The 576,716-nt window shown below is 36.3% G+C and overlaps 1 protein-coding gene and 3 pseudogenes across 1 annotated transcript; 3 read left to right on the top strand and 1 right to left on the bottom strand.

Annotated features, from left to right (window-relative positions):
* Window positions 1-28,855: 28,855 nt before the first annotated feature.
* LOC118841875 lies at window positions 28,856-37,683 on the bottom strand (annotated as a pseudogene).
* A 44,784-nt stretch (window positions 37,684-82,467) lies between these two features.
* On the top strand, window positions 82,468-83,784 carry LOC118834365 (annotated as a pseudogene).
* Window positions 83,785-271,930: 188,146 nt separating this feature from the next.
* Window positions 271,931-272,744, top strand: LOC118833299 (60S ribosomal protein L7-like). The gene has a single exon (XM_036740660.1). It carries the CDS (start codon window positions 271,946-271,948, stop codon window positions 272,687-272,689), a length of 744 nt encoding a protein of 247 aa, XP_036596555.1. The 5' UTR covers window positions 271,931-271,945; the 3' UTR covers window positions 272,690-272,744.
* Window positions 272,745-421,193: 148,449 nt separating this feature from the next.
* On the top strand, window positions 421,194-422,315 carry LOC118841867 (annotated as a pseudogene).
* The last annotated feature ends 154,401 nt before the right edge of the window (window positions 422,316-576,716 follow it).

Here is a 576,716-nt window from a genome sequence, read left to right as displayed (position 1 = left end):
GTTAACACACCTCCCCTCAGCCAGCGCCACGACTCATCACACAGGAAGCTCTGGTCCTGCCCCGGAAGAGCAAGCCCCAGCGTCCAGGGAAGCTCAACGAGGCAAGCTGAGTCATTCAAAGAAAACAAAGTCCATTCTGGCTACACCAGTCTCTTGATGCTGTAGATTCTCAGATCTTTGATCAACACTGGCTCTCTCTCAATGTCTGCTCTTCAATGCCTTCTTGCTGTCTGCTGCCTCAATGTCTTCTTGATGTCTGCTTCTCAATTCTGCTGCTCTCACACTCTGGGCTCTCCTTATACACAGTTCTAGTTGGCATCTGATTGGCTAGAACTCAGGTCTCTGATTGGCTGAATTCATGTACATCTGATTGCCTAGAACTAAGTACACATACTATTGGCTCTGGTCTTAGCACCTCTCCATAGGGCCCTGAGGACTTCACACCTCTCCTGACCTAATTAGCTAAAGGGTATGGGTCTGGAGCCTTCGCTTAGTTAGTGAAAGGATCTGGGCCTGGGGCTTAGTACCCAGTAAGTAAAGGGTTTAAGTAAGGGCCTTATGGAATGAGCAGCGAAGATCTTTAATCACTTTAACACCACAGGGAGTTAAGATCCTTGTATTTTTACCCTAATGGGAGGAGAGCCAGAAAGATCAAGAGTGACCAAATTTTCTAAGGACAAGGGGACTTTTTAGCCACATAGAAAGTAATTGGGAAGTGAGGGAGAAAGGACATAAGGCAGAGCTGGTGGCAAGATGCCTGTAAATTGAAAATGAAAGGTATTTCTACCCCAAACTTTTTATAATCAGGAGCAAAAGGAAACTTGTTTGGCTTGCTGAATAACATAAAAATCTGCAGACATAATTATTATTAAGTTTTTTTTTTTATTTTGACAATAAGAAGCACATTTTTAAAACTACACTTAGCATTTTAACAATCTGTAGCTGTCACTGTGACTACCAGGGAAAGTCAGTTACGGGTATGATGAATCCATTTAATTTTTTTTTTGTATTTTTGTTCCTACCTAATCATCTCTATTTAAACTTATTTTCTCTTTCCTTAGATGGTTTTGTTTAATGAAGACATTATGCTTTAATTTACTATTCATACTCAGGTATTTTAGTTGTGTTTTCATATGAGTGTGAGGAACAGCAAGGAGTCTAGGAGTACACAGTTCAGGAATATGATGGACAATACATTATTTGTAGTAGCAGCAGCAGTAGTAGCAGTAGCAGTGTAGGTATGTACATATGTATTCTTGAACATATACCCATAAATGGATAAATAAGGCCAGAGACAGGTTAGGTTGTAAAAGGCTGAAAACTCTGGAATGAAGAATTTTGTTTAATTTGAGAATTAATAAGGGACAGATAGAGTTTATGAGTGTAGTGTATATAGGAAGGAGGAATTTACACTATGGTTAGAACTATGTTTTAGCAGAATCATTTTTGCTGGTGTGTGTAAAATGGATTGGATAGAGGAGAGACTTGACCCAGGAAGATTAATCAGGAGTGGAGTGCTTAAGGGATAATGTAGTTGTACTGAAAATGGGTAATGGGTAGAGGAATATGGTATTTAACCCATCATTCTTCCCTCCTATTGTTGGTTATAACTATTAAAGGGGGAAAAGAGTTCCATCAAAGAAAAGCTCCCCTCACACATACACATACACACACACACACACACACACTTATTCAGTGTCTCTAAAGTTGGCCATACTTCTACTTTAGAAAGCAATGCTAAAAGATTTATCAAAAGGTCTTGTCTACTACAAGGTGTATCCTTCCCCAATCTGGCATAATGTTCATATATGTACTGAAAATGGTTATTTTTTTAAACCCTGAATTAAATGTCTTTGCACTTGAGAAAATCTCTTTTGCCAAGTCAAGACATTTCCCGCTGATTTTTATAACTGTCTTTTTGCTGGAGATGGCATATTAGGTGTGATATGTACAACTTAGTGAGTTGTGTTTCCATTCATATGTGGTTTTTGATACTTTGAGAAGAAAACATTGTATTTAACAATGAGATAAATCCAAGTTGTATTTATAAATTTTTTGTCTATACATTTGTTTAAATGTCCTATGTTGTTTATTATTTAAAATAATTACTGTGCCTAGTCCTTATTTATAAGAAAACATGAAAAAAGATAACCATTTATGGTAAACAAAACGGTGATCTGCAGCAATATTCACGAATTATCATGTAGAGTCTATCATCCGCTTAATACTGGTACAAGGTTGGATGAAATAAACCCCAATTGTGTATGCGAAATGACAACTCACATTTACATAAGGAAATGAAAACAATTACAAAATAAAATTTCCTGAGAGACTAGAAGCCTTAGGGAATTGATAATAGAATCTAGTCATTCACGTTTTAGTTGCTTGATCAAATCCCCAATTTAAGGTTAAAGTGAATACATTTTAAAAATGTGTCGATCCACCAGAAATAAAGTTTGCATTAATTTACTGAATAGATGTCCATATCCCATGATAATACCTAGTGGAATATAGGTCTCAATATGCAGGAAATGGTTAGATCTGTAGAATTAAAGGGGTTCTCATCTCTAAGACTTGAATTCCATAGGCAAAATAAAAGGGAAAATTATGAATTCATCTATTAAATTTAAACCTGACTAGGTAAATAATAGAAAAATTCATTGAAAAACAGATATTTAGTTTGAATTATCTAATATGACTATTTTATACAGACTTAGATTCACAACCTAATCCACATCAATTAGGCTCTTCTTATGTACCAAATACTGTGGTAGAGATAGAAACATAGGTAAAAACATGCCTAAATGACTAATTGAATACATGGATAAGTGGATTGAATGAGAGGAAGACGGACAGAGAGACAGACAGACAGATAGACAGACAGACAGATAAACAAATAGGCAGACAGATGATAGAAAAGTCCCTTTCTTCTTGAATGAGCTCACACGATCAACTCCCTTTGCACGGATAAGAATCTAAAACAGTTTCAACATTCTAGGAACATTTTTGCCAACTCTATGACAAGATATACATACCTACACCCACATATATATGTATGTGTGTGTGTGAGTACATACTGTGTGTATATGTATGTATGTATACTGTATATGTGTCTGTGTATATACTGTATATGTATATATACTCTGTATGTATATATATATATAATGTGTATGTATATACTGTATATGTGTATATGTATACATACATACATATATATATATATATATACAGTATATGGGTATGTATATATACTGTGAGTGTGTGTATCTTGTTTGGTTATAAGCAATTTCAGAAACTTCTGGAAATAGTGCAGTGAATCTTGTTATGGTTTATTTTAGTCCTCCTACCAAGCATTCAGGAAACCTGGTCCAACTTTCATGGCCTAATTCATATATCTATGAAACCGTCATTAAGCACTCCACCTGGAAATTATTTCTCCTGCCACAAAAGTCCCATAGCACTTTATGCCACTTATGTACTGCATGTACTACAGCTTTTAGTATTTTTCTTTTTTGTTGAAAAAAATTACCACATTTTATGCATTTTTAATCTCTCCACAAAATCTAATATTTTGTACATAGTAGGAATATTTGCAAAATCAATCAATGAATGACAGCATCTATGAAGAATGAAAATGAATATCACCCAAAGGGCCATAGAATGGTGGGTGTGATCAGGCTGTCAATACATTACAAAGAGAATTTCAAAATGAGTTTGTAATGAGAGCACTATATGAGCAAAGAAAGATGGGCTAGTCATATGGGGAAGCTAGGGATAACGGATGAATAGCCACATACTCCATTATTTTCCTTCTGCTATCAAGGGAAATTGAGCAAGTCCCCAAGTTCTCTAAGTAAACATTTTCTGGGAAACTTGTAAGAGTAGATAAACAATGGTTACACCTTATAGGCAGGCATGAAGGGGTGGAAATCTGTATCACTAGAATGAACATTTATATCAGTGAGATCAAGGAATGATTATAGTATCTGAGAATCAATGAAACAGAGGCCACTTTGGGGTGAACTAATCTATCTTTTATGTTTTGGAACAAGGATCAACCTAAGAAGTAGAGTGCGTTTAATTAACTGTGTCTGGTCTGAATGCACATTCCTTTGTATTACAGGGGTGAAATAGCCTCTTTGTCTCTTTGGGCATTCTTGAGCACTCAAAATGTGCCAGAGACAACCTTCAACTTTGTCACATTGAATCTGATTTGACAGAACTCATGTTTTCATCATATTCCCTGTTTGCGTCATGGATCCCTGTGTGCAGGAATGTGTAGAAAAATCAAAAGACATCTGGAATAAAAAAAAATACACGTCAATACAATTTGCTAAATGTTGATGGATCCAACAGTTTCCAGACTTTGAGTCTAGCTTTATGTGGTAAGCTGAATGATAGATTTCCCTCTCCCATAACATCTTTATGTTATACTTTCCAAGCTAAAACTTTGAGTCAAAGCAATGTAATATCCACATCTGCTAAGGCACAGAGCTTAAGCCCTGGAGACCTGATGCCTTACACAGCTGTAAGTTTTATTCAAGTTTCTTGAGGCAAGATAGTCTCTGTAGCAGCTGTCAAATGTGTTATTAGCTACATTATGCTACCCTTTTTTGAATGATATTTTTTTCTTATTGTAGCAAGTTTGACAGGCAACTCAAGCAATCTGATTCTGGAAAATTATTTCACAGAACTCTCTATTCAGAAACATCTATGTATGTGATCACAAACATAGGACCTTTCCACTCTAATCCGTTTCATGGCATCATTGGAAGAAATGAGTGGAGAAGTGGGGAATGACCAGGCAGTTTTCTGCTTCTATGTTTGTTTTAAGGTACAATCAAATGGATTTGCATATTTTGTTTGTTTGTAAATCCCCAAACACTGCTGCTGGAATTAAACATTTCTTCTTACAAGACCCAAGGGATGAGTTTCATCATGCATTAGTAATAAAGTCATCCTATAAAGTTTGAGAAATGAAGATCTCCTAATCATATATGCCTCAAACCCTTTCTCTAACATTACAAGGTGATCTCCTTTTATTATTGAAAAGACTGAATCAAACTGTGAACAAGCTTTCATGAATATTGATTTCTCAACAGTATTTTATTTTCATCCTCTGAGTAATTTCTCTCATGAACAGCTGGAATGACTCCCTATTGTTATGCAGTCACCCATAGAAATTTAATAGTCTGTGATTAAAGATAAAAAAGCTAACTCAAATGCGTGCAGGGTCTAAAACAGCCCCCAAAACAAATTTCTCTTGAGGTTTCAGACATTACAATATCTTCTTAAGTTAAAATCTGGGACTCATAGCCAAAGTTTTAAGAGAATGAATTTACTTTTTTTAAATGTTGTTTCCTCCATTAGAATATAAATTTCAGAACTGGTAAAAGTTTTTGCCTTTTTTCACCAAACTTTGCACAGTGTCTGACACATTAAATGTGCTTAATAAATGTTTGTTAACTCATTGACCTTCAAGTAAGTTCATTTTCGTGAAAGAAGGACCCCTTCAAATGTTGTATCTGATAGCTGACCCTAATTCTTCTAGCATGCAAGGAGATAATTATGACAGAGAGAGAGAGAGAGAGAGAGAGAGAGAGAGAGAGAGAGAGAGAGAGACAGACACACAGAGACAGAGCAGTCATAATGATATAATGATTTGGGGGAGTGCGGACTGAGCTTCAATTATGAAAAGTAAAAAAGAAAGCAGTTAACATTTATAATCATAAAGTTTATGAAGGAAAATATTAATGAGGGAAGAAGAAATAGTGGTGACCAACCAATTTTATTTAGCTAAAAACTAGTCTGCATGCTGCTTTTGACACTCCTACAGGTGGACAGTTAAAACTGTCTTGTTTCAGGAAAATGAAGAAATCAGAAAAAAATGTGTTTTCTGATTTCAAGAATTTCCTTTAAAAATTATAAATTCTACATAGAATTTAGGTCATATAAGTACTGAAAGTTGAAATAATATATTATTCTTTAAGTTTCGCTGGAAAATAAGTTCTTATATAAGTGTATATATAAGCATAAAGCTATCTATATCTATATACATAGATATATTCTTTGCATACATATGTGCATGCATGTATATGTATGTCACTGTGTGTATGCATGCATTCATGTATATACAAATCTCAGGGTCCTCCAGTGAGATCTATTCTCAACTGGATAGTGCTAGCAATGGTTTTATCTGAACATAGCAGCTTTGTTTCTATAAATTTAATTATTCATTACAGGAGTTCTTCAATTGCTCCTTTAGTGGTCAACCCAAGTCTATCTCCCATTTTAAGAAAGAAAGAGGTGGGTCAAATGAAAGAAAAATGAAAAAAAAAGAAGGGAAAGGAAGGAAATCCTAATAAGAAAATCCTAACTGAAACAAAATCATCAGAAGCACTGAAGTAAAAAGTGAACATTTAAGTAAAATCTTATGATTCAATAATGGAGTAATAGGTGTTGAAACAATATCTCCAAAAGAAGATAATTTTACTGAAAAAAATGCCTAGATGACTAGAATGGAAAATGAAAGAAATACAAGATATCCAGGGGGTGATTTAGAATCATAATAAAATACTAAAGTTATCACAAGTCTAGAATGGCAAAGAGCACCAAAGTTCAATGAGTCTAATCCTCTCATTTAAATATAAGAAAACTGAGAAACAAGGACATTAAACAGTTTTTCCAAGGGAATATTAGTAATAAGAGTCAGAGGTGGTATTTAAATCCATGACTTCTCACTCCAGAGCAAGTGATTTTTCAGATTTAAACCCATGACTTCTAACTCTAGAGCAAGTGAACTACACTACCCCCTTTGGAGAGAAATGAAATCTTAAATGAAGTAAATAATTTCCATGAGTGAATTGCTCATGGGACACAAAACAAACAAAAGAAAACTAAAGAAACTAATAATTAAAAACAACACAAAACAAAAATATTTCAATTAAATTGTTTTATAAATTATTTTACCACATTGCATTTATTTTTTTAACATCAGAAGAAAACTTGAGAAAAAAAAACACAACTCTGGAATTATTATAACTATGACTCATGAAAAGAGAATGGAAATAAAGGACCTGAATACTTCATTTAAAGAATTTATAAATTGAAATTGTTTACAAACATTACAATACAAGTAAAAATTCAAAACAATAAAATTCAGAGGCTACTAATAGAGAGATACCTTACAAATAAAACCCAAAGAAACATGAAGCTCCAAAACTCTGAGACTGATGAAAAACTAATGTAAATATTCTGTTAGAGACAAATCAAATAGCAAGGAGCTAAAACAATAATATTTTATGAATATACATAAAAAGGAGGAAAATTAAAAATTAGAAGATGATATAACAAATTTTAAAAAAATCATTTTACCAAACAATACCTTATGCTGTTAAGTTGAACATATGTATTACTCTAATTAGTTATTAAAGAGTTATAATTGCAAAAAAGAGACTTTCACCACAATGTCGAATTCTGAAGATTCTAATTAAGAAAACAAGAGTTATGCAGATTCTTTAAGAAACACAGGATAAGAAATTTAAATAAAGTCAACAAGGTTAAACAACTCTGAAATTTAAGTGAGGGATCATTTCTTATGTTCTTGAATGAAAAAGAGTATTATGCCTTCAAAGTTCCACTATTTCTAGTGGTTAGTGATGTAAGCAATGAAAAGAGTAAGTGGTATAGTGGCTAAAGTGAGAAACTTGGGTGGGGGCAGAGTCAAAATGGCAGCTGGAAAGCAGGGACTTGTGTGAGTTCCCCACCAGGTCCCTACAAAAACCTATAAAAATGGCTCTGAACAAATTCTAGAAGTGCAGAAGGCACAAAATAGCAAAGGGAAGCAGGTTCCAGCCCAGGACAGCCTGGATGGTCTCTGGGTGAGGTCTATCATGCACAGAGCTGGGAGTGGAGAGGAGCAGAAGGGAGCAGAGGGGAGTGGAGCCCAGCGTGGGTGGTGGCAGAACCAACCAGACCAGGAGCCAGGCAGAACAGGCTCTAGCACCCTGAATCAGTGAGCTGTGGCAGTTACCAGATTTCTCAACCCACAAACAACAAAAACAACAGAGAAGATTATTGGAAAAAGCTGCAGGGACAGAGGGAAGGAGTTCATGGCTCAGCCACCATCCCAGAGGCAGCAGAAGGGGTGTAGCTACAGAACTACAGCTGCAGTTGCTTCTGGCCCCAGGCCCACATGGTGGGAGGAATTAAGCGGCTGATCAGAGCGGGAGTGCAGAGCCTGCTTAAGATTTGAGTCAGTTCCAGGTTGGCAGTACTTGGGGAAGGAAGAGTACTGGGGTGGCAGAGCTGGCTGTATAGAAATAGCTCTGAAGTCAACAGCATATCCCCCCAAGCTTAGAATAAAGTACTCTTTGCTCTACAAGCAGTTATGTCCCTACAAAAACCTCAAGGGTCATGTAAGTTGTCTGGGAACATGGCCAGGCAGTGAAAATGCACTCAGATTCAGTCTCAGACTTTGGAATCTTTCTTTGATGACAAAGAAGACAAAAACATACAGCCTAAAGAAGTCAACAAAGTCCAAGAGCCTACAACAAAAGCCTCCAAGAAAATCATGAACTGGTCTCAGGCCATGGAAGAGCTCAAAAAGGATTTGGAAAAGCAAGTTAGACAAGTAGAGGAAAAATTGGGAAGAGAAATGAGAAGGATGCGAGAAAATCATGAAAAAAAAGTCTATGACTTGCTAAAGGAGACCCAAAAAATATAGAAAAAAAAATTGAAGAAAACAAAACTTTAAAAAATAGACTAACTCAAATGGCAAAAGAGCTTCAAAAAGCCAGTGGGGAGAAGAATGCCTTAAAAGGCAGAGTTAGCCAAATGGAAAAGGAGGTCCAAAAGACCACTGAAGAAAATACTGCCTTAAAAATTAGATTGGAGCAAGTGGAAGCTAGTGACTTGATAAGAAATCAAGATATTATCGAACATAACCAAAGGAATGAAAAGTGGAAGACAATGTGAAATATCTCATTGGAAAAACTACTGACCTATAAAATAGATCCAGGAGAGATAATTTAAAAATTATTGGACTACCTGAAAGCCATGATCAAAAAACGAGCCTAGATATCGTCTTTCAAGAAATTATGAAGGAGAATTTCCCTGATATTCTAGAGCCAGACGGCAAAATAGAAATTGAAAGAATCCACCGACCACCTCCTCAAATAGATCCCAAAAAGAAAACTCCTAGGAATATTGTTGCCAAATTCCAGAGCTCCCAGATCAAGGAGAAAATACTGAAAGCAGCCAAAAAGAAACAATTGAGTATTGTGGGAAAACAATCAGGAAAACACAAGATCTAGCAGCTTCTACATTAAGGGATCAAAGGGCTTGGAATACAATACTCTGGAGTCAATGGAGCTAGGATTAAAACCAAGAATCACCTATGCAGCAAAACTGAGTATCATGCTCCAAGGCAAGATATGGATTTTCAAGAAAATAGAGAACTTTCAAGCTTTCTCAGTGAAAAGACCAGAGCTGAATAGAAAATTTGACTTTGAAACACAAAATCAAGAGAAGCATGAAAAGGTAAACAAGAAAAAAAACACAAGTGACTTAGTAAAGTTGAACTGTTTTGTTTACATTCCTACATGGAAAGATGACATGTATGATTCATGAGACCTCAGTATTAGGGTAGCTGAAGGGAATATGCATGTGTGTGTGTATATATATATATATGTATGTATATATATATATATATACATAATATATATATACACACATGCATATGTATATATGTATGTGTATATATATATGGGTCTGAATGTATGTATATATGTATGTGTGTGTGTATGTGTGTATATATATATAGGCAGAGGGCACAGGGTGAGTTGAATATAAAGGGATGATATCTAAAAACAAATCAAATTAAGGGATGAGAGAGGAATATATTGAGAGAAGAAGAAAGGGAGAGATAGAATGGGGTAAATTATCTCACATAAAAGTGGCAAGAAAAAACAGTTCTGCAGGACAGGAAGAGAAGGCAGGTGAGGGAGAATGAGTGAATCTTGCTTTCATCAGATTTGACCTGAGTAGGAAATACCATACACACTCAATTGGGTATCTTACCCCACAGGAAAGAAGGAGGAAGAAGATAAAAAAGGAGGGATGATAGAAGGGAGGGCAGATAGGGGGAGGTGGTAATTAAATCAAACACTTTCTAAAAGGGACAGGGTCAAGGGAGAAAATTCAATAAAGGGGGATAGGTTAGGAAGGAGCAAAATATAGTTAGTCTTTCACAACATGAGTATTGTGGAAGGGTTTTACATAATGATATGCATGTGGCCTATGTTGAATTGCTTGGCTTCTTAGGGAAGGTGGGTGGGGAGGGAAGAAGGGAGAGAATTTGAGACTCAAAGTTTTAAAAACAGATGCTCAAAACCAAAAATAAAATGTTTTTACATGCAACTGGGAAATAAGACACACAGGCAATGGGGCATAGAAATTTATCTTACCCTACAAGAAAGGAAGGGAAAAGGGGATGGGAGGGGAGTGGGGTGATAGAGGGGAGGGCTGACTGGGGAACAGGGCAACCAGAATATACGCCATCTTGGAGTGGGTGGGAGGGTAGAAATGGGGAGAAAATTTGTGATTCAAACTCTTGTGAAAATCAATGCTGAAAACTAAATATATTAAATAAATTATATTAAAAATAAAAAAATAAAGCAAGAAACTTGGATTAGGAAGGCTTGATTTCAAATTCCTCTTCAGAGACTTATTAGGTGTGTGACTCTGAAAATTACTTAATCTCTCCCAACCTCAGTTCTCTTTAAAATGAGGGAAATGGATTCAATGGTTTTTAAGAGCTCATCTAGCTCTAATTCTATGATCCTATGGGTACCCCATCCTTTGGGAATGAGTTTCAGTGTCCAAATTACAAAAGAAATATTAACAACAGATAGTAACAACAATAACAACAGGAAACAATGCAATCCTGAAATAAAAACTGAATAGGGAAAATGTTAAATTAGTTAAATGGAACAAAAAATGTTATTAATGACTGTATTAACATACATTTTTAGAATTGTACAATGGATCATAATGATTGGGAGTATATCCTCACAAGAAACCAATACAACATTAACAATCCAAGGCCCATCATCTAGATCCCATTCAAGATCTTTTACAACTGGTGATATGCTTAAGTATCTAAATTATAAGTTACATCAATAGCAAACAACAAAGCAACAAAAAGCCATAACAATTTTTATAATACCCTCACACAAATATGTACAATATTAACAAGATTCAGGCCCATCTTCTTAATGTGCCTTCCTCATCAAAAAGAAGAAAATGTATAGATATCATAAATATCAAAAGGTCAAAAGCCTAAAGAATTACTTTTGAAACAAGCAGGTAGCATTTCAACAAACAATAGTAAAACCCCAAATCAGAGACATGTCACTGGATTTTTCAAATGTAAAGTGATTTGCTTTTAGATAGAGTAATGAAATGACTACAATTCAATCATGGAAGTAAATTACTAGCAAAGAATTTTAATTACTTCCTTCCAGATTTGAGATTGGTCCTACTTTTATTAGCATAAGTCATCTATTACTAAAAATAAGGATAAAATTATGAACGAATCATTCTTACCAAGATAATTATGAGTTTTAATAATTTTTACAAAACATTTTTGGCTTATATCAATAACAGTATCCATAAATACTTAGAAGTCACAAACATTGGTTTAGGTAAGAGAAAGTTTCCTTACCCAGAAATCCCCTATGTCAATTAAATCACAGGTCCGATCTCTAACCTTGTGCTATCCTCACTTTATAGAGGATAGCAAGAACATTAGCCATTAGTCATTGGCTAGTGTCTTTCTAGGAATTTTGATTATTACCTAATATTTGGAGCCAACTGTGAAATAATGCAGTGTCTTCTGCTTTAATGAATAATCCCCATAGATCATCATGTCCGTCTGCGATTCTGGAAGAAAACTTTTTCTGTAACTTTTAGTGGCAGTGACTTAAATCATTACTATAAACCCTTACATTTGTCTGATGTTTCAGGTTTCCTATCATACCTCTAGCTCAGTAATCTCAAGGCAAACAGATTCCTCAACAAACATCACCAAAGATGGTACTTCCCTACTTTGACGTTTTCTCTCATCCATATCATTGATGATATGTTGAGATCTGAGGGGCTCTTTTCATTACAATTACTGTTATTTTGTTCTCTTTTTTGATGAAGTTCAGATGTAGATGATCTAAGGACAAGTTCTGACGTTACTGTTATTATTTTATATTTAATGTTCCATGGACTGTCCTTAAGGGGGATTAAATGATTGTGTTTTGTAATTGAATAAGAGAATTGGGATGTAAGCTAACCCTTTGTAGAGCCCCTAAAAGCATTTTGGACACAACTGTAATAACAGATGGAACAACAGGTTACCTTGTCCTATTCCTGCATCATTTTAATTTTTTCTACTGTATTTTTGAAAGCTTTTCATTTCGTGTACTTTGAACATCGTGAGTATTTGGTATGGATATACGCATTAAAATTGTTATTAAATTTCTGTGTGTCACATTGTGGGCAACAAGTCTAACTGTAATGATCCTCTATTTCAAATATTTTTTTTGAGTTCTCAAAAATATTTTGGGATTTGTGTTTATAATGTGCTGACATCATCTCTTAGCTTATAAAATGTAATGAACTTCTGGTATATGATCCTAATTATTTAATTATCAATTTCCAGGTAACTAATGAACATTTAAAACTTTTGCAACCTACAGTGAAATGTTAAAGTTTTTACTATTTCCTTGGAATATCTAAATGAAGTATGGATTCTTAACCATAACCTTCCTATAACATCTGATGGAAATGACTCGAGCCTGAATCATTGAAATATACATATATATGTATGTGTGTGTGTGTGTGTGTGTGTATATATATATGTGTGTGTGTGTGTGTGTGTGTGTGTGTGTGTGTGTATATATATGTGTGTGTGTGTGTGTGTGTGTGTGTGTGTGCGTGTGTGTGTGTGTGTGCGTGTGTGTACATATTTCTATATATAAATTTGTATTGCTCAGCCATTGATTAGACATGTCTTTGTCAAAATATACTATGGATATCACCCAAGGTGGAGCACTCTGCAACCAAGTCATTCAAAAGGATCTAATACCACAAAATATCATTATTATCATCTCACACATTTTAGTATTACTGCATTTATACCTCAGACATGTCAATGAGAGGAGATACCCTATATATTCTGAAAAATTAATAAAACCAAAAATGGAAACAAATTATGTGCCAAAGATGGGGGAATGGTTTAACAATTATGATGTGTGAGTTTAGTGGAATCTTATTGTTCTTTAATTAATGATGAATGTTATGTATTCATTGAAAAATGGTGTATTTTTATGACCTAATGCAGAGTGAAGAATGTAAGAAGCAAAAGAATAGGTCGAATGACTGAACCAATATGAATTTAACTCAAAATCTTCCCTTTTAATAAATGATAAATTTCAAAATAATTAGCTGTGTTGTCAGATTCAATACCAATATTAGATGAATTCTTTTAGACTTCTTTGGGGACATGACAGCATTTTGAGGGAATGTCTAAATTAAAAAATAATAACACATGGGTAAAAATACTTTCATTAAAGAATAACAATTTTTCTTTCAAATTATTAATCAAACACTAACATCCCCTAATAAGATCAAAGAAAATTTCATTTTTCTCTTACTGTTTTTATTTAAAATTGAGACATTTAAATATACATATGCATACACTTGTAGGTTTGTGTACATACATATATACACATACATACATACTTGCATACACACACGTGTATGTATGTATACATATATGTGTGTGTACATATAAACAGACAGACATATCCATATGAGTACACACATACATATGTGCGTTGAAATTATATATTTTTAGGTTCCCCATGATCACTCCACCAGTAGTGTACTAAGTATGTAAGTGGCTTATGTAAGGTAATAATAAATAAAAATCAGGATCTAAAAATGTAAGAAAAATCTTGGAAGTTACTTGCCAAAACTTAAATTAAGGACACATTTGAGACTGTGTGCTAATTTTTAATTTTTCTTTATTTTTTTCAATTACATATAAAACAATTTTAACTTTTTTTTTTTATTTTGAGTTTCAAATTCTCTCCTGCCTTTCTCCCTTCTTGTCTTTCATCTTTTAATGTAGAAGTTGCTAAATCTTGTGTTAGCATATTGTGTTACCATGCTTCCATAATATTGGGATTGTTTCCTTCTGCCTACTTTCAATATTTTCTCAGTGACCTGGGAGCTCCAGAATTTAGCTAAAATATTCCTGGGAGTTCTTATTTGGGTATCTCTTTCAGGAGGTGAGAGGTGGATCCTTTCAATTTCTATTTTACTTTCCCATTCTAGAACATTTTTCCTTAATAATTTCTCAAAATATGATTTCTAGTCTCTTTTTCGAACATGGGTTTCAAGTAGTCCAATAATTTTTAAATCGTTTCTCCTTGATCAGTTGTTTTCATTTTCCAAAGAGATATTTCACATTGTCTTCTGTTTTTTTTTCTTTCTTTTGATTTTGTTTTATTCTTTTTAGGTGTTCCATGAAGACATTAGCTTCCACTTGCCCAATTCTAATTTTTAAACAATTATTATTTGTAATGAGCCTTTTTACCTCCTTTTCCTTTTGGCCAATTCTACTTTTTATGGAGTCATTTTCTTCAATGATTTTTTTTTTGTAAATTGTGTGTATCTTTTCCCATTTGGTCAATTCTCCCTTTTAAAGAGTTCCCATGAGTGGATTTTTGTGCCTCTTTTACCATTTGGACTATTGTGGTTTTTAAAGTGTTTTTTTAGTTGCTTTTTTTGTCTTTCCTTTACCAAGCTGTTGAATTTTGTATTCATGATTTTATTCTATCACTCTCATTTCTCTTCCTACTTTTTCCTTTACCTTTCTTATTTGATTTTTAAAATCCTTTTTGAGCTCTTCCACAAGTTGTTTTTGGGCCTGAGACGAATTCACATTATTTGAGACTTTGCATGTAGCCATTTCGACACTGTTGTTCTCTTCTTAGTTTCTGTTTTGATATTCCCTGCCACCATACTGACTTTCTATGGTCAGGTTCTTTTTGTGCTGTTTGCTCATTTTTCCAGCCTCTTTCTTGATTTTTCTCTTTACACTATGTGGTAGAGAGGCAACTGACTCAAACTTCAGGTTTTTTGTTCTGTTACTTTCAAAGCTATTTCTGGGAGTCTCTAAGTTTTCAGTTCTCCTGAGGTGGCATGATCTAAAAAGATGTGTGGTCACTGCTGTCCTTATTTGTACTCTGGACTGTGAGCAACCACAAGTACTACTCTGCCCTGGTACTGTGACCCTGCTCCCCTGTAGACAGGAGCTCTTGTGTATTAGTGTTTCTCCTTATCTGGGACTGAGACCTGGATTCCAGTATGGGTAATGTAATAGAGTCCTACACCCAGTGTTAACTATGGGTCCCCAGTATTTTCCTTCTGACCAGTTGCCCTACCCCTTTACAGCCTATGGGCTGAGAACTCTGGAAGTCACAGCCACCAATTCAGCTGCCCCCAAGGCCTGCTGCTAGCTTACATGGGTGTCACCTGCTACTGGCTGCCTTGCAGAGGCCAGGGGACCTCACGTCTGGCTTACTAGATATCATGTGTTCTGGACTAAGCTTCTCTCTCACTCTAGTAAGACAGAACCTCCTTTCTGACTTTGTAAGTTGTTTTGTGCTGGAATATTGTTTTACTCTGGCCTTTTGTTTGTTTTGCTGCTCCAGAATACATTTTGAGGCATTATTTTAAAGTTGTTTGGAGAAGAATTACTGAAAGTTAGGGAGAATCTCTGCCTTTACACTGTCATCTCAGCTCCCAATGATGTGTTAAATTAAGAGAAGAATGCTAGGTCCCAATAATATGGCCCATGGCCTATAAGTTAGTGACAAATGCCAGACATGGTAAAACCAAAAAAGTCTTATATTAATTAAGCAACCCTAAGGTGGCAATGATATAACAGTCTACACCCCCCAATTAGAAGCCAATAAGTATAAGAACCCCCAAATCTACTCTTAAGCACTCCTCCAACTGCAATGGGTCCAGAACTCTGCTAAGGGCCCCCAATGCTGATTTATAGTTGCATGATTCTATGTGCTCTTCTTCCTCCCATGTCTATTTCTCATTCCTTCTGCCTTATTCTCCCACTCAATTCTCCACACCACACCTTCATCCTTTGCTTCTTTATTCTCTGTGTTTTATTAAAGTGTGATTAATGCATTATTCACCACTTCCTGCCAGTTCAAAGGACTGGGTTTAATTGCCTTTAATCAATTGGAATCCCCTTGTGATCCCTTTCCTGAAAGCATTAACCTGACACCTAGACTATGAATAATTTTTCAACAACCACACCTACCACAAAGGAGCAAGGCACTATAAATCCACTGGTGGAAAACAACTGCTGAAAAATGAACTCTATGCCCCCATGGGATCTCTCTTCATGGATGGGATTAATAAAATAATGTGCATGTATATATGTATGTTTGCATGTATATTTATGCACATATAGGTTAATATTATATACATATATACATATGCATATAATACATACATGTTTTATATGAGACTGTTTATATATATGCATATAAAGATATAATATACAGAAATAATTATTGACTATACATCTCCTTCAAACCATATAGTAATCAATTAACAAAGTCCTGTAAATCCTTCTATCAAAACATTTTCCCATCTATCTTCTCCCTTTGGCTCATACATAATTGACTCTAATTCAGGCTTTGATTAGCTCTTTCATGGAATACTGCAATAGTTGTGTTATTGGTATTTCTGTTGTCAAAAAAAACCTGTTTTTGAGTTCCAAATTCTCACTCTTCCTCCTATTCCTCCCCTACCCATTGAAGAGGTAAGCTAAAAATCAATTGTACATGTGAAATCATACATAACATTTTCATATTAACCATGTTGCAAACACACACACACACACACACCAGTTAAAAAATGGGGGGAAAAGTAGTGCTTCATCAATCTGCGTTGAAAGTTAATCAGTTCTCTCTTTGGAGGTGGATATTTTTTTTCATGAGTCCTTTGGAACTGTCTTAGATTGCTTTGTTAATCTCAGCAGCTAAATCTTTCCCTGTTGATCAATATTGCTATTATTGTGTGCAATATTCTCCTGGTTCTGCTCATTTCACTTTCCATCAGTTTATATAAGACTCTGCAGATTTTTCTGAAATCATAGTGCTTACCATTACTTATAGCACAGTAATATTCCTTCACAATCATATAAGACAACCATTCCCCAACTGATAAGCAGCCCCTCAATTTTCAATTCTTTGTCACCACAAAAAGAGCTGCTGTAAATATTTTTGTATAAATAAGCCCTTTTCCCTTTTGTTTGATTTCTTGGGGATACAGACCTAAAAGTGGTATTGTTGGGTCAAAAGGTATGCACAATTTTATAGCCTTTTGCACACAATTCTGAATAAAAACTGCCAGATAAATATTCTGAAAACAATGCCGTTCACTGTACACAGACCAAACCTCCCTGCCAAAAATAAACAAACAAGCAAACTATGGTTCCCTATTGCTTTTAGTATAAAATACAAGCTCTGAATGGCATTTAACACCTAGTTAATCTGTTTTCCTCCATTTTTTCTGTCTTTTTTTTCAGACCTAATGAGTAACAAGCCATAGAGGTCCAAGTCCTTGAGTATGTGCATTATACTCTGCTTGGTATCAACTCATCTAGATATAGATATAGATATACATTATATATGCATATATACATCATATATAGAGACTCATAAACACATGTATATAAACACATATATGCATACATACATATTTATGCTTAATGAGATGTGACTATGCAAATACAGTATTTATGTTTCTTCTGTCCCTGTTTTGTCTGTTCTTTCTTGACCTTAAATAAATGAACATAAGAGGCAGATAGATCAATTTATGGCTTTACAAACTCAAAAGAATTGCCACTAAAGGCTCAGTAACTGAAGTTCATAATAATCACCTAGCAGCCACAATTGACTTGATCAGCAAGAAGCCAGCTTTGAAGAATCCTTGTTTGAAATTGCACACAGTTACAGTCACATTGTGAGATGACAAACTTTGATAGACTTGGCTGTTCTCAGAAATGCCAAGTTCTAAAACAATGCCAAAAGGTTCATGATGGAAAATGCTATCCATGTCTAGAGAAAGAATTACAGAGTCTGAATGCAGATCGAAGCATCCTATTTGCTATCTCTCTTTTTTATTTTGTTTTGTTTTGTTTCTTCATTCTTGTGGTTCATTCCATTGGTATGATTATTCTTTGCAACATGACTAATGTGAAAATAGGTTTACTGTCAATGTATATATAGAGCCTATATCAGACTGTATGTCATCTTAGGGAGTGGGCTGGGGAGGGAGGGGGAAAAATTTAAAACTCAAAAGGATGTTGAACTGAATGTTGTAAACTAAAAATAAATAAATATTTTTAAAAGAATCTTTGTTTGGATCAGTCCATCAATGAATTGATCAAGAAACTAAGATCATGTATTCTGCAAGCAAGAATCAGCACATCCATCAGCTATTTCATACCCAGAAGTGAAGTTATGGCAAGGTTTTGCATGATCATCAACTTAATTTTGAGTACCTTCTCCCAGGGACCTAGTAGACACATATGTAAAAGGGAGAATGAGCTGCCATGTTTCTAGTTGTTGTCATCTGTGTTGTTGTTTACCTTCAATTCTTTTGTTTATTTCTACTCAGTAAATATCTTTCTGTGAAATAAATTGATCTTGCTTGGTTAGTTTTAGAGAAGAGAAATCAAATGTTTAAAAGGTAATTGGGGCCATATTCACTTATTAGATGACATTGAGAGGATATTATTTGATAGACTGCTATTGGGAGAAAGATACCAGATGGGTCTTCATGATGGTTTGTACTAGAGAAATAATACCAGCCCTTCAGAGTTACCCCTAGAGGATGAGGTATGGACAATTAAGTCAGTAGTTAGAACACAATCTACCGGTGCTAGGGATAATTAGAAAATTGAGCCCTGGGTCCACCGTATTTCCCCTTCATACATTCTCATCCTAATCCAATTGGCCTATTGGCTATCCAACTGTGATATATCTTTTTCACCTTTATACTTTTGAATATCTCATAGAATCTTTAGCTTCCTTCAAACATAGTGTAGATGGTATCTCTTCCATGAGACATTTTTTACTGATTCCTCTCTTCCCAACCATTATATCCCTCTCCATTTTAATATTAATTTGCAAATAACTATGCATTACTTGGAAATTTGTAACATCACCCAGTAGATGCAAGTTCCTTGAAGGCAGCAACTCTCAAGTTCTTTCTTGTGAAACTATTTTATTTTTGTCTTTGTATACCTAATACCTAGCTCAATGACTGACACATGATAGGCACTTAATAACTGATTGTTGAACTAAATTGAATTGAATGGAATCATAGTGCAAGTACCAAAAATGAAATCTAAACATTTTCATAGTTCCATTTCATAGCATCCGAGATGGGATATTCATGAGAAAATGGGTAATTTTCATTATATGCAAATATGATGTTCTTTTCTAAATATGTTTGAAATTGAAAGGCAAATCACCTAAAGGGCTCTATAGCTCTCTAGTTCTCTCTCTCTCTCTCACTCTCTCTCTCTCTCTCTCTCTCTCTCTCTCTCTCTCTCTCTCTCTCTCATTCTGGAAACACAAGCAGAAATCACCAGAACTCAGAGGAAAGCTTCAACTCAGACACACTTTATGCTTTCATTACCTCAGAAACCATAGAGGGAATCATACCTTGGCAAGAGAATTTTTCAGTTTTTGTTTTTTTTCTTTTTTACAGACACACAAGAAAATGCTGCCAGTTCATTGCAAAATCCTGGATCATCATTGCTTTGTTTGTTTATTTTATGTTACCTACACTATCTTGAAACACCATGAAGCAATGATGGGTAAAATTATGTGAAAGAAAAGAAACAACAGCGATCCTAGAAATCTCACTTGCTCAAGGTTTTACAGGTAGCAGCATTTCATTTTAACTCAGCTTATTCAAGTCAGCAGTGTTTTAAATTACTTCATTTAAATTCATATTCTATTACTCTGGTGATCAGTGAACCATACAAATATAAGACTCCATATTGTATATCTCCATTAAAACAAAGGAGAATTTTTTCAAACTTTCTTAACTGAACAACAAAACTGTAACTCCTCTTGCCTTCTCTTTATGTATGAATTATAATCTTAATGTAACTTTTTTTAAAAAAATTAACTTTTGAGAAAGTCTATGTAATGAACTCTTAGCTTGGAATTCAGAGACTAATCCTATAAGAAGAGAATATAATTGATACTTCAAACAAACAATCATACATTGTTCTGTAAGAACAAAAAAGTTTCTAATAGCTAATTTATTATAAATTTTTGGCATATAAAATGAAATGAGCTCATCCAGGTTACTGGGCCTAAACAAGAACCATCTTCCTGCATCTTTGTATCTCCAGCACCTAATACAAATTGTTCATTTAAAAAGGTGAAACCACATTATGAAACAATATTAGTAATTACACCTTTCTATTATACTCTCTGGTTTAATTACATACTTCTTTACCTATTGTGTATCTTTTAATTTTTACAAAAAATTATGTTTGTGCTAGGTTGAGTAAATATGATTATTCCCATAGTTTAAATAGGGAAACTGAGAGTCATAGAGTTTAAGGTAACACAGTGAATGTGTTCCAAGCTTGTACTTGAACCAACATCTTCTACTTGTAAATTGTCTTCCTTAAATTAAAACATGTCTTCTATTTATAAACGTACTTCATAAAAATCATAGATTTAGAGCTGGAAGTAACATTGAAGGCCATATAATATTTACAAATGAAGAAACTGAGGCCTACAGGAATTCAGTGATGTACCTAGGGTTACACAGCTTATAAGTGCCTCTGGCAGATTTTCATGTGTTAGAAATCCTGCATTCCACCCACAGTTCTAAAAACCTGCCTCAGATTGTAAGAACATTAACTTAGACAACTAATCACTTTTCCCCTAAGGATTTAAGTAAAAAATACTTAAACTTTTTGATTCATCATTAATCTTACCAATGTAGTATTCACACCATCCATGCAAATGAAAACTCCAATACATTTCTTTCTTTTGCACAGGTTCAATCTCAATCTTTTCTTGAATAATCCATGGAAGATCAATAGCTGAGTAGCCTTCCTCCAGTTCTTTTAATATTACATGGATATCAATGCAGTTTCTTTTTTACCTATCTGATATCTGTCAGAGGTGATACAATGATTAGAGCGCTGGGCCTGAAGTCAGGGAGATGCAGGGAAATGCAGGCTCAGATATTTACTAGCTTTGTGACTCTGAAGAAGTCACTTAACTTCTGTATGCCTCAGTTTCCTGAACTATAATAATAGTTCCTATTTCTCAGGGTAGTTGTGAGGATCAAATGAGAGATCTGTAAAGAAAAAAAAAGCATAACACAGTGCCTAGCTCATGGTATAAACTTAACAAATGTCTATTTCCTTAATCCTTTCATGAATTTTCACCTTTTTATTTTATAGATATAGATATTCTCCTTGCTAATGTTCTTTTATGCCTTTTTTCCAGGATAAAATGGTGGATATAAAGTAGAAATAGTGCTTAAAATGACTTTGTGTGTGTGTGTGTGTGTGTGTGTGTGTGTAAGTACATGAATGCTATTCCAACATATGAATATGTTACATTTCAGATCAATGATATAGAAAGAGTTAGTCAAGCATCAATATTTTATTTAAGGTTATCTAAGAAACATTTTCTTTAAAAGGTATATTTGCCACATGAATTTGACTAGGTTATGAAACTACATAAAAAAGCAATCTCACAGAGAATGCTTATAACCCCAGTCATGTATCCATTGAAGATATAATTACTTATAAGCTTTGCCAAACCTTTTGAGGGCAATTAACTACAGAAAATATGCAAATAGGGAGTGGTTAATCCCAGCTGCAGGGAGATAGATGAGTATATTTATTAAGGTGGAAAAGTAGGAGGAGGAAAGTGTTAAAACAGTTTAAAATATAAATATAAATACACATATATTTTAATGCAGACTTTGATGAAACTAAAATGATTTTTCAAATCATATTTTTCTTATTTGAAAAAAATCTGCACAGTATTTAAGTGATATTTATTCCACATACTCTTAACTTGTTAGTCAACTTGGAAAAATGATGCCAGCAATGGTAAAAGAAAATCATTTTCCTCAGAAGAACTAGATTCTAGTGCTGGCTCTGTTCTTTACATTTTATGCAACTTTGAATTGCTTACTTTTACGCTTAAGCTTATTGGGCCCCATTTTCTGGTTTCCAAAGATCAGACTAGACGATTTATAAAATCCCTTTAACTCTAAATTCTATGCTTCTTCAAATTCTCAGCTCTCTCACATAAGTCCCAAAATATATCTGAAAACAACTTATGAAAGACCACTGAAGGGACAAAACTACAAAGAAATAGAAATTCCTCCATCAAACACAAAACTGTACAAAAGGTTGGATGAATACAGTAGAAGGCTAGTGGAGGGGTCAAACAAGAAAAACAAAGCAAGCTCATGGAAGCTTAAAGGGTAAGCATGGAAGCTTAAAGGGAAAGATAAATATAAATAAAATACATGTTTGCAAATAAAAAAGAAGACAAATACCAGAGAGTCCAAAGTAAGCTCTAACAATTTGACCTGAAGTCTGAGCATTCTGAAGAGGGTGACTATAAGCCAATACAATTTCCAGTAATTGAGGGCCTGAAGTCAGATCCTGGTCAAGAGAAAGGTTATTATGGCTAAGTCTCTCAATATATTCATATGTATCTGTGCAAGTATCCATAAATATACATGTGTGTAGTGTATTTATGGGTTCTGTGCATAAATATATGCATGTTTGTACATATCATATATGTTGCGTATATATGTGTGTGTTCATATATATGCACATATGTATATCTGGATCTATCATACATCTTTCTATCTATCTATCTCAGTCTATCTATGTGTATCTATCTTTCTACTTATCTGATATTACATGATAAGTATGGTTACTAGGAACACAGCATAGGAGATTGAGAAGGAGTGGACACACAGATAAGAGGTGAGAAAGTTGAGAACAGTGTCACAAAATCCTAGAGGTGAGAGAGTAGCCAGGAGAACAGGGTTATAAATCATGTTAAAAGTGACATAGAAGACAGAAAATGTAAAGATTAAGACTATTAAATACAGCAATTAAGAAATCATCAGTTAATTTGAAGACAGCAGTTTCTGTTGAATATTTTTTTTAAAAGATGCTAATGTAATAAAATGACAATACTTCCTAAATTACATTACAGATTCATTGTCATGACAATACAACAATTAAAGGGTTAATTTACAGACCTATCAAAATAATAACAGAAATAACCTGCAGAAATAACCCTTCTAGAATATCAAGGAAACAATGGGGAGGGTGGAGTGAAGTGGGAAGGAAGTAGTCCTAGTTACCAAAAGATGTTAAAACTATTTTAAAATAGTAAAGGTCAATTGATATCAATCTTTGTGGGGAAGGTTTCTGTGGGCATATAGGTACACTTATTCATCGTTGGTGGAATTGTGAATCGAACCCACAATTCTTGAAAGCACTTGGGAGCTGTACTCACAAAATTACTCCCTAAATTGGACTTACCTTCTGATTTAGCAAGATGACTACTAATCTAGGCTGTCACCACTTGAATCAAAGTCAATTGAGCAGTACCCAGGATAAAAATGTACTTAATGACTAAAGCATTGTAGTGGTGTGAGGCTTTGAAGAGGGGAGGCATGGGGACAAGCATTTATTAAGTGTCTCCAATGATCTAGGCACTTTGCTCTGTGCTATATATGTATTATCTCATTTGATCCCCACAGCCCTGTGAGGTAATTCAATTATTATCCTGATTTTACAGTTGAGGAAACTGAGGAAACCTGCCCAGGGTCACACAGCTAGTAAATGTCTGAATGCACATTTGAACTCAAGTCTTTCTGTCTCCCAGAACAGCCCTTCATCATCTGTGTCACTTACCACCATAATTGAAAACAATTATGAGAGACTTAACACAATGATAAATATTGACTCCAAAAGACTGATGAGGAATCATGCTTCTCACCTCTCAGTAAAAGGGTGGTCTAGAGGTATAGAATGAGATACATTTTTGATGTAAAGCATTATGTATATTTGTTCACATGCATAGTTATTTGTTACAAGGGATAGCTTTTTTTGAGGGTTTGGGGAAGTAGAGAATGGGGGGGAGAGAAACAATGATAAATGGAGGGTTAGTGTCAGTTAAACTAAAACCAAAATTAAAGAGATGAAAATTAATGAAGTATTAAAAACAAGGGGAAGAGCTCAAAAGGAAGTTTAGAAATTAATAGGAAAAGTATTGGAATTACAATTTAAAATTTTAAATACATATGTTTTTAAAAAACTATATATAACAGGCAGTCATGATCTCTTATGAAGTCTGTATTTCCTATTTTTCTTTGTATAAGGAAATGTTAAATTTTGTTGATGTCTGTCAAGTTCACAGTAATAAAATGGATTTTTAAAAGAAAGATTTATGTATATAAAAAGACATCTACAACATTTCTTTGGAAAATAGCAGTATGTTCTTTTCCTGTGTGTCTATAGATCCTATAAAAATCAATGTTGCCAAAAATTTAGGTTTAACTGCTGGCATGGCATACCTTTGCACACAGGAATGATTTGAAATTCTTGTGAAGAGTTTTTATTCTAGAAGTCTATTTTAGCTTTTATAAAAGTTTAGAGGACCCATAATCACATAGGAAAGCATTATGCAGTTGTCTGTAGTATTTACTTTTTCGTAATAATCTTTGTACTATAAACATTGAACTGAATTTGGGGTGTTTCTGTGTTTCCCCTGGGATACACTGATGTATGGGTAGTCTGGTCCCTGGAGGTTGCCTGTTGCCAGGGGCTATGCTGAAGCATGTGGTGATTCTCAGAGCTGGAGTCTGCTCAGTCCTTGGTTATGTTGAGGCCTGTGAGGGCTCCCAGTGTCGGTGTTTGACTGTTCCCCTGTATTGGGGCTCAGGTTCTACTGCTAGTTGGCTGAGGTAGGGCTTTCTGGGATGCTCCTTGTCCTGGACTGCACTTCCTTTTTATCTGAGTGAGACAGACCTTTCTTGTCTATCTTCCAAGTTTCTTGGACTCAAATATTGTTTTACCCCATCTTTTCGCTGGTTCTGCTGTTCTAGGATTTGTTTTGGGGTATTATTTAATGGTTGTTTGGAGGTGATAATGGGATAGGTATGTGAATTTACTGTTTACTCCACTATCTGGCCCCTGAAAGTTTCAAAGCCCTTTATAAAAATCATTTTTGCCAATGTGATTTTAAACTAATATTTGAATAATTAAGGAAACCAGGAGAGATGCTACAGGAGAGAAGAACAAATGTTTGTTTTGTTTATTTTAGGAAACAAATAATATCTGCAAACTGTTAGCCAGTGAGTTGACTTAACATATGTAAACAAACATGAACATTTCAATATACAAGAATAACAGCAAAAGAAAAGAGGTTTTATGTAACTTAAAAAAACAGGTAGGTGGTACAGTGGATAGACTTCTGGGCCTGGAATTAGGAAGACAAAATGTCAAATATGACCTGAGACACTTACTACCTATATGTTTTTGATGAGACACTTAGCCTCTGTTGGCCTCAGTTTCCTCAACTATAATAGCATAATAATAGCATTTCATCTCAGAGTTGTTGTGAGGAACAAATGATATTATATTCGTGTAAAGTGCTTAGCACTTTTTTTTTGTCTAACAAATATTGGCTTATGTCATTGCAACCCATACTTACATGTGTAGTTTGTGTAACCTTTTTCTGTTACCTTAAAACTTCACCACAGAGAGCCCACCCACAGCACTGGAAGCCTTTATGTTTTTCCCATAAGGTGTTTTTGTCCTTGTTGATAGTGGTGGTGGTGGTGGTGGTGGTGTCCCTTCCCTCACCCCTAAGGAATGCCTCACATTTCTCTTCTTTTTAGAATGCTTATATTTTTCCTTGTTTGCAGGTTATAATATGTTTGGCTTGAGCTTAATCTTTTAGAAATATATTATTCTACTGCCTTCCCCAATTCCTGAATAATCCAGTGTTATTTGAATTGACTTTCTTTCAGAGGGGACCTTTTTTGTTTGGTTGCAAATTTGTTGTTTGTTCTTAAATTATTTAAATTTAATTTCCTCTGTGTCTTGGGGTTCCCTGACCTGAAGGATAGGATTAGTCCCAGATGGATTTTTACTTACCTTTCCCTCAGGACTGAAACCACTTCCCAGGGAGTGCTGTTTTTAGCCCCCCTAATTATTTCCTCTGATTGGGTTTCCTTTTTATCTGGGTAGCTTCAGCTTTGACAACTTTTGGTCATTTTAGGGAGCCCATTTGTGTTCTGGCTGAGCTTGAAAGGGGAAAGAAGAAAGGGAGAGGACAGCTTTCCTTATCCTAAGGAAAGATTCCAGTCACTAGGCAGCATATTTTCAAGTCAATCAATTCTTCTTTCAATTTCCTTTCCTTCACAGTCTAGAAAGGTTTAGTACTTTTTGCTTCTTATAGGGGCAGAGGTTGACGCTTCAGCAAAGTCACAGGAATCAATGCTCTAGGGCTAGGTTCCAGGTGCAAATCTGTTGGTTTGTTTGTGCCCATTGTCTCAGTTTTGGGCCCTGAGTGAAGTTTTAAGGTTTTAAGTTATCCAAAGCTAATTAAGATTTTTTTAAAATTTTCTCCAATACTGTTTAGTCTTCTTATCTTGTGCACTTAGCCTTAATTAATCTACATCTGGTATATAATTTTTTTGTTTGGAGATTGAAAGATTGAAGAGTTTTGTAGCTAAAAACTAATCCATTATTGGGTTTTCAAGAAGTGACATTTCAATTTGTTTTTAAATACACTATTGCACATATTTGTTTGCCTACTCTTTAAATTATGATCTTGTTTCTCTTACTAGAAATCCCATTTCTTTCTACATTTTCAGAATCCTGCAGCCAAACTTAAATGCTATATGGAATCTCATCAATGAAATCTCCATTGATTACTTTCTCCCATTAACAATAGTCTTAAATCTGAGATCTTTCTCTCTCTCTCCACTAATATGGCTTCATTTTTTCTCTGTAAACACAGATGACTAACAAATCTATAATATGCAGCTCTCACCTCAATACGAAAGATCACCACTTGTTTGATTAAAATATTATGAATTTCAAAGTCCTCAAATTCAAAAGAAAATTAATAACCTGCCCCTCCCCAAAGTGACCCATCTCCTAGCCTTCTCTAATGCTTGATGAAGCCCCACCATTCTAGACACTTAAAACTTACAACTTTAGCTTCATCCTTGACTCTTTCTTCTTGCTCTTCCTAAATGTAAAATAAATTGTCAATTCTTGCTGCTGCTTCCTCCATATCTTTATCATTATATGCAGGACCATTACACTACTTATGGCCCTCATCCCTTCTCATTTAAACTGTTGCAATAGCTTCCCTTCCTCTAGTGGTGAGGGGTGGGGAACCTGTGACCTTGAGACCACATGTTGCCCTTTGGGTCTTCAAGTGTGGCCCTGTCAGTCAAAATATTGCACTTGAGAGCCTAGAGGGTAATATGTGGCCTTGAGGCCACAGGTTCCCCACCCTTGCATCTAGCCTATTTTATCCTCAATTCATCTTTCATGCAGACGGGAAATTAAGATTTTTAAAACACAGTTCTCCTCTTGTCACTCTGCTGCTTAAAAATCTTCAATACCTCTTGCCTCAGAATTAAAACTCAAAACTCACAGCTTGCTAAAGTCTTTTATAACCTGGTTCCAACTCATGTTTTCATGTTTACTTCATATTGCTTCCATTCATGCAAGGACCTAGTATGTGCCAAGTTCCATTCCAGACTCTGGGGATACAAAAAAATTAATAATGAAACAATTACTACTCCCATGGAACTTAAATTTGAATACAGAAACTATAATCACATTTAAACATATACAAAATTAGGAAATTTTCTTGGGGAACTGAGGGAAGCCATAAGGAGGCAATGAGGAGGGAGGCAACATGACAGGCAGTAATAGTTAAGAATATTTCAAGCTGTCAAAAGACTATGTGACTAAGTTTGAAAAAATCTTTGAAAGCCATTGGTTGAAGGGAAGAAAAGATACTCATTTCTATAGCTGTGAAACTTTGTCACACATTCAAAATCATCTATCTATTGGATATTGCCCTTCACAATCTGGTTCACTTTACCTTTTCAAACTTCTTATGCCTTACTCCCCTCTATATGCATTGATCCAGTGACATTGGCATTTTTACTGTTCCTCAAACAATGAAATGCCAAATTGGAAGGAGTATCAGATAAAAATAAGAACAACTACACTTCACACATAATCACATTTGGGTTACAGTGCTTTCAGTTTTCTAAAATAATTTACAAATATGATCTTACTTGATCATTACAACAGCATTGTGTTGCACAGTATAAGGTGACATTGAAACAACTCCACCACTGATAACTTAGCTAGTTAAGAGTATCTCAAGCAATTATCAATCAAAAGATGACATGACAAAGTTTTAAAAATCTTTGAAAGCCATCAGCTGAAGTGAAGAAAGGATATTCATTTCTATATTGTGTGAAATTGTCACATATCAAGGAGTCATCTATAAATTATCAAACAAATTGTGAAGGGAGAAGAGTTTCATGAATTTGCTGGGAGTATGGGAAGAGGAGTTTCTTTGTCTTCAGCTTTGGTCTACCCCACTCACTTTTTTTATGAACACTGGACTTAATTTAATCATTTCTGCTGGAACTCTGGAAATTCAAAATTAACATCTTTGCCTGTCAGCTTCTTATAAGCATCAGAAAATATTTCTACCTTGTGCTCCACATTGTTCTGCTATGTTTTATCCAAATGGACATTTATGAGTCTGCTGCCATTTAGTTTCACACAGATCTCTTGCCAACAATTTTGCTTGAAAAGACAACGTTTTCAAGGATTGCATCATGCACAACAGTTAGAGTACTGCTCCTGGGATGCTTTTGCTTATTTTTTTGTACAGCTTTTTCTTGTTGTCTTAAGAAGAATTCTCCTCTGAACAATAAAGACCACATGTTTGCCACTGAATTTTTTCTCCAATTCACAAACTAGTCATATTTGGATCTTCTTAAAAGATTTTAGCTGAGGAACTGGAATAAAAATGATGACAGCTTTTCTGCCACCACCAGCTTTAATTTCCTTAGCTGCTGTGATATTCAGCTCTCTTACTTGAGCCTTTAAGTCAGAGTTCATCTCCAACTCCAATAGAGCCTGTGAAATGCCAGTCTCAAACTCATCTGGTTTCTCACCTCTGGGATTCACAATCTGGGTGCTGGAGCTGAATGTGACACCATCTCGATGAGCACTGGCTTGGGAAGAGGGAGAGAGGGGAGAGAGAGAGAAAGGGAGAGAGAGAAAGAGAGAGAGAGAGAGCACTGGAAATCTAGGCTATCCACACCACTCACTTATGACGAGAGGAGGATTTGGGGCTTTTCATCCTCCAATTGGTATCCTAAAAGAAATTTTCAGGCAACCAGACAGCATCATTAACCAAGGCCAAAATGGATGCAGATTCACCACATTTAAAAGGAACTCAGTGGGCATTTCATGAATGAGAGAAAAGGACTTCTATCAAGCAGGAGCTGAGCTATTCTTTTGCCATATATCCTATATACTTGAGCCCACTTTCTCTTCTGTCCATATGTGAAAGGACATGTCACAGACCTTTGAGGAGATGTTTTATATGGCTATTCTTCTTATAACTCCTTAGTAAATTCCACTTTTCTTAAAGCTACTTAAGGCTTTAAATCAGAGAATCAACTTTGATGAATTAATAATAACCTACACATTAGCATGCTAAATTGTAAAGGACTAGTGGATTTTGTAATTTTATCCAACTAAATATGGCATCTAAGTCCCAAATTTTCTCTTTCCTAAAAAAATGGAGTAATGTCCATTCTACAGCAGGTAGCAAGGAACTAATTTCATTCATATGCCATACCAGATTTCCTTCTGCAGTGATAAGTTTTTCATTTGCTGTAAAAAAAAAATACTATGATAAAAACTTTCATTCCTAGGTTTAAAATCTCCCCTTTAAGAGAATGTCTAGAAGCCTTCTGTAAGAGATCTCATGAAAGAACAAAAGAAAGAAAGAAAGAGAGAGAAGGAAAGAAGGAAGGAAAGAAAGAAAAAAAGGAAAGATAGAAAGGAAGGAAGAAATTAATGAAAGAATAAATATATAAAAAAATAAAAGAGGCCTGTATCAACAATCTTCCTAGCAGCTGTTGCGGGACATAAGACCCAACAAGAAGAGCAACAAGAGCTGCTGCTAGCACAGATTCTTTGATCTGTTTTACTAAGACAAACAACTTTAAGAGATTAACAACCTCACTTTAATCCCACATACAAACATACAAACCCCCCCTCCCCCAGCTTTGAAAACTCAGATATTGGTGCATCTCTATCTGGTAACTGTATACATGTATTCCTATGGACAAACCGTTAGAAGCTCTGTCTGCTGATTTGTTAATTATATAATTCCTGCTTGCAATTTCTGTTTGTGTTTTCTCTGAAGTTCAGGGTTCTGGTTTTCTCCCCTGAACTAAGTGAATCATATATGTATGCTTAATTAAAGTAAGATTGTAAACCTCTTAAAGTTGCTTTCCTTAGAAAAGTAGATCAAAGAATCTGTGCTAGCAGCCATCCTGTGTGCTGGTGTTACTGGCCTTACACCTCCACAGCAGCTGCAAGCAACATTGACCTTATAGCTCTTCAAGGGGAAATTTATGATCGATTAAAATGGTCACTATAGTTGTATGAGGCAAAAAAAGGTTTTTCTTGAGCAGACTTTTACTCACTTAATAGCATTTTCTCTTTTTTTATAATTATATGTAAATATAATTTTCAATATTCACTTTTATAAGATTTTGATTTCCATGTAAAACCATCTGGCCCTGGAGATTTTTCCTAGGGAGTTCATTGATGGCTTGCTCAATTTCTTTTTCTGAGATTGGGTTGTTTAGGAATTTTACTTCCTCTTCTGTTAACCTGAGCAAGTTATATTTTTATAGACATTTATCAGTATCCCTAAGGTTGTCAAATTTATGGGCATAAAATTGAGAGAAATAATTTCTAATCATTGTTTTAATTTCCCCTTCATTGGAGGTGAATTTGCCCTTTTCATTTTTGATACTGGTAATTTGATTTTCTTTCATTTTTTAATAAAATTGACCTAAGGTTTATCAATTTCATTGTTTTTTTTTTTCATAAAACCACATCTTGGTTCTATTTATTAAATCAATAGTTTTCTTAATTTCAGTTTTATTAATCTCTCCTTTGATTTTCAGTATTTCTAATTTGGTATTTAATTGGGGACTTTCCATTTGTTCTTTTTCTAGCTTTTTTACTTGCACCCCCAATTCGTTGATCTCGTTTTTTCTATATTTTATTCATGTATGCATTTAGAGATAAAAAACTTCCCCACTTTTGCTGCATCCCATAAGTTCTGGTACATTACCTCATTATTGTCTTTCTCTTTAATGAAGTTAATGATCGTTTCTATGATTTGTTCTTTGGTCCACTGATTTTTTAGAATTAGAATATTTAGTTTCCAATTAATTTTTACCTTATTTTTGATGGTTCTTTATTACAAATAATTTTTATTGCATCATGATTTGAAAAGGATGCTTCGACTACTTCTTCCTTTCTGTACTAGATTATGACGTTTTTATGCGCTAGTACATGGTCAATTTTTGAGTATGTGCCATGTACCACTGAGAAAAAAAATCTATTCCTTTTTTCTCCATTTGGTTTTTTCCAGAGGTCTATCATATCTGCCTTTTCTAAAATGCTGTTCACCTCCTTAACTTCTTTCTTGTTTATTTTGAGGTTAGATTTATCCAGTTCAGAGAGGAAGAGGCTGAGGTCTCCCATTATTATGGTTTCGCTGTCTGTTTCTTCCTGTAACTCCCTTAACCTCTCCTGTAAGAATCTGCATGCCATAATACTTGGGGCACATATGTTAAACAATGATATTCCTTCATTGTTTATGGTGCATTTTTAGTAGGATATAGTGTCCTTCCTTATCTCTTTTAATTAGATGTATCTTTGCTTTTGCTTTGTCTGAGATTTGGATTGCTACCCCTGCTATTTTTCCTTTAGCTGAAGCAGAATATATTCTACTCCAGCCTTTTAACTTTTTTTTTTCTGATGAAGATTTATTTTGTTACATTCTTTTTTTAGAGCATTTTTTAATTTAGTTTTCAGCATTGATTTTCACAAGAGTTTGACTTACAAATTTTCTCCTCATTTCTACCCTCCCCCTGACTCAAAGATGGCATGTATTCTGGTTGCCCTGTTCCCCAGTCAGCCCTCCTTTCTGTCACCCCACTCCCCTCGCATCCCCTTTTCCCTTCCTTTCTTGTAGGGCAAGATAAAATTCTATGTCCCATTGCCTGTGTATCTTATTTCCTAGTTGCATGCAAAAACCTTTTTTTTTTGTTTTTGAACATCTGTTTTTAAAACTTTGAGTTCCAAATTCTCTCCCCTCCTTCCTTCCCACCCACCCTCCCTAAGAAGTCAAGCAATTCAACATAGGCCATATGTATAATGCTTCCACAATACTCATGTTGGGAAAGACTAACTATATTTTGCTCCTTCCTAACCTATCAACCCCTTTATTGAATTTTCTCCCTTGACCCTGTCCCCTTTCAAAAGTGTTTGTTTTTGATTACCTCCACCCCTATCTGCTCTCCCTTCTATCATCCCCCCACCTTTTTTATCTTCTTCCTCTTTTATTCCTCTGGGGTAAGTTACCCAAATGAGTATGTATGGTATTCCCTCCTCAGGTCAAATTTGATGACCACAAGATTCACTCATTCCCCCTCACCTGCCTTCTCTTCTCTTCCTACAGAACTGCTATTTCTTGCCACTTTTATGTGAGATAATTTAGCCCATTCTATCGCCTCCTATGTCCCTCCCTCAATATATTCCTCTCTCATCCCTTATTCATCTTCAACTCACCCTGTGCCTGCTGTCTCTCTCTCTCTCTCTCTCTCTCTCTCTCTCTCTGTATGTATATATATATATATATATATATATATATATATATACACACATACACACACACACATATATACATACATACACACTCATATATATGTGTATATATATATATATACACACACATAAACATATATGTATGCATATTCCCTTCAAGTACCCTTATGCTGAGGTCTCATGAATCATATACATCATCTTTCCATGTAGGAATGTAAACAAAACAGTTCAACTTTAGTAAGTCCCTTGCAATTTCTTTTTCTTGTTCTTTCTCTTGATTACCCTTTCATGCTTCTCTTGATTCTTGTGTTTGAAAGTCAAATTTTCTATTCAGCTCTGGTCTTTTCACTGAAAAAGCTTGAAAGTCCTCTATTTCACTGAAAATCCATATTTTGCCTTGGAGCATGATACTGAGTTTTGCTGCGTAGGTGATTCTAGGTTATAATCCTAGCTCCATTGACCTCCGGAATATCGTTTTCCAAGCCCTTCAATCTCTTAATGTAGAAGCTGCCAGATCTTGGGTTATTCTGATTGGGTTTCCACAATACTCAAATTGTTTCTTTCTGGCTGCTTGCAATATTTTCTCCTTGATCTGGGAGCTCTGGAATTTGGTGACAATATTCCCGGGAGATTTATTTTTTGGATCTATTTGAGGAGGCGATCTGTGATTCTTTCAATTTCTATTTTGCCCTGTGGCTCTAGATTATCAGGGCAGTTCTCCTTGATAATTTCTTGAAAGATGATATCTAGGTTCTTTTTTTGATCATGGCTTTCAGGTAGTCCAATAATTTTAAAATTATCTCTCCTGGATCTATTTTCCAGGTCAGTGGTTTTTCCAATGAGATATTTCACATTGTCTTCCACTTTTTCATTCCTTTGGTTTTGTTTTATAATATCTTGATTTCTCATCAAGTCACTAGCTTCCACTTGCTCCAATCTAACTTTTAAGGTAGTATTTTCTTCAGTGGTCTTTTGGAGCTCCTTTTCCATTTGGCTAATTCTTCCTTTCAAGGCATTCTTCTCCTCATTGGCTTTTTGGAGCTCTTTTGCCATTTGAGTTAGTCTATTTTTTTTAATGTGTTCTTTTCTTCAGTATATTTTTCAGTATTTTTGGGGTCTCCTTTAGCAAGTCATTGAATTATTTTTCATGGTTTTCTCGCATCCTTCTCGTTTCTCTTCCCAATTTTTCCTCTCCTTCTGTAACTTGCTTTTCCAAATCCTTTTTGAGCTCTTCCATGGCCTGAGACCAGTTCATGTTTTTCTTGGAGGCTTTTGGTGTAGACTCTTTGAATTTGTTGACTTCTTCTTCCTGTATGTTTTGGTCCTCTTTGTCACCAAAGAAAGATTCCAGAGTCTGAGACTGAATCTGGGTGCGTTTTTGCTGCTGGCCATATTCCCAGCCAACTTACTTGGCCCTTTAGTTTTTCAGCAGGGTATGACTGCTTGTAGGGTTAAGAGAACTATGTTTCAAGCTTGGGGGGATGTGCCAGCTCTGCCACACCAGCACTCTTTCTTCCCCAAGAACCCCCAACCCAGACTGGGCTTAGATCTTCAGCAGGCTCTCCACTCCTGCTCTGATCCGCCACTTAATTCTTCCCACCAGGTGGGCCTGGGGCCAAAAGAAACTGCAGCTGTAGTTCTGTAGCTGCCCCACCTCCACTGCCCCTGGGGCGATAGCTGAACAGCGAACTCCTTCCACTCCTGCAGCTTTTCCCACTAATCTGCTCTGTTGTGTTTGGTGTTTGTGGGTTGAGAAGTCTGGTAACTGCTGCAGCTCACTGATTCAGGGCACTAGGGCCCACTTCACCTGGCTTCTTGTCTGGTTAGTCCATGCAGCCCAGACTGGGCTCTGCTCTGCTTCACTCTGCTCCACTCCCAGCTCCATGCAGGATAGACCTCACCCAGAGACCATCCAGGCTCTCCTGGGCTGGAGCCCTGCTTCCCTCTGCTATTTTCTGGGTTCTGCAGTTCTAGAATTGGTTCAGTTATTTTTTAGAGGTTTTTGGAGGGGCTCGGTGGGGAGCTCATGCTAGTCCCTGTTTTCCAGCCACCATCTAGGCTCCACCCCCCCTGGCCTTTTACCATTAACCTGTGTGCCTTCCCCTGTTTCAAATGTGTTTCTTGTAAACAGCATATTGTAGGATTGATCCATTCTGCTATCCATTTCTGTTTTATGGGAGAATTCATCCCATTCACATTCACAGTTACGATTACTATCTGTGCCTTTTTCTCCATCTTATTTCCCCTGTTTATGCTTTTATTTCTCCCTTTCCCCTTCCACTCCTCAACAAAGTTTTGCTTTTTGCCCCTGCCTTCCTCAGTTTACCCTCCCTCTTCATTCCCCTCCATTATCTTCCTATTTTCCACTTGATACTTCTTCCCTCCCTTCTGACCACCCTCCCTCCTCCCTTTTTTCCCCCGTTCTCCTCCTACTGCCTGTAGGGCAAGTTAGATTTCTATACTTATCAAGGTATGTTATTCCCTTCTTGGTCCAAATCCAATGAGAGTAAAGTTCAGACACTGCTTTTCTCCCTCCCTTCTTTTCCTCTACTACAATATGTTTTTGTTCCTCTTCATGTGATGTAATTTACCCTTTTCTACTACCTCCTTACCTCTTCTCCCAGAACCATCCCTTTATATTTCTATAATTTTATTTTTATCATTATTTCAGTTATTTTATACTGACATCCACAGTCTCTGAATACCCCTTTCGATTGTCTGAATAGATGAACTATTCTCAAGATTTATATATGATATCAAACATATATAAAACAAAATAATCCTATATAGGGATGTAATTAATTAGTTTTATTGATTAACTAGGGTTTCTTTCCCCAATTTACCTTTTTATGTCTCTCTTGAGTTTTATATTTGGAGATCAAATTTTCCATTGAGCTCCGGCCTTTTCATCAGGAAGGTCTGGAATTCCCTTATTTTGTTCAATATCCATCTCCTTGCCTGGAAAATTATGCCCAATTTTGCTGTGTAGTTGATCCTTGGTTGTAGTCCAAGCTCCTTTGCCTTTCAGAATATAATATTCCAATTTCTTCTGTCATTTAAGGTAGAAGCTGAAAGATCCTGCATGATCCTGACTGTATTTCCATGATATTTGAATTGTTTCTTCCTAGCTGCTTGCAATATTTCCTCCTTGACCTGGTAGTTCTGGAATTTGGCTATAATATTTCTTGGAATTTTCAATTTGGGATCTTTTTCTGGGGGTGATCGATGGATTCTTTCAATGGCAGTTTTACCCTCTGGTTCTAGGACCTCTGGGCAATTCTCTTTAAGGATTTCGTGGAAGATGATGTCCAGGCTCTTTTTTTCATCATAGCTTTCATGTGGGCCAATAATTCTTAGATTGTCTCTCCTGGATCTATTTTCCAGGTCCGTTGTTTCTCTAATCAGATGTTTCACATTTTCTTCTATTTTTTCATTTTTTTTAAATTTTGTTTGATTTATTTTTGATGTTTCATAGTGTCATTAGTTTCTACTTGCCCAATTCTAATTTTTAACGTTTTGTTTTCTTCCTTTGTCTTCTCTACCTCCTTTTCCATTTGGTTGATTTTACTTTACAATGAGACATTTTCTCCATTTATATTCTGATTTTCCTTAACCAATTCCCCTATTTTACCTTTTAAAGATTTGCTTTCCTCAATGGATTTTTTCCATTTTTTCTTTTACCTCCCTAATTTGGTTTTTAAAGTCCTCCTTAAGTTCTTCCAGGAATGCTTTTTGGTCTGGAGACCAGTCCACTTTCCCTCTTGAGGTTTCAGATGTGGGTGTAGTGTCCATGTTGTCCTCTTCTGAATTGGTATTTTGGTCTTCCCTGTCTCCATAATATGAGTCTGTTGTCTTTGTAAGCTTCTTACTATTCTTTTTCATGGTGTTTTTTTTTTTTTTGCTCCTGGTTTCTGAAGTGGATCTCTGTTTCTGAGACTCAGGGCACTCTGTCCCAAGTTTCTTGTGTTGGGATCTAGCTTTATGTGCTATGGCCTCTGGTTTTGTGAGGTGTCAGGGAGGGGTGGTCTACTTGCTGGAAGTCTCCTCTTCCCCAGGACTGCTCTACAACAGGGATGGTCTCAGCCCATGTCTGTGTTGGTGTCTGCCACTTTCCCTGGCTGTGCAAAGCCAAGTCTGGGGTCTTGGCATTGATGTTAGTTAGCTCCACCCCTTGGGGCTCAGTTACTCTTGCTGTTCTGCTAAGATGAGGGCTGCTGGGGTACCTCTCTTCCTGCACTAGTTTCCTTCCACCACCTTAGGATGGACCCTCTTTCCCACTTTTCTTGCTACTGAAGCCCCCTTCTGGCTCATCTGTTTTTCCTGAGGTTTTATTTTCTGGGTTAATTCAAGGGAGGGATATGAGCCATTTTACATGCACATCCTGGCTACCAGGAGTCCAAAAAGGCCAGTTTCAGACCTTTAGACTGTGCATTGGAGGCCTCCAGGCTAGCTGCTCCCGTGGCTGCAGGCTCTGAGCTCCAACAGCCTCCTGTCCTGCGCTGAGAGACCTGGGGCTCGATCATGGCCATATCCAGTATTTCCTCCCTGGGCCTGTTCCTGCTCTGGCGTTTTGCTCACCCAGTGCTCTCCCAGACCCACAGGCTGGCCAGATTCCTCTGTTGGTTTGGTCTGGTCCTGATCTGTGTGCCCAGGGCTCCTACCCCTCTCAGTCTACTAGTGGCTTCTAATTCTCTCAAATCTGCTCAGATTCACTTTTTTAGATTTATCTGACAGAATTTGTGAAAGAGCTACAGTAGTTCCTTCCTTTCACAGGGCCATCTTGGCTCCACCCCTCTGAGTCTTCTTTCATTTAACATAACTAATGTGGAAATATATTTAATATGATTATACTTGTACAACATATATCAAATTGCTTGCTGTCTTGGGGAGAGAGAGAGGTGAGGAAGGATGGAGTGAGAAAAATTTGGAAATCAAAATCTTATAAAAGTGAATATTGAAAATTAAATTTACATGTAATTATAAAAAAAAAGAAAATGTTATTAAGTGGGTAGAAGTCTATTCAAGAAAAACCTTTTTTTGCCACATACAACTAAAATGGTGACCATTTTAATTGATCATAAATTTCCCCTTGAAGAGCTGTAATGTTACTTGCAGCTGCTGTGGAGGTGTAAGGCCAGTAACACCAGCACACAGGATGGCTGCTAGCGCAGATTCTTTGATCTACTTTTCTAAGGAAAGAAACTTTAAGAGGTTTACAATCTTACTTTAATTAAGCATACATGTATCATTCACTTAGTTCAGGGGGGAAAACCAGAACCCTGAACTTCAGAGAAAACACAAACAGAAATTGCAAGCAGGAATTATATAATTAACAAATCAGCAGACAGAGCTTCCAACTATCTGTCCATAGGAATACATAGATACATAGTTACCAGATAGAGATGCACCAATATCTGAGTTCTCAAAGCTGGGGAAGGGGGGTGGTTGTTAACAACTACTCAGTTTCCACAGGAACACTCTTCCAATGAGTGAGCCTCCATAGCAAATGCTAACCTCACATTATACATACATACATACATACATACATACATACATGCATGCTCTTTAGGGCCCTGAGGGCTTCACACTCAATCAGTGAAAGAGTGTAGGCCTGGGCTCAGCACTTACTAAGTAAACAGGTTAGTGAAGAGTGCTTTGTCCCAAGCTTTAGAGGCTGTGTTGCTGTTTTCGGAGTCACTTCTACTCCACAGTTGCCTCAAGCTCTGCCACACCAGCACTCCTCCTCCCCCAAGAATCACCAACCAGGACTGCAACCCAGATCCAAGCAGGGCAAAGCAAGAGAACCCTGTCTCTATGCCAGCAAAGCACTTCCTGTACTCTTGCTTTGATCACCCACTTGAGTCCTCCCATTGAGTGGGCCTGGGGTTTGAAAGCACCTCCCAGAGCTTTCTCTTTCTGCCACCTGACACCCCAGGGCTGTGGCCAGACAGCACACTTCTCTCACCCAGATCCAGCAGTTTTCCCAGTGGCCTGTTGTGTTGTCTTTGGCCTTTGTGGGTTGAGAAATCTAGTAACTGCCACAGCTCAGTGATTCAGGGCCCTGAGGCCTGCTCTGCCAGAACTATTCCTGGCCTGGTCTGTCCTGATGTGGCCCATGCTAGGCTGTGCTCCACTCCCAGTACAATGTGATAGACCCTTCCCAGGAACCATTCAGGCTGTCTTAGGCTGGAAACTTGTTTTCATCTGTTGTTTCGTGGGTTCTCTAGCTCCAGAATTTGTTTTGAGTTATTTTTTACAGGTATTTGGAGGGATTTGGGGGAGAGCTTAAGCAAGTCCCTGTTTTCCAGCCACCAGCTTGGCTCCACCCCCTCCATTCCAGAGGTCTTAGGTCAATCCTCTATCTAGTGGTTGCAATCCTGGCCTCTCCTTTCATAAATTCTTTTGCTTTCATTTGGAGAGATTTTTAGTGTGAAATTATTTTTTTGGTGGGGATAGTGGGAGGCCATGGAGCACTGACCTGAAAGACAGGAAGGGGGAGAGAGAGAGAAAGAGAGAGAGAGAGAGAGAGAGAGAGAGAGAGAGAGAGAGAGAGAGAGAAAGAACTATAAAGTTAACATAGGTATTTCTGTATATGGATTTTTTCAGACTACTTTATACAAAATTGAATTTCTATAGTGCTAATTTATATAAAGCAAGAACTCTTTATATATGATACACACAAACATATATATGTCAACATACATATTATACACAAACACATTTGTATATCATATCTTCATATGTTTATTGTGTGTATCCATTAAATATCATGACATTTACAGTTTTAAAGGTAAATTAATCCAATTATAAGGAGAAATAGAAAGGAAAACTATAAAAATGGAAGCCCTCAACATATCTCCTCTATGATTTGAACAAATGGAACAAGAAAGAAAATAAAGACCTGAAAAGAATTTTTAAAAGTTAGATAAGATAGGGAACATTGAGTGATAATAGAAAGGACTGTCCATATTTTCCACCCCATATGACAAATAATATTTTTAGAGAAAAAAAACTTTCACGACAATTTATACTTATTTCTGCATGCTTCTTCATATTCGTCACAAATGTCGTTATAGCACATTAATATTCCATTACACTCATGTGCCACAATGTGTTTAGCCATTCCCCAATTTACATGTACTTACTTTGTTTCTAATTCTTAGCTATCACAAAAAAGTGATTCTCTAAAAAGTTTTGAGTGTATGGAGACTTTTTTTTCTTCTTGCTGGCTTCCTTGGAGTATAAGCCCAGTAATGGAGTCTTTGACTCAAGTGTTATGCAGATTTTAGTCCCTTTATTTGCATTTTGCTTTCCAAAATGGTTGTACCATTTTATAACTTTTCCAAAAATGCATGTTTGCATATCTTTCTACAATCCTTCCAACATGCTATTTTGCCATTTTTTTGGTTGTTTTTGCCAATTTACAGACTGTGTGGTAAATCTTCAATGTTGTTTTGATTTGCATTTCTCTTATGATTACCCTTTTTCAATTTTGAATACTTTGTCTTTTTTTGTTGTTTGTTTTGACAACACGCTCAAGATAACTGACTTGGGGGAATAAAGGCTCAGATTGTTGACATCACTTTCTAGATACCTAAAATCAGCCATGAAGAGCTTCAGCCTTTCATGCGTGTTTGGTGGACCACAATGTGCCATTCAAATCAGGCAAACATTAGTCAGCTAAATCATCTTGTGATTCCCTTGATAATCTCATTAAATATCTTTCCCCTATTATGGCTAGTATTTCTTCTCTTATTAACTGTTTAATGACTGAAAGTGTGTCATTTCATCCCTGTATTGAATCTAAACTACTGGATGATCAACCTATTAGACCCAAAATATTACATGGAGCTAGTGAGAATTATTCTCCTGTTAGAAGATATTCTCCAAGCCCTCCAGGATGACATTTGTGTCACACAAAAAGCTTACTTGAATCTGCAAGACAGATGCTATTAAAAAAAAAAAAAGATCTGAACATGTTTTTCAAGAAGCTCAACAATTTCAGCTAGCAGCATGATAACACTTAGAAAAGAAGGCCATGGGATAGGATTAGTTGTAAGAAAAAAATTGTGTACTAGTTTAAGCTAAAGGAAGGATTTGTGTTCATACATAGATGGAAAGAGACTTAATTGCAAATCAGTTGTTCAAGCCCACCTAGATATGGATAAATATTTAAGTCAATTCAAAGTCATCAGGATGGTAATTTCTGATATCATAAAGGCAGTATAAACCAATGGTGTTTATCTAGGAGGGACTAGACCTTGAAAATAGGTTTTATTTTTATTTTAATCATCACAGGAGCATAGAGCCATATTTTTAAAAGCAGTTAACTGAAAATTTACTGGATTTGAGTTGGTCAGTAATGGTTTAGTTACTTATTTGTCTTTGATCAATTTGTCTATATAAAAGAACATGGAGTTCTGTGGCAGGAGTCCACCAAGTAATGTACTAAATCTATTGTCCTAGATGTAGTCCAGATAGACACCTTGATGATTGCCAATTACTAGAGTCTACCAGGGAATTTCTACTTTAGAGATCCAAATAGTTTCCTGAGTTCGCATTGCAATTCAAGTGTCTAATCAGTGAGACCTATTCTTGCAGAATAAATATGGCTAATACTCAGTAAACTTAGAACTGAGTGTAGGTAAGGGCTAATTTCAGGGTTAATTATCTAACATAATGTGAGGTGTTCTACTGTTATAGGCTACTGTTTTCACTAGAACTATGCTTCATCAGTCCCTGGAAACTATTCAGTGTTTTAACATCTTTATTCTAGCAGCAGTGAAAAAATTAGGCCAAGTGCAACACCTGTACAAATGAACTAGAACCCTCAGAAAGGGTTATTCAAAAAACTTGTTTACCAATAACATTGTGGACTTAACAAAATCTACCCTTGAGTAGAAAAACCAGCAGATAAAGGAGATGGAGGATGGAAAAGGAAAAGGACAAGGAGGAAAAGGCAAAGAGGAGGAGGAGGAAGATGGGAAAGAGATCACAGTTCTTTTGCCCTCTTTTCTCTGTATTCTGTTAGGAATTCATGTCTGCCAGTCAATTGAGATATAGCCATATCTCCCAGATATTTGTTCTATTCACATAATTGCAGAATGGGCTTTCTTTTCAAATATCTGATAATTATGGTATTTGAGAGCTATAAGGAACCTCAGTAACTTTTTATTTCTGATGTAAAGCCCATATTGTTCTCTACAACTTGAATCCATTGTTCCTAGTTCTGTCCTATGGGACCTCTCAGAACAAGATTGATCCACCTTTCTCATGACAGTCTTTCAGTTATTTGAATACAGCTGTCATATTTCTCTTGAGTCTTCTATTCTTCTCAATAAACTTCCACAATAATTTCAATTGATCTACATTTGATGTGGATAGACTCAATACCCTATATGGTGTTGGATGCCCTCCTCTGGACATTGACCAGTTTATCGATCGTCTTTTCTGAATAGTGCTACCCTCAACTAAATACAATACTCCATTTGGTGTATAAGTGTAGAATTGAAGGGACTATCACCTTACTTCCCAGAAACTCTTCCCCTCTTAATGCACATCAAGGTGGCACTAATTTTTGGCTTCCACAAAAATCTACTGATTCATATTAAATTCATAATCCATTAAAACCCCCAAGTGCTTTTTTCAGATATACTACTATGACTCCCTTATCCTGCACTTGTGAAATTATTTTTAACCATGTTAGGTTTTACTAAACTTCTTCTTAATAGATATTGCAAAATGTTCTAGCCTAATAAAATACTTTTGGAATACAGTTATCATCTCATAAGTTAGACATCCCTCACAACTTGTCATATTCAAATTTCATGAACTTGTCATCTATACCTTTATCAAAAAAATTGATAAAAATGTTAAGCAGCTCAAGGCCAAGCACAAATCTTTAAGGCACTCCCATAAAGAACTCCTGTTATTGTGACAATAACCCATTAAAGAGTACTCTTTGAGTCTAGCCATTTAATTGGTTCTGAATCTGTCTAACAAGATGAAACAGAACTCAGTTTGCCTGCCTTTGAACTTCCAAACTTCCCTATTTGGGGGGGGAGGGGGGGAAGGGAGAATGTAGCAGGGATAGAGAAAAGGAATGAGCATTTCGTAAGCACCTAGAATGTGCCAGGTACTTTACTAGGTACTTTATAAATATTATCACATTTTATCATCACAGCACTGTGAATTAAGTACCATAATTAATCCCTTGTAAATCTGAGGAAACAGGCAGATAGAAGTGACTTGTGCAGTATCATACAGTTCGTTAGATCTGAATTCAGATCTTCCTGACTCCAGGTCTGGTTCTCTATCTCTTCTGACAGTATAATTCTGAAATGTGGAGGCTAGATTCCTACACATTTAGATCTTCCACATTGTTTTGCGTAGCCTGTGGAGAAAAGGTTATAGGAGATGTATGGGATGGAAGACTACATGTGAGAACCTTAGTCTTGACTTTTTTTTCACTCTTTCTGGCCAGAGTATGTCTAATTCTTTTATGTATGGGTATCAGTGAGAGGGTACCAACGAGAACAGGGAATACAGATGTGGAGCAGTAAACAGGGTCAGAGATTTTCTATTTTTAATATCTCCTAATCAAAATTTCATGTCATGGATTCATCAATATAGAATTCATCCAGGTGAAGGGAAATAGAAGGAAATAAACATGTGTATAGTGCCTACTACATGCCAAGAGGCAGGTAGTTGGCTCAGTGGATATAATGCTAGGCCTGGTGTCAAGAAGAATTGAATTCAAATCTGGCCTCAGACACTTTCTATCGGTGTGACCTTGGGCAAGGCCCATAACCTCTATTTTCCTTAATTCTTTGGAAAAGGAAACAGAAAACCTGCTCCACCATCTTTGCAAAGAAACCCGTATGGGGTCACAAAAGATACAATTAAAACAGCTGAACAACAATAATTATGTCACAGGCACTGTGATAAGTGTTTTTTTTTGTTTGTTTTTTTTTACAAATATTTTACCATTTGATCCTAATTCAGTAGATGCTATTGTCCTCACCAGTTTCACAGTAGAGAAAATTGAAGTAAACAGAGATTAAGTGATTTTCTCAGGGTCACACAAATATGAGGGGCTGAAACCAGATTTGAACTAAGGTCTTCTAATTTCAGGCCTGATACCCTATACACTGTGCTACCAGTTCCCTAGAGTTTTAACCATTCTTCTATTCTCACCTACATAATATATAAGAGTGAGAGGATTTCTCCACACATTCAGACCAGATATTCAATGAGACCACATGACTGGTTGTTTGATTAGAATGCCACCTGATAATTCAGATATTAGATTCCCTGAATCTATCATGTGTATCATGGCACACTACTTTTCTGTAGACTTAAGGAAGGCAGAGTCTAAGCCAATCTGTACTAATTATCCTACAGAATCCACATGCAGTTTTCCAGCTGCTAAATGCATAGCCACTGCCCCTTCTAATCTTTAACATCTACATTTCCTTCCTTAATTCTTACAAATAGCCTTTCTCCTGCATCTTAAAAAGGAAACAAACAAAATCCTCCAGTGTTCTCTAACTCCTCAAGCTATTATACTACCACTCTTCCATTTTTTATCCAAAACATTTGAAAAATATTCTACTTTCATTTTTTCCCCTTCTAGTCTCATCTCACCCTTTGCCATCTGCCTTCTGACCTAATTATTCAACTGAACCTATTTTCAAAGATACTAAGAATATCACAAATGACATATATAATGACTTGTTCTTGGTCTTCATATTTAATCTCCACCATCTTTGACAGCATTAAACATCCTCCCCTCCTGTTTACTCACTCCTCTGGTTTTAGTAACACTGTTCTTTCTTGGTTCTTGTATCTCTTACCTGCTCCTTCTCAGTCTCCTGCTGAAGCATTATCATATCACGCTCTTTGAAAATGGGTTTACCTGAAGTCCTTGCTCTCAGCCTTCTTATGTGGGAACCTAATTAACCAGTGTGAACTTATTGTATCTGTATAAATGATATATACCTATGTATATATGCATCTGTGATATATGCGTGTTTATACATGTGTATTCACGTGCACACATACATAACATCCAAGTCTCTGCAGCACTAGTCCCACATAAACATTTGATTATTACAGTACCTCTACTAGGTCTACATCCCAAAAAGATCACAAAAAGGGGAAATGACCCACATGAAGAAAAATATTTATAGCAGCTCTTTTTGTGATGCCAAAGAATTGGAAATTGAGGGGACACGCATAAATTGGGGAATGGCTGAACAAGTTGTGGTATATGAATGTAAGGGAATACTATTGTGCTGTAAGAAATGTTAAGAAGGCAGATTTCAGGAAAAAAACCGGAAAGACTTACAGGAATTGATGCTGGCTGAAGTGTCAGAACCATGAGAACATTGTACATAGTAACAGTAACATTGTGTGATGACCAGCTTTGATAGATTTAGCTCTTCTCAGCAATACAATGATCTAAGACAATTCCAAAGACTCATGATGGAAAAATCTATACACATCTAGAGAAAGAACTAAGGAGTTTGAATGGATATCAAAACATATGATTTTCTCTTTTGTTTTTCTTTTTTTCCTTCCTCATGGTCTTTGCCTTTTGTTCTGATTCTTCTTTCACATCATGACTAATGTGGAAATATCTTTAATATGGTTGTATGTGTACAGCCTATTTCAGATTGCTTGCGGTCTTGGGGAGGCGGGGAGCAAGGGGAAAGGGAGGAAAAAAATTGGAACTCAAAACCTTATAAAAGTGAATGTTGAAAACTATCTTTACATGTAATTGGAAAAAATACTATTAAGTGAAAAAATATTTGCTTATTAGTCATTTTTAAAGTAGATATTCTATAGGTACTCGAACTCAACCTCTTCAAAATAGAACATGCTATTTTTTTCTCAACCCACCCCCATACCAAATTGCTTTATTTATATCAATTCATCACCATGCTTTCAGTCACCCAGGTTTGGAACCACAGTGTCATTCTTGATTCTTCATTTTCTTTTACCCCACATATCAGTTGACAAATTTTGTCGTTTTTACCTCCACAAAATCCAGCTCATCAATCCATTTCTTTTTTCCTCCCATACAACTATCACCTGAAACTTTTTGCCTTATCTTGCTGAGAACTAAGGCTCTATACCATTTCTCAAAGTATCCTCACTACGACCCTATTACCTAACCATGTCTTCTCTAAAACATGGACTCCACTTTTGGCTTCTCCCAGTTCTGACAGGTGATTTGTTTTTGTTTTTGTTTTTGTTTTTTTGTTTTGTTTTTCCTTATCTTTCTGGTAACAACATACAATGACAATTTTAACTTCCAAAAATTTATCTTCTTATATAAAACTAATAATCAAACCACAATTCAAAAAGTAAAAAGAAATAGCATAATGGACAATTTGGAAGGAAAATGCAGCCATAGAAAGGCTAATGCAAGATGTTTCTTTTCTACTCATTGGACCTAAAGAGCTTATATTTTTCCAATTTACCCAAGGTATCATATACCAAAAGTCTACAAGAAAGTAGAGAATTCAAGTATTATTAGAAACTTTTTCTAATTTCAAGTTCCATGATTCAATTATCCAGGAAAAGAAAATTTCATCTATTTTTTTTCAGTTGATTACAGAGCAATGATATTTTTCCACACTCCTCAAATTTGGTAACTACTCTTTCATTAGATTCAGATCAGGTCTTTATTATGACTTGTGTGACTTCAGGTTTTAAGTCTAAGCAATTATTAATTCAATGGAAGATTGGTCTAGCTTGGATGAACCATTTGGTGATTAGCCAATATAAAAAAATAAACATTTGAATTCAGAACAAAATATAAATTCAGCCTTTTTTGAAGTGAGGAATTGATTCACTGGAAAGACATGACTTTAAAATTATTTTTTCCAAACATTGCTTGTTACTTAAAAATGTCATTTTTTCATTCAAAAGAGTAGTTATATTTCTATAGAGGCATTTTCATTTTCATTGTTTATAGCACCTGGGTGCCATGATAAAATAAAAATGAGTGAATTTCCTTTAGTGCTCTAATCATTCCCAACCTTTAAAAATATAGGCTTCTCATTAAATAATTGGAAAATTTCCCAACGAACATTGTGGCAAATGTTACTTTGCAAATGTCAGTTTAAGTATTTAACAGCATTTAAACTATAATCACCAGTAGACCATGTAAAAAGCAATAAACATGCCATGAACTCTATAAACAGAAATTGCAATAAAAGGTTAACAGTCATATTGTCCACAAAATTTCTTCAATTCCATAGAGAAGGGGAAGGATGCTGTAAAGCAGATGTTGACCTTTCTGTGGTACAAATGAGGGAGATACTCAACCTTCATCAGAAAGGTCACTCATATTTGGTGGCTATATTCAACCTTTGGAACCATCAGATCCAACACACACTCCACAGAATAGATCACTAGAGCTTTGTAATATTTAAGTATAATACTGAAGTTGGATACAAATACAGTCTTTGAAAAAGACTTCAAATAAACCATTCTAGCAGCTTTACCTTGGGATATTAGCACCATTTTCTTTCTAAGATACCCAGAAAGTGACTGAAGGATAGAACTTTCATTTTCTCTTGCATTTTTTCCAGTAAGTATACCAAGTACCACAAAACAATGTTGTATGCTTGCAGCTCTTTATTTAATACCTAGCAGTTCTCTATTTAGTAGAGTTGTAGAAGGTTAAGAGTTTTGAAGTGATGGAAAAAGTAATGAAAACTAGTTGCTAGTGCCTACAAGAGTAGAAAGATGAAGAAAAATAATATGTAAGTTGATTATCTGACAATAAGAAGCACTGCTAAGCTCAAGCATCTATATGCCCTCTGCCTCTCCACTGAAGGGCCAATTTGCTCTCAAACAAGGCATATTAGTAGGCTAGATTCTGTCCCAGGGAAGCCTGACTTCTAGTGTTTGGGGTTAGGCTCTTTTTCCTCATACTCTTCAGCTTAAATCAGTACCACTCAGTCATCCTTGAGGGAAATTTACTCAGAGCTCAAATTTCGGGGGTTTCCCCAAAGAGGAGGATAAAAAATACAATATAGGATAGGTCATTATTTCATATCTACAAAACAATTCTTAAACACTCACAGGCACACATTGAACAAAGATTTAAAACAGATACAATAATTTAACTTATAACTTCTATTATACTCTCCCCGAAGAGGGGAGAAAAAAAACAGTTACAATTTGAATCAGCTAAAGGACAGGTATTTATTTCTTATCTATGAAAGAAATACTAAAATGAAAATGCTCATAAGCATGTGATAGTAGAAAAGTCTATTAATTTCTACTACATGCTCTTGCAAACTTAAAGCTGAAACCTCATCAGAACATTAAAAATGTAGAGAACTCACCAATAAATGTTGATTAAAATATTTATAAAATATGGATCTAGGGTCAAGAGGATGAAATTAAGAATCTGACGCAATCCAACAAAAATCATATCAAGAATCATAAACCTTAGAACCAGCTGAGCCTGATTTACAAAAAAATTAGAATTAATAAAAATGTTTTTAAAGGTATTTACACAGAAAATAAAGGTGAATCAAGGAAAAAGATAGAACTATACCTTGATATAAATAGAATGAATGATAATATGCAACAAAGAGAAGCTAGAACTGCCAGATGCAAATTTCTTTTTGTTTTATGTACTTCTGACAATGGCTTTACACTGGAAATTTAAAAATATATATATTAACTGATACGCAAGATAAGTAAATGGAGAGTAAGAGAGCACCTGGCTACCTTTGCTGAATTCAATTCACCTGGTCCCAATAAACTGTATCTTTGCATCTTGAAAGAAGGAGCAGAGAGAATTTCTAAACCTTGTCAGCAGTAGTTCAAAGATTATGAAAATATAGTTATTAGCACAAAATAGGATATGCACAAATATTGTCCCAATTTTCCAAAAATAAGGAAAGAAATAAAAGTCTATAAACTATAGGCCAGTGATCTTGACTTCATTGATTGAATTTTTTTAAGCGGATCATTAAAGGTATGGCTGGTGAGCATCTAAAAAGAAGGAAGTGATTACAAAGAACAAGAATTGATCAATCAGGGACAGAATGTATTAGATCAACTATAATTTATTTTTGACAGGATTATCATTCCAGCAAATGAAGGTGATACTTTGGATATTGGTTACCTAGATTTTACAAAAAGCCTTTTATAATGGTGTGGTTAGATAGCAGTTATTATAAAAAAAATGTTTTGGGTCTTTTAATGGATAGCAAACTCAATATAAGCCAACAGTATGATAAAACTGCCAAAAGTTAATAAAAACCCAGCGTTTATTAAGAGCAATGGGGCTTCAAGGAATAGGTGATGATAATTCTGCTGTATTCTGATGTAGACAGAATTCATTTGGAGTATTTTTTTTACAGTTCTGGGTACCTTGTTTTATGAAAAATGTTGAAAAGCTGAAGAATGTTCAGAAGGAAGCAATGAGGATGGTGAAGATCTTTAAGTACATGTCATATAAGGATTTATTGAAGAAGGTGGTCATGTTTGGCTTGGAAAAAAAGAATATAGACATGCAAAAAAATGATGGAGATATGAAAGTTTTCCTCAATATTTCAAGACATGTTCAGAAAAGATTAGATTTTTGTTTAACCCTAAAGGAGCAAGCCAGAACAATGGGCGCAAGTTGCAAAAAGGCAAATTTAGCCTTGATGTTAGGAAAAATTCACCAATTACTTCTACCAAAAGTGCCCTGGGGAGGTTTTTGTTTTTTAGAAGTGATGGATTTGTTCAGCACCAAAATCTTTAAACAGACACTGGATAAGCACTTGTCAGGTGTGATGCCTGAAGGAGTCCATTCTTGTTATCAGTTGGAGCAGAAGATTTCTGAGTTCCCTTACAACTCTCAAAATGTAGGATTCTGTAATTGTGTCTGAGACTTGTTTTTTGACCCATGCATAATTCTAAATGTTATTATTAATTCTCCGTGTATCTTAGAGTACAAGGTCTGGAGTCAGGAAGACATCTTCCTCGCATTAATTACTATGATGTATTGTGATTTATTAATGTCAAGTACATTACTTCTACTACTTTACTTTTGATTTTTCTGTACTATACTATATTGGCTATTTGTGTAATGGCACATTGTACTGCTGAAAAATGCATATTCTTTAATGTTCTCATTCAGAAGATTTCTTAAATCTTTCATTTTTTAAATTCTCCAACAGTTTGTTTGCCCTTCTGTGTTTCTAAATGGGCAATGTAAAAGGCTCTTAATATAACATTTACTATCAATGTCCTATCATAATTCACTTAAGTATTTCTTCATTAATTTAGATTGTATGCCAGTCTTTTCAAATAAATGGTACTGATATTTTTCACTGTGTTGGTGTCCTTTAAGCAGAGTATACTTTTTCCTGCTTATCTACTTTGATATTATGCATTTTATTTTCTTTGATAACATAATTGCAACTCTAGCTTAAAAAAATCTAAAGTATAGTAATTTTTTACAGCTTCTCATTTTCATCAGTCATTTATCTTTTCTTTTTAAATATACTTCTAGTATATAATAAATTGTTGGACTCCATTTTAGTGCATTCTGTTAATCTTATTTTACTGGATTTTTAAAATTCATTTATACTTAATGCATGGATAATTAAACATTTTCTCTAATTTATGTGTTTGTTTTTGTTTTCTGCTTTGTGAAGCAAAAATAATTTTGTAAACAAGAAAAAGGGATAGATTGGATAAGGGAGAGACCAAAAACAGATACTTCATTTGGGAAGTAAATGCAATATTCAAAACAAGAATTTATAAGTATTTTGATGATAGTAATTGTGGAATGAGTAGAAAGAATAGGAATGGATGTGAGCAATACTGAAAAAGTAGAAACCCTAGGAAATTACTATGTGTCAGTTTTGGTGGGAAGAGTCATGAGTGAAAGATAGGGAAGAGTCCAAGATGAGTGACTGTGATGATTCTAACCCTTGTGTCATTGAGGAAGGTGATACCCTCAAAAGAGACATAGAAATTAGAAGGCAAATGGAGGGATCTGAGCAGTTGGGTATGAGCCATGATAAGTTTGGCATAAAGAAAAGCTAAGTTCCATGGGTATATGGAAATAAAAGAATTGTTGCTCATCAATGACTTTGAAGATTGATATATAGATTTGAAGGACATCTAAACACAGATGATCATTAAAGTCAAGAAAGTACATAAGATAGCCAAAAGAGAAAGTGAACAAAGAGGAGAATTCAGATCCAAGGAAAGAAATTTCAGTATGCTTGCTATTAGGGAACATTTGACTCTTTGTTTCTCCTACTTTGTAGTTAATATTTTAATTTGGATTATAGTTAATTGAATCATATATCTTATCTCATTAGCATGCTGTAACCTTCTTGAATTTGTGATTATGTCACTTTTATCTTCTTCACTTGTTCAGTACCTATTGTGTCACATTAGTCATTAGCTATTACTCAAATTTTTCAATGGTAACCAAACTATCCAATCTAATCTGTGTAACTGTCTGTTCTAGCCTCAAAAGTGAATACTAAAAATTTATCAGTTCATAGTTCATTTTTTTAACCAGCTCATCTTCTCTCCTATGTAAATGCTTTTGATACAATGAATGAAATTCTCTTTCTTTTCTTCTTTGATCATTTGACATAAATTTTTACATGCTCTAAGAAAAAGTTTGGTTTTTTTTGTCCAAAGCACAGTCATTATTATTCATAACAGTTTCTGTGGAAGATTATTCAATAACTGACTTCTAACATGTTGTAGTGCTTAGCAATAAAATGTTCTCTATGTTTACTAAAGAATTAGTGACCTTCCACTGCAGTATTTTAATTATAGGTCTACATAGATCTTAAGAAGCTCCTAAACAAAAATGTCAGCTAGATGGCAGGGGAAAGAGTACAAGGTCTGGAGTCAGGAAGACTTCTTCCTGAATTCAGATCTCTCCCCAAGCACGTACTAACTGTTTGACCCTGGGCAAGTCACTTAACTCTCTTTGCCTCAGTTTTCTCATCTGTAAAATGAGCAGAATGAAATGGCAAACTACTCCAGTGTCTTTGCCAAGAAAACCCTAAATGGGATCATGAAGAGTCAGATACAACTGAAAAATGACTGAACAATGGCAAGCAGAATGGACAAAGGGAGCAACAAGGAAGGGTCGACTGGGCACTGGTTAAGTGTTCAGGACTGGGTTCAAATCCTGACTCTCATTTCCTACTTTGGAAAATTCAATTAGTACTCTGGGGTCAAGGTTTCTCGTTGTAAATGGAAGGTTAGACTAGATAATCTCAAAAATTACCTTCCAAAATTGTCTGTTGTCTTGTTCTATGTCTCTGACTCACTAATAGCAATAGATTGCCCTGATAGAGGGCTGAAAAGATAGAGGTTCTAGTGAAATGGTAAAAAGAAATTTAGCATCAGGAGTATAAAGGCTTTTGGCCCTCCCCAAAGCTCAGTCATCCTCTAAATCTTGTTCTCCATTTGATTCATTTTGGAGAAGCTATGATGGATAGAAAATGGAGGATAGGGGTATCATGGACTCTTAGATGTCCATATTTATGTAATCTTTTTCAACAACAACACACATACACACACTCAATATCCTAACTTCTTCATATATGCCTCATTGCTCATTACAACAATAGGTGTATCCATGAACTCGTAACTCTCACAGAAACAGCAGGCATGTCAACGTGATGGGATCCCAGCCATTTCCTCTAGCTAGACACTCTCCCCAGACCCATTCCTCACATTTCCCACAGAAACAGCTGTTGTGTCCATGCACTCAACCACAACCACATCCATCTAGTCTCAGAGAGGACCACTATAGGCCAGCCAATCAGAAAAGCAGCAGCACCAAGATACCTGAACAGGATGTAAACCCCAAAATGATAGAAGGGAGTTAAGTAGAAACCTGCACAATAATAGGAAAATGTGTCCTTTATATGAACTTATGGGCTAAAGAGGCTTATAATATCATTACCATACATACAAGCATACCCTCCCAATGGTTTTTTCTATATGCATTATGGGTAATCGCATGCACAGTTCCACTGTGGCTGGCACCTTTCCCCTATTACCTAATCCCTTAACAAACTCTTCCTGCCTTTTTAATATTCATAATTTCTGTTATGCAATCACATCTTCACCCTATAAAAATCTGTCTTGCTTTCACTAAAGTTGCTGATTCATCTTGGAACGTAGCCCACTTCATGATAGGAATCAATCTCAACAAATGCCTATACTTGGATTAGAGGTGGTTTGACTCTGAATTCTTTGAGACAGTTCCACCACAACACATTACGAAACGGCAACATTTTCATCTAGTAAGGGTTCAGTGCACTTTTAATGCCTTTCTTGAGGGCTACCTGAGTTTTCATGCAGCTACATTATAATGAGCAGAGACCTGAAAGAATCCTCCCTTCTTGAGATCATTGCCATGTAAAACTGTGTTTATGTAATATTGCTGATCAAGGCAGATGAGGCAGAAGCTCTGTTTTAGATGATAGCCTTTATGTGGGACAAGGGGTGAGAAATCATCCCTAAGATAGTTTTCATGATCAAGTTTTGGGGAATATAGTGGTTGGGGAAAACCTAAAGAATTCTGAAGACAATCTGGAATAAACCAACATTTTCTTCCTTACCACCTAAAAAGGAAGCCAAAAGATTTACAGGAATCCTCAGATTTTGAAAAACCCACATTCTCTAGCTGGGATTCTTGATGCTCCCTATTTACTGAGTCACTTACAAGTCCGTTTCTTTCATGTGGGTGCCAGAACAACTACAGCCTTCTGAAGCTGCAAGTTGCCCAAAGCTGCCACTCATTATACCACTTTTAAAAAAGCACTTGTTAACGTGTCCCTGGGACCTAGTTGCTGTTGAATAGATAATAAAGGGCCGTACAACTACCTTTTCCCTAGAATTTCTTCTTATGGTTTGGGTGATACAAGATAGTCCCTTTAACATGATGGGTAGGGTACTGGAGACTTCTATAGCTAAATTGAAATAAAACATTAAAAACTATTCTTGCCTAGGTCCCCTAATTATTACTGTCCTTCACAAATAGGTCATTACTATGCTAGAGTCAGAAGACAATTGATTAGATTATTCAACCCTGTCTTTTCTGCTAATGGGCCAGTAGGGTCTCATTCACAAGAACCTAGCTCCTGACAATGCCATTTTGCCTGGCTGATGTAAGGATACATCTTCTATAGAGGCATGTTCACCTGGACTTAATCAGGCACTAATTCATTAAAATTTTATATACCCTAGTCAAGGAAAGGGTGGTCTTGGCAAGTCCTTCCATTTGGCTGGCATGTAAGAAAGACTTAAAAGATTGGGTCAGAGAAGATCATCATCTATACTGGCTCCCACGAGTTTAAGCTAATTGTTGGGATCCTGCAATGAACAGAACTGGACAATCAAAAACCCTCCCCTTTGAGGTCAAAGGAGAAATTTTACTGATGACTTCTACTTCATACAATTGTTTGTGGGGTGTGTCAGCATCTATCAGAGATATCATATACTAAACATCCAAGTTGGATCTGTTGTAAATATAACAGAAGTTGAGGAGTAGGTATATTGCTAATATGGGGTGTAAGGTGTTCAGAGAAGACTATTACTTCTGGTGTGAGCACTGTTGGACCCTCTTCAGGGATGCTTCCCAATTTGGCCATCCAATTGAATCACCCAACTCTCACTTTTGATTCCAAGAAGATGTATCACATGCAGGTGCCACACCCCAGCAAACTGTTTCAGTAGATGTGGGCTAAGCCAGGTTCAGGGTAACCAAAGGCTCTCAAACCCATCAGTGAGTTAGAGATGTGTCTACCCCCAGCAGAATGAGTGAATGAGAACAATTTGTTCCAATAGCCATGTAGACCAAGGGGAAATTCAGAAGTTATAATGAAAAATGAGAACTCCACAGAATTTACCAGTAGGATAGCTTATACATCTCTAAGAAGGCAGCATTTAAGTCCATCAAAAGTAAAGTACTAAGCATAACTTAGAGAGATAACAGGATTCTTGGCTCAGTAAGAAGGCAGATGAAATTCAGTTTTATACTGATTGTAACAATCCAAAGCACTTTTATCATTCCCAGAAGGCTGTTTATGGGCAGAAAACTTCTTTTTGCATCTCAACTACTCAGTGCTGATGAAGCCATATTGATTGGTGATAAGGACATGATCCTGGAGGAATGGGTTGAACACTTCCATAATGTTTTCAACAGACTGTCATCAACCTATGCCATGAAGTGTATACCTCAGGTTCAAGTCAATCCCTCTCTAGCTGAATTTCCAACTGAAGAAGAGGTTTTGAATGCCATTCAGCTTCTCTCTTGTGCAAAGCACCTAGTGCTGATTCTATTCCAACTGAGATATACAAGGCAGGGGGTCCATTTCTCATTCAAAAGCTGACATAAAATTTCTGGGTTATATGGCAAGAAAAGGTTTTCCCCCAAAGAGTTCAAGGATGCCTCCATTGTCCCTCTCTATAAAGGAAATGGAAACAGGTTGTGCCATAACAATCACAGGGAGGAATCTATTAGTCATTGCTAAGCAAGATTCTTGCCAAAGTCCCCTTTAATATGTTGATTCTTCACCTGGAAGATGGCAATCTACCTAAGAGCCAGCATGACTGCAGAAAGTGATGAAGAATGATAGATGTAGTATTCACTGCTTAAGAACTCCAGACAAATGCCAGGAGCAAAACAAGTATCTATACACAACTTTCATCAATCTAACAAAGTCCTTTGATACTCTCAGTGGTGAGGGCTTCTGGAGAACTATGTCAAAATTTGGTTGCCTGAAGAAATTCGTCAGTATCTTATGTCAATTTCATGGTAGCATGATTGCCTAGGTTCTAGTTAATGGACAATGCTCTCACACTTTCCTAGTCATCAAAGGAGTGAAATAGGGCTGTGTGTGTTTGCTCCCATGCTTTCAACATGATGTTTTCAATGATTTTGTTAGATGTCTTCAATGAGGATGAAAATGGCAACATAATGATGTCATTTTGGTGTCAATAATGAAGAAAAACCAACGAACCAACCTGGACATTGGGGTGGTGATTGAATATTGTACTTTGAACAGCACTATATGATCCCACTAGATGAGAACTGAAACATTATCCCTTCCCACTACACTTCTCATAACAATAAATCATCCTCCAAAACCAAAGAGCCTTCATTCAGTCCCCAACTTTCAAAAGAGTGCTCTATCTCAGATTTAAAAGGCTTGTCTTTGCTTATTAGTAGTTACATAGAATTTATCTGACTGCTAGGTCAGGAGTCCAACCTCCTAGATGCCATGTCTGTGACAAATCAACACTACCCTTAGAAAGAAATGACTCTCCAGTCCAGTGGTTTCAGGGATTCAGTTTCCAGGAAGACCAACCTAATAAGAATGGACTACTTTTGTTTTGGCTAACCTTCTCTGGTCCTTCTTTACTCCTTCCCCTGTGGACTTGTTTTTGCCTCAAAATCCTCATCCTTTCAGAGAGATTCATATGCTCTGGAGGAATAGCTCAGGTATCTACCATTTGGCAGGTTTCCATTCCTCTGAGAAAGTTTTAATAACTTGTAAGCAAAGCTTTGAGAGAACGAAGGATGATATTGGTAGGGGGCACCTTACTTTCTAATGGCATGGGAGAAGTGAAACTATTATTATATAACCATGGTGAATAATCATTTACTTGGAAGAATGGAAATCTCCTCCCTAAATTGTGTCCTCTTAAGTTGGCGGATGTCTAAAGACACAGAACTTCTACCCTGCTTGCCAATCAGACTTATGGAGATAGTATAGAATAAGCTGTATCATTTTTTCATCTCCTTGCTATATTAGGGAAAAAATGACCTTCAACTTGTTAACTGTTAATGATTTATAAGTGTCACATTTTGTCTTCATATCAAACTTAAACTAATAGGGTGCTGGCATGAGGTCTTCCACTAATCTGGCATGTTATGTTGAATAGGGGTATTGAACAATTTCTTCCTGAACAGTTCCTTCTCAGGGAAGATAACAAAGAAGAAATAGAAATATTTTTAAAGTTCTTTTTGACCTGTTTTAAAAGGGGATGGGATTGATGTATCTCCAATGGGTATAGACCTGAAAGGCAGCTCTCCTCTAGTTCCCTTAACAGATTTTGTAGTATTTTATTTTCCCCAAGTTAGATGTCATAATAATTTATCATTCATTTTTACAAGATTTTGAGTTCCAATTTTTATCATTCATTTTCTCCCTCCCCTCTTCTGAAAATGTTAAGTTTGATATACTCATGTACAATCATGTAAAAAATATTTCCATATTAGTCACAATTGTGAAAGAAGAAAGAAAAAAAAAACATGAGAAAGAACAAAGTGGAAAAAAACATGCTTCAATCTGCACCCAGAGGCCATCAGTTCTTTATCTGGACATGGACTTTAACAGATTTTACAATGAATCTCCTTATCTTTGGTGTGGCATCAGCAGCACTAGGAGGCAAGCTGCTTTCCCACCTAATATACCAAAACCTGGCTTGATAAAATTCACAATTTACAGTCCAGGTTAAAAGAAATTTTATTTACATACACATAGCAATAGTAGGATTCAGATAAAGGAATCTCTATGAATTTTGCATACACTGGTCCTCTATCTTCTATGATAGAGATAGATAGATACATAGATACATAGATGGAGGGATGGATTTTTAAAAGATAGTTAAATAAATAGATACATAGTTACTCTCTGGATTTAGTAACTGGAACTAGAAGTAAGGCTTATTCTTTACTTGAGCTTAACTTTCCAAGCACAGAACAGAGTTGGGATAGGACAAGTTCAAATTCTGAGAACTATATGACTGCAAAGTAATTACACTAAAACAAATAGAAAGATTTTCTAATGCCATGATTCAGTTGAGTAAACCATAATTGTTCACATATAGATCATTTCTTTGTGGAATATGATAATCAATTATATTTTTCAGGGTCCTTTGTCCTGCTGCTCAAAAGTCGCATGGGAAGCAACATTAGTCTAAGTCAAGCATAACTAGGAATGAAAATCAGGCTTTAAAATCTGCCATTAAGTGAATCCCATAAACACACATAGTCTTAAACATTGAAATCTATGGCAGATAAGTCCTTCATAATTTGTTAAACCTTCCCACATATACACACACAATTCCTAATATAATGCCTCCTTATGATATGCAGGTGACTCTAGATTCTTGATGGCTATGCTACTGGAATATAAGCTTTGGTCATTTCTACTATATTGGAAGACCTATGAGTATAGTTCAGATAATAAACTGTGTACTGTTTGAGGACAAATATAAATAAGTACACAGAGGCTCATCAGGAATAGTCAAGATGTACTCTTCCAGGGGAAGTATAAATGAATCAAGAGTTCAAGAAAATTAAGATAACTTTTGCTTGTTCACATGTAAATCATCTATTCATGGAATAATTATGATTAAATTTCATTGCATGGGGGGGCGGAGCCAAGATGGCCGCATGAAGGCAGCCTCTTACTGGAGCTCTCTCACAAGGTCTGTCAGATTCCCATAAAAAAGTGAATTTGAGCAGATTTGAGAGAGTCAGAAACCGCGAGCAGTCTGCGTGGGGCAAATTTCCGAGCCGGGAGAGTTTGAAAGGCCGGAGGAACGAACCTGCAGGCTCGGAGAGTGCCCGGTGCGGAGCTGCTCCAGACCAAGGCGGAAGCGGCTGGCCAGGAAATCCACATAGTGAAGCTTTTGGTTATAGCAAACCAGGGAAAAAGGAGAATATGTATGTATGTATTTACATACATATATATGCATATATACATATATGTATGTGCATATATAAATATATGTGTGTATATGTATGTATGTGTTTGTATATACACACACACAAATAGATTCCAGAAACAAATAAATATAAATAGCTCCTAGAGGTAATGAAGGACTGAGAGGGTACTAATGATCACAGTTTTAAACCATTAATTTTACTTAATTTTGTGTCATTGTGGAGCTCCAAGGGGTCCCTCAAAAATGTTTTGTCTCTGGTGAAAAGAGCAGGAATTTAGCCTACAATATCATCCATCATGTTATTAGCAGCTGCAAGGCTTCAATTGCTTCTTTCAGAGAAAATATAAGTGAGTCCCAAGTTCAAGATCTAGAAGTCTCCTTGGGAGACTTATAAGATCATCCATAGTAATAAACTGTGTTACAGCAGTTTCTGGAAAGGTCTTTTAACCTCTCACAATAGGACTGCATTGTCCTAGTGTAATTTTTGAAACATAAAATCTCTCAGGACTGTTTCCCCATGTACATTTTGATCTAGTGTAATGACCTACACACAGGAACAAACTCATTTATAAAAGAAAATCAGGCTTGCAAACCTCCATTAGTCAAGGACAGAACAATAGGATATATTTCAGCTCCATCTATATGGGTGAAGGGAGGAGAGAAGAGGTAAGTAAGAGGATGACTTTAACTGCTTGACTATATCCTAGAGGGTAGAACTGGAGAACAGAGAATTCACAATGTCCCAGCAGCATAGCAATGCAAGTATATTCAGACAAACAAGGCAAGGAATGGAGATTCATAGAATCACATAACCTCAGAGTTGAAATGGACTTTAGAAACCATTAAACATCAAACATTTTAACGCACCCGACAAGTGGTTTTGCAACCTTTACTTAGAGATTTTCATATAGAAGTGATTCTTCTGAGGCAACCCTTTTCACTTTGGGACAACCCTACCTGTTAAAAAACATTTTTTTTAACATTTATCCCATCTGTCTGTCTGCAGCTTCCATCCACTTTTCCGAATCTGTTGCTCAAGGAGCAATTCAAACAATTATAATACTGCTTCCATATGACAGCCCTTCAAATTTTAATACACTTTGTAAACCTCTTCTCTATGCCAAATGTCCCCATTTCATTTCCTTTAACTGACCCACTGTGTGGAATAATCTCAAAGCTCATCAGTATCCCAGAAACATTCTCCAGCTTATTAAATTTCTTCCCAAAATATATAATCTCAAACTCAATGTAATATTCCATACATGGTCTAACTAAGGCACAATATAGATAGATGATCACCTGGACAGTATGACCCTCACTATCTCAATAAGTTTACATTAAGTTTTGATTGCTAATTCATATAGAGATTGCAGTCCACTAAGAAGCCCAGATCTTTTTTTGAAAAGCTTCATGATTCCTCATTATTTATTTGGAAATCTTGCGTTCAGGATGGGCTCTTAAAGAGAAAAATATCTACCATGTGAAATCTAAGATGGCCGTTATTCATGTCTTTTTAAAATAAGTCACTTTCAGTTTTTTATTTAGTTAAATTGTGAAATTGCTATTTTACATAAGTAAAATGAAAAGCACCTCACTGACGAAAAATCTGCAACAAAAATATGCTAAGTGTTTTCCTATAAACTTCTTTTTAGGGTTGAGATATGCAAGCTTAGGCAATTAAAGGACTCATTTTCATTTGTAACTCACAGCCTAGTGAACATAATTATTTTTTTCAAGCCAAAAGTGGCAAATTATCCTTTTAGAGCATGCTGCAACCAATTAACCTGCCCACGGTGAAGTTTAAGGAAAGTAATCATTGTTTACCTAAGGTAGAAGTAACTTTTATAACGTGCTCAATACCTCCTACATTATCTAGTTATAACTTTAAGAAGTACTTAATTACAAACTTTAAAAATGATTTACTTTTGAAAGTTTATCTTTTTCATTTAAATATAAGAAATCCACTAAATTCTTGAGCTTAGTATTCCCATGACACTAACGACAAGTTTTTTTTTTCAAATTATTTGATTTACTTCCATTTATGGTCAGTTAGTTGCTAGAAAATAAAGGACATAGGATATATCTCTTCTGTCTAACAACTAGGAAACAATGTGGACTATTCTGTTTTAAAAAAATTTGATTAATCCCATTGGTCCACCCGCAGATCCCTGAAAAACTTAAATATAGGTTCTGCAGTAAACAGAATTTTTGATCTAAGCAATAATCAATAAAACATCTTCACCTTTAGCCCTCCTATACATGCACAATACAACTTGCATCCATTCACACAGTTGCCTAAAGAACATTACATATGTAGACGTTTCAAGGAAAATATTTCACTGCAAATATGATATGATCACTATGTTGTAAATGGAATTTAACGAAAGTAGACTGAGGCAAGTATTCTCCAAACAACATAACATTTTATTCATAGAATGTGAACCTGGGAATAATGTTGCTTAATGACTGTCTCAGTTTCTAGGCAAAGACCTGGAGCAAAAGGACAATTCCCCCTTTACAGGTTTTGGGGAACATGAAACAAAGAATAGAACAGGATAAATGACATAATGTGGTTGAGGGCAACATGACTGCTTACATAGCTGGAGGCATGGGGAACAATATGATTGGCTGAAAGGAGGGAATAAGGGCCTAACAACAATCCCCTCCTTCCCTCTTGTGACTAAAAAATGTTTAGTATTTACATCCACATGAAAGGACAGATTACCTTGGATGGCAAACCAAATCCCCTCGCAGAATACCTTGATGTTGTAAAGATACAAGACACAACTTCCTTGTGTCCACCCGTATTGCCAAAAGATAGCAGAAACCCTTGAGGTTGGAATAGAAAACTGATCAACAAAAGAACTAGATTTCTAAACGTAACTTATTAGAGGCTATCTGAATTCTGAATTAAGTTCAGAGACAGAGAACCATGACTTAACCAGTTATAGGACAAAATCAATTAATTATAAATAGGATCAATAATAAAAATTAGACAGAATCAATTCAGTTTTTTCAGGAATAGTACCATGGAGTTACTTAAGCAAGTAGGAAAATATAAAAGAAGTGTGACCCGTACTGGGCCACTTCCAGTTCACTGCTCCTAGCCACTTCTGACAGCTTAGTCTTGGTTTTTGTAATACTCTCAGTCTTCAGTCATGTAATAATAACTGAAATTTACACATTGTAACATAATTGACATCATACTTAATATCAACTGATCCTCACTGCTACCCTGGGCAGTACTCTAGGTTCTACTAGTACTATTACACCCATTTTACAAAAGGGGACAATGAGGTTTAGAGTAATTAAATAACTTGTTCATGGTCACAGAGCTCCTAAGAGTCAGGGATGATTCAATTTGATTCAATAAGCATTTATTAAGCAACTAATTTTGATTGTACTTTTTGAATGCTAGGAATAAAAATACAAAAAGAAAATGGCCCTTATTCTTCTGTATCATTGAGCTGAAATGGAAGTGTATCATATATTCTACTGTTAGGTTATAAACTTAGTTCTCTTTTAAACTTCAAGTTCACTATATCGCATGGCCTCTATATTTGGTAGACAAAACGCATTTTCTAATTAAGGGCATCAATACCACATAAAACCAATCATTTGGAGAAGGTGCTTGTTCCTAATAACAGCCAAGGGACACTATGTGAAGACAATTATTATTTTAATGTGTACATAGATGATGGCCTCTTGTGTTTTCAGAGTTATCCGTGAAAGGAAAGCTTTTTGTTTTCTTTGTGTATGCCAGAGGTAGTGCTGGGGAGTTAGGTAGAATGAATTGTCAATCATCCGCTGAGCCCCAGACATCCTAGAACAATTTACTCTCCTTTTGTGTAATTGGAATCTCCAAACAGCTTATTCCTTGCAGGGGCATATCTCTCTCTTTGCAAGGATCAGTTTGGTTTGACTATTGCCAATATCAAAGAAAATGAAGGAGGGAAGACAATGCTGACAATTTGCTCCCTTTGCAATATGCTGTTGTTAGCAACTCATGAAATTAATTTCTAAAGTTATCTGAATTCCACATTTATTACTAGTCTTTTACTATCCAATCTTAGTCTCTCCCCTTTGCTCATTTATTCTAAATAAGCTCCTAAACTGCCAGGTTCAGTCTACATCTAACATTCTATCTCCCTAACATAATAAATACTTGCCTGCCCCCAGTTCTCTGTCTCTCTCTGTCTCTGTCTCTCTGTCTCTGTCTCTCTCTCTCTCTCTCTCTCTCTCTCTCTCTCTCTCTCTCTCTCTCTCTCCCTCTTTCTCTGCCTGTCTGTCTCTTTTTTTCTCTTCTCCCTGTTGTTGTTTGTCCTTTGCTCTCAAAGGCAAACATGGTATCAGGAAGATGATACCATGACTTGCAAGTGAATTGGATTTAAGTGTAAGGGCCATGTAAGGTCACCAGCCTCACTTTCTTCTCCAGAGTCATTTGGCTCCTGTGGCAAGATATAGATCGGGGTGACAGAAGATGGCCTCCTCTATTCTCACTATGTGAAAACTAAATATCCACACATGCAGATAAATATTTCTTTTGATCAACACCTTTATCATATTTAATAGCTTAAGAAAGTAAACTTTTAAAACAAACATAAATTAATCTCAAACATGTGTGAAAGCAGGGTTGTATTGTTTAAAAGTCTGAAAATGTTCCAAAATACAATCAATCATAGCCAGAGAAAGGAAAAAATGGGGGCAAATATGAGTAAAAGTAAAATCACTGTATCTTCAATCCAGGCCAATATGAACCATCAGTACAAAGCTCACCTATGCATAGTTAATCCTCACCTCCCTGACTCAAAATTCTCTACAGCTATTCATGACTACCACTCATGTTAGCATCATCTTCCTCTTTCTTTCCTGCTTAGCTTTCTTGCAGATAGACTTTTGTGTCTGTTACCTGGAAGGCTATTTCCAAAATCAGGGTATGCTGAATTTTCAGTAGCCTACCTGTAGATCATGTCTAAAAATCAAAAAATATATATATATATATGTATATATGTATATATATATATATATATATGTATGTATGTATGTATGTATGTATAGGTAACCCAAATGGGATGTGGGAACCTACGGTACAAAGAAGAGCAATCCTTCTTCTTTATTTTTTTATTTTTTATTTAATATTTTTAGTTTTCAGCATTGATTGTCACAAGAGTTTGAATTGTAAATTTTCTCCCCATTTCTACCCTCCCCTCAATCCAAGACGGCATATATTCTGGTTACCCCATTCCCCAGTCAACCCTCCCTTCTGTCACCCGACTCCCCCCATCCCCTTTTCCCTTACTTTCTTGTAGGGCAAGATAGATTTCTATGCCCCATTGCCTGTATATCTTATTTCCTAGTTGCATACAAAAAATTTCTTATTGGAACATATGTTTTTAAAACATTGAGTTCCAAATTCTGTCCCCTCTTCCTTCCCTACACACCCTCCCTAAGAAGACAAGGAATTCAAAATAGGCTACATATTTATCATTATGTAAAACCTTTCCACAATATTCATGTTGTGAAAGATTACCTATATTTTGCTCCTTCCTATCCTGTCCCCCTTTATTCAATTTTCTCTCTTGACCTTGTCCCTTTTCAAAAGTGTTTGTTTTGATTGCCTCCTCCCCCTATCTGCCCTCTCTTCTGTCATCCCCCCTTTTTTATCTCCTTTCTCCTTCTTTTCTGTGGGGTAAGATGCCCAATTGAGTGTATATGTTAATCCCTCCTCAGATCAATTCCGATGAGAGGAAGATTCACTCATTCCCCCTCACCTGCCCCCTCTTCCCTTCTTACAGAACTGCTTTTTCTTGCTGTTTTTATGTGAGATAATTTACCCTATTATATCTCTTCCTTCCTCCCTTTCTCAATATATTCCTCTCTCATCCCTTAATTTGATTTTTTTAGATATCATCCCTTCATATTCAAATCACCCTGTGACCTCTGTATATATATATATATATATATAGACAGATAGACAAATAGATAGATATAGATATAGATATATGCATGTATGTATGTATGCATGTATATTCTCTTCAGCTACCCTAATACTGAGGTCTCATGAATTGTACACATCATCTTTCCATATAGGAATGTAAACATAACAGTTCAACTTTAGTAAGTCCCTTAAGATTTCTCTTTTGTTATTTACCTTTTCATGCTTCTCTTGATTCTTGTGTTTGAAAGTCAAATTTTCTATTTAGCTCTGGTCTTTTCACTGAGAAGGCTTGAAAGTCCTCTATTATATTGAAAATCCATATTTTGCCTTGGTGCATGATACTCAGTTTTGCTGGGTAGGTGATTCTTGGTTTTAATCTTAGCTCCATTGACCTCCAGAATATCATATTCCAAGTACTTCAATCCCTTAATCTAGAAGCTACTAGATCTTGTGTTATTCTGATTGTGTTTCCACAATACACAAATTGTTTCTTTCTGGCTACTTGCAGAATTTTCTGCTTGATCTGGGAGTTCTGGAATTTGGCAACAATATTCCTAAGAGTTTTCTTTTGGGGATCTTTTTCAGGAGGCAATCATTGGATTCTTTCAATTTCTATTTTACCCTCGGTCTCTAGAATATCAGGGCTGTTCTCCTTGATAATTTCTTGAAAGATGATATCTAGGCTCTTTATTTGATCATGGCTTTCAGGTAGTCCAATAATTTTTAAATTATCTCTCCTGGATCTATTTTCTAGGTCAGTGGTTTTTCCAATGAGGTATTTCACATTATCTTCCAATTTTTCATTCCTTTGGTTCTGTTTCAGAATATCTTGATTTCTCATAAAGTCACTAGCTTCCACTTGCTCCAGTCTAATTTTTAAAGTAGTATTTTCTTCAGTGGTCTTTTGGACCTCCTTTTCCATTTGGCTAATTCTTCCTTTCAAGGCATGCTTCTCCTCATTAGCTTTCTGGAGCTTTTTTTTTGCCATTTGAGTTAGTCTATTTTAAGGTGTTATTTTCTTCAGTATCTTTTTGGGTCTCCTTTGGTCAGTCATTGACTTGTTTTTCATGGTTTTCATCATTCTCATTTCTGTTCCCAATTTTTCCTCTACTTCTCTAACTTGCTTTTCCAAATCCTTTTTGAGCTCTTCCATGGCCCGAGACCTGTTCATGTGTTTCTTGGAGGCTTTTGATGTGGGCTATTTGACTTTGTTGACTTCTTCTGGCTGTATGTTTTGGTCTTCTTTGTCACCAAAGAAAGATTCCAAAGTCTGAGACTGAATCTGAGTCTGTTTTCACTGCCTGGCCCTGTTCCCAGCCAACTTACTTAACTCTTGAGTTTTTTAGCAGGGTATGGCTACTTGTAGAGCATAGAGTACTTTGTCTCAAGCTTGAGGGGCTGCACTGTTGTTTTTAGAGCTATTTCTATACAGCAAGCTCTGCCACAACAGTGCTTCTACTACCCCAAGAACTGCCAACCCAGACCTGACTCAGATCTAAGCTGGCTCTGCACTCCCGCTCAGATCCGTCATTTAATTCCTCCCACCAGGTGGGCCTGGGGCTGGAAGCAACTGCAGCTGTATTCCTCAGAGCTGCACCACCTCCACTGCCCCCGAGACGGTGACTGGACCACGAACTCCTTTCATTCTGTCCCAGCAGATTTTCCCACTAACTTTCTCTGTTGTTTTGGTGTTTGTGGATTAAGAAGTCTGGTAACTGCCACAGCTCACTGATTCAGGACACTAGGGCCTGTTCCACCCGGCTCCTAGTCTGGTTGGTCCAGGCTCAGCTCATGCAGGGCTATGCTCTGCTCTGCTCCCGACTCTATGGGATAGACCTTACCCTGTGACCATCCAGGCTGTCCTGGGCTGGAACCTTGCTTCCCTCTGCTATTTTGTGGGTTCTGCAGTTCTAGAATTTGTTCAGACTCATTTTTATAAGTGTTTGGAGGGACCTGTGGGGGAGCTCACATAAGTCCCTGCTTTCCAGCAGCCATCTTGGCACCCCCCAAAAGCAATCCTTCTTTCAACTTCAGATCTCCCATCTTCAGTGGCACCTATCCTTTGAGGGTAAAGCAGTGAGCCCTGCACTTAATCGTAAATGTTCTTCTACTTGGTCATACCTTTCACAAACCAGTGACTCGGAACTGCTGTTGATAATAATCCAAACCCCACTCAACACCCACTACCACCCAATTCCTAATTATTATCCCCCTTAACCCTTCTACCCAAAGTTTCATTCTAACTTTACTCAGACTTTCCACTGTGCTCTCTGTAATGCCTGTTCCACAGGCAACAAAAGTCCCTTAATTTTAAATTGATTTTTCTCTCACTCCTTGTATTAGCTCTTATTGAAACCCAGATTTTCTCTAATTATGCAGCTTCTCTGGCCACTCTTTTCAGTGCTGGCCAAACATTTCCTAATTCTCCTTGGCTCACTGTTAGAAGTGGGGGAATTGAAATACTCCTTGCTCTCCATTACCACTTTCAGGTTCTGCCGCTTCCTCATTCATTCATTAACTTCTCTTCCTTTGTGTTTCAAGCTATTCATATGTACCATCCAATCACAATCGTGGTATGGATTATCTAGATATTCCCAGGTCACTCTCCTTCCTTCCTCAATAAGTTTGTTAAGCAGACTGGGATGGTTGGATTGACCCAGGTTATGAAAAGTCATATCTTATCCTTCAGGTAATAATAAACCCCAGTATATAAATGCACGAATATCAAGATTTGGTAAGAGAAATTTGCATGTGGAATGTATGAGTGAGAGTAGAAGATAACCTCAACAGCAATTGTGAAAGTAGGAAGAGGACATAATTTAATAATGAGATAATGAGTTCTGTTTAGGATATTTCAAGTTTGAAATGACTGTATCTAGCCTAACTTGCCTAAAACTCCTACCCTTATACTAGGGATTTCAAGCTAGCTTGATAGATAGATTCTTCCTCAAATACTCTAACCACTCAGTTCCTCAGCCTACTCTTTTTCTCAGGAGCTATTTCTCCACCTAACATTCTAGTGTAGGTCCTTACCACCTCAAACCTTGATTATTGAAATAGCCTGCCAATGGGTCTGCTTGCCTCAAACCTCTCTCTCTTTCTTTTTTTTCAGAGGGGGAATGCAGGGAAATTGGGATTAGATGACTTGCCCAAGGTCACACAGCTAGTAAGTGTGTCGAGTGTCTGAGGCTGGATTTGAACTCAGGTCCTCCTGACTCCAGAGCTGGTGCTCTACTCACTGCACCACCTACCTGCCCCAACTCTCTTTCTCTTTCAACTCATTCTCCATTCAGTCACTAAAATGTCCTAAAATGCAAATTTTATCATGTTATACCTCCCCCCTGCTCCCACTCAATAAACTCTAGTGACTTCCTATTATCTCTAGGAGAAATATAAAATGCTCTGTTTGACAATCAAGGCTCTTCCTAAACTACGCACCACCACCCCACTGACCTTTCCAGTATTCTAACACATTACTCTACAATACATACTCTTCAATGCAGTGATACTGGCTTCCTGGCTATTCCATAAACAAGATACACAATCTCTCAGCTCAAGGCATTCACTCTTTGACTTTCTTCCATGCCTGAAACACTCTCACTCTTCCACAATAACTACTGACCTCTTTGTCTTCCTTTAAGTCACAAATAAAATCCTACCTCCTATGGGAAGCCTTCTCCAACCCCTCTTAATTCCAGCCTTCCCTCTGTTAATTTTTCCCATTTATTTTGTGTGTAGTTTGCATTGTATATATCTGTTTGTATGTTGGCTTTCCCATTAGATTGGAAGCTACTTCAGGGCAGTGACTGTGCTTTGCCTCCTTTTGTATCCTTGGAGCTTAGCAGAATATAGCAGATGGTTAATAAATGTTTATTGAATTTATTTATTGAAAATAAATGTGAGAAATATCATCAAAGTAAAATCCTTTTTTTCTTTTATTTTTTAATTTTTTGGAGTGAGGAAGGCAGGGCAATTGGGGTTAAGTGACTTGCCCAAGGTCACACAGCTAGTAAGTCTGTCAAGTGTCTGAGGCCATATTTGAACTCAGGTCCTCCTGACTCCAGGGCCAGTGATCATCAAAGTAAAATCAACAATAAGTGAAACCTGTCTGGATATGTGGGGTGGATATGAGGAGTCCTGAATGACACTCAGGTTGTAAACCCATCCAGAGTTACTGTGCAGAGTACCACTAGGACAATGTGTTCTGGACAATAATAATATGTTTTGGAAGCAAAGTGAGTTAGGGAAGAAAATTAAAGGTGGGGAATAATATGTTTTGGACTTGGGGCAGAAGAGAATTGAGTTCTATTTAATACATATTGAATTTGAGATGTTTCTGAGACATACAGTTGTAAATGCAATAGAAAGTTCAGGATTCATGACTGGGGTCCAGGAGAGGTACAAGGACAGCTATATCCATATGGGAATCATCTTCATAAAGACAGTTATTGAATCAATAGATATTGATGCAGAGAGACAGAGACAGAGAGGAAAAAAAAGGCAAAAGAGGACAGGGACCAGGCTATTGTCTTCAGCTACCCTCACATTTAGTGAGCATGGCATAAATAATAAATCTGCAGAGGAGACCAAAAATGATATTTTAATGGGAATAAGGAGAATAAAACAGTGTACCCCAAACACAAGGAGGAAAATATATCTAGGAGGTGTTTAGAAGTATCTAATGACAAAGAGAGTTGAAAGAATGAGGACTCAGAGAAATCCATTACATTTGATACAATTAGATTTGACCTGACTCAAGCCAGTCTCTTGGTAGTCTGGCAGAATATTGGAGCAAAATAATGCCCTTGTAGGTCATTCAACATTTAATAATAAAAAATTTTAATACCCTTAAACATAGCAGGAGAAAGACATTCTGCAAGGATAAGTACTGAAGACACCTCTAATGATTTAAATGAGTGAAGTTCCTTTGCATTGTACCCATTATGATTGACAGGTCAAATAGCAGAAGAATGCCTGGAGCTCTTTGGTTCTGTTTTATACTGAGAGGATGAGAAAATTATGTCAACACTCTGAGCCCTTGGTGCACTAAGACAACTGAGTCTTAAGTATGTTTTTAATACATTTTAAGAAAAAAATCTTGCCTAACTTGCATGGGGCATAGGGTTAGAATTCTGTTTCAAATACATTTTACAATTAGGAGATAATTTTAACTTCTTTTGTGACTCCTTTAGAAGCTAAGGCTAATTTTTAAAAACTTTTCACAGATGGAGATTTTCTCAATCATTGGAAATACGGATTGCTTTTCTTCTCTTAATAAAAAAAACTTTTCCCAGCAAGTCAATAAAAAAAGTAATTAAATTGGAAATAACTCAACATCTAGTTATTTATATACTTCACCTTCAATGGATTTTGTTAAGGGTAACACCATGGATAAGCAAGTTTAGTTGGCAAAAAAAATAGAATCCATAGCCAAGATTTTTCTTTCTATCAAATGATCTTTTACTCCATGCTGCTTTTTAGGCTACACAAAGAATATTACATGCTTTAGGAATAATTACCTATACACAGATAATTAATGCAATTTTTAAACAATTGCTTCAGTTTAACACTTAGCACTGCTAACAACTGAAAGCTAGAAATATTGAAGATTTGAAATAAAGGGGAAAATTAAGAAATTACTTCATATCAAATTTTAGATTCAACTTTTTAGATTAGATTTTTATAATTATAGGGATTCTAAGTAGTCTATAAATGTTTGACCTCTCTCTTCTTACTCCTAACCCATACTTCTCAACATATTTTCCCCATCCAGTGCTCTCAAGAGGCAATGTAGTACAGTAAATAGAAAATTGGTCCCAAAGCAGAAAGACCTGTGTTCAAATTGTATCTCTGACCATATTGGATGACTCTAGATAAGATCCTTAACCTCTCCATGCTCTAGTCCAGAACTTTCAGACTGCAACAATCAGGCAAGTAGACATCAAAACTTACAAATTTGTCAAAGCCATATTAAAAAGCAATTGAGAAGTGTGTAGCAAAATTTTTAAAAAATACAACACAACATAGGTAATATGAATTTGTGTTTTTCTAAGTCAATATGTGTCCAACAGGAATCCATTTCTGTTTGGGTTTGACAGTACTCTTCTAGATAACTCTGAGACTTGAAGTTGTAGAAATGGTGCTCAGCAACACTGGTTGAGGGTTACTTTTTTCTCCTCCACCTGTGAGTTTCCTGTCCCATGAAATCATAAGATTAATACCTATCCTTGTCCTCCATGTCCATCTCTGACTTCAGGCCACTCCATATTCAGGTATATGATTATTTTTCCTTAGTAGGATATTACCCAGGTCTTCATATAATTTCTCTACCTTTTCATCCTCTACAACAAATGTTGACAAATAAGCTGTAATTAACTTCATAATGGTATTTTTTCCAAATGCTTATCATGAGCACTGCAGTATGAAAGTACCTATGAAATATTGTTTGTTTGTGCTTTTAGATGCATGGTAAAATCAATTTTGCCAAGTACTTTATTTGTTTCTTCAAGAAGAACCTTTGAGCAAATTTTCCATTAAGCTGCAACTTCTTTTTGACTTCTGGTTTTATTTATTAGTGAGAATGTCATGATTGATATCATTAAGTTCCTTGGTGGGAATGTTTACTTATCATTCAACAAGGAGCTAACATTTAGAGTAACAACAGATATATTAATATTTCTAAAAGATCTAAAAGTAAAAAATATTTGTAAAAGATCTAAAAGATCCACACACTCATCTCTGCCTTTTAGTTATATTAATTTCATTTCAGATTTAGCCAAAATCTCATTTTCTGCAGGAGGACTTTCCTGGTCCACCCTCCCCCCACTTCTTTGGAGCTGCTGATGCCTTCCCTTTTCAAATTACTTTCACATACTCTTTATACATCTTATTGTACCTAGATATTTACATGTTGTCTCCCTCAGTTGATTGAAACCCCTTGAAAACAGGGACTGTGTTTGTTTGTTTTGCCTTTCTTCATATTGCTAATACTTAGCACAGTATCTGGCACAAAGTAAGCACTTAATACATGTTTGTTGATGAGTTGACTTTGCCCTTCAGCCACCATCACTGAAGAAGTGAAAAGACTGTGATATTTTGCTTTTTTAATTTATTTGGTGTCTTACCATGGACAAAGAATCCATCAGTATGTGTACAGCATATTGGTGATGAGCCCTATTTAACTAGATTCTACCTTGGAAAACAGATATAGTTTGTTGACATTTCTGTACTTGAAATCTTTGCAACATGGCAGAACTGGCCAGCCCTTGTGCTTCACTGACACAGTCTTCAAACTCTCCTATTTGTGAATAGCATTGCTGTGTATTGGTCAGAGCCAGAAAACAGCATAGATACTAAATTAGGTCCATAGTGTAACCAATAACAGCAAAATAATCATGTAGAAAGAATAAGTATGTTCAAACTATGAAATGTAGTTTGATGGACTAACCATGGATCTCATCCAGCAGTAAATGTTTAAGTCAATCAATCAAAGATCAAGCAGTCAATACACATTTCTTAAGCACTTACTATGTACTAGGACTTAGACACAGGTACATTATTATCTTCAGTCAACATTATTAAAAGACTGTATCAGTAAGGCCAGTGTCACAATATTGATGGTGACCATGAATATGCCTGTATAGTTCTGTATCACAGAATATAAGAGACTCTCCATATAGAAGGTAAAAGAAGAAAAACATGTATTCAGACACCAGAGGACCAGATCCCATAACCAATAAGTCCAGCTGATTCAAGCAGCAACCAGCTCCCAAAACCAGTAAGCCCACTTTGTCATAACAGCAAGGAGCTTAAAACACAATATCACAGCAGGGAGCCAAGCTATCCCATAGCCTTCCCCTCTGCTGGGGCCTTCCAGTAAACACCCATTGACAAATCCCAGCTGTGTGCTTGCCTATATCCTCTCCTCCAACAGTTCTGAGAGAGAGCTTAATGGCTACCCTCAGAGTACATACTCTTTTTAGAGCCTGAGGGCTTCACAACCCTTGTGACCTAATTAGCAAGAGAGTGTGAGTCTTCCTACATAGAAGCCTCCCCTAATGAAGCTTCCCTTAACTAGCTCCACCCGAGACCTATTAATGGAATTAATGGGCAGGGAAAATCTTTAATCACATTAACACCACAAATGCTTTACTAATGTCTTGGTACTGTTCTCATCACTGAAGAAACAAAGAAATACAAAAACTTAGTCCCTGCTCTCAAGGAAGGAGTTTGCATTTGAAGTTGAATGGTACAATGGAGCAAGCAAGGGACAGAGAATCAGACAGACCTGAGTTCAAATCCAGCCTCCAGCACTTAATAGCACAGGTTTGGCTAAATCATTCCCCTTCTCCAAAAGCTCCAGTGGCTCCCTGTTGCTTCTTGAGTAAAATACAAGTTTGTCTGCTTGGCATTTATAGCTTTCTATAGTGTTGTTCTAACCTCTCTTTCCACATTGATTTCAGGTTACTTCTACTTTGTCCACTGCCCACCCCCACCCCAAAAAAGTTGATCAACAAGTTGACAGCATTGTATCTACTATCTTTGGACCTTTGCACATGTCATACCCTTATAGATGAAAGGCTCTCTTTTATCTTGTTACCTCTTAAAATCATTAGCTTCATTTTGGGATTACTTCAGGCAAACATACACACACACACACCACACACACACACACATACACACATACACATATACATATACATATGTGTGTGTATTCTCTAGATCTCCCGCCAACCCCCACCACATGCTAGAACTCCTCTAGTCACTACCAAATTACTTTGAATAAAATTTATATTTATATTAATTAATATGTGTACCCCGTTTCCCCCACTAGGATGAAAAAGTCTTTAAGGGCAGAAACCATTTTCCCCTTTGTCTTTGTATTACTAGCACCTACCCCAGTTCCTAGTGGCTTAGTAGATACTTAATAAATATTGCTAAATTGAATTTATTTTTATCAGATAATGTACCAGGTACTGAAGTATCACACAGCCAGGTCTGTGCTGTCAAGGCCCATGCTGAACTGAGCTCTGCTCCCACCATGGTGTAAAAGACCTTTCCTGTAAGCCTTCTAGGTTGTCTTGGCTAGATATTTATTTCACTCTGTCATTTTGTGGATTCTATAGCTCTAGAATTTGTTTAGAGTCATTTTTACAGGTTTTTGGAGGAGTTTTGGAGGGAGCTTAAGCAAGTTCCTACTTTTACTCTACCATCTTGGCTCCCCACTTATATAATTTATATAAAATTGCCTGCCTTCTTAATGCATGGGAGAGGGGTTCAAAGGAGGGAAAGAATTTAGAATTCAGAATTTTCTTTTTGGAAAAAAGAACATCAAAAATAAATAAAAACATTTCTCCCAGGACAAAGTAAGGACACTATCTGAGAGTTATCTAGTTATGACAAAGAGAGGCTCATCATCGTCAATTTTTCAAGTAACAAATGGATTCTTTGTGCACAGAGACCCATACAACACAATGTGGGTAAGTACTCTGCGTCATGCTGCATGGTATTAATGAATGCTTGATGAACTGTTGTTCAACACTTGTTGAACTGACGATACTTTTTTCGGTGGCAGCGTTGAAATAGTGGGAAAAGTGGTAGAGAATCACAAGTGACAGAGTACATTTGGACCATATAAACATTTTAGACAATTTTGATACTGGTATTCTAAATGTGAAATCATTAAACAATAGCCAAAGCACTGCTATCATACTGATGGAATTGAAATATATCTATATTAATATTTTCACTAAAAATGAGAGCATAAGACATGAGAAATCTCTTATGACATTCTGCTTTGTAAGGAAAAAATAAAGAATTAGTTGACTTGATTTCATCACAAACTCAAGGACAATAAGTACTATTTGCAGGATACTTGTTCCTCTTGCCTTGCTTATCTCACAGATGGGGATAGTTAAAAAATACTTTGCAAATAATTACAACTTACTCTCCACAAATATCAGAGGATAAAATGGAGAAATTCTTTGAAGGTCCCCCAAAATCAAATACATGGTTATCTTGATGCTCTGTGATTGTGATCAAAAATCACAGGATACAGTGAAAACCATGGGAGAAAATGCTAAATTGGGAAAATGTGACATAAAATTAAGAAATGAAGCCAAGCACATAAATTATTCAGAAACTTTCTTCCTGTATGTAGGACAGTTTCTCATGAATTCAACATTCATTAAACATAATTATGTACAAAATGCTATGTAGAGCACCTAAGAAAGCACCTTAAAAAGGATAAATTTCAAACAGTCCTTGCCGTGAAAGAGCTTAGATTTGGTTTGAGATTTTAAGACATATACACATTTCGAAGTAGAGAGTACTCGAAGAAGAAAAGAGATCTAGGAAAATTATTTTAGGAAAACAAGTTGAAAAACAGCATTTTTAAGCTATGGAACTCTAGGAAGTCTTCAGGGGAGATGTCACTGTCAAGAAAAGACTTATAAGGAACAGGACATAATAAAGACTGAATATTATCACAAAAAGTGAAAATGACCGTATCCTGACAGTAATGGTTCAGTGCAACTTTCTCTTCATGTAGTCAGATGCTTGTTAGAGAAAAGGTCAAAATCAACATCAAATTACAACAAGCATTCTTAATCTGACATTTGTGGATTGATTTCAGAAAGTCCATGGACTTGGACAGGGAAAAAATACATATTTATTTCAATCCATTTCATTTCCTTTGGAATAACATGGTTTTTTTTTTCAGTTAAAAACATTATTTTCAGAAGAGATCTATATGTTTTATCAGATTGCTAAATGGGCCCATTACACACATTCATACAACATGTTAAAAATCCCGAAGAAATAAGGATGAAGGTGAGAAGATTTTGCATCCAATTATAATTCCAAGTTGATGCAATCAAACTAGCTATTGACACTGAAAAAAGATATTGATAATAGTAAATCTATCAAATAAGATTGATATTTCTTACATAATTTTAAATAATATAAATCAGTTACTACAAAGATGAGGCCAAAATAAACCAGTTGTTGCTTCAGCAAAATAAGTTTTAACCCCTTATTCAATAAAACAATATGAGAGTCAAGAGAACCACATAACATAATAAAATCTCATCTGTACAACATTTTGGAAGAAGAAAGTAGGGATTTTTGAGGGGTAATGCCTCTCATAGCAGCAAAACAGAGGGGGAAAAGAATCTGAATAAATAGTTGCATTGATGAATGAATGAATTAAAAGGCAAAGTTTTTCTTATGAACAAATCTCTATGTTAAGTTCCAGGAATACAAAAAGAAAAGCAAGACAGTTCCTACTTTCAAGGAACACTTCACGTTCCTTGAGAGACAACACAACTAGGGAAGTTAACACATATAGGATATTTCAGATATAAGTCATATGGAGAAAGCCTGTGGTCCTTAAGGATAGCAGCAAAGCAAATGATAATGCAATTTCTATACTGCCATTCTCCCTGATAAGGAAATTTTTATTTCTTAGGGTGAAATTTGAAAGTAGCAAGGGTACTATTGTCAATAACTTCATTTACCAAGTCTTTAGAAGCTGCGTTTACCTTCTAAAGAGGTAGAGCTTTGAGTATCTACAGAAACAATTGCCAGGTCATATCTACCCACAAGGTTGGCTTCCTTGTTATTATGACTCTGGGGGCAGAGCTAGAAACAGAACCATTGGTCTGGGTGATTTTACCACTATCAGAGTTCTTCTGTTTACCTGCTTACCAGTGGAAGTTAAGCAGAAGTTAATATTTGTGTTGGCAAACAAGGTGGACCCTCACTCTACAATGCTCATAATACTCATTGATGGCTGAGGAGTGGGACCAGTTTTTTGTTGGACACTATTATTCCCTTTGCTCTTGCATTCAGGATTCTGTGCTATTACATTAAATTTAAGATTCAATGAAACAAAGTCATTCAAGGACTATTTATGAATGAAATTGAAATGGAAACAAAAAAGGTGGAAATTTTAAATATAAGAACTTCTTTAATATTATATTAACATCATGATACATAAAAATTATATATATACTAGTATATATTTATATATTCATTCATATATATTCAATTCTATATAAATCAAATGCTATATATATTAATATATTACATATATATTTGTATATATTTATTTTCTTTCCTCCTGTTACACATTTCACTGTTCCTACTAAAAAATGGTGGCTATGTCATTTGGTTCATTTGTGTTTAATACTGATATTGCTTTTTTGTCTATTATACCTTGTAGCAAAATATAGTTTCTCTATCTCTTTTAATTAGTTCTATTTATGCTTTTGCTTTGTCTGAAATTATGATTGACATCCCTGCCTTTTTAAATTTGGCTAATGCATACTAGATTCCACTCCAGCCTCTTATTTTTACCTTGTGTGTATCTTTTACCTTGCTTAGTAAATAGCATATCTTTGGATTCTGGTTTCGTAATCCATTCTGCTATCTGTTTCCATTTTATGGTTGGCTTCATCCCAGTAATAGTCACAGTTATGATTACTAATTGTGAATTTCTCTCTGTCCTCCTATTTTTCCGTTTATTTTTCTCTCTCCCTTTTTACTCTGTACCTCCTCAAAATTCTGTTTTACTTCTGACCACTACCTCCTATAGCATGACCTCCCTTCTATGATCACTCCTTACTTTTTTTTTCCCTTTACCCTCCTACTTCCCCCTTGGGTAAGATACATTTGTATACTCAACTGTGTTTGCACAGTATCCTCTCTTTGAGCTAATTCCAGTGAGAGTGAAGTTCAAGCACTGTCCATCGCCCACTTGCCCCTCCACTGTAAAAACTCTTCCTTGTATATCAATTTTATGTGAGGTAATTTCACCCATCCTTCTTATTCCTTTCCCCTTCTCTCAAGGTATCCCACTTTCCCCCTCATTAGTTTTGTTTTTGAAATTATGCTCTCATAGTCAATTCACACGTGTACCTTCTGTCTGTGTATACTCCTTCTAACTGCCCTAATAATGATAAAGTTATTAGGTGTTACAGGTTCCACATTCCTGTATAGGAATGTAAACAGATTAACTTCATTGTGTCCCTTACAATTTCTTTTACATGTTTACCTTTTTGTACTTCTCTTTAGTCTTCTGTGTTAATGTAAAATTTTCTCTTCAGCTCTGGTCTTTTTATCAGGAATCCTTGAAAGTCCTCTATTTCTTTAAACATACATTTTTCATCTCAAGGATTATATACACATTTGCTTTGTAGGTAATTCTTGGTTATGATCATAGTCCCTTTGCCTTCTGGAATATCGTATTGCAAGCCTTCCACTCCTTTAACAAAGAAACTGATTTTTCTTGTGTGATTCAGACTGTGGCACCATAATTTTTGAGTTGTTTCTTTCTGGCTTTTTTTAATAGATTCTCCCTGACCTGGGAGCTCTGGAATTTGATTATAATATTCCTGGGAGTTTTCATTTTGGAACCTCCTTCAGGACAGGATTGATGGATCTTTTGCAACTTCTATTTTACATGCTAAATCTAAAATAAAAGCATAATTTCCTTGATAATTTATTAAAATATAAGGTCTAAACTCTTTAATTGGTCGTGTCTTTCCAGTAGTGTAAGAATTCTTAAACTATCTCTCCTTGATTTATTTTCCAAGTCAGATGTCTTCCAGTGATATATTTCACATTTTCTTCTTTTTAAACGACTGTACAGTTTTATGACTTTATGAATTTGTTTTATTCTTTCTCTTTTTTGATTTTTTAATTCATTTTTTTTAGTTTTCAACATTCATTTTCACAAGATTTTGAATTACGAATTTTCTCCCCTACTCTACCCTCCCCTGACCCTTAGATGGCATGTATACTGATTGCCCTTTTCCCCAGTTTGCCCTTCATTCTATCACCCAACTCCCCCCAATCTCCTTCCCCCTTACTTTCTTTTAGGGCAAGATAGATTTCTATACCCCATTGCTGCATATCTTATTTGCCAGTTGCACTTAAAACAATTATTTTTTAACATTTGTTTTTAGAACTTTGAGTTCCAAATTCTCTCCCTTCTTCCCTCCTCACCCACCCTCCTTGAGAAGGTAAGCAATTCAATATAGGTTATATATGGGTCATTATGCAAAACACTTCATAATAGTCATGTTATGAAAGACTACCTATATTTTACTCCACCCTATCCTGTCCCCCTTTATTCAATTTTCTTCTTTGATCCTGTCCCCTTTCAAAAATGTTGGCTTTTGACTACCTCCTACCTTAGTCTTCACTCCCTTCTATCATCCTCCCCCTCTTTTCCCCTTCTTCCCTACTTTCCTGTAGATACCCAATTGAGTGTGTATGTTATTCCCTCCTTAAGCCAAATCCAATGAGAGCAAGGTTCACTCATTCCCTTTCACCTACCCCCTTTTCCCTTCCATTATAACAGCTTTTTCTTGCCACTTTTCTGTGAAATAATTTACCCCATTCTATCTTAATTTTATTTTTTAGATAACATCCCTTCATATTCAACTCACCTTGTACCCTCTGTATGTGTGTGTGTGTGTGTGTATTCCCTTCAACTACCCTAATACTGAGAAAGGTCTCATGAGTTAAAAATATCATCTTTCTGTGTGGGAATGTAATAAACAGTTCAACTTTAGTGAGTCCCTTATGATTTCCTTTCTTGTTTACTTTTTCATGCTCACGCTTCTCTTGATCCTTGTGTTTCAAAGTCAAATTTTCTATTTAGCCCTGATCGTTTCATGGAGAATGCTTGAAAGTCCTATATTTCATTGAAAATCCATATTTTGCTTTGAAGTATTATACTGGGTAGGTGATTCTTGGTTTTAATCCTAGATCCTATAACCTCCAGAATATCATGATCCAAGCCCTTTGGTCCCTTAATGTAGAAGCTACTTGGTCTAGTGTTATCCTGATTGTGTTTCCACAACACTCAAATTGTTTCTTTCTGGCTGCTTGCAATATTTTCTCAGTGTAATATTAATTAAGGTGGGACTTTTTTTTTTTTACTATCTTCTCTTTTGGAGCACTTATTCAATCAAGTGCCCTTGACAAGCCCAACTTTTGTTTCTTAGATTAAATTAGGAGTCTTTGATTACTTCCTTGCCACAAGGGAAAACCTGGTTTGCACGGGTTTGAGTGATGCGTTTGTGACACCAGAGGCTTTTAGGCCACATGGGCTTGAGTCCCATGTTTGTGGTGCTTTTAGGTAACGTGGGATTGAGTCTCACATTGTGATGCCCTTTTACCCTGAATAAGATATATAAACCCAGAGGTTGGTGTTCTCCTTTGGGGCTCTCAGTAACTGGAAGAATGGAGTGGGACTCTGGGAAGCCATTTTAAGAGCCACCCAGCTTGTAAACCCAGATGTTGATGCTTTCCTGGTAACTATGAATTGTGACTTGGTCTGTTTATATTGTGTATGTTTGTAATTTGTTTTTATTTGCTCTGAAGTTCAGGGTGCTGGCTTTTCCTCCTAAACTAAGTGAATGATATTTGTATGCTGGATTAAATTGAGATTGTTAACCCCTTAACATTGTTTTCCTTAATAAAGCAGATCAAAGAACCTGTGCTGGCAGCTCTTGTTGCTGGTCTTGTTGGGTCTTACACCTCACAACAGCTGTTAGCCAAGTTGTTGCTACACCCCTTCACTTGGGAACTCTGGAATTTGGCTACATTATTTGTGAGACTTTTCTTTTTAGGATCTTTCTCAGGAGATGATTGGTGGATATGTTCATTTTCTATTTTACCCTCTGGTTCTAGAATATCAGTGCAGTTTTCTTTGATATATTCTTGAAAACTGATGTCTAGGCCTTTTTTTTGATCATGGCTTTCAGGTAGACCAATATTTTTAAATAATCTCTCCTGGATCTATTCTCCAGGTCAGTGGTTTTTCCAATGAGATATTTCACATTGTCTTCCATTTTTTCATTCTTTTGTTATGTTTAATAATTTCTTGATTTCTCATAAAGACTTTAGCTTCCATTGGCTCCTTTCTAATTTTTAAGGCATTATTTTCTTCAGTGATCGTTTGGGCCTCCTTTTCCATTTGGATAATTCTACCTTTTAAGGCATTCTTTTCCTCATTGGATTTTTGGACTTTTTTTTTCCTTTGGGGTCACTCAATTTTCAAGGTGTTATTTTCTTCAGAATTTTGGGGGGGTCTCCTTTAGCTAGCTGTTTACTTGTTTTTTTCATGATTTTCTTGTGTTGCTCTCATTTTTCTTTCCAATTTTTCCTTTACTTCTCTTATTAGATTTCCCAAATCCTTCTTGAGCTCTTCCATGGCCTGTTATTTTTCTTAGGGGCTTTGATGTAAAATCTTTGTCCTTGTTGACTTCTTCTGGCTCTATGTTTTGCTCTTCTTTGTCACCAAAGTAAGGTTCTATGATCTGAGTCCTTTTATGCTGTCTGCTCATTTTCCCAGCCAATTATTTGACTTTTGAACTCTTTGTCAGGGTATGACTGCTTCCAGAGTGGAGAATGCTCTGTCCTAAGCTTCAGGTGTTTGTTTGTTTGTTTGTTTGTTCATTTGTTTGCTTTGCTTCTGATTTCCAAGCTAGCTCTTGGGGTCTGTAAGTTTTTAATGCTTCCAAGGTAGTGTGATCCAATGAGAGGTGGTGTCACTGCTCTCCTGGACTGCAATCTGGTCTTTACCCAATAAAGCACTTTGCTTCCTTGCAGTTATAAATGCTAGTCTTCCTTTTGTCCCTGAACTGTGACCAGGTCCCCTGATCTCCTGCAGTCACAAGCAATAGTCCTCCTCTCTGCTTTAGAACTGAGACCAGGGCTCCTACTCCCTTGTGAGGGACTAGACTACTTCTCTTTGAAACTATGGCCAGGACCCCTGCTCCCCTGCAGCTGCACGTGCTAATCCTCCTCTTCTCCCTGGAACTGAAACCTGGAACTGTGAAGGATCAATATAACAGGTTCTTTCACCAAGTACCTATAGAGGGTTTCTTTTAATTTCTTTCTAACAAGTTGTCCATCCCCATTACCATCTTTGGCCTGATAGCTCCTGAAGCTACTGCTGTCACAATTGTAGCTACCTCCAAAGCCTACTGCTGGTGTTGCCACCATGTCCACTGCACTACAGACCAGCACAGACCCTATGTCTCAGACCTCTCCTATTGACCTCCTAGATTGGCCTGGAAAAAATGTTTCACCCTGACTTTTTGTTGCCTCTGACACTGCAGCAATTGAATTGAGGTGTTATTTTAAAGTTGTGTGGAAGGGAACCTTTGGGAAATTTCAGCTGAATGTCTGCCTGTACTCTGCCTTCTTGGCTCTCCCTCCTTCTATCCAGAACCTCTGGAACCATACTTGAAATGTTTTTGAATTGTTAGAGTATGCCATATCTCAAATTTCTCTAAAGTTGGCTTTAAATACACAGAGGTATCTCTATACCATAATGAGATGCTAATGTAGGTTTTCTATGAAAGAATAGCTAGTACTCTTAGAACTTCTGACTATCCCATAAAACTCTGATAACTTGGTTCCCTAATAATTTATGCTACGTAATATCATGGGGTAGTGGTTAGAGCACTGAATTATTAGTCAGGAACCCCCTCTGCCACCTCAAGAATTTATTCTCATTGTGTACCAAAGAATGGCATATAACCTCTCTGGACCTATTATATCTTCATCTAGAAATGCAGTTTATGTTTTTTTTCTCTGTGGAATCACCATGGCAGCCAGGACCCTGTACACATACCCTGAAAACTGGCGGGCCTTCAAGGCCCTCATCGTTGCACAGTACAGTGGGGCCCAGATCCGCGTGCTGTCCGCACCTCCCCACTTCCACTTTGGTCAGACCAACCACACCCCCAAATTCCTCCAAAAATTTCCTGCAGGCAAGGTTCCAATGTTTGAGGGTGATGATGGGTTCTATGTGTTTGAAAGCAATGCCATTGCCCACTATGTGAGCAACGATGACCTTCAAGGCTGTACTCTGGAGGCAGCTGCCCAGGTGATCCAGTGGGTGAGCTTTGCTGACAGTGACATCGTTCCTCCAGCCAGTACCTGGGTGTTCCCCACCCTTGGCATCATGCACCACAACAAACAGGCTACAGAGAACGCAAAAGAGGAGGTGAGGCGGGTTCTGGGGCTGCTTGATGCCCACCTGAAGACTCGGACTTTCCTGGTGGGGGAGCATGTGACTCTTGCTGACATCACAGTTGTGTGTACCTTCTTGTGGCTCTACAAGCAGGTTCTAGAGCCGTCTTTCAGGCAGGCCTTTCCAACACCAACTGCTGGTTCCTCACCTGCATCCACCAGCCCCAGTTCCAGGCGGTGTTGGGAGAGGCGAAGCTCTGTGAGAAGATGGCACAGTTTGATGCTAAAAAGTTTGCTGAAAGTCAGCCTAAGAAGGAGGCCCCCAGAAAGGAGAAGGGACAGCGAGAAGAGAAACAGAAGGCCCATGCCGAGCAGAAGGAAGAGAAGAAAGTGGCCACAGCCCCTGGCCCCAAGGAGGAGATAGACGAGTGTGACCAGGCTCTGGCTGCAGAGCCCAAGGCCAAGGATTCCCTTTGCCCACCTGCCCAAGAGTATGTTTGTGTTGGATGAGTTTAAGAGAAAGTACTCCAACGAGGACACACTAACAGTGGTCCTGCTGTACTTTTGGGAGCACTTTGACCATGACGGCTGGTCCCTGTGGTATGCTGAGTACCACTTCCCCCAGGAGCTCAGCCAGACCTTCATGAGCTGCAACTTCATCACTGGAATGTTCCAGCACTTGGACAAGCTGAGGAAGAATGCGTTTGCCAGTGTCATCCTTTTTGGCACCAACAATAGCAGTGCCATTTCTGGAGTCTGGGTTTTCCAGGGCCAGGAACTTGCCTTCCCGCTGAGTCCAGACTGGCAGGTAGATTATGAGTCCTACACATGGCGTAAGCTGGATCCTGGCAGTGAGGAGACCCAGACCATGGTCTGAGAGTACTTCTCCTGGGAGGGGGCCTTCCAGCACATGGGCAAGCCCTTCAATCAGGGCAAGATCTTCAAGTGAATGTCCTCTCTGCTACCACCTAGTTGCCCGCTTCCTCCTCTGCAGGGAGGTGCCAGTCATTAAACGAAACTGAACACAGAAAAAAAAGAAAAGAAAAGAAAAGCACTTTATGCACTTCATGACCTCCAACATACCTTTCAGCTCTAAGTCTCTGACTATATGACATTATAATATAATTTGTATACTCACTGCAATACAGAAATGTTTTATCTAATCATTTTCCTACTCCATACTGCTCAACAACATTCATTCCTTCACTCATTTATTCATCAAGAATTTTGGAAGGAATGCCCAAACTACTTTCATGTTTTTGAGCTTTCAAATCAATTTTTTCTCACTATCTGTAGATACTGATGCCTAGAGAAGATAGAGGACTCAAGCTGCTACTTTATAACTTCCATCTTCTCTCCTTTAAAGATCTCTATCTCTAATAACTACACACATGCTTCTTTCTTCCTTTACTATATGACAAAAAGATAATTTATTTTTGTAAGGATTGGCTTTGAGCCTTGATTCACTAATATACTATGTTTCTTGAGAATTAAATGCTTCTCTTTTACAGGACAAAATCTTTTGGAATGAAGACTGAAACAAAAGAAAATATCTAGTTCTAGAGTCTTCCTTACCTCTTCAGCTAGTATCTTCCAACACACGACATAAAATGTAATAGCCTTAAATTAAGCTTTTTAGGGTGTACTAGGAAGCATTTAGCTGTTTGGTATTAAAATTATCACCATCACTTACTTCATACTCAAAATAAGGAGATTTAAATAGATAAACTCTAAGATAACATATATCTACAATAATTTTTCCTGTGGAAAATTAAGCTTGAAGTTGCATCTCTATTTTATTCTATTAACATTATGCTTATGCTATTATAACCACTGATAACATAAACAGTTTACACTGTTTTAAGTTACTAAATATTAAGTAAATATGGTATTAGGGTGATAGATTCCTAGAGTAAGGTTTTTCAAGGAAGAAAAACCCACTGAACAAGATTCATGGTTTCATAGCAATCCTTTCTCCTAAAGGAAGCTAGTCCTTTCCGTTTTAATGATATATAACTAGATATAGCAACCTGACTAGAAATAGCAGTGACCTGAAAGGAAAATCCACTGAAAACATAATGATAATGGCATTTTAAGAATATTTGTTTTTCATGCTGTTGAAATAGCATCTCCAAAATTGTGTGTTCCAGAGCTTTAAAGATGCTTATCTAGTAGTGAACACAATAGTTGTTTATTAGCCAGCGTGTTGACTTTATAACTCAGGTGCTTTCCTTTTACAGATCTTCAATAAAAATAAATTCAAGCTATTTAAGTTTAACATCAGGAACTCTTCATCTCATCCATTTCTGAATCCTAGATCTTCCATGAAAAAACTATGTCAATGGAAAAAATCACCTTTAACCATAAGTCTCTATGTATATAAAGGGAAAAAATCAGAGAAAGAACTATCCTTTTTCTCCTTCTGAAATTTCTATATTTCAAGTTTTGTAGGTGATGATGCTTTTGTAGAGAGAACAGAGAAGTTCATTTGCAGGAAGAAAGAATGCTTGACAAATATCAGGGATTTTGTTGCTGGCAGGTAAAAATAATGAAGGCAGAAATTTAGAAAAGTGAAATATAGGATAGAAGCTGATAATACTTCCATGTTTTACTTTTTTTTGTTTTTGTTGTTGTTCCTTCTCCCTGGCTTATTTGATGGCCAACAAGAAGATGGAGGGCAAATGGGGTGGGGTTGGTGAAGGGCATCAGGCCTGAGCAGAATATAGTTGTCCCAGTCCTATATAACGTCTTTGATATTTTGTTAGGTGAACTCTTTCCAATAATTTAAGGCAATAGACTTTAACCAGAGTTTCCAAAAGTTGTGTTAAGTTGTGCGTATGTGTGTGTGTGTGTTTGTGTGTATGTGTGTTTAACTCTAAGAGAGCTGTGTATGGGACAAGAGACTTCAAGCAAGAAGAACACAAGGGTGGTCAAACCAACAAGCTTAAACCAAGGATGTCTACAAAATTTTTTCTGACTGATTGTCATAGAGGCAAGATTAAACCTAGAGAACAGAAATGTGATAATCAGAAAAGATGTAATGTCCTGTAGGAAGAGACATTTCGCCTAACACACAATACTAGAAAGCAGGAAATAGATGTCATTAGAGGACATTGGCAGTATTATAAGTGTGAATTTTCTGCTATATGTGGGTACTGAATACAAGCCAGACTGATCATTTATCCTTCTTCTAGGGGTGCACCTGTATATATTCCTTTGCCACTCCACTTTCTAACATATTTTTCTTCATGAATGTTCCCTGATTGTGGCAGCTAAGTGGTATAGTGGATAGAGCACCAGGCCTGGAGTCTAGAATACCCAAGTTCAGATCTGGCCTCAGACACTTACTTGTTATATGACCCTCAATAAATCACTTAACCCTGTTTTCTCAGTTTCCTCATGTGTAAAATGATCTGGAGAAGGTAATAGCAAACCATTCTTGTATCTTTCTGAAGAAAACCCCAAGTGGGTTCATAAAGAGTTGACACAACTGAAAAGCAATGGACCAATGAAAACAATAGATCCCTGATACCACTTGTTTTCTGTGTGTCTGTTCATTCCTGCACTCATAATCTGGTAACCTATGAATGAGAGCATAGCCATTTGCATATGGGAGTAGAGGGATGATCTTTTCTTGTCACTTAATTTCCTACGTTGTTTGATTAGATGTTTTGGCTATGAACTGAATATTTTCTGGTTGCCTTCAAAAGGGCAAAATATCAGGAGGGACTTATGAACTATAGTTTGGATTGGAAGCTGATCCCCAGAGTGCCTCTAATCTTGTGTCACTCTCTGGGCATCCAAGTGCATTTGGAGGTTCTGGATCCTAAACTTTTCATTGAATAGAAAAGGATCATTGATATGATATGAAATGCTTTACAGAGTTAGTTAACAAAGAAGCTTTCAAAGCAAATGCCTATTTTTCTAACATTTTCAAACAGGATCCTTTGATCAAAAGAAAAAAATAAGAAGTGCTATGTTTGGAATAGGCAGTTCTAAAATGTTTCCAGAAATCAGTTAACTCTCATATTATTCCTTATCAGTGAGAAACACAGAGTACTGTAACAGATAATAACTAGAAACTAGTATAAAACATGTAATTAAAAATCTGCTTTGGGAAATATTTGATTATGTGCAAAATGTCCCTCAAACATTGATATAAACATAGATTTTCTTTATAGTGTCCCTTCATTAGTATAGAAAGTGTAAAAAGAAAGGAAACATAAATATGAATAATTAGGATAATCAATGAAAGGTGTAAAGATGAAAAGAGACTCTAATCAGTTATGATACTAATAGATATAGACCTGGATAAGAGGGCAGTTGAAGCTCTCTGTATGCGTACGGAAAGGAAGTATATAACATTATTTGTCCTCACTTTGATTTCCCAAATTATGCAAAATATATTGAGAAAAGGATGTGTACTCTTTTGTGAGCATGATTCTTTCTTTTTTCCTAAGTCAACTGGTTTCTAAATAGTATAAATCTCTAGGACATTATTTTATTCTTCAATTATAATAATAAAAAAACTAGGGGATTTGGCAAAGGGGCTTGGGTTGGCAATGAGTGGTAATACATTGAAGGAGAAAGGGGAGGGGAGAAGAAATGAAAGGGCTTCCAATTTAGAACAAAGGCAGAGCCTGAAAAGACAGGGAATCTGGACTTTACTGATTCATGTTGATAAGTCTCATCCTAATAACCACTATCTAATATTCAAATGGAGAGCCATGACAATAAATAATCATAACAATAAGAAAAACCCTAATATTTATACAGCAGCATTTCAAACTTTAAAAGACAATATGCTAACAGACAGTTTCACTTGTGACCAAGAAGACTTCAATTCAGATCCACAATTACTAGCTGTGTGACCACTTTTAGACTCATTCCATGAGACTGATTTTAAAACTCACTAAGACTTTAACTTATAGATGAGTCATGAGTTGAGCCAATATAGGGAACTTTTATGCCTATACCTCTCAGGTCTTTGGTAGCTTCATGTACTTTAGGCTTACAAAAAGACCAAGGTTAACATCATATTATTCTGTTATTTCAGATGATTTAATTGTAGATGCTCATTTTTTAAATGTAGTATTTAAAGTTGTTCTATTCAATAAGCTTTACGTGCTATTTTGGATAGGACATAAATATATACATAAAATAAGATATATAAATAAGTGTTTAATAGAGCATAAGGGACCATTAAATTGCCACCATTTTAAAAAAGATAATAGTAACTCTTGCAGGGTGTGTGACATGTACTCTAAAAGTGGAGAACTCATTTGTTCAAACCTTTGGAAAGGAAGAAAGGTCACATGCTCTAGCTTTATAAAAATCAATTGCAAAAGAGATTATTAAGGCAAGGAGATTTCAAAGGCAAAGAGAAGATGAAATGAGAAAATGCAAATAGTAAGAGACTCCAAGGCCATAAGTTATTCATTGACAGTCACTCACTTTGAGGTTTGGGCTTTGCTCTTTGCACATGAATTCAAGTGAAGAAAAGACTCAGTGTTTTTTGATTAGCTATGGTGTACCATTATAGTCATGTAACAGCAGAAATTAGTACCTCTAAGATCCTGTAGATCAAAAATTTAGGTAGATTCATGGTATGGACTGAAACTAAATAATGTCTCAGGCAGTCCAGTACTGCTATTGTCCATGTAACAGCCACATCCGTAGGTGTCCTGAAGCCAGCTAACATCTGCTTGCAAGTTGCTGAATTTTCATTTTCAATACTTATGCCTTACAAATTAGTAAAAAACCTACAAATTGGGGTTTGATTTATTGTTGTGTTGATTGTTTAGACTTATGAAAGTGTTAATAATGCAGATTAAACTTACGAGTATTTAAGCATCTTTCTTTTTTACTGGAAAGCCAAGCCCAGTCGGTAAAATTTCTGTGATTAAAATCAGTACAAGTGTAGCAGAAGACTCAGTGAATGAAATTATTATATTTGAAGTCTAGTGACTATAGGATGATGATGATGGTGGTGGTAACTGGTATATAATTGTTCAATAAATTTTTATTAAGCTTCTATTATATGTTAGTCACTGTGCTAAATGTTGAGGACACAAAAAAGAAAGAAAAAATAATCCCTTCCCTCAAAGAGCTCTAAATCTAATAGGGGAGACAACAAGCAAACGAATCTATACAAACGAACTATATAAAGGATAAATATGAAATTACCGAGATAAAGAAGGAACTAAAACTGAGAAGAATTAGAAAAAGTATTCTATAGAACATGGGATTTTGGTTGGGACTTAGAAAAAATCAAGATAGTCAGTAGGCAGAGATAAAGAGAGATTAAATTCCATGCCTAGAGCAGGAGATGGAGTTGCTTGTTCACAGAACAAGGTAGCCAGTGTTATTGAATCAAAGAGTACATGGTTGGAGTAATGTGTGAAAAGACTGGATAGGTAGGAGGAGGATAGGTTATGAACAGATTTGAATGTCAAAGAGAGCATTTTCTTTTTGATCCTGGGGGAGATGGGGAGCCACAGGAATTTCTTGAGTAAGGATTACATGTGCAGATCTGAGCTATAGAAAATCACTTTAGTGGCTGGCTGTGAATGAAAGGAATATTGGAATGGAGAACTGAAGCAGGCTATTGTAACAATCCAGGAGTAAGATCATGAGGACCTGCAGTAGAGTGGTAATGTCAGTGGAAAAGAGGGGGCATTTAAGAGATATTGAAATAGTGAAATTGACAGGTAGAATATTATAAAAAAATGGAATGTGAAAGGAAGAGAAAACTGGGGGTGGAGGGCAGGTAACATTGAAAACTTACTTTCATCTGAGTTGAAGAGGAAACATCTTGCACATATAACAGGTGTAGATGTCTTCTGAACATGTAGAGAGGTGAGAAAACTGGGGGACAGGGTAGGGGAGAGACTTTTAGAAAGGTGTGTTCATTGGGATTTGGAATGGTGGAGGAGAAAATAAGTTAACAGGGATAGGGTAAAAAGAGGCTGAGAGAGAAAATAGTGAGTAAAAATAACATGGAGGGAAATTCACAAATTATTACTCTAAAAGTGGATGAGATGTTTATTTTTTATTTAATATTTATTTATTTAATATTTTTAGTTTTCAGCATTAATTTTCACAAGAGTTTTAATTACAAATTTTCTCCCTATTTCTACCCTCTCCCCCACTCCAAGATGGAATATATTCTGATTTCCCCATTCCCCAGTCAACTCTCTCTTCTGTCACCCCACTCTCCCCCATCACCCTTTCCCTTAATTTCTTGTGGGGCAAGATAGATTTTTATGCTCCATTGCCTATATATCTTATTTCCTAGTTGCATGCAAAAACTTTTTTTTGAACATCTGTTTTTAAAACTTTGAGTTCCAAATTCTCTCCCTTCTTCCCTCCCCGCCCACCATCCCTAAAAAGGCAACAATTCAACATAGGCCACATATGTGTCATTATGCAAAACCCTTCCACAATACTCATGTTGTGAAAGACTAACTATCCTATCCACTCCATCCTATCCTGTCCACATTTATTCAATATTCTCCCTTGACCCTGTCCCTTTTAAAAAATGTTTGCTTTTGGTTAACTACAACCCCAATCTGCCCTCCCTTCTGTCTACTCCTTTTTATCTTCTTCCCCCTACTTTCCTGTGGGGTAAGATACCCAGTTGAGTGTGTATGTTATTCCCTCCTCAAGTCAAATCCAATGAGAGCAAGATTCACTTATTCCCCCTCACCTGCCCCCTCCTCCCTTCCAATAGAACTGCTTTTTCTTGCCACTTTTATGTGAGATAACTTGCCCCATTCTATCTCTCCCTTTCTCCCTGTCTCAATATATTCCTCTCTCATCCCTTAATTTTATTTTATTTTTTATATATCATCCCTTCATATTCAGCTGACCTTGTGCCCTCTGTCTCTATATATGTATATTCCCTTCAACTACCGTAATACTGAGAAAGGTCACATGAATTACACACATCATCTTTTTGTGTAGGAATCTAAATAAAATGGTTCCACTTTAGTAAGTCCCTTATGATTTCTCTTTCTTGTTTACCTTTTCATACTTCTCTTGATTCTTGTATTTGAAAATCAAATTTTCTATTCAGCTCTGGTCTTCTCACTGAGAAAGCTTGAAAGTCCTCTATTTTATTGAAAATCCATATTTTGCCTTGGAGCATGATACTCAGTTTTGCTGGGGAGGTGATTTTTGGTTTTAATCCTAGCTCCTTCGACCTCTGGAATATCATATTCCAAGCCCTTCGATCCCTTAATGTAGAAGCTGCTGGATCCTGTGTTATCCTGATTATGTTTTCACAATACTCAAATTGTTTCTTTCTGGCTGCTTGCAGTATTTTCTCCTTGATCTGGGAGCTCTGGAACTCCGCAACAATATTCCTAGGAGATTTCTTTTTGGGATCTAATTGAGGAGGTGATTGGTGGATTCATTCAATTTCTATTTTACCCTCTGGCTCTAGAATATCAGGGCAGTTCTCCTTGATAATTTCTTGAAAGATGGTATCTATTTTTTGATCATGGCTTTCAGGTAGTCCAACAATTTTTAAATTCTCTCTCCTGGATCTATTTTCCAGGTCAGTGGTTTTTCCAATGAGTTATTTCACATTGTCTTCCAGTTTCTCATTCCTTTGGTTCTGTTTTATAATATCTTAATTTCTCATCAAGTCACTAGCTTCCACTTGCTCCAATCTCATTTTTAAGGTAGTATTTTTTTCAGTGGTCTTTTGGACCTCCTTTTCCATCTGGCTAATTCTGCCTTTCAAGGTATTCTTCTCCTCATTAGCTTTTTGGAGCTCTTTTGCCATTTGAGTTAGTCTATTTTTTTAAGGTGTTATTTTCTTCAGTATTTTTTGGGTTTCCTTTAGCAAGTCATTGACTTGTTTTTCATGATTTTCTTGCATCACTCTCATTTCTCTTCCCAATTTTTCCTCTACTTCTCTAACTTGCTTTTCCAAATCCTTTTTGAGTTCTTCCATGGCCTGAGACCAGTTCATGTTTTTCTTGGAGGCTTTTTATGTAGGTTCTTTGACTTTGTTGACTTCTTCTGTCTATATGTTTTGATCTGCCTTGTCACTAAAAAAAGATTCTAAAGTCTGAGTCTGAATCTGAGTCCATTTTCACTGCCTGGCCATGTTCCCAGCCAACTACTTGACCCTTGAGCTTTTTGTAAAGGTATGACTCCTTGTAGAGTAGAGAATGGTTTGTCCCAAGCTTTAGGGGCTGTGCTGCTGTTTTCAGAGCTACTTCTACACAGCATGCTCTGCCACACCAGTGCTACTCCTCCCCAAAGAACTGCCAACCAGGACTGCGAGCCAGATCCAAGCAAGCTCTACACTCCCACTCTGATCTGCTGCTTAATTCCTCCCACCTGGTGGGCTTGGTGTCAGAAGCAAATGCAGCTGGAGCTCTGGAAGCAGCCAAAGAGCTGCACCACCTCCACCACTCCCAGGACTGGGACTGACTGAGCACTCCTCTCACTCAAACCTGCTCTGTTGTCTTTTGGCATTTGTCGATTGGAAATTGTGGTTACTGCCACAGCTACACCTCACTGATTCAGGGTGCTATGGCCTGTTCTGCCAGGCTCCCAGTCTGGTTGGTCTGGCAGGGCCCACACTGGGCTGTGCTCTGCTCTGCTCCAAGTTCCATGTGATAGACCTTTCCCAGAGACCATGCAGGCTGTCCTGGGCTGGAGCCCTGCTTCCCTCTGCTATTTCGTGGGTTCCGCAGCTCTAGGATTTGTTTAGAGTCATTTTTTCCTGGTAATTGGAGGGGCCTGGGGAAGAGCTTATGCAAGTCCATGCTTTCCAGCTGCCATCTTGGCTCTGCCCCTCCAGTATTCTTATTTGTAAAAAGAGAAGATTGGACTCAATTTTTTAACATCTTTCTCACTAGTAGGGGCCTATGTGATTTTTCACTTTTTTCCAGAACTCATAACAATCCAGTGAATGTAATAGTAGCTAAATATGTGTATATTTTAATTGAATAGAATACTACCTAAGAGTGATGCTCATAATCTATATGACCTTTATTTAAGGAAAGCATAGTGGAGAGAGGACTATAAGTTTCCCTCTATGATGCCTAGGGGTACAATGCATTAATAATAAATATAATTGTGACATTAATAGTACAATACATTCATAATAAATATGATTGCAACATTAATATTTACTGAAGTTTAGGATATAAATGTGCTATTTGTAGTTCTTAGTATTAAAGCATTTCACTTACAAATCCAAATTTTCTCAATTACTTTGGTAAATTCTTACACAGCATATGTACTAATCAAACTATTGTGCTGAAAAGCTTGTCTGCAAGTTTTTAATTCCTTGAGATATCTAGGCATGTAAAAACTACAGACATGGGCCTCGAGTATAAAAAAAAATCACATGAGCTTGATTTTACAAATTTCTCAAAGGATTGCTAAACATCTGATTCTAAAAAGAGGAATTCAATAATACCTCGTGTGTGAACACATGCACGTTTGAGTCTGTGTGTGTATGTGTGTGTGTACATTGATAGTAAACTACAAAATCTTATACTAGAGAATTTAAAGATAAAGCAGAATGTCAGAAAACACATTCAAAGTCTTGTTTCCTGCTTTGATAATTGTGGATTAGATAAGTCATTACATATATACATGCATACATATACTACATACATGTGCATGTACATACACATGCATACATAAATATGTACACACATATTATAATCCATGGGAAATAGCAGAGTGAGAGGTAACTCTCCCATTGTTCCTACCAACTCCCATAAACAAGTACAGTGGTTAGAAATTCAGCAACAAGACAAAATGTAAGCCAAAAGAATGGAGTTGGAAAAATGGAGGGCAGGAAAAACTATAATGCCCTCTCAGAGTCATTCTGTAGCAGTGTTCTCAAACTTAGGGGTCTAAGAGAACACAGAACAGACAAAAGGCCTGGGCTCTGAAAAGGAATATGATTGGCACCAAGAAGAGCATTAGCTGCAAGGATAGAAGAAAATTATCAGAATGATTAATATTATTTTTCCAGTGCTAAATTTAAAGTCACAGAAATTGAGTTCGAATACCACTCTTGCCAGTTGTTACCTCTACTTGGGCAAGTGCTTAATGCCTCATTTTCTTCATCCATAAAATATAAGGTAGCTACAGATGATTTTTGAAGACTTTGGCAGTTCTAGATCTAAGATTCAATAATACCATAAAGACAGACAAAAGCTCTTTGAAAGGGATAAATGAAGAAATACTCAGAGAAATTTCAAAAGGAGAGCCTAATTAACAAAAGAAACTAAGGAATCCCCCAGGAAAGTAAATGTATTGTAAAAAATATAGAAAGCACCCAATATAATGGTAGAGTAACTCCAAAAACTTCCAAAATGTTACAAAACAATAGAAGAACTAAGTAATGATGTAATAGAATTAAGGACAGTTCTGAGTTCATAAGAAAGAAATTAGAAAGTATATAAAAGAAGAGAAAATTTGTAACAAAAGACAGAAATACCCTCTATAATAGAAGATTACTTGCAAAAGAGAACAGTATTTAAATATAAAAATGCAGAGGTTAACAGGAAAATAATAGAGCATTTTTAAATTGAAAAAAATATATAAACTATCTATTAAAAACAAATACCATATTGAAAATAAATGATATAAGAAAGAAAAAAATATAGGTCTCTTAGAGAATCATCATGAAAATGAAAACTGTACTCAGAACATTAAGAAATTATTTCTTAAATGATCATAATAAATTTTATAAACAATAAGGTGGAATGCCCTTAACATTTCAAAGAAATGCAACCAGAATAGAATGACATTACATTAAGGGTGCAAGAAATCAAACTTTAAAATAGAAATATGTTATTCTGATGGACAAACAATGTCATTTCAAAATGACCTATCATAAAAAACTGAATCTAGTCTTAAAGAAAATAATTGTATTTTAAATTCTAATTCTTATTCCTTCCAAATAAACTAGAGGGTATTAGATAATCAACATGCAAATTGACCCAGTAGGAAAAAAAAAGGTGTATTACTTACAAAACAATAAAGAAGGCTTTAAAAAATGAAATGTTTGTTTTCATGTGACTAGGAATAGACAAGATCAGTAATGTGAGTTATAGAATATATTTTTTAATTTCTTTTTAAATTTTCTTCCACTTTTTTCTGGTATAGTGGAAAGACAATTGTCATTGGAGCTATAAAGACCTTTATTCAGATCCTGCTCCTGAAGTCCATAGGCTCTGTGACCGTAGAAAAGCCATATTCATTTTCTGAGCTCTAGCAAAGTTAGACCACAAATTGAAGAGGAGGAACTAAACTGCGTTGATGGAGGGAGTTTCCTCAGCAGGTAGTTCTCTGTATTTATTAATTAAATTACAGGTACAATCCCTATTTATACCCCTGTGCTGTTGAATCAAAATATATGATTTTCCTTTTTGAAAATGTCTATTTCTTTTATGCGGATCCTCTATCGCATGTAATGTATTCTGTTGTTTATTCAATTGTGTCTTCATAACTCTGATCTTGAACCTAATTTCCATGTTAATGGTGTCTTTTCTCTTCTCTTTTGAATCATTCTCCAGTGTCTTGCTCCTTTTCCATGATATCTAGGGAGTTGGCAGAATCCGCTTTTTCATTGGGGGTGTTTGGTTCGGTTTTTGTCATAATATGTGACTATTTCAGTGTGTTATATCCACTCTTTGGATTTTTATATATTTTTCCTGCCTTTGTGAGTCTGTTGGTTTTTCTGTTTGGGTGGTAGGTTTGTGCACAATATTTCTCTTTTGTTTATATCTTTTTTCTTTTATTGCAAGCAGATTCCTTCTGACTTCTGGCCTTAGTCTTGGCCCCTCCATCTTCTGCTCCTGTCCAGAATCACATGCTATCTCCCTTCCTTCCCCTCCACCCAGGTAGGAGGTCCTTCTTGCCCAAGAAGAATAATCCTTTCATGAAAGGAAGTTTCTTGCCCTCCTCCCAGTTCTGTGTTATCATCTTACAGACACACACACACACACACACACACACACACACACACACTCTTTACATTTGTTGTTCCTTTCTTTCATGTGGCTGGGCAGAATCAGAGTGTCCCTGTTTATGTGATGAGAGAGGGTCAGAATTAAGACTGAATCCCTTCTGAGGGAGGATTAGTGATTGACCCTCACAGTTAGATGCTCAAGTCAATGATGCTGTAGCAAAAGTCTGGCTACACTCATCATGTGACACCGAGTAGGGAACTTCAATTATTTCAATTGTCTGATGATGTTTTGTGAAGCTTTTATATTAATTGATATTTCTAACTTCTCTTGTAGTTTCTGTGTTAATTACTCCATATACTGCAAGTATCTCATTAAAAAAGGTTCTTAGATGAGAGTAGTTAGAAAAACAAAAAAAAACTTTACAATGCTGGGGATTTTGGAATGTCTTTACTATTTAAAAATGAATTCTGAATTTGAATTTCATCCTCAATGAATACTTTTGCATATGTAGCAAAACAAACAAAAAGGATTGCATATGAAACCATGATTCTCCAAGCCTTTATATTTGTTACTTTCAAAACTGACCCATTTAAATGTGTTTCTTTCTGAACTTCCTTTTGTAATCTTCTATGAATTTAAAAACAAAAAATTATGTGAATGACCCCCACATTTCTAGTATATTTTTATTTATTTTGTCAAATATTTCCCAATTACATATAAAAAATTTAGCACTCTTTTTTTAATTTTGAATTCCAGATTCTCTCCCTCACTCCTTCTCCTCTCCCCTCCTTAAGAAAGCTAACAATTTGATTTCATTATACATGTAAATTCATGCAAAACAGATTTTCATTTTAGCCATGTTGCAAAAGAAAATGCAGACAAAAAAGTTAAAGGAAAAAACTTTTTTTAAAAAAGTATGCTTCAATCTGCATTCGGAGTTCACCTGTCTGCTCTCTAAAAGTCGATAACATTTTTCATCACGTATCCTTTGGAATTGTCTTAATGAGGGCTAGGGAATCTGCAGCCTAGAGGCCATTGGATTCAAAGGGCCACACTTGAGGACTTAGAGGGTGTTTCAACAATCTAGCTAGCAGTTTCTGTGGGGGTGTAAGATTCACCTACAGCCAGCACCTAGAAAGCTGCCAATAGCACAGGTTCTTCTGGTCTGCTTAATTAAGGAAAGTAAGGTGAAGGGGTTGACAAGCTTACTTTTAATTCAGCATTCAAATATCATTCAGTTAGCTCAGGGGAAAAAGCCAGCACCCTGAACTTCAAAACAAAGTGAAAACAAATTACAAACATCAACAGACTTTGTCTGATTCAAATCCCAACACATAGTTACCAGAGTTCAACAAAGTCTCAGCATCCGGGTTTACGAGCTGGAGGGCTCCTTAGCTACAGCTGCCCAGAGTCTGGTCATCAACACCATCTCCAGAGCCCTGCACAAATGGCTCTGTCCTCCCTTTTTATAGGGCTTCAGACATCAAACATCATCTGAATCACCAGAGCTCAGGCTCTAGTGATTGGTTCTTGAGTTGGCCTCTCCCCTTAGGACCCTGGGAGGTTCATATCCACATGGATTATGTTAACACCTAATGGGGTTTGGGCCTGGGGATTAGCACCTAGTAAAGCTCACTGACATAAATTGAGTCACTCAAAGAAAACAAAGGCCATTCTGGTTACAGAGGGATACATATGGCCTTGAGTCAGCAGGTTCTTTACCCCTGGGACTTGGATCAGGAGTGTGGCACTTGTGGCCTCAAGGTTGCATGTGGCCTTCTAGGTCCCTGGGTACAGCCTTTTAACTAAGTCTAAGTTTTACACAATGAATCCTTTTACTGAGGGGATTTGTTCTGTAAAGTTTGGATTCAGTTAAAGTGCCTTACTTGAGGATCTAGAGGGCCATATGTGATGACAAGGCCTGTGCCAGTAAGGCAAGATTCATGACCCCAAGGATGACCATGAACATGCCTGTATGGTCCAGAATCAAAAAGTATGAAAAACTCTCTCAGCAGAAGGCAGAGTAAGTATAACATTTATTTAGATACCAGAGGATCAAACCCAAAGACCAATGACTCCAATTCCATATAGTAGTAATTATATTCCAAAACTGGTAAGTACACCTCAATGTAGCAAAAAGGAAATTATAACAGTATTATAGCAAGGAACCAAGTTATCCTGTAACCTTTGCCCCTGCTGGGGCCTTGTAGTAGCAATTAGATTTGAAGTTCTTTCCCTCCCATTAATAGGCCACGTGACCTGCTTACATCACAGAAAGCCTAAGACAAGAAAAGGAAGTTATGTCACAGGAAATGCTGAGAGAGAGAGAGAAAGATATTATGGCTGCTAATGGTCACCCTCATGATTGTTAGAACTGAACAGGTTGACTTAGCTGTACTGTGAGTTTGTCTTTGGGAAGACCCCAGCAGGTGTTCGGAGAGGTTTGGGGATGGCAAGGCTCCGTGTTGTGATATTCTGTATTGAATGTTTTGGGTTCCTTGTTGTTATGATGAAGTGGACTGACTGACTATGGGAGCTGAGCATTTGGTTATGGGATACAGTTCTCTGGTGTCTGAATGAATGGTTTACTTCTACCTTCTATGCGGAGAGTCTGGTATACTTTGCAATACAGAACTACATAGGCATTTTGACAATTATCATCTACATTGTTATTATTGCCTTGCTGTTACAGGCCTCCCCCTAAACAGTCATGAATACTAACTGTCTGCTTGCTTGTGTTCTCTCCCCGCTCAGTTCTCTGGTCTCTGCAGCGCCCTGGTTTCCACTCTGCACTCCTCACTCATTCTGCAGCTCTGTCATCTCAGAGTTCTTCTCCTCCTTTGGCTAGATTGTGAATTCTCAGTTCTCAATGACTACCTTCTGAATGTATATACACTTTTAGGGCCCCAGAGTTTCACACCCAATCAGCAAGAGGGTATGGGCCTGAGGCTTAGCATCCACTTTACAAGAGGGTATGGGAAAGATCTTTAATCACTGATTGGCATCACAAAGCTATAGGCCAGCCTCTAATCAGGCCTCCCTTAACTGGCCCCACCTGAGGCCTATTGAATGGGTGGGAAAGATCTTTAATCAAATTATCACCACAAGACCCCAAGTTTGCCACCCCTGGCAGATCATTGTATTCATCAGAGTAGCTGAGTTTTTCATTATTGATCATACTTACACTATTGCTGTTGCTGTGTACAGTGTTCTCCTGGTTTTGCTCACTGAATTTTGCATTGCTTCATGTAGGTCTTCCCAAGTTTTTTTTTCCCAAAATTATGCTGCTCATTATTTATTCTTTTTTTTCCTTTGCTTTTAATCTTTTTATTTATTTATTTAGTTTCAGTTTTAGTTTACAGCACTCAGTTCCACAAGATTTTGAGTTTCAAATTTTCTCCCCCTACTACCCCCCAAGACTACATGCAATCTGATGTAGATTCTATATATACCTTCACATTAAACTTATTTTCATGATATTCAAATTCTAAAGAAGAATTATAACCAATGGAATAAACCATGCAAAAGATGGGAAAAAAAACAAGAAAAAAAGAGAGAGCAAATAGTTTGCCTCAATCTGCATTCAGATTCTGTAATTCTTTCTCTGGATGTGAATCACTTTTTCCTTTATGAGTCTTTTGGAGCTGTCTTAGAACCTTGCATTGCTGAGAAGAGCTGAGTCTGTCAAACTTAGTCATCACAGATACCATGTGTCCGCAGTCATGTATAATGTTTTCCTCATTCTGCTCCCCTCACTCAATATCAGATCATATGTCTTTCCAGGTTATTATGAAGTCTGTCTGCTCTTCATTTCTTATAGCACATTCATATACCACAACTTGTTTAGCCATTCCCCAATTGATAGGCATCCTCTTGATTTCCAATTCTTTGCCACCACATAAAGAGCTGCTATAAATATTTTTGTACATACTGGTCCATTTCCCACTTGTGTGATTTTTTTGGGATACAGCCCTAGATGTGGTATTGCTGGGTCAAAGGGTATGCACATTTTATAGCTTTTTTGTCTTAGTTCCAAATTGCCCTCCAGAATGGCTGGATCAGTTCACAACTCCACCAGCAATGCAATAGTGCTCCAATTTTCCCATATCTTCTCCAGCATTTATACTTCTCCTGTTTTTTCATCTTAGCCAATCTGACATGAGAGATGTTGTATCTAAGAGTTGTTTTGATTTGCATTTCTCTAATCAGTAGTGATTTAGGACATTCTCTCATATGCCTATAGATGGCTTTAATTTCTTTCTCTGAAAACTGTCTGTTTATATCCTTTGACCATTTATCAATTGGGGAATGACTTGTATTCTTATGAATTTGACTCAGTTCCTTCTATTTGAGAGATGAGGCCTTTATCAAAGACACTGGTTTTAAAAATTCTCTCCCATTTTTTTGCTTCTCTCCTAATCTTGTTTGCATTGGCTTTGTTTGTACAAAATCTTTTCAATTTAACATAATCAAAATTATCCATTTTGCATTTTGTAACACTATCTCTTGTTTAGTCATAAATTCTTCTCTTCTCCATAAATCTGACAGGTAAACTATTCCTTCCTGTCCCAAATCACTTATGGTTTCAGCCTTTATATCTAAATCATGAACCTATTTTCAATTTATTTTGGTATATGGTGTAATATATTGGTCTATGTCCAATTTTTGCCACACTATTTTTCAGATTTCCCAGCAGTTTTTGTGAAATAGTGAGTTCTTAACCCTGAAGATGAACTCTTTGGATTTATCAGAGTGGATTACTATAGCCATTGGCTACTGCATTTTGCATACCTAACCTATTCCACTGATCTGCCACTCTATTTCTGAGCGAGTACCAAGTAGTTTTGATGATTGCTGTTTGGTAATACAGTTTAATATATGGTATGGCTAGGCCACCTTCCATACTATTCCTTTTCGTTAATTCCCTTGAAATTCTGAACATATGTTTTTTGAGATGAATTTTGTTTTGCCAGTTTATCTAGCTTTATAAAATATTTTTTTGGTTGTTTGATTGGTGTGGCACTAAGTAAATTAATTTAGGTAAAATTGTGATTTTTATATTAGCTAGGCCTAACCATGAACGAGTGTTTTTCCATTTATTTAAATCTGACTTTATTTGTGTGCTCATTATTTCTTGTAGCACAATACTATTTCATCACAATCATATACCATAACTTGTCCAGCCATTCCCCAATTTCCAATGCTTCACCACCAAAAAAGCACTACTACATTTTTTTGTAAAAATTGAACCTTTTCCTTTGCCCTTGATTTATTTGGGATAAAGACCTGTGAGTGGTATTGCTGTGTCAAAAGATAGGCACAGTTTTACTGCCCTTTGGTTATAGTTCCAAATTGTTCTCCACAATGGTGTGACTAGATCACAACTCCATCCACACTGCATCAGTGTCCCAATTTTTCCACCTCTTCCTCCACAAATTTTTTTCATTTATTCTCTTGATAATCTTGACTTTTTTCCTTTCAGATGAATTTTATTTTTTCCAATTCTGTAAAATTATACTTATGTCGTTTGATTGGTATGGTGTTTAATAAGTAAATTAATTTAGAGTTGTCATTTTTATTATATTGACTCAATCTACCAGTGAGAAACTAATATTTTCTGACTATTTAGATATATCTTCATTTGCCTGAAAAATGTTTTCGAATTTTGTTCAGGTGGTCCCTGAGTTTACCTTGGTAGGCACATACTCAAATATTTTATACCATATGCAGTTATTTTAAATGGAATGCCTTTTTCTCTCCCTCATGCTGCTGAGTTTTATTGGTGGGATATAGAAATGCTGATCATTTTTGTGGGTTTATTTTCTATCTTGCATCTTTGCTGAAGTTGTTATTTCAACTAGTTTTCTTGATTCTCTGTTGTTTCTAAGTATATCATCATTTTATCTCTAAAGAACAAGAGTTTTATTTCCTTACTGCCTATTCTTATTCCTTCAATTTATTTTTCTTCTTTCATTGCTAAAGCTAACATTTTCAGTAAAATGTTGAATAATAGTGTTAATAGTAGACATAATTTTTCATCCTTGTTCTAATTGGGAAGGATTTAAGTTTATCCTCATTATATGTAATGCTTGATAGCTATTACTTATCATTTTAAGAAAAATTCCATTGATTCTTGTGTTTTCTAGAGTCTTCAATAGAAATGAGTGCTGTATTTTGTCAGGTATTTTTCTATATCTATTGAAATAATTATATAATATTTGTGTATTTTTAATTGATATGATCAGTTGTACTAATGGCTTCCCTAATATTGAACTAGCCCTGCATTCTTGGTATAAATTCTACATGGTCATAGGGCATGATCTTTGTGATATATTGCTGTAATCTCCTTCCTTGTGTTTCATTTATAATGTCCCCATCAAAATTCATTAAATTCATATAGTTTTCTTCCTCTTCATATTTGCATCATAAAATGAATTTGGTAGGATACCTTATTTACTTATTTTTTTTTCCAAATAGTTTAAATTATATTGCAATTGATTGTTCCTTATATGTTTGATGGAATTCACAGAGTCCATCTGGTGCTGGGAATTTTTATTTAAGGAGCTAATGTATGGCTTTTTCACTTTCGTTTTCTTTTGTTTTTTGTTTTTTTTTATCCTTTATTTGGCATTTTATTTTTCATCAGTTACATGCAAAACTTATTAACATTCATTTTTAAAACTTTAAGTTCCAAATTCCCTCTATTCCTCCCTCCTTAATCCTCTTCCCATTGAGAAGGCAAAGAATTCAATGTAAGTTATACATGTGTAGTCAGGCAAAACATTTCCATAATTGTCATGTGAAATAAAATATCAACCTCCCAAAAACTCAAGAAAAATAAAAAAAGTGAAAAACAATATGCTTCAGTCTGTATTAAGACACATCAGTTTTTTGTCTGAGGTTGGATAGTATTTTTCGTCATAAGTCCTTCAGAGCTGTCTTGGATCATTATATTGGTGAGAATAGCAAGTCATTCACAGCTGATCATCGTACAATATTGCTGTTATTTTGAACAGTACAATTCATGGCTTTGGCTGCATGCCACAAATGTCAGAATATTGTCTCCTTTTTTGTCATTCTCTTTAATGGAATTATTGATTTTTTCTATGATTTTTTCTTTAATCTAACAATTCTTAAGGATTAAATTATTTCATTTCCAATTAATTTTTAATCTACAGTTTCCCATCCCTTTACTGAATGTAGTTTTTATTGAGTTATGGACTATAAAGCAAACATCTCATATTTCTGTATTTTATGAGGTTTTCGTGCCCTAATACATGGTCAATTTTTGTGATAGTGCTATTTACACCTGAGAAAAAACTACATCATTTTTTTCAAGAAATCTATCCTGATTTTTCTAAGATTTTACAACTCCTTTACTTCTTTCTTATTTATTTTATGATTACATTTACCTAGCTCTGAGAGGAGAAAGTTAAAGTTTCCTACTAGTATAGTTTTACTATTTGCTCTTCTTATTCAATTAACATTTTCTTAAAGAATTTGGATGCTGTGTCTATTGGTGCATATATGTCTAGTCTTGATATTCCTTGACTGTCTATGGTGCTTTTAGAAAAATGCAGTTTCCCAAATTATCTCTTTTAATTATGCCTATTTTTTTAAATTTTGCTTTGTCTGTGACCATGATTGTTATGCCAGCCTTTTTTCTTCTGGTGAAGTATAAGACATTCTGTCCCAGATGCTTGTTTTAACTTTGTGTTTGTCTCTATTTTATGTGTGTTTCTCGTAAACAACATATTGTTGGATTGTAGTTTCTAATCTGTTATATGCTTCCAGTGTATGGGTAAGTTTATCCCATTCATATTTACAGTTATGATTACTAACTGTGTATTTCCTTCTATCCTATTTTCTTGTGTTTATCCTTCACTCTTTTTGTTCTGTCCCTCCTCTAAGTCTTGTTCTGATTTTAACTAATGACTGGTTTTATCCTCCCTCTCCTTTACCATCCCACCTTTCTCTCTCTTATCCAGTTCTGTTCCAACTTGCCTGTTGGGTAAGATAGTTTCTATTACCAATTCAATACACACACATATACACATTTCTTTATATGTGTTCATATATGTATGTTCATTATATGTATACACCCATAAGTGTGCATATTTTTGTGTGTGTATATATACAGATAGATATAGAGATAGATAATATTTTTCTTGCTTTGAACCGATATAGATGTAATATTCAAGCATTGCCGTCACCACCCACCATTTTCCCCTCCACTCTAAAAACTCTTCCTTGAGTGTCTCTTTTTTGTGAGATAATTTTCCCCCTTCTGCTTCTCCCACCATCCTCCTTCAATGAATCCCTCTTTCTCATCTATTTGCTTTCTTTAGATCACTCAAACATAATCAACTCACTCCTTTGACCCCTATTTGTAGAGTCTTTCTAACTGCCCTAAAAAATGGTGAAGTTCCTAACAGTTTCAAGTAATATGTCATACAGAAAGATAAACATTTTAACTTTATTGAGTTCCTTTACACTTTTTCTTTCCTGTTTACCTTTTGTTTTTTCTGCTTCTCTTGAGTCTTGTATTTGAAAGTCAAATTTTCTATTCACCTTTATTCTTTTCATCAGGAAGGCTTGAAAGCCCATTATTTCATTAAATAGCAGGGTTTTTTTCTCCTTAAGGATTCTACTCAGTTTTTCTGAGTAGATTATTTTTTGGATATAATCCCAGATCCTTTGCCTTCTTGAATATCATATTGCAAGCCTCACACTCTTTTAACATGATATCAGCGAAATCTTTTGTGATTCTATTACTCCATGATCCTGGAATGGTTCTTTTATGGCTGCTTGAAGCATTTTCTCTTTTTATTGGGTGCTCTGGAATTTGCCGATAATGTCCCTGAGTGTTTTCATTTTGGAATCTCTTTCATGTGGTGATCAGTGGATTCTTCAAATTTCAATTTTCCCTCTAGTTCTAGAATGTTGGGACAGTTTTCCTTGATAAGGTCTTTTAATATGATGTCTATACTCTTTTTTTTAATCATGGTTTTCAGATAGTCCAATAAATCTTAAATTTTCCACATTTTTTTCTTATGAGGTATTTAACTTTTTTTTTTTTTACTTTGTTTTATTGTTTCTTCATTTATTATGGAACTATTAGATTCCACTTGCCCAGTTATAATTTTTAAGGAATTAGTTTCCTCAGTGAGTTTTTCAATTTGGCCAGTTCTACTTTTTAACAATTTACTTTCCTTAGTGAATTTTTGTAGCTCTCTTTGGTCAATTCTCTTTTTCAAGTTGCTATTTTCTTCAGTATTTCTGTGCCCCTTTTATCAAGGTATTAATTATCTTTTCATAATCTTCTTTCTTTTTCTCAAGTTTCATTGCCTATTTTTCCTCTACTACTCTTATTTATTTTTAAGGTCATGTTTTACCTCTTCCAGGAATTCTAGTTGGGTTTCTGTGCAGTTTACATTTGTCTTTGGAATTATGCTTGTAGCTTTTTTGACACTGATATTGCCTCAGTTGTTATTGCCAGGTTATTTTTGGTTTGTTTGTTTTTTGCTTCTGTTTCAACACTATTTCTTGATTTTGAATTTTGTATTAAAGTTGGCATCTGTTCCTGGAATGGGGAGAAAGAGGCATCGTCTTAAGCTTCAGTGTTTTGTTTTCCTTTATTTTCCACATAGCTATTTTCAGAGCTGGTTGTGGGGTTTTAGAATTTGATGTGCTTCTGATATAGTGTGTGATCTGAAGAGGGGTATGATCACTGCTCTTCTGGTCTGCACTGTGGTCCTTGCCCAGGAAATGCCCCAGGTACCTTGCAATTACCATAGTTATTCCACCTTAGGATCCCTGCTCCCTCCGCACTGGAAACAATACTGGCAATGATACTGTTCCTCGCAGACGCTGATCTCTTGGGCCATAAGTAATGGTGCTTCTTAGCAGCCCTACTCCCTTGGAACTGGAAGAGATGTTGTTCCTGTGTGTCTCTGATCCCTTGTGCTTAAAAATGATTCTGCTCTTCAAACCTCTCACTCTCTCTTGACCCAAAAGTGGATATAGGCAACAGAGTTTCCAAACAGTATCTCATTCTATCACTATACCTAGCACAGGGGTCCCCTGTATTCTCTTTCTGACAAGTCACCAGTTCCCCTTATCACCTCTGGCTTCAAAGTTCCCAATGCTGCTGCTGTTTCTGTCTTCACCATTGAGTCCCACCACTTATGTTTCATGCAGATGGGTTCCAGTCCAGCCTCCTTCTGCATGTCATAGATTCCTCTTTCCAATCTCTCAAGTTTTCTTGGTCTGGAAGCATGTCTCACTTTGACATTTCATTCATTCTACCATTCCATAATTTATTTGATTTTTTTGAAGTTGTTTGGAGGAGAATGTTGAGAGAGCTTTCTCTATTCCTCCATCTTGGCTCTGCCCTCAGAAGTCCCAATGGCCCCCTTTTCAAATTTCATTGCAGTTAACCACTCTCATTTTACAAATACTCCCCCAGTTAACCGCAAGTAAAAAAATACTTGCAAAATAAGTGTAGTTGAAAAGAACAAATTTACCAGCAATGCTCCAAAATGTACTTTGAAACCATCATCTCTCTATCAGAAAGTGGGAAATGTGTTTTATGCAATGTCATCTGGAAATAGTATTGATCATTACTTTCGTTAAAATTTTTGTCTTTTGAAATTTTTCTTCCTCATAATCTTATTGTTCCTTTATCAGTTGTTCACCTGATTCTGTTTATTTCATTTTGAATCAGCTCACACCTTCCTAAGATTTTACAAAATCATCTCTTTTATCATTTATTACACCATGGTCATATTTCATTACAATTAAATACCCACTATCTGGATTTTTACAATACTTTTTTTTTTTGACATAGAAGCTCTGGATTTGGGCTAGAATTTTTCCTTCCTTCTCACCACTTCTAGGTCATCAGTGGATTTTTCCTACCTTGATTTCACACTGTGGTTGTGAGGATTTGGTAGTTTTCATCAATAGTTTCTTGAAATTTAATGTCATATATTAAAAAAAATGGCTTCAATAAATCCTTTCCTTTAAATTTATTTAACATATTTAGTTTTCAGCATTGATTTTCACAAGAGTTTGAATTACAAATTTTCTCCCCATTTCTACCCTCCCACCCACTCCAAGATGGCGTATATTCTGGTTGCCCTGTTCCCCAGTCAGCACTCCCCTCTGTTACCCCACTCCCCTCCCATCCCCTTTTGCCTTCCTTTCTTGTAGGGAAAGATGAATTTCTACACCCCATTGTCTGTGTATCTTATTTTCTAGTTGCATGCAAAAACATTTTTGTTTGTTTTTGAACATCTGTTTTTAAAACTTTGAGTTCCAAATTCTCTCCCCTCTTCCCTTCCCACTCAGCCTCCCTAAGAAGTCAAGCAATTCAACATAGGCCACATGTGTATCATTATGTATAACCCTTCCACAATAGTCATGTTGTGAAAGACTAACTATATTTTGCTCCTTCCAAACACATCACCCTTTATTGAATTTTCTCCCTTGACACTGTCCCCTTTCGAAAGTGTTTGTATTTGACTACCTCCACCCCCATCAACCCTCCCCTCCATCATCCCCCCCATTTATTTTTATCTTCTTCCCTCTTCTTTCCTGTGGGGTAAGATTCCCCATTGGGTATGTATGGTATTCCCTCCTTAGGCCCAATCTGATGAGAGCAATGTTCACTCATTGCCCCCTCACCTGCCCTCTCCCCTCCTCCCACAGAACTGCTTGCTCTTGCCACCTTTATGTGAGATAATCCACCCCATTCTATCTCTCCCTATCTCCTTCTCTCAGTATGTTCCTCTCTCATCCCTTAATTTGATTTTATTTCTTTTAGATATCTTCCCTTCATCTTCAACTCACCCTGTGTCCTCTCTCTCTCTCTTTCTCTCTCTCCCTCTCTCTCTCTCTCTCTCTCTCTCTCTTCTCTCTCTCTCTCTCTCTCTCTCTCTCTCTCTCTCTATCTATATATATATATATATATATATATATATGTATATATATATATGTATATATATATATATATACATACACACACATAGATATATACATACATACACATTCACCCATAGATATACATAAACATATATGTATGCATATTCCCTTCAGTTACCCTAATACTGAGGTCTCGTGAATCATACTCATCATCTTTCCATGTAGGAATGTCAACAAAACAGTTCAACTTTAGTAAGTTGCTTGCAATTTCTTTTTCTTGTTCTTTTTCTTGATTACCTTTTCATGCTTCTCTTGATTCTTGTGTTTGAAAGTCAAATTTTCTATTCAGTTCTGGTCTTTTCACTGAGAAAGCTTGAAAGTCCTCTATTTTATTGAAAATCCATATTTTGCCTTGGAGCATGATACTCAGTTTTGCTGGGTAGGTGATTCTAGGTTTTAATCCTAGCTCCATTGACCTCCGGAATATCGTATTCCAAGCCCTTCGATCTCTTAATGTAGAGGCTGCCAGATCTTGGGTTATTCTGATTGGGTTTCCACAATACTCAAATTGTTTCTTTCTGGCTGCTTGCAGTATTTTCTCCTTGATTTGGGAGCTCTGAAATTTGGCGACAATATTCCTGGGAGATTTTTTTGGGGGATCTATTTGAGGACGCGATCAATGGATTCTTTCAATTTCTATTTTGCCCTGTGGCTCTAGAATATCAGGGCAGTTCTCCTTGATAATTTCTTGAAAGATGATATATAGGTTCTTTTTTTGATCATGGCTTTCAGGTAGTCAAATGATTTTTAAATTATCTCTCCTGGATCTATTTTCTAGGTCAGTGGTTTTTCCAATGAGGTATTTCACATTTTCTTCCATTTTTTCATTCCTTTGGTTCTGTTTTATAATATCCTGATTTCTCATCAAGTCACTAGCTTCCACTTGCTCCAATCTAATTTTTAAAGTAGTATTTTTTTCAGTGGTCTTTTGGACCTCCTTTTCCATTTGGCTAATTTTGCCTTTCAAGGCATTCTTCTCCTCATTGGCTTTTTGGAGCTCTTTTGCATTTGAGTTAGTCTGTTTTTTAAGGTGTTGTTTTCTTCAGTGTATTTTTCAGTATCTTTTTGGGTCTCCTTTAGCAAGTCATTGACTTGTTTTTCATGGTTTTCTCGCATCCTTCTCATTTCTCTTCCCAATTTTTCCTCTACTTCTCTAACTTGCTTTTCCAACTCCTTTTTGAGCTCTTCCATGGCCTGGGACCAGTTCATGTTTTTCTTGGAGGTTTCTGTTGTAGGCTCTTTGACTTTATTAATTTCTTCTGTCTGTATGTTTTGGTCTTTTTTGTCAGCAAAGAAAGAATGCAAAGTCTGAGACTGAATCTCGGTCTGTTTTCACTGCCTGGCCATATTCCCAGCCAACTAACTTGACCTTTGAGTTTTTCAGCGGGGTATGACTGCTTGTAGACTAATGAGTTCTATGTTCCACGTTTGGGGGGGGGAGGTGCCAGCTCTGCCACACCAGCACTGCTCCTTCCCCAAGAACCCCCAACCCGAACTGGGCTTAGATCTTCGGCAGGCTGTGCACCCCTGCTCTGATCCGCCACTTAATTCCTCCCACCAGGTGGGCCTGGAGCCAGAAGCAGCAACAGCCATAGCTGCCCCACCTCTGCTGCCCCCGGGGTTGGAAGCCGAACTGCCAACTCCTTCCACTCCCGCAGCTTTTCCCGCTAACCTTCTCCACAGTCTTTGGTGTTTGTGGGTTGAGAAGTCTCATAACTGCCACAGCTCACTGATTCAGGGCGCTAGGGCATGCTCTGCCCGGTTGCTGGTCTTGTTGGTCCACGCTGCTCAGGCTGGGCTCTGCTCCACTCCGTTCTCAGCTCCCAGCTCCAAGCTCCGTGTGGGATAGACCTCACCCAGAGACTATCCAGGCTTTCCTGGGCTGAAGCCCTGCTTCCCTCTGCTGTTTTGTGGGTTCTGCTGTTCTAGAATTGGTTCAGAGCCATTTTTTATAAGTTTTTGGAGGGACTCGGTACGAAGCTCATGCTATTCCCTGCTTACTAGCCGCCATCTTGGCTCCGCCCCAAGAAATCTTTTTTTTTAGATCTACTCTCTCTATCTCACCATGAGTAGAAGTGAAGTTGTCATGGTTAATGCTTGTGGCAGCTTGGCATTTCTTTAGTTCCGACCTGAGTTAATTTGATTATCTTTAGGTAACTTGGTAACTTGGTAACCTTCACACACACACACACACACACACACACACACACACTCTTTTCTTATTTGCATTAGTGATGTCTTTGTTGATGGTTCCCTTTTTTCTTCCCCATGGATTAATGAATCTTTGTGATGTTCCAACATGGAAGACATCACTTAGTATAGTTTTTCACATAATTCCAAAATAATTGTTAGATGTGTTATGATTTTTGGGCATGTGCTAAAGCAAATGTGGAGAAACTCATCTGTCTAACTCTATTCAGGCAGCCATCTTGGCTGAAAATATTTTTGCTAGTTTTTTTAACAAAATCTATAAAACTTGCAATAAAAAAATTGTTAGTACTATTTTAAAAATGTGATTTTAATATCCTACTCTATGATTCAGATAAATATAATACAAAGATATATAGTAAGTAAAATCCAGAGTTGAAGAAAATGTTGGGGGAAAGATAGAATTGACCAACTTTTCCCACCTTCTAAAGAGAAATATAAAAACAAAACTAATATATTTCTTAACATTCTACAATACCTTTAAATATAGTGAGCATGTTTGACAGCATAGATGATTCTTCTTCTGACATATATTAGAAATTCATGTAAATTTTTACTGCCCCAAGAAAGGCTCTAAAACTAAGTTACATGGCTGTCTTAATGCAGTTTGGCTGAGAAATGGGATTCCAAAGTACAATACATGGAATATTAGAGCATGATAATGAAAAAACAATAGAGAGAATTTAAAGCAAGCCAGCTTTGAGAGAAAATACTGGCAATAAGTAGGGCAGTCAAAGATGGTGGACAATTATTCATTGAGGGCCTGATAGATATTGAACTCAAGCCAGTAAACATCCACTAGGTTTTTATAGGGTTCTTAACTAGGTTAAACCTGACCAGATATTAGAGGAGGGAGTGAGTAACCTGGATCTTGGGAATGCTGTTGATTCATGTTGGGAAGTAAGAGTTTCAGGATGTAAACATAGAAAATTGATCATAATTTAATATTGACCTTCAAATTTGGGGAAGGATAGAAAAGTGCTTTCATCCTTCTACAAGCTTTACTTTGACCAAGTGACTAGGTAACTCAATTAATTTGAGCCTTCCCAGAGACTTCCCTTGGCAGTGAATCTGTTGGTATGTTTACACAGACATTTGGCATCTACGATAGTGGAGGGAGTCTCCACAACCAATTTACCACACGAATAAAATGAAATCATAGATTTGGAAACAGCTTCTTCTCACCAAAAACAAAAAAGTCATGGAAGTCTTTTTATTGGACAATCTTAAAATGCTGAAGGGAGAAAAAAAAATATGATTATCCCACTGTTCATATATATACATATGTGTGTGTGTGTATGTATATGTATGTATGTATGTATGTATACATATATATCCTTATGTAGTTATTTTATTATTATGTTCAATAATATCTATGTATTTTGTGTAATATTAAACAAATTTCATTACTAAAGGGTCAACTTGTTATTTTTTTTAGGTGGAAACAGATTGTAATCTATTAAAGTCCTGTAGCAACAATGTGGCTAGCAGCTACCGTGGCTGTTTAGGACTAAAAATAGTATACAGGAAAGGCTGCCAACACACGTTCTTTGATCTGCTTTTCCTTGGAAAACAACTTTAAGGCATTAACAGTCTCAGTTTAATTAAACATGCATATATCATTTACTTAGTTCATGGAGAAAAGATCAGCCCCCTAAACTTCAGGGCAAGTTCAAACAGAAATTACAAGCATACATTATAAACAAATAAACTAATGGAAACCAGTCTATCCATAGCAATACACAATTACCAGAGAAGCACCAACATCTATCTCTCTGGATTATAAGGCCAAGTGGGTGGTGAGGGGTGGTACAATGGTTTGACTGGAGTCTTGTCACTCAAATTCTTTCAATGAGTGTATCCCCAAAACAAAATGCTAATCTCAGATATTATATACCTGTCTCAGGGCCCTAGGGGCTCAAGGCTCACCATTTAGGGTGTGGGAAAGCTCTGGAATCACCAATACCACACTATATGCAATTCAATGAGACTTCGATGTCTCAGTGCTGAGAAACACTCCAAGGCAAAAATTCCCACTTTATCTGCCCATTCAAACAAAGCACAGTGAAAAGCCCCATTTTGATTGGCATTACAAGTCCTTTAATGAAATAAATATGAACAGGAATTGGGGGAGCTTGTTATCAATGAACATCATTAGGGAAGAGAGAAACAGATCAATGAATTTTGTATTTATTTTAAAAAACTAGAAAGCCAACAATTTTTTTTTTAAATCCAATAAATGCTAAAAATAGACATTCTAAAAAGTACTAGAGAAGAAGAAAGTTAAATTTAAAAATTCACATTGATAAATTAAACGAAGCTTTTAAAAGTAGATTTAAATTAACTTGTTTGGTTTTAAAGAAGCTAAAATTCAAAATACTGTTAGCCAAAACAACAAAAATAAATAACAAAAAAAATAAATCAATTGCCCAATTACACACCGACAAACCTGACAATTAATATACAATGTATTAATATCTACAAATATGAAATATTTATATTGATGAAAAATCACATAACCAAATGTTCAGAGAGCAACTGATTCCATTATTATGTAAGCTACTTAAAAAAGTTTAAAGTAGTAAAGGAAGGGACCTTTTTAACTAAACTAAGGAGGGAAAAAACAGGAAAAGCAAAATATATGATTTTTAGTAATGAACATTAATGTAATTAAAAATATTAACAAATAAACTTTAACAACATATGTGAGAAATATTGTATAACATGACCAGGTAGTATTCATAGTACTAGTTATGCCAGGTTGGCTTAATACCTGGCAAAATAAAATATAAAATACTGTATCTGCAATGATGATAAAAGTTGCATGATTATATAGATGCATGAAATTCTGAAAAACATATTATTTCTTTTAAAAATAGTAAAAAGGAAAAGAGGCATTTTATTATTATTATAAAGAGTGCATGTAAAAAAAGAGTCAATGATATATGTGTGTAAATATAGTGTATATATATATATAATGAAGTGTGAGTATACTAGGACCAGGGCAAGAAAAAAATCAAATGAGTGAACAAACATCAGCCAAGAGGAATCCCAGCTATGACTTTTTCAGGTAATCAGATTGTCTAAGTAGAGACCCCTAGGAGAAGAAAAAGAAATGAAACAATAACTTCAACAAAATGTCGATGTAAAAAATAAAGTCATGCAAATTATCAACCTTTCTACATCTTTCAAACATAATTCAACAGGAAGAATTACAAACAGAAGTGGTTTGCAAAATAAATATGCAATGTAAAGAATATGAAAGAGTGATGAAACAAGTGCAGGAGTTTAGGACATACAATTGGCCACATCCTAAGCAAATATATTCTGAGCTAAAGCTTCCTGAAGCACTCCTATAATAATATTGTAAAAGCTATTATGGAATTAATAATGTAATAATCTGGAGACAGGGACACTTTTTCAGCATTTTAGAGATTAAATACAACCTGGTTTGAAAACTGTACATTTTTTTTCAAATAATAAAATCATGGAGCCCAGGACCAGAGTCTGTCAGAGCATAGAAACTGTGGCAGCAGGAGCAACTAGCACAGAAACCTCCAACCCCAGGCAAATGTAATGGCACCAGACGAAACCAGTCATAAACAGTAAAGAAATCCAGCCAGTACGCCAGTCTGGGAGGTCACTGGGTGAGTGAAATGCTGGAGCAGGAACAGGCCCAGGGTGGCAGTACCAGCTACAGCTGTGATTGAGCCCAAGGCCTCTCAGCCCAGGACTGCAGTCTGTCAGAGCACAGAGCTTGCGACCATGTGAGCAGCTAGCCTGGAGGCATCCAACCCACAGTCTAAAGGCCTGAAACTCACATTCTTGAACTTCTGGGAGCCATGATGTGCAGGTAAAACAGCTTTTATCCCTCCCTTGAATAAAAGGAGAGAATAATACCTCAGGAAAAAGAGAGGAGGCAGAAGCAGGGATTCGGTAGGAAGAGAAGTGGGGGAGAGGGCCCTTCCGGTGTTGGCAGAAGGAGACTAGTGCAGGAAGAGAGGTGTCCCAGCAGCCCTCACCTCAGCAGAATGAGAGTAACTGAGCACCAGGGGGTAGAGCTAACAAATGTCAATGCCAGGAACCCAGACTGGGCTTTACACAGCCAGGGGAAGTGGCAGACACCAGCACAGACAAGAGCTGAGACCACCCATTCTGTAGAAAGGTCTTGGGGAAGAGGAGACCCCCCAACATCCAGATCACCCCTCATGAATCCAGAGGCCATAGAACATAAAGCCAGTAAGCAAACCCACAGATTCCAACACAAGAAACTTGGGACAGAGCCTCTTGAGTCTCAGAAACAGAGATCCACTTTAGAAGCCAGGAGGAAAAAAAAAACACCATGAAAAAACATGCTAAGAAGTTAAAGATGATTGATTCGTGTTATGGGGACAGGGAAGATGAAAATTCAGAAGAGGATGGCATGGACACTACACCCACATTTGAAACCTCAAAAGGGAAAGTGAACTAGTCTCCAGACCAAAAATATTCCTGGAAGAACTCAAGGAGGACTTTAAAAACCAAATTAGGGAGCTAAAAGAAAAAATGGAAAAAAAAATTCAATGAGGAAAACAACTCTTTAAAAGGTAAAATCAGTGAAATGGTTAAGGAAAATCAGAATATAAATGGAAAAAATATCTCATTGAAAAGTAAAATCAACCAAATGGAAAAGGAGATAGAGAAGACAAAGGAAGAAAATAAAACGTTAAAAAATAGAATTGGACAAGTAGACGCTAATGACTCTATGAGACATCAAGAATCAGTCAAACAAAATCTAAAGAATGAAAAAAATAGAAGGAGATGTGGAATATGTGATTGGAAAAACAACTAACCTGGAAAATAGATCCAGGAGACAGAGTCTAAGAATTATTGCCCTACCTAAAAGCTATGATGAAAAAAAGAGCCTGGATAGTATCTTCCATAAAATGCTTAAGGAAAATTGCCAGGAGGTCCTAGAACCAGAGGATAAAATTATCATGGAAAGAATCCCTCTATCACCCCCGGAAAAAGATCCCAAATTGAAAACTCCGAAAAATATTATAGCCAAATTCCAGAACTACCGGGTCAAGGAGAAAATACTGCAAGCAGCTAGAAAAAACACAATTCGAATATCACAGAACTACAATCAGGATCATGGAGGATCTTTCAGCCTCTACCTTAAATGACAGAAGAAATTGGAATATGATATTCCAAAAGGCAAAAGAGCTTGGACTACAGCCAAGGTTCAGCTACCCAGCAAAACTGAGCATAATTTTCCAAGCAAGGAGATGGATATTCAATGAAATAAGGGAATTCCAGACCTTCCTGATGAAAAGGCCAGAGCTCAATGGAAAATTTGATCTCCAAATACAAAATTCAAGAGAGACATGAAAAGGTAAATGGGGAGAAAACACCCTAGCTAATCAATAAGGCTAAATAGTTACATCTGGATATAGGATTATTTTGTTTTATATATGTTTTATATATATATATGTATGTATATATATATATATATACATAAATATATATACATATATATATCAATCTTGAGAATTGTATACTTATTATGAAAATTGAAAGGGATATTCATAGAATGTGAATATCAGTATAAAATAACTGATACAATAATAAAAAATATAATTAAGAGATATAAAGGGATGGTTCTGGGAGAAGAGGTAAGGAGGTAGTAGAAAAAGGTAAATTACATCACATAAAGAGGCACAAAAACATATTGTAATAGAGGGAAAGAAGGGAGGGAGAAGAGCAGTATTTGAGCTTTACTCTCATCGGATTTGGTTCAAGAAGGGAATAACATACCCTGTTAAGTATAGAAATCTAACTTGTCCACAGGCAGTAGGACTGGAAAGGGGAAAAAAGGGAGGGGGGTGATCAAAGGGAGGAAAGAAGTAGTAAGGGGAAAATGGTAAGATAAGGGAGGGGAATCAAGAGGCAGGGTAAACTGAGGAAGGCAGCAGTCAAAAGCAGAGCTCTGTTCAGGAGTTGGAGGAGAACGGCAGAAACAAAAACATAAACAGGGGGAAATAGGATAGAGAAAAAGACACAGATAGTAATCATAACTGTGAATGTGAATGTGATGAACTCTCCCAGAAAACGGAAGTGGATAGCAGAATGGGTAAAAACCATAATCCTACAATATGCTGTTTACAACAAACACATTTGAAACAGGGGGATACACACCTGGAAGTACAAGAGGTCTAGAATATCTAGGGAACTAATGAAAAGAAATGCTAGGGAAGGTGGCCTGACCATACCAGACATTAAACTGTGCTATAAAGTATCAGTCATCAAAATTGCTTGCTACTGCCTAAGAAACAGAGTGGTGGATCAGTGGAATAGGTTAGGTACACAAGATGCAGTAGTCAATGGCTATAGAAATCTACTCTTTGATAAACACAAAGAATCCAGATTCTGGGCTATAAAATCACTATTCCACAAATACTGCTGGGAAAATTGGAAAATGGTAGGGCAGAAACTGGGCATAGACCAATATCTTACACCATATACCAAAATGAAGTCAAAATAGGTTTGTGATTTAGGAATAAAGGCTAATACTATAAGCAATTTGAGAGATCAAGGAATAGTTTACCTATTAGATTTATGGAAAAGCAAAGAACTCATGACACAAGAGATAGAGAGCATTACAAAATGAAAAATGGATAATTTTGATTATGCTAAATTGAAATGTTTTTGTATAAAAAAGCTAATGCAACAAAGATCAGGAGGGAAGCAGAAAATTGGGAGAAAATCTTTACAACCAATATCTCTGATAAAGGCCGCATCTCTAAAATATACAGGGAAATGAGCCAAATCTGTAGGAATACAAGTCATTCCCCAATGGAGAAATGGTCAAAGGATATGAACAGGCAGTTTTCATAGGAAGAAATTAAAGATATCTATGGGCATATGAAAAATTTCTTGAAGTCACTACTGATTGGAGAAATGCAAATCAAAACAACTCTTAGGTACCACATCTCTCCTGCCAGATTGGCTAACATGACAAAACAGGAAAATGATAAATGCTGGAGAGGATGTGGGAAAATTGGAACACTGTTACGCTGCTTGTGGAGTTGTGAACTGATCCTGCCATTCTGGAGAGCAATTTGGAACTATGCCCAAAGGGCTATAAAAATGTTCATACCCTTTGACCCAGCAATACCACTTCTAGGGTTGTATCCCAAAGAGATCACCAAAGTGGGAAAAGGACCCATGTGTACAAAAATTTTTATAGCAGTTCTTTTAGTAGTAGCAAAGAATTAGAAATCAAGGGGATGCCCATCAATTGGGGAATGGCTGAACAAGTTTTGGTATATGAAAGTAATGGAATACTATTGTGCTATAAGAAATGGGAAAGATACAGACTTCATAATAACCTAGAAAAACCTACATGATATAATACTGAGTGAGTGGAGCAGAACTAGGAGAACATTAAACACAACCGCAGATATATGTATTCTGTGATGACTAACCTTGATAGACTTAGCTCTTCTCAGCAATACAAGGTTCAATTGTATTTCCACAGAAAACTAATGTCCTTTGATGCTTAGTCCCTCCTTTTGGCCATTCTTCCTTGTGTGCCCCATGTGAGGGATCTTCCCCTAAATTATGGTGACTATCCATTATGTCCCAAATCTTTATCTTTATCTTACTTGCATAAGCATAAAAATAGGTAAAGGGGAGGGAGGAGAGGGAGGGGAGGAAGGAAAAGAAGGAAAAAAGAGGAGAAAAGAAAAAAAGGGATTATAGGAGAGTAGGAAAAAGAGAGATGGAAGAAGAAGACTTCTAAATCATCTAATGGAATCAAGCAGTCAAAGAATTTTTGAGTAAGAATCAGCTTCCTTTGGAATTTCTAAACTCTGAAGACTTTCCTCCCCAGTGTTCTCACTAACTCTCTCCTACCCCTATCCTGATCAATGAAAGTCCTAGGCAAAAATTTGCAATAGATAAAGCATCTCTTCAGTGTCTTCATCCTTTCCACTAATTGTGGAAGTGAAAATTTTTTCTCCTTTTGAAAACAATTACAAGCATATTTCTGCATTTACTAGAGAAGGAAAACACCACTAGCAACTAAGAAATCCAGTTCTATGTAAGTCACTTTAGTATTCTACTTCTGGAACACAAACTTATTTAACTTTTTGGTGGAGTCACTTTTCTGACTTTTATCTTTAGATGGTATTTTTCTCCAACTTCATGAACTTAAAAAAAAGATATTCTCATAGCTGGGATATCCTCCTCTACAATTAGTTGATTTCTATTAAGATATAAAAATCATGTAAGAACTTCTTCAAAATAAAGATTTGAGAATGAGAACTAGGGTAAATTCACTGATACTAGGGTAAATATTCACTTTTAGTTGAAGCCAAATGCATACCTACGATGGTATATTATGGTGTCTGTAAATAAAAGTGGAACAGTTTATCTAAAGTGCATCCTTGATTTTTTATTTCACCAAAAAGCACCGTCATTATTAATTCATGCTCAGTAAGTATACAGAGTTGGTGTGATCTCTGCCCTCATATAAGATAAGGCTTGAAATATTTTCTACCAAAGATGTTCATCATTCTGAATGATCGTTCCTTTATGACTGAAAGTCAGGAAATTTCTTAACCACATGAAAGTGGCTTCATTGACAATAAAAGAAAAAGTCCTATTTGCTAGGGATAGGTTTCCAAGAAAGATAGATGCACAACTACAAAAACCTGAAGTATTTTTACCCTAAGTCTTACAAAGTCACATTTCAGATTTATGGAGTAACATTAGCATGTCAAAATTATTTTCTACACAGGACATTGTCTCTATCGAAAGGTCAATAATGGTGCTCCATTTGAATCAAAGACTTTAGACTTACCTTAAAAGAGTTGGGTATTGTATCTAATACTGCTTTCTGGAAGTTTCAATCGTAGACTCTTTTGAAAGCAGTAACAGAGACTAATTGAAGACCCAATTTCTCTGTGCTGAATAATGATCACCTATTCAAACACATACTCACACAATAATCATCATTATTAGTAGTGTCATATTTTAAAAGGGAAGGATAGAAATATAATTTACTTCATTCTTTAATGCTGAAATGTTAGTACTGGATCATTGGTGAGCTAGAAATGGAATTGAGTTAATCTGGTAGAGGGTGATAGCCATTTCTTATTTTGAAACAAGTCAAAATTGGAAAGCTATCTTCTTTGGGGAGAGACATTTGAAGTGCATGAAGAAGTTCAAATAATAAGTAAGCTAAATATATAGACTGCAGGGGTGGGGAACCTGGAGCCTATAGGGAACTTGTGGCCTTCTAGGTCCTTGGGTGTGGCCTTTTGTCTGAGTCCAAGTTTTACAGAAAAATTCTTTTTTATTACGGGGATTTGTTCTGTGAAGTTTGGATTCAGTCAAAGGCCCACACTTGAGGACCTAGAAGGCCACATGTGGCCTCAAGGCCACAGGTTCCCCACCCCTGGATAGAGTATGAGAAAAAGTGGGAATTCAAAATGCAGCACCTTCTCAAGGTTTGCTCTCCACAACTTAAAATTCAATTCAGAATTGTGCAAGTTGGGTAACTTCAGTATGTGCTTGTATGTGTATGTGTATGTGATGATACTCTAAAAAGTTCAAAGTTATTCATGGATCTGCACTCCTAAAACTATAACTCATGAGTTACCAATGCTAAGATCACCTTTAATAAGCAACCAATAGATCCAGCTACCTCAAAGCAAAGCCATTCATTATAATGACATTTCAAAATAGTAGTAATAAAACACTTTCCACTTTAAACCTGGATTATAGTTCTCACAATCAAACGGAGATCTCCTGGGGAAAAAAATGGACAAAAACTTAAAAGTACAATGTGAATGAGCTAATCAGTTAGGGGACATATGTGTAGTCATGAATAATACATTTCCATGTAAATCATGCTGTGAAAAAAAACAACACAGAAACACACACATATACGTGCCCCGCCCCCCAAACACACACACAACAAGAAAAATAAAGAATAAATATCTTCGATCTGCATTCAGATTTCACCAGTTCTTTCTCTGGAGACAGAGTGTATTGTTCATCATATGTCCTTTAGAATTGCCTTGGAACATTGTATTGCTGAAAATAACTAAGTCATCCACAGTTGATCATTGTACAATATTGCTGTCACTATGTACAATGTTCTTCTCATTCTCCTCACTTCACTTTGCATCAGTTCATGCAAGATTTTCGGGATTTTCTGAAATCATCCTGCTCATCATTTCTTATAGCACAATAATATCCCATTAAAATCATATGCCACAACCTGTTCACTCATTTCCCAATTCATGGAAATCCCCTCAGTTTCCAATTCTTTGCCACCACAAAAAAGGTGCTATAAGTATTTTTATACAAATAAGTCCTTTTTTATCTCTTTGGGATACAGAACTAGTAGTGGTATTGCTGGGTCAAAGGGTACGCACAGTTTTATGATCTTTTGGTCATATTTCCAAATTGTTCTCCAGAATGGTTGGATGAGTCCACACCTTTACCAGCAGTGCATTGGTGCCCCAATTTTCCCACAGCCCCTCCAACATTTGTCATTTCCCTTTTCTGCCATATTAAACAATCTAATAGGTGTGAGGTGATACTATAGAGTTGTTTCAATTTGTGTTTGTCTAATCAATATTGATTTAGAATGTTTTATATAACTATAGATAGTTTTGATTTCTTCAGCTGAAAACTGCCTATTCATATCCTTTGACCACTTATCGATTGGGAAATGACTTGTATACTTATAAATTTGATTCAGTTCTCAATATATTTGAGAAACAAAGCCTTTATTAGGAAGATTTTCAAAAGACATTCAATCAGCAAAAAGTTCAGTTAATAAATTAAATGTGAGTTGGTCATCCACATTCTATTATCTTTACATTTCTCAAACTTCAATATTATCTTCATTTTTTTCATGTGGCACTAGATAAAAGGATATGAAATGTTATCTGAAAATGAAGAATTCTTCTCTGAACTGCATTTTCCCACTTCTCAGATCTACACCAAAAAATAAACAAAAAAGAATTAGCAAGAAGAAAAAACTTTAATTTTTTTTTCTGTTAGACCCTTCTTAAGCCACTTTAATAATCTGTGAATCCCTAAATATGTGTTCCAGGGCTTTTATCCTCAACTAATTTAGATGATAGATACATGACTTTAATTCTCACTAATTATGTTACTAATAGTCATTATTATTAACTAGAAGTTGGAAAATAGGCAGTATAATAGACATTTAAACAGGGATAGAGGGAATAAAACAGGAAATTGTAGCTCTGTAAAATTAATCTACATTTATTTAAAACTGTCATATGAAATACAGTTTCGAAAATCAATTTGCCAATGACCATGCTGAAAGAAGGCATTGGATAATATATTCATCTATCAAGCCATCAAATGATCAGCAATAACTTGAGGGAACTTGTGAAGTTTGGGGAAACGCCATTTTTTTTTCTTAATACTGTCAAATGAAGAATAGAAGAATTATCGGAAAGCTATAAGTCCTACTGGTTCTTCTGTAGCATATAGCTCTCCCAAAGGTATGCACACACACACACACACACACACACACACACACACACTTGATGCAACATTCTTTTTTTTTCCTCCAGAGAATGATGCAAGAGGCAAAGAGTGGAGGGTGATAAGGAAACATGCTGGATTTGGACTTAGGAGTCAGGAGTTTGAATGTTAGTTCTGACATTGAGCTAACTCATTTCACCTTTTGGAGATACAAATTTTTCATTTATATAATGAGGAGGTTAAACTGGATGATCTCTAAGGTCTCCGCTAAATCTTCATTCATAAACTTATAGATGTTATCTAGATGGCCTCTAGATGTTTTCAAGAAAAAATCTGGTCTATAATCATCAAGTATGAACAAGTTTTTCCACAAACATTTAAGTGCCTGCTACTTATAAAATATAGACACAGTATTTTACAGTGTATAGAGAGCCAACCTTGTAATTAGGAAGACTTGGTTTAAGTCTTGTCTCTGATCCATATTTGATAGTGAAAGCAGTGTCCCATTCTTTACAAGACAATGACTTCATGTTCAAAAGTTTGTGATAGTCAGTAGGTATCTTTATCCAAAATTCAAGTGGCAGAAAGTGTTTAAAGCTGATAGATTCACATGCCATAACTATAATTACTAAAGGGACTAAATAGGAACTAGGGATGAATATATGCAAAAGCAAGATAGTCCCTCCCCCGAAGAGGCTTACAATCTAATGGAGAAACACAGCATCCAAGAGATGTGGATAGAAGGTAGGGAATGTACTCAGCTGGAGAAAGAATGGAGAGAAATCAAAGATCAGCACAAGTTCAGCAGGTAATAAATGAGGAAACTTCTGTCTTTCACCCCTTTTCTTAAAAGGAGTTAATTCCTTTGCCCTTTAATCTGAGTGGTAGAGGGTACAGATGAAGTATGAGCAGGAAGGCTGATTGCATCTTAAGTCACTTAAATATTTAATTATAGATAAATAAGAATAATTGCTATTGAGCAAGAACAATTCTCTGTGTCATTAAATAATAGATTTTATGAATGAGGTGGGGAACTTTGACTTATTAATTAGTAAGAAACAGATTACAAGTTTGTTAATAAGAAATAAATTGTCCTTTATATCCCTAACTTTCTACTGAGCTTGGAAGGTAAAAATTAAATATATAACAATGAATTATGGAGCAGGCCACAGTTTGTTTTGGTCAGACAAATGAATTTTGTCAGACCGCTATGCCCCCATTAAATATGCTAAACATGGAGGATTAAGTGTATTTCTTTCAAACTTGTTATATCAGCATGTCAATAAATTTATCAAAGTCCATCATTCTTTCATTGGGGAAGTAAAAACAATGAGGAATTGGATGATTTGCAGTCTAAAGAAGATGTTCAGATCTTATAGGCAAACTTGTATTTATTCTGGCAATGACTTTGGTATGGCCTTGAATAGAAAAAAAAGGTTTCAATTAGCAAAAAGTATGTTTTCTTTTTCCAATCTTCAGCAGTAAAGCCATTTAATTATCTTACCAAGAAAAGAAAGATAGATAAAAAGAAAGAAAATGAGAAATAAGGTGATTCCCTGCCCCCCCACCCTGTTTAACGAGCAGTGGGCCCTTAAAACATGGTCTTCTAGCTTTTCTTCCACCTTCAAAAACCTATGCTGCTCTGTAGAGAAATTAATAGTAATTTCTTCATCTGCCAGGCTCCTCTTAAAAGAGTTGCTTGCTTTTTTAAAATGTTAATTATACTGTGGTTGCCATTTCCTTCTACAGCTCATTTTACAGATGAGGAAACTGAGGCAAGCAAGGTTAAATGACTTGCCCGGGGTCATGAAGCTAGTAATTATCTGAAACCAGATTTGAATTCAGGAAGATAAGTCTTTCTGATTCCAAGCTCTATCCACCGTGCCAACTAGCTGTATCAAACAAAATGAAACATGTGATGTTGTATCAAGCAAAATCAAAGCATATGATGTTTGTTGATTTTCTAAAATAATTTATAGACCTCTGGTATTAGGCTCCAAATGGTACCATTCTCTAGCTCTAAATTCAAAATCTCTGGTCATTCTTGCTTACTTCTCCATATCTCACTTGCTTACCTTGGCTTCTGTGTCTCCCATACACAAGCCTTTCCTCTAAGTTAAGCATTAGTGGTGCTCCGGATAGTATGCCCTCAGGCAGGAGAAAGTTTGAAAGAAGACCTGCCAGCAGGGAGCACCAACCCTGACTCCCCTTACTCCATATTCCAGGTTTCTCAGAGAAACTTCAAAAGGTGTATTTTTTTAAGTTAGAAAATAAATCATCAAATGAATATGTAAACATATGAACAAAATAGACAAATAAATATATGGAAAAATAAATTTATAGATAACAGATATGATAGACAATTGGTAGTAGTATCTACCCAGACCCTAGTAATTTTGGAATGACCAAATGAAATAATTTATGTAACCACAAAGCAAAGCTAATTGGATCTTTGGCTATATTAATGTAAATACAGTGATCAAGGTAAAAGAGGCAATGATCTTGCAGTACTTTTGCCCTATCAAATTGTATTGGAAATACCCTGTTTGGTCTAGGTGTCACATTTTAGAGACAATATTGACAAGGTGGAACATTTCCAGACAAAAGTGACCTGAATGGTGAGTATACTCGGAATCTTACCATATGACATCTGCTGAAGGAACAATAAATGTTTAGCCTGAGGAAAGAAGACTTGTGGAGTCACATGATAGCTGTCTTCAAGCATTTGAAGGACTGTCATGTATGTGCAATATAAGTGTCAGTTATCATAAGGCTTTTTTTCTTGAATCCAGAAGGAAGAATTAGGAGCAATGGGTGAAAGTTGTGAAAAAGAATATATTTATTCAATACCTTAACATTACTATCTTAATACCTAACAATTACAGCAGCCCAAATATGCTGCTTGGAGAGGTAGTGAGCTCCCTGCCCTTGGAGGGGCTCAAGTAACAAGTAAATAATCACTGTTCAGCATGTTACAATAGAATTCCTGTTAAGGTACAATTTGCTTGATATGATATTGGGCCAGTCACAGAATTATAAATCTTAACGTTGGAAGAAAACATTGGAGATAATGTCCTCCAATCCTTTCCTTTCATGCAAAGTACTGTCCTTCTTTTATAGTCTTTGCTATCCTTTTAAGTCCAATTCAAATATAACTCCACAAAGCCTTTCCTGTAATTAGGGCTGATAGAACTTAGGACCTCACGTAACTTAGGACGATAGGAAGCAGAGTTGGAAGGCATGTTAGAGATCATCTTGTCTATTTTCTTGATTTTATAGTTAAGAACATTAAGGCTCAGAGAGGCAGAAGGCTTGAATTAAGTCTTTCAAGTGGTAAAGCCAGGATTTGATACCTACTCCTCTGAATCTTAATTCATATTCTTTCACCTATACTAACATTTGTCTGTGTTTGGTTTTGCCACTCTTTAATGAATTTTTTACACAACATTGTGTACCTTATTTGTGTTTCTGTCTCATCCCTTTCGTACTGTGTTCCATGAGAGCACAGTCTTTTTCTCATCTAAGTTTGTTTTTTTTTTTTCCCTCTAGTATCTATCAGTGTTCTCCCAACATTTGTTTGAATAAAGGAATTAATGTAGAAAATGAAGCCAATAGGTGATGTGATTTGCCCGAGCTCACATGACTAATATATCTCAATGCCTCTGGGCCTCAATTTTCTGATCATTCAAAGGAAAAAAAAAGATTGAGGTAGGAAACCATTAAATGTCCTCCCAACTAAAAATTTGTGGCTCTATATGATTCTAGTGAAAGTAAGTCTAACTTGGGAATCAGACCTGGTGTATTTATATAAACCTCTCCTAATTGATGTAATGATTACTCAATGATGGGTGGCTGCCTGAGAGATGGAGTTGGCAAGGATTTCAAAGGTGAGACATCTTCTGGCTTTTGACTTTGAGAAAAGATACATCAGAAAGATCCTGAGAGAGCGAAAGAGAGAGAGAGAGAGAGAGAGAGAGAGAGAGAGAGAGAGAGAGAGAGAGAGAGAGAGAGAGAGAGAGAGAGAGAGAGAAAGAGACAGAGAGAGAACATATTGGGAAGGAAGTAGCAGACTTTTCAAGGAGCTGACACCTCAATGTGTCCTTGATTTCCAGCCCTTAGAGACTTGAGGGAATCTACCCTTGGGTGAGACTGAAAGTTCTATCTTTGTTGAGCCAAGGTACCTTGCTCCAAATGGGCATACTCTAATCTGTATAACTTTTCTGATTTCTGTTTTCTATCTGCTTGGATAAATGGGTTTATTCACTATCCACTATTTACCATGGACATTTGCATAACTAGTTTATGGGGAGTATTATAGCAGTAAGGCAAAATCCATGACCTCAAAGAGGGCCATGGACATGCCTGAGTGGTTTGGAATCTCAAAGTATAAGGAATTCTCTAGATAGAAGGCAGAGGAAATATAATATTTATTTAGACTCCAGAGGATCAAATCCAAGGACCAATGCCCCTAATTTAATATAGCAGCAATAATATTTCAAAACCGGTAAACCCACCTCACTGTAGTAACAAAGAAATTATAACAAAATATCATAGCAAGGAATGAAGACATATTTGTAACTTCTCCTGCTAGGTCCTTCCTATATATAAAAGATCACTCATGAATTCTAACTCTCTGCTCAGTACTCTGTCCTGCAGCTCTGCTCACTCCTAGTTCCTTAATCTCCACAACCCTCTCTTGTTCAGCACTCTTGGCTCTGCAGACTAGATGCTGGCTCTCCCTTTGTGACTGCTACCTCAAGGTCTTCTTGATGCCTGCTTCTGGATCCTGACTCTCTGCTGCTCCCAAGTCTGCTACTGCCAGTTCTAGGCTCTCTTTTTACACAGTCCTAGCCTTCATCTGATTGACTAGAACTCAGTGCACATACCATTGGCTCTGGTTTCAGCAACTTCTCTTAGGGCCTTGAGGGCTTCAGGCCTCTTGCAAACTAGCAAACTAGTTTGCTAAGTAGTAAAAGAGTGTAAGCCTGGGGCCTCACACAGAGTTAGTGAAAGGGTGTAGGCCTGTCTCTAATCAGGCCTCCCTTTGCTGGCTCAGGCTAAGGCCTATTCAATGGGCAGGAAAGATCTTTCACTTACGCATTGACTTTACAGTGGGAGGGAAGAGAATTAAGGCATCAAAAATAGCTTGGGATAGTTCCTCCCCCTTCAGGGAGAGTAACCCAGAAGGAAATTTGAAGCCAAGAAATCATTTCCCTTAGGTTAACATTGTCTAGGGGCTAGTGATAGAATAAATATAATTTTACTTTTTTACTACCTCTCTGAAGACTGCAGTGTCTTCGGCCTCATGCTTGGAGTGGAGTGGGCAAGATACAAGCACTATCTATTCTCATCTCCCTGTAGTCAAATTTAGACAAACCCATGTGTATATATACATATAATGCAAGTGGACAACATGTGTAACTCATACAAGCATGTCTTATTTTAATCATTTAAATAAAATTTCCATACTTAAACAAAATAAGAAATGATTATCCAAACTATGAAATTAGAAGTGACTCTATAAAGATAATAGTATCAGAATTCCTACAAATATTGGACCTACTATGTATATTTAAATATCATTTTATATGTAACCAATTCTGAGAATGTAGAAGGGAATAAGAAGAGATGAAAAATGATTCATTATCACCATCTGATCAGTAGTGAAGATGAAATGCTTACAAAATTGTCAGTGAAGGGTAAAAAGATTAATTACGTTGAAAAAATAATTTAAACAAAACTTTTTGAGTCCTTTCCAAATGGAAGAAAATATTTTGAAAATCTAGGCAGATGAAAAATAGTTTCATATGAAACAGTATGGTGCTAGATTTCATTGTGACCCTGAAATTTTGTTATTTTTTAACTTAAAAAGTAAGTTTCATTCTTCACTTAAAGAGAGAACTTTCGTCTTCTTAGCAGTAGCTTGTGGTTAGTGTCATGTGAATGTAAATATAATGGTTCCTTAGAAGCTTAAAACTTTTACAATATCCCTTTGATAAAAAAAAAATAACCTTCATTGGTTTCTACAGTCAATCCTCAATTTTCATGGGGGTAACATTCCTGGAAAACACTCAAAAGTAGAAAAATGTCAATCTTGATACACTGAAACTGTAGGAAATAAGGGATTAGATTCCCAGAACCACCCAAAATGATAATCTTTTGTGAGAGATCACTGAATATAAACTTCTGTATTCAACTTTTTTTTACAACAAAACATTAATTCTTATAACATGCACCTTTCCTAACACAGTAACCATGAAGTAACCCATAAAATGCATGGGAAAGGAGAGGCGATGCTGGGCAGGATGGGGAGGGGCAGGGATGTGAATGCCAGAAAGAATCCCTAAGTTAAAAAAAAATGGAAAGGAGCCACCTGCCATCTCTAATCTCCCATTTGGCTCCACAGTTGAACTGTTCTCTGATGAAAATCACATGTCTTTCTTAGACTGAATTCTGTAGGTTGACAGCAGATACATGACTTATGTAGAGAAGAATTTGTAGACATACACACACATATTCAAAAATTTGAAATTAAGTGGGAACACAGATGTTTTCCCATCTAAAGATTGTCCAAGCTCTGAAGTCCAGCAAAATGCAGAGGAAATCCTTTGGCAGACCTTAGGTTGTGCAGGCCTGCTTATGAGTATGGGACCTCGATGCTGCCCTCAGTGATGAGATCTGCAGCCCTGATGTTTCTAGTCACCTGGTCAATTAGGCCAAGAGGCACTACAGATATTCAGGCTAGAAGTTTACCTAGCACCTTTATTTTCTTGCTAAGCCACAACACGGACTTTGTGTGCTTGCCCTTAGAGCCCTAAGGAATTGTACCACACTTGGTGGGCAAAATACCAACACAAAAACTTGAGTTTTAAAAGCAAACAATGAAAATATGCAGTGAATGCACAGGGTAGGGTGAACAAGACCACTGAAGTGCATAACAGGATACTAGCTCCTCCACTGTGCATCTCATCTCTCTCTCTTTTTTCTTTCTCTACTTCACATACCCACCAATGCTTCGTTGCCAACTGAAAGTTAAAATAAGTTTACTTATTTTCAGAAATGCTTGAAGTCACAAAAGTTACACACAAAAATTTTGAGAATTGACTATATATTATACCTTAAACTTAACATTTTGAAAAAAACTATAATTTAAATAGCAAAGTTTTTGACATATATTTAAATTAATTTCATAACAATGCCAAAAATAAACATTTACAGCTTAAAATTTCTATTTCTATTTTAGCTTAAACATATTTTAATATAATAAGTTTAGCAAAAGTGTTTTGAAAATTTAAAACACATAGCCCATTTAGAATTTTTAGTTTGATTGAAGCCTGCCTTGTAGGATACATTTTTCAAATTTACACATCTATGTATTGTGAAAAAATGAGATTCAGGACTTTCCCCAGGCCCCTTCTTCCAAAGTCCTCACTGTAAGTTCAATCTTTCTTCAGAAGAACATTATGGATGATGAGATTGTATTGACTCTTCTTATCCTGGTCAGCCCCTATTCAGGCTTGCAAGTAATTGAATCTAAAGTAGGGAAGCCCTACCTTAGGGCTGATTCTTTTGTCTAGATAGCCCAAATCCAGGGGCGGTCTGATAAAAGAGGAATTTCCTCTGTCTAGAGGTGAAATGATGATGGTTTGACATCAGCCTCTGTTGAAAGCATATATAAAGTCTGTGCCCTAATCCCAAAATGAGCCCACTACCAGACTGTCTCCCGAATGGAGACATGTTGCCCACTTTAAGAGACATAATCATGGATAAAACCTAATCATGTTTGTCTTTCTTAGACTGAACTCTGTAGGTTGACAGCAGATACATGATTTATGTAGAGAAGAATTTGTAGACGATCCAGACCGGAAGCCGGGCGGAGGGGGCCCTAGCGCCCTGAATATGTGAGCTGCGGCAGTTACCAGACCCCTCGACCCACAAACACCAAAGACTGCAGAGAAGGTTAGTGGGAAAAGCTGCGGGAGTGGAAGGAGTTCGCAGTTGGGCTTCCAGCCCCGGGGGCAGCGGAGGTGGGGCAGCTACGGCTGCTGCTGCTTCTGGCTCCAGGCCCACCTGGTGGGAGGAATTAAGTGGCGGATCAGAGCAGGAGTGCAAAATCCTGCTGAAGATCTAAGTCCAGTCTGGACTGGGGGTCCTTGGGGAAGGAGGAGTGCGGCTCTGACAGAGCTGGCACCTCCCCCCCAAACGTAGAACATAGAACTCGTTAGTCTACAAGCAGTCATACCCCACTGAAAAACTCAAGGGTCAAGTTAGTTGGTTGGGAATATGGCCAGGCAGCGAAAACGCACCCAGATTCAGTCTCAGACTTTGGATTCTTTCTTTGGTGACAAAGAAGACCAAAATATACAGCCTAAAGAAGATGACAAAGTCATAGAGCCTACAACCAAAGCCTCCAAGAAAAACATGAACTGGCCCCAGGCCATAGAAGAACTCAAAAAGGATTTGGAAAAGCAAGTTAGAGAAGTAGAGGAAAAATTGGGAAGAGAAATGAGAAGGATGCGAGAAAACCATGAAAAACAAGTCAATGACTTGCTAAAGGAGACCCAAAAAAATACTAAAAAATACACTGAAGAAAACAACACCTTAAAAAACAGACTAACTCAAATGGCAAAAGAGCTCCAAAAAGCCAATGAGGAGAAGAATGCCTTGAAAGGCAGAATTAGCCAAATGGAAAAGGAGGTCCAAAAGACCACTGAAGAAAATACTACTTTAAAAATTAGATTGGAGCAAGTGGAAGCTAGTGACTTTATGAGAAATCAGGATATTATAAAACAGAACCAGAGGAATGAAAAAATGGAAGACAATGTGAAATATCTCCTTGGAAAAACCACTGACCTGGAAAATAGATCCAGGAGAGATAATTTAAAAATTATAGGACTACCTGAAAGCCATGATCAAAAAAAGAGCCTAGATGCCATCTTTCAGGAAATTATCAAGGAGAACTGCCCTGATATTCTAGAGCCACAGGGCAAAATAGAAATTGAAAGAATCCATCGATCGTCTCCTCAAATAGATACCAAAAAGAAATCTCCTAGGAATATTGTTGCCAAATTCCAGAGCTCCCAGATCAAGGAGAAAATACTGCAAGCAGCCAGAAAGAAACAATTTGAGTATTGTGGAAACCCAATCAGAATAACCCAAGATCTGGCAGCTTCTACATTAAGAGATCGAAGGGCTTGGAAAGCGATATTCGGAAGGTCAATGGAGCTAGGAATAAAACCTAGAATCACCTACCCAGCAAAACTGAGTATCATGTTCCAAGGCAAAATATGGAGTTTCAATAAAATAGAGGACTTTCAAGCTTTCTCAATGAAAAGACCAGAACTGAATAGAAAATTTGACTTTCAAACACAAGAATCAAGAGAAGCATGAAAAGGTAATCAAGAAACGGAAATTGCAAGGGACTTACTAAAGTTGAACTGTTTTGTTTACATTCCTACATGGAAAGATGATGAGTATGATTCATGAGACCTCAGTATTAGGGTAGTTGAAGGGAATATGCATATATATATATATATGTTTAGGTATATATATAAGTGAATGTGTATGTATGTATGTATCTATGTGTATATGTATGTATGTGTATGTATGTGTATATATATATGTGTGTTCATATATATATATATATATGTAAAAGAGAGAGAGCAGACACAGGGTGAGTTGAAGATGAAGGGAAGATATCTAAAAGAAATAAAATGAAATTAAGGGATGAGAGAGTAACATACTGAGAGAGGGAGATAGGGAGAGATAGAATGGGGTGGATTATCTCTCCTAAAGGTGGCAAGAGGAAGCAGTTCTATGGGAGGAGGGGAGAGGGCAGGTTAGGGGGGAATGAGTGAACCTTGCTCTCATCAGATTTGGCCTGAGGGGGAATATCATACATACTCAGTTGGGTATCTTACCCCACAGGAAAGAAGAGGGAGGAAGATAAAAAAAAAATAAAAGGGGGAGGATGATGGAGGGGAGGGCAGATGGGGGTGGAGGTAATCAAAACAAACACTTTGGAAAGGGGACAGGGTCAAGGGAGAAAATTCAATAAAGCGGGATGGGTTGGGAAGGAGCAAAATGTAGTTAGCCTTTCACAACATGAGTATTGTGGAAGGGTTATACATAATAATACATGTGTGTCCTAGGTTGAATTGCTCAACTTCTTAGGGAGGGTGGGTGGGAAGGGAAGAGGGAAGAGAATTTGGAACTCAAAGTTTTAAAATCAGATGTTCAAAAACAAAAAAAAAGTTTTTGTATGCAACTAAAAAATAAAATACACAGGCAATGGGGCGTAGAGATTTATCTTGCCCTACAAGAAAGGAAGGGAAAAGGGGATGAGAGGGGAGGGGGGTGATAGAGGGGAGGGCTGACTGGGGAACAGGGCAACCAGAATATAAGCCATCTTGGAGTGGGGGGGAGGGTAGAAATGGGGAGAAAATTTGTAATTCAAAATGTTGTGAAAATCAATGCTGAAAACCAAATATGTTAAATAAACAAATTGCATTAAAAAAAAAAAAGAATTACAAACAAGAACTGGAGTCCTCTTTAGAATGATCAACGATCAGAATCCATTCCACTTTTAAAAATTTAAAGAACAAAATATTTTTTCACTTATGTACATAACCATGTTGTTCTGTTCTTAGTTTAGAAACACAGAGAAGGGAGAAATCTGAAAATGGATCCTTGAGGTGGGAGAGTAGGAGACAGAGAAAAATAGAAGGGGTAAACAGAAATACAATTTTCCCTGAATCAGGACTCTCCTATACTCAATTAATTAAATTTTATATTAGAAGAAACAAATTCCACATGGTAAGCCAACTTCGGAGTTAGGTCTGGGTTCAAAAGCTGTTCTTATGTATAACTGGGTTATGTCATTTAAATGATATCATTCTATATGATCCTGGGCAAGTCATTTAAACTCTAAGTTCTCCATTCTACTATCAAAATGCTTTGCACAAGTGTCAATGTATATCAGCAAAGTTTGTTTCCTAAGAATTCCTTAAAAGAATTTTAAATTTTATCCAATTATTATATTTTTACTAAATGATTAAGATTTCAATAAAACACCATAACACCAAATATTTGATGAATAATTTTGATTCTTAATATATTTTGCTTGCATTAAAGAAGAAATTTATAAGTAAAAAAAAAAAATGGTCTGACCCTCACTAAAGGGCATGTGTAATCAGGTTGGTCCTTTGATCCCTGTGATGGGGAAAGGGAATCTCTCTCCCTTCACCTTCTCCCAGTAGTCTAAAGGAGAGCTCATAAAGTCCCAAGATGCATGTAAGAGAGGAAGAGGTGGGGGTAGAGACTTTGGCTGCTTATTTTAAGCCTACCGCATAAGTGATTCTTCTTTGATTAATTGCCAATCCTCTTTGGTATAGCCCTCTTCATCCATCACCAAGGCCAGAAGACTAAGCAGAAGCTTATGGTCACACAGATATTTTGGCGAGCAGCCGGGGACACATGTCAACAGAAGTGGCCCAAGCATAGAGTCCACCACAAGGAACAAGTACACAGGTTCAGTTCCAAAGGGAAATTCCTCATTCCAGCAAGTTGTGAAGGCTCTCCTGATTATTCCCATTGTACGTGTAATATGAATGGTCTATCTTACCTTTTTTGATCACATGTATGTCTTGTTTGGGGGTGATTACCTCTCTCAATATCAAAGTAGTCATTCAGTCTCTCTGTTTTATTGAATATGTAAGGTACTGCTCTTTCACGTGGGGTAGTTTGGTATTGATATGATGGAGTGCTGAACCTGGAATCAGGAATAGCTGAACTCAAATCCAGCCACAGATATTTTTCTGCTGCTTGACCCTGGGCACTTAGTTAACACATGTGTGGATAATAATAGCACCTACTTCTCAACATTTTTGTATTTGTCAAGAATTTTTCAGCCTTTAAAGTGATTTTTAAATGCTAACTACTCTTTTTTGAAGCTGTGTAATGGCAAGCAGGGTGGAACATTTTCTTTCAGAGTGCTTCTCAGCACTAAGGTAATCAAGTGCCTTTGGTTGAGTCTTGCCTTTGTTTCAACCAAAAATCTTTGATTGAATGAAGAGTCTTTGATGACCTGCTTGAATCACAAGAAAGCCTAAGTCGTATGAGTTTGAGTTGCATGGTTTTGATGCCCTCTGACCCTGAAAATATGTATATATACTCTGAGGTTAGCATTTTGCTTTGGCTCACTCATTGGAAGAGTGCTCATGTGGAGACTCTGGGTAGTCGTTAAGGAGAACCCCTCCACCCCAGCTTTGAAAACCTAGATGTTGGTGCTTCTCTCTCTGGTAACTATGTGTCCATGTATTGCTATGGACAGACAGTTAGAAGCTCTGTCTGCTGATTCGTGTTATTTATTCTGTTTATATAATTTCTGCTTGTCTTTTCTGTTTGTGTTTTCTCTGAAGTTCAGGGTGCTGAACTAAGTGAATGATATATGTATGCTTAATTAAAGTGAGATTGTAAACACACAAAAAAAAAATATTCACAAGTCTTGTTGCTACAGCCTTATTTGGGTGATGTTTTTCAACAAAAGTTTGCACTTTTTCCCCACATCTAATAAACCTCCCTAATCTCATTTGACATGAGGGACTCCTCTGACCTCTCAACCTTCTCCTCGAATAAGATATCCTTGGCGACCTCTCGCTGTTGCACGTGCAGATCCATCAGTTCATCTTTGTCAGCTCCTGGCTATGTTCTTCCACCAGCTCTTGAATGTCTTCAGCATCCACCTCCAGTCCCTTCACAAAAGGTCAACCCTGAATGAAGCCGATTATACGGTATACCCACCTGAGGATCCTTTGTTTGACGTATGAAAGCAAAAACAAAAACAACAACAACAACAACAACAACAACAACAAAAACCATTGGCCTAGTTGAGCATCATTCTTTTGTGAGCCGTTCAAGTCCAAAAATGATATTTATTCTGTGAATTTTTGGTCGTCTGGTAAGACAAATTTTTCAAAAAAATTTCCCTCATTACCTAAACCAGATTATTCATAAACTGAGGATCTGTTGTACTTTTGGTTAATGGATAATCTTTAATATCTAGAAGGACAAAAGGATATTTGGAAAGAATGTTGACAGGTTGATATATATTTGTGCCCCAGGAGAAAAGAGGATGGACAAGGGACTATAGATCTATTTCCAAATTGACAGGAAATGAGGAAAGTTGTACAGAAGAATGAGACAGGTAGGACAAAGTTGAGGAGAAGAGTGTTATCATTAGATATTTAATGGTATTTATCCTTGGGTAAAAGAACAAAATACATAAAATATACATATGTATATTGAGCCATTTTTCAGACAGTTTTCACCAAAATTGTTAACATATGTTTTTCACCCTTTACAATGATGAAAAACATTTTAAAGATTTTGTCAGATTTTTTTAAATGCATTTATATCCCTATGGCTTTTGGCCTAAGATATTGTGAACAAAAATCTAGAAGGATTTTTTTATACTATTTAAATGACTTTTGCCAAGTAGAAATAGATTTTTCCAGTGACAGATATTCTCAGTGGAACACATACTCTATCCTGCTTGGCACAATATGTAAAGTCACATGACAGTTGACAAGTGATTATGTCTATTTCAAATCCACTTTGCCAAACCATTCCAATAAAGATCGTTGTGCCAAAAATTTATTCCCTCTTTTGCTGTTATGAATTATTTGTCTCTCCATACTCATACTTGCAATACTTAAAAATATTTCTACTGGAAAAGCATAATGTGTGGAAAATTGTTATTTAAATCATGCATTAGTGTGGAAAGTCAGGCATTTCTCTAGTTTTTCAATGCTTAAAATACTTCTCAGGGACCTCCTTCTTGTTATACATTTTGAAACAAATATAAGAAGCACATTAAAAAGGATGTGTAAAATAGTAGATAAGGATCTTTCTTAGGGAAAGGGGAAGGGAATGAGTATTTATGTAATTTCTACTTTTATTCCAGGCACTGTATGAAGTACTTTTTCTCATATCTGATTTGATTCTTATACACATGTGCAACTAAGTTTATAACAGACCAGGCTGGCAAACTTGATGTACCTTTTAAGTATACTTATTAAAACATGAGTGTCATCAGTTTTATAAGAAAGTGAACTGAATGTCCTCTCCCTTCAATTAGAATAAACATTGACCCTGCTCTAACCTTAAACCATATTCTGAGAATTATGATGGCATAGTATGCATGAGAAACAATACCAACAAACAACAAGAAAAATATTGAATTTCTGAAGGTGCCACATAATTCATGTCAGTTATTTTATATTGGGGTAAAGATAGAAATAGATTGTTTTTCAATAGAGGCAAAAACATTTGATATGGAGAGAGGTGGTACCACAATTATGCCAGAGCCAGTTCTAACCGCTTTTGAGACTTAATTGTCAAATTTTCAGTGTGAACATTTACAGCTAGCCTGTATATCTTAAGGGATATAGTCCTTGCCTGACGTAAAAATGGCATTCCTTTTTACATCATTTAGTCCATTGTACTTGCTATAAATTTAATTACCATTCCATGTTTCTATTGTCTCCTCTGCTCACAACTCAAAGATTCTACCAAACTTTGCCCTTTTCGCTGGAAATGTTTCAAAGTCTTCCATTTTGTTAAAGGTCATCTTTCTCCTTGTAGAATTACACTGTTTTATAGGGTAAGTTATTCTTGGTTGTGAGCCTTTTTCTTTTACCTTTTAAACATCATGTTCTAAGATTTTATTTTTTTTATTCCGGTTGAGATGTAGCCTTGTGTTATTCTGACTGTGGTTCCTTGGCACTTTCTGGTTTCCTGTCGCTCTAGCCTTTTGCCTTGAAATTTCATGGGAAGTTTTCCTTGAGATTTCCTTTAGGAGGTGGTCTATTGTTTTGTTTTGTTTAATTTTAATTTTATATTTTAATAATTTGGGACAATTTTATTAGCTTTTTTATTTGGTCATAGTTTCCAGGAAGTCTGATGATACTAAAGTACTGGGGGATTGACCAATGATAGCTCACTCCATAGGAACATTCTCAGCCTGGTGCAATTCCCCAAGTGAAGACTGTAGGTGAGTCAACTTCTGGAAATGTGTCATGATTTGGAATACTAAAGTCTGGATTTTTACTTCATGGGATATGCAGGCATTTGGTAACGTATCGGGAGGTAAAGGTTAAGTGGTCACTTTGCATAAAGGAAAGACCTTTGGGTAAACTGTTGTGCCAGAACTGAGTATTTAGACAAACGGCACTAAGCCTGACAGGCCAGGACTCAAGAAGACATGAGTTCATGTTGGACCTTAGATGGTAACTTTGTCACTCGAGGCACATCTATTAACCTCTGTCTGCCTCAGTTTTCTTTTTTTTTTAATTTTATTTAATTTATTTAATATGTTTAGTTTTCAGCAGTGATTTTCACAAGAGTTTGAACTGTGAATTTTCTCTCCATTTCTACCCTCCCCCCCCACTCCAAGATGGCATATATTCTGATTGCCCCATTCCCCAGTCAGCCCTCTCTTCTGTCACCCCACTCCCCTCCCATCCTCTTTTCCCTTCTTCTCTTGTAGGGCAAGATAAATTTCTGTGCCCCATTGCCTGTGTATCTTATTTCCTAGTTGCATGCAAAAACTTCTCTTTTTTTGTTTTTGAACATCTGTTTTTAAAACTTTGACTTCCAAATTCTCTCCCCTCTTCCCTCCCTGCCCACCCTCCCTAAGAAGGTAAGCAATTCAACGTAGGCCACATGCCTTAAATCCTTCCACAATACTCATGTTGTGAAAGACTAACTATATTTTGCTCCTTCCTAACCTATCCCCCTTTAAGGAATTTTCTCCCTTGACCCTGTCCCTTTTCAAAAGTGTTTGTTTTTTATTACCTCCTCCCCTATCTGCCCTCCCTTCTATCATCCCCCCCTTTTTTATCTTCTACCTCCTTCTACATATATATCTACACACACACACACACACACACACACATACATACATATACATACATATATACATACATACACACACAGATATATATATATGTGTATATATATACATACACACACACACAAACACACACACACACACACACACATATATATATATATATGTATGTATGTATATGTATATGCATATTCCCTTCAGCTTAATGTAGAAGCTGCCAGATCATGTGTTATTCTGATTGTGATTCCACAATGCTCAAATTGTTTCCTTCTGGCTGCTTGCAGTGTTTTCTCCTTGATCTGGGAGCTCTGGAATTTGGCAACAATATTGCTAGGAGTTTTCTTTTTGGGATCTTTTTGAGGAGGTGATCTGTGGATTCTTATTTCTATCTTACCCTCTGGCTCTAGAATATCAGGGCAGTTCTCCTTGATAATTTCTTAAAAAAAATGATATCTAGGCTCTTTTTCTGATCATGACTTTCAGGTAGTCCAATAATTTTTAAATTATCTCTCCTGGATCTATTTTTTAGGTCAGTGGTTTTTCCAATGAGATATTTCACATTGTCTTCCACTTTTTCATTCCTTTGCTTCTGTTTCAGAATATCTTGATTTCTCATCAAGTCACTAGCTTCCACTTGCTCCAATCTAATTTTTAAAGTAGTATTTTCTTCAGTGGTCTTTTGGACCTCCTTTTCCATTTGGCTAATTCTGCCTTTCAAGGCATTCTTCTCCTCATTGGCTTTCTGGAGCTCTTTTGCCATTTGAGTTAGTCTATTTTTTTAATGTGTTCTTCTCTTCAGTATATTTTTCAGTACTTTTTGGGTCTGCTTTAGCAAGTCATTGACTTGTTTTTCATGGTTTTCTCACATCCTTCTCATTTCTCTTCCCAATTTTTCCTCTCCTTTTCCAACTTGCTTTTCCAAATCCTCTTAGAGTTCTTCCATGGCCTGAGACCAGTTCATGTTTTTCTTGGAGGCTTTTGATGTAGGCTCTTTGACTTCATTGACTTCTTTAGGCTGTATATTTTGGTCTTCTTTGTCACCAAAGAAAGATTCCAAAGTCTGAGACTGAATCTGAGTTCATTTTTGCTGCCTGGCCATGTTCGCAACCAACTTACTTGACCCTTGAGTTTTTCATCGGGGTGTGACTGCTTGTGGTGTAAAGAATACTTTGTTCCAAGCTTGAGGGGATGTGCTGTTGTTTTCAGAGCTATTTCTATAAAGCCAGCTCTGCCACACCAGCACTCCTCCTTCCCCAAGAACCGCCAACCCCAAATGGACTCAGATCCTAAGCAGACTCTGCACTCCTGCTCTGATCCGCCACTTAATTCCTCCCACCAGGTGGGCCCGGGGCTGGAAGCAACTGCAGCTGTAGATCTGCAGCTGCACCACCTCCACTGCTCCCCGGGGTAGTGGCCGAACCTGAGAACTCCTTTCACTCTGTCCCCAGCAGATTTTCCCACTAACCTTCTCTGTTGTCTTTGGTGTTTGTGGGTTGAGAAGTCTGGTAACTGCCACAGCTCACTGATTCAGGATGCTAGGGCCTGTTCTGCCCAGCTCCTGGTCTGGTTGGCCCTGCTGCCACCCACGCTGGGCTTGGCTCCCCTCTGCTGCCAGTGATAGATCTCACCCAGCGACCATACACATTGTCCTGGGCTAAAGCCCTGCTTCCCTCTGCTATTTTGTGGGTTCTGCAGTTCTAGAATTTGTTCAGAACCATTTTTTTAGGTTTTTGGAGGGACCTGGCAGGGAGCTCAAGCAAGTCCTTGCTTTCCAGCTGCCATCTTTGCTCTGCCCCTTCCTCAGTATTCTTATCTATAAAACAGGGAAAATAATAGCACCTATCTCCCAGGACTGTTGTGAGAACTAAATGATATTATAATGGCAATGTGCTTAGCACAGTGCCTAGCACATAGTAAATACTATACAAATATTCACTATTATCATTATTGGTGTTATTATTAACTAGTCAAAGCAATTTCTTCTCTAATGAATCTTATGAGTAAAGAAATCTTGGGCCTTTACTTTCTATGTAGGCTGATTCTATGTGGCCTGTGAGTTCATGACCCAGTTGTTGCTTCTGTCCCACTTGTGTCTAGTATTTCTTACTCAAACATAATATTGAAGACTTTGTGGTATTCAAAAGGGCTCTGTATGTTTAGTGGTGATAGTCCATGGCACAAGAGTAACCTGCAGGATCCAGCTTAATAGCTAATCAATTCAACAGCTGAGATCCTGTCTTCTGTAGCTGAGGAGTGACTTGTCTAGTGTCTATATCAATTCAGAACTCATATGGTGGGGCAACAGTCTTGGAGCCACAGCTTTAGATTATATCAAACACTCCCCAAGGGATTGAGGTATTAGAGAGGAGAATATGCTCCTTGATTTGTGTAGAGTGGGAAGGAATTATGGTTCTGTTTTTTGATACCTCTTTTCATTAAGTAATACTTTTTAAAAAATCTAATTGATCTTCATTGGCTAAATAATATCAAGTTATTAATCACTGAATCAATCAATGATATAGGGGACATAGTAATTGTTAAGTAGTGATTGATACTGGTGAGAACACACTTGAAGCAAGGGTTTATTACAGAAATTGTACCAACACACTGGTGTACTTCTAGATCCCTGAAGGAGAAATGTTGCCTTCCTTACTCTGGACCCTTAACTGGTAGTGTACAGATGGGTTGAAAGAGTAAATTCAAACAAAGAAAATGAAAACAAGGTAATTTGTGTGTTGTAGTGAGACATTGGCAGCTGGGACATCAGGAGAAATTTCCTGCGAGATACTGCAGGTATTTGAATGAAACTTGACATTCTAAAAGATAAAAGTAAGAAGAGAGTGGCATTTAAGGTGCAAGGCACAGTCTAGGATACAAATAATCAATCAACAAATATTTACTAATTGCTTAATCTAAGCCAAATTCTATGCTAAGCATCAAGAATACAAATTCATTAAATAAAAATATCACTACTTTCTTTTTTAATTTTTATATTTTATATTTTATTTTTCCCCATCACAAGTGAAGACAATTTTTGACATACAGTTTTCAGCTCCAAATTTTCTCCTACCCTCCCTCACCTCTTCCATCACTGAGACAGCAAGAAATTTGATAAAGGTTTACTTCAATATTAGTCATGTTGTGAAAGAAAATACAGGAAAAGAAAAAAGAAAGAAAGTCAAAATATATATACCTTAAAATGCATTCAGATGCAATTGGTTCTTTCTCTGGAGGTGGATAACATTTTTCATCATGAGTCTTTCAGAATTGTCTGAGAACAGCTAAGTCATTCACAGTTGATCATTGTACAATGTTCCTGTTACTATGTACAATGGTCTCTTGGTTCTGCTCAATTCACTCAGCATCAGTTCATGTAAGTCTATCTGGGTTTTGTTTTTTTGTTTTTTTTTTTTTTTTTCTGAAAGGATCCTGCTCATCATGTCTTATAACATAATAGCATTCCATATAATCATACAGCACACCTTGTTCAGTCTTTCCACAATTGATGTACATCTCCTCTATTTCCAATTCTTTACCACCAAAAAAGAGCTACTATGAATATGTTGTACATATAAGTACTTTTCCTTTTCCCTTAAAAAAATATCTTTGGGATATGTGTTGGCAACCAAAAATGGGCTCCTTAGCACTTAGTCAACAAGTGCCTTTGACTAGTTTGGCTTTTTCCCCTGAACTGAATACTGTTTGTATTTGGGCTGGAGTAAGCTTGTCGGCCCCTTCACCTTGCTTCCCTTGCTTAAGCTGATGGAAAGACCCTGTGCTTTCCCCGGTATACCTTACACCCCCGCAGAAGCTGGATGGTTAAAAGCAGCTCCCGTTGGAGCCAGAGGCTGCTACAGCCACAGCCACAGCTATAGCTACAGCTACAGCCACAGCCACAGCTATAGCTACAGCCACAGCTACAGCCACAGCCACAGCTGAAGCAGGAGCTGCCAGTGACAGAGCTGACCTACGGGAGGAAGCTGAACAAGGACTTCAGGCCAGTGGGTAATCTTTTCACCATAGAGGGGGAAGCATGATTTTGCTTTATGCAATCATGCTTCTCTGTAGCCTCCTGGTTACTCTTTCAAGGTGTACTTATTGGGCCTGGAAGCTTTTGATCAATATATCAAAATGGGGTTGCTGGTTCATGGGTTGGTTACTGTGGAGCCTAAATATGTGTTTTGATTCTTCTGCCTTCTACTTTGAGAGTTTCTTATATCCGGCGGTTCCGAACATTTCAGACATGTTTATGATCCTCTTTGAGATTATAAACTCTGCCCTCCTAATACATTATATGGACCTAGTAATGGTATTGCTGGGTCGAAGGGAATACATAATTTTATAGCTCTTTGGGGATAGTTCAAAATTACTCTGCAGAATAGTTGGATCAGTTCCCAGTTCCACCAACAGAGCATCAGTGTCTCTATTTTCCCACATCCCCTCCATGTGTTGGTAAGCAAAATGGCCTTTGTTTTCTTTGAGTGGCTCGGTGTATTTCATTGAGCCTTGCTGGGTGCTGGGCCCCAGGCCCAGAGCCCTATTAAGTGTGGAACCTAGGTGGGTGCAGATTGGTGATTCGGGTGGGCCCAGGATGGGGCTGGCTAGGGGGAGGTGTTGACCCCAGGCCATGCCCTATTGGGTGTTGACCTAATCTATATGGATGTGAGCTTCCCAGGGTCCTGGGGGGAGGGGCCAACTCAAGAACCAATCACCAGAGCCAGGGCTCTGGTCATTCAGATGATGCTTGATGATGTCAAAAGCTCTATAAGAGGAGAGAAGACAGCTTGAAGATCCCTTTTCTGTTGGAGCTCTTTGCAGCAACAGTGGTGATGCGCGACTCTAGGCCAGCCCTTGTTCTCAGCTCCTGGACTGAAACTAGATGTTGGTAACTGTGAATTGTATTGGGTCTGTCTGTTGATATTTGTAATTTGTTTGTATTTTGTTCTGAAGTTCAAGGTGCTGGTCTCTTCCCCTGAAGTAAGTGAATGAATCTGTATTTGGTCGGTCTGTTGATGCTTGTGATTTGTTTGTATCTGTTCTGAAGTTCAGGGTGCTGGATTTTTCCACTGAACTAACCAAATGCTGTCTGTATGCTGGATTAAAGTAAACTTGTCAACCCCTTCACCTTGCTTTCCTTGGTTAAGCAGATCAAAAGAACCTGTGCTTTTCCAGCATGCCAGCAGCTTTCTGGGTGCTGGTTGTGGGTGGATCTTACACCCCCACAGAAGCTGTTAGCTGGATTGTTGAAACACTCCAACATTTGTCATCTTCCTTTTCTCTCATACTAATTAATCTGATAGGTATGAAATGGTACTCCTGAGTTGTTTTAATGATTTAGAACAATTTTTCATATGATTATAGATTGCTTTCTTTTTTTCATCTGAAAACTGCCTTATCATATCTTTGACCATTTGTCATTTGGGGAAGGATTCTGTTCTTACAAATTTGACTTAGTTCTCTATGTTTTAGGGAGGAGGCCTTTATCAGAGAAACTTCCTGCAAACATTTTTCCCCTCATTTTTTGCCTTCATTCTAATTTTGGTTGCATTGGTTTTGTTTGTGTGAAACCTTTTTAATGAAATGTAATCTATGTAATGTAGCCATTTTAAATTACATAATTCTCTCTTTCTCTTGTTTAATAATAAATACTTCCCTTATCCATAGGCCTGAAAGTAAACCATTCCATGTGCCCCAAATTTCCTTACAATATCATCCTTTATGTCTAAATCATGTACCAATTTTGACTTTATCTTAGTGTACAGCATGAGATGTTGGTGTGTACCCACGTGCTGCCAAACTGCTTTCTAGTTTTTGCAGCAGTTTTTGCCAAATAGTGACTTCTTATCCCCAAAATCTGGATCTTTGCCTTTATCAAATGCAAGATTACTATGAGCATTTCCTACTATGTATTGTGGACCAAATCTATAACACTTATCCACCACTCTATTTATTACCGTTTACTAGATTATTATGTTGATTATTGCTTTGTAATATAGTTTGAGATGTGCCTCAGCCACCTTCCTTCACTTTTTTTTCCCCAGTAATTTCCCTTGTATTCTTGACCTTTTGTTCTGCTAGAGGAATTTTAATACTTTTTTTTAGTTTTAAAAATAATTTTGAGCAGTTCAATTGGTATGGCACTGAATAAGCATATTAATTTAAGTAGAGTTGAGATTTTTATTATATTGTTATGGCCTACTCATGAGAAATTAATATTTTTTCCAATTGTTTAAATCTGTCTCTATATGAATGCTGTTTCTTGTATCAGTAGTATCTGACACTTTGCCATTTTTTGGCAGCAAGGATACTGGGGTAGTTTGCTATTTCCTTCTCTAGTGGATCCATTTTGTCAAGCAATCAGAGGTTAAGTGACTTGCCTAGTGTCAAACAGCTAGAAAATGTCTGATTCCAAGCTCAGTGCTCCATCCACTGAGACACCAGTTTCCTCCTTTTGTGTGAATAGTCTTTTATAATTATGTTCATATAGTGCTGGATTTGTACTGGTAGGTAGACCCCCATGTAGTTTATATTGTCTATGATTATTTCAATGAAATTTCTCCTTGTACTTCTTACTGCTCAACTTTGTGGGTAATATACAGAATTGGTAATTATTTAAGTGGGTTTATTTAATATTCTGTGACTTTATTAAAGTTGATAATTATTTTAACTAGTTTCTTTTTTAGTTAATTCTCTAGAATTCTTTTTGTGTAACATCATATCATCTGCAAAGAATGATAGTTTTGTTTACTTATTGTCTTTTGTAATTCCTTCCATTTATTTTTCTTATCTTATTTCTACAGCTAATTTTTATTTCTTGCACAATATTAAATAGCAGTGGTGATAATGGGCATCCTTACTTCATCTTACATTTTGTGGGAAGGCTGCTTGCTTATTTATGTCACAAATAATATTTGCTATTGATTTGATAAAAAAAAAAAACTTTACTTCTAGGAAAGCTCCAATTATCCCTATGCTTTCTAGAGTTTTTAAATAGGGGTGAGTGTTGTATTATAGCGAAAACTTTTTTCCTGCTTCAGTTGAAATAATTATATGATTTTTGTTGATTTTGTTATTAATATGGTCAATTACGCTGATAGTTTTTCTGACATAGAACCAGCCCTGCATTCATGATATAAATCCTGCCTTATCATAGTGTGTGATCCTTCTGATATATTGCAAAATCTCCTTGTTAGTATTTTATTTAAATGCTTTCCCTCAATATTCATTAGGGAAATTAGCCTACAATTTTCTTTTATCTGTTTTGTCTCTTCCTGGTTGAGGTATCAGCACCATATTTGTGTCATAAGAGGAGTTTGTTAGGGCTCCTTTGACTTTTTTTCAAATAGTTTTTATAGTAGTGGAATTATTTGCTTTTTTTTTTTAATATTGGTAGAATTCACTTGTGACTCCATCCAGTCCTGGGGATTTTTTTCTTATTTCTCGTTGACAGCTTGTTCAGCTTCTATTTTCTAAAATAGGGTTAAGTATGCTACTTCCTCTTCTGTTAATCTAGGCAACTTATATTTTTGTAAATATTCATCCATTTCACTTAGAATGTGAGATTTCTTACCAGATAGTTGGGCAAAACTACCCTTAATCGTTGCTTTAATTCCTTCTTCATTTGGTGGTGAATTCATTCTTTTCATTTTTATTACTGACAATTTTGTTTTCTTCTTTAAAAAAAATCATATTAATCAAAGGTTTACCTATTTTACTGTGTCCCCCCCCCCACCCCGCATCAGGCATTTTTGTTTGTTAGTAAAAAAAAAAATGTTTGCTTAATTTCAATTTTATTAATCTCTCTTTGATTTTCAGGATTTCCAACTGGGTGTTTAATTGGAGATTTTATTTATTTTCTAGGTTTTTTTATGTTGAATGACCAATTAATTGATTTGTTCACTTTCTATTTTATTAAAATAAGCATTTAGAGATATTATTTTTTCCATAAGTATGGCTTTGTCTACATCCCACACATTTTGGTATGTTGTCTCATTGTGCCATTCTCTTTAATGAAATTATTTATTACTTGTATGATTTCTTCCTTAACCCACTCATTCTTTAGGATTAGATTATTTAGTTTCCAAATAATTTTTAATCTATGCTTCTACAACTCTTTTGTATATTATTTTATTACATTATCATTTGAAAAATATCTATTTAATATTTCTGCTTTCTGTGTTTGTGAGGTTTGTATGCCCCAATTATTGATCTAATGCTCAATTTTTGTTTGTGACATATATCACATAGAAAAAGGTAGATTCCTTTCTATTCTCATTCAGTTTTCTCTGGAGGTCTATTATATTTAACCTTACCAAATTCTATTCACTTCCTTTACTTTCTTTTTCTTTTTTCTAGTTCTGAGATTAAAAATTTTAGGTCTGCCTAAATTTGTTTAGTTTTATTATCTATTTCCTCCTCTAAGTCACTTAAGTTTTCCTATAAGAATTTTTATTTCATACCATTTGGTGTATATATATTTAGCATTAGTATTCCTCCACTGTCTATGGTGCCTTTGAGAAAGATGTAGTTTCCTTTTTAATTTTTTTTTTAAATTAGATCTATGTTTTTTTTAATTTTTTCTTTGTCCAAGATCATGATTGCTACCCCTGCTTTTTCTTCTGCCTCAGTTGAAGTAAAATAGATTCTGCTCAAGTCCATTACCTTTACTCTGTGTGTCTCTCTGCTTCAGGTATGTTCCTTCTAAACAACATAATGCAGCATTCTTGTTTTTAACCCACTCTGCTATCCATTCCCATTTCATGAGTGAGTTCATCCCATTCATATTCACAATTATACTTATTAAGTATATATTTCCCTCTATGTTAATTGAAATTTGGTAATACTTCCCTTTCTCTCTTTCCTTTCACCCTGCCCCTGCTCAAAAGTCTTTTGCTTCTGACTGTTGACTTCTCCAGTCCTCCTTCCCTTCTATCTTTTTCAGTTTTCTGTTCTTCTGACTTGGTATGATCTAAGAAGGAGTGTGGATACTGCTCTCCTGGCCTGTACTTTGGTCTGTGAGGACCACAAGTACTATTTTCTGTCCTGTAACTTTAACCAGGTTACCCATTCCCATGACTGTAACCTCCAGTGTACTAGTTCTCCTACTCACCCTGGGACTATGACCTAGAAATGTGTATAGAGAACAACACTCAGCATCATCAAAGGTTCCCTTTTAATCTCCTTCTGATCCATTATTTGACCTCCTTAATATCTATGGGCTAAGAGCTCTGCAGCAGATTCAGTTTCTCCCAAGGCCTGCTGTTGGCTTGAGCATTGGCTTGTGACTTCACTGCTGACTTGCCAGGCATAGTATGTGCTAGACTATGCTCCGCCCTTACCCCATAAGACTGACCTTTCCTGCCAACCTTCTAAGTTGTTTTTGGCTGGAGTATTGTTTCACCCCATCCTTTTGTTTGTTTTCCTGCTCCAGAATTCATTTTGAGGCATAATTTTAAAGATGTTTGGAGAGGAATTTGGAAGAGATTAGATAAGTACCTGCTTTTACTCTGACATCTTGGCTCTACCTCCTAAAATCATTACTTTCAAAGATCTGACATTCTTACATGTGAGACAAAGAGGATAAATGTAGATATAGACATATAGATATAGATACATATAGATACACACACAGATCAAAAAATTATAAAATAAATAATAAATACAAAGTAATAAATGCCTGGTTGTTTGAGAAGGGGAACTCCAGCAGTCTGGAGATTCACAAATGCTTCAAGCCAGAAGGTCCTCCTCAGTTAGATCTTGAAAAAATAAATTCTTTAAGATGGAGGTGAGAAGGGAATGTAAACCAGATATAGATCATACAGTGAAAGCACAATAGCTGGCAATGGAGTATCATGTATGAGAAACAAGAAATAGACAGCTTTTTCTGGGTCCCAGAGCACAGGCAGGGGAGTGTTGTTTAATGAAGCTGGAAAGATCATTAAAGTAAGGTTTTGAAGGGTTTTAATAGCTGCAAAGAAGAGTACAGCAGATTTTTAGATGTAATCTGTAGCTACAGAAGTTTATTGAGTAGGGGAAGGATATGTCTTAAGGAAAATTACTTTGGCAACTCTGTGGATGGTCAACTGAAGTAGAGAGACTTGAGGTTTGGTGACCAATTAGGAGACTTTTGCAGTAATCTTTACAGGAAGTGATAAGAATTTGACTAGAGTGGCAATTGTGTGAATAAAGAGACAGGGCTATGTGCTAGAGAGATTTGAGGAGGACAAGGTCTTGGGCATTTAACACCATCCTCAACATAAGAGCAATATGTTCTGTCTGCTCCAAAGAACTCAGAATTAGATTTAATGGCTTCTATGCTACCTTCCTATTATCAGACTCTGTGATTATGTCAGTTAGAGTCCAAAGATCTTATAACGTGTTTGAGCCCTGATGTGGTTCTTTTTACAAAGGACAATTGGACAATCCGGAATGAATATGAGGAACACGTAGAACATGTGTTCTCCCCAGATAGACAAGACCTTTGGTAGCTCCCATAATGGACAGAGTAGTGGACTTGTGTGGTGATTGGTATTTGAGTTCTAAGGAAAGGTACAATTTTCACCTTCAACATTGACTTCACCAAGGGTGACATTGAATCCATAATTGATGATGGTCCAGTTGGGAAATCAAATACAGTTTGCTTGGACTAAAGTGAAATAAAAATCTTATACTATCAAAGAGAGGAGGTTGTATTTGATCAAACACAATACTACACTGAACATTTGAATAGGAGAATGATATCAGAACTGTGCTCCAAAAAAGTCATATTGGTAGCTAATTCAGAGAGATGATAGATGAGGTGGTGAGTTATAGTATTTTTTTATTTATTTATTTTTTTTTAGGATTTTTTTTATTTATTTAGTTATAGTATTAATGTGATCGAAGATCTTCCCACCCACTCAATAGGCCTCAGGTGGGCCTAGGTGGGGAAGCTTGAGTACATCTTTGTTTGTAAGTAGGCCTAAATACCCTACTTACTAGGTGCTAAGCAAATGTGGGTGTGAAGCCCTCAGGACCCTAAGGGGAGTTGCTAAGGCCAGAGCCAATGGTATGTGCGCTGAGTTCTAGTCAATCATGAATTCAGCCAATCAGAGACCTGAGTTCTAGCCAATCAGATGCTTGCTAGGACTATATAAAAAGAAAGCCCAGAACTGAGAGCAGCAGAATTCAGAAGCAGACATTAAGAAGACATTGAGGCAGCAGACATTGAGGGAGAGCCAGCAGAGAGAGACTGCAAAGAGAAGAGTACAGAACAAGAGAGTTGTGGAGATCAAATAGCAGAATCTGCCGAGAACTACAGGAATCACAATTCAGCACAAGGGGAAGGAACTTGGAGTCAACAGAGCTGCAGAGAGTACTGCACAGAGAGTTAGGATTCCTGAGTGATTGTTTACAGGAAGATCCTAGCATGGGGGAAAGTTCCAGGATGACTTGATTCCTGGCTATAATACTGTGTTGTAATTTCCTGGTTACTACTTTGAGGTGGGCTTACTGGTTTTGGAAAACAGCTATTACTATATTGAATTGGTAGTATTGGTTCTTGGATCTGATCCTTTGGAGTCAAAATAAATGTTATACTTCCTCTGCCTTCTACATAGAGAGTTTTTCATAACTTTGCAATTCCCAAACCATTCAGGCATGTTTATGGTCATCCTCAAGGTCATGAATCTTGCCTAACTGATATGGGAGTTCATTTTACAGGATATTATAATAGTTCAGGTGATAAAACGCCTGAAGTAGGATTGTGACTACAGGACTCCAGAGATGGAGATAAATACGGGAGATGTTGGAGATGTATAATTAACAAGATTTAGGAACTAATCATATATGCAGTAGAGTATACCAGCATTCTTGTCAGGTTATGAGGCTGGATATCTGGAAGTTTGTTGATGCCATGGACAGAAACACATCATACAGGTGGAAAATAACAGGGGAGAGATCTGATGTGATATTTGATATGATTTGATATTTGATATGACAATGCCAAATGTAGCATGCTATCTAGCACACCAATCTGTCTCAGTTCAAAATGACTATAAGAGAGTAAAAATCTTGGAGAAACTTGACCAAAGTAGTACTTTTTGTGGTTTAATGTAAATATAATATACATATATAGTGATGGAGCTCTCTAATTTAGTTTTAGTTTAGCACTTTTGATAATGCAGGTTACTAATGCACAGAGTGATGTCTAGAGCAGAATAACTGTGGTTCTGACCTAGGACTCTGAATTTGGAGAGTACTGACCACACACAAACTACTTCAGGAATGTTGGGACAGAGCTTAGCATCTAGATAGCAAAAATAATTTATAAACGAGAATTTCCTTCAGCAATGCCCTCTGGCCCCATTTAGTACACTCTTCTTTTTTTGTTGGTTTTATTTATTGGCAGGGCAATTGGAGTGAAGTGACTTGCCCAAGATAACACAGCTAGTACATGTGTCAAGTGTTTGAGGCCAGATTTGAACTCAGGTCCTCCTGACTCCAAGGCTGGTGCTCCATTCGCTGTGCCACCTAGCTGCCCCCATGGAATACTCTTCTACTCCTTGTTTCCTTGGCAGTGGTTTCACATCATTGATTTCGGTGTCTCTTTGCCCACTGAATTGAATAGTATATTACTTGCTTAAACAGCAATATTGCTAGTTAGCATTCTGCCAGTGTATGGACTGGCTTATATTTTAAAGGAAAGAATGTATTTCCAATTCTTACCATTACCTGCATACTTCAAGAGCCATTACTGAAGTTGTAGGAGAATCATCAAGATTTGAGACAAATGCACAAAGTTTTGTTATTGTGTAATGTACTTAACTCACAAGAAATAATGCTTTGGACTACAATTCAAATAAGTATGATTGAGAAAGGACTTTTAAAATGTAGAACAAAAATGCCCTCTCAAAAGCACACTCCGAATTTTTTGTGTCAGTGGACCATCACAGATTCTTTCAGGTAAACAATCAGAGGTTATTCATGCACCAGCTTCTCAAGGATTCACCCACCTATTTCTTCCAGGTTGTGCTTCAACCGCTTTGCTTCCAACATGTGCGTTTAAATCAGACAGGCACTACGATAATGATGACGGCACATCATTAGGATAAAATGAAAAAGAGCCATAGAAGTAAGTATCTTCAGGACATGGATGGCCCTGTGGTGCAAAATATGTCACTGCCTTTCCAACTGCCCTCTGCTTTGTGATGAACAAGAGGAATGGCAGAATTAAGACAATGACAACAACTACAACAACAATTAATGTCTTATATATGAGTTTCCACAGCATAGGTGATAAATTGGCCAATGTTGCTGTCTGAGAAATAAGAGTGGATATGCAATGATGCCAACTCCTCGTAGCTATCTTAAACATGTCAATAAATCCACAGATACCCTAGCTAACTGGGAAATAGACTTTTCTTATTCATTTTACAGTGGTGCTATAAATATGAGTGATTCTAGGTGTAGTTTCAGTTGCATCTATGCTGTGAGAGGGAGGTCCATGTGTGTGTGTGTGTGTGTGTGTGTGTGTGTGTGTGTGCGTGCGTGCGTGTATGTATGTATGTATACATGCACATATATATACACATACAGATATACAGATATATGTATATGTGTGTATATGCATGTATGTATACACACATACATGTAGTGTAATATATAAAGAAATATAAGTATACATTTCTTTAATATATAAAGAAATATATGCATATATTTCTTTATATCCATATCTATAATCTATCTATATATTTCTTCATGTAACATTTGTTAATATTTTTGGAAACATGGTAACCCCATCATTAGCTATTAACTTCATTTCATGTCTCCTAACAATTTCTTCATCAATTTCTTTCCCCTCCTATCCACTTAACGTTCTGGGAACAAAATTATCCTTGATTGTCACCATGGTGGCCATTGGACTCCATCCCTTAATGTTACTGAATTCTAATTTTTGACAAGAACATCATACCCTCACACATACATATGTGGTCAAAGAGAACTAGAAAATTAAGGCAATTATCTGAAAAATCAAGCTTTGCTTTGGGACATATCAAATCAGGCTTTAAAGACTTCTGTCCTTACTAAATCTCCAAAATAAAATTATCTTCTACCTCAATTTGCAGATAATTCCATGTATGTTGATGTCAACCTAAGTAAACTGAGTAAGAAAATTAGAAGGGGAGTTAGAGCACTTTACAAATGAGGAAACTTGGAGGCATAGGTTATTTGACTTCCTTAAGGTCATGTAGCTAGTAGATAGCAGAGCCAGGACTAGAATTCAGGTTTTTTGACTCCATGGTTGATGATCTTCAAACTAATATGACACATGTTATAAGTAGGTACATTGATAGGTAGATAGGTTGGCAATAAAACAGATTGGTAGATAGATAGATACGTGGGTAGGTAAATAAAAAGAGAGATAGATAGATATTGAAAGAAAATATAGATGAGATACATAGTTGCACAAAGAGACAACTAGCACACCATTAACCTTAAAGTAGCTAATGATTAGCTAATAAAACACTTACAATATTATCAGACACTGTATTGAGGCTTGCAGATCAAAATTTTAACACATAATTTATACTGGAAGTGCAACTATAATGTTTAAATATTTATATCCACTTTTCATTGTCGTCGTTACTCAGTCATTCAGTTATGTCTGACTCTTCATGACTCCATGAACCATAACATGCCAGACCTTTCAATTTTCCACTATCTCTTGGACTGTCCCAGTTCATGTTCATTGTTTCCATGATACTACATATCCATCTTATCCCTCTATCATCACTTTTTAATTTTACTTTCAACCTTTCCCAACATCAGGTTCTTTTCCAATGAGTTATATCTTCTTGCTATGTGGTCTAAATTATTTAAGCTTCCGCTTCAATATTTGACTTTCCAGCGAATAGCCTAAATTAATTTCTTTAAACATTGACTGAGTTGATCTCTCTTATTGCAAGGAATTCTCGAAAGTCTTCTCCAGCATCACAATTTTAAAACATTGATTCTTCAGTACTCAACTTTCCTTATTTTCCAACTCTCACTCCCATACATTGCTAATATTTACAAGAACATAACTTTGATTATACAGACCTTTGCCAGCAAGGTGGTGTCTCTGATTTTTAGTATGCTGTCCAGATTTGCCATAGCTTTCTTTCCAAGGAGCAAGCATCTTTTAATTTCATGATGAAAGTCACCATTTGTAATGACCTTTGAGCCCAAGAATATAAAATCTGACACTGCTCCCATTTCTTCTCAAGATGTCTAAAATGCTGTTTACAAACTAAGTATATTCCCTATTTGATTACTAATATGGAGAAAGGTGTATTCTAATACAATGCCATGATTTAAGTGCATAAAGTATCATTTTCCAAGAGTTGGAGTAGAAACTTTCAGGGGGATACTTTCTTATATTGATATATATGATTCCAACTCTGTGATAGGACTAACACAAAGTACTAGTGATTTTGATTCATTTTTATTTTTCATTCTAAGGTAACAAGTAAATAATTCCTAATCACCAAAATTAATCTTACCTAGTAATAGCATAGCATCTTCTTTATCCAGTTTCCTTAGAAGAATTTAAAAAATTATCAGAGTATTTTTCTTCCTTTGGTAAAAACCCATAGAGGACAATCTTCAGGATTGAGCAGAAATTCTAAGTTTTTGAAAATCTGCTATCTCATTTATCCATGGTAACATATTGATTAACCACTACATTTTATCTTGTGAATTACACATATGCACACAAAAAATAAGGTACCATGAATTATTTTCCACCTTGAAATATCTGAAACAATTATGATTCCTCTTAATCATAGACTTCATAATCTATTAGAAATTTTAATTTTATTACTCACAAAATTATTACTCACAAATTACAATTTTTACACAAATTTTATTACTCACATTTTAATATAAAAATGGTGCAATAAATAATGATACTAGGGATTTTTGCTTTCAGGGTAATAATGATGAAAGGATAACAATTACTAAGTGAATATATGTTTGATTATTATTGTATAAATTCTAGCTTTACAAGGAAACAAAGAAAAAGAAGGAAAGAAGGAAGGAAGGAAGGAAGGAAGGAAGGAAGGAAAGGATGGGAAGGAAGGAAGAAGGAAAGAAAGAAAGAACAAAAGACAGAAGGAAAGATAGACAGACAGAAAGAAAGGAAGGAAGGAAGGAAGGAAGGAAGGAAGGAAGGAAGGAAGGAAAGAAAGAAAGAACAAAAGACAGAAGGAAAGATAGACAGACAGAAAGAAAGGAAGGAAGGAAGGAAGGAAGGAAGGAAGGAAGGAAGGAAAGGATGGGAAGGAAGGAAGAAGGAAAGAAAGAAAGAACAAAAGACAGAAGGAAAGATAGACAGACAGAAAGAAAGGAAGAAAGAAAGGAAGGAAGGAAGGAAGGAAGGAAGGAAGGAAGGAAGGAAGGAAGGAAGAAGGAAGGAAAAAGAAAAGGAAAAAGAAAAGGAAAAGAAAAAAAGAAGGGAGGGAGGGAGGAAAGTCAACTATTATCTGCAAAACAAATAAACAAACAAATAAATAAACAAGTAAACTAGAAATTCATGGAAGGAGAGAACAAGAGGCCAAATGAGATTGGGGAAATTTGCGTAAGATTTAAAATCTGCTTACCTATTCTTCAAGGAATATAAAGAACAGCTGAAGTCATTAAAAAATAATCTTCTCACAAAAGTCTCAGGAAAAAAAGTAATTAAAATTCATGGAACCATAGATTTATAGGTTGAAAATACTTTTAAAATCACCTAATCTTAACTACAGGAAGAACTGAGGAATAGAGGATCAAAGTAATTCAAATGATGTATTGTTATTAATGAAAATCACACGTATTTATTTAAATTTATAAATTAGTATTTATATAGTAATTGTTGTTTTCAAAAGAGCTAGAAAAATTATACCATCTGAATTTCACAAAATGAGGAAATGAGTATTATTCCAACTTTAGTGATGAGGAGGTTGAGACATACAGTGGTTAAATAACAAGATGAGGATCATAGAGCTAATAAATGTCTGATTCTGGATTTGAGCTTAAGTCTTTCTGACTCCAGGTCAGGATTCTTTCCACTTCACCAAATATTTGCTTATTATTAGTGACGGGAAAATATACAATAAATCTATGTTGTTAAGGGAAATACACAATAAAGTAGTTTATTTTCTAAAATTCTATTGTTCAAAAATGTAGAGAGAATGGCATGTGTAACTTTGTCATACTTCTAATTTTATAAAATCTAACTCATTAGCTTAACACAATTCCCTAGGTTCTTTAAAATGAAAAGAATTACTGGTGAATTCAGATCCTTTTAGGCATTATTTTAATGATTTAAATTTATTAAATGATTGTTCTGATGTTCTCTAAAGAATGTAATGTCATACTGTTGAAAATATTCCATTAATGCAAAATTATGGATTTTCTCCAGTGAATATTCTCAAATCTTAATTACACAATGATTCAATATAATATATGTGGGAGAAGAAGGAAACAGTAAAACTATCCAATGAAGTACTTGGTGACTTGTTATGCATTAATTAATCAACTATCATCTTCTTTGACTCCTTTCATTTGTGGCAAAATTTAGTAATGAGACAATTATTTCAATAGAAATCAGGTGGGTGATAATAATAGTGCCTCAAGGGGGCAGAGCCAAGATGGCAGCTGGAAAGCAGGGACTCAGGTGAGCTCCCCGCCAGGTCCCTCCAAAAACCTATAAAAATGGCTCTGAACAAATTCTAGAACTGCAGAACCCACAAAACAGCAGAGGGAAGCAGAGATGCAGCCCAGAACAGCCTGGATGGTTGCTGGATGAGGTCTATCGAGCACAGAGCAGAGAGGAGTGGAGCTCAGCCTGGGCAGCAGCAGGACAAACGAGACAGGGTGGGAGGTGGAACAGGCCCTAGTGCCCAGAATCAGTGGGCTGTGGCAGTTACCAGACTTTGCAACCCGCAAACACCAAAGACAACAGAGAAGGTTAGTGAGAAAAGCTTTGGGGGACGGAGTTCATCATTCGGCCACCATGTCAGGGGCAGCAGGGGAGGTGCAGCTACAGAACTACAGCTGCAGTTACTTTCAGCCCCAGGCCCACATGGTAGGAGGAATTAAGTGGCAGATCAGAGCAGGAGTGCAGAGCTTGCTTAAGCTCTGGGTAAGGTCCAGGCTGGTGGTTGATGAGGAAGGAGGAGTGCTGGTGTGGCACAGCTGGCTGTATAGAAAGAGCTCTGAAATCAATGGCGGTTCCCCTCAAGCTGGGAACAAAGTACTCTGCTCTACCAGCAATCATACCCCGATGAAAAACTCAAGGGTCAAGTAAGTTGACTGGGAACATGGCCAGGCAGCGAAAACACACTCACATTCAGTCTCAGACTTTGGAATCTTTCTTTGGTGACAAAGAAGACCAAAACATACAACCTAAAGAAGTCAACAAAATCAAAGAGCCTACACCAAAAGCCTCCAAGTAAAACATGAGCTGGTCTCAGGCAATGGAAGAGCTCAAAAAGGAGTTGGAAAAGCAAGTTAGAGAAGTAGAGGAAAAATTGGGAAGAGAAATGAGAAGGATGTGAGAAAACCATGAAAAACAAGTCAATGACTTGCTAAAAGGAGACCCCAAAAAATACTGAAAAAAATATTGAAGAAAACAACACTTTAAAAAATAGACAGACTCTAATGTCAAAAGAGCTCCAAAAAGCCAATGAGGAGAACAATGCCTTAAAAGGCAGAATTAGCCAAATGGAAAAGGAGGTCCAAAAGACCACTGAAGAAAATACTACCTTAAAAATTAGATTGGAGCAAGTGGAAGCTAGTGACTTGATGAGAAATCAAGATATTCTGAAACAGAACCTAAGGAATGAAAAAGTGGAAGACAATGTGAAATATCTCACTGGAAAAACCACTGACCTGGAAAATGGATCCAGGAGAGATAATTTAAAAATTATTGGAATACCTGAAAGTCATGATCAAAAAAAGAGCCTAGATATCATCTTTCAAGAAATTGTGAAGGAGAAGTGCCCTGATATTCTAGAACCAAAGGGTAAAACAGAAATTGAAAGAATCCACCAATCACTCCTCAAAAAGATCCCAAAAAGAAAACTCCTAGGAATATTGTTGCCAAATTCCAGAGATCCCAGATCAAGGATAAAATACTGCAAGCAGCCAGAAAGAAACAATTTGAGTATTGTGGAAACATAATCAGAATAATCCAAGATTTAGGAGCTTCTACATTAAGAGATTGAATGGCTTGGAATACGATATTCCAGAGGTCAATGGAGCTAAGATTAAAACCAAGAATCACCTACCTAGCAAAACTGAGTATCATGCTTCAAGGCAAAATAAGGAATTTCTTTTTTTCTGTTTTTAGCTTTCTTATTTTTTCATTTAATATATTTAGTTTTCAGCATTGATTTTCACGAGGGTTTGAATTACAAATTTTCTCCCCATTTCTACTTTCCCCCCCACACCAAGATGGTGTATATTCTGGTTGCCCTGTTCCCCAGTCAGCTCTCCCTTCTGTCACCCCACTCCCCTCCCATCCCCTTTTCCCTTTCCTTTCTTGTAGGGCAAGATAAATTTCTATGCCCCATTGCCTGTGTATCTTATTTTCTAGTTACATGCAAAAACTTCTCTTTTTTTTGTTTTTGAACATCTATTTTTAAAACTTTGAGTTCCAAATTCTCTCCTCTCTTCCCTTCCCACCCACCCTCTCTAAGAAGTCAAGCAATTCAACATAGGCCACATGTGTATCATTATGTATAACCCTTCCACAATACTCATGTTGTGAAAGACTAACTATATTTTACTCATTCCTAACTTATCCCCCTTTATTGAATTTTCTCCCTTGACCCTGTGCCTTTTCGAAAGTTTTTGTTTTTGATTACTTCCACCCCCATCTGCCCTCCCTTTATCATGCCCCCTTTTTTTATCTTCTTCCTCCTTCTTTCCTGTGGGGTAAGGTACCCAATTGAGTATGTATGGTATTCCCTCTTCAGGTCAAATCTGATGAGAGCAAGATTCACTCATTTCCCCCTCACCTGCCTTCTCTCCTCTTTCTACAGAACTGCTTTTTCTTGCCACTTTTATGCGAGATAATTTACCCCATTCTATCTCTCCCTATCTCCTTCTCTCAATATATTCCTCTCTCATCCCTTAATTTGATTTTATTTCTTTTGGATATCTTCCCTTCATCTTCAACGCACCCTGTGCCCACTGTCTCTCTTTATATATGTATATACATATACACACACAAATATACATACACGCACACTCACATATACATATATGTATACATAAACATATATATGCAAATTCCCTTCAGCTACCCTAATACTGAGGTCTCATGAATCATACACATCATCTTTCCATGTAGGAATGTAAACAAAAGAGTTCAACTTTAGTAAGTCCCTTGCAATTTCTGTTTCTTGTTCTTTTTCTTCATTACCTTTTCAGGCTTCTCTTGATTCTTGTGTTTGAAAGTCAAATTTTCTATTCAGCTCTGGTCTTTTCACTGAGAAAGCTTGAAAGTCCTCTATTTTATTGAAAGTCCATGTTTTGCCTTGGAGCATCATACTCAGTTTTGCTGGGTAGGTGATTCTAGGTTTTAATCCTAGCTCCATTGACCTCCGGAATATCGTATTCCAAGCCCTTTGATCTCTTAATGTAGAAGCTGCTAGATCTTGGGTTATTCTGATTGTGTGTCCACAATACCCAAATTGTTTCTTTCTGGCTGCTTGCAGTATTTTCTCCTTGATCTGGGAGCTCTGGAATTTGGTGACAATATTCCTAGCAGATTTCTTTTGGGGATCTATTTGAGGAGGTGACCGGTGGATTCTTTCAATTTCTATTTTGCCCTGTAGCTCTAGAATATCAGGGCAGTTCTCCTTGATAATTTCTTGAAAGATGATATCTAGGCTCTTTTTCTGATCATGACTTTCAGGTAGTCCAATAATTTTTAAATTATCTCTCCTGGATCTATTTTCTAGGTCAGTGGTTTTTCCAATGAGATATTTCACATTGTCTTCCACTTTTTCATTCCTTAGGTTCTGTTTCAGAATATCTTGATTTCTCATCAAGTCACTAGCTTCCACTTGCTCCAATCTAATTTTTAAGGTAGTATTTTCTTCAGTGGTCTTTTGGACCTCCTTTTCCATTTGGCTAATTCTGCCTTTCAAGGCATTCTTCTCTTCATTGGCTTTTTGGAGCTCTTTTGACATTAGAGTCTGTCTATTTTTTAAAGTTTTGTTTTCTTCAGTATATTTTTCCGTATATTTTTTGGGGTCTCCTTTAGCAAGTCATTGACTTGTTTTTCATGGTTTTCTCACATCCTTCTCATTTCTCTTCCCAATTTTTCCTCTAATTCTCTAACTTGCTTTTCCAACTCCTTTTTGAGCTCTTCCATGGCCTGGGACCAGTTCATGTTTTACTTGGAGGCTCTTGTTGTAGGCTCTTTGAATTTGTTGACTTCTTCTGGCTGTATGTTTTGGTCTTCTTTGTCACCAAAGAAGGATTTCAAAGTCTGACCCTGAATCTGGGTGCGTTTTCACTGCCTGGCCATATTCCCAGCCAACTTACCTGACCCTTGAGTTTTTCAGCGGGGTATGACTGCTTGTAGAGTTAAGAGAACTATGTTCCAAGCTTGGGGGGATGCGCCAGCTGTGCCACACCAGCACTCCTCCTTCCCCAAGAACCCCCAACACGAACTGGACCTAGATCTTCAGCAGGCTCTTCACTCCTGCTGTGATCTGCCACTTAATTCCTCCCGCCATGTGGGCCTGGGGCCGGAAGTAACTGCAGCTGTAATTCTGTAGCTGCCCCACCTCTGCTGCCCCCGGGGCAGTAGCCGAACAACAAATTTCTTCCACTACCATAGCTTTTCCCACTAACCTTCTCACTGTCTTTGGTGTCTGCGGGTTGTGAAGTCTGGTAACTGCCACAGCTCACTGATTCAGGGCCCTGGCATGCTCTGCCAGGCCTTTGGTCTGGTTGGTCTGCGCTGCCCACTCTGGGCTCTGCTTCGCTCTGCTCCCAGATCCCTGTGGGATAGACCTTACCCAGAGACCATCCAGGCTGTCCTGGGCTGAAGCCCTGCTTCCCTCTGCTATTTTGTGGGTCCTGCAGTTCTATAATTGGTTCAGAGCCATTTTTATAGGTTTTTGGAAGGACTCAGCAGGGAGCTCACGCTAGTCCCTGCTTTCCAGCCACCATCTTGGCTCCGCCCCCCCCAAATATGGACTTTCAATAAGATAGAGGACTTTCAAGCTTTCTCAGTGAAAATACCAGAGCTGAATAGAAAATTTGAGTTTCTAACACAAGAATCAAGAGAAGCATGAAAAGGTAAACAAGAAAGAGAAATCATAAGGGACTTACTAAAGTTGAACTGTTTTGTTTACATTCCTACATGGAAAGATGATGTATATGATTCATGAGACCTCAATATCATAGTAGCTAAAAGGAATATGTATATATATATATATATATATATATATATATATATATATATATACATATATATACATATATATATATACATATATATATATATGTGTGTGTGTGTGTGTGTGCACATATACACATATGTATGTGTCTTTGTATGTATATATGTAGACGTGTGTGTGTATATATATATATAAATATAGACAGAGGGCACAGGGTGAGTTGAATATGAAGGGATGACATATTGAAAAGATCAAATTAAGGGATAAGAGAGGAATATATTGAGAGAGGGAGAAGGGGAGAGATAGAATGGGGTAAATTATCTCGCAAAAAGTGGCAAGAAAAAGTGGTTCTCTAGGAAGGGAAGAGGGGCCAGGTGAGGAAGAATGAGTAAATCTTGCTCTCATCAGATTTGACCTGAGGAGGGAATACCATACACACTCAATTGGGTACCTTACCCCACAGGAAAGAAGGAGGAAGAAGATATAAAAGGGGGGACGATAGAAGGGAGGGCAGATGGGAAGGAGGTAATCAAAAACAAACACACTTGAAAAGGGACAGGATCAAGGGAGAAAATTCAATAAAAAGGGATAGGTTAGGAAGGAGCAAAACATAGTTAATCTTTCACAACATGAGTATTGTGGAAGGGTTTTACATAATGATACACATGTGGCCTATGTTGAATTGCTTGCCTTCTTAGGGAGGGTGGGCGGGGAGGGAAGAGGGGAGAGAACTTGGAAGTCAAAGTTTTAAAAACAGACGTTCAAAAACAACAACAAAAAAAAGTTTTTGCATGTAACTAGAAAATAAGATACACAGGCAATGGGGTGTAAAAATTTATCTTGCCCTACAAGACAAGAAGGGAAAGGGGGATGGGAGGGGAGTGGGGTGACAGATGGCAGGGCTGACTAGGGAACGGGGCAACCAGAATATATACCATCTTGGAGTGGGTGGGAGTGTAGAAATGGGGAGAAAATTTGTAATTCAAACTCTTGTGAAAATCTATGCTGAAAACTAAATATATTAAATAAATTAAATAAAAAATTTTAAAAAGGAAAAAAATTTATAAAAATAAAAAAAAAAGATTCCCATTTTGGAGATTGGTAAACTGAAATTCAGAATAGTAATTTGAAAAAAAAATAGTGCCTCAAATTTAAAGGGAAGGAGAGAAAAGGAAGAAAGGAAGGAAGGGAAAAAGGAAGGGAGGAAGGGAGAGAGGGAGGAAAGGAAGGCAAGGATAAAAAACATAACAAGGAAAATATTATTGAATCAATGAAAATAAGACTCAGAAAGCAGCAGAATTCTTAGCCAATACCACAAGGTGGGACAATAGTAGAATATGTTATGGAAAAGGAAGAACAGAAAAATAAAAATTGGACATTTAGAGCAATTTTATAGGTATGTATTACATTATTCGCAATAGAAAATGGAATTTTACAATTAAAAAAATCAAATTATTGTACACCAAGGAATAAATGTGTTGATTTCTAGATTACAGTATTAGAAAGTCCATCTACTTATGATTATATGGGTGGTTGGCAGACTCCTTCTTATGGAACAACTAGTCAGACCATTTCTTGATTTCAAAAGCTTTTTTTTTTTTCTAAAGTAGTATGGAATTTAATGGTAAGCTTTCCAAAATTATAAAATCTGATGAATGTTACTCACTGCTGTTAACTGAGTGAGGGAGTTAATTGATACCATTAGAAGGAACCTAGAAAGTATAATGAAGGATTATGACATCATGAGAAAGAAATTGAATGATATTTTCATCTTTGTTTCTAACTGAAAATATAACTCCACTATCAAATTATTCTTATTCAGAAACTGTTTCTCCTACCACTGTATCTTTAGGAGCTAAAGTGAATAGAGAGAAAAGCAGTTTTCACTGGAAGCTTATAGTTTAGGTTTTTTTTTATTTTTTATTATAAAGAATTTTCTCCCTATTGAGTGAAGGAAAGATATGAGTTTTGAAACTTTTGATCTATACAGAGATATGAGTAATGAGGCTGGTGAATAGTATCTTTTCTGTGGTGGCTAAATTGATGGAAAAGAACAAAGATCAAGATAACTTATGTCCTAAGAAGCTGAATTTAGCTCATTTTGAGGAGAAATATGAAGACTAGATGCTAAGTTCTTTGAAGGCAGGGATTGTCTTTTGACTTTTTTTGTGTCCCCAATGTTTAGTACAGTGTCTTGTACATAGTAGGTGCTCAATGTATATTGATTTATTGACTGTTTCTTGAAAGATTTTAATCCCTACCTGGAGATTTTGAAGAGAATAATACTCTATTTGCACAAGTAAAGAGAAGTCAGCTGGCATCATACTTAGATTTGAGATAACTGGCTATTGCATTTGCATAGATAAACATTATAAACAATTATCTTTGTCTTTATTTTGTTCATTAGTAAATTTCATCTATATTATCTTAATATTTATTTAGTCATCTGAAATTGAGATATTTTCTAAGTGTGATAAATAAGCAATTACCACTGAGACAGGATTGATATATTTGATAAAGATATATTAATTCCATTCATTTATGAAAATATTAATTAATATTTATAAGCTATGATAAGTTTCAGAGTAATTAATGAGAGATTATTGTTTTATTAATGAGAAAGAAAATACAAAAACATATAGGGCTTTTTCCAAAACTTGGGATAAACAGATTTAAGAAAAGAATGAGTCACCTGGCAGTCTGATAAGCGACACAGGAGTGAATTTAATGCCCTGTCTTTACACTAACTCGCTACATGTAATGAGTTTAAGGGCTTCAAAAGGGAACGGCAGATGTGACAAATGAAAAGATGGCTAAAATGATATTTTCTAAGAACATAATTTGGATTTATGGTCTACTAATTATAACACCTTACACATTTTCTAATGCTTCCAGAAGATGACTAATGGTCCATTGATTGTTGTTCATCTTTGGTCTTCAAAGAGGGTCAGTGACATCACATGTGATGTCTTGACTTACGTGTCAATTGGAATTAAGTGAGGCAGAGCTAAACAAAGTCATCAGTCTTACTCTCCCTTCCTGAGTCATCAAAGTCCAGTGGCAAGACAAAAATCAAGAAGACTGCTGATAGCCCAGGACGTAGTGGATAACTTTGGCATCATGGTTCCATAAAGTGCCAACTCAAGCGTAGAAAGAACAGTAGATTTGGAAGTCAAAGGCATTGGGTTCAAACAGACACTGCCAAGTAGTGCTTTGTAACCTTACATTACAGTCGACATTTCATTATCCTCATCTATAAATTGAGAAAATTGGACTAGTTAGCTTTCCCACAATTAATTTTTTTTGGTCAGGTGAGTATAGGATTTGTTGTTACGCAAATGCATTTCATTACTATTTTATTGTTTGTTTGTTTTTGCTTTTAGGAACAGATATTATTCCAAGGAAATGGACAAAAAACCTACCTCTTAGAGAGCATGTTTTAATCAGCTAGCAATATTACAATTGCTGTTGGTGAGGGGACGGCAAGCATTTATGAATCATTCAACTTTTTAAAAGTATGCAAAGGAAGGTCTGGTCAAAAATGAAAACCAAATCAAAGAACTAGGAGGATGTTGCCACGAAAGCCTAATTCTCAGAAAATGAGCCAAGGCTTTCAGAAGCACCTTTTAGCTAGAGGGGTTTAGTCCAAAATATTTGAGGCCTGCTTCTTCCATGTTCTTCACTTATTTAAAAAAAACTGTATCTGATTGCATACTTTTATAAAGAAATATTGTAATATTTTGTGTATTTTCTTTTTAACCCAAAGGTTCTGTCCTTCTGTCTCTGTCTCTGCCTGTCTCTGTCTCTCTGTCTTTCTGTCTCTCTGTCTTTCTGTCTCTCTGTCTCTCTGTCTCTCTATATATACATATGTATATATGTATATGTATATGCACTTACACACATTTATATAGATACTTTTTTCTTTTAATAGTCTCTAGATATGGGGTTATTATCTTTGCTTTCCTTGATAGTTGTATTTATTTAGCTTTCTTATATCACTGGTTTTTTAGAGGGTTTACAAGTCAAAAAATCCATAAATAAATATTTTGTGTTTTTCAAGAATCCTTCTAATGCCATTATTTATTAAACATCTATCTTTTTTCATTGATGATTATACTCAGATTTTGGAGGAAATCATTTTGGGTCCTATCTTAACTTTTTTGGGTATTTAAAATATATATTTTAATCTGCCATACTTATCGGTGTAAATTAATCTTATTTTATTTGAATTTCTTTTTCTTTACATTTGATGGTTTTTCATGTAATCACCTACATACTTTTCTATTAGTTATTAGAATTGTTATATTAAATACTAGGAACCTTGGATTTTTTTTCACTATATATTTATTTATTTTTAGTTTTCAACATTCACTTCCATAAGATTTTGAGTTCCAAATTTTCTCTCCAACTCTCTCCTCTTCCTACCCCAAGATGGCATGTTATTTGATATAGGCTCTACATAGGCATTCATATTGAACCTATCTTCATATTAGTCATGTTTTAAAGAATAATCAGAACCATTTGGAGAATCCACAAGAAAGAAGAAACGAACAAAAAAAAAGAAAAAAAAAGAGAGAACAAATAATATGCTTCAATCTGCATTCAGCCTCCATAGTTCTTTTTCTGGATGTGGACAGCATTTTCCATCATGAATCCTTTGGAACTGTCTTGGATCCTTACACTGCTAAAAGCTAAGTCTAGCAAAGTTAGTCATTGCACATTGTAGCTATTACTGTGTACAATGTTCTTCTGGTTCTGCCTGCTTCACTCAGCTTCAGTTAATTTGAGTCCTTCCAGGTTTTTCTGAAGTCCACCTGCTCATCATTTCTTATAGAATAATAGCATTTCATTACATTCATATACCACAACTTGTTCAGTCATTCCCCATTTCAGGAATTCCCTCAATTTCCAATTCTTTGCCACCACAAAAAGAGCTGCTATAAATACTTTTGTATATGTGGGTCCTTTTCCCATTTTTATGATCTCTTTCAGATACAGACCTAGAAGTGGTATTGCTGGGTCAAAGGGCATGTGCATTTTTATAGTCCTTTGGTGCCTTGGATTTTAAAGCATACATTTTTGTTTGTTCATTTTGTTCCACCCACCACACATCCCCACCAACTTCCCAAATAATCATTTGATTGGTTCTTTGTTCTCTCTATTCAGGAATTCTTTTATTATTCTTGAATTATATTGTTCAGGTCCTATTCTTTTGGGAAGTGTTTGAACCTGAAATTTTCTCTATGAAACTATTCTTTAAGATCATTATGATTCGCTTGTATCATAATGGTACATTCTTTTAATGTCAGTTTATTTATCTTCTTCAAGATTAACCTTCTTTTCAACTTCTTTGTTTCCATATTGTTTTGTTTTTTCTTTTGCTTCTTTGGAGAACCTAACCACCATGTACCCTAGTTTTTCTATTCTACTAATTATTTCTCCTATGTAAGATGTAAATTCTATCATTTGTTCTCATCTAAATTGCTCTCCCAAGATTCTGATTTTTTTCATACTATTCTGAATTTCACAAAATGTTGGCTCAATATTCTTTTTCTTTTAACATTTATAAATATGGGCTATGATTTAGAGTTTTGATACTTATCCTAGTACCTTCCTGGTTATTATTTTTGTTTTTGCTTAAGGTTTTAAATTAATTTTCTTCTTCTTGAGATCATTGGTGGTTTTAGTCTCTTTTCCTTTTATTCCCCTCTCAATCGTTGTCTAATTCCTTTCCTTTTGATTTGGGTTATCTGTAGGGGCTGGACTTTAATACTGTGTCAACCTAGAGCCACTTTATGGAATTTACTTTTCATTGGCTTCACTCTCCTCCCCAAGCAATTTCTGAGTGAAAAGGACTAGCCTGAAGTGCTTGCCAATCCCTTCAAGTCCATCCCCCTAGTCACATGCATCATGCCCTTCTATTCTTTAGTTTTCTGAATGTGTTAAACTAATTTTTGTCACATTTGCAGGGTTGGGGAAAGATGGAGTGGGTGTTGTGGATACACTTTCTGCTGACTCTAATTTCAGGGTTGCCACAGGAAGAATGCATTTCCATTTTTACCACTCTCCCAATCCTCAGTATATAGCTGAAAATGTTGAGCTCTATTGCATGTTGCCATACAATGCTGGAATAAGGGCAATAGAGGTATGTCAGTAGAGACTGCAGCATCTTGGAAATCCCTAAATGACTTCTAAAAGATAAACCTTTATGTTGGTTTGTTCATCCTGCAATAAGGCCAGGTAAAGAGTGTGAAGTAAATAGTACGGCTTAGCATTCTCCACCATTAGTTAAGAAAGATGTTACATTATTTGGATTCTTATTTTGTTGTCTTGTAGAGACACCTAGAATTGCTCTCTACCTCTGGCACATTTTTTTTCTTTTCCTGAAGAGTTAGAGAGGATTATAAATACTCCTTTGTCTGGTTTGTCTGATATTATTGATATTGATATTGTCTGATATTGACTGATATTAAATTAGCCCCAAAATGCAAACTACTTGGAGAGGGTCTCTGATAAGAACTACTGGGGAAACTAGGAAGCAATTTGGCAAAAAAAAAAAAATAGATTTAGACCAGAATTTATCACAATACCACAAAAAGTCCAAAAGGAGAAATGATATAAAAATTGTCATTCCAAAAGAAAAATAGAGGGGAATGAAAGGTTATACTTTTCACATCTATGAAGTGAGTATTTTTTAACCATACAAGTGATGGATGAAATTATAAAGAAGAACATGTCAATAATATGGCACTAAAATACCTCGTAATAGCAAAATCAAAAAAGTCAACATAAACAGAAATTATCTGAGGAAGTTCCATTATGTAAAAATTATTGGGAATTGGATGAACACTTGTGGAATTTACTGTAGATGGGATTTTATTCAAGTCTATTTGGAGTAAATGATTTCCAAGCTTCCTGCCTGCTCTGAAATTCCATGATTCTCATTAATTTATCTGTGCCTCAGTGTGCTCCTCCACAAAATGGGGATAGTCACAGTACCTAAAGTTTTGTTTGTTTGCTTGTTTCATGAGGCTCAGCCAGTCCAAAATTATGTATTAAACCTGTAATATGTTTCAGGTGTTATGCTAAGCACTAGGCATACAAAGAAAGACAATAACACTGGCCCTGCCCTTTCGGGATTCACAGTGATGATCAAATGGGATGACATTTGTAAAAATTATTTGTAAGAATAAACCTCCATATATATATATATATATTCAAAATGTTATTACTTATGAAACCGTTAAATTTAGAGGCACAGAAACCTTAAAGCCCCAGTGTCTTTCACGTGTGGTAACAGAATTATTACCTTTCTATACTTGCTCGATCCATGTCACAACCTTGGCCTCATTTGAAGACAAACAAAATAATGGTGTACTTTTTTTCTCTCCATGCCTGCATTACCTTCCATTAGAATTGTATAAGAAAGGTACACAGTGTTTATTAAGATTAAAGCATTATCATATAAAGATAAGCCCCTTGCGGTAAATAAAACATCTTTTTATGCATAATGCATTTGGGCAAATACACTCAATCTATGATTTTATTCAAATTAATATTAAAGAGCAAACAACACTTTAAAAGAGAAATTTGAAGGTCACTGCCTAGAATCAATAAACAAGAAACTACATTTAAAAACATTAGCTTTGTCATACAATCTGAACAATGGAAGTAAGGGCCTTTACTGTTTCAATAGTAAGTTATGTCTTGAATTTAGAAAATGTGTGTGGTGGGGGCAAAACACTCTATTACTTGACAGATAAGTTGTAAAGTGAAAAAAAAAACATTATTTTCTTAGACTCTGCCTTTGCCTCACTGCGATTCAAGAAGTCTTTGACTGGGAGCATTGAATGGATTGTTGAAATGGCACTGAAAGTCTATATGCGACATTCAAAGGCAAGTGAAAGAGAAGAGTAGAGGATCATGGAACTGGGAAAACAATTCTCAAAGCAAATGAGAAATAATAAAATAGAATCACAAGCTATGTTTCTGGAAGGAAGGACTAATTTGGGGTTTGGATATACTTAAAGATGATTGCGAAGAATAGTGAGCTAGGGTATAAACAAGCTAGACCCAGGAAAGGCTGTGCCATAGTTGAAATTTGTCTTTCATGACCTAGCAACTTTCCCTTTCATTACTCTTTTAGCACATTGCATGGCACATAGCAGGTTCTAAATGAATGTTGATTGATGACTGATTTTGCATTTTGGTACAACTCTCCTTTCTCCTCTACCCTCAATCCCCCCATCATTGTTCTTTCTGTTGGATCATGCACCCTCACTCCTCCTTTCCCAAGCTAGGTGACAGTCTTGTTCTTTTCTTCCTCTGTTTATCAAAATTGATTTATTAGGTGTCGCATTCTTGTAGTTGTTGGAAATAACTTGATACCTCTACCAGGAGTATTAACATTTGTACAAGAAAAACGGATTAAAATAGAATAATTAACTTTTAATCCTAAAAATATAGACATGAGTCATTTGGGGCCATAATTTAGAGCAACGGCCATGAAAAAGAACTTTTAATATATTCTTTAGGTTACATCCTAAAGGAAATGAACCCCTTATTTTGTTAGATTCCACTGCCATTAAGCAAGGAACAAGGACTTGATGGCAGTTCCAAGGGGCCCAGAAACAGAATTAATCAGGGACAATTGCTGTATAGGCAGGAACTTGCAGTTCCACAGATTATGGGCAAAAGGGGAGTAATGACAGGAGGGTTGAGGAAGCAGTCATGATAGATACTGAAATACAAAAAAAACATATGGAAACAAGCAGAGGAACAGTGCAAAAGAGGTAAGCAAGAAGCTAACAGTCAGAAAACTAGCATCCAGGCTTACCTGCATAAAACTGGAGGATGGTACCTAGGAAGCAAATGATCTGTTGCACAGCAGCTCATTCTTCCTAATACTTTCTTTTGAGAGAGTGGCTCTTAATTGTCCATTACCCCTCCTTGCATTTCAAAGGGAGCCACACAAGAGGATTCAGGGACTGAAAAGGGAGAAGACCAAATATATTCTCATGATAATTCAAAAAGGATTAGTTGATCAGCTCAGTATCTTTTTGTATTGAGCAAAGATATATATACATACAAATATATTTTCAATTCTTAGTGGGAAAAAATGCACCTCAATTCAATTGTCTTTATAATTTATAAAAAATACAAATTTATTGTAACTTCTATTGATGAAATGAAGATAAATACTCAGAAATTTGGAATAACAAAAATAACAGTAGTGACTCTCTTTTTTTCTGTTAGGCCAAAGCAAAGGGCCCAACAAATTTCTAGAACCTTTACCTACACTTTTAAAACTGACTATCACTTATGTAATAGTTAATGTCATAATTATCCCAGTTAAGTGACACAGCAGATAGAACACTGAGCCTAGAATCAGGAAGGCCTGAGTTTAAATCCACCCTCAAACAATTCCTAATTGTGTAATCCCGGGCAAGTCACCTAATTGCTATCTGCCTCAGTTTCCTCAACTTTGAGGTAAGAATAATAATAACACCTACCTTCCAGGATTGCTGTGTGGATAATCTTTGTAAAGTGCTTCATACACTGCCTGGTAGATAGTATATGTACAATAAATGCACACTACTTTCTTTCCAATAAAATAATTTACAAAAAAAGGGATCACATCAGCCCCAGAGCTTCTTTTGGTTAAAATATTTTCCTTCATGTTATGGAAAGATATGCAATTTTTTATTCTCAAGAAAAGCCATCTAAACGTATGACAAATGATGCCTTACTACCTATAAACATAAGAGGGCAAATTCTACTGTCTGCCCACAGCCTTCTGAGAAAGAGATAAACAGGGATATAAAATTCACTAACACGTTCTGAGTTATTGTAGACTAATGTGCAACAGCAATCTTGAAAATGAATTCTCTTTACTTGGTAGTCTAAAGAGGATTTTTCTAAGCAACTTGGAATTAATATACCATATAAGGAGAAATAATAATAGAAATTTTTTTCCCAAATTTTCCATTTTCCCCAAAGAAATAATATTGAAAGAAAGGAGGGGAAATATCTGTGACTAAATCAACCTTCTCTTCTGTTCCTTCACTAATAACAAAGACAATCATTGGAAGTGCTTTTATTTTTGTCTTCTATCAGTTTTGAGAAGACTAAAGCCCATGAGTAATATGGAAAAGAAAAGGGAGAGGAGACATTGTTTTCCAAAAGACTGTCCCAGATTTCTATGAAATAATCAACATCAAGAATCTAGAAGTTAGAGTCAAAACTGGGTTATCTGAAAGTCAAAATATGTGTTTCTATGTGTGTATGTGTATTTACATGCTCACAATGATGTGTACATAAAACATCATGAGCTTCATTGCTGACTGGATTAGCAGACAATGTGTGGAGGAAAACACAGAGGACAAGGGAAGAAGATCTTTGAATTCTACTTTTTCTTCTGCTTCTACTTCTTGTGTATTACAGCTTGACAGATTTAAAACCATAAGCAACTTTAGAGGTCATCTAATCCAACTCATTCATTTTACAGAAGAAACTGGGGCTTTGAGAGATGAAGAGACTTGCCCAAGGAAACATAGGTAGCAAGTGGCAAATGCAGGATTTGAAGCCAGGACCTCTGAGTGCCCAGTACAGGACACTTTCTGTAGGGAGTTAGTGCTGACCCCGGGGCTGCTCGGATCCTAGCGCTTGGCCTGTTTCCTGGGTAATACCAGACAGGCTTAGTAGGAGTTGGAATGGTAGGCCCCTGGAAGAAAGACTTCCATCCCTAGCAGTTCCCCTAACAGCACCCCCCTCCTGCTCTGATAGCCATCCTTTCTCATGCAGGCGGAGTCCATTCACCAAGGACTCACAAGCCCAGAAGGAGGAACACAGCTGGCCACTACCTAATGCTCTTGAACCAGTGCCTAACACAAACATGCTTTAATTAATGGGAACTTCTTGGATACTTTACAAGGGCATCGTGCCCCGTGCCTCAAATAGCTCATACAGTTTGATACCAGCCTGTATCCTGCCCGAGTCTTCCCATGCCTCTTTAGATACTGTAGAAACAGCACTTTCCTCCTGTTCCCAGCCTTCCCTGTCACTGTAGAATAGAACTCCCTTCTGTTCCCATAATCCTATGGAAACCACCTTACCACAGCCCTAGTTTTTCCCACACGCTTGTAGGCAACATAATTTACAATAATCCAGATTCTTCCCACCAGATATTGATCTTCCCATGCTCTCATCCCTTTACCCCTTGAACACCTGCTTCTGCTCATGTAGTGCAAAACCCTATAAAACTGGATAATGTCTGCCAATAAATCGGAGTTATAACCATCGTTGCTCCCACCTCATCATTGTGTACTGAGATAGGGCAACTTGCTGGTCAAGACCCTAACAACTTTCCCCCTATGTAGCAGCCAGGCACATTGTGATATGTTGTGTAATTAGTAGATCTTCTGTTTTGTTTTTGTTTTTGTTTTTTTTTGTTTTTTTTTTTGTTTTTTGTAATTTACTTATTACCTAAGAATTTCGAAGCTATTTTAAATGTGATTTATCATTCTATTACTGCCTCCTGGTCTTTATCACTGGTTTATAGACATAATGCAATTTAAAATATATATATATATATATATATATATATATATATATATATATATATATATATATACGTATATAGTATATTTAGCTACTTTATAAAGATATTGTCTATATTAGTTTTTTTTTTTCTTTTCTGAATACAATTTAGTGAACAGGAAAAGGCTTGGCATGTGTAAGTAGAGAGAATTTCATCTCCTCTTTGCCAATGTTCATGTCTTTAGTGTCTTTCTTTTCTATTATACTATTGCGAAAATTTTAAAATTGATCACCATTCTGTCAGGAAGTGAATAGTATGTGCCATCTTCATCATTTGGAATCGAGGTCAGTCATTGCTTTGATCAGAATTCAAATCTATTTTTTATTCTTTTTCTTTACAGTCATGTTATTGAAAAATTGTTCTACTCACATTAATGTACATCTTTTTATATGAAACTTCACAGGTGCCAAATTTGTTGTTTTGTGCATAAATGGAGCCTTTGAGTGAAGATTTATCAATTCCGGTGTTTGACAACTCATATCCCTATTCTCATCATGTTGACTAGAAAAGAATTAAATACATTAATTGAATAATGCATGAGAACATTCTAGTGCGTAGTACAATAATTTTAGAGTTCTCTCATTCTCTAGAAGAGTTGTCTTCTTACTTTGTTGATTAGGCACCTCCATCAGAAAAAAAAGGAACTGAGAGTACTAGAATATAGATAGATAGATAGATATGATTGTAGTATATAGTGTATATGTATATAGTAGTATATGTATGTATAAACACATCTATGCATATACACATACAACTCTGTGTGTGTTTCAACTATATACAGATACTCTTCTGCAAAGTTTTATTTTGATGACTCATCGTGACAGAGAGATGACCCTGCATTCTTTAAAGTTATAACAATGGATCATAAGTATTTGCATAGGGTATTTTGTTAGAAAGATTTTGATCATGGCCCTGGTAACAAATCAGATCTCTTTTCCTACAAGTCACTTAACTAGCTATGGAGAACTCCTTTAGAAGTCGGTTAGATAGCTGATGATAAAATTATTTTGGCCGTGGCAATCCATGGAAAAAAAAGTAAAAATGTCCACCAGTCTTTTGTGGTCTCCATCTGTGTCTATATTGGTCATGTCAGAGTGGTGGGAAAAGGAGAAGATGGCACTAAGAATCCCAGTTAGTAGATTGTCACTAAACCATTTGACCAATAATTAGACATAGTACCAGAAAAGCAGAATCATTTCAGTATTAATAACTTTTCTGCAAATGAAACTAGATGAAAGAAGAATTTTGCAACTAAATTAAAGAATGATTCAGATACGCTACTTGAAGAAGCAAACAACTAAGTTGGTGGAGTGGCTTTTATGTTGTCTTCCAGAGGCAACCAATCACCCTTTCCTGTGATACTTTGTTGCCAAATTTTTTGGTAGCAATAATCAGTATTTGTAAAAATGCCACTCTGACAATATTTGTGGCAGATAATTTCTATGAAGAACTTGTGAACACTTTCAAAATCAAATAAACATAAACTGAGTTTGATGACTTTAATGCAAATCAAAAGATGAGTTTGGGGAGAAATAAATCAAGTAGGTCAGGAAGAATAATGACAGAGGCTAAAGATTTCTATAAAAGTAAGTTTCACATATTGGTATCGAAAGAGGATTGACAGGTTCTCGACATAGAGAGTATCAAAAATACTATTAAAAACAAAATGCAGTATATTTTAATAGACATTAAAAATTGTTAGTGATATGGGACTTATCCCTGAACCAGATGTCTTTGTACAAACAGACCCGTGACTTGTCAGAGCTAAATCAGAATTTGCAATAAACGAGGAAAAAGAATAGTAACGAGAAGATTTTACATAAAAGCAAAAGAATGTAAGAGTGAGATATTTAAATAAGTAACTGAAAATTTTAAAAGTGGGAAGCAAAGAAAAGAATCAGCATCAACACCCAATCCCAGAAAGCATGTGAGCCAACAAACATCTGACTTACTTCTTATTGAATGACTGCCCAAAGAAACACTTGGTTAGGTTAGGTATTTCTGTGTAATCTTTGAAAGAAGGAAGATAGGTGAAAATGAGCAGTAGCCTCTGATAAAATAGAGACAACAAATGGGGGTTCTGGTTTCTTTTTTTACCTCAATAAAGGAAAACTTCAAAAGATATTGAACTAAGTAAAGTCATCCTGGTAGCATTCAAGTATGAAAAGACAACTACAAAAAGAAGGAAAATAGAAAAGATTTGGAAGAAAAAGTTTTAATGAACTATTTTCTTTAGCAATGACAGTAAAAAAAAATACCATGCTTGCACCCGAATATCACAGTCCAAGCTGTGCCTATTAAGGAAATGGAAATGGCAATAAACAGAACAATGATGAGGGAAAAATTTGTACTGGCCTGAGTGTAGTAGAAACACATGATGGAGTCAACATGATGGTGAAGGTATAGAGAGACATTGTGTGTCTGAAGAAAGACAATGTATCCAAAGAGAGGAAAGATATCAGTGGTGTGGGCAGAAATCCCAGACCTTATTAATGCTCCAAAATACCAACTGGAAAAAAATTAATGACCTATATGGCAACTTGCTCATGTTTATAAAATCTTTATGGAAGTCATCCATAGTGAATCAAGGGCATTTTCAATGAGGAAAATATTAGTAGAGAATCACTAGACATTTATAAATGATATTCAACAATAAATACGCTTTTACTATTTTACAATTAAGTGAAATATATAGAGAATATAAGATCTCAGTGTGCTTATTTGCTGTTGATTATGAAAGAAGTATTGGATTTAAAAAAAAAACAAACGAGTTCTTATAGATGTTTTAGTAAAAATGTGTAGTTCATAAGTACATCAATATCAGTTGAAGGACCTCCCTCTATTAATATGTTAGGAGCCTCTCTGAAACTTATAGTCATAGAGGGCCTAAGAAACTGAAACGTTAAATGACCTGCTGTGTCAGTAATTAAGGTGGGACTTTCTTTTACTGTTTTCTCTTTTAGCACTTATTTAATCAAGTGCCCTTGAAGAGTCTGGCCTTTGTTTCTTTGATTGGATCAAGAGTCTTTGTTGACCTTCTTGCCTCAAGGGAAAGCCTGCTTAGCATGGGTTTGAGTCAGATGTTTTTGGCTCCAGAGGCTTTTAGGTCACTTGGGTTTGAGTTGGATTGTTGTGACACCCTTTGACCCTGAACAACATATAGAAACCCAGAGGTTGGCATTTTTCCTTTGGGGCTCTCAGTCACTGGAAGGGTGGCGGGTGACTCTAGGCAAGTCGTTGTAACTGCCCCCCTGCTTTGCTAAACCAGATGGTTTTTATTTGTTCTGTTTATAATGTATATTTGTAATTCATTTGTATTTGCTCTGAAATTCAGGGTGCTGGCTTTTCCTCCTGAACTAAGTGAATGATATTTGTATGTTTAATTAAAGTGAGATTGTTAACCCCTTAACGTTGCTTTCCTTAGTAAAGCAGATCACAGAAAGCTGTGCTGGCAGCTTGTGTTGCTGGTCTTGTTGGATCTTACACCCCACAACAGCTGCTAGAAGAATTGTTGCTACACTTGCCTAGGAATGTATAGCCAGTGTCAGGAGTAAGACTTGAACTCAGATCTTCTTGACTCCAAGACTAACTCTCTACTGAACTTCTATTTATGCCTCTGTCATTGTATGTCTTAACATGCACAAAAACATAAATAAAGAGTATGAGACAAAATCAAATAAGTAATATTTTAAAGGATTTTAAAATATTTTAATTGTATAAAATATTTTTTAAAATTTTTAATAGCATAAAATTTTTTGATCTCACTAAATAGTAATGATAATGAAAATGAAAATAGCAAGAATAATATTTACTTCATGCTTCTTGCCCTAAAATTAATAATAATAGTCTTGGTGAAAGAAATGTAATTGAATATGCTTTATATTTTGAAAAATCCCTTGTGCTTGCCTAGAGGAAAATTTCGTAAATAATAATTCATTAGTAATGAGTTGTTTGGTTGATTTGGTTATTGTACAGAGACAAGCAAATGGATTTCTTTGTTAGACATTTTTTTTATTTAAATATATTCAATATGACAATCAAACAATAGGTAAAAAGTCAGTGAAAATAATAGCCTTTCAGCAGAGGTCATGTTTCTCTGTGTATAGATATTTGCCATGCAATGCAAAAATGACAAATAAAATTCCCTCTCATTTGATTTCAGCTATAGTTTCAGTATAAATCCATTCATTTCTTTACATGTTTTTGCTTAATTCATGGCACCGTGTACTAATTCCTTATTCATATTTGCATATTTTAAATGATTTTTTATATAATATGGGAAATTGTAAGTAGACTATTTAGGGTAGGTCACAGACTGTAGAAAGAGAAGTGTTGTATGACTGGTAAGTAAGGGTATGTGACTAAATACTTAACAACTGACTCTCTGAAAAACAAAGGAATGTACACATAATATAAAATTGTTTTCTTATTATTATCAGCTTCTCTATCATTTTCTTCAGTCTAAACAATTAACAAAAAAATACAATGAAGTCTTGATTTATAGCATTTGCCAATTTCTGATATGCAATTGCTCATGCTGAAAACTTGTAATAGGCTTTTATGAGACATTTCGAGCTGCCTCCTGCAATACCCCTTTTGGTAAGGTAAATTTGTACCAGGTTATGAAGCGTCTTAAAGGTCAAACAGAGTCAATAAGAGAGCCTAGAAATAATGGAGATTCCTGGAATTTAGAAGACATTTGCATGGTCATACATGGACTTTAGGAAAATCATTTTGGCATCTTCATGGAGAATAGGTTAGAATGGGAGAGTGACTTAAGGCAAGGGACCCCATAAGAAGTCAATTGAATATAGGTCAGAGATACCAACGACCTGGGCTAGGATAATGTATGTGTGAATAGAGAGAATGGGACAAATGTAGTAGATATTGTGGAGGTATAAGATGATATCTGTTTATGTAGAAATTTTATTAATTGGAAGGGACAAAAACAATGACAGCTCTATGAGAAACTCTAAGAAAAGAATCTTCTCAGAGAAAAGTACTTGGATAGAGTCCACAATATTTCTGAGAGGACTTGAGTAGCCAACTTTGGGGGTGGGGAATGCTACTTACTAAAGATAGCCATAGTATATTGTTTTCCATCAGCTAATTTCCATATAACTATTATGAGGACTTTGAGGTGTCTAGTTAGGAAGCTGGTAGCTAGACCATTTTTTTAATGTAAAATAATTGCATGTAGACTATTTTTTCCATGGTTAACAGAAATATGAATTTTGATTTCTCACCCTAAGGCAGAGGTCTATCATTTTACACAAGAAAACTGTTTTTGAGGTAAGAATAAGAAACTGAAAAAATAATTCGCTGCTGTTTTTCAGTAGCGAAAGACAGAGATACACAGAAGGGAGATAGAGGTGAGGGGGGATGGGGGGACTGTGGTAAAGGGGAGGTGAAGTCAAGTAAACCCAGATTAACAGTGATCAGAATTGAGACTGCCTTCTGCTTTCATCCAAGATTAGCTGAGCAGATAGCTCAAAGAAAAGCATGCAAATTTACAGTCTACAGTTTGCCTTTCCTCCCCTCCACCTCTGGTTCTCCCTGACCCCTTCTGAGCTATATGATGATAGGATTTGGAATTATTGCTGAGAAGTGAGATGATTGGAGAAAAAGTATTACTGATTAGAGGAAGAATTATCTTGTTTAACTGTGGGGGAAATGAGTGGATTGTATGCCTTGCCCTTTACTCATGCCTGGGACCTGAGAGAGAGAAATTCCATCTAGGGTTGCCTTGCCCTTTATTCTGTTTACAACTTAAGGAGAAGAAACCCCTCAGACCTTAGCCAAGAAAGCATACCAATGTCACTCTGTATACCCCAGGCTTAGGAGAACTTTTGCTAAAAAAGAAAAAAAAAAGCATTGCTTTAGAGGTCAGCCAAGAAGCTATTTAAGTAGAGCAGCAAGTAAATGACTTTGGTAAAAAATGTTCCTTGAGCAGACCAAGGTCAACAAGTCCTGCAATCACAAATTGTGAGTCATCCTGGGAACAGAGATTTCCTGACATGTGCCACTCTGGTAGGTTTAAATGAGTTTGTCCCTGCTGACTACCATGAACTAGTTGCAGTAGTGGGGGAAGTGTTCTCAGAAGATGGTGTGCTATCATTTTGCATATCATTTTCCCTTTCCATTCTCTGTAGTAAATTTGAAAGTGAATGTTGCAAAATGATAAAGAAAAAGCTAGACCAGGGGTGGGGAACCTGGGGCCTCAAGGCCACTTGTGGCTCCCTAGGTCCATAAATGAAGCCCTTTGCAGGTTCCCCACTGTAGTGTTAATCAGGACAGGGCTTTTTGCTGTTTGTCCCTTAAGTGTCCCTTGATGAGTCTGGCTTTTGTTTCTTTGATTAAATCAGGAGTCTTTGAGGACCTCCTTACCTCAAGGGAAAGCCTAGTTTACAGGGGTTTGAGTCACATGTTTTGGATGCTTTTAGGTCACATGGGTTTGAGTCCCATGTTGTGATGCCCTGAAAACAGGGTATATAAACTCAGAGGTTAGCGTTTTTCCTTTGGAGCCTGCCACTCACTGGAAGAGTGGTACATGACTCTGGGCAAGCCATTGTAACTGTCTCCCCCACCCCCGGCTTTGCTAACCCAGATCCATTGGCTCTTCTCTGGTAACTATGAATTGTGATTTGGTCTGTTCATATTACCTCTGTTTGTAATTTGTTTGTATTTGCTCTGAAGTTCAGGGTGCTGGCTTTCCCCCTGAACTAAGGGAATTCTATAAGTATGTTTGATTAAAGTGAGATTGCTAACCCCTTAAAGTTGCTTTCCTTAGAAAAGCAGATCAAGGAACCTGTGGTGGCAGCTCTTGTTGCTGGTCTCATTGGGTCTTACACCTCAACAGCTGCTGCTAGCCACATTGTTGTTACAGCCGCCTCTGAGCTAGACCCAATAAAAGAGATGATACAACATCTCCCCCAACTTTTTTCCAAAGAAAATTAAGGAAATGGAACAGTGAATATAACTTCTAATTTGTTTATTTGTTAATTGGCTTTGCTGATTTTTTTTCCCTTCTCCTTCCTCTTTTCCTTAAAAATAATTGTTATGAGGATGTCACTCTAGAGCAAAGGATATATGTAAGTATAAATCTGCGTGATGTGAAAAAAAAAAGATGAAAAAAAATAGACTTTAGTAAGAGTTAAGAGTTTCATCTTGGAAGATAAGTGAAAGCTTAGGAATTACAGCTGTGAATAATAGATATATAGCTCCCCAATGCCAGTTATCCCCAAGGACACTCAAGCTGAGTTGTAGCAATGTAGCAACCCCTTTCAGCACATTCCTAAACTGCCAACTTTAATGCAGTTTGGGGTTAGAAAGCCAATTTAGAAAGAAAGAGAACCTGGAGAAAAAGGGCAGTTTAATAGGCCTGTTTTGCACTCTGGAGGCCAATCCATGATTTATTGAGGTATTCATTATATTGCCAGGGATGTACTAGAGGGTTTCTCCATCCAGCATTTCTCCTTGGATATCCTGAATTCACAGTGATCCTTTAGATCAGAGCCTAGGAGGACTCCTTTGGCAGTCTGGTAAAACCTACCAAAACATTCTCAAAATAATGTTTTTAAATGCATAAAATAAAATGTAGAAGATTACAAAGTTAACCAATTACTTTGAAATATAGTTATAAAAATGTTGTTAAAAGTTCACAAAGGCCGACTTAAGAACATCTTTAAGTATTCATTTAAGTACATAAGTATTCATATCATTCCAGTGATAACTCTGATTTGGTAGACCACTGGAGCTGGCTATCACAATTCAGTAGCCATGTATTCTATTCTTTTCCTAGGAATTGGATACTGAGGGAAAAAAAAAGGAGTTGATGTATAAGCTCAGTGATAGTCTGGTACAATATTCCATCGCAGAGTCCCAACCCTCACCACTCTCTTAATAAATAGTTAGATTCCCCGTCCAGAGGAAGAACCTTGAGTCCTAGGGGGAACAGCACCTCACTTTTTTGCTTCTCTTATTATAAACATGTATTTCAACATCATATATTTATTTTCTTTACTGATTCCTCAAGTGTAACTGAGGTCAAGAAAATTTGTTATGATAAAACCACATATCCTAAATGTGCTACACCTTCAGGTAGAAGTACCAAGCTCTTGGCTGCATTTATTTCTTATACCAAATTAACTGCCCTGGGGCTATAGACAGCTCTAACTCTTTCTATAATAAAAAAGGGGTGAGAGATGGTAACAACTTGGATATGTGGAATGAGTGAAAGTGAGGAGCCAGTGACAGACACACTGAGAGTATGAACCTGCTTAATTAGAAGGACAAGGGTGCCCTTGACAGACTTAGAAAAGTTTACAAGGATGGTAGATTTGGGGAGAAAGAAAAAGTGAGGAGATTAACTATGCAATACATCCATACTTGCTCATCGTAAGCAACTTATTTTGTCCCACCCCAAATGAAAAGGTGTGTGTGGTGTTGGGGAGAACAGAATTTGACATCTAAAGAGGGCTATGAAATGATCTGGCAGACAGAAGGTAGGATGGAATTTTCCCAATGTCACCTGGGAGAGTAGGTGGGAAGAAGTTTTCCAACAGCACCAAGAAGTAGAATAGGATGGGACGAATGTTTCCAATGGCACCTGAATAGCTGCTTCTGTGATTTACCCAAATCATAGTTAGGTTATAACTCGCATCAGTGGCCTACACCCAGGCACGGAGGAGGAAGATTAGGGGGGATTGTAGTGGGATTGTCTTCAAAGCCTTACAATTTACTATAAGGATGCAGTTTAAACACAACTTATTGTCTTCTGAACTTCTAATTGGTTAATTAAACACTACATGGGGTAGACCTATTTTAAAGACCAAAGACCACTACTCTACGCTGTTGAGGAACTTTAAAACTGGTATCAATTCAATCAAATTGAATTTAATTTATTTTGATAAACATTTAAGTACCTTCTCTGCATGCAAGGTATAGTCCCTGAAAGTATAAGGACAGATATGACACAAATCCTACTCTCAAGTTGTTTACAATTTAATAGGTAAGATAAGGCATATACATAAGTAACTATAAGGTTATTCATAATGGGAAAATGTGATAAATGCAAGGATAAGCCCAGGCTAAATGCTGATCTTATTACAAGGTTTGATGAACACAATAGTTCCGGGAAAATTTCACTTGGAAAGCTTGAAGCTTAAACTTCTCCCTGAAAATAAAAACATAATGAACTTTTGACTAAGGAAAAAAAAAACTGTGTTTGAATTAGACTTTGAAGCAATAAGAGAGTGATCCTTCCCCCTCCAAAAAAAATACATGATGTTATTAAAGTCCTGTAAAAGATAAATTGAAAGAGCACAAAGAATAAGCGAAGAGAATTAGCAATTGCTTCCTAATGTGCAATGTTAATTCAACCCTCTTAACTAAACCAGTACAAAATGCCTGAGAGTAGATGCAGACAGTTTTCTGAAGAACAGATTGTGGAGTAGAAAATCAAAGGAGGAGAACAAAATTTCCTGGACCATCAGGTTTCCATCCACCCAGAGATTGCTGATCTATGTTTCTCATGCCAATAGTAAAGATCCAGTTCATGATTTTAATAGATTCTTTGCGGATCAAATGCTGTGAGCTGTACCATTTAGTGAAGAACAAGTAAGAGTGTCCAAATAGGCATCAATTTCTGGTCCCTGTTTCTACTATTTTGACAAATGATTCTGACACACAGAAAAAAAAATAGAATAGAAAAGAAAATCTTGCAGAGCTGAGTTTCCAGGTGTACTTTCATAGATATCAGATTCCCATGTTATAATATTTTGGACATTTCATTTAGAGGGTTAGACCAAAAGGTCATCCTTTAGGGAGCATACGGTCCAAACTCTCATTTTACAGGTGAGGATACTAAATGAGAGTGATGGGTTACATGACTGGCTCAGAGATTCATAGGTAGTAAGCATCGGAGAAAGAATGTAGCCGGAAGTCCTTTGATTTCAAATTCAATGTACTCATCATTGCATGACATTGAGTCCATTATAGAATATCATTCTATGGCAATACTAGTGAAAACCTCAGGAAGTTTTTGTACTAATTATTCATTTTCTATGAGTCTTCAAAATCTGTCATGAAAGGAAATGATTGCTTTATTATAGCTGGGCATATTCTCTCTCTATCTCTGTCTCTCTGTCTCTCTGTCTCTGTCTCTCTCTCTCTCTCTCCTTCTCACTCTCTCTCTCTCCTTCTTTCTCTCTCTCTCTCTCTCTCTTTCTCTCTCTCTCTCTCTCTCTCTCTCTCTCTCTCTCTCTCTCTCTCTCTCTCTCTCTCTCTCTCTCTCTCTCTCTCCCCTCCCTCTTCTCTCTCTCCTCTCTCCTCTCTCTCTCTCTCTCCTTCTCACTCTCTCTCTCTCTCTCTCTCTCTCTCTCTCTCTCTCTCTCTCTCTCTCTCTCTCCATCCATACCTCTCCCCCACTCTGTGTGTGTGTGTGTGTCTCCTGAGTGGGAGAGAGGAAAGAAGGAAGCGTAGAGGAGTACAGAACTCAGCTGGGAAAGAGTTCATCTAAATATCCCTTATCTTGTTTGTATTCTTTTTGAGAAATGTTTTCCCATCTGCCAGTCAAATGAAGAGTTAATTCAAGTAGCTTTCCTTCATTTTGACGCGTTGTCCTTACTACTCTGTATTGTTTTCAGCATGAGTTTGGTGATGACATACGTTTGTCTATATTTAACACTCATTCCTCCTGTTGCTGTTTTCTTTATTCTAACTCATCTCCATTTATAGCTGTGTACAAGATGACAACAGATGACACGCACGCTGTCAATTAACAAATCTGCATAGCTGACAAAGTAGAATGTGCACACCTCTATGTGAAAGACTACAGAGACTGTTCAAAGCGTCTCAGTGACATTCTCTGAATCCCAGACTTAGAGACAAGGTGAGAAGCTTCATCCTCATTTGCATTACAGTACAAATTTACCTCTGGCTTGTAGCCTGCCTTTTCAAAATATTTAATGTAAAGTGTTACATATTTTATGATGAAATTTTGTTTGGAAACTCTAGGGAGAGAAAAGAGAAGAGAGCTTTTGGCAAATAATAAGCATGCTTTACAGTGATGTGCTACTTTCTTCTGAAGACTTCAAAGTACCCCTAACTGTTATATCAGTCATTTAAATCAGCCAGGGTCCATGTGACTAGGTGCTGATAGTACTTATATTCATTCCATCAACAGGCAGAAACAATTGACTTTATCGAGAATAATCAACTAAACAGTAAGCTCCAAGATGGTTCACTTGCTACCCCGATTGTCACATACCAGAAGCAGTACCCTCAGGCTTGGCATGACCCTATTCTGCTTCCTCCGCCTAGTGATAGATTCTCTAGCAGTATACTCATGGATTCTACCTACAGGGGCCGGTGCCTTAGGTTCTCTCTCCTCAAAGTGGCTGAATTATTTTTTTTCTTAAGACATTAATTTGATAGAGCTTTGCATGTTTCTTGGCCTAAGCCTATTTTGTGGTGCTTGACCTAGATGAAAGAACTGCCAACTATAACTTGTACCTTTAATATTATTGGGAAGAGAGTTACATGAATATTGTTTGATAGTGAATGTATTTGCTACAAGAACCTGGATAAATATAGAAGTAAAGACTGAACAATTATGCTACCATCATTCTCATTCCACACTCACCACCAATCTGGTAATAAAGACCATTTGTGACCATTTCCCTCCAACCCTCAGGAATAATTTAATAAAAAGCTACAGTGATGAAATAGAGATGATCTGGAATACAATGTGTATCTCAAGAAAAAATGTTTTACCTTCTTATGACCAGTTTAGTCCCAAGATTCCTCTAATCCTTATCTTTATCACCAAATAGGATCTGAGACTGTTTATTTGCCCTTTTTGCTGCATATGTACATCCTGCTTCAGCCCCACACCCCAGGCATTATACCATTGCTTTTGAAGACTCACAACAATCTACTCAACTTTATCTTTCCAACCTTGAAGAGTGTTACACTCTGCTGTCCCATTGTTATGGCATTCTCACTTCACTTGTGGAGATCAATGCTAGGAGAAACATTCTAATTTCTGTCCCTATGGAAGTTAGGATAGTTCTTTTCTAAAAGGTAATGATATCATCCTCAAGACTTGGATTTCAGGATGGATCACTAGATTAAAAAGCAGCCCTGCAGGGTTTCAGGTATTCTTGATACTTTGTAATGCATGGATTGTGGATTATCATGCCAATCCAGGCAAGGGAGCTACAGTCATCTGAATCAATTTAAGTGTTCCTCAAATGCCTTTTCTTGTTGAATATCCTGCTATTGCTAAGTAAGACTTTTTTAATAAATATTTTATTTTTAAAATTTACATGTAAAAAGAATTTTAGCATTCTTTTTTTTTTAATTTTAAGTTCCAAATTCTCTCCTTCCCTCTCCTAGGACATCATGGATAAGGCAAGAAATTTGATATACGTTACACATGAACATTCAAAATATATTCCCGTATTAGTTATGTTGTGAAAGAAAACATAGACCAAAAAAAAGTTAAAAAAATGCTTCAATCTGCACTCAGACTCCATCAGTTCTTTCTCTCTAGGTGGGTAGCATTTTTCATCATAAATCTCTCGGAATTGTCCTGGATCATTGTATTGCTGAGAATAGCTAAATCTTTCACAGTTGATCATTGTGCAATATTGCTGGTACTGCATACACTGATCCCTTCTGATCCCTTCATTTTGCATCAGTTCATATAAGTCTTTCCAAGTTTTTCTGAAAGAATCCTTCTCACCATTTCTTACAGTACAATAGCATTCCATCACAATTATAAACTACAACTTGTTCAGACATTTCCCCAGTAGATGGAAATTATCTCAGTTTGCAATTTTTTGCCAACACAAGAAAGAGCTGCTATAAATATTTTTGTACTTATAGGTCCTTTTCTTTTTTCTTCCTTTAATCTCTTTGAGACAGATCTAGTAGTGGTATTGTTGGGTCAAAGGATATGCACAGAGTCTTGTAGCCCTTTGGGCATAGTTACAAATTGTTCTCCAGAATGGTTGGATCACTTCACAACTCTACCAATAGTGCTTTAGAATCCCAATTTTTGCACGGTCTCTCCAACATTTGTCATTTTCCTTTTTGCTCATATTAGTCAATCTGATAGCTGTGAGGAGGTAGTACCTGAGAGGTTTTTCATTTGCATTTCTTTAATTAATAGTGATTTAGAGCATTTTTTCCATGTAGTTATTGATAGCTTTGATTACTTCTTCTGAAAACTTCCTGTTCATATCCTCTGACAAGTTATCAATTGAGGAATGGCTTGTATTCTTATGAATTTAACTCAGTTCTATAAATATGTTTGAGAAAAGATGTCTTTATCAGAGAAACTTGATATGTTTTTTTTCACAGTTATGATTACTGTGTATTTTCCTCCATCCTATTTTCCTCTATCCTACTCTCCCTCCTTTCACCCTATCCCTTCTCAAACTTGTTTTGCTTTTGACTACTGTCTCCCTGAGTCTTTCTGTCTTCCCTCTCTTCTATCAGCCCTACCCTTCTCCATCACCTATCCCTCCTACTTTCCTGTAATGTAAAATTTTATCCATACTAAATAAATCTTTTGTTAACTGTTGAGTTACCAGAAATGAACTTCACTTAATTTGTCCAGGAAAAGCAAGATGTTGCATCAGTTTGAGATATTTGTACTCTAACTCCTCAAACTGTGAACTGCTAACTGCTATCCTCTCTTTTTGGATCTTTCAGTGAAAAAGTCTGGAAGAAGTTAGACTTCAGCTATTCTTTTCCAATACATGGGTCAGGGAGGGGCAAAATTCTGAGCAGGGCATTCCTAGTCTTAGTTATATGGCCTGGTGAATTGGAAATGTTATGAGCTCCTTGGAGTCTCAGAGCAAATCACCTGTCAGCAGCAAGAATTTTCTGAACTAGAAAAGAGAAACAATGAGAGTCAGGGCAACCCAAGCCTTGGATTGAATAGCCAGAATCTTTTGGAGTTGCTTGAGCCTCCCCATGTGGCAGTTCTTGACCTCAGAAATCAGGGTGGGCCAGACATAGGCCATAACAGGGGCCCAAACCACATCAAACAGCAGACTGGCTGCTAGCAACAATGATATTCTAGTGATATGTTTTGCAGTAGTCAATCAATCAATCAGTCAATAGGTAACTTTTAAGTACCTACTATGTGCCAGGCATTGTGCTTAGAACTGGGAATACAAATAAAGGAAAAAAAAACATATAAACACATATACATGCAACAACAAGAACCACAAAACATAACAGATCCTATTCTCAAGGAGCTCAGAGTTTAAAGATGGAAACAAAATGTAAACAATCACCAGCAAGAAATATTCAGGATAAATTATAGATAATCAATAGAGTGAAGGCATTAGCATTAAAAGGTATTGTGAAAGGTTTCAAGGATTTGAAAGTATTCCATGGAAACTAGTAGAAAATATGAGTGAGGAGAACATTCCAGACATAGAGAACAGCCAATGAAAATATACAAAACCTAGAGATAGAATGTTGTGTTCAAGAGATAGCTAGCAGATTAGTGCAATGATTATAAAATGCATGCAGGTGAATAAGATGCAAGAAGTCTACAAAGGTAAAAAGGTTAATGAAAGGCTTTGGATATTAAATTAATTATATTTGATCCTGAAGTAGATAGGAAGTCACTGGCATTGTTTGAACAGGGAGATAACAGGATATGTGTTTTAGAAAGATCAGTTGGACATCTAAGTATAGAACAGACTGGAATGGGGGGAAAAAACCAAAACTGAGGCAGTGAAACTAATGAGAAGACCATTACAATAGTCCTAGAATGAGGTAATGAGGGCTAGCAGCAGCCTGATGGCAATATCAGAGGAGGGGGGCACATAGAAAAGTATTACAAATGTAGAATAGGAGACAGCACCAGCACAAAGTAGAGCAGCAAAGCAGAGCAAAGAGGCATCAACCAAACTCTTCCAAATTCCCCTCCAAATAACTCAAAAATAGTACCTCAAATCAAATTCTGGAGCAGTAGAACCTACAAAAGATCAGGTGAAACAATTTTCCAGCACAAGGCAGATTAGGATGTCAACTGTCTTAACAGGGTGATGGTTAAGCCTGGAGCATAGCATAGACCACTATGCAATTGGCACAGCAGTGAGCCTTGGAGCCTGAGTCAAACTTATAAGAATAAACTTTCCCAATTGATAAATGGTCAAAGGATATAAACAGAATTTTCGGATGAAGAAAGCAAAGCCACCTGAAAAGTTCTCTAAATCTCTATTGATTAGAGAGATGCAAATTAAAACAATTCTAAAGTACTTCCTCATACCTATCAGATTGGCTAACATGACAGAAAAGGAAAATGAAAAACGTTGGAGGCAATGTAGGAAAACCGAGACACTAATGCATTATTGGTGAAGTTGTGAACTGATCCAAACATTCTGGAGAACAATTTGGAACCATGCCCACAAGCACTATAAAACTCTATTCATATCTTTTCCCCAGCAATACTACTACTTGGTCTATATAGCAAAAAAGAAAATAAAAAAAATCTATATGTACAAAAATATTCATAGCAGGTCCTTTTGTAATGGTAAAGATTTGGAAAGAGAAAGGATGCCCATCAAATGGGGATAGCTGAACAAATTTTGATGGACTACTATTGAATTATAAAAAATGATTATCAGAATGGTTTCAGAAAAAAACCTGGAAAAACTTACATGAACTGATGCAAAGTAAAGTGAGCAGAACCAGGAGGACAGTGCACGTAGTAACAGCAATACAGTACAATGATTTTCTGTGAATGACATAGGTATTTTCAGCAATACAATGATCCAAGACAATTCTGAGGGACATGATGAAAAGTGCTATCCACCTCCAGAGAAAGATGTGAAGTCTGAATACAAATTGAAGCATACTTTTTAACTTTATTTTTATTTTTATCTGTGTTTTCTTTCACATGGCTAATAAGGAGATATGTTTTCCATAATTTCACTTGTATAACCTATATAAAACTTTTTTCATTTTCATTGGGGGATTGGGGAGGAAGAGAATTTGGAACTCAAAATATTTTTAAATGAAAGTTAAAAATTGTTTTTTCATCTAACTGGAAAAAATATTTGAAAGTAGACAGAAAGAAAAATGTGCTCGTCATAGACAAGGAAATGCTAAAAGTAGGATATTGAAGTTTGGAAAAAAGGTACTTTTTACTGTTCTAACTTGCTTCTCAAGTTATACCAAAAACATTGTCAGAAGAGGACAGTGAGCATTTAAGATCTGTGCATGTTCATTAAAACTATAAACTTCCACTGAGAAATATTTCATACAGTTTTGCCTCTAGGGAACCCGGAATTTTTGTCCACATTATGAGAATGATGACCTTTAATAATACATTGATATATTTAGTAGCAGACTTTTTATAAAGTTATGGAAATTCCTAAATGGAGATAGGATACTGCAATCCAAACCATGTCACACATCATTCAATTTTAACAAATTCATACAGGACATAGACATCAGCATGCTTTAGTAGATAGGAAATTCACTTGAATAAAACTCACTGAAAACTTATGGACTACATGAATATAATAATGTTATTATGAAAATTATGACTACAGAAAAATAGAAAGTTTTATATGAATTGATGCAAAGTGAAGTAAGCAGAACCAAGAAATAAATATGCAAAGCCTACATCAGTGCAAATGGAAAGAACAACAACTCCAAAACAACTGAAAACAAATGTTGCAAAATTACAAAGAACATGGTCCCTAGGATGAAATGAGAATATATTTGCCTTAATCCTTTACAGAACTGAATGGGGAAAAAAAATAAACCACAAATATGGAACATTGCTTACTCTTTTAATTCTTTTTAATATTTTGGACAATTTTACTGATTTCTTATTCTTGTTTAAAATATTATGATAAATGGTATATCTTTCTGGGGGCAGCAGGAGGAATTAAGAAATGGAGAAGGCATAAAAAACTACAGATGTCCATCAAAATTTATTTCAACAATGAAACAACAAAAAGGAAAACCAGTGGGCTAATTTATATTCTATTTGGAAAAATTGGATTGTAACATATATATGGAAAAGTGTACTTTAATGAAAAGTAATTAAAATTATATATTAAAAACCTTATAACCCATATTTAAAGGTAGACTTGGGGAAATGAATTTTTCATCAAAGATAAACTTAATATCCAATGTGACATATGGTATCATGATGAATAATTAAAGAATATTCAAAATCTTGTGAACTCATTGGCAAATCATGCAAAAAATTATTGTGTTAAAATAATCTATTCTACACCAAAATATTTAAAGATGTACAAAGTTGTAATGTTTCTCATACAAATCAACACATTTAAGTTTTACTTCCTCCCAACTTATTGAACAAACCAGACATAATGAGAATTGCAGTTTCATATAAAATCCTCTTTTTTGTTCTTGTATATAGATATATTCATATTTATTAGTATTTGTCAAATTCAGAATAAAAATATAAATTGAAAAGAGAAGCCATGGGAACCCCATTGCCATTGTGAGACATTCTAGTAGAATCACTTCAAAGAAATATTTATTTTAGATTAATCACATCAACAAATTGTAATAAAATTGAGATTCTACATAAGTTATTTTAGGTTTTTATTCTTTGTTTATTTGTTTCATAAGAGCCTATAGAATCGGTTCTCCAGTGTCATTTTTGTTTTCATTTGGGGGTGGATGGCAGGAGACAATCATGGTTAACTGACTTGTCCAGGGTCAGACAGGTAAATGTCTGAGGTAAGATTTGAATTCAGGTCCTCCTGACTCAAGGGCTGGTGTTCTATTCACTGTACAACCTAGCTGGCCCAAAAGTGTCATTTTTTAAGACTTTAGAGCTATACTATAAAAGGCTTCATTGTTAGTTACATAGGTATACTATGCTAGAAATCATGTTTATGCAAACTTAATTTTATTAACTAAATTCATATATTGTGGTTCAGATGTAATTTTGATTGTGGTTGCCCATTTCAGAACTCAAAATGTTACAGTAATAATCTATTTTTTAATATTGCGGTGTTCAAATGGAGCTTTAACTTTGGCCCCAAAGATGCCATCTAAAGAGTTAGGGCACCCCTATGTAGGTATAGTCCAACTGGGTTACTGGAATTATATAAATTTATCCACTGGGATTTATTTTTAATGTTAAAGGTTTTTAAAAATCCTTTTAGGGACTTTTTGTATTTTTTTTTAAATACAGTGATCTCATATTTATTCAGATCCATGTCAGTTCCTGTGTTACTTAATATTGTTACTAACGTTTTGAATTAAGGAATAGATGTCATGCTTATAAAATGTACAATCAACTAGTCAACACTCATTAAGCTTTGATAAAGTGTCTCCTATGTGCCTAGCATGGGGCTTAGCATTGAAGATACAAAGATGAAAGGTAAATAGCCTCTGCCCTTAAAGAGCTTATATTCTAATAGGTGAGGCAACAATGTGCATATAAAATTTCAAACAAATTAGATAAAAAAATAAATAAAAGCTAATTGTGAGGGAGGCACTAGAATCTGTGTGACTCAAGAAAGGCTTTATGCAGAGGGTGACACTGTACAAAGGCAGATAGATGGATAGATACATACATAGATACATGGATAGATAAAGCTGGAGATATATGTAGATATATCTATATTATATATGTATTACAAAGTATACATGCATATATAGATATGTAAATATATCTTCATGTAAATTTATCTTCATATATCTTTCTATGTCTATCTATTTATCTGTCCTATGCCATTTTCTCATTGAACCTATTTACAATGAATAGATTTTGTCCTGTAACTACTTAAGTCACCGTTCTGTCTATGAACTTAGTTTAGAATTCAGCTGGCTTGTAAAGGGTTAAGTTTGGAAAGGCAGTTCTCTTTCTAATCATTATTCTATTCTTACCTCAAGGAATTCTTCTAAGGTTGGGCAATGTGCCATGCCAGAAGGGAGTCAGGTCTATTATCTTTATACTACCAAACTATTCTTCAAAGATGTCTGGTTTGCTGTCCAAAGAAGTCTGGGCCATTATCTTCGTTCTCATAGGGGGACTCAAACAATTACCTTTTCTAAGTCACAAGAGGGAAGGTGAAACCTGTTGCTAGCCCCTCATTTTTGACTTCCAACCAATCACATTGTTCCCCACATGTCAGTTCTGTAACCAATGATTTTGCTTTCAACCTCATGATTCATCTACCCTGCTCTGTTCTTTGTTCTGTACTACCCAAAAACCTATTAAAGGAGAGCTGTCCTTTTGCTTGGGGTCTCTGGCTGAAAACCTAGGAAATCATGGACCTGTCTTATTGTTAGGTTACCTGCCCCAATAAAAAAATATTATCTTGAATCGAGAAACATGCCTCAGTTTAACTTTTTGTTAAATTTCACTCTTGACATATTCAAGATGAAATTTCACATGTGAGAATCAGGGGAAAAGTCCATCTGGTTGTACTATAGAGTATGAGAAGGGCAGTAATGTGTAATAAATTCAGAAAAGTAGGTTGGGGCAGGTAGTGAGGAATTGTTTTTTTTTGTGGGTGTTGTTTGTTTTTGCTAGAGGTAACAAGGAATCACTAGAGTTAAATTCGTTATGGAGTGGCATAATCAAATTTGAACTGTAGCAGTTAACCCAAAATTTGACACAATAGCTAAGAATTCTGTGATTGAGTAAGGATTCAAAAATATTTTGACAGGATAGAGATGTATTAATTAGGTACTGTGTATAAGGCATAAGGGACCTATGGGGGAAAGGAGAAATAATTTCTCTCCTCGAGAACCTTGTATTCTACTTTGATATAGGTCAGGATTTGAGAGTTGATAGTCTTTCTCTATTCCTGGTCAAACCACAACTGCAGTGTGTTTGGTTCTGGATGTCAATGGCATTGCTAAGTTGGGACTCAATCAAAAAAGGACAAACAGGATAGCACAGGGCCCTGAGTTCATGCCATCTGGAAAATGGTTGAAAGATTTGATGTGTTTAGCCTATAGCCTCCTGGAAGTGATCTGCAATGAAACGCAAAGGAGTTTGACCTGTCCGTCCAGATGAAGGTGGAGAGGAGGGAGCGTTAAGAGGTGGAAAGATGGGAGTAATGGGCGTTTCTAAGTATTTCTAGGGCTGCCATTTGGAAGAGGAATTAGACTTCTTTTGCTTTAACTCAAAGCATCAGAAATAAGGGCAATGAGTCAAAATTTCAAAGAAATAAATTTAAGTTTGATTTATGGAAAAAAAAACTTCCTAATCAAAAAGACCTATCCCAAAGTGTCATAAACCGCCTCATACTGCAGAGGGCTTCTCTTCACTGGAGATCTTTGAGCCTTTGCTCAAATTCAATGACATCTTTTCCAGCTACATTGTTGACTAGTGAAAATTGTTCGCTGTCACCACAGCCCACCTTTTCAGGCTCTATTGTAATGTAACTATTAGAACTATGTTTTCTACTTCCCTGATCCGTATTGTATTTTTCCATTCTTATTAGGCAAATTAGAAAATACTTTCACTGCATTGGTCCCATTCATAACAGGACAGTCTGCCATTGGTGCCATACTGGCTCTTTGTCTCAAATGATACATAAGGACTAGCACTGAGAAACTCTGGGTCATGATCTGGAGCATAGCTGTCTCTCACCCTTCACACTTCAGGCATATTGATAATTATAGGAAGGGAGAGAATAAGCATTTATATAGTATCTACTATGTGTCAGATGCTGAGGTAAGTATTTTTTAATAAATATTATCTCATCTTATCTTCCCAACAACCTTGTGAGGTAAATACTATCATTTTCCATTTTATAGCTGAAGTAATTGAGGTAAACAGGTTAAATGATTTGTCCAGGGCCACACAGCTAGTAGATATCTGACATTAGATTTGAAATCAAATCTTACTGACTCTGGGCCCAGCAATACAGGCTGAACAATGAGACTGTCCATAGACATAGAAGCTATTCTCCTCCTCACTTTGTGAGTAGCCATAAAGCTACAACTGGAATCTTCTGCATTACAATTATAAAGTGGCTTCTTAGTTGGGTGTGGTTTGGATTTAATGGTGTTTGATATTCCTTCCAGTTTCAAGAAAATTGATCAATCAATAAACATTTATTAAGCTCCTACTATGTACAGCCCCTATTCTAAGAGTTGGGGATACAAAAAGAGGCAAAAGACAGTTCTGCCCACAAGCACCTTACAGTCTATAGTGTCAGGACTCCAATGTAGTCTGCAATTATATTTCTAGTCCCGTATAATGAAATTCGTATTATTCTAGTCTCTTTTACTAAAATATCGCAACAATGTCTCCATAAAGGTTATATCAGAAAAGTGGAAAAGAACAAGTGATGCCAGATGTCTACGGAGCTGTGGTTAACCTTGTGGCAGAGCACATCTACGATCCAAGGACAAACCTAGCTAAATTCAGATAAGTTCATCATTAGAATATCTGCAATGTGAAGGATTTGGGGTAACAGAAACTCTCAAAGATTTTCTAGGAATTTGAAAAGTGATGTTAGTCTGCATCAGTAGGAAGGAGTCTTATGCTAACAAAGTTATACATTCCTTAAGTATCAAAGTATGCTGGTGTGACATGACAAAGGCCTGTGACACAAGTATGTTTTATTATATGTGACAAAGTCTTTGTTATATGAATATAATATTCTGTCTTAAAATAGTATGTATATATTTGTCTTATTTATAAACCTCTAGGAGGATTTGAGCTAATCCAAACAAAATGATGAATTAGCAAAAATAACAAAGCCGACAAGAATGAGAACAACAAAACAGATAACACTGAATTTGTAAGGTTCACTCTCATTAAAAAAATAGCACAAAAAGATTTCCAACAGCTCATTATTTGTGTCACTTCAACTACGGTAATCCAGTATTGTGCTTGTTCTAAATGCTATAGGTACAGCTGGAAATGGTCGAATCCAGCCTCAGGCACTTCCTGGCTGTGTGACCCTAGGCAAGTCATTTCTACTCTGTTTGCCTCAGTTTTTTCAACCATAAAACAGTGATAATAAGAGGATCTGCCTCATGAGTTTGTGAAGATCCAGGGAGATGATGTTTGTAAGAAGCACTTAGCATAGCGTCTGGCACAACGTAGGTGCTATATAAATTTGTTTATTCCCCTCCCCGTATAATTATCAATACTTATAGTAATATTAGCCTCGTAGGCAATTTTTTCTTTGTTGAGCTATCTACACAAAGGGAAGGAGTGAAGAAGAATTTCTAGAGGGTAGTGAGCTGTACTTGGTTTCCTCCTTGCCAGTTAAAAAAAAAGTATGGATAACTATACAGGCCCCTGGAAAATGATTATGCTTTGAGGCAGATTTTTACAAAACCAGTAGATATTTATCTATTGTCCAGTCATTTTCTGAAATTTTGATAGCAGGAAAAGGAAATAATAGAATGATGGAAATAAACATGTCAGCAAAAAACATGCTTGACATCGTAAGTCTTATGTACTGCAAGTCCCCACATTTAGGGGGTTGTGTAGCAAATAAGGAATAATCAGCCTGTGATGGGTAGTTTGCCTATTAGCCCATAGAGCTAGTCAATTCGTATATAGTAGACTGTAACTGAAAGTGGATGATTCTATGGACTATTTACAATATTATATTTTCTTCATGAGACAGTTAGGTGGTACGGTGAATAGAGTGCTGAACTTGGTCTCAGGAAGTACTGAGTTCAACTCTGCTCTCAGACACTTGCTTAGATGTGTGACTCTGAGCAAGTCACAAACTCTGTTTCCTCTTCTGTAAAAATAGGGAGAATAATATTGTCCACCTCCCAGAGTTGTTGTAAAGATCAAATGAAATAATGTTTGTTAAGTGCTTAGAACAAGGCTGGCACAAAAGAGGTACTTAATAAATGTTCCCCTCCTTTTTCTCCAAATTACATCCCCATGTTTTATACTCTGCCACAGGATGGTAAGTGGAAAAAAACAGATTTTAAAAAGTTTTTTTTTACTCAAGTCAATTAGATTATCTCCCTGAGAGTATTATTAAAGTCAATAGTAACTATCTCTATGAATAATTGAAAAGCTAAATAAATCCAAGAGTTCCCATAAAAAATGGGGAAGCACATATATTGGGACGTGTTACTTACCGGAAGTAAAACTATTAGTGTGGCCTCTTTTAAGTACTTTTAAATATTTTGCTTTTATGTATTTTCAACATCTACTGAGGTGATTGCTGTATTTAGGCCAGCAGAAAATAAAACCTGCAACATTCCTCTTTGGCTAGTCTCAGAATTTCTTTTTAAAAACACAGCTACCATCTCTCCTCCCAGAAGTCATTCTGTTTGGGTCTACAATGAAATAAAATTAGGTAGAAATAGCTAACCTGGAAAATTACTGAGAGTCCCTTGACAAGTGTCAAATCTGGGGTCAGAAAAGAAAGAGAAATGAAATTTTGATGGGAAAATTACAGAGAAAATGAAGATATATGGACTAATTGGCCAAAGTGGCTTTTTCCAGGAAAGAGCAATCTATTGTGAAGTGACAAGGGTATGGCTCTTGTCTTGTCTTGGGTCTTTTCAAGTGAAGTTTCACCTTACTTGAAGACTTAGATAAGAATCAGAGGACTGAGGAGTTTTCTCTTTCCCCTATTCAAACTTTGAAGAAAGAAGTAAAACTTTTAGAAACAAGCTCTCTTTTTGTCGATAAATACCATTGGGATATCTTTTTTGACAGGTAAAAGGGCAGGGGGACTCTGTGTGTGTGTGTGTGTGTGTGTGTGTGTGTGTGTGTGAGCGTGTGTGTGTGTAGAGTCTAATATGTCAATAACATAAGGGTTCAATGTGAATACTACCTCTGTTGACCAAGTACAATCCCTCTAGACTTTAACACCTTAACTTTTTATATAATGGACTAAAACATTTATAGCCCATGATATGGTCTGGATATGATTCAAAGATATTCCTTATGTCCATTACACTTCTGTAATTCCCCCCTTTTTTCTAGATGTAATTACCTTTCCTTTTTCTAGTTACAATCATTCTATCAGTAAAAAACATATAATCAAGAAAGATGATCTCGAAGCAAGATAGAGAAGAGATACTATTAACACCCTTTGTTGATATGGGAAGGCAACATTAACACCTACTTCACACATTCCTTGTGTCCTTTTCAAGTTTCAGCATATTCTGTAGCTGTGTGTTTGACTGATGTGATTTAAGATGAAGCATATACAAATTTCTTTGATGACTCGTCATGCTGTGATAGGGTTATCCTGGATATCATTTTTATTTTCCCCAGTCTCAATATCGAAAATAAGACTTTCACTTTTGATTTCTTCAGAGTAATGATCTTTTCCCCCTGTGCCTTCTAGTTGCATGTTCCTTAGGACTATTATTAAGGTGAGATCTAGCACAGAATTACTAGGTAGGAGTGCTCCAGGGTCCAAGGGTATGTTATTAATAATTTACAGTGGGTGAGGATAATTATGTCTTCATGTTCAAAACCTCACAGTGGTAATGTTCATTTCTTGGTACTATAGTATTGATCTGTTTATATCTTTTGTGGTTTCAATCAAATCTCTTGTGACTTTGAAGACAGACCAAAACTTAAGCATTTCACTTAATGAGATGCATTATTGATGGAAATGTTTACAACAATTTTGGTTGAAGATTCACATTCCCATTTTATTTCTTTAAAACAATAACAGGAATTAGGTCAGCTAAACTTACAGTTGTTCTACAATACTAGAAGTTAATAATGTCTATCAGTGAACTTTGTTTTCAGCTGCTTCATTGCATATACTTAAGTAATAAAAATACACAGTTAATGAGAAGGTATTGTGGTGTAATGGAAAGATACTGTAGGTAAGAGTTAGAAGACCTGAGTTTGAATTTCTACTGTGAGTCCTTACGTTTCAGAATCTCAGACTTATCTGTAAAATGAAGTGCTTAGATTACTAGATTATTTTCTTTCCAACTCTAATTTATGCCTCTGTCACATGATAATTTTTATGGCAGCTAGGGGGCATAGTGGATAGAACCCTAGACCTGGAGTCAAGAAGAACTGAACTTAAATCCAGCCTCAAATAATTACTAACTGTGTGACACTGAGACAGTCACTAAATGTCTATCTGCTTAAGTTTCTCCATATACAAAATAGGACTTATAATCACATCTATCTCCCAGAGTTGTTAGGATCAAGTGGAATATTTTTAAAACACTTGGCAAGCCTCAAAGTAATATATAAATACTAATAATAACGATGATTGATAATGCAGTCCTATGTCTATAACTTTAAAACAACTAGAAAAAATATTCTTTGTTCAAACAGTTGGTCAAATGGTAGAACTAGTAGAAACAACTTTTTTAAATAAAGTGACCAGTTTACTAAAAACCAACCAACAATTTATCTTTATCATTTCCCTTTCCCACATCCCTTATCTTCAATCAGTTTCCAAGTCTTACAAATTCTATATCCATGACTTTTCTTACAACAATTACCTGTTCGCCACTTTCACAGACATCACCCTTAGTCAGACGCTTAGAATCAAATCTCACCTTCCCTTTTGCAGTAGGATTCTAACTGATCTCCCTACATGTAGTTTGTCCTCTCTTCAATCCAATCTTTACACAGATACCCAAACAATCTTTCTTAAGCTTTAGTCTATGCCATGCCCCTACTCAAAAATCTTCAGAGACTCCCTATAAGATTAAATATAAATTCCTCATCGTCATCTTAAATGAATTTTTTTTAAAAGAGCAAGAAAGCTAGTGTCACTGGATTGCAAAGTACATGGAAGGGAAAAGGGTAAAAGAAGAGGTAGGAAGGTAGAAAGAGGCCATGTCACCAGAGATTTTAAAAGCCAAACAGATGATTTTATATTTGACTCTGGAAGTAACAGAGTGCAAATCTATTTTATTGAATGTATGCATTGGGGAGAATGGAGGGGAGTTGTTGTTATCAGACCTATGTTTTGGGAAGATCAGTTTGACAGCTGAGAAGGAAACAGATTGGAGTGGGGGGAGCCTTGAGGCAGGGAGACCAGCCAGCACAATCCTTTCTAGACACAATTCACTTTGCCCTCCCCCATGGAAGCTTTGTTATAGCCAAACTGTCCTCCTTCTCTTACCTTAACTTGTCATTTCCAAACCCCACTTCAGTGCTTTGGAACAGGCTGTCTTCCATTCTCAAAATGTAATTCCCTCTCCTAATTCTTAGAATCATATTCAGCTCAGTTTCTAACTACCTGAAGCCTTCTCCAATCCCCCTAAGTTGTTCATGCTCTCTTCTTTCTCAAATTACCTTGCATTTACTTGTCTTTTTACATGATACTTCCCCTAGTAGAATATTTAATCCCTAAAAGAACTGTTTCTTATTTTCTATCTTTGAATTCTTAGAACCTAACAAGTAAAGAGAAGGAGTTGTCTCTTCTTTTCAGTCATGTCCAACTTTCCATGACCCCATTTGGGTTTTGTTGGTAGAGATGTTGGAGTGGTTTGTCATTTCCTTCTCCAGCTCATTTTATAGACGAAGAGCTGAGACAAACAGGGCTAAGTCACTTGACCAGGGTCACACAGCTAGTAAGTATCTGAGAGCAGATTTGAACTCAGGAAGATGAATCTTTCTGGTTCCAAGCCCAGTGCTCTATCCACTGACCTAGAAACTAGTAGGCACTCAGTAAAAGTTTGTTTAATTTGAAACAAACCAAAAGCCCCTGGAAATACAATATTTCCATGTAGATCCAAATTAAAGGGAGAAAAAGTGAGTTGAGCATATAATATTTGCATGGATTAAATTATATCTATAGCTTTTCTTACATAGTCAGCTGAAAAATTATGAGAAGAAACACATCTGCTGTAACTTTCATCATATCAGTCAGCCACAGGCTACCTACGGAATAGCTAAATTAGCCAAGTCCCTGAAATATCAATCACAATTGTTTGAGAGGAAAGGCTGCCCAAGAAGGAATCAACCAAAATCAGAATTTTTCTTTGACATTTCTACTAGTGAGCATTTTATTTGGGCCACATCATTCAATACTTTATTCCTAAAGTTTCTTTTTAAAATTTGTATTTCATGGGAATTAATCTTTTCTATCTCCTGGAATTACATTAGGCCTATTGTAGAGGCTCAGAAAATACTGAGTATTTGATTGCTTCTTTAATTAATCATCGAACACTTCTGAGCACCTAGTACTTAGAGCTACAGAAAGAAAAACCATAGAAACTGAGAAATAAAAGCCATGAAGAAATATTTAGATGAAAGTACAATCCAAAAGATATATTGATCATAGATAAATTGGGTTGTTGAAATGTCAGTTTCATTTTGAATAAAGTGGGTCTCTGATTTGGAGCTGACTCGTGCCAGCTAGAGTCCCTCTACCCATGCTTTGTGGGGTCTCAGATAGAGTTTCAGAGAAATGGAAGAAAAAGATGGAGAACAGAAGTTCTATCTCCTTTTAAAGGAAGGAATTCTTTGCTGCAATCATGTGGACCAAAAGACCAATAAGAGAACTACATTTGTCTTTTCTAAAGACCAAATCTTTCGATGACTTTCTGAAAATCGTCCAGGGCAGTTCAGTTTGACTCCCATGCATGCTTCGTGGAATGACCCTCCCCCGCCACTTCACAAATCCACTTACTCTGTTTTCTGGTTCTCTGGTTTGTGACAGAGTTGCCTAAAATGATTTGTTGTTCACCTCATATAGTGCATGAGATACAGATATGTAACAAACTGATGATGCTCCCTGTGGATGCATAATTTATGGGCAAAGGCATAAGGGCATAAATGCCTCTAGGTGAACATGTTATTGGGTTATCCTCCTGGCATTTATGATCCAAGTTTAAATTGCTAACTCCAGGTGAACTCTCAGGCAGGCAGTTAATGTTAGTTTGTAATGATTTGTCTCTCTGTAACAAGATTTGATGTCTCAGGGTAATAATAACCAACTGACAGGTATGACTCTATGGCCTTGGATAGTGATCTTCCCAGAGGTGAAAGCCAGGGCCCCTGGGAGAGAGCAGGAAAGAGGAGGAGTGAGGAAACACAGTTGTTCCTTCAGAGTTATCTGTCAGGGAATTTTTAAGAATTATTTCTTGTTTTGAGAATGCTTAGAATCACAATAATTTAGGAACCACAGATAGGAACCCAGCCTCCGTATAAAGAAGATTCAGAAGGCCAACGAACTCTTCATTTTCCATTAGCTGCATTATTTGGATTCCATTCCACTATCACCATTGCCCGGCAAAAGGATATCTTCCCTCTTTTCCCTGGGTCTCCTGCTTTTCAGCTTGCTTTTGAGTGTTTTCTCCCATTGAATTGTAAGCTCCTCAAAGGCAAGGGATTGCCTTTCCTTTTTAAATGTGTATGCCCAGAACTTGATAGAGTTGCTGACACATAGTAAGCACATACTAAATATTTATTTTATTGTATTGTAGTGGAGAAAAGAAAGGGCTCAGATATGCAAAAGGAAAATAATTGTATTTCTGATTTTCTAATTTAAATATAAATATTCTTTCACTGTAGATGCATTAACTTTTTAAGCAACAGGCAAATTAACATTAATACTTTGATCTTATTACATCATGTAAATTCAACCAAAACAAAATGAAACTCTAAACAGTTTTCTAATAAATTTAGAATGTTAAATCAGACCAAAAAACATCTCATGACCTCATCAGTATTTAGGGTCATTCAATAATTAAGATTAATAATTTTGTCTGGAACTAGACAAATAAATTCTGCCTCTCTAACAACCCTTTGAATGCTCACTTGGTTTTCAGAAAAAATAAACAAAACACTTTGCAAACTTCCAATTTCTAAACAAACTGGAGTTATCGTTATTCCTATCACTATGATTCATCCGACTTCAGCATATAGACTTGACAATAAGATTTCTTCATCCACTTGCTTCTTCCTGTGTGGATAGTTAAGGTGAAATCTTTTGAGTGATTATGGAACTTATTTAGGAATTAATGTTCCAGGGCTTGTTACATTCACGAGAATATCTCATTTATTTAATAAAAAATTATTAAGAATATACTGTGAGTAGAGCAGTGTGGTGAGTGTTCCATGGAATTAACTAAATAGATACAACATGATTTTTGCCCTCGTGGAGTTCACAGAATAAAAATACATTAGTAACACAGATTACTAATATGTACAGTATAACATAGAAAGTTCAGTGAGGCATATAGGTGGTATAGTGAATGGAATACTCAAGAAAACTGGAATTTGAATCCTGCCTCAGACACTTTTTAGCGTGTGACCCAGGACAAGTCATTTAACTTCTGGGCCTCAGTTTTCTTATCTGGAAAACGAGGGAGTTGAATTAATTGACCTCTAAATTTCCTTTTTTCCCTTCTAAATCTCTGCTTCTAAGATACTTTTTCTCAGCTAAGGTATCCTCATTTGCAAGATAAGGATAACAATAACACCTAACTCACCGGGTTGTTTTGAAGACAAAATGAGATAATATATGATGTTTGCCAAACTTTACAGCATTGTATAAATATTAACTATTACTAAGGAATTTCAAAGCAAAGTGCTATATGAGATTTAAGGAAAAAGATCACATATTGTAATGTCAGGGCTACAGAGTAATTTATCTACTCTGGGTCCCTTCAGAAAGCCTGTGGGATAATAGCTTGTTCAGCAAATTCTTATTTCTCTTTTACAGTGGCAGAATGTGACTTGGTTCTGTTCTCTAGCAAATAAGCAGGAGATAGAGGACCTAAACCCACACACTGCAATTCTGAGTCTCATAATTTTTTTCCATATTGCCACCCCCAGATCACAGTGTTCCAATTTTGTATTTTAAACCAGCTCATTGCTGCTTTAATTGGAAGAATAGAAACATTATAAGTCAGTTCAGTAACCACACATTCTACTGAGTAAGCCTCAGTAGAAAACAGGAGCAATAAACCCCAAGCACAGCTCTGTGATTGTCTTACCATTGCTACAAATAGAGCTCCACATTGAATTGCTATATTTAAGGCTATCATCCCATAAACTTATTCCTTAGACTAGGTTGCTCATTACCAAAAAAAAAATGTTTTTGCCACTCAGAATCCAAAGCTATTGTTAAACCTCAGGATTGCTAGTGTTGTCTCATGCATAGAGCACCTACGGAACACCAGGAATATTAGGAGAGAAAGAGACATCAGAAAATTAAATTAAACTACTATAACAGGCTGCATTCATTTGTTTGAGTTTTTCTTTGCATTGCTTGTAATGAAGGTCCTGGAGATCCTGCTTGTGATTTGTGAGCTGTCATAAATGCCAGTTGCTTTATACATATGCGCCAACTAGGCTTAGATTATTACTCAGCTGAAATGTCCAAACAAAATTCTTCTGGTGCAATGAAAATGAACAAATGAAAGACACATACTAAAGAAGAGATAGTTTTAGGATAACTGTTTTATTCTGATTTCCACGATTTCGCTAATCGTCTAACACTTCAGACATGACAACTAGGGTTTGGTGGCTTGCAAGGAAGGAGTTTATCTTTATTTAAACATGGAACCTCTTTACCTTGGAAGGCAGAGATAAGGCTTCTAGCAGTGGCTTCTAATGTTTTCTCATATTCCTATATTAAGGCATGAAATGCTGAATTCTTCAGAGTGATGTGATGTGGTAGGACACTAAATTCAAGCAACTATTGCTGTTTCTGAAAGAATTAATCTTTCCTATTTATCCTAAGATAATTTAATTTGAGTAAGCAATATATGTTGCCCATTTACCTGTGTCTTATGTAATAACCACATATATTAACCACACTATAGCTACACGGTAATGGGAATAAAGATTTTAGTGGATTCCAAGTGCAACATGACTTAACAGTACAACATGGCAGCCACAGACAGTAATGTGATTTTAGACTACATTGACCAAAACCTAGTGTCGGAATGTTGGTTGGGGGGAGGGTTGGACAGTCTTGCCATGTTTTATCATAGTCAGACAACACCAGGACTGTGGTTTCTAGTTCGGGTCATCACATATTAAGAAGAACAAGTTGGGGGGTAGAGCCAAGATGGCAGCTGGAAAGCAGGGACTAGTGTGAGCGGGGACGCTGAGTCCCTCCAAAAACCTATAAAAAATGGCTCTGAACCAATTCTAGAACTGCAGAACCCACAAAACAGCAGGGGGAAACAGGACTCCAGCCCAGGACAGCCTGGATGGTCCCTGGGTGAGGTCTATCCCACACGGAGCTGGGAGCTGGGAGCGGAGCAGAGCAGAGTCCAGCGTGAGTGGCTTGGACCAACCAGACCAGGAGCTGGGTGGAGCAGGCCCTAGCGCCCTGAATCAGTGAGCTGCGGCAATTACCAGACTTCTCAACCCACAAACACCAAAGACAGTTGAGAAGGTTAGTGGGAAAAGCTGCAGGAGTGGAAGGAGTTCGAGGTTTGGCCACTGCCCCGGGGGCAGCGGAGGTGGGGTAGCTACACTTGCTTTGCTTCCGGCCCCAGGCCCATCTAGTGGGAGGAATTAAGTGGCGGATCAGAGCAGGAGTGCACAGCCTGCTGAAGATCTAAGCTCAGTCCGGGTTGTGGGTTCTTGGGGAAGGAGGAGTGGTGGTGTGGCAGAGCTGGTGCATCCCCGCCCCCCCCCCCAAACGTGGAACATAGACCTCTGTAGTCTACAAGCAGTCATACCCCACTGAAAAACTCAAGGGTCAAGTTAGTTGGTTGGGAATATGGCCAGGCAGCAAAAACACACACAGATTCAGTCTCAGACTTTGGATTCTTTCTTTGGTGACAAAGAAGACCAAAACATACAGCCTAAAGAAGTCAACAAAGTCATAGAGCCTATACCAAAAGCCTCCAAGAAAAACATGAACTGGTCCCAGGCCATGAAAGAGCTCAAAAAGGATTTGGAAAAGCAAGTTAGAGAAGTAGAGGAAAAATTGGGAAGAGAAATGAGAAGGATGTGAGAAAACCATAAAAAACAAGTTAATGACTTGCTAAAGGAGACCCAAAAAAATACTGAAAAATACAGTGAAGTAAACAACACCTTAAAAAATAGACTAACTCAAATGGCAAAAGAGATCCAAAAAGCCAATGAGGAGAAGAATGCCTTGAAAGGCAGAATTAGCCAAATGGAAAAGGAGGTCCAACAGATCGCTGAAGCAAATACTACCTTAAAAATTAGATTGGAGCAAGTGGAAGCTAGTGACTTTATGAGAACTCAAGATATTCTAAAACAGAACCAAAGGAATGAAAAAATGGAAGACAATGTGAAATATCTCATTGGAAAAATCACTGACCTGGAAAATAGACCCAGGAGAGATAATTTAAAAATTATTGGACTCCCTGAAAGCCATGATCAAAAAAAAGAGCCTAGATATCATCTTTCAAGAAATTATCAAGGAGAACTGCCCTGATATTCTAGAGCCACAGGGCAAAACAGAAATTGAAAGAATCCACCAATCACCTCCTCAAATAGATCCCAAAAAGAAATCTCCTAGGAATATTGTCGCCAAATTCCAGAGCTCCCAGATCAAGGAGAAAATACTGCAAGCAGCCAGAAAGAAACAATTTGAGTACTGAGGAAACACAGCTTCTACATTAAGAGATCGAAGGGCTTGGAATACAATATTCCAGAGGTCAATGGAGCTAGGATTAAAACCTAGAATCACCTTCCCAGCAAAACTGAGTATCATGCTCCAAGGCAAAATATGGATTTTCAATAAAATAGAGGACTTTCAAGCTTTCTCAGTGAAAAGACCAGAGCTGAATAGAAAATTTGACTTTCAAACACAAGAATAAAGAGAAGCATGAAAAGGTAAACAAGAAAGAGAAATCATAAGGACTTACTAAAGTTGACCCGTTTTGTTTACATTCCTACATAGAAAGATGATGTGTATGATTCATGAGACCTCAATATCATAGTAGCTGAAAGGAATATGCATATATATATATATATATGTTTATATATATGTATATATATGTTTATATATATATGTATATATATAAGTGAATGTGCATGTATGCATATATGTATGTGCGTATATATATATATATGTATATGTGTGTGTGTGTGTATATATATATCTATATACATATATATATATACAGAGAGAGAGAGAGAGAGAGAGAGAGCGGACATGGTGAGTTGAAGATGAAGGGAAGATATCCAAAAGAAATAAAATCAAATTAAGGGATGAGAGAGGAATATATTGAGAGAGGGAGATAGGGAAAGATAGAATGGGGTGGATTATCTCGCATAAAGGTGGCAAGAGGAAGCAGTGCTGGGGGAGGAGGGGAGAGGGCAGGTGAGGGGGGAATGAGTGAATCTTGCTCTCATCAAATTTGGCCTGAGGAAGAAATACCGTACATACTCAATTGCGTATCTTACCCCACAGGAAAGAAGAGGGAAGAAGATAAAAAAGGGGGGGGGGGGATAATGGAGGGGAGGGCAGATGGGGGTGGAAGTAATCAAAAACAAAAACTTTCGAAAAGGCACAGGGTCAAGGGAGAAAATTCAATAAAGCAGGATGGGGTGGGAAGGAGCAAAATATACTTAGTGTTTCACAACATGAGTATTGTGGAAGGGTTATACGTAATGATACACATGTGGCCTATGTTGAATTGCTTGACTTCTTAGGGAGGGTGGGTACGAAGAGAAGAGGGGAGAGAATTTGGAACTCAAAGTTTTAAAAACAGATGTTCAAAAACAAAAAAAAAAGTTTTTGCATGCAACTAGAAAATAAGATACACAGGCAATGGGGCATAGAAATTTATCTTGCACTAGAAGAAAGGAAGGAAAAAGGGGATGGGAGGGGAGTGGGGTGACAGAAGGGAGGGCTGAATTGTGAACAGGGCGACCAGATTATACATCATCTTGGAGTGGGGGGGAGGGTAGAAATGGGGAGAAAATTTGTAATTCAAACTCTTGTGGAAATCAATGCTGAAAACTAAATATGTTAAATAAATAAATAAATTTAAATTAAATAAATACATTTTTAAAAAAATTAAAAAAAAAAGAACAAGTTGGAGAAGATTCAGTGGATGGCTGTCACTATGCTGACAAGTGTTTAGATGTTTTGCCATACCAGTAACACAAATGTGAAGGAATTTGAAATGATCAGCCTTGAAAAGAGTGCCTAGGAGGGAACATATCACTCTTTTCAAGTGTCTGAAGATTGGTTATAAGGCATCAGTCAGAGAGATTATGCTTGCTTTTTTTCTCTCATCTTCATAGGATTACAGTTTTAGAGCTAAAGTCCACCCCTCATATTTGACAAGTGAGAAGTTCAATGTCACATAGATAGTAAGTTGCAGAACTAGTAGTCATTCATTCCACAAGCATTTATTAAGCACCTGCTTTGTCCCAGGTGCTATTCTAAGAACTAGGGATTAAAAAAAACTATAACAAAACAGTCTCTACCCTCAAGCAGACTTCATTATTTTGGAGAAGGGGACAATATATACATAGAAAAGTCAATACAAAATATTTGCCAACTGATTTCCTAAAAAAATGACACTAACAACTAAAGGGTCAGGATAGGTTTCCTATAGGACATAGCAGTTGCAGTGAACCTTGAAGACAGCTAAGGACACTTAGAGGCAAAGATAAAGATGGAGAGCCTTCTAGAAATGGATAGCCTAAGGAAAGCAAAAAAGAAAGGAGACAGGTTGTTGTATATGGACATTTCAAGTAGGTCAATGTGTCTGGAACATGGAGAACAGGAAGAGTCGTAAAGTGAAAGACGCATAAACAGGCAGGTGGGGACTGTGAAAGGCTTTCAATAACAAAAAAGAGGAGTTTTTATTTTATCCTAAGGGTAATATAGAACTTATGACCAAGGGACTGTGTAACCATGTGGTTAGACATATGAGATATCAATTTGGTAGCTAAGTGCATGATAGATGAAAGAAGGACAAACATCAGGTATAAATTCGGGCATATATAAAGTGGGACATTGTTGGAACAGAGTTTGTACCTAGGCTATCAAATGTTTGGGGTCTCTGGTATGTGGTGAGTAAAAGTGGACAGAAATATGATAGTCACTTAGCAATGAGTTCAGGCAGAGCATCGGTGGTTAGGAAGAAATTCATTGAGAGAGAATTGGTATTTTAAAATTTGAATTCTTCCTTTGAGGTTCAGCCTCCAGGCAGAAGAATAGGTCATGTTCAAGGAGGCCCATCTCATAGTAAGCAAGAAAAGGTGGAGTTATGGGAGGCAGGTCAAGAGGTCAGTAAACCCAACTTGACCTGGAGAAGGCCCTGGGGGTTGAGAGATAAAATAACTTTTGTCCTCAGAGCAGCCAGATAATGAAGATGGTGGTGGCATGGCCCTACTGGAGGACTTTCCTGTTCCCCCAATAATAAATGCCTTCTTTCAGAATGATTTTATATAATTTGTATGTTTCTTGTATATGCCCAGATATTTATCTGTTGATAACCCCATTGAAATATATACTCTATGAGAGAAGACACCAAAGGGGTTTTTGTTTCTGTGTCTTTTGCCTTTCCTTTGTATCCCCTGTACTGCTTAGCACAGTGTTGGCACAGAGTTAAAAATATTTATTGACTGATTTATGGAAATTGCATAAAGGATCATTTTAGCTCAGTTCAAGGAAAACCATCACATTTCTCCCAAAGTGGACTAGGTTGCCCTACAAGAAAATGTATTCTTTCCTCAAGATCTTTAAGCACATACTAGATGATCAATTGTTGAAAATATTATGCCTATAACCCTACAACCACATTTTTCCTATACATTACCTTGGATACTTCAGGACAGGAAATACCTGTACATGGACATACTACTCAAGAGTTCCCAAGATTCTCAAAGATTTCATCCTTGCCTTTAGATTTGAAGGGATAGCCAGGAAAATAATTTGGAAGGTGGTTGTGGAAGACGAAGGTGAGAGGAGGTCCCAGCTTGTGGAAGAGGACTAAGCCACGGTAGCAATTTGAAATGAGAGAAGATTGAAGTCTAAGAGTCTGAAGCAATCAAGGAGGAACTATAATGACTGAGAAGGGAAAGTCAAAGGATTGGTGAGAAGATCAGGTCAGCAGGTAGCAGTTGATATTAGTATTTGCCTGCACTCCCTTCAAAATCCTTTCACCACTGCTTCTTTGCCCACTAGTGAAAAATCGCTTTCATTTACTTGGCGTGATCATTTACTGGTTTTCTCATTCTCTCTCATTTTCTCTCCTCAACAGCCTGACGAAGGAGGCACCTCTTTTTTCCTGTTTGCTTTGAGCATCTATGTTATTTAAAGTGTTTCTACAAAACTTTATGACCAACAACTCAAGCTGTTTGCATGTTACTGAATTCTGGGAGCAAAACTGAAAAAGGAGATTTTGATGTAAAGCAGGGTTGAAGCTCCCAAAATACTGAATGCCTGATATTTACACCACGTTGAAGAGTACATAGGATTTCAAACCAAAATTCTAACAATAGAGAAACTCATACTAACTAAGAGCCACAAAATCTGCACCCTGGAGGAAACAGCTTATTTTTGCCTGAAAGCATATTTTAGAGGTGATTTATTCCCTGTGTGCCTAACAGAATAACGTATCTTCAATAGGCAAAGAGAATGACTTCCTAGGCATGGGGAATATGATATTAAGATGATTGACATGATGCTTTTCAACTTTTTTTATTTTAGAAAATATATGAGCTAAATAGTATATATCATGCTCCAAAATTAGGATCTATCTATTAACATCATCTTTTTTTTCTCCTGTAAACTAAAATAACAAAATTTAATTCTGTTTGGATATATATATATATATATGTATATATATAATGTACATATATATGTATATATATATTACATATATATAATGTTTGTTTTTATAGTCTATTTGCCATTTTCCTCTGGAGAAACTAAGATACCTCCTTTGGCAGTTGTGATGATGTGGAATGAAAGTACCTTGGAGAGACTGCACAGCATCCAAAGACATTCCATGACTGCTTCCAGTCTGTTTGCCACATACTTTAAAGAAACCTTTTAAAATTGATTCATTGCAGGAGGCAGAGACAAGATGGCAGAGTAGAGGGAGCATTCCAGCTCCACTCTCCCAACATTCCCCTCCAGAAAACTTTAAAATAATTTATCAAATAGAACTTTGAAGGATCATATCCAATAAAAAGTCAGGAAAAGATATTCTTCTAACACAAGACAACATAGGATAACATAGGGACAACTCATCAGGAAGAGATTACAGGGTAAAATTGTATGGACACTGGATGCAGAACCAGGTACTGGGCTTTTAGCAACTTCATTGCCCATCACAGTGTAGTGAAGTGAGCTTGCAGTCACAAGGGAGCAGGGGCCCTGTTTGCAGTTCCAGGGCAAAGAAAGCAAGGATCTAAGATCCTGGTCGCAGTTACTGGGCAGAGAGAGGAAAGCTAACACTTGGGGTCCCAAGAAAGCAGGATGCTTCCTAAGTAAGGACAACAATACAGACCAGGAGAACAATAACCACACCTCTCCCTGAATCACACAACCTGGCTAGCACAGAAAACTTACCATATACTCAGAACTATATGTGAAAATAGTAAAAAGAAAAAAGACTAAAGTTTTGGACAGTGACCCCATGCATGAGCAGAGCTGAACTTTAACATAAAGCTTAAAGTCTATGGCATATATGTTAACGTCTATAACATATATAAAGTCTTTAACATAAACTTTAAAGTTAAACATAAAGTGTACAGTCAAGAAATTGAAATTAGCAAACAACAACAAAAGAACCTGACCACTAAAAGTTCCTGTGGTAATAGAGAAGCTTAAGACAAACTCCGAAGAAGGAAAGGATGTGAAAATGTCTAATAACAAAGCCTCATATGAAAAATGCATATTGGGGAAAAGCCCAACAATAATTCCTAGAAGAACAAAAGAAGGCACTTTAAAAACAGCAAAAATAATTATTTTAAAAATCAAATAATGGCAGAAGAACAATTGGGAAAATAAATGAGAGAAATGCAAGCAAATTATGAAAAAAAGAATTAAAACAATGTGGTAAAAAAGCCATAAATAATACTGAAGAAAATGAATCCTTCAAACAGAATTGGCCAAATGGAAAAAGAAGTATACAACCTCAGGGAAGAAAAGAATTCCTTAATAAGAACTGGGCAAGTGGAAGGTAGAGACTTCATGAGACATTAAGAAATAATAAAGTCAAAAGAATTTAAAAAAAGAAAATCTGCAATATCCCATTGGACAAAAATGATTTTGAAAAAAGATATAGGAAAGATAATTTAAGAATTATTGAACTATCTGAAATCCATGGTCAAAAACAATCTAAATATAGTAGTTCAAGAAATTATAAAGAATTGCCCCAATATCTTACAGCCAGAGGGCAAAATAGAAATTGAAAGAATTCCAAACACCTCCTGAAAGAAATCCCAAAATGTAAACTCTTAACAATATTATAAATGAATTACAGAAATCAAAGGTCAAGGGGAAAAAATTGCAAGCAGCCAGAAAGAGCCAAAGAGCCAAATCAGGATCACACAAGATTTAGTTGCTAACATGATGAATATGATATTCTGGAAAATGAACAAACTGGGATTACAACCAAGAATAACCTACCAAGAAAAACTGAGTATAATCTTACAGTGGGGAAAAAATGTGTATTTAATCAAATAGAAGACTTCCAGGCATTAGTGATAAAAAGAGTGGAACTGAATAGAAAATTTAATATTCAAACACAAGGCTCAAGAGAAGAATAAAAAGGTAAACGAGAAAGAGAAATCATAAGGAACTTAATAAGGTTAAACTGTTTATATTCCTATGTGGGAAGATAATGGATATAACTCCAAAGAACTTACTGTTATTAGAGCAATTAGAAGAATTCTACATAGAGAGAGGGCATGGGCATGAGTCAATTATATTGGGGTGATTAAAAAAGTGAGAAAGAGGGATGCACTGAGAGAAGGGGTAAGGGAGAAGAATGAGAGAAATCATCCCATATAAAAGAGGCATGCAAGAAAGAACGTTTATAGTGGAGAGGAAAATAGAGGGTTGTGGACAACACTTGAACTTCAATCTCATCTGAGCTGGTTCAAAGAGGTAAAAATATATGTGTGTCTATCTATCTTATGTATCTATACATATCTATATCTATACAGAGAGGGGAGACAGAGAGAAACTCAGTTGGGCATAAAATTACAGAAAACAGAAAGAGCATAAAGGGTTAAGAGAAAGGTGGTGATGGGTGTGATAGGGTTAAGAGAAAGGTGGTGATGGGTGTGATAGGGTTAAGAGAAAGGTGGTGATGGGTGTGATAGGGTTAAGAGAAAGGTGGTGATGGGTGTGATAGGGTTAAGAGAAAGGTGGTGATGGGTGTGATAGGGTTAAGAGAAAGGCGGTGATGGGTGTGATAAGAGGGAGGAAAGATTAAGGGAAATAATAATCAAAAGCAAAGTAGACTTTTGAGGAAAGATAGGGAAAAGAAGTGTGAGAGACACACAGATAAAAATAAAAACTAAGATGGTGGGAAATGCACAGTAATCATAACTGTGATTGTGAATGGAATAAATTTACCCATAAAACAGTGAAATATGCAGCTGGAACAGCACCTATTATGTTTTAGCATGAGTAAAAAAGATAAGGGTAGTAATCATGTCCTCAGACAAAGCAAAAGCAGAGATATAATTAAAAGAGATAAGTAGGTAAACTACATTTTGCCAAATGCTACCATAGACAATGAAGAAATATCAATACGTAACATATATGCCCCAATTGGAATAGCATCCACATTTCTAAAGGGAATATTAAATGTGTTACATGCCATTAAACCATTTTTTAAGAAAAAGGTCAGGGTGGAGTCCTACCAAAATCCTCTTATGACACAAATATGGCTTTGTTACATAAAACAGGGAGAGCAAAAACACAGAAAGAAAACTACATTCCAATTTCCCTAATGAATAAGGATCCAAAAATTTAAATAAAATACTTGCAAGGAGATTACAGCAATATATCAGAAAGATCATACTCTATAACCAGGTGGGATTTACACCAGGAATTCAGGGCTGGTTCAATATTAGGAAAACTATAAGCAAAATTAACCTTTTAAAAACAAAAACAACACATAATTATATCAATAGATGCAGAAAAAGATTTTGTGAACAATATACAATACCTATTCCTACTAAAAATGCTAGAAAACAGGAACAAATTGACTTTTTCTTAAATAATTAGTAGAATCTTTCTAAAACCAGGAGCAAACATTATCTGTAATGGGATAATGTAGAAGCCTTCCCAATAAAATCAAAGTAAAGCAAGGCTGTCCCTTACCACTACCATTATTCAATATTTTATTAGAAATGCTACCTATAGCAATAAGACAAGGAAAACAAATTGAAGGAATAAGAATAGAGAACAGGGAAAGAAAACAATTGCTCTTTGAAGATGCTATAAAATAATGCACTTAGAGAATGCTTGAGAATCAACTAAATATGCTAGCTGAAACTATTAAAAACTTCAACAAAGTTGCAGGAAAAAAATACACCCAAAAATCATCACTATTTCTATATCCCACCAAACAAAACCCTGCAGAAAGAGATAGAAAGAGAAATTTCATTAAAATTACTATACACTGCATAAAGTATTTGGAAGTCTCCCTATTAGAACTCAACAAGAAACTATGTAAATTCAATTATAAAACACTTTTTAACACAAATACATAAGTACAAAATTGGAGAAGTATTAATTGCTTATAGGTAGGCTGAGCGAATATAATAAAAAATAACAATTCTACCTAAAGTAATTTACTTATTTGGTGACATACTAATCAAGTAACCAAAAATTATTTTATAGAGCTAGAAAAGTTAATTTAAAAATTTATATGGAAAAAACAAAATGTCAAGAATATCAAGGGACTCAGTGGAAAATACAATTTTGAATATACAAATTAGTTTGTATAAAATTTTCATTTTATTGTATTGGCCCTGCCTATCCATGGACAACGAATGTTTCTCCAATTATTTAAATCTGATTTTATTTGTATAACAAACATTGTTGTTTTATATTTTTCTTTACATAGGTTCTGGGTTTGTTTTGGCAAGTATATTCTCATGTATTTTACATTGTCTAGAGTTATTTTAAATAGGGCATTTTTTACTATATCTTCTTGCAGAATTTTCTTTGTGACATATAGGAATGCTGATGATTTATGTGAATTTACTTTATATTCTGCTACTTTGCTAAAATTATTAGTTGTTTCAACAAACTTTTTAGTTGGGTCTTTCAGATTTCTATTGTCATATCATCTGCCAAAAGAAAGAACTTTATTACCTCATCCCCTATTCTGATTCATTCTATTTCTTTTTCTTCTCTTATTGCTGTTGCTAGGATTTCCAATACTATATGACTTTTTTGTTTTATTATTGATGCAATCAATTATGCTAATAGTTTTCCTTCTGTGAAATCATCCCTAAAGAGGCCTTTTGATCTAGCAATATCACTACTAGGTCTGTAAACCAAAGATGCAAAAAAGGAACAGTAGCTATATGTAGAAAAATGTTTATAACAGCTCTTTTTGAGGTGGCAATGAATTGGAAATTGAGGGGATGTTCATCAGTTGGGGAACAGATGAACTTATTATCATATAGTATTGTGCTGGAATACTATTGTTCTATTACCAGTGATGATGGGGATGGGTTGACACAAACCTAAGACTTCCATTAACTGTTGCAAAGTGAAGTGAGCAGAACTTGGAGAACATTACACACAGTAACAGCATTATAAGGATGATCAATTATAAAACATTTAGCTACTCTGATCAATACAATGATCCATGACAATTCCAAAGGAATCATGATGAAAAAAAGTGCTATTTAGGATAATCAATTATAAAACATTTAGCTACTCTGATCAATACAATGATCCATGACAATTCCAAAGGAATCATGATGAAAAAAAAGTGCTATTTATCTCCAGAGAGAACTGATAAACTCTGAGGAAAATTTGAAGCATATTTTTTTGATTCTTTATTTTTCTTGATTTTCTGACAACATGGCTAGTATCAAAATATACTTTCTATAACTTCATGCATATAATGGGCATCATATGGCTTTCCTTCTCTTTTGTTTATTTTAATTTTTTTTTTCTATTTTGTTTTTTTCAATTACAGATAGTGAGAATGTTAACATAGATTTTTTTTTTATTTTGAGTTCCAAAATCTTTCCTTCCCTTCTTCTCCTCTTCCTTCAGTAAATAAGCAAGCAATTTGCTATAGATTATACATATGCAATCATGCAAATTATATTTCCATACTGGCCATGAAGCAAAAGAAAGAACAGACAAAACCTGAAAGATTAAAAAATTGTTTATCAATTTACATTCAGATGCCATCATTTCCTCCCTCTGGATAACATTTTTCATCATAAATCCTTCAGAATTATCTTGTACTATTTTATTGCTGAGAATAGTTGTCATTCTCAGCTGATTATCAGACAACATTGCTATTATTATATGCAATGTTCTCCAGGTTCTGCTCACTTCATTTTGTATGATTTCATAAAAGTCCTCCCAGGTTTTTCTGAACACATCCACTTCATCATTGCTTATAGCCATTACGACCTGTTCAGCCATTCTCTAATTGATGGGCATCCTCTCGATTTCAATTCTTTGCCACCACAAAAAGAGTTTCTATGAATATTTTTGTACATATATGTCTTATTCCTTTCTTGTTTTTATCTCTTTGGGATATAGACCTATTTGTGGTATTGCTGGGTCAAAGAGTATGCTTTGTAGCCCTTTGGGCCTAGGTCCAAATTGCTCTCCAGAATGGTTGGATTGGTTCACACCTCCACCAACAATTCATTAGTGTCCTGATATTTCTACATCCCCTCCAACAACATTTTTTTTCATTTTCCTTTTCTGTCCTATTAGCTAATCTAAGGGGTGTGAAGTGAAACCTCAGAATGGTTTTAACTTGACATTTCCCTAAACAATAATGATTTAGAGCATTTTGCATGATTATAGGTAATTGCTTGCCTTCCCAGTGGTTTGGGGATGGGTGAGAAGGAAAGAGATAATTTGAAACTCAAAATTTAAAAAAATATAGTTAAAAAATGATTTATTGCATACATGGAACCGTTGTTGTCTTCATAATATATCTGTGTGAGCTTTGGCCCACTCACTTCATCTATTCTCTTTGACAATGTTCTAGGTGACTTAGCTCATTTGCTAATGGCATGTGTTGAGAAAGAATGACATATGAAAATGAGGACGAGTCCCTGGGTCTTCTCCTCATTGAGGCCATGTAGACCCATGAAATATGCCTTGGTCTTTTTCATTCTAGGAGAAGAAATTGGAGCATCTGATGTTCTGAATTGTGAAAGGGCAGGAGAATATGCATCTAGATCTTCCTAAATCTAGGTTCTGCAGCTGGTTTAGTATTGATCCCTACAGGAAGGAGTGATGATCAGGAGGGAACTTTGGGACCTCAGTATTAGGTTGCTTAAATAAAGGTTTATCTGGAAGTCATGCTATATTTCTATGTAGACTTGATGTGAGTAGTGTTACATAAGAAATGAGGTATGATTGCTTGTACCTTCTCTAGAAATTGAGTTGTGATAAGAAAGAATATGCTCCCACAGTGTCATGGGAAGTGAGGAGAGTGAGTATGCTTGTACTTTTCTTATTGTTACATCTTTAAAGTAAATATTTCTTCGTAAAAGTCAATTTATGTTAATTGGTTAATTGGAACTTGCATATAGTCACTGGCACCAAACATTTAGGGGAAGAAGACAAGGCTGGTAGGGGATTAATTCAATAAAATTAGAGAAGAGATGTCCCAAACTCCTCAGGGTACCATAGAACCTCAAAAAACGGATAGAGCCCACCTGCTCCTAGGAGAGGGAAGCCACAACATCCTTACTACACATGTAACAAAACATGATGGTATTTTAATGCTAATAACTTTAACAGAATAATGAGAGAAACATACTACTTTATTGTTGGTAGAAATTTGAATTAGCATACAGTTCTGAAAAATAATTTAGATTTATGAAAATAAAGTAGCTAAAATATTCTCACTATTTGACTCAGTGATTCCATTCTAGGTAAATGCTCTGAAGAGATCAGAACTCTTTTTTGTTAACAAAAAACTGGAAACTGAGTAGATGCCCATAAATTGGAGAATAGCTAAACAAATTTTGGTACAGGAATGAAATGGAATATTACTATGCTGTACAAAATCATGAATCCAATTAATACAGGGAGTCATGGAAAGACATATGAACTGATGCAAAGTTACATAAGCAGAAGCAAGAAACATTATATACAGTGACTACAATTGTGTGAATGGAAAGAAAAAACACAAAATAATCCAAACTAACTGCTACAAAATTACAAAAAATGTCTTGGCCCCACATAATAGAGATGGGAAGACATATTCTCCCACCCCGTTTGCAGAAAGACACTGCATATGTTGTCACATTTTTTTTTCAGTATTTTGATGAGTTTTCCTCATATTTTTCTCTTCTTCCTCTTTTTTTCTTTTTTCATTTAAAATATTTTTGTCATGTGGGATGGATCCCAGGGATAGATCAAAGGAAGGAAATAGGTGGATATAAGTGATGTAAAAACAAACAAATCTTTATAATTATTAAGTAAACCATAATAATAGAATGGTCACTATTAGATGACATATAATAGAACAGTCACTATTAGATGACATATAAATTGTGATTTGATCAGTTACTAACAGAGTGAAATTAGGCTAATCATTTCACCTCCTTAGACCTCAGTTTCCTTATTTGTAAAATGAGAGAATTGGATCAATTAAATTATTGTAAGGAACTATGATCCCATGATCCTGTATACCAAGTTGATGCTCTCAGTGTTCTTTACACGTATTATCTCATAAAACCATTCATCTATCTAGCCAAATATCGCAAAACTATTGAGTTGAAAGAGGCCTCAGAACTAAATAGAAATCTTTAAAACATCCCAAACAAAATATGTCACCCAGCTTTTAGGAAAGCTTTCATCGTTTGTTAATAACTGCCTTCTGAGGAAGCCTGTCCGTTTTTTGATATCTCTAATTGTTTGGAAGATTCTCCTCATACCAAGAAGAAACCCATCGCTTCATCATTTCCACCCATTGCTCCTGTTTCTGCTAACTGAGGCAACTAAAAAGTCTAGGCCCATGAAGATAACTTGGCAAAGATATTATCTTTCTAATGCTTACTTTCTTAATTCCTGCAATTCCTCACTTGTCATAATCACAAGACTTCTATCCCGGTGGCCATCATCTAGGAGAGTTTAAATTTCCGTATTTCCTTTTTAAAATGAGTCACCCAGAATTTGTCACAATCCTGTATATGAGTTCTGACCAAGGTTAGCTTTCTTATTGTTTCAATAGAGATAAGCGTTTGTAAAGTGGCAAATAGTAGACAATATATAAATGCTTAATCCATTCCCTTGAAATATCCATGATCATATGTGTGTGTGGTAAGCATTTCCCAGCTATGCTATGGGAATTATTTCAAACACACTGTTTGATCTAGCTCTACATATTATGAAAGATACAAGAGGAAAATGAAATGTTTTGTATCTCTGTGACCCCGAATAATACCATCATACAGAAATCCAAATAGTTTCTCAGCTCAGGGTTGGGTTTAGGATTAGAAAACGTTTACAGAATACAGGTCCCCATGTTCTTCTTACTGGGTCTGCTATTGCTTTCCTAGTATGATAGGTGCTTGCAGTTTCCAGAGGCCCCTGAAAATTTCTATCATCAGTAGTCACAGCAGACATTCACTAAAAATCGTTGAGTGATTCTCCCTGCAAAACAATCATAAGTATTTTAGAGCAGACAATTGAAGAGGTTTTAGTCCCCTTCTGGGCTCTATGTTGTTATGAACTGTGGAGCTAATCGGGGAGAATCAAACAAAATATATGTATTTGTCTCAACTAACTTTTTAGAAAGTCCCCAAAGTGAGTTACTTGGATTCATGGTATGTTAGAGGATTGAACTTTAAAAACCATCTAAGGGGCCAGCTAGGTGGTGCAATGAGTAGAGCACAGACCCTGGAGTAGGGAGGACCTGAGTTCAAATCCGGCCTTGGACACTTGACATATGTACTTGCTGTGTGACCTTGGGCAAGTCACTTAACCCCAATTGCCCTGCCAAAAAAAAATCTAATCCAAGGATTCTTGACACGGTTTCAGCAGACTCCCAAAGTAATCCGCGATGGATTTTAGGGTGTCCATGAACCCACATAGGGAAAAAAACATTTTTTCATTAACCTCTGAGATTTAGCATGTTCTTTAGTTTTTAATGTAAGCAACAAACATTCATCTGAAAGGGGATCCATAGGTTTCCTCAGATTGTCAATGGGGTTCATGATACTTGCAGAGACAAAAACAGCCAAACATAGAGACAAAGAGAAGTAGACAGAGAGAAAGAGAGAGAGAGAGAAGAGAGAGAGAGAGAGAGAGAGAGAGAGAGAGAGAGAGAGAGAGAGAGAATGTTAGAAATAGGTTAGAAAAAGAGATGTATGTAGTTATGGATTTAGAGATCCACGTGTATGGAGAAGGTTCTTGGAGTATCCTTGATCAAATTTAAAAGGTCCCCAATCAAACCGATAAGATTATAGGATGTAGTCCATTGGTAGGAGACAACTTATAGGACATTGTAAAGTGCAGAAGATTAAGTTGACTGAAAATAATTCACTCTTTCCTCTCTATCTATAAAAGTAAGCTGGTCACAATCTCTGGGACGTCTTGGTGCCTCTTTCTTCAATGCAGTGAAATAGGAAAACAATTTTTTTCATACAAACCCTCCCCTCCCAGATAGTAACAGCAACTCAACAAAGAAGCAACATGATCCATGGCAGACAAAGGGCTTACATGTAGCCTGAGAGGAGAATTCATGGAATTTTTTGAATGCCAAATCTCTTGTACAGAAGAGGAAGGGTATACAGGTGAATTTTAAATTACCAGGAAGTGTGATTCATGATTATGACCTTCTAACCTAATAGGGAACAAGTTCAAGTGTTGTCCTCATTTTTCGTGAAGGTAAAGTACTATCATGTACACAGTATACATATTGTACATTGAGTGTCTATGGGGGATATGAAGACCCTGAAACACATATTTGGGATACCCTAGACATAAAATATACTTTGGTGATTTACTTTGGTACTTTATATCTTTACTTTGGTGATTCTTCTGGATCAAACAAAAAGGAGGAAAAAATTACATCTTGGAGTCATCCTCCTAGGATCGGCCAGTCTAGTGACCCCTGAATCCTTTGAGGACAGGGTACTTGGATTGCTCACAGCATTAATTTTTCCCATTTCACAGAAGAGAAAGGTGGAGCTCAGAGAAATTAAGTTATCTGTCTATAATAATACAACTGGTCAAGGTTGGATTTGTAATTCAAGCCCAAGTCTCTTGCCCAGTTTTCATAAGCCCAGAGCACCAAAGGTTTAGCAGAGCTGTTCCAAACATTGGGGGACATTGAAACTAGATTCTTGGCTCTAAATCAATAGCCTGTCATTTCTAAAATGTGATTGAATATCCTTTTGAATTTCTAATGACGATGGCATAGCAGATTTAGCGTTGCTTAGATTTCTTCAGTCCAGACCTACTCATTAAAGTAGGAGTCTTAGACTAGCTTAATAGATCAAGGATTATACAGTTCATTGAATCTGGATCTTTGTATAAAAGCTTGAAAATTTAGGACTCTGAATATTCATTAAAAACCAGTGACTCTCTTTATGAGAGTAGATTTTATCCTTTAGGCTTTATCTAGAGTTATCTTTACACTTAACTTTCATTCACTGAGCATTTTTATTTAAGAAGAATCTCTTGGATCACCAGAATGAATTTTAGTGGTAGACTTTCGTTAGTTATTTCACAGGTCTTCTTATTTTTGCCTTTTTTCTTTTCTTTTTGTTTCTTCTCTCTTCTTTTCTTCTCATGGAAGGCAGTAATATGTTTTACGAATTTGAAAATAGGCTATATAAATTAGTGTGTAAATAGAGCAGGATCAAAAACAACAATAACAAAAGCATTTCCCAAGCCAAAATATTAAAATGCAATTTGAATAGATTAATTAGTAGTCCATCGTAGTTATTCATGCCCAAAACCATTTTTCGTTCACAATGCATATGGTCATGCTACTATTTAATACTTTGTAGTAACTGTTTCTCTTTTGGCCAGGAACCATGATGGTGCTCCCCTCCCAGTTTGATTTTTTTGGGGGGGCGGGTTTGGATTAAAGGGGCCATTCCTTGATAAACTTCTTAAAGAGGCCTATTCACTGAATGGCCTTTACCTCACTCAAAGTGAGAACCTGAAAAGATCTTACTTAGCCTGAAAGGGATGGGGTCTCCCATTGCATCCTGGGCCATCTCCAGTTGTCCTGGTGAATATCTGGTCACTGGACCCAGATGGCTCTGGAGGAGAAAGTGAGGCTGGTGACCTTGCATAGCCCTCTCTCACTCAAATCAAAGTCAACTGTAAGTCATGTCATCATTTCCCTGATGTCATGGTCCTCTATTGGTCATGTGATCAGCAGGCTTGTTTTCGATTTGTTGACTACACCAAGAATTGATATTTACATAAGTAACCAAGTTTGCAAAGTTCTTTATGCGTGGTGTCTCATAACAACCCTGTGGGATGGGTTTTAAAGGTATCATTAGAGTTATTTTACAGATTTCAAGTCTGTGGCTCGGCAAAATTACAGGACTTGTCTACGATCACTCAGCTGGTGTCAAAGGGAATGTTCAGAAACAGTTCTTCCGATGCCGATGCCACTACTAGGTCCCCTATACTACACCAATTCTAAATACATATGCTCTATTTTCCTAGTATAGACAGAGGAGTGACTGAAACTATCACTGTTTCCATGTTTATTTGTGCTTGCCTATGTGTATATGTTCAAAGCATTAGACTAATATTTCTACATTCATTATGCACATGCACTACACATTAGATAGGTAATTACAAAGTTAAAATCTTTACTCATCTTTTTTTTATATCATAAGGAATCATTTTAGTTTCCATTGTCACACATGTTCCTAAGTATAAGGTGAATTTGTTCCTTCACTTGATTTTCTTCAGATAATTTGTGTAAAAATACCATATTTTCAGTAATTGGGGTTTCTGAACTCCTAACGGAAGCAGGATAATCATAATTCTCAAAGCTAATCTGTCGAGAACAAGACATTCTGTAGGGTCAAAATTAGCCTCAATTTCCTCCTCAGCTCCCTTTGCAATTTTTCCTTTGCTCTCCGTTTTGTAGTACTCCAATTATACAAATACTAAAAATACATTAGACAGCCTCTTACCCTTCTTCAGCAGATTTTATGTGATTTTTGCTACAGATAATGTGTTGTGGCTGTCCCGAGTTTGACTGGCAGGCCTTCTACGTTAGGGTCAACATGCCACATTGATCCCATGTCATCACCAATAATTCAAATAGTTGGAGATAGAATGGGTGGGGGGAGAGGAGGAGGAACTATGAAGGATCACGACTGCAAAATAAAAGAGAAGAACGTATTGTGGCTTTTTATTCCTATGACCACATTCTGCTATGATTTGGCCTGATTCTGCCCCTGGGCAAGGGAACAGACTTCTAAAAAAAAGGTAAAGATGCCCAAAGCATCCCTTATGGGAGAGTAGGGAACTGTCATGCTATCCCTTTACCCTACCAGGTGGTGGAACTGTTCCTAGATATATCCTGGGGCTAGGCCACATGTGATTCCACTGGGAATATAACAAGACTCACCTCAAAGCAGGTTTTTCCCCATATTCTGACAGCACAACTTTTAGAATGCAGCTTACAATTGAAATTGGCTTATTCTCTAAGATATCTAGGAGAAGTTGGAAGATAGTCCTTCACATTCAGTAGGGGAGTCTTGTTAGATTCTTCTTATACTTAAGCTATACCCTAGATTAAAATATAATAATACATCATTCCTCAATTCAATTATTCATTTAAGATATATTTGTTGAGAGTATACTCCATACAAAACAGTATACCAGACATTTGTGGGAATACAAACATGATTAAGACATGCTTCCTACTGTCATGGAGTTTACACTTTCCTGAACCCTAGCTAAGATAATTAGGGTCCTTTGATCAGCTCCCTTCATATGAATATACACCTGTTACAATTAAGTTTGCTGATGACTGTAAGTTTCCCTGTTAATGTGTGCACATAGGATTCATTGTAAAGGTTTCTATTTAAAGGTTTATTTTTTAAGTCAATCAACTCCCATGCGTTTGACATTGTGCTTAGAACCAAGGCTAAAAAGACAAACATGAAACATTCCATTCCCTTCACTATGTTATAATATAAATGGGGGAGATAGAATACATATAGAGATATATACAGGTATATACAGAAGATATGCAAACCAGGTATAAAGCAATTTAAGGGAAGGCAATAGAATTTGGGAAGATCAAGAAAGGTTTCATGTTGGCTTCATGGCAGTTAAGGTAAGCCTCAAAGGAAACAAGTGAGAAGAAGATGTAGAGTGGGAGCATTCTGAGTATGGGGGCTAGCCAGTAGAAAGGTATGGAGATAGGAGATGAAATGTTACATATGAGAAAGAATGAGTATGGCTGATGCTCAGTTTGGTAGAGAGGAATAAAATGTAATGAAGCAGGACAGGTAAGTTGGGACCAGGTTGTAAAGAACTTGAAAGGTCCAACACAGGAGCTTATATCACTGAGGATAGGAGTAACATGGTCATGCAAACAATTTAGGCAAATAATTTCGACATAAAAAAGTAAAAAAAAGAAGAAAAGTTATAAGCATTAGAAATTAATATATGACTGATAACTTTGGAGCGAATATTTTCAGTCAAATGTCTAATCCCCACCTTTTTTTCAATAAGGATGAACATTTGTGAAAGCATATCCTTCTTATGTGTTCTTTCATGTAAGTATTGAAAATGTTTTGTTAGGAAAATGCTCAATAATCTTATTATTAATTTTTTTTTCATATCATCCTGAAAATACCAACCAACATGTTAGATAATAATAGAATAGAGATAATAGTAATATTAAGCAAATGTATAGAGTAATGTTATTTTAAATCTAATATTTCCAGACTCATTCTTCATACCAATTGGTGTACAAGAGATCATGTATAGAATTTGTTAAGAACATCTTGGAGGTTAATGAGAAATTAGTCCCCCATGCTGCTATCACTATGTGTTCTGGAAAATCACTTGGCAGGGTCAAACACTACGCTATCATTCATTTAAAAAGAGTTTTATCCATCACATGCAAATCTACTTATTTAATGATAGGTATACATAGAAACACAGAAAGACAAAGGTGCAGAGACACAATAGTGGAGAGAGGTCTCTACTAATAGAATATACTACATAGACAACTATATTCTATTTCAAAAGTGGAAAAAGGGTACCTTATGCTTCATTTTTTTCTGCTTCTTTTATTGTTGAGTCACTACTGGTTTCCCCCAAAAGAATAGAAATTTCTTAGTAGTATGAGAATTTTGGATTATTACTACTAAAATCTTTAGAAATATGTACCTGAAATTCATATTATATTTAACTGCTATTTTAAAACAAATTTGAGAATATTACAAAACATGCTGCACCTGACAAAATAATTAATACATATTTTTAAAAGCCTGCTTCTTTTATACCATCAAAAATATCTATACGGCAAATAGAATATTTGAGGAAATGAAAATATCCTAAATTGCATGGAAAATTTTAATACAAATAATTTGTGTATTATACAAATTTTAACTTGAACTTTTAACGTACAGCAATTTGATATTTTGATGTAGAATGGAAGAGATTTCAGTCTGATTAATTCAAAACACATGATCCTTGTAGCTATTCTGAGAAACTGAGCAGTCTATCTATATATCCTGCACAAAATGAGAAAGAAATTTGTCACTTTATCCACCCATTTTCTGACAATAAAGACAGTAAAATCATATAGGGTAGAGTGTCAAATAAACAAATTAAAGCCAAGTAATTTTGAGTTAATGAGGTCAAAAATAACTTAAAACAATTATAGCAACAACAAAATAGGCACCCACTTATGGTTATGAATAAGTGGATTTGCATATATAAATGGAAATATTTTTAAGTAAATCATATCTAGAGGCAAAATTGATTTTATTCAAATAACTCCATGACATTAAAATTACAGCTCAGCCAACAAACACAAAGGGTATTGTCTCCAACTGAATCTTGGGTTGGTCAATCAATAAACATTTATTTCCTACTATGTTCCAGGCATGATGCTAAGTGGTGGAAATACAAAGAAAAGCAAATAGAAATCGCTGCTCTCAAGAAGCTTACTATCTAATGAAGGAAACAACATGCAAATAACTATACACAAACAAGTTATATACAAGATAAATTAGAAATAATGAACAGATAGAAGGCACAAGAATTACAAGAGAAGAAGAATGGCTTCCTGTAGAAGGGAGGATTTTAACAAGATTTGAAAGAAGCCATGGAAGCCAGGAGGCAGAGATAAGGTGGGAGGAGACAGCTAATGAAAATGCTTAGAATAGGGAGATGAAGTAACTTCTTTGATGGATAGAAAGAAGGCCAGTTCCCTTGGATCACAGAATATATGATAGAGTGTAAGGTTTAAGATGAGTAGTATAAATAGGCTGGAAAGGTTTGTGTATGTAGAAGGGTGGACAGGGCAGGTTATGAAGAGTTTTGAATACCAGACAATTTTGTATTTGGTCTTAGAGGTGATAGAAGTCACTGGAATTTAGTGAGTGGTGGTAGTGGTGGTGGTGGCATCATTAGACCTGTAATTTAGGAAGATGACTTTGACAGCTAAGTGAAAATTGCCTGGAATGAGCAAAGACTTACAGCAGGCAGACCAACCAGTAGACTTAGACCATTGGTACAATCTCTTCTGTGGCTCAGAATCAATGAAAATTAATTTCCTTAAACACTCGCCACTATGACTTGCTCAGAACCCATATATTTTTCACTATGTCCTTTGTTCTCTAACTTCAACTTGCTTCATTTGATTTCCTTGGTTCTTATTTCCTTCATCTATAAAATAAGAACATTGGACTAGATAGACTTTATATTTACAGTATGATCTCCATGCCCTCTTTATGCTCTGCTGAACAAGAGATCTACACCGTCCATTTGAAAGTCTTACCTGTCTGACAGACCACCATGCTTGACATGTGATACAGATCACTGGCATGAAGTTAGTGGAAAGGGAGGGAAACATTTCAAAGTTTGACAGGGTTTTTAGGATTTTGAATTATAAGTCTTTAAATGACCAAATGCTTTTGAGGAAAAGTAATTGTGTTCAACTAAAGTTTGCTATTATTATTAAGGTATTAAATTCTAATCCTTTTCTTGGGAATTTAAGTCTATTGAGAGCAAGGAACCCTGTTCTCCTTCCTCTGGAGTCTTATGGTACCTGTGGATCAGGAATATGTATTGAGAACTAATTAAATAAAATAATCTGAAGCATTACGTTGATAAAAAAAAATTGTAGGTTTTAGCTATGTCCAAGGCCCAATAAATTGCTATTTTAGTCCTTTAACCTGACTTACAGAATGTATGGTAACATAAGGGGAGATTTTTACCAATTTGAAGCTGATCTGATAGTAATCAAAGATGATGAATCATTAATTCATTAACAAGGTATTAACCCTTTGTGATCCCTCTAACAAGGAGTAATATTTTTCTTTGAGTGAATCTGGAGAGCATGTTGTGGTTTCAGTGAGTTTATGCTGAGAATTTTCTGTGGAAAAGACCATCTTCTACCCACATAAACCTTATCCAGTTTATGCAGAGCTTTTTAACTAGTAAGTGATACTGAATCCAAAGGAGAGGACAAATATACTCCTTACAAGCACAGATAAGTAAAAGTCCCCAGAGGCCAGAGGCACGTTCAAAGAGCAAGACCTCTGGCAAGAGAGAACAGCAACTATGGACTTAAGAGAAAGCTAGTCCTTCAAGAGTGAAGCCTCAGAGGAAGAAATCCTGGGAGCCTGACTGAGCAACTCAACCAGGAGAAAACTTTATGAATACTCAAACCATGAGAAAAAAATAAATCAAGGCACTGTAGCTCCAGAGATGCAAACTGTCTTGGCCACATTCATTCCCTCCATTTGTGCCTCATTGCTATTGTATTCTACTTTGTACTCTTCTCAAAAACTCTGCACATATTTATGGAAGAGAGAATCCTTAGTTCATGGGGGAATGTTTAATAGCTACAATTTTTGCTAAGTGATCAATGTAAATGCCTTTGCTAGGTGCTAACTGTGTCTACTGAACTGATTGCTAATGTGAAGCTCTGCAGTAGGAGCTCACGACCTGGAAGATTTGGAAAACAGTCTCAGAGGGAACATACTAGAGCATGGACGTAGCAGTATCACTCACCACAAACAAGTGAAAAATTGCTGAGTAACCCAGAGGGAGTGCTATCATATTAAACTGCATATATAAAGAAGCTTTTACAAAGTAATGGTACTGATGAAGTACCAACACAGTAATATATGTATAGATTCTCTCACTTTGTATCTCTTTCTCTGCATAAAACCAACACCTTGTAGATAATGACTTCAGAGAACATAAGGCATGTTACAAGATACAATGATACCAATATTTTAGGATAGTTAAGCAGAGCTAAAATTTGCAAAAATCATGCTTTTCCCCCCACCAGTCTCAGAGAAGCTTTTTTAATCACTTTGTGTATTTTAAAGCCTAGGAATAAATGAGATGCATAATAGTACTACTTTGGCTCCCTGAGTAATAGTAACATGTTCAGAATGCTAATTACATATTCAAACAACAGATCAGAGTGATTCAAGGAAAAAAAAACTGGCTGACAAGAAAAGTCAGAACTCTAAATAAATAATGCTTTATTGTCATAAAATTAAACACCCGACCCTATATTTAAATGTTAACACTACAACATAAATAATAAGAAATCAAAATGGTATTCAAGTTCAGAAATGTGACGTTGCCCTTACTCTTAGACTTATTTCATTTGTGCTCAAATGCATATTATTGTGTTTGTAAGAGGGAAAATAATTTGCTGTCAATGTAGATTGGCTACTTGTAAATGCGAGGTTCCTAAGAGTCATTGGAAATATCTACATACATACACATATACATACATAAATAAATATAGACATGCACATATGTGCGTGTGTCATATAAGAAAAAAATGACAGCCTCAGTTAGAGAACCAAAACCTTGGGAATCTCGTGCCCAATGCAGCTATGACTCTTATGAAAAAAAAATAGCTAGCTCTTCTTTATATACATTTTCTTCACTCTGTTAATATAGTACAGCCATTAGGAAGACAATCTAGCCAAGAAAGTGGGTCATAAAATAAAGAACTGAAGAGTCACAAATAGTCATGGATTAGGAATAAGGAATCAAGTACTGACTGCCCTAGATGTTATTTGAGGTCAGATTGTGGAGGACTTTGAATTTCAGGACAAGAGTTTAGCTTTCATCTTAATAGTGATGGTGAAGTTCTTGCATATATAAGGGATATAGATGTTATAAAGTTAGAGAAATAATACTTTTGGAATGAAGAAATATCACTAAATTACACTATGAGATCCTTGAAAATAGGGACTGATTCTCTTCTTTGTTTCTTCAGTTTTTAGTTCACTGACACATAGTAGGCACTTAACACTTTGTGATGTGAAGACAGTAAGGGTAGATGACAGGTAAATGCTACTTGATTTATCACACACTGAATGTGAATGGCATGGGCTCCATTTTGAACCTATAAAATTACAAAGAACCAAGAGGCCTCAAAAATATCATTGACAATCCAACAAATAAACTATACTGGGATTGGACCATTATCACCAAGAAAACTATGTCCTTCAATTGCCCAGACATTTCACCGATTTATAAGACTGGAAGAATTGATTTTTTTAGTCAGGCTACTTTACTAATGCTATTAATCAACTCAGTTTCTTTGGTTTTTGTAAAGTACACAATAATGATATTTGCACAGTCTCCAAACTATGTAGACTTAATGTTTTAAAAGATAAAGATCTATCTATGCACATGTATATGTGGCTGTATATGTGTGTGTATACACATGCACACACATATTGCCATGGCAGCCCATGAAATAAACTTATTCACGCATATAGTCCCGTGAGGTTTTTAAAGTGTTTTACATATATTGATTCAAGTCATACAACTATGAGAAGTTCTTACTGGTTATTTTTAGTCCTATTTTACAAACCAATAAATACGCATTTATTGAGCACTTAATATATGCCAAAGTTCTATGTGCTACAGAGAAAGAGATAAAACAGCCACAACAACAAAACCCCTGTGATTTCCCTCCACGAGCTTCTATTATAAAAGGGGAATAGCATTTATATAATTAGGTACATACAAGAGCCGTACAGAGAGATGGAAGATACTTTTAGAGTGCGAAGGCACTAGTAGTTGTAGAATTTGGAAGACCCTTAGGGAGAAAGAATTTGCACTCATTCCTTAGGGAAGTCATGGTTTCTAAGAGACAGAGCTTAAGAAGGTGAGCATACCAAGCACAGACGAAAGCCAATATAAAGGCTGTTGTTGTTGTGTTTGTCCTTCGTTCTCAAGGAGGACCGTGATATCAGGACAATGATCACGTGACTTGCAGTTGACTTTGATTTGAGCGAGGGAGAGCTGTGCAAGGTCACCAGACTCACTTTCTCTTCCAGAGCTGTCTGGGTGCAGTGACCTGATATTCACCAGGATGACTGGAGATGGTCCAGGATGCAACAGGACACCCTGGACCTTCCAGGCTAAGTAAGGTCTTTTCAGGTTCTCACTTTGAGTGAGGTAAAGCACATTTAGTGAACAGGCCTCTCTAAGATGTTAATCAATGGATGGCCCCTTTAATCAAAAACTCAAAAAGAAATCAAACTGGGAGGGAAGACCCTCTGGGTTCCTGGCCAAAAGAGAAACAGTTACTATTTAGTATTTACATTCACTCTGTTCTGGGAGGGCAGGGATCTACTGCCCAATCTATTAGCTCCAGAGTAAGACCATAGAGGTCTTCACCCAAGAGTGAAGACCATAGCTCCTTTACCCCTTGGCAATTTTCATGGTCCCATTTACAACATCCCAGAACAACCTCCAGAGGGACTCCGGCCAACACACAAGCAGCCTCCTCTTGGGCTCTTCTCAAAGGAAGGAACAAATAAACACAGCAAAGGGGCTGTCTCTGTCTTCATTCTGTCTGTGTCTGTCTCACTCTTCATTCCCTCTCCATAATTGGCCCATCTCACAGTCTAGTCATACTTTGAAAACACTTCTTGTGGTGGTTTGCATAGAGTTTTCAACCCCATAATCTGCTGCAATCTATTCCCCACATGTCCCTTTGATGTCCTTCGCTTAAGCCACATTCTGAGATGGCAGGGTTCCAACATTCACTGTCATGAAGGACCACCAGAAAGATGACCATGTTGAAAGGTGGGCTTCTGTTTCAGGCTGAAGCTTGGGGTCAGTCAAGGTGATGCCCAATATCCCAGACCTTTCACAGCCTACTTTCTTCCAGTTCTGCTTTCAGGTCATTTCCCATTTGCACAGTCCATCCAAGAGATCTGTGATTGTGATTCAAATCCATGACCAGTCCATACAACTATGTATTGTATTCTTCAATGCCATTGTCCTTTGGGGACAATGAGGCCAAATTCTGTTGAGTCCTTACAGTCTGTTTTAGGAGGCTCACATACAAAGCAGTGATCTACTTAAGTGAGAGCCAAGGGAAACTTCCCCGAGGGAACTTCTAGTCAAATGAACCCTCTGCAGGGCATCTTCCATGACAGTGGTTACTTCAGTCTCTGTTTATGGCTTGCTCGATATAAAAATTCAGGACCTCATCCAGCACAGTTGTCTCCGCCATAGTTCTATCAAGTAGATCTTCCTGATGGCATTTAGGGGTGAAGCTGGAACGTGGAACACAGACAATGTGGGAAACATCTCTTGAGATTTCACAACGACCTCTCTTCACCATCAGTAACATGGGAGTCACCATATTTGTACTCTTGCGTAGCAATTTCTCATGTGCCCCACGAAGGAAGTAGAAATGACTCCATAGGAAACAGACAGGAAGAGTGCCTGGAAGAGACCAAATACAGAGCAAGGAAGTTCCTGCTTAGGAAGGGGGAAGGGACTTTGTTACTTCTTTAAAGATCCATCTGAAAGATTTCAGTAGCTCCTTATTCCTGTTAAAATTTTCTAATCTCTACAAAATTCTTAAGAGAAAAACTTACACTTGGAACATAGTATCCTTGATGTAAATATAAGCAGGAAACAGGCAGTTTTTCACAAATGGTATTCTACAACATACCTCCAGCTGACAATCAAGGCAGTTGATGGAAAGGTTCAGAGAAGAGAAGATTCCACTGGGTTGGTTGATTATGGAGTATAAAGGCACAGAGGCAGAAAAAGTAAAATGAGTGAGAAACAGCTTGCATGAATTCCTCAGAGTTGTGGAGGGGAAGAGAGTCAGAAGGCAGAAATTGCAGGAAGAGGGCAAGTTGTAAAGAGAATTAGAGTTGATCAGGAGCAGCTAGGTGGTGTGGTGGATAGAGTATTATGCTCAAAGTCAGGAAGATCTGAGTTCAAATCCAGCCTCGGACACCAGCTGTACCCTGTGCAAGTCACTTGACCTCTGTTGCCTCAGTTTCCTCATCTGAGGATAACAATAACAGCTATCTCCCAGGGTTGTTGTGAGGATCGAATGAGACAATAATTGTGAAATGCTTAGCACAGTCCCTGGCACACAGTAAGTGCTCTGTAAATGTTAGCTATTATCACTATTAGTACTGTTATTGTTATTAATTATCACCATAAAGGTAATAGCAGGTGATTGGAGACTTATATAGGGCTTTTATTTGTGTAGGGCTTACTGTGTACCAGGAGCTTTACGAGGACTCATGATGAAAAATGCTATTCATCTCCAGAGAGAGAACTGCTAAACGCCAAGTGCAAACTGAAGCATATTTTTTTCAGTTTGTTTTTTTCAGCATGGCTCATATGGAAATACGTTTTGCATGTTTCCATATGCATAACTGATATCATATTGTTTGCTTTCTCAATGCTTGGGGGAGGGGCCAGAAGGAAGGAGAAAATTTGGAACTCAATTTTTTTAAGTGAAAGTTAATAGATTTCTTTCTTTAAAAAAGCTAAAAAAAGAAAGAAAGAAACTTCCAATGTAGAGTATTCTGCTCAAGTAAATCCACCTTGTCTGTCTTAAGGGGAGAGAATCCTCCTTGGTCATCTCTATTAGCCAGAGCTCAGCTACCTTTTAGTCATCTTTTAATTTATACACACTTTGCTTTTTTATGCAATTTAATTAAAGGCACTCTTTCATTCAAGTCTCACCAGTTTTTTTCTGAATTTCTCACATGTATTGTTTCTTACTGCCCAGTAATATTCTATTACATTTCCAACAGTTCCAAGTGCTGCGGTGCCCAAAGGCCAAGGGCATTTTACTTTCACCCTCTTAAGTAAAGGGACCACCTGCACTGGTCCCAACCACAATCCTCCAACCAATTTCAATCCAAGGGGTATATGACAATTTAAAAGGTCAGATCAGCATAGGAGGGACAATTTCTTAAAACTCTGGTTTTGTCTATTTCTAAGGCTTTCCTAAAGGGGAAGAGTAAAAGGCACTGAGTGTACAATGTAAGTCAGTTATGGAACAAGCATTTGTTTTCTTCAAACAAGATATGGATATTGCTATTAAAAAAAAAAAAACTTAACCAGTACTAAAACACGATTATTGTTACTCACTGTCAGGCAGTTGGTTCTTAAGCCCTGGGAGAAAAAGCAATATGAAAAACTGTCAAATAGGCAATGTTGTATGTCAGCTGGACTCTGCAATGTCTAATGAGTTCCCTCCAGGTGCGTGGGTTTGGGGGAATGAAGACAGGATTTAAGCTCCTTCTCCCAACAGTGGTATCCTTTCCAATGCATACCTACCCTTTCCATACTTCTATCCCCTTCCCACCCTCCCCCCACCCATACACTTATTGTAGTTCCAGGCTTATCTCTCCAGTATATAAGATTATATTTAATTTAACCTTTCAAATTCACTAGATTAACTCCATGACAGGACATAAAAAGGTCTGGATCACAGTTTGTTCATCAGTACACAGGAAAGGAATCATAAAGCAGGAAAAGCACCTAGAGGCCAAGGTTCAAGTTCCCCTTGTTAAGTCTCACTTCTCTAATTGCAGCATCTTTGCCCTCATGCTTCAGCAAGAGGCTCACAGGGTACTCATGTATGTTCAGAGACATAAGGCCCTGGGACAGGTCATTACCTTTTAGAGACATAGTGAGTTGATTTTTCCTTCTCTACAGAAATTAGGGGACTGCTTCTTCAACCCCTAAATGATAAAACAAAACACATGGGTAAGCAAAGCATTCAAGGCATCTGTGTGTGTGTGTGTGTAACAACAATGTTGCTAGCAGGTGCTGTGGGGGGCATGAGACCAATAACACCAGCACGCAGGAGGGCTGCTAGCACAGAATCTTTGATCTGCTTTTCTAAGGAAAGCAACTTTAAGGGATTTACGATCTCACTTTAATGAAACATACACATATCATTCACTTAGTTCAGGGGAAAAAGCCAGCACCCTGAACTTCAGAGCAAATACAAACAGAAATTACAGAGAAAATATAAAGAGAACAAATAACACAAATCAACATACAGGCTTCCAGCTATCTGACCAAAGCTATACATACGTAGTTATCAGAGAGAGAGGCACCAACATCTGGGTTGTTCAAAGCCGGGGGGGGGGGGGTGGGGCTCCTTAACAGCTACCCAGAGTCTCCACACCAACACTCTTCCAATGAGTGAGCCCCAAACAAAATGCTAACCTCAGACTATATATACACTTCTTCAGGGTCAGAATGCTTCACACCTCTCGAGGGCTTCACACCTCTTGTGACCTAACTAGCAAAAGGGCGTGGGCCTTCCTACAAACAAAGGCAAGACTCAATCAAAGGCACTTGATTGCCTTAGTGCTGAGAAGCACTCCAAAACAAAGCACAACAAAAAGTTCCACTTTGCTTGCCCTTTCAGCGTGTTTTGTTATACAGTAGCATAACATCTTATTCTCACCAACTTTGTCTCATTTGATGTAGGCCCACTTTGTTCTTAAGTTGTTTTTTTTTTTGTTTCTGTGTTTGTTATCACAAATATTGTTGTTATACATATTTTGATATATATTAGACTTTTCTCACTGTCTTTGAGTGCCCTGGGTTATATGTAAGATCATTAGGTCAAAGGGTTTGGTCTATTTAATCATTACTCTTGCATTATTCCAAACTGATACATAGAATGTTTACAACAATTCACACTTCTCCCAATGCTGCTTTAGGATACTTGTCTTCCCATAGTTCCTCCAACATTGACCATTCTTGTTTATTAGCATCATTAATAATTTGCAGTGTCTGAGGCAAAACCTCACAGTTATTTTAATTCCCATTACTGCTGTTATTAGAGATTTGAACTATGTTTTGATGTGGTTATTTTAAACTTGAAGTTCTTTTGAAAACTGGCTTGACCATTTTGAACAGTGTCTCTCAGTGTAATAGGTAATTTGTCAGTTCTCTATACCTCTTACATATCAGAAATTTATCAGGGATATCTGAAATAAAATATTTTTGCCATGTGAAATTTTCACTTATTCCATCTTCGCTTCTTTGTTGGGTGAAACAATAATTTTGTACAATCAAAATTCTCAGTCTTACATTTTATTATCTCCTCTGCTCCTTATTTAGTTAAGAATTCTCCTCCTGTTGAGTTTTGAAAGGAACCTCCTCCAATTCCATCATTAGATCTTGAACCTATATTGAATTTATTGAAGTACCCAGTGAATAATGTAGATGTAAAATTAATTGCTGCATAATCCTTTATCATTTTTTCTGTGCTTCTTATCAAAATGAGAGTCCTGTGGTTCTTGAGTTTATCAAAAACTAAACTGGCCTCTATTTTTTTGCTTAAATACTTTGTACAAGTGATCTACTTCCTATCTTTTAACCAGTTCCAAATGGTTTTTAGGTCTTAATGACTAATATTCTATGATATAACATGTTATCTAAGAATACTATGTTATACTTATTTCTACTTTTTCAATGAATTTCACTTGGTATTCTAGTTCATATTTTTTCTTCCAAATGAATAGTTATTTTTATTAATATTCATTTATGGTAGTGTGATATAACATTAAATTTATTATTTAATTTAAGTTTCATCATCTTTACATTATCATTATCATCCAAACATGTCATGAATATTTTTTGAGTTCAGGTATGGCTGACAGCCAGTCAAAATGAATGGAGTTTGGAGATGGAGTGTCTTGTATAAGGAACACTTGAGGAGATACAGGAGGTTTTGTGGAGGGGAGGTTGTGAAGTAAATTGTAAAAAGACTGGAAAAGTAGGAAGGGAATTAGGTTATGAAGGGCCTTAAAAACCAAACAGAGGATTTTATAGTTAATCTTGGAAGTAATAGGGAGCCACTGGAGTTAATTGAATGGGTAGTGAATAGGTCAGAACAGGCGAACATGTCAGACCTGTTCTTCAGGAAGATTAATTTCACAGCCGGTCTGAAGAGGGGAGAGACTGGAAGCAGAGAGACCAACCAGAAGGCTACATGGTCCAGGCATGAGGTGATGAGTGCTTGCAGCAGGGTAGTAGAAGGGTTAGAGGATTAAAAGGGGCATATACAGGGGATGTTATAGAGGGAGAAATGACAGGACTTGGCAAATGACTAGATTTGAGGAGAAAAGGATAATACCTAGGTTTGGAGCCTGGAAGTATGTTGGTGCCTCCAAAGTGATAGGAATTTTAGAAGGGGGAGGGTAAAGGGAAAAGATAATTAATTAAATTTTGTACTTATTGGGTTTAAGATGTGTAAGGGACACCCAGTTAGTGATTTACAATGCATGGCTGGAGATTTGGAACTGGCAGTCAGGAGAGAGATTAGGGCTGGGTAAGTAACTTTGAGAATCATCTTTGTAGAGAAGATAATTGCATTCAATTACCATGTTTGCTGTTGCGATCAACAAGCAAAATGGTATAGAGGGAGAAAAGAAGAGGGCCTTGGGAGACACTCACAGTTAATAGGTATGATTGGATGAAGGTTCAGGAAAAGAGATTGAGGAATGGCCAGACAGGTAAGAACGAGGAGAGAGCAGTGTCATGAAATCTAGATACAAGAATATTAAGGAGAAGGTGACTGACAATGTCAAAAGCTGTAGAGAGGTCAAGAAGGATGCAAATTGTGGAAAAGTCATTAGATGTGGCATTTAATAAATGATTGGTAACTTTGCAGAGAGCAGTTTCAGTTAAATGATGAGTTTGGAAGCCAGTGTGCAGGGAGTTAAGAAGTGAGAAGAAAGGAAATAGAAGCATCTATGAATTTCTCAAGGAATTTAGCTACAACAGAGGAAAGATAGGAGATGATAGGTAGCAAGCCCGGGCCCAATACAGTTACAGGGCATAGGATGGGGAATACATATACATGTTGTTAGCTAATAAAGAAGAAGCCATTAGGTAGGGAGAGAATGAAGATAAGCTAGAGAGTAGGAATGAAGGAGGGGGCAATTTTCTGGACAACACTGGATGGAATGGAATCACTTTTACAGGTAGAGTGATTTTCATTGAGGTCTACAAACTTGTACACGTCTATGTGCATACATCTGCATGTATCATATCTACATGTATGTGAATGTACATATATATCTATGTGCATGTATATGTGTATATGTGTACATACACATTTGTTGATATGACACATATACACAGTCTTTTTGAAGAAATGTATCAAATTATTTTAGCTAGCCGAACATTTTTTTTTAACGCTTAGGTTTAGCTTTATAGAATATATTAGTTTTGGCTGTTAACTGAAATTTCTAAAAATATTCAACTTTGATTCTTTGCAAACGAGTAGTCACTGTTCATTTACTGTTGGTATTACTTGAGAATTAAGAAATAGAGAGTCATGTGACCAAGAAAATGAAAGATTCACCACTTTTTTCCAACTTCTTCACATACATCCCAAACTCCACCCCCCAGAAAAGAAAAGAATTGTAAACCAGAAGTAGAGTAGTTACAGGATAGCACCTAGAAGACAGAATCCTTAAGAAGGAAAACACCCTTTAGGACTTTTAACTGTAGACTTCTAGTAGTAAGAGTACTTATTCAATGCTCCTATTTCACCAGCCTCCATCTCCTCATAGTAGGAGCACAGTAAAATTAATAAGCTTTATGGGATATTCCATGTTATTCCTTTGATACTGTGGTGATTCTGTCCAAAGAATTCTCATACACTCAGTCCTGTAAAAGCCAGGACATACTGCCAGGCATATGAAGAAATAGAGGAGAATGGAAGGGGAATTTGGGAGACTGAAAAAGGGCTCTTTTTGGTCTGTGGTACAACTCATGGTAGATACCCCCCCAAAAAAATTGTGATTCTACATCTTTACCCCATAAGAAGAGACAGATGCTAACTTTGCCCACACTTGATAAGAAAAGAAGAGTCGAACATTGAAGTAGGTGGGGTGCCAGTGTGGGTGGGTGCATCAGAACTTAATCCCAACCCTCAGTATATTCTTAATCCCTTACAGGTTACTGGGGCAGAGACCCAGATCTACAAATCTTATAATCTTAGAAGCAATCTTGCAATTAGCCTCAAGGATTTGCATACCAGCAAGATGGAGACACTAGAAAAGAGTGGAGGAAGATACCAAAAGAAAGACAGAAAGAAAGAAAAAAAGAAAGAAGGGAGGAAGGAAGGAAGGAAGGATGGAAAGGAGAGAGAGAGGGAGGGATGAAAGAAGTCAAGATGGTTAGATGGATAAATAAAATACATAAAAGAAAAAAAATTAGGAACAATATATATTTGAGAAATTTAAGTCCTCAGGGTAGAATTAAAGAACACAATGAATAGATTGGGGTGGGGAGCATATAAGATTGCAAATCACTCTAAAGAACTGAAAGAGGAACATATATGGAACACTAAAATACTGATGTAAAGATTCATTTTGGGGATAAAAAGTTAAATGGAACATTGAAAGAGCATGAGAATTCTAAATAAGTCAAAGCAATCAACTTTTAAGACAAGATGCACACAAAGAAATAACTTAAGAATCAGAAGGTTTCCCAAAAGAAAGTTATAAATTTTTTAAAAATCCAGAATACCTAAATGTAGGAAACAGTACAAGAAAACAGTCTAGAATATGTGAAGATAGACAACAAAGCATCAATTGAGTGTATCAAAGTAAAAAAAAAAATACTTCAAACCCCAGGACACAAAGTAGCTAAAATCAACTTTTCAATGAAAAACAAAAATCTTTTCAAGTGACCAAAAAAAGACCTTCAGACAGGGAGTTTAAATACTTCAAAGTTGTTCTGTAGTTAGAAGAAATCATGCGAAGGAAGGAATTATATGTTCTGAAAACCAAAGACATTGAAGTTATAATACGAATTTTCATGTCCTGTACACTAGTACTTAGTTATGAACAGCAACAACAACAAACAACAAAGAGTTGATGTTCAACAAAAGGTGGTCATTTCAGACATTGCTGGTAGAAGGGGAACAGATATTAAATGAACTTTCCACTTACCCACAACCCCAAACAAAAGAAACACATGGCAGACAACATTCAATTATTTCATTTTTTATTTGTTGTTCAGTCATTTTTCAGTTGTGTCTGACTAATCCTGACCACAATTGGAGTTTTTTGGGAAGGATTCTGCAGCGATTTGCTATTTTTTTCTACCTCGGTTTACAGATAAGGAAATTGAGGCAAACAAAGTTAAGTGACTTGGCCAGGGTCACATAGGTAAGTGTCTGAGACCAGATTTCAACTTGAGAAGACAAATTTTCTTGCCTCCAGGGCTGCGACTGTACCACAACTCCACCTACGTGTGTTTTGACTTTGCTTTGTTGCTCTTATAGGTATTTTAAAACAGAAGTTAGACCTACAGAATAAAATAGAATAAGTGTGTGTGTGTATGTGAGAGTGAGAGAGAGAGAGACAGAGAGAGAGAGAGAGACAGAGAGACAGAGAGAGAAGGACAGAGAGAGACAGAGATGAACCAGAAACATAAGTGAAAATGTACTGGAAGAAAAGAGAAAAAAAAACAAGTCTTAAGTCAAGCCTAAATTCACATTTCTATATGCTTTGAAAACAAAATGTCAATATATAATTGTTCCATAACCTCTAAACAGTTCTGTTATTCAGACATTCCCAGCAATAAACTTTTAGACATCGGGGGCGGGGCCAAGATGGCAGCTGGAAAGCAGGGACTTATGTGAGCTCCCACCCAGGTCCCTCCAAACACCTATTAAAAAATTACTCTGAAGAAATCTAGAACTGCAGAACCCAAGAAATAGCAGAGGGAAGCGGGGCTCCAGCCGAGGAGAGCCTGGATGGTCACGGGGGAAGGCCTATCACAAGGAGCTGGGAGTGGAGCAAAGCAGAACCCGGCACTGTACCTGGACCAACTAGACCAGGGCCAGAACAGGCCCTAGCACCCTGAATCAGTGAGCTATGGCAGTAACCAGACTTCTCAACCCACAAAGACCAAAGACAACAGAGAAGGTTAGGGGGAAAAACTGCAGAGACAGAGTGAAAGGAGTGCTCCTTTCGGCCACCACCCCAGGGACAGCAGAAGTGGTGCAGCTACAGAACTATAGCTGCGGTTGCTTCGGGCCCCAGGCCCACCAAATGGGAGGAATTAAGTGATGGATCTGAGCGGCACTGCAGAGCCACCTTAGATCTGAGTCTGGTCCGTATTGGTGGTTCTTGGGGGAGGAGGAGCACTGGTGTGGCAGAGCTTGCTGTGTAGAAATAGCTCTGAAAACAACAGCACAGCCCCTCAAGCTCGGGACAAAGTACTCTCTACACTACAAGTAGTCATACCCCAACAAAAAACTCAAGGGTTAAGTAGGTTGGCTGGGAACAGGGCCAGGCAGCAAAAATGGACTCAGATTCACACTCAGACTTTGGAATCCTTCTTTGGTGACAAAGAAGACCAAAACATACAGCCAGAAGAAGTCAACAAAGTCAAAGAGCCTACATCAAAAGCCTCTAAGAAAAACATGAACTGGTCTCAGGCCATGGAAGAGCTCAAAAAGGATTTGGAAAAGCAAGTTAGAGAAGTAGAGGAAAAATTGGGAAGAAAAATGAGAGCGATGCAAGAAAACCATGAAAAACAAGTCAATGACTTGCTAAAGGAAACCCAAAAAAATAGTGAAGAAAATAACACCTTAAAAAATAGACTAACACAAATGGCAAAAGAGCTCCAAAAAGCCAATGAGGAGAAGAATTGAAAGGCAGAATTAGCCAAATGGAAAAGGAGCTCCAAAAGACCACTGAAGAAAATGTTACCTTAAAAATAAGATTGGAGCAAGTGGAAGCTAGTGACTTGATGGGAAATCAAGATATTATAAAGCAGAACCAAAGGAATGAAAAAGTGGAAGACAATGTGAAATATCTCATTGGAAAAACCACCGACCTGGAAGATAGATCCAGGAGAGATCATTTAAAAATTCTTGGACTACCTGAAAGTCATGATCAAAAAAGAGCCTAGATATCATCTTTCAAGAAATTATCAAGGAGAATTGCCCTGATATTCTACAGCCACAGGGCAAAATAGAAATTGAAAGAATCCACCGATCAATCTCCTCAAATAGATCCCCCCAAAAAATCTCCTAGGAATATTGTTGCCAAATTCCAGAGCTCCCACATCAAGGAGAAAATATTGCAAGCATCTAGAAAGAAACAATTTGAGTATTGTAGAAACACAATCAGGATAATACAAGATCTAGCAGCTTCTAGATTAAGGGATTGAAGGGCTTGGAATATGATATTCTGGAGGTCAATGGAGCTAGGATTAAAACCAAGAATCACCTACCCAGCAAAACTGAGTATCATGCTCCAAGGCAAAATACGGATTTTCAATAAAATAGAGGACTTTCAAACTTTCTCAGTGAAAAGACCAGAGCTGAATAGAAAATTTGACTTTCAAACACAAGAATCAAGAGAAGCATGAAAAGGTAAACAAGAAAGAGAAATCATAAGGGACTTACTAAAGTTGAACTGTTTTGTTTACATTCCTACATGGAAAGATGATGTGTATAATTCATGAGACCTCAGTATTAAGATACCTGAAGGGAATATACACAAATAGAGAGACAGAGGGCACAGGGTGAGGTGAATAGGAAGGGATGATATCTAAAACAAATCAAATTAAAGGATGATAGAGGAATATACTGAGAGAGGGAGATATATTAAGAGATAGAATGGGGTAAATTATCTCACATAAAAGTGGCAAGAAAAAGCAGTTCTGTAGGAAAGGAAGAGGGGGCAGGTAAGGGGGAATGAGTGAATCTTGCTGTCATTGGAATTAACCTTAGGAGGGCATGCCATACACACTCAATTGGGTATCTTACCCACAAGAAAGGAGGAAGGAGACAAAAAAAGGGGGGAGGATAGAAGGGAGGGCAGATAGGGGGAGCAGGTAATCCAAAACAAACACTTTAAAAAAGGGATAGTGTCAAGGGAGAAAATTGAATAAAGGGGAATAGGATAGGAAGCAGCAAAATATAGTTAGTCTTTCACAACATGAGTATGGTGGAAGGGTTTTACATAATGATATGCATGTGGCCTATGTTGAATTGCTTGCCTTCTTAGGGAGGGTGGGTGGGGAGGGAAGAGGGGGGAGAATTTGGAACTCAAAGTTTTAAAAACAGAGGTTCAAAAAAAAGTTTTTGCAGGCAACTAGGAAATAAGATATACAAGCAATGGGGCATAGAAATCTATCTTGCCGTACAAGAAAGTAAGGGAAATGGGGACAGTAGGGGGGGGGAATGGGATGACAATAGGGAGGGCTGACTGGGGAATGGGGCAACCAGAATATATGCCATCTTGGAGTGGGTGGGAGGGTAGAAAAGGGGAGAAAATTTGTAATTCAAACTCTTGTGAAAATCAATGCTGAAAACTAAAAACATTAAATAAATAAACAGATAGATGAATGAATATAGAAATAAATGAATGAATAAATGAATAAATGAATGAATGAATAAATAAACAAATAAATAAACAAATGAATGAATGAACAAACAAATAAATGAACAAATAAATAAATAATTAAGAAAAAAATAAATGGTTACTGAGCGACAGATTGATCACTTTAAAGACATCTCCACTTGGTTGTCTTACTGGCACTTCCAAAATTGAAGTTTATCATCTTGTCGGTGGAACTACTCTATACTCAAAACCTGATGGTTACCTTTGATTTGTCCTTCTCCCTTACAGATCTTACATCCAATCAGTTACTTAGTCCTGTGGATTCTTTGTTCCCAGTATGGATAAGGAGTTAGGGAAGATGCCAAAGAGCAAATGATGAAAGACAGAGGAGAAAAACCAAGATGGTATGGTATTCAGCAGCCCAAAAACAGGCCTGTTAAATCAAAAGACAATTATTTATAGACAATTTTTTTCAAGTCACACAAAGTGAAAGGTCAGGGAAAGAAGACATTTTAGGATAGTTAGTGAAACATCAAAGTTGTAGACCACTGGAGTAAAGCAGGGTATGGAAAAAATGAAGCTAAAAATGGCAAGATGGAATAGGAGAACATCTATTAAGACAAAGCCCAAGCTTCCTATAAGACAGGAAGTGACAATATTGAACAGGAAGTGACAGGACTGAATGTGATTAGCTTGCCTGAGCTGGCAATGTCTAAAGAATGATGAAGTTATTTCATTGAAGTGGGGTGGAGAAGGTCATTGGAGTTGAGAAGAAGGAGGTATTGTATGGCTGGGATGTTAGAAGGGACACTGTTTAACTCCAAGTTCAGTAAAATTAAAAGCAAAATGTCTTTTGGACAGATGTTAATCCAGTCAATCCACTTAGACATTTCTTTTTCATGATATAACATGTAAAGTGCTTTTCCAACCCTAAAGTGCTATACAAATACTTGCTGTTATTGTTATTCAAATACAGAATTTTTTTATTGTGCTAGCAAATTATTCTGCAGGTCCTATTATATATGGCATGCCATGCTTATTGCCTTAAAATTTTTTGACAACATATCAAGAAAAAGAGGGAAAGACATGTTTGTACAAAAATATTTATAGAACCTCTTTTTGTGGTGACAAAGAATTGGAAATTGAGGGGATGCCCATCAACTGGGGAATCGCTGAACAAGTTGTAATAAATGATTAGAAAGGAATACTATTGTGTTATAAGAAATGACAAGCAGGATGATTTCAGAAAAACCTGGAAAGACTTACACGAACTGATACAAAGTGAAGTGAGCAGAACCAGAACATTGTACAGAGTAACAACATTGTACGGTGATAAGCTGTGAATGACTTAGTTATTCTCAGCAATACAATGATCCAAGACAACTCCAAAGGACTCATGAAAAAAAAATGATGAACTGAAGGAGAAAGATGTGAAGGAACCTGAATGAAGATCGAAGCTTACTGTTTTTCACTTTATTTGTGTGTGTGTGTGTGTGTGTGTGTGTGTGTGTGGGTGCGCGCGCGCGTGTGTGTGTGTTCTGGTGTTTTCTTTCACAATGTGACTATATGACTGCAAATGTATAAACTATATCAAATTATTTCCTGTCTTGGGGGGAGAGAGGGAGAAAATTTAGAATTCAAAATTAAAAAAACTTGTTAAAATTTTGAAACAAAATTGGGAAAAATAAAAATTGATTAAAAAAAAACTTTTAGACAACTTGAAATGCATGTTCCACGGACATCATCAACTCAGTGTTCAAAACAGAAACTATCTTTCCTCCAAAACCTTACTGCCAAGGGCAATGCTGTCAGTCATGCAGACTCAAAATATTAGTGCATAAAGAACTCTTCAATCGCAGTCATCCCACATATACAATCTGTTACATGTTTCTAATTTCACAACATTTCTCCTATATATACCCTTCTCTCAAGTCCCAGAACCACCATCCTGGTACAGATCCTCATCACCTCGTGACAGCAATGTTGCAAAAGCTTTCAAATTTTCCACCCATATATCAACATGATTTTTTAAAGTGTAGTCTGGCATGTCACTCTTCCGCACAGTAAAACCCAGTAGCTTCCTATCACCCCTAGGATCAAAGGTAAAATCCTCAGTTTTGCATTTAAAGTCCTTTGCAACCTGGAGCCTTCCTACCATTCCTTACTGGTTACACTTTTCTCCCCTCCTTCAGGACTTTGATCTGTCATGCTTTTATACTATCTCTGCCCCATGCCTGGAATGCACCCCCTTCTTATCTTAATCTGTTAGTTTTCCTGATTTCTTCAAAATTTAGTTCAAGTACTTTTTTCTTCAGGAATCATTTGCCGGCACTCCAAGATGGTAGCGCCATTCCTCTCATAGTGCCTTTCATTTGCACTCTATATGTCTTGAATATACATAGATATTTGCATGTTGTTTCCCATGTTAGAAAGTGAGGTAATTGAGGGAAAGAGGTATGTTTTCATTTTCATATTTCTAATATTGAGAATAATAACTCTTAATAACTACCTGGGGACTAAGTGGCTAAAAGTCATATGTAAATTAGTTTCTAGTAATCAAATCATCAAAGTCTTCTTTACTGTCAGCCAGTTCTTTGGCCTCTAAGGGGGGGAACATTTCTCTCATTTCCTTTCAGAATTGTCTGTTTCTCCTCAAGTTACTCTTATTCGTTGTTCACACAAATTCCTTTCTCTGCTTCTTTTAATGAAGGAAAGAAAGTGCATAAGAAAGGGGCAGTACCTTATACTTTCCTAAAATGTAGGTTAACTATAATAAGAGCATACTCACTATCTCCCAGTCTAGTAGCTCTTTCCACAAAAGAAAATGAAGTAAGATGCCTTATTTCTCAATGATTTTTTTTTTATAATTTACAGTGGACAAGGAGGTAGAACTATTAATTAGCTATGTGTTGAGCACAAATCCCTGAAGCATTCCACTGGAGTGTTCTAGCTGGTTGAGATATTTTTTTGGTAGCCTGAGTCTATCTATCTATCTACTATGTTAGATATCCATTCGATGAAAGTATATGCTGCTGCTATGTTTACAGACTCCACACTTCCTTCTCTTTGAGCTTCAGTATATTTGCCCTTCTGTAGACCTGTTACTTCTCAATTTCCATGTTCTCTTTTTAAATTTAACTTATTTTTAATTAACAAAAATTTCTACTTTTCCATCCAACACCCACCCGAAAATTGAGAAAAAAGAAGAAAAGTAACAATAAATATGTGTAGTTAAAACAATTTCAAACATTGGCTATATACAAATTATATATGTATATATATGCATATATATGTACGTATGTATGTGTGTATGTCTGTATGTATGTTTGCATGTTTGTATAAAACTACAAACTTAGTCCATAACCTCTTAGGCGAGGCATAGATAGGACGACACTTTCAAAGGTCATCAACAGTGGCTGTGTAATCAACCACGTTGCTATTTCTTCCATTAGTCACAAATGTTGTTCATCTTGAGTCTAGTGACTTCTCTTCATCAAGGCTGGCTCTACACTCTTTGTTTATCGCTTTGTTTATGTTGGATATCATTGGCCTAGAAGCCAGTTTTTGTTTTTTTGGGTTTTTTTTGTTTTTGTTTTGTTTTTGTTTTTTCTTTCCGGACCAAAAGTCACAGAATATAGAAGCAAAGACAAAGTTGAATAGCACTGTCTTCTCTCCATTGCCCCACTCGTGTCAAACTGAAAAGTTTGTCAAAATTTCTTTTCTTTAATGTAACTGAAACAAAAGCACTTTTCATCAACATTTTTTCCTCTTGAAACAGCTCATTCTAAGCTTTAACTAAGACTATTCTTTCATGCTTATACATCTTTTTTTGCATTCATCCTTTTTTACCTGTCCCTTTTCCATATTTTTTACATTCTTAAAAAAACAAACTACCTTGTTCATCTACATCTGAATGGATCTTTGTGAAAAACTGACATACGCATGTTAAGAAAAATAAATACTTCAGTTCAAATTTGGGCACTGCCCTCTTGTTACTTTTGATGCTATGGGCAAATCCCTACAAGGCCAGAAGAATTTATTAAGCATTTTACAATGTGTAAGATATTGTGTTAAATGCTAGGGATACAAATACAAGTAGGAAAAACTTTCCTCAAGAAACATATGTTTTAAGGGGAGAAGACACAAAGAGAGTTGAAAAGATGGCAGCAAAGAGGTAGCCACACAGGGGCATGGTATCCAAGTCCTAAAAGTCCGAAAAAGAGCCAGGGAGAGAATGAAGTTTGATCAGTTTGGGTTCCTCCCCAAAACGGAGGCCCTGGAAGGAAATTTCTAATAAAATAAGGGGACCAGAATGACAGAGGGATATTCCAGGGAGAGAAGGCCGCAGCCACTGACAGATATTACAGAGTAAGGAGGACCCAGGTGCTAAGGGAAGTTCCAGGGTGACATGGTGGCCAAGTCCAGTAAGTTAAAAAGAGACCCAGAAAGGAACTTCACCTCTCAAGTTTGTTTCTGCAAATGTAAAATAAAGAGTTTGGATTAGAAAACTTCTGAGGTTCTATTCATTTCTGTATCTATGATCCTATCATTTGGAAAAATATATAATCAAAATAGAACATGTTGTTTTATGGCTTCTGTTAAAACTACATGCCATCTTTAATTCAATAATGATTTATCATTGGACATGTCTAAGCAATTTGACATTCAAAAACCCTATTGAAACACATTTTATATTGGGTACAACTTCCTAATTTTTATTATGTGGAACATTTTTAATGTACCCTAGGGGGGGGGGGGAAATTCTGAAACAATCAGGAGTTTCATTGCCAAGCTAAAATGCCCTTCCCTTTTCCATCCTAAAATGATTACATTGCATACATCAGAAACCTTTTAAAGCATTTGAAATACAACAGCCTTTATGACATATTTGCTACAGTGTGGGTAGGCAGAATAAGCAGTTGTGCAGATGGATGTTTAAATCAATTTCGGGTATGAAGCATGACCCCTTTGGATTTCATTTCATGACTCACTTCATTATCATAGCATAATTTACATGAGAATCAAATTCAGATACTGTTTTGATGATTTTCATTTGATACAGCAGTCAAGTCAAGCTATGTGAGTTGTTAACTCATCTTGATATCTCCTTTGCCCCACCTTCCAACTCCATTTCACTTATCTCCTCCACCCATAAAAGATGTCTCAAGTATTTTTGTCAATACTGTAAAGTTATGCTCTATGTAGAATCAAAGACATTGAGACCTTTGAGGATTATCTAGTCTAACCACCTTATTTTACAGATGTGGAACTAAGAGCAGTGACATTACTTATCTACAGAAATATGACCTCTGAGCTGCAGACTGGGAACCAAATTCCTGTCTTTTCATTTTCAGTACTGTTTTATTTCCAGTATACCAATGCACAAGTCAAAAAGGAGCTAATGGGAATTGTGTGACAAACTAATAGATGTAAAGTCCCACTATAGTAGAAGATGCAACTTGTCATAGTAGATAGTGAGCACTAGATTTTGTGTTGACAGACCTAGGCTTTGGTCCTGGGATATACTCTGTTTATATAATATAATAAGAAAACTGAGCTGAAATTAAAAATGATGCTGAATTGGAACTGGAGGTGATATATTTTTCAAATTTCTAAGAGAGTTTAATTCCAAAATTTAATGAATAGTATTCACAACCTTTTTAGAGACTTGGATGCAAAGGAGAGACTTCAGTACTGTTAGCAACCAGCTACACAAAGAAATCCCAATGGAAAGCTATCTAGGCTATGCCTAAAAGCACCAGTAGGTTTGATGAGTGTCAGCATGTCACCTTCTAAGAGAATCCTTAGCCATACAAATAAATCCAACCTTTTTTCATTATTAGCTATTTTATACTGAGCCCTAAAATGGCAGTTTCATATTGTGTCTGTCCACAATGTTCCCAGTAATTCAAGAAATAAATTACTAAACAGTTTACCTACCACACGGGTTTGCTTATGCCTTACAAGAGTTTTGCTGTTTAAAGATGAAACACATAGAAAGATTTCAAAAGCTCCACCATGGCAAACATGGCAAGTACCATAAGACCCAGGGCTGCTGGTATCTTGGATCTCTAACAACAAATCAGCCTGTTATTCACCATCTTGATAACCATCAATAAATTAGTAGGCTATTCCCAAAGAAATTCTATTTAGTACTCAAATTAATAAAACATCACTTTCCCATTCAATATGTAGATAACATGCCAGGAAAAGGGGAGTTGGGGGAAGGAACCTGACCCATCTGCCAGCTGGCATTTTGGAGCTGAATGGCCAAAAGCCAAATGTCTGTCATTACTTTAGTCACAGAGGAATGAAAAGCAGTTTCCTTGCTAAACATACATACCCTTTGCTATTTGAAGTTTGCCCCAGGAATAAACTAATTGCTGCTGTAAAACACAATTTCATCCCATACCAGCATCCATCTGGAAACTCTGCAGGGACAAATATAAAACTGACAGCAGGGTGTTTTATTTTTTTTAAACTTTAATAAGACTATTGATATTTGGCTGTCAATTAGCTCTTCACAATAAAATTATTGGATTGGTTTGAATAAAATAAAAATATGTACATTTTGCTTAAAATGTTGATAAGCATTTTACATATATATCATTTCAGCTTCATAACAATTCAGTGTGGTAAATACAGTAGTGTTATCCCCATTTTATAGGTGGAAAAATTGAGGCTTCAGGGTTAAGTGACTTCCTCATCAATACACCTAGTAAATGTTAAAAATTGGCTTAATTGGGGTAGCTAGGTGGCGCAGTGAGTAGACCACCAGCCCTGGAGTCAGGAGTCAGTTCAAATCCAGCCTCAGACACTTGACATACTTGCTAGCTGTGTGACTTTGCACAAGTCACTTAAACCCAATTGCCCTGCCTTTTCCCCTCCAAAAAAAAAAAAATTGGCTTAATTGCCAGGTCTGCCTGACTACAAATGTAAGCTTGCGATGCCATGCTATATTTAATGTGCAATCTTCATTGGGATGTTATTTGACTTTCATATGATGCATTATTTTGAAATGGAGGATTATTTTTGTTTTGATAGTGTGATCTAGTGAATAAAGAGCTGGCTTCAGAGTTAGGAAAGCCTGGGTTCAAGTCCAAACTCTGAGAGATAGAAGCTAGCTGATCCTGATCAAATCATTTAATCTTTCAGCACCCTAGGCACTCTTTACAATGATAGCTGTTGACAATGTATGGCCCTATGTGGTTTGGGAAATTTCCTCATCTTCTGAAAAATCTCAATACACCCCTCACCCCTACCCACCCCCCCAAAAATCACCAGGTCAACCCCTATTCCTATCTTTTACATTATTTTGGTCAGATAAATTAAAGAGCACCCAAAAATATTGTCAACAAAATTTTAAAATCTGATGCATGAAATAAAATCTATGAAGCTATAGTGCATAATCCATGAACGTTTTGCTAGCTTATTTCTTAAACTGGACAAATTTGTAACAGCACATTTGAGTCAATTTTGAAGACAGGATTGAAGCCTGAACAATAATAGCTCCATTGCTGATAGAGAGAGGGGTGGGAGTGGGGAGGGCAGGAAATAACTGCTCAATTTAAACCATGTAATCCTGATAAAGAAAAAATGGCAGAGGGATCTTTAAAAAGCAGTTCATGTGGGTTTTTTCCTTGAAACTGGAAGTGAGGTGAGGCAGTCTGGGTGGGGGGTTGTGGAATTAAGTCAGTGAGAGGGAGAGATGATATATGTTGCAAGAATACACACATATACAAACATTTATATATGCATATATGTGAATATATGTAAAAACAATTATAGTTGCACAGAAACCTTACAAATAAATATATTTTAAGGACATAGAAGCAGTCGTGTAAATGAAGAGAAAATATAAAAAGAAAAAAAAAGAAAGAAGAAAGGACAAAAAAGGGAGAAAGAGAGACAAAAGAAGGAAGGAAAAAGAAAAAAAAGAAGAGAAAGGAAATGAAATATTTCATCTGTGCCTAAGATGAATGTTAGGAATACAGATGGCTAAGATGAGACATAGTTGTAAAATTTAATGCAGACAGTAGGGAATTTTAATGTACAGGCTGTTGCCAATTCTAAAACTTTTGGGAATACCTTGTGTATTCAAAATAAAAAACAAACAGCCAAGGATACCTCCATGTGGGGCATATAATCTAATATCTATAGGTAGTCTACCAATATTTACATTTCTAACCTTTATTTCCGTTTATGTCTCTCCTTGTGCCTTGCATATGCTAGGTACTTAATAAATGTTCAACAAGCCAGTGAATAGAACAGTTAAAGGAGAGAAATCATAACTAGCTACTAAACGTCATTTTCACTTTCTTCTTCAGCAAGGAAAATAACGCTCAAACTGATAGAGGGGGAAATACGATTAAAAATGAAGCCCAAGGTGGGTGAGAGCATATTAAAGGAGCTCATATCTGCTACAAAACAATCTGTTTTCTCTCATTCAGAAGAAATACATATGTACTACACATATGTATATACGTGTGAGTGTATAACATTAAAGGACAAGAATAAAAGATTTCATCGAGGAAATATATGATAGAAAAAGAAGATGGATTTGTCATGACATGAGGACATGAGAGAGCCAGAATGCCCCCACTGGAATCTTTGTGATACTTTAGAAAGCAAAGAAAGCCTCGAGCACATTGTGGTGAATTTATGGGAGGATGTAGACAATTAACACAGGATGGGAGGCACAGAAAGGTTTCAATAATTGGAGAGAACATTCAAAAAGATGAGATCACAGATTCATTTGAGTATTTTAGTATCTAAGAGCATTCTAACAATAAAAACTGCACAAAAATAGAACAGTCCTACTTATTAGGTAATGAGCATTCTGTTCCTAGAAGCATCCAAGCAGGGATGCACGTGGCACTGCCTTATAACATTATCATACTTGTTAGGAAGTTGGACTAAATGACCTCTGAGATCCTTTCTAATTCTAACATTCTGTGATTCTTTCATTCCAATAACTTGCAGTCTTTATCAAAGTGAAGATTTTAAGAAAGTGTAAACATTAACAAATTCTTTTTGTTTTTAAGAAAGGGAAATATTAACAAATTCTTGCTGCAGGGCAATATATGATAGAATAGGCCATGATACCACAGTGTCTCTTAGACGAGACCCTTGTGCATGAAAGAGTTAATGGAGTTTCCAGTGTGTGATTTTCTTTACAGCAATTATGTCAGGATCTTGTTTATTGACTATCCTGTGCTGTTGGTAGTGGTAGTTGCTTCTGTACTAATCAGACATAGAGTGATTTAAAAAGCTCTAGGCTTCGCATGATCAAACTGAAGTTCAGAATTCCCTTAAGCACATTTCCATTATGACCTAGAATATGCATTTTACATAATTTTAAAATTTAGGCTGCTTTGGCATTGTTTTCTGACTTTGATAATCCTGCATCAAATAGGGAATTGGAGCAGTTGACTTCTAGCATCCTTCACAACTTCACTATCATTCTCTTTGTATTCTTATATGACCTCCACATCCTAAGTTTAATCATTGGACTGCATATTTAAGACACTAGATTTTCAAGCAAGCCATACTTAAGTGATCTTGCAATAGATTTTTTTTTTTTTGCCACTCTAGGTGAAACTACTGTGCGGCTCGATTCTGTATACTCTATGTGCTTGAGCTATTAGCACTTACTCTAACCAGAAGTGACAAGTCATGCTGACCTATGGAAATGCAATCATGAAAACTTCCAATAATGTGGAAGGAAATAACAGCGAATAAAACACTAATTTGGAGAAATATTACATTTGTATTCTGCAAGTAGCAATCTGATTGATAACGGTGAGAGTTTCTAGCAAAGACAGAAGGAAGACTATATCCCTAGGAGATATTTTAAATTAGAAATGAAATTTCCTAACCTGTGGAGATTAACCAGGTTGGGCAGCATCTTTGGTAATGACTGATTGACTGTTTTCATCTCAACACCTAACACTATTGGTCCTTGCTTTCTATAAGGTAGAGAGGAATGTGTAAAAGAATATTGTTCTGGGAAAATGTCAAGACATCACATATTTGTTATATTCTAATAAAATGTGTTTGAAGGAGATGAGTTTACAAGAAATAATGGGTTTCTGCTGGTGAATTGTTTTATATTTCTTTGTAATAAGTAATGTTGTGGGAAACAGAAGAATTGATAGTCCATGTTCCTTTCTGTGCATTAGTGATGAATTGGTTCATGTGATTTGACCAAAAAGAATGGGAATTTTTCTGGAGGGAATGGCTTATTTGTAATGAGAGCCCACTACTGTGAGGATTTATAAGGTTTCAGTTTAGATGCTTTGCTTACAAATGGGGCTCTGCTCTAATAGAGGTGGCCAACTAATGATTAAGGAAATTCTGCCAATGCTCAGACTTACTCACTTACACAAACACACACAGAACCAGGAGTTCCTCATTTTGTCATTTTGGGATAAATCATCCATTGTTTTAAGATGATTACAATCAGTGATGAGTAAACTAGTTTTGTCAAAGGAAAAGCCCTTGAAAGCTTATCTCTGACCTTTCTTCTTTACAAAATCAAAAAAAAAATCCATTAACTTTTCTCCTTCTCTTTTTCAGTTTCAGCTGAGATTGAAAAGGAAACCCTCCTTGTAGAGCCAAATAAAGCAAAAGTTATATTTCCAAGTGTGCATCTGGAGAACCTTGCAAAATTGCTCCCTTTACCCCCCTACCCCCTAACTCTACCCTCCCCACCCTGAATTTCCAAATGTTCTGAATTGTACAGGGACTTTAAGAGTGCCACAAGTCTGTGTGCTTCCAGAAATGAGATCTAAAATGCAGAATATTCAACTTCCTAGGTACTCCATCTTGCCCTTGGCCTGCCATTGCTCCAACACTCTAACATTCACTATACTGATATTTTCATAAATGAAGTCCTTTTGCTCCAGGCTAAGGAAGGCATTTAAGGCTTTGCTTGTTTATTTATTTTTTTTTGTTTGTCTTGGAGAAGGGAGGAATAAGCATTTAGATTGCTTTGCTAATGTCATCATTTGAAAGTAGGAAATTTCTGTCAGAATGTCTAAGTGACACCACACAGCTGTAAGGAAAAGGCCCAAGATCTGAACGTTCCTCTCACTGTGGCAAGGTCATCACCACTAAATGATTTTTTTATGTTCATTTTTTTCAGTGAAATCTATTTTTACCCTAGGGGTTCGTAACTTTCTTTGTTTCTCTTCCATTCTTCCTTCTTTCCTTCCTTCCTTCCTTTTCTTTTTTTCTTCCATTCTCTCTTCCTCTCTTTCTTTTTCTTTCTTTTTTTTTTCTTTCCTTCTTTCTTTTTGGAAGCCTGAATCAAACTATGGGCACTTTCTTAAAATGATGTTTAGGAGCCTACATTCATAATTAAAGGAAATGTTAAAAATTAAGTCAGAGGTTAGTGAAAATAAAGATGTAACTTTTTCCCCATCCCAATTCATATGCCCCCTACAATCTTATGATGGACCTTTGGGGGTTAGATGCCAGATTTAGATCCCAGATCAGTAACACCTGCTCTGGATACCATTATTCGATGTTTTCCAAACTATCATGGAAACTTCCTAACTCTGTAAGTTCAACTAATAGTTGACTATTTCTTGACTGTGCTACCCACCACAAGTGAATTCTAGACCACACAGCAAAAAAATTAATACCAAGTTTTTCAACATGACTGTCAGGCTTTAATAGTCTCAATATAAAAAAAAAAAGAATTCTTTTATTTGGTAGCAAGGTCTATAGTGACATTTTTTACTCTTTAACCCTAACTGAATTGTTCCCCCTTTCCCCCCCCCCCATTATTCTAGGATTTGTCTGCTTTGTTATATATTGCAAGGTACTATTACAAAAAAATAGATCACAGAGTGAAGATGGATAAGCAACTTGTCAGTGATATTAAAAAGAATATGAAGATAGGAATGTAGCCTGCTTGATCAGTTTATATTTTTTAATCAAACTTGTTATTTTGGTGTTCTGTAGACTACTCATCCAACACAGTTATCACCCAAGTAATTTGATTTTATTCCTCTCTTAAAAGAGAATTTAGTCTAATCTATATGTAAACATAGTCATACTGAAGAAAGCTTTGAGATCAGTAATTATGGGTGTACAGAACGAAGAAGCAATGTTTTATAATGATAAGAGCCTTGGGACAGAAGGCAGAAGTTTTGTGTCCTAACCCTGGCATTTACTATGTGGCCTCATGCAAATCAGTTCAACTCCAGGATTAAAATCAATGAGAGGACAGAGAGAGAGAGGAGAGAGAGAGATTTACAAAGTATTCTATTTATCCTCCCTTTTATTTCCCCATCACCCTTCTTTTAACCCCTTTCCCTCCTGCTTCCCTTTTCGGTAAGATAAATTTCTGTACCTAACTCTGTGTGTGTGTGTGTGTGTGTGTGTGTCTGTGTATGTATGTGTGTGTGTGTGTGCATGTGCACACGGTGTGTACATAGGTACAAGAGTTTTATTCCCTCCTTGGACCAGTTTGGATTAGAGTGAGGTTCAAGTATCGTACAGTTTACCTCACTACCTCTTCCATTGCATAACCTTTTTCTTTGTGTGCCCTATTTAGGTGAAATAATTTCCCCCATTTTAATTCTTCCTTCTCCTTCTTCTCATGCATCCCTCTTTCTCTCCCTGGCATTTTTCTTCTGAGATCATCCCACCGTATTAGAATCACACTGAAGTCCTGTTTCTAATTAGACTCCTTATAAGACGCCTTGTCTTGATAAAGTTCTTAGAGGTTGCATATGTCTATTTGTCATATAAGAATGTAAAGAAATGATGCCTGTTTCTTCCCATATAATTTCTCACTCATGTTTACCTTTTTTATGCTTCTCCTGTGTCCTATGTTTGAATGTCAAGTTTTTTATTCAACTAGGTTTTTTTTTTTAACAGGAATGCTTGAATGTTTACTATTTTATTAAATGTTCGTTTTCCCTATTCAGTTCTGGGTAGTGTGTTCTTGATTGAAATCCACATCCTTTGCCTTCTGGAATATATTCTAAGCCCTACTGTCCTTTATAATGATACATTTTAAATCTTGTGTGATCTTTACTGTGACTTTATACTACTTGAATTCCTTATTTTTGGTTGTTTGATGTTTTGTTTTGTTTTTTTTTTTTTTCCCCTTGACTGGATTTTAGTTACATTATATTTAGTTCTGGATTTTAGTTACATTATTCCTAGGAGTGTTCATTTTTGGAATTTCTTTCAGAAGGTGAATCTTATATTCAGTTTCTACTTGGCCCTCTACTTCTAAAAAGTCTGGACATTCAATTTTCCCATATAACTTCTTGAAATATTTTTCCAGGTTTTTATTGTTGTTATTTATGGCTTTCAGCTAATCCAAAATTCTTAAATACATATTCCTGGTTGTTCATTCTTCCTATGAGATATTTAACATTTTCTTCTTTTTTTAGTCTTTTGACTAAATTTTATGTCTTGCTGTTTCATCAAGTAATTAGCTTCCATTTGACCAATCATAATTTAAAAAACTATATTTTCTCCAGCAATGTTTTGTACATCTTATACCAAACTAATAATTTTCTTCGTAACTTTCTTGCATAGCTCTAATTTCTTGTCCTACTTTACCTCTCTCATTTGGGTTTTAATTTTCTTTTTTTTTGCTTTTTAGAAACATGTTTCTTTAAATCTTGTAAAAGTTCTTATTGAGCTTTTTTCCATGAGGCATTGCTTGTATATTTTTTTTCAAGTTGTCATCTCCGTTTGTGTCTCAAGTTTCTCTGTCACCATAATTTCTTTCTGTGTTTGGATTCTTTTTTTTGTTTTGTTTTGTTTTGTTTTCCATTGTTTTCTCACTCTTCCAGTCTAATTCTTGACTTGGTACTTTATGTTAGTGTTCGTCTCTGTTTACTTCCGGGGAAAATTTCAGGCCCAAGTTTCTGTCTTTTTATGTGCTGCTTAATTTCACAGTTCATTCTGACAACCTGATGGTTTTTGGTGTATCTAAAGTGGTATGATCCAGGGAGAGATGTGTTCACTGTCTTCCCAGTCTGAGTTCTCCAAGTTCCTGACTCAGTTTTGAATCGGTTGACTTAGGTGTCTTTGAATTTCTATAGACTCCAGCTGAACTTAGTCACCATTAGCCTGGTGGGAAGGTATGAAGGTTCAGAGTGACTGAACTGCTGGTCCTCTTGGTCCTCTTATCCTTACTGAGTTATTCAACTGCAAGTTTATTTATAGAGCTAATGGGTAGAATGGGGTCTTCACTCTGTTCTTGAGCTTAGAGCCTGTGTTGGTAAGCAAAAATGGGCTCCTTAGCACTTAGTTCAACAAGTGCCCTTGAATAGCTTGGCTTTTGTTCCCTTTGAGCCTTTTTATGCTCCCTGGGCACTGGAATGCATCCCACTCCTGTTGCAGCTACCCCTGTGCTGTACTCTTGACCATCCCACCCCCACCCTGAGACTTCAGTATCCACCAAACCTGTCTATCTTCCTAAGATACCCGGGGCTGGAAAATGATCCATTGTAACATTTTCTTGTATGTCACAATCTGAATTTGGTCTTGCACATTTTCTAGGTTGTTGTGAAGGTATGTTGAATGAGCTAGATAAAAATGCTGATCATCACTCTGCAATCTTGACTCCATGCACATCGATTAGCTTCTACAAAAGTGATATTTATTTAAGATGTAGCAAGAAGTTCTCCCAACTTTCACTGTTCCATTTCAGACTATGTGAATAGGGACGCTATTTCCCTAACAGCATGGGCATCACCTTTCCAGGACCCTAGTTTTAATGTTCTCTTTCCTATAAAAATGCCTAATGGAAATGTGTCATTGTGATGGCAAAACCTTCTCCATACTATTTCATAAAAAGGATTATACTGCTGGTAGAGTGGCCATGACTTTACGAAACACAAGGACCTTCTGAATCCTGAACACACTGGTCTACACAGGGTCTTGTAGGACAGTCTTCTAGTAAATATATAAGACACTAGCTTCCACAGATTTGTCAGAATCTTCATATCTTGAATAAGGGAATATGGAATGACCATATAATTTACAATTAATCAACCATCATAGGATAAGGCCTTAGGTGCTAAGGAGAACAGCCTTAACTCCAAGGCATTGATGGTTTTAGACTATAGCATCATACTAAATTAAATGCTAGCTAGTGAAGGAGGCATCTATCATTTTATCAACAATGGAAAAATACAAAAATCTCTGAAGACGATGAGACATTCTAATTATGTAGTCACCTGTTTTTCCAAGATCAAGCTGATAGAGAAAAGTCATTTTTTTTTCCTGTTCTGGGCTAGGCTTTTGGGGAAGATAGTTCCAAAATCTTCTACTGTCAGCTGCCCTATTCCTCATCTTAACTGAAATAGCATTAATATTAGTCTAATGTGTCAATGAGATACACCCCAAAGACATAATCTCAGATACTTGATGTCCAGTTGGTCCAAGTGAATCTCAGAAAGGATGAAAATTATGGTCAAACAGGCCAGTATAGTGGCACCAGCAGGTGGATTGAATAGCCAGACTAGATGATGGTCCTACTCTTCTAGGTCTGTCTTCTATTATACAAGGCTGTTTATATTTAAACTGAAGCCAGTTCCTGGATAGGATCCTGTGTCAACACAGTGAAGAGGTAAGGAGCCAAGATGGCAGAGTACAGGCAGCAAACCAGATGAACTCTCCCCAAATTCACTTCAAAGGACTTTAAAATAACTCTTCAAATCAAATTCTTGGAGTAACAGAGCTAACAAAAGGTAAGAGTAAAACATTTTTCCAAACTAAAACAATTTTGGAGATCAGCAGGAGATGGCTGAGAGACCAGAGTGAGGGCCCAGCCGTGAGCACAGAAGCAGCACTAGAGCCAGGGAGGGAGCCATGACAATGACTGCAGAATTTCGGTAGCTCTTGGCCAAGACATAGAAAGAGGGTCTGACAATTGGTCAGAAAGAGATTATAGGGGACCCTTTACTGTCACTGGGGGCACCTGCTACCAAATGGCAATTCTATCACCCATAAGTAGTTGTGGGTTGCAGTTCCAGGACAAGGGAGAGCATTTGTGATTGTCATAAAGGAACAGTGGTCCTGGTTACAAGGGCAGGAGGAGTGCTAGTACTTGTGACAGCAAGGGAGCAAGGGCCCTTCCTGGTAAAGACCAGAGTGCAGAGCAGTAAAGCAAAATAGACATCTTTCCCAAGATAATATCATTGTGGAAACAGTGAAAGTTTGCATATGTTCAGAACTAATGCTGAAGACAGCAGCACAAAAAAGCCAGAGTCTTGGCACAGTGCCTTACCACCCCTAGGTGAGCAGAGCCCAGCTTTAACATATAGTTAAAAGTCAAGAGATAAGCTTAAAAATAATCAAAAAACCAACCAAACAAAAAAGAGAACTTTGCCGTAAAACCTGATATGCTGGCAGGGAAGGGCAAAAGACATATTTAGAAGAATACAACAATATGAAAAGAGCTGCAAGCAAAGCCTCAAAGGAAAATGATAGTTGGACACAAAGACAGAAAGAATTCCTGGAAGAATTTTATTTTCCATGAGACATTAAGAAACAATAAAACAAAAGAGTAAAAGAAAATAGAAAAAATGTGAAATATCTCATTGGAAAAACAACTGACCTTTAAAAAAGATCCAGTAGAGATAATTTAAGAATTATTGGACTACCTGAAAGCTGTATTCAAAGAAAGAGCCTAGCTGGAGAAGATGACCTCTAAGGTTTCCTTCAGCTCAGAAGCTCTTATTTTTATGATTCAAAATTGGGAGCATATTAGCAACATGATTGTCTTAAGTTTCTATCCTATGTTGTCTAATTCATTCTATTTTATTTTATTTTATTTTATTTCATTCATATTCATTTTATTTCATTGCTATAAAAATTTTCTAGAAACAAATTTTCCCTCTTAGTGAAAATAAAGGCTTTTGGGGGCAACATTATGTATTTTTTTTACCCATTCATTACTTACCCATTAATTATAAAATTACCCAGGGCACTAACAAATTTAAATATTTGCCCAGGGTCCAAAGTAAAGAGAAAGTAATCATTTCAGTCAATATCTCATTATTAGGCTACAACAGGAAGTATTACTGTTGATAATGTTATGACTGACTTTCCATTAGAAAAAAAATTGTCATGGAGATAAAGTTGAACTGCCATTTTTATTCCCAGTTTGTTAGGAGCTGGGTATTTACTTAAAAGGAGGTGCCAGGAAAGCAGCTTTCAGATTTCATTAAGTGGTTAATTATAGAAAATCCTTTCCCCCTTTTAACCAGAATGGTCCCTTTGAGTGATGTACCACGGATTACGCTGAAAAAATAAAGTTTTTAACTGAGATAGGGAGCCGATGATATTCCTTGGAAATAAATAGACTCAGCAAAAACCTCAGTGTATGATGAAGTGTGAAATGAAGTTGTGACAGACTGCATAACCCAGACTTTAGCAGCAATCAACTGCTGAAGACTTATAAAATCTTTAGAATGCTGCTGCTGCAGTATATGAGAAATTAACAAGTCTAACATAAGAATTTCAAACATTGAAATCAATATTTATTAAATGCCTACTCTTTACACAGACTAGGGGCTCAGAATATTCCAAAAGAAAGATTCAGTATGCTGCATTTTTATTTTATTTTTAAATAATATTTTTTTCCTCTCAATTACATGTAAACCACTTTTTAACATTCATTTTTTTTCTTTTGAGTTCCAAATTCTCTACCTCAAACCCTCCCCTCACCACTCACTGAGACAATAAGCAATGAGATATAGGTTATATGTGTGTAATCATGTAAGATATATTTCCATATTAGTCATTTTGTGAAAGAAGACTGGAAGAGAGAGAGAGAGAGAGAGAGAGAGAGAGAGAGAGAGAGAGAGAGAGAAGGAAGGGAGGAAGGGAGGAAGGAAGAAGGAAGGAAGGAAGGAAGGAAGGAAGGAAGGAAGGAAGGAAGGAAGGAAGGAAGGAAGGAAAGAAGGAAATGAAAAATAGAATGTTTCAGGCTCCATTTATGCTCTGGAGATAGATAGCATTTTTTTTCATCATGAGTCCATAAGAATTTTCTTGGATCATTGTATTGTTGAGAATAGTTCAGTCATCCACAATTTTCCATTGTACAGTATTGCTGTTACTTGTATAATTGGTTCTGCTGACCATATTCTCTATCAGTTCACATAAGTCTTTCCTGGTTTTTTGAAATCATCCTGCTCCTCATTTCTTATAGCACAATAATATTCTGTTACAATCATATATCACAACTTGTTTAGCAATTTCCCAATTGATGGCCATCTCTGTAATTTCCAATTATTTTGCCACCACAAAAAGAGCTGCTATAAATAACGTTTCTATAAAGAGGGTCTTTCCTTTTTTTGATCTCTTCTGAAAACAGACTTGGGGTATTGCTGGATCAAAGACTATACATTATAGCCATTTGGGTATAGTTCCAAATTGCTTTCCAGAATGTTTGGATCAGTTCACAATTCCAAAAATAGTGCATTAGTGTCCCAATTTTCCCACTTCCCCTCCAACAGTTATCTTTTTTGTCATATTAGTCCATCTAATAGTTATGAGGTGGTACCTCAGAGTTGTTTTAATTTGAATTTCTCTAATAAAAAAGTGATTTGGAGAGCACCTTCATATGACTAGAGTTGGCTTCAATTTCTTCATCTGAAAACTGCCTGTTCATATCTTTTGACCATTTATCAATTAGGGAATACCTTGTATTCTTATAAATTTGACTCAGTTCTCTATAAATTTGAGTAATGAGGCCCTTATCAGATACAGTTGCTGTAAAAATTGTTTCCCAGCTTTCTGGTTTCCTTCTAATTTTGGTTGCTTTGGTTTCTGTTGTGCAAAACCTTTTTAATTTGATATAATCAAAACTATCCATTTACATAAAGTAATGCTCTCTGTTTCTGATTTGGTCCTAAATTCTTCCCTTCTCCATAGCTCTGACACGTAAACTATTTTATGATCCCTAATTTGTTTATGGTATCTCCCTTTATGTCTAAATCATATGCCCATTTTGACCTTATCTTGGTATACGATGTAAGATGTTGGTCTATATCTAGTTTCTGATGAATAGTTTTCCAGTTTCTGCAACTGTTTTTGTTAAATAGTGAGTTCTTGTCCTAAAAGTTTGGGTCTACCAAACACTCAATTACTATGCTCATTTACCACTGTGTATCGTGTACCTGATCTATACCACTGATCTACCACTTTGTTTCTTAGGCAGTACCAGATTGTTTTGATGATAACCGTTGTATAATACAGTTTGACATCTGGTTGGACTAAGGTACTTTCCTTCTTTTTTTTCATTGATTTTCCTTGATATTCTTGACCTTTTGTTCTTCCAAGTGAGTTTTGTTACTTTTCTATAAAATATCTATAAAATATTTTTCTATATCTTTACTTTATTATTCTATATTATGTCTATAAAATATTTATTTTTTGGTATGGCACTGAATAAAGTAGATTATTTAGGTGGAATTGTCATTTTCATTATATTGGTATGGCCTACAAATAAGTAATTGGTATTTTTTCCAATTATTTAGATCTGACTGCATTTGTGTGAAAAGAGTTTTGCAATTATGTTCATATAGTACTTGGGTTTGTGTTGGCAGATAGACTCCTAAGTATTTTATACTTTCTACAGTTATTTAAGGAGAAATTTTTCTATCTCTTGCTGTTGGACTTTGTTGTTAACATATAGAAATGCTGATTATTTATGTGTTTATTTTATATCTTTCAACTTTGCTAAAATTGTAAATTACTTCAACTAGTTTTTTTCACTGATTATTTAGGATTTTCTAAGTATACCATCATATCATCTGCAAAGAGTCATGGTTTTGTTTCCTCATTGCCTATTTCATCCTTTCAATATCTTTTTCTCCTTTTTTCTATAGCTAGAATTTCTAGTACAATTTTAAGATATAGTGGTGATAATAGGCATCCTTGCTTCTCTCCTGATCTAATTAGGAAGGCTTCACTTCATGCCTGTTACATACAATGCTTGCTGAAAGTTTCAGATAGTTACTAATCATGTTAAGGAAAGTTCCATTTATTCCTTTTACCTCTAATATTTTCAATAGAAATGTGTTGTATTTTTCCAAGAGCTTTTTCTGCATCTATTAAGATAATCATGATTTCTGTTGGTTTTACTACTGATATGACCAATTATGCTGATAGTTTTCCTAATAATGAACGAGCCCTGCATTCCTGGTATAAATCCCACCTGGTCATAGTATATAATTCTTGTGATTCATTGGAGTAATCTCCTTGCTAGTATTTTATTTATTTAAAGTTTTTGCATCAGTATTCTTTCTTTGTTTTCACTCTTCCTGATTTAGGTATCAGATCATATTTGTGCTGTAAAATTAATTTGGTAGGACTCTTTCTTTGCCTGTTTTCCCCAAATAGTTTATATTGCATTGTGATTAATTGCTCTTCAAATGTTTGGTAGAATTTATTTGTGAATCCATCAGCCTCTGAACCAGCTTCTACTTTTATATATTAGTTCATTTTTTTTGCTTTCAATTTTATTTCTCTTTTGATTTTCGGGATTTCAATTTGGTGTTTAATTGGAGATTTTTAATTTATTCTTTTTCTAGTTTCTTTTTTTAGTTGCACGCCCAATTCATTGATTGGTTCTTTCTCTATTTCACTGATGTAAGTGTTTACAGACTTATTTTCCCCCTAAATACTGCTTTGGCTGCATCCCATAAATTTTGGTTTGTTATCTCATTTTTTTTCAGCCTCTTTAATAAAAAGTTTAATTGTTTCTATGATTTGTTCTTTGACCCCCTTATTCTTTAGGATTAGATTATTCAGTTTCCAACTATCTTTCCATGGCCCTTTATTGAATATAATTTTATTTTATTATGATCCAACAAAATTCATTTATTATTTCTGTTCTTCTGCATTTGGTTGTGAAGGTTTTATGCTCTAATACATGGTCAGTTTTGTGTAGGTGCCATGTACTGCTGAGAAATATTTTTTTTAAAGTATATCCCTTTCTATTCTGATTCCATTTTCTCTGGAAGTCTGTCGCATACAGCTTTTCTAAATTTCTATTCATCTCTTTAACTTCCTTCTTGTTTAATTTGTGATGAGATTTATCTAGTTCTGAGAAAGACAAATTGAGGTCCTCCACAAATATAGTTTTATTGTCTATTTCTTCCTGTAACTCATTTAACTTCTTTAAAAATTTTAAATGCTATTCCAATCGGCGCGTATATGTATAGTATTGATGTTATTTCATTGACTATGGTACCTTTTAGAAATACGCAGTTTTCTTACTTATCTCTTTTAATTAGATCAATTTTGGCTTTTACTTTGTCAGAGATCATGATTGCTACCCTTGTTTTTTTATTTAGCTGGAGTATAATAGATTCTCCTCATCCCCTTACCTTTACTCTGTGCATTGCTGTACTCTGAATGTGTTTCTGGTAAACAGTATATTGTGTTTTTTTCTATTATTATTTTGTTTTGTTTTGTTTGGAACCCAACACATTATAAGAAACTGGACTGTGAATAGGTAGGCTACTTAAGTAGCTGATTTATAATAAATATGGCAATCAGTTGAAATTAATAGATCACAAAGATATGGCAAAAGTAAATGTCAAAATTAAAAACTGAGAAAAATAGTTTTAAAATACCCACAAATCTATAGGGTTCGCATTTCAAACACCTTTGTTAAACAGTAGAATAGTTTTGCTGAATTTGTACAAATGCAATATGTCACTATTATGGGAATAAAAGGAACAAAAACAAAAACAAAAGATGATATATATTATACCTGAGAAATTATAATGGTTTCACTCTATGATGTTTATTTCCTCTATTAGTAAAATTCCAATCTAGGTTGAATTTGTATAAATGAATATGCTTGAAGGTCATGTTGACAACAGTATCTGCTATCATTCTAGATAGCAAGTGAACATCCTGTAATGCAATTAATGCCTCCTTTTCTGGATAAAAGTTTCCATGACAGTTCAACACTATGTTTCACACTCCTTTCCAGCAATATACTGGATTTCCTCTCTTATTCCTACTTAAACCTCTTTACCACGTCCCATTCATACATCTTTGCCCTTTCTTCCAAAATTATTCATATTTCATTTTCTCCATGAATTGTTTTTAATATACCTATCCCAAATCAAATCTCCAATGTTCTTTTTACAAAGCCAAGAATCCCTTCCTCCCTAAAGTCTTCTAAATTCATCTCTCATGGTTCTAGTTACTTGTATAACACCCACAAACACTCAAGAATTCTACCTGCTAATTGTAATTATATTTTTTTCCTCTATGTTTATATAATTCTATTGCTTTTTTGGCATACATTTCATTTTTTGAAAAAGAAAATATTATTTGAGTTAGTTTTCGATTTCCCTTTTAACTCCTCATAGTTTCTCCTACAGAGTTCTATACAGAGGAGAGGCTCAATAAACATTGTTGACTGGTTTTTATACTTCCCCCATGTGCTGTAATCATTTTCCATTGTTTTATAAGTAGTCTCAGTTTGCTCAGACACCAGATCATAGATTTCAGATGACCTCCCTGGGATCACAGAGAATTTAGATGACCTTCCTTATATCACAGTCACTTTGCAGATCCTTCTTAGCAGATAAAATTCTGGGGGAAAATAGTTGACATGCCCTTTGGAGAACTCTGGAAATGTTGTAATTTCAGTACTTTTGGGGGAAGAGACTTTTCACTTGAGTGGGGTAACAGAGAGGTAAGGGAGAGAGGGAAGAAGGAGATACCTGTGACTAAGCTTGTGTTTGTCCTTTGTCCTCAAAGAGGACCATGACATCAGGGAGATGATATGACTCGAAGTATACTTTCATCTGAGTAAGGGAGGGCTGTGCAAGGTCACCAGCCTCACTTTCTCCTCCACAGCAATCTGGGTTGAGTGGCCAGATATTCATCTGGATGACTGGAGATGGCCCAGGATGTAATAGGAGAACCTTGTCCTTTTAGTCTAAGGTTCTCACTTTGAGTGAGGTAATACCCACACAGTGAATAGGGCTCTCAAAGACCCAACCTTGAACCCATTTCACTCTGGAGCTCATAGACTGGACAATAGGTCCCTGCCCAAGCACTGCTTATTGGCTACTTTTTGAGCGCTTCTGGCTCAGAGTGAATGTAAATAGTAACTGTCTCTCTTTTGGCTCCCAACCCTGAGGATCTTCCCCTCCCAGTTTGATTTTTTTTTTTTTATTAAATGGGTCATCCCTTGACTCTCTGTGAATAGGCACAGGAAGGTGAAAGCAGAAAAGATAGATTAATGGAAGGAGAGGATTGAAACTGAAAAATTGAAACTGAAATCTGCCAGAGGCTAGATTTGAACTCAGATCTTTCTTACTACAGGCTTAGCTCTCTGTCCACTGAGCCAACTGGCTGCTTCACATATATGGATATATGTGTATGTGCAAACATATCATCTATGGATGGACAGATAAAGAATTCATTTGTATCTATATCATTATATCTATAACTATCCATAACTATATGTATATGTATGGCTGTGTGTATAATGTATGTATGTGTGTGTGTATAATGTATGTGTGTATGTATGATCAATTAGGTTTGCATACTACATGTTGACTAAACCTAAAATTTCATTCTTTCAGGGAGCTCCAGAGAAGAAGCTTCCTTTGTTATTGTGAATTAGAACCTTCTTTTCAATTTATATGCTTAGAGAGTTGCGTAAGCACTGTGAGGTTAACTGACTTGTTCGGAGTCACATAGTCAGTATTTGACAGAGACAAGATTTGAACCCAGTTCTTCTTGAGTGCCAGTTCTCCATCTATTATACCACACTGTCATTCGTGCATGTGTATTATCTTCTTAGAAATTAAATACTGGACATAGCCATAATTATATAAATCAAGAAGAAAACTTCAAATCTTTTGCTAGTAGAATTCAATTTCTGGAATTGGCTACATGTAAAGCCTTTTGAAATCCTCCCTTTCCATTAAAAAAGCAGAATTGGTCCATTACTTTGCAATGTTTCTTTATAGGTTTAAATTTCTTAACCAAGAAAATAATCAAACATTTTTCAAGTAGGTATATGTCTATTTTTTGTTATAATTTTATTACACTGAATACTGAAAAAAAAATCAAAAATTGAAATGAAATTTCAAAAAGCACCCTCAGTTTTCAGATCTTTTTAATATTTACATTTTCTGGGATATAAATTCTCTTAATATTCCCCCCCTGCAAAGTTCAAAATAATGAGACATTTACATATTACAAGAATTAATGCAACCACTTTTATCAATTAAAATTAACTAGATTTATCATCTGCTGTTAAAATCTCCTACATACATAAATATAGTCAGTTTTCAATTTATAAAATTCTCAATATCTCCTTTTTGTGAGCTAGGAAACATAATAATTCACTTTGTAGCATACTGAGCAAATAATAATAACAATAATCTGAAAACTGTATCTGAAAAAAATTATACACATATTGACTTTGTCATGACCCTTCCATGACACAATGAGACATCATAGAAGGAATTTCACTAGTAAACTGAAACAGAAATGTGTTTTTTATATACCATTTTGGGGAAGGCACGGTTACTCAGCCCACGACTGACCTTTAAATTGATCATATCTTGCATAATGTTTGTTTATTTGAAATATTTTGGGTGGCTCACTTACTTATATGAACAAAGCTCTTTTGAACTGTGGGAAGCCTGGACAGGGAGGTTTCTCCACCAACTCAAGAATTTGAGAGAGGCAGCACGTTATATTGGATAATGTCCTGGACTTGGAGTCAGGATCATTTAGGCTCATATCTAACCTGTCACACTTAATAAGAATGTGGTGATGGTCTATACACATAACACCTGCCTGGGCCTCAGTTTTCTCCCTTATAAAATGAGGGCTTTGGACTGGATAGTCTCCAAGGTGCCTTGAAATATTAAATCTCTGATGTTATGAATTGTAAAAACACTTTCAGAGAGATTAAGCCGAGATGGCGGAGGAAAGACTGTAACTCACCTGAGCTCTCCCAAAAACCCTTCTGAACACTTTTGACTAATTCCATAAAATATTTCCTAGACTGGCAGAACCCACAAAAGGACAGAAGAAATAATTTTCCAGCCAAAGACAACTTAAAAGACAGGGAGGAAAGGGCCTGTTGCATCTGGGTGAGAATGGAGTACAGCCTAGTACAGATTGTGCCAAGGTAGACCAGGCCCCAGCAAACCAGGAGCAGGCCTTGGGAGCCACTGAATCAGCAGCAGCAACAGCTACTTATGAAGCTCTCGGCTGACCGACAGTAAGGGCGTTGAACAATTGGTCAGAAGGAGATTACAGGGTCTCTCTGCTGGAATTGGGGGCAGGACCCTTTTGCTTTGCAATTCTATCCTCTGTCTTCAATGGCTTTTCCACCTCTCCCTGTCCCCATTTCCCTATTGATTTTAATGTATTTCTACACTAAATGCACTACTAGCAGCATGTTCCTGAATAAATCCTTTATATAAGTCTCTTGATCTGAATGATAGGTATAATAATTGTACTTACATTAGGAATATTGTGAGAATCAAATGATTTAATATCGATAAAGATCTTTGCAAACCTTAAAGAGTTATGCAATTGCTTATCTCCTTGTTGTTATGTTGTTTGACTTTGTATATGTCTGTGTGATCATGTCTTTGTGAGCTCTGCACCCTCCAGTAGGTTCAGGAAAGAAGAGGAACATTCAAGAGATACTACTATATATATATATATATATATATATATATATATATATATATATATATATATATATATATATGTTTGTATGTACTTCTAACATGTCCAAATTATAAGAAATCAAAAATCCCTCCCTTTTAATCATTTCTTTCCTAGTTTATTCCTTTTCCTACTCCATTTCTTTATTCTACTAAATTAGCTCCCTAAAAATCACTTAAGTAGCAGTGCCTCCCTCCCTCCCAAACCACCATGCCTTCTCCTAGACTATCCCTCCCAGCCATCACTGGAGGAAGAAATCATTGTGGAGAATAGAGAAGCCCACCTTCCTCATTACCACAAGAACTACTGCTGGCTGACTTACTGCCTACCAACGGACAGGTAAACACAAAAGCTCTGGGACTGGTAGCACAGTGCTTCCCCAGAACAATGATCTAGCTTCTAGTCTAGGTATCAGAGCTTCCAGGGAAGGCCATGCCTGTGGAGAAAGAGCCAACCGTTCCCACCAACTTCCGAGCAAATACCATAAAGGTGAGCCTGAAGAAAAGAGATGAGACAGTGTGTGCCAAGCAAATTGAACCACCACCACTGTGCTTGACCACCATCTCTTCCAGAACCCTCAGACAGCCAAGTACCCTAAACCTAAGAGTCCACCTTAGTGCTCATAGGACTCATCCTAGGAAGCAATCCTTGTGGAAATGGAGCATAGGAGCTGCTCTGGCAGGAATTACAGCAACACGTAACGTGGACTGTAGTTGGTACAGTGGATAGAGTGCTGAGCTTGGAGTCAGGAAAGCCTGAGTTCAAATCTAGCCTCAGGCACTTATAAGCTGTGTGACTCTGGTCAAGTCATTTAACCTCCCTTTGCCAAAGTTTTGCCATCTGTAAAACAGAGGTAATAGCAGCACCAACCTGCCAGGGCTGTTGTGAGGATCAAATTAGATAATTACTGCAAAATGCTTAACATAGTACCTGGCACATAGTGAGCACTGTATGGGGGCTATTATCATTAGTTATTATAGCTATATTATTATGATGATGACGATGTACTAAAATCACAGAAAGGAAAGCTCTTGCCACCAAAGACTTTGGCATTATTAAATGTTTTAATATCAGAAAGTGATATGTCAGTAGAAATGATATGAAATAAAAGGCAATAAAATCTGCTTAGTTACTGCATCTTAAAGACCATGGGAGCCTTCCACTTGACTTTGGCTGAAAGCTTCCATAGCAGCTAGGTGGTGCATTGCCTCAATTCCTCATCTGTAAAATGAACTGGAGAAGGAACCATCAGACCACTCCAGTATCTTTGCCAAGAAAACCACAAATGAGATCCTAAAGAGTCAGGCACAACGGACAACAACAAAGAAATCTTCCATGTGTGTATTTTTTTCTCCCCTTAGAATGTGAGCTCTTTGAAAGAATGGACAATCTTACTTTTCAGTGTATATTCCAAGCTCTTAGCACACTGCTTTGAGCATGACATAAACACTTTAAAAATATATTTTTTTCATTCAAAATTGTATTTGTGAAAGTCAAGTCACAGGACTATGATAAACTAATTCTTCAAGTAATAAAGAAAATGGCAGATATGACTTCTGTGGCACTGTCAATAATATTTGAAAGGTTATGGAAAATAATGGTTCCAAGATATAGGAAAAGGGAAATTATTTTCTTGATTTTCAATAAGGTGAACAGAACAGTCTACAAATTATAATAGGGCAGTGAGATTGACTTTGATTCCTAGGGAAAATTCTAGAGTGGATTATTAAAGAGATTGTTGTAGAATATCTTCCGAAGGAACTGGAGATTACAATGAATCATCAAGGCTTAATCAAGAACAAGTCATGAGAATTCTGGGAGCCAAGATTTTGGAGTAAGCAGTAAATCATTATCACTCTCCCCTACTGACTTCTGGAGGTGGGAGGAGAACCAGAAAATAGCACCAAAGGAAAAATCCTGGAACAAGAGACAGTGGATAGACAAGGTAGAACAGTCTATTAATCTTGGACACTTGATCAGGAAAAAAAATGATCCATATCCCTCAGCTAAAAGGGGACTGCATTCCAGAACAGGAAACATCCCATCAAGCCAGAAGCAAGCCCCACCTTAGCAAAACAGTGCGAGATTCTGAGCCTAGGGTGGTGGAGCAGGCAAACACTAATACTAGGACCACCCCCCCCCCCCCACACACACACACCCACCATGTGCCATAGCATAGTAAGAGGAACCTGCAGACTCCAGCTTGGAGAACCATCACAAGTACCAGTGTGGAACCTGGTGAGCAGGCATACCCCAGCAGCCAGAGCTTCCTGTGTTTCAGTATAGCCTTGAGAAAATAAAAAAAAATAAAAAACCATCTGGCCTCAGCATGTGCCAGACACCACCACTAAGACATCAGCTCAGTACCAGGTTAACTGCCAGATCCCTATAGCCCCCAGCTGCCAGCACCCGAGGCCCCAGCACACAAAGCCAGTGACCAGGTCCCTGGCTTCCAGCATAAGAAGCCTGGGACAGTGCTCCCTGTGCTCCATCAGAAAAGCTCAAGTTTAAAAGCCAGGAAAAAGGAAAACAAGATGAACAAGAAGCAAAAGTTTACATTTACCATTGAGATTTACTATGGTGACATGGAAGATCAAATCATAAACTAAGAAGACAACATCATCTATATCCCTACATACACAACCTCAAAAAGGAATATGATTGGTCTCAAGCCCAAAAAGACTTCTTGAAAGAGGTCAACAAGGATTTTAAAAGTTAAATAAGAGGGGCAGAATAAAAATTTGGAAAAGAAATGAGAAGTATGCAAGGGAAAATCAATAGTCTGCAAAAGGAAGGACAAAAATTTACTGAAGAAAATAATTCCTTAAAAAAATACAATTGGTCAAATGGAAAAGGAGGAATAAAAACTCACTGAAGAGAAGAATTCCTTAAAAAGTAGAATTGGCCAAATAGAAAAGGAGGTACAACACCTAACTGAAGAACACAATTGCTTAAAATTAGAATTGGGCAAGCGTAAGCTAACGATACTATGAGACATAAAGAGTCAGTCAAACAAAATCCTAAGAATGAAAAAATAGAAGAAAATGTAAAATATCTCATTGGAAAAAACAACTGACCTGGAAAATGGATCCAGTAGAGAAAATTTAAGAATTTTTGGTCTAGCTGAAAGGTCTGATCCAAAAGAAAAAAAAAAAGAGCCTGGATAGCATCTTTCAATAAATTATGAAGGAAAGCCACCCTGAGGTTCTAGAGTCAGAGGGCAAAATAGTCATTGAAAAAATCCAGTAATCACCTTCTGAAAGAGGTCCCAAAATGAAAACTCCAAGGAATATCATAGCCAAATTCTAGAATTATCAGGTCAAAGAGAAAATAGTGCAAGCATCCAGAAAGAAACAATTTCAATATCATGGAACCACAGTCAGAATTATTCTGGACCTAGCAGAATCTACTTAAAGTATCAGAGGGCTTGGAATATGATATTCTGGAAGGCAAAGGAGTTTGGATTGCAATCAAGAATCAAATACCCAGGAAAACTGAAGACAATCTTTCAGAGGAGGAGATAGATATTTAATGAAATAGAGGAGTTCCAGATTATCCTCACTAAAAAAAAAGAGCTGAACAAAAAACCTTATCTTCAAATTCAAGTCTCAAGAGAAGCTTAAAAAAGGCAAACAGGAAAGAAAAACAACAGCATGTTATTCAATAAGGTTAAAGAGTTTACATTATTACATGGGAAGATGATACTTATCACTCTTGAGAACTACATTATGATGATTAGAAGGTGTATACATAGACAGAGGTGTGGAAAGTTGACTTTGATGTGTTGATAACAAAATTAATTATTTAAGGGGTGAAAAAAGTATTATACTGGGAGAAGGGAAAAAGAGGAGGCAGAAAAGGTGAAATTACATCACATGAAGGGGTGCAAAGACTTATTATAGGAGAGGAAAAGAAGGGAGTCAGGTGAGCATTGTTTGAACCTTACTCTCATTGGATTTGCCTCAAAGAAGGAATAGCGTACACACGCAATTGCGTACATAAATCTGTCTTACCCTATAGGAAGTAGGAGGGGAAAGGGGAAAGAAAACAGAAAAGGGCTGATAGAAGGAAAGGCAGATTGAGTGGTGGTTAGAAGCAAAATACTGGTAAGGGGGGAAAGGGAGAAGGGAGAGAGAAAAGCATAAATGGAGAGAGGAGAATAGGATGGAGAGACAGCCAATTAGTAATCATGACTGTGTTTGTGAATGGAATGAACTCTCCTATAAATGGAAGCAGACAGCAAAGTGGATAACAAACCATAATCCTACAATATGTTGTTTACAAGAAACACATATGAAGCAGAGAGATACACACAGAGTAAAGGTAAAAGGCTGGAGCAGAATATATGCTTCAGCTGAAGTAAAAAAAAAAGCAGGGGGAGCAATCCTGATCTCAGACAAAGCAAAAGCAAAAACAGATCTAATTAAAAGAGATAAGGAAGGAAACTACATCCTGCTGAAAGGTACCATAGACAATGAAGTGACATCAGTACGAAACATAAATGCACCAAGTGGTATAGCATCCAAATTCTTAGAGGAGAAGTTAAGGGAGTTACAGGAAGAAATAGACAGCAAAACTATACTAGTGAAGGATATCAACTTCCCCCTCTCAGAACTAGATAAATCTAACCACAAAATAAAAAAGAAAGGAGTTAAGCAAGTGAATAGAATTTGAGAAAAGTTAGATATGGTAGACCTCTGGAGAAAACTGAATGGGGATAAAAAGGGATATAACTGTTTCTCAATGGCACATGGCATCTACACAAAAGTTGACCATGTACTAGGGCACAAAAACTTCACAATCCAATGCAAAAAGGCAGAAATAGTAAATGCATCTTTTCAGCTCATGATACAATAAAAATTACATGTAATAAAGGGCCATGGAAAGATAGATTAAAAATTAATTGGAAACTAAATAACCTAATTTTGAAGAATGAGTGAGTCAAGCAATAAATCACTGAAACAATCAATAACTTCATCTAAGAAAATGACACTGATGAGATATAATGCCAATGTGATATTCATAGCAGGTACTATGAATATTCATGTGTATTTCCAGGATCGAGCTGCAAAATATAATAAGCTGTCTCTACTCAAGACCAAACTAAAACACTTATTTGACACACTAAGATGAGGTTAAACATTACTATAGAAATACAAGAAGACAAAACTTAACAAAGAAGCAAAAATATTTGTACACATCACCAAACCACAGGGTAGCAGGGTACAAACATCTTAAATGTCCTTCCTGTCAAGCCTCTCCTCAAGTCAGTTGCTGCCCCCTCCCCAGTCACTGAGTTCCCCTCAAGGCAATATAAATCCCCTTTCAAACAAAAACTTGGCACCTGATTGGCTTAGTGCTGAGAAGCTTAAAAATCAAAGTGCCTCAGCACTTATTTGGAAAATCTCCATAGCCCAGAGCCTAATTAACTCTGGGCCAGGGCTCTTTGTGACCCAGTTGTGGGATGTGTCACAGATGTGAACTGAGCCAAAGTTCAAAGCAACAAGACACCTGTGATTGAAATACCTGCGTAACTTTAGACCTGAGAAGACACCGTGTTACACAGAAAAAGGGGACACATGTGGTCACATAGGCCTATTAATGGACAGGGAAGATCTTCATATTTCGTTAACTGTACATAAGACAACATACTAAAACTTATGGGATACTGCCAAAGTGGTTCTTAGAGGAAATTTATATCTCTAAATGCTTACATGAATAAGATAAAGAAAGAAGAGATTAACGAATTGGGTATGCAACCAAAAAAAAAAAAACTAGAAAAAAGAACAAAGTAAAATCCCAAATTAAATACCAAATTAGAAATTCCAAAAATTGTCCTCTTTTTCCAGCTGGAATCATGGCTGGTGTAGAAGAAAAGAAGAAGCTACCACCCGTTCCAGAATCCCTTCTGAAAAAGCGAAAGGCTTTCGTAATACTGAAGGCCAAACGCTTGAAGAAGAAGATGGCTATTAAAAAGCTCCGTAAAATACGGAGAAAAGTTATTTATGAAAAAGCTAAAGCCTACCATGAGGAGTACAGACAGCTGTACAGAAATGAAATCCAGCTGGCTAGAATGACACGCGAAGCTGGCAACTATTATGTACCTGCTGAACCCAAGTTAGCTTCTATGATCAGAATCAGAGGAATCAATGGTGTTAGCCCAAAGGTCCAAAAAGTATTGCAACTTCTTTGTCTTCAGCAAATCTTTAATGGCACTTTTGTTAAACTTAGCAAGCCTTCAATTAACATGCTGAGGATTGTGGAACCATACATTGCATGGGGTTACCCAAACCTGAAGTCTGTGAATGACTTGATTTACAAACGTGATTATGGCAAGATCAAGAAACAGAGGATTGCCCTGATGGATAATGCCCTTACTGCAAAATTTCTTGGTAAATGTGGAATTATCTGCATGGAGGACTTGATCCATGAGATCTACACTGTTGGCAAGCACTTCAAAGTTGCCAACAACTTCCTATGGACTTTCAAATTATCTTCTCCACGAGGTGGAATGAAGAAAAAGACTACACATTTTGTGGAAGGTGGAGATGCTAGTAACAGGGAAGACCAGATCAACAGGCTTATTAGAAGAATGAACTAAAGGTCTCTACCATGATTATTTTTCTAATGGTCTGTTAATAAAAATGCCTGTGACAAAAAAAGAAATTCTGAAAATCAAAGGAATAATGAAACAAGGATGTTCATTATCATCACATTATCATCTCAATATGGCATTAGAAATACTAGCTTTAGCAATCAGGGAAGAAAAAAGAAATTAAAAGAATTAGAATAACCAAAGTAGAAACAGAGCCATCACTCTTTGCAAATGACATGATGGTATACTTAGAGAACCCTAGAGAATCAACTAAAATCCACTTAAAATAATTAACAAGTTTAATAAAGTTTCAGGATACAAAATAAACCCATATAAATCATTGGCATTTGTATATATCACTAACAAAGCCAAGCAGAGATAAAAAGAGAAATTCCATTTAAAGTAACTGTAGATAATATTAAATATTTAGGAGTCCATCTTCCAAGATAAAACCAGAAAGTATATGAACACAATTACAAAACACTTTTCACACACACAAAAAAAATCATATCTAAATAATTGGAAAAATATCAGTTGTTCATAGGGAGGGTGAGCTATAATAATAAAAATGACAATTCTACCTAAATTCATTTACTTTTCCAGTGCCATACCGATCAAATAACTAAAAAGTATTTATAGAACTAGAAAAAATAATAATGAAATTCATCTGGAAGAATAAAAGGTCCAGAATATCAAGGGAATTAATGAAAAGAAATGCTAGGGAAAGTGGCCTAGCTGTACCAGACCTAAAACTGTATTATAAAGCAGCAATCATCAAAACTACTTGGTACTGACTAAGAAATAGAGTGGTGGATCAGTGGGATAAGTAAGGTACACAAGACACAGTAGTCAATGACTACAAAACCCACAGACACTAGCTTCTGGGATAAGAACTCACTATTTGACAAAAACATGACAAAACTGGGCAATATTATGGCAGAAACTAGGCACAGACCAACATTTTACACTGTACACCAAAATAAGGTCAAAATAGTTGCAGGATTTGAGAGCAAGGAATAGTTTACCTGTCAGAGCTATAGAGAAGGGATGAATTTATGACCAAATAAGAGATAGAGAATATTTCAAAATGGATGACTTTGATTACATTAAATTAAAAAAGGTTTTGCACAAAGTCAATGCAACCAAGATTAGATGGGAAGCAGAAACCTGGGAAATAATTTTCACAGCCAAAGTCTCCAATAAAAGCCTCATTTCCAAAACATATAGAGAACTGAGTCAAATTTATAAGCATACAAATCATTCTCCAATTGATAAATGGTCAAAAGTTATGAACATGAAGTTTTCAGATAAAAAAATTAAAACTATCTATAGTCATGTGGAAGAATGCTTAAATCACTATTGATTAGAGAAATGCAAATTAAAGCAACTCTGAGGTGCCACAGCACACCTGTCAGACTGGCTAACATAACAAAACAGGAAAATGATAAATGTTGGAGAAGATGAGGGCAAATTGGAACATTAATACATCATTGGTGGAGTTGTGACCTGATCCAACCATTCTGGATAGCAATTTGGAACCATGCCAAAAGGGCTATAAACTGTGCCCTTTGATAAACCTTTGATCCAGTAATACCACTACTAGCTCTGTATCCCAAAGAGATCATAAAAAGGGGAAAGGACCAAAATATAGAAAAGTATAGCAGCTCTTTTTGTGGTGGACAAGAACTGGAAATTGAGGGGATGCTCATCAATTGAGGAATAGCTGAATAAATTGTGGTTTATGAATGTAATGGAATACTATTGTTCCATAAGAAATGGTGAGCAAATGGATTTTGGAAAAAACCTGGAAAGGAACTGATACTAAGTGAAATGAAAAGAACGAGAAGAAAATTGTACATAGTAACAGCAACATTGTGTGATGACCATCTGTGATAGACTCAGCTCTTCTCAGCAAATCAATGATCTAAGAAAGACAGTTCCAACAGACTCATGATGGAAAATGCATCCACATCCAGAAAAAAAGCTATGTAGTCTGAATACAGATCAAAGCATACTATTTTCTTTTTTTTCTTTTTCCTGTTTTTTTTTCCTGCTTCTTTCACAACATGACTAATGTGGAATTATGTTTAATATAATTGTGCATATACAACCTATATCAGATTGTATGCTGTCTTGGGCTGGGGGGAGGAGAAAGAGGGGGAGGGAAATTTAGAACTCAAAATCTTATAATACTGAACATTGAAAACTAATACAAAAATAAATAAATTTTTAAAATAAAAAAAAGAACAAGTCATGGCAGACTAACCTCATTTCCTTTGTGGATACTATTCCTAAACTGGTTTATGAGGGCAATTGCATGGTTACATTGTACCTACATTTTAACATCTTAGAGTATCCTTGTAGAGGAGGTACAGAGAAGTAGAATAGAGAATAATACAATTTGATAGATGCAGAACTTGTTGGAAATGTCAGACTCAACGTGTGTTAATGATTCAGTGACAAAAGAACTAATGATGTCCAGGGGAGTGTCATAGGGATATTTTCTTTGCCCTGTGCTATTTAACATTTTTATAAGTCACTTAAATAAAGGCATAGATGGTATGCTTATCAAAGTTATTGATAATAGAAAGCTAGAAGGGATAGCTCAAATACTGGGTGATAAGTTCATGGTCCACATAAGTTCCTGACAGGTTTAAACATCAGGCTGAATCTAATAAGATAAATTTTAATAAGGATAAATATAATGGCTTACTCTTGGGCACAAAAACATCAATTTCACAAGTCCAGTATGGAGCAGGTATAGTTAGACAACAGTAGTTCTGAAAAAGAGCTGGGAGTGTTAGTGGATTAGTTTAACAACAATCACAATTATGATGAATTTTTTTAAAAAATCTAATGAATTCTTGGATTATAGTAAGGTTGACATAGCTTCCAAGAATAGGGAGATGATATCCTTCTTTATTCTGCCTTGTTAGATATCATGTGGAGTATTGTATTCAGTTGTGGACCCAGTTTTTTTTAAAGTCATCAACAAACCAGAGAGTGCCCTAGAATATAGCCACTCTTTGGTGAAGGGTTCTCTGTGAATGGCATTTGAGGATTGATGGAAAGAAATAAATATGTTCAATCTAGAGAGGAAAAGACTAAGGGTGGACATGTTAGTCATCTTTGAGTTTTTGAAGAGTTGCCTTGTAAAGTTATTGGATTTGTTCTGTTTGGCCCCTCAGGACAGAACCATTAGAAATAAATAGAAATGGCAAAAAGGCAAATTTTGGTTTGATATCAGGAAAAACATCATAGAAATTAGAGACACAAAAGTGGAATGAGCCGCCTCAGTAAGGAATGGTTTTCCCCAGTCAAGAAGAGATCAGATGGCTACTTTTCAGATATATTGTAATGGTGATTTGTTTCATGCGTGGATTGGATTCAATGGCAGTTAAAGTTGCTTCCAACTCTCAAATTCTGTTTGTTTGTATGATTCGGTGACTTAACAATGAACCTAAAATTCAACTGCATTTTAATTATATAGTTTACTATTGGAGAAAAGTTTTTAAAGATAGAACATGAGTTATACCTCATTCCATGTTTGTGGGAATAAGTAGTATTAAAAAGAAGTTTAATTGCAATCTGTTGGTATATAATTGCACACTGATTTGACTTTGAACAAAAAGTTCTTTGTTTTTCAAACAGAGCTGCCTGTAGATCCAGTTAAGTACTAGTATAACATTATTCAGGTTTTAAATGTCTAATTAAAGATACAATTTGAATTATTCATGCATTTTTGGTACTGCCTGAATAATTTATTCAGCAGTTCTTTAGCAAAATTTAATTTTAAGATGCAATAAAACTTAATATGTTAAATACTTTTCCAAGTTTTTTTTTTCAAAATAACCACAACTATATTTCTTTAATAAAAAAAAAAAATACAGTGGGTAGCAGCCATTGTCAGGAAAGGACTGAGCAATAAAAGCATTAAGAACAATGTGGGATGTTAAAATGTACATTAAAAATTAATTTGTAATAGATATATATTTCTGAAGAGGACTAACAAACATACCACAACTTGACCTGAGGATGTGCTTATATGTTATTACTTCACCATTTAGCACTTGACTCAATTATTTAACTAATCACTAACGGTAAACTCTGAAAATATATGAATCACAGAATAATCTATTAATCTTAAGAATCCCCAAAAACCAAGTAACTTTTTGTGATGAACTAAATGTTACAATGTGGTCTTTAAAAAAAATCAAATCAATTCTTTCTTGGGCCAGTTGACTGCTTGATGATCATCCTATAAATGCTTATCACAAGTAATTATATGTTTCCAAATTTAATCAATAATATCAAAAAGAATATACAGCTATGCATTTAGTTAGAAAGAAAATACCATTTATTCTTACTTTGATATCTCTGACTCTCATGTTAGAAAAAAATAAAAGATACCAAATGGTTTCATTTACTTATCAGCAAAGATTTAATTAAAAATGAAAGTGATTGCAATCTCACATTGCTAAGATTTCATTACTTCTGATAATTACACAACATTATATTTACTATTATGCTATGAAGCATTATCATAAATAATTAAAACCAAAGTACTCATCAAAATAAATTGAGATGTATATTTTAGGCTATGATTTTTTATCATTTGCTCACAGTTGTTAATTCACTCGATGTAGTAATTTTCAGTGGATATCATGGCAGGAGTACAGTTTAATGATGTTTACTTATAAAATACAGAATGAATAAAGCCTTTAACCTAGCTTACCACTAGCAAGATCAAAAATATGTAGTATGGAGAATAAGCTTATGCTATATGTGTACAGGGCAGGTGATATGGAAAATTTTGCAATATTTACATGGATAATTGAGGGTCCAGTCTTCCTGTACCAGAAATTTGTCTAAAAGGTAGCCTAGAAAGCCACTCATTATAATGAAGCTCAGTAATAGTAATAATAATTTAATCAATCAATGCATTGAAGATCACTTCCTAGTTGCTTCAGCTATTGTGCATTCCACTCAAATAGAGTAGGTGAGTCTCTCTGATCACTTCTGCCTTCTAAGGCAGATATTTGGTATCTAAAAGACAATGTTGGTAACTGTTTGGAATCTATTTAGATTTTTACTCTGAAAAAATTCCACTAGATGTGACATTTGAAATGATTATTTACATTAATTTTGTTTACCAAATATAGCGCAGCTTGTGAATCCGTAAGGCAATAATCACAACACAGATGATAATTGTCAAAATGCCTCTGTAGTTCTATATCACAAAGTGTACCAGACTCTCCACGTAGAAGGTAGAAGAAGGAAACCATTTATTCAGACACCAGAGAACCATACCCCACAAGCCATTTACCCAATTCATCACAGCAGTGAAGCACCGGATCCATAATATCACAGCATGGAGCCTCGCCATCCCAAAACCTCTCAGACCCCCTCTTGGGGTCTTCCCAAAAACAAACTCACAGTACAGGGGTCAGTCTGTTCAGCTGTCAGAGGCTGACGTTCATTACCTCAGCTCTAACAGTCACAATGATGATTAACAGTCGTTAACAGCTCTCTGTCAGCATTTCCTGTGGCATAACTTCCTTTTCCTGTCAGGAAGCCCCTCCTACCACATGTGACTTAGACTTCCTGTGATGTAAGCAGGTCACATGGCCTATTAATGAGTGGAAAATATCTCCAAATCTAAATTGCTACTACAACTTGCCGTTTTAATTTGATTGATGAGAAAGGGCTTCATTATAAAAAGAAAAGACTTAGCACAGATTCATGACTATGGATTAAAATTTCATTAAGGTTCCTTTAAGTGCCAATGATTGTTCTGTCAAATCAATCAGATCAGCAATACACATACCACAGCATGTGTCCACAGGGTAGCAGGGACACTGGTCATAGTTCGAAGGCTGAATAAAAGTGCTTGTGGTAACTTATAGACCAGAACACAGGCCAGGATAGTAGTAAACACAGCTCTCCAGAGATCATACCACATTGGAAGAACTGAGAGCTTACAAAACCCCAGAAGCAGTTCTGAAAACAGCTATACCAAAAAAAAACCTGAAGCTTAGCATAATCCCCTCCAGTGTGGGAACAAAGCCCAACATTAACATGAAGTAAAAAGTCAAGAAATAGGCTGGAAAAATGAGCAAGCAACCAAAAAAGATCTCAACTTTAGATGGCTACTACCATGAGAAGGAAGTTCAAAACATTCAGAAGAAGACAACAAAATCAAAACTTCTACATCCAAAGCCAGAATAAAAATGTGAATTGGCCTCAGGTCCAAAAATATTCCTGGAAGAGCTCAAAAAGGGTTTTAAAAATCAAATAAGAGAGGTAGAAGAAAACTGGATAAAGAAATGAGAATGATGCAAGAAATTCATGAAAAAAAGAGTCGATAACTTGGCAAAGGAAGCACACAAAAAATATTGAAGAAAGCAAAACCTTAAACAAAACTTTAAAAACTAGAAAATAAAAAATAGAATAGGCCAAATGAAAAAAGAGGGGAAAAAATCCACAAAAGAGAAGGATACCTAAAAAGCAGAACTGGACATATTGGAAAAGATATGCAAAAATTCACTGAAGAAAAGATCTCCTGAAAAAAAAAATTGGTCAATTGGAAAAGGAAATTCCAAAAAAATAACAATTGGGTAAATAGAAGCTAATGATTCCATGAGATATTAAGAGACAATAAAACAAATCAAAATAATGAAAAATAGAAGAAAACATGTAATATCTCACAGGATGTTGGTCTTTGAAAAGAGATCAAAGACAGATAATTAAAGAATTGTTGGACTACTTGAAGGGCATGATAAAAAAAGAGCTTAGACATCATCTTCAAGAAATTACCAAGGAAAACTGCCCTGATATTGTAGAACTAGAGGGTAAAATAGAAATTGAAAGAATACACTAATCACCTCCTGAAAGAGTTCCCAAAATGAGAACTCCCAAGAATATTATAGACAAATTCCAGAGCCCCCAAGTCAAGGAGAAAATATTGCAAGTAGCCAGAAAGAAACAATTCAAACATGGTGAAGCCACATTTAGGATCACATAAGATTTTGCAGCTTCTGCATAAAAGAAGCAGAAGGCTTTGAATATGATATCCCGGAGGGCAATGAAGCTAGGATTACAACCAATGGGCATTCAATGAACAGAGAACTTTCAAGCATTTGTGATTAAAAAAAAAAACCAGAAGTGAATAGAAAATGTGACTTTCAAATACAAGACTCAAGAGAAGAAGAAAAAAGGCAAACAGGAAAGAGAAATCATAAGGGATTCAATAAGGTTAAATTATACACATTCCTTCTTGGGAAGATGATGCTTGTAACTTCTAAGGATTTCATTATTCAGGTTATTAAACGGAGTATACATAGACAGAGTGCGTAGTTGTGAACAGAATATAATGGGATGATATCTAAACAAAAAAATTAAATCAAGGGGTGAAATAAAGGAATGCACTGGGAGGAGAGGGGAGAGGTGGAATGGTACAAACTATCTTACATAAAAGAGGCATGAAAGAACTTTTGTACTGAAGGGGAAAATGGGGGAGGCGGGTAGAAGCCCTTGATACTTACTCTCATGGGAATTGTCTCAAAGAGGGAATAGCTTACACACTCAGTTTTATGGAAATCTATCTTACCGTATAGAAAAGTAGGAGAGGAAGAAGACAGGACAAGGGTGAGGGGCTGATAGAAAGAAGGACAGATTAGAGGAGACCATAGTTAAAAGAAAAAAACTGAATGGACCAGGTAAAAGGAGAGAGAAAGAGTAGGATAAATAGGGGCGAGGATGGAGGGAAATACACAGTCATTATAACTGTGAATAAAAGGTTTATAGCAGGTAGCTCTGATAAGTGACCTCATTTCTCAAATATAAGGAAAATTGAATCAAATTTACAAAGTATAAGAGCTATTACCCAACTGATAAATGGTCAAAGGACTGTGATAATTTTCACTTTATCTTAATCAGAAAAAGGATAATTACCCTGGCTAACTTCAAACCATGCCCTACTTACCCTGTTGCCCCACCTCTTGATGCTCTGTATATATTGTTTTCCTCTATTACATTTTAAGTTCCTTGTTAGAGGAACTGTCTTGTTTACTTGCATTTGCTGGCATATGGTAAGTGCTTAATAAATTCTTTTTCATTCGTTCATCTACAGGCTAGTTTAATCACTGGAGGCTGAACTACTGCTGCTAAAAAAAAAAAATACCCACATTGCTCATTGAAATGTTAACATGATTGATGATCTTCCCTGCCCATTAATAGGACACACTTGGAGCCCATTAATGGAAGCTTGATTAGGGGAGGCTTGTTTTGTAGGAAGGCCCACACCTTTTGCTAATTTCTAATTAGGCACTGGGCCATGAGAGCTGTGATGCCCTCTGGCTCTGAAGAAGTGTATTTATACTCTGAGTTTAGGATTTTGCTTTGGGGCTCACTCAGGAGAAGAATGTTTGTGTGATTTGGCCAGACGAGACCCTGGGTAGCAGTTAAGGAGCTCCCTGACTTTGAAAACCCAGATGTTGGTGCTTCTCTCTCTGATAACTATGTATGTTGGTCAGACAGTTGGATATGTCTGTTCATCTGTGCTAATTTCTCAGACAGTTAGAAGCCCTGTCTGTTGGTCTTTGTGGCGTGTAATTTTTATTTGTATTTTCTCTGAAGCTCAGGGTACCAACTTTTCCCCTGAAATAAGTAAATGATATGTATATTTAATTAAAGTAAGATTGTTGATCTCTTTAAAGTTTCTTTCTTTTAGGAATGCGGATCAAAGAACCTGTGCTAGCAACCTGTGTCCTGGTGTTATTGGTCTTACACTTCCAAAGCAGTGGCAAATAGCACTGCCTGTTACAGTGATATAACACTTCTTTTGGAGTATTGAACAACATTCCTCAGAAGCATAAAAGATTCTTCAAGTCAACTCAGATTCTGATAAAAAAAAATAAATAACTTCTCTGTCCTTACTGGAGCATTGTGATTGGCTGTCATTTGAACCTAAGTAATTAAGAAATAAAGTGAGAAATGTGGGAGGAGAATGTGGATTCAATATATTTGAATGGTTTTGGAAGACTCCTAACATAGAAACACACAACTAATATTCCTTACTAACTTTTAAATTAAAATAATAGTTAAGGCTAATTATGTGGATTTCTTATTGCATTTGAATTCCGCTTTTACAACTTTTACTTTCTTTTCAGGGGTAGGGAACCTGCAGCCTCAAGACCACATATGGCCCTCTAGGTCCTCAAGTTTGGCCCTTGGACGGAATCCAAACTTCACAGAACAAATCCCCTTAAAATAATTTGTTTTGTAAAATTTGGATTCATTCAAAAAGCAACACCCAAGGACCTCAAATGCCACATGTGGCCTCTAGGCCACAGATTCCCCATCCCTGTTTAGGTGCATAGAAGGTATGTGTGCATGTGTATAAGTTTTATATATTTATACCTACCTATACACATATGTACACATGCATGTGTACATGTGTGTATATATAAATATGCGTGTGCTTATATATACGTGTGTATATGAACACATCCATATGAATAAATGCAGTCAATCTTCAACTTCTGAAGGGGTAATGTTCCTAGAAAATGGAGCAAAAGTTTAAAAAAATCATGAATGTTAATACATTTAACCTATGGGAAATAAGGTATTAGGTTCCTATGAGCACCAAAAACTGTAATCTTTTGCTAGAGATTGCTGAAAATGCACTTTTCTGCATAAAATTCTTTATAACAAAACATTAATTCTGATAATGTGCACTTTTCCTAACCCAGTAGCCATGAAATAACCCATAAAATGTGGTACAAAAATAAAAATGATGATTTGCAAAACATTTCTCTTGCTAATAATTCCCCAGAATTCTGTGACCCTTTTTGCTAATATCTCAATTAAAAAATATTAATTTAAACAATATTCACTTTTCATAATACATGAAATCTACAGTAACATAAATACTGTACAGCAAACAAAATGAAAACATTTTTAACCTCAATCTTTCACTGTGTCAGATACACTGCACCATATGTTGCTGTAGTTATTCATCCTTTGTTTTTGAAGAGGACCAATGACAACACGAATGATGACTTAACTTGTGTGAATTATTTTTAAGTCAGGAGGAGTTGTGCAAATCATCTGCCTCATACACTCTTCTAGAACCATTTAAGACCAGTGGTGAAACAAAAGTCAGGATGAGTGGTGAAACAAAAGTCAAGATGACAGGTGATAGGTGGCCTGAGATACAGTGGATGACCTTGGTTTATTTGATGCCTTACTAAGGCATCTTACCATCTTACCAGTGCCTGCTTCAGCCACCTTTATGGCCATTGGAACAAATCTCATTCACCTATTCCTCTGGGAGAAGTCTTCACATGCTTAAGGCAGGTGTCCCCCTAACTCACCAATGGGTTTAAAGCCTTTCGTTTACCCTCAAACTGGTTTAGCCCATCTCTGGAGATGGTTTGCTGGGGTGTGATTACTGAACATGCTACAGCTTCTTGGAGATACAGTTGAGAGTTAGGTAACAAGTGGACACTAAAGGTAGGTGAGCAGCCCTGAAAAAGGCTCATTAAGCCCTCTCAGAGGTGCTAGCTTTCCCTGAACATCCCCAATACATTTACTGTATACTATACTGCTATAAACCTCTCTACCTTGGCTTCCGTCTGAAATCCAACATAGACATTACCAGAACTTTAAGCACTGCTGTTTGAAGGTGCCAAGATTGGAGAGGTCTCATCATCACTTCCAACACTGTCTTTCATGTTGGGAATCATGAAGGACACACCATCTTGAGATAATCTATCAGTGACATCTGCTTCATGTGCCTTGTGAGATCTTTCGGGTTTCAGAGTATGGGAGCTTTTAATGGTTAACCTTGAGGCTATGATCCATGATGGGATCAGCAGCTTTGATGTCTCTAGCCATCTGGTTAATTATGCCAAACTACCCTGCAAGCTTAGAAACTGTGAGTGCCACAGTCTCGGGAGCTTTTGCATCATCATCTTCATCATTGATCTGAAGATGTTCCTGAACCATCAAATCTAGCTCCTCATTTGTCATGTCCTGGGGCTATTATTGTAGATTGTTGGAAACATCATCTTCTTCCATGTCCTTGAACCCTTTGCCTCCAATGGTGTGTGCTAGACACATGATTATTTCAACATTCTGCCTCATTGCTTCAACACCTTTAAAGGCTTCAAAATCCCAGGTACAAGTTGGCCACATTTTTTTTCCAGCAATAGTTCTAGGTAGCCTGTGAGACATTTCCCCAGCCTATACTAATATAGTTGATGACTTGATGCACAGTGATAGATTTTCAGAAATCCATTATGGTGGTTTCTGGGTTTTGTTCCAAGTAGTCAAAGGTGTAATGGTATAATTGAACATGAAGGCTTTTTATGATTCCCTGATCCATAGGCTGGATCAAAGATGTGGTGTTGGGTGGCATAAAAACAACTTTGATGTTTTCATGTACATTTTCCATCTGCTTACAAATGTGAACTGGTGCATTGATGAGTATTAAAAGAACCTTGAATGCAAAGTTCTTTCCCTGCATGTATTGTTGTATTTCTGAAATGAAGCAGATGTTGAACCAATCCCAGAAGATCTCTGCAGCCATCCAATACACTGGCATGCCGGCCTTTGTTTTTTTTTTTGTTTGTTTGTTTGTTTGTTTGTTTGTTTTGTTTTATTGTTGGTGGGTGTTTTTTTCAAAACCCTGAGATTTGGGGCTCAGTAGGTCATCAGAAGCTTATACCCTAAATTGCTGCTGGTCTTGGAACACAACAGTAGGGTCAAATAATCTTTAAAAGCCTTGAACCAAGGGCTTTTGACACTGGCTTTTGCTATGTATTCATGCTTTCCTACCTGTTTCATAAAAAGACCAGTCTCATAGGCATTCAATACTTGTTCTCTCAGGTAACTTTTTCTTTTCTTAATCAACATGTTCAACAAATTCTGAAATTCAGCGGCAGCCACAGCATCAGCAGAACCAGCTTCATTAGAAAGTTTAACATTTTTTAAACCATACTTTAAATTAAAAAATGATAATTCCACCCTTGGGTAGCTACAAAAGGATTCACATTTTCTTGGGCCTTTGTTACATGCTTATATTGTTGGGCCTTCAAATGGGATGGCCCCCATATTGACCACATTTCTTCATTCTTCCACCATCTCATTTACCCACAAACTCAGCTACTTTCCCATTTTTTTGATTCCCTCATTATGCACTGGAAAGGTTATTTCAGCAATTTCTGGAACAGACTCACAAACACTTTTAAGAAAACTTTCCTCCTTTTTGCAGATATAATGAATGGTTGGTTCATTAACATCAAACTTGCAATAGATAGCAGCTGCAGACATTCTGGCACAAAGTTCATTTAACACCTTAATTTTCTCACTAAGCCATATCACTGACTTTGCATGGCTGGGCTGAGCACACAAAGGACTTACTCTATGCTAAGGGGGACATAATTGTAACACAAAATTGCGTTTAAAAGTAAACAATGAAAATATGCAAGGAATGCACAGGGAGCTGTTTGCAACAGTAGAGTGAACAAGACCAGTGAAGCACCTAGTAGGATATCAGCTGCTCCACAAACTTGTATATTTCACCTCTCATTTTTCTTTTCTCTACCGTGCTTGTGTGGTTGCAAATGTGAAAATGAAAATTAGGTTACTAATAAAATCATGGGAATGCTTGAAGTCATGAAAGTTAAACACATCAATAATGCAGATTGACTGTGTATGTGTATATGTCCATATGTATATATTCACACATACAAATACATGCTTGGACATTTCTTTGTTCTTAGAAATGTATTTAGCGTATGGATCTTTGAGTGTTTATATAAACATATAGGAAAAGATGCATAGAGGAAGTACTTTTCTGAAGCCTTCAAGTTCTAATAAACCATTCTAAATAACATGGAAAATTATATAGAGTATTGTCATAACATTACCACATGAATTTTCTTTTTTCTTCCCATGTGCCTTTAGGAAATACCATCTATCACCAGTTGATCAAAAAGTTCATTTTCTAGGTCAAATTTCTTTTCTCACCATAGTTCATTTTTATAGCTCAAGCCACATGAAATGATCTTTAGTTTCACTGATTTGCTGCCCTGTCTGGCATAACTTCAACAAATACAAAACTATTTATAATAGTCAATGAAGATGGAAATTTGAATGCCTGACTAGACACTTGATGAAATAGGCATTTCTTCCCAAAGCATAACTATGCCAAAACACATTCTCACTGAAGTATATATCTTAAGGGAATATAACAATAAAATGTATCCATACTCATAGTTTATTTTCCCATTTGTTTTCCTTTTGCCAGTAGACTTTTTAAGTGAGTTATAACAAATATAAGGTTAAAATTGAGTGCCCATGTGCAATATATATATATATATATATTTTTAAAGATATAAAAAGTGATATTTTACACATACCTTTAACTATATGTATATGTATATGCATTATATATAATATATTCTATATTGGCATGTTGGTAGTTGTATTTTTCCACTTATTTGTATTTATATTACCTTACAGCTTTTTGAAATTACATTGTTAGTGTAGCTTTTTTTTTCTGGTTGCCAAGAAGATATGGATGCCTAATGGTCTATGGAAATATTGCTCACTACTTTTCTTGAATGCAGGGAGTTATCCCTGACAGTGGACAGGCACAGCCAGACTTTGACAACCTACCCCTCCTATCATAAAGAAGAAAAGAGTGGGATTCCTGAGATTGACTTGAACATGCACATTAAAGGTGGAAAAAGGTTCGGTGATGTTTGTAGACATCAGGGAAGAAGTCAAAAGTAAAAAGTTAAATATCAGAAAAAAAGAGACAGAAAGAGAGAGGCAGAGATAGTGAAAAAGAGTCAGAGAAATTGAGACATACAGGCAGGTAGGCAGCTAGTTGAGGGGTGGGGAATCAAAGGGGGATGGGATCGAGTCTAAATATTGAACTTCACCTTGGCAAAGAAGATAATTTTTTTTCAGAGTCTGAAATATAAGTACAAAATTAACAATGTAGAGAGTATTTGAGGCATGGAACCTCTATTCTTATTGTGAATGGTCTAGATTTCCTAAGAAAAGGAAGATACAAGATCCTTTGCTGAGACAGAATCAGGAAAAAGTAGTTTAAACTGTTTGAAAAGATTGGACAAGATTTAGAACCGTTAATTTGGGGAGTGAAAGATATTTAATCAAAGAAGAACATTTTTTCTTTTTTTCCATATAGCAGTGAGAGCACAGTTAAAAACACCTTTTAATGGAGAAGTGGAAATTATGAATGTCTAACGCAATATACACTGTGAAATGCTGTTATTGTATTGGTTGGTTTTACAATCAACACAGGTTGCTAGGCAGCACAGTGTATAGAGTGCTAGGCTGGAAGTCAGGAAGATCTGAGTTCAAATTGAGCCTCAGACATTTCTTAGGTATGTGACTCTGGGCAGATCACTTAACCTCTGTCTGCCTCCACTTCTGGAACTACAAAATGGGGATTATGATAGCACCTATGTCCCAGGGTTGTTGTGACGATTAAATGAGAGAGTATTTAAGAAGCATTTAGCACAGTGCCTAGCATATAATAAGTGCCTAACAAATGCTTGCTCTCTTCCTCATTTTGTTTTCTTCAGTGTCCTTTTTTTTCATTTTGTCAATTGTAATTTAAAATTTTTTTTCTACCTCTTGTATTTGACTTTTAGAATCCTTCTTGAGTTCTTCCAAGAAGGCTTTTTGGGCAGGAGACCAGTTCATATTCCCCTTTGAGGTTTTGGATGTGGGTATACTGACAATGTTGCCTTCTCCTGAATTTGGGTTTTAATCTTCCCCGTCACCGAGATACTTCTCTATGGTAATTGATTTTTTTATTCTTCTTGCTCTTGTCATTTGCCTTTTTTCTGGCTTTTAAATTTGATCTCTGTTTCTGGGGTTCAGGGGGCAGTCTCAGACTTTTTGTGCCGGGGGCTAGGGGCCTAGTTACTGGTTTTCTGTGCTGGGGCCTCAGGTGCTGACCTTTTCATGTTGTAGTAGTTTGGTAGTTTACCTGGTACTGAGTTGGAGGTGGTGTGTGTCTGGTGTTGGCACTTGCTTGCTCCTCCACCCTGGGGTTCAGGATCTCCCACTGAGGTGGGGCCTGCTGCTGGCTTGCTGGGACACCTGCCATTCTGTACTGGTCCCCTTCAACGACAGCAAGAGGGACTTTTCCTGTTAATCTTCCTAGCCTCTGAGCTAAAAGACTGCCATATCCCATCTTTCTACAGGCTCCACTATTCCAGGATTTTTCCTGGGGCAATATTCTCTGGGTTTTTCAAGGTCAACAAAGGAAGGTGAGAGCAATTTACTGCTTACTCCACCACCTTGGCTCCTGGAAGTTTAAATAGGTGACTTTCAAGTATTCAGTCTGTAGGCTGATAGCCCCAGGAATAGCTGTTTCCACTGTCCCAGGCCCTGCACAGGACTACACTTTTCTCTCATCCAGTTCTGACACATGCCCCTCCTGTGCTGAGAGATCTGGGAATTGCCACTACTTCCTGTGATTCAGTCTCCTGGAATCTACTCCAGCTTTGCTATGGTTTGGTTCTGCAATGGTACAGCCTGCTCTCTAGATTGTGCTCCTCTCCCAGCCTGGTGCAACAGATCCTTCTTGTCGACCGTCCAGGTTTTCTTGGACTGGAAATCTGCCACATTCGCTCTAGAATTTTTTCAGATTCACTTTTTAGAGGTATTTGAAGGAGTTTGTGGGAAAGCTCAGGTGAGTCTCTGCTTTCACTCCACCATCTTGGCTCTGCCCCCAGTCTTCCCCCTTCACCATTTTGATTAAAGGTTTTTTCTTAGTTCAAAGAAAATTTCAATAATGGTGATGGTTGTGCAAAGGGTTAAGGGAAAATAACTGTTGTATAAAAACAAAAGGAACCTTAAATCTTTTTTTAAAATTCTTGTTATATTTGAATTCCAAACCATTTCCTTCCTTCTGTCATTACAGAAGGCCAACATTTGACACAGCTATATATGCGAAACTATATAATACATAGTTAATATATTATTTCTTTCTCTGGAAGTGATAGCATCTTCCTTCATATGCTCATTGTAGTTTACTTAAATATTCATATAACTCAGCATTGCTTAGTCATTCACATTTACTCTTGGAATAATATTGCTGTTACAATGTTCTCTTGGTTCTATTCATTTCATTCTTCATTATTTCATGAATATCTTTCCATGTTTTCCTAAAATCAACCTACTCACCATTTCTTACAGCACAGCAGCGTTCCATTGCAGTCATACACCACAGCTTATTCAGCCATTCCCCGACTGATGGGCATCGCCTCATTTTCCAGTTCCCTGCCACCACAAAGAAGCTGCTATAAACATTTCAGAACACACAGATTCTTTTCCTTTTTCCCTTATCATCTTGGGAAACAGAATGAATAGTGGTATTACTGGGTCAAAGCAGTTTTTTAAGTCTTCAGGCATAATTTCAGATTGTTCTCCAAAATGAATGGATCAGTTTGCTGTTCCACCAACAGTGTATTAGTGTCCCAGTTTTTCCACATTCCCTCCAACATTTGTCCCCTTCTACAATGTTAACCAATTTGATAGATATGAGATGGTATCTCATAATTGTTTTAGTTTGCATTTCCGTAATCAATAATGATGTAGAGCATTTTTATGTGATTATATCTAACTTTGTATATGTATAGCTTTGATTTCTTCCTCCAAAAAACTGCCCGTGTGTATCTTTTCACCATTTATCAATTGGGAAATGAGTCATATTCTTATAAATTTAACAAACTTTCTATATTTAATATATGAGAAGAATGAATCAAGAGAGATAGAGAGAGACAGACAGACAGAGAGACAAGGAGAAGAAGGCATTGTGGGAATTGAGTGAATCATACTGAAGCCATCTTGTGACTCAATTCTGGATCTAGCTCAGTTTCCTTTCAATTCAGTCATGGGTCTAATCCAATTTCTGTCTTGTGATAAAAAGTTATTCAGTTATGGGAATGATGAGAAAACTTTGTTTCATCGTTTGAACCTAACTTTGTGAGGCTGGGAAGCTGGATCATTTTACCTGTTGCTTAGAGACCCTGAAATAAGGACCTAGCCTTTACTGACCAGAAACCCAATCAGATCCAAAGATTGATGCAGTTTTCTCACAATCAGATATCTCAAGTAACCCATATGTCTTACCTGAAAACTGGCTCCGTGCTGGTCCATTGGTTACTGTTTTCTTGTTCCTTTGATTGAATGAAGACCTTTGGGGGGAGAAGAATACCTCCTTTTTTCTTATTTTAAGAGATTGTACCTGTTTGCTCTTTCCCTCCCAACTTGAAAAGCAACTAATATTTCCTCCAATTAGAAACTGTATTACCTAATTTTGTATACTGGTTCATATGCTGTTAATCCGTTAATTATTTCATTTTAATGCATAAAAATCTATCTCCCCCTGTATTGAGGGTCCATTGCCAACCTGAGGAGGCTTGGTCCAGATTTGTTATGCAATTGGTATGTATGGCTTAATATATAAATCATTATGCTCTGATGCTCAAACCTTTGTTTCCTCAGTTATCTCAGATTTAGGGAGAGAGAGAGAGAGGTGGGGAAGGAAGGAAGAGAGGGAGAAAGAGAAACAGAGAAGAAACAGAGATAGAGAAAAAGAGAGACAAAAAGATAGAGACAGAAACAGAAAGAGAAAGCGCGTGCGCGCGCGTGTGTCTGTGTGTGTGTGTGTGTGTGTGTGTGTGTGTGTGTGTGTGTGTGTGAATGCGTATGCCAGGAAGTTAAGCAACTTCCCCGGAGTAACACAGATATTAAGGTAGCAAAGCTGGGGTCTGAATCTATGTCCTATGGTTTCCAATGCAGCCTTCTTGGTGTTGTATCTCTGATCAAAGGTGTATCTTAACAACTAGTTAAAAGATATTAGATTATTCTTGGCCTGAGAATCGCTGTCATCAAGAACCATTTGTGGTTGTAAAAGAACAGTGCACCCAATTCATTCCTAATGGCATAGCATTAGGTGAGGAAGACAGATCAGACTTGTGCTTGGGCCCAAAAAACACTAAGATAAATGGATAAAAGTTTTAGAGAGACAGATTTTGGCTCAATGCAGTGAAAATTTCCTATTTTTTCCCTAGTTCTCTGAAAGTGGAATGCTGCTGAAGATCTTCAAATAAAAACTAGACAATTACAAATCTGGGGCGTTGAAAAGGAAACATTCAAATATAGGTTGTACTAAATGACCTCTGAGGCCCTTCCACATCTCAGATTCTGTGATATTAACCTGATATTTTAGATATTCGGTACAAAACCAGATTAGTGTGTTCTTCATTATATGAAAACTCAGTTCCAATTTTCAGGGTGCTTCTCACAAAAATCACTCTGGCTTATGCTGGAAACTTTGGGTCCATATCTTTTTCAAAAAAATATATCTCAATTCTTTTACAAGCACTCAGGCTAACATGAATAATTACTGACAATGGAAAAATGAATTCAAAGTGCTTATTAAATACTCATTAAGCAAAGCATTCAGTATAAAATGTATTTTATTTAACCAGCACAAAAAATGTAGAAATGACTCATAAAAACATAAAAGCCAACAAAACTCTTCCTTTTTCAGAAATCACCAAATTACTTTCCCTTTTAGTTGGTTCCATCTTCCACAAGGACCTGCACAGTTTACATTTTACCAGTGAAGGGAAAGGTCCGTGAGTTTTGTCATTCATTTTCTAGCAGTTTGTGTGTGTGTGTGTATACATGTGTGTGTGTATATGTATATATGTATATGTATGTATGTATATGTGTATATATGTATGTGAGGGGGGCGGTATATATACCTTTGTCCTGTCCCTCCTTAGTACACGCCTGCTTTCCTGCTGTCATCTTCTGTTTTCCAGCTCTGTTTCTCAGGAAACTTGATTTTGTTGAAGCTTCATCACCCTTACTTCATTTTGTCTTTGCTGTTCTGTCTCTCCTGAGGCTTCATGGATGCATTGTACTTTAGGGCAGGCCTCTCTCCATGCCCTCCTATAGCCTGACATTTATGTCTCTGGTGCTAGTTCCAGGATTTTTTGTTTGTTTGTTTTGGTTTGATTTGGGTTTGGTTTTGTTTTCTTTTCTTTTCTCTCAGTTATCTTCTGGGCCCATATGCTATTATTTTTCATTCATATCAGTCAATACGGCCCCTCATGTAGAAGCATCTCCCTTCCTGTGCACATGCCTCAGGAATCTTCTATACTTGAGTAAGGAGGGGCTTTTTTGAAGTCCTTTTTGGTGCACACCTGCTACTTGTATGTTTTAGATAAACTATTTTTTTCTTAACTAAAAAGACAGAGGTCTTGGCAGGGGGCAACAGGTCAATGAAACCATCTGAGTATTCTGACTCTGACCAATTCTTGGATGTGCATTTTATGTGGTTCTGTTTACACAAGGTAATTTTCTATGGTCTCAGGGCCAACTCAGGAGAGAAAGTCATGTATGTGAGGGTCAGGTATTTGTAGATTCTTGACCTAAAGGTGTCTTACATAGGTTGTCTTGAGGTTGTCGTGAGGCTCACCATGTAGAAACCTGATACATCCTACGTAGACTCAGGTAGACATCTCACTGATACATTATACACTGTCTGTGACCTAGTCTAGTGAGGGAAGGAAGGAAGGGTGATCAGAAACAGTGACAGCATTTGAACATAGACATAAGTTCTTCCTCACACTTGAAAACGCCTAAGTTGTCATCAGATACCATATTTCAAGGACCACAGTGAAGAGGTAGGGACCAGGTGATTAACAGGTCCACTGGTTCTCCTGTGTAATTAGCTCAGAGGTGATGATTTAACCCTAACTGATAACCATGAAAACCACAAGGCCAGCTTTACAAAGACCAGAATACCACATCTTAGTGAGAAGCCCCAGATTCTGGAGGTAGATCTTTATGGACAGATACAAATGTAGGTAATGTGGTATATGATCTAAATAGGGATGGAGTTTGTTGACATTTTCTCATGGAGGTACTTCTATCATGGTTGCTATACATTTTCCCTAGCTTATTCTCGATACTATGTCAGGATAGGTACCATCATAGCCTTTGCACTGCTAAAGTATAAGCCTAATATCAGCTGGATCTGGTGCCTTCTCTTAGATAGGGAAAGACATGATTGTATTACTTCTACCTGTATTGGTTTAGCAGAATTCTAGGAAGTCAGGCTGAGTGAGAGGAGTCTGACTGGGAAGGTCAGGCTATACAGGCTCAAACCCTATATAATGCAGTCTTCCATAGCTTTAGTGTTCCCCAATTTTCTAAATGGATTCAGACACTATGAGTGCAGTGTCTTCAACTCTTTCACTTCCCAGAATACTTTTGAGTGATCGACGTAATGTATGACTAAGATTTAGACATATTAAGGGTTTTCCTCAGGTCAAGGATAACAGCCATAGATCACTTTTATATAGGATTTTTATGTTCATAAACGCCTCCTTTCAAAGCAATCCTGTGAGACAGGTTGTGCAAGCTTTGTTATCCTCATTTTTAAGATGAGGGAACTGAGACTCAGAGAGGTTACAGTGCTGACCTATGTTCCTATAGCTAGTACATGTTGGAATTCAGTCTTGAACTTGATTTTTTAAGACCAGTACGTGATACTGTCTCTTCCCTCAGTGGCTTTATGTTCAATATTTCACCTGGGAACAATGTCAAGGGTACTGTAATGAGGGTACTGTCCATGGCACTGACTAGGGTGAGTAAAAGGAAAGCATTACCTCATTTCTAATAAAAAGGTTGATCTACTGTAATGTAAACACATTAAACTTCCATGGCGTCTTAATCAACCTCAGGACAATAGAGGATGTTGTCAGTAGTCTAAGAAAAGAGATACCACAGGAAGAAGTACTAACATATTTTTACTCAAGCTCTCTATGAGATGTGTATATATATATATATATATATATATATATATATATATATATATATATATATATATATATATATATATATTTTGCTACAAGTCATTTTAATGGCAACTTTAATGCTTAATTCACCATCATAAAACTTGGTCCACATTTGCTCTGATCATACTACAAAATGAAGCTACACCAGAAGCTCCTTTTTAAATATTACTTCTTGATGCTTCAGGTGAAACTTCCGTGATCTATCTTAATGAGAACATAAGATTAGAAGGAAAAGCAACAGCAACAAGAAGACAACTCCATACAAAACATAGAATTATGAAATTTTGATTCACCTGAATTTAAGTTTTCCAGCCAGAACTGAGCAAGAAGATTGACAGAATAATGTCCCAAGAGGGGTGAGCAGCCAAGAAAAGTGAATTTGTTTGGTTGGCTTGTTACCACTGAAATTTTTCAGCTGTTAAACTTCACTTTGCTGTTGGTACTGTTCAGATGTGTTGGCATTGGGGAGGGGGAAAGGCAAAAAAAATACAGGTAGTGGAAATGGCATTTTAAAATCAAACAGTTTTGCTTAAGTAAATTTAGTTCAGGTATGATTACTAAGGACTATGTTACAAAAACTGATTAAAGTAATCCTGGCATTTTACGTCTGTTATATTTGTTTATTTTGTTATGTTTTAGTTTTTCAAATAAGAGATAGACTGCATACTTCTATATACCTGCTAAACTGAGTTCAAAATGATGAGGGAAAAAATACCCACACGCAACCTCCATTCAAGCCCTTAACTGAACAGAAGGAACAAATATAAAACACATGTATACATATACCTTTTTCATATAACTGTACTGAATAATAAGAAGCCACAAAGGACCCATAATCTCTTTGTATTTTAACCTGTTTCATTCACATAATAAAATTCAAAATACATATATATGTGTATATACACATATAAATATATATATATAAATATATGTGTATATATATATATATACATACATGCATTCCCAAATATGTTTATATATTTTATGAGAAACCATCTCTGATTTGCCCCTATGACAAATCTGTGCAGAAATTGCTTCTTTTTGTTCCATGTGCCATGGAAGTCAGAAGTAAACATAAGATATTAATCAAATTAGCTTTCTGTGACCATGGTGTGTCTCTCAGGCAGGAACCAAATAGTGCAGAATTGGAAAATACTTCAAGATGTAACCATTTAAAAATAGCTTTATTTATTATTATGAATTAATTCATATCAATCCTATGATAAGACTTAATATATGGGAAAGCAAAATGTATGTGCAGTAAGGATAAAAAGAGGCTATTAAAGAATCTATTATTATCTTGTACCTAGTGTATTCGTCTGTTCTATTTTCCCTATTTTCTATTATTGTTATGTTATCAGAATTAGAGGATAAGACTATACACATACATCTAGTAGATCAGAAAATGACAGTAGTTTTTTTTCTCTCCCAGTAACAATATATATATATACATATATATATATATATATATATATATATATATATAAATATAAATATATATCAGAAACTCTTGTATCATGAGGTTTATTTGAAAGGTAAAAAATTCCAAATACTTAACAGGTCCAGCCCTTTTGTTTTTATAATATTAGTAACTCTGATGCAAATTGAGTTTTCTTGGAGCTTTGTAAAGTTTAAGTTAATCAAGCAAGCAACAAGCATTTAATAATCACTTACAGTACGCCTTGATGCTAATTTCTGGGATACAATGACAAAAGTGAAACAGTCCTTATCCTCACGGATATATTTCAACAAGTGTGGCAGTAAATGGAGAGAGGAGAGAGGCAGAGATAGACAGACAGAGACACAGACGCAGAAACACAGACAGAAAGACAGAGACAGACACAAAGACGGAGAGAGGCAGAGATGGAGATAAGGGAGACAGAGAGAGATGGAGATAGAGACAGAGAAGGAGTGAGAGACAGGGAGACAAAAAGAGAAAACAAAAGGGAGAGACAGAGAGGAAGAGAGAGAGAGAGAGAGAGAGAGAGAGAGAGAGATGTGTTTGTTTATATATGAGAACTGCTGCTGGGCCCAGAGGAACTAGGTCACTGTACCCTTTCTCTCTCCACTAATGCTGCTCTGCTCTAGACCCACACATACAATCCAGATTATTATCAGTTATGGGGGAGCCAAACCACCTAAAGAAAGGTCATGCTCTTTTTTAAAAGTTTGGTCCCTTCCCTAGAAAAAATTTACTTAAAGATTAGCTTTGGCTTTTTTGTTATGGGGTTGGATGGGAGGAAGTAAAATGTACTTAATGTACAATTTGAATAAAGCATGAGATGATCTATTTTCTGCACACAAGAAATGCTTTAAAAAATCTTTCACGTGTGGGCATTAACAGAAAGACTAAAAACAATATAGATTGATAACTTTTTACTACTATTATACTCTGCCAGATTGCTAGCACACAAACGATGGAACATGAAGGACTTAGGGTACTACTAAATAGGCATTCATTGTTACCTTTCACCTGATTCTTCACTATTTCACTTCCAAGTCTTCTCAAGCCTGGGATCATGCTCATCTTCCAGCAGGTGGTCATTTTCTCCACCAAATTAGTTAGTAGAATTCCTGAAGTGTAACTGGTCCTGACTGAGGCCCCAGGATTTCCAGGTATCTCCTACTAACCAGATCATCTCCAAGTTTCGTTCATCCTGAGATCAATATTCAATCAGTTGGGATCTAGCAGGGAAACATAAAAGCAGAAGATGCAGCCAGAATTGCAGGCTCACAGTTGGCTGGCTGAGTCCCATGCTGCCCCAGCTGTTTCATGGAAGCAGCGGATACGTTGCTGGGGTAGAGAAGAGCCACACATCCACCATCTCTCACTGACGTTTCCAGAGCCGCATTATGTCACCACTACATTCTAAGGAATGGAGAGCCAAGGATAGAGTTACAGTCTTTTTTAAAAAGTTTATTAAGTTGTTGCTTCTTCCTACTCAGTGCCCAATGAGGATATTGCTTCATCATTCCTAAATCACCAGAGTCACAATTGGGAGGTTAGAAACAGCCAAGAACTTTGGCATCCCTAAAGTATCCAAGTACTGAGTGAACACATGTGGTCAACCTGAAACATGCAGGGCAATTCTAAACATACCTCATCATATAAGCATAGCTTAGTTGCAGTACCCTATCCTGTTTTTCTTTTTTTTCCATTCTGAATTAGTTCATTCATCCCAATCAGTATTCAAAAACTGGCATACCAAGGGTTTCCCAAATCAGATAACCCAACTGCTACAACCCACTTGTGCCCAGTGGGTAACCCTGGTGGGGAGAATATATACCAGCTATCATGTACTGTAGCTCCTATTTATATTTCCTATTTAACAAATAAACCAGCTCCATTAACTCTATAAAAAATAAACAGAAGACAAAGAATAATTAAATTAATATTAAATAACATTTCCTAAAAATACCTTGAGATACACTGTACCAGTGGTGCTCACAGGCACACAGTACCCATGGGGGCAGCATAGGTATAGATTTATAGTACAGGGCTTCTTAAACATTTTTCCACTTGAGACCCCTTTCTAAGTTTTGGCAATATTTTTTGACGTTGTGTAGCCTGAGGGCATATGCAGTGCAAAGTGTGTGTGCTTTGTTATCAGAACCAAGGCTTCAATGAAGTTACACAATGCAACACAAGCAAGCTGCCGGAAACACCTTGAATTCATTAAGCATTTGATTTTTAATTAATTTTTGGTCATTACACATTTAGAAAGCTTTTTCTGTTGCCAAATTTTTGTGACCCCACAAGGGGTCACAACCAACGGTTTAAGAAACACTGTGAACCGTAGGAGAGAGGTACATAAATAAGGATCATATGCCCAGGATAACTCACAGCTCTGAACTATAAATCTTGATGTTTTTCATCTCCCTCAGGAACCATCTGCATAGCAATTTACTAAGAGGTAAGGCGGCTTACTTAAGGGCTCCTCAGATTGAATTGTTCATCTTCTGGGTCTTTCTGCTCTCCCACTGGGTGGGGCCTCTTCACCAGTTGGTCTTCTTGGGCAGTTCCTCTTCTGTGCTGCCAACATAATATTATGTTCTTTCCGCAAAAGTAGAAACCCTGAGCCTAGGTCCTGCAGTACTTCTCCAGGTGTCATCCTTTGTCACAGCTCTGAAGAATTTCTACCTGTCAGGCAGAAAGCAGAAGTGTAGGGAAGAGCAAAAGCAACACTTGTCTTACTTCACTCTAGGCTTCCAAAGAGCTGAGATCTGCCCTCTGCGTTGAGCTCTTCTGTGAGTCCTAAGCTAAGTTAATCTCCATGCTATCCTATTGGTCCAAAGAAGTAGCTCTTCAGTGAAATGACAGCCCTAGTTATGGCGATAGACCAAAATCTAAATTTATGTCATCTATATCATAACTAGGCAATAGACAGTTGTCCCATTGTCATCAAACATTTATTGGAGTTGGGATTTCCCAGCTATTGCCTTTAAAATCCACACATTACTTTTACACAGATTAGATGGAGAGGAGGAAAGGCCATTTTTACCCTCAGTAAAATGCTTTTCCTCTGTGGAACAGCTTTTATTCAGTATTTTCTTTCTTTTTTTATGAGAATTATCCCTGTTTCTGCCCCCTTTCCACCAGCCAAACAGTTAATATATGAAAGGGGCAGTTTCTAATGTGAGTTTCGTAAAGCTTTTAGCACAGTGCCCAAAACATACTAAGTACTATATAAATATTAGCTATCATTATATATACGAAATGAATACAAAGTAGTTTGCAAAGGAGTACAAGCATTTGGAAAGATAATGAAGGGCCTTGTGTAAAAGGTGCTTTTTGAGCTGAGATTTGAAAGGAATCTGGGATTCTAAGAGGCAGAGGTGAAAAGGGGAGTGTATTGCATACAGGTGTTGAACCAAGCAATATAAAGTTATGTGTGGAGAGCAGTAGGCTAGTACGGCAAGTTCACAATATGGAAGGAAGGAAGGAAGGAAGGAAGGAAGGAAGGAAGAAAAGAAAGAAGGAAGGAAGGAGGGAAGGAAGGAAGGAAGAAAAGAAAGAAGGAAGGAAGGAAGAAGGAAGGAAGGAGGGAAGGAAGGAAGGAAGAAAAGAAAGAAGGAAGGAAGGAGGGAGGGAAGGAAGGAGGGAAGGAAGGAAGGAGGGAGGGAAGGAAGGAGGGAGGGAAGGAAGGAAGGAAGGAAGGAAGGATCTCTTATGTACCAGAAACTGTGCTAAGTTTTTTATGCAGATCTTCTCACTTGATCCTCCCAAGAACTTTGAGAGATAGATACTATTATTATCATCACTATTTTACATTTCAGAGCCAAGGCAGACAGGTTAAGTGACTTGCCTAGGATCATACAGCTAGTAAGTGTCTGAACCCATATTTGAACTCAGGTCTTCCTGCCCATAGGCCCAATGCTCTATTAATTAATCAGTCAATAAACATTTATTAAATTGCTTCTACTGTAATAACCATTGGCGATGCAAAAAGAGGCAAAAGACATCACTGCCATCAAGAAGTTTGCAATCTAATCCGCTACAACACATAGACATCTCTGGGTAGCTGAGGAATAATGTTTGAAAAAACTGGAAAAGGAAGGAAGGATTATGGAGTGAATGCCAAACAGAAAAATCCTATTTGATCATAAAAATAAAGGAGAAACTTGAGTTTATTGGATAAATGGGAAATGGAGTTGACAAATTTATATTTTTACTTCTGTACTTTAGAAAAATAAAATTGAACACTAAATTTGGACTTTGTGAAAAAATGTATTGAAATGGGGAGAGACTTAGGGAGACCAAATAATAAGCTATTGTAATAGCTTAGATGAGAGGGATGAGGGCCTGACCAAAGATAATGTCTGAATATAAGATAGATAGAGAGTGCATGCCAGAGATGTTGTAGAGAAATGTTATGGGCATAGAAATGATGGATTTGGCAACTTATTGGATATGCATTACTAGAGTGGGAAGTCTAGACTGAATCCAGGACTGTGAACTTGAGTAGCTAGAAGTTTGTGGTATAGAGCTGGACCTCGTAGAAACATGAAATATTTGTAAGCAGTGGGGAAGAGCAAGTTGATAGGGAAAATATGAACAATTGGAGAGAGAAAGGGGGCAGCTTAACTGATACTCTCCAGGAAAGAGTAAGAAAGCTTTCCTAACTTTCAGTAATTATTCAAGTAGAAGATTATTTTGCATGTTTTGGCCTAGTCAAATAAATCTCCTCTGATGTCACTGGCCTAAACACCAGCAGAAGAGCTGACAGCCCTCGAGGAGTCACAAATCAAATTCGTATGTTCCAAAAGAAAATCCCACACAGACCATAAGGCTTAGAAATTACTATTATTATCATTATTATTGAAAGGGGTTTTCAGAGTGAGCTTAGTCCATCATACAGAGTCCAATTAACACAGAAATTCTAGATACATACCATGTTTAGTGAAGAAACTGCTGCACAACTTAGTTAGTATAAGTTTTGTTTATCCATAGCCATCCACTACTTAAGAACTTCCTCACTGGGTGTCAGATAGCATTGTCAACAAAATCAAGAATGGGGGCACCTAGGTGGCACAGTCAGTAGAGCACCAGACCTGGTGTCAGGAAGACCCGAGTTCAAACATGACCTCAGACACTTGACACACTTACTAGCTGTGTGACTTTGGGCAAGTCACTTAAACCCAATTGCCCTGCCTTCCCCCCTCAAAAAAAGAAAGAACCATATCAAGGATGAATGTGTGCAAGGGAGAGGGATAAGCTGTAGAGAAGTATTTAAACTTAGGTGTTGCAAAGGAGAGGGAGGGATTGTCTTGAGCTGATTCAAGAGACATTTATAGGGCGTGCTGTACCGGATAACATGATGGTTGAGTAGATTGTATTTAATGTGATCACAAGTGATTTGAAACTTGGCCCATTGGCATTGTGTAATGTCACGAAGTAGAGTCCAGCAGTTCAAATACATAGAAATTCGGGGAGCATCTAAACTGTTGTTTGTTGGCACAGTAACAGGGATTCTTGAATTTTTCCCTACTGTGTATGAGTTCTCCGTGGTTCTCTGATGGGCTCATTTGGCTAAAACAGAGAGACAGGGTATGTGCCTGACATTTATGCTCCCAGGAAGGAGTGTCATCGCTTGTCTCTACCCAGAGCTGCGGGAACAATTTTTATGGAGATCAGAACACTGAAATAACAAGGCCCAGAACCCAGTGATAAAACAAGTTGTTTTCAGGCTCATTTATGTATTTCATATTTGACATATTCACCTGAAGCTTCATTCCTTTTCTGAATATTATCAAGCCTGGAAAAGGGGGAGAAATTCAGTAAAGCCTATACCTATTGAATAATTACAGACTGCTGCTAGGGCCAAAGGGGGGAAGGGCTCTGCATGTACCCTCTGCCTCTCTACTAAGAATCTCCTCTGTTCTGGATCCAAGCAGACATGGAGAGAGTTCAGTCTTGGGGGAGACTATCCACCAAAACAGCTATTCTTGATTTGGAGTCTATGTGTCTTATTAATATTTGGGCAACAATTTCAATATGATTCATTTTTTCTATAATCCTACTTATTTTATTTTGTGCATTTAGAACTATTTCAAGAAACAGAGGGATCCTCAGGCTTCACCAAACCAAAAAAAAAAATGTAAAGAACTCATAATAAAAGACTGGTCAAATTCCTTTTCTCACACATTTTGCCTTGCTACATCCTACTCCTTGTACACCTGGAAAAAATGCTTAAATATTGAGTTGTGGCTTTAATGAGGAGTAAAGAATTTGACTAGAAATGGTGCATAGGCCTTGAAGACAAACATTTTAATCACTTTGGACAAGTTTCTGTTTTTTCCCTCCTATTTTTCATCTTGACTCTATTTCCACTTTCTTCTGTCGCCTGGAAGTCAGAAAAGCAGAGACTTTTTGGTTATCCTCTTTTTGTTCTGCCCCTTTTCTAAAGAACATAGTGGTGGGAGGTAAAATGAGTACTTACATTCTCAGTGGGCACTATATAAATCTCTTATTCAGGTAGAGAAGTGGAGGAGCAAGAAAATTTTGTTCGTTTTTTCTCTTTTTCCTTCTTTCCTCTCTCTTTGCTGGGTTCTGGGAAATTCTTATATTGTCAGACTTAGGAAAGCCACACAACTATTTTCTTTTCAGAAATAAATGTAATTTTTAGGATTATTATTAAATATATTAACTTTTCTATGGAGGATTTTTTTCTTATTTTTTTCTTGACATTTTTGTTTTGTTTTTAAACTGAGTCAGTTTGGTTTACTGGATAGAGAACCCTGCTTCAAGGTCCTAAATTCAGTCTAGTACAGACTAATTGACATCTGTCTTGATTCCCAAGAACACACAAGGAGTCCAGTTTGGGGTACAAACAACAAATTATTCCCTCTTTTCTCCTCCTTCCTTTGCTGTAATCTCAAAATATGCAAGGTTCTGTTTGGATTGTGAACTCTTTGTACTCGCTTAGAGTTCCACATGTATGTTCATTTCTCTTGTAATAAGTCTAGTTGCAAAGAAAAAAAAAGTTCAGTCTCTACCTCTGACTCACACTGACAGTGTGATCTTAAAGAAGTCACTTAAACTCCCACTACTCTAAACATCTCTAAGAATAATAGTTGGGGAGGGTGGATCCAAGATGGCAGCTGGAAAGCAGGGACTAGATTGAGCTCCCCACCAAGTCCCTCCAAAAACCTATAAAAAATGGCTCTGAACCAATTCTAGAACCACAGAACCCACAAAAGAGCAGAGGGAAGCAGGGCTCCAGCCCAGGACAGCCTGGGTGGTTTCTGGGTGAGGTCTATCCCGCACAGAGCTGGGAGCAGAGCAGAGCCCAGTTTGGGCGGCACGGACCAACCAGACCAGGAGCCAGGCAGAGCGTGCCCTAGTGCCCTGAATCAGTGAGCTGCAGCAGTTACCAAACTTCTCAAACCACAAACACCAAAGACAACAGAGAAGGTTAGTGGGAAAAACTGAGTGAGTGGAAGGAGTTCACGGTTCAGCTACCAGGGGCAGCAGAGGTGGGGCAGCTACAGAACTACAGCTGCAGTTGCTTCCAGCCCCAGGCCCACCTGGTAGGAGGAATTAAGTGGCAATTCAGAGCAGGAGTGAAGAGCCTGCTGAAGATCTAAGTCTAGTCCGGGTTGGGGGTTCTTGGGGAAGGAGGAGTGCTGGTGTGGCAGAGGTGGCACATCCCTCCAAACTCAGAACATAGTTCTCTTAATTCTACAATCAGTCATACCCTGCTGAAAAACTCAAGGGTCAAGTTAGTTGGCTGGGAATATGGCCAGGCAGTGAAAATGCACCCAGATTCAGTCTCAGACTTTGGAATCTTTCTTTGGTGACAAAGAAGACCAAAACATACAGCCAGAAGTCAACAAAGTCAAAGAGCCTACAACAAAAGCCTCCAAGAAAAACAATAATATTAGTTGGAGGAAAGATGCTGACCTGTCGTAGTAGAATTTTCAGATCCCTCTACCAATGAAATCACAGATTCCTTTCAATATCACATTCATTTCTGAATATATTCTTCCCCCTTCCTTGCTTAGCAAGACTTCTATGGTAGCAAAGAATTTTTTTGTAACTTTGACAAAATTAATAGACACTGACCACATATGACATCATGTGTAATGTTTTGTACTGCTGGTCACCAACGTTTCTAATGAAAGAAGAGAGACATGATTAATCATCTGTTCTTTATGACCAAGTTTAGTCATTATAACTCTAATGATTAATTTATAATAATTAATTACTTTTTGTTTTGGAGGGAATTTTTTTAATAAATTGGCATATTTAGTGATCTCTTTATTTAATAAGCCTTAATGTATGCTTGACTTCTATGTTTTTATTGAAAAATTCCTAAAGTATTCCATGTATCTCATAATTTTTATTAAGCATCTGTTTTTTTCTTGAGAAAAACTGTAATTAATGTAGTTTGATCAATTCCATGGAGATCATAAGTATACTAGCAACCCACAGATTTAGGGTGTGGTGGTTTCTGAAAGAGATGATAGAAGATGCAGGAGTAACAGGTCATATGAGATATTGACTATGGCTTTTTAAAACTTGAATTCTTTCCAGATGCTTGAAATACTCTTTTTTCTTTGAAAGGGAATCTCTGAGTTTGGGCTATAACATTCCTGAGATGCCCTTTCATGGTTTCTTCCAGTGGGTGGTTGGCAGATTCCTTCTATTTTCACTTTGCCCTCTTATTTTAACAGACATGAGTAGTTCTTATTGATCATAAAATATAGTACCCAGGTTCTCCTTCCCCCCCCAAGATTATCAGGGATCCTAGTGATTCTTAAGTATCTTTCCTTCACTTGTTGGCAAGGTCATTTGTTTTGGATAGTAGATACCTTACATTTTCTGGTATTTTTAAAAATCTTTAATATTTCATGGAGTCATTTTTATTCTGTTTATTCTAATTTTCAAGGTTCCCATTAGTTGGATAAGGCACAAAACCTTCTGTTCTTTGCTATTTGTTCTCCTTTCAGTTCTTTCCTCCAGATTTTTTTGTTATATTAAAAAAAGATTTGCATAATTTATTCTAGATATCCATGAAGTCTTGGTAGAACTTTGGTTTTTATTTTTTAGATTTCTCTTTGCAGTTATTATGGAGTTATTCTCTCCTTCTACATTGGTTATTTTTGTAATTTTTTATAGTAGTCTGTATCTTCTATTGGATCATCTCTCCACCCTTAGTTCTTTAATTGGGGATTTATTTCAAGATCAAGGTTTTCTCCCTGATGATCTTTTGAGTAGGGTAGTTGGTTTTGGTTGCTCTTGATCTGAGTCACCAGGGTTCCTTTTCTCATCCCCAAACCCAGACTTAGATGTCCTTGGATTTGAGAGGTTCACAAAGTCTTTCTGCAAATCTTTAATAGATCTCTCATTTTACTGCTGTTACAGTGGTATTTAATGCATATCCTTTGGTAATTCCTTTTTTGCTTTCTTTTTCCTCCCTCAGTTTTTACCTTGGCAACCACTGCCATATGTGTGTGTATACATATACATACATACATATATACATATATATATAGACATACATGTGTGTGTCTATGTATATATGTGTGTGCATACCAATACACATATATATGTATGCCTACATACACAGACAGAAATATATATGTATATGTACATATATATATGTGTGTGTGTGTATATATATATATATATATACACACAGAGATATACACATACACACATATTGCTCTGTGTGGGTCTTGTGATGATTTCGCACTTGCTGTCAAATGCTATGGAATAATGTTCAAGAAACACAAGGACAAACTACAGTAAATTCATGTTTACAGTCCAGGTCCACATGAAAATAGATCGAATACCGATGGGAAGGGATTTATCCAGAAAAGTCTTCTTTAGGATCATAGAAAATGAAAGGCAACCATCATTAACAAGGGTTAGACAAAGAAACTTAGAGCCTGAAGTTGGAGACAAGAAGAGAGCATCCAGGGCAAAGATTTAGGCAAGGATACCTGCAGCCTCCAGATAAGTCACTTTAACCATACACCAGTGATAAAGTCCTCGTGGACTTGGTTCCAAAAAACAACAATCAGAGTGCATTCTAGATTGGGCTATCTTGACACAAATTATTTCAGTAGAGATTGTACTCATAAATTGCCCCATTAGAGAAAATTAGACAGCTGCACCTAAGGTCCTTAGAAAATATAAAAAGAAAGTAACAGTAGAGAAGTATCCAGGGACTCTCAAAATACAAACCCAGAAGAAGAGAGTAACTCTACATCATACACAGGGAAAATCTTAAAGAAAATAAAAAAAAATTTCTGCAAATTCTACTGAAATTGCTAAAGAAAATGAAGCAAGAGTTAAAAAATAATGATAGAGATTAAATGAGACCTCTAGTGTGAAGAACTGGGGAAGAAAAAGTAAGTTCTAGAGGAAAAAGAATAGAAAGAAATAAACAGCTTAGAACCAGAGGTGTAAAACCTTACTCAGGTAATAGACACATTGAAAATTAAAACTGGATCTGACAAAGATCAATGATTCTAGAAGGATTAAAGGACTAAAAATATCAGGAAATATAAGTTTCCTAATATGAAAAACAACTGAATCAGAACAAAATTCAAGCAGAGATGAACAATAATTTTTAGTTGACCTAAAAGCTCCAACTACAAATAAATCAGCATATGACACTATTTTTCAAGAAAACTTAGATGAAAATTGATCAGACCTGAGGCCAAAAGGAAAATAGAAAGAAACTACCAATCACCTATTGAAAGAAAACACAAAATGAAAATTCTCAGAGTAAAAATCTAGAGCTTCCAATGCAAAGAAAAAAATACTAGAAGCATCCAGAAAGATTCAAGGTATCAAGCAGCCACGATCAGAAGCACAAATGACTTGGAAGCTGCCACTATAAAGAAGAGAAGAGCTAAGAATTTGATATACCAGAAAGTTAAAGATAAAGGACTATAACCAAGAATAGATAGAAAAGCTGAGTATAATGTTGTAGATGAAAAATAGGTATTTAATGAAATAGGAGATATCGATAGTCCTGATGAAAAGACAAGAGTCAAGAGAAATAGAAAGATAAATACATTTGAGAAATTAGACTGGATCATACAATGATAAAGTGTTTATATTCTAATGGGGTAGAAGAAACAGAATCTTGTTCAAAATTTACCCATCTAATGTTCAAAATCATACAAGGAAAAAAACATTAATTGTTTACATACTTTTTATCGTATAAATTTTTGGGAGCTCTAATTAATTGGGAATTTTCAACGACCTCAAGGTCTTTTGCTTCTCTTCAGATTATTTTTTAGCAGTTCTTTGATTTTATTTCTTATTTTATCTCATCTAAAGTTAGGTATGATTTTTAAAAATGATTTTTCTATACTTGTAGACAAAGTGTTGTGGTATGAATGGAGGTAAGGGTACTTTATTTTTATTTTTTTTTGTGGGAGGAAGGCAGGGCAATTGGGGTTAAGTGACTTGCCCAAGGTCACACAGCCAGTAAGTGTGTCAAGTGTCTGAGGCTGGATTTGAACTCAGGTCCTCCTGACTCCAGGGCCAGTGCCACCTAGCTGCCCCAGGGTACTTTATTTTAGCTTTTAATTTTTTTTTGTAAACAGTATTTAATTTTTTCCTATTACATATGGAGATAGTTTTCAACATTTGTTTTTATAAGATTTTGAGTTCTAAATTTTTCTTCCTTCCCCCTCCCCAAGATGGCAAGCAATCTGATATAGGTTATACACACGTAATCATGGGAACATATTTCCACATTTCTCATGTTGTGAAAGAAGAAAGAGAACAAAAGAGAAGAGCCACAAAAAAGCTAAAATAGTATGCTTCAATCTGTATTCAGACTCCATAGTTCTTTCTCTGCTTATGGATAGCATTTTCCATCATTGTATTACTGAAAGAGGCTGTCAATAATAGTTGACAATCAATAAGTGTTACTATTACTGTGTACAATGTTCTGCTCCCCTCACTCAGCATCAGTTCATATAAGTCTTTCCAGGTTTTTCTGAAATCTGCCTGCTCATCATTTCTTACAGCACAATAGTAGTCCATTACATTCATATAGCACAACCTGTTTAGCCATTTCCCAGTTGATGGGCATTTGCTGAAAGTACTCTTGACAAAAAAACAATGTACAGCTTTGACAATAGGAGCTCTTGAGATCAGTGTTTACAAGAAGTTATAAAATCTATATGAGCCCTTGGGAGCTGTAGGACTATTTGTATCTGAAAAGGCAGAGCATTCCTCCCTTTATCCTAGGAGGAAGAAAGACCCAAATCTCTCAAGAAACAGGAATTGAGTAAGGCCCTTCGAAGAAGAAAGAGTTTCTCAACAACACAAACAAGAAAGAGAAACAAAAGGGGAACCTGGGGGAATTGCTGCTATTATCGTCGCCAGTGCTGTGGCTCCCACTATGAGGGCAAAACTATGCAGTATCCACATGGAGCCAATACAAAAAAGACTGTTACCATCTGCACTGAAAAGACAACGATGATGCTTACTTACCCTTTCCCTCCGGGAAAATGAATGTACGCTCCAAAGCTTATCTTTGTTTCTTTAAACTTTATATTTTACTTTGCTGTTTACCTAGTCTTTACAAGCTGGAACAAAAATAAAACTGTGGTCAGCCCATGGATTTATTGGTCTGGATGTATGTCATTTGCTCAAGGTCAGTCCAGAGGGAGGTTATGGCCAATTACAATAGAAAGTGCAAAGGCAGTTATCTTTCTAAGTCAATGGGGTGGGGGAGGATTGCCTCAGCTGAGGGCTAAAAAAAAATCTAATAGATATTCTTGATAAATCATAATGTAGTTCCCCCAAATAAGGGGATGGAAATGATTAAGCTCCTTGGATCATCATGGATTCCCCAAGGCAAAATGTGACTTTGCAGTCTTCAAGGGGTGAGGAGGCTTGGTAAGGAAAAGCCTTCTTTCTTATCTCCTCTGAGGCAGTAATTTTGATCATCTTTCCCTTTCTATTGTTCTATTTCTTGCTGTAGTTACAAGAAAATCCTTTCCCTACAGGATGGAGTGTGATAAATGGAGACATAGAAGGATATCATTTCCCATGTACGGTGCAGACTTCTCTTTTCTCATAAAATTTTGGCTCTTTTTTTCCTTCTGAGATGAAAGGAAGAACCTGTGTTCACTTCAGGTACCCAACTCCCAGGGAGCAATGATGTTGGCTTTGGGATCTTTACATCCGCTCACAGATACTGCTCTCTAATATCTCTGACGAGATTTGTCTATAATTTTGGCATGAAACTGTTTTGGTACATAATAAAAATATTTGTGTTTTCACTTGCGTTTCTGCTTTGCTTTAGCAATAAGCACTATTTGCACTGAAACATTTCTTGGAGGTAGAGTACTGGAATTTCTGATTCTTTCCAACATATCTTGCTTTCATATGGTACTTGAAAATGAATGCATGCCATTCCATGGTTAGCTTGTTACCCCAATTTCAAGTAAAACCAGTCTTCAAAACCTATGTTACACTGTCTATTTCTTAAATTCAGAAGAAGAGTTTAACCACACTGTCTGGGATGATAACCTAAACAATGATATCACCAGAACCCCATGACCTTGCATTCCTAGTTCCCTTCAGGTCTTCACAGCTAGCATACTGATTTCAGGGCATAGGAGAGCAAGCCACCAGAACTCTGATTGCTGGAATTCATGCCAAAGTTTGCCAAAAGCCCAGTGCGAGGGAGTGATATCCCAGGAGACCTACTCAGACCAGCCTACTAATAAAAGAGGAGCTGATTTATACACGTGTTTCTATTCAGGTTTTGGAGGTCAACTTGGTAGAGTATTTGCTATGTAGAAAATGAATTAAATTAGACCCTATCTTTCCCATTGACTGAGAAACTGTGGCTCTAAATATTGGGGGCAGGTGAATGTTTATAAATCTTATTTGTTGTGGTTTTATTTTTTTTTAAGTTTTTGATATCCGTAGGTTAAATGAAGCTTTTGTGTTATCACCAGTTGCTAACAGAGGAGAGAACACACCAAAATGGGTGCTCAAATTGACATTAGAGAAAATTAACACTCTGTTCCCTAGAATCCTGAAGAGGAGATGTTGCTGGCTTCACTCTGGAAAAATTAGTCTATAGTATTTCTACATGCATTTGGAAGGAGAATCTGTAGAGCTTATGTTCCATAATTTCTTGTTAGAAAGCTACTCCTAAAACATCTTTCCCCTATGTTCTTGCCAGGATTCTGTCAAATTATTGTTAAAGATAATGTTTATATTTAATATATTCTTTGTCGGTACTTCTTCATGTGTGGGGCCAAATGTTACCTTTTCAGACTGTAAATTTGTCAGACTGACCAGTCACATTCTCCTAAATTTGTTAGGCTTTGTAAAGATATATAGGTCTGAAAATAAAATCAAAATTAAGAAAATACCTAGAAAGTCCTGTCCGTATATGGAAAAAAAAGCCCACATAGAAATATACATGCACCATCCCCTACCACCCGAAAAAAATCAATTTAGGAAAACCTCTGTCTTCCTTTTAGATCTTTGGTACATTATTCTTTTTTTTTGCCTCAGAAAATGCATATTTATTCATCATCTGCATTATCCCAGGAAAAGCACAGATTCCAAAAGAGACAAGATGCTTGACATCTTAGAAGGTTCCTTGAAGTAATTCCTATTGATATCTGATAGTATAATGCCACCATACTGAGGAGCATGCAGCTAACACTATGTAAATGTGATCATCAATCCTGATTACTCTGAGGGTAGTCATATCGATGAGATCATCCATTTCATTCGGAGACATTAAAATATCTTGATATTCATCTGTCTAAGGAGCAGAATGTTCAGGGATCCAAAGATTACAGATGCCTGGGGTATATGCAAAACTTATCTTCTAATTGATTTTTTTTTTACTTTGAGAAATGAAAGATTTCTTTTAAAAACAAAATAAAACCAAAACCTCATTTTTTGAAATTGTTAGATCCTAGACCACTTCATTAAGATGTGGGAATATACTCAGTTATTGTTTTAGCAATTAAAGCCTTTGCATACATGATTGTGTATGCATTTTTTCTTCAATGCTTCAAAGATCATTTAAATATAGTGCTTCCATGGTCTATACTTCCTGATTAAACACATTTGAGTTATCATTAATTGTTACTATGCTAGATCTATTCTTACCTATGAAGAAGCAAGGGGTGGGGGAACAATAGCAGTATACAGCAGGAACATATCAGGATTCCATTTTTATAATTTTTTCGTGAGAACTGTTTGTTTTGTTTGTTTCCATTTCCATTATTATTATTATTATTATTAACCACTAAACAGTTCATCTTGTCTGTCAGTAGAAAATAAGGATCTGAAATTTTTGAATCTAAAATTGTATGGCGATTTGAAAACACTAACAACATGAAATTACCATATTCATATGAAATTCTGTTTCAAAGAAATATTTCTTTCACTAGCTTAAATTTGATGTAAATGACCCGTGGGTTCCCAATCACACCCACTTCTGCTTATTAGAGGCAGTCTCAATAATTTGTCTATCAACGTAAGTGATAATCTTTGCACTTAAGCAAGATGATAATCCTATCTAAAAAGCCCCAGGGCTCTAATTATTCACCCACAGGATTATAAATAAATATGTAAAACCCAAGCAAATGGGATAGGGGAGGAAAGAAAAGAAATGAAATTGGTATCACCTTGGGGGAAAAGAAATAGCACTCAGTATGTTAGCAAAGAAAGAGGATGAAAAATTTAAAAAGAAGAAAAAAGGAGATAGAAAAAAATGGGTTAATAACCTAGGAGAGCAATAACTGAAGTTAGTAGTAAAGTGTCACATAAATCAATATACAGGTACAATACAGGACCCAGAAATACATTCCAAATGGGCTCAAGGAGATACATTTAAAAAATAGCAGCACCCATACAGAACTTAAGGGTTTTCTTTAAGTGCTAAGTGGCTGAAACAGTATAAACAAAGAAAACCTGAGAATCTTTTTTTATAATAAGTTCATAGATATTCTTACTTTAAGAAAGGACAGTAAAAAGCAGCTTGGTAAAAATGAATTAACAATAATGTTATTTCTAAAACTATAAGGTGAAGAACAGTTACAAGAAAGGATCACATGGTTAGCTTTCTTTTATACTTTGTTTAATGGGATAATTCCACTGACCTAAAATTTTATTGTTCTTATTTTTCTCAGACCTGTGATTTCTTTGGGGTAACTCCTAGGAAATGAACCCTCTCTACCAATGCATCCCAACAATTGGTTTTCACCTTAGGGACTTAGGTGCCTACATTGAGAGATGTTAATGACTTGCCAAGGCTCTCACATTTACCTCAGAACCAGAACTTAACTTGGAGAAAGTCCACAATGCTATGATGCCTCTAAACCCCAAAGTGTCATTTTAATGTAGTCCTACTAAGAAGAGAAGGCTGGTTTAGTGTGATGAAATCCATGAGAAAAAATGCCCCCGTTGCATGACTGTTTATGCCAAGAGAAGTCAAAGTAGGTCAGAGGATCTGCAACAACCCCAATAGCAGTGGCAAGCTGCCCTCACGCAAAAGCCATACCAATTCCCTGTCAAGCAGTTTTTGATACCTTCTATAATGAAGGTTTATAAGCAACATAAAAATAATAATAATTCCCCTGAACTTCATATTAGGACCTTGAAAGAATCTATTTACCATCAATACTGCAATTAATGACAAGACATCCCTAACAATGTGATTAGCACTTTAGAAAGTCTGCATTCTAGAGGAGCTATCAGTTCTATTATGGATGGCACAAATGGACTTTGGGACTTTGATCTAGTAACACCTTTCTCACTTTCAATCACCAAATTGCTAAATTTCCAATTATGAATAGTTTCTGGGTCTGCATGACTGGGCCCTTACATAGGGATAGAAGAATAACACTGAACCACTGACCATCTCATGGAATAGACAGATTAGATCCTAGTTAGCAAGGCAGGTTTGTGTTCTAAGGGAAGAACAATGCTATGCCAGGATTCCCAATTCCCTTGGCAACTTGGCACTTGGTTTTAGCTACATAAAAACATAATTGATAATTGCATGATGATCCTCTCAGAGTAAAAAAAAAATATGATCTGTTTAGTGAGTAGGGCAATTGGCTGAGTCTCAGTAAATCTTGATGGCAGGCCTTGGGAGATGTCCTATATTTCCATGTCCCCTTACCTGTGTCATTCTCCTACGGTGTCTTTTGATTTATTCTTGGTTCTTGGAGACCTCCAATGACTTCCAGCAGGCAGATCGATTTTATTACCTACAAAACATTTAGTTCTTCTCCCTATAATCTTCTAGGTTTGGGTCTGGAGTCAGGAAGACCTCCATCCTTCAACATTATAGTACCTATCTATTCATCTTTTAAATCTGTACCCCTCTCCAGTTACTCTTTGTCTCCTAAGTCAAGTTGCGCAAGTATAAATTAGTGAGATAGACTCTGATTGAGTAAAGAACATGCCCATAAAATGTGCTTATCTATCTACAATCTGGTTCTTTCCTTGTAACAACAAACACTGAAATTTGCCTTGACTAAGCTAGGAAAAAATATGTATATATATATATATATATATATATATATATATATATATATATATATATAATTTATTTCTTCAATACCATTTTCTGAGAAGAAACATCTCTCACAATGATTTTTTCTACTTTTCTGAGATAGTAAGAGATATCTATTGCTAACTCAGATATATAATCTGTCAATAAATGGGATGTTCAGTGGTTCAGAGTGGTATTATTCCATCCTTAGGCAAGGGTTTTTGTATGCAAACCCAGCAAATTTCTTCATGGATAAAAAGAGGAAAGATTTGAACTTCATGGCTTCTGAGATCCCTTTAAATTCCAAATTTATCTAGTTCAAGTCTCTCATTTTATGGATAAGCAAACTGAGGCTCATGTACTTTAAATGCACTGTCCAAGGTCACACAGGCAGAAATGTGATTTGAACCCATATTATTTAAGACCAAAACCAATGATAACTCTGATTTACCAGCGTTTCCTTTAGTAAATCATTTGACAATATATCTTACATTATTCTTGTGGAAAAGATGGAGAGATGTATAGTAAATGACAATGCAATTAGCTGGATTTTGAATAAGTTGAATGACCAGATAGAAAGTATAGTTATTAATGGGTTAAATAATATCATGGGATTGGGTGAACTAGATAACTCAAATTCAGTATCTATGTTCTCATCTGTAATGTTCAGTTCTCCCCTAACAACTGAAACATTCTATTTGATGGTGATTATCTGAAATTGTAGACATGGAGAACTAAAAACCTAAAAACCACTGAGGGATAGGCAAAATAGAGTCAATCTTTACTACTGGGAGCAAACATCAGACATGAATAAATAAAATAATTCAATTTAAATGTGGAGAAAAGAGTTTGATATCTAAACATTTTGGTCCATATTTTTGATTTCTTTGGTTTGCACAAGTTATGTGTAATCTTTGCAACATATCTCCTATATGTCCCTTTTTCTTGTTTGGCACTACTACTATAAAAGTGCAGTACCTCGTCATCTCATCACTGGGCTACTGCAACAGCCTACTGGTGGGTTTGCCTGTCTTAAGCTTCTTCCTACTCCAATCCGTCCTCCATTCATGCACTAATGTGATCTTCCTAAAGTGCATTTCTGCTTATGTCACCCCCTATTCAATAAACTCCAGTGGCTCCTTAATGACTTCAGAAGCAAATCCAAAATTGTCTATTTGCCAACCAAAGCCCTTCAAACCCTAATCCCTTCCTATGATTCCAGTCTTTGAGGCTTTTTAGAAGTTAGGGGTTCTTAAACCACCCATTTTCATGTTTTGGCAGCATTCTTTAGCATTGTGTGGCCTGAGAGCATGCACAATGCAAATTGTGCATGCTTTGTGTTCAGAACCAAGGCTTCAGTGAAGTTCCAAAATGCAACATGGCAAGCATTGCCAGAAACACCTTGGAGTCTGTAGCCATAATGGCTTTTGTTTTCTTTGAATGGCTCAGCTTGCCTCATTGAGCCTCTGGACACTGTGGCTTGCTCTTCCGGGGCAGGAGGCCCGGGGAGCATGCCAGGAGGCAGACGGCTTCCTGTGTGGGGAGTCATGGGGCTGGCTGAGGGGAGGTGTTAGCTCCAGAACCTGGTCTACCCTAGGGGGAGGAGCCAACTCAGGAACCAATCGGCCCTGGTCATTTGGGCGGAGCTTGATGATGTCAGAAACCCTATAAGAGGGGAGAGGACAGCTTGAAGATTCTTCCTCTCTTTCCTTTTCCGGTTGGAGCCAGAGGCAGTTACAACGACCGTTACAGAGGCAGTTACGACCGTTACATCGTCAGTTTCAGTTGCAGCTTCAGTTTCAGAAACAGACACAGCTGAGGCAGGAGCTGCCAGCAGCAGAGCTGATCTACGGGAGGAAGCTGAACAAAGACTTCAGTCCAGTGGGTAATCTTATTACCATCAAGGGGGAAACATGATTTTGCTTTACGCAATCATGTTTCTCTGTAGCCTCCTGGTTACTCTTTCAAGGCGTACTTATTGGGCCTGGAAGATTATGACCAACATATCAAAATGGGGCTTCTGGTTCATGGGTTGGTTACTGTGGAGCCTAAATAAATGTTTTGATTCTTCTGCCTTCTACTTTGAGAGTTTCTTCTATCCGGCGATTCCGAACCTTTCAGACATGTTTATGATCTTCTTTGAGATTATAAACTCGGCCCTCCTGATACATTTGGCGTCACGAACAGGATCGCTAGGTATAAGATCTCTATTTAGAAGCAGAACAATTCCAGAGGAAGAGATAAATATCCCAGGATGGGAGGATCCATTTTATTCCTCCCTAGCAAAAGAATTGGCTAAAAAAGCTGGACCCTGTGAAAACTGGGAACCAAGGCTACGGAGAGGAGATCCTAGGGATTTAGAAAAGTGTTTACGAGAAGTTGGGATTCAGTCAGGGGCATCACTATCTAGGCAAAGCTGGATAGTGTTATCAGCCTACCGGCTAGTATACGAAAGATTGAGATTAAGTGAAAGACATGGGGGCACTCCTACCCCACAGGAAGAAGGGAAATCTCAGATAGCAGAAGACCAAACTGACTCAAATGAGAACTTTTCTATTAATGTGGCTAAGAGCAACAGGAGACCAAAAAAGCCCAGAGTGCATTTCAACCCAGCCCAGAAAGAGCCGGCTGAGGCACAAAACACTACTGGGGTTCAGGATGTGCCTCACACAGAGAATAGGAGATGGTTAAATGATCAGACAAGGGCTCGACCCATACAAAGGAGGAAGACAGAAACCCGAGGTGAAGATTCAGTTACAAGGGAAATTCAGGAAGATTTCTCACCGCAAGAGGTCACAGATATTTTGAGTAGATTCAGCCAAAGAATAGGAGAACCATTGATATCTTGGATGGTAAGACTCAGTGATCAAGGGGCCGGTGGAATATCAGTAGATGGGACAGACTGCATGAGATTCATAGGTATCAGCCATGATCCTCTAGTTCAACAAGCTTTTAGGGAACATCATCAGCAAGGAGATGGTGATAGCAGGACTACTCTGTTGGCATTAGCCGCTGTGGGATGCAATAAGAGATATGCTACTGATTCTATGTGGCCCACTGAGCACAGACCCTGGTATTCACTTAGAGATTGTATCATGAGACTAAAGGAGGAGGTAATGAAGACTGCCATTATGACAGGAACTGCAGACAAATATTACAATGATCCAATGGGACTGTCTCATAGGAATTTAATAATTAGGACAGCTCCCCCTGCTTATAAACAACTAATTTTGAATTTATTGCTTGGAGAAGTAGGGAGCCGTCTTACAACAGTGATAAATAAGATTTTACAGTTATATGACTTAGGTGACTGGGGAAGGGATAGATCTCCTCGAGAGAGAAGAGTGTATAACCAGCAAACTTGGCGCCAAAGGAGAGTAACAAGGAAAGAAATGTTTACTACTTTATTGAGAGCAGGGGTAGGTTTTGAAATGATAGATGGAATTCCAACCAATGAATTATACAGAATGTATAGAGGACTTGATAACACGAGAAATAGGGAAATAAGAACTGCTCCTGCAAGCCCACAAGCCACTCAGAGTGAAGGTGACCTTGTGTGATTAACGGATGAAAACTTGTACATTTGGGGAAAGGCTGGGAGGACAATCTTAGTCTATATCTAGGGTGGGATCCTCTTGGCTTCCTCATTATGTTCCTTTTGAAAAGAAACATTTCCCACCTGAGTTTGGCTCTGATGTTGGATCTTTGCATAATTGAAATCTCAACCAAACTTGAGATGATTTTATTTGAAGAATTATAGTCTATACTTGTCTATTCTTTTTGTCCTTTGTTTTGGCTAACCTTGTTGCTAGTTTTGTTTCCTTCAGGCTTAAGCACCCTGCACTTTCCGGTGACTGCCTAAGCATGTAGCATTCTTGGAATTCCTGCCAACTCGTTAAAGAAATGACCTCTGGAATGGGACTTTTTGGGGGCAGGGCCATCTCTACATCCAATTTCAGCATGAAGAAGCTATGGAAAATGAGACCTTCACCCCTCACCCCAAGATTTTGAGCCCCAATCGTTCAAGGGGGGTGGAAATGATGATAGTGTTCTGTTTACTTATTTTGTGTTATCCTTGCTGTGTTGTTTTATTGTTATGATATTATTGATCCTATGTAATGGATACAAGGATTTAGGGGTGGACATTTGAATTATTAATAATTATTTTGGGGATGATTGATTGAAGAGATTATCTTGCTGGGACCTAGGGGTGGATCGCATTTGAATCGTTAAACCAATGTTTAGGAATGTCACCAAATGATATGTTTTGCTTTATAATGAATGATATGTTTTAGTTTCCTTTGTAATTGAATCACAATGTATGTTCTAGGATACATGGCTGATTAGATTATGTATCCTATAACAAGGGGTGGAATGTAGCCATAATGGCTTTTGTTTTCTTTGAATGGCTCAGCTTGCCTCATTGAGCCTCTGGACACTGTGGCTTGCTCTTCCGGGGCAGGAGGCCCGGGGAGCATGCCAGGAGGCAGACGGCTTCCTGTGTGGGGAGTCATGGGGCTGGCTGAGGGGAGGTGTTAGCTCCAGAACCTGGTCTACCCTAGGGGGAGGAGCCAACTCAGGAACCAATCGGCCCTGGTCATTTGGGCGGAGCTTGATGATGTCAGAAACCCTATAAGAGGGGAGAGGACAGCTTGAAGATTCTTCCTCTCTTTCCTTTTCCGGTTGGAGCCAGAGGCAGTTACAACGACCGTTACAGAGGCAGTTACGACCGTTACATCGTCAGTTTCAGTTGCAGCTTCAGTTTCAGAAACAGACACAGCTGAGGCAGGAGCTGCCAGCAGCAGAGCTGATCTACGGGAGGAAGCTGAACAAAGACTTCAGTCCAGTGGGTAATCTTATTACCATCAAGGGGGAAACATGATTTTGCTTTACGCAATCATGTTTCTCTGTAGCCTCCTGGTTACTCTTTCAAGGCGTACTTATTGGGCCTGGAAGATTATGACCAACATATCAAAATGGGGCTTCTGGTTCATGGGTTGGTTACTGTGGAGCCTAAATAAATGTTTTGATTCTTCTGCCTTCTACTTTGAGAGTTTCTTCTATCCGGCGATTCCGAACCTTTCAGACATGTTTATGATCTTCTTTGAGATTATAAACTCGGCCCTCCTGATACAGAGTCATTACTTATTTGATTTTTAATTAATTTTTGGTCGTTGTCCATTCAGAAACCTTTTACTGTTGCCAACTTTTTTGAGACCCTATATAGGGTTATGATCCACAGTTTAAACACTGTTCTAAACTATAATTTCTTGTTGTGTATTTCCCTCCTTCCTATTTTTCCTTGCTTTTTCACTCTGTCCTATCCCTCCTCACTCCTCTCATTTACTTCTACCCATTTCCTTGCCCTCCTATTCCTCAACCTAGCCAACCCTCTAAGAGTCATCTCCATTATCCTTTCACCCAACCTTTCCCTTAGCCTTCTTATTTCTTTCTGAATGTAGAAGATTTTTATGTGTGTACATATATATATATATGCATATATGTATATATATATGTGTATATATGTATATATATATATATATATATATATACACACACACACACACATACACACCTATACACACACACAGTTTTTTTCTTCCACCTATTCCCGATGAGTAAGGTTCCAGCCCTACCCACTTCCCCACCACTTGCTTCTTCTGTATCGATTTTTGCTTTCATGCCTCATTTGTATAATTACTCCTTTTTATCTTCCCCTACAGGTTTTTTTTTAGAATCACCCCATCATACACAGCTTAGCCCAACCCTTTCTTTTAAACTACTCAAATAATGATGACGGTCATAAGAGTACTGATTACATTTTCACATATGAGAAGTAAAAAATTTAGCCTTATTGAGTCCCTTATAATCGGTCTTTAATGTTTACCTTGTATTTCTCTTGAATCTTACATGTCAAATTTTCCATTAAGTTCTGCTGTTTTTGTCACAAATACCTGAAAGTCTTTCAGTTCATTAAATGTCCATTTTTTTTTCATTTGGGATTATCCTTAACTTTACTGGGTAAGTTATCCTTGGTTGTAACCCCAGCTCTTTTACTCTAGGAAATATAGTATTCTAAAACCTGTGATCCTTAAAGGTGGTAACTGCTAGCTCTTGTGTAATCATTATTGCAGCTCCATGATACTTAAATTGTTATTTTTTCCCTTTGTTGCTTGCAATATTTTCCCCTTCACCTGAGAGCTTTGAAATTTGGATATGATATTCCTAGATTTCCTTCTGGCACCTCCTTCAGGGTGTGACTAGTGATTCTTTTTTTTTTCTATTTCTGCTTTGCCTTCTTGTTCTAGAAATTCAGGGCAATTTTCTTGATAATTTCTGGTAATATTGTATCAAGATTGTTTTCTTTGATTATACCTTTCAAGTAGTCCAACTATTCTCATATTGTCTCTCATCAATCTGTTTTCCAGATCAGTTGTTTTCTAATAATATGCTTCACATTCTCTATTTTTTCATTCTTTTGATTTTGTTTTATGACTTCTTGGTGTCTTATAACATCTTTAGCTTCGCCTTTCCCAATTCTATTTTTTTTTTTTGGTGAGAGGAAGGTAGGGCAATTGGGGTTAAGTGACTTGCCCAAGATCACACAGCTAGTAAGTGTGTCAAGTGTCTGAGTCCAAATTTGAACTCAGGTCCTCCTGACTCCATGGCTGGTGCTCTACTCACTGTGCCACCTAGCTGCCCCTCCCAATTCTATTTTTCAAGGAATTGTTTTCTTCATTAAGTTTTGGATTCTCTATTTCCAGTTGGTTAACTTTCTTTTCATAATTTTCTTGATTTTCTTGGATTGTTCTTGATTTTTTTTGCTAATTTTTCCTTGATCTCTCTTATTTGATTTTTTAAGGCTCTTTTAAAATTCTTCCAAGAACCCTTTTTGGGCTTGGTAACATTTGGTATTTCTCATTCCAAAAAAATGTGGTTTTCTTACCTTCATTATCTTCCTCTGAATATGAACCCAGATTTTCTCTATCTCCATAGTAGCTATCTATGGTTGGGTTCTTTCTTCTTTACTTATTCGTTTTTATTTTAAACATTTATTAACATAATCAAGTTCTAGTCTCAAGTTATGGGGAATGATGGGTGCCCCAAGCATCAGGTCCTTCTTACTATTATTTTCTGGCCTCTGTCCCAGGGCCTAGTTTTGGTCATTCCTCTTTACTCCAAGGCCACAGCTAGGACCCCCAGGCACGCAGTTCTGAAAAACACTCTTGCTCCCTGTGCTCCTTCGGGTGGCTGCAAACTACAACTGTCCTCTCTGACCCAGAAATGAAAACAGGGATTCTGCTCTCCTGCAAGTTCCCACAGCCAGCAGAGTCCCCAGTCTCTTGCTACACACTCATCCTGTGTAGGAGCTCCTTCTGCCTCCAAGTCAGAACCAGGGGTTGCTTTGGGTCAGCACAGCTGTGTTGGGCATTCCTTAATAGTGGAAAGTCCTTCAGTCTTCTCCTACTCAACTGTCTGACCCCCACACAGTCTGTGAGGTCAAAGTTTCTGAGGCTGAGGCTGCCTCTCAACGCCAGCTGCCCTCAAGACTTATTGTTTGTTGATTCCAAAGTCAGCTTGGAGCTGTTTGCACTACACTCAGGCCAAACCTCTGCTCCTGGATGCTGAGTCCTTCCTGGGGTTTTCTTAGGTTGTGTTAGGAGGACAATTGCTTTACCATGACTCCTGCTTATTTCTGCCGCTCTATGTTCACTCTGAGGCAACATTCTGTCTTTTTTTGTGGAGGAAATTTGGAGAACTAAAAGTTTTTTGATCCACTCCATCATCTTCCCAGAATCCTCTCTCCTGAAAAGTAGATTTTCAATAGCAGTAGCTAAACATCAAATCTTCAGCAAAAGCATTCAAAAAGCATTACTTGCTTATTGTAAGGTATTAGACTAGTTGCTATGATAAAAGATAAAAATTAATCAGCCCTTGACCTCAAGGATCTTACATTCTACTGGTCCAGGGTTGAGTGGTTAAGAAACAATGTAGTAAAGGCAAATCTAAAATGGCAGAGTACCAGCTGGGACCCAGCTAGTAGAATGGGGAAATTTTTCTTACCTAAAAGAGGCACAGAAAGAAGAGCTTTTATAGTGAAGGGGAAAATGGGGGAGCAGGGAGGTGGTGGGCAATGCTTGAAATTCACTCTCATCAGAATTGATTCAAGGAGGGAAAATTATATATACACACTCAGTTGGGCATAGAAATCTATCTTAACAAATAAGGAAATAGGAGGGAAAGAGAATAAGAGATATTAGGTGTGGTGAAACGATAAAAGTGGGCAGATTAAAAGAGACAGTAGTCAGAAGCAAAACAGATTTTTGGGGAGGGACAGGATAAAAAGAGAGAGAGAGAGAAAAGGGTAAATAGAAGAAAATAGGATGGAAGAAATGTAGTTAGTAATAATAACTATAAATGTGAATGGGATGAGCTCATTAATAAAACAGAAGCAAATAGCAGAACAGATTAGGAACCAGAATTCGACAATATGTTGTATGTAAGAGACACACTTGAAACAGAAAGACAAACACAGAATTAAAATAAAGGGCTGGAGCAGAATCTATTATGCTTCAGTTGAAGTAAAAAAAAGGCAAGTGTAGCAGTTATGATGTCAGACAAAGCAAAAGGAAAAATAGAAACAAATTAAAAGAGATAATCAGGGAAAGTACATTTTACTAAACAGTACCACAGACAATGAAGTGATATCAAAATTTTTTGACAGCAAGTTTCTCTCATAAAGGCCTCATTTCCCAAATATATAGAGAACTGAGTCAAATTTATAAAAATAAGACCCATTCCCCAATTGATAAATGGCCAAAGAACATGAAAAGGCAATTTTCAGAAGAAGAAATCAAAACTGTGTTTAGTAAGATAAAGAAAAAAATGTGCTAAATCAATATTGATTAGACAAGGAAAATTAAAACAACTCTGAGATAATACCTCACACTTATCAGAAATAGCAAATGCTGGAGGGAATGAGGGATAAAAAAAAAATACATTAATGAACTGCTGGTGGAGTGGTGAACTGGTCCAACCATTCTTGAAAACAATTTGGAGCTATGCCCAAAAGGCTATAAAATGACACATATGCATTGATCCAGCAATTCCACTACTAGGTCTGTACCCAGGAGATTTTTTTAAAAGTTCCTGTACATACAAAAATGTTTATATTACTTCTTTTTGTGTAGGCAAATAATCGGAAATTGAGGGGATTTTCATCAGTTGAAGAACGGCTGAACAAGTAGTGGCATATGATCATGATGGAGTATTATTGTGCTTTAAGAAATATCAAGAAAGTGTTTCAAAAAAACTAGCAGGAAATATATGAACTGATGCAAAGTGAATTGATCAGAACAGGGAGATTATTGCGCATAGCAACAGCAATGTTGTAATGATGATCAATTGTGAAACACTTGACTGCTCTGATCAATAAAATAATACAATTCCAAAAGACTCATGATGCTATCCACCCCCAGAGAAGAAATTATGTTTCATAAATGGAAAACTGGATTCATAGTCAGAAAAACCTGCATTCAAGTCCTATCTCTAATCCATAAAGACTTTATTACCTTGCGCAGGTCAGTTAATCTCTCAGTGTTCTAGGGAACTAAGACTATAAATTACAAAGAAGCTGATGACCTGAATTTGTAGAGTGTTTCTTCCTTTGGGAGCTTCCTATGTCAATGAAAAGAGAGGTCCCATCCTTATCTCTTTTATGTAACATTTAAAGTTTTGCATAGATAGATACTACATGAATCATCTCCATTTTTTACAAGTGAAGAAACTATGTATCCCCTAAATGAATCAATTTGTCTATGATCTCACAGCTGATGAGTTAAGAGTTAAGAGTTTTCCTGTCTCAAAATCTAGCACTCTTTCTGTCAGTCAGCAAAAATTTATTAAGTCCTTCTTATGTGCCACAAACTGTACTAAGTGGTGGGGATACAATGGAAGGCAAAGGTATACTCCATGAAGACTTTTTATAGAGTCATTTATAATTTTTGAATGAGGAACTTCAGACTTTCTGAGATTAAAAAGTAATATTCTAGGACACACAGGTATTATAGCACAGAATGGGAATTTGAACTTGGGCCAACTGCTTCTAAATTCAATGCTTCCTCCACTATTTGAAGCTGCTGTTAGGTATAGAACATACTGTGAATCCCAAGAGATTCAATGTGAATTTGTGATCAGGGCCACTAATGCCTTTCTAAATACATGCATGCAATGATGCAAATTGGCCTTTTTCTATTCTTCTCTATTTTTTTCTGTAAAGATGATAATAATTGTATGAAAAGTCCTGAGAAAGTATTTATTCAAAATCCCAGAATCCTGTCCTTGGAAGGGACCAAGAACCCATACTGCTCAGACTAAGCACTGATAAGCATCCACTCTATCTTATCAACAATGAAAGATCTTTTAGCCATTTATAGAAGATAACTAGTATGGGGTAATACAGGAATATCTTTTTAAAATTATTTTTGTTTATGACTTTTCAAAGTCATTTCAACACACACATCTCCCTTTCTACTACGTCTTCATTTAATTCTCTCTTGTAACAAAGAAAAACATTTAAGCAATAAATATCCTATACAGTGATCCCGTCTTACAGTATATAGTTTATTCTGTGCTGGTACAGTATAGTCTCTATTTTGAAGGTAAATACATATTTAGTTATCTGTGTCCTGGGAACTCCTTCATGAAAGGTATGGCCTATATCCCTTGTGGGCCTATGGGTTATTAAAATGGTCAAAAAATTGTAAAGAAGTCTGATAAAATCAGATGTCAGGGGGAAAAGCCTCTCAGTTAAAATGTAAAGGAAAGCCATAGACTCTTCTGCAGACCTGAGGACAATTTCTCCCCAAATCAATGTACCTAGAGGAATCATTTGAAGGCAACAATGGCTACAGGATATTACAGACCATCAGAGTGTTTGCATGCAGCTTTTTTCAGTTTTAAATGTTATAGTTGAGAAACCAGGAACCAAATAATTACATATTCCCAGAGGATTAGATGAGGACTATTGGGGAAACCTCAAATGGGGTCACAAAGAGTCAGACATGAATGAAACATAGCTGAACAGCTGGGACTATAAATTGACAGAAAGGTGGAATTGTTAAATTTCACATGATAAGAGAAAGATCAATGTATATGAAGAGGTCCTGATTGGGGCAATCAAAAATTTAGACAGAAGAACAGAGATAGAGAAGGGAGTTAAATTCAGGAGAAACCAAATAGAAATAGTATAGGAAAAAAATGGGAAAATCTACTTCCTGAAAACAGAATATAGAAGATAACACAGACTTTGCTTTGTTTTTGTTTTTTTTTTTTCTGGAAAGCAAACTGATTGGAAGAGAGGTATTGTTTTTTTTGAGAACTGATTGGCTCATTTGAAGAGAGTTGGATTTTGCTGAGATATTGAGAGCCTCCTGAGTTTATACTGCCCTTTAGAACACCCTGTAGCCTAAGACAAAGGAAACCTCTCAGGCATGCTTGTGTTGCCCTCCGCCACTTTCTATGTTAAGAGAAAGAGAAATAAGATGGGGAGAAAGGCTTTGCATATGCTTTGCTGTGAGATAAGGCTTGACTTTGCTGAAAGCTGACTGGTAGAAAAAAGGATCTCCTGCTTTTTAAAGAGCTCTCTAAGGAAAGACTTCATGGCCTATCACGATATACTGCTACAGAATAAGACATTTCTTAAGACCCAGATTAGATCTGACAAACAGTGGTTTTCTCGCTTAAGGGAACTGCTTGTTACTGAAAGCACATAAAATGTTCTCAACACTCTGCTAAAATAGATTGTCACTGCTTCAGTGACCCAAGAGAATCAGAGACATAACTTTGCCCAGCAGAAGAACAGAAGGAGTTTTTGTACAGTGCGTGATGTTTAGTGTACTTTTCTTTAAAGAGACCAAAGAGAACAAGGCCTCCAAAGTCCTGAGTTGGCCTAGGCATATGGGTTTCCCAATGCATATCATCAACAAAATGGACAACTAAGCATTTTCTTTGACCAACCCTCTCCCCGCCCATACACAAACACCTCTCAAACCTCTCTAAAACAGAAATTATGCATTAAAATAAAAACTTCAACCATCTCCATGATTTTGTATAATCAGAATCCAAAAGAAAATTAAAAAAAAAACTAGCAAACCCAAAGGTCAGACGCCCAGATCGCAACAAAATCCAACCCTACATTATATCTCCCCTTCCTCTCTCCAGTCTCAAAGATCCTAGCTCCAAGCTTCAGAAGTTTGCTTGCTTGGGCTGTGACAGCCAGCCAGTGCCATGGCAGCACCGCGGGGACAGACTAGAGCTATGTCAGCCACTCAGCACCACAGTCTGATTAGTGTTCTAGGCAAATGCTTGGTGATGAGTCAGTTGTCTGTTCTGCAAAAATCTTTGCATGAGAGCCAGGAACAGAGGGAAAGGGGCAGGACACATGTTTGGGCTTGAAATACAGCTCAAAAACACAACGTACCACACCCTTCCCCCAGAGTCTGAGAGACCCCAGCTACTGAAATCAAACCACTAGCAGCAGTATAATAATGCTCTGAACTGCTGGTGCTGGGCCAGAAAACCGAGCATCAGAGGATGCTGAGCAGGATACCATCATAAGCCACAGAGTTGGGGGCGGAATGAGGGAAGACATTCCCCTAAGCCTGAAGCAAAGAACCCAGCATCAAATTGGGGCCAGTTTTTTTCCCTGAAAAAGTCACTTGGGGTGGAGACCTATGTTGGTGAATCATGAATTGTACAGAATGGGAAGAAGCTGAAAGCTTTCAGATCCAGGTCCCAAGGAAAACACCATTAGAGTGGAGAGAGTCAGACAGTGAGTAATACAGAAAAATAAGGGAGAGGGAGAACTGAAAGTACCAAAAAAGAACAAAGATATTCTTCAACAATACCAGATAAATCAACAGAGAAAACATAAGTAGGAGGGAGAGATCCGACATTTTATATCCAGGAAAAGAATTTAGGAATCTGTGAATAAATACTGCAAAACAAAGAAAAAGAATCCAACACTTGATGAGACAGTGGACTCTGGGGAATTTGAAAACACTAAACTGTTCCTGAGAGGTTTGAAGGAGAAATGAGAATTATGGGCTACACAGCAAAAGTAATGGACAGAACAGAGAAAAACAAAAACCTAGAATCAGCAATAGCAAATCTCACCAAATGACCAAAAGAGAGCACAATAGATTGCAAATACAAATAGACAACTGTGAAGAACAATTGAGAAGAGGAGAAGCAATAACATTAAGAGAAAATATGCTCATTATTAAAGCAAAAGATATTTATGGTAAAGATAAGTTGCACAGAGATAACCTAAGGACTACAGGCCTCCCAGGACAATGTGACAGGATAAAAAGCAACAATACAACAAAACCTTTAACACCACAATGCAGGAAATAATACAAAAGGAACACAGAAAATGACACACCAATTAAAAGAATTAATAAATCACCTCGGGGGAAAAAAAAAAAAACAAGGCTCTAAGTTCCAAGACATGCAACTTTAAGTTGAACAATTCCCTTCAGAAACAACAAGTTCTGCAAACAATTGGGAGAAAGACTTGCAAATATAAAGGAAAGGAAATTCAAATAAGATAAGACTGTTCTATACCTACTAAAAACTGTAGGAGGGAATGGAGTAATGTATTCTTAAGAGTGATGACATCACAGTCTCTGGGAAACCCTTTGAACTCTCTTTGAGTCTTCCAACTGGATCTGGCCTTCCCCTAAGGCCATGGGCCTTGCGTTATCATTGGACCCAAGTCTCTGCCTAGCCTAGCCCTCTATTGTCTGTCATCTTTATGTAGCCTTCAGCTATTTCCCCACCCTGGAGTCTGACCTCATCCCAGTCCCATCAAGCTCCTCCTTAGACTCCTCCTCAAGTCCCTCCCTAAACCCCTCCTCTAGTCACCCCAGACCACCCCTCAATCCCTCCTACAATCTTTGGGTATATAATCTCCATCTTGCCTCCATGAAGGCACTCAGATTCAATCTAATTCAGTAGAGTGAATCTGGCCTGCTTGTGAAAACAGGTGACACAAAGGGTGGGATTTGTTAAGACAAACCATTATGGCAAACCCTTAATAAACTTTGTCTTTTCCCTTGGCTGAGAAGGCCTGAGTTGAATTCTTTCAGCAGGACCCGTCATGTCAGTACTTTGGAGTGTCGAGCACCCCTCAACCCCAAACCTCTTCCATAGAACCTAGGGCACAGCAGAGGGTTACCTATCCTGCAAATCTTTGCTTAATCATACGTGAAAAGATTCAATAATAAATAATTATTTGAAACTTTTTAGAAAGAAAACCAAACCTGAAGGTATTATTTGCCTCTTAAACAATACAGAAATTCAGGAGGGATGAAAAAAGGCAGCAGCAAAAGACAGGAGCAGCAACAGAGTGAAAGCAGAGAGATCAGTAAGAGACCTCTTTCTCAATGTACACAAGAGGCAGGTGAAGGTGAAAGTCAGGCAGAGGTAACACAGGTAATAAGAAGAATGAGGAAGGATTAAAAGGGGGAGTGGATATGTAGAAAGGCCTTGCTTTGGTAGAGGGAGGGGTTCCACTGTCAGTCAATAAACACCTAAGTATCTATTATGTGCCAGGCACTGTGCTAAGTACTGGGGAAACAAATATGAAAAGACAAAGACAAAGGATCTGTTCTAAAAGCTGGGTGGAGGAGGGAAGAGGTAAGAGAAGTTCCAAAGGGGTACAGCCAGCTGAGAAATGAGGAAGTATTTTGAGCAGATCTTCCTCCTTAAGTGGAGGTGTTGGAAATCCTAGCTCTATTAGAGAATGAAGGTCGATAGAAAGAGAAGATGAAAAATGAAGATAATGAGAGAAACCACAGCAAAACCAGAAGAAATAAAAAGAATAATCAGAATGTAGCATGCATATTATATGCCAACAAAACTAAGAACATAAAAGAAATAGAGGAATACCTCTAAAAATATAAAATACCAAGGTTTTCAGAAGGCCAGAGATCTTAAATTATGCAATCTCTGAAAAGAAAATAATTATAAGTGTAAAAGTACTACCAAAGGCCAAGATGTGTGTGGGGGTGGAGGGGGGGGATCTTCTGGTCCTGATGGATTCACAGGAGAGTTCTATTAAACTTTTAAAGAACAACTAATACCAATACTTTACAAGTTCTTCTCAAAAATTGAGAAAGGAAGCACCCTGCCAGAATCCTTTCATGAAACAAATATAGTTTTAATACCTTAAGCATGGAAAGGTAAAACAGAAAAGAAAAAATAATAGGCTGGTATCATTAATAAACATAAACTAAAATTTTTTAAACAAAATACCCTTACCTCTGTCAACAAAGCCAGATTAGACTGACCTAAGAACATTAAGCTAGCTTAGCTATGCTTTAAGGGAAAATAATAAACAACATGGATTTTTCTATCACCTAGCTCTGTTGTTTCCTTCAACCAAATTTTAAGGTTTAACAGTTATGGTGCCGTGACTTTTGGATGGAAATGATGGAAACGGGACAATGCAGCCCAATCTTGCCAACGCTTTTGGGCACCATAGGATTAATTTTTCCTGGAATTTTGGCCTTGACAAGGTGGGGGTAAGTTGTCTCTCTTCCCAGCTTCCAAAAAGAACTCCCACAAAATTGGTTGAAGTCCAAAAATTCCCTTTAAGCTAGCTCTGGGGCCAGGGATCAAATCTGTGGTCAAACGCACATAGACACCCTGGAAACACTGATTGATCTAGAAAATTAACTATGGATCAGTCAAAAACTAGAATTAGAAGTCCAACCATTCCTCCACTCCCTCCCTTCCTTCCCTTGGAGGCCCGGATTCAGGGGAGAAAAACTGCACTTTGCTGTGCTTTTTCCCTCCCCCTCTGCCTCCCAGGAAAGGCTCTGATCCTGAGGGAGGTAACTCTGTTCTGCTTCCTCCATCTCTCCTTTCCCCCTTCCTAAGGGATGGGATATGGAGAGTCAGAAAAATCAGGAACTCCAAGGCTTCCCCAAAGACCATAGGGGTGCTAATAGCTAACTCATGAAAGCTTCTAATTCTCTGTTGTTTGAACTCTGAGCTCAGTCTGTATTTGTTCTGTATTTGTTTTAATTGTCTGTTAACTGTCTGCGTGAGAGCCTGTGCTGTGAAATGTCTATACTTTGGTAAAATCTGAAACGCAGGTAGCCAGAGAATTCTAAGGCTGCAGTTAGGGAAACAGAGACTCTTTTTTTTCTTTTTCAATGTCTGGTCTGGCCAACCAGACTTGAAGAAAAAAATAGAGCTGAAACATTTTAGCAGATTCTGGGATTTAATCATTAAAAAGTTTGGAAACTGATTAGTTGGAATTTTGGGAGAGAAAACTCCTGAGACTATAGATCACTCCAGGAACTCTCACTGGTGCAAAAACACCCTCCCAATGCTGATCACTTAGGTGAAGTTTACTTGAGTTAAAATCATTGAGATCTTTCACCGTTATTATCTTGTCTCTGACCAAGCCAGAGCTGCAGTAAAAGTTAAAGCAGCTAAAACAAACTCCTCTCATCCCAGATCAGATTAGGAGCAGAGAACGCAGGAGAACTGTTGGGAAAACTTAAATCACCCTTCCCCACCTGGCAAAAGGAGGAGAAGGACAGAAATTCACAGACTGACAGTATTCTGACAGTCCTGTGCCCCTGGGTACCTTTGTAGCCCATCCTTTTTGGCAAAGCTTGGAAATGTCACCCAGGTCGTATGCATTCTGCCCACTCTGTCCTCAGCAGCTGCAAAACTGCTTTAGGCTCAGTAAATTCTGCAGTTGTGGGGGAAGGGAAAGGTAGATGGATTTGGACTTTGGTTCGGTTCTCTAAACTCTGCCTCCCAGAATTGCCACCACTGGGATACTAGCTTCTGCTCTAGGTAACTTCACACTTCTTTGTTCCAATTGTAAAACTGTATTTTAATCTCTGTTTGACATGTTTCCTGATTTGTAAAGGGAAAATAATAATGATGGTTGTTATGGGATCAAAATGATAATGATTGTAAAATGCTTAACATAAAGTCTGGTATATGTTAGATACAACATTATTATCTCTCTCTAATTTAATGCAATTGTTAACTTTTGAAGTGGTTTTTGAATACCAAAAGTAATAAGCTAAATAATTTCTATATGTGGAAATCTGGAAATACAATAGATGTCATCTGAAAATTATTGTTTCTGTATTTCTAAACTTGCATTGTGTTCCCAAAAATTCTCTTAGATTGTGAAATTTGAGAAGACCATTGTGTGGTAAGAAATGATATTATAGCAATTTTAAGCTGATTTTGGTATATGTGAATTGGGTTTTCAAAGGGATGTGATAAAATTTGGAACTGTTATATGTGGTTACAACAAGTAAATAATTAATAATACTGATATTTAACCATGAGAACAGACTTTCTGTGTGAAAAAGTTTTCTGTTATGAGAATATATCTGGTGATCTAAATTTATAGTTTCAAATGATGAGATGAAAGATTCTCTGTGTAAGGAGATTTAGAAATATGTTCACCTAACTGATAAATGGGTTGTTTCAAGTTTTAAAATGCGTAATTATGTTTAGGGCACTGTTACATTTCTAAATTGTGTAATTTGACAAACAGATGTATCAGCAATATTGAAAAATGTGGCAATCTTTTACAATGCTAAGAGTATTGGGCCTTAGAAATTAAAATGTTACCACTAGTGATTAAAATAATTCCTCTTATAATCTGGATGTTGTTAGATTAAGAATTGTAGTTAATTAAGAAACTGAGGTTATTAACTGAAACAAGAACTTTTGAAACCATCTAGTCATGAATTCTTATCAATCTTGTGTGGTTTTCTGTGTAGAGGAATTCTTATGGAAAAAGCTTTTTCTTATTAGGTGATAAGGTAAATTTAATTGGGTATGCAATTTATAGAAACTAAGTGTCCTCCCATTATAACACTTTTTTGACTAAGGAACTTTGTAATATCTAGGAATTCTGGGCAATATTTGAGAATGAGGACATTTGGCACCAACTTAATTAATGAATTCCAGCATTTAAGGGTCAATTTGCTTTAAGGCAAAAGAAGGAGATGTCTATCATTTTAAAACCTTCTAAATAATTGTCTTCAGGAAAGTTTAGTGAGCATTCCTTTTAACATCAGGATAAAAAATTTTTAAACTTTTTTTAAGAAAGGCAAATAATTCTAGAAATGTTTTGGAAAATGTGTTTGTGATTTTAAGTAAAAGTTAGAGCTTATCAATGTGTATAAGCTTTGATTCCTGAAGTGTCCCTGTCCTCAACCTGTAAGGTTGGTCATTAACCTCTTTGCTTTGTTTTGTTTAAGCTGGAATGGATTCCAGTACAGACAGTTATGTCAGTAAAAAGTATTAATTTATGAGCTATCTTGTCTTATGGTTGAAACATGAAGGAAGACTGAATAATGGGTTTGAGAGACTGGAAAGGTAAATAAAGGTTTGATTGGAAATACAAAAGGCAGATAAGAAAGTTTGGGGACAAACTGGAGTTTGCTAAGCCTCTCCTGTCCAGAGAGAATACTAGTTTCAAATGGTTTAAGTTGAGAGTGTGAGAAAGTATTCTTGAAGACTGAAAAGTTATGTAGCTTGATTTGATAATTATTAGTTCAATGAAATTTGGGACAGTCCTATCTGAAGGATATTTATCTGCTATTTCAGATTTTATGGGACTACAATTTAATATTGTTTTAAGCTCTGATTACAGGAATAGGTCACATGAAGCCAGTAGTAGAATGGCAGGCATTACAGGCTGAGAATTTTTAAAAGTGGATGTCTATGCCTGGGAAAAAGTCTTGAAGACGACCTTGGACACAACCTAGGTAGGATCTTCCTGACTCTATTTCCCAATTCTGCTATTTCCTTTCTGAAAAGGAAAATCCCCACCTGGTTACTCCTAAGCCCTGCCTTCAGCACCTGGTGACTATAAGATTGACTATCAGATATGACTCATGCCTGGAATCAAACAGAGCTGAGGAAGTTCTTTACTTCTGTTAAGATATATGAAATTGTCCCTCTTTTGTTTCATAGCAAATTTATATTATCAGGAAGTTTTGTAAGCACAATGATAAATCTATTAGGTAATAGATGAATATTGGAATATCTCTGAGTTATTATAATAGGATACCGGAATGAATAGCTTACAATTTTAACCTATGTTCATGACCAAATAAAGATTAGAAGGACATAGAGATAACATCCTCCAAAAGGAGGAAATGATTAGACAAAGTAATAAGGCAAAGATGTAATATGATAAATGTCTAATTAAATAGGATAGCAAATTTTGAGAAAAAGCAATAGGATCAGATTGATTCCTCTAAGAATTATATACAGATGTGTATGACTGGCTCCAAAATTTATCAGTCATGGAAATTCAAGCTAATAAGTGTGTTTTGGTAATAAGATCTTAAATTTGGATTTTTGCACAAGGAAATTGTATAAGATATTGTTACAAGTGAAATTATATCTCCTTTGTAAAGTATCTGTCTGATGATTTTAAAAGGAAGATGAGTTCAATTTATGGTTGGACCTTCATATTTTAAAGGATTCTTATACCAGGTACAAAATTTAGGTAAGGTTGGAAACAGTAGATGATATATAAACTGAAATACTCTGAAATTTCAAAAAAAGGAGAGCCAAATTTAAGTGATTGTACTAAGTTATATTAAGTTAGAATTGCCTGAGAATTTCTAGATCTGAACCAGAGAAGCAGAACTCTCTTTTACTATCTAGAAATCAGATAACTACAATCAGGCATCTGAAAAAAAAAATTTTGTTGCTTTAAATGGACATTGGAAATATGTAACGGGATTCAAAGTTACTTTGTATACAAATTGTGCAATTAATTGCTGCAATTAAATCAGAAACATTTTAAGCTTTGTTAAGAATGGTTTGTAGACTGTTTTGTAAATGCCATCAAAGAGACATGGCATGACTAAAAATTTATGATGGTACATGTACTGGGATACAAGGAATTTAATGTTAGTCAACATTGTTAATAATGATTGCATTACTCTGTATGGTTTATATTTAAGTTTTCTTGGCTATCTAATATGTAAATATAAAACATGTGATATGCAAATTCCACCCTCTATTGTGAACTGTCTAAGTGGTTTGGTCTGTACTTAATGTAATTGTGCAGTTTTGTGAATTGTGAGAAAATCTTTATTGTAATTATTTAAACTCAGCCGTGTGTGGCTGGGATACTGAACCATTTATTGTACTGTTTGAACTTAGCCCTGCGTGGCTGGGACCTATGTTGTGCTGTTTTTCTCTCAATTATCAAATCATGTGTTCTGGAAGCTCCTGTCAGATCTGACTACTTCTACAGCTGCCAACTTGTGGATATGGACTCCTTGATCCTTCTGTCACATCTGCCCCCGATCCCAAGTGGATATGTGAGCCCATAGGACACCTTGCCCTCTGGTTTCAAAGAGCCTGAAGGGGACAGCATCAGATGCAGGCAACCTTCCGAAGAGCCCAGACCAGAACCTGAATGAAGAACTGCTCTTTCCCTTTCTGAGTCCGTTGCGTTCCCAAGACTGTTTACTTGTACCTTTGGTGTCTTTAACTTATTTTACTTAGGTGCTCCAGTTTTCCCATTATGCTCCCTACTGATACCCCTTGCAACTTACTCCCTCTGCTTGTTTAGAAGTAGTTTATAATTACTGTCCATCTCTGGGGATGTCGAAACACAGAAAGAGAAAAAAAAAACCTGAATCCACCTAGATAAGGATTTTTAGAACTTTACCCCTGAGGAAGATAGAGGTTTTTCCATACCTTAATTGGTCTTCAGGAGAAACTTTCAGTTTGCCTTTGACCAAAAGGAGGAAATGTGGAAAATATTATACTTTTTTATATCATTTCTAATTTCAACTAGACGCAAAGCCTGAATTAATGAGTAACTGGATGAAGATCCAGGACCTGGGCTTCTTTGTTCTCTCTAAAAGTTTGCTCAGGAAATACCCTTACCCCTGTAACAAGGCCAGATTAGACTGACCTAAGGACATTACCCTAACCCCAAGAGAGATTACCTTGCTTAATATTCTACGGGTATATACTATGTTATGGAATGTAATGAGACACAGAGACACTGGGCTGTAGTTTCAACTGACTTTTGTCAACATCCTTTACAACTCTATTCAGTTAAGGAAAATCCTCTTCTTGTATCATGGTTAAACATACATGGGGGTCATAAAAAATGAGGTAATACAGGCTTGCTAGCTTTGCTAAAATAACGTATATAAGTTTTCTCATTCCTTTGTTCAGACAGCCAGAGCCTATGCTCTGACTCCTTGTACGTACAAGTAAGCTAGCTTAGCTATGCTTTAAGGGAAAATAATAAACAACACGGATTTTTTTTATCACCTAGCTCTGTTGTTTCCTTCAACCAAATTTTCAGGTTTAACAAAGGATAATTCAACTTTAGGAAAACAATCAGATAATTAATCATACTAAAAACCAAAGCAGCCCAAACCACATAATTGGATCAACAGATACAGACAAAAAAAAAACCTTTAAGTACAGCACTTTTATGCTAAAAGCCATGCAAAGTAGAGGCATAGAGGGACCTTTTTAAAAATATAATAAAAAAAGCTATCTGAAACCAAAAGCAAATGTCATATGGAATGGGGATACACTAGAACTTTTCTCAATTAATATAGGAGTGAAATAAGGATTCCTACTCTCTTCACTATTATTTAATATAGTTTTGGAAATTCTATTAGTAGCAGAAATACAAGAGAAAATAAAGACAGAAAATGTGTAATGAAGAAATAAAAACTACTCATGTTTGCTGATGATCTGATGCTATGTTTACACAATCTGAGCGATCAGCAAAGATAATAATTAAGAGAACAACTTTAGCAAAGTGGCACACTACAACACAAATTCCTCAAAAATCATCAGTATTTCCATATAATAATCACAAAATACAAGAAGCAATAATAAAAAGGCATATACCATTCTAAATAACTACAAAATATCTAAAACACCTGAGGATCAACCAAAGAATATGGAAGACTGGTATTCAATTACAAAGATTTATTTACAAAATGCTGCTTAAAGAAATAAAGAACCATGCAAATAGCTAGAGAAATAGTCAATGCTTCTGACTAAGTCATGCCAATACAATAAAACTGACAATACTTTCAAAATCAATTTACACATTTAATACTTATACCATTCAAATTACCAAAATAATGTTTTATAGTACTTGATAAAAGAGTGAAACAACAAAAGTTCTAAAATTTCAAGGGAAATGATGAAAAGAATTAAGATGAAGGAGAAATAACATTTTCAGACTTCAAAGAATATTCTAATGTTGTATTCATCAAAGCCATCTGGTAACGGTCTAAGAAATAAATAGGAAGATCAATGGAACACACTAGACAAGGTAGAATCAGAAACAATTAATCCAATAACTCTGTATGTGGCAAAGTAGAAAACATAAATTACCTAGGGGGAAAATGCTCTTTATTTGATAAAAGATCCTGGAAAATTGAAAAATAGTCTGGAAGAAAATAGGCTGAGACGAACACTTTACATGACGTTCCACAATGAATTCTAAATTGAAAAACAACATTAATCTTAATGATCAGGCTATTAAAATTTTTTTTGAAGAGAAATACATTGTATACCTCTCATAGCTATGGATAAGAGATGTATTCTTAACCTCAGAAGAGACAGAGACAATTATGAAAGATAAAATAGATAATAGGGCAGCTAGATAAAGGGCCTGGAATCATAAAAAAAAAAAAAAAAAAAACTCTTCCTGGGTTTGAAGCTGGCCTCAGACACATACTAGCTGTGTGACCCTGGGCAAATCACTTAACTGTGTTTTCCTCAGTCCCTCAACAATAAAAAGAAATGAAGTAAATCCCAAATGGGTTCCCAAAGAGTCGGATATAACTGAAATGACTCAATAGAGACAACAATAACAAAATAGATACCTTTGATTACAATAAATGGAAAAACTTCTATAGTGACAAATTTAAAGCACCAAGGCTAAGAAAGGAAGTAAAGGGGAAAAAGTATTTTTATCAAATGCTTCTGATAAGACTTAGCACCCAATACATATCCAATACAGATAATATGCATGTATATATGTATGCATGTATAGACATATATGCATCTATACACATGAATACATACATCCGTGTATATGCGTATACACACACAGCCATTATCTGATACATAAGTGGTCAAAGAATAAGAAAAAAATAGTTCTTGGAAAAAGAATTCAAAGTATTCACAATGACATGAAAGGCTATTACCAATCACTAATAGTAAGAAAAATGAATGTCAAACAACCACTGAAGTTTCACCTCACACCCTGGAAATTATAAGATGGTACAAACATTTTGGAAAGTAATTTGGAATTATGTAGATAAAGTGACCAAGAAATCCATACCCTTTGGAATAGAGACTCCATTATTGGGTATATACCCTAAAGAAACTATCAATTAGAAGAAAATCCCCATGAACATCAAAATATTTTTCCCAGCATTATTTGTTACAGTAAAGTATTGCCGGGAAGCAGACAACTTCCTGTGTGATGAGTCATGGGGCTGGCTGAGGGGAGGTGTTAACCTCTACCCTAGGGGGAGGGGCCAACTCAAGAACCAATCGGCCCTGGTCATTTGGGCGGAGCTTGATGATGTCAAAAACCCTATAAGAGGGGAGAGGACAGCTTGAAGATTCTCTCTTTCCTTTTTCGGTTGGAGCCAGCGACAGTTACATCGTCAGTTACAGCGACCGTTACATCGTCAGTTTCAGTTGCAGCTTCAGTTACAGACACAGACACAGCTGAGGCAGGAGCTGCCAGTAGCAGAGGTGATCTACGGGAGGAAGCTGAACAAAGACTTCAGGCCAGTGGGTAATCTTATTACCATCGAGGGGGAAGCATGATTTTGCTTTACGCAATCATGCTTCTCTGTAGCCTCCTGGTTACTCTTGCAAGGCGTACTTATTGGGCCTGGAAGATTTTGATCAACATATCAAAATGGGGCTTCTGGTTCATGGGTTGGTTACTGTGGAGCCTAAATAAATGTTTTGATTCTTCTGCCTTCTACTTTGAGAGTTTCTTATATCCGGCGGTTCCGAACCTTTCAGACATGTTTATGATCCTCTTTGAGATTATAAACTCGGTCCTCCTGATACAGCAACAAAGTAGGTGCCCAATGATTTGAGAATGACTAGGTGAATTGTGGCACCTGAAAGTAAAGGAATTTTGCAGTGATACAAGAAATGATGTACAAGATTAACACTAAGAAACATGAAGATATTGACATGAGCTGATTCAGAGTGAAGTAGACAGAGGCAATAGCTTAAATGAACAGAACCATACACCAACAAAAATAAAAATTAGTGTAACAAAGTTACGAAGACCATGAATGATTGGAATTAAGATATAAGAGAAAACACCTCCCACCTTTACCTTTTTTTGAGGTGGGAGGTCCATAGGTGATACATATTGCACATGTTTTCAGACTTTTTCAGTGTTTCAATCAAGTTCACTAAATATTTTTCCTCTTTTAAAAAATAGTATTTGTTATATGGGATGGCTGTCTAGGAGGGGAAAAGAGAAGGACATTGGGGACAATTACGATGATGTAAGAAACAAACTGCATTAGTTAAAGAAAACATTTTTTTCAAAGAAACTCATGTTGAATTTATCATAAATTTCTACAGTCTGGCTTTTATCTTCACTATTCAGCTGAAATTTATTTTTCCAATATCAATATTTTCTATTACTTTTCCCATGTATTTGCCTTTTATAAATCATCATTATTCTTTACCTTTTGCAGCCTCTGATACTGTTGATTGCCTCATCCCCAATATTCTCTCCCCTCTAGGTTGTCCTGATACTGCTCATTTTTTACTCTACTGTGCCTTATTACTGTGTTGGATAGTTTATTTGCTTTTACTCTGCCCTAACTACTCATCTTCAGTCTCCTTTTCATTTAGGTCACATTCACTAACCACTAGTGTTTAACGAGTGTCTTTCCTGGGCCACTGTCTATTTTTGTTCTATATGATTTCATTTTATGACATAAACAGCTCCAATGGATTCAACTTTCTCTTCTCAGAACTAGATAAATCTAGCCACAAAATAAGTAAGAAAGCAGTTTAAAAGATCAATAGAATTTTTGAAAAGAATACAATAGATCCACAAAGAAAACTGAATGGGAATAGAAGTGAATATACCTTTTTCTCATCTGTACCTGTACTTGCACAAAAAAAAAATTGACTATGTATTAGAGGCATAAAGACCTGACAACTAAATGCAGAAAAGCAGAAATATTAAATGAGCCCATTTTAGATAAAAATGCAATAAAAATTACACTTAACAAATGATCATGGATATATGGATTAAAAATTAGTTAAAAATTAAGTAGTTGAATGCTAAAGTAAGAGTGGATCAAAGAACTAATCATAAAAAAATCAATAATTTCATTAAAGAGAATGAAAACATTGAGAAAAATACCAAAATTTATGGCATGAGGCAAAATCAGTACTTAGTGAAAAATTTACATCTCCAAATGCTATAGCAATAAAATGGAGAAAGAACAGAACAATGAATTGGGTATGCAACTAAAAAATAAACTAGAAAAAATTTAAACACCAGATTAGATATCTTGGAAATAAAAGGAGAGATGAATAAAAGAAAGTAAGAAATTAATTGAACTAATAAATAAAACTAGGAGCTGGTCTTATTGGAAAAAATTTGGTAAACTATTGGTTAATTTGATTTAAGAAAAAGAGAGAAGGAAACAAAATTACAATTATCAAAAATGAAAAGAGTTAATTCACTACCAATGAAAATGAAATTAAAGCAATTATTAGGAGTTATTTTGCCCAACTATAGGCCAATAAATCTGATAATCTAAGTGAAATGGGTGAATATTTGTTGCTGTTCAGTCATTCAGCCATGTTTGACTCTTAACCACCCCAAGGACCACAGCACTGCAGGTTATTTTGTTTTCTTCTATCTCTCAAAGTCTAAGTTCGTGTTCATTGTTTATATGATACTGTCTTATCCTCTGCCATTCTTTTTTTTTCTATTGTCTTCAATCTTTTCCAACATCAAAGCATTTTCCAGGGAGTCTTGTTTTTTCATTGTATGATCAAAGTATTTCAGCTTTTGCTTCATTATTTGACCTTCCAGTGATACAAAATAATTTTCTTTCAATATTGACTGATTTGATCTTCTTTCTGTTCAAGGGACTCTCACAAGTCTTCTGCAGCACCAAAATTGAAAAGCATGAATTCTACAGTGTTCAGCTTTTCTTATGGTCCAAATCACTACTGGAAAAATGAACAACAACCACAACAACATAGATTCGACTATTTGGACATTTCTAATTTTTTGAGAAAAGCAGTATCTCTGCTTTTTAGTATTCTGTATGGATTTGCCATAGCTTTCCTTCCAAGGAGCAAGTGTCTTTTATTTTCATGACTGTAGTTGCTACCTGCAGTGATCTTTGAGCCCAAGAATATAAAATATGACAATGCTTCCATTTTTCTATCTCTATTTGCTAGGAAGTGATGGGACTGGTTGCCAAGATCTTAGTTTTTTTGTTTGTTTGTTTGTTTTTTGGTTTTTTTTTTTGTTTTGTTTTTTATCTTAAGCTTCAAGTCAGTTTTTATTTTTTTGCAGGTATAAGACAGCTATTTTTTATTTCCTTCACTGCAAAATTTATGGTTAAATACACAAAAAAACTCATACGTTCAAGCCAGTTTTTAACTCACCTCTTTCACACTCACCAAGAGGCTTATTGATACTTCTTCACTTTCTGCCATCAGAGTGTAATCATCTGCATATCTGGGATTGTTGATATTTCTTTTGGCCACTTTAATTACAGCTTTTGATTCATTCACTCTGGCATTTCTCATGGCATACTCTACATATAAGTTAAATAAAGAAGATGACAACATACAGCCTCATTGTACTCTTCTTCCAATCTTAAAACAATCAGTTGTTTCATGTTTGGTTCTAACTGCTGCTTCTTTGCCCCCATACAGGTTCCTCAGGCTCCAAGTAAGATGATTTAGTTACTCCCATCTTTTCAAGGACTTGCCACATTCTGTTGTGATCCACACAATCAAAGACTTTAGTGTAGTCTATGGAGCAAAAGTAGATCTTTTTTTTTTCTTTCTGGAGCTCCTTTGCTTTCTCCATAATCCAGTGAATATTCGTAGTTTTGTCTATAGTTTTTCTGCCTTAAAAAACACCCTGTTCTTTTGATAATTCTCAATCCACATATTGCTGAAGTCTAGCTTGCAGAATCTTAAGCATAACCTTGCTGACATTAAGTGTAATTGTTTGGTAAATTGAACATACTTTGGCATTGCCCTTCTTTAAGATTGGGATATAAATTGATCTTTTTCAATCCAGTGGTCACTGTTGAGTTTTCCAAATTTGCCAACATATTGAGTGCAGCACTTTAATAGGATCATCATTTTAGGATTTTAAAGAACTCAGCTAGAATCCTATCACCTCCACTCATCTCATTTCTAGCAATGCTTCCTAAGGCCCACTTAACTTCATTTTCCAGGATGTCTGGCTCTAGATCATTAACCACACCTCTTTTTAGTCTCTTCTACTTCTCTTAAATCCATACCATTTTTTTGTCATTTATCATGCCCATTTTTTGCATGAAATATTACCTTGATGTCTCTAATTTTCTTAAAGAAACCTCATCTTTCCCATTCTATTGTTTCCTTCTATTTCTTTGCATTGCTCATTTAAGAAAACCTTCTTATGTCTCCTTGCTATTCTCTGGAATTCTGCATTCAGTTGGGTATATCTTTCCTTTTTTCCTTACTTTGCACTTTCCTTCTTTCTTCTGCTACTTGTAAAGCCTCGCCAGATAACCATTTTGCTTTCTTGCTTTTTTTTCTTTTTTGGGAAGGTTTTTTTGTTTGTTTGTTTTTTCTTATGTTGTTGTTGCTGCCTCCCATACAATATTGTTAACTTCTGTCCCTAGGTTTTCAGGTGCTCTATTTACCGCATTTAATCCAATAAATCTATTTATCACTTTCACTTCATATTCACAAGGGTTGTTATTTAGGTCACACCTATTTGATCTGATGATTTCCCTACTTTATTCAATTTAAGTCTGAATGTTGTAATAGAAAGTTCATGATCTGAGTGACAGTTATCTCCAGGTCTTGCTTTAGCTGACCATATAGAGTTTCTCCACCTTTGGCTGCAAATCATATAATCAATTTGATTTTGATATTGATATAGAGTCTCCATTTGAGTTGCAGAAAAAAATGTATTTGTTACATATGACCAGCAAGTTTTCTTGACAAAACTCTCTAAGTCTCTGCCCTTTTTGATTTTGTACCCCAAGGTCAAAATTGGCTGTTATTCTAATTATCTTTTACTTTTCTACTTTAGCAAGCCTTTCTCCTATGAAAAATGTGATGTCTTTGTGTGTCTGTCTGTGTGTCTGTGTGTGTGTGATTTCTAGAATATGGGGTTGGTTTTCATAGAACTGATCACTTTTGGTGTCTTCAGCATCATTGATTGGAGCATAGACTTATATTACTGTAATGTTGAATGATTTGTCTTGGGTGTGAGCAAATATCATTCTGTCATTTTTGAGATTATGTCCCAGGACTACTTTTCTTACCCTTTTATTGACTATAATGGCTACTCTATTTCTTTTAAGAATTCTTTCCCACAGTCATAGTGATATGTAGTGATAACCTGAATTAAATTTACCCATTACAATACATTTAATTTCACTGATGCCCAAGACATCAAGGTTTGTAATTTTTTCCATCTTTTGTTTGACCATATAAAGCTTACCTTGGTTCATAAATTTCACATTCCCAATTTTTATGTAATATTGTTCTTTACAGCATCAACTTTTTGTTCATCACCAGATACATCCACAGACCCAGCTGCTTCATTAGGACTTACAGCTGTTTGCTGTTCTTCTCCAGTAGTGTATTGGACACCTTCAGATCTGAGAGGCTCGTCTTCTAATGTCATGTCTTTTATCATTTTAATTCTGTCTATGGGGTTTTCCTGACAAAGATACTTAAGGTAGTTTGCTATTTCCTTTTCAGTGGATCACCTTTTTGTCAGAACTCTTGACTATTACCCTAGGTCAGTATCTTGAAGAAAATAAAGAAATAGGAAAAGGAACTATATGTATAGAAATATTTATGGCAGCTTTTTTTGTGGTGCCAAAGAATTCGAAATTGAAGAGATGCCCGTTAAATGGGGAATGGCGAAACAAGTTGCTGTATGTCATTGGGATGGAATATTTTTGTCCTTCACAAAATGTCCTGTAGGATAGTTTCAGAAAAACTTGGGAAGCCTTATATGAACTGATTCAAAGTGAAGTGAGCAGAGCCAAAGGATCATTGTACATGTTAAGAGCAATATTGTATGATGATCAGCTGTGAATGACAGCTCTTCTCAGCAATACAATGATCCAAAACAATTCCAAAGGGCTCATGATGGAAAATAATATCCACATCCTGAGAAAGAATTGATGGAGGCTGAATGCAGATCAGAGCATATTATTTTCACTATCTTATTTTTTTTCATGTTTTTTCCCCTTTTGCTCTATTTCTCTTTTCGCAACATGACTAATATGGAACTTTAAAATATATGCATGTAAAGACAGATAGATCGATACATAGAGAGAAAGAAAGATAGGTAGATAGATAGATAAATAGATAGATGTTAACCCATTCCAAAAACGTTATGATGAAAAATGTTACCTGCCTTCAAACAGGGAACTGATAGAATGCTTGGAAATCAAAGCATACTTATTTTTAATTTTCTGTATTTTTCTTGTGTTTTCTTCTGTTTTTTTTCTAACATGTCTTATATGGAAATATGTTATGCATGACTACACATGTGTAGTCTATATCAAAGTGCTTGCCTTCTCAAGGACAGGAAAAGGAAAAAAGAGGGAGATAATTTGGAACTCAAAAAAGCATGTTAAAAATTGTTTTTACATTTAATTGAGAAAATTAAAATAAAAACATTTTTAAAAACACAATTTAGGATATTTGGATATTTGGAGAGCTCCTGGAAAAAATTTATATTAATGATAATAAAAGATAGTGGTTTATTTTTTACTATACAAAGCATAAAATTTTGCACTAGAAAAATCAAAACAATTAGAATTAGAAGGGAAACATTGATAGTTACAACAAATTTCCATGATAAAGGTTTGGTATCAAAAATTTATAACTGCTATGAACATGTAACAATGAGTTTCTTTTCCCATATATAAATTGTCAAAGCATAAAAACATTCATTCGTCAAAAAGAGAAAAAAAAGTTTGACTTAATGAACACTTGGGAAAATGTTCCAAAATTCTAATAAGATAAATGTTTATTTAACAGCTTTGAGCTTCTACCTCACAACTATTCAAATGGCAAAGATGACCAAAAAAAAGGACAGAAAGAAATGACAATTGTTGGAAGGATTGTAGAGGGAAAAGGACACTGGTGCATTGTAGAAAGCAGTTTGGAACTCTAGCCCAAATAGCCTTCATCCCAGCAATGTACCCAGCCACAATGAGCAAATGACAATGACAATGAAATGATAATCAAATGATTGAAGACACAGAGAAAGGGGAAAAATCATAGCAATGTATTTTGTTGTACAAAGAACTGGAAAAAAATCAGACACCTATCTAGTAGAGAATAACTGAAAAAAGTCATAGCATGTGAATATGATGTAATATGATTGTGCTGTAAGAAATGATAACTCATTCTATCAATAATAATTTATGAGAAGTCTAACATGTGTCAGTCACTCTAATATGTGCCAGGGATACAAATACAAAGGATGAAGCCATCCCTACTTGCATAGAGCTTATATTCTAATAAGGAGATACAATAAGTATGCATGTAAGTGTATACGGAATAAATGTAAAGAGAATAAATAGGAAGTGATTTGGAAGGTGTGGCTTAGAAGTGAGGGGAAACAAGAAAGGCATCACGTAGAAAGCTGTGCTTGAGTTGTACCCTGAAAGAATTTACCTGTGTTAGTGGGGGCAGTGTCATCATTTACCTTTACCTTCTTATTGTTTTTAGTCTAAAAAAAAGAAATTAAATCATGTTAAATTTTATCAGGCTCTTTTTTTTTTTAAGTTTTGCTTTTTGAACTATGGATCACCTTTGATTCAAATATGTTTAACTTACCAGTATTTAATGAAAAATTTTAAGCATCTGGTATGTGTTTGCCTGATTTTACTAAAGGATACCATAAACCTTGTTAACTCAACTTGTTACTAAACCTTAAATTATCATGGTCCACAAATTTCATTATTGAACAAATATTTAGTGTCATTTGACTATCATGAATCATTCAGTGTCTTACTTTTCTTTATGTCTTTGAGGAAAAGTAGTCTTCAGACAAATCTTCCTAAATCGTAACAACTACCATATAAAACTAACTATATACTAGTTTACTTCATTATGAGTGTTTTAATTTCTGCGTGTGTATCAGCTAGCCCTCTGTTACTCCTTGGAATAGGCTGCAGCTATCACAATTGCTATTGAAAAACTAGCACTATGTTCTAGGAATTAGCATACCAGGTTCCTGAGAACTTGGGCCATCTCGATGCGATCCACAACATCTACCACAATGCAACTTTGTTTGCTGTCCTTTGATGCAGTCCCTCTGATTTCGACAACAATAAACATTAAGGCATTTGTCCCCTCACACCGAAAGGTTCATGACAACTTCATACATCTGATTTCTGAACTCAGAGGGCAATCAAGTTGACTATTCCATTCTCAAAGATATTCATCGAGTGGGATCTCGGGTACGTCATGTTCAGAGTATGTAAAGCATCAAAAATAGTTTCTCTGAGTCTCTACTAATTAGTTTCCTTTTATAAAAAGGGAACATAAAATTACCTGTGTTTTATCTGCTTGTAACCTAGTCCTTACTATCAATTCCTATTTCACAAGGAAATTAGTTTTGAATACTACTGTCTCTTTCCTTCAAAAATTGGAGTGGAGAAGCAGAAGGGCATAGGGAGTCAACGGCATGCTCAGCTAATACGACCTCCCGCATGCAAGTGGCTGAGGAGCCTGTTTCCAGAGAAGCATATTCACATGTAATGGAAATGACTTGGACAATCATTCTGTACTGGTTCCAGTCTGGTAGATACTTGATGACAAGAAGGCTCTTTGATGGGGTATTGTAACACCAATCACGGCAGCCCCACACCTGCGGACTCCTGCTGTGGATGACTTTAAGGGCCTGACCGCACACTATAATGAACTATTGCACACTATACACTATTATACGCTAAATACACTATCTATTCAGAGCTAAATCTTATTCAGGAAACTAAAGCATAACATTCACATCAATATAACATAACTTATTACTAAGGCGGCCACACAGTTGTAAACAAAACATATCATTCAGTATAGCTTACAGCATTCCTCAGAATACCCACACAGCATACATCACTGTATCCCCAAAATGCTTGTTACACAAGCAGGGGGTCCCAGGCCAGGGTCTTCCCTAGTACAACATATCGTCCTTAAGGGGTAGCAGAAAATAGAAACACCATCCACCCCTAGGCCACAGTAAATTACAATCTCCTCAATCAATACAGATAATCCAAATAAAGTCCTCTGTCATCTTGACTCAAGGCTGAACTCCAAACCCAGGGTTCCCTCCCCACAGGCCAACCCTCTGAGCTCTTGCCTCGGTTCACACGAAGGCAGCTCTCTTCTCCTGCTCCTTGTCTCAGCTCATGGGGACTCCTCTACTCCAAGCTCTTCCTGTTCCTGCCTGATAGCAGGCTCCAGGGGCTCCTGCCCACAACTTCTGTTTCTAGGAAAACAAAGCTTAACAGGGCTACAACAGTATTTATACACACAACCAGCACCATCACTAAGACAGATCAACACATTAACGCATTAACACATTAACAGATTAACCACATTAACACAGATCAGCAGACAGGGCTTCTGTCTGAGAGATGAGCACAGACCAACTGACGGGGCCCTGGCATCACAAATACTCTTTCTGTTAGGCCTTCCCACAAGCAAGCTCCCCTAGCCTGCTCATGCTTGCTTCTCTCAGTTCTGTTTCTCTCTCTCTACCCATACCTCTCCCCTCCAAGCAATATATACTGTTTCCAATCAAAGATTCTTGATCCAATCAAAGACTCTTGATTCAATCAGATGCAAGACTCAATAAAAGGCATTTAATTGGCTGAATGATAAGAATTCCAAAAGAAAAAAAAAACAGCAAAAAATTCCACTTTGCTTGACATTACAGGTATGTGGCTAGAAGTGATGTGCAATTAAAAGAGCCTAGTCAGTCAGAGCTGGTCCTTTTGGAGCTGATTCTTTTCCCTCTGGCTGTGCTCTGACTAAAAGAGAAACAATGTTATAAGAGGACAGGGCTCAGGCACTCACCTTCTGAGGCTAGCCAGCAGATGGCCTATGAATAAACACCTCAAAATTTTGACTTGATATCTGTTATTTTATTTTTGGTACAGAAGACTATTGATGACTATGACATTGTGAGCTTTCAAAAGTCAGAAGAATGAATCAGGAGAAAACCGGAGACCAGAGCCTATGATGGGTTTTTCAGCCAGCAAGCACAGCATCAGGGTTCCTGAGGAATGTCCTTCAGTACACAGAAAAGCAGTAGTTGGGACTCATTCAATAGCAACACTGCATTCAGAAATGAACTCAGCAGGATCAATACTTTAAGTCTGAGGACAGCGAACCCTCAGAAAACCAAGTGGCATTAGGAGAAAGGCTGTTGTCCTCGGATCTTCAGGAGGACTTTACTAATATGTCTGTTTTTGCTATATCTTTGAAGTAAATTTCCTTATGTAAAAGCTAACTAATATTAATTGGTTAAATGGAAGTGAGGTTTTAATTGCTATTGGCTAACAGTGCGAGAAGAACAGCAGAATAGGGACTCAAATTAATAGTATTACCAAAGAGACAACTCCAACCCCTTAGGGGTGCCCCGAGAGCCCTGAGGGGAGATTTAGTTAGCACTGCTCTAGGAGAGTAAGGCCAGAGTAATAGCTACATTTCTAATGCATAGTAACCTCAATTAAATATGTAGGTCAAGCTCCTAGTGATTTTCCACTGACAAAATCTAAATTAGGTCTAAAAACACCTTAATAATTTGATTCCACTTTCCACCCAGGTTGGTTCTTCCTTCTCACTAGTCTCTCTGTTTATATCTAAGTAAACAAAATTGGCAGAGATTTAAATAGATGTTTTTTTTTAAGTACAGTGTTATACACATAAGGGGAAAAAAAAACCCTTAAAATAGTATCTTTTAAAGGGATAGTTTTAAAAGTACTGGCTGCTTTTCTCAGAAATTTGCAAAAAAGAAAATGCTCAGCCATATTCCTTTCATCCTTCCTTCCAGGGAAGGAACAGGTGAAGACAGGAAGTAGATAACACAGATAAATGGATAGTAAATCTCCATTCCTAACAAGGAGCAGGGAGAGGGTGGGTTCTCTAAGTCAGACTCAGCAACATACTACCCAATAGTCTTCCATCTTAGATAAATGCTGAGAAGATTTGTAAAGATTCTTCCTGGTTCCTAAGTATACTTTTTAAAACCCCTGTCACTGCGTTTATGTCTGTAGTTCAACTTCAAAAGGAAAAGTTCAGTATATAGATTCAGACTGAAGCATTCTAGTTGCTGCAATTCTCTTTTTTAAAAAGTTTTTAATATGGAGTAGAACGTCATTCACAAACACAAACATACCAGGCATTGGGTGTTTTATGTGCACATGCAAGCATTTGCACACATGTACACACATGTAAACGCACAAATCTGAGACCTCAAGGACCTTAGGTCATACCACTTTGGAAGAACTAAAAATTCAGAACCCCTCCCCTCCCCGCCCCCTTGCCCCAGAACTAGCTACATAAAATACCTGTAGATTGGGATAGTGGCCTCTCCACCTCAGGAGCATAGCCCAGCTTTAATATAAGGGCTGAGAACATGAAGGAACAACAAAGAACCCGACCAGAGAATGTTACCATGGAGACAAGGAGGATCAAAACAAAAACTCAGAAGAAGCCAACAAAGTTAAATTTGCTATATCTAAAACCTCAAAGAAAAAATTGAATTGGTCTCAAGACCAAAAAGAAATTCTAAAAGAGTTCAAAAAGGATTTTAAAAAACAAATAATCATGAAAAACGAGTCAACAACTTGCGAAAGGAGTCCTCAAAAAATATTGAAGAAAATAATACCTTCAAAAATAGACTAACCCAAGTGGCAAAGGCAGTCAAAAAGCAAATGAGGAGAAGAATGCCTTAAAAAGCAGAACTGGGCAAAGGGAAAAGGAGGTCCAATAATTCCTTAAAAATTAGAATGGAACAAATGGAAGCTAATGACTTTATGAGAAACCAAGAAATTATAAAACAGAATCAAAAGAATGAAAAAAAAATAGAAGACATTGTGAAATATCTCATTGGAAAAAAAACCATTGATCTGGAATATAGATTCTGGAGAGATAATTTTAAAATTATAGGACTTACTGAAAGCCATGATCAAAAAAAGAGCCTAGACATCATCTTTTGAGAAATTATCAAGGAAAACTGCTCTGATATTCTAGAAACAGAGGGTAAAATAGAAATTGAAAGAATCCACCAATCACCTCTTGAAAAAGATCCCAAAAGGAAAATTCATGAGAATATTGTCACCAAGTTCCAGAGTTCTCAGGTCAAGGAGAAAATATTGCAAGCAGCCAGAAAGAAACAATTCGAGAATTGCAGAAACACCATCAGGACAACACAAGATCTAGCAGCTTCTACATTAAGTGATCAAAGGGCTTGGAATACCATATTCTGGAGGTCAAAGGAGCTAGGATTAAAACCAAGAATAACCTACCCAGAAAAGCTAGTTATACTTCAGGGCAAAAAAAAAAAATTGACTTTCAATGAAATAGAGGACTTTCAAGTATTCTTAATGAAAAGACCAGAGCTGAATAGAAAATTTGACTTTCAAATACAAGCATCAAGAGAAGCATGGAAAGGTAAACAGGAAAGAGAAATGATAAAGGACTTACTAATGTCAGTCTATTTACATTCCTACATGAAAATATGATATTTATAACTCATGAGACCTTTTGCAGTATTAGGATAGTTGAAGGGAATATATATGTATATATAGACAGAGGGTACAAGGCAAGTTGCATATGAAGAGATATCTAAAAAAATAAAATTAAGGTGAGAGAGAGAAATATATCAGGAGAAGGAGAAAGGGAGAGATAGACTGGGCAAATTATCACACATAAAAGAGGCAAGAAAAAGCTGTTATAATGGAAGGGAAGAGGGAGTAGGTGAAAGGGAATGAGTTAACCTTACTCTCATTGGATTTGGCTTAAGGAGGGAATAACAGACACACTCAAATGGGTATCTTACCCTACAATAAAGTAGGGGGGTGAGGGATGGGAGGGTGATAGAAGGTAGGGCAGGTTGGGGGAAGGGGTTGTTAAAAGCAAACACTTTTGAAACGGACAGGGTCAAAGGAGAAAATTGAATATATGGTGGGGGGTGGACAGGATAGGATGGAGGGAAATATAGTTAGTCTTTCACAACATGACTATTATGGAAGTGTTTGGCATAATGATACATGTATAAGCTATATTGAATTACTTGCCTTCTCAAGGAGGGTGGTTGGAGAGGGAAAAATGGAGAGAATCTGGAGCTCAAAGTTTTAAAATTGTTTTTACATGCAACTGGGACATAAGATATATAAGGTGGGGAGTAGGGTGATAGAAGAGAGGGCCAACTGGGGAAAGGGGCAATCAGAATACATGCCACCTTAGGGTGGCGGGAGGGTAGAGATGGGGAGAAAATTTGTAACTCAAAATCTTGTGGAAATGAAGGTTGAAAACTGAAAATAAATAAATTAATAAGAAAAAAAAGAATCCACTAATCACCTCCTTAAAGGGATGCCAAAATGGAAATTTTCAGGAATGTTATAACCAAATTCCAGAGGCTCAGGTAAAGGAGAAACTACTGAAAACAGCAATTAAGAAACAATGCAATATCATGGAGCCTCAGTCAGGATCACACTAAATTTAGCAGCTTCAACATTAAAGGATCAAAGGGCTTAGAATATGACATCCTAGAAGGCAAAGAAGGTAGGATTAAACCAAGAATAACCTACCTAGCAGAACTGAGTATAATCCTTCAGGGGGAAAAAGACATTTAATGAAATTGAGAACTTTCAAGCATTCCTGACGAAAAGACCAGAGCTGAACAGAAAAATGTGACTTTCAAATACAAGACTCAAGAGAAACATAAAAGGGTGAACAGGAAAAAGAAATAATAAGGGATATAATAAGGTTAAACTGTTTACATTCTTATGTGGGAAGATAATACTTATAACTTCTAAAGAACTTTCTCATTATTAGAGCAGTTAGAGTATATGTAGACAGAGCACACAAGTGTGATTTGAATATAATAAGATGATATAAAAATAAAATAAAATTAGGCATAAGAAAGAGGAATGCGTTGGGACAAGGGCAAGGTAGAGGTAGAATGGAGGGGAGAATATCTCATATAAAAGAGATTTGAAAGAGCTTTTATAGTGCGGGTAAAGACAGGGGAAGTGTGAAGGAGAACTTGCCTTACTCATCTGAATTGGCTCAAAGAGGGAATAACTTACACACCCATTTGGTTACAGAAATCTATCTTATCTTATAGGAAAATAGAAGAAGAAGGGGTTAAGAGAAGGAGATGGCTGAGAGAATGGAGGGCAAATTAGAGGAGGTGATGGTGAGAGGCAAAAGATTTTTGAGGACTGGCAAGGGGAAAGTAGATCAACAGTAGGATAAACAGGAAGGGGATAGAATGGAGGGAAATTCACAGAAATCATAAATGTGAAAAAAATTACAAGATTTTGTGATCAAGGCCTTAATTTTCATATATATAAAGAACCAAGTCAAATTTTAAAAATAAGAGGCATTCCCCAATTGATAAATGGTCAAAAGATATGAACAGACAGTTTTCAGATGAAGTAATCAAAGTTATTTATAATCATATAAAAATGCATTAAATCACTATTGATTATAGAAATGCAAACTGAGACAACTATGCCATACGACTTCACACTTATGAGATTGGCTAATGTTATAGAAAAGGAAAACGATTACTGTTGGAGGGGATGTGAGAAAATTGGAACACTAATGTAGTGTTGGTAAATTACTGTTGTGAATTGATCCAACCATTCTGGAGAGAAGTTTAGAGCTATGCCCAAAGGGCTATAAAGGCATGTATACCCCTTGACCCAGCAATACCACTAGTAGTTCTGTATCCCAAAGAGATAAAAACAAATGGGAAAAGGACAAAGTTGTACAAAAATATTTATGAAGCTCATTTAGTACTGGCCAAAAATTGGAAATTTTCAATCAATTGGGGAAAGGCTCAGTAAGTCATAGTATGTGATTGTTATGGAATTCTATTATAGTTTAAGAAATTATGAGCAGGATGGTCTCAGAAAACCCTAGAAAGACTTAAATGAACTGAGGCAAAGAGAAATGAGCAGAAGCAGGAGAACATTGTACACACTAACAGCAATATTATATTATGATCAACTAACTGTGAATGGCGTAGCTATTCTCAGCAATACAATGAGCCAAGACAATTCTAAAGGACTTATGATGAGAAGAGATATCCATTTCTAGGGGAAAAAAACTGATGAAGTCTGAATGCAGATCAAAGTATGTATGTATATTCATGCATGCATATGTACGCATGTGCATAAGTGTATACGTATATGCATGTGTAAATGCATGTGTATGTATATAGATATGTATGTATGTTATATGTGCATATGTGTATATATGCATATATTTCTGCATAGTTCTATTTTTGTCATGGTGGGTTTTTTTTGGAACATGGCTACTATGGAAATATGTTTTATATGACTGCATATGTATAACCTATGGCAAATTGCTTGCTGTAGAGAGGACAGGGGAAGGAGGCAGTCAGAGAATGTGGAGCTCAAAATTTTAAAAGACAAATGGTTAAAAAAAATTTTTACACGTAATTGGGAGAATAAAATATTAAATAAAAATTCATTTTTAAAAATTCTGTGGTAATTATAGAAATAGGTTTTTAAATATTATTTAATTCAGATGAATTCCTCAGCCATTGAAGCATATTTAACTCCGCATCTTGGATAAATTCCTTATGTGTGGCATGGTACACGATGATGGTGCAACAACAGACCTTTAATTGGAATTCCTATAATTTGGGAACAATTCGACTTCTAAACATCTAGATATCATGTATCAAAATCCATTATTCTTTAAATGGTAATGAGATAGACAGGAACACTTGATACAAATGCTCAAATCATTTCTTTAAGTAGATGTTTTAAAATTTGATGAAGATACCCAGATCTTACGGGCTCAGCTAGACTTTTTTCTCACAATAAATAAGTGAATTTCATCAGTAAAGATAACATTTTTTCAATCTTTAGTGATAAAATCTTCATGGTTTTTTACTGACAAATTATTTTTTTTCATAGAAAGGTTAAGAGTTGTTTTGTTATTATTTTGTTTTGTTTTTAAGTGAGATTCTAGCTGTTCTTTTAACTTCAAAAAGGCTACACTTTGTTGTGTACTGTAGGAAACTCAAGCCAGCTTATGAAAATCGATTGTTGGATTATCATTGTGAACATTAATGTTGCAAATTATTACTTTCTTTATTGCTTTGTTCATTTCTAGACTTAACAAATCATGTTAACAAAACATGTTAATAATACAGATAAAACTTGAAATTGTGTTTGTCAACAAGACCAACACACCAAGATATAAAACTAAGAAAAAAAATAAATCAAGTGTCTCTGATAAAGGCCTTATTTCTTGAATACATAGAGAATTAAGTTAAATTTATTAGAATAGACATTATTCCCAACTGGATAAATGGCTGAAGGCTGTGAATACCAGTTTTCCGACAAATAAATCAAAGCTGTCTACAATCATATTACAAAACGTTCTAAATCATTATTAATTAGAGAAATGCAAATTAAAATGACTCTGAGGTGCCACCTCATACCTATCAGATTGTGTGGTAATTAGGACACTTGGTGGGGTTGTGAAGTGATCCACCCATTCTAGAGAGCAATTTGGAACTATACCCAAAGGGCTATACAACTGTGCATACTTCCTGTTTCAATAATACCAGAGAGAGAGAGAGAGAGAGAGAGAGAGAGAGAGGGAGAGAGAGAGAGAGGTGGCCAAGAATTGAAAATTGAGGGGATTTCCATCAATTGGAGAACAACTAAACAAGTTATATATATAATTGGAATGGAATAAAATTGTGATATTAGAAATGACAAGTAGGATGATTTCAATAAAAAGACATACATGAACTGATGCAGAATGAAGTGAACAGAACTAGGAGAACATTGTACATGGTAATAGTAACATTATGCAAAGATCAACTATGAATGACTTAGCTATTCTCAAGAATACAATGATCCAAGACAATTCTGCAGCACTTACGATGAAAAATGCCATCCATTTCCAGAGAAAGAACTGGAGTAGTCTGAACACAAATCAAAACATATTTTTTTAAACTTTCTTTTGTCAATCTGTATTTTCCTTCACAATATGACTAATATGAATATATATTTTACATAATTACACATGTATAACCTATCAAATTGATTGCCATCTCTGAGAAGGAATGTGGAAGGGACTGAGAGAATTTGGAACTCAATCTTTTAAAGTGAATGTTAAAAGTGTTTTTATGTGCAATTGGGGAGAATAAAATATTATTTAAAAGTTGTATAGTGTGTACAGCTGTCTTTACCACAACCACTACCACCCACCCACTATGATATTCTATTGTTAAACATTTACCAGTATACCACTGTCTCCAAGCAGTATAGAGTTGTTGATAATAATCTGCCTAGGTGCCAATCTTTTCATTCCGCTAAGGTGGGATGATCTAAGGAGAGGTGTAGTTCCTGCTTTTCTGGCCCCTGCTTTGGTCTGTGAGTGACCACAAGCATTCTTTTCCATTTTTGAATTGTGAATAAGTTCCTGGTAGTGTGTCTCCTCTCCCTGGGCCTACGACACCAAACTGCTTATGGACAATGCAATGGGGTCTTATTCCCAGTGCAAAGAGTCCCCTGTAATCTTCTAACTTGCTGCCAAACCCTCTTGTCATTTATGTTCTGAGAGCGCTAGAAGTTGCAGTGACAGATTCAGTCATCTCAAATTCAATCAGCTCAAAAAGGATTTTGAAAATCAAGAAAGAGAAGTAAAAAAAATGAGAAGAGAAATAAGAGTGAGGCAAGAAAATCACGAGAAAAGATCGGCTAGTAGGACAGAAAAGGAAAATGATCATTGTTGGAGGGTATGTGGAGGAAATGAGACATAGAAAATTGTTGGTGGAGTTGGGACCCGATCCAGTTATTCTTGAGAGGAATTTGGAACAACCTGAAAGGGAGTGTGGGCAATTCAACAGGGTCCTGAGTCCAGTACCAGCAAAGGGTTCTCTGAAATCTCCTTCCAACCAGTTGTGCCACACCCTTCTCCCCACCATCAGTAGGCTGAGAGCTCCTGAGGCTGCTGCTTCTGCCAATGCAGCCAACTCCAAAGCCTGTTGCTGGTTTGCAAGGGCAGAGTGTACCCTACATTTGAGGCCCACTGCACTGCCAATGAGGTGAGAAAGACCTTTTTGCCAACCTCCTAAATTGTCTTATGCTAGAAAATTGCTTCACCTAAACTTTTGTTTTACTTTAGCATTATTTTGTGGAGGATTTGGGATAGCTCAGCTGAGTGCTTCTCTATTCTGCTATCTTGGCTCTGCTTCTGACCATATGGATTGGATGTCTTCTTTCACTATTTTTGCAAACCATTCATGTAAAATTGGATCAATTTTTCCCTGGAGGATTGATAGAATTACTTTTAAAGCTATCTGATCCTGCCCATTACTTCCCCATCTCCTATGAGACTTCACCTATGACTTATTCAATTACTACTTTTGAAACGATATTATATAAATTCTGTTTTTGTTCTGATAATCTGATTAGCATATGCATATGCATCATATACTGTATATGATATTGCACTAATTTTTGCTGGGATGAAATTAAGCAGAATAATTTCTAATGCTTTCCTTTCCTCTCTTCATTTATTGTGGACTTTCTTTTCTAAATAAAAAAAATGGTCATTTCTTTGTTCTCTCTTTTATTTTAGTCTTGCTCAAAATCTATTAAACTTTGTATCTGTTGCCACAACAAAGTTATCATGATTCTATGTGGAACAGATGTAGATGCTTGTGAATCACTCCCTTTAACATAATTTTATAGGATATATAAAAATACTACCTTAAAGTTTTCAGTTTTAAATTATCTTTAATGTGGTATTACATGACTCACGTAGTGTAACACCTGAAAAATATTTCTTTTCAAAAGATGGCTTGCTGTTTCAGTGAGTCACTGTCATTATAAGCACTGCGCAATTTTCCAGAGATGATCCAGCTCTTGCTTTTCTTTCTCTTTAAGTCTAAATTTATACAGAGACATAAGGAGCTTAGGCTCTTTGCCTGTTTCATATATTTGTTTAAAATATATGCATTTGTATATCAGATTTATTGGAACTCATTCTCTGGAAATTAAAGTTGAAAGTCCACCAAAGAACAATGGAGAGGTACATGGGGCATGTAGGCAGACAGAAACACAATACAAAGAAATGAACAAAAGAAGTGTCATAGAAAATGTTATTAGTGACATAACAAAAAAATGGTTCATTTATACGGCAAGGAATAAACAATGGATAGCCCATAGAAACCACTAGGATGCATGCAATATCAAGCAATCTAGAGAAAGGACTCCATAATCTTTGGAGGATTTCCTAGCAAAGATTTACAGAAAGTAAATTTCCACTTTTTTGGTTCTATAAAATAAGAATACCCACATGAATAGAACTTGATGATCTCCATAAAATATTCTTTGAACCTAATATTTTCTAGTAATCATTCTAGGTGTGGAAAATATTATTTTTAAAAGTAATAAAACTCCTGTCCTCAAAATGCTTACATTCTGCTGATGTGGTGCTTTGTCACATCAGCATTAGTCCAAGTCCAGTTTCAAATAGAGGCAGTATGGTATAGTATGTAAGTAATTGGCTTTGGAGCCAAGAAGATCTGGGTTCATGTCTTGCCTCTGTCACCCATTTGTTGTGACTCCTGGCAAGTCACTTAAATATTCAGCATCCCATCAATTTTCTAATGCTATTAATTTCAGAGAAGAAATAAATCTTTATTAGTATGGAAAGTTCTCTCCAGTAGTTCCTTAAATCAACAAAATCCCAGGTATGACTAAAAAAGCAGCAGATATTTTTTGGAATATAGGAAACTATACTAGTACTTATACTGATTTGACAATCCACATTGGTAGATTATATTGATTTTATAAAAGATTAGTATAATTTAAGGTCTTTGAAGGTAGAGATTTTCTCATTGTTGTTTTTGTACTTCCAGCACCTAATGCAGTGACTGATGTACAAAATGTTTAACGAATACTTACGAGTTTATTGTTTTGGATTATTGATGGATTGATTGGAATGATTGAATTATTGATACAATAAATGGACACAAATGAGATTACATATATATGCTTATATATTATGTATATGTGTATAAGTCAAGGAAAACATGGTCTTTAAGGAATAATGCATTAAAAGAAATTGTGGTATAATTGACAATACGAAAGAGTAGTTGTTTTCTACACTTAGAAACCCCAAAGGAAATGGCCATAAAATAATACAAAAAAAAAACATGTTCAAGAGGAAAGGCAAAATTATAAGTCTCAAGCATACAGGCAAAAATGAGACTCAAAAGATAGAAGGAGAAATGAATAAAATTTATTTTAATGTCCATATCACATTGAATACCTTTTATTATAAATAGTAAAGTGAATCAAAAATCTCCATTTGAAAAAGAAGATTCTACAGATTCCCCATATATTATAAAACAAAGGCATCAAACTCCAAAATGGTTCAAAAGGAAAGTAAAACTTTTAAAAGAAGATATTGAATAGGAAATCAGATACAAATTTAGAGTTTACAAACTAGAGTTAATGAAGACAAATAACAGAGTATATAACTTAGAACATATGTTGGAGTAACTCTCCAAACTATCGGAGGTTCAGAAAAAGAGATAGGTTTGGAATTAAAAAATAAAAAGTAAGAGGAAATTAACAGAAGAGAAGCACAGGACAGTAACTTTGAAAATATTACATATACCAAAGTAACTGACCTAAATGACAGGAAGCTGAGAATTAATTTAAAGATGATAGATTTCACAGAAGAAAATGATTAGTTTTGTTTTTTGAAAGTAGAATTCCATGCTGCTGTGGGGTTGGGGAGGAATAGAAAATTTCAGGTAGCTTTTGAATAGAGAGAACAAAAGATTGGTTAACTGAAACCACAGATTGGAGTCAGAGTGGAGGAAGGTAGAGGGAACATCCTTGAAATATAGCACATGATTGCTATATTTATATATATATATATATATATATATATATATATATATGTGTGTGTGTGTGTGTGTGTGTGTGTGTGTGTGTGTGTATACACACACACATATACATACACACACATATATATACATATACATATACATGTACACATACACATACATATACACATACATATACATACATACATATACATATACATATACATATACATATACATATACATATACATATACATATACATATACATATACATATACATATACATATACATATACATATAGTAAACACAATGCCTGGAAAGTACTGGTCTGCTGGAATTGGAAGGCAGTGGATCCTTTTCAGGAGGATGGGAGAGTTGTTTGTTAACAGTGAAACACAGAAATTTTGTAAGAGCGTTTATCTAAGAGAGATGTATACCTCAGACCAGACTAATAACAATTATATCAAAGATTGATCTAAATAAGAAAAATATACCTCAAAACAACTCAAAAGTTTTATCCAAAATCCAGCAAATTAGCAAAAATGACAATCATGGAAATGATTGATATTGGAGAAACTTCAGGAAGATAGGCTAAGTAATCCAACTTGCTTGAACCGTGAATTAATTGGTACAACCATTCTGGAAAACAAGTTTTTTTTCAATTATGGTAAGAAATTAACTAAAATGCCCATATCCTTTGACACATACATCTCTTTGTGAGACATATACTCTAAGGAGGTTAAAGACAGTAATTTCCCATATATGCTAAAAATATTCATAACCACATGATTCATTGGATATGGGACTGAATCTGGCGTCAGCAAGTACTAAGTACAAATATGGCTGTAAAAACTTAACCGCTCTTGGACTCTGGGCAAGTTACTTCACCTACCTGCTCCAGTTTACTCATCTGAAAAATGGGCATTAATAATAGCACCTACCTCCCAGGATAAAATGAGATAATGTGTGTAAAGCATTTCACAAACTTTAAAGTATCATATAAATGTTGTTATGGTTTATTATTATTATTATTATTATTATTATTATTATTATTATTATTATGCCAGCCTCTTTCAGTAAAGAACTGACTAGAAACCATATGAGTGCCCATTAATTAACTTGGGAATCACTGATCAAATAGTGTCATAAGAATATTATGGAATATTATTATACTTTGAGAAATAGACAATAAGATTTTTTTTTTGAAATAAAAGATTTATATAAAGCAAGTATAACTAGTTAAAACCAAAATTCTTAACAACAAAATAATATGAATGCAAACAAAAAGAAAATTTTATTATGAAGGGACCAAGATATCCCTTAAGAAATGTTGAAAAAAATATTTGCTCTTCTTCATTGGAAAGGCTGACAAATTAGAAGTAGAGATTCTAATCAGAAGTCTATTTAAATAAAATAGGAAAGGACTGATGAAGATCTGACTTGAGGTAGGGACAGAAAATGGAAGGAGGCAGCAAAAAAGAACAATATTGAATTTATTGGGGTTAGAATATCAGGGCTGACTGTAGTTGGGAAACTAATGGTGACATCAACACTTAAACTCAGGGGCAAGTAGTTTCATTTTAATTTCTAAAATCACCTACTTCTTTCAGGTGGAGATTCAACAAATTTTTTTCTAGTTGCATATGTTAAAATTGTATATTAAAAATGACTATTATTGACTCATAATATTCATCATATTCCAACTAAGTGCTTAGCAGGGCTCTAGGCACAACAGAATATATAAAAAATAAAGGCATGATCCCAACCCTTAAAGAACTTCTGTTCTATTTATGAGAATAATACCCTTGTAACCAATAAGGGAAATCATTATTCAGGGGATGGGGAAAACAAGCAGTGCTGCTGTTTTATGACACAAGCTGACATGCAGCTTATGCAGTACAGTACAGTTTAACAAGGGTATTACTTACAAAGGCTCTGTGAAATAGGAAGTACAAATAATATTATGTCCATTTCACAGATGAGGAAACAAGCTGAGAAGCGAAGTGTAAAGATTTAAACCAAATCTGGCTCAGAACTTTACTCACAATCAGAACACCAATATTTAAGTCCTGTCTCTGAAATTAATTGGGAGTGTCTCGGTTTAGAAAATGAAGGGTTTGGGCTACATATTCTCAAAGGTCCCTTCCAGCATCAGTATTTCAATGAATACTCCACAGCAATAAAACTATGAAGTTTGCAGATCACTGAGTCGAACCCCCATCTATGAATTGCACATCTAGTGCTCTTTCCATGGTCCATATACGGAATAAACAAAGCCCTGGGGAGCTAGATTCTCAAGCTGATCATTCCTTACAGTGTTATATACTTACTGACTTTGGGCTTACTTTTTGTTGCCCTAAAATACAAGAGTCGGCTTCTGGAATTTCTAAAACATAATCATCTCTTTTTATGATAATTTTGAGGTGCCATTGCATTTTGTGAACTAAAATAAAGAGGAAAAACATGACCTGATTCCAGAAAAGCTTCTGGAAAAGAGAATACACTTATACCATGACAAAGCACAGACATTATGAACTATCCAAATTTGTTCAGTAAACTATTAGGCTATTTGATAAGTCAATGGATATTATTCCTTGGTGCAGCACTTTGTGGAATAAACATAGACAAAGAAGTTGAAGTTTTTCAATATCTAACAAATGATCAGAGAACTGAGTATATTCCTTTTTTCTTAATGAGCCAGACTTGGCTTAAATGTTCTATCTACTACATACTTCCTGCTCTTTTAGTGGGCAGATGTTATTTCGACAAGAAATTGAATGCTGTGTTGTCATTTATGTCAACATTTTATATATTCATTTCACATTTTAACACGTCTTTATTTAGTTGACTTTGCTTTGAATATTTTTTTCTTCATTTAGGTATTTAGTTAACCCATTTCTCAGTACAAGTATTGGAAAAGAGACTGGAGAAGATGGTAATTAAAAGAATTTTTAGGAAAGAATTATTTATTCTTTCAGGGGAACTAGTGCCTCATTTGGGTCAGTAGTGAGAACTCTCCACCCAAATCCTCCTCTTTCTAGGACAGTATTGAAACAAAGACATGTTATACTCTTTCTACTTTCCTTCCGGTACCATCTATGAAGAGAGTGAAATTACTGCTACTTAGATATTATCTGCTACAATAAAGCATGGATAAGGCTCAAAGATGTAATTTGTAGGACTAAAAATGAAGAAGAGAGTTAAAGACAGGAAGAAGTTTAAAAATCCAATAACTTTCTACTTGGATGAGGAAAATTAGGCCTTCCTATGTAATTCATAGGGGAAAGATCTCAGGAGAATAATAAAATCCTGATTTTGAAACAACTTATGCTATATATGCTTATTTTGATCCAAATCATTTAGTATGCCACGTCTTATTATGAACTTTCCTACACTAAAATATTCTACTTAAAAATCATCTGTATTATATTGATTATGAGTGGGATAATCATGATTCTATAATTTCAGGCTAATATATACAAGCATTCAACAGAATTTATTTTATCATTGGATTAGGCTACAGATAACCTAGACAGAAAAGACTTCATGAAATAGATCATAATCCTGGTATATTAGCAATGAGAGACTTCAATTACCCATATTCACACGAACTCTGTAGAGAAATTAACAAGGAAAATTTTTCTTCTGGATCTGAATATTACTAAAAGAAATGAATGTGAATGAGTGTAAAGTATGGGAATTTTGAGGAAGTGTAAATAATTCCCCTAAAATCTCAGATACAGAAGGAAAAGAAAGACAGGCTTTGTCTGACATGGACCCTAGATTTTGGGAAAGCAGATTTCAAAAGGTTAAAATGAAGGCTATATACTATACTATGCAGAGAAATTCTATGTGGGAAGACAACCCATTAGAGACAAGGAATTCAAGAATCAAGTTCTAAATATAGAAATGGAAAGTGAAAATGGGAGTTATATGAAGAGATCAATGTGGACATAAAGGAAATTCATGAAGAAATACAGGTTTGCTTTTTTTTTTTAAAAAAAAAGCCACTTACAATTATCTATTAAAACCTTGTTTCACATATAGGCATATATGGAATTGATTGTAAAAGTATATTACTAAGAGCCATTCCCCAATACTTAAGTGGTCAAATGATATGAGTAGTTTTCAAGAGATTTGCTAGATTTTAAGTGAACACTTGTGAAAACAAGCATAATGAGTCTGTTCTGTCTTTCTTTGCCAGAGCCAGGCATCTAACATCACCTGCCAGGTCTCCAGAGAAGTATTAGCAGTATCCCCCTTTCCCACATTTTAGAAGCTGGTGACTTGTACCCATTCCCATTTAACCATTTATCAGTTCGTTTTTACAAAAAAAGACATTTAATTTAATTTTCAACACAACTAGAAAATCATGCAAATGTTTCTTTCACCACCTTGGTGGTATAATCTCCTGTATGCCATCATTGCCTCTGTGGAGAGCAGACTCACACTAGTCATTCTCCTGTTTATTTCTATAACAACAATGTTGCTACTTGCAGCTACTGTGGCTATGTAAGGTCAATAACACCAGCACACAGGAGGGCTGCTAGCACAGGTTCTTTGATCTATTTTTCTAAGGAAAGCAATTTTAAGGGGTTAACAATATTACTGTAATTAAACAGACATATATCACTCAGTTAAGAGGGAAAAGCCAGCAGCCTGAACTTCAGAACAAATACAAAAAGAAATTATAAACAGAGACAATATGAACAGATCAACAGACAGGTTTCTGTCTGACCATAGCAATACATACATAGTTACCAGAGATAAGCACCAACATCTGGGTTTTCAAAGCCAGGGGGGCTCTAACAGCTACCCAGAGTCTTCATCTGGTCAAATCACCAACACTCTTTTTTTTGTGAGTGTGCCCCCCAAAACAAAATGCCAATCTTAAAGCATATATATCCTGTTTAAGGCCCTGGGGCTTTGCTCCTACTTAGCAAAAGGGTGTGATTATTTCTAATCAATGACTCTTGATTCAAACAAAGTCAAGACTCAAAAGCACTTGATTGCTTTAGTGCTGAGAAGCACTCCAAAACAAAAAACAACAAAAGGTCTCACTTTACTAGCTATTACATTTACAAAGGCAAGACTCAAAGGCACTTGATTACCTCAGTGCGAAGAAGCACTCCAAAAGAAAAGACTACAAAAAAGTTCTGCCCTGCTTGCCATTACACTTTCTTCCATAAAATTGGTGCACTTAGGTCATGTCCAGATATGGCCCAATTAATGAAAGAGTCTTTCTGCTGGCCTGGGGTATTGAAGATCATGCTCAAATAATCTACCTTTAGTCCTGTTCTTGGATTCTGCATCTCACTCTCCTGATCAAGGAAGGAGACTCCACTCCCTTCATGTAGAAAAGTATGAACAAAAAGGCCAAAAAATGATGTTGATTCATTGGAGCCATATAGCTTCAAAGGAGAGAATGCTCTAAGTCACTTCCTCTTATGAGACATTATGAGAAAGTTCCTGAAATTCTCTAGATATTGATGAAGCAAAAAGAAGGTAGTGGGGGAGGAGGGGTGACAGCAAGGACTTGCTTGAGCTCTCCCCCAAATCCCTCTAAACATCTGTAAAAGTGATGATGAACATATTCTAGAGCTACAGAACCCACAAAATGACAGATTGAAACAAGTCTCCAGCCCAACATGGCCTGGATGGTTGCTGAGAGAGGTCTATCACAACAGTCTGGGAGCAGAGCACATCTCAACATGGGCCGTGCAAAGACAGACCAGGCCAGAGCAGACCAAGTAGAACAGGCCTCAGGGCACTGAATCACTGAGCTGTGGTGGTTTCCAGACTTCTCAACCCACAAACTCCAAAGACAACTTAGCAGGTCAGTGGGGATACTCTGTTGGACTTGGGTAAGAGAAAGGCATGATCTGGTCCTAGCACTGGGGTGGTGGAAGTGGTTGCAGCAGCAGCAGTAGCAGCAGTCTAGACCCACAGACAGATGAGGCAGGATTCTCTCACTTTGCCATGATTGGTTCTGGGTCACAGGCCTAGTCGGTGGTCCTGGGGTGAAGAGGATCACTGGGGTGGCAGAACTGGTGATGGCTGTGGAAAGGGAGTCCTCCTGGTAGTTACACAGCAGAAAACAGTGCTTAAGATCACTCACATACAAAAGCACAGGCCAGGAGAGGAGTAAACACCTCTCATTGGATAATACCACCTCAGAGGAACTGAAAATTTACAGGTGCCTAGAAGTAGCCCTGAAAACAGCAGCTCAAAATACCTGCAGCTCAGGACAGAGCACACTTAACTTTGGAAGCAGAGCTCTATCTTGGCAAAGAGCTCAAAAGTCAGGTAATTGGCTGGGAAAATGAGCAGACAGTGTAAAAAACCTCAGAGTATAAAATCTTACTTTGGTGGCAAAGAAGATCAAAACATACAACCAGAAGAAGACAAAAAAGTCAAATCTCCTACATCAAAAGCCCCCAAGAAAAATATGAATTGGTCTCAGGCCATGGAAGAGCTCAAAAAGCAATTTGAAAATCAAGTAAGAAAAGTAGAAGAAAAACTGGGAAGAGAAAGGACAGTGATGCAAGAAAATCATGAAAAATAAAGTCAACAGCTTGCTAAAGAAAACCCAAAATATACTGAAGAAAATAACACCTTAAAAATCGACTAACCCAAATGGCAAAAGAGGTGCAAAAAGCCAATAAGGAGAAGAATGCCTTTAAAAGCAGAATTGGCCAAATGGAAAAGGAGGCCCAAAAGCTCACTGAAGACAATAATTCCTTAAAAATTAGAACAGAAGAAAGGGAAGCTAATGATTTTATGAAAAATCAAGACATTATAAAACAGAACCAAAAGAATGAAAAATAGAAGACAATGTGAAATATCTCACTGGAAAAACCACTGACCTGGAAAATAGATCCAGGAGAGATAATTTGAAAATTATGGGCTACCTGAAAGCCATGATCAAAAAAAGAACCTAGACATCATCTTTCAAGAAATTATCAAGGAAAATTGCCCTGCTATTCTACAACCAGAGTGTAAAATAGAAATTGAAAGAATCCACTGATTGCCTCTTGAAAAAGATCCCAAAAGGAAAACTCCTAAGAATATTGTGGCAAAATTCCAGAGTTCCCAGTTCAAGGAGAAAATATTGTAAGTAGCCAGAAAGAAACTATTCAAGTATTGTGGAAACAAAATCAGGATAATACAAGATTTGGCAGCTTCTACACTAAGGGATCAAAGGACTTGAAATATGATATTCTGGAGGTCAAAGGAGCTAGGATTAAAACCAAGAATACCTACCCAGAAAGACTGAATATAGTGCTTCAGGGCAAAAAAATGGATTTTCAATGAAGTAGAGGATTTTCAAGTCTTGGTGAAAAGACCAGAGGTGAATAAAAAATTTGACTTTCAAATACAAGAATCAAGAGAAGTATGGAAAGGTAAACAGGAAAGAGAAATCATAAGGCACTTACTAAAGCTGTACTGTTTACATTCCTACATGGAAAGATGATATTTGTAACTCATGAGACCTTTCTCAGTATTAGGGTAGTTGAAAGGAGTATACATATGTACACACATACATACATACATACATACATATGCACACACATATACGTGTGTATGTATACACAGAGGGCACAAGATGAGTTGAATATGAAGGGACATCTAAAAAAATAAAATTAAGGGATGAAAGAGGAATATATTGGAAAAAGGAAAAAGGGAGAGATAGAATGGGGCAAATTATATCACATAAAAGAGGCAAGTAAAAGCTGTTACAATGGAAGAAAAGAGGGAATAAGTAAAAAAGGAATGAGTAAACCTACTCTCATCAGATTTGGCTTAAGGAGGGAATAACATACAGACTCAATTGGGTATCCTACCCTGTCGGAAAGTAAAGGAGAAGGTGATAATGGGGGGGAGGGGGGGTGATAGAAGGGAGGACACATTGGAGGAGGAGGTAGTCAAAAGCAAACAGGTTTGAAAAGGGACAGAGCCAAAGGAGAAAATTGAATAAATGGGTGACAGGATAGGATGGAGGGGAATATAGTTAGTCTTTCACAACATGACTATTATCAAAGTGTTTTGCATAATGATACATGTATATCCTATATTGAATTGCTTGCCTTCTCAAGGAGGGTGGGTAGGGAGGGAAGAAGGGAGAGAATTTGGAACTCCAAGTTCTAAAAACTAATGTTTAAAAATTGTTTTTACATACAGCTGGAAAATAAGATATACAAGCAATGAGGTATGGACATCTATCTGGCCCTACAAGAAAGTAAAGGAGAAGGAGATAAGAGGGCAGAGTGGGGTGATAGAAGGAAAGGCAGACTGGGGAAAGGTACAATCAGAATACATGCCATCTTGGGGAGGGGGGAGGGTCGAGATGGGGAGAATATTTGTAACTCAAAATCTTGTGGAAATGAATGTTGAAAACGAAAAGTAAGTAAATTAATCTTTAAAAAAAGAGTGTAGTGGAATCTGACATTTTATGAATGCCTTTGAAATCCATCAGTGAGCTTCACTTTTCCCAAGTACTTATTCTGAAAGAACTAGTTATAATACATCTACACATGCTCCACAGATCCTCCAAAGATCCCTTATATGTTATCACAATTCTCCTTGAAGTAATATTCTTAGCATCCTCTACATAGAGAAATTGCTTTGGCCAAGCAAACTGATGAAACCTGCACATGCACTAGATGCCCATTTTTCTCAGCTGGGCTTGAATCAGGAAAGCTCTCTGATAGTTAAGGTTTGATCCCAAAACCAAAAGAGACATTTTTAGGCAAGTGTTATAAAGGATCAAATGAGACAATGGCTGTCAAGCATTTTGTAAACCTTAAGGCAGTTTGTAAATGACAGTTATGTTATTATTATTATTGCTATTATCATTAATTAATAATTAATTAATAAGCCTCTAATCTGGTGATGACTATATTCTCTGAGCCTTCTATTATACTCCTGCTAAATCCTAGCAATGGTTATAGAGTAATGCAGAGGTACGCTGGTAAATATTACTTCTGGTGTAACAAGAATGCTACTTGCCGCCACTATGGCTGCATAAGACCTATAACACCAGCACACAGGAGGGCTGCTACCACAAGTTCTTTGATTTGATTTTGTAAGGAAAGCAACTTTAAGGGGTTCACAATCTCACTTTAATTAAGCAGACATATATCATTCACTTAGTTCAGGTGAAAAAGTCAACACTGAACTTCAGAAAAAAAACAGAAATTACAAGCAGAAATTATATAAAGAGAGAAAAATAACACAAATCAGCGGACAGTCTTCCAGCCGTCTGTCCAAGACATTACATACATAGTTACCAGAGGGAGAAGCACCAACATCTGGGTTTTTCAAAGGCGGGGGGCGGGCTCCTTGATAGCTACCCAGAGTCTCCACACCAACACTCTTCCAACGAGGGAGCCCTCAAAGCAAAATGCCAACCTCGAAGAATATATACCCTTTTTACGGCCCTGGGGCTTAGGACCTACTTAGCAAAAGGGTGTGGTAAAGATCTTTAATCACTAGCAGCACATCATACATATTGTTTCCAGTTAATGACTCTTGATTCAAACAAAGGTAAGACTCATCAAAGGCATTTAATTGCCTTAGTGCTGAGAAGCACTTCAAAACAAAAGACAAGAAAAAGTCTCACTTTACTTGTCATTACAGAGGGTGGGAGTGGGGGAGGGGGGAGGGAATGGAATGCATGCACACACTTCTAAGGTTAGTCTACATTATTAACACTTTCTTTAGTCTAGACAATCAAAAATTAATGAATCAAACCCTCAATTGAAGTGATTGTCAATTTATGAGGTATAAAAACTCAACATTAAAGTTTAACAATGTTCTCCCACAAACTGATTGGAGCTGGCTTCTGCACATGCTTATTGTAGATCAGTTCAGTTGTAGGGCTGATGGGGGGAGGAGAGAGACAAAGATGGAGGCAGAAAGACACACACACACACACACACACACACACACACACACAGATTTATTTAGCCATGGCAGGAGTATGTTCAAGTATGATCAGACAGTTAGGACACCTGAACTGATTCAAGTTAATGAAACTCCCTTATCTGATGTATTATGTCCCTTCAACAAAGCATTAGTGAATCCTTGCAGCTCCCCATGGGTACTTTTTACTCAGGCATGGAGTATCATCAATAGGGAGTGTCATCAGCAATCTGAAACTTTATCCCACTGAACTGATTCAAGTACTGGGGAAGGTCTCAATACATTTTAAGGAAAAAGTAATCTAACTTGCCTAGGAGGAAAACAGTTAGAATATTACTCCTATAATGCCCATCACATGAGTACCATGTTGCTACAAGTTCTCACTCCATTGACCTTCATTCAAATAATCTTGACCCTGTAAAAGGAACGAAATTATAACATATATTGATCATTGAAAGTTGGGATAAAACCCCTTGATTGATTAGAATGTGGTTCTGTAGGATTATACCTTATTAAATTAAAAAAGGAATGTCAATAAAAGTAAGTGAGCATGCAATATATACTAAGAAGGTACATAAAAAGATATATCAGCAAAATGAGGAACCAGAGTGGGTAAGCATGATGGCAAAGGCAGAGACACTAAATCAGTGACTAAACCAAGGAATTGGAATTACCAGACAGATTATTGAACAAAGAAAAGAGGTGGAGAATACTGGATGGGCTGTTAGTGTGACACTTCATCCACAGATGAAATTGGGCTAAGGGATGGACTCCCCTTCCTGCCTTTATTTTCATTATTTTCAGATCTCATCCCTGTACCAAAAGAATATGCAATCTATTCCCTTATGCATTCCAACTATGTGTTTTGAAGGAAGTTTGGACTTCAAAGATTTGACAGTTTTTTACAATTTCAGCTTCATTGTTTCATGAACAGCATGGCAAAGTAAATGCCTCTTCCCTCATTAGATTTTGAATTCCTTGAGTACAGGGACTATCTTTTGCCTCTTTCTATATCCCCAGCCTGGCACATAATAGGTGCTTGATAAATATTTATTGACTAAATTCCAGTCACCTGAGTTTTGTGAATAGTAGAAAGAAGGAAGCAAGCTTAAATAAGTAAAATTTCTTCCTGGGCCACTGAATATCTTTGACCCTTCAGTGTTTGTTCTTTCCTGATCTTCAATAGGTAAATAGGATAAGCAGCAGCAGCAGCAACATTAGAAATAGTAGCCAATATTCATACAGCATTTGCTATGTGAAAGGCACTATACTAAGCAGTGCTCTGTCCAGTTCTCTACCTATCTGCCTTGGACTGAGTTGTTTGGGATTAGAGATAACTTTGTGAATTTGAAAGCTCTGGACATCCCATCTTAGGTCAGAACTAAAGAAGTATGTTTTTATGTCTGTGTAGGAAGGGAGTACAGTGGAGGAGGAACACTGCAGTCCAATGCTCTTGGATAGACTACCAAACTTTAAGAATTGAATAAACCCATCAGTTTGCTATTACAAGGATTTTACTGAGCCTAAGTGAAATATTAAATGTCTAATTGGCCCACACTACAAATTGTTTTATGTTCTGATGAGATTAAATATAAACCACCCAGCAGATTACAACAATACAGATATAGAATCCTACTTTATTTGCTCTGTTAATATGAAATTGTGAATGTTGTTTAGCATTTATTTTGTGTCTATGAATAAATTACCTGCTCCATGCCTAATATTTATTGTATATTGAATATTTCACCATTTTGGGGAGACTTGGACATGAGCCATAATTTAAGCTTTCTTTTTTTTTCTGGGGAGCTGGGATTGGGAACATAAACTAAAACATGTAAGAAAAAGAAGCCTAAACTCCTAATTAAATTCAGGTTCCCCTAAGGACTAAAACTAGTCCAAATCACTTGACTACGTACAGAACAGGGAGTAGCACAACACTTCACAGTTCCTGTGGTTATAGCAATAGTTCCTAAAAGCTAGACTGAAATATGCTGCTTACAACAGAATACGATACTCCAGATAAATTCTAACTAGGAAAAAGTACAATGTGAATATAACTGATTACTTATTGAACACAATTCTATTAATATAGTCTTCTAATTTCATTTATCCTATCAAGATTTAATATTTTTTGCTTTCTATCTTTGATTCATAAGGAGCTTTCAGTTCATTAAAACTGTAAGAGGTATAGTGCATGGACTGCTGGCCTTTGAGTTACGAAATCCTGGGTTCAAATCCCATCTCTAATATACTAGCTATGTGACCCTGGGCAAATCATTTAATCTCTCAATATACCAGGCAACTCTTTAAGGCTATGCATTGAAAAACAGGTGTCAATCTGCACCGGTAGAGTGGGTATCCCAATATCACCTGCATCTCCCTACAATGATAAAATCACAGTTTGGGGCAAAAATAAAAAAAAAAAACCAACAAATTCATCTTATTGTACTGAGACACCTGATCTATCCTGATAAGGGTTTTTTGTGTTTTTATGGAGGATTTTTTTGGTTTTTGTTTATTTAATAAACTAATTGTATCATCCACAGTTGAATTTGAGGTAGGCAGTAAAGCATGAATAGAATGTCAATAACCGGAGAAGGGAGGACGAGAAAGGCTAGGTATAGGATATAATAAGAGTACAGCACCACAAAAGCATGAGGAAGGGATATGTTTGGGGCATGAGTAATAGATTTTCGCCAGATTATTCACCATGATAATGATTGGTCATGAAATACGAAAAGGTGTTGCCAGGCTGTGGAATGTCCAACAATATTTGCAACACTTAAGTTATGATGGACCAATGAAAAATTGGGAGTGTGGGATCAGCGGGATCTTTATGAAAATTAAATAGGAAGTCATGTGTATGTAATTAAGAATGGCATAATAGGGAATCTTGGTAGAGGAAAATTTCAAGATGGAATTAGAACTGAATATTTTTGATTTCATTGGTGTAGGGAGTTTCAGGTTTCCCTGTACCAGTACAAACAGGTAACATTTCTGTAAATTAATAGTCCTAGAGAGTTCCAGGCAGAATTTGAACTAGGTCATCCTAATTCTGAGGCCAATCCTCCTTCTACTACTCCACAGTGCATATTATACTAACAATAAATTTTAAAGGCCACCAAGCAAAAAAAAAGCTCCAAAGTATTCAATAGATTTTTGTCACATTAAAAAAGGCTGAATCTGCATTTGTTTCCAAATTCTACCAATTAGCAGATAAAATCTTGTTCAAACAAATATTTTGAGGAATGAGAAAAAGAAATACTTTAAATATTCAGTGTATTTTTCTATCCTGATTTTCCACACACACGTGAACGAACAGCTTGTTCTTCCTTGAATCACCAATGAGTAATGTATTAGAAATTTGAAGATGGTAACAGTTCTTCAATAGTCCTCCACACAGAACTTTCCAAGTCTTGTCTTTAGTTTTCAATAGATTTTTTAGAGCTACCAAAGCCTTTAGAAATCAGATAGCCCAACCCCTTCAATTTACAGATGAGGCCCAGAGAGATGAATGACGACATTTACACAATGTAAAATTCTAAAGAATATTTTATGTAATCCCTTTCTGATCAATCCCTCTGTGGGCTTTGTATAAATGGTGTGTGGGGCTTTGCTCCTGAAATTTCAACAACTTCACTAAAAAGGAAGCATATTGTTCACCAAATCCTAGAAAATGAACTAATATGTTTCAGCCTGATAGGTGGATCATGATAACTGAAATGCATTTCTGAATTTATTTTTTTGCAGGAATCCAACATATTGTGCCAATCTAATTTCTTACCAAGATGGTTTCTTATCAGAATATGTTATAGTCATTAAGAAACAGTTTAGATATTATAAAGTGCCCCAGGAAAAAAAGAGAAAAATCAGACTTCTCTGGGATAAGCATCCCCTAAACATTTCCTCTCATATTTTAATATTTATAACACAAATGGGAATAGATAACCATTATTTAAATATTATTTCTTTCCTCTGCACATGTATAAAATATAAATAGACTGACGATGTGCAAAGGTTATATATTCTCAGTATGCATATACATATTCTCTGGCTATTATCATCCTCCTCATGGAGCAATTCTATTTTATCATTGTTTCTCATTTATAAAGCATTTGCCTGTGTACAGCAGCATTCCCAAGGGAAATGTATTAAAAAGCTATACTAATTTACAGGAAAAGAATGACTTTAAAACAAATTTTCAAAATGCTAAAAGAAGCAGTGTGCCACAGTGAATACATTGCTAATCTCAAAGTCAGGAAGACCTAGATTCAAATCCTGTCTCTCATTTTAGGGCTGCAAACCTGGGCAAGGTTCCTAACCTCTCACTGCTTTAGGTAACAACCAAGGACAGAGATTTGCCAGATATTTTCTAATTTGCTCTGGTGTGTGGGATTTTCTAGGTGGTGCCATGGGCTTTGAATCAGGAAGACCACAGGTCAAATCCAGCCTCAAATATTTCCTAGCTGTATGACCCTGGGCAAGACACTTAACCTTGTGTATCTCAGCATTCTTAGCTTTAAAGCATCACTTTCAGTGTAAGAATCTTCCCTGATCTTCACCACTATACCTACTAGTTAACCACAAAACTAAGGAAAGAAGATTCATTCAGAGTAGATAGATAGAGAGATAGATAGATAGATAGATAGATAGATAGATAGATAGATAGATAGATGGATCTAGATTTATAGCAATATACTCTGGAAACACCTTTGCAAAATTAATACCAGAAAATTTATATAGGGAGGGCACTAGTGCCTAGAGCATTAAGGAGGTGTGTGTGTGTGCATGTGGGGGGGGGGGGGCAGGGGGGAGGTTAGGGGGGTGTGTGTGTGTGTGTGTGTGTGTGTGTGTGTATTGGGAGGGAAATTAGGAAATGCTTCAAAACCCAAAATCAATTGAATTATTTGCACATAGCATGAATAGTATGCACAGAGTATGTATTTAATAAATATTGAATTCGATGTTTATGGGATTTTTTTTAACTCATTGGTAAAAATACTAAATATCACAAATCCAGAAACAGATCCTTGGTACATTCTACTCCAGGGATCCATTCTAGGGGATAGTCATGTTTTAGGAGTACTTTCAGGGTCAGATCATTCAACCAAATATATCTAATGATGTTCTTATCTAAACCATATTCATTTATATTGACCACAAGGTTAGCATGAAAAAAAATCAAATGGTAAGTTAAGGTGTCATATGTCACTAACTTTGTCTAAAAAAAATACCTTCTCAAGCATATCTTGCTGGGTATTACTTGTTGGACAGATCACTCCTTTGTTTTTAAATGCCCACAGTGCATCACATTAATAATGCATCTTGTTTTTTTTTTTTAATTTTTGATCATTAATCAGAAATAATGGGTTTGTAGTTTAAATACTACCGATTCTTCATTTTTTGGAGGGAATAATCATTTGCCTCCTTGTAATTCTCCCTGGCACCTTTTCAGCTTTCTTTTTTAATTTAAATTTATTTATTTAACATATTTGGTTTTCAGCATTGATTTTCACAACAGTTTGAATTACAAATTTTCTCCCCATTTCTACCCTCCCCCCCACTCCAAGATGGCTTATATTCTGGTTGCCCTGTTCCCCAGTCAGCCCTCCCCTCTATCACCCCCCTCCCCTCTCATCCCCTTTTCCCTTCCTTTCTTGTAGGGCAAGATAAATTTCTGCGCCCCATTGCCTGTGTATCTTATTTTTTAGTTCCATGCAATAACTTTTTTTTTTGAACATCTGATTTTAAAACTTTGAGTTCCAAATTCTCTCCCCTCTTCCCTTCCCACGCACCCTCCCTAAGAAGTCAAGCAAGTCAACCTAGGCCACACATGTATCATTATGTATAACCCTTCCACAATACTTATGTTGTGAAAGGCTAACTACATTTTGCTCCTTTTCAACCCATCCCGCTTTATTGAATTTTCTCCCTTGACCCTGTCCCCTTTCCAAAGTGTTTGTTTTGATTACCTCCACCCCCATCTGCCCTCCCCTCCATCATCCCCCCCCTTTTATTATTATTTTTTTATCTTCCTCCCTCTTCTTTCCTGTGGGGTAAGATACCCAACTGAGTATGTATGGTATTCCCTCTCAGGCCAATTCTGATGAGAGCAAGGTTCACTCATTCCCCCCTCACCTGCCCTCTCCGCTCCTCCCACAGAACTGCTTCCTCTTGCCACCTTTATGCGAGATAATCCACCCCATTCTATCTCTCCCTATCGCCCTCTCTCAGTATGTTGCTCTCTCATCCCTTAATTTCATTTTATTTCTTTTAGATATCTTCCCTTCATCCTCAACTCACCCTGTGTCTGCTCTCTCTCTTTTACATATATATATATATATATATATATATATACACACACATATATATATAAACACACACATATATATACACATACATACACATACATACATATACACATAGATATATACATACATACACATTCACTTATATATATACATAAACATATACATATACATATGCATATTCCCTTCAACTATCCTAATACTGAGGTCTCATGAATCACACACATCATCTTTCCATGTAGGAATGTAAACAAAACAGTTCAACTTTAGTAAGTCCCTTGCAATTTCCGTTTCTTGATTACCTTTTCATGCTTCTCTTGATTCTTGTGTTTGAAAGTCAAATTTTCTATTCAGTTCTGGTCTTTTCACTGAGAAAGCTTGAAAGTCCTCTATTTTATTGAAAATCCATATTTTGCCTTGGAACATGATACTCAGTTTTGCTGCGCAGATGATTCTAGGTTTTAATCCTAGCTCCATTGACCTTCGGAATATCGCATTCCAAGCCCTTCGATCTCTTAATGTAGAAGCTGCCAGATCTTGGGTTATTCTGATTGGGTTTCCACAATACTCAAATTGTTTCTTTCTGGCTGCTTGCAGTATTTTCTCCTTGATCTGGGAGCTCTGGAATTTGGCAACAATATTCCTAGGAGACTTCTTTTTGGGATCTATTTGTGGAGGTGATCGATGGATTCTTTCAATTTCTATTTTGCCCTGTGGCTCTAGAATATCAGGGCAGTTCTCCTTGATAATTTCTTGAAAGATGGTATCTAGGCTCTTTTTTTGATCATGGCTTTCAGGTAGTCCAATAATTTTTAAATTATCTCTCCTGGATCTATTTTCCAGGTCAGTGGTTTTTCCAAGGAGATAGTTCACATTGTCTTCCATTTTTTCATTCCTTTGGTTCTGTTTTAGAATATCCTGATTTCTCATAAAGTCACTAGCTTCCACTTGCTCCAATCTAATTTTTAAAGTAGTATTTTCTTCAGTGGTCTTTTGGACCTCCTTTTCCATTCGGCTAATTCTGCCTTTCAGGGCATTCTTCTCCTCATTGGCTTTTTGGAGCGCTTTTGCCATTTGAGTTAGTCTGTTTTTTAAGGTGTTGTTTTCTTCAGTGTATTTTTCAGTATTTTTTTGGGTCTCCTTTAGCAAGTCATTGACTTGTTTTTCATGTTTTTCTCGCATCCTTCTCATTTCTCTTCCCAATTTTTCCTCTACTTCTCTAACTTGCTTTTCCAAATCCTTTTTGAGTTCTTCTATGGCCTAGGGCCAGTTCCTGTTTTTCTTGGAGGCTTTTGTTGTAGGCTCTATGACTTTGTTGTCTTCTTTAGGCTGTATGTTTTGGTCTTCTTTGTCACCAAAGAAAGAATCCAAAGTCTGAGACTGAATCTGGGCACGTTTTCGCTGCCTGGCCATATTCCCAACCAACTAACTTGACCCTTGAGTTTTTCAGTGGGGTATGACTGCTTGTAGACTACAGAGGTCTATGTTCCACGTTTGGGGGGGAGGTGCCAGCTCTGTCAGACCTGCACTTCTCCTTCCCCAAGAACCCCCAACCCGAACTGGGCTTAGATCTTCAGCAGGCTGTGCACCCCTGCTCTGATTCGCCACTTAATTCCTCCCACCAGGTGAGCCTGGAGCCGGAGGTAACAACAGCTGTAGCTGCCCCACCTCCGCTGCCCCCGGGGCTGGAAGCCGAACTGCGAACTCTTTCCACTCCCGTAGCTTTTCCCACTAACCTTCTCCGCAGTCTTTGGTGTTTGTGGGTCGAGGGGTCTGGTAACTGCCGCAGCTCACTGATTCAGGGTGCTAGGGCCCCCTCCGCCCGGCTTCTGATCTGGATGGTCCACGCTGCTCAAGCTGGGCTCTGCTCCATTCCGTTCCCAGCTCCCAGCTCCCAGCTCCGTGTGCAATAGACCTCACCCAGAGACCATTCAGGCTGTCCTGGGCTGGAGCCCTGCTTCCCTCTGCTGTTCTGTGGGTTCTGCCGTTCTAGAATTGGTTCAGAGCCATTTTTTATAGGTTTTTGGAGGGACTCGGTAACGGAGCTCCCTCTAGTCCCTGCTTACCAGCCGCCATCTTGGCTCAGCCCCCACCTTTTCAGCTTTTGTCGTGATTTTCCAAACACAACTGACACAGTAATTGTATCCTCTAGTTTTGTTTTGTTTGTTTTTAGAACACTTTTAAAAAGTATGGTGACAAAATCATTGAGGACAGCTGACTACTATCTTACCATTTTCCCTCTTTCATTTTTTGGGGGAGAAGTTCAATTTCCTTTTAGCTTTTTTTGTTCTATCCTTTCTACTTCAAAGATCATACTCAATGATAGAAGAAAAGTAAGAGAAATAAAATTAAATCATTTTTTTCCCTATTTTCTGTTCTCAAACTCTTAATTACCTTGATGATTTGTCAGAAGCTTCTATTTTTTAACCTAATAGTTAATTGGAAATTTAATGGGATTCTTTACCTGCCTTGATACATCCATTTTACATGTATTCATTTTTCTTTACAACTTAAGACCATGGGATCCTACCTAGTCTTTCTCTAAACATTTTGAAAATTGCTATCACTGAATCAAGGGTGTTCAGAAGACTATGTTTGGCTTTCCCTTCTTCCATTACAAAATTATTTATTGTGGTCATCATTTACTACAAGTATTCCCATCATTTCTAATTTAGCAACCAGCTCCTCCCTAGTGGTGTGAATCAGGTCCAGAAGAGCATCTTCCCATAATGGGTTCTACCATATTTTCAGGACTTAAATAATCAATTAGGCAAGTCAAGAATTTTTCTACACTTATGGTTCTGTCATAAGTATAATTCTAGGAGAACCCAGAGTTTGTTACCCATGGTATTATGTCATTCCAGTTTTCTACTTTGATCACTAAACCCTTCATCTTTTTCCACCAAAATTTTTAGTAGGACAATCTATAGCATTAACTTACAAGAATTTCTTTTCCTTTTACATAGACTGAGCTGGATATTCTATATCATGTTATAACTGAGGCAGCTGGTGGTACAGTAGATAAAATGAAATGCCTGGAGTCAGGGAAACGTGTTCAAATCTGGCCTCGGACACTTCCTAGCTGTGTGACACTGGCCAAGTCACTTAAATACTGTCTGCTTCATTTTCCCCAGCAGTAAAATGGGGATAGTGATAGCACCTTCCTCCCAGGGTTGTTGTGAGGATCAAATAAGATAATAATTGTAAAGTCCTTAGCATATTTCCTGGCAAATAGTAGGCACTGGACAAACATTTGCTCCCTTCCCCCAGCCACTCTTATTAATGGATTTCTTCATATTGCTATGGATGCTTCATAGACAAAGTGACTGAAGTCTCTGTCTTTGTATAAGGACTCCCCCATATTTTCTTCTTTACCTCATGCCCAGAGAATCCCCAGCCTCCCACAAAACAGATCTTAGGTCTTCTACACCAAGCCTTTCCTCCTGCCACCAGACATCAATCTTTTCTTACTCCTGAAATGACTTCAGTTTTCTATAGGTATCTTTTATTTGCTTATCAGTGGACATATTATACCTCATGTGTAGAGTATAAGCTCGGCAACAACTATTTAATTTTTTTTAATCATTTTATTCCCTAGTACTTAGAACAGCATCTTGATTATAGTAGTCACTTAATATATGTATTGAACTGAGGTGAATTACACCACGGAGAGAACATGAAAATGTGTTTTCCTATAGATATTGACTACAAATTAGGAAACATGCTCATACTAAGAGTTTTAAAACACTTCTGGTTGACAGTAAGAGGTATGTTATTTTAGGCTCATGAACCTGGAATGTCATTTGGATAGAAAACCATCTGGGTACCTTAAAAGCCTTGTAATTTGCTCAATGTTTGGCATCCTTAACATAATAATTTTTTAACATACTCAGGGAGGGGGGTCACATCATCAACATTTATTCAGTATCTTCCCATGCTATTAGAAAAGTAAGGACAGAATCATATGCATAGATTCTGTTCAGAGTCTAAAAAGTAACAGTCCATCCTAAAATATCTACTAAAAAGCAGTTTTGCTTGTATATTTCTGGCTCGCCCTCCCCCACATCCTCCTCATGATTAATGCTTGCTGTTGCTTTTTTGTTAAAGTAACATTTCATGTATGAAGCCCCTTTATTTTCTTTATGGAATCTGCAATATATAATTTAATTTTATTGCTCTCTTTTTTTCTGTTTTTGCCTTGGAGTTTTTCACTTTTCTGGTATTTTTCAAGATTTTATATGATGCCACATTTTATTTATGTTTTCTTTCTGAGCTATATTTACTCTCATAGCTCAATGAAAACAATGTTACCTTCCATGAAAGAAAGCGCTTGGGCTTCTGTTCAGCTCAGTAAATTTCACAAAATAGGTTTCCTTTATGCAGATCCAACTGAAGTGCGTCAGAGTGGGTTTTTCTTCACTTTGTAAATTCTAAGATGTTCATGGTACTCTTCAAAATTAATCCTGAATGTTTCACTTAATAGCTTATGAACTTGAAATAACAGGGATAGGGACAGAGATAGGAAACAGGCCTGTGACATTGGTATAGGGAAAATCCAGGTGAGGAATTTTGCTCTACCAATGCTGGTTGGCATATTCTCTGCAACTTATAGTATAGCAGTGATGTCAAATTCAGATAGAAATGGGATCACCAAACCATAGATACAGATCCTTGCAGATTGCGTATAGATTTTAAAACCCACATGTAAACATCATCTGCATGCTATTGGTTATTTTTTATTTTGCTAAATATTTAACAACTACATTTTAATTTGATTAAAGCAGCGCCAAGGAGTATTGAAGTCATATTTGACAGTTCTGGACTACAGAGTTGCCTAGACTATGGTGGTGGCATAATGACTTGGAAAACCACAAATTAACATGATGTATATTATGCAATATTTTTATTTATTTTGTTAAATATTTTCCAGTTGCATTTTACTTTAGTTCAGGGAATGCTCTGGAGTTTTAAAGGCAATTTTGAGAAAGCTTCTGCCCTAGAACACTTAGGGGTTAAGGGATTTACCCAGGGTCACATAACAAGTATATGACAGAGATTGAAGTAGAACCCAGGGATTGCTAGCTTTGAGAGCAGTTTTCTTTTCACTATGCCCCACTTCCTTTCTTTGAAGTGATGATGATTATGATAATGATGACCACAATATTGATAATATTCTGCCTAGTTTAGCAGTCAGAACCTTTCACTCAAAAACATTTCCGGCATTTGAACTTTCAGTATTGCGGAATCGTTCTGATATATCATATTTTCTTTTGGTCCCAGAATGTGATGGGCTGTATTCTTTGACACCACAACTCTAAGCTCTACTCTGCTGTGTTAAAGTTCTGGCAGAGCCAAACTGTAACCCTATGCCACTTCATCTATTTCTTAGATTTATAAGAGCAGTCTTATCACATTTGTAAGGTACTAACCCAATCAATGGTGTCTCTAGAGACTAATCAGCCAGCATTTTGGGATTCCTCCTTCACAATAATTGTCATCCTTAGGGCACACAGATTCCCCACTGTACCTCACCTAAGCTTGCACTCCCTTACTTTGCCCTTGTCCAACTCCATACCCTTTTATTACATTGATGATGGTTTGTGATTTGAGGGAGATTAATATAATAAACATTATTTATTTGGTACATGTATTAAGTATGACTTTACATAAAAATAACTTAAACATCTCTCATTGTGTGAATCTTTTTGCTATGATATCAAAATGTTGCTTGGACTGGATAATTATAAAAAATAAATAACATATACCAAAGAAGACAGAAACTAAAAGCTTTGAGCTTGAATCCAAAGGTCACATTGAACAAATGGATCAGGCTGTACCTACAAACCACTCCCTTTGACAAGAAACCCCCATATTGGGTCACAAAGAACCAGACACAACTGAAACAACTAAACAAAAACAAACAAATATATTGGTCACTTCCAAGCAACACACATGAAGTATAAATGTATCAAAGTGAAGACTGTGGCTCAATATATTAAAAGACAGAAAACTCAAAATCAATTTTAAATGGAACAAAATCTATGAAATAGTAAAGATCTCAAAGTGAAATCAAAGGCATCCTTGGGTGAAAACCATATAAATTTAAGCCAGAATATGTCAATAAGGAGGTATTGGACATATATTTGAGACATGCAGATTTGTTTATAAAAACAGCTGTTCCCGTTGACCCCTGTTGATGTCCTCCCAATATTCTTCCTACAGGGCCCACCTAACCTGCCAGAGGTCTTCTTTTTTTTTTTTTTTAACATTTCAGTGGAAAGTGTAATGACCTCAGGATCAGAGGAACTAGGTTGATCCTCATGACCTACCACTCTAGTGTCTTCCCTTTGATGATTACCTCCAAATTATTCTATTTCTTGTTTTTACCTGGTTGTTGGAATGTTAGTAGGATAATAACTTGTCTTCAGATTACTTTTATTTGAACTCCATCAAAAAGATGAGAAAAATGAACAAGAAAATAATGATAACCTTGTCCATTAATGGAATTTTCTTAGATACGTTTTCAGTGGGCATATTGAAAATGAGCTTTCATCCTGATAATTTTGTTCAATTATAGAAGGGGTTATTTTATATCCCTGTAAAACAGTTTTTGGAAAGTTAAAAGTAAAAGAATAAGGCCAGGATAGTGACTTATCCAAAGACCATTGCTAACTGAGATCACTAAGAATGGGAATAATGAGATATACAGTAGTAACAATAAGCAGCCAGTTCTCCAAAGCATTAGCATGTGCATTTAATGATACATTTGGCATCATTTAATGTGAGAAATGAGAGATTGCCATGTATATAAATAGGGGCCTAAATCATAATGTCCAGGAAGTATATGAACATTTCTTCTCAGAATTTTGGAGTTAGATGGAATCCTATTAGCAGAAACTATTTTATGATTAAATCCTTCGTCAGCCTAGTTATTGGTATTTTAATAGCTTTCACACGGAAACACATATTTTTTCCCATTTGTAAATACCAGAAAGTAACAAAGACTATCGCTCCTTCACTCAGTACTTCATAGCATCTTTAGCTGCTTTTTCAGTTAACTCAAACGGCTTTAGAGCTCCATGTATCATTTTCCACTTTTCACAATTGATTAAATATTTCAATCTGTCAGAATTTCTCCGCTCTCATAAGTCTTGAACACTTGCCCTGTATCTTCATGATTGATCTATACAAAAAATAGGACAAAAATAAAGCAGTTGAACAGCAAATATCAAGACTATATTGATTTTCATAGTATTTTTTCTATGTAGTAGTGAGTATTTGTACTTATGAAAGATATGAAAAAATAAAACTTTTATTGCAGGCAGTCATCAACAAGCATTCATTAACACTTAGTATGTGCTAGCCAATGCGCTAAGGGCTTGGAGTATAAAGAAAGGCAAAAATAGCCCCACTCTCAAGGAGTTTACATTCTGAAGGGGAAGACAAATGTATGCATACAATATAAACTCAGGGTAAACTGAAGATAGTCTCCAAAGGAAAATGGCATCTTTATGGGGGATTGAGAAGGGTTTCTTGCAGAAAATGGGATTTTTAGTTGAGACTTGGAGAAAACTTGTGAAGTCACAAAGTAGTGGTAAGGAGGGACATCATTGCAGGCATAAAAGATAACCATGGAAAATGCCTGGAGTCAAGAGAAATGTCTTATGGAAAAAGGGGGAAAAGGTGATAAAAGATTTTACTTTATGTGCAAGAATATTTTAAAGTTAGGAAGCATCCAGCTTATGAAGGGCTTTAAAAGCAAAAATAGGATTGTCTCTTTGATACTGTGAGTAATAAATAAGGAACCACTGAAGTTTATTGACTAGTGGGGTTAAATGCTCATATATCCATTTTGGGAAGATCACCGGTAGCTGAGTGGAGGATGGACTGGGTTGAAGAGATAGTTAAGAAAAGGCGACCACCCAGAAGCCTATTGTAATTGTCTAGGCATGAGGTGATGAGGACCTATACCAAGGTGGTGGTAGTGTCAGACAAAAGAAATAGCATATCAGGAAATTATTTTTAAGGTAAAACTGACAAGATTTAGCAACATTTAATGTGTTCAATGAGAAGAGTGAGAAGTTGATGATGATACCTAGATGGAGGGTCTGGGTGACTGGGAGGATGGTACCATCTCATCAGTAATAGAGAAAGTTGGAAGCAGAAGAGTTTGAGGGAGGAAATAATAGGGTCCATTTTAGATATATTGAGTTTAAAATGTCTACAAGATATGCAATTCAAGATGTTCAATAAGCAATTGGAAATGTGAGACTGGATATTAAGAGAGATTAGGGTCTGATAAGTAGATGGACAATCCTGTACAAAAAGATAATAATCAAATCCATGGGAGCTGAAAAGATCAAAAAGTGAAACAAATTAGGAGAAAAGAAGAAAGCCAAGGACAGATCCTTGAGGGGATATCAATAGTTGAGGGAAAAGGAATTGATATGGATGAAGACTCAGTAAATGACACTGAAAAGAAGCAGTCAGAAAAGCAGGAGAACCAGGAGAAAGCAATTATCATGATAATCTAGAAAGAAGAAAATGTCTGGGAAGAAAAGATGGTTGTGTCAACAATTATAGAAAAGTCAATGAGGATAGAGAAAAAAGCCTACTAGATTTAGCAATTTAGAGATCGTTGTTAAACTTGAAGAAGAGATTCAGTTAAATGATGTGGTTGGAAGACTTCTCACAGAGAGATGAGAGAATGAGAGGAAGAGCAATGGCATTTGTCATAGACAGCCTTCTCAAAACAACTGCAAAATGGGCAAAGGCTCTATTGCTAGTGAAGATTGGATAGATCAAAGGAGGGTTTTTTTTTTTTTTTAAGGAAGAAGGTGGGCATGGATGTAGGAATCAGCCCTCACCTAGGGGGAGTTTTCCTTGGCAAGTGGAAGAGCTACCTCTTCCTGTGAGGGATCTCATGAGGTTTTGTGAGACACAGAAGAGGATATTAGGAGCTCTTGGCATATGACCTCAATTTTTTCAGTGAAAAATGAGTTAAAGATTCCAGCTGAGAGGCTGAGAAGACGTGGGAGTTTTGAGCTTGAACTCACAAGATTTGAGTTGAATACTTTGTACCTATGTGACGTTGGATATGTCACCAAACTTATCTAGGCCCCAGTTTCTTCGTCAGTACAATGAGAAGATTGGACTAAATGACTTCAAAAGTCCATTCCAAATCCAGGTCTACGATCTTAAATTATTCAAATGACTATAAGAATTAGAAACTTATTTCAAAAAAAAGAAAATATGCCAGTGAGGCAATTTGACATAGATGATGCTTCTATCAACTCTGAGCTTTTAAAATTAGGGAACACGTATCACTCTTCTACTGTATGAACATTTCCACAACCTAATTCAGAAATAACATAAAAACAGAGCAGAAAAATTAAGAGCACTTCAAAATTTCAAAATAAATTTACAAGTATTTTCAAATACCTTATTTTCCTCCTTTTTAAAGGTCATTTTTGTAAAGCACTTTTACAACCCAACTGTCTCAAATACTTAGTGTAGCACATTTTATTTTTGTGTTCACTTAGAGTGAATGTACTTGTACAAACTCCAGGTGTCAATATTAATCCTTGGAGAAGTATACATTATGCCCAGAACACAATTATTATAGGATGGAGGTTTTAGAGAAATTTTTACTTATGGGAAAATTTTAAGTTTTTTCCTGTTTTATTAGGATAAGTGCGTGGTAACATTATTTAGTTGCATATGCTATGGCTTTACAATGCCAAGATTCTACATGAAAAATTCAGTGAGGTGGCAGGAAGCAGTAAAAAGTTTGTACATGTTATCTATGTAACACCTAGGATCTGGATATTTTAAAATAATTTTCGGATTTGTGTGTTTTTAGGTTTTAATCCTGAATATTAAGAATTTTTGACACTTAAAGTTTTGTAAAAATGTAAAGGCACTCAGACACTTAGGAGTTATGTGACCTTGGACAAATCATTCAACCACTGTCTGCCTCAGTTTCCTAAAAGGTAAAATGGTTATAATAACATCTATCTCTCAGGGTTGTTGTGAGGATCAAACAAGTGATTTGTAAAGTACTTTAGCACAATGGCCGTAGTAGGTGCTTAAAAAATGCTCATTCCCTAGTACCCATCCTGCCCTATCCAGCCATACCTCCCACACTTTGTCCTTCTGTAGTAACTTCTTGTTTAGATGTAAGTGCAAAACCTTACATTTATTCCTATTGCATTTCAGTTTAGATATGAGCTAAAGGTCTAGGTTGTAGAGGAGTTTCTTGGAGCATATCTATTAACTTAGTTTTGTGTCATTTATTAATCTGATAAGCACTTTATCTATGCCTTTATCCAATCACATAGATAAATGTTAAATAGCATATAGTCAAGCACCAATGCCTGGGGCACTCTTCCAAGCTGATTAAACCACTAATGACAATTCTTTGTATCCAGCCATTTGAATAGCACTAAATCCCCTTAATTGCACTATCATAGACCCTATATCTCTCCAGCTTTTTGTGGTAATAAAAAGAGAAAGAGTTTCAAATGCTTTGTTAAAACCTGGGTAAACTATACCTACAGCATGCCCTAGACCTGCCAATCTAATAAGTCTGATGAGAGACAGAGAGAGAGAGACAGAGAGAGAGAGATAGACAGACAGACAGACAGACACAGACAGAGACACAGACACAGACCGAGAGACAGAGAGACAAAGAGAGATACACAGAGAGACAGAGAAAGACAGAGACAGAGAGAGACAGAGAGAGAGAGAGAGAGACAGACAGACAGACAGACAGAGAGAGAGACAGAGAGATTTCATCTGGAATGATCTGTTTTTGAAGAAGCTATACTGACCGTGAGTACCACTTCCTTTTGTGGGTCTTCACTAATTACACCTTTAATAAAATGTAGAACTCTGTCAGAAATCAAAGTCAGGCTAACTTGCCTGTATTATTCAGACACCATTCTCTTTTCACTCTCACTTTCTTTAAATTGCTACAGCATTTGCCCTTCTCTATCCTGTGACACTGTTCTTGTTCTCCATGATATCTCAAAAATGACAAAAATTAGAACAAGCATGTCTGCTAGCTTTTCCAGTTCCCTGGGATGCAGTGTATTTAGGCATGGCGACAAGAACACAGTAAGGGCAGCAAGGTGCTCTGCTACTATCTCCTTGCTTAGGTTGGTTATCAACTCCATATTAGCCATCGTTTGTTGGTTCTTGGTAGTTCAAAGATAACTCGGATGGGCAGTAAAAATAACGACAGCAAAATCAGCAATGGTATAAGAGCTAAGGAGCCATCTTCTGTCTATCCTGCTTAATATTCTTATTCATTCTTAGATCTTCTTACAAATATCTCGATGCATTTACATCATAAGTAGAGAACCAAAAGCCACCTTTTTGTTACCTTTAGCTTGCTTTTCCATCCTCAGGTCAATATGAGCTTTAGATCTCCTAAATCTATCACAAGATTGAGTCACCTTTTTAAAAATTGAATAAATAAGGGAAATATTACACATAATATCTAAAAATGTTTTTGCAAAAATTAAACAGGGATACACACACATATATTCAAAACTGAAATTGTCATTTATCATCATTAATAATAGTATAAGCTATTTAATAGCATCCTGTGCTATTCACATTTCTTTCACCTTCTATATAGTATTATAAAAATCTATATTATTTCCTGAGTTAATTGACTGTGTCCATCTCAGTTTCCTCATTTTTGTTTCTAAGTGGCATTGTTCCTCTTTGTGACCTCAGAATTTCATTTCTGGGATTTTTCTATCACTTTCAGGTTGATGTTTCCTACAGAATTTTAGACATTGGAATCTTACCTATTTTTTCTTTAAATCTTTTGAAATATTCTTGACTCAGATCTAGGAAGCTGTCTGTCTATTTTCAATTTTCCTGTCTTTATTAGAAAAATATGAAATACTTATTCCTTTCCCCTTTCTCACACCATACCGAGGTTCTCACCATTTCCACCCCAGGAATCAGTACTTTTGTATCGGTGTAAATCAGATTCAGAAAGCTATTCCTTTCACTGCTTTCTGAAGATTGTGCAGCCTGAAATTATCAATAAAGCAAGTAAAAATGTATTTATTGTTCTTTTTCTAGTAAAGAGAAAACTTGATATGTACAAATAATTGAAGTCCCACATCCTTATTATTCAGGCAGGTAGGTGGTATGGTGGATGGAGCATCAGGCCTGAAGTCAGGAAGATTCATCTAGTCTCAGACATTTACTAGCTATGTGACCCTGGCAGCCCTCCCTCACTCAAATCAAAGTCAAGTGCAAGTCATGTCATCATTTCCCTGATGTCATGGTCCTCTTTGAGAACGAAGGACAAACACAACAACAATGTGACTCTGGACAAGTCACTTAATCCTGTTTGCCTCAGTTTTCTCATCTGTAAAATGAGAAGGATAAGGAAATGGCAAACCACTCCAGCCTCTTTGCCAAGAAAACTCCAAATGCATACACAAAGAATCGGTTGATGAACAACAATAGAAATCCTTATTATATCATGCCTATGTCAAAATTGTGATGCTGTCCAAACTTATCTGTCTGCCTGTGACTATCCATCTAACTATGCAATACAATATCTGTGTCTGCCCTCATTAATCTTGTTAATACTCTTTCACATCCTTCCCCAACTCTAGTTCTTGAATTATTCCCATGAGTATGCTCTAGCTCTGGAGTCAGGAGACTGTAGTTCAAACCTCATCTCTGCTTCTTACTACCTTGGCCAACTTACTTGACCACCCTAGGCTTCAGTTTCCTCCTCTGTAAAATGAAAAGATTGGATTAAATAGCTTATGAGATGCTTTTCAAATATGAATCAATTATCCTATTGTAAGCTATATCACACATACACACACTCAGCATAGCCTGGACGTTTTTATGAGGTGAGAATACATGACATTTGACTGAATCAGAGGTATGAACTGCATGTGATGAAGGTTAAAATATCTCCATTGAACCAAGAAATCAGTTACCTAAAAAGATTCCCATCTGTTTGATGAGAAATATGTTCAGATTAGTTGATGGATATGATCACATCCTGTGGGATTTGGATGAAACCAGGAATATTCTTTGGAATTTGAGATTTGAACATCTAGCAGCCTAGAGGTAGAAAGCTCTAGCCAAGCCACTGAAAATCATTACTGTAGATATATATGGAGGACAGGACAGTTAGTGTTACTTAGGGTTGTTAAGAAGAGAAAAGATCTGACAGTAATCAACAGCTGCTACCTTTTGCCACATGCTCTCTAAATTTGAGTGCACTTTCCCTTTGACTCGTTATGTACTTGTGGAAGACTGGTTCAGAGACTGGGGAGGGAAGGGGGAGGGCATTTTATATAAATTGCTTTTAGGATTTGATTTTTGTAAAATATCCCTTTCTAAAAATTGTATGGGTGACCAAATAATATGAGATGATAATCATGGTGATAAGCACATGAATTGGTGCTCACGATGCTCTAGAGGCCCAGCCCCCAACACTTTCCAGGTCATCCCTAGAATTCTGAAAAGAACCATAGCAGATACCCTTCAATGACCTACTAATACAAGGAGAGCTTCCTGAAAGTGAGTCCAGAACATGTGCTGTGCTGTAAACTTTAGAGTCAATCTTCATTTAGCCTTGCTTTCCAAGGCTCCCAGAAAGGTGAAGGTAGAAAGGATCGTGGAGGAGAAAGAGTATTCTAGGAGATGTGAGTTAGTATATTTTGTAGAATTCTCAGCTTTCCATTTGCATGTCCTTTGGAATGGCTTCTATGCAAAGTTTTTGTGTGTGAGATTAGTTATTAAAAAAAGTAAGAAGCTACTCTGATAATCTATTCTTTTCCTGCTGTGTGGCAACCACAAAAAGAAAGCAAAATGAGAACTGAGATATTTGTAAAGTTATTCTTGGTTTTGGACCAAGATTCAAGTGAAGCTAGCAGCTTTCACTGCCTGAAAATCAAATAATTATTTTTTTCAATTATACATGTGAAGTCATACAAAGAATATTTCCATATCATTCATGTTCAAAAAAAAAAGCAAGAAAATGAAATTTAAAAAAACCACTTCAGTCTACAGAGTTCATTAGTTCTCTCCCTGGAGGTGGATAGCATTTTTCATCCTAAGTCCTTTGGAATTGTCTTGGATCGTTGTATTGATCGGAGTAGCTAAGTCTTTCAGAGTTGGTTATCCTTACAATATTGGTGTTCCTGTGTACAATGTTTGCTCCAGTCATTTCACTTTGCTTCAGTTCATGTAAGTCTTCCTAGGTTTTTCTGAAACCACAAAGATCAAATTAAATTTCCCTAACAGTCATCTTCATCCCCTCCACCACACATACACATACACACACTGTTTTTTCAGAGCATTTGATGAATAAAGGTTTGCTAGGTTATTTGTTTAGTTTTGTTTCTTAAGTTATCCAATCCCTTTCCTTTAGGTTCCTCTCAGATCCAGCTAGGAAGAAGCTTGGGGGAAAAGGAAAATTTACACAAGAATCACAGACAGTGCAATATGCTACTTGGAGCTTATCGTTTACTTGAGTTTCCCATGCTATCTGATTGTGTTAATAATTCACATTACCTTTAATAGTGAATTGTCAAATCTTATGATTGTGGAAATGGGGCAGCCCATGGAATGGGGGGGCCTCAATACATTGAAAAGAGATTTGGCATTTTTTGGTAATTTGGAGTATGTTAGAGATCATACTTATTGGTGTGAGTAGACTACTACACCCCATTTAGCTTTCCTCAACTTACCCTTCCATCATCATTGTATATACCTTCCCTCTCCCACTACTCCCCATCCCTAGAATCTAGGATCCAGTAAAACCCCCCATTTCTCATATCATGTACCTTTACCTTGTTATCATTCATAGACTAAGACTCAGGTAAAATACTATCTTCTACCTGTAGACTTCCTTTATTTCCCCAATGGATAATTTCATCCCAAGTTATCATGTAGTTAATTACTCTAGGATTTATTTGTATTTTTTCTCTATATGTTTGTTCTGCATATAGTTTAAATGTGAACTTTTTATCTCCCCTTTTAGAAAATTATTTCCTCAAGTGTAGATATCGTCTTTTTTATTGCATGGGTGTCACCAGAGCCTAGCTCAGTGCCTGGAACCTACTAGGGACTTAATAAATATTTGCTAATTGATTGATTAATTTAGATTTTTAAATAGAAACAGCTCACACAATAGCCTGCTGCTTTCTGGATTAGGAAAGAAAAGGGAAAGAGCCAGGAGTAGATGTATTTACTGCAAAATGATCCTTTGAGCATTTCAGCTAGCATCAGCCATCAACATTCCTGTCACATTTGCATACTCTCCTTCACAAAGTTTCATAAAGTTTTGAATGATGTAAAACCTTGCAGAGTCTTAGGCCAATAATCAGTCTCATACTGGGCCTTAATTCAAGAACTTTCTTCTATACAAAACAATCACTGACCCCCACACTACCCCAGCTGTTAGTGGCTTCTCCTTATCTTATTTTTATCTATTTCATATAAGAGAAGATTGATTAGGAAACCTATGATCTATTAAGTCCTCTATACCCACTTGAAATTACAGATTACAAGAAGTTTTCAATGGTACTTTGCCTATATTATGACCTTTCATATACTCTATCTTCTAGATCTTTTGGCCTACTATTTATTTTCTGAAATTGAAACAATATCCCTCAACTCTATGTCTTTGCCTAGGCTGTCCTTTATAGATGGAATGCACTCTCTTCATTTGTAGCTCTTAGATTTTCAATTTCCAAGACTTACCCCAGGTATCACATACAAAGCCTTTCCTATATTCATAACTGTTGTTACTCTTTCCCTCCTGAGATTACTTTGTGAGTTTACTTATCTCTGTACTTGATATAGTCCACTAGTAGTTTTTGAATTCTCTCAAGAAATGATCCCGTTTGGTGCTTTCTCTTTATGCCTTCAATGCCAAGCATAGAACCTTGCTCATGGTGAGGAGATGAATTTTCTTTTTAATCCAACTGCTTACTGAGCATTCCTAACTCATTGACCAATATAGACCTTAATCTCTAGATGCCCATGTTTTAACAATCGGCTAGCAGCTCCTGCTAGCAGTTCCTGTGGGGGCGTAAGATCCCCCCACAGCCAGCACCCAGGAGGCTGCCGGGAAAGCACAGGTTCTTTTTATGTGCTTTCGGTGAAGGTGTTGACCAGCTTACTTTAATCCAGCATTCAGTTAGCATACAGACACCATTCATTTAGTTCAGGGGAAAATGCCAGCATTCAGTTAGCATTCAATTAGTTCAGGGGAGCAAAGAGACAAGCATCAACAGACAGGCCAAATACAGATTACAGTCAGCTAGTTCAGGGGAACAAATAACCAGCACCCTGAAGTTCAGAATATTCATTTAGTTCAGGGGAAAACAAAACCAGTATCCCAAACTTCAGAACTAAATACAAACAAACTACAAATATCAACAGACAGACCCAATACAATTCATAGCAGGGACTATTTTTTTGTCTTTCTTTGTAGCCTCATCACCTAGCGTAGAGCCTGACACATAGTAAGTACTTAATGAAATGACTTTTGACAGATTGGATGTAACAACAATGTTGCTAGCAGATGCTGTGGAGGTGTAAGGCAAATAACACCAGCACACAGGAGGGCTGCTAGCAAAGGTTCTTTGATCTGCTTTTCTAAGGAAAGCAACTTGAAGGGATTTACAATCTCACTTTAATTAAACATACATATATCATTCACTTAGTTCAAGGGGAAAAAGTCAGTACCCTGAAAGAGAAAACACAAACAGAAATTATATAAACAGAGAAAATAACAAAAATCAGTAGACAGGGCTTCTAACTGTCTGACCATAGCAATACATACATAGTTACCAGAGAGAGAAGCACCAACATTTGGGTTTTCAAAGCTGGGGATGCTCCTTAATGGCTATCCAGAGTCTCATCTGGTCAAATCACATGAGCACTCTTCCAGTGAGTGAGCCCCCAAAGCAAAATGCTAACCTCAGAGTATATATACATTTCTTCTGGGTCAGCCTGCAGAGAGCATCACAACCATGTGATTCAAACTCATGTGACTTAGGCTTTCTTGTGACTTAAGCAGGTCATCAAAGACTCTCGATTAATCAAAGACTCTTGATTCAAACAAAGACAAGTCTCAATCAAAGGCACTTGATTACCTTAGTGCTGAGAAGAACTAGAACTCCCAAAGAAAAAAAAAAGAGCAAAACAAAAAGTCCCACTTTGCTTGCCATTATGCTGGACTATTTATTTCAATAGTTTCCTAAATGATCTCCCGGCTTCAAGTCTTTTTTTTTTACTTCCATCCATCCTCAAAAGAATCAATCTATAAGCACTTATTAAATACTGATAATGTTCCATCTCTGTGGTAGGCACTGGAAATACAGAGGGAAAAATTAAAATAAAAGAAAATAAAAAAATAAAACAACTACTTTTAGGGAGCTTATTTTACTTTGCTTTTTTTTAACATAACTGTTAAAATTATTTTCTTAAAGCTCAAGTCTGATTGTTTCACACACACCCTACTTAATAAAATCCAGTGTCTCCCTATTATCACTGGAATAAAATACAAATTCCAACTGAATCCCAACCTACTTTCCCAGCCTTATTACATATAAATCCCCTTCATAGGTCACCCAAACTTCCTTTGTTACTGTTCCACATGTATGGCATTCTGTCTTTTATCTTTGTGTTTTTGTGCTGTTTTTTTTTTTTCCATGATTAGAATACAAACTATCCTCATGTTCATCTCTAAGGAATCCCTATTCGCAGGTCTCAGTGTAAGAGCTGCTTTCTATTTTGGAAGCCAAGATGGAAGACTAAGTAGTAAATTGTTGTAACTCTCCATATTCACCTCCAAAAATGTATAACATAGCACCCCAAAACAAATCCTGGAATAGCAGAATGAACAAAAAGATGGGATAAAACAAATTTGAGCCTGAGAAACTTGGAAGATCAGCAGGAAAGGTCTGTTTCACTTGGGTAAAGGAAGAACACGGTCCAGGACAGGAAGCATCCCAGGAAACCTGCTGCAAACCCCACCTCAGCAAACCAGATGTAGGCATTGAGTCCCAGTACAGTGGAGCAGGCAAACACCAATACCAGCACCCCCCACATGCCTCAGCATAGCCAGAGGAGGAGGAACACTCTGGCTCTATCTCTGCTTTAGACTAGCCTTGGTCAAACAGGCAACCTCTAGCAGCCAGACTGCCATGTGCTTTAGTGTATTCCCCCAGAAACACAGAAACACCCCACCAGCCTCAGCACACACCAGACACCAGCACTAGGACTGTGACTCAGCACCAGGTAAGCTGTCAGACCCATAAGTCCTCCAACATCACCTCACCCCACCTCCTCACTACAGCACCAGACATGAGGGTCACCCATGGGACTTAAGGCAACGGCAGTGCAGCACCTAGTAAACAGTCAGGGCCTTCAGCCCCTGGAGCAAGAAGCTTGAGACAATATCCCTTCCCCAGGAGCAGACTTCAAATTTAAAAGAAAGGAAAAAGGTCAAAAAAGATGAGTAAAAAAGAAAAAAAGAATCTTACCGTAGAAAGTTATTATGGTGAGAGGGAAGATGTAGACACAAACTCAAAAGACAAATGTGTCAAAACACCTTTTGCAAAACCCCAGAGAAAAATGTGGTCTCAAGCCCAGAAAGAACTCATGGAAGAGCTCAAAAAGGGTTTAAAAATCATGTAAGAGAGGTAGAAGAAAAATTTGGGGAAAAGAGATAAGAGTGATGTAAGAGAATTACGAATAAAAAAGTAACATCTATACAAAAGAAAACACTTACTTAAAAAATAGAATTGGCCAAGTGGAAAAGGAGATACAAAAATCCACTTAAGAAAACAATTCTTTAAAAAAGTATAATTAGCCAAATAGAAAAGGAAGTATGAAAACTAATTGAGGAAAACAACATCTTAAAAGTTAGAATTGGGCAAGTGGAAACTAATGACTCTATGAAACATCAAGAATCAATCAAAAAAATTAAAAAGAATGAAAAAATAGAAGAAAATGTAAAATACCTCATTGGGAAAAAAACTGAACTGGCAAATAGATCCAGGAGAGACAATGTCAGAATCATTCGACTACCTGAAACCCATAATCAAAAGGAGGACTTGGAGAACATCTTTCAGAAAATTGTCAAGGAAAATTGCCAGAGGACAAAAATGGAAAGAACCCACTAATCGCCTCAGGAAAGAGAACTATCAGGTCAAGGGAAAAATACTGTCAGTACCCAGAAAGAAACAATTCAAATATTGGGGAGCCACATTCAGAATTACACAAGACTTAAGTTTAGTGTCTGCAAAGTGTCTCACATGTATATTAGTTATCAAATTCTGAAAAGAGTGAATTCTTCTACAAGACTCAAATATGATACTCCAAGTTTCATACCCATTTCAGTCTTTCAGATAATTTACTTAGATTACTATTCAAAGTCAGAAAGCCAGCATAAAACCTTAATACCTCATTCTATAATTTCATCAAGTGGTGTTGGAGGGATTCAGTTGATTAAGGGTCCCATGATTAAATACCTGCTACACTATGAAAGCTTATTTACAGCTTTTGTATTTTTTTTTCCATTATTACTATGGAAACTAATATGACCAATACTTATATTGTATCTCTAGAATACTAGGACCCAGTGATGCATTGCAAGAAGATATAAGTCGTTATATGTTTAACACTTAGGTCTCACAAAAATTAGTAAACAATAGGCATTACTCACTTTTAAGTTTACTCTTCAGTATTAACATTTTTCTCCATCATTTTCTTACATCTGGGCAACCAATAAAACAATATATCAAGCCCTGATTTGTAGTTTTTTTTTTTTAATTTCTAACATATAAATACGTAGACTGAAAATTTAACAATTAGATTTCAGCCCATTCAAGGTGACTCCAGAACACATCTGCTACCCTGTGGGAACTCAGCTATACCATTTTTGAGAAGATATCACTACCTTGCCTAGCATGAGGAAACTTGTAAAATGAGTATGGACAGTTGACAAAAGGAAATAAAGCCATTGATTAGTCAATGAAACAATTGAACCCTGTTGTACTCAGTTTCCTCATCTGCAAAATGACCTGGAGAGGGAAATGGCAAACCACTCTAGTCTCTTTGCCAAGAAAATCCCAAATGGGGTCATGAAGAGTCAGACATGACTGAAACAACTGATCAACTGAGTCATCACAACCTAATTGAGGGAATTGCAGCAAATACTTGTAGAGCAACAAAAACTAAAAGGGATAAAAGTTTTGTTCCTTTCAGAGTTTCAGTGGTTACATTCATACTTATAAAGGGAAGGAAAGCTTGAACTATTTACACCATAAGTGACCAATTAGCACATTGTAAAGGGAGTAAACCTGTAGTTCCTTTCCACCTGTACACGGTTTACTCCTTTCAGCAGACGTGAAGTTTAAGGGAATATTTGCACTACTTTATTCATTTAAGAATTTGAAGAAATTTCTTAGTCCGCTTAAGAGGATTATAGGATCAAGGCCATAGAATCAGCCACTGCCACTGGGACAATGTTTAAAAAAAATGTATCCAATTCTGGAATCATTTAAGAAAGTTCCAACAATGACGATCAGGAGTTAGACATAGAAGAGGAACAAGCCTAGCTACCTATCCAGAAAATATATTGGAATTGGAAGAATACTGAGAAGGGATGGATTATACCCGTAGCACTGTATGCTTTTATAGTGTCTCCTCTTAGTTACCTTTTTTCCCTTCTAATTTGACCTTTTCTGTTCAGTCTATTGTCTGAATGCAAACTAGGAGTTAAATACAAAGCAACTGCTACTTTTGTTTCTATTCATTTCTTGTTTTGAAAGATATAATGATTCCATTTTTAGAATTATCTCTTTTAGAAGTTGTTTCATGAAGTGCATTTGTTCTCTCTTCTCAAAAAAAAGTAATGAGGGAGACAAGTACTTGTACAAATATATATTAAATACAGATTGAACACAACATAGTTTGATGAAAGGACACACTAATAGTTCAGGGCATTAGAAAAAGCTTCATGGAGAAGGTAGTACCTGAACTTAGGAAATCAGAGATTCCAAGAAGGGGTGATACAAAGAATTTCCTTCCAGGAACAAGGAATAGATAGAGTAAAGTCACAGAGACAAAAGGAAATAGAGATTTGTATTCGCAGAACAATAAGCAGAACATTGTGGTTAGATTTCAGTGTGGAGAGGAAAATGAAGGAAAACTGTGGTGGTAGGATTGGGCCAAACTGTAAAGACATTTAAATTTAAAGCAAAGGTTGTTTATGTTTGATCTTTGAGGCAATTGGGCCAATGAAGTTTGGTGAGTAAGAGAGTGATAGGATCACACATTGAAGTCTCCATGTGTCAAAATATATGTTGTCATCTAGGTTTTCATAGCATTCCTTTACTCTTCCTAATCTTTTTCAATGAGTCTTGGTGCATAAATTGTCATTACCATATTCTGTTTGCTTATGCTCATTAGAAGCACTAGAAGAACAGCTGATGAAGGGTCTCGTGAAATAAGGTTTCATATTGCTTTGGACACTTGATAAAACATCATAAAAAAATTCTTGCTTTGTCTCTCAGGAAAATTTGAGAGCCTTTCTTACATTTAACTGTAATTTCCTCATCTCATGTTTTCTTATTGAAAGAATGTTAATGCAAATGCGATTTGATTCCTCTAGTATCATACTTACTCTTTGATCTTTGGATAATGATTAATATTAAAAGTATTATCAGTCAAACTGATGGCGGTCAATGGCCTAAGAACTCATTCTCTCTTTTCCCCCTTTTTACCATCATCAATAAATAGAAAAATGGAGAATGCAAAGTACTCTGAAGGGTTTAATTGTTTTTTGTATTTTTGCCTTATTCTATAACCTTTTACAATGAAGTCCAGCATTTGATGATCAGCTTTCTGGGGAATGAACCTTTTCACATATGTATGTACACATACATACATATGCATATATGTGTATATGTATGTATGCATATGTATATACACACATATATACAATATTCTCGGGATGAACCTTTCACCACTTAGCTAGACTATAGACAGATAGGTATAGAGAATACATATACATAGGAAATATACAGTTATATAATCTCCTATTATGTATAAGTAAATATAATGCATAAATTCTATATATACATATGTATATATGCTATATTGTATATATACACACAATTAAGTATAATTAATATATCATGTGATTATGGTATATTATATATTAATTATATAAATAATAATGACATTATTTATATGTATCTATACACACATACAAGTATCTTTATTATTTGGTAACAGTCAACAAAATTTATATGCTCATATCCACCAGGAACCTATAATAAGACAGAACATCTGCTTAGGATATTAGTGAATGTTAGGTACTTGACAAGCAACAAAACTTTAGACCCCCTTAGCTAAAACTTAACTTGCTGACAGATAGGACCTGTACCAATACTTTGCATCCCTAATTTCTGATTGAGTGTATTGTAGGTATTCAATAAATGCTGCTAATTATAACAGTACATTTCTTACTAATCTTTAACTGCAATCATTTACAGCTTAATTGAATCCAATAGTTTTCATAGTGTTTATTTATTTTTATCTCAACCTAAATTCTTATCTTGGGTTTCAGTCCTCTCCTGGACTTTTCTATGGTTTCAGGCTCTTAGCTGAAAGACTTCAGCCTGGTAATATCAAAGCCCTTCTGATCTATCTTTTTCCAGTTGTTTTGTTTCACTGAGTAAAAGATAGAAGTCATCTATGCCCTTGTTTAGGCTGTTAGAGCTGATCAAAGGCACAGCCTTAATTACTTTTGTAGCCTTAACATCTCCTGGCAGATCTGCTATTCCTTATGGAATCCATTACATTCTCTCCTCATACCAGAAACAGAAAAAAAGGTAACAAAATAACTACTATATGTAGTTATAGCAAAATAACTACATACGGCATCAAAAGACAGATATTTTCCACTCTCTCTTAAAGGATATGGAGAAGATTCTCACAAAAAAGCTTACAGTGATATCTACTAGGTGAGCTATTACTTTATATTTAAAGTCTATGCTGCCTAAGTACAAAACACTTCAGTAAAAAATTTCCTTAGAATGGATTTCTTAAAAAGCTTTTTATCTGTAAGAGAACAAGATCTTTAAAACAAATAAAACATAACAAAAGGTTTTAAATGGGGGACTGCATGGACTTACCTAACCCAAATTATCCTTGAAAGTTTATATTTGGTCATATTTAACAGACACTTTTGAAGTCTCCAATAGACTTTATTATTTTTAAAAAAATGGTGTTTTGTTTTTATGTAGCCTAAATTTCCCTTTTTATCCTCCAATCTCCTCTCCCAAAGAGTCATCCTTTGTAATGACAAATTTTTTTAAGAAAAAAAATCAGAAACCCTGATCAATATATTTAAAATATCTGAAAATACATGCAGTGTTCCACACCTATACATCCCCCTCCCCCCAACGTGTAACTTCATACTATTGGGAGGTAGCATCTTCTCATATTTCTTCTATTTATATATCTTTTTAGAGACTTTTTTCTTAATTTTACATTTATTTTCACTTGCATAATTGGTCTTTCTTTTAAATTACTTTCATTGTGTATGCTTACTTCACTTGCATAGTTTTGCATAAATTATCACATTTCCATATTCATCACATTCATTGTTCCATATATAATATTCATGTACCACGATTTATTTAGTCATTTCCCAGCTGAGGGGCCTTTACTTTGTTTCCACTACTTTGTTGCCACAAGACATCCTGCTATAAATATTTTGTTATATATGGAGGCTTTCTTTTTTTGGTCGGTGTCTTCACTTGGGATATATGCACTATTGAAAGGCTAGATATTTTAGTCTCATTTGTATAGCTGAAAATTACTTTCCAAAATATTTGTGTTAATTAACAGAGCTAGCAACAGAGCAATAGTGTGCCTGTCTTTACCATCTTCCTTAACATAGACAATTTCCAACTTTTATCATCCTTACCAATTTGTTGTATATGAGGTAAAACCTTAGGGTTGTCTTATTTTGAATTTCTCATATTATTAGTAATTAATACAATTACAATTAAGCATTCTTAAATTTGCTTGTCAACAGTATACAATTCCTTTTTTGTAACTATTTCTATCCTTTGATGAATTATGGAGGCAGCTAGGTTTGCAGTGGATAGAGCACCTCACTTGGAGTTAAAAAAAACCTGAATTTAAATCTTGCTTCAGATAATAAATGTGTGATCCTGGGCAACACATTCCACCTTTATCTCAATTCCCTTATCTGTAAAATGCGTATAATAATAGCACCTACCTTCCAGAGTTATTAGGATAAAATAATACTTTTGTAAAGCATTTTGCAAATCTTAAATCACTAAAGAAATGCTATCATCATCATCATCACCATCATCATGCATTGGGAAATTACTTTTGATCTTATACATCTTGGTTATTTCTCTATATATCTTAGAAACCAAAACTTTATCTGATAAATTTAACAGAAAAGTATTTTTTTCCAACTCAATTTCTTTCCACCGTATTCTATAGACATTAATTTTGTTTGGGCTAAAACTTTTAAATTTAATGTAATCACAATTATCCACTTTATCTTTTGTAATTGCTTTTATCTCTTTTCTGGTTAAAAATTCCTCTCCTTTCTAAATTTGTGAAAGATATATGATAGACTTTTCCGCCCATTTGTTTAACATACAATCTTTCACATTCATATTTATATAGCCATTTTGAATTTATTGTGGAATACAGTGTAAGATATTATTCTCTGCTAATTTCAGCCATACTATTTTCTCATTTTCCCAACAATTACTATAAAATAGAGAATTCTTTCCTCAATGAATGATGTTTTGGTATTTAACAAGGCTTATTGAGTTGTATTATTTCAGAATTTTTCCCTTCTTTAGTCTTTTCCATTGCTCTTCTTTTCTGCTTTTTAACCATTGCCAAATCCTCCATTAGACATTAGACCTTGTATCACTTTTACATATTTCTTCTGTGACACATTAACATTCTATTTTCAATTGAGCTTGTACCTCCTAGAGGGGAATGAACATATCTTCTTCCTTTTGGATTCTACATAGAGCAACTTTGCTTATTACTGGAGAGTCAACCAATGTTACAGGAATGAACTGAGCTGAGAAGAGACCAAATAAAGAGGAAAAAAAAGACCATATCTCTACATTTGAAATAACACATTTTTTATCTTAAATTTTCATTAAATACTTACTATATGCAAAGTATTGTATTAGACAGCAAGGACATAAAGATACAAAAAAAAAAGTCCTGAGCCTTCAAGGAGCTGATAGGTGCATATGAAGATGTACTTATAGAAAAGTAAACTTCATTTACAGGAGTATGTGAGAAAATCAAAGGAGAAATCCACATAAAAAGTGATCTAGAAAAATGTAAGGGACATCATTTCCGGCAAAGTAAATTTCACGAAAGAATCGACATCTGATTAGGGCAGAGGAGGATCTCAGCAGATAGAGATCAGGAAATACTGTTCTACACCCCTGAAATGGAAACTAAATGCCCTACACAAAAGAACAGAAATAAGAGAGTAGAGTACAAGATCAGAAAAAAATGTATCCAGGGTCTTAAATCTCTGAATAAAGAGTGTGTAGATTATTCTATAGCAAAGGAAGCCAATGAGGAGTTTTGGGCAGAATATTATTGTCCAATCTATTAATTTAGATAGATTATCTTGATGATGCAAAGGAACAGTTTGAGAGAGAAGACTGGGTTGGACTATGACACAATAGGTCTCAGAACACCATTAGAACGTACACTCCTTGAGGTCAGGGGCTATTTTTTGCCTTTCTTTGTTAAGTGCTTAATTTATGCTTGTTACAGATTCAGTTATAATTAGTTCAATTCAACAAACATTTAATTACACATAGAGTATTGCTGGCACTACTTTAGTTAATTTGGATACAATTTTTAAAGCATTCTAGCCTTTAAGAAACTTACTAAGGAATTCAAAATGAAAACATAATGTGACTTAAGAATACCGATGGTCAGTAAAAAGCAAAGCATCATAAAAATATTAGGTTTTGGAAGGAATTCCAAAGATCAATTGGTCTAATTCTCTGGTTATACAGAAGAAGAAATTGATGACCAAAATCAGTGAATGCTGTGTTCAGGAACACAGAAGAAGTTGTTGACCAAACCAAGACTCAATCCCTCTTCTACATTAGTCTTTTTTTACAGCATACTTCCTCCTTAGCCTAACTCAGTCATTTTGCTGCTAAAGTGTCCATACCTCCAATACATAGAGTGATTTTTTTTCTAGATCACACAAAGTTGGTTATAGCTAGGTCCTGATTACTGTGTATAATGAATCCCTTGAAGTGGTCACAGTACTTGAATTTTCATTGCATAACTCCACTGAGGCTGGAACCATTTACCATATTTTTCTTAGTTAGAACCTCAAATAGTATGAATTCAAATGCCTGTGACTACTTCAGATATGTGCATTAATCAGGATCTTGACGGACAAATTAAATAGTCCGATGTTGTTGTTGTTCAGTCCTTTTAGTTGTGTCTGACTCTTCTTACATATTTGAGGTTTTCTTGGCAAAGATATTGGAGTGATTTTTCCATTTTCTTTTCCAGCTCATTTTACAGATGAGTAAACTGAGGCAAACAGGGTTAACTGACTTGCCCAGGATCACATAGCCAGTACATGTCTGAGGCCAGATTTGAACTTATGAAGAAGAGTCTTCTTGATTCCAAACCCACTACTTTATTCACTGTGCCACCTAACTGCACTAATACTCAGATGCCTCAATATTATATCTATCATATAAGACTACTACTACTACTACTACTACTACTACTACTACTACTATTACTCCTCCTCCTCCTCCTCCTCCTACTACTACTACTACTACCACTACAGCTACTTCTACTGCTGCTTCTGCTGCTACTGCTGTTGCTACATCTACATCGTCATAATGGTCATCATGCAGCTAATGTGTATGTGCCAGACACTGTGTAAAGCATTTTACAACTGTTATCTCATTTGATTCTCACCGCAACTCTGAGAAATAGATGCTAATGTTATTCTAATTTAATAGATAAAAAACTGAGGCAAAGATGAAATGATTTACCCAAGATCACACAGCTAGTTATGAGGGGGACGTAAACTCAAGTCTTCCTGACTCTAGACCTGTCACTCTATCCTTTGTGCCACCTCTAACTGAGCTCTAATCTAGCATGGAAATTAACAGAAACATGGTGTTAGAACTCACATGCTTTTGGTTGTATTTATATATAACTTGAGAGTGAAAAATGAGAACACTCATGAATAACAGAAAATACTTAAAACAGGAAAGAAAGAGGGAAAAGGAGCAATGCAAATTTGAGTTAGGAGAAGACAATGGTAGGTAAGTTAGAAATACGTTAATGATTTTGAATTGGTAAGTTCATGAAAGGTTCCCTTTTTATAAATGTAGAAAAAATAAATTCAACTAATAACATTAATCACATAAAATTGTTTTAAAAATGAAAATGATTGCAGTTTCATGATAGTCTTAAAATTGATTCCATAATGAAACTCAGTCTATAAAATTAATGAAATAAATAAAAAACAATGAAAATTTAAAAATGTTTCATGAAGATATAAAACAAATGTGAATCATTAAAAATGTTAATTACAAGTGTCTCATTTTTCAGTCTTTAGTGATGAGACCATGGTCTCTGATGAAATATGATTATTCATGCATTTTCAAAAAGGAAAATGGAAAAGAAAATGTTTAAATTATCTGGCATTTCACCAACATAGAACATTATAAATAATAGCTTGCATTGATGCTATACTTTATAAGGTTTTGAGATCATTATCTCATTTTATCCTTATAATAACCCTATTGGGTTTACTATGCCTTTCAACCTCATCTAAGTACAGGGACAGAAATAGGACTGTCTATGCACTTGAATTAAGTATTCCCTATGATATGAGCCCAAATTGCTCATGCTCTCACCTGAGGATGAGTGATCAGAAATCCCTCTTTCAGGAAGGGGTCAGAAGTGTTGGACTAGTCTTGCAGAACTAGAATCAATTTTAAAGGATAAAATTAAGCTGAGAGGTGAAAGGCTGAACACTATCCAAAAGCAGGATTTGTCAACAGCATATAGTAGGGTTTAGAAGGCTGAATATATTTCTGGCAGAAGCTCAAAGTATAAAATTAATTAAATAAATAGAAAATAAATCCAAAGGAGAACACAAAAAAGTGATGTCAACTGAAGAAAACAATAAAGAGAAGGACTTGAGCTGAATAGGAATATAGAAACTATGTATGTGATCTGATAGGTTTTCAACTGGCTAAAGAAAAAAGCCAGAGCTTGAATTTAGGGAGAAGACATTTTGGAGAAAAATAAGAAAAACTGGAAGATATCAATCTCTAGGTGCAAATTTTATTTCTGATAACTCTAAGAGAAGATTGAAAAAGGAGCAGGATCAAGAATAAAAGAGCAAATAATGAATGCTTGAAGAGGACTCATAGAGAAAGAAAAGGAGAAGGTAATTGGTAATGCAAGCCATAAGAAAATGGAAGTATGACAAACTGGAAGATAAATCAAATTATTAGAGAAGAATGTTGGGAGCGGCATGTGAGTAAGACAAACAGCAATTTTGTGTAAGATGAGAAGAGAGATATAAACTATATTTGTTAAAAATAAAACAAAACAAAGGTCCTTGAGTAGATCTGTGAAATTAGAGGTAACATAACTACTGACTTTAAAGTGGCTTAAATGTCAAGTATAAGCATTAATAAGTAGCTCAATAAAACAAGACTGCACATCTAAATCTATGGATATCTGGGTTGTTGTTGTTGTTGTTGTTGTGTGTATTGGTAATTAAGGTGGGACTTTTTTACTGTTTTCTCTTTTAGAATGCTAAAGTAATCAAGTGCCTTTGATTAAGTCTTGCTAGATGCTAAGCCCCAGGCCCACACCCTTTTGCTGATTAGGTATGAAGCCTTCAGGCCCTAAGAGGAGTGTACAAACTCAGAGGTTAGCATTTTGTTTGGGGCTCTCACTCACTGGGAGAGTGTTGCTGTGGAGACTCTGGGTAGTCACTGGAGCTCCCCGGCTTTGAAAAAACCCAGATGTTGGTGCTTCTCTTTTTGGTAAAAATGCATATGATGTCTTAATCAGGCAAAGCCTTTCTGTTGAATTGTGTTATTTGATCTGTTGATATTTTGTTTGTAATTTCTATTTGTATTTGCTCTGAAGTTCAGGGTGCTGGCTTTTCCCACTGAACTAAGTGAATGATATATGTATATTTGATTAAAGTGAGATTGCAAACCCCTTAAAGTTTCTTTCCTTAGAAAAGCAAATAAAAGAACCTGTGCTCTGGTTGCTAGTCTTGTTGGGTCTTGTACCTCAGCAGCACCTGAAAGCCACATTGTTGTTACTGTGTGTGTGTGTGTGTGTGTGTGAGAGAGAGAGAGAGAGAGAGAGAGAGAGAGAGAGAGAGGGTGGGGTGGGGAGGGGAGAGACAGAGAGAGAGAAATTGAGATTGAGTTTTCAGTGTTTATATTTGTGCCATAACCATGTGGTTAAAATCTATGTTCCAAATAGAAGATATTCTTCTGCAAGAGGAGGAGAAAGGACTCATGACATACATCTTCACATTCCAGGTTGTTAGAGGCAATGAAATATTTCTAAAGGAAATGAAAGCAGAGCTTCAATATTATACAAAGACTATCTGAGTTAGAAAAGATAAGATGGAAGTGGAAGTGGAAGAAGGGAAAGAAAAAGATAAGGATATTCAGAGAAAAAAATAAAACAAAAAAATAAAGTTCTTCCTAGATTCTACAAAGAGGAAACTATTGCTTATTCTTCAAAGAATGATATAATATATCTACAGAAGCTATAATGTAAAAGATCATACAATAAAAGACAAATGAAGTGATGACCAGCATTCTCTGTTTTAAGTGTGAGTTCATCCCATTCACATTCACTGTTACTGCATGATTGTTATTATTTATTACCCTTTATCATTTCTTCTTATCCTTTTTTCTTCCTTCCTCCTAGCCCCATCTTCAAAAATATGTTTATTAATACTAGGAATCTATAATTGGATTGACATTTCTATTTCCCTGCTACTTTATTCTTCATTAAACTCAGATTCTGATATTTTATTCTTAACTTCTTTTTTTGTTGCTTAATAATTGATGGTTTTGGTTGTTTTTTTTTTTTTGTTTTGTTTTTTTATGATCAGTCCTATCACCAAGCTAGAGTCTGTTTTTCTGGAGATTATTTCCTCTACAAATCTATTCTGCCCTTTAAAAACCAACTCTTTTTTCCCTGTCCTCACTCATATCCCCATTTAATTTATTGTATTCTATACTACTGTGTATGTCTGTGTGTTCAATCCTTCTTTATCTGATATGAACAAAGACATGAGATTCTTGTCTCCACCACCCTTTTCTTTGATGTTATAGTCTCTTCTCATGTACTCCTCTTAAGCAAAATAATGTATTTTTCTCCTTTCCTTATTTCTTTCCTAATTTCATTCCACTCCTTAAAACCACAAAATAATACAAACTAACATTTGAACTCTGTATTTGTCATTTTCAGTTCCCTCTGTGATACATGAAAACATTACTATTTTGAAGAGACACTTATCTCTTCTCTTTTTATTGGGGTGTCAAGACTTCAACATTATTTAGCCCTTTGTATGGCTAAAAATTTATCTTTTCTTTCTAGATTTCTCTTGACTCCTGATTTGTCAAGATTTTCAAAGAATCTGATTGTTCTTATTCACTGTCAGTCAACAAATATTTTATTAAGCATTGGAAATACCAAAAAAAATCAAAAACATTATTTTCCAGATTTTAATCTTTTAACTTTATTCTAATATTTATTGATGTCTCTTGGAGTCAATGAATTCTGATTTTCCCATTCTATTTTTCAGGATATTCATGACTTAGGTAAGAATTTCCACCATCTGTCCTAAACTATTTATTATATTTTCAGTTATTTTCCTTCCAAAGTCTCATTTCTTTTTTTTTTGAATTTTGCTTTATTTATTACAGTTACTCTTATAGTTCTGGTGGCCAGTACATTTTTTACTCCTCTGATGTTCTGCTTGTGTTTGTTATAAGTTTACTCTTTCCTTCTAGGTTTATCTCTTGATTTATCTCTCATTCCACAGCATTTCTTAATAGTATTTAATGTCTTCCTCTGTTATCAGCCTTATTCTTAGGATTGGAATTTTGCATTCAGGCTAGTCCCTATCAACACTTTTGGATGGGTCAGGTAGCCCTTATTTTTTCTTATTCCCTATGAAGTCTCTGTGCTGCTGCAACTGTGGATCAGGATAAATTGGCTGGCTCAAATCCCTATCCTCTGCCTCAATCTCTGATTTCTCATTTTACTGGTGGGTCACTGCAGGTTCAAGTCTTGGCTTATTTCTTTTTGCTTCTCTCTGTAGGATCCTCATTCAAATAATGTTCATTTCCTTGCTGTGGTCCTGCCAACCCTCGTGGAATGCCATTGATCAATAGTCTCAGGCCTCCTGCACAGACTTCTAAGCACTGGTAGATTGTGAGGCGGTTGTGAGTTTGTTGGCCCTCTCTCATGCTGTGGATCTAAGTGTTCTGAGCAGTGTACAGCTATGCCCTGTGTTACTGCACAGTGATTTACCTGTTTTGGTTCTTTCTCCTACTTTTGTTTTTGCAAGCCAGATCCAAGATATTTTTAGGTACCTTGTTGAAGTAACTGTCCTTTGTCTGGTACAGTAGATCACTCAGAGCCTGAGGTTTTAGAGAAACTGTTTTTTTTTTTAATTGAAAAATGTGTTCTAATACCCTCAAAAGAAGTAGTTTTCAAGGTGAGGGAAAAGGAGTCCAGAGGATAAAAAACTAAAAAAAAAAAATATCCCTGATAAGAAGCAGTCAGCAAGGAATTTCCCTGTGGTCTCAGTAGATCCTAACCACAATCTTGCAACTAATTTTGTATCCCACTTGCCCAAAGAGCACACAGCTGGGTCCCAGATCAATTCATTTAGGGGCAAAGTTAACCCCAACTGACCCAGATCTGCATCATGGCTTCCTTGCTCGCAACAGTGCTAGCTAGTATGGTCAGTGTGTTTGGGGTTAACTTGTACTTCCTCAATTCCGGGGGGGGGGCATTATTTAGATGACTGTTGGGGGAGCACTGGCTTATGACATTCCTATTTAGTGCCATGTTTGGTTTTAGATCCATTTAGGGGAACTCACACTGGCTCCTCATCTCTTCCTGACTCTACTGGCTTCCTAGTGGATTACCAGAGTCTCCACTTGTTTCCCTGATTTGCCTGCCTCCACTAGTTTTTGATTGTCTTTCTGGGACTAATTAGAGTCTCCAGTTCTGAGATTGATAAGTTTAGCACTGATTGGAGTAAACCCTCACCCTTTCCCATCATCATCACCATCATCATCACCACCATCATCATTGTCGTTTTCGTAGTCGTTGCCATCATCATTTGTCATCATCTCTTTCTCATATTTCTCTTTTCATTGTCTTTCTGGGCTTGGGCTCTTTTCCATTATTTGTTGGAATTCCCATGGGAAAACTGTTCTCTCTAACCTTTCAAATTGCCGACTTAAGCAGAGGTCCTCACTGAACTACTGAAATAGTAACAAAAACTTTGACTGCCCCTTTCCCCTTGACATTTTTTCCCCTGAAGTCCTTGCTGAACGATTTCTTCTATTCTGTCTAGGAACTACTTATCCTTTCTAATAAATTTGAATGTAGATAGGCATTCCTCAAGTACTTTCACTTTCTCCTCTAGCAAGAAGATAAAATTGAATTTATATTACAAATAAATTATATTTCTGGCAGGAAAACAAATATTGCATACAAATATATATCATCAGAAAAAACCATATGATGTTCATAATTCTGGGATCTCACAGTGTCTGGTATATAGTAGGCACTTAATAAATCTTTAATGACTGACATAGTAGGCCAAAATAAATATTTGTTTATTGATTGATTGAACTACTTTCCTCAGTCATTCCCATTCAGTAATGACTATGAACTCCCTATATTTGTTGCTCAAAGATCGCTTAATTTGTCAGTTCAACAGTGGTAAATTAATGTGCTAGTCTTTCCATGGACCCTGAGATAATAAAGAATTCATTGTTTGTCAGTTTGTTGGGTGTGAATCACCAGTTTTGAGTGTTATAATTTATATTTCATTGTTATTGATTTTAATATCCATAATAGATATGTATGTTATATATGCTGATTGCTTCATTTTCTTTATTTAAAAACATTTATATCTGTAACATGAATTGGATCATGCATGCCCACAATCAATTTAGATATTGTGTTTTGGAGTCCATGGCTGCCTTCTAATGATTGGCTGACAGAAGTACAGGTGGCTAGACTCTTCTCAGGTGAGCTACACCATTTCCAATGGTATATAAAAGTGAGATGAGCTCGTGTACCCTCTCCCTTATAATCCTGAACCATAATGCAGGAAAAGTGAGAAAGAGAGTGTCCCTTCTCTCCCATCCCCCTCTCCTTGTCCTCCCCTCCCCACTCCCACCAATACCAAGAGCAGCTACTTGTGATAAACACAAGAACATGATGAGCTCCCTATAATAAATAAGAGATTAGGTAAAGTATTTACTAAGTGCTTGCCTTTTGCTAGAAAACATCTACCCAGTGAGCCAGGGGCAGGGGAGGCCTCGAACTCAGGGTCATCTTCTTTCTTATTCCTTTTGTAACAAGAAAGAGAAGATTCATCTGTCCTCTGACTGGGCCTATAGTATATTAAAGTCAAAGACTCCAAAGTTTTGATAAATATAAATAAATTGATAAAGTATTTGTAGTAGCACTCTTTGTATTAAAAAAATACTTGAAAACAAACTGGGTGTCCATTGATTGAGAACCATGAGAATATACTTCCTTTGTCAATGATAGAACAAACTGTAGGGAATTGATAGAGTTGCTGTAGAAGCTCATGGTAGTGTGGGCATATACTTAGTTATTGTATGAAAGAGAACTTGAGAATGCACTTCCCAAACTTGGTGTTTATCCTATGGGTAATCTCAAGTTTAAGAGTTGCCAAGATTGAAGGTTCTCAAGAATTTGTTGACTCACAAACGTCAGGTGCCATCTTGCTAGAGGGAACATAAATTATTCAGCATCATAATTCTTGAAGGAGGAAGAGAATTGGCAGCATGACACTTGTAGTTATAGGACTGGCACAATTTGATGGGGGCTAGAAGATGTGTCCCTTGCTATTATCCCTTACCTTTTTCCCCATGAATTGTTTGAATATTGTATGAATAATGTCAAGGAACTTTTCCATTTCAAGCCTCTGAGATATTTTCTCAATGTAGATATGTTATAGAATATTTTATATGCTTATGCATCTATTTCTGGGCTTCCTTGGGTCTTATGTCTTACACATTTTCTGGGTATGTGGGAAATAAAGGCTTTCCCACAGACACAAAGCCAGTGAATGTTTATAACATTGAGCACCTATTAAGGAGTTCATCTACATTTGTGGAAATCTAAACAGAAGGTATAAGTAAATTTTATTTGGAGATTTCCTGGAGAGAGAGAGAAAGAAAGAGAGAGAGAGAGAGAGACTGTCATTAGACTAGGGACACAATCCATGTGAGCCTCAGAGTCTTTGGAGGTGTCTTGAGACAACAGTTACTTAGGCTTCAACTACTCAACTATTAAGGAATGACTTGATATTGTTAATTTATGTCAATTTGCTTGTGTATTTGGAATGTTCTTATTATGGCTGAATTAATTTAATCAAACAGAAGTATATTTAATGTATAATTTCTATATGTGTATGTATGTATATTTATGTGTGTGTATATACACACATATACATATGCCTGCATATGTTTGTATTTACACACATGTATGTATATGCACATATACACGGTGCATGTCAAAACTCATGATCTATAAAGAATGTTGTCCACTTGGAATCTACACAGAGCATGCTTCATGAAGGTTCACCTTTGACAAACATGTATCTCTTTCGTTTAAGTATCAGTTAATGTTGAGAGTTAAAGTATGATTAAACAAAGTTTTCGATTGTTTTCTATCATAAATCTTATATGAACATAACATGTGTATGGGAGCTAAGTAGACTTCATTAAGCACATATTATGTGTCAGGACATAGCCAATTGGCACAATGGCTAGATGAAGATGTGAATTCAAATCTGATCTCAGACATTTAGCAGCTATGTTACCCTGGGCAAGTCACTTAGCCTTGCTTTTTTTTTAATTTAATTTTATTTTAGACTCAAAGGCCAGAACACAAATACAGAATAGAGAAAAGGAACAAAACATATCATAAACTTAAATATTAAACCTTAAATACAAAGAAAAAAAGCATGGCATGTGCATAGCAGAATGTAAGAGAGGATTTAAAATATGTATCAATAGATTTTCATTTCAAAAAAGCCTTTATGATAAATAATACACATTGTGTTGAGAGTTGTTCATCTTTGCTTCCTTGTGAGTTTTCTTTTGCTCTCTGCTGTGCACTTTTTTACTTTGTTCTTTTTTTTCCTTCCCCACACCCCACCCCCAAAGGCTACAATAAAGTTTAGATACATTTCTCTATAGCTATAGATATATACATACGCATATACATATATACATACATATATAGACATATACTTTCCCAAACATACTCTACTCCTGATCTTTGTTTTTACATGTGTGCATATCTTTTGTTTCCTATCCCTCCTGATTCCTCTGCTTTACTTCTACTGACTACCTTGCTCTCCTATTACTTGCCTACCCCACTCCAAAAATCTCTCCCCTATCCTCCCATTCCCATAAATCTAAACACCCTTTAAACACCCCTTTTTCCTATTCCTTCATTCTCCTTTCTAAAAATCCCTCCTTTGTCCTCTACTCCTTCTCTATAGCCCTACCATCTTATTTCTTCTAAATTTAGAAGACTTTTATACTCTTATATATGTATATATAGTTCCCTCTTAAACCCATTCCTGATGAAAATGGCTTACCAGAACTACCAGCCCTCCTCCCTCATCTAATTCTTCTGTATCCTTTCTTCCTCTTGAATATTTTTCATATAAAATAGTTACTCTTTTAGCTGTTTCTAAATGGTTTTACTTTTTAAATTCACATCACAGTCAGGTTTGCCTCCCTCTTTCTTATTAACTCACCAATTATTAATAAGAATCTTAGACATATATTTTGCATTTTACATTATATAAAAGGTTGGGGCAGCTAGGTGGCGCAGTGAGTAGAGCACTGGCCCTGGAGTCAGGAGGACCTGAGTTCAAATGCGGCCTCAGACACTTGACACACACCTTGGGCAAGTCACTTAACCCCGATTGCCCATCCTTCCCCCCTGCAAAAACAAACAAACGAACATTATATAAAAGGTAAACAGTCTGTCCTTATGATTTCTTTATAGTTAGTATTTGGTATGTACCTCATGTTTCTCTTGGTTCTTGCATTTGAATCTTCTATTAAGTTCAGGATTCTTTTTTAACAAAATCTTGAAAGTCTGAGAGTTTATCAAATATCCATTTTTTTCATTCAAGATAGTACTTAACTTTGCAGGGTACGATATTTTGAGCCAGAGTCCCAGGTCTTTTGCTCTTCGATATACTGTTTTCCAAGACCTGCAGTCCTTTAATGTCTCTACTGTTAGGTCTTGGATAATTCTAATTGTGGCACCATAATATTTAAATTGTTTTAATGTTGATGCTTTAAATATTTTATCCTTGAGCTGGGGGTTTTGGAATTTGACTATGATATTCCTAGGAGTTTTCCTCATAGAATCTCTTTTTTTTTTTTTTGTATTTCTACTTCCCTGACTTGTTCTAATGCTTTGGCACAATTTTCTTTAACTATTTCTTGTATTATTATATCAAGATTCTTTTTTTGATCATAACTTTCAGTTAATCTGATTATTTTTGTGTTTTCTCTTCTTGATCTATTCTCCAAATCTGTTGTTTTTTATTATGAGATCTTTCACTTTCTCTTCCATTTTTTCATTATTCATGTTTTGTTTAAATATTTCTTGATCTCTTATAATTTTGCTGTCTTCATTTTGCCCAATTCTCATTTTCAAGGTGTCATTTTCCTCCTTGAGATTCTGGATCTCTTTTTCTAAATGATTGACTTTCTTTTCAAAATCTTATTTTTTTTATTGGCTTATTTTTATTGTTTTCTTTTTGTTTTTCCTCCATCTCAGTCATTTGATTTTTAAAATCTTTTTTAAGATCTTCTATAAATTCTTTTTGGGCAGGTGACTATTTGATGTTACTCTTTGGGGGTTTCTTACCTTCAATATCCTCCTCTGTAGATGAACCTCAGTCATCTCTATTCCCACAATAGCTTTCCATGGTTGGATTCTTTCTCCTTTGTCTGTTCATTTTTTGTAGCAATAGCTTAATTTTTGTAATCACCTCTAGCCCTGGGGTATGGGAAATGGTGCCTCTTCAGTTCTCCCCTCTAGGATGAAACCAAAGCCATACCTCCAACCTCCTGTATGTGCCCACAGCCAGGGGCTTTCTGCCCTACTGCTTCTGCACTCACTGGGCATGTGCTAGTTCCTTCTTACCACCCACTGCTCTTTGCAGCACAGCTGGGTCTGGCATTCATCATCATCAGAGGTTCCCTCATTCTTTCTAGGCTCAAATGCCCAACCCGCCCCCACTATCCCAGGGTGAGAAGTTCCAGTGACTGCGTTGAGGTAGCCTCTTAAACCAACTAACCCCTGGGCTAGCCTCTGGTTGTTTAAGGGGCTTACTGCTTGTTGTTAAAAAAGAACCTAGCCGGCAGGTGTTTACTCCTCCCAGGGACCAAACCTCCTCTTGAGATTTTTCTTCCAATCTTCTCAAATTGTCCCAGGAAGATCCTGGTTGTTTGCTTATTTTTCTTCGTCTCCACTTACACTTTGTTTACCCTAAGGTGCTATTTTAACTCTTTTGTGGGGGGAAATCTTGAGAACTTGGAATTTTCTGACCTACTACTCTACCATCTTCCCAGAGTCCTCTCCCCACTTAACCTTGCTTGCCTCAGTTTCCTCATCTTTAAAATGAACTGGAGAAGGGAATGGGACTAGTGTCTCTGCCAAGAAAACCCCAAATGGTTTCATGAAGTCAGACACAATTGAAACAACAGCAATGTGTCAGGAATTGTGCCAATAGCTTTACAAATATTATCTCATTTGATTCCCCACAACCACCCTGGGAAATAGGTGCTATAAATGAAGTAGACAGAAGTTAAACAATTTGCCAAGTACTGTTGGTAAACTTCTGAGGCTGAATTTGAACTCAGATCTTTCTGACTCCAGGTTCAGAACTTTAATTTTTCCAGAAAACACTTAAAGTCCACATTTTCGTGGGTGGGGGGGAGGGGGAATATTGACAATAGACAACGGGATTTTTTGTATTTTCTATGCTTCTTAGTTAGTTGTGTGACTGTGGAAGTTCTTTTTGCTGTGGCAAACAAATAATAAGAAAACTACATAAGTGATAATGGTACAGGACAAAATAATTGTAATGCATGCAGGGTAGAAATAATAAAGGAAATCTTCTTGGAGTAGGAAAGTTAGGAATGTTTGTAAAGGGAATAATCAAGGTTGAGTATAAAGAGTAAGAAAATACATAGATGTAAGGAAAGCCTATGTTCAGGGATGGTAATATGACTATTGTACTTTCATTATTAAGAGAAATATGAGTAGGGTTACTGACGTATGAAAAGAATTCAAAGGAACATGTGATGATAAGCCTTTATTGCTTTTGAAACTCAATTTATCAGAATAAAAACCATAGTAGATTCTTGAGTGGTGACATGATACAAACTTAGCAATTGTATGTAGAACATATACTTGTTAAGATCAATAGATGAAATTCTGATCATATACTGACATGCTTATAAAAGTAGGCTATGTAATAACCCATTCCTCTAATTCATCTAGTTTCAACTCTTTCCTATTCAAGGAAGGTAAAAAGGAAAGAACAGGGTTTTTTTTTCACCCCTACCCTCCAGAATTGTGCTGCTTATCTAACTACCATATTTAAGAGAGTCTAGGGGAATGGAAGATAGAAAGGAAATTAAAGAAAATCAAAAGAACATATGACCTGTTTTATTTTTTCATTGTGATTAAGTAGGATGGAAACATAGTGAAGAAAAATAATACTAACTGAATTTTCCATTTTGTGTGTGTGTGTGTGGGGGGGGGGTCTATTTATTTTAATTTAGTATTTTATTTTCTCCAATTATATATAAAATAATTTTCACTATTAACTTTTTTTGAATTTATTTAATATTTTTAGTTTTCAGTATTGATTTTCACAAGAATTTGAATTACAAATATTCTCCCCATTTCTACCCTCCCCCCACTCCAAAATGGCATATATTCTGATTGCTCCTTTCCCCAGTCAGCCCTCCCTTTTGTCACCCCACTCCCCCCCCCATCCCCTTTTCCCTTCCTTTCTTGTAGGGGAAGATAAATTTTTACGCCCCATTGCCTATGTATCTTATTTTCTAGTTGCATGCAAAAAAAAAAGTATTATACTCAGTTTTCCTGGGTAGGTGATTCTTGGTTTAATTTTTAGCTCTTTTGACCTCCAGAATATCATATTCCAAGCCCTTCGATCCCTTAATGTAGAAGCTTCTAGATCTTGGGTTATTCTGATTATGTTTCCACAATACTCGAACTGTTTCTACCTGGCTGCTTGCAATATTTCCTCCTTGATCTGGGAGCTCCGGAATTTGGCAACAATGCTCCAAGGAGTCTTTGTTTTGGGATCTTTTCAGGAGGTGATCAGTGAATTCTTTCAATTTCTATTTTACCCTCTGGCTCTAGGATATCAGGGCAGTTCTCCTTGATAATTTCTTAAAGATGATATCTAGGCTCATTTTTTGATCATGGCTTTCAGGCAGTCCAATAATTTTTAAATTATCTCTCCTGCATCTATTTTCCAGTTCAGTGGTTTTTCCAATGAGATATTTCACATTGTCTTCCATTTTTTTCATTCCTTTGGTTCTGTTTTATAATATCTTGATTTCTCATCAAATCACTAGCTTCCACTTGCTCCAATCTCATTTTTAAGATAGTATTTTCTTCAGTGGTCTTTTGGACCTCCTTTTCCATTTGGCTAATTCTGCCTTTCAAGGCCTTCTTCTCCGCATTGGCTTTTTGGAGCTCTTTTGCCATTTGAGTTAGTTTATTTTTAAGGTATCATTTTCTTCAGTATTTTTTGAGTCTCCTTTAGCAAGTCATTGACTTGTTTTTCATGATTTTCCCACATCACTCTCATTTCTCTTCCCAGTTTTTCCTCTACTTCTCTTACTTGCTTTTCCAAATCCTTTTAGAGCTCTTCCATGGCCTGAGACCAGTTCATGTTTTTCTTGGAGGCTTTTGATGTAGGCTCTTTGACTTTGTTCACTTCTTCTGGCTGTATGTTTTGGTCTTCTTTGTCACCAAAGAAAGATTCCAAGTCTGAGTCTGAATCTGAGCCAGTTTTTGCTGCCTGGCCATGTTCCCAACCAACTGCTTGACCCTTGAGTTTTTGTACTACTGCTTGTAGAATATAGAGTACTTTGTGCCAAGCTTGAGGGGCTACACTGTTGTTTTCAGAGCTTTTCCTACACAGCAAGCTCTGCCACACTGGTGCTCCTCCTTCCCCAAGAACCACCAACCCAGACTCTGACTCAGATCTGAGCAGGCTCTGCACTCCTGCTCTAATCTGCCACTTAATTCCCCTGACCAGGTGGGCCTGGGGCCAGAAGGAATTGCAGCTGTAGCTCTGCAGCTGCACCACCTCTGCTGTCCCCAGGGCGGTGGCTGAACTGTGAACTCCTTTCACTCTGTCCCCCACAGGTTTTCCCACTAACTTTCTCTGTTGTCTTTGGTGTTTGTGGGTTAAGAAGTCTGGTAACTGCCACAGCTCACTGATTCAGGGCACTAGGGCCTGTTCTGCCTGGCTCTTGGTCTGGTTGGTCCAGGCACAGCCCATCCTGGGCTCTGCTCTACTCCCAGCTCCATGTGATAGATCTTACCCAGCAACCCTCCAGGCTGTCCTGGGCTGGATCCCTGCTTCCCTCTGCTATTTCATTGGTTTTGTAATTGTAGAATTTGTTCAGAGCCATTTTTATAGGTGTTTGGAGGGTCCTGGGGGAGAGCTTTAGGCAGGTCCCTGCTTTCCAGCCTCATCTTGTCTCCTCCCCAATATTAACTTTTTTAAACTGAGTCTCAAAGTCTCTTCCACTCTCCCTATGCCCCTCATTGAGAAAGCAATTTGATATAGGTTATACATGTATAGTCATGCAAAACATATTTCCATATTAGTCATGCTTAAAAGTATTCAAAGACTAAAATTTTTGAAAAACCCAAGAAATATAAAGTTAAAAAGTATGTTTCAATCTGTATTCAGACTCCATCTGTACTTAGACTGTATTCAGACTCCATCTTGTGTTATCATGACTGTAGCTCCATGATAATTGAATAGTTTCTTTCTGGTTGCTTACAATATTTTCTCTTTGACCTGGGAGCTCTAAAATTTGGCTTTCATATTTCTACAAATTTTCATTTGGGGATCTCTTTCAAGAGATGATTGGTGGATTCTTTCAATTTCTATTTTATCCTGTCATTCTTGAATATCAGAGAAGTTTTCCTTAATAGTTTCTTGAAAGATGATGTTTAGGTTCATTTTTTTTTATCATGGCTTTCAGGAAGTCCAATAACTTTTTAATTATCTCTCTTTGAGCTATTTTCTAAGTCAGTTGTGTTTACAATGAGATATTTTACATTATCTTCTATTTTTTTCATTTATTTGGTTTTGTTTTATTGTTTCTTCATGTCTCATAGACTCATTAGCTGCCTCTTGCTCAATTTTAATTTTTAAGGAATTATTTTCTTCAGTGAGCTTTTGAACCTCCTTTTCCGTTTGGCCAATTTTGTTTTTCAAGGCATTCTTCTCCCCATTAGATTTTTGTACCTTTTTATCCATTTGGCCTATTCTCTTTTTTAAGCTGTTATTTTCTTCAGTATATTTTGTCTCTTTTGCCAAGCTATTGACTCTTTTTTTCATGATTTGCTTGCAGCACTCTCATTTGTCTTCCTAATTTTTTCCTCTACTTCTCTTACTTGGTTTCTAAAATCCTTTTTGAGTTCTTCCATGATCTGAGATCAATTCATATTTTTTCTTTGATGCTTTGGATGTAGGAGTTTGACTTCACCATATTCTCCTGAGTAAGTTTTGATCTTCCTTGTCATCATAGTAACTTTCTATGGTCAGAATTGTTTTTCTGCTGTTTGCTCATTTTCCAACCTATTTCTTGACTTTTAACTCTTTGCTAAAGTGGGACTCTGCTTCCAGAGTTGAGGGTGCATTATCTCAAGCTTCAGGCATTTTTTGCAGCTGTTTTCAAAGATACTACTAGGGACCTGTAAGTTTTCAGTTCTTCCAAGGTGGTATGATCTCAGGAGAGGTGTGTTTACCACTCTCCTGGCCTATCCTCTGGTCTGTGAGGGACCACAAGTACTCTTTTCTGCCCTGGAATTGTGATGAGAGTGCCTGCTCCTTTGTGGCCACAAGTTCTGGTCTGCCACTGCTCTTCCTTGCCCTGTGACTGCCACCCAGGATTGTGACCTGTATACGAATATTGACAAAGCAACAGAATCTTGCCCGCAGTGCCAGCAAGGAGACCCGTGTAATCTCCTTCTGACCATTTGTTTCACCCTCTTGCCATAGATAGCATGGGAACTCTGGAAGCAGTTGCTCCTACTAATTCAGGCACTCCCAAGTCCTGCACCTGGTTTGCTGAGGCTAGGAGAGCACTGGCATAGCCTGCACTGGACTGTACTCTACACCCACTCCAATGCAACAGACCTTTCCTGCCAAACTTCCAAGTTCTCTTGTGCTGGAAAATTGTTTTACCCCAGTGTGTTCTGCCACTCCAGATTTTGGTTTTAGGGCATTATTTAAATGTCTTTGGAGGGTTTTAGAGAGAGCTGTCCATCATCTTGGCTCCACCTCCTCAATTTTCCTTTTCAAAAGGAGTGTGTCTATTAAATGTGTAATTGTGTAATTTCTAAATGTGGAAAAAGCCAAACTACTTTGTAAGTCCTGTAAACAATAAACAGCCTCTCCTACACCTGCCTTGAGGCTTCTATTTTTCCCTCTTTGATCTTGGATCTCTTAATGGGACAATGACTGGCTTTGGTCCAAACCACTAGGATATGCACTGCCAAGGGACTGATTTGCTTCTCGTCCATCTGCCTGAATGAACAGTTGGGAAATCACAGTAAGAGTGTGTTTGAGTTGGCAAGACTTTCACTGACTGTCTAACATGGTGATTCAGCACAATGCTTGTCTATAACTAAAACAAGTTTAAGAGGGGTAGAGGTGGGGGGACAGGGTTCATTACCACAATGCTACTTTCTAATTTCATAATGACTTTTAGACCAATTTGCAAAATTTCATTGGGATTTTTCACGTCATACAAACTGGGTGCAGTATTACCCAACTGACATAGATTAATTGAATATATGATTATGCAGGTATTGTCCAGCCAACTTATGAATTATCAGTGTTCTCTAGTCTAATTTTCCCCCCCATCCCCTAGTCACTTGTTTCTCTTCAGCATTTACAGCAGAGGATAAGCATAATTAGGAAATATGATAATGCAACTCCTAGATTATAACTCCTAGACAGTTAAGATGATTTGAATAAAATGGGCTAGGGAATTCACTAATGTTTTACCTATATGTGACCCACATGTTGTGATAAATTGGAAAAAAAAATAATATTACAACTTCGATCATTTAGTCTTATCCCAGGTATGATCATTTAATTACAGAACACTCATACCTAAACTCTATGGGAAATAATTATTTTTCATTTTCTCCCTTTATAAACAATTAAAAGATCCTTTGAACTCTAGCATGGTTGTAACCTACCAGTACCAGAGCTATGATGTAGCAAAGGGCTTACCTTCTATTGGCCTCTGAAAGAAGTGAAATCTCCTGATTGGGAATAGAGGAGCATTGCAAGATCTTTGGAAGAGTGGAGAAGGGATTCTTTAAAGGACTTTAATTGAAATTTAAGTGCATTTTTTTCTAACAAATATTTTGGTTACAAGGAACATCACATAGCAATGTTCACAAATAACCACAAGCTGATCTTTTCCGAAGGTATGTTCAGGCCAGACAGGGATGCAAGGACAACTGTTGATTGCTTCATTAAAATGTCAACATTCCTGTGGTGGATAATAGGAAATTGCTATGTAGATAGGGTGCCTTGGCACTTGATAGCTTCTTCTTTACAATACGTAATGAGATAACTGGGGTGGGAGGACATCTACACACAATCCTTTTTTTTGGCCAACAATGCTAAATATTTAAGTACTGTTTGCTTGCTCAAAATTTCTCAGATAAATTTTTTGCAAAATTATCCAAATAGTTTTTCTATGCTTTTATATCCTTGTAAATGGCACAATAAAATAGATTTCTTTGGATCACATCAGCTCACAGTTCTTGATCCAAAGCCCCTGGCTAACATCTTCATTACAAATGATGCCTGCTTTGACATATACCAGAAATAACAAATCCGCCACCTTTGTTAGGCAAGGTCATATAAAGTAATATATGCTTACATTTGCCTTTATCACATAGAGATACTCTAGTCGTCTTTGAATCATCATTATAAAACACCTTGAGGTATTTCTGTAGGTAGAGTGCTAAATAATTTCAGCTTAATAGAGTGAACATAATATCCATCTTATATAGATGGTCTTTTCATATTAAATTAAATTTAACTGCTCCCAACATTCTAGGTCTATTCTCTTGGTGGACACATTGTATCCTAAATATAATTTGGCCTATCTAAGGGGTTTTTCAGTGTCCTTATACCAAAGGATTTAGTTGTAAAGTCACTTTAAAATCTCTAGACATCAAATTACATTTATTGCACCCCAGTGATGTTCATATTTCTTTCAGTTTGTTTCAATTTACTTTGTGTTTGGAGGTTTTATTTCTAATTTAATGGTAAAATACAATATAGTTGGTCCTGTGAGCCACAGAACAATGCAAAAACATTTAAAGCCATGATATTGGTGGGTAATGTCATAGCAATGGTTGTACATATCAGGCTTGTTTCCTTCCTCTTTGCAACTTGCAGAAAGAAACCGACAACTGACTAGGCAATATAATATATGATTCGGACACTAGGTGATACTGCCTTTAAGCCACCAGACAAGTGGTTTCATCTACAATTAGAAAGCATAAGGTTATAGGCTTTATCAACAGCTGTGGCAGCATTTGTTACCAAAGAATACTTAGCACTAGAATCTCTTAAACCCTCCCATCTCCCATTTTGACTTGGAGACTCTGCCCCACAACCCTATCCCTTTTGAGAAACCTCCTGATTTTGACCGAGACCCTCATTCATAAACTCAGATGACTTATATTTTAATGGGAATGTGTATTATTAAAAACAAAGTGTAACTATCTTTGAAAGGAGCTAACTTTTAAAAATTTGGTTATATTTTTCAACTAACAAAAATCTATTTTTTTCTCCCTTCCACCTTTTTGCTCACCCCACTGTAAAACAAAACAGACAAAAAAAACCTTTAATGATAAAAATCCAGTCAAGGAAAACAAAATCCTCCCATAAGCCAGGTCTAAAAAATAAGTCTCAATTTGTAGCATAAGTGCATCACTTCTTGGTCAAGACAGGGCAGCATGTTTTGCATAAGTACTCTGAATTTGTGACTGGTTATTTCATTGATCAGATTTCTTAAGTTTTTCAAAATTATTTGTTTCTATAACATTGTTATATAAATTATTTTGTTTATGCTCATTCTATTCTGTGTCAGTTCATATAAGCCTTCCAAGGCTTCTCTGAAATGGTTCTCTTCATAATTTCTTATAGCACAATAACATTCCATTGCATTTACATACCATAATTTATTCAGCCATTGCCCTATTGATGAACATCCCCTTTTTCCAGATCTTTGTAAGCATGCACAAAAAACGGTTGTTATATTTTTATACATGTTTTTCCTTTTCCTTTTTTCCCTTTGTGGGATAGGCCTAAAAGTGGTATCACAAAGTAAAAAGAATAAACAGTGTGGCAACTTTTTGAACAAAGTTCCAAATTGTTTTACATAATGGCTGGACCAACTAACAGTTCTACCAACAGTAAATTAACATTCCTGCTTTCCCATAGTTCCTACAAATAGTTGTCATTTTCCCTTTTTGGTGAATTTTGTCAATCTATTAGATGTGAAGTGGAATTTTAGAGTCGATTTAATTTGTATTTATCTGATTAATAATAATCTAAAGACTTTTAATGACTACTGATATCTTGGATTTCATCCCTAGTAAACTACCCCTTCATATACTTTGACCATTTATGAATTGGGGAATAGGTCCGATTCTTGTAAATTGAAATTGTTTGCTTGTATAATTTAGAAATGAGGCCTTTAAAAAGAAACTTGCTACAAAGATATTCCCTGAGTTATCTATCTACTTTCTAATTTGAGCTTTATTGATTTTGTTTGCACAAAAACTTTTAAAAAGTTATCAAAATTGATTATTTTATTTATCTTTTGTTTTCTGTTCTTTGTTTACTCAGAAACTCTTCACTTATTTATAAATTTGAAAAGAAATTTCTTTCTTGCTTCTCAAATTTCTTTTTTTTTTAATGACATCAACCTTGATATCTAAGTCATGTACTATTTAGAGGCTGTTTTGGTAGTTGGTCTGTGACTTTTCTGTATGTTAGGTTCCATCAGACTATTTTCTTGTTTTCCTTGTCTGTCTTATCTTTATCTAGTTCAAGTGCCAAGACCATATTTGCATCAAAGAAGGAATTTGGTAGGTCTCCCTTCTTTTCCTACATTTGAAGAGTTTATTTAATATTAGAATTTTGAATGTTTTATATAGTTTATAAATCCATGTGCATTTATTTTTCCCCTCCCTTGTGGGGTTTATTTATGTCTTGTTCAATTATCTTTTTTCTGACATTTGGTTGTCACCTTGTTTTTTTTTTTTAATCTAGGGAACACATTAAAAATATTTATCAATAATTTAGGCTGTCATTTTTAAATACATAATTGGGTACAGTACTTTCTAGTTATTTTCTTTCTTTTTATTTTTCATGACTTCACTTTTTCCCTCTTTTTGATCCTGGGTATTTGGTATTCTGTCTTAAAAAGAGATCAAAATAGCTCAAGATTTATTTATATTATGTTTTTTTTTTCCAAAACCCAGCTCTTACTTTGCATATTAATTCAAAGTTTGGGGTATTTTATTTTGCTTTCAATTTTGTTAATCCCTTATTTGTTTTGCAGAATTTTCATCGTTATTCAGATTAATTTTGGTTTTTAATTTGTTAGCGCTCTAATTTTCCTTGAAGTCTCATATGCAGTTTTTTAATCTGTTCTTTCTTTTTATTCATCAAAGTGCTTAGTTATACGTATAATACCTAGTACTGCTTTGGCTGCATCCCAAAAGTTAATCTGTTGTGTTATTTTTGTCATATTTAGTTAAACTTTCTATGTTTTCTATTATTGTTCTTTGACCCTCCAATTCCTTGGTTCCTCAATTAACTTTGTTTCCTCTGTAGCCCTTTAATGATAACAATTTTATTATTTTGTGGGCAGTGGAAGATGTGTTTAATAGTTGTGCTTTTCTACATTTGTTTGTGAGGCCTTATGCCCTTATACAGAGTAAATTTTGTACTGTTTTATATTACAAATTTACAACTATTTGTAAATTTGTAAAGATGTTGTGCACAATCGAGAAGTATTTCTGCTTCCATTCAATAATTGTACAGGACACAGACAAGATGGTGGTGGGCTTGGTGTGAAGCAGCCTCTCTGACTTCTACCAGCAGGTGTCCCAGCAGCTGAGAATGACCTTCCACAGCTCAGTGGTGACCATGCTGCAGGTGACAGTTTGCAATGCTTTGAATCAGGTGATGGATAAAGAATTGGAATGGGACAAGAAAGTCTTTTTGCTCAGAGAAGAAGTTATTCAAAGTGATGGTGTCTACAAGCTCAGCAGAGCGTATGGAAAAATATACAGATAAGAAAATAATCAACATGCAGATATCTGAGATGGGCTTTGCCAAGGTTGTTGTAGGAGCAGCTATGGCTTGATTGAGGCCTATTTGTGAATTTATGACCTTCAATTTCTCTGATGTAAGCAATTGACCAGCAATTGATTTAATCTATGTCAGGTAGCCTTCAGCCTACACCCATTTTCTTCAGGGGACCTAATGATTCAACTGATGTGTCCACCCAGAATTCACAGTGTTTTGCAGCTTGATAGGAGCACTGTCCTGGATTAAAAGTGGCCAATCCTTGGAGTTCAGAGGATGCAAGAAGATTTTTCAAATCAGCAATCTGGGATGATAATCCAATTGTGATGTTTGAAAACAAACTGATATAAGGAGTTCCTTTTGAATTTCCAGAGGGAATTCGGTCAAAAGATTTCTTGATTCATATTTGAAAAGGTAAAATAGAAAGGGAAGGACACCACATTACATTGGTTTCCCACTCACGACCTGTTGGCCATGGTATGGAAGCAATTCCTGTATGAGCTAAAGAGGGAGTGGAATGTGAGGTGAGCCACCTGCACATCATTAGACAAATGACATTGCCACCATTGAGTCAATGTGGTGAACACTAATTATCTTATAACTACCGAAGGAGGCTAGCCCCAGTTTGGGGTGGGAGCTGAGATCTGAAAAAGGATCATGGGAGGTCCCACATTTTAGTTTCCTCTATGTTCTTGACCTCTGTGTCACAGAGGTTGACTTCCTATGCCTTATGTGAATATTCTGAAAGAAAACTGCATCCCTCAAGTCAAGGACATCATCTTTGTAGCCAAGAAAACACTATGTAATTTGTATTTGACATTGATATCCCTGGGATTTCTTGCATGTAATTACTGCTTCAGAGGCTAAGAAACATTGTGAGTTCATGTGCATAATTGCACTGGTTGGGAGCCTCAAGGCTTCTAGGTACCATTTTGTGTGGGGAAGATGTCAGAGCACTTTGGGTAGAAGCTCTCCCACTATCTCAGTGTAACAACAATGTGGCTTGCAGCTACTGTTGCTGTGTAAGACCAAAAACACCAGCACGCAGGAGGGCTGGCAGCACAGGTTCTTTGACTGCTTTTCTAAGGAAAGTGACTTTAAGAGATTAACAGTTTCACTTTAATCAAATATACATATACCATTCACATAGTTCAGGGGGAAAAGCCAGCTCCCTGAACTTCAAAGCAAATACAAAGAGAAATTACAAACAGAGAAAATATTTATAGATCAACTTTCTGTCTAACCAAATCACAATACACATAGTTACCAGAGAAGCACCAACATCTGGGTTTTCTAAAGCCAGGAGCTCTTAACAATGGCTACCCAAAGCCTCATATGATCAAATCACACAACACTCTTCTAGTGAGTGAGAGCCCGAAACAAAATGCTAACCTCTGAATTTATATACCCTTCTTAGGTCAAGAAGGCTTCAAACCTAATCAGTAAAAGGGTGTGGGCCTGGGGCTTAGCACCTAGCAAAACTTAATCATAGGCACTTGATTACTTTAGCATTCTAAAAGAGAAAACAGAAAAAAAGTCCCACCTTAATTACTAATACAGAAGCTAAAGGTAAATTGAAATTTCTCTGCCATTCCTTCTAGCTTTGGGTAAAATTCTTCACTTTCTCCTGAGACAAATATTATGTGTTTCACTGATAAGCCAGGCATCAAAATTATATAAAATGTTTTAATTATTAAAAAAGAAATTTAAAACAAGGTTAAAAATAAATGAAAATTAATTCAGAGGCTTTTTACCTTCACAGAATATTTCAAACATAAGCAGAATTTAAAATTTCCAGTAACTAAAGTTGCTTTTTATAATTATCCAGGGTTAGGGAGCTGGTTGTCCCACTTCTGTTATTTTTGCTCCTTCATCTACCATTGTAACCTGACGTCCCTACCAATACACTCAGTCTTAAGACCTTCGACCTATTGTGTCTGTTACATTTAGGCTGTTTCTGCTCCAAAGAAAACTAATCAATACAACATTTTTGTCCCCATTACTAAGAGGACAATGCATTGGGGTACACTGAAGGAACCCTAGCTAAGGGTCTGCCTGACAGTTAACTTCTCTGTACAGAAGGAAAGCATGATCTGATTCAGTTGGGTTCTGATTTGATAAAGAGTAAATGCATTCTGGCTCCAGTAAAATAAATGTAATTGTCAAGAATCCAAGAATTCTATTCATGTCTTTAACTTCTTTTTCCTTCAATTTTTAGTTAGATTTATTTCGTTCTGTGAAGGGTACAACTGAATTTTCCCATTATTATGGTTTTATTGCCTATTTCTATCCTGTAACTCATCTCTCATTTTTTTATTACTTAAATACTGTGCTATTTGGTGCATATGTGTTAATTATTGGTGTTACTTTTTTGTCTATAGCACATTTCAACAAAGCAGTAAGCTTTTCTGAAATTATGATTGCTACTACTGATTTTTTAATTCTGCGTAATAGATTTTGCTCCAGTCTCTTAATTCAGCTTTATGTGAATCAGTTTGATGTATTTTTTATATCACCTACATAATGTTGGATTCTTTTTTTCTAATTCATTTTTTTCTTGTCTCCATTTTTATGGATTAGTTCATTCCACTCATCTTCACAGTTATGAACATTAACTGTACATTTCTCTCAATTCTATTGTTTTACTTTTCCTTCCCTTTGCTTCCTGTCTCTTCTTTTCAAAGAGGTTGATGAGAGAGGTATGCTTAGTACCATTGCCCTATATTTGATATAATCTCTTAGCTTTTTTCTTTATTGTTCACCCAGGCCATAATCATAAGTTCTTATTCTTCCTTTCCTTTTTATCATTTTTTTTTTTTTTTTGGAATTAGAGTTAGAGTTTGTTTTGCTTATAACTAATCCTACCCTGAATCTGCTCTCCCTCTTACTCTTCACTCTCCTCCGCCCTCCCCCTCCTGTTTCTGGGTTGAGTGAAATGTATTTCTGTACCCAACTCTATGTGTGTTTGTGTGTGTGTATTCTACACTCCTTTGATCAGTTCAAATGATAGTGAAATTTGAGTGTTTTGTACTTTCTCCACCTCTTCCTTCTTATTTGTAGGTTTCTATTTGCTAGTGATGATGATGTGAAATAGTTCCCTCCACTCTTTTTCCTGCTTTCCTCTAGTGTATTCCTTTCCCTTTCCCTTCCCTTTCTTCTTTTAATCAGATCTTAAAAACATTCCCAGATCCTTTGTCATACTAATCCCACCTATGGTCCTTGATATTATTAGGGTTATAAGGAGACACATATCATCTATTATGGTACAAATACTATATTTATGATTTCTCCTCAACCCCCATTTCTTTTGATTCCTGTATTATCATATAAAAGCTTTTATTTAGCTCTGATCTTTTCATCAGGAATACTTGTAAATCTTCTATTTCATTTAAGGTTCATTTTCTCCCCTTATGATTATATTCAGTTTGGCTTGGTAATTTATTCTTCATTGTAATCTATGCTTTTTGAAATTTCATATTTTAATCTCTCCATTCCTTCATAGTGGAGGCTATTAAATTGTGATCCTTACTTTGGTTTCTTGGTACTTTTATTTTTTTTTTCTTCCTGACTCTGTTTTGTCAACAAATTCACTTTGGTTTGTAAAGGTAGAGGAAGGGTAAATAGTGATACAAACCAAAGAAGAAAGGAAGGGAACTGGCTTAAATGAAACATTTCAGAAAACACACAGAAGAGAGTTGAAGGAAGGAAAGATGGATTGACACATAAGCAGGGCAGATGTGCTGCTACTGTGATGAATTTAATATGCAGGGTTTTTTTTTAATTGCATGCAACAGAGGTTTATGGGTTCATATATGTAATCCTCTTTTCTGTCCACTGTATATTGAAATATTTGTTTGTTGATTGTCATGTAATTAACAAATAAATATTTTTATGAAATAAAATGTATTGAAATATGTAATGATCAATTTTCTTGATATTACTATTCAGTAGGTTAATATTTATATACATTTTCTTAAAATAGAGTACTTAATATAAGAACATGAAACTATTAAAATTAAACATTTCAACATTTTTTCATTTAAAATAACTGATTACTTATTATGTATTGAAAGTCACTTAACCACTTCAAGCCTTAGTGTAGTAACTTGGAAAATAGGAGCATTTGACTTGACAATCACTAAAGTCCTTTCCAATTCTAAATTACACAAAGTTACGATCATGTGCTGCTATGAGATAAGTACAATTAGAATAACTTTTTGAGTGACAATATGTTTATTGTGTCCTTTTCATAAATATTTAGCAATTGGGGTTAGAGTGTGGCAGCAACATGGTTTAGTACCCGTATTTCATTTGGGCCACATTTTCATTTTTCATAAATATATTCCTATATTATACACCAAAATGTATACCTGTATATATTTATGTACCTCTATTAAATATATTTGTATGTGTGTGTATATATATATATATGTGTATATGTATGTATAAATATATATACATATATATTCATATGCTTCTGGCTTAGTAGAAAATTTAAAGGCAGAAAGTTAAGGTTCAAAAAAATAACACGCAAAATCACCAGTTCATTTCCATATATGTAAAAAAAGTGTTGTAAGGGAAAGAACCTTATATCCATAGAAGTTTTGTAAAAATGTAAAGCTTGGGAAGATCACATTCCAAACAAAATATTTATGATGGTGAAACTATTCTTAAATTACCAATACAGTAATAAAATGAGATTCTTGTTTCTCTGAAGAGCCAATACAGTGGTAACAAGGAAAACTTTTTTTTTAACTTTGGCAAGACTTTTGAATTCCCATTAGATTTTTTTTCCTAAGTATTTCTCACCAAAGAAAATTCCTCCAATTAATGTCTTGTGAAGAGAAAGGATTTATTTCTAGGATATGCTGAAGTAATTCTAATAGATAGGGATGAAGAACAGAAATTCATTTTTTTTCTCCAAATTAGAAATCATTCTATTGATACAATCAACTTTGCTTACTCCATGCACCAGCTGCTCTCCATGATAAAATTATCAGGAATTTTTCCAAATGAATGAAAGCAATGTAGACTTAGGGATCATGGGAAATGTAGTTGACTGGGAAATACAGTTCATTCCTTTTTATGTTCCTATTATATGAAAGAATGCATTTGAAGATCCGAATTTTTAAATTTATTGTAATTGTCCTGCTTCCCTGATTTAAAAAAAAATCCTCTTTACAGCACACATTAGATAGGAACCTAAAGTAGAGAAGTAAAGTTCTTCTGTCACTGTCAATAAATATGCCACTACTAGGGTAGAAATCTGCCTCGTAGTGGAAATAAATTGATTTCAGATGCCTCCAAAGTACCACCTTTTTCAGATTACTTGTCAGAGGCTTGAGAATTAGGATAGGTATTTTGTTCCACTTCATCTGATTAGTCAATTTTCACTGGCTTAGCTATAGTCAACATTTTCCTTTTTGAGAGTTTCTTAAAGTCTTGAAAATAAAATTGCCTTTCTGCAAAGTGACTTCCTTTAGCTAATGCATTTTAATATGGGTTATACTTTTATTTATCAAATAACCTTTGCTATAGTTGTTAATGAAACTGTAGTATGTATGTGTGTATATGTGTGTGTGTATCCTTTCACACAGTAACAGACTTTCCCAATTTAAATATTTAAATGGATCTATTTAAATGCCCCCCCCTTCTTAACTAAAACATTCTTGAGTGATTTGAAGACCTAATTTAACAATATAATTTAAATTCAGCAAATTCTCCTTTATCTTCTTCCTGAAGGTCACTGAAATGTGATACTTATCCTTTTGGGGCAGGGGGGAGGAGGCAGCATACTGAATCACATCTGGCTACATTAATAAGAATTTCAGAAATTCCAAAAAGTGTGCAAAACTAAATTATGCTAATATCCTTATTTCTTTTTTTCTAAATGAAATTGCTATAAATCACTAGTTATAAAAGCCCTTGTTTTGAAAATACAACTCACTTCAAATTATCCTTTATCATAAAGCTTATTTAGTATATGATCACTCAATGAGTGTGCCTGGAAGGGAAAAATGCTATTTGGATGTAAACCAACTAAGACCCAGGAGAACCATGTATCATACACAGAGACTTTAGTAGTCCAGAAATTGTGTATATGGATAATTTTCCCAAAGTCATTGGGTTTTCACTTCCTTTGGCCTTGGAAGTCTTTCTTCCAATAAATAATTTGTTCATTTTGCTCCCCCTCAACAACAAGTAATTCTTCTTTTCAGTATTTTTAACAAATCTAACTTTTTCTCTTTTTAATAATATTTTCTATCTATAGTGGAGAGGGAGAATGATGCAGTGAACAGAGGAGTTGGGAAACTTTGATTCAATCAACTTCGGGCACATACTGTCTAGGTAACCCTCAAAGAGCACCTTCCCTTCTCTGGACTCAAGGCAACTTCTTTAAGTGATAAATTCCAAAGGAAATGTTGAATTGCATGGATGGAGATGGTTTCCAAAAATGGCATTCCCCACCCCACTATGGCATAAATCACTGGTCCAGTCCTGACTCTTTCTCCTCTCCTATAAAAAAAAGGAACTATTTTGTTCAAGGAACAGGTGACTTGTGGCACTTTCACAGAGTACTTTCAGAATTCTTTCAGTATTGAATTTTCATCAGTGTCTAATTCTTCCACCAATATATGAATTCAAGTCTACTAATGCCAGATTTGTTACATGTGATAGTTTTTTTTTGTCTATTTAATGGGTATAAAGTGATATCACAAAAACATTTTATTTTCCATTTTCATTGTTAATAAGGTTAATGCTTTGCAATTTTTATTTCCTGACAGTTTGAAAAAATATATCATTTGAACATCTAAACTGGATTTTGCTATTGAATACATAATTTTAAAAGAACCATTCCTTTTATGTCATCATTTCTTAAATTTTATTTGGGATTTGTATTAGTTTATCATACATAATTTATGTTGTTTCATCCTTGGTAATCCTTTTCTTATTGCCCCAATGAGACCTTTTCATTGGCCTTCAGGGTATGCTTGTATACTTCTGGGGCAACTTCTTGGTAAGGTTCTTTTTAAATAGTAGTTCATCTTTTCCCAATTACATGTAAAGACAGTTTTAAACATTGATGAAAAAATACTTAAAAATTTTCTTTTCCTCCTTCCCCTGACCCTTCCCTATGAGAGTAAGAAATTGTATATAGCCTATAGATGTGTGATCATGTAAAATATATTTCCATATTATTCATGTTGTGAAAGAAGAAACAGACTAAATAAAAACCACAAAAATAATGAAGTGTAAATAGTATGCTTTGATCTAGATTCATACTCTATCAGTTCTGTCTCTACATGTAGATAGCATTTTACATCATGAGTCCTTTGGAATTGTATTGGATCATTGTATTGCTGAGAAGAGCTAAGTCATTCACAGTTGATCATTACATGATGTTGTTGTTACTATGTACAATGTTCTCCTGGTTCTGCTCACTTCACTTTGCATCAGTTCATGTAAGTCATTTCAGGTTTTTCTAAAAATCATCCTGCTCATCATTTCTTACAGCACAATAATATTCTATCATATTCATATACCACAACTTTTCATCCATTCCCCAATTGATGGTCATCCCTCAATTTCTACTTCTTTGTACCCCAAAACACAAGAAAATATGAAAAGAAAAGCTGCTATAGATATTTTTGTACATGTAAGTCTTTCTACCTTCTTATGAACTCTTTGGGATGCAGAACTAATAGCGGTATTGCTGGATCAAAAGATATGCAGAGTTTGATTGCCCCTGTGACATGGTTCCAAATCGCCCTCCAGAATGGTTAGGTAAGTTCACAACTCCACCACAGTATGTTAATGTCCCAATTTTCCCACTTCCTCTCCAACATTTGTCATTTTTCCTTTCCGTCACATTAATCAATCTGGCAGGAGTAAGATGGCACCTCAGAGTTGTTTTAATTGACATTTCTCTAATCAGTAGTGTTTTAGATCTTTTTTATATGACTATAGAGAGATTTTATTTCTTCATCTCAAAAGTACTTTTCCATATCTTTTGACCGTTTATGAATTAGGAATGAATTATATTCTTGTAAATTTGGCTCATTTTTCTACACAGTTGAGAAATGAGGCTTTCATTAGAGACACTTGATGTAAAAATTGTTTCCCTCCTTTCTACTTTCCTCCTAATCTTGGTTGTATTGGTTTTGTTTGTGCATTTTAATTTAATATAATCAGTAATAACTTAACAATCAAAATTATCTATTTTAGATTTTATAATGCTCTCTTCTTGTTTGGTCATAAATTCTTCCCTTCTCCATCAATCTAACAGCTAAATGATTTCTTGCTCTCATAATTTGCTTAATAATCAAGCTTTTTGTCTAAATCATGCACACATTTGTTTTTACTTTATCTTAGTATACTGTGTAAGAGGTTGCTCTATGCCATACTGTTTTCCAGTTTTCCCAGCAGTTTTTATCACTTAGGAAGGTTCTGTAGCACAGAGTTTTCATCGTCCTGGCATTCATTCCAGTTTCCTCTAGCACTGAAGTCACCCAGATAGCTGTACAGAGGGCTAAAAATCGCCAGCCAGGACACACAAGAAAGAAAATGCATCGATGTCGATTGTTTAGATAAGTAAAGTTCAAGTGAATTCCAGAAATGTTTCACCAGCATTTACTCTGTCACCATTGTGCAAGGCCTAAGGAGACAGAAGAAAATAAATAAATAAAAACGTCCCTGTATTTGAGGATGTTACGCTTTATTAGACCTACTGTTGCATATTTCTTCCTCATCACCGTCCTTTGTATTGTTTTGTCATTCATTATGCTACGAAGTCCTTGGCCGGGTCTTTTTTTCCCTCTATACTTCATCACGGTCATGGTGTCTAGTGCATAGCCTCGCCGCATTATGTCCTAGAGTAGCAGAATTCCTTGTCCAAAGAACTTCCCACACCCAGCAGTGGACTTGGAGTCAGAAATGATAAAGTCCAAATCCCAGCTCAGGAATTTGCTTGCTATGTGATGCTGGGCAATTCATTTAACCTATTTGTGCCTCCTCAATTCTTCATCTCTAAAATCAGGAGGTTGGACTTAATGGCGTCTAAGGTCCCATTCAGCTCCAAACCCCATTATCCCGTGACTCTGGAGATAGTCATTTGAAATCCAATAAGATGAACCCCAATATATGAAATGAGATAAATATACATATTTCTGTGCATATATGTGTGTTGTGTGCACATACACACATACACTTTCATCAGATAAAAGAGGGAACACTCCTCCTGTTTTCATGAAATAACTCACCACATCAGAATTCATGGTTCTGGCTTTTTTTTAAAATTCCTTTTTATTAATTCCTTTTTTATATAATTACTTTTTTAATTACTTTTTATGCATGTGTGAGGCAATTGGGGTTAAGTGCCTTGCTGAGGTTACACAGCTAGTAAGTGTCAAGTGTCGGAGGCTGAATTTGAACTCTAGTCCTCCTGACTCCAGGACTCATGCTCCATCCACTCGGCCACCTGGCTGCCCCTTTTATTTTTTTATTCATTTTTTTATTCATGGTCCTCTTGACAAAAACTCTGGGGATATTGAGTACATTACAAATAATGTAACTATGTTTTAATATAGAACTTTTCCCAGAGACTAGGAGAATTTCAATGATGAGAGTAACAGAAATTCTGGGCATTGTCTCTAGATCATGATTCTTTATTTGGTGTTCATGAGCTTTTTAAAAATACAAATATTTTTGATCACTCTATTTCAATATAACTCATTTTCTTGGTAATGATATATATTTTACTTTATTCATTTAAAAACATTATTCAGAAAAGAGGTCCATAGAGGGACTACAAGAGGGACTACAAAAGACATCTATTATACGTATTAAAAAAAAAAAAAACTAAGAAACTGTGCTCTACAGATTTTCCAGTTCTCATTGGTTTGGAGAGAATAACAAAATTTCCCCACCGCATCTTGAGGACAAAGAGAGGACAAAGGTCTAGACATCAAAGACTATTGTAGGGTAAAATATTGTAGGGTAATATTGTAGGGTAAAATCAAGACAAGTTCACAGGCAGCAATCTTAGGCTGAACCCTACCAGTGTGAATTGAGCTATATACCGAACAGCTTCCCCAATGACAAGGGAGCTGCAGAGGAGCCTTAAGAGAGTATCTGACATGAAATATGGATGTTTGTCATTACAACTGACTTTGAGATCACTTCTAAATAACCAGCTGAGGAGTTATCTCACATATGTGTCTTCCTCTAGTTGCTGAACTTCTACTGAAAATCATGGTGAAAATAAAAAGGTCATGATATTTCTCCTTCCACTACATATTCCACCCCCAACACATTGCTAATAAGAATAGCCTGCCCTTTTGGAGATGTTATTTCTTTAAGTAACTTTGTTCTCAAGAGTTTTGTTGTTTTTATTAGCTAGATAGCACTGTATACATTTTTTTAAATGGATAGCTATCCAAATCTGTACCATTTCTGATTATTTGAATGACTTCAAAAGATTGAGAAGGAAAAGAGGAACTTCAAAGTGGATTAGATGTAAGTTACTGAAGATTTATAAATTGAAATTGGAGATATTAGAGCAATCTTGCTGGCAGATCAAACGGGAAGTTTATTAAAGGGATGAGAATAATCTTTAGTCCCCGAATCTCCTGAGACATGAGCCAAAGAAAAAAGAACCCAGGAAAGTGGTGAACTGAGCATAGGAGGTAGGGATTTTTTAAAATTATGTTTCTGTTTTTGAGTGAAAAGCCATGCTTCTAAAAGGGAGTAAACTGCTAAGAAAGTTCCCCTCTTGAGAAGAGTGGACAGAGAGAGTTCCTCATAGGACAGCAAGATGGGACAGTGGATAGTGCGTCAAGCCTGGAGTCAAGAAGATTCATCTAACTGAGTTCAAATCTGGGCTCAGAAACTTACTGGCTGTGTAACCCTGAACAAGTCACTGAACCACTGAACCCTGTTTGCCTCAGTTTCCTCATCTATAAAATGAGATATAGAAGAAAATGGCAAACCATTCCAGTATTTTTGCCAAGAAAACCCCAAATGGGGTCATGAAGAGTTGGACTTGACTGAAATGACTGAACAAGAACAACAGAGAATTCGTCTTCAGCCCATGCTGTGGTGATTGACAGCTCAAACTTCCTTGCTCAACAGTGGCACCTGGTGGCTCATTTAGATATTACACAATCTGTAATTTCCTTCAATTTATTCCTCTCTAAAGACTATACTGGGGGGGGGGGAGGGGATATGAGTAAGAGAACAGTCTCAGATCACTTTCATATAAAAAAAAAAATTTTGAAACTTCATTTATTATAAGTTAAATGTTGCCATGTTGCTAGCTAGAGACATTGCCCAAATCTGGAAACAGAAATATAATTCGGGAAAACTGACCATTTGACAAAACAAACACCCTTCATTCTCCTATAACTGTTTCTGTGCTTAAAACACCATAATTATTCTCATTAAGAAGAAAACAAAATGAAACCATTTGAAATATTATTTTCAAAGCAATTTCCTGTTCCAAATTAAGTATCTAATATCATTCAACCACGTCAAAATGATATTCCAGAATGTCTGGAAATAGTGGGGAAAATACATTGGGAAATGGAGATATTTGATAGATCCAACATCATAAGTAAGAGATTTCAAGTTTTTAAACATGTTTGTACAATAGCCTTTATGCCCATGAGATATGCTTAAATATTATTTGGAGCAAATGAAGATGATATTCACAATACTAATCTTGGGGCAAATATACATTAGACTGGTAAAATAAGTATTGATATTATTATATTCTGTATCTATTTCTAATCTATCTGGATGAAATAGGCAAGTCTAATTCTATACTGAAATAATCCACAATCTTTTAAGTATGTAATATAATACTGAAAGAGACTAATATTCTGAATCATAAATATTCCACTTCAATAAAAATTAAATTAATACTCCCAGGAGGGTCTATTACTGAGGTACATGTCATCAGGCCCACAAGTACTTACTAATTTATTTTTTCTAATAACTTATATTAGATGACATATATGTACAAGAAAATTAAGCTTAAATCAAACCTTAAACCTTCCTGAAAAACAAAGCAAATTGAAAAATAACTGATAATATTTTAAAGACAGCATTAACCGAAATGAAGCAGTCTTGTGTAGGGCATAGATTGATGTCAGTGAGACAAAGACATGGGTTCAAGTTCCTCCTATGTTATATTGGCTGTGTGACCCAGGGCAAGACATTTAACCTCTCAGTGCCTTAGGTAACTAAAAGACTACAGGTTGTAGAACATATACCCATCTGCATCACTTAGGAAACTCCTTACCAGAAGCTTTTCTATATAAATTAAATAACATTTCCAATATGGATTAGATAGATAGATAGATAGATAGGTCAAAAGATCAAAAGTGCAATAGATTAGTAAGTACCTGGATCGAGCAGCAGATAGGGTGCTAGGGCTGGAGTCAGAAAGAATTGAGGTCAAATCTGCCATCAATTGATTTGAGGACACTGCTGGGAAGATGGTTTACTTATAAAAAATGAAGCTTCAGATATTGCTACCTGAAAGTGATCTGAGAATTTTCTGTTCCTCATATTTTCCCCCAACATAGTATTAAAAGAGGAATAAATTAAAGCAAATTAAAGATTTTGTAATCTATAAATATAAGCCACCAGGTGGCACTATTGAGCAAGGAAGTTTGAGGTGTCGATGGCCTCAGCATGAGCCGTGTGATTCTAGGCAAGTCATTTAACCTCTATTTTGCTCAATTTCCTGTAAAATGGGTATAATAATAGCACCTAATTCAAAAGGCGGTCGTGAAGATCAAATGCAATGATAATCATGAAGCACTTGGCACCATGACTGGTAGATAATACATAAATATAGCCTATGATGATAATAATGAGATAGCTAGATAGCTAGATAGATAGCTAGATAGATAGATAACCAATATGGTTATCTATATCTTTTAAGATAATCACTATGATTATCTCTTTCTTTTAGGATAACCAATATGGCTATTTTTTTTTTTCAAGAAAAGCCTTGAAATGGAATTAGAAGTGGCTAGGAAATATTGAATACTCATCAATGTTGTATGTAGTATCATTTTTAATAAGAAGAATATAGAATAAATATATGACATAACCTCTGCCCTCAGGACCTTACATTCTCAATAGAGCCCCAAAAATATATATACACGTATGTATATATGTGCATATGTGTGTATATATATACACATATACATAGTGTGTGTGTATGTATGTGTGTGTATATGCATGCATACATACATATATTTGTTCTTGTTTAGTTATTTCAGTTGTGTCCAAATCCATGTTACCCCATTTGGTGTCGTCATGGCAAAGATACCGGAGTGTTTTGCCATTTCCTTCTTCAGAGCATTTTAAAGATGAGGAAACTGAGCCAAACAGGATTAAATGATTTGCCTAGGATTACAGAACCAGTAAGTATCTAAGGCCATATTTGAACTCACGTCTTCCTGACTCTGGGGTCAGCATTCTATCATGAGCTGCCTAGCTGATATATATTCACATATGTACACACACAGATACACATATACATAAACATACATACACACTTAAGGATGGATTTGATTGACTTACTCAAATCACACTACCCTTCTTCAAATAAATATGTCTTAGCAAGGTAAGACTAAGTCATAATCAATCATAAGTGTAGAAAGTGTTTGGAACTGGAATGATGATGCGGAAGAGGAATATTTTGATATTATATTTAGATGTAGTTAAGAAAACTTGTTCGTGTCCTAATATTCTTTTAAAAATGATCAGACTTGTTGCAGACTGGAGTTATTACAGATTTTGGAGCCAGCATGTGATTCTAGTAAAACTCTGGAGAAAGAACAGCTTAGGGGGAAAGGAAAGATCCTAACCTTAGTTTCAGGCTAAGTCTCCTGCTTCTTTGTTCGACCCCTCCCTCCATTGATAGTAGGAGATCTGGGGGAGTTTCTAAGCTTCCTGAGGATTTTGTATTTCTAACCTTCCCAGCACTGTCCTCAAATCAACTGATGGTAGTGTCTACAACGGGACATAAGAACAGATTCAATGCTAGTTCACAGCTCTACAAAGGTCTAGGAAAAGAAAAGAAAAATAAAAACCCTATACCATTTCTTGATCACCCATTACATAAAAGGTATGAAGAGATTTGCAGTAACCAGTCATTGTGAGCTATCCCTTTGCCACAAGAGCTTAGTCTTTTTTCCCTGGACCTTTTACATATAGCTAGTAGGGTGTGTCATAGATGTTTGCAGGGATGTTTCCAAATAACTCTTATTGTACTACCTTAGTAAATCACCCTTTGTAAATTTACTTCTGGTTGGCGAAGAAAATCAACCCATAATCATGGCAGAAACACATAGGTCAGGGGCAATAGAAAAGACAATCTCTCCTTAAGTATGTCATTAAGGAGAGATAATAAATAGACTATATGAACCCAAGTTATCAGAGTGAATGAGGGTTGGGATAGTAGCTCTAGGGTGCGTTATACAAAAAATAATTGTAGTATAAGAAAGTGTAAGTCTAAGTGCCAAATTCTATAGTAAACCATATAAACAAAATAAGAGGATTGGGGGTGGGGGACAGAGTTCAGAAGGATGTAAGTTCTTCAAAACTGAGGACTAATTTGTCCCTGGTACCTACCATACTACATTTTTCATTATTGCTGGGGGAGGGGTAATTAAACTGAAAGAAACAGAGGAATTAGTGAATAAAGGAATCTTTAGGGAAAGTTTAATAGAGGAACAAAACTGGAGATGAACTTTGAAAGACGGAGAAACCAACCAGTAGTAATTGAAGTGAGAAGTGGGAGAGTATTCCATGAGAAAAGATTGGAAAAGCAAAGTTTATTTATATAATGGTGGAGTAAGGCACTGGAGATAGATGTCTTTACTGGAATTAAGTCCCTCATCCCTATCTATGTGAACAAGCCCCAGGGACAGTGGGACTGGAATAGTTTGAAAATTGTTTCTCCTCTCACTTGGAAGAGAAGAATGAGTGTGGAACTCTTGGGAGAGGCAGATGATACTCACAGAGACAAAGTCTGTGATGTGGGGACTGAAGTGTGAGTTAAAAAAAGAAAAAAAAAGATACTTTCTTTAAGCAGGCAAGAGACCAGAAGTGGAGACCAGAGATGGTGGGGCTGACTTTGATCAGCAACCAGAACTCCGCATCGCTACTGCTGCCTTCCCCCAACAAAGGCCAATGGAGCAACCTCAATCTAGGAAGAAGGGGATGTCTCAGTCCTCAGGTAAAACCAATCATTCTGAACTTTTCCCTTTCAAAGAATTGATACCAGATAATTTTTCTCCTCTACTCCTTATCTCTTTCTTCCAAAGGGAGAGAAACCATCAAATCAAAAACTTATCTGTTCTCTAAAGTTTGTTTATATTTCTCTTTAGTTAGTACTGAAAGCAGGCTAAAATGCAGCATAGTTGATATAATAATTTCTGATTGCTGTGCAATTTATTCTTGGGAATGGAGAAACAGAGAGAAAGAAGGATTCTGATGGACAGGGTATATACATACACAGAAGGAAGCTGAAAAAAAAACCATACTTTCAATCATAATTCTTGATATCCTTTGTTGGATGACCTCGCTCTGGAATAACACGAAATAGAAATAGTGATTTTAATATTCCATAATGTTTCCAAAATGAATGAATAAATGAATAAAAAGGAATTTATTATTATTTACTATGTGCAAAGCACTGTGCTAAGTGTTGAGGACACAGACAGAAAAAAACAAAAAACAGACAGCCCCTCCTATCATAGAGTCTGTATTCTAATGGAGGAGGGGGAAGAAAACATATATAATAGGTTTCAACTAGTATTCCAGGGAAAAATCTTGTTTAATATCATTTTCACTGATGATTTTTTTTTAAAGCAGGCAAAGTACCAGGCCATCCTAAACTAGAATATTACACTCAACAAAAGCAGAAGACACAAGCAAGTAGTTTTCTGTAGTAGTAGGAGGCTAGTGAGTAAGAAGTAGCAGTACTTTCCTCTGCTGCTAATTACCTTCCTCCTATTCTTCTTTCTCAAGCAAGTCCTGGCCAGCCCTGAGGGGCAGAGTGGAGGTGTTGAATAAGGGCAAATCATGATGATAGGGGACCACAGAAGGAAGGAACTGGGAAAGAGTAGCTCTGTCCCCAGAAAGATGAGGGCCAAGATGGAGTACCTGGTTTTTCTGGTTAAACCAAAACCTTTAGGCCAAGCAAATTGCTACAAGGAGACAGCAAACAAATGAGTGTGTTTGGAACATAAACTACGTTAGGCAGATTTGTGTAAAATAAGAATAGAAATCTTAGTTGAAGTCAGATAATAGAGTACTTCCTACAGTAGGCTGAACAGTTCAATCTTTATTGAGTAGGCAATGTAAAATGCAAAAATATCTACTTCTTGCTCTCCTAATTTGTTTATGATGCCACCCTTTATAACTACATCATATACCCATTTGGCTCATATCTTGGTTTCAAATTCTCTCCTTCCTCCTCCCCACCTTACTTGAGAAGGCGAACAATTTGATATAGGTCATAGATGTGCAGTCATGCAAAATATATTTCCATATTAGTATGGTTGTAAAAGAAAACACAGACCAAAAGAAAAAAAGAAAAAAAAACCCACAAGTAAAATAAAGTTTAAAAAAAAAAAAGTATAATTCACACTCCTCACTCTGAGACTGTGACCTGAGCCTGGGTGTGGGTCATACAACAAAGGCCTACTCTCAGTGCCAGCAAAGATCTTTTTAAATTTCCCTCTGACCAGTTGTCTGATCCCATTACTGTTTGTGGCCTGAGAGCTCCAGAAGCTGTAGCCTCAAATTCAGCTTAGCCTGTACTATACTATACTATGCTTTCATCCCAGTTAGACTTTACCTGTTGACTCTCTTTCTTGTGCTGGAAAATTGTTTTACTCTGTCCTTTTGTTGAATCTGCTGCTCCAGGATTTGTTTGGAGGTGTTCTTTTAGAATTTTTTAGAAGAAAATTTGGGAAAGCTTGGACAATTCCCTGTTTTTACTCCACCATCTTGATTCTGCCCCACATTCATCTCTTAAAGGCTACTATCCCTATGAAGAAACTTGGATCATTATTCATTATACGTGGGGTTAGAGAATTGCCCTTGGAGGAAGAAATTAAGTGTTCCAACTTCCCTGGACTCAATAACTTCTTCATATGCATCATTACAACTATATCTTTGTGAAACCTTTTGTATTTGGAAATAGTAGCTGTTAGGTAGATGTGGGGACTTCATTCCCATTGAGATAACCACTTTCTATTTTATTTTTTGCAGATTTTTCATTACCAGAATGGATCAACACCACCTTGTCAGGAAAATTGAAAAACACTGTTTACTGCTGAGTCAATGCATTTTAAAAGTGTAATTTAAAAAGAAAAAAAAACCACAAGGGATAAAAAAAATCAAACATTCTATAAGCTGTTTCCATCATCCGAATGTAAATAGGTGCTTCAGATGTTGTGGTTTTTCTTCCAATTTGTTCTCTTATAATTTAGTTTGTATTGTTTACCCAGGACACTGACAACTAGCCATCAACTCACTAATACTAAGGACTAAGAAGTGGCAGACCCAAAATCTGTAATGATGCAAGGAACATCCTTATGAATGAAAATAGAAATAATTGAAGTACTAAAGTATTACAAGTGAGTTCTCTCTACTCCATCTTTCAGTCTACCGCCTTGACAACATTTGGCTACCACTATCATTCTAGCATCCATACCATTGGCCTCTCCTGGTGCAAGATCTGAGACTAGCCCTAAAACAACAAATGTGCAGATACAACTCCCCTCAAAAGAAAGGGCCTACAGAGGGCTCTGTCACTATATTCAGTCAACTTACTATAAGAGTATTAACCAATTAGAGCCAGTATCAATATTTAACATTGGCATTAATTGTTGTTTCCTGTTTCTAAGTAAACAAAAACATTTTTAATATATGACATATTTAAACATAATAGATGTAATATAAAAAGGATATTTGACTTGCATTCACATTCTAGGTCTTTCAGCAGCTAGCTATATGATTCTGAGGCTGTTACTAAGTATACCTATTTCAAGTTGTTCTGTAAAATAAACATATGGTCTTTTGCAGTTTCAAACATTTATAAACACAGTGCAAGTCATTTTAATAAGCATTAGGGATACAAAGAAAAACAAGATAAAACAAGTCCCTGCCTGTAAGGAACTTGCAGCCTACTTGTTAATAATGCCTTCTAACAGTCAGTTAGGGCATTTGGGACAGCCTGTTACTTTGGGCTTTTCCATATTGAGTTAGATAAGCAACTTTTTTCTATTAGCCTTTGTGTGTTTACTTGTGTTGTTGTGTTTATCTAGAATCCAGCCCCCTCCCTTCCTTTATGTCTGCTGAAATTTCTTCCCATTTTTATAACAACTGCTGCATGAAAGTTTACCTGATTATATCATCTGGAAGAGCTTTCTATCCTTTCTGAACTTCTGTAACTCTTGACACCAAAATAATGCATATTTCTGTTATTTGTGTACATCTTACCTCCCCTCTCAGATCTGAAATTCTGTAAGAACAGGAGCTCTCATCATCCTTTCTCACATAGCACGTAGAGGTGTATACATGGTGAAGAGAGAACCGTACGAAGGTTTGCTGAATGATGATGAAATGGAACAGTTCTGGATGTGAAACCAAAGGAGTTAGGTTCAAATCCTCATTCCACCACGTAGTAACTACATCTTAGCAAGTTGTTTGATCTCTCTTGGCCTAAGAAGTGAATTTTCTTACCTATAAAGTAGTTGGACTTGGGGGCACTGAAATTTTTGCTCTAAACCTATGAATCTACTGAGTGAGTTAATAAAAAAGTATCTATATAATTGGCATTTTACCCAGGAAATCACTGTTTTATTATAACCTTTATACTTTATCTAGAATCTTTAAAATAAGGATAAATCTCTTTCACTGCTATTTTTGGACAAGAATTATTACCTATAGATGTTAATATGTGGATACAAAGTTATTTATTATATTGTAAAATGCATGTATGTTTTAATTTCAAGGGCCATTAGATTGGACGGGAAAGAGCAACTGGCCTTGTATAATCTTTCAGCTTTAGGCAACAGAAAATATTTAAAGAAGTTATAAATCTCTGGAGATCATCCTGAAGACTTCATAAATGATCTGAAATGGAACTTGAGAAAGGTCATTGAGCCTGAAAATGATGCATGGAATATCTATTATCAAAACTTTTCTAATGATGGCCACTTAACCTTTACAAGTGCTCGTATAAGCGTCGTAATATGTCTGTCCTTAGATTGAGTCCTAGAGCTATAATGACCTTAAACCTATTTTTATTACCCTTTTCTCTCTGAAAACTAAAATTTTCTGGCCAGCATTTGTAATGGTTCATTTATTTTGTGACAGTTTCACCACAACTATTCCCATTTGACAAAGAAGTAGCTAAACTCTAGTACTTATAGCTTTCCTAAAATACAAACATATTAAAATTCCCTTTAAAATGTTGGGAAGTTCATATAAACTCACCTTATCTTTATATTGTAATCCTCTAGCTTGCCATCATTAACTATTCTCTGAATGTAGTCATTCAGTAAAAAAAAGTACAGAATAATACTATGGCTGAAAATACCTTATTGATCTGATCAGATATGTTGATTCAACTGTTCTTCCATCCATATCAACTATGTACAACAATGACGTATTCTTCACAAGGTCTTTTTTATTACCCAGCATGCCACCAATACATAGTCACAATTTCAATGAAGATTTTTTTTTTCTCTAGCATTTTTCAGGGTATCACATTTAATCTTTTTTTCCCAAGTTGAATTTATCTCCTTTCTAAGGGAGAGGCACTTATTAGATCTTATGTTCTAAAATCAACATAAGAAATTCAACACTGAAATGTAAAGGAAAAATGTGTATATATCTATATGTATATACATATATTCACATACATAAACATGCATATACACACATGTATACATATGCATAGGCACAGTAATGTTTTCTATGTAGAAAAAAAGAAACAACAGTGGCAGAAACCTGGTTATTTGCGATGTTTCAATGTTTTTCTGTTTTTTAATTGTGATTATTCATTTGTCTGTTTTTCCCTTGGGTGAGGGTGCGGGGGTTGTGTGCCTGAAGCAGTTTTTGACCATGGGTCTCCCAAATGGAGTATGCATACCCCAGTATGTACACGGTGCTCTGTTGAGATGCAAGAAGTAAATATTATGTAAAAAGAAAGAGGGAAATAAGATGCACTAATATTTATTCTATGAATTGACACTGGAGGCCTCACTTGTCCATTGGTCAGTAATATGTCTTATTCTACGTAACGTATCCAGAAAGAAGAGTAGGATTACTATATTGTGGAGGAGTTTACACTAGCACTCACACTTGCTTGTTCTCTTTCAGCACATTATAATATATTGCAGCTTCTATATGCCTAATTAAGTGGATTTACAGATTATATTATCTGATTTTAACTAAACTGACTCTCAAGCTGCTTAAAGAGAATCCTGCAAAGAAATTGTGGTTTGAAGATAATATTAATAATATAATCACAAATCAAGAAGGCAGTGTCAGAACTGACATTCCAAATGGAATAATTATTGTCCACTTGTACTAAATCATGATACTCATTTTTCAGTCTCATCTGCAAATTGTGCAAAAGTTTTGATCTAAAACTCTGCTAATAAATTCCAATCTTCTCAGATGCTTATAAACTTTTTGTCTTAACAAATGCTAGCAAAATCCACTGAAACTTTTTGTTAGGAAATATTTATTTGGAGAAGGGAAGGTTTCTATAGCCACTATTAATAAATAAAATAAAAACACTGAAATATTGCTTATTTCATCTATATCTCATCCTTTTATATTTCTTTTTTGTTTGTTTTATAACAAGCACATTAGTAAAGCAATACTGATATGCACCTTATATTTGCATATCATTACACACACACACACATAAACATTCACATGCATACTTACCTAGAACTGTACAAAGAAATTTGGACGCCACTGCTTTCAACTATAAGGCATTTCATATAGAAACACTGTGAGGTAATGCTAAGAGCTCTGAATTTGGAGTAAAAGGGAGTAGTTTCAAGTCCTGGTTCTGTCAATTATTCAATGCAGGTGTGGTATACATAAAAGACAATAGGTCTTAGAATCAAGATACCAGTCAACCTCTTGATTCTTTCACTTACTATTTACATGTTCTTGGGCAATTCATTTCATGTTTCTAGGCTTATGAAGTATATTAAACTAGATGAACACCAAGGTCTTCCTTCATCTACTAGTCTCTGTTCCCAAATGTTTGACTTTGGCAGCCATTTCATCTCTATAAGCCTCAGTTTCTCCAGGTGTAAAATGAAAATAATGATACTGATAACATGATATCCTTTCATGGAGTTGTCATTAAGATGAAATGAGATAATAAATATACAATGTTGCATGCATATAAGCTTCGATTTCAAGTACTATTTTAAGAGGCAGTTAGATGGCATATTAGATAAGAGTCTTAAGCCAAGAGTCAGGAAGGCCTGAATTCAAATCCAGCCTCAGACACTTACCAGCTATGAAACCCCGGAAAAATCACTTAACTTCTGTTTGTCTCAGTTTCCTCAAAGTGAAAGCAACTTGGCATGGTGCAATGATCCTTCATATAACTTGAACGACTATAGCGCATTAACACTCTGCTCATAAAAGTGCTTTGAGGGGTCATGCTTACCCCACGGCAAGGAGGCTGGAAGGGCCTAGGTCCATGGCCACTGGGGAGAGGAGAATAGGACTTAGGTCATATTAGAGTCAGCTCTCTGGGCTCTATCCTTTACAGGGCAGTGAAGAGATGTTGGCAGACAGCCAGGAGTCAGAAAAGGAAAGAGGACATCGGCAGGAAGATTAGGAAAAAAGAAAGATTTTCAGTGGCATAATTGATTAAGGAGCTCAAGGATTTTTTCCTCACTAAAGTGAATAATCCCAACGTCTTTAACCTTTTTTAGATAATTGTTTGTTCCAAACACTGTTGTTCCAGATCGCCTTTGTTAAACTCATAACACAATGGATTGATTGATTAGGGTCTTGGTATGCTAAGAATGACAGAATTGCCTCACTAACCTTTTAAGCTAACTTCCTTCTTAGGTGTCTCAAGCACAGTATTGTATTCTCCTAATGATAAACTGTTGATTTGTGTTGGTGTTTCATTCATTCCTCCAAAGCATGTTTTTCTCAACCTTTATTTGTGCATTTTTTTTCTTGTTGTATTAGGAAAGAAAGAAAGAAATAATATTTTTTTAGCACCTTCTATGGGCATAGCATTGTGCTAAGCCACAAATATTATCTCTTTTGATCCTTACAACAACTCTGGAAGGTATGTGCTGTTACTATCCCCGTTTTACACTTGAGGTAACTGAGTCAAGTGGAGATTAATTGACTTGAAGAGGCTCACATAACCAGTAAGTGTCTGAGGCCAGAATTGAACTCAGATTTTCCAGACTTCATGCCCAGAACTCTCTTCACTGTGCTGTCTAGCTCAGACATACTACAACTTGAACCCTGTGTTCATTGCTAAGTAGAACATGGCAGGCGAACAGAGTATAAAGCAGTGGAAAGAGTCTTGCATTTGGATTCAGGAACAATACGGATTTGAATTCAACCTTTGACACTTACTAGCTGTGTGACTATAGAAAAATCAATTGGCCACCCTAAACCTCAGCTTTCTAACTTGTTCCATGAGGATAATTACACGTAGTGTCTACCATATAGGACTACAGTGAGGACCAAAGGAAACAATATCAGCAAAATCCTCTGTCGGTCAGTTATCATCTTCATTATGGGAGGCAGGTACTGTTTCTTCTGTTTCATACTCTTGCCTCTCCAACTAGGTTAGAAGCTCCTTGAGTCTGATGGCCACAAAGCACCACAGTAGCTATTATAGGGCTGAGCAAGTTAGTAAGTGTTTAATATTCACCAATAGATAATGGTTTTGATTCTGTTCGAGAACAGTGAGCTGGATTGTGTCCAGACGAATGCTGGATTTAGACTAAGAGGATGTGGGCTGAATGTTGGAGTATTGGGCCCAATTTAATAAGATGAAATTCAGTAGGTATACACAGAAAATTAGTTTTACAAGTACAAGATAGCGGAAACATACTTAGAGAGTAATTTATCCAAAAAGAAAAAAAAAGGCTTTAGCGAATATGAATTAGCCAAGTAATGTGGCAGCTAGAAGAGCTAATGAAATTAGGTGTCAGGTACAACACTAACTAAGCTGCCTAGGTGACTCAGTGGATAAAGCACAGGACCTAGAGTCAAAGAAGATGAGGTCAAATCTTGCCTCAGAAAATCCTTAGCTGTGTCACCCTGCGCAACTCATGTAACTTCCCTGTGACTAAGATTCCTGATTTATAAAATGGGGTAATAATAGTGCTTTCCTTTCAGTGTCACTATAAGGATCAGAAGCATTTAGCGTATGTAAAGTGATTTGAAAAACTGAAAGCACTATTTAAATGCTAGTTATTATTATTATTAATTAGTTGGTCAACCTTGGGGAGCATTAAGAAAGATTCTAGGAATAAAGAGATAGTAGAACTTTTATCCTCTGTCCTAACCAAAACATATCTAGAGTATTTTGCTTAGTTCTGGGTGGTACAGTTTAATAAAGATGTGGATAATGTGGAGAACATCCAAAATGGGGCAATCAGGATGAAGGATGGCCTTAAGTCTATGTTATATGAGACTCATTTGAAGGATCTGAAAATGACCAGTCTAAAGAAGAAAAGACTTGGGTGGATAAGGAATGGTGACAAAGTAGCCCGGTTCGAGCATTTGAAAAGCTGTCACGTGGAAAAAGGAGTAGTCTTGTTCTATTTCGTCTCATACAGAAGAATAAGGACCAATGGGTGAAAGTGGCAAAGAAGCAAATTTCTTTCAGCTTGATGTCAGGAAAATCCAGCTAATAATGAGAAGAGTACAAAAGTAGAACGCATTGCCTTAGAAATGGTTAGTTACCTGTCCTTGCATATCTTCGAAAAGATGCTAGATAAACAACTGTTGGAAAAGTTTTAGAAAAGAATTATTTTGAGTATGAGTTTGACTAGATGGCTATTTCAGTAATTTCCAACTCTAAAATTCTGTGATTCTGTGCCTTTGAAATCCCAGTTCTTCCATTTTCTTCCTATATGACTTTGGGCAAGTCACTTATCCTCTCTGATACTCTAATTTATTAAAATAAATGGGTTGGACTAAGTGACCTACAAGATCTCTTCATGCTCTAAATCTATGATGCTATGACCATTCGGTGGTATTGCCCACAACAATTTGAGTTCTGCAATCAATTTTCTTCAATTCATTGCAGAGTAAAATAAAACAAAACAAAAATATTAAAGCCAAGGTCAATGACCACTATTGCTTTCTCTTTAGTGACAACACTATTGAGATAATTAATTTTCCGTATTACTCAAGGTCCTTTGTGTCCTAGGAACCCTACACAGCAATTTTAAAAATCTTCCTGTAACTAACACTACATTTATTGCACCTATAAACCTTTTTTGATGAATTCTTTCAACAACAGCAAAATTACTTTTCAATTTCAGTTGCTTTTTGAGGTCCTTTTCCAATTCTTAGAAGATTTCATTGAAAAGAAAAGTGTCACCCAAGTTAATGCCGCAGAGCAGATTCTTTTTGAAGCAACAACACTACTTAGTTAGGAAGCTTACAGAGGCCTTTGAGAGGTGGATTAAAATTCTTTCAGCCTTATATGCTAATGTTCCTTTAGAACATTCCTGTTTGGCTAGAGATAGAAAAGAAGCATTTGCTTTATTCTAACCTTGGATCTTAAAACTCCACAGTACAGAGTATGTGATGAGAAAAAAAAAAACAGCCATCTCTTTCCTGCTTTTATTTTGTGAAACGTTTCTTGATTTATGAGAAAGATAATTCTTTCCTGAAAGAATTTTTGACTCAGTATTAACATCAGCAAAGCTACTGCATATTATAAAATAGACTGAAGAGCAACAATAGATTGCCTATTTCTTTTGACATTTTTCATTCTTGATGGAAAGGTGTGCTGCCTGAGGGCAATATTACAGTTCTCCAAAATCATTCCTCATTTCTATTTGGAAACTTGCTCTCAATAAACATAGGTTGTTACCTGGCTGAGAATGTGTGATTGAAATATAGTTGCGGAGGCCTTTTTTCCCCTCCTTATACCAAAATTTTGCTTCATTTCTGCACTCTTTTGTTCATTTCTTACTATAATAGAAGAGAGTCCTGGGAAATCTCGAAGTATATGAACTAGAAGAAAAAAACTAGAGTAATGAATCAAAGTAAAATACAAAAACTGAGAATATTCATTTCCTCCTATTGTTGTTGTTTGTCCTTCATTTTTAATGAGGACCATGATATCAGGAAACTCATGTCATGATTTGCAAATGAACTGGATTTAAGTGAGAGAGGGCTGTGTAAAGTCACTGGCCTCACCCTCTCCTTTGGAGCCATCTGGGTCCAGTGGCAACAAGGGGCAAGATATAGATCAAGTCAACTTGAGATGGTGGAGATGCAGTGGGAGACCTTGGACTTTTTAAGCTAGGGTCTTTCCCGGATCTCAGTTTGTCTGAGTCAACACCTATTCAGTGATTAAGGCTAGGTAAGAAATGAGGCAATGAATTGCCTCTTTTGTCTAGTCAAAAAAAAAAAAATCAAGGTGGAAGGGGAAGACCCTCATGGTTTCTGGCCAAAATGGAAACAATTGTTATTTATAATCATGCTGAGCTATCAGAATCCAAACAATGACCAAGTGAGACTTGGGCTAGGACCGATTTTTGGCCAATTAATGAGAGGCATTTGAAAATAAAAAAAAAAAAAAAGAAATCTGGGCTGTAAATCTCAAGATATCTTGTGAGCTTTCAGTGAACAAAAATTTTCATTCCTTTGGGCAGCGCACCCACAGGTAAGGGTATGATATCCTATATGGACAGATAGAAAGGACAAAAGGGGAGAGGGAAGGAAAGAAGGGAGGGAGTGAAGGAAGAAGGAAGGAAAGAGCTCTGTTGCCCAACTGCAACTGGCCAGTTGGGTCATGGTGGGGCAGTTTCTATTACTCACAAATTGTAGTTGGCTCTCCATTCTCAAAGAGGACCATGAAATTAGGAAGGTAATGCTATGACTTGCAAATGAATTAAATTTAAGTGAGGGAGGGCTGTGCAAAATCACCAGCCTCACTCTCTGCTCTGAAGCCATCTGGGTCCAGTGGCAATATATAGATCAGGATGACTAGAGATGGCCCCAGATGCAATTTTATTCTATAATAATATATTGAAGGATGCTAGACACCTAAATGAGATTAATTGGCATATTGCATATGTGTATATCTATCTACCTATCTATTTTTCTGTCTGTCTATTTTATCTTAATTTATGGAAATTTACACATGCAATCCCTATTCTTTGTTATATACTCTCTCCTTTTTCATTGTTTTGTTTTTGAGAAACATTAATTATTTTAGGGTGCAGATTATTATTGGTTGACCAATTTTTTGCTGCGTCTGAACATTCCTGTTGTGCAAATTCACATAAAAAGACAAAGAAAAACATAAACAAAACCAAAATTAAGTGAAATTAGTTTCATTCTCCTCATCAAAGAAGTAAGCACAGCATGAACTAATCGCATGGCTGGGAGAACACTTCCTATTCATATTGCATCTCATATGATGTGTAGGTGCGCCATTTAGAAATCAAATTAATTTGAAACCGCTGATGCATGTGATAAGAAAGAATGTTTTCTATCAGATGCGCTGCCGCACTGAAGACTTCCCAACAAGCATGCTAGTACCTACCTGACAGAAGGTAGAAAATTTCATTGGACTGGATAAGGACTCCTGAAGAATGGTACGACATGGCATGATATGACATGGTTTAGTATGGTATTATATAGTATGTAATAGCAGACTACGGTATAGTATAGGGATAAGCTATGTCTCTGAAATCAGAAAAAATTCCAATAATAATCAAACAATATAACGAAAATATAACCTACCAATGTAACCGATATGAACCAGAATTCTCACATTATTGAATACGGCATAAGTACACTAGTCTCCCCATTGTATTGATGAGGAAATTGATTTGGAATGACTTACCAAGTTCATCCTGCCATAAATTCACTGAGCTAAGCCTGGAAGGCTGATCCTCTTAATTCCAAATCCAATGTTCTTTCACCACATTAGTCCAAGATACCGAACTTCTTCATAAATTGTATAAGGCAAGGCAATACGAACAAAAGCAAAAAGAAAGGCATTCCCTGTCCTCAAGGAGCTTCTATTTTAATATGCATGAAAGGGAGCCGAAATTACGGAGGGGTGAAAAGCTGTCCATGCTGGGGCATGGTATCGATGTAGAGAAAGTCAGAAGTAGACCCAGCAGCAGAATGAAGATTGGCTGGCCTAAAGAATTTTCTTGATAAATTAGAGGGACAAAAAGTAGAAAATATGGTAAGAGGAATGCTGGTCTTTCTCATTGTCTATTGGACTTCTCTATTGAACAAAAGTGCTTAACAAATTAAGTATTCCTAGTGACCCATTCTTTTCTATTCTATATCCTCCCCCTTTCTCAATGGTACCTCTTCCCCTCAGGTACACGGTGATCTCTTGCTGTCTGTTCCCAAAACTTGTAATAAGTTTCTTTATTAACACTAAGGCTAGTATGTCTAGTAAGAACTTTGTCATCACCCAGGAGTGCTGAATGGGCCATTGGCTTACAATAATTCAATATGATCCTGGGCCTGGGAACCTGATCCCAGAGGAGTAAGATTCTTTTTTTGACTTGTGACCACACCTTTATTTCTTTAGGATAATCTAAAAAACAAACAATAACAACAAAAAAAAATCCTTAGACATACCTCATGTCTTGGTCTTCCCATACGTAGATGACAAAATCCTATCTCATAATGATATGCAATTGGCAATATGGATATTAGATACAAGATATATTTCATTTCACTGACCACTGAAAAGGCACAAGATGCAAAGGCCTCACAATGTGCATGAAAACATATAGGAAACATGAAACACTCAGACTATGAGACTCATTTATCTCCCCTAGGAAAATGTTAGAAACATACTTACATTGTCTAGGAATAAATGATATTCATTGGAAGTCCAAGAAGGTTTTAATTATATCTTACATTTATTCTTCCTGAATAAATGGGCTCATCCCCTGAACAGAGTAAGGGAAGTACAAGGGACTCAGACAAGCGGCAGTCCTTTTATTGGCTCCTAATTCAAATCTCCTGCCTGCCTCTTCATTAGCCAGTTGCAACCCCCTGAACTTGCCTCCTTCCACATCTCCTTAGGCATGTGTACAAGCCTCTAACCTTTAACCTGATCAGAAGCCTGGTCTCTGCTAGATTAGAGCTCTGATTAGAAGTGGTACTAATCAGTCACCTGACTTACATTCTGCTAAAGCTGGAGGAGGGGGAAGATACTTTCCACTCTGTGGAAACAAAACCATTTCTCACAGAAAATAAAGACACCGAGAGATTGGCAAACTAATAGTTTCTATTCAATTTGGACCTTTGTCATCTTATATTTTCACAATAATATCACGAAGTCATAGCAAGACCCAGATGACCTGGCCCCTTACAGCATGGCTTTAGTGCTTCAGCCTTTCCTCCTATAAGATAGCTGTTAAGGGAGGCTTCAGCCTCTAAAAGGTTGACTCCTGACTCTTGAACTCGTATTTCTCAATGTCAAGATTACTCACAGTGTAATTCTCCAAACCTGTAGATATCTGTTCTATAGGAAACATGAAAACACAAGGAAGTATTCGGTTTAGAAATGTTGAGAAAGTCTTCAGTTAGATTCACTTTGGTAAGTCCAGACCCCTCTCCATGTAGTTTGTAAATTCTATAAGTTGTTATTTTTCGTTCCTAGAAGCAGACGAATCGGTGAATGAGGAAATCACCTCCCTTGGTTCATCATTCTATGGATGTTTCTTTCAACAAAAGCCTTGAAATGTAATTAGAAGTGGCTAGGAAATATTGGATACTCATCCATGTTATGTATAGTATCATTTTTAACTATGAAGAATATAGAATAAGTATATGACATAACCTCTGCCCTGAGGACCTTACATTCTCAATAGAGCACAAAAAATACACACACACATATATATATATATATATATATATATGTGTGTGTGTGTGTGTGTGTGTGTGTGTGTGTGTGTGTATACTTACATACACAGTGTGTGTATATACATATGTTTGTTCTTGTTTAGTTATTTCCGTTGTGTCCAACTCTACGTTGCCCCATTTGGTGTTGTCATAGCAAAGAGGCTAGAGTGTTTTGCCATTTCCTTCTTCAGCTCATTTTAAAGATGAGGAAACTGAGGCAAACAGGATTATATGATTTGCCTAGGATTACACAACCACTAAGTGTCTAAGACCATATTTGAACTCAGGTCTTCCTGACTCTGGAGTTAGCATTCTATCATGAGCCACCTAGCTGATATACACTCACATATATACACACATACATATGCATATACATAAACAGACACACACTTAAGGATGGATTTGATTGACTTACTCAAATCATACCACCCTTCTTCAAATAAATATGCCTTAACAAGGTAAGATTAAGTCATAATCAATCATAAACGTAAAAACTATTTGGAACTGGAATGATGACGCAGAAGAGGAATATTTTGATATTATATTTAGACATAGCTAAGAAAACTTGTTTGTGTCCTAACATTCTTTTAAAAATGATCAGACTTGTTGCAGATTGGAGTTATTACAGATTTTGGAGCCAGCATGTGATTCTAGTAAAACCCTGGAGAAAGAACAGCTTAGGGGGAAAGGAGAGATCCTAACAATAACAAATAACAGACAAAGGGGAATTTTTAGCATTGAGACCTTGAAGAGATTGAACTGTACATAGATCGTCATCTACTTTGTCTAGAAGAAAGCCTCCCCCCACACATACACTATACATATTTAAAATGAAGACTTCATTTTCCCTTGTTCAAATTTGAACTATATTACTAGTCAATGCCTTCGTAAACTTCACATTGAACTTAGAAATACACTAAACCTCCATTAATTATGGATCCACTAATTCTGAATTTATAATAATGGTGATAGTAGTTGAGTTGAAGTTAACTTATGCTTAGCAAATCTTTCAGAATGAGTAAAGTAGTATTAGAAAAAAAAATGTAATAGAAATAAAGTTGGAAAACCTAAGTTTTAATGGCCTAAGGCATTCAGTAACTCCCCCATACAAACACACACACACACACACACACACACACACACACACACACACACAAGAATTAAGCCAATCTGTGACATTCATTGCCTCAGATCTGAATTAATGTTTTATGCAAAAAAAGTAATGTGGACTTGCAAAATGTGTAATCTTCATTGTTTTCTTCATAAACCAGTTGACAGTTAACCTTTAAAATCTTTGAAAAACTATCATGAGTCAATATGTACAAGCAACTCACTTCCCAGACAGAAGTCCTTGAAATTTGAACAGGTTTTTATTTAGTTGGTGGTTAAATAGCTCTTAAGAGACAAACTGCATTTATATGTGCATCAATCACTTAAATGTGTTTCCTTTAGAGAAGTGTACAGTTTGTTTTCATTATAGGATGAAAGCATTATTGCCATATGGGCTGCTTTTAAACCCCTGGCAGCTTGGGCTGTTTTATTGTATTTATTTATTTGCTTGTCTATTTATTAACCTGCTTGTGAAAGAATCCACTTTTTGACTGATTTTCTACTTCAGAATGATGGTAATGGATTCTGGTGATATTGGGTGATTAGAAATAGTTGGCCTTTCCAACTAGCAAATCAGTGATTTAAAAAAAAAGACTGTACATATATCTATGTATGTATAAATTCTGTTAAAACTCAACCCCTTTGGTTTAAATAGGACTATCCCATATTATGCTTGTTGATATACCACTTAAATACTGCTTCCTTCTGGAAGTCTTTTCTTATCACTCCAGCAGCATCAGGAAGTAATAATCTCTTCCTACTGTGTCTTACAGACCCCTTTTCTATTACACTGAAAACATATTATTTTCTTCTAATTTTTCTAATTTTCTAATTACCTCCATATCTATATTTTTCTCTCCCAGTAGATATTGCTTTTTTGAAGGCAGGGAGCTTATCTTTGATCTTTCTATCCCTCACAAAGTATTATAAGTATCAGGTACTCAATATTGGCTGAATGAATGAATGAATGCATATTCAGTCTCTCTAATTATGTTTTAAAACATACTAGGATGGCATCCAGTCCTCGTGCTTTGAATTGCATTTCCCCTCAGGTCCATTATTAAGTGTGTATGTATATGTGTGTATGTGTGTATGTGTTTATGTATGTATACATAAATGTGTGTACATTAGGCAATTCATAAATGTAGCATACTCTGTCATGTTAGCATAATAAATTATTTATATGACTTTCATGACATAGGATCTCTTATTGTACTGAATATTCAAAATAATGTTGGTAACGATCTAGGTTTATAATGTTTACCACACCAATCATCAATCTTTCAATTAAAAAAAATGTTAAGCATCTATGTATACCAAACAGGCCACATGCATGCATGGGTATATGTGTGTTTGTGTGTGTATGACTTGTATGAGATAGCATTTCTTATAATATTTCAGTGATGCTGCTACTGACCCTGTGGATTTACAATTTTTACAGACCAAATCATCAATTAATATGAATAGATACCAAGAACTGTGCTAGGCACTTGAGACTCAAAGCAAAAAAGTGAAACAGTCCCTAGATCCAGGAGTTTATAGTCTAGCTGGGGAAGATAGTATGCTCACACTGTATATAGATATATGCTAAATAGATACAAAACAGATATAAGATATTCAAGGAGAAGGGAGGCAACAGATCAGGGAGAATCAAGACAGGCTTTGCACAGAAGTTAGAAATGAACTGACCCTTGAGTAAAGTTATAGTGCCTTTTTACTTCACGTTGCAAGAGAACCTTAACTGCAAAGTTTTAATCTCCATAATCATAAGTGTTTCCCTACAGACTTCTAAAATGCCCTTGCTCAATACAAAACAAATCAACACACCTCCCCATATAATGCTTTATGCCACTTAATGTGTTGCTCTGATGCTCACTAGTCAAGTGACCCCAGAGTTTGTTAGTTTTTTCTCCCTCTTGAAATTAGCTTGTATTATATTTATGTGTCAATGTTGTCTTATACCACCGTCATCACCACACGTGCACAAACACACACACACACACACACACACACACACACACACACACGCTTGTCCTACTGGTGACTGTAACCTTTCAGAAGGCAGGGGCTTTTTGTTTTTGTGTTGTTTTTGTAAATCAAAGGCCTAGCACAGTGCCTTGCACATAGAAGGTACTGCATAAATATTTCTTGAACTGCATTTTCTGGTTCTGCTGCATTCATTGCCTTTGCACATTCTTGTTGCCTTGCTTATTCCCAACTTTCTTGCATTCCCCCTATTTAAATTATAAGATCCAACAGCTGTTCAGATGTCTTGCTGAGTTGGAAATGCTCAGCAACCCTGGACTGCTAGAACAAATTGGCAGTGCCTGTCACTTTTGTTCTAGAAAACTGATTCCATTCCCAAACATCATGCTGTGTTTGTCTTACCATTTCAAAACACGTGAAGTTAGGAGGTGATTCTTGACGCTGTGGAACCTACTGGAGAAGGAATATTAAATGAAGGTCCAAGTTTATGCTTTATCCCTGGGAGCGACCTGACGATTCTTTACCAATGCTTAGTAAAATCAGGGGGATTATTGTTCTGCCATCAACATCAGATCAGAATATAACCAGACCAAAATTAGAACATAATCTTCTAGAAGAGAGGTCTCCGAAGTTAGGGCTTTAGCCACCTCTAGGTCTGTGCATGATCCCCAAGATATGTGGGAAATTAAGTCATGCCCCATTCTCCCTAAAATAGATTATCATGGGATTGATCTCCAAATAGCCTTTACCCGTTATTGTCCAATATCAGCTCATTCCCCCCCAACCTTGAGCCACTGCACAAGCCCCCAGTTTTCTACCTTCGGGGCTTCAGGTTTGAGCCTTAGGAAATTATAATATAACTTTGACTAGTCACCCACAGCAACAACCATTCAGTTGCTATATGGAAAATGCCTTTGCCCTTATTCCCATATTCTATATGTCTCTGCCCAAGCACCACTGGATGGTAATTTTTTGGGTCCTGATGGCTCAGAGTGAATGTAAATAGTAAATTGTTTCTGCTTTGGCCAGAAACACTGAGGGTCTTCCCCTCCCAGTTTGATTTTTTTTTATTAAGGGGGCCATTCCTTGGTTCACTTCTTTAACAGCCCTAATCACTGAATGGGCATTGCCTGGAAGGGAGAACTTGGAAAGACCTTAGTTTGAAAAGGCCAAGGCCCCCCACTGCATCATGACCTCTAGTCATCCTGATCTATATCTGGCCTCTGGAACCAGATGGCTCTGGAGGAGAAAGTGAGGCTGGTGACTTTTACAACCCTCCCTCCCTTAAAACCAATTCATTCGCAAGTCATGGCATCATCTTCCTGATGTCATCGTCCTTTTCAAGAAGGAAGGACAAACCATATATATACTCAGTCTCTGCCTTCTACCCCTCTTCAGATCATCTCTTCTCTGTGGCAGGCACAGAACTGTAAATTCTTCACAACTCCACCTCACCCCCCACCTTTTTGTTTGGGGCTAGACTGGATGAGGCACACCAGGTAAGTGGGCATGAATGAACTGTAATCTGCACTTCAGATTTCATTATATTATCTTTATTACAAAAGTTATCTCTTTTAGGAACTTTCTTGTTACTACCAGTGACACTATCATCATTTCAGTAACCCATATATACAGCCTTGATACCTTCCTCAAATCCTCATTTTCACTGACCCGTATATCCAACCAGTTGAAAAATTGTGTTTCAGTTTCCACGATAGCTCTTGTTTCAGTCTCTTTTTCTTTACTGGCACATCTACCACCCTAATTTAGACTTTTAGTACCTCCAACTTAGGGTATTGAAACACCTTCCCAATTGGCCTCCCTGTCTCAAGTCTCTCCTCACTCTAGTCCATCCTTCACATTGGTACTAGAGTGATTTTCCTAAGTACAGGTTTGAACACATCACCTCTCCTTATTCAGTAAACTCCAGTGGCTCCCTCTTATTTATTTATGTATTTATTTATAGTTTTCAACACTCACTTTTATAAGATTTTGAGATCCACATTTTTTCTCCCTATCCTCCCTAGGTAGCAAGCAATCTGATATAGACTATACATGTATAATCATATTAAACATATTTCCACATTAGTCATGTCGTGAAAGAAAAATCAGAACAAAAGGGAAAAACCACAAGAAAGAAAAAGCAAAAAAAAGTGAAAATAGTATGCTTTGATCTGCATTCAGACTCCATAGTTCTGTCTCTGGATGTGAATAGCATTTCTCAACATGAGTCTTTTGAAATTGTCTTAGATCATTATGTTGCTGAGAAGAGCTAAGTCTATCATCTCACGATGTTGCTGATACCATGTACAATGTTCTCTTGGTTCTTCTCACTTCACTGAGCATCAGTTCATGTAAGCCTTTTCAAGTTTTTCTGAAATCTGCCTACTCATCATTTCTTATAGCATCAGTATTCCATTACATTCATATAACACATCTTGTTCAGCCTTTTCATAATTGATAGATATCCCTTCAATTTCCAGTCTTTAACCCCACAAAAAGAGGTGTTACAAATATTTTTGTACATGTGGGTACTTTTCCATTTTGTAAAATCTCTTTAGGATACAGACCTACTAGTGGTATTACTGGTGTGTTCAGTTTTATAGCCCTTTGGGCATAGTTCAAAATTGCTCTCCAAAATGGTTGGATTAATTCACAACTCCACTGACAATGCATTAGTGTTCCAATTTTCTCACATCTTCTCCGAAATTTATCATTTTCCTTTTCTGTCATATTAGCCAATCTGATAGATATGAGGTGACACCTCAGAGTTCTTTAATTTGCATTTCTTTAATCAATAATGATTTAGAGCATTTTTTCATGTGAAGATAAATACCTTTAATTTATCTATCTGAAAACTGTGTGTTCATGTAACTTGATCATTTATCAATTGGGGAATGAATTGTATTTTTATAAATTTGACTCAGTTCTCTATATATTTGAGAAATTAGGCCTTTATCAGAAACACTGGATGCAAAAATTGTTTCCCAGCTTTCTGCTTTCCTTTGATGTTCATTGCATTGGCTTTGTTTGTGTAAAAATTTTTTAAAGGAATCAAAATTATCCATTTTTCATTTCATAATGTTCTCTATCTCTTGTTTGGCCATAAATTCTTCCCTTCTCCATAGATCTGACAGGTAATCTATTCAGTGCTCTCCTAATTTGCTTATCATGTCACCCTTTATGTAAATCATATACCCATTTTGACATTGTCTTGTTGTATGGTGTGAAACATTGGTCTATGTCTTGTTTCTGAATGGCTTCCTCTAGATTCTAAGATGAATTACAAATTCTACAACTAGAATTTAAAGCCCTTCACAACCTAGTCCCATTTGCATTTCCAGCCTTATTATACAATTCTTCATTCTAGGACCTCACCAACTGACCTAACTGTTATTCATCCAAAAATATAATTAAAGTATCCAGAAATGAATAGACAATCAAGAAATGATAGCATCCATTAAACAGAGAGTTTTAATAAAAAGCTTATTGTTTACTTAAATTCAATGTTTTTGAACTGTGTTGCAAATATCTATACCTAGAGAAATATGATTTCTTGTAAAAACCATTATGTTCATTGACTAGTTTGTTTATTATTTGTTTGTTGTACTATGTATCTTTTGGTAAAGAACCTTAAACAAATTCCTTCACTTGGCTAGTTTCACTGATCAAATTCACTGAATAATTAATAATAATTATTTACAAGTGCTTCACCTTTTAGAATATTACACCAACAAGTGTTTAATAAGTATTTAACATGTTTACATTTAAGTTCTGGAGATACAAAGACAAAAGTGAAAGTCCCTGCCTTAAAGCACTTACAAAGGAGCTAAAATGTACATTACATATAAGTATACACACATATGTGTGTGTATATATATACACATACATACATGTATACATGTATATATTTATATGATGAGTGGTATGTGTGCATTGTTCTCACTAAAACATTATTGTTATAGGATCATGAAATATATAAAAGAAATAAGAAATATATTCTTTATTAGTGGATGGAGTCAAGATGGTGGAGTAAAGGCAGGGACTTACCTGAGCTCTCCACTAAACCCTTCCACATATCTTTTAGAAATGACTCTAAAAAAATTCTAGAGCAGTGGAACCAACAAAAAGACAGAGTGAAACAAATTTCCAGCCCAAGGCAATTTGGAAGGTCAACAGAAAAGGTCTGTTGCACCAAAATGAGAGAGGTGCACAGTCCAGTGAGAGTGATGCAAGGAAATCATGAAAAATAAGTCAACAGCTTGGTAAAGAAGACACAAAAAAAAATACTGAAGAAAATAACACCTTAAAAAAACAGATTAGGTCAAGTGATAAAAGAGGTCCAAAAAGCCAATGAGAAGAATGCCTTAAAAAGCAGAATTGTCCAAATGGAAAAGGAGATCCAAAAACTCACTGAAAAAAACAATTCCTTAAAAATTAGAATGGAACAAAGGGAAGCTAATGACTTTATGAGAAATCAAATCATAAAGCAAAATCAAAAGAATGAAAAAAATAGAAGACAATGTGAAATATTTCATTGGAAAAACAACTGACCTGGAAAATAGATCCAGGAGAGAAAATTTAAAAATTATGGGACTACCTGAAAGCCATGATAAAAAAAATAATTCTAGAACCAGAATCTAGAAAACATCTCAAAAATATTCTAGAGCCAGAAGGTAAAATAGAAGTTGAAAGAATCTACCAGTCACCTCCTGAAAGAGTATCAAAATGAAAACTCCCAGGAATATTATAGCCAAATTCCAGAGTTCCCAGGTCAAAGAGAAAATATTGCAAGCAGCCTGAAAGAAACAATTCAAGTGTTTTAGAGCCACAGTCATGATAACATAAAGTTCTACCTTAAAGGATGGGAGGTTTGGGAATATGAGACTCCAGAGGGCAGAGGAGCTAGGATTAAAATGAAGAATCCACTAAGCAGCAAAACTGAGAGTAATCCATGACAGGAAAAATGGATATTCAGTGAGATGGAGGAATTTCAAGCATTCTTGAGAAAAGACCAGAACTGAATAGAATATGTGACTTTTAAATACAAGATTCAAGAGAAGCATGAAAAGGTAAACAGGAAAGAAAAATCATAAGGGACTTAATAAGATTAAAGTGTTTACATTCCTACATGGGAAGATGATACTTGTGATTCATAAGAACTTTCTCATAATTAGGGTAGTTAGAAGGAGTTTATATAGATAGGGGGTACAAATGTGAATCGAATACAAAGGGATGATATTTTAAAAAAAATAAAATTAGAGGGAGAGAGAGGAATCTGCTGAGAGACAGAGAAAGGGAGAGGGAAAATGTGGTAAATTAACTCACATAAAAGAGGCAAGAAAAAGCTTTTACAGTGCTGGGGAAGAGGTGAGAGGTGAGGGGGAGTGAGTGAACCTTACTCTCATCAGAATTGACTCAAAGAGAGAATAACATACACCCTCAATTGGGTATAGAAATTCATCTTACCCTACTGGAAAGTAGGGGGGAAAGGGATGGGAGAAGGAAGCAGGTGACAGAAGGGAGGGTAGATTGGGAGAGGGATAGTCAGAAGGAAAAAAACCTTTTGGGGAGGAGCAAGGGGAAAGCAGAGAGAGAATAGAATAAACGAGAGTGGGGAATAGGATGGAAGGAAATACAATTAGTCTTTCATAACATGACTATTACGGAAGTGTTTTGCTTGACTACACATGTATAAACTATATCCAATTGCTCGCCTTCTCAATGAGGAGGGTTGGGGAGGGAGGAAGGGAGAGAATTTGGAACTCAAAGATTTAAAAATCAATACTAAAAATCGTTTACCTGTAACTAGGGAAAAATAAAATACTAAATAAAAATAAATGAATAAATATTTAAAGGATTAAAAAATTCTTTATTTCATCTTCATCACTTTTTTCACATTTCTGTCTTTGCATATGTGTTATAAAACCATATTGGTACAGTAGAATACATATAATTTAGAATAAATGAATGAATAAATAGATAAAAACATTTATTAAGCATTTACTATGTGCCAAACACTACATTAAACACTAGGGGTAGATATGTAAAAAGAGAAGATAGTCCACATAGGGGAGTCATGGGTAGTGAGGGACATGATGGTGTTGAAAGATACAGAGATAGTAGGTGGAGCCTGAGGGGGATAGAAAGACCCATTCTTTCCAGTGGCAATGTCAATATTGTTTTGATTAAGGTTCTATAACAAGAAACGCATGTAGTTATGTGAGGAATGTGTAGAGGGAAGGAATATGGAAGGTATATGCACAGAGAACAAATAATTGGACATATGGACATATACTGGGAATGCTTATTTAAAACTGTCTTAACTCATGAGGCAAATGTTCAAAATAGCTTGGAAACCACTTCCCTGTTTTGGTGATGGTGCTAGCTTTTAAATTTTGGTTTGTTTGTTAATTTCTTGACGCTGTCCCACTGTGATCATAAAATCTGGTAAGAGTTTTCAGTTTCTATCAACTGAAGAGTCGTACTTGAGGTCAAATGACTGTATGTCAGGCTTGAGATGCTAGAACAATGGCAACAGGCTTGATTTTTTTTAATATTGTTCACTCCTGATAAAAATAATCAATCTTACATTTTTAGCATGTACTAATCTTATTCACCCTCGCTAAACATGTTATATACACTGTGAAGAATATGGGGAAAGTATTATTGCTTATTACTTACAATCTTGCAGACTATTGATTAATATTAGACTAATCTTGCAGAGTATTGAGTTCACAGAAGTACAATGATTTACCCAAGGTCACACAGCAAGTTAGTGGTAGAACTGTAGCTAGCATCTGGATTATCTGATTTCTAGTCTAGGGCTCTTCCCACTAAACCATACAGATGGTGGTGAGGATCACAATTATTCAAAAGTTTGGTTATGGATTTTACTATAAAACTCCTAACAATCATCAACAAGTACTAGTCTCATGCCTCATCATGGCATGGCATGGCATTAGAGTCCTGAATACTTGTAGAGCACAAGTTCTAGCAAGTTCTCTGATGCTGCAAAGGCTTTGAATATCATCACAGCAATACACTGAGCCTAGTTTGAGGGCAAACCTAGTTGAGATTTAAGAGGCTTGCTACTAGTGTTTTGGCTACTGGCTGATGGATTTTTTTTATCAGGGTCAACTTGCAAATTGAAAAAAAATCAAATGGTCTTTAATCCTATAAGACTACATTCTGTTTAAACTTACAGAATAATAATGATTGGAGAAATTGAGGAAAGGGTGCTGAGAATCACACAGTTTTAGACTATCTCATATTAAAGTAATTGGAAGACTATTATATATTAAAGTAGTTGGAAGTTATTTGATTGGGTAATCATCGCCCAATGATTAAAAAAAAACATTTTCAAAACTGATATTCTCAAAAAATCTCATGATATCAAATTGATATCATGAATAACAACACGACAAAAAAGAGATGACTAAAGAAAAGTGTAATTGAAAGGAGGGATGGCTTCAAGATAAACTTGGAAAAACAAAGCATCCACTCAAAGTTAATGCAATTAAATTATAAAGGAATCAGGCAACTAGGAAAAGGATCTTGAAACAAGTTTCTCTGATAATGGTCTGATTGGCAAATATATATATAAGGAACTGATTTTAATATATAAAAACAAGAGCCATCTCCCAACAGACAAGTAACTAAAGGATATTAACAGACTGTTTTCAAAGGGTTAAATATAACCTGTCAATAGGCATATGGAAAAAAATACTTAAAATCACTTACAGAGATATGCAAATTGAAATGCCTCTGAGATTCTATCTCATACCCTTAAGAGTAGCAAAAATGACTAAGAGGGAGAGAGGGAGAGAGAGAGAGAGAGAGTAAAGACAGTTGTGGAAAGGAAGTTGGAAAGGAAGCTGTTGGAAAAAAATGAACAGGCATACTATTGAAGAAGCTGCAAATTCTTCCAGCCATTCTGGAAAGCACATTGGAATAAAACCTCCAAAGTCACTAAACTATTCATATCTTTTGATCCATCAAAAGCACTACTAGTCACATACCACAAATAAAAGGCAAAGGCCCCATATGCAAAAAAAATTAATGTACCAATTCTTTTTTGTAGTAGCAAAGAACTGGAAAATAAAAGATTGTCCATCAATTAGGTAACAGCTGAACAAAGTAGGGTATATGAATGTAATAAATACAATGAATGAATGAAGCAATCATTAAGTACTTACTATGGGTAAAGCACTGGAAAGCCCTAGAGACACAGAAGAAATGGGTAGAGGAACTCATTCTAATAGAGGACACAGCACACATGGAAAGTTTCATTCACAAGTCAGATGGAAAAGTCTCAAGTCCTTAACGTACATTAGCAAAACAAATGGCAATGCCCCTTTCTTAATATAATTTCCACTGAAAAAATGATATCTTTCTTCTGATACTGAACCATTTGACAATGCCATTTGCCACCTTCTTTCCAGTGCCATGGCCTCAGTGGCCAGCATTGTGGGAGCAGTCTATGACATAAAATATTTCTTCAGGAGAGAGAAAGAAAAGAAGGAAAGGGGAAGGGCATGTATCTGGATATGAAGTAGAAAGAATTCACTTGGGGCAAAGACCTAGGCTAGGGTGTCATGAAATTACCCAGCATGGGAGTAGAGAATATTGTCACTGCTTGTCCCTCATTTTTGAAGAAGAAGGTGATATCAGGAAGGTGATGCCATGCATGACACACAAGTGAATTGGGTTTCAGTGAAGGAGGACTATGCAAAATCACCAGCCTCATTTTCTTCCTCCAGAGTCATCTTGGTCCAGTGGCAAGATCAGGACAACTGGAGATGGTTCAGGATGCAATGGGGGACTTTGGCCTTTTCAAGCTAAGGTTTTAACAGGTCTCAGTTTGACTGAAGCAACACCCACTCAGAAATAAAGTCTTTACAAAGTCAAAAAAAAAAATCTTGGAGAGGAAGACCTTTAGGGTTTCTGACCAAAACAGAAACAATTGCTAATTACATTCATTCTGAGCCAGTCAGGGTACAAACAATGACCAAGTATGGCTTGTCCTGGGACCTATTGTCGGTCAATCCATGAGAGCCAGAGTAATTTGAGAAGAACTAAGGAAATGGTCTAAGACTAGCGTACAAGGATTAAAAAGTGTCTGTGGTTGGGGTGAGAGTGGGATCCTTGTTTTGGTAATAGAAAGAACTTAACCTTGTAGCATTTTCTCCTTAACCTGATAGTTCTGGAATTTGGCAACAATATTCCTTTATGTTTTGGGATTTGGAATTTCTTTCAGGAGATGATTGGTAGATTCTTTTGATGATCATTTTGCCCTCTGGTTCTAAGACCCTAGGGAAGTTTTCCTTGATGATTTCTTGGAAAATGCTGTCCAGGTTCTTTTTTTCATCATGCTTTCCAGTAGACCAATAATTCATAGACTTTCTCACCTGGGTCTATTTTCTGGGTCACTTGTTTTTCTAATTTGATATTTTACATTTTATTCTATATTTCCATTCTTTAAATTTTGTTTGACTGATTCTTGATGCTTCTTAGAATCATTTGCTTCTACTTGTCCAATTCTAATTTTTAACAAATTATTCTCTTCAATTAGGTTTTGTACCTCTTTTTCCATTCAGTCAATTTTTCCTTTTAAGGAGTTATTTTCTCCAGATAGGCCCTGGATCTCCTTATCTATGTGGCCAATTTTACTTTTTCAGAAATTGCTCTCTTCAGTGAGTTTTTTTTTTCATTTTGTCATTTGTATGTTTAAAATCATTGGTCAATTTTTCTTCTACCAATCTAATTTGGTTTTTAAATTCCTTCTTGAGTTCTTCCAAGAATTCTTTTTGGGCTTGAGATCAGATCATATTCCCTTTTGAGGTTTCAGATGTGGGTATAGTATCAGTGCTGTCCTCTTCTGATTTCATATTTTGATCTTCCTGTCCCCATAGTACTATTAAATGGTCTTTACTTTTCTAGTCTGCTTCTTATTCATGGTGGTTAGCTTTTTCCTGGCTTTTAAAGTGGATCTCTGCCTCTGGGGCACAGGGGGCTCTGTCCCATGCATCTTGTGGTGGGAGCTAGGGTCCTGGTTACTAGCTTTGTGTTCTGCAGCTTCTGGTTCTGTAAGCTAAAAGCTATACACATATATATGTATATATATATACATATCTATACATTTATGTGTATATATATACATTTATATATGTGTATATATGCGTGTGTATATGTATGTGTGTGTTTGTGTGTGTGTGTGTGTGTGTGTGTGTGTGTGTGTGTGTGTGTGTGTATAAAATGCTGCTACTCACATGGTGCTGAGTTGGAGCTAGCTGGTGTGTGCTGAGGCCCGGTCTTTCTGAGTTTCCCCAGGGTTACACTGAAGTTCACAGCATGAGGTGTGGGGGAGGGGTGGTCTGGACACTGGAAGTCATCTCCTCTCCTTGGGCTGGGTAGGCTCAGTCACTGGTAGATGCTCACCCTGGTGTCTGTAGATTCCCCTGCCTGTGCAGAGGCATGCCTAGGGTCCTGGTGTTGGTGCTTTTTGGTTCCCCGCCCTGGGGCTCAGATCTCCTGCTGGTCTGCTGAGGTGGGGCTTGCTGGAATGACTCTGGTCCTGCCCTGGACCCCTTTAGCCATCACCCTTCCCTTCTATCTCCCTAGCTTCCTGAACTAAAAGACTGTTGTACTCCTAAGATACGCTATTCCAGGATTTTTCCTGGGGCAATATTCTTTAGGTTTTTCAAGGTTAAGAAGGGGGTAATGAGAGCATTTACTTTACTCTGCCATCATGGCTTCTGGAAGTTCAAGTATGTGACTTGTCTGTGGTCTGATATCCCCAGTACTAGCTGTTGCTGCTGCTGTAGGCCCTGTGCTTGTCTCACCTGGTTCAAAGAGACCCCTGTCCTGTGCTGAGAGGTTTGAGGATCACTACGGCTACCAGTGATTGAGTTTGCTGGGGTCAGGCCCACTTCTGCTCCGCTATGGCCAAGTCTGTGCTGGTGTAGCCCATGCACTCTGTGATCTCCCAGCTGAGCACAACAGATCCTTTCCATCAACTTTCACAGCCTGTCCTGGGCTGCAAATCCACCACACTTTATCTCCCAGTGGATTCCAGCTCCTCAAAATTTGTTCAAATTCACTTCTTAGAAGAACCAGACAGAATTTATGGGAGACAGCTGCTTTCACTCTGCCATCTTGTCCTAGAAAGAACTTACCTGAGTGAATGTTCCTATGAGTAAAGGGAAGTGTTCTTTAAAGGACTATAGGACCTTGTGTTGGGTATTGTTTCAGGTATTTGGTGCTTAAAAAGAGACAACTCATCCTAAATCAAAAAGGAGAGAACTGGAACTACTCAGAGCAAATGGCAGCTAACCCTCCTCCTTATTCTTCTCCTCCTTCCTGAAGTTGATAGAGAGAACACTGACCCTTAGTAGGACACCCCCCCCCAATACATCCATAGTTATGCAGTCTACCACTAATTTACTCCCCCCTATTCTTTCTTTTCCCATTTTTAAAAAAATCTCCTCCTCCTCCTCCTCCTCCTCCTCCTCATGTCTCTCATTTATTTGAGGGTAGAAGAGGTATGAAGGGAAAGGAAATAATTGATTCATCATTTAAAAAAGAATATTTAATTTCATGATAAATAGATATGCCCATTCTGACTACTACCAATATCCAGATGCTAAACTGATGTTCCTAAAACACTGAAGAGATTATGTTATTTTCCAGCTCAAGAGATTTCACTGGCTCCCTGTTTCCTCTAGAATAAATTAAAACTACAACTTATTGCTGCCTATTTTCTCTTTCACATCGTAGGTAAATTAGATTACCTCGGGTACTTGGGTACTTAATATATGGCATTATCTGTGCTTTTGAAGAAGATATCCTACATATCTTACCTCCACTTCTGGGAATTTCTTACTTCCTTTATGCATCAGGTCAATTACCACTTCCTACTTGAATCGTTTCCTGTCCCGGCAGTAATTAGCACTCTCCTCTTACTACAAAGACTATGTATTCCCTCTCTATAAGTTCATTTATTTATATTGCTTTGTATGTATGGTATTCTGCCAATGGGGGCCAACTCCAGTCTTCCTGATATATATCTTGGCGCTGGACCCAGATGGCTTGGAGGAAAAAGCTAGGCTAGTGACTTTGCACAGGACTCCCTCACTTAAATCCAATTCACTTCCAAGTAACAGCATCAGCTTTCTGATGTCATGGTCCAAATCAAGAAAGACAGACAAACATCAACTGTGAATGCCAGGAGCTGCCCCACTGGGGACCCAATTGGCCAGTAGCAGTAGGGCAGTGCACCTCCTTCCTTTCTTCCTTCCTTCTTCTTCCTTTTCTTTCTTTTTTCTTTCCCCTCTTCCCTTTTCCTTTCCCCCTTCTCTGTTCTTCCTTTCTCTTCCAACCTTCCTCTCCCTCTGTGCGCATAGGGTACAATACCCTTACCTGTGGGCACTCTGCCCAAAGGAATATAAATTTTGATCACTGAAACCTCAAAAGATATCTTGAGGTTCATGGGCTAAATTTCTTTCTTAAGGACTTGTGCCTTAAACACAACATACTCTGGCTCTCATTGATTGGACAACAATAGGTCCCAGCCCAAACTTCACTTAGTGGTCATTGTTTGGGCCCTGATAGCTCAGAGTGAATGTAAATAACTTGGATTTTTTTTTTTACTATGTCAAGGAAGATGTTCTTTGCTTCATTTCTCACCTATCCTTAATCACTGAATGGGTGTTGCCTCAGTCAAACTGAGACCTGGGAAAGACCTTAGCTTAAAAAGGCCAAGATCTTCCACTGCACCCAGAGACATCTGCAGTCATCCTGATCTATAACTTGCCACTAGACCCAGATGGCTCCAGAGGAGAAAGTGAGGCTGGTGACTTTACACATTCACTTTCAAGTCGTGCCATCACCTTCTTGATGTCATGGTCCTCTTTAAGAAGAAAGCACAAACAACAACAAACAACAATTTGACAGTGCCAATAATTTTGGTGTCATGAACTTTTTTGGGGGGTCTTTGGTAGCTGTGGCTATAGTACCTGCAGTTGCCAGGCTTCAACTTCACAGAGTTTACTTCCCAGGATAATGACTAAGAGCACTGGATCTTGGTGGAGATAGTAGTCAAGGTAGAGGAGATGTTTTGACTTGTCTATTACATGCTGCCTCTTATGTCTTCCTCAGGGTGTATTGCTGAAGGAGCTAGTTTGGCTTGCATGCTTTGTAGGTTATAGATAGTCAGTTGGCAGATGGCAGAGGTAACTGATGGTTCCAGGGCTGGGCTGAAAGCAGACTTGGTTATCAGGGGGATGCTCCTATTCCCAGGGGGCTTCCTCTGCCTATATATTATTGTGCCATAAGAAATGATGAAAGTGATGTTTTCAGAGAAATCTAGAAAGACTTGTAGGAACTGCTGCAGAATGACATTAATGGAATCCAGAGAACAAATTTATGTAACAAAAACTACATTGCAAACAGAAAATAAATAAAGACAATGATTTTGATCAATCAAACAACCAAACACAATTTCAGAGGACAAATGATATAATATGATACTGACATCCTAACATGTACATAACTAATAAATTCAAAGTGTAGAATTAAAACATTATTCATTTGGTTTTCATTCTTTTGTTTTCAATTTGGGGATTTCTTTATTTGCAATGCATACTCTATTGTATAATGGTTTGTTTGTTTTGTTTCCTTTAAATTAGAGAAAAGAGTAGAGGGGGCAATGGGTGGTATCAATAATATTGCGAAAATGAAAAAAGAAAAAAAATGAGGAAAGAGGACAACTCACGTATTTTCTTTTAAACATATAGAAGAGGAGTTTTAGGAGAAAATAGAGTAGCAGAATAGCTCTGAAAATAATATATTGAATCTATTGTATATCTGGAGGAAGAAGCAAGCTTATATATTACATATGGCAGCGTTGTAATGATTTTCTGTACTGTGTGGCATATAAAAATATCCATCTTATTGGCTGTTTATTAAGGTCATATTCTTTTGAATTAAAAGAAAGAGAAAAGCCAAGAAAGAATTAATTAAATTATTTTTATGATACATCCAAGGTCCTCAAGAAACACAATTTAGTACATTATTGTTGTTTCAGCTTGTTTTCTCACAATGAACACAAGAAAAAAAGTTCATTATAGAGAAAATTACAGTCCATCATCCAAATTCTGTTGTAGAGTATGAAAAAAGTAGTAAAATTCTATGAATTTGTGATGATTCCTCAATCTAAGCCAACATGAGCATTGATACTTGGCTAGTTTTCTCAAAATAGGAACAAAGGAGCATACGGGGGGGGGGGTGGAGAATCAGTTAAATATACATCTTGGTTATGAGAAGTAAAATGGGTTTAAAAAAAGCTTTTAGACTACGGAAAAAAATGTATTTCAATGAATTGACAAGAATTTATTAAGTGCTTACTATGTTCCAAACATTGTAGATACAAAGAAAGTCAAAATCAGGGCTGCCCTGAAAGAGCTCACCTTCTAAAGAAGACAGCTAGATATCTAGATATCTAACTAGACACATAAAAGATACAGAAATAGAAGACGGAAGATAATCTCAAAGAGAAAGTCACTATTGGCTTGACAGACCAGAAAAGGCCTTTTTTAGAAGGTGATGTTTAATTTGAATCTGGTAAGATTCAGAGGTAATGTGACTATATATGTACTCAACTGTCACATGGAGATTCAAAGGTAGGGAAGTTCTGGGAGGAAAAAATGATTTATTTGTGACATGTTAGGTTAGAGACACTTATAGGACATATATTTTGAGACATCTAGAAGGCATTAAGTAATTCATGATCTAGCTCAGGAGGAACTCAGGCTGGCTAAATGGATCTAGTAACCAATCCCAAAGAAATAACAATTAAACTCAGTAAATGTGATGGGAACACCAAATGAGATAGCATAGAAAGAAAAAAAAAATTAGAATATGGCCCAGAACTCTTTTGAAGGACATCCATAGTTTGTGGGTATGACACAGACAAATATCCAGCAAATGAAACTGAAATTAAGTGGTCATACAGATAGAAAAAACATGAGAGAACAGCATCATTTATAAAATTGGAGAAAATATGCAGAAGGTGAAGGGGAATAATGGCCAAAGCCCACACGGAGATCAAGAATGATAAGGCCACTTGATTTGGCAATTAAGAGATCATTGGTAATTTTGGGGAAAAATGTGTCAGTTGAATGATGAGGTTAGAGGTCAGATTGCTCAAAGTTTAGAAAAGAGTGAGAGGGAAGGAAGAGGAGGCACTATGTATACATGGCTTTTTCAAGGATTTTTCTTTGAATGGAAAGTTGAACTATGGTATGACCATGAGCAGGGAAGGTTTAATCGAGTGAAAGTTTTTTTTTAAATGATGAGAGAGATATGGTGTGTTTATAGACAACAAAGAAGTCAATAGATACAGAGAATCTGAAGATAAGAAAGCAAGTGGGAATAATAATGGTTGTAACATATGGAAAAAGATTGGGGGAGTTTGGCTTGGCAAAGAGGAAGGTACCTCTTGCCATAAGACTGAAGTAAAGGAAGAGAAAGTGGAAGATGATATCTGAGTAATGTGAGATGAGGACCAGAGAAGGGGGAGCTCATAGCAAATGAGTCAATTTATTTTCAGTGAAGTATAAGACAAAGCAATGCCCTCAGCAAAGAAGATACAGGAGGGGTACCATGGGATGCTTGAGGAGCAACTGATAATTTAGAATATATGGTTCACAGAATGGGATACTGAATCACTTTGGGAAGAATAGGATTAATTTCTTATTGTAGTAAACACCCAATTGAAATAAAATAACAAAAATTAATAATGGACAAATCTACATGAGTTTGTGATTCCTTGAAGCTTTATTCAACAGCACATGAATAAAAACAAAGGAGATGGTTGGTGGGAGTAAACTAAGGTTGAGGTTTGCAAGGTGTCATCAGAGAAAGGTCAAAATATCATGGGATTTGAGAGTAGAGAATGAGTAGAGTTGGGATATGGCAAAGAGGAGAGTTTTTCCAGAGCAGGAATAATGGTTTGGGAGAGAACTGAGGTATAGAGGGAAAAGAGTTTATGCTAAGGTTGAAAACCTAGGAATGGCAGAATGATAAAAAATAACAAAGAGATAAAGATATTTTGGATCTGGGGAAACTGGAAGTGAAATTTGTAAGTGATTTTGAGATGTGGTTATGAAAATATCTCCATGTGTAGATAAGGTGGACTAATGGAGGAACACTTCAATTCATTTAAGTAGAATGAAGAACTGGTCAGTTAAGGAATGTGAGGAAACATCACTATGTAGCTTGAAGTAATTTAGTATAAGAAAAGATTTGGAGAGGAGAGGAAGACTGCGTCAGGCACTGAACTTAATGGGAAGGAAGGAAAGTATCCTGAGAGACCATATATAATTGCTTTCTCCCATAAGGGAAACAAAAGATATTGGGTATGATGCATATTCAATAAAATTATTTTTAAAATGATATTAATGATAGTGAAGCAGACAGGAAATTATGAATTACTGATATCACATCTGGCCACTTCAATCAACTGTTGGTGTGAGATAGTAAGAATTAGGAAAAAAAATAGATAAACATATTGAAACTATCACCATATATATATACATATGTGTGTATATACATATATATACACACACACACATCATTACACAAAAGGATGTTGAACCATTATGAACAATATCAGCTTATAAAGTAACAAAAATAATGGAAATAAAAACAAGTCTAACAACTTGGCCTGAAATCCAAATGAGGTATATCATCCTAAAGGAATTAATAGATGAAACTGGTAGAAGTACAACAAATTGATATAAAAAAGGAAAAAATATCAAAATTTCTATAAGATGTATTTCCCATCTTCAGTAATCACATTTGGATTCAAATATTTCAGTCTTCAAAATGTTATGTTGAAAAAAATGGAAATTGGGCTTAGGAAAATGAAGTTGGGAAGAATATTTGGACCAGGCCAGGGTCACACTGAAATGCATTTGGCAAATAACACAATATTGATCATCTCAAGGGGTCACTTTGTAAGAAATCTCAAGGCAGAGAAGATATTAGAACTGAAAACACTAAGAAAAAGGTGAGAGACCACTATTGAGAGAATAAAACAATCTGCCAATTTGTTTGCTTTCTCAATGGGATAAAATATTTATGAGAGTGATATGTGTATGCCATAGGATTATCCTCATTCTGTTTATGAGAAGGGAACATGAAAACTTTTGCAAACAATTCCTTTGTCAGAACATATCTTTGTTTCCTCATAATTTAATGATAGGTGCAGAGAATCCATGATATAGCTGTGTTTGATGTTTGTTAATTACAGAGAACCACAATTTATTAAGTAGAACAAAATTCTACCTTAAAGGCTATCAACAGGGACTTGCTGATTCATATGTAAAAGTCACAAAATATTCTTGAAAAATGCAATCATAGATCCCTGTTAAATCACTCTTTGTATGTTAATATCAAGGGGGAAATGCAAAATACTACAGGTTAGTCTAGGCTGTTTACCACTATCATTGGGGATAGTTTGCACAAGTTTCAAATGGAAAAAAAAGTCTCATTGTAGTTGAAGTCCTTCAGTTAATCATATTATTGTAAACTTAATAATATTTATGTAAACTTATTTATAGAAACTTCTTGAGGTCAGGAGCAAATATTTTATATCCCAAGTGCCTCCCATATAGTAGACACTCAAATGTTTAATAAATTAATGAATGAAAGCAACAAACAAATAAAAAAGATGAATGGATGATACATCCATGTTATCAAACTCAAATGGCAAATGGTAATAAAAATAAAAAGCAAAAGAAATAACAAATCTAACAGGTTGGACTGAAATCCAGATGAAGTACATCATCCTAAGGACATTAATAGATGACACTGGTAGGAATGCCAAGAAAGAAAAAAATTTTAAAACAGAATAAACTAATCAAAATTTCAATAAGACCTATTTCTATCTCTTGAACAAATATTTTAGTCCTCAAAACGTTACATAAAAAATGAAAAGGAGGGGCAGCTAGGTGGCACAGTCAGTAGAGCACCAGTCCTGTGGTCAGGAGGACCTGAGCTCAAATCCGGCCTCAGACACTTGACACATGTACTAGCTGTGTGATCTTGGGCAAGTCACTTAACCCCAACTGCCCTGTCAAAAAACAAAAAAAAAAAAAAATGAAAAGGCGGCTTAGGAAAATAAAGTTGGAAAGAATGGTTGGACCAGTCCAGATACACATTAGAGAGCCTTCTCAGTGAGATTGATGGTAATTCAAAAGATGTAAGCCAAACTATGCATATATTAAGAAAAAAGAATGGTTATTTTCCTGATTATTACATGAAGTTTATTGGACCATCTATTTAGCCCATTGGTGTTTGCATATCAGGCAGGCATTACAGATACACATCCTTCATAGAGGTATGAGAAGGGAACAAGAATTTGTCCCAGAATTGAATGGTATGAAGAATGTATTGTGGTCTACATTCCCAGTGCAAAGACCCATCCTTCTAAAAACTAACAGTCACCATGGAATTGGTTTATGTTTGAAAGCTCTTTTAATGCTAGAAATAAATGTATAGATAAATCAAAGGATGACAGATAACAGAGAGTCAAATGGTGGATGAAAGAGGACAGTAGGATATCTCTAATGATTAGCAATTCTCATGAAGTTTTACTAGTGATATTATCAAAGAAATGTATTATTGAAAAAAGGAGATGGACTAATCATGAGATACAAGGGAGAGATAAGAGATGGATAGCCTAAATGCTCAAGTGGTGGTGCCTGTTACATATAAACAAAATAAAGAGAAAAGAAAAGAAAAAAATTACATAAAGGGAAATCTCTATTTGAAAGGCATATACTCTGTGGAGGATTTATGAAAAAAATGACTTTTTTATGAAAGTTCAAATACTGCCAGCACAGTACAGGTCACTGTAAATGTCTCTTTGTTTTCTTTGATAGCAAGAAACAAAGTCCTTGTTCCATTACTTTCTTGTTAGTAAGTCCCTTAAAGAACATCTTTGACAATAATTTCAGAGAGTCTTCAACTCTCCAGATGCCACTCTCCTCACATCTGTAGCACATAAAAACTTTAAAAACCACATTCAACTTTCTTATCTTTTCATTTCTTAGCATATCAACTTGTCTTGTCCTTGTCTTAGGAATTATCTCCTTTTTCTTGAGTCCATTTTTGACTTTTTATGCTTTCATTTATTTTCTCCTTATCTTTCTTCAGTACCCATCTACATCTCTCCCCTTTGCTTTAATAATTCTTCTCAAGTCCTTATCATTTAGCTATTTTTCCCCCTTTCCTTTGTACCAAGCTCATATTTTTTGCCCAGCAACATCTCAAGTTCTTCTGATTTTTTAAATCAATTTTAATGTTGTTCCTTCATCACAATCACAAAGCCTACCAAGTCATATTTACAATCCCTTCTACTATTTCAGTTCAGTTGTTCCTTCTCACTTCATACAACCTTCAACCATGGAAGCTTGAAATAATATGAAGGTCACTATTAATTGCTTTTGTATTGCCTACAAAAATTCTATTTCTCCAGAAACTTTTGATAAATACCCCAATGATCAGTGCAAGTGTGACATTTTTTATTATCAAAATTTAGCATCTAAAATCAAAAGTATGCCAAATGATATCTATTTTATAGTTGCAGGTATATAGAATTTATTCTTCAGATATTCATCCATCTCAAAAAAGCACTTAGCTTCCAAAAGCATTTTTGACTCACAGTTTTAATTAATCTATTTAGAATAGTGTGAAATGCATATTTAACTGAGTTCAGATTTTGTCAAATCTATTCCATGGTTATCTTTTTCAAGGAATCTTGTGTGATTTTGATTTATGCTTTAGAAGTGCTCTGTTGGAAGTGGGACTCATAAAACAGTTTGCTCCTCCAAATCAAATATTTTGTGAGTGTGTATGTATGTGTATGCATGTGGGAGTATGTGTGTATCATGCGCATACACGTTCAACACACAATATGCCAATTGGATCGTGTATTGTCTATACTTTTCAGTTGTGTGACTATAAAAATGTGGTCTGCTGGACAAGCTAATTTGTAAAAGCAGTCTGTTCCTTTATTATACCTTTGACAAGACTTTTCCTCAATGTATGTTTATTTATCCTCAACAGCTTTGCACAGATGATAATATATATATATATATATATATATATATGTATATATTTATATATATATGTTTGCAGTTCTTGATATTTTCTCAGATAAGATATTTTTTTCTGCACATTAAGAATCCTCCCTTCTTTTATGTAGCTTGAGAATCAATTCCTTAATGTCCTCATAATAGTAATGTCTCCAACATTGATCTCCTCTGTGTATAGTTGATCTAATCCAGCTACTTTTCCCATCTTTTTTCCCCTTCTTTTAGTAACATTTCTACTTTTTCATATAGAACTTCAGGGATTGTGATAAATTCCAAATGTGGTAGTTTCCCTGTGACTGTTGGAGAAAATATTTCTTAAAGAAATCCTTAAAGATCTTTTCCCTTTTTCAATTGCTCATTGTTATCATTTCGATTCCATCCTTAAAAATCCTCTGGATAATCTGGTATAGTGTACCTTCTCCCTAAACTTGCCTTTTTTACTCTTTTAAAGGCTAACAGTGATTATATATTTTTCTGTCATCTTCCTCAATAAAATTTTACCCTTTAGTTTATGTTCTACAGTGTTGCTGACCTTGGTTTCCATATCTTTTCTTTTACTGGCTGAGGTGGTTTCTGAGTTCCATTGTGGTAACTGTTTTGTATCATTAAAGTTCCTTGAGAAATTTCTTTGTCTGATTATCTTCTGATAATAACATGAATTGAAGCCTAAAACAAGAATTCATGCTTCATAAATGTGTTTGCCATCATTATGTTGAAAATCCAGTGTAGAATTCAAATGTAAGAGAGATTTTCTATAAAATATGTTACTCTTTATGTTTTTGTTGACAGATGATTCTGTGCTGATCAAATCAAACTCTAGAACATCATAGGACTCCCTAAATTGGTTGTGTGATCAGTCAAAAGAGGTTTATCTAACTTTCCATTTAGTGAAAAATAAATGGATAAAAAATTTCAGATTGTACACATATGCAATTGGATGGGCAGCCAAAAACTTTTCTGTAAGTATCTGTAAGATCTAGGCCAGATATAACAGATGGAAAATAAACTGAACCCAGAATTGAATAGGACAAGGGATGGATTGCCTTTTGAAAAATGTATACTAATTTTATTGACTCCAAGATCCTTCCTGAAACAAAGTCTCATCTTTTGAACATCAGCATTCTTCCAGTGATGGTATAAAAATTTGTCACGGAATACACATTTTTGTGAAGAATTAGTTTTAGGTCATTTAGAAAGCAATGAGAGAAACATGATTAGCCTGAGTAAGCAGAAATCTTACCGTCAAAGCAAAAACAGGTAGTGGTCAGATAAACTTCTCAGTAGAAGAGGAGATAACTGGGCATGTGGCAAGGAAGAGGAATAACTCATCACCATCTCATGTGATCTCTTACTATAATGTCAAAAAATGGAGAGTCCTCCTCAAAGTTTGGTAGTCTTCATGTGAAAGATGGATTTGGAAAACAACTATATAGCTATAAGAAGATGTGTGTTGCAATTTGTACCAATAGAAGGAGTACCTATATCAACCAAATCACAGAACAACTGAAGTAGCAAAGTATAAGATATTGTGAAAACATAATATTATTCTGCCATTCTAGGCCATAAGGTACACAACTAATGGTGATTTGTGAACTTTAGTTAACGAAAATGAAGATCACGAGGAATGAACACAATTTTCCTAAGAATAGTTCATGTCATATTTATTTACTTTCTCTTTTTAAATATGGTAATAAGACTGATTGATATAGGTCATGCCATAGACACAGTATACCTGAATCTCAGGCAAACATTTTGCAAATATTCTTAAACTATCTTTGTCAATAAGATGGAGATATTGGAGATTGAGTATGTGTAGTAGCAATTTAGATTTGAAGATCTTTCCCATCCATTAATAGGCCATGTGACTTCCTTACATCACAGGAAGTCTAAGTTACATGGTGGGAGGAGCTTCCTGACAGGAAAAGGTAGTTATGTCACAGGAAATGCACAGAGAGAGAGAGAGAGATGTTATGGCTACTAATGACTGCTAAAGGCCGCCCTCATGACTCTTAGAACTGAACAGGCTGACTTAGCTGTACTGTGATTTTGTTTTGGGGAAGACCCCAGCAGGGGATTGGAGATGTTTTGGGACAGCGAGGCTCCAGACTGTTATATGGTGTTTAAAGTTCCTTGCTGTTATGATAAAGTGGGCTAACTGGCTGTGGATGCTGAACATTTGGTTACGGGATATGATTTTCTGGTGTCTGAATAAATGTTATACTTCTTTTACCTTCCTTATGGAGAGTCTCTCATACCTTGCAATACAGAACTACATAGGCATAGTCACGATTATTGTTGATGTTATGTTTATTGTCTTACTGATATATTATGGAGTCAAAATTCTTTGGGTCAACAAATTCAAAGAATAGTTAGTAAGAGAATAACTTTATCTTAAAAAGATTTCTACTGGACTGTTATTGGATATTTATCCTAATACCTGTGTTTTCTGACAATAGTACAAAAGACTTCAATAAAGGTATAGACGATATATTTTGCACTTTTGCTGAAAATGTTGTACTAGTGAGAAATTAATAAAATTGAAAATAAAAATGCACTAATATATAAAACGAGGAGCTGGTTTTATGATTAAAAAACAGTAATATAGTTAATCAATTGGATAACTTAATTTTAAAAAAGAAAGAAGAAAGCCAATTTACCAGTATCAAAAATGAAAAAGTTGACTGCACCACCAATGTTGATAAAATTGAAGCAAATATTAGTGATTATTTGGTCCAATTATATTCCAATAAATCTGAAAAATCTCAGGGAAATGGATGGATATTTATAATATAAATTACCCAGATTAAGAGAAAAGGAAATAGAATACATAAATAACACAATCTTGGAAACAAAAATTGAGGAAGCCATCAATGAGCTCCCTAACAAAAAAGCCCCAGGGTCAGATGGATTCACAAGTGAATCCTACCAAACATTTAAAGGTCAATAAATTTCAATATTACATAAATTATTTGAGAAAATATGTAAAGAAGGAGTCCTACTAAATTTATTTTATTACATAAATATTGTTTTGATATCTAAACCAGGAAGAGAAAAAACAGAGAAAGAAAATTGTAAACAAATTTCCCTAATTAATATTAATGCAAGAAGTTTAAATAAATTACTATCAGTGAAGCTACAGCAATATATCACAAAAGATCATACACTATGACCAAATGTGATTGACACTGGAAATGCAAGCCTGGCACAACATTAGGAAAATTATAAATACAATTGATCATATAAATAACAAAACAGTAAAAACTTATGATTATCTAAATAGATACAGAAAAATATCATTTGACAAAATATTATACTCATTCTTATCTAAAAAAACACTATAAATACAAAGGAATACATGGATCTCTCTTTAAAATTAGAAGGAATATCTCTCTAAAATCAAGAGTAAGCATTATCTGTAATAGAAATTAGCTAGAAGCTTTCCCAATAAGATAAGGTGTTGAACAAGAAAGCCCATTAGCACAACTATAATTCAATATTGTACTAGGAATGTTAGCAATAGTGGTAAGATAAGAAAAAAATGAAGGAATAAAAATAGTCAATTAAGAAACAAAACCATGACTCTTTGCAGGTGACATGATATGATGTATACTTAGAGAATCCTAGAGAATCAACTAAAAAAAACTAGTAGAAATAACACCTTCAGCAAAATGTCAGGATACAAAATAAACCACATAGATTATTAGTATTTCTACAACAATTATCAACAATGTGGAGCAGAAAGAGATATATGTAAAATTATTCTATACATATTTCTATTTATCAGTTCTTTTTTTCTGGATACAGATACCATCTTTCTTCATATGTCCTTTAGAATTATTTGGGGTATTTATAATAGTCTAAATAACTTATTCACTCAAAGTCATTCCTAAAACAATACTACTGTTATTGTGTACAATTTTCTCTTGGTTCTGCTTATTTCACTCTTCTTTATTTCATGCAAGTCTTTCCAAGTTTTCTTCTAAAATTATTGAGCTTATCATTTCCTATAGCACAGCAGTGTTCCATCACAACCATACATCATAATTTGTTCAGCCAGTCCCCGATTGATAGGTATGTCTGCAATTTCCAATTCTTTGCAACCACAAAGAGATCTCTTATAAAAATTCTAGATTTATAGGTTTGTTTCCCCTTTCCCTAATTATCTTAGAAAATAGACCAAATAATGGTATTGCAGGGTCAAAGGGCATAGGTAGTTTAATAACTCTTTGGGTTTAATTCCCTAATGCTCCCTAAAATGGTTGGATAATTTCAAAATTCCACCAAAAATGAATTAGTGTGCCAATTTTTCCATATCCCTCCAATGTTTGGCACGTTTCCCCTTCTATCATTTTTGCCAGTCTGGTAGAAGGATATCTCAAGGTTGTTTTAATTTGCATTTTTCTAATCAGTAATGATTTAGAGCATTTTTTTTTCATATTACTATAAATTGTCATTTTAAAATTTACTTAAAGCTCTGTAGTGCCAATGTAATATCCATAGAGGCTATGGCTACTATGGCTATGCCAGCATAGTTCATCAGCATAGGATGCTCCAAGTGAGGAAATTCAATAATTGCAGACTGGCAACAGTTGAATAACTTGGTCTTTGAGCTTCATCTGATACACTAACAAGTTAAGTGACTTCCTCAGAGACAGTGTACATATTAAGAAAATATGTGGTCAACTATGTGCATATAATTTCTATATCTCCATTTAGATCTATATGTCACTATACACTATATATCTACACTAACTTAAAAATAAAATTACTCCCACACACACACACATGCACTTATGTAAGCATGTGTATGAGAGGTTGGGTGTGATGAGGAGAGATGATAAGGGCTGATCAATTGGTTTTACACTAGGATAGTTAACAAAATTATAGACGTTGAGGTAAGGGCAAAAGAAACAATGAGGCATTAAGGTCTTAAATTAATTGTAAAGATGCGTCTGCTTTCTGACACCCATTTATGAGGCATGAAGAAGTTCTCCCAACAAAATTAATAGAATTAGTAAGCAGTTAGCCTTTGGCTGGCAGTTGTTTGCCCATGCTTCTGAGGGCTATTTAAAATGTAGGCTTACATTCTAATGGGGTAGTCAAGATAGGAAAAGGGTCTAATGAGTGTAACCCTTGGCACTGGAACATAGAGCCACTTATTGATGAAGAACTCAACTCCTGAGAAGAAATTGTTCCTTTTTCTTGTCAATCTGGGAGGGGGTTGTCTCCTACCTTCATAGAATATGGAAGCTTGCAGTGGAACTATTCATCTAGTAGGAGACACTAAACTCAAAACGGAGTTATCCCAGGTAGTCAATCCTGTAGGAAGTTCTGAGGAATATGGCCTTTATAAATTGAGAAGAACACAAACTAGCTGTCATCATTTGAGCTGCCAACAGAAGCAAGTCTAGTATGCCTAGACTAGTATGCCTAGTTGAGTGAATTGGGAAGCAGAGATGTTGATTGTAGGAGGAGAAAATTGAAGATACCACAAGAAAGGAAAGGGTATCAACGTTCTGCAGGATCAGAGATAAAAGTTGTCATGGTACTATACACACACATATGTAAACATATATGCATATGTGTATATACGCACACAGGCATATAAACATGTACACACATATGTGTGTGCATGTATATGATATATACATGTATGTGTATTATATTATATATAGCATATTATTTCTATATGTGTAGTATGTGCTTATATATGTACATATCTATATGTATATATACACACATGTATGTTTGATATACATATATTTATATATGTGTATATATCTCTTTGCCTCTCCTTCCACTGATTCTTTATGTAATTATGGGAAACTGAACCTTAGGTTTATTAGGGAGAATATTTTGTAATTACTGCTCTTTTGATGTTACTTTAGGTAAAGATCTTTGCTTTGAGCTAAGTGAGGCTATGGGTAAAAAGATTCATAGAATCATTTCTCTTAAGTTAGTTTGAAGCCATGTCTATATCTATAAAAATATAGATCTTCCTTACAACTACCCTCTGAAGTACACAGATGGGATGTTTATCTCTGTTTTTACAAATGAAGAAAATGGAGCTCAGAGAAATTGAATTTTTTTTATTATACAACTGTTTAATGGATGAGTGAGTAAGCTGGGGCTAGAATTCATTCATTCGTTATTGCTTCATACGTTCACTTAATAAGCATATATTAAGGGCCTGTTATTTGTCAGGCACTGTGCTAAGCACTGGGGATAAAAAAGAGCTGTTCTCAAGGAGCTTACAATCAATGCAAACAAATATACACAAAGCAAGCTACATGCAAGATAAATAGGAAATAAAAGAGGGAAAGCAGTGGAAGAAAGGTTAGAGAAGGCTTAAGGAAGACTAGAAAGTAAGATTATAACTGGGCCTTAAACAAAGTCAGGAGGTCAGTACTTGGAGTGAAGGAGGGAGATCATTTCAGGCATGAGAAACATCCAGAGAAAATGTCCTGGAGCTGAAAGATGGTATGTAATCTTTGTGGAACATCCAGGAGAAAAGTGCCACTAGACAGAAAAGAGCATATTGGAGAGTTAGGTGTAAGCACATTGGAAAGGTAAAGAGTGGCTATGTTATGAAGGGCCTTAAATGCCAATCAGAGGACTTTGTATTTTGCTCCTGGAGACACTAGGAAGTGACTGAAGCTTATTGAGTTGGGGGAGGGGGGAAGGGTAGTGTAATAACCATTTAGATTTGAAGATCTTTCCCACCCATTAATCGACCATCTTACATCACAGGAAACATAAGTCACATGTGGTCAGAGGAACTTGCTAAGAGGAAAAGGAAAGTGTGTCACAGGAAATGGAGAGTGAGAAGTTAGAGCTAAGAGAGAGTGCAGATGGGCTGGCTGTGCTATGAGTGTGTGTGTTGGTGGCAAGGCCCCAGCAGAGGGGCAGAAGGCTAATAAGATGGTGAGACTCCATGCTGTGATACTGTGTTTTACCTTCCTTGCTGTTATGATAAAGTGGGATCACTGGTTTTGGGAGATGGTTGCTACTTGGATGGGTTGGACTTATTTGTTATGGAATTTGGTCCTCTGGTGTCTGAATAAATGTTTTACTTCTTCTACCTCCCATATTGAGAATCTCTCATATTTTGCAATAGAGAATTAAATAGACATGTTCACAATTATCATTAATGTTGTGTTTTTTACCTTCCTAATATATTTGGCATCATGAACAGGATCACAAGGTATAAGATTTCTATTTGGAGGCAGAAGGGCTTTAGAGGAAGAAATGGTTATCCTAGGATGGGATGAGGTACCTTATTCCTTCCTAGCAATGGTATGGGCTAAAGGAACAGGGCTGTGTGATGACTGGAAACAGAAGCTACAGAGGGGATAACCTAGAGATTAATAGAGATGTTTGCAAGAAATTAAAATTAAGTCAGGGAGAGAATTACCAACAGCACTCTCTAGGAGAGGATGGATTTTACTCACAGTGTATTATATATGAAAGCAGGGACAGACTGTGAAGAGAAAGAACTCAGATTAGAGAATTTTCTAGCTCAAATTGGAATATTTCTTTACCACAGCAAGATGGGGAATCTCAGGTGGCAGAAGAACAGATTACTGTTCAGGAATCAACTGATTTTGCTGTTAATTTGGCTAGAAGAAAGAGGAAGCCAAGTAGGTCAAAAGTGCATTTGAGTTCAGCCCAAGTGGAGTTTAGCTGCCATTCTTGTTGCCATGGTGACAGGGGAAGAGAGTCAGGAGAGAATGATACCATATCTGAAGCTGAGCCACAAAATGTTACTTCATGGCATGATGCTACTGAGTCAGAGAATGACCAGGCTACTCAGACAGAAGTGCACTCCCTACAGCAAAGGAGGCAAGAAACCCAAGAAAATAATACAGTGTTCAGAGAGGTTTTTGAGGATTTTTCACAGCAGGAAATCACAGATATCTTGAGTAGGTTTACCAAGGAATGGGAGAATTGTTAATATCTTGAATTGTGAAAATCAGTGATGAAGGGGCCACAGGAGTATCTGTGGAGAGCGTGGATTGTATGAAATTCATAAGCATTAGTCAGGATCCTTTTGTACAGCAAGATTTTAGGAATTATAATCTTCAAGGGTGTGACTAGACAGTTAGCCTGTTAGCTTTAGCAGCAAATAGGATGTAACCAAGAATATCCAACTGATTCTATGACGCTCAGGGCAGATAGTTTCTGGTACTCACTTAAGAACTGTATGAGAAAGTTAAAGGAGGAGGTAATGAAGACTGCTATTATGATGGGAAATGCAGGTGCATATTGTGATACTCCCTTGGGAATCTCTCATAGAAATTTAATAGTGAAGACAGCTCCCACTGCTCATAAACACCTAATTCTGACTGCTAATTGGGGAGGTAGGGCACCCTCTTTCAGAAGTGTTGGATAAGATTTCACAATTAAGTGACTTAGGAGACTCAGGAAAAGATAAAAGTTTTGGAGAGAGAAGAATGAATAGCCAGCAGATTCAAAATCAGAATATTCCAACTAATGAGCTATACAAAATGTACGGAGATAACGGGCTTAATAGCAGATGGAATAGAGAAGTAAAAACTGCCCCTACAGATCCTACAGATTTTGAACCCTTGTATCCAAGTAAGTCACACCTTCAGGGAAACTAGGAAATAGGCTGAATCCCAGCTCAGATTAAAGAAGCATACAGACAGGATTATAGACGCCATAGTAATCTTACTGTATATTGGAAAAATGGATCAAATACTGTAACTAGGGGCACTGAGCGACATCGGGGCAGAGGCAACCTTAATTTATGGAAATTCTGACAGATTCAAGCATGGAATTCCTACTACCATCACAGGATGAGAAAGAGCTGAAATATCAACCAGACAAGTCAAACTAATGATGAAAATTGGAAAATTGCCTAAGAAAGAATATACTGTGGTCATTGTACCCATTCCTGAATACATCATTGGAATAGATATATTGAAAGGTATGACTATGAATTTGCCTGAAGGGAGATACCAGTTTGCAGTAAGGAAGATAGGAATTAATACAGTATTAATGGGAAAAGTAAAAATGGACCCAATGAACCTTTTAAACTTTTTTTATGAGTGTGTGTGTTGGTGGCAAGGCCCCAGGCAGTGTTGTGTGCCTGGTGGGAAAGATAAAATTACCTCTACTATAAAGGAATGTGTTGAAGCAGGAGTGTTATTTCCTACAACCACTCAATGGAAAAATCATCTATGTCCAAAATGAAGGTCAGATGGAACATGGAGAATGATGGTAGATTGCAGAGAATTGAACAAACTAACTCCTCCCTTATATACTGCTGTTCCAGATACTGTCACTTTAATAGAAAGGATGCAGAAATATGATGGGACTTGGTACACAGTTATTGATTTAGCCAATGCTTTCTTTACAATCCCAATACACTCTAAACAATGGGACCAGTTTGCTTTCACATGACAGGGTTCACAGTGTGCTTTTACCTGCTTGCCGCAAGGATATCTGCATAGCCCAACTATTTGTCATAGGATTGTGGCTGAACATTTGAATGAATTAAATTTATCTAGTGTACACTTACCCACTGTATAGATGATATTACGATACAGGGAGAAAATGTAAAAGATGTGAAGAGGAGTTTGACACTTTTAATTGAGTATATGCAAAGCAAAGGATGGGAAATTAACCCTGCAAAGATTCAAGAGCCAGCTCGAACTGTAAAATTTGGGGGTATACAATAGAATAAAGGACTGTGAGAAATTCTCCCACAAACTTGACAGAAGATTCAAGATTTTCCTATCCCTACCAATAAGTAAGAGGCTTAAAAGTTCATAGGACTATTTGGATATTGGAAACATCACATTCCACATTTAGGACATATAAAGTTACTAGCAAAATACATGAATTTGATTGGGGACTTGAACAGAACAAAGCTTTCAAAGAAGTCAAGGTTGCTGCACCATTTGCTCTGGATTCATAGCCTATACAAAATAGACTTGTAGAATTACAAGTGACTGTACAAGATGACTATGTGAATGGAAGTTTATGGCAAAAACAACAAAGCTAAAATGTACCCTTAGAATTATGGTATAGGAAACTTCCTGCATCTGGAATACAATATAGACCTTTTGAAAAGCAGTTGTTAGCTGTATATTGGGCTTTGGTAGATACAAAACAATGACTCTGGGCCATGAAGTTATATTAAGGCCTGGAATCCCAATTATAACTTGGGTAATGAGTACACCAGCATCTTACAGAATTGGACATGTGCAAGAGGCTAGCATAATTAAATGGAAATAGTATGATCAAAACAGGTTGAAAACAAGTAAAAGTGGAGTTTCTGTTCATGTGAATCTATAGCAAACATAGACATTGAAGGAAATGATAATTCCCCCCAAACTAAGGCAACAGTTGGTACAATCCTTGGTGAAAATGGAAAGATGGATATGATGGATTAAATGAAGAACAGAAGAAACATGCATGGTTTACTAACAGGATGGAAAATATTTGGGCCATAAAAGACATTGTTAAGCAGTAGCCTATTACTCATGTACTAAGCAAACTTTGAAAAGTACTGGGATAGGTGAAAGTAGTCAATATACTGAACTTATGGCAGTACATCAAGCTATCAAAGCAGAACAAGGAGGACACTGTCATATATTCACTGATTTGTGGGTGATAGCTAATAGGTTAGCTACGGGACTGCCAATGTGGAAAAATCAAAATTGGGAAATTCATGGTAAACAAGTTGGGGGCAAAGAATTATGGGAAGATATGTAGGACATGTCTTTGGTTACTAATTTGTCAGTTTTTCATGTGGATGCTCATGTGGCCCTCACTATGTCAAAATGTAAGTACAATGCATATGCTGATCGACTAGCAAAGATTGAACATATTATCCCTACTCTGACACCAACTGATGATCTGGTACTAGGAAAATGGGTCCACCAAATGGCCAGCCATTTAGGGGTCCAGGCCACACACTGGCGGGCACAAGATTGAGGTATTAGTATCACTCATTCATTGTTAAAACAAGTAGCAGAGGAATGTTATCTATGTCAATTGGAAAAAGAACAAACTATTCCTAGGGTAATAACTGGAGACATAGCAAGGGGAAAAGTTCCAGCCCAAATGTGGCATATAGATTATATTGGACCACTATCCCAAGACAAACGATGTAAATTTATATGTACTTGTGTTGACACATATTCAGGTGTCCTAGTGGCTTGCTCTTATGAGAATGCAACTCAGAAAAACACGTGTAAAACTTTAGATATTATCAGTCTATGTTATGGAAACACAATGCAGATTCAAAGTGATGATGGGTCACATTTCAAATGTAATGAAATGAAGAGATGTATGTTAAACAACATAGTGTGGATATATCATATTCCACATTATCCACAAGCATCTGAGTTAATTGAAAGAATGAGTAGATTATTGAAAGAACAATTATGAAAGTTAAGTTCTAATAATTCATATCTACTTTGGAAAGATAATTTGTTCACTGCTTTACATAATTTGAATAATAGACTATTAGGAGGAAGTACAACTCTAACCAGAATAATGACCCCAAATTTTCAAATTAGAAAACAGCAAACTCATAGGATGTCAAATAGTGAGTATTGGACTATGAGGGAAGATGTCCCACCACCATATCCAGGAATACCTGGTTCGGCAAGATATGATTTATGTTGCTTAGAGGACTTTTGGTTGGATAGAAAAGAGAAGGAAAAGCTCTACTGGGATATGTACGAGAATCCCTAGGAATCATTTTGGTCAGATATTACCTAAATCAGGACTAGCAGCTCAAGGAATACATATATTGACTGGAGTAATAGATTCTAATTATCAAGGAGAAATTATTGTGAAATTCCAAAATTTGAGTAAAGAACCTATACAGTTTTGTAAAAATAGTAGTTCAAGTGATTACTATTCCTTCTGAAATAATACCCCTTGTGAAAACTGACCCTCCTTCCAAGATAGCTCTGAGAGGAAAGGAAGTGTTTGGTTCTACCGACAGAATACAATTGGGAACTTAAGTATGGGTAAAATGGAACCCGGGTGATGTTCCAAAAGCTCGAGAAATTATAGCAGACGGAAAGGATAACACTGTAACTGTTGTTTATCCAGGACAAAATGATTGTCAAATTGTATCCTTGACTCATGTATTCTATCAAAAACGAGGCTACGATTGTTTCCCTGTTTCTTTTTGGCTTTTGTCAATTAAATTTATGAGATTTGTTTCCTGCCGCCTTAGTACCATCCACCTGCAGATGCCTGTTCACTTAAGCTAGATGTCACCCTCTGATGTGTTTGAATGTCACCCCTGGACCTGTCCACAACTGTGATGTGTCACCCCTGGACTTGGTGTCAACCAAGCTCTGGATGCCAGCTAAAGAACTGACCTCTCAAATGGGACTTTTGACCTCTTTTGGCAGGGACAGCTCTATGTCCAATTTCAGCAGGAAAAAGTTATGGAAGATGAGATCTTTGTCCCTTACCTCAAGATTTTGAGCTCTATCCATTCCAGGAGAGAATGATGATATTGTTTTCTATGCTGATTTAGTATTATCCCTGTTATATTGTTTTAAAGTTCTGTTGACACCAGTTATCCCCAAACTCCTGTTGCTTGCCTCATTGACCTGTATAAAGAATAAGAAAGATCTTGGGGGTGAATGTAATAGTTATTTAGATTTGAAGATCTTTCTTTTTAATTTATTTTTCGTTTTCAACATTCATTTCTTTTTAATTTATTTTTAGTTTTCAACATTCATTTCTACAAGATTTTGAGTTACAAATTTTCTCCCCATCTCTACCCCCCCCACCGCAAGATGGCATGTATTGTTATTGCCCCTTTCCTCAGTCTACCCTCCCTTCTATCACCTCACTCCTCTGACCTTTTCTCCTTTCCTCTTACTTTCTTGTAGGGCAAGCTAGATTTCTATACCTCGTTGCCTATATATCTTAATTCCCAGATGCAGGTAAAATTAATTTTTTTATCATTTGTTTTTAGAATTTTGAGTTCCAAATTCTCTTCATTCTTCCCTCTCCATCCACCCTTCTTGAGAAGGCAAGCAATTCAGTATAGGTTATAAATGTATTGTTATGCAAAACACTTCCATAATAGTCATGTTGTGAAAGTAATTATATTTCCCTCCATCCTATCCTGTCCCCCTTTATTCAATTTTCTCCTTTGACCCTGTCCCTTTTCAAAAGTGTTTGTTTTTGGCTATCTTCTCCCCCAATCTTCCCTCCCTTCTCTCAGCCTCCTCCTCTTATCTGTTTCCCCCCTACTTTGCTATAGGGTAAGAACCCAATTGAATGTGTGTGTTGTTCCCTCCTTAAACCAAATCTGATGAGAACAAGGTTCACTCATTCCCTTTCACCTACCCCATCTTCCCTTCCATTATAACAGCTTTTTCTTGCTACTTTTCTGTGAGATAATTTACCCCATCCTATCTCTGCCTTTCTTCTTCTCCCAATATATTCCTCTCTTACCTCTTAATTTTTTTTTAGATATCATCCCTTCATATTCAACTCACCCTGTGCCCTCTGTCTATTTGTATATGTATATGTATATGTATATATATGTATGTATGTATATTCCCTTCAACTACGTTAATAACGAGAAAGGTCTCATGAGTTAAAAACCATGTGGGAATGTAAACAGTTCAACTTTAGTAAGTCCCTTATGATTTCTCTTTCCTGTTTATCTTTTCATGCTTCTCTTGATTCTTGTATTTGAAAGTCAGATTTTTTATTCAGGTCTGGTTTTTTCATCAAGAACGCTTGACACTCCTCTATTTCATTGAAAATACATACTTTGCCATGAAGTATTATATTCAGTTTTGCTGGGTGGGTGATTCTTGGTTTTCATTCTAGCTCCTTTAACTTCCAGAATATCATATTCTAAGCCCTTTGATCCCTTAGTGTAGAAACTGCTAGATCTTGTGTTATGCTGATTGTGTTTCTACAATACTCAAATTGTTTCTTTCTGGCTGCTTGCAATATTTTGTCCTTGACCTGGGAACTCTAGAATTTGGCTACAATATCCCTAGGACTTTTCTTTTGGGGATCTTTTTCAAGAGATGATCAGTGGATTTTTTTCCATATCTATTTTACCCTTTGGTTCTAGAATATCAGGGCAATTTTCCTTGATAATTTCTTAAAAGACAAAGAGATACTTCACATTGCCTTACATTTTTTCATTCTTTCAGTTCTGGTTTATAATTTCTTGATTTCTCATAAAGTCACTAACTTCCACTTGCTCCATTCTAATTTTTAAGGCAATATTTTCTTCAGTGATCTTTTGGATCTCCATTTCCATTTGGGTAATTCTGTTTTTTAAGGAATTCTTCTCTTCGTTGGCTTTTTGGAACTCTTTTGCCATTTGGGCTAGTCTATTATAAAGGTGTTATTTTCTTCAGTATGTTTCTGGACCTCCTTTAGCAAGCTGTTGACTCATTTTTCATGATTTTCTTGCGTCACTCTCATTTCTCTTCCCAATCTTCCCTCTACTTCTCTTCATTTTTCAAATCCTTTTCAGCTCTTCCATTGCCTGAAAACAATTCACATTTTTCTCAGAGACTTTAGATGAAGGATCTTTGACTTTGTTGACTTCTTCTAGCTATATGCTTTGATCTTGTCACCAAAGTAAGATTCTATAGTCTGAGTCTTTTTATGCTACCTGCTCATTTTCCCAGCCAATTACTTGACTTTTGAGTTCTTTGTCAGGGTATGACTGCTTTCAGAGTCAAAAGCACTCTGTCCCAAGCTTCAGGGATTTTGTGATGCTGTTTTCAGAGCTACTTCTATTCTGAGGTGGTATGATACTCCTCTCTTGGCCTGTGCTCTGGTCTGTGAGTGCAAGCACTCCTTTCTATTGTGTAACTACCAGGAGGACTACCTCTCCACAGCCACCAGAAACTCTGCCACACCAGCACTCCTCCTCTCCCAAGGACTGTCAACCAGGACTGTGACCCAGATCCAAGCAGGGCAAAGCAAGATAATCCTGGTTCAGCACCAGCAAAGCACTCCCTGCACTCCTGCTCTGATCAGCCACCTGATTCCACTCACTGTCTGCGGGCCCAGAGCTCCAGAAGCAGCCACCACTGCTGCTGCTCCTGCAGCCACCTCTTCCGCCTCAGGGCTGGGGCTGGACCATGCCCCTCTCTCACCCGGATCCAACAGTTTTCCCAATAACCTGCTATGTTGTCTTTGGCATTTGTGGGTTGAGAAATCTGGAAACCACCACAGCTAGTGGTTCAGTGCCAGTGATTCAGTGCCCTGAGGCCTGCTCCACCCATCTGGTTTATCCTAGGGAGACCCATGGTAGGCTGCACTCTGCTCCCAGCATGGTGTGATAGACCCTTTCCAGTGGTCATCCAGGACATCTTAGGCTGGAGACTTGCTTCACCCTGTCATTTTGTGGTTCTGTAAGTTCTAGAATTGGTTTAGAGTAATTTTTCACAGGTGTTTGGAAGGATTTGGGGGAGAGCTTAAGCTTTTCACACCTCCATCTTGGCTCCAACCCTATTTGAAGATCTTTCCCACCCATTAATAGGCCATGTGATGTGCTTATGTCATAGGAAGCCTAAGTCATATGTGGTTGGAGGAGCTTGCTGAGAGGAAAAGGAAAGTGTGTCACAGGAAATGGAGAGAAAGCAGTTAGAACTGATAGAGTGAGCAGATGTTGTGCTTTGGGTGGGTATGTTGCTGGCAAGACCGTAGCAGGGGAGCAGAAGGCTAATTAGATGGTGAGGCTCCATGCTGTGATATTGTGTTTTAAGTTCCTTGCTGGTATGATAAAGTAGCTCAATGGTTTTGGGAGTTGGTTGCTACTTGGATGGGTTGGACTTACTGGTTATGGGATTTGGTCTTCTGGTGTCTGAATAAATGTTTTACTTCTTCTACCTTCCATATTGAGAGTCTCTCATATTTTGTGATACAGAATTAAATAGGCATTCAAAATTATTGTTGATGTTGCGTTTATTGCCTTGGTAATACAAGGAGTGAAAGGATCAGACCTGCATTTTAGGAAAATCACTTTATTGGATGAATGGAGTATGGACTGTAGTGGAAGAGAGACCTTAAGCAGGCAGATCCACCAGTAGGTTATTTCAGTAATCAAGGCATGAGTTGATAACGGTCTAGACCAGCATGGTGGCAGTGTCAGAGGAGAGAAGGAAACATATTTGAGAGATGTTGAAAAGGTAAATTTGAAAGGTCTTGGATATATGGGGTGAGAGATAGTGATGAAAACAGGGTGGCTCTTAGGTTACAAGCCTTGGGAACTGGGAGGATGGTGCTGCCCTCTAATATAATAGAGAAGGTGGGGGGAAAGGTGGATTGGGGGATAACAATGAGTTTTGTTTTAGACATGCTGAATTTAAAATGTTTACTGAATATCCAGTTTCAGATGTTTGAAAGACAGTTAGAGATGCAAGATGGGAGGTCAGCAAAGAAAGTGAAGTAGGAAAGGTAGATCTTAGAGTTGTTAGCATAAAACTGGTAAGTAAATCCATGGGAATTGATGAGGTCACCAAGTGAAGCAGTATGAGAAGAGAAGAGAAGACAAGAGAAGAGAAGAGAAGAGAAGAGAAGAGAAGAGAAGAGAAGAGAAGAGAAGAGAAGAGAAGAGGGTCCTGGTCAGAACACTGAGGGACACCTAGGGATAGAGGGCATGATCTGGAGAAGGATTTAGCAAAAGAGACAAAAAAGGAATGGTTAGATAGGTAAGAGGAAAACTAGGACTAGAAGCAGAACTCTGGACTTTTATTCCAAATTTTTAAGCATTAATTAACAAAAAACATGAGATAAAAATTCATTATACTATGTTTTTACAAAACATTTGGATCACAGGAGATAAAGTTGTGATACTTATAGCACACACACACACACACACACACACACACACACATATATATATATATCATCTGTATGATTTATTTACACATAAAAACATACATTAAGATTTTCTAGATTTGAAAATTTTCTTTAAATTAAATAAAGTTTATGATATATGAGAATTATGTAAAGCATCTTTTTTCCCATAAGAGCAAATAGAATCCATTGGTTTACTTTTGCTCAAATGGGTTTGTTGATTATAATCTAAAGTCTCACTAATGTTAATTGGAGGTGATTTTGAAAATGTATAGGATGACTTTGGGTTGAGGAATGTTTTGCTTGTTTTTACTCTTACCTATGATTTTAGTTATATAGCATTTTCCTCATGTTGAAACTTTGACCCCCAGGAAAGTCAGCAATCCACTTAGAGGTGATTGCCTTAGAGAGCTGAGTAGGGCCCTAACAGGTTAAATTGCTTGTCCTTTGTCACCTAGCCAGCTTGCACAAGAAGTAGAAATTGAACTTTTTGATTCCAAAATTGACCTTCATTCTTGATTCCTTCCTGTCTTTCTTGATTTGAATAATAGTTGATAATTGATATTTGTTTTAAAGCATAGATGTTAATTTTATATCAATGTTTCCCTTTCAAGCTCTCAGATCTAGAAGCTCCTTGTCATCAGATTCAAAACTGGAAGTGACCTTAGGAGATTACTTAATCCAATCTTCTTATTTTGCACATAAAGAAATTGACTCCCGGGGGGGTGGAGCCAAGATGGCAGCTAGAAAGCAGGAACTTGTGTGAGCTCCCCACCAGGTACTTCCAAAAACCTATACAAAATGGCTTTGAACAAATTCTAGACCTGCAGAACCCACAAAATAGTAGGGGCAAGCAGGGACCCAGCACAGGACAGCCTGGGTGGTCACTGAATGAGGTCTATCGTGCACAGAATGGAGGGGAGCGGATCCCAGGGTGGGCAGAGGCAGAACCAACCAGACCAGGAGCTGGGTGGTAAAGGCCCTAGCACCCTGAATCAGTGAGCTGTGGCAGTTACCAGACTTCTCAACCCACAAACACCAAAGACAACAGAGACAGTTAGTGGGAAAAGCTGCGGGGGACAGAGTGAAAAGAGTTCCTGGTTTGGCCACCACCCTGGGGGCAGCGGGATTGGTGCACCTACAGAACTACAGCTGCTGTTGCTTCTGGCCCCAGGCCCATCTGGTGGGAGGAATTAAGTGACAGATCTGAGGGGGAGTGCAGAGCTGGCTTAAGATCTGAGTACAATCCAGGTTGGGGGTTCTTGGGGAAGGAGGAGTGCTGTTATGGCAGAGCTGGCTGTATAGAAATAGCTCTGAAAACAATGGCACATCCCCTCAAGCTTGGAACAAAGTACTCTTTGCTCTAGAAGCAGTCATACCCCAATGAAAACTCAAGGGTCAAGTAAGTTGGCTGGGAACGTGGCCAGGCAGTGAAAACAGACTCAGATTCAGTCTCAGACTTTGGAATCTTTCTCTGGTGACAAAGAAGACCAAAACATACAGCCTAAAGAAGTCAAAAAAGTCAAACAGCCTACATCCAAAGCCTCCAAGAAAAACATGAACTGCTCTCAGGCCATGGAAGAACTCAAAAAGGATTTGGAAAAGCAAGTTAGAGAAATAGAGGAAAAAATGGGAAGAGAAATGAGAATGATGTAAGAAAACCATGAAAAACAAGTAAATGACTTGCTAAAGGAGACCCAAAAAAATACTGAAAAAATATTGAAGAAAACAACACCTTAAAAAATGCACTAACTCAAATGGCAAAAGAGCTCCAAAAAGCCAATGAAGAGAAGAATGCCTTGAAAGGCAGAATTAGCCAAATAGAAAAGGAGGTCCAAAAGACCACTGAAGAAAATACTACCTTAAAAATTAGATTGGAGCAAGTGGAAGCTAGTGACTTGCTGAGAAATCAACATATTATCAAACAGAACCAAAGGAATGAAAAAGTGGAAGACAATGTGAAATATCTCATTGGAAAAACCACTGACCTGGAAAATAGATCCAGGAGAGACAATTTAAAAATTATTGGACTGCCTGAAAGCCATGATCAAAAAAAAAAGCCTAGATACCATCTTTCAAAAAATTATCAAGGAGAACTGCCCTGATATTCTAGAACCAGAGGGTGAAATAGAAATTGAAAGAATCCACAGATCGCCTCCTAAAAAAGATCACAAAAAGAAAACTCCTAGGAATATTGTTGCCAAATTCCAGAGCTCCCAGATCAAGGAGAAAATACCACAAGCAGCCAGAAAGAAACAATTTGAGTATAGTGGAAACATAATCAGAATAACCTAAGATCTAGCAGCTTCTACATTAAGGGATCAAAGGGCTTGGAATATGATATTCTGGAGGTCAATGGAGCTAAGATTAAAACCAAGAATCACCTACCCAGCAAAACTGGGTATCATGCTCCAAGGCAAAATATGGATTTTCAATAAAATAGAGGACTTTCTAGCTTTCTCAGTGAAAAGACCAGAGCTGAATAGAAAATTTGACTTTCAAACACAAGAATCAAGAGAAGCATGAAAAGGTAAACAAAAAAGAGAAATCATAAGGGACTTACTGAAGTCGAACTGTTTTGCTTATATTTCTACATGGAAGGATGATGTGTATGATTCATGAGACCTCAGTATTAGAGTAGCTGAAAGGAATATGCATATATATACATATATACATATAAATATGCATATATGTGTGTATGTATGTATATATGTAGGTATGTGTGTATGTATATATATGTGCATATATATATATATATGTATATACATAGAGAGAGAGGGCACAGGGTGAGTTGAATATGAAGGGATGATATCTAAAAAAAAATCAAATTAAGAGATAAGAAATATATTGAGAGAGGGAGAAAGGGAGAGATAGAATGGGGTAAATTATCTCACATAAAAGTGGCAAGAAAAAGTGATTCTCTAGGAAGGGAAGAGGGGGCAGGCAAGGAGGAATGAGTAAATCTTGCTCTCATCATATTTGAACTGAGGAGGGAATACCATACACACTCAATTGGGTATCTTATCCCACAGGAAAGAAGGAGGAAAAAGATAAAAGGGGGGGATGATAGAAGGGAGAGCAGATGGGGGAAGAGGTAATCAAAAACAAACACTTTGGAAAAGGGTCAAGGAAGAAAATTCAATAAAGGGGGATAGGTTAGGAAGGAGCAAAACATAGTTAGTCTTTCACAACCAGAGTGTTGTGGAAGGGTTTTACATAATGATATGCATGTGGCCTATGTTGAATTGCTTGCTTTCTTAGGGAGGGTGGGTGGGGAGAAAAGAGGGGAGAGAATTTGGAACTCAAAGTTTTTAAAAACAGACATTCAAAAACAAGCAAAAAAAAAGTTTCTGCCTGCAACTAGGAAATAAGATACACTGGCAATGGGGCATAGAAATTTATCTTGCCCTAAAAGAGAAGAAGGGAAAGGGGGATGGGAGGGGAGTGGGGTGACAGAAGGGAGGGCTAACTGGGGAATGGGGCAACCAGAATATATGCTATCTTAGAGTGGGCAGGAGGGTAGAAATGGGGAGAAAATTTATGATTCAAACTCTTGTGAAAATCAATGCTGAAAACTAAATATATTAAATAAATTATATAATAATAAAAAAAGAATAAAAGGGAAAGGGAAAACAGAAAAAAATTGACCAATCAATTCCTGAAACTGCAAAATAAAACCCTTAGGAACATTATAGCTACACCTCAAAACTTCACAAAAAATAGTATTAAGTATCCAGAAAGACTTCAAGTGCCAGGAAACCAGTCAGCAGCTACCATTATGAAGGAAAATATGGTACTAAAAATGCTAGAGATAAAGAATAACTTGGGAAGCAAAATAAGTATAACACTATGGTTGGGGGAATGGATTGTAAGTGAAACAGAGGGCTTCTAAGCATTCCTGATGAAAACACTGGGACAGTATAGAAACCTTGAAATACTAAAATGAATATAAAGAACAATGTAAGTTAAACACAAATGAACAATATGAGAGTGATTTTTATGAAAATGAAGACAGATTTTTATGAGGATGAAGTGTCTGGGTTCTAACTGGGATAGATGGATGACACCAGGATTCCCTGAGAACCATTGTGTGCTAAAGCATCATTGAGAAAGTCAAATTATATAGAGGACCTAGGTCTGATTTTTGTTGTTTTGATTATCTCAAAAGGAAAGAAAGGAAGGATATAATGAGAACTTAAATGGGTTGAGTGTGGGTGGTCGTTATGTTTTCTCATAACCAAGGAGTACAAATAAATGTCTATAAAAACTAGCAGGTTAAAAAAAAAAAAGAAATTGACTCCCATAAGGGATAAACATTTTGTCCTTGGTACCAACAGCATAAGGAAATAGCATAATTTGCACTCGATCCCACATGTTCAGACACCAACAACAGTGCTCCCTCCAATGTAGCAAATTCCTTGCGTTTTTTCACATTAGATTAATTTAATGTTTAATATTGCTAAGTAAATGTTTTCCAATCATTCCTTTAAATGTCCTTACAAACAAAAACACACATTAATTTCCTTCAAAAGATGTGTCTCAGAAATCACTTCTATCTTCTTCTGATTGTCACAAAGAAGCAGGTATCTTTTTAAGTAAGCAGCCGTCAGTCAAGAATAGTTTATCAAGTACCTGCTGTGTGCCAGGAAGTATGCTAAGCACTAAGGATGCAAAGAAAGGCAAAGGACAGTTCCAGCTCTCAGGGACCAAACCATCTAATATGGAAGAAAACATGAAAATAACAATGTATAAATATGATCTATGCAGGATAAATTGGAGATAATTAATAGAAGGAAGGGGCTAGCATTAAGGGGGTCAGGAAGGCTTATTATTCCTGGACTCAATTCCCCAGCTACATAGAAACTTCTCTGTGCAAATGTTATTTGTATAGCTAAAGCAGCCAAGAGTACAAACGGTAGTGTAGAAGCATGGTAACAATCTACTCTCTAGTTTTTCCCAACCATGCTTTAGTTCAAATTAAGGAGAGTGGACAAGTTCACTGACGGTCCACTTATTTAGAAGTAGGACAAGTAGGTGCATCAGTGGAAATATAAAGTAAAATTTCCTTTTCCCTGTTTTTTTTTTACAAGAATATCAATTTTATCCTCCTCAGTTTTGAAGGACACGTTGTGCACAGTTCACAGTATCATTTATCTTCATAATATTCTTGGGAAGTAGGTAGGAGTTAATATTATCTCCATTTTACTCATGGAGGACATGAATTAAGAGGCAAACCCATGCAGTTCTCAGAAAAACATCTACTTGAACACAATATACCTTGGTCACAATGCTATTTAGTCCAAAAGGAGAAAATTTTCCTGTATGGATCTTTTCATGATGGCAGTTTTATCTTAGGTATCATTCTTTCACTCTTCTGCTGCATCAAGGAGTCAATTTTAAAGCATTTATATTATCCTCTCAGTCTATCCATTTTCCTCTGTCTCTGCCACTCTTAGCATTTCTTTATTTCTCTGTCTCTGTCTCTGTCCCTCTCTCTGTCTCTGTCTCTGTCTCTCTCTCTTTCTTTCATTCAATGTTGCTAATTCATTAATGCATCCCAAAAGTTGCCTGGAGTAAAGATATCAGGAAGACAATAAAAAATGTGAAATATATGCAAGTTCATATATCATAAGATCCCAGAATTTTCAACTGTTTTTCTTTAAATATCTCCTGCCACAAATCTGAAGTGCAGGGAAAAGGGAGAAGGAAAGAAGTTGATGATACTAGCTACAGAGAATGATTGGTTGCTGTGCTCAAACTGACATTTTCAGGCACAGCTACCTCTCTAGCAGTGGCCTCTGCTTCTACCCGTTGGCAACTCAAACAGCACAGACCTAGACCAGAGATTCAAGCTGCCTACAGAGACAATGGGAAATTAGTTCTGCTAAGATGTCTGATCTACAGCGAAGTCAGATTGCAGGCTCCTGGACTAGAAACTTTTGAGAGCCCTATTAGCTGATAAGAAAATGGAATGAAAAGTCCCTACCACTTACTCACAATATTTGGTTGAGAGCCCCAAACCTAATATAGGATTCCAAGATTAACAACTCCTGATATAATTCTTTCACCATCTGCAGAGAAAAATGAAGCACATTGGGAAGGGGTTTTCTGATTTCAAGAAACGAACCAAGGATCCCATGAAATGGTTTTAACAATTTTTTTTTTTTACTTTCTTTGTAGAATAAAGTTTTTTCTGGCTATAGTATGGGTTAACCATAACAGCTTATAACTTGCAGAAAGTCATTCAGAAAAATATAGGATAGGGACAAATCAAGTAAACATTTCTATAATTTTAATATCGCGTAGTAATTTGCAAGATTTTTGTTTAACATGCCATATTAAATCAGAGCCAGTGTGAAGGTGCCAGGAAGTCAGAACAGGGGATGAGGGGCCTAGTCTAATAATTGGTAGGCTGAACTCATGAGAAGGTATACTTTGTAAAGCCCAGATACCTTTTGAGAAACCCGGAGACAGTGTTTTAAGAAAGGTGCCACCTAGTGGTAAAAATATATACTATGCACCTTACTAGATTTATTAACTAACTGTATGCTTACTTTTCTCTAGGTAGCAGAACTAGAGAAGACCTGTACAACTTGGCAGTAGGTAGGAGCCAAAATGAAAATCAGCTAAACTTCTTTGGGTGGCAGATACCTTAGACTAGAGACAGACAGATGATAGTTGGTTGCCATGGGTCATGTGGCAAGCAGGAGAGTGTGCAGTGGCAATCCTACATTTTTCTGCTGACTGCCTGAAATCCTTTGGAGGGCCACAAGCAGTCCACAGGTTGTATCTCGTAGAGGCCTGAGCTAGGGTAATGAGCCTGGTGCACTTCTATCTCACCAAAGGTACACATGACATACACTACCAACTGCCATGTTTAGAATAGACTGATTCCTAAAATTTAACAGCATAATTATTTTTCAAAAGAATAGTCTTTTAGCATGCTTTCATGAAAATAAGGTCAAATTGTTGGCATCACCCTGGTTTTCTCTGGGCTTATTAGATTACTGATTAATTGAGGTATTCATAACAAATAGTTACCGAAGTCCTTACCTGATTGTACCTTTTATTCATTATTTTAAGGTAAACTAGAAAAAAGTAAGACTGTCAAAAATAAGTGGCCAAAATAATGCCTTTTTATAATCTCAATATTCAACTTTTTTCATGTAAATTGAACAGGGTAATTAAAGAAATTCCTGCTTAATATCTGATCTCTCTGACAATCCTTTTTCTCATTGCCACTAAAAAAAATTTGTTTAAAAGTTTGTTTCTATCAAATAAATGTGTTCTCAAGTTTAAAGTATTCCAATTGTGTATCCTCAAGCAAGTACACCAAATGGAATCATTACCAGTCAGACAGCCTACAAAGCTGTTGAACATTGCAAAGAAATACTTCATTTAAATGCAAAGGGAAAAAAAAAACCTTTTTATTTATAGGTTGCATTTTACAGAAGTTAAATGTCATACAGTATATTTAGTAAGAGCATTTTAAGAAGTTCATTAGGGACCAACTCCTTCAGCCAATTAGGTTAATGATAGCTACGTCAATTAGTATTACTCCACTCACTTTCATCATTCATCAAATAAAGTGATTACATCCATATCAGCCATTTGGTAAAACAAAATAAACTCATTCTAGGATGTTGCCCTAGGATCAATGTCCCCTGCTTTGAAAACAAACATTACATCTTTGCCTCAGGATTTTTATAACAGCAGGAGACCATTACCCTTCCATTCCATTGATTTCTTTCTTAAATAATTTTATTTGCTTTTTAAAAGCATTTTCAGATGGTAGGGAGTTGAAAAAAAAGTATTTTGAACTAAATTTTGTGTTTGATAATTATTTAAATATCATCTCACAGCTTGAAGTCTATGTATTATTGCATGTAATTTTGTCCATATTGGAAATATATACACGTTAATAAAGTCATGCTTTTAATCTCTTATTTTTCCATTACAGAAAAGATAATTGATGTTTCTACTAATTTCATCAGTGATACCACTAACCTACTATAAATTTTAATGCATTTGTTTATCTTCTAATTACTGCTTTTACTCTTAGCTTCAGTGCATCGCAGAACAATCTCACTCCTTTGTTAAACTGGAAGCTATTAAGCATGAATGAATTTTAAAGAAACCTCTCAAGAAGATTTGTTTAAAACAAAAAATGTCTCTAATAAGACTGAATTTATAAATAATAACAAAAATATCCAAGAAAAATTCTCTAAAACAATGAGTTGCAGAGTAAGTGTTAATGTTCATTGTTAGAAGTTACTCTCTATAGCTTCTTGTAAAAAGTCAAAATAAAATTATTACTAATAAGACTAAATTTCTAATAAAATAGTTAAGCTTATTCCTGTAAAGTTCTCACTCTCTTTAAGAATTGCCTATATATTTCTTTAAAAAGTAATTCTCCATTTTTAATGTCCTTAAGCTAGACTTGTTAATTATTATGTATGTTAATTGTTTGGAACATACATTCATTTTGATATGGTTTCATTCTGGGATAGAGTAGTCATCTATATATGTTTCAACTGATAGTAAGCTGACTCAGAGCATCAGATTTTAATGCAGTGAAAATGGATGGAGATTGTTTGCCTATCTTTGTTTGGTTTTCTGTCAATTGAATAACATAATATTAGTCTTACATGTTTATTTCATTTATCCACTTTTGTGTTTTTAATTCTATGGTTTTTAAAAATGGATATATGACTACACGGATTCATGCAAAAGTAGCATCTCTTAAAGAGCACATTTCAATGACTGGTAGAGATATTGCAACAGCTCTCGGTATAAGGAAGAAAAGGACTTCATGCGCTAGTAAAGCCATTGAGGAACACAATCATTCATACTGAATTGCAAATGAATGTGAGGCTTAAAAAAACATTAAAAAAAAAACTAGAAAACCCTTGCTTTATAACATCCTAATTCTCAAGGAAGGAAGAAAAGACTTTCAGAGTTACAGCCAAATGGAGGTACTATGCTGATTCTTATTCAGTATAGTGTAAGGCTTCCTGAAATTGAAAGAAGAGTGAAATTTTTTTGAAGTTGCTAAGTTTTAGTTTGAAGAAACATCTATCCTTTGCATGATAATGCAGACTATTGTATTAAAGATCAGAAAAAGTTCATTTTTAAATTTAAGATCATATGCAAACTATTGTCAGTCAAGTCCAGGTTAGCCCAGAAGATCAAAGCATCTTCATCAGATAGTAAAACATCCATCCAAAATACATTTTGGAAATCTTTTGCTTCCATTAATCCTGGCAGTTTTGTTTTCATTGAGAGAATGACATAAAGAGAGATACACTAATAAATTGTTGATGGAGTTCTAAATTGGTATAACCATTTTTGAAATCAATTTGCAATTATTCAAATTTAGTGACTAAACTTTTCAGAACCTTTCACCCACACATTCCAATTACATATGCTTCTTAGGAGATTGTTTACAGACAACAACAACAATAAAAAGCTTGCAGAGCAAACAAAAACCAAATGAGCAAAGAAGACTACATAGTATGTCAAAATATTTATAATGCCACTTTTTGTGGAACCAAAGAGCTGGAAATAAAGCAGATGTACACTGATTTGAACATAACTAAACAAATCATGGGATACAAATGCTATGGAATATTATTCTGCTGTTAAAAAAATGCTGAACATTATGAATAGAGAAGCATAGAAAGGTCCTGCCCAGTAAAGTAAGGAGAGGCAGGGAAAAAATATTGCATAATGACTACAAAAAGATAAATAAAATAATAATTTTTAAAAAGCCAACACAAAACAATGGAAGCTAAAGGTTGTGAAATTAGAAAGAAAAAAATCTTGACTCCCAAAAAGAAATATGAGAAGATAACTCTCTCTGCTCTCCTGTAGAGATTAAGGGCCATGAGTATGAATCATTGCAAATCATATTTTGCTGATGTGTGAACTACTTTTTACATTTTTTGCATTTTATATCTTTTCTTTCTTTAAAACCTTTTTGTAATGGATTACCGTGCAGGCAGGGTGAGAAAAGGAATAGAAGGGGAAATCTACCAGTGTAAAATACACATATTTTAAAGTCTGGTTTATTTGAGAAGAAAAGAGAAGAGAGAAACAGAGAAAATTTGTCCTAATTGTCAAGTAGTAAGCTGTGGAAGTAAGTAGAACCAAGAAGCACAGCAGGGTGACCTACACACAAAAGATTCTATACCCAGATGTAAGTAGCATAAAGATACTGCAAGGAGAGAAAGTATATTAGATCCTTGCAGTATTGAAGGCAACTAAGAGTTGCTTTGGACACATGCACTCCCTATCTCTGTGCCTTAATTATGACATAGTCTATGATGTACCAAACTCTTCCTTTGACACTGTGTGTGTTTGTGGAAGAATGGACTCCAGATTTAAGTAGAGAACTAGGGAGAACACTTGGTAACTACTTATTTTACTATGCTATTTTAGTAAATGACTTTGCTTTGAGTTAATTGTACCTACTATCTATTTAATGCTAATGCTCTGGTGGATGCTCATGATCTACAAATACACAATGATTAAACTGAATAATGACAGTCCTCTTTGGGACCCAATGCACCAGTATTTGTGGGAATTAATATGCATAGTCCAAAAATGGTGTTACATACAAAAAAGCAGAAAAGTACAAGCTACATCCATAAATAACATAACCTGAAAAACTCAGCCTAATCATCAACAAAACAGATGAAGGTCCCACAAAGGAGAAACAATTGAGGCTTTATTGCAATGAAAACAAGAACAGAAACAACAAAAGAATTCAGGACTGAGCAGATTATTGTCTTATAAATGTCTCAAAGAACAGAAGCACAAGAAAGGTAGATAAGAGCAAATATAAGAGAACAAACTAAGTGATAATACAAATTCTCCCATGTTTATACCTATTTTGATTCTTTTTCATGGAAAAATTGATCTAAACAAAAGAATGAATGGAGATCATGAAGAGATAAAAATACACCAAAGGACTGAAGATTTAAGGGTAATATAAAGGGGAAAAAAGGAAAAAGGTAGAAAAATTGAATTAATGCTTTATGAAAAACTAAATTCCTTCACCTCCTATAATTGTGTATATATATGTATATATATATATATATATATATATATATATATATATATGTGTGTGTGTGTGTGTGTGTATATAGTACAAATATATACATATCTATGTACATAGATAGTATGTACATATACATACATATGTATATACATACACACATCTATATGTGTATGTGTCTGTGTGTGCACATACACACATATTGCAATAGGATAGTGGAGTAGTTGGATGGCATAGTAGGAAATTTCTGGAGGGTAGAAAGAATAAAGACAGCAGAAAGAAGGTAATGGTCTCCCACAAGAATACAGGGAAACAATCAAGGTATAGTGCTACTGATAATCCCTCAACCAAAAGGGACATTGTTAAATGGCAGGATGAAAGTAATGAAAGGGATTAACTAAAGGAGGAAAAGAGGCTGTGACATGAGATCTGAGGTCATAGAAATAGAGAGTAACATGAATGGAGAACTGACAGCTTAGCAAGAGAATTACATAATCTTAAAACCTTACCCAAGCACGACAAATTCCTTAAAAATTAGGATAGAAAAAAAGTTATTGACCCCATGAAACAAGATTTTTTTTTTAATTAAAAGGTAGAAAAAAATAGAAGAAAATGTGTGGCAAAACAACTGTTATGGAAAACATATTAGTGAGACCTTGAGTATTTATGTTTTATTAAAAATTTTGAGAGAGAGAGAGAGAGAAAATTACTGAGGTAACTGAAAGCCACAAGAAAAAAAAAACAAGAAAAAAGCCAAAACCACCTGCATATCATATTTCAAAATATAATGAAAGAAGATTGCTCAAATCTAATAGAATAAGAGGACAAGGTAAAATAGGAAAAAAAAATACTGGTCATCTCCTGAAAGAAACCCCAAATGGAAGAATCCCAGGAATGTTTTAGTCAAAATCCAGAGCTTCCAGGTTAAAAAAAATGCTAAGATCAAAAACAAAATAAATAAATGAGAAGCTGTAGTCAATAACACACAAAATTCAGCATCCATAACCATAAAGGGGAGGTAAGTCTGGAAAACTATGTTCCAAAATTCAAACTATATAAGTTTACAATGAAGAATAACAACTACCAACACTGAATATAATCCTACATGGGGCAAATGGCCCCTTAATGAAATGAAGGACTTCAAGCATGCCTTATGAAAAGAGAACTGAGTAGGACAAATTACAATTTAAAAGCAAAAGTCCGTAGAAGCAAAAAAAAAATACAGGAGAGGATTCTGGGAAGATGGCAGAGTAGGTCAGAAAATTCCAAGCTCTCAAGATTTTCCCCCACAAAAGAGTTAAAATGGCACCTGAGGGCGAACAAACTGGGGTGGAAACAAAGAAGAATAGGGGCATAACCAGGATCTTCCAGGGACAGTTTGAGAAGATCTGAAGAAGAACCCCAGGATTGGGCTTATAAATAAATAAATGAAAAAACAAATAAATGAATGAATCAATGAATCAATGAATGAATAAAATAATCTGAGAAAAGCAAGAAGGTTATGAAAGGGAAGTCAACCAATTAGAAAAGGAGATCCAGAATCTCAGGGAGGAAAATGACACCTTGGAAATTAGAATTGGGCAAAGGGAAGCCACTGAAATTATAAGAGATCAAGAAATAATTAAACAAAACATGAATAATGAAAAAATAGAAGAGAAAGTGAAACATTTTATAAGAAAAACAACAGATTTGGAGAATAGATCAAGAAGAGAAAATATAAAAATAATTAAAGTAACTGAAAGTTATGAACAAAAAAGAACCTTAATACAATAATACAAGAAATAATTAAAGAAAATTGTCCTGAAGCATTAGAACAAGGCAGGGAAGTAGAAATATAAAAAATACATCGAACACCACTTAAAAGAGACCCTATGAGAAAAATTCATAAGAATATCATAGTCAAATTCCAAAATCCCCAGATTAAGGATAAACAATTAAAAGTATCAAAAGTAAAACAATTTAAATACGATGGTGCCACAATTAGAATTACACAAGACCTAGAAGCAGAGACATTAAAGGTCTTGGAACACAATATATCGAAGAGCAAAAGACATGGGGCTCTGGCTGAAAATATCATACCCTTCAAATTTCAGTATTATCTTGAGTGAAAAAAATGGACATTTGACAAACCCTTAGACTTCCAAGACTTTGTTAAAAAAATCCACAACTTAATAGAATATTCAACATACAAGAACTAAGAGACACGTAAGGCACATACCAAAGACTGACTATAAGGGATTTACAAGAACAGACTGCTTACCTTTTATACAACATAAAATGTTAAATGTATGTCTAACACTCTTATTAATAATTGTTGAGCTTATAAGAAAGAGGGGGATAAGTCTGACTATGATATGAATTTAAAAAGTAAAACCATTTAGAAACAGCTAAAAAAAGTAACCATTTTATACAAAAGAAGTGCAAGAAGAAGAAATACAGAGGATTTAGATGGAGGAGGAAGGCTGGTAGTTCTGGTAACCTACTTTCATCAGGAATGGGTTTAAGAGGAACAATAATGTATATTTAGAAGAGTATAAAAGTCTTCTAAATTTAGAAGAAATAAAATGGTAGGGGTTTAGTGAGTGGGGAGAGGACAAGGGAGGGATCAGGACAGGGGAGGGATTTTTAGAGTGGAGAATGAGGGAATAGGTAAAGGGAGTTTAGATTAATGGAAATGGGGAACAGCTAGGTGGCACAGTGAATAGAGCCCTGGTCCTGAAGTCAGGAGGGCCGGAGTTCAAATCCTGCCTCAGACACTTGACACACTTACTAGCTGTGTGACCTTGGGCAAGTCACTTAACCCCAATTGCCCTGCCTTCCCCCCTCCAAAAAAAAAACAATAAACAAAAACAAGGTAACTACAAGTGAGCAAACAATGACAAGTGATTAACCAACAATTAAGTATCTGTATTTTAATAAGGGAAAATGATACAAGTGTCACCTCAGAATCACAATATACTTAGGGATTGTTAAGTAAACTAAATAAGAGAGAAGGCCTGGATGTGGTTTTGTTATATTTTTTTGTGAGTTTAAAAGAAGAAAAGAGAGAGGAAAATAAATATGCTAGGGGAGAGAAAGGAGAGAAATGATATAGGAAGCAATATCACATTACCATGATGAACAAGGATTAAATAGAAAACTATACAAATAAGGAAGAAAGGGTGGTGTGGAATCAGGAAACACTTTGAACTTTATTTTCATCTGAGCTGTTCAAAAGAGAGTAGAAAACACAGAGTTGGGTGCAGAAATACTTTTAAATCAATATACAAACAAGTGAGAATGAAAGAGGATATAGGAAGAAAGAAAAGGGAGCCTAGATTAAGGGACAAATTAATCATAAGTAAAACAGACTCTGATCTTGGAGGACAGATAATGAAGAGATGGTTAAAAGTAAATAAAGAAAAGGGAAACACTGTGAGTAAAATTTGGATGAGAAAAAGAGAAAAAGGGTGGAGAGCAGAAGCAAATTGAATCAACCAAAGTGTATTAGTGCTAAGCTTACTCTTTTTCACAGCTCTCTTCTTTCTATAGAGTGGTAGGAAGCAAAGTAAAGTATAAGAGAATAGGATGGAAGAAAAAACATGATTAACCAGAAAAACAATGTAAATAGAATGAATTTATATAGAAGAGAGGATAACAGAATGAATTATAAAGAAGTTTTTAAAGAGGAGAATCTAATAATATGTTGTTTCTAAGAAACACCCTGGAAACATAAATATTCATACGGAGGAAAATAGGGAGACAAAGCAAAATCTGTTACGCTGGAAATGAATTTTAAAAAGAAAGAGTAGGAATAATGATCTCAGACAAGGTAAGAGCAAACACAGACTTGATTAAAAGAAGCATGAAAACTATGTTATGTAGAACATTAACAGGGACAATGGATTAATTTCAATATTTAATATATATATATATATATATATATATATATATATATATATATATATATATATATATATATATATATAATGAATGGAATAGTTCCTAAACACTTAAACAAAAAGCTAAATTGATAACAGGAAGTAGGCAGTAAAACTATAATGTAATGAAATCTAAGTTTACCCTTACAGATCTAAAAAAGTCTAACCAAATATATACTTAAGACCTGAACAGAATTTTAGAAAACAGATATGATGGACCTCTGGCCATTGCTGAATGACAATAGAAAGGCATATGCATATTTTCAAGCATAATATTGAAAAAAAAGTTTTACACAAAGAAACAACAACAAGGCAGCACAAAGTACAAGGAAAACAGAAAACCAGAGGAAAAGTCTTTGAAACATGTATGTTTTGCTAAGAGTCTCATTTCCAATATATGTCAAGAATTGACTCAAATGAATAAGAATTAGAGGCATTTCCCCAGATGATAAATGCTCAAAAGACATAAAGATGCAGTTTTCAAAGGAATAGTAAAAAGAAAAAAAACAACCTATCCACATCCATAGGAAAAAGAAAACTCCCCAAATAGCTAATAATTAATGAAATGCAAATTAAAGCAACTCTGTGATTTTTTCTCACATTCATTAGATTGGCAAAGATGACCAAAAAAAAAGGAAAGTGACAAATACTCTTAATTCTTGAAGTAATGTAGTCACAATAGTGTGTCACTGATAAAACTTTAAATTTATCTAATCATTGAGAAAAGCAATTTGGAACTAAATAATTGTATTTCCATGATTTTGCTTGTAAGCCACTGAAATTACTAAACTGTGTGTAACCTTTTATGCTGTGATACCATTACTAGATCTATACCACAAAGACACCAAAGAAAGCATAAAAGGACACATATGTGTATCAGTAAGGCAAGATTCTTGATATCAATGGTGACCATGAATATGTCTGTGTGGTTTGGAATTGCAAAGTATAAAAGACTCTCTGTATAGAAAGGAGAAGTGAAACATTTATTCAGACACCAGAGGATCAAATCTCAGAACCAATAATTCCAACTCAACATAGCAGAAATTGCATTCCAAAACCAGTAAGTCCACCTCAACGTAACAGCAAGGAGATTAAAACACAGTATCACAGCAAAGAGCCAAGCCATCCTGTAAACTTTCGTTCTGCTAGGGCCTTCCCATAAACACTCACTCATGAATCCTAACTGTCTTCTTGCCTGCATCCTCTCCTCCCACTGTTCTGAAAGCCCTTGTAGTTCTCAGAGCCCTTCCAGTTCTTTCTCACATAGTTCTCTCTTTTTCTTGCAGTTCTGTCTTCTTCACAGCTCTCCACTCTCTGCAGTTCTCTAGCCTGCAGTCTCCACAGGTGTCTCTTCTCTCCAATCTTCACAATTCTCTAGTCTTCACAGCTCTCTACTCTGAACTTAATGGCTACCCTCAGGGTATATATACCCTGTGTAGGCCTGGGGCTTAGCACCTATCAAATGGATATAGGCCTGGGGCTTAGCATCTAATAGCAAAAGGGTGTTGGCCTGCTTACAATCAAGCCTCTCTTAATTAAGCTTTCCTTAACTAGCTCTACCTATTGAATGGACCAGGAAGATCTTTGATCACAATAGCACCACATTCGGCCCAAGATCTTTCACATCTACTACATAGGCAACTTGTGTCTAGGTACTTACATTTCTTAAGTACAACAAAATCCCTACAAAATAACCACATCATGAGCTTCACACTTATAAAATACTTAACATAACTTCTCATTACCAAAGTGGCTACCTGGCTCACTCTTCCACCCTTAGATCTTTCATATCCATTACATAGATCAATGGAAATTTTGGTAAAACTGGTGTCAATAACACCATAACAGTATAACAGAGATAACACAAAATAGATACACAGAATAATGTCATCATTCTTCCCCTCAGATGAATGGGGCTCGAATCTTAGGGTAAAGGGTAAAGGTCTTGTCCACCATAGCTTCTTCCTGCTGAAATTGGATGTAGATCTGCTCCTGCCCCAAGAAGTCAAGAGTCTTGTTTGAGAGGTCAGTTCTTTAGAAAGCTGGCATCTGGAACTCAATTGATGCCAAGTCCAGGAATGACACAGCACAGTCGTGGACAGTGGGTGACATCTACCTTAAGCAATCAGTCATCTGCAAGTGGAGGGTACTTAGGCCTGGAGGAGACAAATCCAGCAAAAAGGTTAAACAAAACAAAGGCCAAAAGGAGTAAAAAAGTATGGGCTGTTATCCTTCAAATAGGGTCCTCTCCATTTTGATTGAGACTGTAACTATGCAATGTCAATCCAACCTCACAGACAAACTCAAGTGGGGAATGTTTCTTTTCAGAAGAAACACAATGAGGAAACTAAGTCAGGAGGATCCCATCCTAGATTGAGACTAAGATTGTCCTCACAGCTTTTTCCCCAGATACAAACTTATAAGCCACTCAATAATTAATAGTTACAATAATACCAGAACACATTCCCTCTGAATGACTTGTGGCATTTATTGGCCTTAGCCGTACTTCTGGAGTCTATGAACCCACCATCATGGCCTTTTTCATGGTAAAATATATGAGTTAAGGGCGCAATTTGGTAATTATTGTCTCCTGAATAAAGAACAGTTACAGTATTGTCCTTCCCATGAGCTATAATTTCTGCAGCCTTTGGAACATCATCTGGCTTTCATTTTACCCATACTTCAGCTCCCAATTTTATTCTATCAGTAGAACCATACCCTTCTATTCCCCTACTAGATATTTTGGGAAAAGGGTCAGAATTCACAAGGGAAAATAATCACTTTAACTATTCTATCATTTTTACAAAACTGTACAGGTTCTTCACCCAAATTCTGGAGTGTCACAACAATTTCTCCTTGAAAATTAGAATTTATCACCCCAGCCGATACATGTATTCATTGAGCTGCTAATCCTGGAGCAAAAAAAACAAAAAAAAAAAAAGAATATCATCTCATATCTTTTTGTAGTAGCTAATAATTCAATAGTAAAGAGGCTCCCATAAACTTAGTAAATGTTGAAGTAATTACGATGAAGTAATTGTGCAACAATTGTGTATCAGGATGCTATTGTGCTGTAAGTCATTAGAAAGAAGACAGTTTCACTGAAACTTGTGAAGACCTACAAGAACTGATAGAGAGTAAAATAAGCAGAATGAAGAGAACGATTTAAATAACACCATCATAAAAAGAAACAACTATGAAAACCTTAAGAAATCTGGTCAACTTAACAACCAACTGGTGTTCCAGAAGACTCCTGTTAAAGCAAGTTTTCCACCTCCTGCCAGAGAGGTGATAGACTCAAGATGCACATCAAGACAGTTTTTTTTAATGGCCACCCTGGGAATTTATTTTGCTTGAATATGTATATTTGTTAAGTGTTTTAATTTTATTTACTTTTTCTTTTCCCTATTGGGGAGATGGAATTGGAACAGAGAAATAATGGATAATTTGAATATTAAAAAATGCAAAGCAACAATCAATGGAATAGCCACTAGAACTATCACCAATCTGGCAATCTGTCTGTGTTCTGATTTCATCATGAAAAATTTGACTTTGTAAAGGAGTAACAGAACATAGACAAGCCTTTGTTTTTACATTAAAATCTTGTTTAATCTATTATCTGACCTGAGGTCAGAAGGAATCAACTGATAAAATATATCCTGGCCAGTTCCTCTCTAATTTGTACTTTCCACCATGCACACATGCATACACACACACACACACACACACACACACACGCACACAACATGTAATATTCTAACCATTTATGTCCTTTGATTTCTCATGTATGTGGGACAATTTTCCATTCAAAGTGTTTTCCCTCGTATTTGAAGGCCTTTCTCTTGGATGCATGCAAAATGCAATGTTTATTACTAAAATTATTAAATTGTACTATGCTTTGGAATATGAAGTATATTTCTTTGGCAGCAATCTGTGAATCCTCTTGATACTTCTATCATTTATATTCAGATGTTCTAGACATTTTTTCTTTATAATGCCTTACATTATGGTATTTATATTAATTAATATACATGGCATTCATCTCCTTTGCTAGGTCCACATTACTGAAGATGAAACTAGTTGTTTATTTATGTTATAATGCAATAGTTACTACACTAAGCTTCCTGGAAACTGCGAAAGCATTGTCTATTTATTCTACTGTGTAAAGAAAATTTGTTGAAAGATCAAATATTCATTAACATTGGAAAGAAGTATGACCATGTTTATTTTTATAGCAACAAAATATTTTCAATAGTATCAAAAGTTATAAAAGGATCTGCCTGCCCACAATATTTTCATTCTAAAATGTCATTACTCCATATCATTATAATCTTTTTCAAGAAAACTGGTAAACAAGCCAGTTTTAAATAAAAGTTTGCACTTGGCTGTGGATGGCAACACTCTAAAGAGAAAGGTAGGAGAAAGAGGTGGAGAGGGGAGGGAAAAGGAAAGGAGAGAAAGAAGAAGCACCCACTTCATGCTAATAATGCAACATGTTTAAAAGTATCAGTTCACAAAATGAAACTACTTTTTTTTGTTTTACAAAAGAATGGTAATTTCTTTTTTATATATAGTTTGAAGAAGACCTTTATTGGAATTTATTATATACTTAAAAAGAAAAGTACCTCTACATAACAGAGCTTCAGAGATTCATGTACAATCCTCTCTTGTTCTAAAAAGGTGTATTAAAATGATCCTTTTCTTTGCTGCTTGTTTAGTTCACAATAATAATTTAAAAAAACCTAAGAGAAAATGGAGATATACATTTTTTAAATATACATTCTTTTTTGAAAAGACCTTTTTTTTGCTTTTGTTGTAGTGGTAGTGGTAGTAGTAGTAGTAGTAGTAGCAATAATAGTAATATTAATATTTTTTATATAACATCTACTATGTGCCAGATACTGTGCCAACCATTTTTAAAAATATCATGTCATTTGATTCTTACCACCACCCTGGGAGTAGCTAGATTATTTTCCCCATACATGGGTATGCAATTTGATCTTCTGTAACTGGAAATTACTGAAAAATTATTAAAATTACTCAAATTTATCACCATACATTAAAATTGTACCTCAAATTGAAACTTTATTCATAAAAATTGCATTTAAAAATTGATTCAAGAATGTTGTAACCATGCATAAGATGAGATAACAGTGTCACACAAGGGAATGTTCTTAGAGGGTCAGAAATACTCAGAAATGAAATTTATGGTCCAGAGCACAATTAATCTATTTACCTTGATCTACTGGAGAAGGAAATGGCAAACCACTCCAGTATTTTTGCCAAGAAAACCCCATGGACAATATGGCCATGGAGTTCCACCCCTCCATCTTTACATGTGCATATAAACACATGCGATATGTATATACATACATAAACACACATATGTGTGTATATTTGTATCTATATACATATATGCATATTTGTTTATGTGAGCCAAATTAGATATAATCATATCTTTTTCTCAATATATAATTGACAATTTTTATTAAATCTATATTTGCTAAATTGATGTAATTTTACATCATTATCATTTTCTATGAAATTCACCAATTATGTAATGAATAATTAAAAACAATTGAAAATGATGATACCACCCAGAAAGATAAAAATATGGCTGTTTGTGTATAATTTAATGTAATCCCAGGTCTCAGCCAGAAGACTCTAGGTACTTTTGTAAATTGTTCAATTTCCCTCACCTTTCATCAGCACTGAGGACAGCATGCAATGCAAACCTTGAAATTTAGAATTTTCACTCATATTTCCTTCCCTCATTCCAGGGTATAAAGCTTTCTGAAGCATTTTTTTTTTCTGTGAAAGGGAGACCAGATACTACTGGGGATGGTAGGATTAAATGAGAGTTAAAAAAAAAAAGTCATCTACCAATTATGTAAAGATATTTTGCTAAAATGTAACTAGGAAATTTTCTTCTTCCTTGATGTCAATTATTATAAACTAATCTGAAGACATTGCCGGTTTTTAAATGTATCTAACAAATAGGTTTAAAATCCACTGAAACACTATACAATGTTTTTATACAAATTAGGAAATTGGGTTTTTAAGTTTTTAAATTGTGCAGATAGGAGAATTTTTTAATAGCTATCACTCATATAATTTTAGTACCTATTTGTGCTAGTTATACCCCCCTCCCACCTCAAACAAAATTAGATAACAACTAAAATTTTAAAGTACCCATTTATAAAATTCTCTTCCTGTGTCATGGATTTCTTTTATAAATCAGTTATCTTCTCCCTTGTATGTATGTGTTTAAGTTCACTTGCCTTGGCAGATGCACACATAGATGATGAGGTTGACTCACACATTGCCAAAGCTAGCTCGGTGTTTGGGTAAAAGCAAAGTGTGGGAGTGGTGAAGCACTGCCTTTTATATTTCCAGGGTGTAAACACTTTCTAGAAAACTTTAAAAATTGGCTCTAAAGAGCAGGTATGGACTAAATCTAGCACATCCCTGTAAGAGGAATAGCACAAAGGCTAATTTGGGGATAGAATATAGACACATTTGGAGGAGATAGAGAATTTTCTAATAATTTCTGTGTAGCAGTTTCATGTTCTTGTACTGAAGTTAGGTTATAACCGTCCCAATGGCTAAGGTCTGGTGCAGGAGTCAAGTTGGAAGTTTGCATGACTATGGCACAGGTCAAAGCTGAAATGGTGAGTGTTACAAAATAATTGGTGAACAAGTCATTAGGGTTAAATTGGAGTTTAACCTCTCAGTTGACTATCTGGAAGACTAGAAGACACCCATATTTCTACTCTCCTCGTTTGCTGGTTATTCATGCACTGAATTCATCTTCGAGCCCATTTGTGGCGTGGGGTGCCCACTGGTGTAAACCACTATGGAACAACACTAACCCATTTGGCTTTTGTCGTTGTCATGATCTTACAACAGATCTATATAATATCATGGGATTCAATTTACACACCAATCAGAATAGGGAATAATTAATCTTGCTTATGTCAGCATTTTCATGTCTCTGATCTGGCCAGAGCAGACAGTTGACTGGAAGCCATACTTCACCGATTGTGCTAGCTCTGAGAAGCAAACATCAAATATGCAAGGCAGTCCCACATTTTTTTATACTAGATTAGAACTGAAAACTCCTACTTTATGTGATGGTATAGGCTGGGATTTGTTGATGGAAAACATCTCAGCTACTGTGAGAAATCATCCTTCTAAATTGAAACACTGAGACAATATCTCTGATTAGAGTATTCATTCAGCCAATCAGCACTTTCTGTTTTGCGTTATTCGTTTTAGGTAATATTGCAAATCTGCACGTGCATTAGCCTTGCCTTTCAAATTTCACTTCTGTTTATGACAGCATGATTTTCAAAGAGATTTTGGAAGTTAAATGCATGTAACAATGTGGGTAGATTTTAATTCCAGAGATCAAGTCCACAGCTACAATTACAATTGTAAGTTCCAATACAATGCTTCTCTGCACATTAGAATTATCTCAGAAAGAGTCAAAAATTATGGCCATTTAGAGCTTCAAAACAACAACATTTCTCTGAAAATCAGGAGTTCTTACCTTCATGAAATGTTAAGGTTTTTAGCATTTTTTTTGTTTGTAGTTTTTTTTTTTTTTTTTTTTTTAGTTTTTCTTGTACCTCTCTCGTTTTTTTGGACAATTGTATCTCTTTGCTATTGGCAATCAATACACTGACTTAGAAAAAGTCATCTTTTTCCTCCCCAAATGGCAGCCTACAGTAATTTGAGGCTATTTATGTTATAGCAAAACCCCCAATATTCAAATTTGATTCAAATATAGGCTGAAATGAAGTAGAGGTAGTATCAACCCAAGTTTTCCAATTCCTCTAAATATTGATAGTAGAAAAAGACCATTTCAGTTTTAGGATAATGGTTGAAAATTATATGACTTGAAGATATCTCTTGAGCAAAATTTGAAATATTTGAAATTTAGAATATGAAACTAATTTTAGAGAAACTTAAAATAATTAATATTCTCTTGATGTTCCCTGGTAGAAATTTAATCTAACAAATCCAGAACAATAAATATAAGCCAGACACTTGGGAAACAAAGGCAAAATGCAAATATGACCTGACCCATAGAAGCTTATATTCTATTGGGAGGATATAATGGGAGCATAGGCGATATGACAATGGCATGATATAAAACACAAGGGAACAAAGGTTTCTGAACAAGCCTAGACTGTACATAATGAGAACCAATAAGGACTTCTGGAGTCTTGAAACTTGAATAAAAAGGGCTTAAAAGCTGAAAAGAAAGGAGAAAATGAGAAACTCCCAAGCACATATAAAAAGCTAGATTAGTGGTTATATAATAGGAAAAAGAACAAATAACATTAAAATCATCCAGAAATTCCTAGAAAATAGAATGCATGAATAGAAGTTATGACCTCAGATCTCTATAAATAAATGTATATAAAACAAGAAAGATGAACTAGAGATTCTAATGCAAAGAGGTAAATTTCCCTTCGTAGCTATCAAGTCCTGAAGTAAATCAAACTCATAAGTGGAGGAATAAGGCATCTTTAATCGAGGTAACAAGATAGCAGAACTGCCATCCTGGGGGATGTCCCCCTGGGAGACTTACAGAAAAGGCTCTTACACTTTTAGGAGAAAAGGGAAGGGGATCGCATTAAATGGCAAGGTCTGGTCATGAGATCCCAGCCACCCTCACCAATCCAGGCAAGAAAACCTGCTTCATTCTGTTGCCATTTTTTGTTTTGTTTTTTACCCTTCATGATCTAATTCCATAAATCCCAATGAGGGACAAGGACATCAAAGGCCACTTTGGCAGTTGATCTGGTTCAAGCTGGCTTTGTTTACAGGCAGATCCCAGAGTGGGGATTTAGCTCAACCTAATTGAGAGTAAATGCCTCCAAGAGTAGGAATGCCAAGACCTTACTAGATTCTGACATTGCTAGGTTTGTTCAGAAGGAATGGCAAATAGTAAGTAACATTACATTTGATATTAACAATTTTTCTGTCATAGGTAACACTGATACTTGGTTGTATGAGATTCATGGAAGGTTATATTTTATTAAAAAAGAAACAGAATACCTAAGGGGAAGGGAAAGAGATGCACATTAACACAATATTTTCCTGTCAGAAAATCTAGGAACCAGATTTGTACAAATACAGTTGAGAATATTTAGGTAATGAAAACAGATAGCTAAATATAAGGTAACTGGAGAAGTGGAAAAGTATTTCACAATTCAAAGGATGAGAAAAGGATTCTTAAAGGGAATGACATCTATGCTGAAGGAATTCAAAAGGAGTGGGGGGCAGGGTGATAAGAGGGGGCATTTACCCTGAGTGAAGACATAGAAATAGGAGATGGTGGAGAAGAGCTTGGCTGAAATCTAGAGTGATTTTAGTTTGGTTAGAATGTCTAGTTTGGCTAGGAATCATGAAAGGACTTTATAGTCTGTGAGTGGAATAAGAGAAGAGTCTCAGATTGAAAAGTACTTTAAATGTCATATTGAGAAGTCTAAATTTTGTATCAGGCAATAGGGATCCATCAAACATTTTGGAACAAGATGCCAGCTGGGGCAGACTCTGTCCTCTTTTGCAGGCCCTGACTTTGAGGATTTTTCCCTTGTTCCCTCCCTCAAGATTCATGTTGTTAGAGCAAGTAGAGCTTGAGACTCTGAGGCAGAAATTTTGTTTTCTGTGCATTGTTCCCTCCAAGAGGTCCAGATGGGACTGCAGAACCAAGAAAGGACATTAAAATACAGGCTTAGATTCAGACCTTATACAAAGACTCTTTGTTGTAGGTATGCATGTACACATGCACTTATATACGTTTGCACGAATGCATATATATGTCTTTGGTCATTGGTGTTGGGAATTATGTTATGGCTGACTCTCTTAACTTATCTCTCCAGTTTGTGGCCACTTTGCTTTATTTGGCACTGTTTTTGATTGTTCCTGAAATAGTCCTATAAAAACTGAATTTGGATAAGATCCTTCATATCTGCCACCTTTGTTGCAAGATCGAATCAGAGATTTAGACTTTGAAGAGACTTAGAGTTTATCCAGTCAACAACTTCCTTTAGCAGATGAGAAATTTGGGGTCTAAAGGGGTTAAGTGATTTGCTTAGAGTCATAGAGATACTAAGTATCTGAAGCCACATTAAATCCTGATTTGCCTAACTCTGAGTTTAGCATTTCATTCAAAAAATTAAGCTATTCCTGAAGAATTTTTTCATCTCTAAAATATTTTTGATAAATTCCATGCACCAATGAAGATATAAATCCATCCCAAATATTGTTATAGAATTATATTTTAAGTTGAATTTTTCATTGTCCTCTCATTTGTTTTATACATTTTCCCTTTCTTGCCAATGAAGTGCTTATCATAAGTGTAGCTTGCAATAGTTGACATTAATAATGAAATTAGAGACTTGTGGACAAAAGGAGCAATGAGGTGAAAGAAGACAATTTTTCTAGCTCCCTCAAACTTCCAAAACCTCCAAAAAAGAGGAATACATTGCAGATATTACACAATGATAGCTTAATCCACAGGGCAAAAGAAGAAAGAATGTAAATCAGGTAAATTCATTATTGATTAACACCGGATAACACGAATCTTTAACGTGCTCATTTAATATCCTTTCCTCACCAGCTTTAATGTTCCTGGTGGGAATATGCAAAATTATTTGAAAGTTTTTGCCTGGGCCTATATTAGGTTACTCTTCTTTTAAAGAGACTCTGCTAACACATCTCATGATCTTTCTCCCCTTACTCTGTAACAACTTGCATGAACTGTTTCTGCCTAGCTAAATGAAGAAAAGGGGAAGTGGGGGGTAAAGAATTTGGGGGCAAGATCTACCTTAGGCACCCCTGAGACTGTTCTATCCAGAACATTCACCTCCCACCCTGGAAAAAGGGACAGATTCAGATTGAACCCTGTCAAAGAAGGAAAGGAGACCCAGAAGAGAATTTGCAACAGGAATCCAGAATGTGTATTCGTATTGGACCTAAAAGAAAGTGGACTGAAGCCAAGATGGGGCCTGTCTTGTCCTCTAAGAAGCTATTTAGAGCAAGGACAGAGGCTGGTCAACTCTAATTCCAACCTGCTGACCATATAGAAGAGTGCTGAGGAAGTTTTACAGTTCAACGTTCAGAAAAGGGGAGGAGTTAGATGATGAGTAACAAGGGAATATAATGAAAATAGACTGAAATAGCAAAGAGGAAAACTTCCAAGGTGGGAAGAGGGGGTAGGATTCAACTACGATCCAGTACACAAGCAGATTCTTAAACCTAGAAGGAAGAATCAGCAATAAAGCCTTAAAGATAGTAAAACATTATCTTAAAGATTATGAGAGAACAAAAAACTGATGTGATATCTAATGAAATGTAGAATTCTGTGGACTCCCAAGAGAACACAGAATAACAATTTCCAGAATGACTCAAAACTGTAATGAAATTCATACAAAAGAAGAAATTAGGAATATACATAGATCATAGGCTTTTCAATTCAGAGATTTTTTTTTGAAAGCTTAACAAGCAGGGCAGCTAGGTGGTAGAGTGAGTAGAACACTGGCCCTGGAGTTAGGAGGACCTGAGTTCAAATTCAGTCTCAGACACTTGACACACTCACTAGCTGTGTGACCCTGGGCAAGTCACTTAATCACAATTGCCCTGCCTTCCCACCTCCAAAAAAACAAAAACACCAAAAAATTTTAGTAAATTAGAGGAAAAACGGATTTTCAATATAGAATTTCACTAAAGAAAAGAAAGTTAACAAATTTGAAATTTTTTATGGAATTAGAAGAAAATCTAGCAGAAGAGAATACCCAATACATAATACATAAGAAGAATACATAATATCTAGAAAGCAAAATAACTAGCCATAAGGACAAGATATGCAGAAAAAACTTAAATACAGCAGGTATCTCAGAAGAACATGGCAAATTTTTTAAAAATGCTCTATAGAATAATGAAAGAAAAAAACAACAATAAACTGTCTACAACTCAAAATTTAAAAACAATATTGGCACTTAAAAAAAGAATGTTAAACATTTTACATGTAATTAAGAAATTTTTAATGAAATAAAATATATTGGGAAAAGATAAACATTGACAACAATCACGTAGCATTTCTTAAGAGCCCACTCGGTCAACACTGTGCTAGGGGTTAGGGATACGAAAAAAAGAAATAATGTCTGCTTTCAAGGAACTTACATTCCACTGGGAGAAACAAACACACATAAAACTATGTACAAAATTGACATAAGGAAAATAAATACAACTAAAAACAAGATAGTTAAAGGACAGAAACAGCTGAATGAATGAGGAAAGGCTTCATGGAGAAAATAGTACTTGGTGGCATCTTGGGGGAAGAGAAGGATTCTATGAAGCAAAGGTGAAGGAGTGCTTTTGATGTTTTGAGGGGTTGGGGAGTGGCTGGAACATAGATGCAGAGACCAGAAATGGACTTCTGTACATGAAGAAAACAAAGAAGGTCAGTTTGGGATATATTGTAGAGCAGTGGGGCAAACTGAAATAGAAATGGATCCTTGTGTCAACATATTGACTTAGAAAACCAGCAATTAACACCATTGTTATTATATTGTAGTTTTATTTATTTTGTTAAACATTTCCCAGTTATATTTTAATCGGTTCTGGGCTACAGTATGTCTGACTGAAAATTTAACAGCTCTACTGTATGTGAGAAGGGAAGTAATGCATAATGAAGCTGGAAAGATAGGCTGGGCCAGGTTATGAAGGACTTTAGAAAACAAACAGACCTGAGGTAGGAAGATCAATTACAAGGCCCTTACAACAGTCTAGGCCAAGAGATGATGAGTGTCTGAACTAAGCTAAGGTAGTTTGATACAAGAGATGTTGTTCACATAGAAATTAAAAGATTTGGCAACTGATTAGATATACAGGGTTAGAAAGAATGAAGTTAATGTTGAGATCATGAGCCTAGGAGATAGGAAGAATGGTGAACAGAAAAAGGAAAGATCAGAGGAAAGGTGCATTTGAGGGGAAAGGTGGTGGATTCTGTTATGATCATTTTGAGCTTGAGATATCTTTGGAGAGGACTGAAATTTAGAAGAGTTTGGGAATGGATATATAGACCTATAAGTTGTATGCATAGAAATGACAATTAAACCAATGAGAGCTGTTAAAATCATCAAGAAAAAGTAGAATATTTCCAAAATAATCCACAAATCTATGGAAATTTTCAAAAATTACACTTCAGACTCCAAGTGGTGAAACTCACCTATCTCAAAGTCATGCAGTAAATTATGATAGTAGTCAGCAAAAATACATTCAAAAGGAAAGAAAGCTTGAATGACAACATTATTCCACAGCTTGCACCCAGAAATGTGTGTTGGGGGAATGTTAGATCCAATAGAATAGATGGTAAATGAAAAGTAGACATGGTGAGGGGAGAGGGGAGATCTGACACGCAAGATAATTTCTCTGATGGATCACAGTTCTTATCTAGCATTACTTATGTAATTGTTCTATGCAGAGTAAAGAATATAAAAGGTTGCTAAGGGCCATGACCTCACTCAGGCTGAGCATGGAGAAGTCCCCCACCCCCAATATCACATCAGATACAAATCAATGACTCCCAATTGTCTCAGTGCTGAGAAATACAAAAACATCCCACTTTATCTGCCCCATTCAAACAAAGGCCAAAATCGTTAAAGGTCAACAACAAAAAAGTCCCACCTTAGTTACTATCACAGTGTCTCAGAGGATCTATGTGAGGCAAGCTACTAAAAAAACAATGTGACAATGACAATAGAAAGAAACACATCAACAAGCATTTTTAGACACTTGTTTCATACCAGGCACTCTACTAAGTAATGGAAATATAAACACCAACAAAAAAAGAGTCTCTGCTTTCGAAAAGCACATGTTCTAACTAGGGAAGAAAACAAATACAAGGTAGCTGCAAAACTGGGAAGGAGAGAGAAAAAGAAGGTGCCCATGTGGAGACATGGTGGTGATGTCTGGAGAGCCAGAAACAGAGCCACTAGAGGGATGAAAGATGGCAGGCCTGGGATCCTTTTCAAAATGAAAGTTCAAGAAGGAGCTTAATGGGAGGAGAGGGCCAGAGGGGCAGAGGGATATTCCAATATGGGAAGGCAGCCTAAGCATGAATTTAAAATCTAGAGTCACAATTAGAGTTGAAAGAATATTTAAGTGAAGGGAAAAGGGGGAAAAAGTGCAGAACTGAGCAATTCCTTCAACAAAAATTCAAGAAGCATTTATAATTACCATCTGTAACTTATTGACACATAATTAACCCAATAAATTATTTTTTTATATGTATACAGCACTTTGGCAGTCATTTGCTTTATATGGCTTGGCATTAAATTCACACAATTTGGACACATTTTAAATTCTCTTTGGTGATACTACATTCTCTTGACACTGGCTTTTAAGGATTCATTTGACAAACAGTCCACTTATCCAACAAGCCTTATTCATAGCTAATCAGTTCTCAATGATGTTTAAATCAGGTAAATTTCTAAGCCATCAAAGCATATTTATCCACAGCTTTGGAACCAATTTCGCAATGATTTGTAATGTGTGTCACAGTGCAAGTTCTCATTGCGGTATTTCCATTTGGGCATTTCTCTAATTCTGCAAAAATTCAATTTCTAATTATATCGACATATTTAGCAGAGTTTATCATTCACTTAGTGAAAATAACACTTCCAGGCCTACTCAAAATTAAAAGTACTTCACTTTTTCTTTTTTGAGCAGGGAGAGAGAGGGTGAATATTTTACAGACTAATGATAAGGATACACACATTATATAGGCATACCTGGCCTTATTCTAACATGGTTTTGGCATAGCTTGAATGAAAAACTGTGTTTCACCAGAAAAATTACAATTTATTGATCTTAAATGCATTCATCTTTTATTGACTTCACCATGGCAAGTACTATTTTTAATAACAAGAATTAACAACCAATTTTCAGCTTTTATTTTAATTTTTACTACTTTTTCTAATTTAAAAAGCCTATGTCACACTATAGAGAAATCTATAATAACTTCTCCAGCTTCCTGGACCCTTGGAAGGCTATACTTCTTTATGATAACTAATTGGGTTATACAACACTGAAATAAGATACAAGTGCAGCTCCCTATTTAAGAACAGCGTGCGAACAATTTATGTTGCAGATTTTCTAATCTTGACACAAGACAATCCAAAGAACTAGCACCTCCAGTTTTCTCTCCTTTAATGTAAGAACTTAGTAAAAGTCAGAGTATTGATAGCTTGGGCACTCAGAAGGGAGACAGGTAGCATTGGAGCTGAAGTGCAGAAACATCATCCTAGAGGAGGGTGACGGGTTTCCGTAGCATTACAACTCTGTGTGTATATTGTCTCTTTTTTCATTTTTAGTAGCTGACTTTCACTTTATATACTTACCAGTGCAATCACATATCTACACTCAACAGGCAGAACTCTAAATATTTAACCGTGTTGGCGCTAAGTAAATACTCTTCGTTTTTTCTTGTGTAAATGAAATTTACAGGCTAATGATATTGGCTATTGGCTATGTGCTGATGCTGGTATTTTCCATTAAGAATGCGGGGGGATAGATGGTTTTTCCAGAATTACATTTAAATCTAACGTGTGTATGTATATATGTATATGTACATATATCTAAAGAGACAGAGAAGAGAAGGGAAGAGAAGGGAAGAGAAGAGAAGAGAAGGGAAGAGAAGGGAAGAGAAGGGAAGAGAAGGGAAGAGAAGGGAAGAGAAGGGAAGAGAAGGGAAGAGAAGGGAAGAGAAGAGAAGAGAAGAGAAGAGAAGAGAAGAGAAGAGAAGAGAAGAGAAGAGAAGAGAAGAGAAGAGAAGAGAAGAGAAGAGAAGAGAAGAGAAGAGAGAAGAGAAGAGAAGAGAAGCGAAGGGAAGGGAAGCGAAGGGAAGGGAAGGGAAGGGAAGGGAAGGGAAGGGAGGGAAGGAAGGGAAGGTAAGGGAAGGAGGGAGAAGGGAAGGGAAGGAAGGGAAGGGAAGGAAGAGAAGAGAAGAGAAAGAGAAGAGGAAGAGAAGAGAAAGGAGAAGAGAAGAGAAGAGAAGAGAAGAGAAGAGAAGAGAAGAGAAGAGAAGAGAAGAGAAGAGAAGAGAAAGAAAGAGAAGAGAAGAGAGAGAGAAGGGAAGGGAAGGGAAGGAAGGGAAGGGAGGAAGGGAAGGGAGGGAAGGGAAGGAAGAAGACAGAAAGAAGAGATAATATTGGAATATTGTTGGGTACAGGATCAAAACTGTTTAAATTGAAATCCTGTATTTGACACTAGTCATATGACCCTCAGTAAGCTACTGTTCTCAGTAGGGGGAATTCCTGTGCCAGTTTCTATGCCAAAAGCATCATCTTTTGAATCTGTGAATATGTGTGCAAGAATATAGATGCATCAATACAAGCTATGAATATATCACATATACATGATGCATGTGATATATGTGATGGTCAGCTACATGTGTGTGTCAGCTACACATTTGCATTTATCATGTACAATATTCTTTATAACAAAATTTTGCTAGTACTTATTTTTAGATAAAGTGTGGGCTTATACTACTAGCCAGCTTTTACATAGCAATTTAACATTTGTAAACCATATTATTTATGTCTTTTTTATCTCTGCAACAATCCTAAGGGATATATACATTATAAGTAATATTATTCTCATGTTACAAATGAAGATATCTTCACTCAGAGCGATAAAATGTTTTGCCCAGGGTCACACAGCTAAAAAGTAGAAGTGGAATTCAAATCCATGCCTCTCGTGATTCCTAGTCTCTTTCCACTGCATCATGATGTTTCTCCAGAGAAATATTGAACTCCTTAGTTAATAAAAGTGATTTTCTCATAGATTATTTTAGAAGACAATCCAATGATCTTATTGAAAGTATGTCATCACTAAGGTCATTTTTTTCCCCAGTGGATGGGTGTCTACATTAAAACTTATGGCTGGAGGTAAATAAATTCCCAAGATGCTAAACTGTGCTGTCATCTGGAGAGAGTATTGAACCATTTGAAGCTATTTGGAATAAAATAGGCCCAGGATCCTTAAAAGAAAGTGAATGTTTCTATCTTTAAGGAAGATAAAAAAGTCATGGGATTCATTTCTGTTCCTAAATCAGCCACAATCAATCACTAAATATTTATTGAATTTCTTCCATGTCCAAGACTAGGAGTTTGAGAAGTACAAAGACATATGAGTCATTGCCCATATCATTATGGAGTTTCTAATCAATTTAGATTTTATAATAAGAGAACTGGGTTCTCATTGGTCACTGAACTATTTATAGAGTGCTACAATTCACAGATTTTCTTGGAGGGATAGGGGGTGAATCCTAATCTTCCATGGATGTATGTAGGTAATTAGGTCTACTTACTTTGATAACAATCTTCTAGATGTTTTCCCCTCAATGTCAGGTTCTCCATTACTTTTGATAGATTATGCGTGTTTGTGTGTATGTGTGTATACACACATACCTATGTATATATCTATGTGTATATATATTCATGTGTGCATATATATACACACATCATACACACATAAACACACACACACAGACACTGTAACAACATCGTTGCTAGCAGCTGCTGTGGAGGTGAAAGACCCAACAAGACCAACAACAAGAGCACACAGAAGGGCTGCCAGCACAGTTTCATTGATCTGCTTTTCTAAGGAAAGCAGCTTTAAGGGCTTAACAATCTCACTTTAATTAAACATGCATATACCATTCACCTAGTTCAGGGGGAAAAGCCAGCACGTTGAACTTCAGAGAGAATACAAACAGAAATTAAAAAGAAAATATAAACAGAGCAAATAACATAAATCAAGAGACAGGCTTCTAGCTGTCTGACCAAAGCTATACATTCATAGTTACCAGAGAGAGAAGTACCAACATCTGGGTTTTTAAAGCTAGAGGGCTCCTTAATGGCTACCCAGAGTCTCCACACCAACACTCTTCCAATGAGTGATCCCCAAATAAAATGATAACCTCAGAGTGTATATACCCTTTTTCAGGGTCAGAGAGCTTCACAACTCTGGAGGGCTCCACAACTCTCCTTAGGGCCCTGAGGGTTTCACACCTCTTGTGACCTAACTAGCAAAAGGGTATGGGCCTGGGGCCTGAGGCCTAGTTAGTGTAAGGGTGTGGGCCTTCTTACAAACAAAGACTCAATCAAAGGCACTTGATTGCCTTGGCATTCCAAAAACAAAACAGCAAAAATCTCCTACCTTAATTACCATAACACACACACACACACACACACACACACACACACACACACACACAGAGTCTTCATCTCTGTCCAATGAAGTGTATTTGGGAAACTACCTCAGCCCTTCTGTACTAATATCCCTAATCCTTATTTTTTGTATTGAAAGTTTGTCTTCACGAGTACCAAGTTATTCATAGATACATCCATATTCTATCTGTCTGCCCATGGCCTCATAAGGGGCCTTACACTTTCTGCTAATATCCTAGAGGAGAAATGTCCTTCTCTTTCTGTCATCTTCAAAATTATTCTTGAGCTTTCAGATACAAGATTTTTGTAATTTTTCCGAGGTCTTTGAGTTCTGTCTATGGCTATTGTCTTTAGTTTTTGGCCCTTCTTCAAATCAACTAGGTGCCTATAAAACTGGGATTGTTTTTATTCATAAAAAAGAATCTCTACAGTATGACTCTGATATATATCCACCCTAGAAGTCATGTGGTAGTGGATCATGGAATTATTGGAGGATAATGTAAATGCTTGCCATATAGATTGAACAAATATAAGCTGAATCTTTTGACATTGGATCTTCTGATTCCTGCTAGTACAGCTGTGTATTCTGTCAACTTAGGACATTGTCTATTAACACTTTACAAAACAGTAACAGTATGTGTCTTTACTAGTAGACAAATAGATTATATTCTTGAAAATAAAGTCTACTATTTTCTCCAGGTAAAATAGTAAGTACCCTACTATATAATCCATAAGACCTAAAAAAAAATTAACACATAGAGTTTGTTTTGTTTTGTTTAAAATCGTTTTTTTAAGGAGGGAAGGCAGGACAATTGGGGTTAGATGACTTGCCCAAGGTCACACAGCCAGTAAGTGTGTCAAGTGTTTGAGGTCAGATTTGAACTCAGGTCCTCCTGACTCCAGGGCCAGTGCTCTACTCACTGTGCCACCTAGCTGCTCCCACATCAAGTTTTTTCTTTAAAGAAATAATTTCAATTCAGCAGTAAGGTACAAAATATCTTTTTATTTTGAGTCCTGTTTTTAAGTTTTATGGTTTTATATTAAAACTATATTTTAAAACTTTTGTTTAGCCCAGTTTCGTAGGGCCTTGAAAGTCAGCTCTAAGAAGTTTGGACTTGATTTTTTAGGCAAGAGGAAATCACTGGAAATTTTTGAGCAGTGGGATGATAGGATTGGGTATTAGAATTCAAATATACAACATAATTGCTCTTATTTTACACCATTTGACTTAAAATTATCTAGTAACCACATTGATTAGATCAATACTAAAGGAAAATTTGCTTATAGTCCAGCTGCAATTAGACCTATGGTTGTTTCAACAATCCGGCTAGCAGCTGCTGTGGGGGGTGTAAAACCAACAACAACCAGCTCACAGAACTCTGCAAGCCCAGGTTCTTTTGACCTGCTTTATTAAGGAAAGCAACAGTAAGGGGTTAACAAGTTTACTTTAATCCAGAGTACAAATGTCATTCACTTAGTTAAGGGGAAAAAGCCAGCACCATGAACTTCAGAGCAAATATAAACAAATTACAAATATCGACAAACAGACCCAATACAATTCATAGTTACCAACATCTGAGTTCAGCTAGGGAGCTCATAACAATGGCTGGCCCAGAGTCATGCGTGCCGCTACTGCTGTCAGAGCTCCAGAAAAGAGAAAGCCAACCCCTGGTTTTATATCTTTTTCAGGGTCAAGGGTGAGTCACACACGCGACTCCCCCACATGACCTAAAGTTGTCACAATGATGCGACTTAAACCCACGTGGTCTAAAAGCCTCTGATGTCACAAACATGTCACTCAAGTTCATGTAAACTAGGCTTTCCCTTGAGCCAAGGAGGTCGTCAAGGACTCGTAATTTAATCAAGGAAATAAAGGCCAAACTCTTCAAGGGCACTTGGTTGAATTAAGTGCTGAGCCCATTTTGGTCACCAATACAATGGTTGATGCAAATATGCCAAACATCACTTACATGACATTAAGGTGAAGTTCATAAATGCATCAGGACAGGAAACACATTGAAGACATACTAAAAATATCTTCCAATTCCATGGTTTCCTTATGGTCTGTGGGGAAAACACCACGGCAGGAAGAACTGCTTTACATGCTGGGACTCAAGGTTGGCAGACTTATTTTTGACGTAAGTGTTGGAAACAGAACAGGAGATGACTAAATAGGTTGACAGTAACAGCAGCAACAACATCAGTATAAATATTCCTGAATCAGATCGTACCGTCTACTTGTCCAACAGCTACTAAGCAGAACAGGAACCGTTGAGTACTTCAAAAGCAGAGATTTGGAAGCAAAAAACCAAGGTCAAGAATCTGTCAGTCAGTTTCATGGAATCTAAAATACCTAAAAATGGAAAGTATTCACCGAGAGGGAGCAATAGGCAGGAATACTTAGAGTTTACATGGCCCAAGAAGGTCTAAGCTCATAAATGATTGATTTAAGCCTAGCTTAGCTCAAAGAAGCCAGAGAACCTTAAGGAAGCCAGTCAATATAAACCTGTATAGACAGAATATTCTATTTAGCGTAATAAATCCTATGGGTTATGTATTGAAATTCTCAAGTTTCTCAACTAACCTCAGCAAATTATTAGGAAACATCCAGAGTAATCACAGGAAATTCAATTTTTGATAGCCTTTATTGGTGACTTAAATAGTCATAATACTAGCAGATATTCTAGTATACATACACATATGTGAATTTTATGAGACTAATAATTACATTGGCATAGGAAACTCTCAGTGAGACACTTCCCTATACATATGAAGACCTGTACCTGTTCTGCAACTTAAATGCTTAGACAGTTTCAAGGGGTCACTGAGAAATTAAGTGATTTACCCAGGGTCATGCAGCCAGTATTTATCAAATGTAAGAGTCAAACCCAGGTCATTCTGCCTTCCAGCCTCACTTTCCAACCATTAAACCACACTGCCTCTTGACAATAATAAGAAGTGTTCACATTTATCTAACACTTCAAAATTTTCAAATATTTTCATTCATAATAACACTGCAATGGTAGGTAGAACCATCATTCCCTTCTTGATTTTACAGATAAGGAAACTGATGCCTAATTCTAAACCAATCCAACAAATTCATATTAAGCACCTACTATGTGCAAGACATTGTACAGGCACTAATGTTTCAGCGATAGGGAAGTAACATGATTTGTTGGTATGGGGAACTCCCAATTGGAGGAAACGTCCTCTATCAATGTAGACCAGTAACTGTTCTCTAACGTATGTCTTGGAGAGCTGACTGAGATACAGAAAAGTTAACTTACTTGCCTATGACTATATAGGTAAAATGTAAGAAAGTCAAACCTTGAACCTAGGTCTTCCCCTACTTCACAATGCCTCTGGGTATACAAATTAAATGAAAAACAGACCTGCAATCATGATCCTACCATCTACTGTGAAGAGCCAACACATAAACAGAATTATTTGAATTAGATGATTAGAATGAAGAGAATTATGTACATGATAAGTATAGTGGGATCTAAGAGCTACAAAGTGTCAGTGTCAGAACTGAATATCAAACCCTATTCTTCAGGTCCAGTCTTCTTCCAAGTATATCACAATACCTTTGGCACTAATCTTTCTTTTCCCTAGGAAGAAACTAAATAACAGCAAAATGATCAGACATGACATTAACTCATATTAGTGAACTACATCAGATCCTAGATCTTAGGTTAGAATCTTAATATTTAGAAATAGGATAAAACATATGCTTTGTTCATAGAGACAAATAAACCTCCACAAATAGAAATTCTCTCTTTATGTTTAGTTTAAGGCAATCAATAAATTAGCAAATATTGATTAAGCACTGATTATGGGCAAAAGAAAAATTAACTGCTCCTATCGTCAAGGAGCATACATTCTAATGTATCAAATAATACATACAGAAATTTGTGTGTGTGTATGTATGTATATACATATATATATATATATATATGAAACATACAGAGTTGATAATCAGCAAGTATTTACTAATACCTATTATGTTCCAGGCACTATGAAGATACAAAGAAAGACAAAAGATAATCCCTACTTTTAAGGAGCTCACAGTCTAATCGGGAAATATATAAGGTTGTCTTAGAGCAGAAAGCACTAGGAGCTAGGGAACTGGGTAAGGGCTTCTTCAGAAGATAGAATTTCACTTGAATCTTGAAGGATGTAAGGGATTCTGAGAGGCAGAAGTGAGGAGAGAGTATATTCCAGGCATTGGGGAGAGGAGTTAGCTAGTAAAAAGACATGGAGATAGGAGATTGAGCACTGTTTATAAGGTACAGTGAGTAGATCAGTATTTTGGATTGTAGAATTTGTGCAGCAGAGCAATGCACAAGAAATGTAGAAAAATGGGAAGATATTTGCTTGTGAAAAGTTTTAAATGGCAAGTTGAGATGTTTATATTTGATTCTAGAGGGAATAGGGAATCATTGCAGTAGGTGGCAATGGGGAAACATGGTCAGACCTAAACTTTAGGAAAAATCACTTTGGTAGCTATTGAGAGATTGGGTTGGAGTGGACTTGAGACAGGGAGCATGATTAGAGGTTTATTACAATAGTTCCAAGGAGAGGGGTGAAGGCCAGTACAAGGATAGAGAAGGGAAAGGCATGTATATGAAAGTTATTGTGATGGATTTGGCAACTAACTGATATTTGGGATAAAGGAGGATAAGAAGTAGAGGATAATACCAAGTTGATGAGCCTGAAATATTGGAAGCATGATGATATCCTTGAGAGCAACAGAGAAGTTCAGCAAAGATATATTGTGGTTATTGTTGTTTTGGTAGCAGAAGATAAGGAGTTCAGTTTTAGACATGTTGGATTTTAAATACATGATATAAAGTTATGTCAATACATTCATCATCTTCACCCTCTGAAAATAAAGCTAAGAATACACAATGGTCAGGAGGGAAAAGCCTGCAAACTTTGAAAATTATAATATCGTTCCTACATTCTAAGCAACCCCCCTCCCCATGGAATTAATTCCTTCTCTTTTTTTAATGAAAAGTTTTCACTCTACAGCTTTCAGCTAATATATAAGGCAACAAAATGTGAAATAATTTTTAAAAGTACACAGTGTGGAAAAAGACAGCTGGCCAGGCCACACATTGGTGTTTTCAGGTAGACTGAATAGATAAAAATCACCTTTTGTAGCATCCTCCCCTTACACAAAAGGTGGCACTATAATTCAGTAATATTTGTCTAATGTCCTTTATGTTTCTGGTACAATGCACAATTCCAAAGGAATAGCCTTCTATATTCCATTTATGCCTGGAGGGCCAATATGAGTGTGGGAACTCTTGAAAGTTTGCCTACTTTCTTTCAGACAGGCTACATTTATATTTCAAGAGGTGACTGGGGTATAAAACTAACTACTGAAATTTTCCATTGTTGAAATAACTCCAAAAACTCCATAGAAGACCCAGGGGTAAAATTTGATACCCAAAGGTTAGAATCTCATGTTCATGTTGATTTGAATCAGTCACCCTTCTTTTAAAGCAGTTGCTATCTAGGGGTGTTTTTTTTAGTTTTGTTTTATTTTTGATAAAACCTAGATTTGGTTTAAAAATCAATCTACTTCTTTTATGGGTAAAATTTAACACATGCTAGAATATTTATACAAGGTGAAAGAGTGAAAGTACATTTTAATGATTAATTTCAATGACTAATGCCATCATTTATACTATCCACCCAGAAAAGGCAGATAATTGATGTATTTCAAGAGAGAGAAAAAGGTAGAGATGGAGACAGACGCAGAGAAAGACAGAGAGACAATGACATAGACACAGACAGAGAGATCCAGACAAAAAGACAGAAACAAAGACAGCAACAAAGAGAGAGAGAGACAGACTCAGAAAAAAACAGAGATAGAGAGAAAGGCAGAGATACAGGTAGAGGTACTAGGACATACTGGGAAGAGAAATGAACCTGGAAAAAGGGGTCTGAAATACAGCTCTTACACTAGCTGTAGGATGACAGGCAAATAACTCATCATGTACATAGTGCTCTGTTTGTGTTGGACATTTCCAGTAGAACGTAAGATCACAAGTGCAGAAAATGTTTTGTATTTAGTCTCTGTGTCCAATCTAACAAGTTTTTATTAAGCATCTACTATGTGTAAGACATTGTACAAGTCACTAGTAATTCAGGAATGGGTTATAGATCTGTGATTTCATCAGTATGAGGAACTCCTAGTATGGAAATTTCCTTAATCAATGCAGACCAGCAACTGCTCTTTAACTTGTACATCTGGCTGAGGCAATGAGAGATTAAGTGATTTGCACATGGCTGCATAGGTAATATGTAAAAGAGTTAGGACTTGAACCTAGGTTTTCCACTAATTTACCTTCATAATACTTCTTGGAAAAAGACAGACAAAAGGAGGGAGAGGGAGAAAGAGAGATGGTAGTGGGGTGAGATGTAGAGAAGGAGGGAGGGAGAAATCATTTATTCAAACCTTCCATTGTACTAAAAGATAAGGATAAAAATACATGTAAGCAAGTGATTGAGCTCAAGGATCTTACATACTAATGGGTGAAGACAATGCAGAAAAGGAAACTGAAAAGCAGTATGGGGAGGTATCAGTGGGTTCCTGGCCCAGGAGACTGATGTTCCTTGGAGTTGAAATCAAGCAGAGCTGTTGATGGAAAATGGAAAGTTACCTGGAAAACTTTGAGCTTTCTATAAAGGAAGGCTTTGGGAAGAGTTTATTGCTTTGTCCTCCAGCCCTCCAAATCATATGGGAGAGGCAACTGAAAGAGGTGACAAGGTGTTAAGTATCAAAAACTGAATAGATCTGCATGGTGACAAGATCATGTCATCAACTTACCCTTAGGGAGGCATGAGGTTTCATGCAATTGAAAGTAGAAAATTTGAGAGAATATTTTTGAGTTTGCTTTTTTGTTTTATTTTTCATAAAAACAAACGTTGGTTTAATCTCCTTTTCTAGGTAGAATTTAACACATGATAGGATATTTATACAAGGAAGAAAAATGAAAGTGTACTGCATCATAAACAAATTCAGACTGAGGTGAGCAGAATCCAGAAAGAAATCTAAACAAGTACAGTAATATTGCAAAGAGATGGAACTTTGAAAGATTTAAGAACGCTATTCAACACAACTGTCAACAAAATCTCTAGGGGACTTATGATGAAAAATGTTACTCACCTCCTGGCAGAGAGGTGATGGACACATGGTGCAGACATAGAAGTCTGGACATGTAGACTATGTGGATTAGTTCTGCTTGACTACACGTATTTGTTACAAGACACTGTTAGATTGCTTTCTTTCTCTTGGTTTTTAATTATGGAAGGTCTAGGGGAGAGAAACACCCTATCCCCAAAATAAAAAAAAAAGAACAATTGAAACATTTAAATGCACAAAATTGAACAGAATGGAATTTAGAAGGAATGATTGATAAGGAACATTTTGAAAGTAATACGTAGAATTTTACATACAAACCTTATATGTTTTTAAGACATATGAAATGAATATACAAATTTCATGTAGAATCCCCTTTTATGTTCTACAGCATATGAAAGAAAAGTCTTTTCTTGGTTCTTGAGTTTAGATTTTAAAAAGCAGAAATGAAAAAATAAAAGATTCTTTAGGGCAGGTAAAATATGGGCACAAGAAGAGAAGGTATGGAAGGGAAATGATTTGTATCAATTGAGGAAGTAATCATATCAAAGAAATTCATTGACTTCAGGATGTGAGGAACTGTTGAGTTGTCAGTTGAGGAAATGGGAATGTTCCTATAGAAGAGAAGACATATGGGGACATCACAGTACTATTTAATTATTGGAAGGACCAAATAATTAGAGCTATTTTAAAGTAGAAAGACCTGCTTGAAAAATTGGGGAGTTCCCCTTTTTATAGGGAATTCATGCAGTGAATAGATAACCACATTTTGAGAGTGTTACAGTAGGAATTGTTTCCTTTATGGTTTGGACTAGGTGACTATTAAGATCCTTTCAAAAACTCAAATTTCATGGAAGCCTAGCTACATAAACGTCTTGAATTGTTCCTTCCTGTCTTCTTGGACATATGTATGTATGCATGTATACATGTGTCTTTTTGGATATATCTGTGTATGCATGTATGCCTGTGTGTATGTGTGTGTGTGCATTTATGTATGTTTATGTATATACACATATGTATTGTATATGTAAGTGTATTTATATGTATGAATATACACATAAGATGTGCTGTTTTGCAAATTGTATGTGCACATAAAACAACCTTTTTAGTGTTTTAAAAATAAAAACACATTTTGATTTTTTCCCACTTATATCTCATATTCAAGAGGGTAAAGTATCACATGCACATATATTCTAGTATTATCACCTACATTAATAACTTACAAATACTAACTGAGAAGGAATAGTGCGCAGGGGAATTCAGATTAATCCCAGTATTGCTCTATCTCTGTATGACTTGGGCAAATCACTTAACCTCCTTTTTATTCATATTAACTAAATTTAAAATGATGGCAAACTTGCAAAAATGTATGGACCCTAGGGGTTTGATCATTTTTAACATAAGCTACTAAGAATAATGAAAAGCAAACTAAAATTTCATAGCTAATATGAGCTTTGATGTATATTTCATTAACACATTGTGATAAGGGATCACATTAAAAATATGATGCTAAAGTAATTGAGACATGTACTAAATTATATTTACAAGCTCTGGAAAATGTTGAAATTAATTTTTCATTTCTATTCCTTTTCCGTTCCATTGCATTAGTTTTCTTGTAAATTATAACCAAGATCATGGATGAAATAAAGCTCAAATACCACTAAAGATATTTGAATTGATTTCACTAGGAACAACAACAGACAAAAATAAAATAGAAGTAACAAAGAATAATCAATTAGTTAATAAGCATTCATTAATTACTTAATATATGCCATGGAAATATACTTAGGACATAGGAAAGGAAAAATGCCAAAAAGAAAGGAAAAGGCAAAAAGATGTTCCTTGCACCTTAAGGGTTCACATCCAGTAGTGAAGACAACATGCAAATAAGTTCAAATCCATCTAGGGAGGCTCTAGAAGTGGAAAGGGCCTTCTGAAGACTACTATTTGAGTGCATTAAGTGTTTGTACACGTGTGACCTATATCAAAATATTTACCAATTCAGAAAGAGGGGACGATTGGGAGGGAGAAAAAATTTGAACTCAGAATTTTGTAAAAAATGAATATTAAAAATTGTCTTTACATATAATTGGCAAAAATACTTTTTTTAAAAAATGAAGCTAAAGCAAATAAAATACCCTTCTCTACCCACTATGATTTTTGCACAGTTCTGGAAGCGTGATCTGTAGCAATAAGTAGACAGAATAAAATTATAGTTATAAACATTAGTAAAGATGAATAAAAATCATGACTATTCATAGATGATATGATGATGTACTGAAACAAATGCAGACAATTAGAAAAAAAGCCAGATAAAGATTATTAATAACTTCAGTAATATAGCACAATATATAGCGAATCCACCAAAAAAACCACACCAATTTTAAACAACACTAACAAAAATAACCCTCCCCCCCAAAAAAAGAATGATAATAAGATATTCCTGAGAAAATAGCTACAACATATATAAAACACCTGGCAGTAATCAAGAAAGACATATGCAAAATTTATGTAAATAGAACTGCAGAGCACATTTTATAGAAATAAAGGTAGACAAGTAATGGAAGTAATATTCATATTTACTTGTTGGGTCATGCAAATAGAATGAAAATGGAAATACTACCCAAATTAATTTACAGATTTCATACTTTAGCAATCAAATTACTTAATGTATACTTTATGACATTAAAAACTGTAAATAGGTAATTTTGAAGAAAAGAGAAAAGATTTAGAATCTCACAAAAATGGGAAAAGTATGAATGAAGGTGGCTTAGTACCATTCAACATAAAATTATGTAAAAGCAGTAGTCATCAAAACTGTTATTGACTTAACAACAACAATAAAATGAAAAATTGAAAGTGGAACAAACTAAATAAGCAAGAAATAGAAGCAATTAAAAAAAACAGATTTCTGGAAATATTTTAATGTCTCTGAAATTCCAAAAAGTACATACAAATACTTCTACTTTGGAAACTTTGGAAGTTTTGAAGGAAAGATCATATGGTGCCAGAATGGTGGCTAGATGATAACTAAACAGGAAAACAATAGATGAGTATACAGAAAATGAGAAACCTCTGCAGATGTTTGTGATACAGATCCCAAGACTTAAAACCACAGACTATGCATATTTTGGAGTGACAGCAAAATTTAACTATCACAATTCCCTCTCCCAATGGCCTGTTTGCTGGTAGGTGTTTTAAATATGATTTTTACAGGTTTAATTAAGCTTTCTCGATATTCTTATTTTGTTTAATACAAAATATATTTGATAAATCATAACTTCTTTGTGACACACATTTTAACCTACACTATATGCATGTATGTGAAAGGGAGATGGTGAGGCAACAGATATCTCTGACTAGCTGGAAATACAAAGAATTCAATCAGGTTAGAGTTTTAAATCTCAGGGATTCTAACTCACTATGGAGATATATAAGCTATAAGGGTGAGAAGATATTGTTTATATCATTATTATTATTGGATAAACTTCCTGAAAGACAAAACTAAACTGGATCCAATGTTTTCCTTTGTCTTTGCCTTAAAAAGTGAGTCAATGTAAGGAAATTATGTCACCTGGAACCAATGGGTGGGAAGAGAAAATGTGGTTTGGTAGAATGGCCAGTCCTGGGAACTGAAAAATTACAGGAAAGGAGGGAAAACCCTCATAGTAGAGCTCCAAAACAATAGCTGGTAGTTGTATATAAATATAATGGAATGTTCAGCAATATAAATATTAGTGCTAATACCAATAGTTAGCACTCATAGAGTGCTTACTAAATGTCAAGCACTGTGCCAAGTTCCTTAAAATATTATCACTTTTGATCCTCACAATCCTGGGAAGTAGGTACTACTATTTTCCACATTTTATCCCTAGTTGAGGAAACTGAGACAAACAGAGGTTTAATGACTTGCATAGTTAGTGTGTCTGGACTCATATTTGAACTTGGGTCTTCATGACTCTAGACTCAATGCTCTATGCACTGCATCACCTAGCTGCCTAACAGAACCATAGGAAGATTTATGTGAACTAATGCAGAGCCAAAGTGAAAATATCATTGAAAGGAAGTTGAATTATGTGTAATAAAATAATATCAAAGACCCCAGAGAGGAAATTGTGAAGAATATTTCCCATTTCTTGACAGAAACCAGGGACTACTAGTAGATAATGTGTATACTTTAAGATGTGTTCCTTTTATAAAATCTATCTTTTGTTGTTGGGTTTTGTTAATAATATATATAAATGCTGATAATTTATGCGGATTTATTTTATATCTTGCTACTTTACTAAAGTTGTTAATTATTTCAAAAAACTTTTCAAAAACTTTTTAATTGGATTCTTTAGGATTATCTGAGTATACCATCATATCATTTGTAAAGAGTAATAGCTTTTTTTCTTCTTTGCCTATTCTAATTCCTTCAATTTCTTTTTCTCTTATTGCTAAAGCTAACATTTCTAAGACAATATTGAATAACAGTGGTGTTAATGGGCATATTTATTTCATCCTTGATCTTATTGGAAATGCTTCTAGCTTATCCCCATTACATAGAATCCTTGTTGATTATTCTAGATAGATGCTACTTATCATTTTAAAGAAGAATCCATTTAATCCTATGCTTTCTGATGTTTCTTAATAGGATTGGGCGTTGTATTTTATCAAAAGCTTTTTCTGCATCTATTGAGAGAATCATATAGTTTTATTATTGATATGGTCAATTATGCTGATAGTTTTACTAACATTGAACTAGCCCTTCATTCCTGTTATAAATCCTACCTGCTCATAGTCTATTATCCTCATAATGAGTTGTTGTAATTTCTTGACTAATATCTTATTTAAAATTTTGCATCAATATTCATTAGGGATATTGGTCTATAATTTTCTTTGTTTTGGCTCTTCCCAGTTTAGATATCAGTGCCATATTTGTATCATAAAAAGAATTTGGTAGGACTCCTTCTTTGCCTATTTTCCCAAATAGTTTATATAGTATTAGAATTAATTGTTCTTTAAATGTTTGGTAGAATTCCTTGTAAATCCACCTGGTCCTGGAGACTCCTTCTTAGGGAATTCATAATCAGTCATATTCTCTTTCAGATAAGTCCATTTTGGACCATTTGGCCCATAGCTCATAAAATATAGAAACTTTCATATTCAGTTCTTGAAAGATGCACCTAATAACAAAGTGTATTTTCCACTATAGTGTTCACTGTTGTATCATATCCACCTTTGTATTGAAGCCACTAAATATCAAGCAGCATTTTAACTTAGTTTGGATGACCTTGTCAAACTCTTAATAGAATTTCTTTACTTTTTCAGCCTCAGTAAGCAACATTGTTTACAAATATTTCATTATTTCAATGAGACTATGATTTCAGATGCAGATGTTCCCTTTATAGTTGCAGATACAAAATAATGCATGCCTTTGCTGGAGTACAAGTCATCCTGCCAAAAGTCCACCGTAAGGATTCTACCCAAAGGAACAGAGACTCTATTTTTTTTAAACTTTCTGTGAATACCATTGCAATACTCAAGATATTCATCTGTTATTTCTCAATATTACTACATTTTTAGTAGATAACATTTCATGTTCATACCTTTTCTAGAAAATACATTTTTAATGATATTTCTTATGCACATTTTCACTGATAATGTATGGCAGACTAAATGAACTAACAGTGTGTTCTTGTATTGTCCTTTGTGTCACTAACAGCCCAAGTCCAGTTTGTGCACAAGCTTTCATCTTCATGTTTATTTGTTTTTTACCCTCATTGTAGGTACTGTAATATGACACAACTAAGTGCTACATAAAATGCTTTTTATTGGCTTTGAATATTCAAATAAATCAGTTCTTCCAACTCTTTTTTTTTTTGCAAATTCCTAATAAGAACCTATGTGTCATTCTTCCATTTGATTTTATTCTTTTCTTTTCAAGTGACATTTTGTTTAAAGGATGATCTTCAATTTCTCTATTCATCATTTATTTTTGTACAAAAACCACATGTTAATTAAAACAATGTATGTACATTAGCAAAGAACTGGGTGGTGGTTATGATGATAGATTCACACTTAAAAGAGACCTGAGAGGCTATCCTCTTTCTATAGATGAGGAAATTGAGGTAGAATGGTTAGGTGATTTGCCTAGGGTCATACAGATATCAAGTGACGAAGGTGGGATTAAATTTAAAAGTCTCTGTCTCTCTTTTTTATTATTATTATTGTCTTTACCACTCTTCTACCACCGTTTGGAAAATAAAAATGAACTGACCAAACCTAATAAGAATTTTTATTTTGATATGAATCATGGATCACCATATTCAAAAAGGTCATCTAATGACCAACCTTATAGTTATGAGCCACTAAGTACTCAGCTAGTCTGAGTCTCAGAGAGTAGATCTAGCCAGTGTCTAGGACCATATTAGAAGACATTTCAGATTGGTAGAATTTTCCAGAAGTCTTCTTACCATCATATAGTTTTCCAAAGGCCAGGGAGACCATTACACTCCAATGAGGTAGACATATGTGGAATGTTAGGCAGCTAGATGACACAGTGGATAGAGCACGGAACCTAAAGTTGGGAAGACTTGAGACTGAATCCAATTTCAGATACTAGCTCTGTGACTTTGGAGTCATTTAACTTCTTCTGTTTTAATTTCCTCTATTGTAAAATGACAATAATGGTATCTCTTTCCTGAGGATGTTGTGAGGATCAAATGTGACATATTCCTTAAGTACTTAGCACAGTGTAAAAAGCACTTTCACACAGTAGGCGCTTAAATAGTCCTTTTTTTCTTCTTTTTTACTAGCATCATTAAACTGTGAATTGAAACAAATTCTTAAATTGAAAGGATTTAAGTTTCTCAGTACAAATAATTAGGGGACATATAAAGATCCATCATATTGTTAAATAAGAGACTATAGAATTTCATTCTTCTTGTATCTTTGAAGGCAAGTAGTTCTGTTTTTGATAGGACAGGGATCTTCTTCTATGCAGAAGCAAGGTTAGAGTCCAGATTATCTCCTGAGATGTCTTTTCTCTATATCATTTTTATCAAAAGGAAGACAGATTTTTCCCCCACTCCAAATATAGAAACATCTATATATTAGAAATAATGTTGACCACTGGAATGAGATGATGCTAATGTAGCTCATTTGAAAGAATAAAATGTTGCCTATGTCTGCAGCATCACTACTGTCAGAATAGCAGCTGCAAGTACTACCAAAATACCACCATAAGCTAATTTACTTCAAGGGTACAGAATAAAGGGGAGAAGAAGGAGTCCAGATGTTTCAATTCAGCACTATTTTATTGGAATTTTTCTATAAATAATAGTAGTCAGTATTTGTATCAGAATAAGGTCTATATTATATTTAACAAAGGAAAAGAAAAAAAAGGTAGGAAGAAGTATGAAAATGGACAGTGGTCAGAGATGAAGCTAGATATGAGGAAGACCGATATTAACTACCACTTTTTTCTGACCTTTTTTGGGCACTGAGGAACTAGAGGTATTTGTTGTCTTTGTTTCTGCTTTTATTTTACTTCTAGTGGTCTGCTCTAGGACCATATGTTCACTATGCTTTTTAGGTTGTCATTTGCCAGCATATAAACTAATGGCTGATCACCCATCTGTAATAATAATTAAGGTGGGACTTTTTGCTGTTCTTCTCTTAAGTACCTTTAAGGATTCTGGCCTTTGTTTGAATGGGATTTTGCCTTGGAGTGTTTCTCAGCATTAAGACAATCAGAGAGCCATTGAATTGTATATAATGTGATACTAGGGATGGAGAACTTTCACAAACCCAGCCAGGGTGAGGTCAGAGCCCTCAGGGCTCTGAAAAGGATATAATTGAGGGGAGCTTGGTGTTTGACTTTTGGGGCACACCCATGGAAGGAGTGTTGAGACTCTGGCCAAGCTGCAAACTGCCCCCCAGTTTTGCAACCCAGATATTGGTGTTTCTCTGGTAACAATGAATTGTGTTTTGAATCAGACAAGGTCTGTCTGTTGACATTTGTAATTTCTGTTTGCGTTTGCCTTGAACTTCAGGGGGCTAATCTTTTCCCCCTGAACTGTGAATATTTGTGTGTTTGATTAAACTGAGATTGTTAACCCCTTAAAGCTACTTTCCTTAGTAAAGCAGATCAAAGAACCCATGTTGGCAGCTTTCTGTGTGCTGGTTGTTGGTGTGTCTTACACCCCTATAGCAGCTGCTAGCAGATTGTCGCTACACCATCATCATGCTAAAGCAATTGTGAACTGGAATTGGAATCCAATCAGTTTCCAAATCTTGTCTATTCACAGAATATATTTCTGAATTGTCCTCTTCCCTCCATTCACACACCCAGTCCCTCAGCTCAGTACCTCATCACTTCTTTCTTGGGCTATTATAGACCCTCTTAATTTTGGTCCTTGTTTCTAAACTGTCCCTTCTTCAATCTATTCTCCGTATACCTGATAAATTGAAATCAATAAAGTATAAGTATGTATCACTTCAATGCTCAAAAAAATTAAGTGACCTTGCTTCTAGGATAAAATTAAAATCCTTTGCTTTTTAAGGCCTTCACCATCTGGCTCCTACCTACCTTTTCATGTTGACTGCTTATTATTTATTTTTATACATTCTATATTATAGCCAAATGGTTCTTTATGCTATTCCCCATACACGACAGTCTATCTCTCATATTCAAGTTTTTGTAAAGGCATTCCATTACTGAAATTCCTAATCTCCAACTCATCTAACCCATATCCTTCCTCAAAGCTCATGTTAAGTACATAAAGCATCCTGTATGAAGCATATACTGATCCACCTATTTGCTAGTATTTTTTTTTACCTCTGAGATAGCTTTTTTTATATTTAATTTATTTATTTTCAGCTTTTAACATTCATTTCCATAAGTTTTAAATTTTCTCTCCTTCCCTCCCCCCCAAGACAGCTTGCCATCCAATATGTGCTCTACACACACATTCCTATTAAACACATTTTCACATTAGTTATGTTGCTTAGAAGAATCATAATAAATGGGAGAAACCATGAGAAAGAAAGCAAAACAAAACAAAAGAGAAGAGAGTCTGTTTCACTCTGCATTCCAACTCCATAGTTTTTTCTCTGGATGTAGATGGCATTTTCCATCATGAGTCCTTTGGAAAAGTTTTAGGTCCTTGAATTGCTGAAAGGGCTAAGTTCATCAAAATGAGTCCTCACACAGTGTAGCTGTCACTGTGCACAATGTTCTCCTGGTTGTGCTCACTTTACTCAGCATCAGTTCATCTTTCCAGGTTTTCCTGAAGTCTGTCTGCTCATCATTTCTTTTAGCACAATAATATTCTATTACATTCATATACCACGACTTGTTCAGCCATTCCCCGATTGACAGGCATCCCCTCAATTTTCAGTTCTTGGTCACCACAAAAAGTATTTGCTAGTATTTTAAAACCTATTTGTTACTTTGAATAGATTTCATTTTTGGTTGCCAAGTATATGTTGTCTTCCACTAATATGACAGAATCTGCCTGAAGGCAAGTGACTCTTTCATTTGTGCATTTTTATATCTAGATCCTAGAATAATGACTCACATGTAGTATTTGCTTAATAAATTCTTATTCAATGTTGAATGTTTCATGATCAACATTAAAGAAAATTAATAGCCATGTAGAGACCAGCAAAGATGACAGAATAGAAAAAAATAGTTCAGCCTTGTTTTCTGCAACAACTTCTCCAAAAAATATCTAAAATTCTAAAAATAAAACCAAAAAAAAAAAAAACCTCACACACAGTTTGGACACAAGATCAACTAGAATTTCTGAAAGAAAGAAGAATTTTTAAAGGATTTTTTAAAAAGTAATTTTGTAATTCAACTGAAAGTCATATATAAAAGAGAAAACAAATGAGTGTTATGAAGGAAAGTCTTGAAAGAGAAATAAAAGCTTAGACTTAGAGGTAAAGTGTCCTGCCCAAGTAACAGGTTACTTGAAAATTAGAATGTACTAAAAATAAGACTACACAGAACAATAAGTATTACAGCAGAGTCAAAAGATAAAAACAGCGGAAGTGAATTCAAGACATTTCCTCTCAACAACAACTTACCCAGAAAACAGAAGAAGAGAAAGAGGGAGGAATAATAAGAAGGATAAATTGTATACATATATTGTCTCCTCTGTCTAATTGTAAACTTATGGTCATGGACTCTTTTGTCTTTAAATCTGTAGCAACTAGGGCATTGCCTGGCATACAGTAAGCAAAAAAAAAAAAAATGCTTGCTCATTGATTAATTATTTGAATGATTGATTGAACTAGCTGGTCCAGACCTTATAAAGAGGAGCTCTGTGCTAGAGGCAGCATAAATGTGAGGGCTTAAAAATCCCTGAATTAAAGGAAAAGGGACACACTTCATACCCTACCAATTCACAGGCATAGATGAGGAATAGAAGTTTTGCGTCCAACTGAACTGATAATGTATCTTTGTTGAACACTCTTCCAATGCACTCTTAAGTAAACTTCTTTTTGCAAAATATTTTGTGATCCCTGAATGTTTCATTGCATTCCAATACTGAATGTGAAGAAACAAACTATCCTGAGTCAAATCCATATTCTGTGCAGACCTGTCACACAGAGATGGGTTATGGTAGATTTTGGACAAGCCCTAGCTACAAACCTCATAAAATTTCAATTGCGTACATAGTATCTGAGCAAAGAAATATCTCCAAGGATAGGAGCATAGTAGACGTTTACCTGTGCAAAAACAAGATTGTAAGGATAGAGGAGAAAATGCATAATGCGCACTGCACTGAGACAATTGGGTCAATTCTGTTTTAATGAGTGACATCTGGGGTGAATGGCACTCAGCAAATGAGAGCAGCTAAAAAGCATTCACCAGGATTGAGTTGTCACTTTGTATCCAACCTAAGAAGAACCTCCTTTCCAGTGGACTACTAGTTAGCAGAATGTGTGCCTCCATGAGGATTATAGAGGAGATGGGAGATTCTATTTTCCTCAGCTTTCATCTCCATGAATTTGTCAATGCTTACATGTCTGGACTTTTCTATGGCCAAAATTCTAAAAAGGTAATTGTAAATTATTGCTTGAGGACTCAGCCTGTTCCATCCAAAACCCAGGAAGTTTTAAGTTCTAATTTAAAGGGAGATGAGGGTCTTTTTGATGGCAACTCTGTAATGAATGGGAAGTTCTCAGAAGCTGAGTAAAGTTGGAAGGAGATTAGATATTAGGGTTAGGGATAAAGAACATTTTAGAAATTAAAGGATTAAAAGAGGATGACAAGGGTAATTTAGGTAGTGATAGTGACAAGAGACAGAGGGTCTGGGAGTAGGCAACATCAGGAAGAGTTCCTGGAAGGGGTGGGGTGCTATTAAACCTGACAAGTAGAATGCAATGATATATACTATAGAAAAGGCAAGAGGACAGACTACGTAGAATTAATGCTGAGGTAGTATGTGTCGAGAGGTACAGCTAGGTATACTGTTACCTTAATCATCCTTAAATGTGATTAGTAATACATGAATAGCTTAAAAGTACTACTCAACTTCTAGTGCCAAGATGGCAGAGTGAAGAAGGAACTCCTCGAAACCCTCCAAAATTCCCCTCTGAACAAGTGGAAAACCACTTCAGACCTGATTTAGGAGCTGGGAAACAGCTTGCTATCATAGCATGAAAGGTCGTTCTCACTGGGGTGGGAGAGGAGTGAGGTCTGAGAGTACAGCAGCGAGCCTCAGAGCCAGGGACTTGCAGCAAGGTTCTAACCCAGGGAAATTCACTAGTGAGGTCTTGCCCTCCTACAAGCCAGCAGTCTGGGCAGAACAGCAAGGTCCCTTCTAAGAAGCCCCACCCTCACCGCAGACCACCAGTGAGGCCTTGCCCCTATTGCTGACTAGTAGTGAGGCCCTAACCCTGGGACAGACCAGCAACAGTATCTCTCCCCCAGGGTCAGCCAGAAGAAAGGCCTTTTTTCCACAGCAATCCAGCAACAAAGACCCTCCCCTCAGGTAGGTCAGTAGAGAAACCCTACACCCTGGGAAGGCCAACAGGGACCCCCGCCCCAGCACAAAGCAGTATAGAGGGCTTCCCTTAGGAGCAAGCTAGGCCATGAAACCCAGTGAAAGTCAGCAACAAGACCCTGAACCACAACACAAGAAACCTGGCACAATACAGGACCAGAGCTCAACTCTCATATAAAAATACCAAGTCACAAAATAGGAAAAAAATATTAGCAAAAAAAAAAAAAAGAAGAAGAAGAAGAAGAACATGACTATTGAAAGTTATTATGGTGACAGGAAGGATCAAAGACCAAATTTATATGAGGACAAAATGTTAAAGTGACTACATGTGACATCTAAAGGAAAATGTAATTTGATCTCAGGCCCAAAAAGAACTCCTGGAAGAGTTTTAAAAAGATTTTATAAGGCAAATTAGAGAAGTAGAAGAAAAAATGGGAAAAGAAATGAGAGTAATTCAAGAGAATTATGAAACAAGAGTCAGCAGCATGGAAAGGGATATACAAAAATTCACCAAAGAAAATAACTCTAAAAAAATGGAACACCAAATGGAAAAGGAAGCACAAAGGCTAACTGAAGAAAATAATTTCTTAAAAAGCAGAATAGAGCAAGTGGAAGTTAATCACTCCACGAGACATCAAGATACAATAAAACAAAGCAAAACAAATAGAAGAAAATGGAAAATTTCTCATTAAAACAAACAACTTACCTAGAAAATAGATTCAAGAAAGATAATTTAAGAATTATTGGACTACTTGAAAGTAATGATTAAAAAAAAAAAAAGACCTAGACAGGATCGTTCAAGAAATTATGAAGGAAAAACTGCCCTGTTATACTAGAACCAGAGGGCAAAGCAGAAATTGAAAGAATTCACTGATCAATACCTAGAAGAGATTCCAAAATGGAAACTCTCAAATCCCAGGGCTCACAGATCAAGGAGAAAGTACTATAAGCAGCCAAAAAGAAACAATTCAAATATTATGGAGCTACAGTCAGGAATAGGCAGCTTTCACATTAAAGAACCAGAGGGAACCTATGTATTAGGATACAAAAAAAAAAAATTCACAACCACATGCAGAAAAGCAGAAATGATAAATGCATCTTTTTTGAATCATAATGCAAAAAAATTGTATTCAATAACAGACAATAGAAAGATTAAAAATTAATTGGAAACTAATCTAACTCTGAAAAATAGTTGGGTCAAAGAACAAATTATAGAAGCAGGCAATAATTCATTAAAGAAAACTACAACAATGAGAAAAGATACCAAAATTTATAAAATGCAGCCAAACTGCTAGTTCGGGAAAATGTATATCTCTAGTTGCTTATGTCAGTGAAATAGAGAAAGAACAGGTGACTGAAGTGGGCAGGCAACTAAAAAAAAAAGAAAAATAACAAATTAAAAATTCCCAATTAAAAGCTAAATTGGAAATCTTGAAAAATCAAAGGATAGACTAATAAATTTGAAAGTAAATATTAGCAAGAAAATTACAGCAATATATCACAAGGGTCATATACTGTGACCAAATGGAATTCATAACAGGAATGCAGGGCTGGTTCAATATTAAGAAAACTATCAGCATAATTGACCATATTTCAATAGATGCAGAAAAAGCCTTTGACAAAATACAATGCCTATTCCTATTAAAAACACTATATAGCATAGAAACAAATGGAGCTTGCCTTAAAATAAGTAATATCTATCTAAAACCATCAATAAGCATTATCTGTAATGAGGATAAGCTAGAAACCTTCTCAATGCAAGTAAAGGTGAAGCAAGGATGCCCATTATCACCACTGTTGTTCAATATTATACTAGAAATGTTAACTAGAGAAGTAGGAAAACAAAACTGAAGGAATTAGAATGCACAATGAGGAAACAAACCTATCACTCTTCCCAGGTGATATGATGATATACTGAGAGAATGCTAGAGAATCAATTAAAAAACTACAAGCAATAATTAAAAAACTTAAGCAAAGTGTAGGGATACAAAATAAAGCCACATAAAAATCATCAGCATGTCTATATGTTACCAATAAAGTCCAGCAGCAAGAGATAGAAAGAGAAATTCCATTTAACATAACTGCAGAAAATATAAAATACTTGGGAATCTACCTGTCAAGACAAACCCAGGAACTATATGAACACAATTACAAAGTATTTTTCACGCAAATAAAGTCATAACAGAACAATTGGAAAAATATTAATTGCTCATGAATAGGCCAAGCCAATACAATAAAAGTCACAACTCTATCTAAATTAATCTATTTAGGTAGTGCCATACCATTTCAAACTACCAAAAATTACTTTAATATAGCTAGAAAAATTAATAACAAAATTCATGTAGAAGAACAAAAGTTCAAGGATATCAAGGAAATCAATGAAAAAAAAATGTGAAGGAAGGTGGTCCATCCATACCAGATCTCAAACTGTATTATAAAGTAGTAATTATTAAAACAATCTAGTACTGGCTAAGAAATAGAGTAGTAGGTCAGTGGAATAGATTACGTACATATTACATTATAGTTAACAACCATAGTAAGCTAGTATATGATAAACCCAAATATATAAGCCTTTGCAACAAAAATGTATTATTTGACAAAACTGCTGAGAAAACTGCAAAACAGTATGGCAGAAATTAGGTACAGATCAATATCTAATACCATATTCCAAATCAATATGGGTACATAATTTATACATAAAGTGTAATACTATAAACAAATTAGGAGAGCATACAATAATTTGTCAAAGTTATGGAAAAGGGAAAAATTTAAGACTAAAAGAAGTACAGAGAATATTACAAAATGTATAGTAGACAATTTTGATCATATGAAATTTTTAAAAAGTCTTTGCCCAAAAAAAATGAATGCAATCAAAATTAAGAGGATAGCAGAAATCTGGAGATTTTTTTTTTGTTTTGCAACAAGTATCTCTTATAAAGACTTCATTTCTCATGGGGTTTGGAGGTGGAGCCAAGATGCAGGAAAAAAACCAGGGACTTGCCGAAGCTCTCCACCAAACTCCTCCAAACACTTTGAAATAATGATGCAAAAAAATTCTAGAGCAGGAGAACCCACAAAAGGACAGAGTGAAACAATTTTCCAGGCCAAGACAACTTAGAAGGTCAGCAGGAAAGGTCTATTGCTACAAGTTGAAAGGGGAGCATAATTCAGTGCAGGCCACACCAGTGCAAACCAGGTGCCAGCAAACCAGGAGCAGGCTATGGGGGCAACTGAATCAAGGGCAGTATTGGCAGTTTCTGGATGACTCAGCCTACGGACAAATAAAGGGGTTAGACAACTGATTAGAAGGAGATTATAGAGGTCCTTTGTCTGGCACCAAGAGCAGGACTCTGTTGCATTACCCATTCTTGGATCTGGATCACAATCCTGTATCTCAGTCCCAGGGAAAGGAGGAGCACAAGTACACCATAACTTACCCTGGTCACAGTTCCAGGGTGTAAAAGAATGCTTGTGTTTATTCACAGACCAGTGTATAGTACAAAAGAATAATAAACACACCTCTTCCTAGATCATACCACTTGGAAGAAGCAAAAACTTACAGGCCTCCTGAATTACCTCTGAAAACAGTTGCCAAAAAAAAAAACCAAAAAACAAAACACATGGGACAGTGTCCCCTGAACTCTGGAAGCAAAGTCTCACTTTAGTGTAGGATTAAAAGTCAAGTATTAGACTGGAAAGTGAGCAAACTGCTGAAAAATATTCTGACTATAAAAAGTTACTATGGTGACAGGGAAGATCAAAACACAAACTCATAAGAAGACAACAAAATCAAAACTGCTACATCCAATGCTTCAAAGAAAAATATATATTTGCTCCCAGGCCATGGAAGAGCTCAAAAAAGATGTTTAAAATCAAATAAGAGAGGTAGAGAAAAAAATGGGAAGAGAAATGAGAGTGATACAAGAAAGTCATGAAAAAAGACTTAACAGCTTAGAGGCACAAAAAATATATATACTGAATAAAACAACACATTACAAAATAGAATAGGTCAAATGGTAAAAGAGGCAAAAAAAAAAAAGTAAAATTGGCCAAATGGAAAAAGGAGGCACAAAAGCTTCCTGAAGAAAATGATTACTTAAAAATTAAAATTGTAAGCTAATGACTCTATGAGACATCAAGAATCAATCAAACAGAATGAAAAACAAAATGAAAAAAATAGAAGAAAATGTGAGACAACTCATGGGAAAAACAACTGACCTGAAAAATAGATCTGGGAGAAACAATTTAAGAATTATTGGACTACTTGAGAGACATGATCAAAAAAAGAGCAAAGATAGCATCTTTCAAGAAATTATCAAGAAAAATTGCCCTGATAGTCTAGAACCAGAGAGTAAAATAGAAATTGAAAGAATCCACTAATCCCTTCCTGAAAGAGATCCCAAAATGAAAACTCCCAGGAATATTATGGCCAAATTCGAGAGCTTCCACGTTAAAGGAGAAAATACTGCAAGTAGCAATAATAATAATATTAATAATAAAGACAAATATTGTGGAGCCACAGTCATGACAACAAAAGATTTAGCAGTTTCTACATTAAAGTATTGTAGGGCTTGAAATATGATATTTTGGAGGGCAAATAAAATTAAAAAATTACAACCAAGAGTCACTTACCGAGAAAAATTAAGTATATTTTTTTTTTGGAGGAAAATGAAGATTGAGTAAAATAGAGGACTTTCAAGCGTTCCTCATGAAAAGACCAGAGCTTAATAAAAAAAAAAAGTTGCCTTTCAAAAACAAGACTCAAAAAAAGCATAAAAAGATAAACAGAAAAGAGAAATCATAAGGGATTCAATAAAGTTAAACTGTTTTCATTCCTTCATGGGAAAATAGTACTTGTAATTCTGAAAAAGTAAAAACTCATAGTTAGGGGGAAATTAAATGGAGTATTCATAGAAAGAAAGCCCAGGTATGAATTGAATATGATGGGATAATTTTCTAATAAATTAAAGTGTGAGAAAGAAGAAGGCACTGTGAAAGGGGAGGAGAATGGGGTAAATTATCTGACATAAAAGAGGCTTAAAAGGAATGTTACAGTGGAGAGGAAGAAAGGCGAAGTAGGGAGGGGAGCACATGAACCTTATTCTCATCTGAGTTGGCTCAAAGAGAGAATAACACACACACACACACACACACACACACACACACACATGCTCAGTTGGGTGTAGAAATCTCTCTTACCATAAAAGAAAGTGGTAGAAGGAGAAAAGAGAAGAAGGTTGGGATTGATAGAAGGGAGAGAAGATTAGGAGGGGTAAAAATCAGAAACAAAATACTTTTGAGAATGGATAGGGTGAAAGGAAAGAGATCAAAGAATAACTGGAATAGGAGGAATAGGATTAAGGGAAACATATAGTTGATAATCATTATTGTGCAAAAAAAAGTTATAAGAAGTTTCTAAGATAAAGGCCTCATTTCACAAATATATAGAAAACTAAGTAAAATCTATAGAAATAAGAGCCATTGTTCAATAACAAATGGTCAAAGGATATGAACAGGCAATTTTCAGTAAAGAAAGAAAAAATCCTCTAAATCACTAATGATTAGAGAAACACAAATTAATTAATATGATAAAAGTTGAAGGGGATGTGGGGAAATTAAAACACTAAAGCACTGCTGGCAAAGTGATGAACTGATCCAACCATTTTGGAGAACAACTTGGAACTATACTCTATGGTCTATAAAATTGTGCCTAACTTTCAGCCCAGTAATATTGATGAAGTCAGGGAACTATATGTTTTTAGGGGTGCTCAAGACCCCAGAATACCAAGACACTGGGTCCTGCTAGAATGAATTCAACTCAAGACTTCTCACAACCAAAGAAAAACAAAGTTCATTAAAGGTTCGCCATATTGGGTTGAGTCTTAAAAATCTCACCTTTTGTGATCCTGGCTTTCACAAGTAGGCTAGATTCAATCTGAGGTAGATTGAATCTGAGCACCTTCATGGAGGCAAGATGAAACTTATACCCAGAAAGATTGTGGGAAGGATCTATGGTGGTCCTGGGGGGATGGGAGGAGGGGTTTAAGGAGGGTCTTGAGGAGGAGTCTAAGAAAGTGCTTGATGGAACTGGGGAGAGGTCACACTCCAGGAACCAAGAGAATGGGATTACGGGTGGGAAGTAGCTGAAGGCTACCAGGAGATAACAATGTTGGGCTAGGCTAGTCTAGCTTTGGGCATAGCCACTTTGATAGGATCAAGGGTGGAAACTAGCCAGACAATGGAGGGCTAGGCTAGGTTAAGAGTAATAAAGATTTTGGCTTAGTGTTAATGAAAGGCTTATGGCCTCAGGCAAACTCCTCATCTAGTGAGAAGATTCAAGGAGAGTTCAAGGGGGCTCCCACAGTCTAAACCCCAACAATACCACTACTAGCTCTGTATCCCAGACATCAAAAAAGGTGGGGGGGGGAGAAAAATGTAGAAAAAATGTTTGTGGTAGCTCTTTTTGTGGTAGCGAATAATTAGAAATCAAAGCAATGCCCATAAATTGGAAATGGCTAAACAGACAGCGGTATATGATTGTGATGGAATATTATTGTGCTATAAGAAATGACAAGCAAGATGATTTTGGAAAAACCTTGAAAAAGCTACATGAACTCATATAAAGTGTAGTAAGCAGAACCAGGAGCACATCATACACAGTAACAGCAATATTGTATGCTGATGCATTGTGAATGACTTAGCTTTTCTCAGCAATGCAATGATCCAAGATAATTCTATTGGACTAATGATGAATCATACTATACAGCTCCAGAGAAAGAGCTGATATTTTCTGACTATGGACTGAAGAATGCTATTTTTCATTTTCTTTCTTTCATTCTTTTTTTTTTCAGGCTTCTTGTACAAAGTGACTGATATGGAAATGTTTTATATGATTGCACATCTACAAACAATATCTGATTACTCACCATCCCAAAGAGCAGTGAGAGGAGGAGAGTGATAACATTTGGAACTTAATACTTGAAAAAGTGTTCAAAAAATTAACATGTAATTGGGAAAAACAAAATATTATGTGTGTGTGTATGTGTGTGTGTGTACAAAAATTTTATTCTTTGTGAAATTCTAAAGGAATAAGTTATTTTAAATGTTCATTTTAGACATTGAAATACTGAAATGTGAGTGTATTTTTGTATGTTGTCCTTTTCTTTTAAGTAGCTCCAACATTGCTTTCCCAAATAATAAATTGATGTCAAATGAGTAAAAAAACAATAGTGTAGTTAGTGATATCAAAGCAAAGAGTAGTGCGTCATATTGGAAACAACAACGTATTGGAGTCGGCAGATGTTTCAATACCTCCTCAAACACTTGACTCAGATATATAATCATGGGAGTGGGAGAGAAGGAGGAACAAGCATTTATTAAGCGCCTATTATGTAAATGCTGAAGCACTGTAATAAGCATTTTACAAGTACGATCTCTTTTGAGTCTCACAACAAACCCTAGGAGGTTATCACCTTTTTACAGTTGAGGAAACTGAGACAAACAAAGGTTAAACAAAGGTTAAACAACTTGCCAGAGTCACATAACCAGTAATTGTCTGAGGTCAAATTTGAAATCAGGGCTTCCTGAGGTCCATGCCCAGTGCTTCACTTTACTACCTGGCTGCCACCAAATCACTTATCTTCTCTCTGTGTGTTTCTTTATATGTAAATTGGAGGTAGCAGTAACAGAAATATCTCATTGTGCAAAGTTGATTGAAATAATGGATGGAAAGCAATTTTACAAACTTATAGTGCCATGTAAGTGCCATTTATTACTTTAATTGGTTCTATGTAGAACTGCATGACTTTGTCAGAATGAGTTGTCTTTGTTAATTTAATTACATAATCATCACTTTTCTCATTTTCTGGTTATAACATGAACTTATTTGAAGGAGAAAGGAAGGAAAGTGGCTGGTTTTTTTTTGTCTGCTTTCACAGGATATATATTTTTTTCCAATCAAAAACAAAAACATCTGTCTCTGCTCAACATGTTATTGGAGAAATTTTTACAAATCTCGAGATACAAGAGAAGTTAGGATTTATAACTGTTTAACTCCTACTGTTATATTTATGAGGAATGTTTCATTTTTTGTAGATATATTTTAAATGAGTATTGCTTGATTGGACTATAATATTCCTGGTATTTTGAAAAAGAACATAATCTGACAGTGGAGAATACCATTAGTTCTATTTTAAGTTGATATTGGTATTTATAATATATTGGTTCATTTCTTTTGTAAAGTAATTTCAGCATTGCTTTTATAAACCTATTAATTTAAGTCATTATCACAGTGTTATTTGCATAGTGAGGAATATTTAGTCATCTTCTCAATAATTAAACTCTCTAGAGAAAAATCTCAATAGTGGTATTTATTTTCCATTTTCGGTTTAATTGTAAACTTGAAACATGTAAAATGAATTTAGAAGGCAGATACAAACTTTTTTTTAAAAAAATTGATTACTTCTTCAGAACAAGTTAATGATTTACCAGCCTAAAATCACTATGTAGGTCTATTAGTTAAAAGTTTGTAATTATTTCATGATTTGTTTGGAAGAAAAACCTATTCTTTACTCCCGCATTTAAATATCCTCTCTCTTTAAGCCTATATTTAAGCAAAAAAAAATAAAGTAGTGGTATTGATTTAACTGATCAAAACATAGAATCTCTAAAATGGAAAAATAAAATAATTTTAGAAAAGACTGAGCCTAGCCTCACTAATGGAGAATGCCTTCTACGATATCCCTAACAATTGTCTGGTTAGCCTCTGCTTGCCAACATCAGTGAGAAGGTACCCTCTGCTTCTCAAGGCAGACCATTCTGCTTTTGAACAGTCTCCACTGATAAGACACATTATTCCCTTCCATCATTATAAGGTCTAACCACATTGGCCTTTTTACAATTCGTGACACAAAATCCACCTTTGCCTTGGCTTTCTCCCATGCCTGGAATGTTCTCCCATCAATTCTGCCTTTTAGAACCTCTAGCTTCTTTTTTTTTTTTTTTTTGAGGACAAACACCAAAATCTGAAAGTTTTAGAAAGAAATTTATGAGGTCATTTGGTAGAGGAGAGTGAGCTGGAAAGGAGGTGTGGCTCTATCCCAAGCAGGCTCTGGAAAGTTTACATTATATTGGATTTAGAAAAGAGTGCCTGCACATGTATCGAATACATAGTTTAGCAAAATTATTGAGGGGGCAACTTTAAAGTGGGGTAGATCAAGATAGATATGAGTTTAAAATTTGGGTGAAATTGAAACACAAGGGAACCCCAAACACAAGTTTGGGTGGACCCATCACAAGACTTTGGCATGGGGAGGCAAAACGTGAATGTTCTGAGTGGATCTAGGACCTAGGGGAACCCAAAATTTCTTGTAGCTCTCTCCAACATTCCTAGAGAGTTAGTGGTGTCAGGAGACATTCTATGTGCATATGTTTAATCACATAGGGTTGGATTTAAGCAACATGACAATTTTTCCAAACAATACAATATATCATTTTTCCTACACTTCCTTTAAGAATTAGCTGAGGAGGTAGACCCAAGGTGGCAGAAGAAATGGAGGGATTCTCCTAAGCTCTCCCCCAAACTCCTCCAGATATCTTTAAATAATGCCTCAAAACAAACTCTAGATCAGGGAAAGCCCCCCAAAATTGAAGTGAAACAATTTTCCAGCCCAAGACAGCTTAGAAGGTGTAATGTTAATGGGATAGAAAGATCTTCCTTGCCCATTAATAGGCCTCAAATGGAGCCTATTAAGGGATGCTTGCTTAGGGGAAGTTTGCTTGTAGGAAGACTTCCACGTGTTTTGGTACTAAGTTGATTAAGCACTGAGTCAGAAGGGTTGTGATGCCTTCTGGATCTGAGAAGTGTATATATACTCTGAGTTTGTATTTTGCTTTGGGGGTTCACTTATGAGGAGGACCTTCTGATTCCCCAGCTGTGACTCTGAGTAGCCATATGTTCAGACTCCCATATCAGTAAGGCAAAATTCATGACTTCTGAGAGGACCGTGGGCATACCTGAATGGTTCAGATTCACAAAGTATAGGGAATTCTCTAGGTAGAAGGCAGAGGAAGTATAAAACATTTATTTAGACTACAAAGGATTGGATTCAAAGACCGATGCCCCCAATTTGATACTGTGGCAATAATATTCCAAAACCGATAAGCCCACCTCACTATAGTAACAAGAAGATTATAACAAAATATTATAGCAGGAAAACAAGCCATGCTTGTGCTTCCCCTCGATGCTAGGGCCCTCCTATAAGATCACTCACAAATCCTAACTCCCTGCTCAGCACTCTCTCCCGCAGCTCTGCTGACTCTAAGTTCCTTGATCTCTGAAACTGCCTCTTGTGTTCATCGCTCTCTGCTTTGCACACTCTGGATGCTGGCCCTCTGCTTCTGAATCCTGCTGCTCTCCATTCTGCTGCTTCCAGCTCCATTGTATCCACTTCCACTCTCAGTCCTCAGTCCTCACTTTCTGCTCTGCTCCAAGTTCTGTTCTGTTTTTTTATGCAATCCTAGATGCCATCTGATTGATTAGAACTCAGTGCACATACCATTGGCTCTGGTCTTAGCAATTCCCCTTAGGGCCCTGAGGGCTTCAGCCTCTCTCAAACTAGCAAACTAGTTTGCTAACTAGCCTGAGGCCTCAAACCCAATTAGTGAAAGGGTGTGGGCCTGTCTCTAATCAGACCTCCCTTTGTTGGCCCCACCTGAAGCCTATTCAATGGGCAGGAAAGATCTTTCACTTACTGATTGGCTTTACATCCCACCCCCACCACCCCCCTCCCACTGCTCAGATGTAGAAGTGTGTTGGCAACCAAAAATGGGCTCCTTAGCACTTAGTCAACAAGTGCCCTTGACTGGTTTGGCTTTTTCCCCTGAACTGAATGCTGTTTGTATGTTGGACTGGAGTAAGCTTGTCGGCCCCTTCACCTTGCTTCCATTGCTTAAGCTGATGGAAAGAACCTGTGCTTTCCCGGTCAACCCCTTCACCTTGCTTAAGCTGATCGAAAGAACCTGTGCTTTCCTGGTCAACCCCTTCACCTTGCTCAAGGAGATTGAAAGAACCTGTGCTTTCCCCGGCGTACCTTACACCCCCGCAGAAGCCGGATGGTTAAAAACAGCTTCCGTTGGAGCCAGAGGCTGCTATAGCTACAGCCACAGCCTAAGCTGAAGCAGGAGCTGCCAGTAGCAGAGCTGACTTATGGGAGGAAGCTGAACAAGGACTTGAGGAAAGTGGGTAATCTTTTTACCATAGAGGGGGGAAGCATGACTTTGTTTTACACCATCATGCTTCTCTGTAGCCTCCTGGTTACTCTTGTAAGGCGTACTTATTGGGCCTGGAAGCTTTTGATCAATATGTCAAAATGGGGATGCTGGTTCATGGGTTGGTTACTGTGGAGCCTAAATATATGCTTTGATTCTTCTGCCTCCTACTTTGAGAGTTTCTTATATCCAGCAGTTCCGAACCTTTCAGACATATATATGATCCTCTTTGAGATTATAAACTCTGCCCTCCTAATACAAGAGGCTCTCTCCATCTAGTGATGTACATAAAGTATTTAGCAATATTGCTTTGATTCAGGCAGTCAGAGCCCTGTATGTTGTTCTTTATGCTAATTTGTCTGCTTGTATTTTCTCTGTACTTTCTCTGCTTTTATTTTCTCTGACATTTAGGGTACTGACTTTTCCCCTGAACTAGTGAATATAATTAAAAGTAGGATTGTTAACCTCTTTTTCAGCAATCTTTCCTAGAAAAGTGAATCAAAGAACCTATGCAAGCAGACCATCCTTGGTATGCTATGGTGCTTGCTGCTACAGAAGGTTAGCAGGAAATGTCTGTTGTGCCAGGGAAAGAATAGAACACATTCTGGTACAGGCTGCACCAGCAAACCAGGAACAAGCAACAGGGGCAACTGAATCAGTGGAGAGAGATGCAGTTTATGGACCTATCAGCCCACAGATGCTAAAGATTTCAGATAACTGATCAGGAGATTACAGGGATCCCTTTGCTGACACCAGGAACAAGACTCTATTGCATTGCCCATACTTGGATCTGGGTCACAGTCCCTTCCCAGGGCAAGAAGGAGTACCAGCACATCAGAACACGCAGCTACAGGGGAGTGGGGACTCTGGTAACAGTTCCAAGGTGGAAAAGAGTGCTTGTAGTCACTCATAGACCAGTGTAAATACAGGAGAGCAGTAAACACACCCTTCTGTACATCATACCACCTTAGAAGAATTGAAAACTTGCAAGTTCCCAGAATTACCTCTGAAAATAGCTGCACAAAAAAGCTGAAGCATGGAATAGTGTTCCCTCCACTCTGGAAGCAGAGTCCCACTTCAGCATAGAGTTAAAAGTCAAGAAATAGGTTGGAAAATGATCAAACAGCTTAAAAATATCCTGACCATAGAAAATTACTTTGTTGATGAAGAAGACCAAAACACAAACTCGATTGAAGACAACAAAGTTAAAACTATTATATCCAAGGCCTCAAAGAAAAATATGAATATATATGTGTATGTATGTGTATGTGTTTTCATATGTGTATGTGTGTGTGTGTATGTATATGTGTGTGTGTGTATATATATGTGTATATATATATATATGTATATATATATATATATGTATATATGTATATATATATATATATATATTTATATATCAGGCCATGGAAGAGCTGAAAAAGTATTTAAATCAAGTAAGAGAGGTAGAGTAAGAATTGGAAAGAGAACTGAGAGTGATGGAAAAAAAAATCACAAGTTAAGACTCAACAGTTGGTAAAAGAGGCACAAAATACTGAAGAAAATAACACCTTAAAAAACAGAATAGACCAAATGGTTCTGAAAAAAGGCACAAAAAATCCCATGAAGAGAATGCCTTGAAAAGCAGAACTGGCCAAATAGAAAAGGAGATACAAAAATTCACTGAAGAGAAGAACTGCTTAAAAAGCACAATTGGCCAAATAGAAAAGGAGATATGAAAGATCATGGAAGAAAATAATTCCTTAAAATTAAAAAAAAAAAAGATGAGAAACACATTACTGGGATATAAGATGAAAAGTGACTGAATGATATCTATTCAAATTCAAGGCAAATCTTTCAACATCACAGTAATATAAGAAAGTACAAAAGCTCACTGAACAAAATAGTTGTTTAAAAATTAGAAATGGGCAAGTGCAAACTAATGCCTTTTTGAGACATCAAGAAAAAATAAAACAAAATCAAAAGAATGAAAGAATAGAAGAAAATGTGAAATATTTCATTGGAAAACCAATTGACCTTGAAAATATATCCACAAGAGATAATTTAAAAATTATTGGACTACCTGAAAGTCACAATCAAAGGAAAAGTCAAGATATCATCTTTAGGGTGGTATCAAGATATTAGGAGATACCTAGTTTCCCAGAGCTAAAGCCCAGAAAGCAAGCTGTGCCCTGAGCTTGGCATCACAACAATCCTTTGCACTCATCCTCTGGATGATCTCAACCTCTGTCAAAAATCAGATAATCATTGTATTGCTTGGACCAGCACCAGGTGTTCTCTGAGCTTGGACAAACTTGGACAAATTCTAGTCATGGAACTCTACTATGAACTAAACTTGTCACATTGTTTTTGTTATCCCATCGTTGTCAGGGCTACAGCTCACTACACAGACATTGATGTAAGCATTGATATTTTGCCACACTACAGTGGGTTTCCCCACTAAGGGTGGGGACCCAGGACATGTGTCTAATCTGTCTCCTTGATTGCAAACCATTTCACTCACTTTGAAATTAAACTTCTGTTTGATTAATGACTTTCCTATCTCTAACATGCTCTTTTTGACTCTGGCCATCCACAGATTAAAGGCCTGGTTTGTCCTGTAGATAAAAATTTTAAAGAGTATATATAGATAAAAAGCACAGGTGTGAACTGAATATGATGAGATAGTTATCTAAACAAATAAAATTAGGGGGTGAGAAAAAAGAATTTTCTGGGAAAAGGGGAAACGTAGAGGTATAATGGGATAAATTATGACATAAAAGAGGCCCAAAAGAGATTTTACAGTGGAGCCTCTGAACCTTACTCGCATCAGAATTAGCTCAAAGAGGGAATGCCATACATGCTCAGTTGGGTATAGAAATCTTTCTTAAGTGGTGATAGTGTGGGTGCTGATAGAAGAGAGGTCAGATTGGAGGAGGTAAAAGTCAGAAACAAAACACTTTTGAGAATGGACTGGGTGAAAGGAAAGAGTAGGATAAACAGGGAAAATAGGATGGAGGGAAATACATAGTCAGCAATCGGTTTAAAAAGAAACGAACAGCAAGTTTCTCTGAAAAATACCTTATTTCTCAAATCTATAGAAAACTGAGTCAAATTTCTTTTTAAAAAGAAGCCATTCTTCAATTGATAAATGGTCACAGGATATGAACAAGCAGCTTTCAGACAAAGTAATAAAAGCTATGTATAGTCATTTGAAAAATGATCTACATCACTATGAATTGGAGAAATGCAAATTAAAATGGCTCTGAGCTACCATCACACATTTATCAGATTGGCTAATATGACAGAAAAAGGAAAATGGCAAATGTTGAGGGGGATGTAGGAAAAGTAACACAGTAATGCCCTGTTGGTGAAGTTGTATACTGATTCAACCATTCTGGAGAGAAATTAGGAACTATACCAAAGGGCTATAAAACCACGCATACACTTTGACCAAGCAACACCACCACTAGGCCTGTATCACAAAATGATTTTTAAAAGAAAAGGAAAAAGAACCTCTATGTACAAAAATATTTATAGGAGTTCTTTTAGTGGTGACAAAGAACTGGGAATTGAGGGGCTATCCATCAATAGCGGAACGGTTGAACATGTTGTTTTATGTGATTGTGATGGAATATTATTATGCTATAAGAAATGATGAGCAGGATGCTCTCAGAAAAACCTGGAAAGACTTGCCTGAACTAATGCAAAGTGAAATAAACAGAACCAGGAGAAAAGTGTAAACAGTAACAGCAATATTGTCAGATGGCCTACTGTGAATAACTTAACTATTCTCAGGAATACAATAATCTAAAACAATTCTGAAGCATTTATAGTGAAAGGTGCTGTCTATCTCCACAGAAGGAACTAGTGGAGCCTGAAAGCAGATCAAAGATTCTTTTACTTTACTTTCATTATTTTTCTTGGGGTTTGTTTTTTGTCATTTTCTTTCATAGCATGACTTACATAGAAATGTATTTTGCATGACTGAACATGTATAACCTAGGTCGAATTGCTTGTCTTCTCAGTGGAGTGGGGGAGAGGAAGAAGGGAGGGAATTTGGAACTCAAAATTTGAAGAAATAAAAGGAATGTAAAATTGTTTTTACACATAAGTGGGGAAAAATAAAATATTAAGTAAAAAAAAAAGGTAGTCCAGCCATATTTTCTGAAAGATCTCATTCCCCTTCCCACTCTAGCTACTATTTCTTTCCCCTCTAAGATTACCTATCATCTATTCTGTGTGTGTGTGTGTGTGTGTGTGTGTGTGTGTGTGTGTGTGTGTATTTGTGTAAATGGTTTTCCTCCTTTAGAATTTAAGCTCCTTGGGGGCAGGATCTATTTTTGGTTTTTCCTTTTATTCCCAGAGAGAGTCAAGATGCCAGATTGAAAGATAGCATTTTTTTTGCCTTAGCTCCTCCACATCTTTCACAGTGACCTAGAAGTACATCAAATCAAATTTTGACTGGAAAATTCAAGAAAAAGTCATTGAGTCATTTTTCCAGCCCAGAGCAGCTGGGGATGATAGAGGAGTCTATGGACACCCTAGTGAGGGCTTTCCAAGAGGTCAGCACAGTCACAACAGTGAGTAGCGGGTGAGGAGCAGCCTACAGCCCAGGGAGGGTAAGAGAACTGAATACCTGGGTAGAAAGATATTCTACAGTATTTCTATTCTAGATCTGGGAACTAGAATAGGTACCATATGATATCCAATTCTAGGTCACAGTTCCAGAGCAGTGAAGAATGGTCATGGTTGCTGGGGAAGAGGGGTAGGGACTGTTCAAGGAGCAAAAGAACAAATGGATAGCTCTGAACTCAGGAACAGAATGGGGACTTCATTCTAATCTTTATCAATGCAAATAAGTCTGCAATGCAATAACCAGGGAAGGAATATAAAACCAAGGGGGGAACACTCTGAAATTGCAGAAAATCTCAGTGGACTAACTGTGACTGAGTCTAGCAGCAGTCTACAGAAACCCAACCACACACAAGTCAATGAACTCAAGGTCAGGAACTTTCAGAGTACAGACCTGAATGTCAGTGAACAGACCTTTCCCTACATCACACCCTTGCAGAAGCATCAACAATATGGTACAGAAATATTAAAGGGCATAAAAGACAAAAGTTCAGGCCAGGCATCACATCCTTTCCTATCCTGCCTCTGAGAAGTGTGTAGATCTCAAATCTAACGTAAATTCCAATTCGAGAAGTGACCTGCAAAAAGAGAGCAAACAAATAAAGAATCTGACTCTAAAAAGCTACTATGGTGATGATGAGGGTTTGGGGTGAGAGGTGCTCGACACCCCAAAGTACCGAAACACAGGGTCCTGCTGAAAGAATTTGACTCAAGCTTTCTCAGCCAAGGGAAAAGATAAAGTTTATTAAGAGTTAGCCACATGGGCCTGCCCCCAAGACATCCCACCCCTTGCGACGCCTGTAAGGAAAGCGGGCCAGACCAATCTGAGCTAGATTGGATCTGACCACCTTCATGGAGGCAAGATGGAGATTATATACACAAAGGTTGTGGGAGGGATTGAGGGGTGGTCTGGGGTGGCCAGAGGAGGGGTCTAGGGAAGGACTTAAGGAGGAGTCTAAGGAGGAGCCTGAAAGGACTGGGATGAAGTCAGACTCCCGGGTGGGGGAAATAGCTGAAGGCTATATGGAAATGACAACCCATAAAGGGCTGGGGTAGCGGAGCTAGGGTATAGATATTTTGATCAGGTTTAAGGATGGGAAACAGGATTAAGGGCAGGAGGTCGTTGGGAAGACAAGATTAAGGGTAGGAAACAGCTGGACAATAGAGGACTGGGCAAGGTAGGCATTTGGGCTTAATGGTTATAGCCTCAGGCCAAGGCCAGGTAGAGTGGGAAGATTCAAGGAGAGTTCAAGGGTTCCAGGGGTTCCCAGAGACTGTGCCCTCATCAGTGACAGGGAAACTTAAGGAATAAACACAGAAGACAATAACTTGAAAACATCTACAAGCAAAGTCTCAAGGGAAAAAAAAATGAAGATTGGACCCATGCCCAACAAGAATTCCTAGAATAGGTGAAGAAGGAGATAAAGGGAGCCAAAAATATTTTCAAATCTGATACAGTGAGTAGTAGAGGATAAATCAGGAAAAGAAATAAAAGATATACAGGGAAATTATGTAAAGAAAATTAACATCTTGGCAAGAAAAAGCTAGAAAACCTCACTGAAGAAAATAACTCCTTAAAAATTATAATTGGACAATTGGGAGCTAATTACTCCATAAGACATCAAGAAACAATAAAACAAAGGTAACAGACTGAAAAAAAAAATAGAAGAAAAGGTAGAATATCTCATATCACAACTGATTTAAAAAAGGAAAAATACTTCAAGCATCACTGGACTACCTAAAAGCCAAGATCAAAAAAAAGGACATTATTTTAAGAATTTGCAAAGGAAAACTGCCCAGATATTTTTGAGTCAGAGCATAAAAGTAGAAATTGAAAGAATCCACCAGTCACCTCCTTAAAAGAAATCCCCAAATGGAATCTCCCAAGGATATGATAGCCCAAATCCAGAACTTCCTAGTCAAGGAGAAAATAGTGCTAGCAGGCATAAAGAATTCAGATACTGTAGAGCCACAGAAGTAAGCACTCTGCCTGTCATATAGCACACAGCACACACTTAATTTTTTTGATTGATTGAGTAGGACATTTCTCATTACATCAATCTACTATTCCCCCTCATTTCTATCATCTCACCATAACTTCTCTTCCTGACCTCAGTAGTCCTACAGAACAAATCTGCTCCTTTTTCATGAAACAGTCCTCAGACATTGAAGACCATGAAAATTTCCACTCTTCTCTACCTCACCCCAAGTCATCTTTTTCCATTTTAAACACCTTCAGTCCCTTTAAACTAAACTTCATAAAACATTTTCTCTAGTTTTCTTGACATTCTGGTCTCCCTCATCAAAAGACATGCTAATTGATCAATGCCCATTCTGAAACAAAGGGACCAAATTGGAATGTAATAGTCTCATTTGTGGTCTTGGAAAAGTGCAACAGGATAGCAGTTCTGTATTGATTCATCAATTCAATTAATTACTCTGAATTTTTAGCAAAATAAGTATGTAAAGGGGAAGCAAATTTGCTTGATTCATCTAGCAATCTTTAAACAAATTATCTTCATTTTACTTTTGTTTCTATTGTACATAGGAGTACAGTGACTATTAGTATATTTACTTTCATTCGTTAGATTTCATTTTATTCAATTTCCTTTCATTTTTTAAATTCATTCATTTAACAAGATAGACTTGTTAAAATTTCAAATTCAATATGAAACATGTAGTGCTTGATAAATAATGTCGAGTACATGCGATGTTCCCTCAATAGCAGGAGTCTTTGGGACAGGTTGCATTCCTCTCAGTTCTGGACATAGACACATTGACTATATAAGGTGTTAGGAGTGCTTGGCTTTACTTTTTGCCACCCCCAAACTACTTCCAGAGCTTTGAGGAAGAACATTCAAAGCTTGGTTTCATCTCACATGTAGAGTCTTGTTAATCAGAAGTTTGAATAGAAGGGTACTCAATGCACAATGTAGGGCAGTTATTGTATTCCTTTGAGCATAAAAAAAATGCTAAATGGCACTAGACTCATGAGTATAAGTTGACCAAAAATAAACAAACTTTACCTAGCATCCCACCTGAGTCCAATGCTCTTCCACAAAATAGCATTTTAAATACTTGAAGACTAGGCTGCTTACATAGTCTCCCTAAATATTCTGTCCAAGTTATATATTTCTAGTTAATTCTATTTTTATTGTATTTCCTTTTAACTTACAACTTAAAACCAAGACTGACAATTCACCCTATCTTGAACCTGTTCTGCTACACAACCAAAATATAATCCTTAAAAACAACTAAACAAAAAGTTATAAGTAAATGCAAATTTTCACATTGCACAGATATTCTCTTCTTGCTGTTTTTGAAATGCTTTTTATAAAATTTTTATTAGGTTGAGATCTTTTTTTTCCTGTATCAGTTATTATAATTACATACCTAGCAGAAGAAATGAACCCTGCAATTACAGTGAGGCTCCACACATGGTCAGGATGATGTCCTTGTGTATTTCAAAAGAAGATAGAATAGATATCTCTATCCTCCTCTACCGTCACACTTCTCCAACCAAGGTTTTCATTCCTTCCAGGAGAAGAAGCAGAAAGTTGGGACTGAGACCACAACTCTCCTTAGAGAGAGGGAGTACCAGGCTAGAATAGTATGTATTTGTTCCCTTAAATATTGTTCATGTAGGGTGTATGATCAGGTTCACTCTAACCTCTGATTCCTTTGTAATTTCTGTGGGACCACAAGCCCTATAGCCAACACTCAACACCTTACCCACCTAATACCAGTCCCACAATGAACACATACAGAAGATAGCAAAGAAACCCATTTATCCAAATTAGAGAAAAAGAAATAAGAGAAAGTATACTTAGAAGAATATATACTAGACCATATGGAATGAAGGAGTTCTCCCATTGGGAGTGAGATAACTCAGCTTAACCAACACAGAGAGTCTGGATTTCACCAAAAGGAAAACTTGAAATCTCTAGTAGAGCAATATGGAAACAGGAAAATGATGGAGAATGTTTGATTTTCTCATGCTTTCCCACAGTCTTTTCCTTCAGTAAGTTGAAGTTGGGTTGGCCTCTTTCACCACCCATCCCTCTTGAAGCTGGAAGCCAGGAGGCAGCCAGAAGTACCTGAAGCTATTCACCTCAAAGTACAACAAGTCCCAAAGGGGACTTGCCAAGATTAAAGCTCTCTTACCTTTTACCAACTCTGCCCCACTCCTCATGCCGGGCAGGGCCATCATCTCCACCAATAAGGAAAGAGTCTTATACCAATGGGTTTTGAAACAGGAATTACATGTAATTTCTATTTTTCCTAATATGTTTATAAAGACAATCAGTAAGTGAGAGCTCTTTTCTGCCCATTGAATAGGCCTCAGGTGGGATCAACAATGGGAGGCCAGATTAGAGGCAGGCTCACACCTTTGTGATGCCAATCAGAGAATAAGGACCCTTCCCTCCCACTCAATAGACCTCAGGTGGGGCCAATTGAAAGAAGCTTAGAGGTTTGTTTGTGGGCAGGCCTAATCCCCTTTACCTACTAGGCACTAAGCCTCTGGCCCACACCCTTTTGCATGAAGCCCTCTGGCCCCAAAAAGAGTACATACACCCAGAAGGTAGCCATTGAGAACTGAGAATTCAGAAGTCAGAAGAGAAGCCAGAATTCAGAATTCAGCCCCAGGAGAATGAGGACGGAGCTGTAGAAGGAGTATGTAGTGTAGAGTGGAAACCAGGAAGCTGCAGAGACCAGGGAACTAAGGTGGGGAGAGAACACAGGCAAGCAGATAGTTAGGATTCCTGAGTGATTGTTTATGGGAAGGCCCAGTGATTGTTTATGGTAAGGGGGGAAGGTTAACAGGATGACTTGGTTCCTTGCCATAGTACTGTGTTATAATTTCCTTGTTGCTACATTGAGGTGGGCTTACTGGTTTTGGAATGTAATCACTGCTATATCAAATTGGAGTTATTGGTCCTTGGGTTTGATCCTCTGGAGTCTAAACAAATGTTATACTTCCTCTGCCTTCTACCTAGAGAGTTTCTCATGCTTTGCAATTCTGAACCATACAGGCATGTTCATGGTCATCCTTGAGGTCGTGAATCTTGCCTTACTGACAGAATGTTGTACCAGCCTTGCAGTTCTGATAGAAATCCAACTTTGTCATAAGGATTTTAAATATACATCTGTAGACTTTTGTAGTATTTTATTTAATATTTAATATTTTGTGGCCATTATTCACCAATGATAGTGATCTCTAATTTTTGTTTCAATCTTATCTGTTTCTGCTTTTAGTATGAGAATTCTCTTGTGCAAAGTATTTGACAAGAACTTTTAATCTTTAAATGTTTTATACAATTCATATCCAAACCAAGCTAGAGCAGGATTTTTCTTCTTTAGGGAAACTTACATATGGTTTGTCAAATTTCTCTTTCTAAAATAAGATGGTTTATATTATCTTCTTTCTGTTTCACTAATCTATATTTCATGTTTTTGAAAATATTCACCCATTTCATTTAAATTTTTGTTTTAGTTGGTATGATACTACTGATAAATCTTTTTGACTCCATTTTTTTTCTAGATTCCTCTGTCCCATTATTAATTCAATAATTAGATTTTTGTCTCTCTTTTTTAATCAAATTATCTAGTAGTTTACTGATTTGTTGGTCTTATATATTAATTTAAAAAAAACTATTTTCATCAACTTTATAATCTTTTGGTTTTTACCTTTAACTCTTCTTTATTTTTTAAAAATATCTACATTTCTGGTTTTTGGGGATTAAAAGTGTGTTGATTTTACAGTGTTTTTCTTTTATCATCATCATCTCTATCTGTCTTTTTTTTAAATTCTCCCTTTCTGCTGGTTCTTTCCATGTCACATGTGTCTCTCCTCCAAAAAATTGTCACTAGGCGACATTATCCTTGTTATTGTTCTTTCTCCCCTCTTTTTCAGCCAAACTCCTTGAGATAAAAAAGAATTAATAATAAATTTTCAAATTTCTTGCCCATATTTTGTCTCCTCTCACTCTCTTTTGCAATCTTGCTTCAGACATTACCATGTAACTGAAGCTTTGCTCTTCAAAGTTACCAGCAATCTATTAATTGCCAAATCTAATGGACTCTTTTTAATCTTCATTCTTCTTGAGCTCTCTGAAGTATTTTTCAGTGTTGCCTGCCCACTCTTTTCTTGGGGCTTTCAAGGCATTACTCTCTATTAGTTCCTCCTTTCTTTCTGACAGTTTTTTTTTTCATGCTTCTTTGATGGACAATTGCATATCTGTTAATAGCGAGTAAACTCCAGGGGTTTGTCCTGTACCCTTGTTTCTTTTCTTTTTACGTTCTCTTTTTTAGTAACTTCCTCAATTCTCATGTTTTCAGTTATAATTTTCATGCAGATAACTCCTGGATCTATATATCTAGGTCTAATTATATATTGTTTTGTTTTTCTCTGAAGCTTCAGTAATTCAAAAAATTCCCATTGGACATTTCCAACTGCATATCCCATAATCTGAAGCTCAGTATGTAAAAAAAAAAAAAAAAGAAAGAAAGAAAAGAAAACTCATTATCTTCCTCCCCCAAACTCACCCATCTTTCAAACTTTCTTATTATTGTCAAGAGATAATTTTTAACCACAAAAGGGATAGAGGCAATTAACAAGATAAAATAGATTTTTATTGTATTAAATTGAAAAGCCTTTACAGAAACAAAATTAATACATCTAGGATAAGAAGGGGACCAGTCAACTGGGAAAATCTTTGTATCGGATATCTCTAAGGGTTTGATATGCAAGATACATAGACAACTACCAGAAAAATTAAGATCAGAAGCCATTCCCCAACAGAGAAATGTTAAAACAATACGAACAGTATCCAAAGAAAAATTGCGCCTATTATCAGCCATAAAAAAGTAGAAGCCAATATATTGGAGACTGGTTAAACAAATTGTGGTATAAAAATTTGTAATGAAATAGTACTGTTAGGTAAGAAACAACAAACACAATGTATACAGAGAAACATGAAAAGACATGAACTGATGCAAAGTGATATAAGTAGAGTCAAACAAATACATAATGACTAAAACATGAAAAGAACATCAACCAAAAAGATCTAAATATAGCGTTATTAAGTTATAAGGAATAAGCATGTTACCAAAGAAGAAATATGCATTTTCTGCCCTCTTTTAAAAATGTAGGAGCTCACGGGTGTGCAGCATTACAAATCACATCAGACTATTTTGATGTGTTGTTAAGTTTTATTGATATTTTTCCTATTCTGTCTGTTTTTGTTCATTAAAAAATCTTAAAAAGATAGAATTATGGAAAGAAGAGAGGGATGATACAAGGGAATGTATAAGTGATGTGAAATAAACAAACAAAAAATCATCAAATATTTTAAAGTATAAGAAAATGTATGCTTTATTATAAGGGTTTCAATTGCAAAAATGAACTGTCTTTTTCAAAGGAACATTTAACATGATAAAAATGTGTTTTGATGATAAATTAATGTATATATCAAAACCTTGTGAAATCAATGAAAAATTTGTGAAATGAATGACTACAATGAGAGAATGCCATATTTCTCTTAAAAGTTTAAGCATGTAAATGTTGTAAGGTTTATTATTTAAGTCAAAATATTTAATTATTTTACTTTGTCCAAAGTAATTCATGAAACTGTAGCTTTGAGTGAGGCTGTGATGAACTTTAAATGACAAGCAGGGGTAATAATATTTGCTTTTGGAGCTAATAGTGAGCCACTAGAGTTTATTAGTAAAGGAATGTGCACTTAAGGAAAATCATTTTGGTGACCTTATGAATAATGTATTGGAGAGTGAAGATACTTGAGGCTGAATTGCAATGCCTATTGCAATAAACCAGATGAGAGATGATGAGGGTTTGAACTATAGTGGTGATTATGTTAATTGAGAGAATGAAACAGATGTGATAGATGTTGTAGTGATAGGACCAGCAAGATTTGGTAACTATTTGTATATGTGGAGTGAGACATCAGATGAAGCCAAAAGTTTAACTAGGGGTAACTTTAAAAAAAAAGAAGAAGAAGTTTTGGTCTTTCACAGAAACAGGGAAGTTTAGGAAAGTATTGTTTGAGATTTAAAATGATGAATTCTATTTTAGACATATTGATTTCAAGATGCCAAAAACATTTCCTTCACAATGTCTGCTTTGTTATAGTAAAGAACTATAGCTAAGGAAAAATTAAAAGGCTGCATATGTACACTTTGGTGTTGTCTACACAGAGCTCATATTCAAGACCATAGGAGCTGATGAGGTCACCAAGAAGAAGAGTGTAGAGAGGGAAAAGAAGAGGACCAAGAAACAGAGTCTAGGCATACTTCAGCAGTTTAAGGGAAGAGATATGGATGAAGATGCATCAAAGATGACCTAGGAATAATCAGATAAGTAGCAGGAAAGAAAGTAACACAAAAATCCAGAAAGGAGAGAGTTTTCATAAGAGAGGCTAGTCAAAAGTTTTAAATACCATCAGGATGTTAAGAAGGATGAGGATTAAGAAATGGTTATGTGATTTAGCAATTAAGAGATCTTTGGTAACTTAAAAAAAAGCTATTGCAATTAAGTAATAAGGTTAGAAGACAAATTAAAAGAAAAAGACTGAGAATTGAGAGGAGAGAAATATAAGCAACAAGGAAAGACATCATTTTCTAGGAGTTTAACTGCGAAAAGAAAGGGAGAAATAGGATGATCGCTTGAAGGCATAGTGGTGCGAAGTAAACACTCTTTAAGAACGGGAAAGTTTGCAGTTGTGTCGGTAGCCAACAAGGAAAAATGCCAGTAACCAAGAAGAGATTAAAGAGTAGAAAACCAGCATTATTAGGAAGGAATAGTACACTTGGGGACATGGGAAAGAATGGGATATAGGCCTTGGCAAAAGAAAGATTGCTCTTCATCAGAGACTAAAGAAGGAGAGAATGAGAATTGTAATAATATTATTAATAACTGGCATGTACATAGTGTTTTTATGTTTGCAAAGCACATTACACATATTATCTCATTTGTTTGTCACAGTAAATATGTCAGCTAGGTATAATAATTATCCCAATTTTAGACAAATAAGGAAATAGTCTGAGAAAAGTTAAGCAACTTTCCCAGAATCACACAGCTACTTTTTTAAGTGTCTGGGGCAGGATTTCAAATCAGGTCTTCTTGACTCCTAAGATCAAAGAAGTATTCACTGTGCCACCCACTTGTCAGGAAACTGAAATAAGGTGTGGAGGTGAAGTGAGAATTAATGAAAAATATACTCAAATTTCTCATCAAAATATGAAGAAAGATCTTAAGCCAAGAGGTTGAGGCAGGGAGAGAGACGACACAATAGACTTAAGAGAAGAGGAAATCTGAAACAGCCACTGGGAGGAAGATGATGGTATGGAAGAGTAAAAGGATTTTACCCAGTGAAGCCTGGGTTGGGAATATATAACATTTTTATAGAGGACATTGCCCACAAAATTTCATTGTTTTATTCAACAACATGCTGGTGGAAAAGGAAGAGGTATAAGGTAGGAGTGAAAAACTGTGGGAGTTTAACAAAGTATGCGTGGTAGGACAAGGAATTCAAAAATAGATGACAGAGCTCTTTTGAAGTGGTTAAGTCTATGGTCAAAATTTGAAAGGAAGAAAAATTAAGCCAGGGCAGGAGTGATTTGGCATTGAAAAGTATTGAAGGATAGAAGTATTGAAGATCAGTATGAGAATGGAACATTGGTATAAGAGGAATAAGACAGAGAGAAATGGAAAAATAAAAAGTTATGATTAGACAAAGAAATTTCATTCTAATTCTGATGCCTCATCATGGTGGAGACTAGAACCTAGTTTGTTGTGCTTTTTTTTTTTAACTTCAGAAGAAGTGTCTGAAATCTAGCCAATTCTACAATTCTGAAAAGTCTTCAAATATGGTTCCAAGTATGGGCTATATCTGTTTTCTGAGGACAAAATTAGCTAAGTATAAAGAGGCTCATCACCAATAGGTTGGTCCCTAGGTAATTAACAATTTGATTGGGACAAAACAAGAAATAAATTTTAAAAAGGGAATGACCCTCAGTCTTCTGCAAATGGTCTTCTGCTCATGCAAAAATAGTGGCAGATTACCTAAAATTGGAGTGTAGAAACTGTTGAACATTACATAGTGTTTAGATTATTTATAAACATTACATTATATTTTTGAACTCTAAAGTAGTATTCTAGTCTGATGTCAAACGAATGGACATACTCTTTGATATCGGTTCACTGAAAATGAAAACTAAATAGAAAAGCTAAATGGGCAAACGGTTCTTGGGTTCTCCTTAGAGAGACAAACAAGAGAGATGGGAGACTTGGTTTCATGGTATGTACAAAATTACCAAGAAACATTATTTCATGAGACACTTGGCAGCTCAATAATCATAGGAGATTACAAAAAGGAGAAGAAGAAGGAGGAGGTGAAGGAGGTGGAGGAGGAGGAGGAGGAGGAGGAAGAAGACAATTTCATGAATATAATTGGAGCTTTTACACTAACATCTGGTGTAGAGGAGGAGAAGATGAGGAATTCTACAAAGAATGATTAATACATTCCAAATTAAGTTAAAATACTTTAATACAAATTACTTCAATGTACATGTTGGCAAGGGAGCACTGACTCTAAACAAATTCTAAATGACTCTAAACAAATTCTAGAGCAGCAGAAGCCACAAAATGACAGAGTGAAGCAGATTTCTAGTCTAAGACAATCTGGAAGGCCAAGAGGAAGGGTTGATTGCATTGTGCTCAGAGCAGAGCACAGCTGGGACTAGAGCAAGCCTCAGGGCACTGAATCACCGGCAGCTGTGGCAGTTTCCAGACTTCTCAACCCACAAATGCCAAAGATAGCTTCAAAGGTCAGTGGGAAAGCTCTCTTCCCTGGGTGAGAGAGGAACATGTTCCTGCCACAACCCCAGCCCTAGCCCCAGGGTGGGGGCAGCCACTTCCACAATAGTGACTGCATCTGGAACTCCCAGCCTACGAATGGTGGGAGAACTGAGCAGCTGGTCTGGGTCACAGTCCTGGGTGGTGGTCTTGGGGTAAGGAGAACAGCTGGCTTGGTGGAGCTGGTGGCGGCTGTGGAGAGGGAACCCTCCTCACAGTTCCAGAGCAGAAAAGAGTTGCTTGTGGTTGCTCACAGAGCAGAGAGTAGGCCAGGAGAGGAGTAAACACCCCTCCTTGGAACATACTGGAAGAACTGAGAATTTACAGGTACCTAGAGATATCTCTGAAAACAGCTGCACAGAAACTTGGGGCAGTATACTCTCCACTTAACAAAGAGCTCAGAAGTCAAATAATTGGCTGGGAAATGAGCAAACATAAGGAAAAGAATAAAACTATAGAAGGTTACTTTCTTGGTGAAAAGATGTTTTCTTACACACTTACTGACAAGGAAGATCAAGACATGCAGTCAGAGGAAGAAAACAAGGTCAAGGCTCCTATATCCAAAGCCTCCAAGAAAAACAAGAAATGGCCTCAGGCCATGGAAGAGCTCAAAAAGGATTTTGAAAATCAAGTAAGAGAAGTAGAGTAAAAATTAGGAAGAGAAATGAGAGTGATGCAAGAAAATCATGAAAAACAAGTCAACAGCTAGCTAAAGGAGACCCCAAAAACAGTAAAGAAAATAACACCTTTAAAAATGGACTAACTCAAATGGCAAAAGAAGTCCAAAGAGCCAATGAAGAGAAGAATGCCTTCAAAATTAGAATTGGCCAAATGGAAAAGGAGGTCCTAAAGCTCACTGAATAAAATAATTCCTTGAAAATTAGAATGGAGCAAATGGAAGCTAACAACTTTATGAGAAATCAAGAAATTGCTTTCTTGAAATTGATACAAAAGAATGAAAAAAAATAGAAGACAATGTGAAATATCTCATTGGAAAAACAACTGACCTGGAACATAGATCCAGGAGAGATAATTTAAAAATTATTGGACTACCCGAAAACCATGATCAAAAAAACAGCCTAGAAATCATCTTTCAAGAAATTATCAGGAAAACTGCCCTGATATTCTAGAACCAGAGGGTAAAATAGAAATTGAAAGAATCCACCCATCACCCCCTGAAAGAGATCCCCAAAGGAAAGTTCTTAGGAATATTGTAGCCAAATTCCAGAGTTCCCAGGTCAAGGAGAAAATATTACAAATGGTCAGAAGGAAACAATTCAAGTATTGTGGGAACACAATCAGTATAACACAAGATTTAGCAGCCTCTACACTAAGGAATCAGAGGGCTTGGAACATGATATTCCAGAGGTCAAAGTAGATTGGATTAAAACCAAGAATCACTTACTCAGCAAAACTGAGTATAATATTTCAGGGGGAAAAATGGTATTTCAAGAAATAGAGGACTTCCAAGCATTCTTGTTGAAAAGACCAGAGCTGAATAGAAAATTTGACTTTCAAGCACAAGAATCAAGAGAAACATGAAAAGGAAAACAGGGAAGAGAAGCCATAAGGGACTTACTAAAGTTGAAATATTTACATTCCTACATGGAAAGATGATATTTGTAATTCAAGAGATTTTTCTCAGTATTAGGGTAGTTAGACGGAGAGTGTGTGTGTGTGTGTGTCTATAGGCAGAGGGCACAGGGTGATCTGAATATGAAGGGATGGTACCTAAAAATACAATTAAGTGTTGAAAGGAATGTACCAGGAAAAATAGAAAGGGAGAGGTAGAATGTAGTAAATCATCTCCCGTAAAAGAGGCAAGAAAGAGCTTTTACAATGGAGGGGAAGAGGGGGGAGGTGAGAGGGAATAAGTGAGCCTTACTCTCATCGGATTTGGCTTAAGGAGGCAATAACATACACAATGAATGGGGTAGGAAATCTGTCTTACGCTACAGGAAAGCAGAGGGGGAAGGGGAGAAGAGAGGGGAGATAATAGGAGGGACAGTAGATTGGGGGATGAGGCAATCAGAAGGAAACACTTTTGTGGAGGGTCAGGTCAAAGGAGAGATTAGGATAAATGGAAGGTGGGACAGGATAGAGAGTAACATATTTAATCTTTCACAACATGACTGTTATGGAAGTGTTTTGCATGACTACACATGTATAACCTATATTGAATTGCTTGCTTTCCCAATGAGGGTGGGTGGGGAGGGAGGAAGGGAGAGAATGTGGAACTCAAGGCTTTAAGAATGAATGTTAAAAATTATTTTTACATGGAACTGGGAAATAAGATATACAGGCAATGGGGTTTAGAAATCTATCTTGCCCTACAGGAAAATAGAAGGGAAGGGAACAAGAGAAGGGGGTGGAGGGTAATAGAAAGGAGGGCAGATTGTAGGAAAGGGTAATCAAAATGCATGCTCTCATGGGGTTGGGGGAGGGAAAAGATGGGGAAAAAATTTGGAATTTGGAATCTTGTGGAAGTGAATGATGAAAACTGAAAATAAATAAATTTATGTATAAAAAAGGATGTAAGAGAACCAGCCCTGGAGTCAGGAGGACCTGAGTTCAAATGTGGCCTCAGACATTTGACACACTTACTAGCTGTGTGACCTTGGGCAAGTCACTTAACCCCAATTGCCCTGCTTTCCCCCTTCAAAAAAAAAGATGTAATATAAAATCAACTCCTTCTAATGATGTAGCATACATTTATATAGAACTTTAAAATTAGAGAACTTCTTTTCATATCTTATCTCTTTTAATCCTCGTAATAATCCTGAAGTTGATAATTCTCTTAACCTCATTTTAAAGGTAAGGAAAATGAGACTAAGAAGTTAAGTAACTCACTAAAGATCACACAGCTAGCAAGTGTCTGAAGCAAGATTTGAACTTTCTGTCTCCTGGTCCTTTTCTCTATCCACATAGCTACCTGCATAATAGGTTGAAACTAATCTATTAAAAATTGATAGTGAAAAAATAAGAAACTTCCAAAAGAAGAGCCATCAATGTAGACTAATTCTATTTCTTCCCATTTTCTAACTTCCAGATAGTATTCCATCATGCAATATGCTGCTTGTCACATAACAAGTAGCTAAATGCTTTCTCATCCATTCATTCATTCTGAAAGAGAAGGTTGATCAATGTAAATCATTTTTCCCGATGAAGAGACCTAAAGTTAAACAGGAAAACAAATAACAATCAAAATTAGCACTGTTTAAAATGAACATAAAAGGTTACAGAAGAACCTAGAGCAATATTACAATAGGTATTATATTGTAAGTCAAGAAGAAACATTCAAGAGAAAATTGAGTTTACAAGTTTCCTGGCAGAAGTTCAGCTTAACCTAGGTCATCCTGTTACATGAAATTAGAAAGAGGAGAAAGGTAAGAATTAAAAAAAAAAAGGAAAAGACCTGTAAAAATTCCAATAATGAAGTATTTTCTCAGTCAATGACAATGGAGCCACAACAATTGGATTCTAGCACCACAAACCCTTTCGTGCAGCATGATGACATAGAAACGACTCTAAAGAAAATTAAAAGTGAAAGCAGCTAGATTTACCAAGTATAAACAAAGCATATCAGTGTTACAGAAGACACAATTTTGTAGGTGTTCTGGGATCAATTCTTTTTTTCTTCTGACAAGTCTTGATTTTATTTTATTTTTTAAAATTAATTTATTTTTGGTTTAAAACATTCAGTTCCACAAGCTTTTGAGTTCCAAATTTTCTCCCTCTCTCCTCCTTCTTGCCACTTCCCCAAGATGGCATGCAATCTGAGATAAGCTCTCTATATATACATTCACATTAAACATATTTTCACATTAGTCATGTTGCAAAGAAGAATTATAACCAACGGAATGAACCATGAGAAAGAAGAGAATAAAAAAGAGAGAGCAAATAGTTTACTTCAATCTGCATTCAGACTCCATAATTCTTTCTCTGGATGTCTTAGAACCTTGCATTGCTGAGAAGAGCCAAGTCTATCAAAGTTAGTCATTGCACAGTGTGTCTGTAACTGTGTACAATGTTCTTCTGGTTCTGCTCCACTCACTCAGCATCAGTTCATATAAGTCTTTCCAGGTTTTTCTGAAGTCCACCTGCTCATCATTTCTTATAGCACAATAATATTCCATTACATTCATATAACACAACTTGTTAAGCCATTCCCCAATTGATGGGCATCCCCTCAATTTCCAATTCTTTGCCACCACAAAAAGAACTGCTATAAATATTTTTGTATATATGAGTCCTTTTTCCATTTGTATGATCTCTATGGCATACAGTGCTAGAAGTGGTATTGCTGGGTCAAAGGGTACACACATTTTTATAGCCCTTTGGGCATAGTTCTAAATTGCTCTCCAGAATAGTTGGATCAGTTCACAACTCCACCAACAATGCATTAGTGTTCCAATTTTCCCACATCTTTCCAGTATTTATGATTTTCCTGCTTTGTCATGTTAGCCAATCTGATAGAATATGATGCGCTACCTAAGAGTTATTTCAATTTGCATTTCTCTAATCAATAGTGATATAGAGCATTTTTTCATATGACTATAGATATCTTTAATTTCTTCCCCTGACAACTGCCTGTTCATATTCTTTGACCATTTATCAATTGGGGAATGACTTATATTCTTATGTATTTCTTATATTTCATATATATATATATATATATATATATATATATATATATATATATATATATATATATATTTCTTATATATTTCAGAAATGAGGCCTTTATCAGATACACTTGTTATAAAAATTCTTTCCCAGTTTTCTGATTCCTTCCTAATCTTGGTTGCATTGGCTTTGTTTGTACAAAAACTTTTCAATTTAATGTAATCAAAATTATCCATTTTGCATTTTGTAATCTTCTGTATCTCTTGTTTGGTCATAAATTCTTCCATTGTCCATTAATCTGACAGGTAAACTATTCCTTGCTCTCCCAGACTGTTTATAGTATCAGCCTTTATATCTAAATAGCGAACCCATTTTGACTTTGTTCTGGTATATAGTGCAAGATAATGGTCTATGACAAGTTTCTGCCATACTATTTTCCAGCTTTATCTGAAATTAACTCTTAATACATCTGAAAGAAGGGAGGATAAAAACAGTATGAAAAAATCATGTCTTATTATTATAGGACAAAAAAAAACAAGAAAATATTAACAACCACTAACTCATATGCCTAATTTTCCATCTCAGCAATCTCTTTATGAAAATAAGATACACATGCACTGAGGGCATTCTTCATGAAGGTGGCAGAAAGTAACAGGTATGTTTTTGAAAATGGTATTATACCTCACTCCACATATTTATAGCCACAAGATTTATTGTAACATAGAGAGAATTATCTGTTGATTTAAAAAAAAAAACATTGATTTGGTAGTATAAAATAATACTTTAAAAGTTCTCCTCAAAGAATGGATCTCTAAATAATTTTTTAAAATCATTTAACTTTCTTTGAATGAGATAATTTTGTTTTATGATCTTTGGATTTATTAGTTTCAAGCTAGGCATGAAATAAGAAGACATTCTTACTAAAGATATTTGCCAATATCCTAGAATATGTCAAAGTCAGTGAGAAAATGGGTGAATGATTCAATATAAGTTGAAAGGAATTTCTTAGGTTCCTGTTTTTCAGACAGCATGTTGCTGATTGCAGCCAGACCTGGAACATTATCAAGTCTCTTAAATGAGTGTTTGTCTAAGCTTTCAAACAGAACAAACCAAATGGAGAAAGAATTTCTGGTGTTCAAATGGTTATGCAAAATAGGATGGAGAATACATTAATCTTAGAAAGATATTTCAGATAGAAAATGAACTAAATACAGCCTTGAAAAGAAAATGGAAGCAAATGGGATTGCCTCTGAGAAATTACTCAGTCTTTTAATGACCTGAAAGTTCTTCCTGAAAGAGCCATCTTTTGTCAATGATATTTCTCAAGTATTGTAGCATTATTCCATTCAAAGTAATATGATGGTTTCTGAAAGTTTAATGTTGTATGTCAACCAAAATGCCAATGAAGAATCATCTGAATCAAACATTAAGGATTTGTTAAGTACTTATGAAGCAGGTACTGTGCTAGGCCCTGAGCATACGGTTTCCAAAAAAGGAAATGCTACTCACTAGTCTAAATCTACTCTAAAGAACTTAACATTTTAATGGAGGAGATAATAAGTACACATACAATCATACACAAAATAAATATAAATTTACTCATATGAGCATCTAGGTGGTACAGTAAATATGGTTATAGACTTGAAGTCAGGAGGACAGTTCAAACCCTATCTCAGACATTTCTCATCTGTGCATCACTGGGCCAATCACTTAAACTCTCACATCCTCAGTTTCCTCATCCATAAAATGGGAATTAATAATAACCCCTACTTCATGGGGTTATTGTGAAAAGCAAATGAAATTATGTGTGTTAATGCACAAACCTTGAGGGGCTATGGAAATGCTAACTAATACTATTATTTTAAAACAGAATTAAATCCAACATAGATATATGCAAGACAGTTTGGGAAGAGGGCACCAGGATCTGGAATCAGGAAAGACTATGTGCAGGTGCTGGTGCTTGAACTATACCACCAAGGGAGAGGGATTCCATGAGGTACAGGTGATGGGGGAGCATATTCTATGGATGAGCATCATGGAGAGAATGCAGAGATGCCAGTTTGACTGGATCACAGAAGGATAGAAGAGACTGAAAAGATATAGTGGACATAGCAACGGATTTGAAGATTCAGAGCCTGTATTAAAATTCCTTTCCTGTTCTATGGTATCGCATGTTCACGAATGGGTCGAATTGAGATAGTGAAAATAACTACTGGTAAAA

Source organism: Trichosurus vulpecula, chromosome 1, assembly GCF_011100635.1.
Source record: "Trichosurus vulpecula isolate mTriVul1 chromosome 1, mTriVul1.pri, whole genome shotgun sequence".
In the NCBI taxonomy this organism is placed as follows: Eukaryota; Metazoa; Chordata; class Mammalia; order Diprotodontia; family Phalangeridae; genus Trichosurus; species Trichosurus vulpecula.
Note: the sequence above shows the minus strand (reverse complement) of the source record. Positions and strands in the feature narration are given on the sequence as shown.

Coding starts and splice junctions, on each gene's coding strand:
- LOC118833299 (XM_036740660.1), top strand. CDS start 271,946: ATGGCTGGTGTAGAAGAAAAGAAGAAGCTACCACCCGTTCCAGAATCC.